Source organism: Simochromis diagramma, unplaced genomic scaffold (assembly GCF_900408965.1).
Source record: "Simochromis diagramma unplaced genomic scaffold, fSimDia1.1 OVJJ01000510.1, whole genome shotgun sequence".
Lineage (NCBI taxonomy): Eukaryota > Metazoa > Chordata > Actinopteri > Cichliformes > Cichlidae > Simochromis > Simochromis diagramma.
The window spans coordinates 3,781,040-4,321,839 of NW_024387326.1; the positions used below are offsets into that span (position 1 = coordinate 3,781,040).

At 40.7% G+C, this 540,800-nt stretch overlaps 19 protein-coding genes and 2 long non-coding RNA genes across 32 annotated transcripts; 7 read left to right on the forward strand and 14 right to left on the reverse strand.

Annotated features, from left to right (window-relative positions):
* The first annotated feature begins 2,656 nt into the window (after positions 1 to 2,656).
* LOC120717845 (protein shisa-8) lies at positions 2,657 to 118,615 on the forward strand. Its single transcript, XM_040006117.1, has 5 exons — positions 2,657 to 7,950; positions 8,373 to 9,013; positions 48,898 to 49,013; positions 101,190 to 101,306; positions 115,499 to 118,615. Exons 2-5 carry the CDS (start codon positions 8,448 to 8,450, stop codon positions 115,993 to 115,995), a joined length of 1,296 nt encoding a protein of 431 aa, XP_039862051.1. The 5' UTR covers positions 2,657 to 7,950; positions 8,373 to 8,447; the 3' UTR covers positions 115,996 to 118,615.
* Positions 118,616 to 158,078: 39,463 nt separating this feature from the next.
* On the reverse strand, positions 158,079 to 164,933 carry desi1a (desumoylating isopeptidase 1a). Of its 4 annotated transcripts, XR_005692281.1 has the most exons (8): positions 164,737 to 164,933; positions 164,418 to 164,439; positions 163,882 to 163,951; positions 162,450 to 162,559; positions 162,191 to 162,313; positions 161,384 to 161,501; positions 160,680 to 160,749; positions 158,079 to 158,646 (listed from the first exon to the last, which is right to left on the reverse strand). XR_005692281.1 is itself a non-coding variant. In XM_040006119.1 (7 exons), exons 1-6 carry the CDS (start codon positions 164,825 to 164,827, stop codon positions 161,411 to 161,413), a joined length of 507 nt encoding a protein of 168 aa, XP_039862053.1. In that variant the 5' UTR covers positions 164,828 to 164,933; the 3' UTR covers positions 160,495 to 160,749; positions 161,384 to 161,410. The 4 variants fall into 4 exon arrangements, 2 of the variants coding, with proteins under 2 accessions (XP_039862053.1, XP_039862052.1); XR_005692280.1 differs by having other exon boundaries at positions 160,680 to 161,501; positions 164,737 to 164,932; XM_040006119.1 differs by lacking the exon at positions 158,079 to 158,646 and having other exon boundaries at positions 160,495 to 160,749.
* Positions 164,934 to 166,649: 1,716 nt separating this feature from the next.
* On the forward strand, positions 166,650 to 179,533 carry flii (FLII actin remodeling protein). 2 transcript variants are annotated; one of them, XM_040006111.1, is made up of 31 exons: positions 166,650 to 166,782; positions 167,841 to 167,951; positions 168,457 to 168,528; positions 168,687 to 168,767; positions 168,896 to 169,143; positions 169,297 to 169,400; positions 169,484 to 169,659; positions 169,848 to 170,005; positions 170,133 to 170,217; positions 170,577 to 170,724; positions 170,852 to 170,982; positions 171,998 to 172,108; positions 172,580 to 172,684; positions 172,823 to 173,002; positions 173,092 to 173,174; positions 173,366 to 173,440; positions 173,621 to 173,704; positions 173,799 to 173,970; positions 174,315 to 174,422; positions 174,538 to 174,729; positions 174,855 to 174,953; positions 175,033 to 175,122; positions 175,230 to 175,369; positions 175,462 to 175,681; positions 175,803 to 175,957; positions 176,105 to 176,165; positions 176,264 to 176,392; positions 177,497 to 177,603; positions 177,726 to 177,831; positions 177,910 to 177,975; positions 178,054 to 179,533. In XM_040006111.1, exons 1-31 carry the CDS (start codon positions 166,720 to 166,722, stop codon positions 178,186 to 178,188), a joined length of 3,795 nt encoding a protein of 1,264 aa, XP_039862045.1. In that variant the 5' UTR covers positions 166,650 to 166,719; the 3' UTR covers positions 178,189 to 179,533. The 2 variants fall into 2 exon arrangements, with proteins under 2 accessions (XP_039862045.1, XP_039862047.1); XM_040006113.1 differs by having other exon boundaries at positions 172,001 to 172,108.
* Positions 179,534 to 179,668: 135 nt separating this feature from the next.
* llgl1 (LLGL scribble cell polarity complex component 1) lies at positions 179,669 to 215,067 on the reverse strand. Of its 3 annotated transcripts, none has more exons than XM_040006115.1 (24): positions 214,593 to 215,067; positions 210,546 to 210,643; positions 196,572 to 196,653; positions 196,273 to 196,433; positions 195,970 to 196,116; positions 192,825 to 192,987; positions 192,575 to 192,710; positions 191,672 to 191,726; positions 191,122 to 191,276; positions 190,805 to 191,025; positions 190,100 to 190,167; positions 188,231 to 188,408; positions 186,793 to 186,897; positions 186,252 to 186,544; positions 185,952 to 186,102; positions 185,725 to 185,863; positions 185,243 to 185,556; positions 184,902 to 185,093; positions 184,737 to 184,809; positions 184,342 to 184,456; positions 183,762 to 183,826; positions 182,843 to 183,011; positions 182,651 to 182,730; positions 179,669 to 181,532 (listed from the first exon to the last, which is right to left on the reverse strand). In XM_040006115.1, the coding sequence occupies exons 1-23, from the start codon at positions 214,671 to 214,673 to the stop codon at positions 182,655 to 182,657; spliced, it is 3,237 nt and encodes a 1,078-aa protein (XP_039862049.1). In that variant the 5' UTR covers positions 214,674 to 215,067; the 3' UTR covers positions 179,669 to 181,532; positions 182,651 to 182,654. The 3 variants fall into 3 exon arrangements, with proteins under 3 accessions (XP_039862049.1, XP_039862048.1, XP_039862050.1); XM_040006114.1 differs by having other exon boundaries at positions 182,651 to 182,733; positions 214,593 to 215,065; XM_040006116.1 differs by having other exon boundaries at positions 182,651 to 182,733; positions 182,843 to 182,978; positions 214,593 to 215,061.
* A 481-nt stretch (positions 215,068 to 215,548) lies between these two features.
* Positions 215,549 to 269,399, reverse strand: myo15aa (myosin XVAa). The gene is made up of 64 exons (XM_040006110.1): positions 269,147 to 269,399; positions 257,526 to 257,608; positions 257,298 to 257,361; positions 253,975 to 254,084; positions 253,684 to 253,758; positions 251,417 to 251,507; positions 250,909 to 251,012; positions 250,718 to 250,781; positions 250,518 to 250,631; positions 250,246 to 250,407; positions 249,883 to 249,996; positions 246,001 to 246,059; positions 245,596 to 245,719; positions 244,377 to 244,472; positions 243,818 to 243,949; positions 243,603 to 243,728; positions 243,407 to 243,484; positions 243,158 to 243,312; positions 243,022 to 243,067; positions 242,814 to 242,938; positions 241,573 to 241,690; positions 241,189 to 241,364; positions 240,743 to 240,827; positions 240,450 to 240,503; positions 240,211 to 240,292; positions 239,766 to 239,896; positions 239,477 to 239,572; positions 238,469 to 238,704; positions 238,135 to 238,325; positions 237,617 to 237,689; positions 237,297 to 237,488; positions 237,091 to 237,203; positions 235,255 to 235,346; positions 233,994 to 234,129; positions 230,772 to 230,836; positions 229,429 to 229,566; positions 229,258 to 229,318; positions 228,207 to 228,354; positions 228,013 to 228,106; positions 227,759 to 227,879; positions 227,538 to 227,653; positions 227,359 to 227,418; positions 227,019 to 227,094; positions 226,788 to 226,903; positions 226,571 to 226,689; positions 226,216 to 226,357; positions 223,093 to 223,204; positions 222,911 to 222,985; positions 222,556 to 222,758; positions 222,165 to 222,289; positions 221,976 to 222,039; positions 221,774 to 221,846; positions 221,509 to 221,582; positions 221,324 to 221,406; positions 221,098 to 221,228; positions 220,923 to 221,017; positions 220,538 to 220,615; positions 220,301 to 220,397; positions 220,023 to 220,183; positions 219,627 to 219,760; positions 217,985 to 218,118; positions 217,477 to 217,610; positions 217,042 to 217,182; positions 215,549 to 216,377 (listed from the first exon to the last, which is right to left on the reverse strand). Exons 2-64 carry the CDS (start codon positions 257,606 to 257,608, stop codon positions 216,276 to 216,278), a joined length of 6,969 nt encoding a protein of 2,322 aa, XP_039862044.1. The 5' UTR covers positions 269,147 to 269,399; the 3' UTR covers positions 215,549 to 216,275.
* Positions 257,628 to 260,733, reverse strand: LOC120717756 (verprolin-like). Its single transcript, XM_040005976.1, has one exon. The coding sequence runs from the start codon at positions 260,731 to 260,733 to the stop codon at positions 257,908 to 257,910; it is 2,826 nt and encodes a 941-aa protein (XP_039861910.1). The 3' UTR covers positions 257,628 to 257,907.
* Positions 269,400 to 277,920: 8,521 nt separating the features above from the next.
* drg2 (developmentally regulated GTP binding protein 2) lies at positions 277,921 to 285,978 on the reverse strand. Of its 3 annotated transcripts, none has more exons than XM_040005989.1 (14): positions 285,866 to 285,978; positions 283,836 to 283,931; positions 283,432 to 283,592; positions 282,003 to 282,092; positions 281,855 to 281,915; positions 281,469 to 281,559; positions 281,291 to 281,363; positions 280,351 to 280,441; positions 280,141 to 280,238; positions 279,868 to 279,944; positions 278,899 to 278,987; positions 278,724 to 278,782; positions 278,571 to 278,624; positions 277,921 to 278,278 (listed from the first exon to the last, which is right to left on the reverse strand). In XM_040005989.1, the coding sequence occupies exons 2-14, from the start codon at positions 283,897 to 283,899 to the stop codon at positions 278,192 to 278,194; spliced, it is 1,095 nt and encodes a 364-aa protein (XP_039861923.1). In that variant the 5' UTR covers positions 283,900 to 283,931; positions 285,866 to 285,978; the 3' UTR covers positions 277,921 to 278,191. The 3 variants fall into 3 exon arrangements, with proteins under 3 accessions (XP_039861923.1, XP_039861922.1, XP_039861921.1); XM_040005988.1 differs by lacking the exon at positions 285,866 to 285,978 and adding an exon at positions 284,269 to 284,390; XM_040005987.1 differs by lacking the exon at positions 285,866 to 285,978 and adding an exon at positions 284,152 to 284,256.
* Positions 284,430 to 285,872, forward strand: gfer (growth factor, augmenter of liver regeneration (ERV1 homolog, S. cerevisiae)). Its single transcript, XM_040005990.1, has 3 exons — positions 284,430 to 284,677; positions 284,914 to 285,125; positions 285,320 to 285,872. Exons 1-3 carry the CDS (start codon positions 284,456 to 284,458, stop codon positions 285,480 to 285,482), a joined length of 597 nt encoding a protein of 198 aa, XP_039861924.1. The 5' UTR covers positions 284,430 to 284,455; the 3' UTR covers positions 285,483 to 285,872.
* A 2,403-nt stretch (positions 285,979 to 288,381) lies between the features above and the next one.
* syngr3a (synaptogyrin 3a) lies at positions 288,382 to 297,716 on the forward strand. The gene is made up of 4 exons (XM_040005994.1): positions 288,382 to 288,590; positions 290,461 to 290,695; positions 292,535 to 292,680; positions 293,426 to 297,716. Exons 1-4 carry the CDS (start codon positions 288,489 to 288,491, stop codon positions 293,639 to 293,641), a joined length of 699 nt encoding a protein of 232 aa, XP_039861928.1. The 5' UTR covers positions 288,382 to 288,488; the 3' UTR covers positions 293,642 to 297,716.
* A 125-nt stretch (positions 297,717 to 297,841) lies between these two features.
* On the reverse strand, positions 297,842 to 307,796 carry znf598 (zinc finger protein 598). Its single transcript, XM_040005992.1, has 12 exons — positions 307,450 to 307,796; positions 306,016 to 306,128; positions 305,330 to 305,459; positions 304,425 to 304,636; positions 304,099 to 304,316; positions 303,911 to 304,004; positions 303,342 to 303,529; positions 303,161 to 303,239; positions 302,173 to 303,059; positions 301,119 to 301,284; positions 300,875 to 301,022; positions 297,842 to 299,925 (listed from the first exon to the last, which is right to left on the reverse strand). Exons 1-12 carry the CDS (start codon positions 307,621 to 307,623, stop codon positions 299,551 to 299,553), a joined length of 2,784 nt encoding a protein of 927 aa, XP_039861926.1. The 5' UTR covers positions 307,624 to 307,796; the 3' UTR covers positions 297,842 to 299,550.
* Positions 307,797 to 308,819: 1,023 nt separating this feature from the next.
* slc25a17 (solute carrier family 25 member 17) lies at positions 308,820 to 312,214 on the reverse strand. Its single transcript, XM_040005993.1, has 9 exons — positions 312,009 to 312,214; positions 311,558 to 311,618; positions 311,397 to 311,463; positions 311,093 to 311,244; positions 310,779 to 310,895; positions 310,516 to 310,664; positions 310,117 to 310,212; positions 309,892 to 309,980; positions 308,820 to 309,155 (listed from the first exon to the last, which is right to left on the reverse strand). Exons 1-9 carry the CDS (start codon positions 312,060 to 312,062, stop codon positions 309,002 to 309,004), a joined length of 939 nt encoding a protein of 312 aa, XP_039861927.1. The 5' UTR covers positions 312,063 to 312,214; the 3' UTR covers positions 308,820 to 309,001.
* A 10,903-nt stretch (positions 312,215 to 323,117) lies between these two features.
* si:ch211-157c3.4 (uncharacterized protein LOC561592 homolog) lies at positions 323,118 to 328,369 on the reverse strand. 2 transcript variants are annotated; one of them, XM_040006157.1, is made up of 5 exons: positions 328,239 to 328,369; positions 324,758 to 324,807; positions 324,568 to 324,657; positions 324,271 to 324,472; positions 323,118 to 324,007 (listed from the first exon to the last, which is right to left on the reverse strand). In XM_040006157.1, the coding sequence occupies exons 2-5, from the start codon at positions 324,801 to 324,803 to the stop codon at positions 323,890 to 323,892; spliced, it is 456 nt and encodes a 151-aa protein (XP_039862091.1). In that variant the 5' UTR covers positions 324,804 to 324,807; positions 328,239 to 328,369; the 3' UTR covers positions 323,118 to 323,889. The 2 variants fall into 2 exon arrangements, with proteins under 2 accessions (XP_039862091.1, XP_039862092.1); XM_040006158.1 differs by having other exon boundaries at positions 324,568 to 324,654; positions 328,239 to 328,368.
* An 8,943-nt stretch (positions 328,370 to 337,312) lies between these two features.
* Positions 337,313 to 346,543, reverse strand: slc2a6 (solute carrier family 2 member 6). The gene is made up of 8 exons (XM_040006204.1): positions 345,726 to 346,543; positions 343,880 to 344,151; positions 341,534 to 341,630; positions 340,559 to 340,658; positions 340,168 to 340,361; positions 339,874 to 340,049; positions 339,402 to 339,697; positions 337,313 to 338,354 (listed from the first exon to the last, which is right to left on the reverse strand). Exons 1-8 carry the CDS (start codon positions 345,771 to 345,773, stop codon positions 338,044 to 338,046), a joined length of 1,494 nt encoding a protein of 497 aa, XP_039862138.1. The 5' UTR covers positions 345,774 to 346,543; the 3' UTR covers positions 337,313 to 338,043.
* A 228-nt stretch (positions 346,544 to 346,771) lies between these two features.
* LOC120717707 (pentraxin-4) lies at positions 346,772 to 351,221 on the forward strand. The gene is made up of 4 exons (XM_040005901.1): positions 346,772 to 347,130; positions 348,144 to 348,322; positions 348,545 to 349,548; positions 349,843 to 351,221. The coding sequence occupies exons 1-4, from the start codon at positions 347,005 to 347,007 to the stop codon at positions 350,523 to 350,525; spliced, it is 1,992 nt and encodes a 663-aa protein (XP_039861835.1). The 5' UTR covers positions 346,772 to 347,004; the 3' UTR covers positions 350,526 to 351,221.
* A 636-nt stretch (positions 351,222 to 351,857) lies between these two features.
* On the forward strand, positions 351,858 to 369,177 carry clcn7 (chloride channel 7). Of its 2 annotated transcripts, XM_040006062.1 has the most exons (25): positions 351,858 to 352,106; positions 353,260 to 353,337; positions 355,543 to 355,608; positions 356,055 to 356,120; positions 356,274 to 356,406; positions 356,552 to 356,661; positions 357,059 to 357,139; positions 357,226 to 357,288; positions 357,417 to 357,500; positions 357,669 to 357,762; positions 360,239 to 360,303; positions 360,522 to 360,638; positions 360,733 to 360,787; positions 361,286 to 361,346; positions 362,698 to 362,839; positions 363,589 to 363,682; positions 363,763 to 363,935; positions 364,288 to 364,339; positions 364,454 to 364,581; positions 365,234 to 365,319; positions 365,436 to 365,568; positions 365,860 to 365,919; positions 366,005 to 366,181; positions 367,473 to 367,553; positions 367,693 to 369,177. In XM_040006062.1, exons 1-25 carry the CDS (start codon positions 351,993 to 351,995, stop codon positions 367,777 to 367,779), a joined length of 2,400 nt encoding a protein of 799 aa, XP_039861996.1. In that variant the 5' UTR covers positions 351,858 to 351,992; the 3' UTR covers positions 367,780 to 369,177. The 2 variants fall into 2 exon arrangements, with proteins under 2 accessions (XP_039861996.1, XP_039861997.1); XM_040006063.1 differs by lacking the exon at positions 353,260 to 353,337.
* Positions 369,178 to 372,213: 3,036 nt separating this feature from the next.
* Positions 372,214 to 378,518, reverse strand: rpusd1 (RNA pseudouridine synthase domain containing 1). The gene is made up of 6 exons (XM_040006064.1): positions 378,416 to 378,518; positions 376,788 to 377,011; positions 376,580 to 376,703; positions 374,079 to 374,181; positions 373,824 to 373,925; positions 372,214 to 373,623 (listed from the first exon to the last, which is right to left on the reverse strand). Exons 2-6 carry the CDS (start codon positions 376,973 to 376,975, stop codon positions 373,205 to 373,207), a joined length of 936 nt encoding a protein of 311 aa, XP_039861998.1. The 5' UTR covers positions 376,976 to 377,011; positions 378,416 to 378,518; the 3' UTR covers positions 372,214 to 373,204.
* Positions 378,519 to 384,268: 5,750 nt separating this feature from the next.
* Positions 384,269 to 415,911, reverse strand: arhgdig (Rho GDP dissociation inhibitor (GDI) gamma). The gene is made up of 6 exons (XM_040006167.1): positions 415,203 to 415,911; positions 400,635 to 400,808; positions 399,882 to 399,965; positions 391,701 to 391,777; positions 386,789 to 386,852; positions 384,269 to 386,103 (listed from the first exon to the last, which is right to left on the reverse strand). The coding sequence occupies exons 1-6, from the start codon at positions 415,273 to 415,275 to the stop codon at positions 385,907 to 385,909; spliced, it is 669 nt and encodes a 222-aa protein (XP_039862101.1). The 5' UTR covers positions 415,276 to 415,911; the 3' UTR covers positions 384,269 to 385,906.
* A 76,213-nt stretch (positions 415,912 to 492,124) lies between these two features.
* Positions 492,125 to 493,293, forward strand: LOC120717949. Its single transcript, XR_005692308.1, has 3 exons — positions 492,125 to 492,715; positions 492,873 to 493,162; positions 493,272 to 493,293. It is a non-coding gene; the product is annotated as an uncharacterized LOC120717949 (long non-coding RNA).
* A 17,684-nt stretch (positions 493,294 to 510,977) lies between these two features.
* LOC120717851 lies at positions 510,978 to 521,540 on the reverse strand. Its single transcript, XM_040006126.1, has 21 exons — positions 521,401 to 521,540; positions 520,322 to 520,490; positions 516,437 to 517,729; positions 516,198 to 516,337; positions 515,858 to 516,062; positions 515,679 to 515,780; positions 515,404 to 515,594; positions 515,179 to 515,320; positions 514,444 to 515,094; positions 514,269 to 514,346; positions 513,897 to 514,060; positions 513,685 to 513,804; positions 513,562 to 513,609; positions 513,392 to 513,475; positions 513,218 to 513,283; positions 512,094 to 512,154; positions 511,946 to 511,996; positions 511,811 to 511,855; positions 511,662 to 511,726; positions 511,477 to 511,585; positions 510,978 to 511,357 (listed from the first exon to the last, which is right to left on the reverse strand). The coding sequence occupies exons 3-16, from the start codon at positions 516,681 to 516,683 to the stop codon at positions 512,101 to 512,103; spliced, it is 2,292 nt and encodes a 763-aa protein (XP_039862060.1). The 5' UTR covers positions 516,684 to 517,729; positions 520,322 to 520,490; positions 521,401 to 521,540; the 3' UTR covers positions 510,978 to 511,357; positions 511,477 to 511,585; positions 511,662 to 511,726; positions 511,811 to 511,855; positions 511,946 to 511,996; positions 512,094 to 512,100.
* A 6,675-nt stretch (positions 521,541 to 528,215) lies between these two features.
* Positions 528,216 to 530,817, reverse strand: LOC120717852. The gene is made up of 2 exons (XR_005692282.1): positions 530,701 to 530,817; positions 528,216 to 530,611 (listed from the first exon to the last, which is right to left on the reverse strand). It is a non-coding gene; the product is annotated as an uncharacterized LOC120717852 (long non-coding RNA).
* Positions 530,818 to 531,917: 1,100 nt separating this feature from the next.
* On the reverse strand, positions 531,918 to 535,826 carry znhit1 (zinc finger, HIT-type containing 1). 2 transcript variants are annotated; one of them, XM_040006191.1, is made up of 7 exons: positions 535,782 to 535,826; positions 535,377 to 535,439; positions 534,199 to 534,296; positions 533,591 to 533,666; positions 532,984 to 533,063; positions 532,728 to 532,897; positions 531,918 to 532,339 (listed from the first exon to the last, which is right to left on the reverse strand). In XM_040006191.1, the coding sequence occupies exons 2-7, from the start codon at positions 535,399 to 535,401 to the stop codon at positions 532,318 to 532,320; spliced, it is 471 nt and encodes a 156-aa protein (XP_039862125.1). In that variant the 5' UTR covers positions 535,402 to 535,439; positions 535,782 to 535,826; the 3' UTR covers positions 531,918 to 532,317. The 2 variants fall into 2 exon arrangements, with proteins under 2 accessions (XP_039862125.1, XP_039862126.1); XM_040006192.1 differs by lacking the exon at positions 535,782 to 535,826 and having other exon boundaries at positions 535,377 to 535,583.
* Positions 535,827 to 540,800: the final 4,974 nt, after the last annotated feature.

Consider the following 540,800-nt stretch of genomic DNA (forward strand, 5'->3'; position numbering starts at 1 on the left):
TGAAATATTTTGGGTGCAGTGCATTTTTGCATGCAGGTATAACAGAATAGCTTTAGTGGGGGTTTTTTTGGTTTTTTTAACATGAGTATGAACTTATACAAAAAGCAGCAAGATATTAAAAAAACTGTTTTATTGATTAAAAAACACTATATCGGATTCATATCGGTATCGGCCAATATCCAAATTTATGATATCGGTATCGGTATCGGACATAAAAAAGTGGTATCGTGCCATCTCTAGTATATACAAAACGTATAGTTTAATAGATGAAGCATCTGTTTATTGCCATTTCTAAAAAAAGTGCTGGTAACTAGAACCTTGTTGGCCCGAAGGATGAATGTGGTTTTTTGCTGGAAGCTGGACAGGATGATGTTGATCTGCAAATCATACAAAAACTGAACTGCGTCAAAAGGTAAATATACGGAAGAAGATAAGACTTAATGCATACATGAAACTGGGTCAGAGTGTATACTTTTCTGTGCTGGTTCAAAATGTTTTGCATTTCTTGAAAAAAAAAAATCATCAAATATAGCATATACTCTGTCTGTGTGTGTGTGTGTGTGTGTGTGAGTGTGTGTGTGTGTGTGTGAAACTGAAACTGATCCACATTGTTACTGTGAGTTTAGCACAGGGCTCTCCTTACAGCGCAGACAGACAGGGCGAGCTCTCCACACAAACAGTGATCACAGTACAAAGGGGCCACAGCTGGGAATTAGACCCAGCTGGTCCACATGGGAGATTCTTCAACTAAAAAAGAAAAGAAGGAAAAAAAATACTTTCGGCTGCTCTCTTATTCACGAGGGGTCGCCACAGCGGGTAATTCCGTATATTTGATTTGGCAGATTTTTACATCGGATTCCCTTCCTGATGCAACCCCCAGAGGGATCTGAGACGCATTCTGCAAATAAAAATTTTATTTAAAGAGAACTGCAATGATGAGAGCAGAGAAAGACATTTAAACCTCCAGCGAGACAGTCTAAAATGTCTTATTTTTGATATTAAAAACTGAAAACTGAAAAAAAACAAAAAACAAAAAGTAGAAAACTAGCTGTAATAGTAAACTGAAGTAAACTGAGTTTGTTAGCTCAGGCCGAATAACTGCTTATGGTGGTTTGAATTTGTGTAACTTGGAGTATCTGTTTTTCCGTGCATCCTCTCATGGCCTGGCCTGACTTGCTGTCATGTATCTCCATCCATTTACTCTGCCCTGAAATAATCCTTTGGGAGTGACAGTCAGTGACAGTGAGAGACTAAAGGAAGGATGCCTAGCTATAGCAAGCAAAAGAGGAGTGACACGGTGCCGAAAGAATGCTACATTACAAGGAAAAACAGAGTGGAACTGACAGGAGTGGCGTGGTGCTGCACATGCACTGGAATCTGAGAGACACGGGAGACAGTTTGATGAGAGGATAAGAAAGAAAGTGAGGTGAGAGATGGAGACAGACTCAGGAAAGGACAAAGTAGAGGAGACGTGGTTTGAAGTGGCAGCGGAGATGGCAGGTGACAGAGATGAAAACTGAGGTTAGCTTTGAGGAAACGCTTCTATCCTCCTTAAATTTGAAATGAAATTTTCCAAAGGGTGAAGAAAAGGGAAGGTAGAGAAAGTAAAGAACGGAAGTGAATGATGAGGAACGTAAGGGAGAAAAAGAGGGGAAGAGTGAAAAGCGAGGAGGATGAAAAGATAGAGGCAAAGAGAAAAGTGAGAAGAGATGACATTTCTGCTGTCTTTGAAAATGATCCTTCTGATGGACTTAAGTTCATTTCACTATAGCAGCAGTTCCTGTTTATACAATGCAAACCGGAGCTACCAGTAACAAAAAAACTTTGAACCAGATGTTATGAATTCTTTCAAAAATATGTAACTTTCATTGTGGACTGCACTCATGTCTAATTTTATTGACCACCAACAAACAAACCGACAAACAAATGAGCATTCTGGAGCAATAATGAAAATGTGTGCTCTGCTGATTAAAACCCAAAGTAAAAGCAAATCGAGTGCTCCCTAAACCGGGACCTGCCACATGCCTGCGTGTGCCGGTCACAGCTCTTCTCTGCACTGTGCAGCTTGAAGTTTCCTGCAATTTTCTGGATAAGTAACACTATGCAAAAAGGCAGACATGCAACAAAAATCAAACGCCTGGCACAACAGAAGGTGAAGCGCTTGTCCCTCGAAGCGGATCATCATCTGTTGTCTGCAAATACTTTTGATTTAGCACAAATGATGTTCACTAAGAAGAAATCATCTGCAAAGAGTGCTGCATGTGTGCTGCAGTGACATTGACTCAGACGCCCATGAAAGCGAGCCTGTACAGCATGTCAGCGTATTCATCCAGCTCACAAAGACGCACCGACAGCTGTTGATTATTTTGCTTCCAGTTTCAATCACATCCATCATGCAGACACAATGAAATGAGTGAAAGACTTTATATTATTTGTCTGCAAAGACTATTTTACAAATTTTGCAAAGACTATTTTAAGGAATTTAAGATTCCTTAACTGAAATATATAGCACAAAGTAAAGGTGACATGGAATTCTTTTTGGTAGCACTTTATAATAATGTCACACTTTTAAGCATTAGTAAGGTACTAGTAAATGTGGAGGGCGTGGTCCTGCAGCGCGGCTGCGGGGGAGGTGGACGCACCTGAGCGGCATCCACAATCACGCCTCGCTGGCTTAAAACAAGAATGAAGGTCTTGTGGTGTTGCTGATGTGTGCGCGGCTGGCGACTCTGAAAGTGTTCGCTCTGAGCTTGTGGGTGTTGCACTATCAACCAGTTGGTCCCAAACTCTCTTAACTCCTTCCAATTAAGAAAAACCAACACAATCAGCGGGCAACCTTTGTTTCCACTAATCACAAGGACGTTGCCATCCTGGTTCTACTCTAGTGTAACTGAACTAAGTAGCTTATTTGTACGATTGGAAACAATCAGGCTGCAAATTTTCCTAAAGTCTGACAGGTTAGCATTAAGCTAACTGTCTCCAATCAAAAGCTGATTTCCATGTTTTACACAAACTGCCCTGATTACTGTTCGCTGTGAAACAGTGCAAACAAAAAGAGCTGTTGGTTGGAAGGGAAAGAGAAGTTTCAAGCAGTGAGCAATGAGTGAGTTTGCATGAATGAATAAGGTTAAGTGATTAAATGAAAACTGCTGTTATTTGACTAGATCACTGTGCTTACTTTCCCAGAATAAAACATCGTGCTACATTAAAAGAATGGAACGTTTTTAATCAGCACGGTGAACTTATTTTACATACACTGTTATATCTAATTAATGCTAAGGAGATTTTTAGTTCGCAGACCTGAACTGATGGTCTGTCCACTTAACACACATCTGTATGGTAGTTGATAATTAAACCCAAAAGTCCATGCGGTTACAAAAAATTGGCATCTTCAGCATCTGAGAGCAAAATTTACTTTAGTGGAACCCAAGGTTACCTGAGCAGACTCACCCAAACTGTAACATGGCAGTTCTGCAGAGATGTGTTCAAGTTGTTCAATCAACACATTCATGCTGTTGACTTTTGTGCCATGTAACTTTCTGTAAATCAAATGTCTTTTGTAGAGCACTTAATTCTGAAAAACAGTTCTTGTCCTGTAGCAAATGTGTGCGCTGGCATTCTCAGTATCAAAGGTCCTTAAATGTTACTGTAAGGCTGTCCTTGTTAAGGGAGAAAATAATACATGCGTATGCATCCTAGGTAACATCACCAAAGAGCAAAACTATGCAATGCAGAAAGGGGAGTCTGCGTGCTGTCAGACCATAGCCATGCAGAAAAAAAGAGAGAAAGTGAAGTGATTTAAGATCTCCCATTCAATCTGTTCTCTGCCCGCCATCGTTCCCCTGGGGCCATCTTTGTACCTCTTCATCCATTTTCATCCCTCTTTGCCTCCTGTCCTGCTCTTCAGCCAACACGCTGTGCACCTATGTCTCACTGCCTTTCTGACCACTGAAAAGCAGCATCTTGCCTATCTGAAAGCAGGCCAAGCTTTCAATCACATTGACTTTGAATTTTTTTTCTTTCCTTTTAATTAATGACCTTCTTTAAATGAGAGAAAATATGCTGAGGACACTGCCAGACAGGAGGACGGAGGAGGAGGATTAGCTGATTTGTGCCACATAGCGGTGGTGTGAAGTCACCGGAGCGTGCGTGTCGGCATGAATGTTTTCGTGTACCTTTGAAGTATGCACATGTGTGTTTCTTTGACATAACTCCTGACGTGCTTTGCCAGAGATTTTAAGCAAATTTAGGCCGAGAGGGTTGGACAGAGTACACACAGCAAGAGAACATGAGCCTTGGGCTTGCAGGGGCAAAAAAAAGAGAAAAAAAACAAAAGATAGCGTGACTCAAACACAAGAGTCTGTAGTGAATGTGTGAGAGAGGGGAAAAGAAAATGGATGATAAGAAGATAAACAAAGATAAAATAGAGAGGGGGTGAGAAGGAAAGTATAGGAAAGCTTTAAAGCTTTTATGCAAAAATGATGATGCTTGGCCCCTTCAAAGCCAGACCCAAAGGCACTACTTCTTTTGCTTCTTTAAAAATCTGGCTCACATTCCGCATTAAATCTGTAAGTATTCAAAATTCATAATCGTCTGCTTCGCCATCTCTCTTCGCTTCATCCTGGAAATTTTCTTGGAGACTGTCCGTCCCTGTTCCTCTCCTGCCTTTCCTGTTTCTTTCTCTCCACGCCCAATGTCACCTTCCCTTGAGATGGTTTTCCTCCTACCTGTCTGCTCCCTTCCTATGTATATCTCTCGCTCCCTCCCTCACTCCTACTATCCCTCTGTCAGTTCCTATTCCACTAGCTTTCTCCATGTTTCTTAATCCCCCTCCCTTTCCTATGATAATTCCTCTTCTCTTTCCCTCCCCCTGCTCTATTCTGTCAAGCCACCCTCTTTCTTTGGCAGCCGCTGTCCTCTTCTCTCCTCCCCTCTTTTCTCTCTCTTCCTGCCTCCTCCTTCTCCTTCCTCTCTGTTTATCTAAGTCTTGTTTCCTCTTCCTTCCTTTCTTCCTTACTTCTCTTTCTCACTTCAACCACCGCTCGCTCTTTCCCTAAATCAGCCCTAATAGACTGCAGTGCCACGCATGGTCCAAACATGCTCACACAAAGACGAACTGTGCAGAGGTATTAGCGCAGTAATTACGCTGAGGCACAGGCACAAACACATTGCAGATGAACACACCAGCATTCCTGCACATTACAACCTGCTGCTCAGTCAGCATCAATTCTTCCTATATGTTGAACTGTGGCATTTTGGAAAAAGGAAAACAGCACAGAGGAGGGAGAACCATGGAAAAATGGGCAAAGAGAGTGGATAAAGCATAGGAACAATGGAAGAATGAGAAAACCCAGGCACAGGGCACCGGACATAGATAAAAGAAACTGAAAAGGTTAGAAAGACAAAAGGCAAACGGAGATGAAAAAGGACAGAAATAGAGGTAACCTGAAACAAAAGGGACAAAGAGTGAGTGTTGACGAGGCCGAGACAAAAACACAGGAAAAACCAGGAGGAGGGAAAAAGAGAGAGGGAGAGAGTGTCAGTGACACATAATGAGGGAGGGAGGAGGAGAGTGAAAGGGAGAGTCAGCAAGCGGGAGCTGTGTTCATTTGCGCACAAAAGATATGAGTGAGTATGGATGTGTGTGTGTGTGTGTGTGTGTGTGTGTGTGTATGAGAGAGAGAGAGAGAGAGAGAGAGAGAGAGTGAGAAAGATGCTGAGAAGGAGGGGAGGAGTGAGCGAAAGAGGGAGGAGTGACTTGGGAGAGGGAGGAGTGAGAGGGAGAGTGCGCGGGATATTGTCATCCGGTCCTGCCAGAGCAGCAGCAGCAGCAGCACTGCGAGCATCACCAGTGGACGGGATACACGCGCTGCAAGCAGAGTGAGGCGACGAGGAAAGGATGGAATACACACTGATGAGGAAGCAGCAGCAACAAGAGCAACAACAACGGGGAAACATGGAATAAAAAGAGCATTTATAGCGTCTCCTTTGCTCTTCACTTCTGTTTGGAGCATCCCACAAGCAGATCACCAGTGAAAACACATACATATGATATATATATAAAATTCCTATACATATATATCAAATTATGCCTGTTTTCAAAGAAGCTGCAGCCGGACAAAGGACTTAATTGACAGCAAAATGCATGAAAATTGGGGGATAATGTGCAACATTTGCTTAAAAACTGTTGCATATTAATGCTTTAAGCTTTTTTGTAATTCATTCTTTTTTTTTGTTCTCAGTGGGGAAAAAAGACAAATTAAAAAAATTTATATATATTGATGCTAACGGAAAAATTGAAAAACCTGCCAACTGAATAGCTGAACCAGCAAGAGCGAAGCTCTTCTGCTGCACGCAGCTCTATATTTCCAAAAGGGGGCTTCTTTTGAAAACAGGATATTTTTTGATCTGCCCTCGGTGCCACTCTGCTGTTTGGCTGTCGCATCTCCACTTGTCTTTGTCATCCAGCTGGGCTGCGGGAATATTTATTCCAGCAAGGCTCGTGCAAGTGCGCTGGCTGAAAGTGCAAAGGGCAGTCCACGGGCTCTCTGACCTCACAGTGATATTTCCTCAGCAACAACAAACAGCCCTACTTAGAGGCTGTGGGGAAACAGTAAGGTAAGTTGTGGAAGAGACAGAAAGAGAGAAAATTATAAAATAGAGAAGATAGAGCGAGATCAGAGTGTAAAGAAAGAAAAGAAAAGACTGAGCCAAACACAGGAGCAGACACAGCCATTAAAGAACAAACCACTCCACTCCTGGTCAAGTATTTCCGACAGGTTTATCTTTCTCACGGCTTCTCCAGAGTCTCGGCTGCAGCAGCACCAAGACATTAAGATCACAACATCAGCCCTCCCCTTTCTCCCCCCCTCTCTCTCATCTCTCCTCGCCTAAGCACTTGAAGGGCAGGACTGAGCGGGCTGATAGACAGAGTACCCAGCTGGTGTCCTGGGTCTGTTAGAGACCCTGGGATCCACGGAGAGGAGGGGTTTCAGTGGAGCACACACAGAGCAGCAGCAACAGGAGCCCGGTGCCCGCAGAGCACGAAAAACCACTGGACTCTTGTGGGTCGCTTAAAAGAGACTGACACTGACAGTGTGCTATCACCAGGGGGATTGGAGCTGTATGTGTTCACAAAGTGAATGTGAGATTACGTGTACGCGAAAACACGCCTCAGGTGCAAGAGGGACGCTTTTGGACTGTAATCACCACAGGATTTTAGCTTGACGAGACCCTGGAGTAATTTCCCCAAAAAAACAGAACAGCTGTTGTTACCTGTTGGCTCTGACTGGAAATAGAAAAGAACTATCCAATACTGTCTTTAGTCATAAAAGCTGAATATTTAACAATACAAAAACTTCAGTGGATGAAAGACTGGAGCTGCGTTTCTAGGAGAGGAAGTAAACACCCACCAAAGTGGACTCAGGTGACAGCAAAAAGATGCCCACTACAAAAATAAAAAAGCTTTCTGTGAGCGCCGACGGTGAGAGTAAGAGGATGATGGATGCAAGTTAAATCTCAAGAGGGAGTAGTGGGTGACGAAGACAACTTAAGTGAAAAACTATTGATCAGAGTTTTTTTTTATTCCCTTTTCTTTCTTTTTAATGATATCGCAACTGATTTGGCTCCATTGCTGAGCATTAGAGTTTTTTCCCCACACCGGAATATGACTCCATCTTTGGAGTGAAAAGTTTTCCACGTGGGAACCCATGACTGCCTGCAGGTTTCAGAGATATCTGCCTTTACAGCTAGCAACATCAGGACCCCAGACTTCCCACTTTTTGCGGATTATTCGTTCACTCTGCGGGGGAGCTTACTGTCAGAAATGCCAGAGGCGAGTTCATCCGTAGGTAACGCGGCCTCCTAAACTGGATTCCCTCCAAGCCACCAGCTTTGGATTTGTCTACAACCGCCTCTGCTGTCTGCTGATGACATATGGCTTTGTAAAAGGTGACAGAAATTTTAGAATGCGCTTTGACACACACACCTACACGCATTTAACTGCCGAGGACTATCGTGTGTCTCTGCATGTGAGTTTCCGCTCACAAGGGCCCACGTTTACTTTAGCTAGGAGCATGTTAAAATGGGAGATTCTTTTTCCTCACTTGTTCTGCTCCCACAGTGACAGTTTAGTTTTCTGTAAATCGGAATTTTAATAACTAGTTAATGAAGGCTTTTTTTAAATGCTTCTTCAGATTATCACTCTGGGAAAAATCTCTTGATCTCTCCTCTTCAGCTTCCTGTTTCACTGATACTGAATCTCATTAAGTTGCACTGCTTGCACAGCAAAAAGATTAATTTATTTGCTATAACTAACAGCTCTGGGCAAGGAGGATATTTAACTCTCTATTTCTTTTATTTCTAACACCTAGGTGCTTTCAGTTGGAACTGTCATTAACTCTTTACACATCAGGACTAACATCACAAGATACTGGAGTAAGACCAAGATGGCTGCCATCATTCATCCACTCTTGGTGAACTTATCTTTAGCCGTCCTCCTGGGTTTGATCTCTCTGGGAGGTCTGAACTTTCAGCCGTCAGGTCAGGCTTTGGCGCAGTTCTCTTCCAACAACCAGACAACAGAACCATCTACGTCACCAGAAGCAGCGCTAATAACCCCGACACCAGACACAGAGGAGCAAGCAGGTCCGACTGGGGATAACCGCTGTTGGGGTTACTATGATGTGATGGGCCAGTGGGACCCACCTTTTAACTGTAACGCAGGTATCTACCTGTTCTGTTGCGGTTCCTGCTTCTACCGCTTCTGCTGCCAGTTCAAAATCCACAGTTTGGATCAGACATCCTGTTCAAATTATGACACACCTGTGTGGGCAAACACGGGACGACCGGTGGCACCTGTTACAGAAGCCCAGGAGGAACCGGACCGGGATCGGACCCACATGATTGTGTATATTATCTGTGGAGTGGTGGCCATCATGGTGCTGGTGGGGATTTTCACCAAACTTGGGCTGGAGAAGAGTCAAGGAGGGCAGACCGACATGACCAACTCTAGGTAGGAACTGAGAAAAGTAAAACAATGAATGGAGTGATATGCAATAGATGAATGATACTGGGCATCGACTAAAGAGTTAAGTGAAAATATTTTTGAGGAAATTAAGTTTTTTGCCAAATGAGAGATAAATGTCTTTAAAGTTGCTAAAGCTAGCAGCCAGTTAACAAAGCTGCTTTTCTGGGTAGTATTCTCTATGTGAAGCTAAGCTAACCTTCTACTGGCCACACCTACATATTCATACAATAAGTTGGCTCTGATTTTAGCAGACTATAGGGCTAGCATGCAACTCCAACAGAACCAAAGTAGCAGTGCAACCAAATTTTATTAGACTCATTTTGGTAATTTCCAGCTCTACATTTTATCCACTAAATCTACTAGCGTAGCTTTGCATGACTGGGTATTTGTGCAACTCCCTACCTAGTATCCTCTCTCTTTTAGACAGCACTCCCTTTAAGACAGCTTTTTCCTGATTGGTTGCTTCTTGCAAACAAAGATTTTGATGATGGGTGGGGTTCCTGTGCTCTCAGCCAGAGAGAAATGTCAAACTATGGAGTTGTATCACAGAAAAAGAAGAAAGTTTCTTTTCTGTGAGAATAACCCTGCTTATTTGCAAACATGTCTTTGAAACTCATTTCAATTCACAGCCATAACATCCCATCTCCGTGTCCAAGTCATTCTCTGAATGTTCAAGTATTTATTCTCAACATATGTGAAATGGGAAAACACATGGCTGAGAAGGTCACCAGCTCGGTAATGAATAAAGTGAGTGAATCACAGTGAGGTGATAATGGGTGTGAAGTTTGCAACCACGAGGGAGCAATGGATATGGTGATAGGGTGGGAAAGAGCGAAAGACCACAGGATGGAGGTCAGGCAGCAGGATGGAGATTCCAAAGGACAGATGATTTCGGAGGAAATGACAGTGAGGTTGCGTTGTGTTTTCTCTGCATCAGTGTAGCTGTTTCACATTGATGGGTGATTGATTGCTGTGACACAACTATGACTGTGGCAATGTGTGGCCTCCAGAGAGCAATGAGAAGAGAGAGGTTTTTTTTTTTTTTTTTTGGAAGGGTGGAATATTGAGCGGATCTGACTGGAATGCAGCCAGTGGCTAATTCTAGTACAGAGAACGGGTGGGGGTGTGGGTGGGTGTATGTGCGTGGATGTGTGGGTGTGTGAGAGAGAGGGAGTGCTTGGTTTGACCGGATAGCCTGTTGGGTGTTAAGAGTAAGAGCTTCTTTAAAATCCTGTCATCGCCGCATTTCCTCTCAACCTCCCCAAAGCATGATGAAGAGGAGAAGAGGAGGAGGAGAAGGAAGAAGCAGTAGACATCAGCACTTGTTAATGTTAAACTGCACCATGCCACCAATAACACAATGAAAGATGGCATCGCTTGGCACATTTTATTCCCCCGAATCAAACAACTGCGTGAATTTGAATTCTTTAGTCCAAGGATTATTTGAGAAATCCTTCAGAAATCTGGTTGACAATCTTCACCACATTCAGGTCATAATGTGAAAATAAATGTTCAGAAATGTTACGTGTATGCCTTTAATCGGCAGAATAGAAGTGACATAGGTTGATCACATGGTATTTAACTGTCCATCCTATAATAAAGCAAACAGCTTCATGGTAATAGTGCAAATTTTTTCATGTAATGCAAAATTTATTTTAAAAAAACAATTAAGTCAATTTTCTAAGTCTAAGCAAATATCACCCCAGATTAAAATAATTAATATTCATTTTCAGCATTTTTATTAACAAACAAGCAAAACCACTTACTCCCTCCAAAAAAAGCAAAATCAAAGAAGTGCCAGTTAGATTGTTCATTATTGTAGGCTCATTATAAAATAAAATATCTCATTTTGTCAGTTTAGGGTTTTGTTTCCTATGTTATGCCAGGAGATGGAAACATACTCATTATAAAAGTAATTTAACTGTTTTAAAGTTTTTCTACTTTTCGTCACGGTTTTGCCAGACATAAATCAACGCAGCAGATAAACATCATCCACTGCTTTCTGTTAGGCTGATATCAGTAAACAAAGCTAATATCAGCCAAGACCAGTACTGCATACAGTATATACGTATTGTTACATAGACAACCAACAGAAGATTTTTAGATACTACAGCAACATCACATTATCTCCTCTAATGCTTCAGTCCCTTTAAGAGTAAACATAGGATAACCTCCTTGAGACCATCAAAAATAAAGGGTTGCCGGTAATTGCTGTGAATTGTTTTGCATTCGCCAACCCATTTGGAGTAGTTATGGTGACCAATTGTACATTTGCAAAGGCAAAGCCATTGCCCAGGTTGTCTAGTCTGACCAATCACGTTTTGACTTGGAGTGACTGGAATCACTCTCACACCGATTGCCAACATGGTGCAATAAATCTGAGTCAGTCTGTGTGGATGAGCTCAATGTGTTTCTATGCGGTCCCCAACCCCCAGGCCATCAACCGGTACTGGTCCGTGAGTTGTTTGATACCAAGTTATGAGAGTTGAGGCTCGGCTGTGAAATTTATGGTTTTCATGGTTTTTATCGGTTTTTATCGGTTTTTATCGTTAACTCGGTTTCCCTGGGTCTTTTCCCTTGTGTTATGAATAAATCTTCTCTTATTTCTGATTAATGTGAATTTATGTTTATGTGTATGGCCACAGATTTGCAACAGAAAGCAACAGATCTGTAGTTTTTGCACATTTATCACAGTTAATAGCTGTATCATAGCAAATACTGATTCTGTTGGTACTGTCAGGCTATCAGGTTGTTTCTATGATTAGATATATAGTTTCCGGTTCACAGCAAGTCAGTGAACATGTCATATCTTCTTCTTTTATCAGATATTTTATATGACATAATGTATTTATTTATCTTAGAGACAATACTGTATACCTTTTTCTTAAATGAAATATATTTTATATATTTTATATATTTTATATATTTTCTGAACTGAATAATAATTATCCAATATTTTGCCTGTGTACTTAAACTTATCATCCTTATATTGAAATAGAAAAGTTCAAGGAAAACAAAATTAAATCAAGTATCCTATTAAGCTATTGTAGTGAGACAGTGTGCACAGTACTGAAGAAGATCTAAATGTAACTGTAATAAACTTTGTTGTTTTTTTGTTATGTTTGCTGTAGGCCCATGTTACTTGCATCTTTGCATTTTGGAATGAGGGCTTGTTGTTTGGTTTATGCTCAGAATGTAAAACTTTCAAGGGTTGTAAATGATCATAGAGACAGCTGAAAAAGACAGGAAAAGATATTCTTGTGTTTAAATGTCACATGAGTCTGACAGTCAGCGAGGAGGTAAAATTTCCATAATAGCGACACAAGGTGAACATTTGATTTGCTTTCTTTAACAGATTCAATAGTTTTAAAGTTTCACACTATTGTAAAAACAAATCTGTCTTCATGTGTTTTTGAAGCACTTGTTCATTCACCTTGAACATGCTTGCCTTTAATGGAAGCACAAAATGAATGCAGACGTCATGGATTCAAGCAAAGGTCTCCAAGCAAGCTTGTTATTAACTCACAGGATGGGAAAGAGGTCAGAGACAGAGTGATGACCACTGCAGGAGAGGGACAAAACCAGGAGTGAGAAGATATCCAGAGGGAACAGAGGGATGATATTAAGTCACACCGGGGACTCGCTCATTTTACTATCCCATTGTTAAACACAGCTGTTTACCTCATATCTGCCAAAGTATGTGTGTGAGTGTGTGTTGGTATAGGAGAAAGAGGAGAACCCGAGATATGACACATGAGCTAACCACTTCACTGATGTGACCAAAGACCAGTAATGAAAGGACAGTCTGTAGTAGCATTATTATGGGGTGGATGGAAGGATGAGAGGAACAAGCCATGAGAAAGGAAGCTTTTCCGATGAGTGAATGATTAATCCAGAGGGATTCCAAGACATTTTCACTCTCAATGTGCCACAGAGAAACACCATATTTTAACACACAGGTACCTCTTTAGTATCGACGTCCAGCGTGAGGTGGCATCTCCTACGATTTCACAAACCTACCATTCTTTTTCAGTTCTATAATTTCTATCACTGTTTGCTTTTCTGACATTAACTTGTTTACCATGACACTCTTTGGTTAGCGCTCCCTTATTGATGACACCAGCAGACCACTTTCCCCTGCGGTCAGATGTTAAGGGACTCCTATCGAACCCTATTGAAAAATGACACTGAAAGGGAACTCATTGTGTTACAATGTAAAGGCAACAGATCCTGACCAGGGTTCAGTATGTGATAGTTTGGGAGTGTGAACAGGCTATGAGTCCTGCTGACAGTAGTAGCCACTATAAAGTATACCTTGCTAGCATCATGTTGGACTGTCATTTGCCTTTTAAGCTAATGACGTATTCAACAAGGTGCTGGAAACATTCCTCAGAGATTTCAGCCTGTGTTGACATGATCCCATCACACGGTTGCTGCAGGTTTGTTAGCTGCACATCCATGTGAATCTCCCGTTCCACCACAAGGTGCTCTATTGGAGTGTGCTGAGGCCATTTGAGCACAGTGAACTCAGGTTCAAGAAACCAGTTTAAAAATTATTGGAGATTTATGACATGACATGTTATCCTGCAGGAAGCAGCCATCAGAAGATGGGTACACTGTGGTCATAAAAGGATGGACATATTCAGCAAAAATGTTTAGGCAGACTGCGGCATTAAACCGCTGCCACAAGACAGTGCCAGATTCTGACCGTATCATCTGAATGTTGTAGCAGAAATCAAGACTCATGAGACCATACAACATTTTTCCAATCTTCTATCCGGTTGTTCAGTGATGACGCGATGAATCCTACTTCCGGGTCTAAAGTAGTCTGCGTTTAATATGGCTTTTGTGTTGTTAACATGTTTAATGTTTTGTATTTTCTTCTATTTGATCTCAAAAAGCTCCTAAAACAGTCAGTGATCACTGTTGACCTCCCTCGGCTTTTATTACCACTAATAATTTATTTAAGCTCAGTTTTTAAAACCTTAGGATGTAGCTACAGCCCAGCCCATGCAGCAGTATATGAATGACTAACCTCGTATTGTGGATGGATTATCTCAGTTGTTCTCCTGGCTGAAGTTTGGTCCTTTTACAGCATCCTGCCATGCGATTACATTTTTAATTTGTTTCCAAAACCCCGCAGTCAGGACATGCTATATTGTATTTAGATAGAAGCTAGCGAGCTAACTCCCTGCTAACTTCTAACTCCGTTAAATGTCATAAATTCCGTTTTCATGGATGCCTGGATGTTAAACTCAATTGTTACACCTGGTAGAGCAGAACGCTGATCATTTTATTAAAGATGAAAGACTTTAGACAGTTTTTCAACTCTCAGTAATGCCATAGTGATCATTTGATATATGGACCTGCAGCGGAGTTTAGGTCCAGACAGTGACGTCAGACTGAACAATCGGATTGTCCAATTGTTGACCATTCTGTTGCCCGTCTGTTAGCACAAAGCTCTGTGGCTTCTGACCTTGGGCATCAGCAAGGTGTTTCTGCCTGATAAACTAGAACTACTTACTGGGCCATTCTCTGTAAACCCTAGAGATGGTCATGCAGGAAAATCCCAGTAGATCAGCAGTTTCTGAAATACTCAGCCCAGTCCATTTGGCATCAACAACAATGTCACTCTTAAAGGCACTTAAATCACGTCTCTTCCACATTCTTACACTCAATTTAAACTTCAGGTTGTGTCAAACATGTCTACAAGCCTAAATGCATGTAGAGATAGTTATTGGCTGATTAGATATCTGCATTAATTGCACTTGAACACTTGTACCCAATGAAGTAGCCAGTGAGTGTAGTGTCTGTTTTGTCTGTAAGAGACACTTTTCTGCCAGGAAAGGCTGCGCCTCCGTGAAACTGTTTATCACATCGATTGCATGTCCATCAACAACTGAAAATTCATATTCAGCCTGCATACATTTGACCGAGAGACACCTTCACCTGGTTGCGGGCGACAAATCTATGCGTGTATGTGAGTTTGGGTGCATGTGTGTGTGCAGTCAACGAATAAATCCAGCCACAAAGCTGTTAAGGTGGTAATGCGCTGAAACCCTGGGTCAAGCAATCACAACAGCCAGTGGTGCAATGATAGAGCAGAAGACACACATGTGCACCTGGGCACACACACAAACCTCTCATTACGACCCTACAGTGAGCCCTCTCCCCCTCCTCTATTGCATAGCTTCTCGCCTCCCCAGTGGTTCTTGGTATTTTTGCTTTGCCGTCAGTCTGTCTGTGTCTGCACCTGTTGTGTGGGAACTGCTGCAAAGCAAAATTAAAAATGAATTGTATCTTTTGATACGTGATTCATCTGAGGGAATTAAAATACCACATTAATAAGAGCTCAGCTTGTGATTTTGTGGACTGCAGCGGCACTGAAGGCGCTGGAGGAAAACAAGTTGCTGTAGACAAGGGCCATTCATGGACCTGTACAAGATCACATTACCAAAAAAAAAAAAAAAACGCCTAAAGATATGTCTCCAAATAATCTATGCAGAAAGCACATTGGCTAACATGCTCATAATGCCAAAAATTAGAAGGCACTTGTATTGGGAATGCCTTGTTGTAAGCCCACCTTGCACACTATAGTCAGTTTATTTGTACAGCATTAATCAAAACACAGTGGCGCATTAAGCAATTATCATAAAACAATACTTAACAAGCAACAGCATTAATAATCCAAGTGCATGTTGTGAATTAATGGCAGAGTTAGCAGGATAAGCACAGCATGAAAACAGGTCAAATAAAGTGCATTCAAACTCATAGACTCTCTCAACAATTAACACTGTTTCACATATTTTTTTATACATATCAAGTTTGCTGGGACATTTATACTGGCACCACTGTTTTTGCCAATTGATACAACCTCACTGGTCTAGTAGTACAATTTTTCTTTTACTGACATCAAACACTACGTTTGATGTCAGTAAATTAAGATTTACTGAAACATGCTCCGGCTTCCTGTTCGGTAGCTTTTCTGCCAGTGCTGATTGGATGCAACGAAAAACCATTTTTAACATTTCTGTGCCAATTTCGGTGAATGCTGGAAACAAACCAAAATAGAACTATTCTTATAACCTTTCTATAAAGTCCAAGTTGCAGTTGCATTAAGTAAGTGGGCTCTGGTCTGAATATCATTTAATGTTCATTTTAGTAAATATTAGAAATAAAATGAATCAACCGGTGTCTCATGTCATATGGTTATAAAGTTACAGGCACAAGAGTACGTGAAGTGCACACATGAAACTTGGTGAAAATAATTATGGGAATGGCAGAAGAAGTGAGACAGAGTAGAAAGTAGCAACATGTTGCCCCCAATTTGTAAGGATGATAGATGTACTTACACACATACACACACACAGGGCACAATGCACCACTTATCGGAAATTGTTCCACTGGAGGGCTGCGTGTTCAAGGTTACAGGTGATTGAATGACACACTGGGGATCTAAACAACCGTTTCCGTCGGCCATTCTCCTCCTTTACAGTATTGTGTTTCATCAACAGTGCTTTCAATTTCAGTTATTGTTCAGGCACAGTGCCACTTTTTATCATTGCCTGACAGGTGTTTAGAGCCACTGGATAAATATGTGCACACAGCTCCAATTGTTTTTCTGCTTTTCTTGAAATAGTTAAAGCAATAACCAGATGAAACGACACTTAGTGGGTTGTGGAGTGCAATTAGTGTAATTGGTTTGTTTCTTAGACTATAGGGTGATGATGAGACTTAAATTTGTTAAAATAACAAGATATATATTTTATTTATCCCCAAACTTAGGGCACTACAGTGTTACAGCAGCCAAAACATGAACTTTCATAGAAAAAAGCTCAAAAAGGTTAAAAAAAGAGAGAGAGAGAGAGAGAGAGAGAGAGAGAGAGAGATTAATGAATACAAACCTAAATATAATATAATAAGGGGATCTTAAATCTCAAATTAATGCAGTTTTTGTTGTATGAGATGGTGAAGCTTTGTCTTCATCCCCTCACCAACAGCCAGTCATAGCAGATGGCTGCTCTTCTATTGTAGGGTGACTGTTGTTGGAATAGGGGGTAGTCAGGTGGATAAGCCACTAATCATGGCTACAGTCAGTTTGATGATTGCTGCATCAGCTGATGGAGGAATCCAAACCATGTGTTTACTCAAAGATGCCTCCTGAATGGAGAAACTAGTTGCATGCATTGCTCAGGTTTAATTTTGGCTTCAAATCCTGCAGGTTCCTTCTGGGACAACTCTGAGTTTTAGTTCTGCCCACAGATTTTCACTTGGATTCAGTTCAGGTGATTGGCTGGGCCACTCTAGCAGCTTCTTTTTCTTTCTCTGAAACCACTTGAGTTTCCTTGGCTGTGTTTGGGATTATTGTCTTGCTGAAATGTCTTCCCTGGTTTCATCTTCATCATCCTGGTACATGGGAGCAGATATTTATCAAGAAAGTCTGGGTACATTTTTCCATTAATCCTTCATTCAATTATATGAAGCGCGCCAATGCTGTATGTTTAAAAACAGCCCCGCACCATGATGTTCCTGCCTCCAAACTTCACTGTTGGTATTGTGTGTTTGGGGTGATATGCAGTGCCGTTTGAACTCCAAACATGGTGTCTATTCTGGCATCCAAAGAGTTCAATCTTGGTCTAATCTGACAGTCTATATTCTCACAGTATTTCCTAGGTTTGTCTAAATGTTGTTCAGCAAACTTTAAACACACTTTTTTAAGATTTTTACTTACTGATTCCACCTGGTCGATTTATAGTGAAATAATGTTCTTTCCACTTCTGGGTTATGACCCCAACAGTGCCATAATCCAGAACCTGCAGTAGTTTAAAATTCTTCTCTAATCAATGCCATCAGTATGTTTCGCAACATTACAGTTTTGAATGTCTTGGTTTTAACCGTCATGAGCGGTTTCTTGTGTGACACCTTGGTAATAAGACACGTTTTTATAGGCCATCAGTTGGGACTGAACCAGCTAATAGGCACCTCCCTTTCTTCATGTGTTCAATACTGTTTCCCTGTGTGATTTCTCATTATTGTACATGAATTTATTTATGGGCATCTATAGCTTGATTTCTTTGGATGTGTGGATTGGATGTGTTGTTACCGAGAGCTGGTGAGAATGTCATGTCAATAGCACCTTTAGAAATATACTTACTTAGAAAATTGGTGACGTGTTCAATACTAATTTTACTCACCGTATGTCTGGAATAACACCACTTTTCAATCACAACCGCTGCAATCCCTCCATATTTCTTTTTAGATTAACATCCCTGTCTTTCCAAAAAAGTCCTGAAGCTATGTAAGGTCACACTGTGGTCTGAGAAGTGTGAATGTGACAATGTCTCGCCACGATGCTCTGTGACACTTCATGAAGCTCCATGATAAAGTCATTATAAATAAAACAACCACAATGGAAACTGCTGCAACAGGCAGAACAACACCAGGAAAAAACAACTTGATAACAAAATAATGTGTAAAGTAGTTACCATGAAGATGTTTAGTGACGAAACCTGACAAACAAAGGGAATGCCTTAAAACCAGGTCCTTCCAATTGACGTGTCTGTAACTCATCACTGATGTAAAGCATGCAGCAGTGCTAATATCGCCTTTGTTGTCAGTGCTGTTGTTATTCTCACCTTTCATTAACATAAGCGTGGTTTGGCTTCTATCTCGAAAACGCAGCAAGGCTGAGTTAGCTCATTAAATGCACGTCTCCCTCAAAGCTTAATCTGAAAATAAATTCTTTGATGCTGCTGCGGTATGAAAAATAGACTTTGCCTTTCCCAAAGTGCACAGCTAACTCAAATCAGCAAGGAATTATTGTTTATCCGTTTTATCGCCTTCTTTAAGGAGATGCTTACGGTTGTGAATATTTTCTACCTCAGTCTTGTTTGTGCCATCAAAGTCCATTACTGACTTCACTTTGTGTTTCTGTTCTTCACTTTGCCACTAAATCCACAGTTTAAAACACATAACAATGCCAAAGTTATCACCAGCAGCTCAACTCTAAAAGCGGTGAGAATATGCAAACATAAAAAGCACTAAAGCACACATTTTGCTTTTAGCTGACTCTGACTTTTATGTGCCAGCCTTAAAATTTTCTTTCATGTGTTTCAGTTATTGAAATGCTGCTCTGGAGGATATCAGGTCCATGTGTTTTATCCAGAAACTAGACTGACACATTCAGTTTTCTGGATATCACTTCTTTATGTGCTTATATTTCCATAAAATTATGTATGAATATCTTTTACTTGTAATACTGTTTTGCTTTCATCATTGCTACTCTTGGTTGATGCATCCTTCTGGAAATGCTTATCAATACTTTGCATTTCCGCTTATACGGTGTGAATTTTTTACCTATTAGAGACGGCTGTATCAGTTGCGTTGTGATTGTAACTCCACACCACACCTCAGTGCAGCAGTGAGACAGACTGCTGCAGAGCCCTGAAGTTCTTAAGCTCAACTGTTGCTGCAGTGGCTGTGAACCACATCAGCCGATCGCCAGACTTTCTCCGAATCTTAAACGTCCCCCTTCCTTTCTCTTTCACTATTTCTAATTTCCTGTTTGTCTTCCCATTTTTTTTCCTGTATTTCCTCCTTCTACCTGGTTCCCCTCTCATGTTTCATGCACAACATCAACACTCTTTGTGCCAAAAACTGGGCAGTAAAATGTGCATGATAATTGATATACAGTACTGGTGTGTACATTATGCACACTGGAAAATACTGGAAACTGTTGAAAGAGTTTTAAGAAATGTGTTTAATTGATTAGCACCAAAATATGTGAGATAATCAGATGATATGCAAAATCTGTACGTCTTCAAAGGTGTAATTTCCACATTTTACTTTAGGTTGATCTTCATGCATCTTAAGTTTCAAGATGATACAATCTTTGTATACTAATTTCTGTTGCACTCAGTTATTTATGCCCCTTCTCCCTGGGTGTTGAGTTTTAGGTTGTATACAGACTGCTCTTTCTGATTGGTCAAGGTTTCTGGTAGATTAAAACAAAAACACTTTATCTATGTATGTTTCAGCAAACACCTATATCAAAAAACATCAATCCTACAGACTTATTTTCATTTAAATAAGCGCACCAACATTACGAGAGTTTACAGCACGTTTACCATAAAGAGCTAAAGCACCACAGTTCACTGTCTGTTCAAAGAGAAACCACAATACAGATAAATGGAGTGTGATCGCTTCATAATGAGAGGTTTATTTTTGAGCCTAGCTGTGGGCTGTTAACAACAATCTGTGTCACTTTTGACTTTGCAATTTGGAGGCTCTGTAGGAGGTTTGTGAAGGCACAATTGCAAGTGGATATACTTACGTCTATATTTTCTCTGAAAGTACTTCAGTTAAACTCCGCTGACTGTGTGAGTCGCATTGTGTGTCTCTGAGCTTCTTTGTGACTGTGTATATTTGTGTGGGTATAAGTCTGTGTACAGTCTACATGGAGTTGGGAACATGCCATCCAGCATGGGCTCTATTTTCACTCCAGTGATCCTAGTAATGGTCTTGTCCCACTGTAGACTGATGCTGGCTACAAGTCGACCTGACAGAATATCAACTGCTTACATGTAGCTGTTTGCTGAAGCGCACACAGTAGAAAGCATTATCACTGCACCCTGTGGTCGGTCGGTCTGTCTGTCTGTCTGTCTGTCTATCTGGGTTTATAGAATATTTACGAACTAACTACGGCATTTACAAGCATATTGCAACATGTATTTTTCAATGAAATAAATATGCGTGTTATCCTCAGTCTCATATTTTCCTCTTCAGCTGCTTCAAACAAATGCAACAGTACAAACAGCTTAATTAAAAGCTCCTTCCACTTGGCCAGCTATGATATTTAACTTCAACAATTAAGGTTTCAAATAGTCTACAATTGCAAAAGCCCAAATGCTGTCAATTTAAAATGATAAATAAGTATTCGTCTATATCGCTGCTACTAAAGATTCCTATAAAGCAGAGTTCAGTATGCTTCGATTATGCACTTTTTTCAGCTTTCTGCAGGGCAAATCTCCATAAAGGGAAGGAAGCAACTCTGTTACATCGACTGAACTCAGCAGCAGACCCTTTCAAACTCTAATAGTTCTACAGCATCTTGGACCTCAGTTTTAAATACTAGCTGCACAATAACTGGCAATGGCCTTCATAACTGTAGGATGTCACAAAACACAGCCCAGGCATTTACCTGCAATTTAACAAATTGAAGGAAGAGGCTTCACAGCCTGAATGCAGTTAATTCTTTTTTATTTAGTTAATGGTAGTTTCCACTGAAACAGCTGTTCATGGTGGTTTAATGAAAAGTTGGAAAGGAAGACATCTGGATCTTTTGTGATAAATACTGCTACTAAACCACGTATGGTGATATTTAGGTCACTTAAGTTAACAGAAAAAAAACAGCCATTCATTTCTAAATGGTTAGAGGACAAAATCTGTATCATCCAGTTAGCTTTCTTCATGGGAGCTCTGTATTCGCAACTAGCTCACTACTGTGAACATAGCCATCTGTAAACAGAGCAAATTTGAGTTGAAAAATTAAGCTCATCAAATGTTTACCAGTTGATGAGGCCCGCATAGATGATTAATTAGCATATTATAATGTCCTTGTTATAGGGCTGTGCTATATGTCCAAAATCTCATATCCCGATATAAGACATCTATCGTCCGATAACGATATAAATCACAAAAATGTAATATTTTCTGTAAATTCTGTGAATCTCGAGCAGCTCGACTTGCGTGAAGTGTTTCCAGCTGCGCATCGTGTAGCTGGAGTCGAGTGTTTTAACCGATGCATGAAACTATACATTTTTTAGACTTAAGTTGTAACAGCCGCCGTTTTCTTTGTGAGTATTTATTACACAGCGTGCTGCAGGGAAAAGCCTGTTCTAACGTTTGAGTCTAAGGTTTATTTTTAGCACCTGACGGGCCTTTTTTGCTTCCCATCCGTAAACACTGGATACTCTTTCATGTGATTCAGTGTATTTTGAAAAGCCTCAACAGGATCTTGAACTTTATTGTGAAAGGTTTATGTGGAAAATAAACAAGCGGACACGCGATGGTGGTGTGGTTATATTAAATATAAGAGAAAGAGAGAACTTTAAGAAATTAATATAACCACTACAGTGACCATCAAAACGATGAAAAAAATATTGCTGTAAACAGTTTATTTTGCAACACCACGAAACAAACGATAGCGTAAAATGAAACGATAGACGTTTTTATATCGTCATCCGATATATATCGTTATATCGAACAGCCCTACCTTGTTACTATATCATCAATCAATAACACAGGAACTTCAAACACTTTTATCACTGTCCTAATTATCCTACGTGCATGTCTGTGTGGTTACTAATAACAAGCAATAGGGATATACACCTTATACTACACAATTATTTCATTCAAGGTGTTGTATTCTAATACAAACTTTAATTTTCTTTACTTCTCCGTTATAAATTGTGAGATCCCAGCCACTATTTGGTGTTTGGGATGTTCCAAGTGTTTTTCCCGTTCTTTTATCCATCTTTTGATTTCTTCCATGGCCCTTGTCCTTCTCAGTAGTCACCTTTCAGCTCTTATCTTACAGACACTATCAAGCTTACACATCACAGAGGATAAAATAATCGAGAAGGACCTGTTCTCTGTGAAATTTATCGTTTCCCCTTCATCATTCTCCCACATAAACTTCCCACTGTTCCATTTCTATCTGTCCGTTTGCTTTATACTCCCAAAAATACCTTCCTTCAAATCTTTGTGCAGTTTCAACATTGTGCAGGAACAGAGATGAAATAAAGAGGAAGATGAGTGCCACGGAGGGGAACCACAAAAGGAGGAATGGGATAACACAGCAGGGAGGAATTCACTTCTTTGCTTTGCTATCTACATTCATCCCCTTCTTGTTCAGCTTCCATTTGCTTTTCTTTTGTGTGCTCGTCTCATTCCATTGTCCTCTCTTCGTCTCAATCTTTATCCTTTTCACTTTTGACTTTTTTTCTTCCGCTCATTCCCATTTCTTCTTATTGCAAATAAAGACACCAATGCAATCATCATCTACTAGTGATTCTCTTAACATTGTAGCAGGATCAAAAGACACAAATTAGTCCCATCTAACTGGCACGCCTTGCTTTAGAGAGCAGTATTGTATTGCTGCCATCTGTATTATACATGTGTTTTTTACACAAGTTAATGAATGTGCTTTATCGTAACCATGTTTGTTTCTTGTCAGCAGTAGCAAACACTTACATACTCACCCATTCCTAACCTTTATAACGTTGTTATATATTAAATGCAGACAAAGTGAGCATGCAAATCGATTAATTTCCCCACAGCATGAGTTATGCAAGTGCACCTGCCTGCACAACAACACACAAATATCTTGTTAGAGACCATAGAGTCCAGCACCTATATATATGTTGTGACCAATCTATCCAGTAGTTTCTCACATTTTTGACTGAAAAGCTGGGTTGTCCATCTTCCTCCCACAGAAGCTCAAATTCAGAGAAAGAGAGAGAGAGTGCGAGAAAGGGGGAGGGAAAAGTGGAAAGTTCCTACATTTTTCCAGTGCGGCAGTTTTCCTGGTATTTACTGCAGCTCAAGAAAACATGGTGTAACTATCAGTAAGATATGAATAAATCTGTGTAATATCCGCTTCAGACTGCTTCATTGCTGTAATCAGAAACAAAACACTGCGGCTGCCTAAATCACGGAGAACTGACCTAGAATGCAGAAATGAATGAACTGAAAGTGCTGACTGAGACTGTGTCTCACAGAAAATAATGACACGCCTCAGTCTGATTTTTAAAGTACATTTTTGTGCGAGATGCCAAATGCTGGTGCACTTTTGATTGTCGTTATGAGTTTGTGCAAAGCTAGATGGTTGGGTATCTTTATAAAAGAAAGGACAGCATCATCTTTAACCTCCTAGGACCTGGCGTCAACATATGTGGACATCACATGCTTTTGCTCTACAGGAGCCTGGTATCCACCTACCAGAACATTATAACTGCCGCTGTTCTATCAAAATTTAAAACGAATGTCCTCATATGTGGATCTCATTTTTCTCAGAAACAGAAATCAGGTAAAAAAAACAAACAAAAAAAAAACAGGTAATTCTTTGTTTTCACATCCATCAGGTCCCAATTAGCCCAAATAACAAAGAGAAATTGTAAATCTATGCCATGAAAGAGTTCAGATCTTAGGAGGTTGAAGAGAGAAAAATGTTAATCAAACTCCTCTAAGAAAGAAGTCTCTTCGCCTGGAAGCCATGTTGGCAACAGAGCTTTGCAGTTATTCCAACAGTTAAGGAGAGAGCCATTAGATTAATTGGTCACACAAAGACGATGTAGAACCACCAGATACCAGTGTGATGTCTCTTTCTTAAAATATCTTTTAAAAAACATCACCAAAACCTTTAAATGTTGTGAAAACCTTAGAGATGGTACAAAATTGAAAGAAAGGAAACTAAACAGGGAACTGCAGGTGACCTGTCTGCCCCCTGAGATCCTCTGCGGCTCTTATAATGTATCAGAATATTTTCAGCTCCGCCGAAACAGGAAGCCTTGTTAGTGCTGATCCTAAAGGAAAGCTCTTCCTGCTTTGTCTATTAATAAAGCCTAAACCTTGCCACAGCAACACCTGCGCCCCGATATTCTTACTTTAAAAAGGAGTGCTTAGGGGGTTGAGATCAGCTTGACTCTGCTCAGGCTGAGGGAGAGTAAAATGTATGAATACAAAATGAGCTACATACATAAATACACATCATACAGAATAATCAGTGTATTAATCAGGCACATAATCACTTCTACGTCAAGCAAAGGTTATGAATCTGTTCAATTACTGTTAGGCAGCTTAATAAGAATTCAGCTAGAGGTTACTGGTGTGTTAAATTGCCATTCAGTGATGCAATGGAACTAAAAGAGATACAGTGTGAGATCAGAATCATGTGAGAGCTGTTCAGGCTGGTTTTTCTTCCTACAGCGTGTTATTTTTCTATGCTTTACTCTGTATATCAGAGGTGCAACATGCCGTATGATCGATGAGTCCGCAGAGTTTCGGGGCTTACAGTCGATACCACTCCTATATCATTTCTGTCTTTGGCTCCACTCCCTTTAACCTCTCCCTTCTTCCTCACACCCATTCACACTCATAAGAAAACAGCAGCAATCTACAGTAGCACAGACAGCACAGAGCTGTGTTTACCATTTGCACACTTGCCGTCTCCAAATAGAAGTTTCCTGTTTTACTAAAGGAAGCACTTTGTTCCTTAAAAAAAGGAAAGAAAGAAAGCAGACTGGAAGAATACAAGCTGTTTTCCAGGGAATTGATGCCTTTGCAAACTAGCAAACATGTATCCGATTAGCACACACACTCAACCTTACTTTCTCGCTCTCTCTGCCTCTCTAACAAACACACACACGCACAAACACACACGTATGCTCAGCCTTTAAAAATGCCTTGAAAACGAATTTGTTTTAAAAAGCCCAGATATAACATCTACCCCCGCCTCTTATTGTTTGTCACGCCCCACTTCTGTCACACATGCATACACAAACGCACCAAAGCACAAATCCCAGGAAGAACACTGGTTCAGTTTATGCTGAATTTTCATACAAAAATTAAAAAATGTACAAAAGTCTGCAGACAGACTTCAGCCAGCTTCTTTTTTTACAAGACGTCAAAAACACCTTACAAACAAACAAGTGTGAGAAAGCGTCCCTGCCCTGACCGGGGCTGCATGGGTTTTTGCACTCAGGAACAATAACACTGTGTCTGCGCTATAATGAAAATCAATCAGGACCGTGCCCTGCAGTTACAGCACATGACGACACTGTCATAATCCGCAAGAGCCCCTGTGAGCAGGAGCTGCCATGTCTCTTGCTCCGGCTAATGAGCCAAGTATTAAATTCAGTATGTTACCTGGCTATTTGGAAGTCTCCCATCATCACTGGAGACATGCCCAGTTCTCTAAAACGCTGTCATCTCTCCCTCTCCCTTTACTTCTATTTTGGTAGGCTAATGATAGCCAAGCTTTCAAAAAGCACAAGTGTGATAAATTTAACCCTTAAGTGAACAACTACCTTGAAAAGTATCGCATAAAAATTGCTGTTGACTTAATATGACTGTTCTGCAGACATGTGAAAAAGCATACAATCACACAGTCATATTTGGCAGCGGTGAAACGATTGATATACGTGTTCTAATTATACTGATGTTGTATCAACATTTCAATGTCAGCATGACGCAACACTGGTGCTGCCGGCCAAGGGAAACCTGGCACTGTGGGTAGAGCTGGGAGTGGAGTACAGTGGGAGACACAGAGAGTGAGAGAGAAGGTGCATATTGGCATTTAGATAGACAAGGGAAGAATGAGAGAGGAAAAGAGATTATGATGTCTTGCCCTTGAGCTGGAGTGAAAACAATATAATATTCCCCATGGGCAACAGTGAAATAACACAAAGTCAATGGAAAATGACAGGGGAACTGAGAATTGTCGTCCCTACACGACAGCCCTGATGGTCAAAATATAATTCACCTTATCCATCTGCTGAACTCTTTCTCCAGTCATCTCTTTTTCCATTCATCACCTTCTTCCACGTTTTATGCTTCTTCGTTCCCTCCTTTCCTCCCCGCCTCCTCTGTTATCTTTCTCATAAACTGTCTGGCCCTCTCAGGTGTCGGAGCCTATATTACTTGCTAAAATGTCAACATTGAACTCGCACGACGATCGGTAATCTTTAAATCTACAGCTGCAGCTGTGCCTCCGAGTCAGTGGCCATCCTGTGTCCGTGTGTTTTAACATGTTTTCGTCTTAGACGCCTGAATAAAGAAGATTTTTCACAGACTTTACTTAAAAATACGCAGATCAACACATTCTAAAGTCAAATATATAACTAAATGCACTTAATACACATACATTTAGCCTTGAGTTTAGCCACAGGAGCTAAACTTATTAACATTTACATGGTGCAGACTGTAAAGTCATCCATCTGTACAGGACGCTCAGTTGTGGTGGCCTGTTGACAACTTAATTATGAGTTTTTTCCTTAACCCTAAGCCTTGTTCTTACCCATACACTGACGACATCGCACATCCACAAGAATCAGAATTTAAACATTAATGAGTCGCTGCACTCTCTCATGTCAAATTTATTCATACTCAGAAAACCTAAGTAGTTGTTAGGTGAAACAAGTATGCAGGCAAAAGTGCAGGTGACTCAGACTAAGCAGGCTGAGTTTAAATGTTTAAATGAATGGCATTAATTTAATGTAACTAAGGGCAATATTTGCATTTACACTCTTTCAACGTTATATTAAGTACACCTTGCTAAGTACTGTGGAGGACCTCCTTAATGCATGTGATGGAAACATCCCTCAGAGATTTTAGTCCATATTTATACGACAGCATCACACACTGGCTGCAGATTTTTATGGATGCACATCCATGGTGTGACTGTCTCTGTACCACAGCTGCTCTATTGGACTGAGCTCTGGTGACTGTGGAGGCCATTAAAGTACAGAGAAGTCACCGTCATGTTCAAGAAACTAGCTTAAGATGATCTGAGATTTGTGACATGCTGCTGGAAGCATCCACCTGAAGATGGCTACACTGTGATCATAAAGGGAGCGACATGGTCAGAAACAATACTCAGGTAGACTAATGTGTGGAAGTAATGCATGATTACTTAGTGTTAAAGGCCCTGACCCTGCCATCAAAAGGTCAAAGCAGAAATTGATGCTCATCAGACCAGCTTCATTTTCCTGTACTTAGCTGACAACAGTGCCACCTGGTGTGGTCTTCTGCTGCTGTGGCCCATCTGCTTCAAGTTTAAAGTTCTGTCTGTTCAGAGATGCTCTTCTGTAAATACCTCGGTTGGTTACTGCTGCCTCTCTCTCAGCTCAAAGAAGTCAGACCATTCTCATCCTCTGAAATCAACAAGTCATTGTCAGTTAAAGAACTGCTGCAGACCACTATCTGTAAACCCTACAGATGGTCGTGTGTGCTGATCCCAGCAGATTAGCAATTCCTAAAATACCCAGGTGAGCCTGTCTGGCACTAACAACCGTGTTAAAGACAGTTAAATTACCTCTCTTCTCCATTCTGACACACATTTTGAACTTCAGCATCTCATGAGATGCTGATACCTAAATGTATTGCATTCCTGCCATATGGTTGGCCAATTAGATGTTTGTGTTAACAAGCAACTGAACAGGCTTACCTAACAAAGTGGCAGTTAAAAGTGTATATTGCAGCTGTATATAGCTAACTAAAATTGGAGCCCGCTGAGTAGAAAAAACACTTTTACCAGATCATTAACAAGCATTACTGGGCGCAGGCTCTCTGGCAGGCTCTGCTGAGGGCTGGAAACACAGATTTGAAATGCTTTCTCTGTTCCAGGTTCTGGTAACATCCAAAAACGCTGGAGGACAGAATGAGGTGCATTCTCCTAAAAAGCATGTCTGGGACATACTCAGGCTGCTGTGTGTTAAGCCATTTGAAAGGAATTGGCAAGCAGAGAGGAAAATATTTGTCCAGATAGGGGATGCTATTTCTAATAATAATAATAATTTTTTTAATGAAATTTTCTACATGATGGATCCAAAAATACTAAAATTGGCACAACTCTGTGTTTGAGAAATAATTAACAGTTTGAACTCCATTTTATTTTCCATTTACTATGAGTAAAATAAAGCCCAACAGTGCATCACAACTATTATACCACTCTACTGTGATGGGAATCTTGGCAGGCGCTACACAAAACCACAAAGGTATGATATCTACGAAAAAAGCCCTTAATGTTATGACTGTCTTCTGGGTTTTGCAGAAACTAATGTGTGAAAAGCACTCTTGAGTGCAACTGCAATTCTCCAGCAAACAAAGACACTTCATCCAGCCTGCTTTGTCTTCAGGGAACAAATAAATACAGCTAAAGAAAGCTGCTAGACCCATAACCAATAAACCCTCCCCTCATTCCCAGTATTTAGCTTCACTGTTAAAACATACAGGGTCTTTATTATCTTGGTGGAAGTGGAGCACGAAGGCGAAGAAACACAGTTACATAACCCAGGACAGCCGACAAGGGTGTAAGAGAGTGAGAGACTTTGGGGAAAACTCAAACAGGAGGGTTTATAGGGAATAGAGAGATCAGCAACAGAGCAATGAGATCAGTGGGAGGAGAATTTAGGAACGAGCGAGCTGATTAGTAGAAGTGGCAGAGACCATTTTGGTAAGGATCTGATATCTAGTAAATACAGGGCTGGTATTACCGATATCCAGGGTAGTACTTGCGTATTTATTTTTCTAACACCTTTTTTATTTCACACAAATACCTGTACTTTCTACAACTTCCATTTTCAAAACAGGCTCGTTCAAACATCAAACTTAATTTGAGCCTAAACAGTGAAAAATGAAAGTCAGTCCTAATGCTGAATCACCAGAGTTATCAGAGTAAGGTTTTCTAAGTAGCAGGTCAAACACACAAATGGTTTGTGTGCAGTCTGCAACACACTGTGTCTGCTAGCTAAAGGTCCAGCTGCAAAAAAGAGAGATAACCTCACACTGAGATAGAGAAAGATAAGACAGGAGAGGAAGACAAGAGGTTATATTGAAAGATAAGGACTGCTCAGTGGCATTTGATGAAGTGCGTGTATGAAATTTGCCCAAAAAAACCACTGATTTGCCAAATTGTGTCTTTTGTTATACTGTAACTATCAAACATGGCCTGTCCAGCCTCTTTTTGACAAGAGGCGTGGTACATCCCGCACAGCTTGTTAGTCAACAAAATGCAAGTGGACGCAGGGTTCATGTTGCTCAGGAAGATGAACGAGTCATCTAATAATCGGAAAGCAAGATACTGAATCCCAAACTGCACCATCAGGGTGTGAGTGTGAGGGTGTGCATGATAGCGCTTAAAGGGACAGAATAAATTGTTATGAATGGATGAATGAGGCTGTAGTAAAAAGTCCTTTGAGGTCTCTGTTAGAGTACAAAAATATTGGCAGCAGCAAATGCTACCCCTCAGCCTCCTAGTAGATCCACTTATGGCATCAACTAGATCAACCTGGTTCTCAAGTTGTTGCAGTCAGGACACTTGACCTCTGACCTTGACCTTGAGGTCACTGATTCTGGCATCAGTCCACTAATCATCCAACATGCTACAAGTTAAATAAGAAGCTTTTTCAAATCATAAATGATTATAAATCATAAAAATCATAAAAAATCATCAATAAAAATGAACAGGCAACCTGAAGTGACTCTTTCTACTCCCCCCCCTCTTTAAGAGCTTTTTCTCCTCTGCTCACCTTTTTTGCACATCTTCCGTTCACTCCCTCGGTTACTCCGTGTTTGTCAGTGGGAAATGTGTTGAGACATTGACATTCCACTTACGTTCCCACTCCTCTTCACTTTGGGACAAATGAATGCGATAAATCTTAAGAGAGAGGAGGAGTGATATGTGTGCTGCATATGTAAAAAAATAAGGTATTAGAAAGCTTTGTTTTTCTTCCCGTAGGAAACAAAAATGAAAAACTGCAACCTTCATTGGGTCAAAGGATGCATACATATTCTCTCAGTGTTCTCTCTGTTGAGACTCTAAATACAAGACTGGGTTAAATAATCTTGAATCAATGTTTTTTCTTCGGTATTTGCTGTTAGTTTTAAGTGTTTGAGTTGTGGATTTTGTTTCAGTTAAACAACCTTTCCTTAAAAAAAAAGTGCCCAGTCACTTACCTTGCTCGCTGCATGTAAAAACTGATATTTGACTTGAATATTGTTAATGGGAAATGTCTGAAATGACTCACTGAATGCAACTGTCACCTCTCTGCCTCCCTGACTTGCCTTTTCCTCTTCCATCTCCAAGACACTTAAAAAAGAGGCCATTTCAAAAGGCACGTCCACCCTGTTGACAAACCTCCAATGCTTCTAAGACTTGGAGATGAAAAGAGCAGGCCAGCCAGCAAGATGCACAACACTCAAAACATTATAAATTGTCAGTGCAAGAAAAAAAAACCAAACACAACAAATGTCCAAAGCCATAATTACTCAGGGATTTGCAATTTTAAAGCACATTTAACTACAGTATGTTTGTGCATTGCTATAAACATTTTTCTACACCTCTAGCTCAGTGGAGACATCCACTACATCGGGTACGCCCCCTCACCTGCCTGCTAACATCAAAAAATCGAATCAGCTGATCACAGCAACACAATGCAATTAGATGTGTAGACATGGCAGGGAGGAAAGGGGATTACAGTGACTTGGAAAGTTTAATGACTACTGGAATTTTTCCACACAGCCATCTCTGTGCTTTACAAAAATGGTCTGAAAAAGAGAAACTATGCAGGGAAGGGCAGTTCTCTCAGTTAAGATACCTGGTTGATATCCTGTCAGAGGACAGGAATAGTCAGTCAATAACTCAAATAACCAACCAAGATATGCAGAAGAGCATTGAGGGACTGACCTTAACTGAGGCAAGTGATGGCTGCAGCTCTTTGCATGTTGTTTTGGGTTTTCTTGTGCCCTTCTTCATGAGTTGTCGATGCACTCTTGGTGTCATTTTAGTATGCTCTTTAGGACGCCAATCCTGGGAAGGTGCACTAATGCCTCACGTTTTCTCCATTTCTGTATTGAAGTACTGAAAATTATTGTTTTAACCCTTTAAGACCTACCATAGAACCAAGTCCCCCAGAGCTTATATTATATTTTTACATGCTGTGGAGCCATTTCTGGGAGCATTTCAAGTTGATATACATCAATACAACCGTTATAGCCCAAATTTTAATAATATGTATGCATTAAGTGCATAGTACTTACATAAATTGCAAAAAAGTGCAAAAAAACTACAAAAACATTGAAAATTGTTTTTGTTTTTTTAACATATATTTCTAGTTAGACAAATTTAAGAGGCTTATCCCTCAAAATTGTAAATACAAAAAAGTTGCACAAACTAGTTTCAGGAAATTTATTTTGAGTGTCTTCATAGTTTTATTTTTGAAATACACCAATTTTTATATACTGCAGGAAAAACGAAAATAAATATTGCAATGCAAATTTGCAAAATAACAGCATCTGCATCAAAATAAACTATTTCCAGCAGTGCAATATGAGTCCTCAGCATCCCAGAAACGACACAGAAAGTCATAAAGTCAAACATAACTTTTAAAAACACAAGTATAGGCTCATAATGCCCCGATGGTAAAAAAAAACAAACTACATTTCCGCAAAATGACATCACTTCCTGTTTCGGGCAAGTCATGGCATAGGAAGTGTTATGAACAGCTGATCGGATCGGCAAAGCGTGTTTCTGGAATATTATGTTTTTGTTGCTGCAAGTGCTTTTTATGCAGTTTTTGTAAAGCTATATGTGGAAGGAAACTTTGACCTAGGACAAGCTGATGGCATCAGATGTAAGTACAACTCCTCCGGTTTCATATGCAAAAAAAATTATTGCGCTAGCTTACGTGGTTGCAGTGCTACCGGGATTTAAAAATAGTTACGCAAAATGGAGCGTGTCCGCTCCAACCGGCTTTGAAGGGTTAAACAGATACCAAGTAAATACAGGACCGACAACAAAACCGATACCAACACTTGTAACCTGTCAAGGCTCTCGTCCTTATAAATGGGGAGAGCAATGGGTCATGACTTATGAGATGAATCATCATTAATTTGAAAATTCTGTACAATAAATCACTGTGATTTTTATTTTCCAATATAACTACTAACACAACAAAATAAACTTCCAGCTTTTGATGTTTTTTTTCTTGGATACTGACCGTAAATGTGCCTGCGTCTTTAAAGGACTTTAAAGCTCAACTTCGGTTATGGGTTATAAATATATGATAGACATGGCAGTCAATGCAAAAAGGTTCAGATGTTTTTCATAGTGCATGTTTGAGGCATATTTTTTCATTATAAAACATTAATAATTTAACATAATTCAGCGAGCTACATACTAAACTTGGAGCTTAGAAACAAAGTACCTATTGCGCTGCTATCAATCCTATACCAATACCAGCATTGGTATCGATACTATCAGTATTTAGATTGTCCTCTAATGAACTTTTAGGACCAGGTAGGCTTGGAGAGGTTTTTTTCCCTAATAAAACAAATCATCATTTATACTTTAAAAATTGTTGTTCACAGCACTGCAGTTGCTGGCTGATGTCAGGGTTGGAAAAATTCACATTATGTTAATAAGTGTCCTCATAAAGGCGTTTCTCTGTCTATCAAATCTATCTTCCTTCACTCATCTCTACTTCTCTATAAGAGATAAGCATTTCAGACAGTTAGCTCATGCTAAAAGCTTCAGCCATTAAGGGGATTTATATCCGTCCTTTGCTCTGCCAGCTATAGGAACTTTACTACTCCTAATCAATCCATTTCCCCTGCATATACGGCATGTAGGCTGTTTTGAGAGAAGAGCAACCATTAATGAGGTGAGCACAGCACAATCCCACATACACCTAGAAATGCTGACTTGACTCACTTCAATATAAATTGTTTAATTAAATAAATGATTTCTTTTAATGAACACAATGATTAAATAAATGGAAAACGTTCCAAAGACCGAACAAAGGATCTGAAAGATTTTTGTAATATGAACAAAGACAGAGGAGATTAAAAGGAGAGGAAAAAAGATTAATAAATGAGTTGTGATGGTGTGTGAAGCTGTAAAACAGACAAACAAGCTCCAGGACACTCACTCAGAACACAAGAATATGTAACATCAGCGTACTATATGAAGTCTGCTTATAGCGACACAGCTGTACAAGGATACTACAAGAGCACTTCTTTCAATTTACTGTTTCAGGGGCAGTAACCTCAAATTTCTCAAGAGTAATTCATAAAGCAGATTCTAAAGGTGCCACTAGAAGTAGGCTGGAAATTGTGCGTCACTGTATTATTGTGTGTATGTGTGTTTATCTGTGCATCATCAAATAAACGCAGGGAGCAAGAGGTGGTTAGGTCAGAGTTTGAGTCTGAGAAGACGCTGCTTGCGTGTGCGCTTATATGCTCGTGTCTGTGTGTGCATCTGTGTGTTTGTATAAGTGAATCAGAGGGCAGTTTGTCATGTTGCTGCTCCAGAGCCTTGATCCGAGCTGACAGGTGAAGCTAAGCGCAGAGAGAGAGAGGCAGCAGGAAAGTCCAACAAGCAAATAAATGGAGAATTGGACAGAGAGTGTGGGAGATGAGGAAAGAGGGATGACAATAAAGTAAGTGTGAGAAACAGAGGGATAGTCGTCAGGGTTAGAGAGCCAGAAAAAAAGAAAACGAAGAAGTGGGAGATGGAGAGTGAACTGGGGCAGAACAGAAAACTTGGAAGGAAAAGGCTGGAACTGAGATTAACTGGTGAAAGAGATTGGTTAATTGGCATTTCATCAAAAGAAAGAACTGGGCGAGTTAATTTTTCATCCCCTCGCTCCATTAATCTGGCTCCCTACCTCTCCTTTTGAATGTTTTCCTCCTTTCCTCTCCTCTATTGTAAATGTAGGAGCAGATTCATTAAATGGTAAGCATTAACGTGATTTTTAATCAGCATTTTTTTAAATGAAAAAGAAAATGAGAAACTCATAAATAAGTCCAGAGGAGCTTTGACTATGCAATGCAGGTTACAAAATGTTTTAAGGTTAGAAAAATGGGTTTTGAATCAGTTTCTAAAACCAGGAGAAGTGAGGTAGAGAGTCTTCCAGGTTATCTTCCATAGTATGAGAGAGGGGAGAATTGGTAAATAAGGTGTAAGGGCAGAAACAGCTTTAGTGAAATGGAGCACCTCAATGAAATTGTGAGACAAAGACGGGTTGGGTACAGAGGTACGCAGAGAAAGCAAGAAAGGGAGATGTGTGTGGATGGAATTAAAAGCAGTCAAGCTGGACAGGTTGATAGATTAGACTCATTGATGTGACCCACCCTGCAGGACGGCACTCAGTCATGTGAAGGGAAAAGTCAAGATCATAGTCACAGACATGTTTGTGTCTATGCGTGTATGTGTGTGTGTGTGAGTGAGTGTTTGATTAATGACAAATTAGGGGCAAGTACTGGCTGTGAGAGCTGCTAATCCATTAGTATATTATACAACACTGTCAGCGTGCCCTTGCACTGTTTGTAGGTGTGTCCGTAAACCCTGTGACAAACTACGTAGTGCGCATAGCCTTGCCACGCATGTGTTTGTGCGTGTGCACAAGGCTGAACTTTGAGTTGTGAAGGAACTATCTGTGCATGTGTGAATGCGCTATGAGCAAAACATAGGTTGACTGCTGACTCCTGTTTCTGTTGTGCTGCTCTGCAAAGCTTTTTGTTGATTTCTGGTGTATTACAGCGCATTGCATCAAATATATTGAACAGCATCAAACAGAGCACGGAGTTTGTTTTTCAGTGTGTGAGCAACCCGGCTGCAGTCATCAGACGAGGTTAATTTAGTCTTTGGGGACTGAAGGTAACAAACCAGGAGAAGGTGGTTCATGTAGGTGTTATAACAAGATTACTAGTGAGATATCTGGTACACAGTTCATGTTTTCCAGGGTGTGTAAAGCTTAGTCCATAAGCAATAAGAGTACGAGTCCAATAAACAGAGGCTAGTTCGTGGAAACTAAAAGACTAGTAAAATATTAGAAGTTGATTGCTGAGGTTTTCCCTATATTATTGTGGTTGAATGCTGTTGCAATTTGGCGTTATATACTGTAAATAAAATTAAAGCTGGCAGCTGGCAGCAACATCTGCAACAGACTGTATAGAAGTCTTACACAATAAACTGAGTGGCAGGCAGTGTTCATGTGCTTCTACAAGAAGACAAATCAATCTATTAAGTTTTATGATTACTTCACAAACTGCCATGTGTCTGTGCTGTCCTTGGCAGCAGCATTGTATTTATCATTAGCTGAGAGATTTCTTAATTATTGTTAATTGAAAAAGCATTTCTGAGAGGGTACGAATCTGGAACAAGCATCTGTGCATCTGGATCCAAGCATCAAGCATGTCGATTAGATCAGAGTGTGCTACGTGCATGTCCATTGACAGCTCGCACTGCTGGCTAACCAGCTGCATCCCCTCACCCACAAATAGCGCCCATCTGGGAGGCGCGGCGCTGCTGCATCTCATTGCTCATGCAAAGTGCGTTCAAAACGAGCAGAGTTAAGATTTGTCATTCATCCATCCGTCCTGTTGTGTTCTTTGAATTGTGTGTATCTCACCTTCATGAGCAGAGCACACAGCGCTCTGGGCAAACTGGCCATGCCAGTGCCATGTGTCCGTGCCTGAGGTTGCAATCCAAGGTCGCTTAACTCCTCGGTTCACACGCATTTACTACAGCCTGTCACTGTGGACAGACGAGGGAGTGCTGTGGTGTTTCTAATTTGTCAGTGCTGCCTTAGCCGTGTCATATTCACAGTACATACCATGAACAGATGGGGCACTGCATTCATAAAATGGATAAAGGAAGACTTTATCCAATCCAATTTTAAAGGGTGGGTAGGAAACTCAAATGGCAGTTTTGCACAACTGCAAGTTGAATGTGCAGTTAAATTCAACCCTTACAATCGTATTAAAACCTCTTCATATGAGATATATAACTGAACCATGCGTGCAAATCTAAATATTACATAAGAGATTAAAAAAAGAGTAATGAATGCATATGTTAGAAGCTCCTGCAGTGAGTGGTTCAAGATGTTTAGACAGAAATGTGGCAGAAAAGATCAATACCATCCAGTCTATGTCCACACAAAGATGGCCGGCGCTGAGTCGATAGCACGCTAAGTACCTGCGTATCGTCGGAAGTATTAAGGCTTCACAGGACGATAGGTGTTCTGCTGACAAACACGCGTCTGTGTGTGGAGGTGTATTCATGCGTGGGTTATGTGTGCGTCACACTGATGAATGTTTGAGAACAAATCCCTTGAGGAGAGTGAATCTTTGTGTGTGCATGCGTGTATGCGTACGTGTGTGTGCATGCGTGTGTGCGTTTTGTTGTTTCTAAAATAAAGACGGCCCAAAATAATGAGTGCAGGCAGTGACTCAGAGGCTGACATATGGTATTTTTCTGTGACATCATCTTTAGCAACACCACAGCCTCAGCACTGAGATGCTGCCAGCAACTGGTTCATGCAGCTTGAAGCAAGAGGGCTTGGATTTGTTTCCTTTTTCAGTTTTTGTACTTAGTTTCTTTTTATTGCCTTATCAAAGCACTTTAGCATATTCAAATTTAATTTTCAATAATCATATGTAGCTACCAGGAATATCTATATATATGATGAACTGTATTTAAAGGCACCTCACATGAGAACTTCAAATTGTTGTTCTCAAGTTCTCACACTGTTGATGTTAATCAAAAACAAACTCTACTGTTTGTGGGTCACCACTCAGATTAAGAGGATAAATTACCAGCTCTATCAGATAAAGCTACTTGCTGCAGTTTAAAATTCAAACATTTCATTCAGCTCCTCCAACATTTCCTTGGTTACCACAGTTAGTGCCCTGCAGTTACCGCAGTTACTCGTTCCACCACAGGGATGACCCCAGCAGAGCACTTTTGCACTCTGGCTCATCACATCTGCTTCAAGCATTCAGGAACTCGTACTGAACTCTATCAGCTGGACCCACAAGTTGACAAATGATACTAATAATCTGAAGCTGACAGATTCTGACCAACACACACCATCTGGTGTTAGAGTGTTAGGGGTTCTGTCTGCGGTAACAGCATCAGCTTTGCCATTTCTTCCTGAAATTTAACAGTCTGAAGCTATATCTGACTATAAGACAGGCCTGAGCTTACTTAACTAGATGTGAAGCTCATGTTGATTAACTAAGATGCGAGTTTAAGTTTTTGAGTTATTTCATTCAGCTCATCTCTTTTCCTCTCGCTTTAGCTCTTCATTCAGAAAGCTTTCAGTTTATTCTCAAGTTTGTGTGTGCGTCTCCGCACTGTGGCCCCCAATAAACTAAATTCCTGATTAAATAGATGTTTCTATTCAAAATATGATACTCATTTAAAAAAAAAATCTAAGTGGACCAATGACCAGTGTGTGGTCGTCCAAATCTACACACACGCTCATGTAAGCGGATGAGAGAGCGCGCATGAATGCAAACAGGCCCTGGCACAGCAGGCACTCAGCCATGCCAAGGGACATTATTTGGCAGCTGTCAGCTCTAATAGGAATATAGCAGGGTGGGAGACAGATCCAGGCTCTGTACCAAGCCTACAACGGCGCACTATCTGGCAGCAACGGCATGTTTGTGTGTCTGCTGTGCGCCTGTATATCTGCTGTGCGCCTGTATACGTGCATGCATGCGTGGCTGTTTATGTGTCAAAGGTACTGGGTTATCAAACACCCCTGTGATAGGATACATGCTACCACTTATCCCACTGCAGTGGCCTTTATGTGGGGGATCTTGTCCTCCTGTGTGTGTGTGTGTGTGTGTGTGTGTGTGTGTGTGTGTGTGTGTGTGTGTGTGTGTGTGTGTGTGCGTGTGTGTGCGTGTGTGTGTGTGTTGTCTTCCTCTGACAGCAGTAGTGGGATGAAGTGCTGTGAAAAACTGATGAAAAGAGACTTCAAGTGTTGACTCTGTCATTTCATAATGCTCCAAGACAAAGAGAAGGAAGGATAGATGAAGAGGCAGATAAATTCATGCAGCGCGCACACACACACACACACACACACACACACACACACACACACACACACACACACACACACACACACACACACACACACAACACACAAACACACAGAATTAGGTTTGAACTCCAGTAAATCTAAATTTCTGCCTCCTCCTGTTAGTTTCAAAGGTATCATTTTGCATTTTTTGCTTTAAACAGCCGGTTCAAAGGCAACACTTTAGAAACAATAACTCTGAACTTTATTTACATAACAATCAGCTGCTTAAAAAAAACCTACCACTACAGCAAATGTGCAGGAGTGTGGAAATCATGTGTACTGTAATCAATTTGCTTGTGAAGTTATTAAAAACAAGCAAAAAATACACAAGCACATTATGTAATATTCATCATGAAGCTGGGAAATGATTGAGAAGTGGTTTGTTTTGTTTAATTTGAGGTCTTAATTAATAATGACTTAAAAAAAACTGTTTATGGGGTCATAAACCTGAGTAAACTCTCTTTTGTTCAGTTTTTAAATCTGTTTTCTGCCCCCCTGAAAGATTCAGGTTTTTTTTTTTTTGTGAAATCATTGCTAACTACACACTTCCACTTGTACAATTCCCGCCTACTGTAACCTCACTAAATTACCACCCCTGGGAATTAAGGGATGAGTCACATTTCTATGTGGCATCAATTAACTCCCCCTAGGCACAACTGTAGGTAGGAGACTGGCAGCTGCGCGTGTGTGTTTGTGTCTATCTGCGTGTGCACGAGTGGACACAAATCAGTGTTTGTGTAGGTTAGTCAAATGGCACAACTGTAGGTGGCAAGCGCCATCACACACAATTATACAGCATACAGTCGTTAGAAACAGCAGGGCTTCAGCTCCATGCTCTGTTTCATGCTAGGTTACTGGCCCCTGGAATCATCCACGGGGAGGGGGGGCCTTGTAATATAAACTAACCTGCTGTGACAGTGAAGAGTGATTCAGCCACAAAATGCTGTGGTAAAGACCCAGGGGAGTAAATGCGTGCGTGTGTGTGGAACAATACTGAATGTCTTATTACATGACCGCGGGGTATTTTTCTCACTTTATTTTTAGCATCAAACGCTCTTTGACAATTGAAAACAATAGTGCGGATTTAGTTATACAACAAAGACTGGGCCACGGCAGGGTTGTGAAAAACAACTGTACAGATGCAGTGAATTAGTTTCACAGTGTTTGACTCTATGGCCCTGTTTGATATGCAATTTGACCATGAAAAAACAAAATTGGCCTTCTTCCTCTCGGTGGAGGGAAAACTGTGTTTTCCTGGAAGCGAGAGCCGTGCGGTTTTGCTGAAATTGCCTACAGAAAGAGTGCGTCTTGAATATTTCTTTTCTTTAAAGGTGGCAAATTGCACTCCATCACAAACCACTTGTTAAGCTGATGTTACAAATGCCCACGTGCATGCAGCTGAGTGATTGAGACAAGCAAGTCAGTTGTGGCTTGATCATTTTGGACTTCAACACACCCGTTTGAATTTTCTGTCATGACACAACAGCGAGAGAATAATTGCTTATAAGAGCTTATAAAGATACCCTTTAGCTGCTCTGCTGCTTCATAACTGTACAAAAGTCTTGAGCTGCACATTGTTTCTTCATATTTTGTTGGAAAAATGGGAAAGAGATGCAGCAATTTATTAAAATATGTACACATGCACACAAAATAGTGTTCAGGAATAGTTCTCCAGGCTTCTTAGAGGTAATTCAAAGCTCTTCTTTGGATGCTGGCTGCCTTTTATTCTGTTCTCTCTCTAGATGATCCCACACTGCTTTAATGCGTCATGATAAGGCTGATTACAGACCCAGTGAGCAGACCAGAACAGCAGACAGTTTTGGAAAGTTTACAAAAAAAAACAACAAGAGCAGCAATGAGAGGGCACCGGAGAAACCACAGTTTTACAGATTTACATAAGGTGAATCTGTCAAACAGGAAACAGGGAGATAACAGGCGATCAGAGGGAAACAGGCACAATGTGGTCAGTGTAATGATAGTCGCCTTTCCTAAGAGAAATGTGTGGGGAGAAAGGTCTGGGTTGCCCAGTGTGAGAGTGGGCAGGCCGGGACACAGAGAGGGAATACTGGTCAACTAGCAGAAGCAAGGAGAGACAAAGCTACTTTCAGAAAAGTAATTGAGTACACCTTAAGGATGATGACGATCTGACAGGGGACCACTGCAACATCTCCAGAATGAGAAACGGGTGCAAAGGTGTTACTCCAGGATAGCCCTTCCCACAGGTGGAGTCAGCGGAAGGACTCGTCCTTTCCACCTGAGACTACAAAAAACAAAACGCAAGACCACCAGTCGCACCACGACACATTAATGTTGAGTTCTGGGCTCTGGGGAGGTCAATCCATGACTGCTCCCCTGTGTGTTTTTCTATCCAGGTATATTTTTCTTCTGGATTAGAAGTGTATTTGGGATCATTGATCATAATGCTGAAAAATTAAGCCAGTGCCATTAAGATGCTTTCCACATAGTGTTGCATGGTGGATCAATATCTGATGGTACTTTTCTGCATTCATAATTACATCATTGTTGACAAGATCTCCAACACCACTGGCTGAAACACAGCCTCAAACCATGGCAGAGCCTCCACTGTGTTTTACTGGTTGCTATACGCACTCAGTGCTGAACTCCTCGGTTAAGATTTGACCAAAAAATTTAAATTTAAAAAAATCAGACAGAATAGTTGAGTAGATAGTAGATCGTTTGTTGGGGTTTTTTTTAGAACTGACACTTATTTTTTGCCCTCCACTTGTCCAGTTTCCTTAATTTTTTAAGTGCACACTGTACACCACGCTGAGATGTGGCACACTTTTCAGTTAATATCTCTTAAAGAGTCACCGTGTTGGTGCAAAAATGCTATTTTATTTCCATCAAACTGTGTTATCTTTGGTGTTTTTATAGACTACAAAAATGGGAACAAGTACCAAAAATTCCATTTAAAATTGGTCTATTTGTAGGCAGCAAACAATTGTAGACATGACACTAGTTAATCCCTTGAATTGGTCTCTTTTTTATGCTTTAATGATTCAAAGCATTCCTCTGAAATGAGTCAGGTACAAGGACTGCACAGAAAACGAGTGAAAAAGCAGCCAAGGTTCAAAGAAAACCTTTGAACTGACAGAACTTCAGAGATCAAGGAGCACGATCGCTCACTTTTAAAAAGTGCCAATAAAGTCTGGCATTATATAAAGAAATTAGCGGTGCTCAGGATGTTTCACAGTATTATTAAACACACTGATATTTTAAACCCCTTTTAACACAAATCACATTTTATATTAAATCCAAATGTTTCCAAATCAACACATCCTGTGGGTTTGTTTATCTTCATGTTTTGAGGGTTTTAAGTTTTTTTACAGTTGAAGACCGACTGCAGGAGTGAATAGAGTAAAGGCAAGGCTGAGGGACAGTTAATCTCAAAATATTAAAAAATCTGGAGGATAAGAGGAGTTCCATCAACAGTAGTTTAATGCCATTTCAGGTAAAAAGCAAAGTGGAACACCTTTCATAACTGTTTCCTGATGAAATTACAGCTGTGAAAATGAATATCGCAGGGACATGAAAATGAATTCTCTCTGCCACTGAGGTAAAATAAGGCTACTATTTGAGAGTGGGTTTTTTTCTTGGAAACTTCACCCACACACCCATGTGCTGCTTTAATTTAATAACTGAATATTGTGACACATCAACAGTGTTGACCTAATAAAAATATACATGTTTTTATAAACTTGTGTGGCTTTCAGTGCAAACCTCTTATCAGCCTGTCAGTGTGTCTCGCACCAACATGTGCTTTCAGTAAAACAACGATCTCTTTCTATAAGAAATTACTCACATCACACACTCCTTGGTGTTGTGAGGTCTCTTTGATTCTAAAGAACAATACCCTATAAAAATCACAGTACACATTATTCTATATTTTTTTTAAAGGCAGCTTTGTCAGTCTCCTCAGCTTCCATGTGTGTAAAATTAAAGAGAAAAACCTTGTCAAACACACTGACTAATCAAGCGCCACATGTTTCACCCTTGAGAGGGTTCATGCTGCGTGAATATCAGCGCAATTTCCAGAGACTAATCCTTTTCCCTGCAAACGTCTGAATGATCACTAATTGCGCACGACTGAAAGGATTCTACGACGGTAGATGGCTGACTCCATTTGAAGCAATTACCGCACATATTAAACTGCTTGACTGGAAAACACACTCATGCTTGGTTGGTGGGCTCATAAGGGCTTTTAATTTGTCCCTGTTATCAGTCTCAACAGATCCACGCCTGCTAGCTTTTTAAAGTTGATTATGTTTTATCAAATATAATTTCGGGAGATATCAGGAGCAGCTTTTGTGTTTTCTTACTCTGCAGTGTTCAGGAAGTCCTGTTAGGGAACAAACTGGGCATGTGGTGCTTTGAGCCTATCAGACTGCCTGGAGATGTTTCTTTGGAGTTTTCCAGAAGTTCTTCCAAACCTCACTGGAATAATCTGTATTATCTGTAGCAGATATTTTTGTGCAATCTGCTATTTTTTAAATAGCATGTGCATGAACTTTTATTTATTATTCAGGTTATATAACATCATGTGTTGCAGAGGAAGTCCATTTGGAGTGTATATTTGATAGCATAAAGTTCTGTATGGCTGTGTATGTAAGAGTAGAAGAGCACTATATAAACACAAATCCATTTACCAACGTCATGCCTCCAGAAGGACTCATAGCTCTAGGAAATGAATGAATGAAGGAATTTAAAGCTCACATTTCACAGAGAATATTGGTTAACCTCCACTTTGGAAAAATAACCTTAATTGTTCTTATTCAATTACAAACTTGGGCAGGCACAGGATATAGTGTGTACTTAATGTGTGTCATGTGTGTAGGCCTACCCACATGCATCTACCCAACTCTTACCGCTCTTCCCCTTATCACAAAAGGGCCAGATTTCCCTCAGCGTACAGACTGGGGGGATGCTCTTCTGATTGGAGGTTTACATGGTATCTGAATTTTTTTTCCACAATTTAAGCATTTTTCCTCTACATTTTAGCCGTGCTGCTGTGACGTACCTCATACAGCAATGTAGAGATAGTCAGAAGCAGGAATTAAACGTATGCCTTTAATGCAAAGTCCGATCAGTGTTTGAGCCCTTTTGTGAATCTGAATATGCAGCTCCGATGTCCTCGCATCACTCAGTCTCATTTCAAGAGTGCTAATATCGCAAGTTGGAATAGTTTGTGACAGTTTCCTCAGGGAGGGGAAGAGAAGCAAGGGAAGAAGGGCTGAGGATGCTAAAGGGAAAGAAAAGGCTGGAAAAGAAAGTGGGCCAAAGGGTGAGAGACTGAGAGACGGAGCAGACACAACGGTGAGAGAGTGCAAGACAGGCAGAATCAGAGGGCCGCGAGGAGAAGGAAGACAGAGACGATGGGTTGAGGAAGTGATACAGGGAGAGATAAAAGGCTCATAGCAATGAAAATAAAGATGTGGGAGAGATAACGGGTGTGTGTGTTGGGGGGGGGCAAAGTCAGACCCAGAAAGTTGGGGAGATAAAACAGAATTAGAAGAGAAGCGAAAGAAAGAGAGGATGTTTCCAGGGAGATAGGGGGTGCAGTGAACAACAAGTGCTCAACAATAGCCCTCATAAGCATTCTGCAGGCTGAAGAAAATCAAGAGACAGTGTGAGTGGGGGTGGAGGGATGAAAGAGGAAGACAAATGGAGTAATGGATTGGAAGTGGACACGTATTAATGAGAAAATGTATTAGCTAGCAAGCGGAAAATCAAAGGGCAATTGAGATGCATGTGTGGATACATTATGTGGCACACACCATCTAGTCTGTGGGTACTGCTTATGCTTCCATGTCCCTTTAAGCCATCAGTTACACAATATCCCTGTGGAAATCGCATTCTTGTTCTCTAACTTCAAACTTTGTGTTTTTAGCCATGCTAGTTTCAACCAAATAATGCTAGAGATAAAGGTGTAAGCTAATAGTCATGATAAATGATGACAATTTAAGTAATAATTTCTAATAAAACTGCTGAGTTGCTCAATTTCTTCCTTTGTTGACAGTAAGCTCAACCTAATCACATTCAGCCCAGAGAGCATGTGTCATATGTGAAATTCCACTAAGTTGAATTTAAAAAAAAGAAAGAAAGAAAAAGAAAAACAGAAAAGAAACAAAAAGTTATTCGGCTAGAAAATTATCCAGGGGAGGTTTGCTGAGCTGGGTGCTTTACAGCAGCACCTCCCTTCATATTCACACCTGGGAGTAGCTGTCGTAGGCAGCCATCTTTAAACAACACAAAAAAAGCCAAAATGTAAAAATTGACAGCTCTCACCTCTTTGTTCTAAGCTCCTCCCACCAAACAAAATTTGAGATGCTGTTCAAGGCTCAAGGACTCCATCTAACCTGTTAAGCCACCACAATATACTGCTTTAAATGCTTTTCTGGCATATCTGTCATATTATTCTATAGTCTCATCTGGTCTGGTCCTGAGAGTCCTGTGATTGGCTAAAGTCTGCGAAACATCAAAGGTGAAGAGCAAGTTTTTAGGGTGATTTGCATATTAAAAGCTAATGAATAGATTTCAATTTAGATCACATTTCTGTGAAGTTAGTATTTTTGTTTGATTGAAATAGATTTTGCTTAAGATAAATAAACAGAAAAGTGAAGAATGTATTTCCTCAAGGGAAACATGTAGGACTAGAATATCAGTTTTATAGATGTTCACTGCATGGCAGAATCAACATTACTGGTGACTGCTGACTCACTCCAACAGACCACAAACTTCCAAAAGAAAAAACAAAACTACTGATCCACATATTTTATCAGTACAGTTACAACATAATGTCAAGTGTCAGATAATAATAAGCTACAGTATAGCTAATTTTATGCTAAGTCTCATAAAGGATTCAGGATCAAAGTCGGGACACTGAGTCAGGATGTTTAAACAAACAGAAGTTTGGCAAAAAAGTTGGGTTGAATTAAAAAATCAGTAAAACATTCAACCAAAATAAATGTGAAAGGAAAAACAGGATACAAATTCTAAAGGAATAACTAAACTCTATTGCTTGTTATTGAAGACTTTTGCTATTACTTCTATACTTTGAAATTCTCTTTTGAGTACATAAGTTCTCTCTGTCAAGTGCCCAAGAGCACTCATAACAGCTGAGTGGAGCTGAGTTGTGAATGCTCCATGCTTACTGCTCTCAGTCCTCAGTTCCCCTCTCTTCTGATTGCAGCAAAGACTTTGAAGGAACGTTAGCACTGATAATGCTAGCGAGCTAACAGCAGATTTTCTTCAGGTATTGCAGGCACAGCAACACACTTTATGTGCTGTAGCATTAATTAGGTTTTCGTGTAAATGAATTTACATTCACAACACGCTGCAAATGTTCCTAAAATGCAGTAGCTAGCACCACAATCACAGCCAACATTGCAAATGTTGTTGCTGGTAAGTGCACGGTTTGCTAAGAACAACCAGCGACAGTGGGGTTGCCAACTTTTTAGCTATCAAATAAAGGACACTGTGGCGTGCCAGAAGCACAATGGACAACCAGCTGGGCATAATGCAAATATGTACTCTATGTTCATATTTTTATAATAAAAATGCAGTAAAATGTTGGTATTCAATTAAATCAATACCTCATTTAAAACAATCAATATGGCATTTCCTTTGAAAAATAAGCAAAAAAGAAAAAATGTTTAAATAAAATACTGTAAATGGGGGATTCAGGTACCCTGGTTGATATGCTACGCAGACCAAACGGCACCATATTTTCACAAATGACGTATTATTTCACACATCTGGTGCACATGACGGGTGTCACTGAGGGCTGTGACACAAGTACTCGTCCAGGTAACAGTCAATATAAAAGGAATATTTAAGTTAGAGTAAAGGACGAACCAATTTTACTCATTAGACGAGGACATCCTGGCTAAAACGGGACAGTTGTCAACCCCAAGCGACAGTAATGTTTAAATTCAAATAGGCAGGTAAGTAACTAGTGTAGGCTACTAGTTATAAGACTGATATACTGCATATACATGAACATTTTATAAAGAAATAAGACACAGGTCACAGTAGTGATGGTGGACCAGATAAACAAAAAAAGCAGGAAAAATGCATAAACACATAGTCATCACTCCATCTAATATAGTGTTTTTCTACTATGGTTGAGCACTAAAAGCATTTTATACAACAGGTCGGTTCACCAGACACTTTCCACCTGACCATCTGAGATTTGCCTGAGAATAATTTGTTTATATTGAAGCTTTTATTTCTCATTTGAATTGATTTTAAAGAACATTACGTGTACTGTATATGTAAAACTGCTTTACTTAATATTTCTACAGGCCTCCAAATCTGCTACCAGAGATCAAACAAGTATTTCAGGGACTTTAAGCATCCACCAATCTGTGTCAACTGCTCAATTCAGATTCATAGAACTAAGTAAATTTTCTGGATAATGGAATTTCAAAATGGCCACAAAACTGATGCATGAAAAAAATAATGACAGACATTAAAATTTTGCATAATTCCTATTAAGAAGTGCATCTTTCCATGTGACTGTCACATAAGAGCTCCCTTTTTTAATTATTAGAATTTAAATTTGATGAATTGAGTTTGAATGACCTGCAAAGACACACAAAGCTGGGTGCGTTCATTGCCTCTTGCACGTGTATTGTGTTTGATTGCACTATATTGTGCTGATGTTAATGTTTTCATGCTCACTGCTCTCATGACCACAGGCAACCATTTCACAGCAGGCTAATAAAAAGACAATTGCTTTAATGCATTTTGGGAGGCTGTGTGAAGGTTTCAACAGTGAGATTAACAGTGAGGAAATATTTATGGGTGTTTTGAAAGCAGCTCTGAGGTCACAGCTGATTTGTTGACTATGTCACAGTAATTTCCTTGTCAAAAACGACACGTTGATGGCGCGCTTTCTCGTGTCATGTACACAAAACACTAGAAAGTTTGTAAGAACCAATTATAGACTCCTAAGTCAGCAGTGGCATAGTGTATAATTCAGTGAGTGTTTCTTTTTCTTTGGCCTTATTAAAAGCAAATAGTGGATTTTAGCAATTAACGGTGATCAAGCGGGGCAGGAATTGCAGTTTTGAAACCAACATTTTCCATCTTCTCCGTCATTTTTACATCTTCTCTGCCATTGCTTCTCCAAAAATCTTTGCTTAGCTCTTTCAGCCTGTTTGTTCCATGTGACTTATTCTGGACTAAACCTTCTTGCAGACATTACATCACATAAGGTCCATTAATTTAAGTTAAAGTTACAAGTGGGATATTTAGAATCTGGTTAGGCTTAGCATTTTTAATGAATTAAATGTATGCACACCACTGAGAGCAGTCTTCACATATAATATACTGCATGTAAACCCTATAAACAGTAGTATACACGAAGCCCTGCCTGTCATACCTGACTAAAGATGTTTTTTCCCAAATCAGCTGTGCATTTCCACAATTTTTACATACAGCACATCCTGAAGCAAGAAAGGAAGTACCCCCACGATGTAGTACACCCACATGGCCATTATCCAGTGTCTTTAAAACATTTAAAGTAGAGTAACGCCATACTGTGCATCAGATATAACTCTCAGTCCAAGTCTTTGTTTGCAGCTGAAGTTCTGCGTGCTCCCAAAGAGTTAAATCTGCAGGCCTTTTCCTGCCCGTGTTCCAGTTTTCAAGCGGCATCAGAACTTGTTCAAAGGCATCAAACAGTAAAAGACAGCAAGAGGGGAAGCTGTCTTATTTCTTATAAATGATTGACGCTCCCAGCTGGCAAACAATCAGAGACTCATCCTTTTTATCTTCACTTCCACTGTCTTGAATTGAATTCAGAGCATTTTGTGTGTTATTGATGTAAATAATCTTTATCCGCAGGTAAAGCTGTTGAGATAAAGTTGTTTTGCTAAAAAAAAAAAATGGCAGTTCATATTATATGCACATCCATGTTTTGTTTTGTTTTTTCCAATTTTTATTATCTTTCTGACAGTCCCAGCTAAGCAATCTTTCAAACATTCTCCCTCTGGTCCTCTTTGTTTCAGCGCTCTCTCTCTCTCCTTCTTCTATCTTTGCCTCATATCACACTTTTCTCCTCTCTTCTTCCCTTTTTGTGGATGTGCGTGAGTGCACTTGTGAAAGCTCGTTAGGCAATTTGTTTGTCTACTGTCTCAGATTGTGTGCAGGATGCTCAAAGTGTGTAAATGTTGTTTTTCTTCTTCCCTCCAGGACTTTGACAGAGCTTCTGAAGCAACCCGGGGAGGGCGGAGCAGTGGATGGTACTGGTGTTCATCATCCTATAGGCACAAACGGCATCTCTGCCAGAGCGCTGCGCTCCAACAACGGCAAGTTTTGTTTTTTGGCATGTATGAGTTACCATACAAGCAAACTGAGCTGACAGAACATGGCTGATAACATGATAACATGGCGCTACCGAACTCTTAGCTCTAGCTAAAATTTTCACCAATTCAATTTTTAACTATTTAGCTGCAATTTCTAGATTTACTTTGTTTTAAAGATTTGTACACACTTTAAGTTACTATTGATTTAGGGTTACGATTTCATTACCAGATGAAGACCCCAAAGAATTAACTACTAAAACTACTAAAAAAAACCTACTAAACACAAAAACTACTTAAAGTTTTTTTTTCACTTACAATAGTGGATGCAAATAATAAATATGGCCATAGTATTAAATAATAAGATGAGAATTTCTGTAATTGCTAAAGTCTGGAAGCTAAGATAAAAATTCTGGCTTCAGACTTCAGTTTTTGCTAAATTTGGCTCTGCACAGTGGTGATTCTAGGGTTTGTTGGGCCCTGGGCAAAAATCCTTCCCACCGTCATCACTACTTTGTTATAAATTATCTGACACCAGAAACAATAAAAGTTGATAGGCAACACATTATAATAGAAATGGCAGAGACCTTAGTTTTTTTGGTAATGATAACTAAACCACACTGACTGGTTATGAAGTGTTAATACTGCTTGCCAGCAAGTGTAGCTAGCTAGCTACAGTAACAAGTGGATTGCCGGTATCGTGTCTCTGACTCCTGGATGAGCATGCTCAGTTAGGTCATACTCCAGCTAGCAGAGCTGAACACACTTCCTGCTTGGCTAGCTAACTTAACTAATGCTAAATGCCAGAATAATTTACATGAAATAATGTGATTCTAGTGGAAGTTGCATTATTACATTCTGTCTTTCTCCCATAGTTAAGACTAGACTCGCAGCATTTAGGTATTTAGCATTAATTTAATCATTATTATCTGCTCCACTCACTATTTGGGCTAGGTTAGGCTAGGCTAGGTTGCTTTATTTGTACTGTAGGTAGATTTTTTTCTACAGCAAGTAAGGTTATTTCATCCTCACATGCACATTTTAAAACAAACACAGACAATGAACAAAAGATAAACATGATGTAACATACTGAAGAAATAAATAGCAAATAATAACAGAGAACCCACACAGCATCATGCGGGATAGCAAAACTGTGATTTCTTTTCTCCTCTTTTACCTTTTTCTACTTTTTTCTCTCTCCCTGAAGTATAACTCTTTCATCATTGTCATTAGGTTTGTTTAAACTGAACTATGCTTGCCACTTGCAAACAGAGTGAGTGGAGTCAGGCAAAGTCCCCTTAGTGAGGTCAGGTCTCTTCTACTGTCATTGTAAACTTTGCACATTGCCTTTGCTGAAGTTTGAAGTTTGTCAGCCCTCAGGGTCTCCCGTATTGACCTGGGGCCCCAAGTTGTTTGCCTGGTGGCAAGCAGTGCTTCTGGCTCTGCATAATGTCAAAAAGACCAGAAATCTTCAGGGAAGCTTAGTCCTTCTCTGACTGCTGTTCAACAGCAAGGGTCAGCCAATCAGGTAACAGAAACTGTTTCAGCCAGTGGATAAACTAAATGTGGATTATTCTGAACCATGAACAGTGCAAAGCTGCTAACTACAACCAATACAGAGGTGGAAATGAGCATAGTATGTTTGCACTTCTTTTTCAATTATGCAATCGTGTGCACAAAATAATAAAAACTTTATGGAGGACTTATGTTGTGTCCAGATCCATACAGTATATCTAGATCGATCAGATTTTTTATTCAAATGTTATCCTTTTTTTAGCTAATCATTCTTATTCAAGTATATTGCCTGACAAGTTCCCTCTAAATTACAAGTATGTCCAGGGGATTCAGAAACAAGGGGCTGGATCAACTGGAAGGATTTGAACAAAGTTTAACACTGACTGTGGCACTCATCATCCTCAAACACACAACAAGCTCAGGACACACTGAAGTTCATCATTTAAGCACAAAGTTCATGGAAGCATAAGTATACAGATACGCACACACGTTTATATTTCTGTGCTGCTCTTAATTTCAAACTAGTGAACAAGAAAAGACACTTTACTCTTATACTCGCACTCTCAGCTGGTGCGTCTTCATCACACACATAAACACATACATGTCTTTCATGGGCGGGGACGTGCAGGGACAGACAGGTCATATTTAATTAAGATTTAATTAGCTGTTCCAGCTCCAGACACACAGAGGGAAAACTGTGTGACCCATCTGTCTGCCTTCTTCTCTAGACACTTGGATCACACACACACACACACACACACACACACACACACACACACACACACACACCCACGGTATACATGCTTAATATAACCCTCTGCTTCTTCAGTGGGTTGAGACCTAAATTAGTGGACATATTTCCTGAGGGCTCATTTGTGACAAGACTGATGGCGTGTTTAAAGGACAAAGGTCCCTGTTGGCTCACAGTTCTGCTCTCACTGTCGAACACAAAGAGAAAAAGTTGCCTTTTTGTCCAGTTGTATTTATATCCAGGTTGGCTCTCTATCATGTAGTTTTGCACCAGAGGCAGATGTGAAGCCATATGATGATAATAAACACAACTCACTAATGATGGCTGCTTCATTGGATGTAAAAGCATCTATAGGATGTCCCAGATGTTCCTCTCTGCTCTAGTTCCCATCAATTATTTGCATTTCAGAGTAAAAGTCTGTTTGCTTCTCTCACAAACCATAGAGGCAATATTCATCCACACAGCTACAAAGGGGAATTAGTGGGACTTCTCCCTTTACTTTCATCTTCCCACCACTGATGTAAACAAGTTTTAGCCATCTTTTTCACCACATACTGTGCTTATCAACTCTCAGCTTTATTCTGTCATCATCGTCTCCTTCTGTAACTGTACTCTAACACAACGAGAGACAAGCAAATGAACAAACACAAATACAGGAAAGCACTGGATCACCTTGACAACACCTACTGGTTTTGTAGACTCTAATATTTATATTTTAATCTAAATGAGATGCAAATTTAAAAAAGTGGACATCATGCTGTCTTAAACCAGTGATCAAGACTATAAAGGCATCAAGACAGCATCTACTAAGATCATAAATCCTGTAAGCAGTAGGCAGTACTTCACTCTACAGTGGGATTTCTTTTAGTAACAAGACAATTTGCCCCTTTTTGCTATTTTTAAAACAATCCAGGTTTATAAGGTACTTCTGTACTGATATCAATCTTCTTTTATGTAACCTGTGAGATAAATACAACCATACAACCAACTAAATGACCTAAAGACACAGTGCAGGTGTGAGCATAAACCAACTTTAAACCACACGACAGAAGGGATGTCAAACATCTACACAGGCATTTTGACATTAGCCCGCTCATATTAGCCACACTCTTTTAATATTTCACGTGTGCAACATCACGCACAGCACCACATGTTTTAGCAGCATTTAAAACATCATTTGATTATCAAGGAATAACAAATACACATACAATATGTACAGCACCAGTGTTTAACTTCGCGTATTGCACTGGTCTCGGTTTTAACTGTTTTCTGAGTGTTTTTGCTAACTGGTAACAAAGCACACACTTTCAAATCAACCCAGAGTGGTTGACTCTTAAGGGAGTGAGAAATCATGTAGGAAAAAGGACAAACCAGTGAATCAGAGTTTAAATTAGACAGCAAGCTAACAAGGGGAAGGGAAAGAGAGGTGTGAAATAAGCACAGACGGAGACGTGGTGTATATCATCTAGAATGGGGTACAATAAAATAAAGCCTTCCTGATCCTGCTGGGTCAGCTGTCACATAATCACCTCTTAATTAAACACTTTTAATCCTCCCGGCCACTTAGACAGGGACAGCGACAAAGACAGAGAGAGAGGGGGGGGGGGGGCACGAAGGAGACAGAGAGAAACTGGGACCGGATGCTTTACAGAGGTGTGAAAATTCATAAGAAATTACTGGAAGTTTGAGTAAAGGAGCTTTCATGTATAATAAAGCTATTTTGTTTCATGGTTTGAATTTTGTGGAACATTAATAGAGCTTTTCATTCCAATATTATTCAATCTGCTCCTTTTCACTGTTATAAAGAGTCAAACTCACACTCGAGCCAATCACCACTCACCCAAACAGAGTTTATTTGTAATCAAATCTAATCAAATTCATTAGAATGTCATCTGTATCCAGCCATTGAAACATTTTGGCAATGACAGCAGTCTGTAATGTTGATTCATTGAGTGGGTCTATCACTTTGCACCAGAGTGAAATAACTTGACAGTTATTTTGTCCCCTGTGGGCTCCACTATAACCTTTTTTGTGACCTTTGCTGTAGTGCGTTTACTATACTCACATATCAACTTGCACAACTAACAAAATCCTGCGTCAACATTTATATCTGCATGGAACTGCAGATTTTGAACTTTGACAGAAATTTAAACTTGACACAATAAATAAATAAATAAACTACTGTGAAAAAAGTCTCGAACCACCCCAAATTCTTTATATTTTGCTTCCAAGGACTCGGACTTTCTTGTGATTTCTCCAGGCTCTCTGAACTTCTTTTGCAGGCTTTCGTCACGATCCTGGGCCATTTGACCCAGCGTTTTGAGTTTTAATATATTTTGATGTTTATGGTTTATGTTTAGGCTCATTAGGTTCTCTAAGTTCATTTCTATTATGCTTAGGTTGCTGTTATTTTTCATTCATTTTTCAGTCACTGTGTTTAAGTCTCCCTTGCCCTTCGTGTGTTGTCATGTCTGCCTCTCATTATGTTTCCTGTTTTATTTTGAAGAGGTCTGCTGTCCCATGTTCATTGTGTCTAGTTTCGCTTCCCCTGTTATGTAATTATGTTCATTTCAGTCTGTTTCCCCATGTGTTTCCACTTTCCCTTATCACCTCCTGTGTGTATTTAGTCTGTGTGTTTTCATTCATTCCTTGTCAGGTCATCTGTTGTTTCACACCATGTTTCCAGGTCTCATGTATTCATGTCCAGGTTTGTTCACATTCACATTCACTTTCATGTCAGGGTTCTTCATGTTGTATTTTAATTCACCCAGTTTAGGTTAATATTTAGTTTTGCATGAGTGTGCGTTGCCCTTTGTTTGTACCTTTTTATCAGCCTTATTAAACGGCTCGGCTTCTGTGAATTCGAGGTACGTTCCACGTTCTGCGTCTGTGTTTAGGTCCATTGTTCACACTCCACACAGTCCACTTCCACACACTGTGACAGTTTTCTTTGGACACTGGTTACGTTTTCAATAATGAGAAATTATTTTTGTTTTTTATTGTTAAACCAGTCAACACTGACCTACGAATCATACAGTTATAAAAAAGACACTTAAATCAAGCAGCTTATTATAATAATTTGTAATTAGAATAATGTAAAATAATACAACGTGCCCCCATTTCTATCACTCTTGACATGGTTTGCAGCGTGTCTTAAACAAATTGAGGAAAAGGAAAAAATCCTCCAAAGACTTGACGCTGATCCGGAGATGAATCTGGACCTCAACTGGATCCATCTGCTGTTCGGTGAAGCTTCAGCACTGATGTATTGTGGCTGTACTTTCAGAGTGCACCTGAATACAATGCTAATGCAGCTGAATCATGTTTTCTCCTCTACGCTTCCTCATTTTCAATACAGTATAGTTTTAATATCATATAAGTCATGAAGTAAGACATAAAAGTGTCAAGATGTAAAGTGAAAGGCTGCTATATTTGAAAGGAAAGAGGAAGGGGAGGGGGAGAGGAGTATCACGGTCTGTTTTCAATGATTGAATGAGTGAAAGTGCAGAGTAAAGAGTTCCTGTGGGGTTACCAATGACAGCTGATATTGCAGAGGGAAAAGAACAAGAAACTGCTGTCCCTTCTTTAATTTATTATAGCAACACTGTGCTATAAAAAAAAAACACAGTATTGTAACATGTATTATAGCATTCAGCAATAAAAAGTCAGGATTATGGTGCAGTATAGAAGCTTAGTTTGCCAGTAATAGACCACAGTTGTTCTGCATCGACGCTTCAGTTTTCAATAAGACTGCATCTGAGAAAGAGTTCTTCACATTAATGTTAATAAAACTATCTGAAAACTGCAGCGATGTGCTATAAATAACAATGGGTACTTAATAGTAATGGTCCACTGTTAATGTCTAAAGATTCTCCTCTCTACAGTTTCAGTAATGAATAAAATATAACAAAGTCTACGCCCTGTCTCAAAGCATCATCGTAGGCGTTTAATGGTAATATCCTGAGCTGCCTCCCAAACCAAATGAGACTAAGCATGTGAAACTGATTTAAATTAGAAGAAAAAAAACGGTTGACGTGAAAATTTCTTGAAACCCCTCTTTGGATTTGGTTTCTCTTCTTTTCTACCTTTTTGCTTTTTCTCCAACATAATCCCAGTGAAGCACCTACAGCACGTAACTCCACTTAAAATCACCTGAACTTTCAAATATCATTGAAGTCACCTTGCTACAGTTAAAAAAAACATGCTTGGATTGTGATATCGCACAAAACAATCTCAGGGTCTGATATAATCAGAGCGTATGGGGGGGGGCTCAGAAGCGACTGTTATCATGATTTACAATGCAAGTGGAGCAAAGGGAGTTTGTTTACCAAACCCATTTAATATTAACGTACTGAACACAAAACAGAGCTGTGCAGGTTTATGAAAATAAGGTTTACAACATTTAGACATGCTCTGCAAGCTGCTTGCACAGATCACACCAATTACAGTCAGCAGAAGTGAAACTTAGATCTTAATAATCTTAATCTGAATGTTACCGGCCTTTTCAATTGATATTATTTTTCCAGTAATATGTAGCATCTCTTTCCACTCCTGCAAGCAACACAGTCACCTGTTGTGTGTATTTAGCTCGAAAAGCATCATTATTTCCTCCATTCAGAAAGGGTGTTACATTAGTGTTAGTATGTGTAGTTTTTGAATGTACTGCAGGAGATAATCACTGTATGAGATTAAGAGAGGTCTAAATTAGTGTTAGCATCACCGTGTGTGTGTGTGTGTGTGTGTGTGTGTGTGTGTGTGTGTGTGTGTGTGTGTGTGTGTGTGTGTGTGTGTGTGTGTGTGTTTGATAATGAGAAACAAAGTCGTGGAGAAACTAACAGCTCTGTGGAAAATAAGGAAGTATCCAGTGTACAGTTGGGTCAGAACAATATTTTTTTCCAGAACAATGTGTGAAAGAGTGAGAGCAGAGGCTAGAAAGAATAAGACGGTGAGAGGTACAGGTAAAGAAAGGTAGAGGAAGGAAGGATGAACACAGTGGTACATAGAGAGAACAGATAGAAGAGATAACATGCTGCTGCGAGGGGGACAACTGGTCAACTGCTGTTCTGCTCTGTTCTGGTGTGGAGAGCTGCCCTGAGGACAGTCACCCTATTCTGCGTGCACACACACACACACACACACACACACACACACACACACACACAGGGCATGCACAGGCAAAGCACATACATGGCTTTGCACATCATTACAAACGTGCGTACAGTCTGTGCCAACTGAGCATATACCGATGTACCCACTGTGGTGTGAACTTTCATGGAAATTTTCTTTGTATTTAGTGTAGAGATGATGAGCTGACATGGAGGGAAGACGGTGGTTAACAAATTGGGAAAAGAAAGCGAAGAAATAATGAGTGAAGTGTTGAAGAAATGAGGGAGAGGACAAAAAAAAGTGGGGAAAGTAAAATGAAAACATAAGGTGCGTGTAAGTGAGCCAGTGAGCGATTATATAAGAGTGAGAACCCGAGTGGAGAGGGTATCAGGCGATGGAATGTGAATAAGAAAGTGTGGCAGGGGAGGAGGAGTGAGACAGGAGCAGATGGCAGGGAAGAAAAGGAGGGAAGGAAGATGGAAAGCTGGGAATGTGCGTACACTCCCTGATCACTTATAGCTGCTGTCAGCCATGCAAATGTTGCCTAACTGTAACAGTGACTGCAGCACAAAGAAGTAGAGATGCTTCTTTTCTTTTCTTTTGTTCATCAAATTGCAATCAGCTGAATTCAGCACCACTTAAAACAACATGAAGCAGGAACCAGTCAGCTTCAATCTAAAGCATTTAAACATATTATACATTTAGACTTTAATTTACAGAGCTAGCATGTCTAAGAATTTTACAGAGTGGAGTTTATTGTATTTTGCATATACTATATTTTCTGGCTTTAACAACAGAACTTATCCATGAGAAGTAAAAGACTGGCCCATAATAGCAACAGATACTGTTTTGAGCACTCTTTTTAGCCCCCATATTTCTTCCAATAATAGCATGACTGGCACAAAATTTGAGTCAGCAAATGTCAGCCTAAGAAGGCGAACATCATTTCTGCTTAGAATTGCATTTTCAGAAACCTACCCATACAAATGGATTGTTGCCATTATAATAGAAACGTGTGATTTGTTACAGCTACAGCACTGTACATGGTCTTTAGCAAGGTCTTGCATGCAAACATTTATAGACTTATATAAGGCTAAACAAAGTTTGCACAGTTCTAATGTGCTTGAAAGTCAATATTTGGTATGACCACCTTTATTCTTCTACACAGTTTGAACTCTCTTACGCAGCTTTCTTGTTGTTTCTTTAAGTGGTCCTCAGGTGAGTGTAACAGGACACAAATCATTCAGAAAGTTCAACTTTTATCTAATCATAATATTTTCCCAGAAGTCTTGGAGATCATCAAGATGTGTTTTGGCAAATGTGAAACGAGCCTTTGTTTTGTTTTTGATCATCAGTGGTTTTCTCCTTGGATCTCTCCCGTGGATGCCCGTCTCTTATGTGTAGAGACAACACCGGTTCATCCCTTGAGTTTGGTGCCTTTTTAATGTTTGAATAATTCATAGGTCAGTGTTAAGTGGTTTAACAAAACAAATGGAAACAGTCAGGTGCAAGGAATGGACTGAAAATGAGTCATAGTCGATGTAGAAAGAAAACTTTAAAGGACCTTCAGAAAGCCTGGAGAACTACTGCTCAAGACCACTTTAATAAATGAAGAGAAAGTCTGACTCCTTGGAAGCAAAATATAAGGAAATGAGGGGTGACTCAAGACTTTTGCACAATATTGTACATATCTATAATGTTACACCTGCTTTACAATAATTATGTCCTACAATTTCAGACTTTGGATGACTGATGAATCTGTGCAAACACACAAAAAAAGCCACATATGTCTGTGCTCTACTTAATATTCCAACACGCTTTTACAACACATTAAATAATCATGCTTTGTTCCGTCTCAGTAATTCAAATGCACACATGTGATTCTTTATTCAGAAGTTCTCACAGGTAACCTTGTAACAAAAAAACTCCCTGTGCTATAAAAGGGGAAATATCTAAGCTCTTCTTCTCCACTGGAGGTCTCTTCTGACATGGGTAAGGTTTTGCATTTGTGGGGCATAATTTGCATGTCAGTAGCCTTCAAGAGAGGCCCCGAAAAAAAAGGGAGGGGGAGGCATAGATAGGGAAATAAAAACATTAGAGGGAAAGAGAGGCGGAAAAGAGGAAGAGAAGAAGAGTGAGAGAAAACTGAGAGAAACAAATGGAGCAGGAAGAGAAGGATTGTGCTTTTGATGCAGAGGGAGTGGGAGAGCAAGAGAGAGTGGAGGGGGGAGAGATGGGATCAGCCTGACATTGAAATCAAAATAAGGAAATGGTTATCACTGCAGCCTGCAGGACGGGTGCTAAGTGAAAACACATCCTATAGAGGCAGGGGGATCGTGTGTGTCTGCAGAAGTGTGTTAGCATCTGTGTGGGTGTTTGTTTACTTGTGTGTGCCCTTGATTTCTGTGGATCGTCACTACAGTGCCACATGGGGACGGTGCCAATTATAACCGCGCTGAGCGTCAGCAACACACCACCAGAGACGGAACGAACGAGAGAGGGGGGTTAAACACAGCAAAACTGAATTAAGGCTATATTAAGAAGTACGTGCGTCTGTATGAGTCAATATTCATACAATCACAGAAACACGCACTCGTGCATGAGTGTATTGTACACCGTGTAGATCAGGTGGAGTTTTCTTTTAAATTAGTTTGAAATATAACTCCTGTCAGGCGTTGTGTTCAAACACCTGACAGGATGTGCGCGTGAACCACAAAGTTCACGCGCACATTCAGTGAAGCAAATGGATCTTCGTCAGCTAAGAACAGATAACATAGGCTACAATTTGCATAAAAGTAATAGTACAGTCAATACAAGGTTGAATACATACCTGGTCAGATGAGCCTTAAAACTTTGAATTTGGCATAAAAAACAGCATAAAAACATGGATCCATAATGCCTTCCACAGTTCAGGCAGGTGGTGGTGCTAGAATAATGTGGGCACCTTAGCACCACCTGAGCATTGCTTAAACACCTATCATGTGATTGCTGATGGCCGTGTCCATGCCTTTATGACAACAGTGTACCCAACTTCTCATGGTTGCTTAAAATAGGATGTGTGGATGTCTAGAAGTTCAAATCACCGCTGGGATGTGGTGAGAATATGATATTTTGGATCAACTATATGATGCTGCCATGTTGCTATAATGGACCAAATCTCTGAGGAATGTTTTCAGCACCTTGTTGAATCGATGCTGTGAAGAACTGGGTCACTTGTGTGGAGTGTGCACTGTGTTGCATCAGGTTCAAGTCAAAATCTGAATTAAAACATTCCTTACATCCTCAGCTGTGCAGTTTATGAATAAGTAACTTGATAAATAATGTGATAAAATTATGAATATCACGTTTTAAAAGTGAAAGGAATCAAATATTAAAATGAACTAAATATTGTAAATATTAAAAGTGTTGATTCCAAAACCTGCAGCAGGAACACAGCACAAGCCTTTTGCTGTATTATCCATGTCAAACCTGTTTATTCCTATATCTCTATATGAATATGCTATTTTCTTTAGTCATCTTCATTCTCCCAGTTTTGCTTTCTCCTCCTTCTTGCAGCTTATTCATTCTACTCAGTTTTTCTTTCTTTCTCTCGACTTTCATATGGTCGAGAGGAAGAAAGCAATGATCTATTATTGTCTGCAGAGAAAGAGGGTTAGGGAATGTGATTCTGCATTTCCCTTATACAGAAACTTCGAACGCCTCATTTTCTCTCCCCTCGGGCCAAAATATCTTTATCTTCCCCTCGAGCTGAAATTATACCGATGCTGCCAAAACTGCCCGTAATGAAGTACTTGAAAAGAAAAATCCCAGTTATATTTTCTACTAAGTTGCAGGTGGTTTCATGAATTTATTGAACATATTGACTTGAATGTCTTTTACACTGACTTTCACTGTTTTCTGAAGAAGAATTTTCCCTTCTTGGCTGTTTCAAAACTGTTACTTATCAGTCTCTGACTTATTTTGTTAAAATAAAATCCTCCCTGATTCCTGGGCAAATCAGGTTTAAATCAGGCTAATAATGCAATAGTGCTTCAGTCGCTCTGCTCTTCCACTGCAGTATCATTTTATCTATCACAGTATTTCCAGTTCCCTCTCATTAGTTGCCAATCTTCTCTGATCTCCCGCCTTCTTTGTGCTCGCAGTCCCACTTCCCTCAAGGCCTCTCTTTCTTTTTTGGTATTTTCCGTCACTTCTCTGTCCCCTTCGCCTTTATCTCATTCTTCTCCCTGCTTCGCTCTTTTGCTCTCTAAATCATAGCCTCGGTGTCTGCAGACTGAGCTGTGTTATCCGTCATTTTCTCACTGAATTCTAAAGTCACCCAGAAATGATCACAGAGCTTCAATAAATAGATCTGATATCCCCTCTGGTGATCTCAGGTGTTCTGGAGTTGAGTTGCATGGAGTTGAAAGCAAATTTGTTGGGGGGGGGGGTTACAGGGCCAGAACCTGAAGGTAACAGTAGCAAAGCACTGGGATAAAGCAGAAGAAAAGCCATGAGTTTGTGGGAAACATGTAGTATTTTTGGTTTATCTCATTTAAAAGAAATATTTTTTTAAAAAAGTGTTAAAGTGTAAAATTAATATATCTAATAAAATGAACTCATATAACAAACATATGAACAGGTTCAGTAGCCTTATTCTATCCATTCTAGTTCTGTGTTGATCTGTCCACTGACACTGCTGAAAGTCAACCAACTCACAGAGGAGAAATATCCAGAATAAGCTTATTAACAAGCCAGGGCAGCAGCAGATTACAGCTTTAGCGAACGGCCAAAACAATGACACAAAACTGACAAACAAAGTCACGCAGTCAGATAGACAGAAACCCGACCAGAGGGTCAGTGGTCTGAAGGGAGAAATGAATACTGTGTGGTGGAATTCAAATCTAAAGTTAAAGTTTTATATAGATAACAACAAAATGTGTCCTACATAGGGATGGGTATCGTTTAGGTTTTATCCGATACCGGTGCCAAACTGGTACTTTTGAAACGGTGCCGGTGCTTAAACGGTGCTCAAACCGGTGCTTAAAGAATGGAGAACACAAAATTGGTCCAAAAACCTCTCATGTTCAGCTGTTTTTTTTGTAAAAAGATAACAATGTTAGCCTTTTCTGCAGCTATAGGGCATATATGGTATCACTCTTGGCTGGAAGCAGTGCTTAAACAATGGAAAAAACACAAACTTTATCCAAAAACCTCTCATGTTTAGCTGTTTTCCACTTTTTCTTTGGTCATTTTAGCCTTTTTGGCCAGGGTGAAGGGAGTATCTGCCATCAAACAAGAAGACAGCTGCATGTAACTACGACGGTGTTTGCTAGTTCACATTACCTGCATTAATGTAATAACGTGGTTAGCCTACTCAACGTAAATTACACACGAACAACATTAAGCTACTCACGCAGAGAAGAACGGCTGCTGCTGCCATCATCACCCGTCATCATTTCTGCTACACTGGCAGGGCTAGGGGCCAGGACTCTCCTCTTCGGGTTTTTGGGGGATGTTGCTAACTCCGGGTCCGATAACAGGCAACCCACCCGCAGTAGATGCACTCGGTGTGAGGTCTCGCAGCAAGCTATCAAATACGGCGCATTTTTCGGCTTTTAAAAAAAACGCTATGCGTCGCCAGGTGTTTCATCGGATTTGAGGTGTTACCTCCTTTGACAGTATCACAGTATCAGCTTAAAGCACTTGTTGCAGGCTGCTGAGTTTGCATATTTTGCTGTGAAGTACAGCCAGACTTTTGTCCGCTTCGCCTTGGGCATTTTCAATCTGTAGCTCTGCTCTAAAAGAACGTACGTACCTGGACCCGCCTACTATCCTCGGAAACGTAAAATGGTTGGCTAGAATCTAAAGTCATCACATCTCAGGAAAAAAAGCACCGAAATAAAGCACCGAAATGTGCGCTGCTTTTCGGTCTGGTTACTACCGTTTATGTCAGAACCAGTGCCATGGTACCGGTACCCATCCCTAATCCTACATTTATTTCTTCATTCTGTATTTCTAGTTGCTACTAACACATTTTGTAACTTTTTATGGCGTCCTGTTTTAATCTTCTGCACAGGTTAGGTTTTACGTTGCCCACAAGATAATTAACAGTAATTCAGTATATGCATCTCTAATGACTTCTGATGTGCAAAGCCACCATATAATGGGGAGAAATCAGCTAATGAAGTTTTAGTTTCAACTCAAAATTTCTATCCAACAACGAATTCATCGATTTTCTTTACTGGTTATCCAACTTAGGGTTGCAGGGAGGGTGGAGCCTATCCCAATCCCTATTGCCAATATATGGTGCGTTTGTGCAGCCACAGTCTTTACACACAGATGAATTTGAGTGAGTTATCTAGATTAATACAAAGGCATTCCCGAAATGTTCGGCCTGTTCATGCTGCTGGAAAACTGTTATACTTGTTGCACTGAAAAGTATGTGCTTTAGATGTGGTTTATATGCTAAATTGATTATTTAGCTCATCACTAGGTAGCTGCTACGCAGTGTAATGGTGGCCAAAATATATCATGCCTTTAAAACATATAAATGATATGATACTGTCAACATGATGACATCATAATCTCTGATATTAGTATGATCCTTAAGGGGCCTTGCATCTACCTGTGTGCCAAGTTTTGGTACTTAGCACTCAGTGGTCTAGGAGACGTTCTCGAACAAAGGAACAAACACACAGACGGGTTTTGTGTATTGTTGTAAGGTGTTTCCCACAAAACTTTCACATAGGTGGTGTTTTGAACTACAGGGAGTGCAGAATTATTAGGCAAGTTGTATTTTTGAGGAATAATTTTATTATTGAACAACAACCATGTTCTCAATGAACCCAAAAAACTCATTAACATCAAAGCTGAATGTTTTTGGAAGTAGTTTTTAGTTTGTTTTTAGTTTTAGCTATTTTAGGGGGATATCTGTGTGTGCAGGTGACTATTACTGTGCATAATTATTAGGCAACTTAACAAAAAACAAATATATACCCATTTCAATTATTTATTTTTACCAGTGACACCAATATAACATCTCCACATTCACAAATATACATTTCTGACATTCAAAAACAAAACAAAAACAAATCAGCGACCAATATAGCCACCTTTCTTTGCAAGGACACTCAAAAGCCTGCCATCCATGGATCCTGTCAGTGTTTTGATCTGTTCACCATCAACATTGCGTGCAGCAGCAACCACAGCCTCCCAGACACTGTTCAGAGGGGTGTACTGTTTTCCCTCCTTGTAAATCTCACATTTGATGATGGACCACAGGTTCTCAATGGGGTTCAGATCAGGTGAACAAGGAGGCCATGTCATTAGTTTTTCTTCTTTTATACCCTTTCTTGCCAGCCACGCTGTGGAGTACTTGGACGCGTGTGATGGAGCATTGTCCTGCATGAAAATCATGTTTTTCTTGAAGGATGCAGACTTCTTCCTGTACCACTGCTTGAAGAAGGTGTCTTCCAGAAACTGGCAGTAGGACTGGGAGTTGAGCTTGACTCCATCCTCAACCCGAAAAGGCCCCACAAGCTCATCTTTGATGATACCAGCCCAAACCAGTACTCCACCTCCACCTTGCTGGCGTCTGAGTCGGACTGGAGCTCTCTGCCCTTTACCAATCCAGCCACGGGCCCATCCATCTGGCCCATCAAGACTCACTCTCATTTCATCAGTCCATAAAACCTTAGAAAAACCAGTCTTGAGATATTTCTTGGCCCAGTCTTGACGTTTCAGCTTGTGTGTCTTGTTCAGTGGTGGTCGTCTTTCAGCCTTTCTTACCTTGGCCATGTCTCTGAGTATTGCACACCTTGTGCTTTTGGGCACTCCAGTGATGTTGCAGCTCTGAAATATGGCCAAACTGGTGGCAAGTGGCATCTTGGCAGCTGCACGCTTGACTTTTCTCAGTTCATGGGCAGTTATTTTGCGCCTTGGTTTTTCCACACGCTTCTTGCGACCCTGTTGACTATTTTGAATGAAATGCTTGATTGTTCGATGATCACGCTTCAGAAGCTTTGCAATTTTGAGACTGCTGCATCCCTCTGCAAGATATCTCACTATTTTTGACTTTTCTGAGCCTGTCAAGTCCTTCTTTTGACCCATTTTGCCAAAGGAAAGGACGTTGCCTAATAATTATGCACACCTGATATAGGGTGTTGATGTCATTAGACCACACCCCTTCTCATTACAGAGATGCACATCACCTAATATGCTTAATTGGTAGTAGGCTTTCGAGCCTATACAGCTTGGAGTAAGACAACATGCATGAAGAGCATGATGTGGACAAAATACTCATTTGCCTACTAATTCTGCACTCCCTGTACATACATGCAAAGATTTGCAGACTAACACAGTGGAGATGTTATCAGGCATGTTGACTGTTTTCACTATCTTAGGTTAGCATGTTAGTATGATAGCATTAGCGAATTAACACTGTTGTGTGCTCGCTGACCAGGTGACTTTAACTTTGGACTTCTGACAACCAAAGTTGGGTTAAGTGAATACAGGAACAATCAGAGTGTATACTGTATGAATCGAACAATCAAGCGTTTCATTCAAAATAGTCAACAGGGTCGCAAGAAGCGTGTGGAAAAACCAAGGCGCAAAATAACTGCCCATGAACTGAGAAAAGTCAAGCGTGCAGCTGCCAAGATGCCACTTGCCACCAGTTTGGCCATATTTCAGAGCTGCAACATCACTGGAGTGCCCAAAAGCACAAGGTGTGCAATACTCAGAGACATGGCCAAGGTAAGAAAGGCTGAAAGACGACCACCACTGAACAAGACACACAAGCTGAAACGTCAAGACTGGGCCAAGAAATATCTCAAGACTCATTTTTCTAAGGTTTTATGGACTGATGAAATGAGAGTGAGTCTTGATGGGCCAGATGGATGGGCCCGTGGCTGGATTGGTAAAGGGCAGAGAGCTCCAGTCCGACTCAGACGCCAGCAAGGTGGAGGTGGAGTACTGGTTTGGGCTGGTATCATCAAAGATGAGCTTGTGGGGCCTTTTTGGGTTGAGGATGGAGTCAAGCTCAACTCCCAGTCCTACTGCCAGTTTCTGGAAGACACCTTCTTCAAGCAGTGGTACAGGAAGAAGTCTGCATCCTTCAAGAAAAACATGATTTTCATGCAGGACAATGCTCCATCACACGCGTCCAAGTACTCCACAGCGTGGCTGGCAAGAAAGGGTATAAAAGAAGAAAAACTAATGACATGGCCACCTTGTTCACCTGATCTGAACCCCATTGAGAACCTGTGGTCCATCATCAAATGTGAGATTTACAAGGAGGGAAAACAGTACACCCTCTCTGAACAGTGTCTGGGAGGCTGTGGTTGCTGCTGCACGCAATGTTGATGGTGAACAGATCAAAACACTGACAGAATCCATGGATGGCAGGCTTTTGAGTGTCCTTGCAAAGAAAGGTGGCTATATTGGGCGCTGATTTTTGTTTTTTGAATGTCAGAAATGTATATTTGTGAATGTGGAGATGTTATATTGGTGTCACTGGTAAAAATAAATAATTGAAATGGGTATATATTTGTTTTTTGTTAAGTTGCCTAATAATTATGCACAGTAATAGTCACCTGCACACACAGATATCCCCCTAAAATAGCTAAAACTAAAAACAAACTAAAAACTACTTCCAAAAACATTCAGCTTTGATATTAATGAGTTTTTTGGGTTCATTGAGAACATGGTTGTTGTTCAATAATAAAATTATTCCTCACAAATACAACTTGCCTAATAATTCTGCACTCCCTGTAAGGCCCAAGTCACACAGGATTAGAGACCAGTCTGCAGCCAATGGCAACCACGTGGTTGTGAGGGAGAAATGGGTATTCAATAATCAGTTGAATATTCATGACATTTAAGTCAAGTTGGCATCTTCCATTGAAACTATGGGCAACCAGAACAACTTTTTAGCAACCAAAATAATCATAAAGAAGTTTTTTATGCAGTGTCCTCTTTGGACATGTTTTGAAACACTTGGTAACCAGTTGGGTAATACATATGTATCCCTAGCAACGACTGGTTGCATCACGTTGAGTATGAAAGACAACTCTTCAGCATGACATCGCATGTGAAACCTCATATAATGATTAAGTACATTGTGAAAAAGCTAGAACAAAATTTAAAGGTTCACAGGAGCCGTTATTCATTAAGACATTTTACACATTACCAACATGTTACCCTCAGAAAAGAACAAGTTCACGCCTTGATATTTAACCATACAGGAAACCAAAAAGTGCTTATGATGTCCAAATAGCCACATTTGGAGTAAAATTCAGCTGCCACAAAAAAAGCAGAGACACAATATCATTTAAATCGAATGATAAAACATTTTTCAGTATTTGCTGACATACACACTGTAAGTGTTGTTGTACTGAAATTCTATTACACTCAGTTGTTTATGTAAAAAAAAAAAAAAAAAAAAAAAAAAAAAGAGTAGTTACGCAATGAATGAAAAAGAAAGATCCCGGGTTATTTTCCCACCTTAGTTGTGTGGAAATGGGTGGAAATTACAGGTTATCATTTTCAAAAATAAAGAGAAATTGCTTTGCGTTGAGTGGTGGTTTTAGAGGCTTTTCAACCCTGAAGCAGAGGTCCGTACAGCTTTATAGTGGCACAAAAGAAAACATCTGTAGGATGCATGCTCTCGGATGCCATCAGTGTCTGTACAAAACTTCATGTTAATGTAACGTGAGTGGTTTTCTGTGTTCTCTGCTTTCAGTACGCTGTTCAGGCCTCTGTAGCTGCTGCAGAGGACATGTGAATTTAGAAATGTATATAGCACAGGTGGGGGGTTCTGGGGGGGGGTAATGTATCTTTAGACACATCTCTATTTTCCCATGTGTGTGAAGAGTGAAGATGCTTGTTTGTGTGAGTGTGTGCAGCTGTGTGGATTGCTCCAGTGTTGTGCAGTGGACTTTTTTTTTTCATCTCTGTCATTTGAAGGACACAAGAGTCCACTCTTAGCCACCACACACCGAGCAGTCATAACAGCCCCCTTCCACACGCAGACACAGCAAGGCCAAGCATCGTGGGTAGCGTGGACAGACGTTCTTATAAATTGGAGCTCAATGGAGACAAATGACAACACCTTGCCAGTGTGTGCTGTCTTAATGTGCAGTTTATCGTGCATGAGTGTGTGTTGAGTATTAGAAATGTCAAGAGAGGCTTAGGGAGGCTTTGTTATGTCTGTCACCACCTGCCTCGAGCCATCCCTGGGGTTAACCATTATGAATTGAAACATTTTTACACATTTGACCTTAGAAAAAGCGCAGCAGTGTGAGTTAGCAGCGCTGCATGTGATGCTTGTGGTTGTGTTGTCCGTATTTGTCTCCCTAATACATGACCAACATTTTTCCGTTTTCAGTGGATGTAAAATCGTCTCTCTGGTTTAAGTGAAACAAAGCAATCCTCATGACATGATTTTTGGAAGGCTATTAAATATCAGCAAACCTTACCATTGAAGAAATTGTGAGAATTGTAATGTCTTTGTGTTTCCAGGTTTTATTTGCTCAGTGAGCTTGAATGCAAAGACACCTACTGTAGCTCTACTTTGTAAGCAAGAAGTGGCTGTTTTCTATGTGTTAGGTGCAGTGAGGAGTAAGGCAGATCAAAGAGGGATGCATGCATTTCATGGATGCAAAGAGCTTGTGAATGTGTGTGCATGTGAGTATTTGTGTGTGCGTCTGTTGGATACTGATAGGAGCCTCTGCTGAGCCCCTGAGTGAGGTGCAGTGTGTGGCTATACATTAAATAGCCAGGATTAGCCGTGACTGCTGCAGGCTCACTGATAGCATTACTGTTATGAAGCGACTGGAAGGAATCGGACTCCATTTTGGCTCTGTTATTCTGTCATAATGAGGCATAACCCCTGTCAAAGAGGACTCAGTGGCTTCCTGGTTAATGCATTAGGGCCAAGTGCAGCTCTGGAGCTGGCTACCAGAATAGGAGACGACACACACTGAAAAGATTCCAGCAAAAAGAAAAAAAAAGTTACAGGAAGCAAATATATATTCTATTGATGGTCCTTATAATTGGAAAATAATTTCAGTAATTTCCAAGTGTACCTGGCTGTTAAATTAAACTAAAATACAATATATACACACTAAAAAAAGCAGGCTAAATATTGAATTTGGGCACTGGTGCACAATCAAACTTAAGACAAAATACGGTGTCTGTCCACACCTCCGCAGTGAGACACAGAACTACTTCTTCTGTTAAGTGGAAGACCAATACAAATTAGTTACAGTTCATTAACACGAGCAGTTGTGCTCAACATCCTCCTTATGCAAACTTTGTCTCTCTTGCATTGGGCACAGGAAGTGTAGCATCACCTGCTAGTTTTTGTGGAAGACTTTACTGAAAGGTTCAGATTTGGAAGATTGGCCATCTTTATTTGTTTTTTGTTCTTTTTATTGGACATGACAACAATTGTGCAACGAGGGCAGCACTGAGGACTTACACGGGCCGCTTTGGAAATAAAAAATGTTTAAACAGCTGAATATTAATCACAAATTATGAACTGATGTCTTCTCAGCTGTTTATGATCACTTCATATGTTAATATTCTTAAGCCTTCCTGATTATATTACAATTTTAAAAATCTATGTAGAGAAGATTAAACATGAAACTGAAAAGCATAGTTTGCACAACATTATTATTAAGGGCCCAATGTGCAGCAAGACTAAGATTTTTCTAGGTTGGATGTTGAAACACACAATTTCATAAATTATACAGAATACACAGGATACTATGATGACAAAGATATGTTGGTTTCATCACTTGGTTCCATATCTATCTATAGATGTTCCCACAACCAAATGTATTTATTATTTAACAATGGAGGGCACCAAAAGTAGAAAAGCAAAAGTTACAAAAAAGTCGTTTATTCTCTAGAGCAGGAATATCTTCATACAGTATACACTCTATCAGGTCTTGGGTTTAACATATCAGGAGAGAATTTAGAAAATAAAATATTTAGCTTTAAAATTAGGCAAATACAACCTCACATGAATGACAAAACATGTCATTATTTCTTTAACAAAGTCAAAATGCAGAAGTTGTGTGAAAAGCTAATTACAGCCCGTGATTCGGTAGCTTGTAGAACCACCTTTAGCAGCATTAACTTCTTTATTAATCGCTCACATCGTTCAGGGTATTTTGGGACACTCTTCTTTAAAACTGTGCTTCAGTTCGTCGAGGTTTGCTTCTTAAGGTCCCACTGCAGCATTTCATTCAGGCTGAGGTCTGGACTGCCACTGCACCACCTTGATTCTTTTCTTTTTCAGTCATTCTGGTGGAGATTTGCTGCTCCTGTTGCATGACCTAATTTGGGCCAAGCTTTAGCTGTCAGACAGATGGCCTCACACCTGACTTTAGAATATTTTAGTATACAGAGGAGCTCATGGTCAACTTAATGACAGCCAAATCCCCAGGTACTGCTGCAAACCTCCACCACTGTGCTCGAGTTGTGGATGTATAATATGATGAGCTAATATTTTTTAGTTTTTTTCAAATATGGTGATGTGCATTATTGTCACAGGACATGCAGTTTCTCTGAGCATTGCACAAAATTGCAGATTCCCTGCTACTAGGAAGATAAATTCCAAGTTAAATAGTAAATGGACTGATTCTGATATAGCGCTTTTCTACTCTACCTGAGCACCTAAAACAACATGCCCAATTCACACAAGCACTTTTTTTTATAGATGTAAGTGCTTTGAACTTAACATTCACACTCCGATTGATGTATCATAGAGCAACTGTGGGTTAGTATCTTGCCCGAGGATATCTGACATGCAGACTGGAGCAGTCAGGGTTCAAACCACCAACCTGCTGATTAGAAGATAACATGCTCTACCACCTGAGCTGCTCCACCCCATCAGAGTAGAGGTCAAAATGTAAAACACAGATAGCATCACTGAAAACTGTTTTTCAAACTTGTGATTCCAGTTCAAACAAACTAACACTCACACACACACACACACACCCGACAGTCACTAGAAATGGTGTTGTAGGTGAGCTAGCTACCACGAGATGCTCTAAGGTGTTTGTGGAAGAGTGTGAGTATATTACTTTATTCCTGCTGGCCCTGATAATGCTTTAATTATCTTAAATATAAGAACACTGGTAGGGTCACCAATAAGAAGGTTGGTGAATCGATGCGTGGCTCCTTCTGTCCAGATGTTGAGGTACCCGTGGGCAAGATGCTGATGCATCCATCAGTGTGCGCGTGTGAATGTTAGCTTTTATTAATCTATATGCAAACAGGTAAAAGACACTTGCAGTACACAGTGCTCCCTCACTATAACGCGGTTCACCTTTCACAGCCTCGCTGTTTCGCAGATTTTTTTGTGTGCAATTTTGCATGTCTTTTTTTTCTACAGCGCATTGTGTTGTGCGTCCTGATTGGCTGTAGACCATTGTCAATCAATCTCGTGCCGTGTCTCCTTGTCATATTTACATAAATCTTTGATCGCTAGCAGTGTGACTCTGAAGTGCAGTACCGTATGTTTGTAAGTTTTCTCCCCAACAGACACAACAATGTTGATGAAACGTTTTGCACCGTCAAAGGCAACCGCGGGTGCCTTTGGTTTCATTCTATAATACTGGACTTATTTTTCCACGAAGGTTTGAACTTTGAAGGTGTTTAAACGAGAGAGAAAAGTGTGAACACGTTCATGCCTGTCTGAGAAAAGTGTATAAAGTGTGTCGTGAGAGGTTTTACAGCCTTAAAACATCTATAATTACTGTAAAAAATAAAGTTGGATTTCACCTACCGCGGGTTATTTTAAGAACGTAACTCCCGCGATAAACGAGGGAACACTGTAAAATGTTTTGAGGGCTCAACTTGCATAGAAAGGCATAATTTAAGTACCAGATGATTAACATTTACCCGCCATTCATTCAGAGTGACAGAGGGGCCGCAGCATTTGGCTGAACTAATCTTTCAGATGCGATCCCGCCCTTTCATATTACACAGAAACATATTAAAAGTGTAAAAGCATTACAGTACATAACCAGAATTACACCTTTTGTTTTACCAGTGCATTCAGGGTTTTTACCCTGAAGCATGTGCAAACTGTTAAACACCAAGCATACTCATTACGATTATGATTCTGATAGGATGGTGACTATAGACGCATCTACTCATGTGCCATACAGCCAGTTAATTTCCTTTGTTCCACATCTCTCAGAAAATCTCAAAATGCATTCCTGTCATGTTCGCTGCCAACAAGAGTAATTTTTTCCTAGTCAACCAGCAATTTTGTACAAGCTCGAAATGTTGATTACAAGCTCAAAGATAAGATCAGACGAAAGGACAACCTTGTATCTCGATTCAGCGCCACCATACATCATTTGGCTTAGTGCTGTAGCTATATCGCATTTTGACGGAAAATAAATTGTTACAGCAAGATTAAAGGTGTCATTTTTTTTCACAGGACACGACTGATTCATAAGCAGAAGTACGCAAACAAAACCAATAAGAAGTAACACGGGGGGTGTTTCACCGATAACGTCTCCTGTCTGTGAAGGTTGCTCCCGCTGTGAGCTTAAATTGCCGTAGTTATCACTAAAGAAACAGTGGCTGATCTGAACTCTACATGGTGGCTCTGTGTCTGCATGTGTGTGTGTCTGTTTGTGTGCATTAGTGTGTATGTGTGCCTGTGTGTTTAAGCTAAGCCAAACAATGCTGTAACATAGCTGATTGAAATCAGTCTCACACCCGAAACCCAGAGCTCTTGGAAACATGGGAGCCCTTGGACCACACACACACACACACACACACACACACACACACACACACACACACACACACACACACACAGAACAAGAGTGAGGAATCACAATCAGAAAAACACACTTTAAGGGCCTAAAGACACACAAACCCCTCTTTGCACACGTGAGTCCATCACATGAAAATGACAGCACACATTAATGACACATACTCTTTCTCTCTCACACACAGGCTCACGCACACACACACACACAGTGCCACATCCCATCAAGTCATTTCAGAGAGCGTGTTTAACCTAATCACACTCAACCATGCGTGATCCTCAGAGGGAGAGTCAGGTCTGTTATGACAGCCGATGTGCTGTGTGACAGCCACAGGGTTTAGAGAGCACCGACCAGCAGCCTGTCTTCAATACGCACACTGGCACAGTGGCTTTACATACACATGGCAAAGGCCTGTGCAGGATGACAGCAGAGGCAGACATGTGGACGAACAAAGAAGAAAGCTGAACAGACAGGACTGCAAGGCAACACTGAGTGACTAATTGTACGCTTCATTTCAATATCACTAACCTGGGAGCAGACAGACATCAGGGCAGCAGCTCTTACGTCTGATCAGATTTGTCCCGTGGAACTTCACAGGGGTTTCAGTGGATTCTGTGTGTTTACCTGTGGGGGAGATAATGGGACTGAGACAGGAGCGTGCATGTATTACATCGTAGTCTATCTGATGTGCTATTTCCTCATGATTTCAATCATGAAAACAAGTCCTGAGATGAACAATATAAAAAATAGAAACAATAGATAAATACCCAGAGATTCTGCTGTAGATGAGAGCGAAGCATATACAGAATGTGTCCAGACCACTTTTAGATCAATCAGCTGCATTATTAATGACAGCCTGTGATGATATGTGACTGACGATTGATGTCAGAGGGCCACACAACCTCCACTCAAAGCCAAATGACACCCGTTTCAAAAATATAAAGAAACCCATTCATACCACTGATGTACGACTGTCGAGTAAGTTATGTCCCCGTCACATCATGAGCTTGTTTGTATGGGCCTCTGGTCTGTCACAGTGCATAACAATCATCCCGCTGACGGTTCAATAGAAGCACTATAATGCTGGACCGAATATGTTTAATGCAACAGCTGGTTCACCTTGTTAGGAACCTTGTTAAGGTCAAACGTACAATCACTGCGTGGGACATTCTGTTATTGTTCACTCTGTATTTAAACATTTAGCCGTTAAAACAACAGCTGGGTGTCATCAGGACATCTACTACACTTAAACTTTAGAAGAAAGTTTAACCCTGTCATGCCAATTGCTTCATATTTGATACTTGATTTTTTTGTGATCACTACATCATCAGTGATTTTTTCTCTTTTTTTCCTGAAAAACCTGATGTGTGTTCAGACTGATGCGGCGCTACTGCGAGCAATAAATGTCAGAGGTAGAAAAATGGAAAAACCATTTATATTTAATTTATTTTTCTCCTAAATTTTCTCAGCAGGTTCAACAAACACTCAATTTTTTTAAAAATAGAATTTTCTGCCAATTATTTCATGGATCAGGCGTTAGAGGGTTAACAAGATTTAAACCAGACGTCTAAGAAAACTGCTCTTTGGCTCTTTGTTAAACTTACAGAAAATCGATGTTTTGCCAGGATGATTTTTTTCCTCAAGCATGCAGCTCTTATTTTATTAAGTTTGTGTAACGTCAGTAATATTGATTTATTAAACTAGCATTAAGTTATTTTTTGGTCACTTGAGAGCAGCAGAGACATGAACAAAACGCCTACACATGATTGTCTTCTGAGATGATACAGCGATACAGCAGCACAAGCATTCATTTGAGGCGAACGCGTCACAATATTCATTAATTTTCTATTTTCTTAGTTATTTTTTGTTTGTTTATTTATGAGCACAGTTTTTGAAGCCTGTTTCCTTTCTACTGCTGCGCTGTGTTGTTGTTTTTGTTTGGGGGTTTTTTTTCCAGGGAGTCCTCTCTGTCTCTATAAAGCCGTATTGACTAGTTGGGTTCAGTAGTGTCACAGATACTACAATAGTTACATCAATCACTGGACTGAACCTTTGCAGTACACATGCGTGTCTGTGTATAACAAGCAAGGTGAGACTGTCATATAACAAAGTGAAGCCATACAGCACTGCTAGTATACTGCTGTGTAAATGACAGATATCATTTATCTCCCAGCAGCCGACGGCGAGATGTTCGCTCTCTTGCGTTCTCTCTTCCCTGTCACAAACACAGACTCGTAAACACTCATATTTTCATATCCTTATTAAAATTAAATCTCTCCCTTAATGGATATGCTAATTAACTACCATTAACTTAAAGCAACATTCTCATCCCAACACAATCACCATATGTCAGAGTACACTGCTGCAATCCCAGAGTGCCAGTTACAGATCTGCAGCACAAGGACAAATCACTACATCGCTTATTTTATGCCCCAAACACAAAAGTGTTCTACATCTGGGTGCAATTTTGATAATTAGCTATTAAAAAGTCATCTTTGTGTTCACACCTGGAAATTATATGCAGATGATACCTGCTACCCTGTGTTTGCTGTTTTTGCTTGAATCCAGATGACAGTACGGTAAAACTAACGCAGTTGAGATAAGATTGTTACTTTATTGCTGCAGCCATTACTGATCAGCCATCTGCTCCAAAACAAAGATATACAGTGGGGCAAAAAAGTATTTAGTCAGCCACCGATTGTGCAAGTTCCCCCACCTAAAATGATGACAGAGGTCAGTAATTTGCACCAGAGGTACACTTCAACTGTGAGAGACAGAATGTGAAAAAAAAATCCATGAATCCACATGGTAGGATTTGTAAAGAATTTATTCGTAAATCAGGGTGGAAAATAAGTATTTGGTCAATAACAAAAATACAACTCAATACTTTGTAACATAACCTTTGTTGGCAATAACAGAGGTCAAACGTTTACTATAGGTCTTTACCAGGTTTGCACACACAGTAGCTGGTATTTTGGCCCATTCCTCCATGCAGATCTTCTCGAGAGCAGTGATGTTTTGGGGCTGTCGCCGAGCAACACGGACTTTCAACTCCCGCCACAGATTTTCTATGGGGTTGAGGTCTGGAGACTGGCTAGGCCACTCCAGGACTTTCAAATGCTTCTTATGGAGCCACTCCTTTGTTGCCCGGGCGGTGTGTTTTGGATCATTGTCATGTTGGAAGACCCAGCCTCGTTTCATCTTCAAAGTTCTCACTGATGGAAGGAGGTTTTGGCTCAAAATCTCACGATACATGGCCCCATTCATTCTGTCCTTAACACGGATCAGTCGTCCTGTCCCCTTGGCAGAAAAACAGCCCCATAGCATGATGTTTCCACCCCCATGCTTCACAGTAGGTATGGTGTTCTTGGGATGCAACTCAGTATTCTTCTTCCTCCAAACACGACGAGTTGAGTTTATACCAAAAAGTTCTACTTTGGTTTCATCTGACCACATGACATTCTCCCAGTCCTCTGCTGTATCATCCATGTGCTCTCTGGCAAACTTCAGACGGGCCTGGACATGCACTGGCTTCAGCAGCGGAACACGTCTGGCACTGCGGGAGTTGATTCCCTGCCGTTGTAGTGTGTTACTGATGGTGACCTTTGTTACTTTGGTCCCAGCTCTCTGCAGGTCATTCACCAGGTCCCCCCGTGTGGTTCTGGGATCTTTGCTCACCGCTTCGCATGATCATTTTGACCCCACAGGATGAGATCTTGCGTGGAGCCCCAGATCGAGGGAGACTTATCAGTGGTCTTGTATGTCTTCCATTTTCTGATGATTGCTCCCACAGTTGATTTTTTCACACCAAGCTGCTTGCCTATTGTAGATTCACTCTTCCCAGTCTGGTGCAGGTCTACAATACTTTTCCTGGTGTCCTTCGAAAGCTCTTTGGTCTTGGCCATGGCGGAGTTTGGAGTCTGACTGTTTGAGGCTGTGGACAGGTGTCTTTTATACAGATGATGAGTTCAAACAGGTGTCATTCATACAGGTAACGAGTGGGGGACAGAAAAGCTTCTTACAGAAGACGTTACAGGTCTGTGAGAGCCAGAGATTTTCCTTGTTGGAGGTGACCAAATACTTATTTTCCACCCTAATTTACGAATAAATTCTTTACAAATCCTACCATGTGGATTCATGGATTTTTTTTTTCACATTCTGTCTCTCACAGTTGAAGTGTACCTCTGGTGCAAATTACTGACCTCTGTCATCATTTTAAGTGGGGGAACTTGCACAATCGGTGGCTGACTAAATACTTTTTTGCCCCACTGTAGTTGTCCTTCTATTAGCACCACGCTGTCACTGTCATTGTAATTCCTGTTATCAATCATCAGGTCTGTTTTGTTGGCTTTAGTCAAAGAAATTTCTTAGCAGTGTTTAAACACTCACGGTATTTGGTGCCACGGTTACCCATGGCACCAAAATACTTTTGTCCATTCACAAAACTAGTGCAGCCACTTCAAAGATTAGGTGATGCACTTCTACAGTCTGTTTCTAGAAAAATGTGGCATTCTGACTGTGTGTGCAGCCTTTAAACTGTATTGGACTGAGATGGACACGAAAGACTCTGTGACATTAAGTGTTATATGTTACGGTAACACTTTACTTTAATCGCGTTGATTTTAGTTTTTTCTGTAATGCAATACAATAAGATCAATCATAGAGCCACAGAGTAATCATGTATAGAGAAATGGATATGGATAGTGCAAGTTTTTCTGCCCACTTGCACTACTACTAGCTTACTTTGATCAGGTATGAACAGTACTTTAATTTTTATTGCACAAGAACAGGAACATGACAGCAAAATGCAAAGAGTGATCATGCCAGGAACATCTATATATAATTTCACAGGCATAAAATTGTATTTTTGCACCAACAAGCTAATTCAAAAACAGCTGTTAGCTGAAATTTAGCCTTGGTGTGCAGTGTGTGCTGAAAAAATTTGAGGAAAATGGAAAAGTGGAGGACAAAAGAAGGATCTGCCTTTCAGATGAACAATATCTGAAAGACACATCTTTAAGATAGGTCTTTGATGGCTTTTTTCCCCTAACACTCGACTTTAGAGATGTATCTGGCCCTTCAGCTGATTCATCTTCTGTTTACTGAAGCCTTATCAGAACTAGTATCAGTGGAAGGGTGGCTGTCACGAAGCATTTATTTAAGAAGAGTAACAAGGAGCAAAGGCTGAGGGATGCTAAATTACACACGAACTTCACTGAAAATCTGTGGCAACAGGTCTGATGGAGTGTACAGAGAAGGTCAGAAGAGAGGTACAACAGTGAGTGTCTACAGTGGAGGCTCTGTATACCATGTCCATCTGTCGCCTACCAAACCAGCATTTTGCTAACATTTGCATTAACACATGCAGTAGAGATGGAAGTACTCTTTCAAAGTCTTAAAACATGACTTACTCTGTTCTATTAGCATGTCATATATTTTCTGAATATATATTATATTAAGTTAAAAAGTAAACCATTCATAACCAGTGAAATTACTGCATGTCTCACAGTTCAACCCAAACTGGTGTGTTGTGGGATTTGTTCATCCATTGCTGATCTCACTTGAATTTTGTTTACTTGTTTTGGTCTCTTTCTGCATGCATAGACATGCAAATATGGTAAGATTTTAGAATATCGACTTACTACATTGCCAAATATTTATATCTGCACTCTTTTTAACAGCATTGCTTTTGTCATCGGCTGTCAAAAAAATTTTGTTCACATCAGCTTGGCCTTTCCATGGACACAAAATCAATTTTTAGAAGTGCTTCACTCCGGCAAAGAAATTACCACTTCCCCAATATCGAGAGTATTTTGGAGCTTTTTCTCCCCTTTTTGTAAAATAGAAGCGAACAATCTGCACTAACCCAATGCAGTCACACAGAAGAAAACCGCAGTGGATATTTAATGTGCACTGAGGCGCTCCTGCTTGGGAGTGTGTGCCGGGAAAGAGTGGGAAGCAAAAAGAAAAAGACAATAAATAAATCACAGAAGAGCAGATGACAAGATAGCAAGAGAAGGCACAGTGTGGGGTTGAGAAGGTTGTTAAAAGTGACAGAAAGATAACACCGATATAGACAGAAAGAACAATGACGGCGAGGAATAGTGAGAGAATGAGATAATCGGACAGGCAGAGAAAGCAGAAAGACCAACAGAGGAAACGGTTCCCTGGTGACACCTCACAATTGATCTTAGCTTGTTGCTCTGAGAGAGAGGCTTCTCTGACATCAGGCTGAGCACTGACACAGCCATCAGAGTGCATTATGGGGGATCAGACAGAGGCCAGCGTTGGCCGCTGTGCAGGAGCTGATGCTTGAGGGGGGGCAGAGAAAGTGGGAAAAAGAGAGGCGGAGAGAAAAGGGGTGCGAAAGCGAGGAGGAGACAACACTCTCTGCTAAACAGGATTTCCAATCACAGCCTGTCATTTGCTTGGCATCTCAGTCGTTACCATCTTAAAGGAGAGAGATGGAAGGGAAGAAGGGCGAGGTAAAAAACAACAACGTGGAAGCAGCGAGTAAAGGAGTGGTCACAAGGAACCTGAAAATAAAAAAACATATGGAAGAGAGCGTGTAAAATAGCAACATGGTGTGTATCTGTGGGTGCAGATGACATGAGTGTGTGCATCTGTGTGTGACAGTTGGAGGCAATAGGGTGACAATGAGGTGAGAAACATGATGGGGCTCAGGGAGTGAGACTTAAAAGAGGAGAGATGGATAAGGCTGCAGTTACGAGGAAACAAGTGTTTATGTGTGGCAGTAAAACTACTTTAGACCTGTCCATTTCTGCTTTCATTTATTTGATTCTACTATCTGTCACCATGTCCGTCCCTCCAACTGCTGTGTGAAATGTCACTGGACAGCTCACATGCACTGGTTGCAGAGTGAGAGAAATGTCAAGCATTGTAAAAGCCGCTGACTTGTTTGACTACATGAGAGTGCGCTATATAAAGTGTCAGGATGCAAGTCGTGCTCAAGCAATGTTGCATGTAGCATGTGGGCAAAATTATAAAATCATACGGCATTAATGTCATCTTTAATTTTCCTGTCTCGTTGGTTATCTTGGACAAGTGGTTAGTGGTGGTTAGGAGCCATGGAGGAGAAAGTATGGTTGTAGTAACATTAGATAATATCTTTAATATCTATGAATCCAGTCAAAAACACTAAGCTTAGTGCAGCTATGTGGCCCTCTGTGAGTGTGTTTTATAATGTACCCTGAGGTGGTACACTTCACCCAGCCCGTCTCCATCAATAACAGGCTGAATCACATGTTACAAATGTCAAACTCCTGACCTTGGCATATGAAGTCACAATTCTTCCTTATAGAGTCTGTTTTTTGTTTTGTTTTTTAAACATATGTTTCATGTTAAATTTAAAATGGAAAAATATGCACAGAAAAGGAACTTGGAAATAGTCCAACATCTAATCTTAGACCAGTGGAGAAAGTCCATGAAGGTACAGTTGGAAACGTACAGTGTGGAAAACTTGACCTCTGCTTGTTCCAGTGGAGCTGATCTCTGACCACACAGTTTGTGCATCTCGCAGGAGTGGCTGGAGAATAAAAATGAGCAAAATGCTAGTAAAGTTACTGCAGTTACAGTCGATGTGTTAGAAACTCTTGGGTCGAAGGTGTCAGTGTGGATCGACATGGAAGCTGGAAGTTAGATGACCATTTTATGTTATGTATGCACTGCATCTATTGAGTGAGTGGGACACAGCCGTCATTATTGCTATAAATTACACCAGTTCTTTTTTTTTCTGTGATGAGAACCATAATGTCTGCTGTAAAGAGGTTTACTTTATCCCTTTAAATGAATTGGATATGTGCGCGGTGTCACGGTGGTTATCACTGTTGCCGCACAGCAAGACCGACTCTGACTCGGTGTGGAGTTTGCATGTTCTCCCCGTGTTTGCGTGGGTTCCCTGCGGGTACTCCGGCTTCCTCCCACCATCCAAAGACATACAGCTTATGGGGATAGGTTAATTGATTAATCCAAATTGCCCATAGGTGTGAATGTGAGCGCAAATGGTTGTCTGTCTCTGTGTGTTAACCCTGCGACAGACTGGGGACCTGTCAAGGGTGTACGCCGCCTCTCGCCCTATGACAGCTGGGATAGGCTCCAGCACCCTCCGCTACCCTGAAAAGGATAAGCGAATAGATGGATGAATTGGATATGACATTGATGAAAGGCAGTAAAATTACATTACATTAGTAAGTGTTTAACAGTGTAGCTTAAAGGCTCTGCACACCCTTATGTGGGTGTGATTGTCCGATTTGCCCTCTAACCCAAACTGAACTGACCTCTGCACGGGATTTTTAGGAAACTCCTTTCAGTATAAACAAGTACTAAGAGGTCTAATTAGATGCATCTGTAATTTTAACTGGTGTAAAGACAGGATAAGGTTAATTACTAATTAAGAGAGCTGGCATTTACTCACCTTTAGATATAACCTGACAGGATGACAGGTCACAAGGAGAATCTTTTTATAGTAGACATTTTAGCACATCATCTGAAGTGTTCATTAACTTTTTTTCAGAAAGTGTTTTAAAAATCCTCTAATGCCAGGGCCATTCACACTACCTTGCATTCTGCTAACAGTAAGTGTTTGCCTGCTGTAATTCTGAAGTCTATGCTAAAGTATTTTGACAGGATTCAGCTTGTGTTGTTGTAGCTTGCTAAAACATAGCTAACAGCAAGCTAATGTTTAAGCTAGGTTTAATAATTTCAGTAGTTTTAATAGTTCCCATCCTTAGTTGCTATTTTAGTGCTAACTGATTTTACCTGTAGCAATTTCTCATGTGATGTCATGGACACATTACCATATTGGACATTCGAAGTGAAAAATGCATATTCCCTACCTAGTTTGCCATGGGTTTGCAGATATTGTTGGAAATCATTTGCAAAGATTGTCACGCCATAAACCTTGTGTTTATTGCTTTAGCTGCTAGCAGATTGCTACGGTCACCCCTAAATTTGCATGGAAGATGCCAACTTGTCTGCAAACACATTACAAGTGGCAGTGAAACTGAAAAAGTGCAACACAAACCAGAGAATGTTTGTCTCAGCACTGCAATCAACACATTTCAACAGCTGCAACTTGTACTCGACAAGTTGCAGCTGCTAAAACAGTACTGCGAACTGTCTGTGTTAGCAGTTTGCATTGCACTTTTCCATTTTCCTACTCCTCTGAGAGTAGCTGTTCAGAAACATGTCCATGTGCCCCATGCCAACTATGGGTGCTTGTGGCAATCTGCTAGCAACCGAGCAATTGCAATTAGATTTTTTTTGCCAAACTGTAGGTGAATACAAATTTTGCTTTAGCAAACAGTGACTGTCCTTGGGTTTTCTAGCCCTGTTTGTCTGAGGCTTTAGCAATTGATTTCAAAGCAGCTGCTATCAGCCACTCACCAACCAATCTGGGAATAGACTGGGAATACCCTTTTTTTTCCCTTTGGTGCCAGAAGGTGTATAGGCCTATGTGACTGGAAATATTGACCACACTGTGACCTAAGCAGAGAGAATATGCCCTCTCTCAAAGTCCTTCTAGAAACAAGTCTTGCTAAATGGAATCCAAGTGCTTTATCCCTGCCTACTAACGTATAATGTTATAATGGAAAAGATTTTTCTGATGTATCAAAATGTCTTTGATGAAAAAGTCCTTTTTCCATTTTTTCCTAATTTGGGGGAGTGGGCGAACATTTGACAAACTGTAACTGGCAATCTCGATTTCAATTTTGCATTTGCAAGATCAGCACGACCTGCCAAATTGACCCTCTTGGATTCAAACCGTCAATCGCATTTGAAAAAGTATTTCAATTAAACACTGGAATCATAAAAGGATTGAAGCGTTCCTTGAATATGACCATGGTTTCATAGAAAAGAATAGCCGATCTTTTTAACAATTGCAAAGTCATTCATAAAAGTGAGAGCAAATCTTCTCAACACTTTGTATTATTTTTAGTATGGTGGCCTACATTTCACACTACCTAAAGGATGACAGCACATGGACAGAGGGGATGTGTAATTATTCAGAGCCAGACCCTTTAAGTCCCTTTTATACCCTCTCTCTTTCTCTTTCCTTATCTCTGCCTCGGTCTCCTTCTCCCCTCTCTTAGGGGGACAGAAAAAGGATCCAGCTGCCAGAGTATGACAGAATCCACAAATCACTGCCTTGGGGGCAAAAAAGGAGGGAGAGTAGAAATAGATAGAGTGGAGGAGGAGGAATATGCAGGATGAGGAACTGGCGGCCAACATTGGCAGATTAGTAAATAACAGGATTAAAATTACTGATTTTAAATGTGATCATTTTCGAAACATTTTAAGGATATGTAATACATGGGTTGATTTTCATCTTTATAACGTGATACGAGGACTTAAGGACAATGTGGCAATATTGAAAACATGAGAAGAACATTAAAACGACGACAGACTGCTTCACTGCGAGACAAGACAGCATCTGGATGCAGTGATGTCGTTTCCTGTTCTTTTGTCACCCTCATGTCATCCGTTCCTCATTCGAAGCCATCTGCTCCCTCTGTTTCTCTTTATGTGGTGCTACTCTCTCTTTATCTTTCTATCTCTTTGCTGTCACACCTCTATCCCAGGATAAATCGCAGTCTTTCTCTCTTTCTTTCCCTCAGGCCTCTCTATACTTCCCATTGTATAGTTAAATCCCAACTCTAGCCAATTAACAGTCTGTGCAGAACACACTAATAACCTTCTACATCCATCCCCAACACGACAACACCAACTCCCTCCCAGGTGGCCTTTGCTGCACCAACCCATTGCACCGTGTTAACTGGGTGTTGGTCAGAGCATACCAAGACAGAGACACAAATAGGGAGGTTGGGAGACGGAGGTGTTGGTGGTAATACTGGGATGGAGGGGGACCTGAAGGTCAAACACAGGCATGCACACACGTGCACTCAGACTCACCCAAATGTACAGAGTCTGTCTGGGGGTGTGTCTGTGGAGCATCAATCACTGTTAGACATGGTGGGTGAGCACACTGGCAAGAGATTCATGCTTTAGGAAACACAGAGTAGCTGATCCAACAAGACAAAGGGAGAGAGGAAGGAGTGGCTTAGTGTGTGTGTGTGTCTCTGTGTGAATGTAGGACCATATAAATGTGTGTGTACATATATAGCTTCTGCATGTTGTGCATTTGTATGCAGTCCTCACAGGCAGTCAGTGTGACCAAGCGGGAAGCATGTTTGTTTGCCTTGCTTCTAAAGCAGTCTGTATGGCCGACGAGTAAAAGAGGAGCTCAGGCATGTTTCAAACATTTTCTCGCCGTCTGCCTCCTCAGCCACATGTCGAACATTTGTTATGTCAGTTATTTTACCGTAATGTGACATATTACATCAAAAATCTAGTGTCTGTATATGTATAATATCTATATATGTCTGAGTGGACAAAACAACAATATATTATTGAATTTAGTTTAATATCGCAGAGGCAAATAAACACGTGTTCAAGTTTGGAGAAATCTCTGGAAACTGGCCTGAGCACTACAAATACCCATTTTGAAGTATTGGTGTCGCATTAAAAACAGCATCTCAAATTAACACGACTTCATTCAAACAAACTAAAAAGCACATCGTGTGATGCTGTCAACCAGCGATTAAATAATGAGTGAGGCTAATTAAATAATTGCTTTGTTCAAATGATGAAAGAAGGCTCATTATTACTGCAGACACTTTTAAATAAATGGTCTGACCTTAGGAGAAATGTGTCTCATTGGTTTCTGTCTAAAAGTTAGTTGGGGAATGGATACCGCTTTCATTTCCTGCTTGTTGAAAAAAGCAAAAAGGATTCTCCTACCAGCAGCAGTAAAGCCTGGTTATCTCTTGGTTGAGAGAAATGTCTTTCTGAACTAGTCACAATAGTGGAACCAGTAGTGTAGTTACACCAACAGTCATATAGAGGAAAGACAGAGGGTAACAGAGTAGCTGTTTAGCTAGTTAGCCAGGTCTTTGAGCTAGCCTGTAGCCTGTAGCCTGTGTAGTCGTAACAGGGAGCTCTGCTCAGCCAACTCCTGGCAAAAAAATGTGCTTTTTATTATTATTAGCTGGCACGATGGTGTGCTGGTTACTGGTACTGGAAGAGAAGATGAACAGATGCTTTAAGTATGTTTGGAAATGCTTTGAGCACCACAAATAAAATCCCTTTTACCTGTTTTAGTTATTATTAATCTCTGGCTCTCTTACACAGTGTCTCTTTTGCCCTGTCTCCCTCCCCTAAGTTCAGTCATGGCAAATGATGACCTCTCCCTGAGCCTAGTTCCTGTTCTGGGGTGTTTCCTGTTAAAAGGAAGTTTTTCCTTCCCACTGTTACCAAGTGCTTGCTCATAGAGGGTCGTCTGATTGTTGGGATTTTCTCTGGATTTATTTATTGTCTTTACATTACAATATAAACAACCTCGAGACGACTGTTGTTGTGATTTGGCGTGATATAAAAAAAAATTAACTAAAATTGAATTTACTGTTTTGTAACAGAGGAGAGATCACCGTGTCTCCAAGTCCACACCCAACTCAACTAAGATGCCACTCGGTGATATAGACTGAAGCAGTCTGTGGCTATATCAAGATTTAAATGAACAGGTGTCATTAACATGGTTAGCACAGATCTGATGTTAAGTTTCTTTTACTGCTGCATTTACATTAAACAGGATAAGTGTCACCTTGAGAGTTAAAACGAAAAGAGGAGATAGAATCTGTTTCTCATGTTTGAGGTTTTTGGATCTGTGCTAGAGTCATTATTCACCCTTACTTCCATCAGTCCACGTCCCCATCCGAGGATACAAGCTGCCCGGGGAAGATACATATTAGCGCCTATCCACAAAATATATAGGGATTACAGAAGCTTCATCACTCCTTACTAGCTGTCAAATACATGCGTTATACGTTATATGCTTGCAGAAACTGCTGCTTCAGGTGTCCTGCCTTCCTAAGAGTAAATAAAAGTGAAACATGTGTATCAGAATCAGGGTAAATGCTGGTTGCATGGCTTCCCTCTAATGGCTGCCTGTGTGGAAGATTTAAGAAGAGATTCATGTGATTTAGCAGTGAAGAGAGAAGAGTGTATGCAGAGATGAAAAATGCGCAGTATTTTCGACCCTTTTGTTACCGACTTGGGTGTAATTTTAAGAGGCTGGATGAGTGTTTTTTCCCCACTAAAGGTTTGCATTTAATATTCTTAAACAGTCACTCCTTGCCGAGTGTTGTAATGGGAGCTGTTTAGTGAAGGACGACGCTGGCTGCTGAGTTTTTATGGTGCTGCATGAAGTCAGTGAGCTGAGTGATTTCAGCGCTGCTGCTGCTGCCTGGAGAATATGGATGAGATCATTCCTACTCCTGCACACACACAGACAGTACACACGAGACCCGGCCGCACAAACAAATGGCCTCAGACGCACCTGTATATATAAATGTGTCCATATACACACACACAGAGAAAAGGGCTTGGGTTTGACACAAATGCAAATGCACAATCAAGCACAAGCACACACAAGGGAATTAACATGATGAAGTATGTGGCTGAGTAGCAAGGCATATCGCCTCTACAATCACATTACAGGCCTGCCACAATTAGTCAGGAAGCACCAGCACTCCACGGAGCCGAGGGGAGGCAGAGCCAGCAGGACGAGACACATCCTCACATATATGCCCACACGCTCTTTGACAAGCAACTGAAGCAGCTAACCAGTTATCAGAATGGATGGAATAGTCGTTTGTTTGTCAATAACTGATCAATCAGCTGGTAAGTCTCCATTTTTCTCAAGGACATTTTGTTTTTCTGCCGAATGAAATCGCCCATGGAGGTGTTCCCAAAATGACACAGGAGTGTTCCCACTTTCAAAGAGCAAAATGAATCTGTGTTCGGGCACAGGAGATGAGCAGAGGAGGCACAAACACAATTACACTGTTGCATAATGACTAAAGTCTAAACCTAGTTTGAGGTTTACTTTAGTTTTCGTTTGCAATTTGCTTAAGATTAGGGAAAACAACTACTTGTTTGGTAGGTGTCTGGATTGGCTTTTATCACGTTGAATACACGTTTTCTACATTACAAAGCTGCTATCGTCAGTCCGATAGGGGTCACGTGATTTTTAACCACAGGAAAGAACAACAGCTTGTGCTTGGGAGCACAGTTTTGCTTTTCTTTCCTCTGATTTTATCATCAATTTCCATTAAATCGCAGAATATTTTGGCTTTATTGCTGTCAGACTCACATTCATTCTAAATCTAAATATCTTAGACGTGCAAATTAGAAAATGTCTGGTTGTTAATTTCCCCACATGTCAGTGTAAGTGTGTATTTTTGCAATGTGTGCCGGAGCATGACTGGGTCATGGAGTCATTCGTGTTTGTGGCTGTGCGTTCTCGAATCTTTACGTGTATGAACGTATTTGATGGCCGTCCAGTAAACGAGCAGCAGAACAAACAGGAGCTCACTCAGCTCTCCGTAACAGGCTCACCCACAGACACGCTGAGAGAAAAGCACACATGGACACACGCGTTTGTGTATCTCTGTCATCAACCATTATATATCAAATTAGATCAAACAAGAGATTGTGCCCATTTCAGTAGCCAAAGTTATCAAAGTGACAGAGAGAACTGAGCTCTTGTGTAATAATGGCCTTGCAGCATGGACAACAATCTACTGTATACACACAAACTCTTACAGGCACACATGTATAAATATAAGTGCAGTGCATGCTCTTTCATCAAACCTGTGTGTGACTCTCACGTCAGTCTTTAGCTCTTAACCCACCTTTGAAGTCAGCTAATGTATGAATTTTCCCGCTGCTTTCTTTTATGTTCTTGTTGTTGTTATTTTTAACTTTTTCTTTTATTTAAGCTGAGCAGCAAACTTATTAAACATCATATCACTTTCTTTTACTCCCTCTTCTCCATGCTCTCGCTCTCTCTTAGCGCTCCCTCTTTTCCTGTGTATCTCTTTATTGCCTTCCTTTGGCTGCATCAAAGGTCTGTTCGGTAATATTTCATAGAGAGACTAATATGCATAGCCCATGCCCTTTCTTCCTGTCTGGATGCATACATAAATAATGAAGTCCGCGTGTGATGCGTGGGACCTTTCAATGAGTCTTCTCACTGACCTTGATAGTTGCTCATTATGCTAAATAACCAAGAAAAGAAAAGCATTCTTTAAATCAACCCTGATGATCTCATAAGTATTTAAAATGAGCCTACTGTGGTCACTAATGATGCTTCTTTTTCTTTTATTAATCTCACAAACCTCAACGTTGCATTTTAAATCCAGACTGGTCACGCATGTCTGTAATAACAATAACAAGTTCCAGCCTGCAGCTAGCAAACCAAACCATTAAAATCACTCATAGATGTGCTTCCCCCACGGTGAATAAAGCTTGTAAAAAAAACATTCAATTTATAGACTACATGTCCTAATTAATTTTCTTCCTCCCCTCTTTTTATGCTACAACATTAGCTGTAGCAATTAAGTTGAAATGCACTAAATCTCTCGTAACCACGCTGGCATTGGTTGTGATTTATATTGCTGGACAAAATATGACAGAACAGTAAATTACAAAGCAGATCCTTTTTAACAATTTACCAATTAAGTCAAAATTGCCATTGGCGCTCTTGTTACTTGTGTTTCTGGAAAATTACGAGTTCAGAGACACTCTCCTCTGTGTTATTACTCTGTAAGTGCAGATGCAGGATACTCTAATAAAGCGGTGTGAAACATAAGGTCTGGGGGCCAGAATTGGCCTGGCAAAGACTCCAATCTGGCCCACTGGACAGATGCGTTGTGGGTTTACAATTTTTTTTAAAAAGGATATTTTTCTGTAATTTCACACATTTATTTCTTACTCTTTAAATCATGCTGACACTTTTCTTTCATTTTCTACAGCAGCATTTCTTTATCATGTAGAAAACTAAGAAATACTGTTGGCCATCTTTTTCTTTTTTTAAATGTGTAGTTAAACTTCTTTATGCTGAAAGAAAGGGACTGGACTGGGTGCATTTTACATGCTGGGGGTTATGTGCCCCAGCATGTACAGTGAGTTTGACATCCCTTCTCTAATAAAACTTGAAGATGCTTTCAGGTTCTCTTATGGTAGGAAGGTTAAATCAAATACTATGTATATATGATAGAGTTGATCTTTATATTATTTTAATCAAAAAGAAACACAAAAAACTAATTTACACTAGACCTGCAAGCAGGTATGCAAGGATTCAGCCCCAAGGTGCAACTGAACTACAAACTCAGGTCAATGAGGAGGACGCTAGTGCTAAATAGGACATAAAAACAGCTGAAAGTAACACATCTGAGGTGAAGAGGAGAGAAACCCAGGTGGTCTTATAAGGATCCTCCCCGAGGAGCACTGTACATGGAAGCAGTAAGGGGGGGAAAAACAAGTAACAGGAAAGCACAAAAAGAAAGGAAAGCATTGCAATCTGTATGCCTTTTTTTTTTTGGTTTATGGCAACCTCATGAAGTGTAGCTGCAATGTGGCAATCGTGCAACTTTATTGACAGTAGATTGAAAGATGCTAAACAAGAAGAACAGCATGTGTAACAATAATGAGTCTTTCAATACTTCAGAAATTCCTGAGTTTAAAGTGAAGCCGTTGGCATGTTTGGGAGTTTGTTTGGGAGCATGCAGCAGTGAGCTTGCATGACTTTAACATCTTTGTCCTGCGCGGAATTGCTGATAATGAAGTGATAGGAAGTTAGAATATGAGTTTCTAAAGATTTATAAAGTCTTGATTTTGTATTTACAGTTAAATAGATGATTTTCCCCAGTCGCCACTTTGTCCTCCACACTAGTTAGTGTAGTATGTACACTTCATGTACCATTGCAGTGGTAATAAGTATTACCTTTGACCTGTACTGGCCCCTTCAGTAGTTAAATCTTGATATTATTGAGTTGAACCTTTTATTTTTCCAATTTCCTGTTGGTAGCTGACAGCAGTGGTGCAGCAGTGTGGTCCTTTGCTGCTACTGCACATCTTCTTTAAGGTTCAACATGTGCATTCAGAGATGACCTTCAGCATACCTTGGTTGCAACAAGTGGCTATTAAAGCTACTGTTGAATTCCTATCAGGTCAAAGCAATCTACAATTACCCCAAAAACAAAAAAGCATTTTTGCGCAGTAAAGTGCTGCTCAGTGGATATTTTCTCTTTTTTGGACCATTCTCTGTAGCCCTGTGGTTATGTGGGAAATTCCCAGCAGTTTTAAAATACTGAGGCCAGCCAGTCTGGCAACAGCTGCCATGCTACATTCAAGCTCTTTGGGGCACTATTAAAATGCTAAAAAGTTGCCTATAAAGACTTACAGTCAGTCTGACTTTCGAGACAAAGACGACCTGATTTTGGGAGTCATACTTAAAGTACGCCTTTAAGTTCAAAGGAGTGAGCTAGGTTGTCGATTATTTGTCTTTCATTAATCAACATAAAGTCAGAAGGATGCTGAACGACCTCTGTCCTGCAATATATTTTTCATAAAAGACTAAAACCGGGAAATTATCTCTGTGTATGAGACCCAAATTGTGAGCCCTGTTGCATAACAAGGGTTTGTCTACCTCTCCTAATTTCTGCTGAAGAAGCTGCAGGTGATTATGCAACACACTTATACTGGCGCACACACATAAATCACATTTTATAAACACAGACATAAGATGAGAGAATAAGGCTACAACATCAGTAAATTTCTGTGGGTAGGCGACTTAGCTTTAGATAACAGTTCAGTACAATTACCTCTTCTGAATAATTGAATCTTCTGAAGTTAAGAAGTGGTGACAAGGGGGTTTGCTTTGTTGTTCCTTGAAGAACAATTAGAGAGAGAGAGAGAAGGCGTGAGGGAGAGCAAGAATGAGTCATGGTGACTTTGGGCGTGAAGGGGCTGGGGGGGGTAGTCGGACTTCAGACGCTTGAGTTGAAGCGCTTCTTTGTAGATAATGAATAAAAAATAATGGAATAAAGAGATTCACTCACACTGTTTGTTTCACTGTTACATAACGCACAAATGCAACCAAAAAAAATGAGGAAAAGAAATACACATACCCCCTCTTGCATGCATACAAGCACTAATTATCATGCCCAGAAACCGTCACAGCAACTGCAAAGAAAAGCAAAGTATAAATGCTTTAATAAAAGGCTTTTAATTAATATTCAGCTGTTTTACCCTTTGTTGCTGCACAACTTTTAATGTTTTGCTTGACAGGTTAGCCAGCCAGACTGAATTAATAACATTTACATAAAATGAAAATCTGGACTGTTTTCATGAGTAAATGAAGGGAAAAGGGAAATGAAAGGGTGTGTTTGGAGGAGGGGGTGAATTAAAACAAGATGAGAAGTTTGACTTCAGTTAAATCAGAGTCATTCCCCCTGTGCTGCTCTTCCCAAGCAGTGATGGGTCAGATTGAGTCTTGTTCTGTATGGATAATGATGCTGTCCATGGTGCTGAAAAGACAAATCCCGATCTCAGTGGGATATCTAATGGCTCTGTCCAGCTGAAAAACAGTCTGGGAGAGAGGCTGCAAACCAAGAGGGACGTTCACAGCCCTCGTCTGTTCTCTTTCCTGTATCCTGTTTGCCATCTGTTCATCTTTCCTTTCCTCTCCCTGTCAATCGTTCCCATTTACCTTCCACCAGCTTTTTTCATTCCTGCTATCTTTTTAATTGCTTTTTTTCTGCACATGTAGAGCTTTATATGTTAATAATAGAATTTTAAAGTGGATTCTGAATTTGACTGGAAGCCAGTGAAGGAAAGTATTGGTGATCTGACCTCTTTGTCCAAGTATTCAGCTAACTGAAAGTTAATCAATGGAAGTGAATCTCAAACCTACCAGTCAAACTGTGACTGCGTATTTACTGTTGTTTTGGTTTCCATGATTTGTTCTTTGATTCATACATTTTTCATACATTCAGCCATTTCTTATATAATTTCTGCTATACTGCTGTTTGGAAAGCAGTGTTGCTGTGAGTATGTCTGGATGGTTGCAGCACCAGCTGACACGAGGAAGACTTTTCTGGGCTCAGCTTTTAGTTTGGAGTGCTTTTGAATAAAGGCTGACTGGGAGCTGGATTAAATGTGATTAAAAACTTGAAATGCTCTATCCTGTTAATTATCAGTTTTATTTGCCTGTGTTGGCTCTGCATGTCTGTTTTATGTGAATACAGTATATATATAGTACTTCTGACATCTGCAGCTGTTACAGTAGTGATGTGAACTGCTGACACATCTTTCTTGTAGTTTTAATGAACCTTACATGATTGAAGACTGCATTTCAAGTCTTGTTTAAGTGATGTGACATCATCGTTTGTCAACACACATTAGATAATCTTTACCTCACCTCTAATTTACCTCCATTTCTTTCATCCTTTCTTCTTTCACTTTGCTTTCACTTTGCTCTATTTATTATTTGGACTACTCTGTAGTCAACATGCTTTCCACAGCTAATTCTATTTATTTAGATAAACCGCTCTGTCCATGCATGAGCATGTCAGTGTGTGTGTGTGTGTGTGTGTGTGTGTGTGTGTGTGTGTGTGTGTGTGTGTGTGTGTGTGTGTGTGTGTGTGTGTGTGTTATGCATAGATGTGTTCACTGCATTATGTAAAGCAATGAGCAGCAACGTTCAGCACATTCATTGTCTGTGCTAAAGGCAGAAAATAATGGTGTTATCCTGGGATAAGCCCTCATTTATCCTGCAAATAGAGTGTGAGGGGTAGAAAAGGGGGGTTGGGGGGTTGGCGTGCGGAGCAGTTTTTAAAGAGACTTCAACATTGATGTTAGTGTGCTGAAATGACTCCATTTACTCTATTTAACACAGAGGAACAAGAATAAGAGTACAAAAAAAATTAAGAGAAAAGCAGTGATTTGCTGGGCAAAGCAGGGCGCGGGTACTTCTAGTCATTCATCAGTCTCTCTTCATGTTCCTCTTAGTATTAAGAGAGTTTAGAAGTATGACCACTGGACAGTCAGCAGGTCAGTGAGGCAAAAATTATTTCATCATTGAATATTCACTGAAGTGTTTTGCTCATAATGGTAGTACTCATCAGTACAACAGTATTGCCGTAGATTATATGCTGTTAAAGAAAAGAGTGAAATGTAGAGAAACACTGAGCTCCCACTTCACTAAAACTTACGGCAGAGAAAAAGAGGCAGGAAAATCAAAAAGAAAACATGAAGGTAGATGAGTCTTTCTCACATATTGGTTTCACTGCTTCGTTCCATCGCAACAGATGTTCTACCGTCACAACAAAAGAGTTAGGCAAGACAGGGTTGCGGAGAAAACAAGGTGTATGAGGAAGGAAGGAGGAAGGATAGGCGGGAAGAGGCAGGTGCAGAAGTAGAAAGAGGCGCCTGAAAAGAAATGTAACAGAGGAAAAGTGACAGAAAAAGATTTTTAAAAAGATAAAAGCGTCAGAGACTTTGAGAATCAGAGGAAGAAAGAGAGGACACGCAGAAAGCTTTGCTAAGCAACAACTCAAAGTAATGCTTGTGTGTATTTTTTCCAACACACTGAGACAGGAAGAGATATTAATGAAGGAGGCCCATATGCTGCACACATGGTACCCACTCAAAGCTTTAACATGTAAACAGCATCCAGTTATCTAACCTATTCTTGCCTAGAGTTACTGAAGAAGACTGTAAGTACCATGAAATATTTTTTCTGCCATTTGCAGTATATGTTAAAGGTTACCTGGTGCAATCAAATATCTTAAATGTGAATATGATGCCATGGGAGGCAAATGGTTAGCTTAGCATAGCAATAAAATAAAATGCTACCAGTCCAGCACATAACCCACACTACCCACTGATAAAACAACAAATTATAGTTTCTACATATTTTTGTACTGATTAAACAGAATATAATAATGTATATAGTACATATATGTAACATAATATAACAGACATAATATGTAAACTCTATAGGTACTGTTTGGTCAATTTTATGCCCTTAAAATAAGTCTGCAGTCATGGCATACATCTTCTTACTTCTATGTCAGAGAAAACATTTCACAAAAAACAATGAACTTTATTTTTTTTAAATATAAGCAGACGATCAGATTAGCTTAAAACAACCCTTCAGACGAAAGCAGGCGGATGACATAAAATCAGAAATTGCCAAACAAACTGAAAAAAACAACTGATGTTTTCGATGTGTGTGACAGTCTGTGTTTGGAAGGATTTGTGGATTGAGAGAGACCTCGCTCAAAAAAGGGGAAAAAATGAGAAAACTTCTGTCTGATTGCAGCAGGAGCTCAAGAAGGACAGTGCACATAATTATACAGTCAAACAGTTAAACCCATACAGCGGGCTGAGTCACTCACTGGAACAAAAATCTATATAAATGAGGACTTCACAGATGCAAAAGAAGGAAAAGGAAGGAGCTGATGCAGAGTTTAATCCGGAGCTGATAGCTGCGACGGCGAGGGGGAAATTTCATATGTTCAAACTGATTACAACAACAAAAAACTCATAGACTTAAAATAATGACCAATCTACAATCTGCAAAAGTTTGCTGTACAATATAATCTAGCGCTGAGCACTTCTCATTACACTGAACATCATCCACATGAACTGGAAAATCACACTGATAACAGCTTTTTCCTCAGCACCACTAGCTGTCACACTGATGAGCGGTTTAACAGCATTACAGCTACACATGAAGAAGTTATAGATGGTGTTAATAAATGGAAAAAGAAAACCACTAACTTAAAACTTCAACTTATCACACCAAACTGGACAATTTCCTGACAGCATGAAAACAGCAAAACTCAAAACTGGTGACAAAATGCCACCTCACAAATTACAGGACTGGGTCTCTTCTCACACTCATAGAATTTATTTATATAGCGCACAACAACAGCTGCCTAAAGGCGCTTTATATTAAAAGGTTAAGACCCTACAATAATACAGAGAGACCTCAACCATCACTCAGCCCTGTATGAGTAAACTTGTTGGTGACAGTGAGAAGGAAAAACTCCCTTTTTAACAGGAAGAACCAGTGAGAGGCAGCCATCGCCGCAAGTGAAGGAAGGGTGACAGGACAAAAGACATAGAACAAAGTACTAACGCCAAAAAGAATTTAAAAAAATTTGCAGTTGGGATATTCCTTTGAACTAAAAACGATAAATCAAAAAATAAATCAAACACCATGAAAACATTCTGCAAATGTGCAGATCAAACTGATCTTAGCAGAGTGAAGCCAGCAGCATCTTGTCTGCCATGCTAAACTTCCATGAGTTTCCCATCAAACACCAGAGGTTTATGCGGTCATTAACAAGACACCCCCAATGTAATCGAGACACACTAGATTTCAGTGGAATCAAAGTAAAGTGTGCATTGTTGTCCTGTGACAACAGCTATCTTTCATGACCACAAGGTGGCAGTAATGCTTGGAAACAGCCTTAATGAAAGGAGAGGAATCGCATTCACTTTAGTTTTAATTGGTGTTTATTTTCAGATTTCATTAAGCAACTGCTAATCACTGCTCACCTTCTTTGTCCTGACAGAAGGCCACTGATCCAAGTGGCCTGCAGTATGTGAGGCCACATATATGATTTTGTACCTTCTGCTCTAAAAAACTAATATGCACATCAGCATACATACAAACCAGTCCCTTGAACAGCTGGTGCGTTACATGTGCTGTACACAAAGTATAAGAGACAAAGCTTTAAGCCTCCTCTGCTCTGTCCTACCTCTGAATCCTCTTTTTTGTCTTTGCTTTCCTTCTCTCACATAAGATGAAACAACCACAAACACATCCAGAGTGCTCTGCAGTTCCACAGATGATCTTATATCACCCTGCACATCACTCAAACTGCGCCCTGCTAGTGCTCTGCACTGTGAAACATCAGACAATAAATTTAACATAAATATATTTATAAACATTGTATTTTCAAGTTATAGTATAAAGGCTGAAGTTGAGACAACGGCTTCTGTTTCATGACGAGTCTTTGCCATTAAACAACACCGAGCTGTCCTCGTCTCTCTCCATCCCACTCTGCTGTTCTTACATTTATTCCCCTTTCTTCTTCCCTCCCTCTCTCGCTCTCCGTCTCTCATTAGCTGTGCGTGTGTGTGTGCGCGTGTGTGTGTGTGTGTGACAGTAGTCATTTCAGAGTAAGACTGGCTGAAGCCCTTGCAGCAGTCAACCTCTTTGATGTTGAGCCCTGCTGAATTAGGCCATCACCCAGCGGTGCTCTCCTGCCTGCCTGCCTGGCTGCACACACACACTCTAGTCACAAACACAAACAAGGTATGCTTCAAAGTACACACATACAAATCAAAACAAATACACGCTGGAGGGAAGCGTGCACATGCCAAACAGACATTATTTGCTATAGCTGCTCACAAAGGTACTGGACACACACACACACAGGTCCACATACATTTCATCACTTTCACAGTTTTCGCCTCTACACACTGTGAATTACATTCATGTATGGTAAAGTCCTCATTTTCTCATCTGCTTCCATTTAATAAACATAAATTTGAATTCTTATCAGCGCTTTTCCTCCGAGGCCTCCATACTACAGTACATCAAAAACCGCGCGCAGCCTCGTGAACACACATGCAGAGGAAATATGGGACATTCAGAGAGAATTTATTCACGAATACAAACTGCAGGAAATAATTTGTTCCTTTTCAATCTCTCTCACACTTTTTTTTGCGGCGGTATGAATCGTATCGCGACGGCTGAGGGGTAACATTTCGTAAATCATTAATGAAAACAGACTAGAGACCTGATATTTCATAAATGTGAAAATGAAAGGATAGCAGAAATACTTTTGTTTGAAAAAAGGTGAATAAAGAGGGATGATGCAAACACAGGACACTTACAGAAGCAGACAGGTTACAGAGAGAGAGGGGGAAAACCCCTCAAAAGCAACTCAGTTTAAAAGTGCGTCAAGTGGAACCCAGGAACTGGATGGAGCAAGTGATGTCCAAAAAATATTAAAAAAATACAGTGACTGAGAAAAAACAAGAAATATGCCCTAGGGCCACATAACCTAACAGAAGGAACACAAACAAACACCAAGAGAAAGGGAGAACATGGGGGTTGCAGATGAATTGTCAAAAAAAAGAAAATCCTCCTGTGACTTCTCCTAAAAACTCTCTCTTTACCTCAGTGGAAAAACATAAACTCAAAGAAACATGTGAAGGAGGATCCGTAAGGAGTTACATGCTCAGAGAACCGAGCTGCACTACATGTTGACAACATGTTTGATCAAATCAAACAGCTGATGAAATCAATTCAATCAACATGCTGTGCATATTACAGGGTAGAAAATATTTAAAAAACGACTGAAAAAAATACGAACCGTGTAATTATAGGACAAAAGAGACCATAGAGACCAGTTGGCGATTGCCTGGTAACCACCAATTATTGGAAAAAATAACAGGTATTTGCTGACCGGTTATCGAGCTCTGAAGGTGTCGCAGTTTTCGAGTTTCACTGCCACTCTGTGGTTTGTTAGTGGGTGTTAGCGGACAACTACTCACAACAAGGATTTGGGAGCAACAACCTCTGTGAATGGTTTCACCTAGTTAACAACTCAGGAAATACATATTTTTCCCTCACAACGCGAGAAATCTCTTTGGGCAGCAAGTTATGCAACTGAGGGTGGAAACTATATCAAAATGATAGCAGCTAGCTAGCTAGTTTTTGCTATGTCACATGAGTATTTTAGCACCTAAAGTCTAGTTAGCCACTAGAACGTTTGCTATATTTTAGCATGCTACAACAACAGCTATGACCAAGTGTCCAAAGTATGTGGTACAGCCTGTCTGTGGGCTACTCTTGTTTGTGCTGTTGTTTGTGTATCGGCCATGAAAAGTGTGCACTGCAGCCACTGACTGTACTTTTCATGCTGCCTGTTACTCCCTCCCCTTTTTGCCAGCCAATCAGCATTACCCACAAACTTACCCACAGCTGAGCTACCTGCCATTAGCTTGTTTGAGGGCTGCACAATAGCATGAACAGGCACAACAAGAGTAGCATAAAACAAGCATTAGATACTTTTCTTTGTTTGTTTGTTTGTCTTTTTTAATGTGCTGCTTCCTGTGTGCTATGTAAATGTCAAAAACCTTGATTTCCAAGGCTGGGTTTTAAATAATTAGTGATTGTCAGACTGAAAATGATGTTCACCCTTCTGCGACTGCCCCCTCATATTTTTTCTTCTTGTTCAATTAACCAGTTTAACTCCTGCTTTTAGTAAGGTATTAATCATCTGTGACTGATGCAAAATTAATTAACAATTATTCTAAAGGCCAACAATGAAGCAATGCTTAAAATGAGGACACAGCTAATCCAAAGTGAGTTAAGCTACAATGTTAGATTCGCTTTAATCATTTTAACAGGGCTAATAATGTTTATTTATAGACCATTTCTCTAAACCGTTTTATTACAAGCAGATTTTTACTATAGCAGTGTGACACGGTTTGGCTTTGGCTTTTAACATATTGTTAAAGTTATGACATAAAACTGAAGGCGTAATAGAAAAGGTGTGGCACTGTGGACAATATGGACTCGGCTTTTACAGCCTTTAAAAGGCTCCGCTGCTTTCTTTTTTGCTCACTATTACGTATTACTTTTCTTCACTGTTTCTTTTGGTGAAAAATGGGCAAGAGAGGAAAAAAAGAAAGGAAACAAATCCACTGCATTGCACGGATGCACATACACTGATTTCTATGGCTTTTGTTGCTCCATGCTTGCTTGATGTTTAGTTGTTGCTGAAAAATTGTATAAACTCTGTATATGGTTAATAATCTAATGGTTAAGCAATGGCAATGCTCCTGAAGTTCTTTTTGAAATGTCATTTGTAATGTGTGACATGTTGTTTTTGTGCCCTTCCTTATCACTGAAGGGCAAATGGCTTTTTACTCCAGTCAGGTCAGCAGCTATTTACTATCTCTAAGGACGCACATGTTCATAAATCTCGCTCTAAATATAAACACATGCATCAAAAACTATTTGAGAATAATAACACTAACGCTAAGCTAAACTTGTCTTACCCATATCCTGCATTTCGTCCTCTGTCCTGTGCCTCAGCATATTACCATGTCTGTCATAACGTTGCTGAAGGAGGATGCTAAAAACTCACTGAGCAGAAAAAGGTCAAAAGTAGTATGCGCACTGTTACATGTTATGCTGGAGTAAAACAACAAAATCTTTCAAAAATAAACCTCTTTGTCTCACTCTCTAACTCTCTTTCTGGTGGCCGGGAACAGCCCTGTGGTCAAACTGGAGAGTGGCCAGGGATCTTTCCATCAATTAGCTGTGTCTGCCTTCAACTCCCTGTCTTTCTGTCTGACCCTCTCATTATTTCCACTGTTGTTGGTTCACAAAAGGAGTGCTTGGGATCCAAGGGATCCAAATGTAGGGCACTTAAAGAGCAGGAGCAATTGCTTTGAATGTTGTGCAATCGCTCACAATTCCTGCATAAATTAAATAACTAAAGCAATTTTAAGTGTAGGTGGGTTTTTGTTTATTGGTTGATTGATGGATGTGCTCCTTTTAACTCTAGGTAGGCGAATGAGTGATGAGAGAGGCGGCATACGTGGTTCACACAAGATATTTTACATACACACACAGCTATACAACGCATACACACGACTGGGCTTCCCTGCACTCTGTGCTACACAGCGTGTCATTACTGCATATCAATTACAAGGGGAAGTGAAGATCTATTTCTAATTCAATCAGTCAGCGCTGGTGTCACATCCCTCGCTCTCTGGTTTCTCTCCCTGCGTCTCCCGCGCTCTCCGCCTCGCTCTCCTGTTTCCCCCTCGCTTGATTCCCATCGATGCATTTCAGCTATTGTGGGGCTGGTGGATCCAGGAGTCAGGTGTGTGTGTGCGTGTGTGTGTGTGCGTCATCCTCTTCAGGAAACAGTTTTAGCTAAGTTTTGTACTTCTGGAAAGATGACACTTTCAGAGAAGGGAGGTAATCCTGGCCTGACCTTGTTTCTCCAGAAGGCTTGCAGAGTCTTTGAGATGCTGTGTTGTTATTGTCAAAGATGAGTGCAGTTGCTTTTATGTTGTTTTGAAAAATGTATTCCATTGATTCCAATGATTAATTGCAGAAACAGGTACCTTTGGTGACTAGAGTTGGGATTCTGTCACCCATTTTCCTCTAAGATTATTTTTTAATAACAAAAAAATGTCATTTTTAAAAACCCAGGATAACTCGTGAACAGGAGGAATTAATGACAAAGACCTGATAAAGAATGAATAGTCGCAGAGTGAACACTGGAGAGATCACACAAGGTACAGGTGGATTCAATCAGACACTAACACAGGAAGTAAAATCACCAAAAACCACATGAGAAACTAACCTTCAACCTTCAACATAAAACAAGAAGTCAGTTTTCTACCTTTAAATTCAGACTTATTCAGGTTATTGCACGTTGCCCTAAAATCATCAGAAACATGATATCGAACCAATATTTATCCTGGATGGCATTAGCTTGACCTCCAGTAAAACTGTGAGAAATGACCAGAATATGTCCCTCAACGTGCACATATCATGGACTACATCCTTTCATCTGTGTAGTGTCACTTAAATCACAAGTAGACTCTCAGAGTGATGCCAAATTACTAGTTTGTGCCTTTCTTACTTACAGGCTGAAGTATTGTAATTTCTTGTTATCAGCCATTTCTAAAAGCTCCCTGAGAAGTTAATCTAAAATGCTGCAGCAAGAGTAGAAGAGGGACCCGGGAGATCATATTTCTCTCATCTTAGCTTCTCTTTAGTGGCTTCCTGCTAAATCCAGAATTGAATTTAAAAATCCTTCTCATATATGAGGTCTTGAATAATCAGGTGCCAACATATCTTAAAGACCTAATAGTATCGTATTACCCTAACAGAGCGCTCCGATTGGAGGTTTAATTGTGGTTCGTCCTGTGGAACCAGCTCCCCCAGGTTAATTTGGGGGATAGAAACCATGTCTAGTTTTAAGATTATACTGTTATCAGATTTTGCTGATATTTGACATGTCCAAGACTCAGCGATGCCCCATCCCCCGACTATTTATAATATGGGAAATAATTTTTTCTTTTTTGTTTTGTTTTTTTAAATAATGAATAATTAAACTTGCATTCAAAGAGTTAAAATCCTGAATGTTTTGATCATTTTATAAGGGCTCAAGCTGATTAAGTGAAAAAAGGGGGGGAAAGATTTTTTTATGGCAGATTTTGTGTGTGTACATTTTGGTCCACCAAGGTGTCGAATGGGTAAAAATTTGAAGCGGGCATAAGGGTTAAATAAAAATATACATGACCATTCAATCGTCATAATAAAATACCAAAACTAAATAAGATGGAGGTTGTGGTTGGGTGATGAGTGCCTCAGCTGAGTAGCTGTCAAGTTACAGTTGAATGCTTAGCTGTACGCCTGCAGGACTGTGAGCGGGCATTTTCAGTTAGCCGATAGCGATGCAGCTGTGAATGTGCAAGTTCATCCGACTTTCAGCGCTGTAAACAAATCTGTCAACTTTTCTGCAAGGTGTGTTTGTGTAATTCAGCTTGAGTTTTGAGTGCTCAATTTCCTCGTCAGCTGTCCTTGTTTTCACTCAAACAGAGGCCCATGGTAAGTGGTGTTTTCTCGTGTCCTTGTTGACCTGCAGATGTAAAAATAACAAAAAATTAAATTAAATTAAAAAACAGCTTTTTGAATATATTTGTTATTTTGAGCAGGAAATGGACATTTTGTAATGTGGCCTGAAAGAAGTGCACAAATCACGCCCGCAGCTAATTCGTTCTTGCATTCCCGACTAAAGAGCTTAAAGAGCTTTTGCATCACTTTCTGGAAATGGAAACATAAAAAAACATTTAAAAATCATCCCCATCCATTCATAAAAAAAATGTCAGCCAAATAAGGCCAGAGTTATAGAGAGGAGAGCTGCTTTTCTCTCTTTGTATGGTTTAATGCTCTTATTCCTCCTGAGAATATTCTCTCAATTAGCATTTTCTTTGATCAAGTTTTAGATATTTGTTTGATATTTGCTTCTCTCTCTCTGTCTTTCATAGATCACAACCATTTAAACAATGCAGCTTTATCTCCTCTGGGTCCAGCCATGGCTTTATCTCACCCTCACAACAACCTGGGAATTGGCTTCAACAAGTATGCCTCACTCAAGGCTGTGGGTGAGTAACACATACTAAACCTGACTACATGCATACATGTTTACAGCTGTATGTTTGCATGCTTACTCATGGATGCGGCTGCTGGTGTGCACATAACATGTCACTTGCAGAACACAGACTTACTGTACAAAGGTCAGCGAAGCCAAATGTGTACGGTAGTAGAAAATGATGGGTTTTTTGCATGAGTCTGACTCTTATCCAGACATTCTGAGTTATGAATCATGTTTGAGTGCTGTGGTAGAGTCTAGATTTACCCTGTTACACCAGATTACAGCAGCTGTGATGTAAATATTATGACCATATGAGCCCACCACTATGATTTAAATAATCACCCATTCTCAAATATTGTTCTACCAGTTTGATATTACAAGGATCTAATGTTGGAAAAATACTGCAGGCACTTACACAAGAGAAGAAAATTGCCTAAAAAACAAATGAAAAAAATTACCACAATATCCTCACCACCATGATGCATAAATCAGAGCTGCAACAGAAATTGAAGAAGCTACTTTCTTCTATTGAGTTTTTGAGGAAAACAATGTTAGCAAGGCTCTTTCATGCACCGTAGCACCATCCAGCTTAAACTTTCATTTTGGTCTCTGCAGCTAAATATTAGACACATTATACCGAGAAGCTGTCACTGGCGAGCAGGAGATTAGAAGCAAGGTGCACAGATGCGTACACAAGGCTGATAGCAAAGCTTGGGTTGGTTTGCGCTGTCATCAATAATACACACATAACACACATAACTTGTCCAAATATACAGCAAAAACCAGTGGAAAACCATCAATATGCATGCTGGATTGACAGAGACAAAACATAAAAGTCAGTTAAATTAAAGAAGACAGCAAGCGCACTGTGTGCAACGGGTGAGTTCAACCAGTATAATACTGGCAGGTCCTTCCTGGAAATATTGATCATAACTCAGCAGTGTGAGACTGGTAAAACCAGTAATGATGATGTACTTTTACTTGTAGTGGAATGGTAACTCAGCTGGTTCACATTATAAAACCAAAGCTGTAACATACGCGTGCACACACGACAGAGACTGGCTGAGTGACAGTAGAGTCTGGCCAGCAGCAGGGTGAAGCGTCTAGTTCACGCCTCAAGCTTGCCCTGTGAAAATACATGAATAAACCAACATATCGCACACTCGTACACACGCAGGATGTTGTTCATCCAAATGCAAATGCACACTTGAGGGAGGGAAGTGTAAACGTGTAGATGCAAACAGGGACACGCACACAAAAGCGCACACACGCACCTTCTTCATGTGATCACTTCAGACAGATAAGGACACTGTGACAAAGATGAGGAACAGCAGCTTGGCACATGTGCATGCATTGTTTATTGACATGTAAACGCAGATGTTATTGCAGTAGTTAATGTGTGGATTAAAGTAACTAAACAATGTGGCAACGGATTGACTGGTATCATTATGCAACTTTTCAGTGTTTAGGAAATCAAAATAAATGAATTAAATGATTTTGCCATCACTGGCAGCAGATTTGAACTGATTATTAAGTATAAAACATTTGGAATAATGCTATGGTGTAGGACTTGGATCGGCTGATGGGATGATCTACTGTGATTGGTTGTTGTGTTGTTCAGCTGCATACACTGGGAGTGATTTGAATTGATGTAATAGCCAAAAATTGTAGAAAGTGGTATTTGGGGACTTCAAGTGAGTGGGACCTGCAAAACACTCTTAAGTGAGTGACTGAAGAGACTACCAATCAGAATGAAGAATACCATTAATTGACGTATGACCATCTAGTAAATATATTAGAGGGTCACCTAGGCAACTGAAGCCCTGCAAGTGACCAACTGTTAGCTTTGAAGCCATGTGTGACTTCTAGTGTGTGTGCGATTTTATGCATTATGGCAGCCACACTGCTCTGTTGTTAGCCATATCTGGCTACTCATTTACCTAATCCCCAGTCAAAAGCAAACTAGAAACGCAGACCTTTCATGAAGTATGAGTTCATACTTGGGGATAACCAAAAGTCCAAAGTTAGGCTACCTGTTAGCAACAAATTGGCAGACTGATAAAACATGAAACGAACAACTAAGCCAAGTTAACAGCTGCAGCTTTTAGCATCATCACTTGCCGAACAGAAGGCAATCAAACCGTTTGGACTTGATCTAATCTAGCTCCAGTACAACCTTGGAAACTTACACAACTAATGTTCAAACTGAAGTCGGAACATGTGTTCAGTAAAGGTAATTCTGTCTCGGGTAACACTGCAAGATTGTCGAAAATGTGAATAATAGATAGTGGCTGTAGTCTGCCTAACTCATACATATGCATATACACAGACAGTAGTTGTCTATAATAATGTGCCTGTTGGTAAGGCTAAAATAAGACACCTCACTCCAAACTCTCATATATAATTCAGTCAGTTCATTCAACAGCACTTTCAGGAGCTAAAATGTTGCTTTGAACAAGAGAGAAATATTTACTTTACTTTACTTCATATTACAAGATTTCTAATTGCAGCCATCAAAACATGTAAGTGATTCCTTGCAGCAGAGCCCACGTGGTGCTGACTACTGTTTTCAAGAATGAAGAAAAAGTTGATAGTTTATATTAAACACATAGAATTAGGACACTAAGCTCGCAAAAACTGAGGCCAGCAAAATGTGGTGTGACTGTGGAAAATGACTGAAGAGAAAAAGAGCAAGAATGAGACAATCTCATCTCATTATTCTGCTCAGTGACTGGGAGACAAAGGCCGACTGCAGCAGCAGCAATCCCCTATCCACAATGAGCGTCAGCCACATTTCCCTGAAAAATACTTCAAAGCATCACATCCTTCACAGACGGAGGTGCAATAACCTCCTCTCTCACTCGATGTCTAGGTATTGAGTTAAGACTGTTTGATGACCCATAGGCTCTTCTCTGTTTTGTAACTGCTTTATTTCTGTCTCTCTCTCTCACACACACACACACACACACACACACACACACACACACACACACACACACACACACACACACACACACACACAGTTTTAGAGTGCTCTGCTTTTTGTCATCAGCGATGCTGATCATCCACGCTCTTTAACTATGTACCTAAAAGCTTACACAACACCAGAACAACCTACGACCTCTGGCAATGCCCTCTATATCTTCTCCAAAAGCCCTGTGAGCACATCTGCTTTAAAAATAAATCTGTTTCTGTGACAACATTCATGTGAGACATGAAAACTGTGTGTGTGAAAGACTTGCATATGTTATAACGACGCTTTCATCATGACATTGTGTCAGAACATTTCGAGCAATTTGTTTCTTTTCAATTCATTCCTCCACAATCACTGGATGTGGTGCATAATTTGGGAATGAATAATTTGACAAATATGGAAATGTGATTTTTTGTTTTCTTGCCAACAATCTAATGAGATCCACGTCTTTCAGACATTTCAGCAGATTCTGTTTTATTCGGACAAAGCCAGGCTAGCTGTTTCCTCCTTATTTCATTCTTCACACTGCACAAAAAAACAATCCTATCAGCTTGTGCTGTTTCACTTTCAGAAGATTGTTCTCTTAGAGTTCTCTATTTCTTTTCATTTCTTTAAGTAGTCTTCAGGAATAGTTCTCCAGACTTCTTGAAGGACTTTCAAAGCTCTTCTTTGGATTTTGGCTCCTTTTTATTCTGTTCTCTTCAAAATGATCCCACACTGCTTCAATGATGTTGAGGTCCGGGCTCTGGGGAGGCCAATCCATGACTGACAGTGTAACATTGTGTGTTTTTCTATCCAGGTATGCTTTTACTGCATTGGCAGTGTGTTTGGGATCATTGCTGAAAAGTTAAGCCTATGCCAATCAGAAGCTTTCCAGATGGTATTGCATAGTGGATCAAAATCTGCTTTTCTGTGTTTACACGTTCTGTCGCCCCAACATGACTGCCTGAGATGCAGCCCCAAACCACGACAGAGCCTCCCCCGTGTTTTATTTATGGCTCTAGACACTCGCTCGCTGCCTCTTTCCTGACCTCCTCTGTATGTACTGACAAGATTTGAACCAAAAATTTCAAATTTAGATTCGTCACCCCGTCAGACCTGTTACCACTGATCTTCTGACCACTGACAGTTCGAGTGTAATTTGGCATACCTCAGCTTTTCTCTGTTTTCCTTCCTTAAGGATCGCTTCTTGACAGCCACAGGTCCACTGAGATCATTTTTGATGAGGCTACAGTGAACAGTAAACTCCATCTCTCAGGTCTGGTGTCAGGTCTTTGCTCATTTCCTAAGCACATGACTTTTAAATCCATCTGCTGTAGATACTTTTTTTTAAGACTTGCAACTATTTATTTTGTCCTCCACTGGTCCAATTTTCTCAGTTGTTTTAAGGCCAAGATCTGCCAAGTTTTGCCTATAGCTGTGTGGGTATCATCTTGTTGATATATAGATACTTATTTATGCCTGTCAAACTGTTATCTTTGGTGTTTTTCATAGATACAACCAAAGAAATGGGAACTATAGCCTGTTGCTGCTAGTGACAAAGTGGCTTGAGATACAAGCTCGAGACTTTTGCACAGTGCTATGCAGTAAATGTACTCAGACCAATCATCTTTTCACACATGCTTATCACTTCTCTTACTGTGCAATAAACAAGCCAGTGGGTCCAGAAATCCTTCCTGTGTGGGCAAAGTCATAGCTAGGACACCCAACAATTTGGACAGGACAGCTGACCATCAGCCAGGTGAAACAGCATGTATCTGAACTAAGCTTTGAAATCTTTATTAACACACTAGGACTTCCTGCAGCAGGTAAAACCTCACTTCTGCTTTTTAAAATTTATCCTGCAAAGCAAGACACAAAAGGTGATGTTAAAAAAAAAGGGAAAAAATTTAGATTTTAAAATTTGTGTGTAAGAGTGAAACATGTCAAAGAGGTCAGGAAACTCTATGACGTCAAACCGTTGCCAGGTGTAGCAGCAGGACTGAGGATCAAGCAGCTCTGATAACTTAATTAAAGTACTGGAGGAAGTAGGGGTGGACTGGCAGGGAGAGCACGGGACAAAGATGCTAAAGGTGAGAGAGGGAGAACGTGATTGGACAGACACCAGATGAACATGTAGAGGAGACGCTCAGAATCGAGTGTGAAGGCAAAGATTTTTTATAAACAATTACAAACCTATGTGTGACTGACAGAGTTAAATCCAAGTCAGTGACCAGTGAGCGTCAGGTTTACAGCAAGAAAAAAAAACACAAGACAGAAGGTGGAGGGATTTTCTCAAAGAGGCTGTGAAGGACTGTTTGCCAAACCACTCGGTCTCCAAACTGCGGGCCAAGACTGCCTGAAGTTTTTAATTACATTTTAACAATCCTGCAGTTTTAAAGGGGAGTACAGACAAAATGCTGTCAATCTGAATTTTGTTTTGATATGCAAGTTACAACACTTGTATAAACTGGAATGAATTTATTATCCAGTGAATGCAGAATTAGGGTGGAAACAGGAAAATCTGCTTTCTGAGAAGAACAGCATAAGATTACAATTTGGATTTTTTTTTCTCTTTGTGGTTGTTGAAACTTTCAGTTTAAGCTTCAGGACACATAATGTAAATAATAATGAAAAAAAGGTTTTGTGAATTTTTAGACACGTGAACTGGAGGGATCTCAGAGTCTGGCTTTGAAGATGAATCAGCTCCTCTGGTTTAGCTTTTTTTTTTTTTTTTTTTTTTTACGTTTTGCAATTCATGATGCAATTTCTCTACATGCAGCGATTAGTGAACAACCTGTAGAGACTAATGAGGAAAAGCATAGCAATCTAGTTTTAACATTTCCTTCAGCAATGTTTCTATAAAGGGGAAACCTTCTGATTCAAAACAAATGGAACGTCTGCGCTATGATGTTCTGCAGGGGGGATTTTTTTCTTTCTTGTAGCTTATTCAGTTTTACCACCTCAGCTCTGCTGGACTTTCCTGGTGTTAAATAATTAAAAGCTGAATACTCCTAAGGAAAGTATTGCTTAAAATCTACAGAACACTGCTTTGGAGAGCCAGAAGTTACCAATTCTGTCAGTGAACTGAAATGTAACTTACATGGTGAAAAGGGACAAGCATGATATTTCCATTTGATGTCATTTTATTAAAAATATATATATATATATATAAAAATATGAGATTTTAAATAGTTAATTTAATGCAATGCAACTCATCAAACCATGAAGCGGATTGGCTAGAGCACCAGAAGTCCGCAGGCTCTACTGTCCATAAGCAAAGAATAGGAAACTGAGACTACAGAATTTTTGTTCTTGCTGTAACACTTAGATGGGCAGAAACATGAAACCACGAATCCATCCAGCCATCTGTCAACAGTTCAGGGTGGTGGTGGTTTAATGGTGAAGGGGGATATTTTCTTGGCACGCTTTGGGCCTCTTAATACTAACTGAACTTGTGTAAATGCTACAGACTACCTGAGCTTTGTTGCTGACCGTGTCCATCCCTTTATGTTGACAGCAGAGATGGGCAGTAACGCGTTACTTGTAAAGCGTTACTGTAATCCGATTACTTTTTCAAGTAACGAGTAAAGTAAGGGATTACTATTGCAAAAACGGTAATTAGATTACCATTACTTTCCCGTAGGAACGCTGCGTTACTGCGTTACTAAAACCGTGATTTTTTTGTGAGAATGTCTCATGACAGTGACGTAAGCAAGTGCAACGTTCGTGACAACAGCTGTGTGCAGATCAACAGTGGATCATATATCGAGTGCAGGAGAGAGTATGAGCGTGCAGCGTTTAAAGCGTGGAAGTACTGACCTTACTTTGAGTTTGATTCCATAAAAAGTGACAAAAACATTAGCGTCCGTTGTGCGTGGGAAGAAAACTTCTTTTTACAGCAAAAAAAACCCTAGACTTCCGAGCAAGCACCGAGTGCGCTATGACGTAATGGGAAATTCACAGAGAAACTCGCAGATTCTTCCACTGCCTGCTGCGACACACCTGCACCAGCGTAAACCTCCGCCTACCCTACTCCTGCTTTACAGGTGAAAATAGAGCAAAAGGACCGCTGAGTCTTTGATTTTATTTATTTTCTGCTGTGTTTTACTTGCATCTAGTGAGTGTAAACACACAAAAAATATATTTTATGTGCTGGAATGTGCAGAAAATAGGTTTAAATATTAAACAAATTTCTTCCAGATTTATTGCTTTATCACCTATTCAGGTTGTAAATCGTGTTTTTAAAAAGTAACTAAGTAAGTAAGTAAGTAATTACTTTTGAAAATAAGTAATCAGTAAAGTAATGGGATTACTTTTTGGGGGGTAGTAATCAGTAATTAGTTACTGATTTCTTTTTTCAAGTAACTTGACCAACACTGGTTGACAGTGTACCCATCTTCTTCCAGCAGGATAGCACACCATGTCACAAAGTTCAAATAATCTCAAACTGTTTTCTTGAACATGACACTGAGTTTTCTGTACTCAAATGGCCTCCACAGTCACCAGATCTCACTCCAATAAAGCATTTTTGGGATGTGTTGGGAATGAAGTTTAACATCATGGATGTGCAGCCGACAAATCTCCAGGGAAATGTCACCCCAAAATGAAACTGTGGCATTTTTCAGTACACTTGTATTATTATTTATCCAGGTAGATTAATTTGGTGTGAGTTGCCTAATTTTGCAGTTACCTACCATATCTGCTCTTTTTCTGTGTAACTGGTCTATATGGCACTTGCTTTGTAGTGCTTGGAGCGTTTACTCCACAGGTAAGCTTATAAACTTAGCAGCATTGTAATATGATATCACAACCCTCACAAACCTTGTGGTGAGAAGTTTCATCTAGAAACTGTCATGTCTCTTTTAGCCTACAACACTTGCCAGCCACATCACACAATAATTATCTGAATAATCCATCTGACTTTGACAAGGGGTTTGTGCTACAGGTAGCAAAACACCCCATCCTAAACCTCACCCTGTGTAAAAATGCTCACAATAACATTTCTAGGTTTAGGTTTTAGATAAGTTTGGTTGGTTTGTTGGTTGGTTGATTGTGTTATGGGGTCATCTCTACTGGATAAAGACAGGGCTGCAGAGTTGTTTTTTATGTATATTAAAATATTTTTTGTATTTAGTAACAACAAGCAAACACAGTTGAGTTCTATTACATCAGAGAGAAGACATCTCTAAAGCTTGTATCTCCAAAAACTAGGCAAAGTTCTCTATATTCATGAATAGAAACACAAGCTAGAGGAAAACTAGATGTATCTGATGTTAGAGTGAAATATCCCTTTATTTTGGCATATGTGCTTAGTGGGGTTCTTTTAAAATGAGCTTTAAAATTATGAATTGCATAGTGGAAATATGTGTGTGGGTCTAGAAATAACTGGATCTTGGATCTTTCCTTCCCACAATGTCAATATGTTAATAAGCCCTTTATGAAGCAGAAATAACTGTGTAAACATAATGAAACGACATTGAAATAGACCACACAAAAATGCAGCACATTGTCAAACTGAAATCATTTGGAGGCTCCAATTTATGCAGTTATAATGCAGTGGCCCAGATTGGGCCCGTGGGCATCACTTCAAGCTGCCACTGGATAGAGAGCAAAAGCTTATGTTGTTGAAGAGTGTGGAATAAATGAAACAGAGAGCGGGAAACAAGCGGATGAGAAAGAGAGAGAGCAGATGGAGAGTGTGTGGAACGGACAAGATGGTGGGTAATACTGCCACAGAGGACCCTGCTGTCAGGTGCTTCTTCTGGCAACATGTGTGGAAACACTCAAATGGACAGTAACAGCAGTTGTTGTGAGAAGCAAGGGTGTGTTTAATTCATTGTGTCTCAGTATTTTCCCCTTTGTGTGCAACATTTGAATCAGTGTATCTGTCAAATTCTGCAAGCCTCATGCTGAAGTGCTTTATACCAAGGGCAGGGATACTGTGATTATAATCAAGAATCAAGAAATTGATTATTCAAGGAGGCGTGTCATTTTTAAAATCTACAATCAAGAGACGCCCTCGTGAATGTAAATACAGAGGGTTTATAACTGGTTACATTCAAGCAGGAAGGCAAGGTTAGACTTTGCCAAAAAAACAAACCATCTAAAAGAGCCTGCATAGTCCTGGAATAATTTTCTTTGGACAGGTGAAACCAAAATGAATGATGAGTAGGGAAAAGTCTGGATAAGGAGAGAAACGGCTAATTATCCAATCACATCATCTGTCTAGCATGGTGGAGGTAGTGTTATGGCATGGGTATGTAAGGCTGCCAGTGGAACCACGCCACCAGCGTTTATTGAAGATATGACTGCTGATAGAAGCACCAGAAGTTTCGTCAAAGGGCGTGGCCGTGGCACCAGATTAAATTTTGGTCATTTTGGTAAATTCTTTTACTTGTTCTTATTACCACATACATGGTCCGATCTGGACCACACATCTCTTTAACTGCAATATTTGACAATGGCCACAGTGCCACCTAGTGGGAACAGGAAATGTCATGTTTCAAGGCGGATGGTCACAACAACCTCAGATTTGTCCAGGAAAGCCATAATCAATCATTCGCCATTGAAGCAGGAAACTGTTATAATTCAAAGAAAAATTGTTCATACTCTCACTTCACAGACATGATCAGAGTCTGGACCTGAACAGGTTAACATGCCTTAGTCAGCAATAGTTAGAATGCCACCTAGTGGAAGGAGGTAATATTCAGTAGGCTATAATCATCATCCAATCTAGATGAAACTTTAATAGGTTGTTCCACACATGACATACAGTGGGGCAAAAAAGTATTTAGTCAGCCACCGATTGTGCAAGTTCCCCCACTTAAAATGATGACAGAGGTCAGTAATTTGCACCAGAGGTACACTTCAACTGTGAGAGACAGAATGTGAAAAAAAAATCCATGAATCCACATGGTAGGATTTGTAAAGAATTTATTCGTAAATTAGGGTGGAAAATAAGTATTTGGTCACCTCAAACAAGGAAAATCTCTGGCTCTCACAGACCTGTAACGTCTTCTGTAAGAAGCTTTTCTGTCCCCCACTCGTTACCTGTATGAATGGCACCTGTTTGAACTCATCATCTGTATAAAAGACACCTGTCCACAGCCTCAAACAGTCAGACTCCAAACTCCGCCATGGCCAAGACCAGAGAGCTTTCGAAGGACACCAGGAAAAGTATTGTAGACCTGCACCAGACTGGGAAGAGTGAATCTACAATAGGCAAGCAGCTTGGTGTGAAAAAATCAACTGTGGGAGCAATCATCAGAAAATGGAAGACATACAAGACCACTGATAATCTCCCTCGATCTGGGGCTCCACGCAAGATCTCATCCCGTGGGGTCAAAATGATCATGAGAGCGGTGAGCAAAGATCCCAGAACCACACGGGGGGACCTGGTGAATGACCTGCAGAGAGCTGGGACCAAAGTAACAAAGGTCACCATCAGTAACACACTACAACGGCAGGGAATCAAATCCCGCAGTGCCAGACGTGTTCCGCTGCTGAAGCCAGTGCATGTCCAGGCCCGTCTGAAGTTTGCCAGAGAGCACATGGATGATACAGCAGAGGATTGGGAGAATGTCATGTGGTCAGATGAAACCAAAGTAGAACTTTTTGGTATAAACTCAACTCGTCGTGTTTGGAGGAAGAAGAATACTGAGTTGCATCCCAAGAACACCATACCTACTGTGAAGCATGGGGGTGGAAACATCATGCTATGGGGCTGTTTTTCTGCCAAGGGGACAGGACGACTGATCCGTGTTAAGGACAGAATGAATGGGGCCATGTATCGTGAGATTTTGAGCCAAAACCTCCTTCCATCAGTGAGAACTTTGAAGATGAAACGAGGCTGGGTCTTCCAACATGACAATGATCCAAAACACACCGCCCGGGCAACAAAGGAGTGGCTCCGTAAGAAGCATTTGAAAGTCCTGGAGTGGCCTAGCCAGTCTCCAGACCTCAACCCCATAGAAAATCTGTGGCGGGAGTTGAAAGTCCGTGTTGCTCGGCGACAGCCCCAAAACATCACTGCTCTCGAGAAGATCTGCATGGAGGAATGGGCCAAAATACCAGCTACTGTGTGTGCAAACCTGGTAAGGACCTATAGTAAACGTTTGACCTCTGTTATTGCCAACAAAGGTTATGTTACAAAGTATTGAGTTGTATTTTTGTTATTGACCAAATACTTATTTTCCACCCTGATTTACAAATAAATTCTTTACAAATCCTACCATGTGGATTCATGGATATTTTTTTTCACATTCTGTCTCTCACAGTTGAAGTGTACCTCTGGTGCAAATTACTGACCTCTGTCATCATTTTAAGTGGGGGAACTTGCACAATCGGTGGCTGACTAAATACTTTTTTGCCCCACTGTACATCAGTGTGACATACGGTTAACTGGGATATTCAATTCCCAAATAGTGGGTATAGGAGATGTTCAGCGAGGCTGGACCGCACCAGAGAAAAGGGGCCCTCTCGTGGCTGCTTGCAGCTTTAATTAAATATGAAATTGAATACAGACAAACCAAACAGGTCCAACAAATTATAGAGCTAAGTGTGTGAATCCACACATACAGTTCACACTTGTGCATATTTGCAGACAGAGACACAGAAATGCAGACTAATCCTCATTTGTATCGTGCCAAAGTTAAATAAAAGCAGAACTCTTCTGCTAATCATTTGTTATAAATAGCCCCCAGTGCCTGTACTTTACTCATTTCTTGTTCCTGAAGTATTTTCTGTTCCTCTACGGAATTAACAGACTGAAAATGGCTGTAGTGCTGTTGGAATACTTGATGGTGCACTGAGAAATGCTAGAACCTGCTTAAATCCTTGAGCCAGCATGGAGAATTTTTCTGAGGGAGTAGATAATTTCCTGTAACTCTGTCTCCGTCGCCAACAGCTGCTGTTGAAGTACCCTAGAGTTACACAATGGACGCACAAAAGGGTTCAATAAGCAATTACAGCACTGTGATAGTGCTGGACAGCTTCCTGACATGTGTGAATGTGAGACTCGCCCTCTAGGTGTTTTTCTGGAAAGGCAAACATAAGGAAATGGTTTTAGTCATCTTGGCTAGAATATATTATTGAAATTGACAGATTTAGCTATGGAGCAGAAAAGTGGCCCTTGGCTAAACTTTTCATACAGTAAATAAATCAATAAATTTGGGGTCTGCAGCCACAAACGCCCACACACAGCCATCCACTGTCAAATTCAACAGTATAACGAGAAAAACAGATGCACAAGACTAACTTGATACAACAGGGGCTGAAAGCATGATGTTACGTCACGAGGAAAAGAAATGTACATTTAAGAGAGGCTGATTTAGAGCAATGAAGTCAGAAAAGGTGAAGGGGCAAGAAAAAATAATAAAAATCATACAGCAGAATATTTTTCAAATATTTTTTTTCTCTCCAGGAAAAGGGACCGATAAAATAGGGCCAAGCAAACAAGGTTGTAAGTGTCTTTAGGGCAGAGCATGTATGAGGGAAGTGGTGGCGGTGGTGGTGGTGTTGGGGGCGGTGGTGATGACCAAACAGCAGAGTCGAGTTCCACTCAGAGAGCTCACACTAATCTGACTCGACATGTTGAACCCGGTCTATTTTTATTCCTTACAAATCACTCCTTTTGCTCGGGACTCGCTCATGCCACTTTTTCCCCATAGTTTGTTGCTTGTATTTTTATTTGTCTCTTCTGCCTTACATCTATGGTCAGCGGGCACACAGATCAAAGAGCAAATAGCAATCATACAAATGCTCACAAATTCTTTCTTTTTATTGGCTACCTGTTAATTTATCTGGAATTTGGTGACTGATAATAAAAAGATATTCTCTGACATTACAAACCATATAGCTTCTTTAAAAAAATTGCAAAAAATGAATAAATATTTGAATGCTCAAAGTATAAAAATATATGGGGTGGGTGGTGGTCTGGTGGTGGGGGTCCACATTCATATATCAAACCAAAAACAGTCTATATTTGAGATTTGCTCATTGTTAGGACCACCTTTGAGTCATCTATATCCACACATGAATAATCACTATATTTACTGGAAAATTATATGTTGTTACATGGGCACAGTTACATAGTGAGTGAGTCTAAAGAAAAACTTGATGACAATCAGGGTTAATTTGATCATTTCCATATGTCCATGTCTACTTTTGCACATAGTGAAGTGACTGTAATAAAGCGCCTTGTAAACAGTATAGATCAGTAATGAATGTATCGGTCTTTGATTTACTTTTGTTGCCGTTACTGATCAATTGGACAGCCTGATACAAATGTTTAGGATAGTACAGCACTATCCGGTCTTTAAGTCTAACGTCATTAGCCACGTCTGGGCCCAAACTCCGCTGCAGGTCTCAAAGTCAAACAATCACTGCGACATCACTAAGAGTTGAAGAACTGTCTAAATTCTTTCATCTGTAATAAAATGTGGCTTGTCTACCAGGTGTAACAATTAAGTTTAACATCCAAGCATCCATGAAAACAGAATTTATTAAATTTAACAGAGTTAGAAGTTAACAGGAAATTAGCTCGCTAGTTTCCACCTAAACATGATATACCATGTTCTGACTCAGGGATTTCAGAAAAATAATTAAACATACAGCTCTGCTATCAAACTTCTGACACAAATGAAGATAGAAAACTAAACAGCAGTGTCGTTTTGTAGGATTACTGAAATTTGGCTAACTGGTATATAATGACGTGCTATGTGATGGCTAACAACACAGCTATGTTAGCATAACATAAACACAGTGAAGCTGGAGGACGAACGCTAACTTTTTCCACTGGATAAAAGTTGGGGGTTCCCGATGATTAGGGACAAATGCAATCGCATGGCAGGATGCTGTAAACGGACCGAACTTCAGTCAGGAGAAGAACTGAGATAATCCATCCACAATACGAGGTTAGCCATTAATATACTGCTGGCATGGGCTGGGCTGTAGTTACATCATAAGGTTTTAAAAACTGAGCTTTAAAATGAATAGCAGTAATAGAAACCAAGAGAGGCCGACAGTGATGACTGTTTTAGGGGCTTGTTGAGATTAAATAGAACAAGATACAAACCATTAAAACATATTCAAAACACAACAGCCTTATTAAATGCAGAGTTGGTTGGGCCCGGAAGCAAGATCATGTCATCACTTAAAGACCGGATAGAACTGATTATGGTAATATTGTAATTATATAATATCAAAATATAACCACCTCTTTGTCTTGTTCTGTCCTTTTCATCTAGACACAACTCCAAGAGACTACTACAAGAGCTACCCAATGGTAGACTACACCCACCGCCAGTCTCCTCCCACCTTCCAGCCTATCAACTTCCACCCCAAGGACAAGCCCTTCCTCCCACCACCAGATGTCCATGCACCTTTAGCCATTACCATCAACGCCTCCCAGATCCCCAAACCTAAGATCTCCAAGACCAACACTCACCCACTCACCTCCAGCTCAGCCTTCAAAGCATGGGACCCAAGTAAGAGCCACATTCAGCACCCGGCAGCCTCCCACATGGGCCTTGGCGGGCAACAGCATCACCCTATCCAACAGCAGCAGCACCAGACACTGCACCAACAGAACAGCAGGCGCCAGGCCTACTCCAACAAGAGGCAGTTCAGCATTGAAACGCTGCCCGAGCTCTTCTCGCAGCCGCTGGGCTACGGCCATTCGCCGCATATGCACCCCAAGCACAAGGGACTGGCCACTAACAGCAAAACAGAGGTCACTGTGTGAACATGGGGCAGGATTGATGAACAGACAGAAGACAAAAATGGAGCAGTTGAGGGGAAATGTTCTAATATCTTTTATATCCTCAGTTATAATGGTGTGCTGGAGCAAGCAAATATCGTATCTGGAATTTTTTTAACTCTGCATTTTCCTTGTCATTGTTACCAAGAATAACAATAATGTGAGTGATATTTGTGTACTTTTACGACCACTAAAGCAAAACAGATAAGTTGCAGATAAGCTGTGAAGGTGGTGGATTAGTGGATTATTTGCTTTGACTCTTTGAACCCAGCAGCGTCTCTAAATAATTGAGTGGCATTTGGCACAGCTCTCTCCTCCGTCTCCTCTCAAGCCCCTTGTACCTCGGTGACATTTTGCTCAGGTGCCGAGTGCCCTTCCACTATGTACAAATGTTCAAATTCAACTCATACACGCTTTACCCCTCAAACTGGCCCAGACTCTGACACTGACAGGAGAGGAGGGTAGAGGAGTGTGTCCCCCAAGACTCTAGCTTCCCATCAGTAGACACAATGCCATTGTGTTGTCACCACTCATTGCCCTCCAGCCCTCCAAAGAATGAGATATCAGCCTCGCAATTCATACTAGAGTGGAGGGCAGGATAGTGTGGGAGGGATTCATCTCATTCCAGGCGCAAGTGAGATGAGAAAGATAAGAAAAAATGAGGCATGCATACACATGCACATACTACACACTTGTCAAAAATTATACAAGGTTCCCAGCAGTGTCAAGAGACCACAGAAAACCCCACCTCCATCCAAAAAACTGGGCAAATGAACAGGCCGGCCCTTTAGTTATTTGTGGCAGCATGTTGAACAGCAAATTTCAGTCACAGTCTCTTGTGACGTGGTGGATATTTTTACCTCTACATGAAGCCGAGGATGTGTTACAATACCTAGAAAAGGGGCAAAGGGATCATCCCGAAATGTCATTGCAAAGTCAGTGAATTCTTTCCATTTCACAAATGCATCACAGAAAAGTCAGCTAATCCTGCACATTAGTACAGACATGGATTTTCTCTGACCCCAGAAATCCGCTTTGTTATTTTTGGTGCCATACATTTGCAAAGATACATTTTCATAATTAGACACTAATGATTAACATAATTCTGGATGTAGGAAGAGAGTGATGTGATGCATTCAGGAACCTTTTTCCCTGCTGTTTGATGCATGGAGATATTTCTGCAAAACTAACATAATCTGAAAGGCTGAAACCAACTGTACATAGTACACTGCAGTTTACTTCACTTCCTCTTAACAAAGTGCTCAAACACTATAAGTTAATAACTGCTTCCACGTGCATACACAGCAGCATAAATCAGTGGATTTCTGGGAGATAACGCTTCAAACTGTTGAATACTGACATAAAAAATTAACCAGGTCTCGATTTATACCAAGGGCCAAAATTAGAAATTAATACCCATTGATAATCATACGTGGTAACGTAACAACCGTCAATGCTCATTCTACATTTTAATAAATAAATTTTATCTTTTCATCTTAGAAAAAAATCCCTTTTTGTTTCAATTTGGTTTGCTGTCTCTCTATGTTTGGTGAACACAGGAGTTCTGCACCAGCTAATTGTTAATTTATCTTATTTATAGGTTGTGTCTTCTTAGCTAGCTTGCTAGCCATGAATAATAGCATTTAAAAAAAAATACATTAAACAAAACAAATGTTAGTTATCAGCTTTATCATGAGTGTAGTTAGCCATCAACTCTTATTTTCACTTTTAGTTAATCTTAGAAAAACCTTTTTGAAGATTTTCACCAAATTCTTGCAACAATGTCAGCTAGCATAAATTTGGCATGACCCTTACAGGCACAATAGCTAAACACAAGGAAATAATGGAAATTTGCCCATGTTAAAAGTTCCAACCATAAAAGGCACCTTTTGTATCTTTACCTAATTGCTATTCCAGAGGAGTAACTAGAAATACTGTTTTTTTAAAGTAGAATTTCTTGAGTAGTTTGCCAAATAGCAGTTTTTTGATAGCTTAAGTATAAAAAAACGCAATAATGCTTTCATCCTTCAGAATCCCTTACCATCGCACCACTTATTTCCAATTCCTCCTCCTCAATATAGACCAATCCAACAGCCAGTCTGACTCACTGATTGAATTCACCTTCATTTGTTATCACTGGGACACCAGCTATTCCGCAGTGCATATGCCTGGCTCATGCTACAGCGCATCCGGCAGGTGGTGGAACCTCATCAAACAGCACCGCTTAACAGAGTCGCACATTATTTGGCACTTTTTCTCTCTTTCCCTCCCTTTCTGTCTCTCCATCTATCTCTCTTCTTTCACTCTGTATCTCACTTGCTTTCTCTTACTTCTAGTGCCCTAGCAGACTTTCTTCTACTGCCCGACCTCCTTTTGTGCATCCATATCCAGGAAGGGTTGAGCAGTGGGTACGAAGCACTCTCCCTGATGTTTGGTACCCACTGCTCCAAGCTGTTGTAAACGTGATAGCCTCACTGGGTCTTCATAGTGTGTTTGAGCATGTACAAGGAGAAAACTATAATTAATGACAGAGCCAGTCAAAGCATGGCAGGCTCCAGATTCATCCTCACTACACCACACCGCACAAGCGCTCACACAAAAGCGATTACATTCATACGCACATGCACAAGCTAGCATCCACAACACAAACTGTGGCATCAATGACCAAATGCTTTGCAATATATTATTCATATCTGGAGATTTGCTGATGCCAAGCTTAAAGAAGTAAAGTGGATTTTATGTAAGACAGATTTAAATTTTTGAGAAGATTTTGTTTGTTTGTTTTACTTGCCAGCAGAAATGTCAGTCAGCCAAATTCCCCAATTTGCATCTCAATTATATTGGAGCTGTGAATGTGCACAAGCAAATAAAATGAGCAGCAGGGTAAAACTTTAACGAGCAAGAATCAAGTAGCAGTATAATGCTCGCTTGTAATGCTGCAATGGCTTCTCCACTTTACCTCTCCAAGATGTGAAAAACCTGTTAGGCAAGCTGTTGGACTGGTGGTAGGGGATGGCATGCTTTTGTAATAGGGGATCAGTAGAGAATGGGGATCATGAATACAAAAGCATCAATGGGATATGCATGCTGTGAATATGCATCAAACACATCTGTGCTTATGCTTTCGCCAGCACTGCACAGTATTCAGTGCACCACAATGCCGCAGCTTCTCTTGCGTGGCTTCACCATCTCTTTGACTTTTATTTTCTGGAGGTGCCACATTTTTTAGTGGGTCACTTCATATGAAAAGCTTTCTGGCCTCTAAAATCCCTACCAAACCGTTCTGTGGGCTCTCTCCCTAATCAGTCGGAATGCATAAGAGGTTGAGAATAAATAAGGAATGACAGCGAGTAAACAAGCAATATGCATCAGTGAAGCAATAAGCACTAAACCTCCCTCGCCCTATCTCTCTCTTTCTGTTTGCCTATTTGGAGCCCTCCTCAGAGTTTAAGGCTGGGTGCTAATAAGGGCACGAGTGTCAAAAACGATGCAGAGCTGAGTGAAAGAATGAGCTGTGCAGAGGGCTTGAGACAAAAAATGAAGGCGATGAGATGAGAAAAGAGAAACGTGGCTGTACGAACACAGCCGATATCGCGATGTTTGTTTTTCATTCTGACTTGTCTGGGTGGTCTAAAAACATTCATTCTGGGTCTTATCGCTGTGCATTCAAGCAACCAGCTATCAAAAACGCTTTGTGACTGTAGCTGGGAGTCGAATATGGTGTTTACTCTGATTTGCACAACAACAAAATCAGGAACTGGACCTTGTACTCACTGGCTGGCCTCAGAGGGCGTGAAGCTTGTGCTACCCAACAACACGGAGGTTGAACAGAATGCCAACACAGGCTCCAGGATTTGCAATTAAGGAGCAGAGTTAGTCCTTCAGGACAAGCAAAGCCTGAGGACAGGCTACCAGCAAAGTGAAAGAGACTGGCAACTTGAAAGCTTTGCTCGGATTTTGTTAGCTGTCATGTCTCGCGGAGATTGGCTGACAGCGAGCGCTGTGAACGCCTGCTTCTTGAATTGTTCATTTTGTGAGATCCGTATCACAGCTGCAATCTTGCTGATGTACTGGAAAACAATGGCACCTTTCAGTGTTAATTTCCCAATGGACAGCGAATGGACAGTGAAGGATGTGTTTTTACATCAACGATGGATGAACCTTAATGACTCCCTTCAAGCAAATGACATACATGTACCAACATCCACACACACCTGAAACAAGACACAAGAGCCACAGAGGTATAACGCTACTTATATCCTAAACACAAAGTCTCCACCTTTGTGATATGAAGCAGGACCAAAAGCCTTGAATCAGGAGAAACTGAGTACACCTAACTGATGCTTAAACATCCAAAATGGTGAGAATGCTGGGACTGCTTTGGATCATCAGCTTAGAGTGAATTTACTCAATCTTTCCTGATTACGACAGACTGTGGCATTGCTCGCTCGAGTCAGAGCTAACTGACTGTTGTTTGTAAAACTTCCTCTCTATAAAAGAATCATCAAGTATTCTACGGCAGGTTATCTGAATGCAACCTGGTAGACATACTTGGGCTCCACGATCCCGAGCAATATATAGATTATGTTGTATGGTTCGATTGTTTCTTTGTTTTCTGTCCGTTTTTGTACGGTGTTTTTCAATGATTGACCAACGGAAAAATTTTGAAGAGCTTCCAGATTTCATGGCCGCACCCCTTGCCCCCGCCCCTCGCAATCACCTAGCACATGCCATACAATGTAACGTCAAGCAGATGAATTACATTATATGCCATGTGTTTGAAGCTTGTACGGTATACATGCACTCATATATTTAATGTTAAATGATATTGCATTGTATCCAAGTGCTTTGCCAACACATTCGCTGAAAGTGAAAGGAAGACTCAGCGGTTTCTTGTACAGCTTTTGCATCTGCAAAAAAAAAAAAAAGACAAAGACAAAAAAAAAAGTAATGCGTCGTCTCATAATAATTTGTAATAGGCAGCAATAGGCTGCCTTGGATTGCTATGTAATACTTGTGTTTATATGTATCCTATACCATTTGTCTGCTGTGAAATTCGTTGACTACTCAGCTTACATAAGGGCTTTTTATAGATATATAAAAGCAGACTGGGCAATCTGACGTCACTCTGTAACTCAAGACAAATTTCTTCAGATTTTTTGTTTTTATGTTTGTTTTTTTAGGGATGAAGGGATATGAACAGAATTTTCACGCATACAAAATGCTATATAATAAAGTTTTGACTGCCAAACTACAATGTCTATAGGCACTCATACTGCATTGGCCCATGTGTCTTGTTTGAATAAATCTTTCAAGAAATATAGCATTTGTTAATCGTACCTGTGTCTGCTGGCTGTTTCTTTCTAAGAGTCATGTTGCTTTAGGAAACTGTTTATCTCACACCTTTTAGCACCATTATTTGCCTAAATGATATAACAGGCATGGTAAACAGACAGTTAATTCTAAAGTTTTACCTAATGGGATGTAATAAAAATCATCTGGTCCTTAAAAAAGTACAACCTCTAATGAATTATGGACTTTCTAATACTTGGAAATGCCCATTTAACCTTTCCCAGATTGATGGGTAGTAGACTGCCTCCTTAGGATCATTGCTAATTTCTTCCCTCCTTGGCATAAAGCTCAATGCTCCCGCAAACTGCCAAAACTTCTGCTTTTATAGACGTGCTCACACTTGCTGATGATCAATTAATCAAGTGCACTTCACTAGCAGCATCTGGCTGCTACTTAGCCTCTAAATTCCTATGGAAGTAGTGAGGATATTCTTGGTTCTTTACACACTGATTCTACATCTTGATGACACAGTGTAATATGTTTTGTATTTACCTCATTTAGATGATTTCTTTTCTGTCCTTATACATAAAACTGAAAGAGCATGTAGTTTTCTTTTTTTAACTTTGACATATGGAGTATATACTACAGTATAAAAAACTCAGCAGCAATTTAGCTTAACTTTGCATGAAGACAGGAAAAAGTCTGCCTTTGCACAAAAGTTAGAAAATCCAATATCTACCACTGACCCTTACAGTGTGTTCACACCGAACGCGATAGACGCGAACAGAGCGTCAGGTTTACATGTAAAGTCAATGGAAAAGCGCGATGACCCGCGATTGCGGCTCCCGCGAAAATTCGGAAGCAGATTTGCGTCGCCAAAACGCCAAAACGCCTGAAACGCACGTCAGTCTAGCGCGTTTGGAGCGTTTGACTCGCGAAAAAAACCACACGCGTGAGTTTTTGTGTTGCATTTTGTGCATACGCGCGTTACGCGTCTACCGCTCGAGTTGGAAAAATCTGAACTCCAGTGTCAAATCGCGCCGCGACAACCAATCAGGAGCCTGGTGACGTGGCTGTGACCTAAGTCAAAGGGGCAGATCCAGCCAAAGCCCTTCATTCTTCAATGGAAGGAAGGCTAATCAACGCCGTAGCAAACAACCTGGAGCTGTACGACACCAGCTGCTTTCTGTACCGAGACAGAAATATAAAGGACCGAGCTTGGAGGAAGATATGTGAAGAGATCGGGCAACCTGGTAAGTTCATTCATTTCTCTTTTGAAAGTTTTCGCTGACCCGGGGAAGCCGCACAAAAGCTAGCAAGCCACCGCTATTTTCCCACTGACGTACAAATACCGTTCTGCTTTTATGCATGTTGTCATATAGGAATATATTTTGTTTATTAATAAACAGCACACAGTGGTCCCGCTGTTCATCCGTCACTGCTTCGCTTTTTCGCTGATTTTCTTTTTCTTTTCTTGCACCGTACAGCATTGCATTCTGCAGCCTGATTGACAAATCTCCTTCGTGTCGTGTCTCCTGCGCTTGCCAAATTCATCATGTTTGGTTTTGATAACCATCACGTCCAATAGAAAAAACAGCACAAAAATGACCCTCATTCGGAAATAGACACCTGTAACGGTGTGTTCACACCGAACGCGATAGACGCGAACGAAAACGCCCCAAACGCCCCTAATTTGACGCGTGCACATTCGCACCTCAACGTGTGTCCAAGAAAAATCCATCGCGCCTCAAAATTGCATATTTTGATGCGCGTGAACCGGAAATGTGGGAGGGATGTGGGAGGAAGTTGTGCCAGACCGGTATCTTGGCGATTCAAACGCTCCAAACGCGCTAGACTGACACGCGTTTCAGGCGTTTTCGCGTTTTCGCGACGCAAATCTGCTTCCGAATTTTCGCGGGAGCTGCAATCGCGGGTCATCGCGCTTTTCCATTGACTTTACATGTAAACCTGATGCTCTGTTCGCGTCTATCGCGTTCGGTGTGAACACACCGTTAAGCATGTTTATTAGCAATTATAGCATGTTTGTTTACTTGTACACACTTGTATGTTTGTAACATATAAAATCCTCATTTTTTACATTTATTTTGGCACTGAAAATGATTGCACAGAGTCCATGAAAGATACTGCGATGCCATCAAATAGTTGGTAGATTCCCATATTGTATCCTTGAGTTCGACATTTTGACTGTCAGCACCTTGGGTTTGAAACCTGATGTATGAGGGGTGGATCCACTGCATATTCATCAGGCAGACACTGCTGACTCATCAGTATCAAAGCAGTCACACAAATTAAGTATACTTTTAGTAAGTAATTTTACCGAAATTTTGACCACAATTTATGAAATTAAGTAAGTAAATTAAGCAATTAACTGAGAACACAGATTTATTAGGAATGTGTTTACTTATTTCACAGTGAGCAACACTGTTTTTTTTTCTCAGCAGCAAGAATGAAGATTGAAGATACGTCCACATTTTTCACAATCAGAGTCTACATCCATCTTTTGTTTGGTCAGAATAGAGCAGGAGCTTTCAAAAACTAATGTCCTAATCTAACAGTATATAAGGTAGCCCAGGCACAACAATCCATAAGGACACAGAATGTGCCAAAGATCAAAAACTAGCCACAGTAGCTTAAAACAGTAGCCTATCCCAGCTGTCTTAGGGCAAGAGGCAGGGTACACCCTGAACAGGCTCGCCAATCTGTCGCAGGGCTATGCCATTAGACAGTTCCTGCAGTTTTGTAATTAAAATGGAACTTGCTTCTAGTACCTGTCAATTCACAGGATGAAGCATTTCACTAACGTCACACCTCAAACAGACCAGTAGCTGTGACCTTACTCCCCAGTTTAAGCTGGACAAGATAGATTGATTTGTGACTGTGATCTTGGAATTCTTGACAGAATCAGTACATTCATCAGGCAGCTCAAACTGACCAGCACCAGACTCTTGGTGTATAGCTTACTGTAACCATCCATCCATTTTCTTAACCACTTGTCCAATTCAAATAACAGGGTGGGCTGGAAGCTATCCCATCATAGGGCAAGAGACGGGCTACATCCTTGACTTGCTGCCAGCCTCCAGTCTATTGCAACTGCTGCAGCTAATCTATCGGAAAACTGAACAAGGTCATAGTTGGTGCAGGTGTCAGAAAACATCCTGGGATTTGCAAAAACTAAGTCACTTAAAGGAGAAGGGAGGGAAATGGGTTCAAGAGCAGGGTAAATTATACCACTTCATCACCAGCGTAACCCTTATAAGCACTGAGTGTCACAAACTGATGATGAAAATAAGTACAGGATTACACAAGAATTAAGGTTTCCCCCAAAATTTCCTGCTTAATTAGTTTTGACAACAACACTCATGGCAGCTCTAGCAAGGAAACTGCCAAAAGATCTGCTTCAAGCTTTCATATGACCCAGTTTAGAGTTCCCAAGCATGAATCCCTGCAGAATATTCTCTCAGGTTTATTGGTAAATGACACACATTCAAACCTCCAAATACAGAAAGTCAGAAAATCTAACAAAAACACATACCAGCAGGACAGAATGTGAAAAAGAGTAAAAAATCTTTACCCCATCCTTTCACATATCTGTATTTTCTGCCTCTCTTCTCTGCTTTCTTGTCTCACACAACCTAAAGTCTGGGTCTCCCAAAGAAGCGTGTTGCCATTTAATTTGTTCTGACATTGTTTGGGATCTGACTATGTTTGCCGTGGGTTATAACCGAGCTGGCAGTGCTGTGTTTTAAGTGTGCAATGTCCTCTGACTGCATGTGACACCGTTTGCGTTGTCTCGTCTCTTTAAAAGATCAATTCTTTTTGAGAGCAAATCTCGATTTTTAATACAAACTACTCACTTAGGCCATTATCTTCAATTACTAAAAGCTAAGTATGGCTGTATGGGAAAAGCAAAAGGTGAAAAGCAGCTATTCAAGGTTGCGCCAGTGCTTTGGCTCACCTGGAGGTAATATCAATGTCTTTACCACATCAGGTCCTATTTCAGTTAGAGCAACCCGGATAGGATGACCTGTCACAGGGTTTAACACAAAAACAAACAGAACAAAAGAGACTTGCTGTCAAAACAGGAAAGCGACGCTGTTTCTGAGAAGAAGACAACAACAAAAAACACACAGCAGGGGTGTCATGCAAACAGTTACAAACTAAGTTTTGCTCATAAAAGAGTTGTAGAAATATCCCAGGCAGGGCAAAAAAGGGGCATTACTAAATTAAGGGTTTATCTTTTCTTTAATTTATGGATTTAAATAACGCCGACTACTGAGGAGTAGTGAACCCTTTGTTTTTAAACTACTGCTCTGTGATTGTTTTGAATCTTTAAATCGAGCAACACCCTGTTAAACATACAGTGTTTTCATTAAATATTTAATTGGAAATATTCATAAAAGGTGTTTAATGCAGTGAGGTGAACAGAAAATAATCCATATATGCAAAAATAATCCAAGTCTGCACTTTGATCAACGATTCAAGATATTTTATTGTCATTATGCAGTCGCATTACGAAATTCTGTGCAGTAGTTCTCAACTTAAAATATCAACTAAACACAATAAAAAAATAAACAAATACACAATAATGGTAAATGGCCTGTATTTATATAGCGCTTTACTAGTCCCTAATGACCCCAAAGCGCTTTACACATTCAGTCATCCACCCATTCACACACTGGTGATGGCAGCTACATTGTAGCCACAGCCACCCTGGGGCGCACTGACAGAGGCGAGGCTGCCGGACACTGGCGCCACCGGGCCCTCTGACCACCACCAGTAGGCAACGGGTGAATATAGGTTACTTAAAAAATATGGGGGGGGGGGAAAGAGAGAGAGAGAAAACATCTACTTGCGTAGTTAATTTTCTGCTATTACAGTTGATATCATTGAAAATAGGTACATATGAAAACCTAATAAATTTTAAACAGGAAGACATAACAAGATAATGTTTGAGCTCATTGTCGGGTGTCTTCCTGTCTCTTGCGCTCATATTTATTAAAATTATTACCAACACAGGACAGTCGTGTCAGGGAGGGGCCACTGAGAGGGCCAGCAAATTTTGGCTGATGGCCAGTGCCCCCTCTGGCCACCCCTTGGTGGTGCCCCTGCTGTAGAGGTCACCTGGTGAAACTCCAGGGCAAGAGGCCGCTGCTACTCCTCAAGCTGGGTGGATCGACTCGCTGGTGACAGATGTAAATAGTAAATGGCCTGTATTTGTATAGCGCTTTACTAGTCCCTAATGACCCCAAAGCGCTTTACACGTTCAGTCATCCACCCATTCACACACTGGTGATGGCAAGCTACATTGTAGCCACAGCCACCCTGGGGCACACTGACAGAGGCAAGGCTGCCGGACACTGGCGCCACCGGGCCCTCTGACCACCACCAGTAGGCAACGGGTGAAGTGTCTTGCCCAAGGACACAACGACCGAGACTGTCCAAGCCGGGGCTTGAACCGGCAACCTTCCAATTACAAGGCGAACTCTCAACTCTTGAGCCACGATCGCCCTGAGATGTGTCGAAGCATGCAAAGAAATGGCTTAACTGTTTGTCACACTTATAGTCACTTATTGTTATTGTTATTATTCATTGAGCTTTTGTTGTCAGTGTTCCTGAATGTGCTGTTTGTATTTGTGTTTAAATGAATAATTCAGTAGGAATAACTGATGAGAGGAAACATAAAATTAGGAAAAGAGCAAATATTTATTTAACTAATGACCACTGAAGATGGTTTTCCCTAGACAAGACAGTGTGTGTGTGTGTGTGTGTGTGTGTGTGTGTGTGTGTGTGAGAGAGCGAGAGAGAGAACGCCACTGATGAAGGCTCTAGCAGGAAAGGTCAAAACCCTGTGTTCTTCACATCTGCCACCCACCTACTACTACTGAGCCACTGGACCAAAGGTAATAAACAGGTCAACACAAATACACTGAAAAGTTTTGTTTTCACTGTTACTTATTGAATTTTGGTTTGAGTGTTTGTAAGTATTACACATTTTGGTGTACAGAGCCGATACTCTTTGTTTATTTTTAGATTAGGCAATGTCTTGAAATCAGAATGACACAAAACTGTTACTCTGACAGTTTCACATGGTTCGACTGTTTGGTGGGCAGCATAAAGAAGCAGGGGAGGACAAGCCAGTCATGGTAACAGACAATCACTGTAATCGACACATCAATGGCATTAAATACAGTACTTCATATGGGGTTATTAAATCATCACTTGTAAGAATTCAGTGTTTGAAATGGGTCCATTATGTTGACACACGTGTAAACCTTATGTCCCTTGTAATAGATTTTTCACATCAAACCAATTGCTTTGTATCACTAATAAACACTAATGCTATAATATCCATACAATATAGGATCTACTTTCTGGGCATAGCATGCCAGGAAAATTAATGTCATGCCAGAGGAACAGCTCCAAAGGCGACGAGGGAGTAAGACAAGGAGAGAAAGGTCGCTTACTGTAGCTGCCTGGTTGTGGAACTAGTGCCTTAAGCGCAGAGCTTTGACCTTTAACAGTGGATCAATCACTGACAGTATGGTGCATTATTTCAAAGAATATCACTTTAATTATTCCATATTTTATTTGCTTTACCTTTTTATTTTTTGGGGAGAAAATGTATTATTATGTCTTATAATATGAGTGAAAAGGTTTTTATTCCTATTAGAGTGTCCTGGATTACTCTCTGAGGCCTATACTCTAAGACTTCCGTAACTCAGAAATGGCAAACCAGATTTAGTTGAAAAAATAAATGTCGGTTACATAATTATATTAATTACAATGATGGTTTTCTTTCTAATTGCTAATAGTTGGGGGTATTAGCAAGTAAAAACAAGATTATCTTTTCTGATTGTCTGGGGTTGGAGTTTGGTTAAGGGCTGAGGCTGACACTAATGATGACTTACAGCTCAGGGGGTGCTGATATATTCTAGCATACCTGTGTTTATGTGACCACCATTTATATATGTCCAAATTGCATTAATGGAATATGGTAGCGATTAATTCTTATGATGTTATAGCCATGTCAAAATTTAGCAACTGTATAAGCTGCCTTTATTTATTTGTGGTACCTTAGAGACATTATGACTTTACACATTTTCAGTAGCCTGCATGCATTCTATCAGATATCGATCAAAACATTAGACACACGCTGCAGCTCTGTCACATTCAGCAGGCACGTTAGGGAGGATTCCACCTTTCATGGTAGGCTGCCTGATGCTTCTGCGAGGAATGGTTTTACCGTGTCCGTCACAGTGACAACAACCAATCACTCACAGGACAAGCTAACCGAATTTCAATTAGCAATTTGCATGAACTGTCTGTTAGCTATGGTCAAATAAAACAGAATGATTCTGCACTCCAATAACCAATTTTTTCTTCATTTTGAAGAACTCCAAAGTGACCAACTCACTTTGTTTTATATATACCATATTTTTTGGACCATAAGACGCACTGTTGATGAACGGGTCTGTTTTCATACATAACGTGCACCAGATTATAAGGCGCATTAAGCGAAACAAAACAGTCAGATAAGTCAAAATTTACTCAACTCATTCTTCTTGCTTCCTCCACTTCTGAACCATTGATTCATTAATGCCGAATTCTCTCATAGCTGCTCTATTCCCATGTTGTTGCAGTATATTAATGGCTAACCTCGTATTGTGGATGGATTATCTCAGTTGTTCTCCTGACTGAAGTTTGGTCCGTTTACAGCATCCTGCCATGCAATTGCATTTGTCCCTAACCATCGGGAACCCTCACATTAACTTTTATTGAGTGGAAAAAAGTTAGCATTCATCCTCCAGCTTCACTGTGTTTATGTTATGCTAACATAGCTGTGTCACTAGCGATCACGTAGCACATCATTATATACCAGCTAGCCCAACTTCAGTAACCCTACAAACATCACTGCTGTTTAGTTTTCTGTCTTCATTTATGTTGGAAGTGATAGCAGAGCTGTATGTTTTAAAATTTTAAGAAATCTCGCAATCAGAACATGGTATGTCATGTTTAGGTGGAAACGAGCGAGCTAACTTAACTTTAGTAAATTCTGTTTTCATGGATGCCTGGATATTAAACTTAATTGCTGCACCTAGTAAAGCAGCAACGCTGATCATTTTATTAAAGATGAAAGAATTTAGACAGTTTTTAACTCTCAGTGATGTCGCAGTGTCCATTTAACTTTGGGAACTGAAACGGATGGCGTTTTGGACCCAGATTACTCCGTGAGCCATAACGCTCCGATAATCCATCAAGCGGTGTGACGTCGTAGCTTACCAAAGTTGTAGTAAAACATTTTTTGACAGCTTTTTGAGCGCCGTGTACCACATAAAATCAGTTCGAGGTCAGTAAGCACAACCAAAATTCATACATAAGGCGCACCGGATTATAAGGCGCACTGTCGATTGTTGAGAAACAGGATTTTAAGTGCCTCCTATAGTGCGGAAAATACGGTATTTTTACAACTTGGTTTGACCGCTCCGTGAATCGCTACCTTATTGTGGTGGAGGGGTTTGTGTGTCCCGGGGATCCCAGGGGCTATGTTGTCGGGGGACTTCCACCCCCTGGTAGGGTCTCCCATGGAAAATTGGTACCTGGGTGAGGGACCCAGGGACCTTGGGTGGGGAAGGAGCCAGAGCTAGTGCGTGAGATTGAGAGGTACAATAGAACAAAAAACATAATTACAGATTCAACAGCACTTCTTCCTATAGTTACTTGGATTCAGTCCTCACTATATTTAACTGAAAAACTGTAACTAATTGCTTCTACAGTAGGTTATGTCCTTACATCCTCAAATCCAGTTAAGAATGTCTGATTCAATTTATTTTCAACCCAAAGCACCCACTGAACATCTTTTAAATTAACAACTTAATTAATTTTGACAGTGATAATACGATCGCACATTTATCCTGGGAAAAAAGGACATAATGTAGATTAAACCTTTCATTATTTTCGACCTGAAGAAATGTGTTACGGTACATAAAGAGGATTAAAGTGACTTAGAGAAAAACAAGATTATGACGACATATGGTGGGCAATACTCTAACAAGATTTTGTATTCATAATGTTGCCCCGTGTGCATACAAACATTCAGCTAATGTGGTCCTTTATGTTCAAGGCCAAAAGAAATGGAGGAAAATAAGCATATCAAATGTGCAAGTAGCAAAACAGACAATCGATTCCTGCACCAAGTAACCCAGCCGAGAGGTACAGCAGGATGTAGATAAGTTACTGAGGGACAGCTAGTCTTATAAAATAAATGAAGTTTTAACAAAGCACTCTCCACAGAAATAAATGACTTCCTCCTCCTGGTATTGCAAAAAGGCTTAAAAAAGTTAGTTGTAATTTATTTACATTAAGTGCTGTTAACCCTTGTGTGGTGTTTGGGTGCAATGAACTCTTTGTTTAGTAAGCAAAAATGGCTGGTTTGTTCAGATACACAAACCAAGCATACCTAATAAGCTAGATTTCAATAAAGGTAAATATTTGGGGCACTTGGGAAAAAGTCAAGTGTTTGATGTGGGCATTTTTTCTGTGCAGCCCTCAGTCTTGGCGTGTGAAACTGGAACCCAGTCCTAAAAAACTGACACTCCCTGTTTAAATCTTCATTTGTCAAATCATTTTTTTAATGTTTGTCCCTGTATGTATATAATCACGTAAACTCAATCCCCCTTTGACTGATTTTACGTGACTATGATGGTTTTTTCCCTTACCAATGTAACAAATCAAACAAATTTGACTTTTATTTATACATGTGAAAAAATGGAAGTTATAGGAAACTTTCATATTAATGAAATCAGAGACACCACATCTGTGAATATGACAACACAATAATAACTCTATACAACTGCAATCACAAATAATAATTCACATACAATATAGGCACTCAGTGGATGTCTGTCATCGATATTGCTACTAAATAAAGATAAACATTAGAAACATTAAAAACACCACTGTCACATGGCCAAGTTAAACTCGGGGTTTTGAATTAGTCTTAGAAATTGAAAACAGCTGTCCAGAGATAAAATATAATGTGTGTGTGTGTGTGTGTGTGTGTGTGTGTGTGTGTGTGTGTGTGTGTGTGTGTGTGTGAGCTGGCAGGGCAGTGGGCATCATCTCCAGCTGTCATAGGTGTCACAGTTCATTTGTGTGTCTCAAGGGTTTGGACCAAATCCATCACAGAGAGCAAAAAGCCAAATGCCACAAACCATGTCCACAATCTTTCTCTCTCACCTCTCCTGCTCTTTCTTTCGGCCTCTCTTGCCCCTGGCAGTCATCCTGGGGCTCAGTACCAGTGTATAAATGTTCTTATTCAGGTCAGAGGATGCTGGAATATTACATTACCATTACTTATTCAGCCGCACTGCTAATGCTAATGCAGGGACTCTGCACTCTAGCAGCAAAAGCGAAACTGTGCAGCGACCCTTTTTCCACAGCAGACGTTCAGAGCGGTCACAGTCGGTAAAAGTACGGGCGTTACAAATATTCTGCTCAGTTCAAGTGTCCCATGTAAGCCACAGTGAGGCAGCATGCACAGCGTAAGGACAGCAAAACAGAAGCTATCGTTAAGTTTGTTTTCTGTGAAAAAGGACACTTACTTTAAGTTTAGTTACAGAAGTTGTTGGGCACGTTTGTAAAGAAAGGTGCATTGCACTTGCTACCGGGTGCTCCAAAAGCAAAGATTGCTAGGTCAACAGCAAGCAACCATAAGTATCTTAGTAACATGGTTAACAGCTTTTCAAGCTGAACGAGTAAGTACTGTTAGGCTATATTATTTATACATCTCTCAGCTTATTGTTTTTACCTTTACACTCCACAGCAGCACTGTTTTGGCTGTTAATCTTGCTACTGTCATCGATTAGCAGGCAATAAGCAAAATGTTAGCAACAACATGATGATTATCTTTGAACATTTGGAGACCAAAGTTTCCGTGACTTACATTTGTCATATATTTACCAGAGACATGGCTGAAAAGCAATGCAAATATTCTTAAGACCCAGCAAAAATATGTTGTGTTAAACTTGCATTTTGTCAACAAACTATTAGTTCGTGCTGGTTAGCTGCTGTAGAGCTTTCACACTGATTGGTTTTATCTAGGAAAGCCAATGTAGCATTCATATTTTTACATTTATGGGTAAACTTAAAATAAAGGAATGCCTAAGAGCACATCAGCAGGGATACAGTAACAGTATAAGAATTGATAGTCAAATAAAAACGACTGAAACTGAAATAGAAAAAAATAAAGGCACGTTTAGTGCAGTATGTCCAGCCAAAATAGGCTTCCCATTGCAATATGGAGGCGGCACATGGCATTTTACCAGCTCACCTTTGTGCATCCCACCAGAGAATGGATTTTAACCAGCACCTGAAAGAACCTGATAAGACAGGAACTGTCACTCACCACAGCTGATAATGACTGGACAGAAAACCAAATGAATGAAGGAGGGGAAAAAACATCAAAAGGGCAGAGGAGGTGGAGAGAAGGGCTGGAGGAGGAAGTAGAATGGGTGGAAATACTCCCTCTCTGGAGAAATATTGTTAAAAAAGAGAATGATCTCAGGAATGAAACTGCGTCAGATAATAGCAGGAGACGAAAGGAAGGACAAAAGAAATGTGAGAGAAAAGAGAGATGACATTTCCAGCTCTGTAGAGGGGAAAAAGGCAAAGAGGCATGCAGAACTAACAGAATGTAACATTAGAAAGGCAGACATGAGAAGAACCAGAGGAAAGATTTAAGTCTGGTGCTGCAGGAGAGAGACAGACAGCAGGAGTGTGTAGGTTAATCCAGCTAATGCTGTGGTTTAGTGGGGAGTACGCAGCTGGAAATAGGGCCATGGAGATCTGAGGAAGTGCTGAGCCTGGTGATTCAGTAGGCTAAGTGAGCGCCAAAAGCATGTGGGTTTTAGTGCCTTTCATTTCCAATCAGTGGGCAGTCAACAAAGCTGTTTCATAACACCTTCAGACCCATACTACTTATTTCATTTTTTTACTCCCACTATTCTGTTTTATCATTAGGAGCATAATTATGATAATTGTGCCTTTTTTTGTTTTGACTGCTCTTCACTGTTTTGTAAGACCCAATGAAACAAAGTTTAGGTTTGAATGAATGCATATTGGCAACTGCTTTATCAAAGCAAATGTATGCAGAGCGGGGCCTATAATCACATGAGCAGCAGTGCGATACTGTATATCATCATCTGTCAATTCATGTGCACAAACAAAAAGAAAGACACTCAGGGCAGAAACGTTGGCATTTCACACATACATACACACATTTCCAGCTCTTTTATTCATGCAATATGCACTCATTAGCATATCATTTTCCCTCTTTCTGGCCCAAACATACATTTCTTTTTCCTTCTTTTTCTTAAGTCAATCCATTTTTCTCTTGTAAAAGCCCACACACAGCCTAATCAGTCACACACACACACACACACACAAGCACCTGCAGCTCTGCAGGCCTGTCCAGTAAGTGCTCTGTCAATCTGGTGTGTCTGCAACCAGCTGTCAACACACAGTCTGGAGGGTAACAAGCTGACAAAATAAGTTCAAGTGTGCGTGGGTGTTGCATGGATTTGTAATATTACTGCAAAACAATACAGAATAAAATATGGGAGTTATTCAGTACATGTGTTAAACAATATAATAATGAAAATACCTAATGGAGACCTATACCGAAAAAAGAAAGAGGAGGCATTTATGTATTTAAAAATTACTTTGAAATTTCCCTGTAAGTGGACTGTCAATTATTGACTAGCTATTTTATAATTACTATAATTAAGTATAGTAAGACCAGATCAGACAATATTGAAATGGGTTGAGAGGGCTAATTGTGCTTTGGACTAATTAAATAAAAATAAGATATTTCTGATTTTTGAGCAGACGTAATGGTACAGCATTTTAGTGAGAACCTAAACCTAAAAAGACAAATTAGTACAGCTTCAGCTTTACTGAATCATTGTTATAAGGTTGTGTTTTTGTTTTAAATCTCTTATTAATGGTTTTGAATAACATAAGAATGTCTGTTTGATAGTACTTAAGGAAGGGAAGGAGGGAGAAAATGCTGATGTATGCTAAATGACACGAGAACTGAAGTGAAAATCAGTGGCAACAGATAAATCCAAATGTAAAATTTTTAAACAAATTAATGTCGATTTAGGTTCAAATCATCATCAGCATGTACGGGGGAGGTCAGGAGAGAGGTACAAGAGTAAGTTTCTACAGCCATCTGTGAAGACGGAGGCTTATCGTGACAGAGAACAAAACAAAATTACAAATATATGAAATATGTAGCTCTGGTTAATCTGCTGTATTTACACTGATGTAAATATCATCAAGGAAATCTTTTGTGATTACACGTTACACCAGTATACAAGTTTCACAGTACGTTGAGTGTCATTATACGTGATAATACAAATGGTAAAATTCTGTAATATCATGTGTAAAATCAAATACTAAGACTGTTACTTTACCATAAAAATTGTATACCTATAAAAAAAAAGATTACTTTTACTACAGATTATAAAGAGAGGCCCTTTGATAGTCAAGAGCGCAGCTGGTTGAAAAAGTATAAATATCTAATGCACTGTCTGAATCCATACAAAGGACACGAATAAAGCTTGACAGATATACACAAAACTTCAAAATCTGCACTAAAAAAAGGCAGGACAGTAAATGAGATGAATAGTGCTAGAAAAGGGAAAGTTAGCAAAAAAAGATCAGGTGAAGGATGGAAAGTGAGGGATCAGAGGTCTCTTAGATAGATGTCCCCCATCAATCTGCTCCATCCACTGCTTCATAAACTCAATTAAACTGCAGGCCTCCTGAGGTGGAACGATCTCTTACTCCATCTATCTATCTAAATCTCACTCTCCAGCCATCGCTCCGCTCTAACGGGGAAATCTACCGTGCTTTGCCACTAATTCGCTGCCCTATCCCTCTTCAATGCCACACCATGCTTAAATTGTCAGATGGACTATAAGATAAGGGATTAAAAACATCACTAGATCATCTGTTCGATACTAATTATCAAATATTAGATCCTGTTTGTGCAGCAGTTCAGTTCTGATGTATGACCGTTTCATGTCTTTAATTGTCACATTAAGGAGTTTATATTACGGAAGCTGGATTTTTATTTCCACTATGAAAGGTCAGATTAAATTTGTATTCAGGAGCTGATTAAAAGCAATATAAAAGAAAAATGGAGACAAGCTCTCATGACAACTGCATAAAAGGTTTAAAAAAAAAGAAGAAGCTAGAATCTATGCATGTCCTTTAAAGGAGAAATGATAGGAGATGGAGAGGTGGGCAAAGGCAGCACATAAAACCTGATGGATTGATAGAGTCAAGACTTACTGCACAAAATTAATTAACCTTAAGGAAATTCATGGCGATTGGACACATCCATAATTGCTCTGGCTGGATCAGTGCATGAGCCAGCAATGGTGGAGGCTTTATCACAGATACAGTGTAAGAGGGTTTGTGTGTGTTTTTGTGTGTCTCTCTGATGGATGCTGTTTTAAATCAGCTCTCCAAAGTGCCTTATTTCCAGTCAGTCAGTCAGTAAACCACCAGGGAACAGCCCGCTCTCTGTGACCTGATTGTCAGCTGGAGGGGTTCTTCCCATATGTTACCGGTTATTCTTCCAGTAAGTAGCTTTTTTGCTAGCCACTCTTACTTCACACTCATATTGTGTGACTTCCTGCTGACTAGCTGGGAGTTCTGTCCTGGCATCCTTGAAGTTGCTGGTAAATCTCCAGCTTCTGACTTCTACTTGACCTTCATGACTTGCTTTGCGGCAGCGTGGCTTTAGGGATGTGAGTCTGGTCCCAGAGGATGAATCCTATTCATTTCTGATTCTTCTAGTATCCGCATTATGTCCACTTTTTTTCCTCTAGATGAAGCTGCCCGGACAGAATTTTATTTTGCCGTATGTACCCAACTACCTGCCATGCCTCATTATATGCCGGTGTGCATAAGTACAGCATCAGCCACAAAAACAGTTGTATCCTCATGTATTCTCTTATTTCTTCACCTAAACACTTGCCTCGGTACAAAACGTACAGCATAAAAATGTATTTGATACATCTCATTTACTTTACTGCTAATCCTTAAGTAAAGAAAAAATAAGGAAAAGGCCGGAAAAGTTCATTTTGACATCACTGCCTGACTGCAGAGGTTCTTATTACTAATGTTAGCAAAAACTGGAAACTGGAAACAGAAAGAATATCTCAGATTTAATCTGAAGATTTAATCTAAATGTCTTACTTCCTTAGATTTAATTTAAAGAGAGACTCATCTAACCGACAGAGCAATTCAATACATTCAACAACAAGTAAAGACAATGCAATCATAATTGAATCCTGCCAATCTCCGCAGTCTCTTTGTATATTAGTCTCCTGGTGAACTGATATACCACCACTACAGCTCCTCAGTTTTGCAGGAGCAGTGACTTTTCCACTCAATTGCCACCATTTATCAGCCTCATCTGAAGCTTTTATGTTCCTTCTCCACAACAGCTAGCCTGTCTCCTATAGTGATTAGTTAAAACTGCTCTTTTTAAAGACTAAAGTGCAAATTACAGTTGACTGAATGAATACATTTAAAAAACAAGTCAGTTTACAAGTCAGGGGTCAAAAACACCCACGCTTTTCTTTTTTCCCTTCTTTTTCTTTTCTCTCACTAATGATTTGCTGAGACCACCAATTTCAGCATATCAAGGTTGTAATTAAATGAAGTGAAAATAAGTGTGCGCATATAATGTTAATTATCTTTTTAACTACCAATGAAATGTACAATATCATACATTTATCTTCTTTTCCTTTGATCTTAAAAGGTATTTAACGAATACAGCGATTAAATGTGTCCTTCACATTTGTCCAAAATGTGTAAGTTATAGAAAAACAAATAAAAGTATTAAAAATAATCATGATCATAAATAAGTGTTTTTGCTTCATGTCATCATTTAATGTCACATTTAGAGACATAGCCATATTCTCTATTCCTATTTGTACTTTAAAGATAATTAAAATTCAACTTACACAAATCAATATTTCCATAAATACTAATTCTATCACTGTTTATTACTAACATTTGTGTTAACACAAAAAAAAACGTAATTTTGTACACTTAAAAACATATTTTTTCAATATTCTTCACAATATTAGTTATTTCCATTTATGTTCAATAAAGAAAACAAAGAAAAATAAACACAATCAACTTTGTGCAAGTTAAAAAAAAACAACATATGTTATCAAAGCCAAAAAGCCCAAAAGTGTGGAAAAATGTCTCATTTTAACAGCTAAAGAAACTGATCAAGACAAAGCACAGTTGTAAGAGTTTGTACTTGTGTCTTGGAGTATGTCTCTTTCGTGGTCTTGTTATTTGTATAACGCAGAGGTTTGGTTTCTGCTTTGATTTTATCGTTTTACCTTATTGTGTTTCTAGTTCTGTCAGTGTTTCGAGTCACTCAGTTTAAGATTAGAGGTACGAAATCACAGACGGCTGTCATCACTCCTGGAACATTCACTTTCTTTCTGCATTTCATACATTACAATAACTTGTGAATTGGAATTGATTATGAGCCAGATGAACATTCAGGCGCTCAACCTGACTCTGTGCCTAAGTTCTTGCATTAGACTTCATGAGGGTCTCCACCAAACAATGGTCTAAAGCAGCAACTACAACCCACTGCAACAAGTTTCAAAAGCCAACAGGGAAGTCACAAAAGCTAAGGGGTCATCCATATTGGCTCAAATAGTCAAGGAAAAAGGTCTGCTTGGTAAATAGAAATGCCAAAGTATGTGGAGGCGGACTCAGCAGGTTCCTAAACCATTCCATGCATTTCTAGTGGTTTTATTTTTAACAGTTAGCAAGTAAGTTAACTATAACTTGGTATTTAGCAGTACAAATACCACACTCAAAGCATTATTGAAAAGACATTTCCTAGAATGACATTACAATTGCTTTCACATCTACTCTTCCCTGCTACACCAGCACAAGCACGCAATAAAAACGTCTGCATGAACATTAGAAATCAGTAACTTCAGTAAAGAAGCAAAAAAATCAACTAATCAAGAGTTCTGAGAGACTGCAGGCTCATAATAAACCATCTGTCACGTTTCTCCCACACATTTTTCACTCAGAGCGCTATCTGTTTTTAATGGTACGTCAGATTAGATTTACATTTAGATTTACAAAGTGCCGTTGCTCTGATTTCCCATGCAGGTCCCACCTTTTAATCAGCCACACCTGACAATACATTTGGCACCTGTGAACAGCTGAATTCATTTATTACACTCAGCGTTGCCATTAGTTGGCCTGCCGCTCCCTCTGTGACACAATGAACAATCCAATCCAATTCACCAGACTTTAAATCAATTCAGGCCAACTGTCTTTGTGATTGCTAAATGGGAAACAATATTGCCAAGGCTTTCGAGCACATAATTATCATTGTTTTAGAAAATAAATGGATGCCATCCCCTCTCATAGTTGTGGATTGGGGCTCAGAACACTTTAATACTTGATGCTTTAGAAAATGGATGGATGAATGGATGGAACATGCCGTTATATAAGTCGAAGTCGGGCCAATACTATTGGAGCAGTCATCTAAAACACGGAGAGCTAGCAGTGAGTGGAGTGAAGGTAACGAATGTAGCCATCAAATGTAGCCATCATCTTATCAGCTGGTAAATCCTGCAACACGTTTGAGTTTTTTCCAACTTTCTCTCTTCGTCTCCATCTTTCTTGACTTCTCCGCCTCTTCTGAGTGCAGGAGTGTGGGGGCGGCTACGTGTACAGGCTGAGAGAGTGAGTGTCTGCTGTTTTGGGGTCAGATTGAGAAGAGCCGGCTGCTGCGTTTGGCTGAGTTCAGTTCCAATTAAAGCAGCAGCATCTGACAGCAGCAGAATACAAAGTCAGAGATACTGCAGCTCACTGCCAGTCGTATTAACCCTGCCATCAGATTCTCTGTTTGTTTGTTTTTCTTCTCCACCCTCTGTCCCTGTAGGAAGATCGGTCTTTCATGATCTTGGCTTTGGCGAGGTGGGGGGGAGAGAACGCCACAATGCAGCAGCAACGAGGAAATGACTAACGCGACTAAAGCGTGAACATTGTTAGAAACGTTTAAAGCAGGGAGCCACGTTGATTAAGGCTTTGGGAAAAATAGCAAAATGACAAAGAAATGTGAAGATGTGCGGGGCGACGACAGAGCCATGCAGCGTGCGGGAAGCCTTGCATAATTACAGACAGCCAAACATAGCATGAAGACTTGAATCTGTGCAACACTGGCTGTGTTTTTTTTACATATGCATCTGCCCCCTCAAGTCTGTTTGTATGTGCGTCTCTCTTTAATTCTGTTTGTGTGTCCCCCTCTTCTTGTTCTCTTGACTCAGCTCCCTTTTTGCCTCTCTCTCTCACTCCCTGTGTGTGGCTCTGTATCTTTTGCTTGCTGGGCTGACACTTAGTTGCTCAGGGCTACTTGTTACAGCTCATAAGGAAAGTCAACTGTACAGCACAGGCGGCTGTGGCTCCCTGGCTCTTTGCTCACATTTGAGAAAACATCACACATCTCCATGGAGCCGGTTTAAAGTTTCATACATTCTGGGTAACCACACCACAGTTTCAATTACCTTGCTCAGCTGTCTAAAGTGATGGCTTTCAAATCCCTTTCCTTAACCAGTGATTCTGCAGTCATGGATCGGTAATTAAGAGATGCTTCATTTTTACCAGTGCATAGTGCAGTGTGGTCTTGGACGCTTCTACGGGGATAATGTTCAGGGTTCTAACCTTGCAAAATGTTCTCTGTAGCTTATCTAAAGGTGGCAGATATCTTAACCGTAACAAAACATTGGAGATATTCCTAAACAATCATATTTTGGTGATGAAACTGTTTGACAGGAATAATTAATGGAGGATTCAATAAAAGCATATGCAATTTGGTCTGCATTGTTCATATAATGATATTCCTAATGTGATTTGTGAGGAAATTTTGAGTAACTACCCGATTTGCACTCCTCTTTCATTGATAGTTTATGTGAGAAAAAATGCTTTTTAGGCCATCGTACATCTTGAGATGAATGCAGTCAGCAGCCACTGCCCTTAAATCACTTCAAAGCCCAGTTTTATTCCTTGGGGCTTTGTTGTCATGCAAGAATGAGAAGCTAAAGATGCCAAACAGAGTAAGCAAAAGGTGGTTAGAACAGGGTCAGTTGTCTGACTGAAAATATATTTTGGCTTCATAACAAAACTTTTCTCTTGTCAGTTGAAAAGTGTCATAACGTTGACAGTGTGGAAATGCATTCGTCTTGACTAAAGGAGAATGTCTTCAAAAAGATCAAAGTGGTTGCGAGATCATCATCACTCATTCATGACTGCTGGAAGCCTGTCTGAGACTTTTTCAAATGATATACTTTGGATTAACGCCTGTGCGGTTTCCTGTGGTAAGACGATTGTGGCTTGTAGCACAAGAAGATACATATGAGACTCCAACTTTTCTAACCATATTGTTTTGGAGTTTATACTCAAGAAATTTAGGATTCAGAAGAATGTCGACTATCCATTGGGAACAGATGCTCTCAAAAGTTGTTTTTTTAATATTACAACTTGTCTTTACACTATTTTGGGAACATACTTTGCCTCCAACAGCCAGGACTTCTCCTCCTGCTTCTCACTTTTGCTTTTTTGTGCATTCTTTTTTTTTCTTGTCATAAGGACATTTCTTTATTATGAATTGTTTTCAGGTGATCTTTTTAATGTTCTTGTGATCAGTCTCTACTGCTTTTTAGAATTAGTTGCCTACCACTGCAACCCATGTGGCACCCATTTTTGCTCATTGTCTTCTTTGCTTTTTCAATTTTTCTTCCATATTGTTTAACCTTTCAACTCAACACCAGGACTCGTTACTGTAATTGTTTCTCAAAGGTCAGAAAACGCAGTTTGCTTGAGTAGTCAAATGCTGCACTTATAATCCTCATTCCACCTGCTAGAAATGCAGAGCACCAACCTAGCAGCCTCTCACCCTGACTCCAGGATGGGAGAGCTTTCCAGCAGTTCTTCTTTCAGTTCTCTGTTGACCCGGTGAAACGAATTCTGTCAGGATGTTGTTGCGTGTCATGCCCTCATCTCTCCAATGGACAGGCTCCAAAATGCTCCACTGCCCACCTGCCCATGCAAATGATTACCTTTGGTCCTAACTCGACCTACCTGTAACAGAAATTGTGTGTGTTATCTCTGAGTGAGAGCGTGTTCAATGGCTATAACACTTCAGTTAGCAATGATGTTATTGTCTTTGTCGGGTTGACACTTTCTCTGTGTGTATGTGTGTACTCGTACACTCTACTAGACTTGTAGTGAAGACCACCTAAACCAAGACCAAGACAATACCAAGACCAGAGGGTATTGAGACCCAGACAAGACAGAAAAGTCTTTAAACTGCAGCCAGATGCTGCTTCGTTTACAGGTGTCAGGCATATTTATGTGTTTTTGCTTTCGCACAGCCCTCCTCACCGCTGTCTACTGTCTCACTCATTTACTGAGAGGACAGACACACGCTCCACTTGACTGTCGCGTCTCTCACCCTCTCTGTTTTTCACATAATGATGTTATCCTATATCCTCGCATGTGATTGGCCACAATATGGAGGGATTGGAGCATAGCTGAGCCACTGTGTGAGAGCTGAGCAGCGAAAGGAAATTAAGTGAGGAGCCGGCTCTCACTCAATGGGCGTCGACTCTTCTGATTCACTACAAAGCACTCTGTAAGCACGGCTCTTAGAGCTGATGCTTTTGAAATGAATGAAAGATTTATTAGGCTGTGTTTAGAGTTTTGTTCAAAAAAGAATGACTTCATATAGGAAATAAAATATATATCACATATGCAGGACACCTTAAACTAGTTGTTTTAATTAAGCAGCAAGGCAGAACAAAGTCGGGGCTATATCAAGACACGCGGACTAAACCCCAATTCAACCAGACCCAGAACTGATCCGGAATTAAAACAGGACTACAACAGTTCAAAATCAGGATTACTGAGGACTTAACCAAGACAGAACCAGAATCAAAACTAGATGATAGTAGCACTAAAAATCATCATAGACCTGCACTACACTTATTTTTTAATTCTACCAAAGTCCACTATTTAGATTGAGAAAAGTTTATATAATTATTTAGCCTTGTTGTGCAAACAAGCCTGCATAACTTAATAAATGTAGAATGTGAAAAATAACAAATGGTATCTAAAAAGTTACACTAGGTACTAGATACATGTTCTGATGAGTTTTGGCAAACAACCATTTGACTAACATGTGTGTCTCACCTGCTCTTGTTCCATCTCTGTTCCTCTCTCTCCCTCTTTGTGCTGACAATCATCAAATATACGGTTGAAACCAGATATTTACAAACTCTTCAGATAAAAACACAAACACTTTTTTAATTGTAACATCAAATCAGACTAAATGTTTATTTTTTTTGATTGATAAATATAAAAAACATATTTGTTAACTTTAAGAGTAAAGAGAGAAACTATCTGTATTTCTTAATTGCAAATGGCACCAAATTGTATTCAAAACTTGAGCCACACTTATGGAGCTCCACAGTTGTTTTCCTGGTGTTTTGGTTGACATCTCTTGATTTTCCCATTTCAAAGAAACAGGCTCTGTGTTTTGCCTTATATGCATCCACAGCTGTGCCACCAATTTACTCACATGGACTCTACTAACCAATCAGAAGCTTCTTCAGCTCAGAATGGAATCGTCTGGAGTTTCTTATTAACTAAAGACACAATAAACTTAGTGTATATGTACTCCTAAATTTGATGAAAGTGATAAAAAAAAAAAAATAGACAGCTCTGTCTCTCTTTATTCTGACATTTAACTAATTCAAAAGATATTTCAATATTTATTTAACCAAAACAAAACAAGTTTACTCTAAATTGATGTTTAACAGTAAAAAGAAAATGTTCTTGTGTTTTCCATAAAGTGTATGTAAATATCTGGTTTCAACTGTGAATATACTGCTGTGTAAGGAAATTCCTCTTGTTTTGCATAGAAATATACTGAACAACATTCAAAGCATAATATATAAAATAACATCTACCAGAGTTTTTTCTTTGAAAGAAACTCCTTATGTCCATTGTTGTGTACATCAGTACACAACTGAAACCGATTTGGCTTTGTTTAGCCTTGGAGGGTAACAACTGAAAATATGAAATAAACACAAGACTCTCTAAAGAAAAAACAGCATTGTTGTTGTTCAGCTTTTCATTTCGCCATTTGTTGATTCACTCGAAGAGCAAGTAACATAATATGGGTCAAGTGATCAGTTTGATATCAATCTTTTGTGATACACCGTCATATTTACATTATTTGTACAGTACGAATGATTTGCTTTGGTACCTGGTCAAACTTAAGCTCTCCTCTGTCTGCCTGGCTGCGTTTCTCCTACAGCAAACTCGCAGGCAGCAGCTTCTCCCCCCTCGCTCACATGCACAGTGTTGCCAACTCCTTAGTAAGGAAAATCTGTCCTAAAAGTCGCTAGAAGTCGCCAAATGACGTCATCACCTAATTTGCATAATTTGTCATGCTAATGTAATTGTAACCTATGTTGTTGGAGAGAGAAATAACATCGTGGAAGAGACATAAAGTGAGTAAAAAACGCCCGTAAATACATTTAGAATTTATTTAGAACTACAAATTAAATTTCTTTTAGCAATTATTGTTTTTTATTGTCACAATTCCAACCCTGCTCCTTTATCCGGGCCTGGACCGGCAAAAGTGACCCGAAATTGGCACTCTGGTGGAGTTACTTTGTGTGTGAGAGTATTGTGTTTATAAGTAGTTTTAAACCTTGTGATCCACAAAACAGCATAACAAGGAAGAACTGATTGCGTTACAGTCAGTGCGGGAGCAGCGGCTTCGCTCATGCGCGATTCATTTGCAGTTTGGACGCACAGGTGTGAACGTCTCCTGCCCTGATAGCAGCTGGGGGAGGACTATCCTCCGCCTGTGAGCGCTTTGGCACGGGTGAGGTGCCCATGCCAGATTTGTCGCTAGTCGCTTTTTAGAAAAAAAAGTCACTGAGGGGGGTCTGAAAACTCGCTAAATATAGCGACAAAGTCGCTAAGTTGGCAACACTGCACATGCTAAGTGCTGTGCTCAGTCGCCTAGTGCCTGAGCTCGGATCATACCAAAATTAGGGAGAATTTACGACTGTGCGCTATGTGCTTCGAATAATGTGTGCAGTTTTTGTTTTATACAGTTGTCAGTAAGGCATCTAACTATGAAACAAATTACACTCCAGAAGACCCCGGGCTTCTAAAAAAAATGACCCCGGCTTAAGCCCAGTAAGCCTGAATCTAGGACCTTCTTGCTATGAGGCAACAGCACTAACCACCATGCCACCAATCCAGGCTGAATGAAAGTAGGAAAGCTATGATTTCTGTATGTTTTTGTCCTTGACAGGTTAAACCACAATAAATACCAATAGCATACATTTGGTGTGTGTGTAGTTGTCTGCGTCTTGACTTCAGTGATTTTCTTACAGTTTAAAATCTCATGTGATCTTTTGAATTTCACGAGTCTAGCAACTAACCACTCTGACTAGATTGTATCACGTTATCTCAACAAGAACAAATTAAGTCATTGAATTTCTTACAGATCCTACATGATTTAATTACGTTCACCATAGAAACATGAAATTATTTTATTCAAATTACAAGTTGTAATTTGTAGTTGTAAATGTAACAACCACCTCTACCAGCCATCTCTACCTTTTTCGGTATACTGAAAAACGTAGAGGCGGCTGCTCGACTCGACTGAGATGGAAGCCTTCCTCAAACCACGATCCAAAGCGCACAAGACAAAATCACATTAGATCCAGCAGTGTTTGATCTATCAACGTTATGAATGCAGTTTCAACACAGTTAGATGTGCAGATTTTAAATAACGTAAGCGTTCAGCATGCGGAGATACTCTGAGCTGAGGCATTAGGGTTGGCTCTGTATGTTCCCATTTGGGTTCATGATATGAATGATGCTACGGGTCATCAAGAGCAGTGAAGTCCCAGAATCAACCCCTCGAGAGTTAATTATAAGACCACTGGGTTGTGTCATGTTGTGATGTGGATGCAAAATCCTCTCAGCTAAATGTAATGGAGGGAAAACTCGTGATATCATCTTTTAATGTTTTACAGCAATAACATAGTGACTCCCATTCATATATATATATATATATATATACATGCATACACACAAACAGTTGGTACAAAGTTTGTTTGAAAAGTTTCCATTACCCGTAGCCGTTTCTGTCTTTGATTGTTTTGACAGTTCAGCATGACAGTGATATCTTTTGTTACTGAGGCTGCAACTCACACTACCACTTACAGAAGAAAGAAGAGCAGCGAAAAAGTGTCAGCGTGGATGGTTTTTATTTGCTACTTTTCTGCTTTTTTTAGTTGGTGATGACAAGCACAATTACATATCTGAAGTCGCAGCGTATATGAAAAAAGTGTCTTTGTATTCTTCATAGAGGATCTGAAATGTAAATGCGCTCTATCACTGACAGCGACAGACAGTCTATCTTTCATTCTGTTTCCAGTCTCTGTGCTGAGGTGTATTATGTGAGCTGTCAGATTCTGTGACCTCATTTTGGAATTAAAGCTTTATTGCCTCCAAAATATCTTTACAATCGTCACACACCGGCGAATCGACTCTGACGCAGCAATGCATAATTTTTTCCTTAAAAGTGCGTGCTAATCCGTACGCCCGTGTTGGCACCTTCCATAAAGTGTGGTAATTACAGGTTGCGGACTTCTACGCATTTGTAGGCAGTATTTATGTAGCGGATGCTGCAGGACAAAAGGAAACACAGTGTGCAATTTTTCATCCTTATTCTATTTTCAGTGACAATTTTTTCCAACCCTTTTTCATATGATTGTCCTCAAGAGGACTCCTACCCTACTGAACAGCTCATCATGTCTCCAAAATCTTGTAAATTCTGTCTTTTTGACTCTGGGATGTTCTTCCTGTCAAAGATTCACTTGTCTTCGGCTGTTTTTCAAACCTCAGGGCTCAGGGAACATTTTCTACAGCTCCTTCACTGTATTTCATATATTTTTACCAGTCATTACAGGATGACTCATCAAACTCTCTACATGTTTTTGTGGTAATCCACCAGTCCACAGCTAACTGTGGAGAGACAGCTGGATCAGGTGGCCAAGTATATGAAACCATGCTACTTAATGTCCTGCATTAGTTACTGGTTCTTATTTGCACATTAGCCTTCCCTGTGTGGTATGATTCAGTTCAACTTTGCCTGTTTCTGGTAGTAATGGCAGCAATTTTCTCTATATTCCTTCTGCTGCAGACACTACCCCCTCAGTGTAGGTGGGAATCTTAGCTGATCGTCACTGCAGCACTGTTTGAAAATGTCGTGACATAAACACAATGCAGACAGGAAAAATGAAGGTTATTGAACAGGTGGTGTTCCTGATTCGCGGTCTATGGCTGTTTATCACAGTAAACAAACAAGAAAGGGTGAAGGCAGGAAAACACAAACACAGGAGTTTGATTTCGCATATCACACATCCCACACATTTAACAGCAGTCCACTTCTGAACGACGATTCTTTTTGTCCTGCCGATGGTCTGCAGCTGCACCTAAAAGCTGAACTATAATGGTGCCAAAAAACAAGAACAAAAATGAGGGAGGAAGCAAGCCAGCAAGTAGATATGAGGCAAAAATATGTAAGCTACAATGCTACAAATGTGATTATTTTATAGCAAAGCTGCTGTCAAATTTCTCCTGTTTTGCCTTCTCTGGCCCAACCTAACATCATGTTTTACCGGGACTACTTCTACATTCAGAGTGCTGCTTCTTCTTCTCCCATCAAATAAAGCATCTTCACAGCTGACTCTCCAGTGTGCATTCATCCGATGCATTCAAGTTGAGGGTACATGTGTCACATCTTTTCACGGGGTCTAAAATTTGTACTGACATCCCTAGTTACAGGTTGCATGAGTGCAAAGAGATCTTTCTCAGCCTCTCTAGCTGCGTCCACATCAGTGAGCACAAGGCATGAACGCTGTTGATGTGTCAGGTTATGGCGTTGCTTTAGAATGTAAGTAAGAAAGTCGGCCGACTTAAATGAATAAATACTGTGCTCTTCCAAATTTAATGCACACATGTATAGAACTGTTGTACTGTCCTCTCTTAAAAGAACAGGTTGGCATTTCTGGAGACCTTTTCCCCTTTTTGCCAAGAATTAGACAATAATGTTCAAATTACATTTAGGTCTATGGGAAAAGTGTTTTCAATTTCAGGCTCCAGCTGTAATACAAACATTACCCTGCCGGGTTGTTCTGTCCTTTAAATCTGCCTCCAAAAGCATTCAGTGGCCCTTATCAAAGTAGAGATTTTACAAATCCCGAGGACACATCGCATCTTATAATGATACCATAAAAACACAACCCTGTTCTAATGTAACGATGACTATAGCAGCTGCAACGTCTGTGCCCAGAACATTACATGTGGGAGCTACTGCTCTGAGCTGGTGCCATCAAGTGGAAAATGAGAGTAATGAAAAATGATCTGCTGCTCTAATCCTACAAAGTTACTCTGTGGATTAAAGCACATTATTACTGGGTCGACATGGCTGATACAGTCTTGTTATTTTTATTTTTATTTTATCTTTATTTAACTACATAAAACAAGTCGTTATGTATTGTTGGTTAATTACAAGGCAAGTCTCAGATACTGTTATGCTTTCTTTTTTGAACTGCATTGGAAGTTACACTGTATATTTTCAAAATAAATTTTCTTTTCTTTTCAAAATAAAATTAGCTATGTACTGTATTTAAGTATAGACTGCACATAAAAAACTGACCCAATGTTTGTGGATTTTACTCTAAATGATAACTGAGGTTATAAATTAAGTGAGCAGTAGGGTCATTTAACTTCCATTCTTTTAGATGTTTCCAGCCTGTAGTAGCCAACAGTCACCTCTTGCTGGATGTGCAGAAGCATGCAGGTTTAAAGCACTTTCACATCTTTGAAAGTTATCCATCTTTTATATGCAGTCGATGACTGACTGAGTGTTTATTCTGCCCTGGAGCATTTCCCTCTTGCTCTCTGTCTACTTTCCTACTATTCTGCCAAATAGAGGCAATGAATATGTTTGACATAGTGGGAAATTGGTGCAGAGCTATGAAGACATGCTTGCCCATTTATTAGGAAGTCTGTTGGGGTACCTTAGCATAAATAGTGGAAACAAATAGTGCTCAAATGTATCAAGCTTCACTAACCATCATATCCAATGCCCTCTTATTAGCACATTTATGTTTTATCTGTAGAAGTACGGAGCAGCAGCTGACTGGCTCCTGGCTGAAGCACGTTATCAGTGATTGCATCAGTGTTATTTCTTAAAGCAAGATTATGATGATCAAATTTCAAGATGGCAAAATAGGACACAAAGCACACAGAATTAATCTCTTGCACACACAGATGGGTATACAGGTAAAAACACCTGAGTTCATACCCATTTTCCACTTGGGACCAACCAAGGGCGTTCAAGGAACCTGACTGATGCAGCAGAAGGCCTTGAGGACACTTCACGTGTCCACGCCTTTATGCATCTATGTATTTATGCGAGGACATGGCACTTATCCTGGCCTTGGTTTTACATAGACAAGGAGCACACAGATGCTGTTGACCCAAGTGATTTCAAATCCGTGACCTGGCCAGCTGGTGGGCCTCCCCCCTTTGGCTGCCCTCAGAGGGAGATGACAAGGTGGTTAAGGAAATAGAGAAGGTGGATAGAGGTGGATTCAAGAAAACCTAGAGACAAACAGCATCAGAGCATGATGGGTAAAAAGCAAAAAGGTCACACGTGTTATTTGGCTTTCCTGTGGAACACTGTGTCAAACTCTGGCAACATGCTTTCATTTCAGTGTTATTCTAACAAAAAAAATTAATGTCTTAGCGCATTATGCAAACACATAAGACGCAATTTTGTGCAGGACTCAGAAATGAGCTAACTCTGCATTTGACCATGCGACAGCCATAAACCCAATGACATTCAGAAACTCTCGACCTTAAATGCTTGCACTTTGCATAACTGCATTTCTCAGAGTTTTCTTTTAAAAATGGTGTACTCAAGTACTTTGTAATGGCTGAAAAGTCTTAGGCCATTAGAGCTACAAACCAAAATGGATAATAGAAAATGATACAGGTTAAGGAACAAGGTCAAGGAAGTTAGAGGAGGAGAAGGAGGCAAGTAGAGAAATGAGAGGAGGCTCAGAAAGCGAAGGAGGTGCAGCGAGGCAGAAACTCACAGGTAATTAAGGATTTTGAGAAAAAGTCAACTAGGATGGAAAAATAATGGAGTTGGGGAAACAAAGAAAAGGAAGGGAATGAAGGTCTGAAGAGAAGCAGGCAAGAAATAAAGACTAAGAAGGTAAGTAATCCACTGTTTGCTAAAGGTAGGAGAGGTTATTAAAAAAAAGATGCCGGTAATAAATAGATGACTGATGAGATGCTGAAGAGCGAATTCAGAGGGAGACTGTTGTAAACACAGGGATGTATGGTAGAAAGAAAAGAATTGGAAAAGTGGAAAGAGGGACTACAGGGGCTGCGACAAACTGACAGTCATTTAAAGTGACACTTACAGCAAAGATGAAACCATGTCTGGTCAAGCGTGGCCAGACAAGAATAATCATCGCACTTACTGATGTGGCTACAGCATTTAGCCTGATCCCTCTGAGAACAGCCTAATAAATGTGGAGAAAGCTGTTGTAACCACACAATAAAGTACCTACAAGCAATACACATTTTAATGAATAATTTCAACGCCAGACACATTTATTCTACTGCCTCAGCTGTGTGTAAGTAATTTGGTCCAGTAATGCAATATTTTGTTGTAGGTGTCCGGAAATACTTGAGCCTGTTGCTGGAATGTGGTGAATCAGAGATTCAAAGCTGCGCTGTGCAGACGATTTTGCAACACGTTGTGTTTTTTAAGTGCTCCAGATAAGATTTGGATTGCCTTCCTGCAAAACACCACATTCAGTTACCCCCAAAACCAGGAACTTGGTATTCCGCTGCTATGTTCATTAATTATTTCTTGCAGGGTAACCTTCAAAAATGGTACATGAATCCCTTAATTATGCATACCAGTGGTAAATGAAACATTAGGCCATGGGGATCTCCCCTGCAAAACCTTCAGGAGAGCTTTTACAAACTAGTTCCCTGTCTCTTACTTTTGCTCACACCCTGATGCAGACATCAGCTCTCATGTATACTTGGTAGAGCAAATCAGGGCCCTGTACTACAGAGTGAGTTCACCATATCCAGTTATGGATAAGCAGTCACAACTCCCAACTTAGATTAGAGATCTGATTGTCATATTAAAATTTTTAGTTTTCTACAGTTTATTTTCTTCTATCTATTCACTGCAACTGAGAAGTAATACTTACCTCTTTAACATTCATGGAGCCTCACTTCTTCAAAGGGATAGAATAGATGATAGAGAGAAGTAAGACAAAAGGGACAAGATAGGAGAGAGCAGAGAGGAGAGCCGGATCTGGCTTCTCACACCTCCCCCTGGATCGGGCTGAACACCCTACCTCCCCACTGCCTCCCAGAAAAGGGAAGAAGAGCAGAGGGGAGAAGAGCGGAACATTTTTCTTTTCTTTTCTTTCATTCCTCCTTTTAGTTTCACTACTATGAGGTTAACTGCACAGTCCCCAGGAGGCCCTGAGACAGCTGTATCAGTCAACAAGCAAAACTTCTAATGTTGTGTTTTACCCTTTTAGCTGCCCAAGTGATGTCAGCCTTTTTTAGCCATAGCCAGTGACTGGTCCTCTCAGCAGTGTTAGCTAATTCTCTTATAGCCTGCCGTTGCGCCTGTCCTCTGATCCCAATCTCTCTAAGCTTAAACATCACAGATCTGTAATGATCTGTGATGTTTAAGTCTATGCAAAATCAGTTTGTGTAGTTTTACATCTTACATGTTTCATTTGCACTTTACACCTCAAACTGTCAAAAAAGCAATTGAGAAAATAGCGTCATTATATCTAAATAACTTTATTTGATCAGCGAGATTAAATGCCGTCCTCCTCTCATTGTCATGCTGAAAAAGAAAACCATTACCAATCAGGCATTTCAAATCTAATGGAACTACAATTTAAAATCAGTCTTCTGCTAAGTTTTCTGTTATATGACATAACATTGGTTCATCCCTTGAGTTAGTTGCCTTTTTTTAATGCATGAATCATTCATAGATTGCTGTTAAGTGGCAACCAGAAAATGATCAGGTACAAAGATTGGACTGAAAAAAAGTGAAAAAGAAAATCAACCGATGTTCAAAGGAACACTTTGAAAGAGCTTCAGAAAGCCTGGAGAACTATTGCTGAAGACGACTTTAAAAAGTGACAAAGTTTTGATCCTTGGATGCTTATTCTGAGAAAGGAGGGGTGGCTCAAGTCTTTTGTGCAGTACTATATAATGTGTTACTGTATTATAAGTCATATTTTCTTTCTTTTTTTTATTTTATCAGCCACATTAAACATATTAGCTTGTTTGGCTTAAAATCTTCAGCCTTATCATTTCATATTTTAATGATAATGGTAAAATGAACAACTCACAGTTAGAAGAGACCCTAAAGAAAGAAAAGCCAAGTCACCCCTGTATGCCATGGAAGGATGTGTCACCACAGCAGGAGGTTTGGTGTGACTCACCAGCTTTTATCACACAGGTGCCATGCTTACAACTTTGGCCCTGCCTGAGAGTATCCTTGAAGTAAAAGAGAAGGTTAACGTTTGTCAAATGTCACACGCTCTCTTATAATCGTGTCACTAACTCAACTGATTCAGCTACTCAGCCGCAGGGAGCAAGGACGGGCTAGGTCTGCATGCATTTATTTTCCTCTCACTTAGGAGGGATGCTGGTCGAAAGGCCATAGAGAAAGTCTGCTGCACATCTGTTTGCACAACAGTTTTGCTCCACAGCGAGAAGTCGGCCATCTGGAAAAGTGATATCTTTTTTGCCATCGTAACACGCAGCACAGGGGTTAGCTGACAAACTGACAGCACAGTACAGAGGAGGTCTTGTATATTTTTGTGCTGATGGTTAAATTGCTGAAGAATGATGAACTTTAATTGTTGCATATGAGTTTTGTTTAAAAGTTAAAAGTAAATTACCGTAGCGCTTTAGGTGTATAAAGCTCACACATTAATGTGTGTTCTGTGCATTTTCCCTTTTTTACTCTGCGTTTTCCAAGAAATGACCCACAATTGCTGAGGATCACTGACCTTCAAAGCTCACACTTATGATGGAGAGCTTGCTCAGTAGGACATCAGTCATTTGTTAGTGGTTGAGGGCCTTTTACGGCAATTAGCAGTTTAATTGCCATGCTCACCCCAACGCTAATTCACTTGGCAGATGCTTGCATAACTGCAATGAATTGCAAGAAAGCAATTTACTTTAAAAGTCAGTTCATTTATTAAATGTATAATATGTCCAAAAATCATTAACATCACACCTGGGAGCTTTAGGAAATAAGTGTATAGCGATATCTCGCAGTACTGTTAGGTCAGTGGGGGTCCAGTAACTGCTGGGGGTCTCCATGGAAGTTGATCCCACCATGATGATGATTGTGGGTGAAGAGAAATGGACAGGAATCCAATGAAATATTTAGATGAACTCAAACATTTTAATAATGGATTGCATTTATATAGCGCTTTTCTAGGCACCCAAAGCGCTTTACAGTTCCACTCTCACGTTCACACACTGGTGCAGGCAAACCACAGCCACACCAGTAGGCGGTAGGGTAAAGTGTCTTGTTGGGGGATCGGACCGACAACCTTCCAGTTACAGATGAGCTTCCCAACCATCACTGAATGACTTTGATAAGCACTGACATAGATGGTTTTAAAATAACTGAAACTCGGGTTGTTTAATCTAAACAAATACACTTGATTCTTTTAACTCATGATTAGGGTTTCTACAAAAATATTTCCTCTAAATCTTGTGGGTGGCTGTCAGAGTGCAGCTACACCTGCTTGAGGTCAGCTCCTCCTCTGTCTCAACAGCAAGTTCCACTCATGGTTGCTCCCATCACTATGCTGCCATCTCACATGTACAGGCAGGCAGGCACAGAGAGCCAGGGACAGGTGAGACACTTGGAGGTAGTGACAGGTGTAATTAGACTTTTATTGATAAAGGTGCTTGAAACTGTTGGATGCTTCAGGCCAAATGAAAGAAAAACTTCTTTTTGAGTCTAAAAATCAATCTGCTGTTACCTTCTTTGTAGTTTACCTTTGTGTAACTGTGCTGTGAAGCTTTGCTGATCAGTGAACTTAAATCACTTCCAGTGAATCATAATTCCAAAGACTCAGGCGAGCAAAGTGCAAGTAAAGACCAAATGCTTCATTAGGAAATTATCTCCAGAGGAACTGTTAGTGTTTGTTCATGCCATTATACACTATATTAGTATTTGCTCCTGTACCGTCACACGTATATGAACTTTAGTCACATCCCATTCGTATTCCCTAGGGTTTAATATGCCAGCTCAGCTCTTCTGGGAAGGTTTTCCACAAGGTTTAGGAATTTCTTACAAAAGCACATTTTGATGTCAGACAATGACGTTGAACTAGAAGCCTGGCTCGCATGTGCAGTCAGGTTCCCAAACTGTTCCCACAAAGTTGGGAGCATGAAATGGTATGCTGAAGCATTAAGAGTTCCTTTCACTGGAACTAAGGGCCTGAGCCCAGCTCTTGAAAAACAACCCGAGACCACAATCCTCCTTCCACCAAACTTTACACTTGGTACGATGCAGTCAGACAAGTACTGTTCTCCTGGCAACCACCAGAGCTTCAAAGGAGCTTGCAAAGAAAAGCGTCTGGACTTCTTTAAGTTACTTGAAGACGTTTCACCTCTCATCTGAGAAGCTTCTTCAGTTCTAAGGTCAAATGGTGGAGAGTCCCAGATATAAACCTAGTGGGAGTAACCCCCCACAGAGGGACAAAAGGACCCCCTGATGATTCTCTAATCGCCTGAGCCAAGGTGTGAAACTGGGTGTGGGTCCCAATCAGCCAGAGTTTCGGGTGAGTTCATGGTGAAACCTGGCCCCACCTTATCATGCGAATTCCTGAGATCAGATGGCCCAGGATGTGAGTGGGCGTTAAGGCGTCTGGGAAGGGATCTCAAAACTGGATTATAGATGGCAGAGAGTTGGTGTCGTAAACCCCCGCCTCTGTTCAAAGATGGTCGCTCACAGTGGACATAGATGGCTTCTTTCACTCCTCTTTCAAACCATCTGTCCTCTCTGTCCAAAATGTGAACATTGGCATCCTCGAAAGAGTGTCCTACAGAGGCGGGGGTTTACGACACCAACTCTCTGCCATCTATAATCCAGTTTTGAGATCCCTTCCCAGACGCCTTAACGCCCACTCACATCCTGGGCCATCTGATCTCAGGAATTCGCATGATAAGGTGGGGCCAGGTTTCACCATGAACTCACCCGAAACTCTGGCTGATTGGGACCCACACCCAGTTTCACACCTTGGCTCAGGCGATTAGAGAATCATCAGGGGGTCCTTTTGTCCCTCTGTGGGGGGTTACTCCCACTAGGTTTATATCTGGGACTCTCCACCATTTGACCTTAGAACTGAAGAAGCTTCTCAGATGAGAGGTGAAATGTCTTCAAGTAACTTAAAGAAGTCCAGACGCTTTTCTTTGCAAGCTCCTTTGACTACAATGACCTGGATGACTGAGAACCTTCACAGACACACCAGAGCGTCGTCCCTCCAGTGAACGCATGTCCCCTGCTCTACTGTCCAGTGGTAGCGTGCTTTGCAAACAATGATAGGTAGTGAGGAAATTTCCAGACTGGACTTGTTGCACAGGTGGTCCTATCCTGGTATCATCCTGGATTTCAATGATCTCCTGAAAGCGACCCATTCTTTCACAAAATGTTTGTGGAAGCAGTCTGCATGCCTGATTTTATACACCTGTGGCCATTAAAGTAATTGGAACACCTGAATTTAATGATTTGGATGGGTGAGTGAATACTTTAGGGGATATAGTACATCTTTGCTGTGTAGCAAACTGAACAGTCGGTGTAGCACGTCTTAATAGAAACTTAAATGAATGTAGTTTCTGCACATGTTCACTCTACTTTGCGTAGTTCATGCAAAGAGATTGCCAAAGGTTTAATCACTCCACACTTTCATGTTTCTGTGCTGTTTATCATTATTAGTCTTTGAAATGCCGGCCTAAGTGTCAGTATTACGGATTTATGCACAGCGGCAACAACAGCAACTGTTCTTTCTGCTACTCCTTCAAACCCAGTAAGCTCCTGTTCGCACACTGCAGTCTCCCAGCATTCACGTGAATGTATATTATCGCCGCACACATTCAATTTTTATATGTAAAAGAGAGTAAATTCTACCACCTAGTGAATAGATGGTAGCATTGCAGCTTGTCTGATAGCCATCATCATCATTTCAAGCATAATGTGCTGAAGATTGCTGACGACATGGTCCAGTACCTGCATCCTGTTAGAGAACTGTACGTAAAACACAAACACACGAGCGAACACAGCTGCTGAACATCTGTATATTCATAAACTCTTTATCTTCTCCCATCTGTGTCTCTGCATGTGTATAGTCAGAGTCTGATGCTGTCTGATTTTGCCACTCTGGCTCCTCCACCCAACAGTTTGCTCTGCTGCTTCTTCTCACTAATCTGCAGGTATCAGTCTTTCATCTGCAGCTGTGTGTGTGAATTATTGTAATCAGCCTCCTTTAATGGTGCCTCTTTACATTCAGTTTTACAGCGTTAATCATGTTTTTTTAAAGCACTTTCCTCACAGATGTACACAGTGGTACCATGTGCTCTCACTCTGGGTTTTATTCCTGTTGAAACAGAAAGCATCAAACTGAATAGGGTAAAGACCAGGTTTACATTAAGAAGCCCCCAGAGGCCAAAGGTCAAAGCTGAAATGAACATCAGCGGCAGTGCAGCTGTGGGAGAGAAAGGTCCTATGAATCTACAGTTGTGGTCAAAAATTTACATACACTTGTAAAGAATATAATATAATGGCTCTACAGAGTGTCCCGTTATTTCTAGAACTCTGATTTTTCTCTGATAGAGTGATTGGAACAGATGCTTCGTTGTCACAAAAAACATTCATGAAGTTTGGTTCTTTAATGACTTTATTATGGGTTAACAGAAAAAAGTGATCACATCTGCTGGGTCAGAAATATACATACAGCAGTGCTAATATTTGGTTACATGTCCCTTAGCCATTTTCACTTCAATTAGGCGCTTTTGGTAGCCATCCACAAGCTTCTGGTTGAATCTTTGACCACTCCTCTTGACAGAATTGGTGCAGTTCAGTTAAATTTGATGGCTTTCTGACATGGACTTGTTTCTTCAGCATTGTCCACATGTTTTCAATGGGGTTTAAGTCAGGACTTTGGGAAGGCCATTCTAAAACCTTTATTCTAGCCTGACTTAGCCATTCCTTTACCACTTTTGATGTGTGTTTGGGGTCATTGTCCTGTTGGAACACCCAACTGTGCCCAAGACCCAACCTGTGTGCTGATGATTTTAGGTTATGTTGAAGAATGTGAAGGTAATCCTCCTTCTTCATTGTCCCATTTACTCTCTGTAAAGCACCAGTTCCATTGGCAGCAAAACAGCCCCACAGCATAATACTCCCACCACCATGCTTGATTGTAGGCATGGTGTTCTTGGGGTTAAAGGCCTCAGCTTTTCTCCTCCAAACATATTGCTGGGCATTGTGGCCAAAAAACTCGATTTTTGTTTTGTGTGACCACAGAACTTTCCTCCAGAAGGTCTTATCTTTGTCCATGTGATCAGCAGCAAACTTCAGTCGAGCCTTAAGGTGCCGCTTTTGGAGCAAGGGCTTCCTTCTTGCACGGCAGCCTCTCAGTCCATGGAGATGCAAAACACGTTTGACTGTGGACAATGACACCTGTGTTCCAGCAGCTTCAAATTCTTGGCAGATCTGCTTTTTGGTGATTCTTGGTTGACTCTTCACCCTCCTGACCAATTTTCTCTCAGCAGCAGGTGATAGCTTGCGTTTTCTTCCTGATCTTGGCAGTGACGAAACAGTGCCATGCACTTTATACTTACAAACAATTGTTTGCACTGTTGCTCTTGGGACATGCAGCTGCTTTGAAATGGCCCCAAGTGACTTTCCTGACTTGTTCAAGTCAATAATTCACTTTTTCAGATCCATGCTGAGCTCCTTTGACTTTCCCATTGTAGCGTTTGTGGGCGTTTGTATCCAATGAGCCCTATTTAACTGGCCTAAGAGAAGTCACCAGCTGTCGTCACTCATAATCACTCACAAGCAGTTAAGAGGCCATGCTATGAAGCTCAGTTCACTGACAACTTTCTAAGTCACCAAAATTGCTAATTCATGTTGCCGTATGATTATTTTTGACCCAGAAAATGTGATCACCTTTTTCTGTTAACCCATAATAAAGTCATTGAACAACTAAACTTCATGAATGTTTTTTGTGACAAAGAAGTATTTGTTCCAATCACTCTATCAGAGAAAAATCAGAGTTTTAGAAATAACGGGATGCTCGGTAGAGCCATTATATTATATTCTTTACAAGTGTATGTAAACTTTGACCACAACTGTATGTATGCCTATGAAAAAGTATAAAAAAGGCAAAATGCTACATTTATGGGGTAAAATAATAAAAAAAAAAAAAATACAACTAGTATTTGCAGTCAATGGCTTTATGTATAGGTAGAATTACAAAAAACAATCACACAAACAATACAAACAATATGCATAAATATATCTATCATAGTTATTAGTTAAATCAGGAAATAATATCCATAAACATCTGTTGCAAGTTCACATTACAGGTAGCAGCCAGCAACAACAAAAATCAAAGCAATCAAATCAGGTGACTTTTAAAAACATTTCAGCGGTCGGGTTATTATATGAGTTAGTTGGTTAGCAGAAGGCAGATTTACAGAACCCAGAATCACCTGAGTTTTTCAAAAGTTCGCTGAAGAGAAATATTCCAAACGTGTACGGTTAAAGCTTTGCAAAGGTCAGCTTAAACTTTAAAAAAAAAAAAAAAAAAAAAAAGTTTTAAAAAGCTTGCAGGTCCGGTTAGCTTGTGCGCGTGCAACAAAGAAAGAGTCGAGCCACAGGTGCCGTGCCAAAGTGATGGAGATAGTGTGTGCAGGGTTTGTTTATCACAGGAACACGTGAGGAGAGTTAATGCTGGTTTAATCACTGTGAGAACTGTTTTTTCTGTGCTTCTTTCACCCATCACTCTGTTTAAGCAGAGAAAAGTTAGTAAGTTCAAATGTGGGTTACGTGTTTAACATCGGCTTAACAGATTGACACCTACTAAATGCATTATATTGAAGTTAGCTGTGTGTGCACTTACTGATATTAAATCTGAATATTTCTGATAGTTTACGGTAAATGTTCTAATGAGTGTTGCTTCTTACTACTTTTTAGTTCCTTTCTCTTCACGTAGGATCAGATGCTTATAACGCAGCCTGCACGGCGCATTACCTTGCGTGCTATATGGAAACCACACCAACTGCCAACAGTGTAACTACAGCCAAGCAGAGGGGAATGAAGGCACAGAGGTGTATTGTATTTTTAAACACACTCTGGTGGTTGTTAAAGGACTCGAGCGGGAAGTTATTAAGAGTACAGGTCAACTTTGCCTGCAAATGTGGATGTGCTATTGTTTGGAATTACTGTCATGGCATCTGGATCACAGGCAGTTGTAAAAATATATCTATATAAGAAAATGTATCTATGATCAGCATCTATTTCTAGAGTTAATTCAGACCACGAAGCACCTATGACAACTTTCTGCCAAAGCAGGACTGAGACGCGCATCGCGTTCAGTAGACTCGACACCAAAACAAGGTTGTTTCTCAAAATGTTTCAGCCTAATCAGAAACAGACAAACACACTGCTTTGTTCTTTGTTTTTAAGAAGACAGAGAGAGACTGTGTGGAAAGTTAGTTTACAGCACTGTGGAACTCTGCTGCCTGTAATCATCTCTGCAATTAACTATTGAAAGCCAGGGATTACTTGCATATACAGAGAATTTACAGTCCTGCTGTAGATGTGCACACATAAGAACAAGTTTAAGCAGTAGTCAACTCCATAGACTGTATATAAAAACAGATGTAGCCTCCAGATCTGACAAGTGAAGCAGACCTGCATTTCTTTTCTAATCGCCAGCAGGAGGCGACTCATAGGCTACGTTCACACTGCAGGCGAGAGCGCATTTGATCCGATTTTTTTGACCCTATGCGACCCATATCAGATCATGGTATGACAACGTGAACGGCACAAATCCGATATTTTCAAATCCAATCTGGGTGACTTTCGTATGTGGTACTGAATCTGATACATATCCGATGTTTTAGAAAGCGACTGCTGTTTGAACGGTCATGTCGCATTAAATCCGTCTTTTACGTCACTGACACGAGACAGACGCTAATTATTAGCGCCGGAGAAGCGCCCGAGAAGACATCGTGAACGCTTCCTGGCCATCCCGTGTAGACGTTACTGAAACTGTTGGGAAGACAACGTGAACATTTTATTTATACTGTATAACTGCAGATTCTGACAGAAATCTGCAGCTATCCTTTGAAGCACCGCTCCTCTAAAACAGCAATAAGGATAATTATTAGGTTATTTACATTATTATGTAAATAACAAAATAACTTAAAGCAAAAATTGGGAAACGTAAAGTCCGAAGTCTTTATATTAACGGCCATCAGTCAAACAATACTGTTTGCTCTGGGTCTAAACACAGCTCGTTGTGTGTGACGTCTTCTTTTGCGCATGCGGGCCGCTTTGAGCGTTCACACTAGAGCGCGTTTGCTGTCGCATTTTATTTGTAGTGTGAACAAGCAGACAAAAAAAAAAAAAAAAAAAAAAAGAAAAAAAAGAAAAATCGGATTTGATCAAAAAAAAAAAAAAAAAAAAAAAAAAAAAAATCGGAATTGAGCATTAAGACCTGCAGTGTGAACGTAGCCATAGTCAGGTAAAAGAAGCCTGACTGTGTAGAATTATAGTACTGATCACATCATCTATTATCACAGTAAACACTGTCTGAGCAGTTTATAGTCTCATTTACGGTCTTTTTAAAAAACACCAGGAATTTAACTGTTAACAAGTCTGGGTACAAAAAAGGGCGTGGCCAAAACGCTCAATTGGAGGCTTCTACTGGTGACCTATCAAGCCAATCCACCACCACGGCTACAATCATATTTTATATACAGTCTATACACTCTAGTCTTACAACCTTGGCGTGGTATAGACAATCAATCACCTGCTGTATGTTACATCGCACTCTGTGACAAATGGAGCGATCATGTAAGTAGGCATCCACATTAGTTGACCTAAATACAAACAAAGACAAAGATTACAGGTACAAAAGAACAGAAGATGGAAAATTAACAACATAAAAGTGCAAAATCAAAACATGATTAACCAAAATGAAAAAAAAAAAAAAAAAAAAAAAACCAACCCTCTCCATTAATCAGCCATTGTGTTCATGTCAGTCTTTATCCACTGGAAATTGATATGCTGAGATTTAAATCCACTGTAGTCAGCAGCAGAAGATCCTCAGAGGTGAGTGTTATTAAAAATATTAGTGGTGCAAACGGAGCGAGAAAATTGTGATCAAACATGTGACCAAATGAATTTCAGCTTTAAGATAAAAGAGCATTTTGTACCTCAGTACAAAATTAAGTTATATCGTAGTTGGATTAGTTACAGCTACCACATGAGCTGTTCTTAATACTACAACGTCTTCTGTTTTTTTAAAGTCAAAACAATGTTTCAGTGCTTCAAACCTCTTCTGTACAAAACATGACTCAACATACTCGACGGCTTTTCACTCCTGAAAAGCTAAAGTGTCAAATAACACCCCCCCAAATCCCAAGTCATTCATTATATTATATATTAGTGATGTATATGAAGAAAGAAAAAAGAACGATTGAGACTTCACACTGACTGACTACACTGGAATACCTCGAGATTACTCTGCACTCTCTCAGGTTACATGTTTCGTCCCCCGTTGATGACGTTTCCTCCCGGAGGGGCGATGTGAATGGAGTCCAGGATGGGCCGCAGTATTTGGCCAAATGGTCTAAAGATGGAGAGATTTCATTTGACATTTTAAAAACACATATGCACAATGACTGCCCCATTTTTAACCCAATAACTCCCTCCAACATATTTACTTTTATGCATCAGCGGATGTGAAGCAAATCTCTGCAGGGATGTTTAAAGTATAGGAGCAATAGCAACAGCCTAAGGTAGTGCTGCCTGTTCCCTTTTCATGCAGTCACACTGAATTTGTGGTAAAAACTTGTGCCTCTGCTATGACTGCCCTTGTTGTTGGCTAAAAAAGGCTCAAACTGAGCTTTCATAATAGTGAAATACCACAAAACGTTCATCCAGGGCAAAGTACAAACAACTCTACTGCAGGCTGCACTATATTAACATTTAGTGGCCAAATTTAAAATTTCTTCCTCTTCATCCAAGACTGTATGGCAACATATAAAAGCTACACTGTAGTTTATAATTAATGCTTAATAATAAACACAACATTTCATAATTTAGCTGCGATCATGACTATTAGTACATAACTTCACTGCAATTGGAGGTCTAGACGACTAATGTGGCGTTCAAAGACTTGCCGCTGAACCGGAGCCTTGTTCAGATTTCAATGGGACACATTCACAGTCATGGGGTGAGCAGTGGTGAGCAGGGACATTATTAATACCACAGACTCAAATGAAGCGAATGTAAGCTGACAGCCCGAGTTTCACTCACGTAGAGAGGACTTCAGATGGAAGGTCGGTGATGTAGGACGGGATAGGCCTGCCAGTCAGGAACTGAGCCACCTCGTTGGTGAAAGTGTTGCAGTTGTGCTCAAACAGACGATACCTGTCACCTCTGAACAACAACAACAACAACAACAAAAAGACTCACTAAACATGCAAAGTTCAAATAATAAACCTGACTATCTCCTGATTATACATTACTTATGTAAGGAGCTTGGAGGTTTTCTGTATGCGGGAAAGAAACTGACCTGTATGTGCTTTCTCCCAGGGAAGAGAGGTAATCCATGAAGATCTCCTCAGAGACTTCAGTCTCACCGAGCTCCACCACTGTGTCAGGAGGTCCCAGCATAGTCCCACCCTGCCAAAAACAAAGAAAATGTGTCATAAAACAGAAACATGATTAAAGAGCAAATCAGTGATGGTCTGAGGAAGCTGCTGCACTGTTAGCTTCTATTGTTTTAATTTTATTATGCATGTCTAAAACAACTCTCGCTAGTAAGTGAGACATTGAGCATAAAATGGGATTACCTGCATAAAGAAATGTTAGATAAATAATAAATAAAGAGGTCTTCTTGAGTCAATTTTCTGTATTTGTGATACACGCTTAAGTTAGTTAGCATTGGCTCTGTGGCTTGCTAACTTGGCCAACTTTACTAGCTACCTTACCGTGTTACCTTACTTCCAAGGTGGGAAAAATGCTAAGCTAATAAGCTAATTGTTATGACTCTGAGGGTTTTTTTTATTTTTCTTTTTGGGAAAAAAAAATAAATAAAAAAAAATCAGGAAAAGATGATTGAATTCACATCATTTATTTGGTCTTGGAAAAAAAGTAAAATACTTCAACTTACAGGTAAGAATATGCAATCAGCCAAAACATTAAAACCCATTTATATTATTTTTAACTAATTTATTATTATTATTAATAGGTGGACTTTTGTCATGATAATAAAGCTGTGGTAGCAGACCATAGATGTATGAAATGTATATTATACGATATACTATGATCTAAATTATTAGGCAAATTTGAACATTTCTTTACTGATAGTAGTATGTGTATATATATATATATATATATATATATAAAATGGTATGTACTACTTTCATATGTATGAGTAGTACATATAGATATAGTTAAATTCTATGTAGGTATGAAGCATCTCTCTGTGTTAGCGTTGTGCAGGCTGGTGACCTGCTTCTCACCCAACAGCAGCTGGTATAGGTTCCTCAACCCATCACCCCACGAATAAATAAAGAGAATGGATAGAACTTCATTTCTTGAGTTCGTTTGTAGAATATCACCTACCCAATTGTACTTTTTCTTTCTTGATAAGTGTCACACTGGTCTCAGGCGTTGTGATTTGCCTTCTTTGCACAGCTTTTGTTTGTTTCTTTGTTTCCCCCTGCTCGCTATCATGACATCACAAACATCTGGTCGATTCATTTGTGGCCCCAAGGGACAAACATACAAATGTTTGTTTCGGGACAACAACCATTTCAAAACTCAGGGTATACTTTGTAAGTCCTGCAAAAATGAAAGGTACTGCAGAAATGAGAGGCAGCCGACACACGTCTAAAACACCTTCAAAAATTATTTTCCACATGTGTGCAGCAGTCTGGGAGAAGGCTGAGGTGTTTGGTGATATAAGTGAAATGGACGTCACATCCTTATTACATCCTTACCGGAGAACAGCTGGAGATCCCCTCCCCTCCAAAGAAGAACTCATCACCATATGCCACTATAGCTGTGTGCCTGCAAAATTATTACATTGGTAAATCCAGGTCAGAGCATCTCAGTGGCATAACAGCATATTTAAAATTACATTAGCACCATTCATAACGCTTAATCCACTTTGGCACACCAAATAACACAATTAATACAGTCACGGTGCATTTTACAATCTACCGAATACAACAATTATAAGGACTAAAAATCCATCCATAGACAGATGAGTGGATGAGTGAGCAACTAGCTGTTTATTTAGTGTTAAAACATCATATGTATCTGCCTAATCTTTTTAATTATAGCTCACTTGGTCAGTTCACATACATCCCCAGACGCCTTCATTAATAAATACAAACAGGCAGACCACCAGGAGGTGTTTTGACCATTTTTAATGCCACTGCTGTCTTCCCTGGGACCAGAATTAGGTCAGTGGCCTACACCTGATGTATCTACAGTAAAAGCTGTGTTTTCGTGATAAGGAGGTTACACTTACCATATCCCATCCAGCTGCTTTCCTGCAATAGAAAAGGGGGGAATTAATGCATGCAAGGCAGGAGATGGTCGCTAATGCAAGAAGCCGGTAAAACAAGAGATGAGCCATTTCTAATGATGTACGGGTGCAAGTCGATTAAGTTCGCCATTTATTTTAAACCAAACAATATTTATAAAAGTCCCTTGACCTTGATATTTTAACCAGAGAACAGCAACATCTGCTTTAGACGACCGTCAAAGAAGGCTTCTCCAGCCGGTTATCATCACTTATTTGTCCCCCAAGGCCAGACTGCATCAGTATTTGTCTGCAGGCTACTTACCCAACATTATAGGACTAAGGCTCCGAGCCATTCCTCTGGACAAATCATAAATATACAGTTGTACATTGTATCGCGTAGGATTCTTGTCCATAACTCAAACTCAGAAATTTTATTTTTCTATTTTTCGTTAGCTAGCTAAGCCACAGAGCTTTCTCAACATACGCTCCTGCGAGGTTCTAAACGAAAGGAATGATGTCAGGCCTTTAAATAGCCCAAGCACTTCCGCTTTCACTGCTTTCAAAATAAGAACGGCTGGCGAGAATCTTTAATAAAAGGTCGACTGTTTTCTTGTGAGATTGCTTTATTTTGAAGGATCTCTGTGGCTCTTCCGATTTTAGTTCGCTGTCTGTGAATGACTTGACAGAATTTTAATTTGATAACACAAAGCTTGTGTTTTTATTTCGAATAGAAAATAATTACAAGGCTTATCAAGATGAAATAAACGCTTCGGTAGCCTGATAGCTGACACTAATATCACCCAGAAAAGGGAGCCATTTTTAAAAAGATATTTTTTTTCCAATTCGTTTATTTATTTAAACAAAATAAAGACCACAATATATAAATATATCACCTCTATACAGAGATTTCTACAGGTTTTGGCTCGTTAGCGAGAAAAATGTAGAAAAAGTGGGACACAAGTGAGTCCTTGGATTTGTTATGATCAGTGGTAACCACTGGAGGGCGCTGTATTCCGAGACAAGATATGAGACGATGGCCATGTGTGCAAAGGAAATGATGATAGATAAGAAGTTTAGCCCCGAGGGAGCTGTAATTTGATTACATTTTTTAGCAGACCATGTTAGTTTAAATCCAGCAGAAATAAAAGGAGATGACTGACTGGTGGATATTTTTCTCCATAATGTAGAGAATACAGCTTGTTGGAGGTTGCTGCGTCCTTACCCCTTTTTTTTCGAGAAAGCAGGTGAAATTATACAAAAAAAGTGCTGCAATTTGGAGGAAGAAATTATGAAGGTTCTCTCTAGAAAATTCGACCTGGTTAAGAAGAGAGGCAGTCCGGGATTCCTGGCAGAAGAAGTGGGACACAGATATTAAACAAGGGCAACAAACTGCAGGAACTGGGATGAAGGGTCGAAAAAAGAAATTAGATGAGAGCAAATGTTTTATTTTCACTCTGCACTAAAGACTGTAAAGAAAAAATGTACTTTTGTGGGTTACAGTGAGCCATTTTTATGTTGACTGATATTTGCCATGCTTGGTTTTAATTGAATACACCAAGTATTATATTTTTTAAAAAAAAACACCCAGCACGCCCCTGCGGGCGGTTTATCCTTCAAGCTCGGGTCCTCTACCAGAGGCCCGGGAGCTTAAGGGTCCTGCGCAGTATCTTAGCTGTTCCCAGGACTGCGCTCTTCTGGACAGAGATCTCCGATGTTGTTCCCGGGATCTGCTGGAGCCACTCGCCTAGCTTGGGAGTCACCGCACCTAGTGCTCCGATTACCACGGGGACCACCGTTACCTTCACCCTCCACAGAGAAGAGCTCGAGAGGATGTATATATATATATAAAACAAATAAAACAAAAACTATATATATATATATATATATATATATATATATATATATATATATATATATATATATATATATATATATATATATATATAGTTTTTAGATTGTTTTAAGATTTTTACTTTTTAGTTGTTGACCTTCTTATGTATTTATTGAGGTTGTGTTTGACTTTTTTTTTTACTGTTTTTGCAGCAATTTCACAATTTTGGGGATTTAATCATTTGATGATCCGCGTATTATATTTGGAGAAGATTTTTCCCTGGATGCCCTTCCTGGTACTCCACTCATCCATGCTTGGGACAGCTGTTACTCAGTGGGTGTACGTTAGGTGGCGACATGCCACTCATCGTGTTGGTTTGCGACACGGAAAACGAATAAGAAAAAGAAACGGCAGTCTTTTCAGCCACAACCCTCTTTTGACCAAAATAGAGCAGCAGACATCAAATAGTTAGAAATGGCTGCCACCGGAGTTCTTCCCTTTATACGGGGGGTAGACCTCAGTGGAAACGACTTTAAAGTAAGGATTTTTAAACAGCATTCACTGATTTTCACACCCTACGATGTTTAGTAAATACGACGTTAGCGTAGCTGGAGCGACTTCAGTCATTCTCAGAGCAACAAACGGCAGGGCTAGCTATAAACTAGCTTAGCTTAACGTTACTAGCATTGGGCGTTAGCCAGTTGTCAGAGTGACACAGTCTGCTCTCAGCCACCACCGCCCAGTTTGGTGGTTAACACAGTTCTTATTTGACGTGTTGGTTTGCGAATGATATATATTTTTAGCTCGTCAGCTAGCGTTAATATTATTTTTGTGAAGTTGTTGATGAGCCAGGTCTTATTTTCACCGTCATGTTAGCTAAGTAATCTAGCCACACTTATGGCTAACTAAATGTCTGTTACAGAAGCTCAAGCTCCGTGTTGTAACTTGTCAGAAAGTGAAGTTGACAAACAGCGTCAGCTAACTAATAGAGCTTGCTGTTGATTTTAGGTTGTGACACCCTTTTGTGAGCTTATTTTGGGAGAGTGGAAAAAGCAGCCCGATTGACAGCTGCGATCACCTGGCATGTATTTGTCCTGACACAACTATTTACGTATCCCCGTCAAAGTATCGGAAATATGCTGCTTAAACAACTGAGTTATCTGTTAGTCGATCGGTGGCTTTTGATTGAAATCTGCCAGTACATGAAGAGATCATTTCCTTATATTCCAAATGCTTTAGCATATGTAGACCTAGCATTTCTCTTCCTTGATGTGTGCACTTTTCATCTGTTAAAAAAAAAAATCAAGATTAATGCTATCTGCCCATTTGTATGAAAATGTGCCACTGTCACTCTTTATGCAACCTGAACATGCAGTGCAGTTCGTTCCTATAATTGGCAATGAGATTGTTAGAGTATCTTTTGGGGGAAGTTGTTTAAAAATATAATCTTTCTCTGGTAGCATGTCTGGGATTTTGTTTCAGGTGTTTCAGTGCTTTGGTAAATCCTGAAAAATTCAGCCCCCCTGCACTATAACAAAGTAAGTTCTTGCATTGTTGCTGTCAAAAGTCATGTATTTTTGTGTCATCTCACTCAGGGTGGATACTTCCCAGAGCACGTTAAGTGTATGAGCAGCCTGCGATGGCTGAAACTGAACAGGACAGGACTGTGTTACCTCCCAGAGGAGCTGGCCTCTCTGCAGAAGCTGGTGAGACATCCTGACTAGTTAGGAGCATCTTCATACATGAAGTCATTTATGTCATTATGTGTGTGTATGTGCATCTAAAATTCAATTAGATGAGAATTTTTTGTGAGTAGACCTCGTTGTAATGGCCACAGTCTTTTTGTTTTACATCTGTACTGTGCAGTTTTCCAAAGATAAAAGGATCAAGGAACTGTTTATTTTATCAAGTGAGGTAGATATTCGTGCAAGAAAATTATTTATCCAGGAGATGAGACATAGATCAAAGCTTAAATATATTTTCATTTTGTCCTTGCTGGATTCACTTTGTATTTGTGGTCACATGAACAAGTTTAAACTGTGTTTGAAGTCAAAAACATAGACGTGTTTAATCTGATAGCAGGTAACTACAAGGGTGCAATCAGCAGATTGATTTGCTTGTGAAATACACACACATATCCTGTATTCTCATGACTTGTGAAGACCAAAGTATAGCAGTGACATGTGTCTGTGTGTATTTTCCCTTTTTTAGGAGCACCTTTCAGTGAGTCACAACAACCTGACCACTTTACATGGGGAACTGTCCAGCTTACCGAATCTACGGGTAACTAAAAAAAACATAAAAACCGCATGCCTTTAAAAAAAATAAAAAAAATGGAAATGATGTTCCACCCATACATTAAAAAACAGAGCTCCTGCCACATGATTGCTTCTTTCTTTGTACACCAGTGTGTAATCTAGTATTCTAAATTTTGTCTGCAGGCGGTGGTAGCTAGAGCCAACAATCTGAAAAATTCTGGAGTCCCAGATGACATCTTTCAGCTCGATGACCTCTCTGTGCTGGTACACAAACGTCTCTTAACTCTCACACTTTCAACACACCCTTAAATTTAACACTAACATTTTGAGCATGAATCATTTGCTTCCAGTCCACTACTTTTTCTTTATTTATTCACTTTCTCCTCCACCAGGACCTGAGCTACAATCAGCTGACAGAGATCCCCAGGGACCTGGAGAACAGCAAGAACATGCTGGTGCTCAATCTGAGCCACAACAGCATCGACTCCATCCCCAACCAGTTGTTCATCAATCTGACAGACCTGCTGTATCTGGACCTGAGTGACAACAAGCTGGACAGCTTGCCACCCCAGATGAGACGCCTGGTGCACCTGCAGACTCTGATTCTAAACAACAACCCGCTGATGCATGCCCAGTTGCGGTAAAAAAAAGATTTAATATTGCATCATTTTTTGCCAACCTCTGTTCAATTTAACAGTCACCTTATACCTTTAAACAAACATCCAGAAAGGATGATTTTATCTTTTAAACCTCCTTACTGATTTTAGTGCTTCTTCTTTTATTGTCTGAGCAGTCAGCTCCCAGCAATGGTGGCATTACAGACTCTGCACCTGAGGAACACCCAGAGAACACAGAGCAACATGCCCACCAGCCTGGAGGGACTAACACAATTAGCAGGTAACACCATAAACACACACACCTATCGGCGTTTTGCAAACATGTGTTCTCTGTTTCATATTCTATTCTTTTCTCCCTCCAAGATGTTGACCTTTCATGTAATGACCTGACTCGAGTACCAGAGTGCCTGTATTCACTGAGCAGTCTGAAGAGGCTGAACCTGAGCAGTAATCAGATTTCTGAGCTCTCGCTCTGCATCGACCAGTGGACCCAGCTGGAGACGCTTAACCTAAGCCGCAACCAGCTCACCTCACTGCCTGTAAGGGCCATGAGCAGGCAGCTGCCATTTTTCTATTCTATTCTGTTAACTAACATTAGAAGCACAAGCAGAAGCAAATTTGTTGCTTTAGTATCCTGCAGAGGGGAAGCGGAGACACAGGAAAAAGAAATGTATTTCATGTGGAATTTCCCATAATATAAAGTTTGGTTTTTGTTTTCTCCAACCAGTCTGCCATCTGTAAGCTGTCCAAACTGAAGAAGCTGTACCTCAACTCCAACAAACTGGACTTTGATGGGGTTCCACCCGGAGTGGGCAAACTGTCCAACCTCACTGAATTCATGGCTGCTAACAACAACCTGGAACTCATCCCTGAGGGACTCTGCAGGTCAGTTTAACCCATAAACAAACACACAGTTTTTGGGCAATCAGCTGAAACTTAAAATAATTTAGTTTACATTGCTTCCAGTTTACACAAGAAATATTAAAGCTTCTTGTGTTTTTGTGTTGTCCAGGTGTGGCAAGCTGAAGAAGCTGGTGCTGAATAAAAACCGTCTGGTTACATTACCTGAGGCTATCCACTTCTTGACTGACTTAGAGGTACAGTACTCTAGTAAAGTAATCAGATTATATTAGAATTAAAGTACCTTTACACACAATGTTTGTAATATTTGGCTAAATGGAGCATAACAGTGGTTGTGGCGAAAAAAAACCCCAGCAAGCCTGAGTCATGACTGAAGAGACAGTCCAGGAAGAAGTTTGAGCAGTGAATGTAATGAGATGGAACTCTGTAATGATATTTTGCTTAAACAAATTAGAATCATGATTGACCTTGTAACAAACAAATGGTTTATTAAATATGCCTTGGTTTTTTTTTGTTTTTTTTCCCCTGCTGTAATTTAGGAAAAGAATCTCTGCCTGAAACGCACTCACAAACACACTCCCGTCTCTCTCTGTAGGTGCTTGATGTGCGTGAGAACCCCAACCTCGTGATGCCTCCTAAACCAGTCGACCGCGCAGCAGAGTGGTACAACATTGACTTCTCCCTACAGAACCAGCTCCGTCTGGCCGGAGCCTCCCCTGCTACCGTTGCAGCCGCAGGAGGAGGTAAGACAGCTTCTAAATATGAATGAATGTGTTGGTAACAACAGTATGTTTTGTTGTTTTCTTCTTTGCATACATCTTGATTATTTCCTGGAGGCTCAGATCTGCATCTTTGTACACATTTGTCCAGGAGCCAGCCCCCGGGATCCCATGGCAAGGAGGATGCGACTGAGGAGGAGGAAGGACTGTTCTCAGGATGATCAGGCAAAGCAAGTGCTGAAGGGCATGAGTGATGTCGCACATGAGAAGAAGAATTTGGAGGTAAGGCAAAAGACAAGTTAAGGACATCAAACAGATCCTGGAACTTCACAAAGAAGAAATAGGGATTTAAGTTCTGCATGACAGTTATTATTCATGTTATTGGAAGCTGTTGGAATTAAATTTACTAGTAATGCTTCAGGATTATTTGGCCTGTGAGTTTAGTCAATAATCATCAGTTGTTAGGTGGTTGCTAGGCAACATGATGGCGTCTTAATATATTATGTAACATGCAAGTATTGTGGATATAAATTAATTTCATTTGTTAAATATGTGTAAAATGTGCTATTTAGGTTAGCAATAAATGCTTTGCAGTTGCATAAATATTATAAATGAGTTGTTTTAGCCCTTTGGTAGGTTGTTACTAAGCAACATGATTGCATCAGAATAACGTTAGGTGGTTATGACTTAGATTTTATTGTTGGAAGGTTATACAGTGTTATACAGGATAAGTAAATACAACAGAAGGGTATTTTAAACCTATTGATAGGTGGTTGTTAGGTAACGTGATGACATCATGATTTGTGATATAGAAAACAACCCACAGTGGTTCCCTCAGATTACTGCAGCCCTGTGGTGTAAACACACCTAAAGCTGGGGTTGTGCTTCACACGTCCACAGGTCCACTCAGATCCACGTGATTTAAATGTAATCATCAGACAGTGAGCTCAATGGTCAGTATGGATGTCTGTTTTTTGGACTTATCTGCAAAGAATTTAATTACACTGTACCAACTATACATGTGGTCCAGGCGGTGGACTTCGTATGGTAGGAATGACTGCTCAGCTGCTGGGTCTCCAACTGTTTGTCTGTGTGCACAGCAGAGTATAATCAAGGCCTAAGGTTTACAGTAATCTGATAAGTGAGTAAGTTCAGCCTACTCCAACTTAGTCAGGTTATTCGGCTCTATTAAGTAATTGTTGTCGTGTGAATGTCTTTAGATTATGTTTAGATGAAATATAAACGACTGGTAGAAGAAATGGCTGCGTAATCCTTACAAAGAAATCCTTTAATTTTGCAGGAAAACGGGGATTTGAAATATGGTGATTTAAAAGTCCGGCGCTGGGACAAGAGCCTAGAGAAGCCTCAGCTGGACTACTCGGAGTTCTATATGGAGGATGTGGGGCAGGTAATGTGTATGTGTGTGTGTGTGTGTGTGTGTGTGTGTGTGTGTGTGTGTGTGTGTGTGTGTGTGTGTGTGTGTGTGTGTGTGTGTGTGTGTGTGTGTGTGTGTGTGTGTGTGTGTGTGTGTGTGTGTGTGTGTGAAAACACCTAACTCCAACAATCAGCAACTCCTACTTCCTATTTGTGTTTAAATGACTGTTTACAGTCTGCATCACATGGAGTCCTGCTGGCTCCTCAGAGTGCTGTATGCTGCACTTCACATTCTCTCAGAAGGCTTTCTCTCCACACTCCGACACAGCTGGGGGCAGTTTTAGGCTGGGTTTCTTGCCAAGGACATGCAGACTGGGCGAACTGGGGATCAAACCCCCTGTTGAGCCACATCCTCCCTTAAATGGGACAGAAAAGTGGTCAGTCGACAGTTTAGAGGTCTAAACTAAATGTAACCTTACATATTTCTGTTGTTGTTCTTCTCCAGATTCCAGGTGTGACAGTGTGGCAGATAGAGAACTTCATTCCCCTACAAGTGGACGAAGCTTTGCACGGCAAGTTCTACGAGGCCGACTGTTACATCATCCTCAAGGTAACGTGTCATTTAAGTGTGTTTGCCTCAGAGGAGTCTGATCAGCAAAACAAAGCGGGATAAACTCGTCTGTTTGGTCACGGTAATGTGCAATATAAACAATATTCCAGTCATTAATCTTACAATTTTCAATTACAGACATATCTGGATGACAATGGGGCATTAAACTGGCAGATCTTCTACTGGATTGGTCAGGAAGCCACCCTGGACAAGAAGGCCGGCTCTGCCATCCATGCAGTCAACCTCAGAAATTTCCTGGGAGCAGAGTGCAGGACGATAAGGGAAGAGATGGGAGACGAGAGCGACGAGTTTACTGCTGTATGTAGAAACATTAAAACAACTACACAGTACCTGTGTCAGCAGTTATTTGCTTTGTGCTGTCATAAAGGACCTTCTCTTGTGTTCAGGTTTTTAACAATGACATCTCCTACATCGAGGGAGGAACAGCCAGTGGATTTTACACTGTGGAAGAGACACAGTATCCACTAAGGTAGGCTGGAGCACCTTTTTACTTAGAAAATGACTCATTGCAATGTGCAGAAACACGTTAGCTTTAAACAGCTGCTCACATCTTTATGTTGAGCCTAATTTTGTGAGTGTATCAGCTGTAAATTCGAAGTACTGCGTCTGCTCAGGCTCAGAGCACTTTAACAGGCTCGAATGCTTTCATGTGTTTATCAGGTTGTACAGAGTCTACGGCAAGAAAAACATCAAACTGGAGTCTGTTCCTGTAAAGGCCTCGTCCCTCGATCCACGGTGACTTTGAACACACTCTTGCTGCTACACTCTCTGACACCCACCAGCTCTCTACACATTCCAGCACAGTTGACACACAATCATCATCCTCTTTATATCCTTAATCTTCAAGCTTTAATTTCTCCTATTGGAACTCGGAGCATTGTGTCCATAACATCCTGCGTTTTTCCTTATCGGCAGCTTCGTCTTCCTGTTGGATTCAGGCCTGGAAATCTTTATCTGGAGAGGAGCCAACGCTACTCTCAGCGCCACCACCAAGGCCAGGTGAGACGCTAACCGACGGTGTTAGAGACACTGTACCGATTATTACAGCCCAGACAGTTGGTGAAATGTCATGTGATTTGTTGTCATCCTCCAGGTTATTTGCTGAAAAGATAAATAAGAACGAACGTAAGGGGAAGGCAGAGATCATCACCCTCATGCACAACCAGGAGCCTCCAGGATTCTGGGAGACGCTGGGAGGGCAGCCAGAGGAGATCAAGAAACACGTGCCAGATGACTTCACTCCAATAAGACCTAAACTATATAAAGTAAATATTTATTGATGTTTACATGCTGTGCATATCTTTTAGTTGAACTTCACATTAAGTTTTAAGGTGGCACAGTTGTAAAGTGTGTTGGTCAGTGTTGTAGGGGATGCAGACCTGAAGCTGCATGTGTGTTTTTGTTTGTTTTGTTTTGTTTTGTTTGTTTGGTTTTTTGGAGGGGGGGTTGTTTGTTTGTTTACATCAGTTAACCGTAACCCTTCTGTAGCCTGAAAAACATCTGCATGACAGCCCATATTTAATTTACAGCTCTTAGACATTACTCAGATATGAGAAAGACTCAAAGCAAAGATTCATCAGTGGCTTTTACTTTTTAATCTCTCTTCTAGGTGGGCTTGGGTCTTGGCTACCTGGAGCTGCCTCAGATTAACTACAAGCTCTCAGTCGAGCACAAAGATCACAAGGTCAAACTGGATGTCCTGCCAGAGCTCAGACTGGTACGTCCATCTGCTGCAAATGAGCAGCAGTAAAGTCCTGTTTCACCTTTCTTCCCTTCATGTTGCACTCCATAAATTCACCCTCCTTTCCTTCTATGTCTGCCCCTTTCCTCAGTTGCAGTCCCTGCTGGACACAAAGTGCGTTTACATCCTGGACTGCTGGTCTGACGTCTTCATCTGGATCGGGAGGAAGTCTCCCCGTCTCGTCCGAGCCGCCGCCTTAAAGCTTGGTCAGGAGCTGTGCTCCATGCTGCACCGGCCCAAACACGCATGTGTCACCCGCAACCTGGAGGGCACAGAGTGCCAGGTAAACATCTACTAAAGCCACTGCAGTTGAATACTGTTTAAATATCATTGTTACTTTTTAATCTACACTCTTTAAAACTATTTTCTTCCTGCTTAACCTCTCCTCTGCTTCATCCTCTTCCTCAGGTTTTCAAGTCCAAGTTTAAGAATTGGGATGATGTGCTGAAGGTGGACTACACCAGAGCAGCGGAGACTGTGCAACAGAAGGATAATCTGCAGGGCAAGGTCAGTGACACATGCTGACCAGCATCAGACTGTTTTTTGTTTTTTTTTATGCACAAGTTAAACTGTGCTCTTCTTTCAGGTGAAGAAGGATGCAGAGCAGAAAGACCAGATGAAAGCTGACCTCACAGCTCTCTTCCTTCCCAGGCAGCCACCCATGCCCCTCACTGAGGTAACAACGCAGTGCAGTTGATTTCTACCTTTGATTGTTGTTGACTTTGTAAAGCACAGTAAAGCACAGTATTTACATCTCACATATTTACTGTATTACCTGTGTAGGCTGAACAGCTGATGGAGGAGTGGAACGAGGACCTGGATGGCATGGAAGGATTTGTGTTGGAGGGAAAGAAGTTTGCTCGCCTCCCTGAGGAGGAGTTTGGGCACTTCTACACCCAAGATTGTTATGTCTTCCTCTGCAGGTAGACAAGTCTTTCTGGGGCTGTAATGCTGGAATTGATTTCAAAGATGAAGAAAAACCTCATTTTACTGGTGACTTTCTGTGCTTTGTTAGATACTGGGTGCCTGTGGAGTACGAGGATGAAGAGAAGGAAAAGAAGGAGGGTGAGCAAGGAGCAGGGGGAGATGGGGAGGAGGAGGACAAACAGCCTGAGGAGGACTTCCAGTGTGTAGTTTATTTCTGGCAGGGCAGGCAGGCCTCCAACATGGGCTGGCTCACCTTCACCTTCTCCCTGCAGAAGAAGTTTGAGAGTCTTTTCCCTGGAAAACTGCAAGTACGAGCAAAGAGTTTAATCTAGTTTCTGGAATTTTGTTTTTCAAAAATAAGAAAAAAATGTTTATCACACTACATCCATCAGCATCACAATGAAAGTCACGTCCTGTTTTGTTGTTTAGGTGGTGCGTATGACTCAGCAGCAGGAGAACCTCAAGTTCCTGTCCCACTTTAAGAGGAAGTTCATCATCCACAAAGGGAAGAGGAAACAGAACACCGACTCTGCCCAGCCCTCCCTCTACCACATACGCACCAATGGCAGCGCACTTTGCACCAGGCATGCAAAACCTGCTTCTTTTGTCCTCAGAAAAGTTTGAATGTTTTGATGCATGCCAGCTTTCACTCCCCCAGAAAGATCTTTTTTTTTTTTTTTTTTTTTTTTTTTTTTATAAAGCTAAACATGTTCCCTCCATCTCTCTCTTAGAACCATCCAGATTGGTACAGATTCCGGCAATCTCAACTCTGAGTTCTGCTTCATACTCAAGGTTTGGATATAAAAAAAAGAACATCTCTCATTCAAGCAACTTAATAAAGACAAAGCATGATTTCATGTGGATCCAATCCCAAAATGTGCTTTCTGCAGGTACCGTTTGAGAGCACAGATAATCAGGGCATCGTTTACACCTGGGTGGGCAGAGCCGCCGATCCCGATGAAGGAAAGCTGGCCGAGGACATCATGAACAGCATGTTCGACGACACGTACAGCAAGCAGGTGAGATCATGTGCAAGCATGGATCTTCACGGGTATTGTCGTCACCCTTCCAAACAGACAGGCGGTGTAGGCACCCAAGTTTGTGACTGCGGTAACTCAAGAGAAAGGCAAAATAGGAGTTTGAAATTGACACCGTAGGTGTGTCTACTGGGAGGCTGAGGGGGACCACTGGTACCCGCCAGTGTTTATTTATTTATTCTGCATACAGCTAATACAGTCAAGTAGAAACCTCTGCACACTTAACCTTTAACCTTGAGTTCAAGTGCTTTCATCCTTTACTACAGCTGCTCAGTGCTTACACAGCAGATACCTTTTTATAAATTCTTGATTTATTACACGTTCCATTACATTATATAACATGATTTAATTTCAATTTAGTCTTTAATTCTTCGTAACCTGGCTGATATTTGTTATTTATCTGTATCAGCATCTGTAGAAGTGAGAAAGACGCAGGAGGAACACCCTTCAGCCATGTTACGGGTGCTGATGTTGCATAGTTTGTCCACCAGAGGGCACTCTATAACTTCCTGTGTTGGCAAAATCTGTATACTATATACTGTAACATTATCTTATTAAGGACTCACAAATAACTACACCCAGCAGTTGCTATGGAAACCTATTTGTGTGTCGTGTGTTTGAAAGAGGAAAACAAAAAGTCAGGCCTTTGCCAGATTTGACAAATCAGCAAGTTCTGAAAGTAGGCTACCAAACAGCCAACTCACAGGGGCCTTTTTCAAAAGCTGGGACGTGACAGCTGCTGGCATTATGAGTCATTCGATAAAACAAAATCCATCCTCGCTAAAAAGCAAGATAATGAATCTTTAATTTTTCTGAGACTGCTTCATACGTCTCCTCGGCAGTGATGAAACTTCACAGCATCGTCACTTTGAGATTTACCTCCAAAAACTTGTTTGTAGCAGCTTTTGACAGTTTCCCCCCCTCAGCAGCTCGGCAGGTGTGCGGGTAAAAATGATCATACAGGAAATGAGAGACTCACTTGTGACTAATGGAAGCATTGGCCTCTCTTTTAAACTCTCTAAAGAAGATTGTGTGCCTTCAGCAGTGGAAATGCAGTCACAGCACCATCATTAATGTGTCTCCTAGGTGATTAATGAAGGGGAGGAGCCAGAGAACTTCTTCTGGGTGGGCATTGGTTCTCAGAAACCTTATGATGAAGACGCAGAGTACATGAAACACGCTCGTCTCTTCCGGTGAGTAACTGTTTGTGTTTTTACACATTACAGTATGAAACAGCTGCTTTTCTCTTTCACTCATCACATTGGTTCTATCTTTGTGGCGTTTTCCTCCTTTCCCCTCTACTCTTCTGCTTCAGGTGTTCAAACGAGAAAGGTTATTTCTCTGTGTCAGAGAAGTGCTCAGACTTCTGCCAGGATGACTTGGCTGATGATGACATCATGTTGCTGGATAACGGCAAAGAGGTAGAGACGATTAAGGATTGGTGTGTTGATGGACTTTGTTAGGTTTTATCATCATACTTGATATCATTTTTCCTTCAGGTGTACATGTGGGTTGGTACCCAGACTAGCCAGGTGGAGATCAAACTCAGTCTCAAAGCCTGCCAGGTGAGTAGGGGGAGTGCACTTTCTGTGTGCGTGCTTTGTGTTATCCACATCTTTGTAACTCCTCCTCCTCCCTCTCAGGTTTACATCCAGCACATGCGCTCCAAGGAAACCGAACAACCGAGGAAGCTTCGGCTGGTGAGGAAGGGCAACGAGCCTCACTGCTTCACGCGCTGCTTCCACGCCTGGGGACCCTTCAAAACTCCCCCTGCATAGGCCAAACACTATCCCAATCACACACACGTGCACACACACTGCCAGAGAGTTCTCTACAGAAATGTATCCCAGCTTTACCCGAGACCCTTCCCCTCCATCCATGCTCAGCAGCTTTTTTGGTCAAGCGGCTGCTGGCTGCTAAGTATCTGATATAGACTGCAAATTACCCCCTCCCCTTTTTTCCCCCAAGCTTTTTTATTTTCTTAGCAAGTCTGAATTAAAGAATTATGTTTTGAGATAAAAATGGGCTTTATGAAAACCTAAGGGAGCTGCACCATCTAACATATCGATCTGTTCTGCTGCTTTCACGTGGCTCGTGCTGCATGGTCGACGGTCGTCAGCGGGGAGGGCTAGGCGCTCATTGCTACAGGAGGCGCTCCTTCACGCAGCTTAAGGCAGGGACTAGTGTGTATTCTCGTCGTCATTGAGGGACTGAACACGAAACAGCACTATAATAGTTTTTCTGAGGAATGTCATTTTATATATTATATATTTTTCATGAAGTGTGAGTGTCTACCCTGTGCGCCTTTGCTGAAATGGGGTCATCCCCTTTCCTGTCATATTAGTATACTTTTGCGCTCACCTCCTGATCCTGTTAAGAGCATGATGGACAGTAATTGAAGTAAAGTAACACAGTCACGTTTATTTGGCCAAAGAAATCTTGTCAAGGTCAGAGCAAAGTCTTGTTTTGGTTTTTTTTGTAATGTTTGAGGACGGATGTTTGTGCAATTGGTGAAGATCGGGAGTTTCTGAAACTGAACAATACTGTATTCTTCATCACAGGCTGCTTTTAACTTGTCAAATGTTTATTTTCTGGAGAGAATCCGAAGAAAGAAGGTATTTCTTTCCAAAATAAAAAAAAATAAAAAAATAGAGAATGTGTACCTACATTTGAAAAAGTAAATGCATGATATTTAAAATGCTACAGGTTTAAAACTTTAGGTGCACGTTTGCTTTTCAAATAGCTTCCTTATTGGGACAGAACTCTGAAATGGGAGAGCTGGAGCATTGTATCGTGACTTCTGGTTCTGCTAATCTTTGAGTTGTTAAAGCACTTTTTTAAAATCATTGCAGCCGGCGCCGTCAAACTAAACTGCTGCGGTGCTTCTAATGATCATGTGACCTGTGTTGGATGTTGGCACTGGTGCAGGCAGAATCCAGTCTGTGTTCCCAGATGGCTGCAACTTCCGTCATTTTGGTTAATATTGTGTGGGGTGTATGCCTGGCGGTGTGTTTGAGTCCTGCACACATACATGTGTGTATCTGAAAATGTGCACATGCTCCTGATGCCACCTGCAGATGCTTTATTTATGTATTTTATATAAAAATAAAATTTCACATCACATCTTTTTGTCCATCTGGTCTTTTTTCTTTTTTAAAGCATCAGATCTTCAAACTGAGGCATTTTCAAGCAAGGTGTCAAACCTCTTAAGCGCTCTAATAAAGCAGAGGTGATTTGTAAGCACAAACCAAACTTGAGTTTGAGTGTAAATAATTTTATTAACATTCAATTCTTCATCAGCCAAACTGCTAAATGACCCGATTAATAAATTCCTACACACGAAACTGACAAAAATAGAAACAGATTCATCTTAAATGTGGGATTAAGAAGGTAAATCGTGCCAGCTGTAGCATGAAAGGGTTAATTATGTGCATCAACCAGTACGCCGAGAGGGGGGAAAAAGCTAACATTTTAAAAAGGCATTAACATGGCTCCTACCTGCTGAGCTAAATTAGTTAGTGGTGACGTGTGTTAAAGTGAGGGAACACCGAGTGGTTTTAAGGTTATGACAGTTTCAAATACTTCCCTCTTTTCTTGTGTGAACCCAGATATAGATGCTGTATACATTTGTTTCTATATACAGTAAAACGTCTTTTAAAAAAAACACAAGGGGGGTAAAAATACTAGCAATCAAAGCTCTGTGTGTAACCAACACTACGCAGAATGCACCAACTCAGAGACCCCCCCCTCCAAAAAAGTAGTCCCACTCTACTTCCACGCTAACTTTGCTTAGCTTGCAACACTTCCCTGAGTCGCGTCCGAAGGTTTCTGCATGCTGCGATGAAGGAGGAGGGTTCAGGAGAGAGACCCACTTTCCACCTTCATCCACATGTTTGAATTATTGACGAAATATATTTTAAATTTCAAACAGGCTGACACTGCACAGTAACCTCACATCACGTGGCCCCGCTGACTCCCACTGTAGTCGGGGACAGTGATGCCACGGGGGTCCTTTATAAGAGGTGTTAACATGGGAGGGAAAGCAGATGTTCTGCCACAGTCACTGAACACGAGGATGGTAATTCTGTGTTTATTACCCCTGTGACATCACTGCCCGGCTCTTTAGCAATAAAGATATTTCAAAAGTTAAAAAATAAATCACCAAAATCTGCCCTCTGCCCCAGCTGGTTCCCTTTGTAGTCACAGTATGAATTTTTAACATTTCCTCACTCCATTCATCAATGAAAATATCTTCACTTTCTCCAAAAGCCATAGAAAAGTTTGCAATACAAAAACACCTCCACTGTCCCACACTCAGCTTCCTCCTCAGTACCCACAGTGTGGAGAGAGCTTCTCAGAGCCTGCTGCCAATCTCAGCGCTGCCTCGACCCCCACAGGTGAAAAAGTCAGCTGCCTTTGTTGGCACCTATAGAGAAATGCTACAACTTTAAGACTCATACTCAAAATACTTCATTTGCTATTCTGTCTTCAACACTACAGTGCTCTCCTTCAGGCTCTGCTGGACAATCTCGGTTCTTTTTAAACGGGTTATTCACAGGACGCGTCAGGAAGAGCGGTCCATCGCATCCGCTCGTGTGCTGAAGATCAAGAAGGGAATTTGGCAACTGCAAAACCTCAGGCCGAGCCTGGCGCGCCACAGGCTGCAGGTGGAGGGAAAAAAAGTGACCATCGAGTCTCCGTTGTAGACTGTGACGGCTCTTTCCTCGAATGCTGAGCTGAAGGGCCGATAACAGATGAACACAAAGACCTCAAAGACGGACGTTTCAGTTTGAGCTCTTGAAATCAGAACCATCAGCTCCAAGGCCGACCCCACGCCACACTGTGCCCACTTTGTGTCTCCACATCGGAGGAAACGTCATGTTTCCAAAGGGGTTCCAGAAGAAGACAATAGAGAATTTGTTCTTCCAGCAGGAGGAACCACAACAAGTGTTTTTAATGTTGGATTCTGTGTCTGGAGTAAGACTTTCATCCCAGCTTGTGCCAGGTAAACGAGAGAGTGCAGAGTGCTGGCAGGGGGCTCCACTGTGGGCTGATGGGAGATGTTTGTGGTCCAGCACTGAAATCCAATCCATCACGACCACCTGAGCCCCTCCCTGTAATACTGAAATAAACAAATACATAATTACAAGCAAATTCACAATAAATCGGCTCAACTAACAAACCAAACACACAACACATTGAACTCCATGAAGCTAACTCCTAATTCAGAACAAGCTAATGACTTAGTCACACAAGGAAAAAAATGAATTAAAAAATAAATACTGAACAGCAGCCGTCTCACATCCACAAAAGAAGAAAAGATTTTCAAATGTTTACTTGTGTAATGTTTCTGTCTGTGTTCACCGCAACACGTGATTTTCAATGATTTATCAATTATTTGCTGTAATATCTGAAACAGACTGCAACTGAATGGGGTCAAGTTGGCAATTACATGCAGAGTAACGCCGTCTTATGGCAACATTTACAGCAGTTTTCAGTCACACTGTTAGTACGACTGACAATCTTGCTTTGCACAAAAAACAAAAAAAACAAAAAAACCTGAAGTCATATTTATTTATTTTGGGAGGGGTGACGACAGATATTGAGTTTCCTTTGTCAAATCTGTGCAAAGATATTTTTTGAGCACCACAAGAGGGAAGCAGAGACTTAAAATAAATACTATCCTGTCATAAATAATAACCTTGTAATCTAAATCAAGTAAACAAGCTCTTATTTGTGAAACCCCAGTGTCTTAAGGAAACCCGCTGAGGACACTCGTGTTGGTCACAGCTGCAGAAAATCTGATTGATGTGAAGTAAAAGTTGCAAATGTTTGAAATAATAACCAGAACAGTGAGGAAAAAGAAGAAGAAAAAAGTTCATGAGCCCGTTCCGTGTACTTTATAATGAGAGTAACCAAAAATACTGAGCTACAGCTTGAAGCTTCAGTGCGCCTCGGTGCAAAGGTTTTCAGCTCGACTGGCTTTCAGAGACACATAGTTTGGGTGGAAACAGTGTGGACGGCTCGTTATTGGAATGCAGCGCTCAGACAGAGCGGCTCTTTGAAGTTTGCACAGTCTGGATGCGCTCCATTAGAAACAGGTGTGTGTGTGTGTGTGTGTGTGTGTGTGTGTGTGTGTGTGTGTGTGTGTGTGTGTGTGTGTCCACTCGCTCTGATACCCTCACCATAGAGGTGGACGGGCTTCAAGGACTATGAGGTTAATAAACCAATGTTTCTCACCTGTTCAGTTGATGAGGATGCCAGTCGATCGTCCTTCCTCTTCTTTGATATTCTTCAGGTTATTTTCTGCCTCGTCCACACTTCTGTAGCACGGACACGCAAATTATTTATCGTCTTTGCCGATAATACATTTAATAAGTGTGTGTGTGTGTGTGTGTGTGTGTGTGTGTGTGTGTGTGTGTGTGTACCTACGTTAGGAAATCCCTGACGTCTTCCACGGTGAGTTCTGCTGTCGAGTCGAGGGTGAGGTCAGCACAGCTAAGGGGGGAGTCCAGTGGGGTGTCCAGGATTGGCGAGGACAAGCAGCTGGGAGGCTCTTCTGTTTGCCCTGCAAGGGACAAATCCAGAGGTTCATCTACATCTGATAGAGAGTGACAGAGAGTGACTGATTGGTCCCCCCAGAAAACAAATGATTTAAATATGGCGAACAGATTGATATTTATAAAGCACTTTACTGTATTCTGTAGACTTGTAACCACAAGCCACATCTGAACAGCCGGAAACAAACCACCACCACTCCCTCCTCCAGTAACTTGCTCATTATTGTGTGTTGAGCTGGATTTTACTGTTTTCTCCTCATTAGAAATATTTGCATGTGATCAAAACATTTAAACATCTGCGCCCTGCTACACTGTCTGAAGACACTGGAGCTGCTCTGATGTGCCAAAATTGACATAGTCTTGTAAAAAGACAGTAAAAATTGCCCCAATGTATCATAATCCAGGATAATGTGTTGGTGCCTGCGTGTAAAGTTCTTAATGACCTAGTCCCAGGTGAAAGGCCTGCTGGTCTCCACAGCAACCACAGTTTCCTGCTGTGGAAGGTGGTTTTGGATAGGAGAGGCGAGTGGGGCATACTGAATGGTTACCGTGGAGACCAGAGGGGGGGACCCCTGCCAAGGCACGGTCAGGGTTGTAAGAGGTTTACAGAAAGAAGAGAGAGTGATGAAGAGGAAGAATAAGCGAGAGGAGAAAGAAAAAAAAAAAAAAAGGAGAGAAGGGCAGGAGGAAGAAGAGTGTGTGTGTGTGTGTGTGTGTGTGTGTGTGTGTGTGTGTGTGTGTGTGTGTGTGTGTGTGTGTGTGTGTGTGTGTGTGTGTGTGTCCAGACCTACCCTCAGCCTGACCTATCTGGTTCTTGTGGGTTCCGTTGGCCTGAGGCTGCACTGTCGTACCATCGCTGTGGACACACACACACAAGCATGCACCATTTACTTTGGCAGTCGATGGAATAATACAGCAATAACAATAAAATTATCATTTCTTTGGTTTCACATGAGAAATCATAATGAACAGTCACAGCTTAGTGGTTTTCAGTGCGGTGTCCAGAGACCTCCCAGGGACTTACACTGGTCCTGGGAAATGTTGCAAATCAGTAACAATGACACTGAATTTTTTAATTTTTTTATTATTTATGATATATTTATTAGCACGTATATTCTGATAAAGGATTAATCCATATAGCCAACCCTAGTTTAACTGGATCCTCAGATCTAGAACCAAATTTCAGCAAAGAAGGATCTGCTTCCCTTTCGCCTTTTCATAACACACCCGTTAAAGTTTTGAACACACTCGCTCATAATCACAGAGTAAAAGCAGCCTGAGATTTAATGATGCTTAGAATCGGAGTGTGTTAGTGTGTGTGTGTGTGTGTGTGTGTGTGTGTGTGTGTGTGTGTGTGTGTGTGTGTGTTACCTGGTGGGTGTGGGCTCTAATGGTCGGTCGAGCTGAACGAAGCAGAGCGGTTCAGTGAGGACCTTGGCGGAGAGAGAGAACCTCTCATATTCTGAAGGAGAGATCAGGTAAAACCCTGCAGAGAAGAACATTTTTTTATATTAGTGAGTGAAACCATCCTTTTAGTCATACGCTGACCTTTCTGAACATACATAGCTTTCATTTTATGTTGCCTCCACATTTAATTTCATTTTTTCCTGCACTACCTCATGTGTGTGTATATCAGAGACAAGGAGGCAAATGTTATCGTGATGAAAATCTAAAAGCAAAAAATAATAATGAAAGAAATCCCACTGTGCTCTTTAGGTGTCTTGAAATAACTTCTTTCACTTTAAATTCAAGCATATTCTTCTCACCCTGTCCATTCCTGGTAAAGACACATGATGCAATGCCACTGATGTCTTCCTTACGGATGCAGTCATAACGCACCTGAGGACACATAAAACACAGTTATGACTCACAAAAACGCATTTGAAAGCACACGCTGCTGTCAAGCTCTTGATCAAACCCTGAGGCTGCACCTGTGGTCGGAGGGCAGGAATACTAAAGAGGTGCATGTCCCCGAGGTTGGTCAGACAGACGAGTGTGTGTTCGCTGTAATCCTCCTGAGCTGTGGAGCTGAAGACCACCATGGCAACCTTCCTCACCCGACAGCCTTCATGTGCAGTCAGTTTAAACTTAGTCTTAGCGCTGACTTTGGGAAGAGAGAACACCTGGAATTGAGCAGAGGAGGAAGAAAGGTACGATTTAAAACGATATACAAGTAACAGACCGCTTTTTAAGCCCAGATCCATTACAAACTTAAAAAAAATGACAATAAAAATGTAAATACAGACTTTGTGATGTTGTTTCCAGACGATACCTTGAGCTGCTCCTCCGAAGCGATCAGGACAGAGTGAGCGTTGGTCATATCAGGCGCGATGGCGAGGTCTTGAGAGGCTTCGTACGGGTCTGGTAAAGGTTTCCCCCGACCGTCCAGCACGCAGATCGACACCACAGGCGCTCTGTGCATCAGCTGAATCTCTTTACCCAGCACTGCCTCCACGCACACACTGCTCTCACTCGCACCGCCACGCTCACACACTCGCCCCGAACCCACACCGGGCACCTCCAGAGCGTAGGCGTACACACTGCCCGAGTTGGTGCCTGCCCATAGCGTGGGGCCGTGGTGTGTACCTAAGTAAGACCGAGCGTGTTGTTAGCGCGGCAGAAACGATAAACGACAACCTTCCTTAGCTCAATCCTGACATTTTCTCCAACAAACAAATGCAGTTCAAACAGTTTAAGAAAAAGTGAATGAAGTAAAGACAGAGTGGAAATATGTTGAAAAGTAAGTAAACGCACCATCACGTAGAAATGTGTCTGCAAAGCAGACACACCGGACCACTCCAGAGAGCGAGTCATCTGCTGACCGCGGCTCTATCCGCCTCTGCACCGGAGCTACTTCCTCCTGCTCCGCTAGAGCAGCATTTGCCTCTTGAACCTATACACACATACAAATATATATTTATATAAATAGTATAAACAGTGTTCTTTGTGGACAGTTTACTCTCAGACACACAGTCTCTCACCTTGCTGGTGGGCGTAGTGATGGTGCGTTTCTTTCCTGAAACCCTGCTTTTGCGGATGCGTCTGAAGCTCTGTCGTAGGGACTTCTTCAAGGACTTGACTCTTGACAGGGGACCCTCCATTGCTAAGGAGTCATTAGGGTGTAAGGTACACCTAGGAGAGCATAAAGAGCACCAGAATGAATGTAAAGACAGCGGGAAAATGGGTTAAGCAGGGACTAAGTAGATCTTCATTATCCCAAAAATACTCAGGCTTTGCCCGATAACCAAAGAATACAAATCACATGACTGTGTGCGCCTAACCTTGCCAGCACAGCATTTCGTCTGTGGTAGTCAAAAAGGCCAAATCCATGACTCGTCCCAAAGGCGATCAGGTTCCACTCGGCATGCAGTGCCACTGCCGTCACAGAGGCCGGGGGCAAGCACTGCACCACCACCAGCGGCTGAAAGCCCGGGGGGAAAGGTGCGGGTTTAGAGCGCGGTTCCAGCCTGTCGTGGCCCTTCCAGGTGAAGCCCTCCCTGTCGTACAGCAGATCAACCACTGACACGTCGACCAAGTGGTCCGAACGCTCATCACTCAGACCCAGCACGATCACCTAGAAACAGTACAGAAACACCGTGGCTCATTTTGGGGGGTTTTCAAGCAATTCAATTTTGTTTACATATATCCCCAATTCACAATAATAAAAAGAAATAAACCAACAATCACACAAGGCCCTATAAGCAAACACTTGGAAAATGACTAAAATTTCAGTTTTTCTATGATATAATTAATGAAACAAACTTACTTAATGTTGGTTTTATTTTTTTTAATAACTTGTGACAGTGTGTTTTTGATCTTCACCTGTCCGGCGGTTCCGGCCACCACCAGCTTGTTGCTGTACTTGCACAGACTTATCTTCTGGATGCCAAGCCTGGGGTCGTCACTGTAGGGGTCAAAACAGCCCACCTAAACACACACACATTGGATTTAATTCATTTGAATATAAAACCACTTTCTTGTAAGTTGTTAACATTAAACCATTTTGAATACTGTGCCTTTCTAGATGATCAAAGCAAAACTGAACTATGCAGTGAGTGACACTAAGCCACGCAAAGTTACACTGAAGATTACTTCCCACACACTTCAAGTTCATCATAAATATCCCCATGGAAAAGTGCTAGGTAGTGAGCTGCAAATCAGTTAATGAAATGTACCTATGTCAGAAATTATCTTATAAACTCTACCTGACTTCACAAGCAGACCTTTTTTGGAAACTTGTAAAAACTGCATCATCAGTGTAAAACATTTTGTCTTAATGGCCCAATTACAAATTTAGTTTAATGCCAAAATGCCCTCCTGATGGTTTCCTCCTCCTTTTAAGGCCTCTCTCCTCTTACTATCAACCAAATGCCAGGACAGTCCCTACTTTACCCTGATACAGTCTCTGCAAATGCGCATTAATCTGTCCGTCACACACGCACACAGTAGGAATCCCTCTCACATTGGAGTTTTGTCTTAGCAAAACAAGGAGTAAGAGAAGCTTGTCACACACACACACAGCAGAAAGAGTGGGATGATGGGTCTGGTTTTCATTACAGAGGAGAAAAAAAGGGAAAGGCTCTTCATCCCATATGAGGGCCACATTCCTGAACATGCAGCTCTGTTACCACAGGATACACGAGGAGATGTGTTTGTAAGGCAGTTAAAGAGCGAAGAGGAAGAAAAGAAGTGAGCAGAAGGAACTTGCCATTCTGTCTATCTGCATGTACAAATACTTCATCTATTTTCTACTGGTGTGATGCCTCTATTTTTTTTCTCCATTCATATCAAATCCCAGATATAATGTGCTCTTATCCTGATCACATGCCCGAGCACTGAGAAACATTTCTGACTGTAGAAACCGTTTCTTTAAAATCTCCCGTCTCCTGACTAATGAAGCCAAACAGCTCAGCTAGATTCCCCTTGACACAAAATTCTGCCTCCAGACTGTGAATCACTTCATTTGAATGTATTTCTGCACAGAAAACTGTCCATTAAACCAGAAACAGACTGCGGTTTACGCTGGAGTCGGGTTTTAATAAGAGGAACAATGGGGTGGGTCAGTCTCAAATCCAAACACATGAAAACAATCAGAAAATTAGGGCCACAGATGCAGCATTACAGGGCTGCATGTGTGCGAAAGACAGATTGCTTTTATTCCCTCAGCTTGTAAAACCAGACCCTGTGTCTGAACTCTGAGGAGAGACTTATATTTATGTCCATTTCACCTCCTTTCGTGAAAAGCCTCATTGCTTCTCACCTTCCTGAACGGAGGCCATTCTTCCTCCTCTTGCTGCATATCGGGGTCGTTGCTGGGGTCCTGCGGGTCATCGCTAGGGTCGCAGTCGGTGTGGAAGACGTTGGCTGTGCTGAGTTTGTACAGCGGAGTGAGGGCGACACCCGAAGCATCCCAGAATCGCACCGTGCCATCTTCATGGCTGTAATCACAACAGATTTAAAATAAATAACAATCACAGAAAATTCAACAACTGCTCCCTTTAACAGCCATCTATAACAGCTAGTGACCAGTTTAAACTATTAGTCTATTATGTCCAGCTAGTCAGGTGCCATGTTCAAAGTGATGTTGGTGCATCAAGACAGCAATAAAAAGGCAATAAGATAGCAGATTCACCTGATTCCATCAGTTTATGACTGAATGGGATCACGTGATAATGTGGCGATTGACTGGGAAAAACTCGCATAGAAATGACTACATAAGTTGCCGTGTTCATACAGAGACATTCAAATCATGGGTCAGTCACACTGCAGTAAAAATTAGATGGCAACCTCATTATCACTAGTGAAAAAAAAATAAAATAAAAAAATAAAAATCAGTGTCTGCTCAATGACTGAATTTGTTCCACTTTTACTGGCTGGATACGTAGTTGCTACTTTTCAGGTTGCTTGGTATGGCAGTTAAAGCACTCGTGGTCTGACGTGAATCGATTGGAATCACTCTCAGACTGACTGGCAAAAGTTTGCAAATAATCACCATCTAATTTATAAATGCAGACAGACTGTCAACACATTGCAATCAGTCAGAGAAAATCCTCCACACGTAGTGGTACAGTTGTTGCAGAATAACACAAGCACTCAGCAACTTGCTTTTATATACGAACATAACCAAAATACAACCAGCTGGCAACTGGCTGAGTCGAGTACCCTGCAGCAAAGCAGCGCAGCCCAGACGAGTTGCGCTCATTAATGCACAATCAAATTGATCGCAACATGTTGGCAATCCTTCCGTGCTTGTAAATTGGTCAGCATTTATTTGATTGCCTTCACCGAACTGTATGAGAGTGACTGCAGTCAGTCCCAGTCAGAACATGATGGTTTGCAGACATGTTATTTCTCAACGACCTGTGCAACCACGTTGCAATCCAAAAAAGTCACCCAGAGGTTAAGGGTGTTGCAAGCTCAACCTCTGAGTGACCAGCTGGTCACTATACTAAACAAACTTGTAAGTAATAATTTCCTTTTTAATTCTGAATTTTAGGTCGCTATATAAAATGTTTAATAGATACACTAACCAATTTATCCACTACCCACTTCAACAATTAGTTATACTCTTAGCTAGCTATTCAAACCTGTCACTTTCTGACCATCAAGTTTTTAAAATCACATAAGTGTTTATCTGCTGCAATCCATTGCCTTTAGTTAACTCATCTTTGGTGATGGAAACAAGTTCCTGTACTTTAAACAATGGAGAGAAACACAAAGGACAAAGAAAGAGAAAAACAAGGATAACATCAGTCAGTTTGTTGCTAACAAAACTAACAGCGGCATCAAAATTCTCCTCCTGCTTTCACGCTATTCTCAGTTTTCAAATTGTCTTTAAACCACTTCTATTACATAACTCTTTTTATTGCACTTTAGGCCAATGCAAGCTCTGCCAAGTGTGCGGTTGGCAACACCAACAGTTTCACGGGATTTCCCCTTCACCATTTTTTTGAATGCAGGATATCCTTTCTTCACGCTGCTTTTAGTGACCTAATCTTACTAGAAAGAATCAGATTTACGTTTGGGGAAAAAACAAGAGACCTGAATTCACTTGCAGAGTAGACATGTGCAAAGAGTGTGTGTGTGTGTGTGTGTGTGTGTGTGTGTGTGTGTGTGTGTGTGTAAATACCCTGTCAATAGCAGTTCTTGTTGTTTAGGTGGAGGTGCCAGATTTTTCCCCCCACATATCGGCCAGCTCTGTACAAACAAACAATAAATAAATAATCATTCTGAACCAAGCTAGGACTCATCATTTTTCACATCAACATATTTTCTCATGAACTCGTCTTAAAAGTTAGAGCAGAAAAATGTACCACAGAGATTCACACTCTGATAAAGGGTCTGCCAATCTGATTTGGCCTCACATAGACAAACAAAGAGCCATGATGAAGAGCGTAACAGCTGTGTGTCCGTGTGTGTTGCTAATCTCCCACTGATCGCACAACCGATCTAAGCCACAGAGCTTTTGAAAAGCCTTTAACTGTCTACACCTGCTCTTAAAGCTCACACACTACCAGTGGCTCATGGTTACATTCCTGTTTGTTTCCTCTTCTCATTGCTGGGCTGAGAGCCTGTGACTTATTACTTCCATTTACATGCAAATAGCCTCATCTGATCAATTTACAACTGTTCTTGCCTTTGAGATTTGAAACAAGCAATTTTAATATAAATCCAAGTAAAACGTCAGCTGATGGGTCAGACTTTGTCTAAGGTGTTTTCAGGTTAAGCCTCTTATGAGGATCTCGGATTTCCTGCGACTGAATATCCCGTACTGCCATGTATAAACCAATTTGCTAAATAATCCTGTCATTCACTGTGCCAATGAGCTTCTTACCCTGTGTGTGTGCTGCCGGCTTTGCTGTGCTTTGCCAGCGTTGACCAGCCTCTCCCAGAGTTTAGGAGGGACGCCGGAGATGTGGCAGGAGCAGGTGATGGCTGACGAGTGAAGAGGAGCAAGATAGGGAGTGGGCATAGAGGGCCATCCGGGGGTCTGGAGGTCAATTACAACCAGTTCTTCTTCTAGTAACACCACTAAAGCAGATGGCTCATCAAACTCTATAAGAAGAAAAGATCACACAGGGGATAAAGGATTGATACTCGTGAAAATGTTACCTTTACATACACCATCTTTAACACAGGTCAGATTCTGACCTCTCTCTTGCTCCACACTGTGGACGGTGAAGAAATCAATCACTCGAGATGTGAAGTCGAGGGTGACGTGATCTTTGTCCTGTTGGATCGTTAGACAGTGGCGGTCACCATAACTGGCTCTGGGCATCCCTCCACTGTATAAAAGCACTGGAGAACTACAGTGAGAAACACAGATTAGCTACTTTTCTACCTCACAATTTTCTGTCTGGTTTCTATTTTCACTCTGCATCACTGCATTCTTTTACATTAACTTGCAAACAAAAAGTTAACTTCTCTCTTTATTATGTTTTAATAGTATTTTTCTCACCACAGATAATAGTTACATGATGTGGTAAGTTATACCTTTTAGATTTACAAAACTAGGAAAATAATCAGCAATTGCATAAATATAGGGATGCAAAAGAAAAGACCAATAAAAATAAAATGAAAATGAATCTGAGAAAACAGTCATAAGTGAAAAGTCGCCAGTGCTGATTCCAAATGACCTGTTTGATAGAAGGACTCAAACACACTTTAACAGGAAGGTTGCAAAACGAGGTTTAACACTCACCCTGCTTGTGTTGTCCTCCAAAGGATTTTGCTGATGGCTTTACAGGGAAATGGACCTGTGATAGACAATTACAAAAGAAAGAAGAAAAAGAAGACTATTAAAAGCTACCAGAGATCCTTTTTAGTCCAAGAGAGGGCAAATGAAAGGGGCCGTCTGTTAGACAGCACTCAGGGTACTCCACGGGAATATTAAATAATTTACAGCCAACACAGACAGAAACCGTGTACGCACTAGTAGTGGTCTGTTCTTAACATAGTATCAAATCTTAAGCAGCAAAACCATTACAGAATCCACCACAACTCGAGGAAGTTGTAACACTTTCCAGGAAGGGTTCTTCCGAGTTCATAACTGTAATAGAAGTACGGGTTCAGCATTCACACCCAAAGTAATTTAGGTGCGAAGTTCTCTCAGGTTCTCTTTAAAGTGAAGTTTTAGTCCATTTTATTTCAATGCTTCTGTTACTACAGGAAAAAAAAAAAAAGGGTAAGCATGAAAAGTCTATATGGTTTGTGGCTCTATTCTATTCTATCTATTCTCTACACGTCTGCAGCGTGGTAGAGAGAATTAACTAAGATGCAGAACAGAGTTTTATCACGTTAGAGCTCATTACTGAACAAAAGTTAAATGCTTTAGAAATGTTTATGATCATGAAAGAAATGTAAAATGACAGGTAAAAAGATTCTGAAAACAATTTGCATGACTGGGAAAAATGCATCTAACACAGCCTGTGTGTGGAGCCACAGCGAGCTCTCAGCTGAAGCACTTATTCTCATCACTGTGGAGTCCACTGTCCGTCACTGGTTCCACTCTGTCCTCCAGACCTGAGAATGTTTCACTCCTACACTTGAAATGCAAATGTGTGGAGTGTGTGACATGTGATGTATGCATGTGTGCATTTCTCACCGTAGGGGATAGTGGAGGACACTGGCTGGTGATTGCAGGTGTTGCCACTGGTAACAGCCCAAACTGAATAGCCTCCATCGTTATGGGAACAGACAAATAAGTTTCCAGAGCGTTCCCATACCAGACTCTCCAGTTGCTGGAGGAAGGGTCATAGACACAAAGACACACAGTCATCACTGCAGGTCATCTAGCTATAACATCACCCTGAAAACTGGGAGCAAGAACAATGAGCACCAACTGTAACAGGTACCTGTTTGCCCAGGAAGAGCTGCTCAGCGTGACGAATGCTCAGATCCCACAGGACCACCAGGCCTCGGCTGTAGCCAATCAGAATCTTCCCTGACTGTTGAGGGTGTTCCTGAAGAGCTTCCACCGGCCCCAGAGATTTCCCACATCTGTAGTCATCTGGCAGACTGGGAAAATGAAAACAAACATTATCCATTATCCCACATCTGTAGCTTCCCGCTTTACTGTGATCCACAAGGCTGTAAATTACATTTATCTACACATCCTGACGAGGTCAGACATCTGTCTGATGAAACAATTATCCAATGACACGAGAGATACAAGAGGACAGAGTCACCTGGTTCCATGCGAGAGAAATTCTGTGTTTTGGTTACACTGTACAGACACAGTAAACAGCTGAGTTTGAAAAACAAAACAACAACTACATCCTCAAACTGGTTTAGTGTTTGTTATCATCTGAAATTATGGTGTGTGGAGGGAGAGGGTAAATAATGCAGTACACATACGGCGCAACAGAGTTTCGGAAACAGTGCAAGGAGATTATACAAAATGTTGAAGTCACTGCAGCAAATACACAAAGTTGTTCTTTGCACCGAAACACCCCAAAGCAAAAGTGCTAAAACATGTATAATCAGCACAGAGCAAAGACCCAAGTTGCTGAAGTTTGAGAACAAGACATTCCTCTGAGCCAGAGCAGGAATGTAGAGCAGGACACACCCTTGAGATGTCAGAGGATTCCCTCAGCGAAGGAAGAAGAAAGGAGACGAAACAGCCAAGACAGAGAGAGAAAATGAAGTGATAAAGAAAGAAAGTACTGCAGCTTTATGGACTTTAATGCAGATGAAACAAGGATCAATGAACAGCAGCGCCGGGTGAAGCGTACACACACACACACACACACATATATATATAACTTCTGTCTGCTGTTGTAGGCTTCACTGAGGAAGATCCTCTCCGGAAGCACAGCGGCAGAAACATTCCCAACAAAGCATTCCATTGTCTCTGTCGCCCTGTTCATAAGTATTTTTAGGGAATCCAGCATCCTGCCATAGAGTCCTAGAGATGATCCTGTGTACGCTTGTGTGTGTGTGTGTGTGTGTGTGTGTGTGTGTGTGTGTGTGTGTGTGTGTGTGTGTGTGTGTGTGTGTGTGTGTGTGTGTGTGTGTGTGTGTGTGTGTTGAAACACTTCCCCAACCGGAATACTGTGTTTTGGCATTTGGTACAAAGCTTTACTGTCTAAAACCTCCCCTCCTTTGCGCACAAACACACTCACACACACACACACACACACACACACACACACGCACACACGCACACACACACACACACACACACACGCGCCTGCCTTATCAGCGCCCTCGTTAGGCTTCAGTTCTGCTTACTTCCCTCGACAAGCCTGGTTAATGAGGGGTTTGGCCAAGCAGTCACACAGTCACAGCAGAATGAAAAAGAAACAACAGTAGCACTGATACACAGCCAGTGTGGCAGCACAGCAAAGCTCAAGCACGAACCACAAAGCAATCTGTGGTATGTAGGGAGGCAAAAAAAATCACGTTTGTTTTCTGTCAGATATCATACAACATTCTGCATTTCCTTTCTTCTATGATAACAATTGAATTCCTTTACGTGTGTGATGATCGGTGTTTGTGCTCCACTCTCACTGTGTTTTGTTCTAGTTCACTGCTGAGCTCTCACATCACTGCACATCACTGCTTGCCACAGTGAGGCTCCACCATCATTAAGGGGGAGGGGGTAAAAACACCTTACAAATAACAGCCCTGAAGTAACATAGCCGTCTTTCAGGTGTCTGTATATCTAGTTAACACTGCTTTGTTAGCAAGTTCCTTTGCAGCCTTTACAACTGATATCATGGTGCAACCCCCAGTCTGAAACAAGGCGTTTTTAGCTTTTCTTTAAGGCCACCCTTCCTCTAAACCTTTCTAATTCTAATGGTTGGCTGCTATTAGCATAGAGAAGGTTTTCATCAGCAGGTGGTTGGAGCTACTGTGCTCACGGCCACAGCATGAGAGGACCAATATTAACGTTATTCCCCTCACTCTGATATCTTAGACAAAAGAGAAAAAAAAAAAAAAAAAAAAAAAAAAAAAAAAAAAACACAAAAATGAGGCTCAACTTTGGCCATATTTAATACCACTGTAATAATATTATGTAATAATATTATATTATATTATATAAACCACTGTCATAATATCGCAGAAAATGAAGAATTAAAGCTGAAAACCCTCACACATAATTAAAGAAGGTTTTCTAATCTGCACTGGTTTAAAACAAACAAACAAAAAAATCCATTATGTGACATTACCTTTGTTCAAATAAACTCTACACACACACAAACCTCCTATGTGAAAACAAAAGCGCTGAAGGGAAAAAAACACACGTACATTTTTAATAAGCTTCACAGAACATGTCTGTTAAAAAACTGTGCAAGTGAGTTACCGGAACAAAGCCAAAATTAGGTAATAGGCTGCTTTGTTAGGTCAACTTTACTGTCATGACTGATTTGATCATTTTATTCTGCAAGTAAAAGCAGCCATATCTTCATTTTTAGTGCTCCTCACTCACACTACGGTGTGTAATTATTTTTGACTTGTCGTTTTTGGGTTGTTTTTTTTTAAAAAGCTAAATAAATTAATATATAAAACATCTGACAGCGTTTAAAGGAGCCTGAACCCAGTGAACCTGACCTGCCTGCTGCTAGGGTCAGTGGGGATATTTGTATCTGCACGCATGTGTGTGAGCTGCTCAGCTGGAGCTGTGAGTGGAGGAAGCTGAAGTGTTTAATGTTTACAGGAACGCTCACTGTGATGGAGGACGGAGAAGAGTGGAGAACAAAGATGGTGAAGAAAAGTCAGAAGATTTAAGCATGTGAAGCTATTTACAAGGATAATTTGATATTCTCTAATAAATATCTGCAAAATAAAAAATATAACCCTTCCACATGTGTTGACAGTTAGACAATAAGGCTATGTATTCCATTTCAATATCAGCTTAGCTGCTGTATCCACCAGATTCTTTTGTTTAACAGTGTAAGTTAACGAAAAAGACACAGATTTATTGCTTGATCTGTACTTGGGTTGTCCCTTTGTTCATGTTTTTTTGTATTAATTCCTTTTGTGTAACAATCTCACCTGTGTGTGATCTGATCCTGGAGCAGTGTCTGGTTATCTTTCAGCGAGAGGCTGGGCACCTCTAGGAAGTAGACGCCTCCTCCCTCTGTTCCAACGCAGAGGAGGTCACATGACTTCAGCAAGAGGAGGACAGTCACCCGAGTGGCACTGAGAGAAAGGAAATTAGGAAAATTTATGATACTCAAAATTCTAACAGGCACAACCAACAACAAGTTGTGGTGTGAAAGAAGGTGAGTCATGATTACAGACTTTCAAAAGTTCCCAATTTTCATTCAGGTTTCTGTAAAGAGGACTCTTGTGTACCTGCAGCTCTCGATGCCAGGTCTGCCGGGCAGACTGTAGGTGTTCACTTCCTGTAGAGAAACCACGCCCTCTTTCTTAACCCCACCGACCTCTCTCAGGGGTCCGGCCACCAGCTCCCACAGGTGGATTGTGTTGTCATCCAACAGTGACAGCAAACGACCCTTGGGAGAAAAGAATTAATATATGATGTGTGCCATGACTCACTGCCGAAACCTTAACTTAATTTTTAATGTTTTGGAGTTTTGTTTTGTTTTGTTTTTTTTAACATTTTTAAACATTCAGGAGAAAATTGACCTCACCTGTCCAGGCAGGAAGTGGATTTGTGTGACAGCAGTGGTGTCATTGTGCAGACCTGTGAACTCCACACCAGGCGCCCCATAGCTGCAGGTATCCCGTTAAAGAAATACACAACTTGGCATTCAGACATTTAGACTGGCATGAGCAGTGGGCTAAAGTTAAGATGTCACAAAGCAGCATACTTATTGTCTAGAGCTACAGACACGGAGGGGAAAAAAACAAAGATTGGAAGGAGGGAATCTCTGTTCTTCTGTATAATTTGTGTCCACTACTCCCTTTAAAGAGAAGATTCACTGCAAATCAATAAATGTTTGGAACAATGGTCCTTCATCCCTCCAGAGACGTGCACTGAGGCTGTTCTGGCTGCACACCTTACCAAGACACTTCATATACTACAAGTTTCCACCTTAATCCAAACTAAACTTTCTGCTTCCACCAGTCAGTAAAGTTGCAGTTTACCTCTTTGTCATTCCAGGCTTGGCTTTTTCCATGTATAATGTTTTCTTTTAGACCAGGAGTGTCAAACATATTGCCAGAGGGTCCCGGCTGCTCCCTGGTCTTTCAAAAATATGGTCATTTCAAACGGAGGAGGATAAAATTTGAACCTTTAACTGCAATTTCATCAGTCTTACAATCGTCTTGCTGACAAAGACATAACCCATGGCGTGTCATTGCATAAAAGACAAATTGTCATCATTTTATTTTTCGTGTTCAAACTCATAGAAAATCAGAAAAGTACATTTTTTCAGTATCCTGAGATATCACATTATAGAGAAGATGCCTCTGGCCACAGCTGGTGCAGCAAGACATAATATAATTTCTGCAGGCAAAGAACTTGCGTGAATTATTAGACACTGAGTGGTCTCAGCAGAGAGACGGGCAAAAGCACATTTTATTTTGTAAGTCAATGGCTAGTTATACACACGAAGAACACTCCTAAAACAAAGCTTGAGAGGTTTAAAAACATAAACCTGGATATATCTGCCTCTCTGTCACATGCCCAAATTAACATTCCTGTTTAAAATATCATTCTTTTACTCCTTCCCATTTCCCTGCACATCAGTATAACACTGTGCACCAAGCGTGGCGCCAACTCTGCCAGGGCAAGCAATTAGACTCCCATCATGGTTTAAAAATATGCATGACTGGTACGGAACACCAGTGCTGTTAAAAGCAGATAACCAAACTGTGGATATTTTTAGTTTTTCAGAAAGGTCACGAGATAGAGGGGACCATAACATAGCCGTCTGTGTCCTCCTGTCTGTTTAGATGCATATGTTCTGTAACAAAATTCAGCGTCCTCAGATACTACAAGACAACGTGAATACACAAAACAAACACGGCACAAAAAAAAAAAAAAAAAGATGCACGTACACACCAGCAGGCAGAGGGGAGTACCTTAAAGTATCTCACTTTATTTAAAAAAAAACAAAAAAAACAAACTGTATTTGAAAAGCATAAAAACAAAAACACAAAGAAACTCACTAGTTTTGTTTGTTTTGTAAGAGGACAGAGTGCTATAATTCTGAGCTGTAAACTAGACGCACACAGTTTAGGTGTAATAGAGGGGTGGAATTAGAACACTATAACAAAGCTCATAGCAATTATCAAAACCAGATGACGCAGATGCCTGAAACCACCACTGTGTATATATATATATATCTGAGCGTGTGTGTAATCAGCGGCAATCTCCGCAGTCACCCCTTTGTTAGCCCAGGAAATGAAGCCGAGCTGATAAAATAAAGATTACTCTCAAGATCTGTGACGACAACTGCACTAAATAGGACTAAATTGTGAGTTAGCGCGCGCACACGCACACACACACACGCACACACACACACACACACACACCTCACTAGAAGCTGCACACATATACACACACGTGGTGCTTGGAAGCAATATCGACACACTTCAGCACACTGCTTACATAAGCCTGTAGGAATGTGGATTAAAAATGCAGAAAAATAAGAGGAAATCTGGGGAGTGCATGTTTGTGTTCTACTGTGTGCACAGCGGGTTTTCTACATTCCTGTTTTATCTGAGGAAAAAGAAAAGATCAATATTATAATTACATTAATTTATACGTTTTTTTCCCCTCACTTCCTATTCCCAGGACTCCAAATCCCCATAGTCAGGAATTTGTTAAGAAAGTCACAGATATTCGATCATCATCATTCTCACTGCTTTGCTGCTCTACTGTCAGACGAGGGGGTGCAAAAAACAAACAAAACAAAACAAAAAAAAAAATCCTCCTACAGCTTTCATAACTGTAAGTTCCATCCTCTTGTTTATGGAAGCTGTCTTCTTCCATCAGGAAGAACTTAAATCCCTCTTTTTCATTCCCTCACGACGCCGATCCCCTGGAGGCCAAGCTGGGTGTTATACTGGCATTCCTGAGTGCTGTCACTTCCTGTCCCTGTGTTTTATACACGGCAGTAACAAGTCTCAGACAGCTGGAGGTGGAGGTGTGAGGAGGGCTTTCATTTGTGGGTCATGAACTGCCAGTGCAGATTTTTTTTTTTTTTTTTTTTAAGCCAAAGCTGTGAGTCAATTTGTGCGTGGCACAACAGCATGTGTGCTAAAATATTAAAAGGACTGAATTGCTGCATTACAACATCTGTGTTAGAAGCAGATTCAATGAGCAGAGTAGGCATCACGATCTAAAGAGGAGCAATAATGGCAAAAAGGTACAGAACCGCATTACCGCCAATGGGGAGAGGAAAAAAAATAATAACTTGAAATTTAAAGTTAGCTCTCCCAATCAGGAAGGTCTATGAAGATATGTCATCTCCTTGTCATCTGGAAGCAGGTAACAAGGAGGTGGCTGACAGTATTCGCTGCCCAACAGTTTGACATGAACACACTCATCCTGGTCTTTGTTCACGTTCACTGGTAGCTCTCTGATGCTTTTGAGTGTGCATGCGTCTGCTCCATCTGCTTTCCTTTGTGAAGCTTCCGGATTGAATTTTGTGTTAGCTCTGTCAATCTTACCAAATTTAACTTTTGAGATACCCAAATTTTAAGTTATGGATGGCATTTTGTTCCCCTCCAGCAGCAGAAATAAGCTTCCACAGAAAGGTAAGAGTTAAATTACCGAGGGACAAATTAAAAGTGCTCTGTTGTAACTTAAAGGTAAAAGTGAAAAAGCCGACAGGAGAATAAGTGAAAAATCACAGCTGTGTGGGAAAGATGAGAGGGACTGAAAAACAGACAGACAGCAGCGGTTTGTGCATATATTCCAGCTATGTCATGGTGACCACAGCTCATTCATCACAAATCTCGCAGCACCCACACATTTAGGTTGGCTACGCAAAATCGAGTGCAAAGAAAGCTGTCAGCACATTGAGGGGGAAAAAAAAAAAGAAGACCACTAATATTTAGGACTCTGTCAGAGACTTGACTTTTGGCTGGTCTGTAGCAGCTCAGACAGAAACCAGCCCAACACCACATAACCAGGAATAAAAACGTTTATCAATCAGGAGCTGTTAGAAAAATTAATAAGTAAAAATGTGTGCACACACACACACTTCCTGCTCCTGGTGTGTCAGCAGACAGCTGGTAGAGGGATTCCCAGGGATGATGTCACCCTGTTGCTTTGACCTCATTAAAAGTTTATGTGCATGTCTGAATTAAGCTCCCTCCCCCAAGAGGTCTGCTCATTGGCCAATAATACAAGCCCCCAAAAGCTTTGGGGTCATAATAAGTGAGTAAATGTGTCACCCTTCCTGCCTCTACAACTATGTGCCTGTGCTCACAGCTTTGTCATCTTCATTCCAGTAAACTCTGATTAATGACGAAACTTAAAATAAACATTAAGAAGTTTTAGCATAAGAGTCTACAGGCATGGTGACACCTCTGAGTACTAGCCAAAAGCTAACAGGCTCACAATTTCTGATGTCTAGCAGGTATAATGTTCACCATGATCATAGTCTTACTTTAGCCTGTTAACATGCAAATGTTTGTCAAGAAGCACAAACCACAAGTGTGACTAAGGCTGATGGGAATGTCGTTAGATTATTATTCAGAAGGGCTGGACCATTAAAATGTTGAGAAATCGCACTTAAAAAAAAAACAAAAAACAAAAAACAAAAACAAAGCACTGAGGGTAAAAAAAACAAAAAACAAAAAAAACAGGTGAGCTGAAAAGAAAATATTAAAAACCTACATATATTATTGATTTCAATAAAAGTTTCTTTAAAATGTGTTTGAATTCAATTTCCCCATCAACTCTAGTCCTGATCCCTTCAGAAGCATCAGGTAATTTGATATCCAATACCTTCATTTCCAGCAAGACAAAAGATAAAGCAATGTCAACAGGAATAAAGTGATCAGAGGGGAACTGATTAAACATTTATAGGAATAATGTGTACACACACACACACACACACACACACACACACACACACACACACACACACACACACACACACACACACGATATCCCTGGAGCTGCAGTGTTGATCCTCAAATGGTTTTGTATTCTGGGAAGCACAAATGTGCTCAACAGATCGAAGACATGGCAATCTGCCCATTATACACACACATTTTATTTTTATACCTATGACTTGATATTGATGCTGATACACAAATAAGTAGGACTGTAATAAAATATGTAAGGATTTATCCTCTGGGGACCAGGAACATGTGCTGTAAAAGGTAATTTGGAAAGTGCTTCCTTTATCATGTACAAAAATACCCTTCTGAGGCTCAGCTCTTTACCTCCTGAAAGCTCTTTTTTTGAAATGAGCAGCATCAGAAGTTGGTGAGGGTGGTCTCTGCTTATGGAGGTACCCTTGCAAAACCTGAACCATGTCTTTATTGATCTATTACTGAGGTGTCAAAGCTTGTCATTAAGAGTACAGGGGGAGGACATCAAACGGCATCTTTATGGAGGAAAGAGTGTGCCTACGTGCCTACCAAATGCAGGATAAGGTAAAGAGGAACGCCTGCAAAGTCTCAGGGTGCCTCACCAGATAAGGCAGAAGTTTCATCGACACTTCGAACACACACAAGGCTCTAACAGCAAAAACTAAAGGCAGTCAGACTTTAATACTCGTAAACAGAATGAAACGCTGACTCAAAGCAGAAACTTAAAGTCCTCCTCCATCCAGTCTGGAAAAAAAGTATAAACAGACACTCCAGCTGTGTAAAACCACTCCTAAACAGCATGCCAAGGGTTTAGAGAAAATTTTTAAAGAAAAAGAACGACACCTGTTGAATGACAGACTGGTTGAACTGATCTATATGTTCTGTTTGTAGCATGCAAAGGTTTGCTTCACTGCTCACCAGAGGACAGAAAAGCACACAATGGAGGCCTACAGTAACTTATAATCACTGAATCACTGTCTCGTCCTCACACACGCATGCGCGCACACACACGCATGCGCGCACACACACACACGCACGCACGCACAATTGCCCGCTGATGCAGAGAGAGTGCGTTAGCAAGGATAAAGCGATTTCACGGTCTGAATACAGACAAACAGAAGGCATTGTCTTCCATGTGGACACACACCCACACCCACCCACCCACAAACAGTGACAGAAGATATGTTCTTACTTCCTGCCTGACCCCATCACTAGACCTAAAGATGAAGTACAAATTAATCACACACAGAAAGAGAATGAAGGCCCTAAAAAAGGTTTAAAAATATATTCCTAAAAGTTTCAGACTTTCAGGGAAGCTGAACTGATGAAAGACATCATTTATGTGCATTTTCTAACTCCTTCACCTCCCTACATGCATAGCAACACATGCACAAACTCTTCAGACGTCTGGCAAAAGTCTACAACAAGACAAGCCAAACAACTCCACCCACCCACTAGAGAAACAATCTTGTCTCATTTGCATCCTTTCCCTCTGCTAGTACCTCTCCACTTCCCACACTCCCCTTTCTGTGCAGCCCCCTCAGTGCACGTTCTGTCACACCGAGGCAGTCAAACCTGAAGGAGTGGATGGACATGTACATTGGAGAATCACTACAAAACAGTACACGGTTTATTTTAACACTGCAAACATTAATGGTCCCAAGAAGATCAGCTGAACAAAATAACATCATTAGCAGGAACAAACAGCACAAGTCCAGCAATTCGAGTAGAGTATTTCTACCTAAGCCACATCTAGCTAGAGAAAACCCTCTACTAAAAGTAACATCAAAGAGAAATAGAAAAGGATGTTATTTATATGTACAACATATTGAGGGTTTTTGTTTTGCAACAATCCCACCACCACCTTTAAAAAGAACGCAAGTTTAAGGCAAAAGCCAACAAGATACATTAGCAAAGCTAACGTACAGAAAACCTAAAACAAACTTAACTAAAAATTGTACAATTCCTGATGTTTAGGTGATGCAGGTCACCAGGTTTGCAGTACACTGACTGAAACTTTACACTACTCTGTTGTAAATAACACCTGATTTCGGACATACAGGGAGTGCAGAATTATTAGGCAAGTTGTATTTTTGAGGAATAATTTTATTATTGAACAACAACCATGTTCTCAATGAACCCAAATAATTCATTAATATCAAAGCTGAATGTTTTTGGAAGTAGTTTTTAGTTTGTTTTTAGTTTTAGCTATTTTAGGGGAATATCTGTGTGTGCAGGTGACTATTACTGTGCATAATTATTAGGCAACTTAACAAAAAAAATATATACCCATTTCAATTAGTTATTTTCACCAGTGAAACCAATATAACATCTCCACATTCACAAATATACATTTCTGACATTCAAAAACAAAACAAAAACAAATCAGCGACCAATATAGCCACCTTTCTTTGCAAGGACACTCAAAAGCCTGCCATCCATGGATTCTGTCAGTGTTTTGATCTGTTCACCATCAACATTGCGTGCAGCAGCAACCACAGCCTCCCAGACACTGTTCAGAGAGGTGTACTGTTTTCCCTCCTTGTAAATCTCACATTTGATGATGGACCACAGGTTCTCAATGGGGTTCAGATCAGGTGAACAAGGTGGCCATGTCATTAGTTTTTCTTCTTTTATACCCTTTCTTGCCAGCCACGCTGTGGAGTACTTGGACGCGTGTGATGGAGCATTGTCCTGCATGAAAATCATGTTTTTCTTGAAGGATGCAGACTTCTTCCTGTACCACTGCTTGAAGAAGGTGTCTTCCAGAAACTGGCAGTAGGACTGAGAGTTGAGCTTGACTCCATCCTCAACCCGAAAAGGCCCCACAAGCTCATCTTTGATGATACCAGCCCAAACCAGTACTCCACCTCCACCTTGCTGGCGTCTGAGTCGGACTGGAGCTCTCTGCCCTTTACCAATCCAGCCACGGGCCCATCCATCTGGCCCATCAAGACTCACTCTCATTTCATCAGTCCATAAAACCTTAGAAAAACCAGTCTTGAGATATTTCTTGGCCCAGTCTTGACGTTTCAGCTTGTGTGTCTTGTTCAGTGGTGGTCGTCTTTCAGCCTTTCTTACCTTGGCCATGTCTCTGAGTATTGCACACCTTGTGCTTTTGGGCACTCCAGTGATGTTGCAGCTCTGAAATATGGCCAAACTGGTGGCAAGTGGCATCTTGGCAGCTGCACGCTTGACTTTTCTCAGTTCATGGGCAGTTATTTTGCGCCTTGGTTTTTCCACACGCTTCTTGCGACCCTGTTGACTATTTTGAATGAAACGCTTGATTGTTCGATGATCACGCTTCAGAAGCTTTGCAATTTTGAGACTGCTGCATCCCTCTGCAAGATATCTCACTATTTTTGACTTTTCTGAGCCTGTCAAGTCCTTCTTTTGACCCATTTTGCCAAAGGAAAGGACGTTGCCTAATAATTATGCACACCTGATATAGGGTGTTGATGTCATTAGACCACACCCCTTCTCATTACAGAGATGCACATCACCTAATATGCTTAATTGGTAGTAGGCTTTCGAGCCTATACAGCTTGGAGTACGACAACATGCATGAAGAGGATGATGTGGACAAAATACTCATTTGCCTAATAATTCTGCACTCCCTGTAGTGACTATGGGCATGTTAATGTTGTCATTAGTCTTTTTTTTTTTCTTTTTGCTGAAATTACAGCCTCAAACCCAGAAGCATAGCTGCCGATTAATTCACAAAAAAACAAAAAACAAAAAAGGAAAGGAAATTTTAAAAAAATTAATAAAAATTGTGCTTTGAGTGTTATTTATGTAAAGATGTAAACATAGCTTTAACAGGTTTATTATCTGCAATGCCAGAGCCAGTAACACTGGAAGGTAATGGCTAACAAATACAACTCAAAGTAAAGCTACCAAGTAGCTAATGCTGCCATAATGCTCTCTTTAATTCAGTCACCTTACCCTGCTCATTCAGCAAATCAGACAACTTTGATTTGTCAGTTCAGATAAATGTTTTCTTTTTCATGCCTCAACTCTATTATACAACCCATCCAATCTGCTCTACTTGGTAAGCCCGCACAGTCTTTATCCCCGCAGACAGACTCCTGCAACTTGTTGCCAACTGGGCGAGCGAGTGTGTGCACATTAATTCATGTGTGTGGGTGTAAAAGGGGTGAGGAAGCAGGCAGGGACTAAAAGCAGAGAATGAGGCGTGAGGAGGGTGAAGGCAGAGAGAGCAGAAGGGGTGGGGTTAAAAGGTCCTGCAATTCTTCAGGAATATCAATGAGGAGCTAGGAATAGTCGGGAAACCAAGTGACACAGAAAGTGAAAAAGAAAAAACAAAGACAAAAGTATGATAGGAGGAGGGAGAAACTAAAAATATTGTAGAGAGAAAAGTACTTTATAAGACATCCGTATAAGCAAGCAGAGAGTAGGCTGTGTGTGGGTGATCGGGGGAGGAGAAGGTAGGAGGTAAAGGATAGGAGGAGTGTTCCAGATTAAATCAAAGTCTAACTTGATCTCAACTATACCAATGAATACTTGCATTGATTTGTTCAACACAAACAAAAATAATGCAGCTTACATAAAATGGTATACCCTCTCTGCAGACTCCCCTGCAACACAGACCACACAGTTGTGCATAAAAACACAAATGCATATAACTTGATCAAAAGCTGGAGACTGATGATGGGGAAATGGCAGGAGAAGCTGAAGCTGTACTACAATTAGAAGGGAAACTGATGGCACCAACAAGCACAAAGGAAATGCACCGTTTTCACCGCCAACTACACAGACACGAGCACTCGCATTAAACTAAAACAGCTGTCAGAATAAAATCAACTCATCATGAGAAGAAATTAAGAAAACAGGGATTTTTTTTTTTTTTTTTTTTTTTTAAATCCAGTCAGTGTGACATTGCAACAGTGCATGACTCATGGTGTTAAAGACAGATTTCTCTTGAATTCCCGAAAAAAGAAAAAAAAAAAAAAAATCAGTGAACAACCCTGTGGTCTAAACTAAGCTGGACTATGGTGACTTCAGTACAGATAAAAATACTGAATAAAGATGCAAATATAAAGTGTCAGATAGGAACTGATGAATCAGAACAACAACAGGCAATTGACCAGCAGGATGTCAGCGAGACAGACGCAGAGCCATCAGCTGGAGCACACTCACAAACACACAGATCAAAGCTCTGCTGCCCGAGTGTGTAAATATTAGCTCGTCCTGGCTGCTGGATGGCCGGTCCTTTTGATTAATGGTCAGAGTGTCTGTGCGACTGAGCACGTACCACATTGTCTAGAAGTAATCAGAGCCCTGACTTGTCATTCTGAAATAAATGTGTTCATCGCAAAGAGGTTCTGTAATACTGTAGGCAGCATTTTCTGACCTTTTTACCCTTAACCGATGCATTTCTTACCACCAAACTCTAATGTCTGATGTGCTTAGCTGCAGACTTTTAAACCCCTCCAGTGTGCAAGTACTTCTCATCCCAGGCAACTGCAATGGTCGTCTTGGAAACCATTTCAAAAGCGCCCTTTATTAAGACTCGACTCAGCAACAAAGCTCTTACTCACCCGATCTGCACACACGCACACACACAATGAGGGAGGGTTAACCCAGGGCAACGCAACATGCATTCCATGACAGGAGACAGACTCCTAAGTCGCCCCACCACCCCCACAGATGATAGGGGGGGGGGAAAAAACCAACAGAAAAAACCCCTCCACACTACATTGTCCCCTTCCCTCTGCTGAGCCCCAGTCTGTGGTCGAAGCAGAAACTCTGAGGGTGTAATATGACCCTGCCTTTATAAACACAGAACGAGAGCAGGAGAAAAGGAGAGGGAGCAAGTGAGAAACTTGAACGAGAGGCTGAATGTGAACAAGAGGAGAGGAGGAGACGTGGTGCCAGGACGGAGAGCATGAGTTCAAATGAAACGAGTACCTCAAATTTAGCAATTTTCTACTCTTCTTTTGTGAATACTCTCTAGTCCTACTACTCAGCACGCTCTCTGCACAGTTCAGGCATCAGCGTCAGAAAGCAGGACTGCACATCTGGCTCTACAGGGCTGTGAATGTGTACTACAGTACAGGTATGCTGGCAACCACTTCTAGGTCAAACCAAAGTCAGTGAGCCTGTCAGATTAATAAGGAATGTGGACACTCACTCACATACACAAACCTGAAACTCATTCTCACTGCTTGTCTGTCTAGTTTACCCCCAACCTTGAATTCGGAAGTGGAATAAAACTGTGTTGCTTTCTTCCAAGTTTATTATTTGTTGTATATCACTGTAAATGTTAAAACAAACAAGTAGTAGGCTTTGAGAGATTAAAGGGAAATTCCAATGAATTTCCCACTAAAGTGGCTGTTGTGGCTCAAAGTGTCATGCAGATCCCTGTAGTGTCTACAGAGATTTGGGGAAATGAAGAATTTCTGGGGAAAACCATAAGATGACCTTAACACCAGTGTATTCATTAGTAAACAGCAGTTTGTTTCACTCATAATTCTCTGAAGAAACCAGATCTTAGACACGCAGTTAAAATCAAACAGAAAACAAGATGCAGATGACCGGAGGCTGAGACTCAAAGACAACAGGACACTCACGAAAAACAACAAACCTAAGGAAGCTGGTGCTGCTGTTCTCACATTGTTCTTATTGATACCAAATGTGGTGGATCTATAGATAGGAACACCACCAGATGGAAATCTACAAATAATTAACCTGCCACTTTGTTAAAAAAAAAAAAAAATACCAGCTGGACATGGTGTTTCACCTCCACACAAAAAAAAGCTCCTGCTCAGTTTCTCACGGTCTAAATAAAAGCATTTACAACTAAACCTACACTATTAAAACACCACACTCAAATTCAGCGAGCTCTTAAGAACCACCCATTCTTTCACAAATGTTTGTAAAGCCAGACTGCATGACTTGGGTGATTGAATTTATACACCTGTGGCAACGAAACTGAAAACACCTGAATTCAAAGACTGAGGTGTGGCCCAATACTTTTGTCCTTGTAGTGTATGGTTTGGCTCTTTTTTCCTCTTGCTTGAATGGAAAGCAGTGATTAGCCAGCGGGTTGGCCAAGTTTTCTGTGACCCCTCATTTTAAGAATCTCTACTGAAGATCAAACGTCATCCAACACCAAAAGTCACAGCTGCCACATTACTGTAACTCCATCAGCTTAATATAATAACCCTTAATCAGTGAAAATCATTAGCTGCAGCCCTTTGTGATAAACATTCTTCCAAGGGAAAAAACAAACATCTCACTGCCATCAAGTGTTTAGTTTTATTACGTTTAGGAGAACTCTCAGATTTGGGCACCATAAAACTTTTTTTAAACAACTTACAACTTTAGCTCAGGGGTCGGCAATTAATTCCCCAAGGGGCCACATGAGAAACTGGGATGTTGTAGAGGACTGCACCAAAAGCTGACCTCAATATTAATTTTATCTCTTTATTAGCTTATTGGTCCAGCCCTCTAAAACAGTGTCTCGTGTAACTACCTGGGAAAGTTAACCAGCTTTAGGTGGTCCTGAGCCACAGGCTGAAGTTCTAATGCAATGTAGGAAAATGTTCTCCAGCAGCTGGAATCTTGTTAAAAGGCAGGGTGATGGCAGGTTAGTTTTGCTAGATACAGACATTTAGCCGTGGACTGGAGTTATTTTTGCCTCCCCCCACTGTCTGTTTCACACTCCCTTGTCTTCACTGCTGCCGTTTATCTCCATCTCACCATTCCCCCCCTCGATCCATCCCTCTCTGCAGTGCAAGTGCCTGGTACCACCAGTCTCTCTCTCTCTCTCTCCTCCCATCTGAATGTGAAAGAGTCGATTCTCCAGCATAATGCACACACAGCCGGCAGCCTCCCTTCACTCACACTCACACACACACACACTATAATCTGTGCAGAAACACCTTTAATGCAAGTTTTAACATATCCCAGCTTTTCGTTTTCCACCTAAGGTCTTACTCTGGTGAAGTTCACCTGTCTGATCGATGAAAAGGAGGAAAGCCCAACTCTGGGCAATCCTGAATACAACACCGCAGCAGCAGACTGCTACTCGCTCTAGAAGCTGCGGCGTAAATACGGCAGAGTTGAATGCCACAGAGATAACAGACATCAACAACATGTCACGGAGCTGCTGGTGTGGATGAAGCACTAGCCTCAGAGCTGCTGGAATTTCTGACACAACCGACACACTGAGCCAGATTATGGCTTTGTCATAATGCATATCATGAGCCAAACCCGATACAGATTCCCAGCACAGCTTCACTCGGCTCATCCGGCATTACTCAAACAGAGTGAACGTCGCACTGCCACTCCCTGGGTCGGGGGGTTAAGATTCCCCCACTGACCGCACACCAAGAAATGCATTTAAGGTATTCTAAGCCTCTGAGGATGAAATCCTCTTCAAGCATCTAAATTCTGTTGCAACAAAGATGATGTTGTTTATCAGTTTTTCTTTTCCAGGCTTTGTGTCATTCTCATACTTCTGGTTGACCATCCTTTTGGCTGTGATGACATTTTTCGCCAGCAACTTACTTGGGGATGCAAGTACATGTGACCAGATGATGCTACTGATGGTAAATAACCCCCCCCCCCCCCCCACCCCATTTCAATCATATCTTATAACCCACTTGTCAGAATGTGAGTGCAAGTAAAATGTCAGTTATTTAGAGAAATAATTATAGTAAAATTGAGGGTTTCTTCACAACCTCTCTGGTCACAGGCTGCGTCACATGGTAGGCTTCTTTCTAGAAACACAGTTGGCGTGGTAAATATATGTGACTAATGTCACAACTTAAAAACAAAAACAAAAACAAAAACATGGAACATGAAAATCTAGAGACACACTGGTCCACCCACCCACCCACACACACTTCTACCAAACTGATGTTATGTAAACAGCTCTTCTGCAAATCCTGACTGATCAGACATTCCTCCACATTTAAAAAAAAAAAAAAAAAAAGCCAAAAAGTGGAGCTTGAGAAAGACAGACCATAAGATATAGTTCTATTGAAAAGCAATGAAGAGTATGATCACTGTAGACCTGGTGCAATAACAGCAGCTGAAGGAATGACTAGCTGTCATCCCACAACATGTGCATTTTCACTAAAGAGCATGAAAAAAAAGACACATCCATGAAACACTTCTGCCACAAACCCACAGCTAAAGCAAAACGGTATCTGCACTGCAGCGAGATAAGCAGAGCAGCACTTCAAAAGATGTAAACTGACAGCAGTGAAAAAGAAACAGTCTCTGTAATCTTATCCGAGGTACTCCTAGATCTTTTCCTGTCCCCAAAATCTTTATCAGCTTCATGACACAACCTAAAATATGATAAATTATAATCTGTTTGACACAAACACAAGTCAGTCACCTCAGCTTTGTGTTAGATCACTTGTAGTATGCATGCCTTGACTAATACAGCATGACCACTTTGAGACTTGGACTACAATATGATCTGTTAATCTAGTCTAATGCGATGTATTCATTTAAAAAGTGTGATGCTGTTGTTTCTTGCCCTTCTGAGGTTTCTTATTCGAAAATGTCAATCCTTACCAAGCCCCCAAAACAACTTCTGCAGATGCATGAGCTCACTGACAGAAGGATACATTTTGATGGCTCCTGACTTTGTCCCGATGGCCATGAGCTGCAACTTGGGGTCAAAGGCCAAAGCACTGGGCTGATGGGGGAACCCATGCTCCACAGTCTGTGAGAGAAAGCCAGGCAGAGAAAGGGTAGAGAAGACAAACTGATGAGACAGATTTATCAAATGCCACAAGAAATACAACAACAAGTACACTTGCATTTATTTTTCCAGACTTTCCTCCATAAATGCACCCAGTTCTGTCTGACAGTTTGCGTGTCATTTTCTGCTCGTCAGACTCGCTGAATATAGTCAGCGAGGCGTCTAAAAGGGAGGACTCCCTTAATAAAGTTACAGGAAAGTAGTTTAAAAAGTACTGATGGCAGCAGCATTGCTTTATTGTAATGTGCTGCAGACCTTGTTAAATTGGGTTGAAATAAAATCTCAGCTTTTTTCTCTCCAAGCCCATGTCAGGAGATGGTGAGACAGCTGGAGAAGTGTTTATGTCAACAAAGAAAAAGGGAACAGAAACCAGTAGAGAGACACCTAAAACTGGTTTAAAAACAGGTTGTGGAGGTCTTTGAGGTTTCGGCATGGCTAACTGAAAAAACTGAGCCTGGCTGTTTGCTTGAACTCAGACATAACGTAAAACATTAACTCCTTCTGTCTTTAAAGTGCCGGTGCAGTGCGATCTGTCTCTATCACACAAACACAGTCACATCAAAGCAACCCTCCTGAAGAGAGACAACGTCTGTGACAGTCTGGCAGCTGCTGCCAAACATTACAAAAGTGTGTGTGTGTGTGTGTGTGTGTGTGTTACAGCAAAACAAACAGTCCATGGACTTTCATCAGAGATTCAAACAAAGAACCATCATTCGGCTAACATGAACATAAGCTGTTTAAGTGTCTCCCCACCTAAAAACTGTGAGGTCTGTAAGTATTTGAACAAAGACAACATTTTTGCAGCTTTGGCCTCTTTACAACTCAAAGAAGATATGATTCAAGTGTAGACTTTCAGTTTTCTTTTCAAGGTGTTTAACAAAAGTGTTGCATTAACTGTTTATGGATTACAGTAAGTTTTATACACAGTCCCTCATTTTCAGAGAGTCCAAATTAATTGGATGGCCAGGTGAAGCCTGTTCCCTCATTATTCCATAACAAAATAGCAGATAAAAGATCAGTAGTTGATGTCCCATTTGGTACCTGTTTATTGGAATTATGGGTAAGAGATAAATAGAGATGTCAGTGCAAGTGAAGGAGAAAGCTGAAAAAGTAAAATAAACCAATTAGAGAAACAGCAAAAACTTTAGAAGTGACCAAACAATCTGACACATACTTAGAAAAGCCAAAAGGCCTCAAAGACCACAGAAGACAACTAAAATGTTTCATGACAGAACTACTTTCAACATCTAACCGAGCAACAAGAACACTCCTTTGGAAGGGAGGTGCATCATCGCCACAGTCTAGTCTGACAGAAACAGCAGGATGAACTGTGACATGTACAGGACCAGAGCCTCTGCTCAGATCTAGCTGAAAACTGACCAGATGGTACTTCACAGTGAAGACAGTTAATGACTCAAAGCAGACTGCAAAAGCATCCCAAGAGTTTGTCAAGGAAAATAAATATCAACTGATCTCATCCCAACAGAGCATGTCATTTTAGTTACTGAAGGAAGAGAGACCCTCGAACAAGCAGGAACTGAAGCTGGCTGCAGCAGAGGCCGAGGAGAGCGTCTCATGGTGGGAAACGTAGCATTTCATGATCTCCATGGATTCCTTAAATCCTTCATTTTTTTCAATTTATTTCCAGTCTCTAAAAATGGATGACTGTGAATAAATATGGCTGTGAATTCTAAATAGTTAACGCGGCACTTTTGTTGAACCTATTAAAATGACCCTGAAAGTCTGCACTTCAATCACATCCCGGTTGTTTGATTTTAAATCCTCTGTGATGGTGTATGGAAGAAAAACTACAACAGAAAATGATGTCTTTGTCCAACAAATAATGGCCCTAACTGTACTCTCCTACCACAAAGGCATTTATCTAGTGGGCGATTCTCTCAGATGTCTCGTTTGGTTAGTCATAATACAAAATATATTTATCAGATATGACTCGGCACTACACCAACTCTCGTTAAATCACTCTCGTCAACACATTTCTGATAGCTGTGTAACGGCAACAATGATGTCAAACTGATTGCTCTGGAGTTTTTGCCCGCCTGAGCCACATTCACACAAAAGCTTACTTCTACATAGGATATCATCAGGAATAAGTAACAGAAAAACAAAGAAAAAAAAAAAACAATAACTGATCACACCTCATTTTTGAGAAGTTAACAAGAGCAATTACTTTCAAATTTGTGAGAGTTGTTTTATCCCATAACTAAATTAAATGAACAAAACAAACACCTGATCATTCTATTACCAAAAGAGATGCTTGCTGATTAATTTTCAGTCAGATCCACCAGCTGACAAATCGACTATTTGCTGTGGCTCTAAGGAAAGCCACAATCTAAAACCGTTCAATGGCAAACTCAATGAGGGCCTCGACTGGAATGCAGATACTGAGGCGGGATGGTGTAAGGACAGTTTGTCAAAGCGCTCATGTCACTGTGCTGGCCACAGTGAGCAATCTCATTCATGCTACTCAGACAACTGAGGTTACCCAAGTCTGCAAGGTCATGCAAGTACGACTCTAGGAGCCACGAAAGGCTGATTAATATTTTCCAGGACATGCGCTGGTTCATGTTTTTTTATATTACTTATTCTTTCATTTGCTAAAATGGCTTAAAAGAGGACTCTTTTTACTTCAGAGTGCAAGTCAACTTGAAGTACTTAATTCTGGAGAAATAAATCTACTGTAGTGCTGATTCTTAACGATCATCAGTCATCATCGTGTTGTTTGCACCGCAGTCCTAAACAATCCTGCTGAGAAGGGTTAATGTCATTATCACATCCAGCGTGCAGGACAAACTTGATTCTTTTAACATTTAAAAGGTTCAGACAGCCCGGCTCTCTGGGACACTTTCTGAGACACAGCATGCAGACCATGCCTTCATCTAACCTGAGTTCAAGGCCACTGCAGTGCTCAGTATGAGCTTAGAAACAACCTGTTAGGTAAGTTACTACAGCTGACACTGGATATGCAGAATTATCAGTACATTCCACAGATCTGGGTGGTGCAAGCTGCTTTTATGTTCCCACCGGCGGAGCAACAGTGATCTGGGTGACAAGATTCAGCTTAGACTGAAAGTGGAACTGAAATGAGCTCTTACATTGACTGTCCAGAGGGGAAACCCACCATCACCACCACTGAATGTTACCACAGGACGCTCAGATTTACTGTACATGAACTGGTTCATATCCATGTGGATGTGATGCCAGCATGAAACCTGACACTCGTGGCTGCACCCAAAGACCCCCAAGAACTGGAACAAGGGGTATGAGGACTCTGCATAACAAAAAGCAGCAGAGATTTAAAAAAAAAAAAAAAAAAAAAAAAAAACCTGCTCGCAGAGTTCTGGCAGCTTCTACTAAAACCAGACGAGAGGAGTAAAAAGTGCCATCACGCTGAGAGACACCCCTGCTCATTGCATGACAGATGGGTCACACCACACGAAGCATCAAACTGCTGGAAAAGCATGTATTGTAATTTAATCCCGTTAATCTGCATGCTGATAATCCCCAACACCCACACAATCCTCTGTTGCTGGTTAATTACAGCAATATTAGCGCTACAGTTTTCCTTGATTGCTGCTCGGTGCTCACTTTGAGCGAGGTCCTGGTTTGGGTGAGGGGTAATTAACACGCCGTGAAAACAACTCAACAGCCACTAAACACACATCAACAAAGCGCCCTGCAAACACACCACCCGCACTTCACAGCTAATCTGTTTTTCTGTCCGCGAAGTAGGACAGAAAACAGCAAGCGCAAGAGGAGTGGCCGGACTTCAGCTGCAAAGTACTGGCTTTTTTATATATCCATACTTAAAAAATAAGTCTGTTAGTTTAGGGGAACCAGGAGAGAGGAGGAATACCATCTCCCTCTCTTTCCTCTTGTCCCGTTACTTTACCTTGTTGAAGGCGAAAAGCTCCTGTTTTATCTTCTCTCTCTGCGGGTCGGTGCCCTGCCGACGAAACCTAAACTTCATCATCTTCAAGCCGGTCACGGGGGAGGCAGGACCGAGGGGACAGAGAGGGTAACACGGAGGTATCAACCCGAGCTTCTCGGCGGGACTAGAGGCGGTTCGGCGCAGTCGGAAGATGCTAAGCTAGCTAACGGACTAGCCCATGCAGGCTGAAAGCGGGGGTACAACACTACTGCCACTACTGCCTCTGCTGCGGCTCTCCTCCCTCCTCTCCCTCCTGGTGCTGTTTAGGTCCTGGTGGGTTTGACCACAGCAGCCCCCCCCCCCTTCCCTCCTCTTCCCGGTTCACACGGATCCCGTTATTGGTAACCAATAGGGACGAGGAAATCTGCGAGCAATTACTCAGCAACGCCTACACAACCAAGGGCTCGCGAGACGGATGCTCGGTTTGTAGCACAGGGTACACCGGCGGTATGTCCCAGCTGCTTGAGTTTGTACACTGCGACAACTGGGAGTTCCTTTAAACAAAATGGAACGGCCAGAGATTAAATAGCCAATAACGGCTAACTTTTCTCACTCGAAACTGTGGAGAAAATGTAAATATTTTACCTTAACTATTGTAAATTTGTTTTTTTAAGATGTCAAAAACTGGGTTTAAGATAAATAATGGAAGCAGACAGATTCAATCATGTTTGAATGACTACTTCAAACATGATTATACGTCCTGTTTAGGAAGAAAAACATGAAAAGAATGGTAACTCTGACCATTAATTGAAGGTTATAATTAGCATATATTTTATTTTAATTATATTTTACTAGTTGTTTTTTTTTATTAGTAGTATTGTATTCACCAATGATTTTCCATACTCTTTAATTCCACCTAACTCATATACATTGCTGTGTATTTGCTAAAAAAAAATAAAGTACTCACACACCACTACTGTTATACTAAAGCTTTAATTTATTATTCACATGCAATAATTATGTAAAACTGCTATTTGCAAAAAAATTAATTGTAAAAATAAAATATTTAAGTTAGTGCAAACTCTTAGTGATGTGGCCTCAAAGCTTATGTGCCAAAAAGACTTTGCCCCTTGGCAAAGCAGAGAATAAGAGATGTGTCAGAAAAAGTTCTTTATCCTATCAAACCAAAAGTTTCCATTAATGTCAAAACCAAGATGAGGTTATAAGGGTTTGTTTGTTATACAGCAATAAACTGGCGCCACCATTACACTAAATTAATGTTGTCCCAAGAACAAAGCAAATCATGCTATTCTTCTAAAGAGGGGGCATGGAAACAAGGAGACATTAACCCTTATAGTTATATTGGACAAGATCTTAAACATTTCTGGATGATTATGTAAAACTATAAACATTAAAGATTAAGGCATTCATTCAAGTTTCTCCTAAAACTAGAATGTGACTGACATGAATGACATTTTATGTGCCAAATCATTCATTAAGAAAACAGCTGATCAATTAAGAAAAAATAACATTTTCATGGCCATAATGGAAAAGCACTTTTTCAAAATCATCACAATAAACAAGTTATCAACTTACATAACAGTGCCTTTACATACAAAAATAACCTGTCTTACGAATAGAGGTAGAGTACATTTTTAAGGCATAAACTGTGATTTCTATGTATATGTCATCCTCGTGTTTGTGCTATAGCAGGGTGATTTCACTTGGTGGCAATGTGAGTCTCTTCTCTCTGACTGACAGCATGTTCTCCACGTGCATGGCGATGACTCGGCACAGCTCCAGGCCCTGGAAAACATCATATAGACCCTTAAAGAAACAACACTGGACTTAAGATGAAGAGTGAATATAGACTGCACAGTGGTACAGTTAGGGGCGAAAGGGGCAAAAGTTTGTGGACACTTTTTCCTTTTGTAATTTTGCTTGTGTACACCATCAGAGTGAATTTTAAATTAATCAATATTTGATTGAAGTCCAGACTTTCAGATTGATGCAGATTCAAACTGCAGATTATAACACATTAACTGCAAAAGCAACCCAAAAGTTTCTCAAGGCAAAGAAATGGGATATCTTTCTGAAACCAATAAAGCATGCTCTTCAGTTTTCAAATGCAAAACTGAAGGCAGAGACCCACAAATAAGCAGCAACTGAATGTGGTTGGAGTAAAAGCCTGGGGGAGCATCTCAAGAGAGAAAACTAAGCATTTGGTGATGACCCTGGGTTGTAGACTTCAAGCTGTCGTTGACTGCGAAAGATTTTCGCAAATGGGGTACTGCGTATAAAAATCACTTTAATTCCTTAAAAGTTGATGCAACACTTTCATTAAACACCTTGAATTAAAGCTAAAAGTCTGCACCTCAGTCACATGTTGACTGCAGAAATGTGTCACTGTAAATACAGACACTGTTACACACACACATCTAAATCTTCCATCTATGTCTTATACACCCACCTGCTCCAGCTGCAGCTGTGTGACACGCTGGTTAAGCAGGTCTCCTATCATGATCTCCACATATGGGTAACTGGAGCCAGATGTTGGCCTCTGAGTGCGAGTTGATTGAATCTCCTTCAGAGGAAAACGCACCATAGTCTCCTAATCACACACAAACACACCAATGTGCATATAAATAGGCATTCAGGGGACACACAGACATAAAATATAAAATTAAATATCTCAAGTTTTAAAGGTTATATTTTCTCTTGCACAGATTTTTTTTTTTATTTGTAATTTAGATTTTATTAAAAAATGATGGATGGGAGAGCCAGTAAACACCATAACCAAGAGGGGGAGCCAAAAGCTTTGTTGAAATATAATAAAATTCCTGCCTTTTTTGTATTTTTCAATCACAATAGATCAGTAAAAGGGTAAAATGCTTGTTTGACTCACATGTGTGTCCTTGTTAAGAAAATGAAGCCCGTTCAGATTAACAGCCAGGATGCATGGGGCGTGGACGGACGAAGAGCCAGAACTCTGGATGTAGAAGAAGGAGGAGCCAAACATGGGGAAGGCACTGACCAGACCTGGGCAAAAACACACCAAAGCTCACTTCTGATAAGCTGCCGCATTCAAATTGCAAGGTAAAGATGTTTACAGAAAATGTCGTGACAACTCAGCGTGCTTTTGAACATTTTCTTTCCCACTGGTCCAACAAAAATGCTCTAAGAAGACACCTTGCTGCACTCATATCAACTTAGAACTGCTATTTGGGATCAGAATAAGCCTTTTTTTTTGTTTACCAGATGTTTCAGATGTTTATCCTAATAGAATTGTGACAGAACATGCAATGGGCTTTGCTATTAACAATACAAAAGTTATTAATATTATAGGACATATGTAAAAGTTAAATGGCCAAATTGTGAGTATCTTTCACACTCACAAAGAACTGTTGTCTTACCAAGGAACTGCGCACGGGCCTGGTGTGGGTTTAAGGGCTGGACCTGCTGCATGTGTTGTGTTGTCATGTTCAGCCACTGCTGTGAACCCGTTTTGCTGTAGAACTGCGGAGGGATACACTCCTGCACCTCACGGCTAACACACACGCACACACAAAGAGGGAACAAGGTGTAATTGAGAGACAGCAGATCAAATTATACATGTGCATGTTAGGTGTATTTTTCTGTGCAAGCCGACAATGTGCAAAGCAGAGTATGGTGGCCCTGAGAGGTCAAAAAGACTGCAGCATAAGAAATGGTAAATGGCCTGTATTTATATAGCGCTTTACTAGTCCCTAATGACCCCAAAGCGCTTTACACGTTCAGTCATCCACCCATTCACACACTGGTGATGGCAGCTACATTGTAGCCACAGCCACCCTGGGGCGCACTGACAGAGGCGAGGCTGCCGGACACTGGCGCCACCGGGCCCTCTGACCACCACTAGTAGGCAACGGGTGAAGTGTCTTGCCCAAGGACACAACGACCGAGACTGTCCAAGCCGGGGCTCGAACCGGCAACTTTCCGATTACAAGGCGAGCTCCCAACTCTTGAGCCACGATCGCCCCAAAAGAAAAGGCCAGAAAAATACAAAAATGCTACAAAAGCACATAAAAACACAAAAATGCACAATGAAATTAAAAAAGAAACACACAACAGATGTAAAGCAAAAATAAAAAATAAAAAGATAAATAGCACAGTGGAATTTGGGGGAAAAAAAGCTCCCAAAACACAACAAAAGTGTTTTTTTTAGCAGAAAATCTTACAGAACAGCTGTGGAAATGAGAGAAACAGAGACATCCAAAGGATTCGACTGAGACACAGAACCTGAGGATTTGTAGCTATTGTGAGGAAGTAAAGTTGTAATTGAATGATACATATAACACTGTAGATGAATGTTTTATATTAGTTGTTCAACATAGCATGTAATGGTCTAACCTGATGAATTTTCATTGTGTTTTGTGTGTTTTTGGAACATTTTTCTATTTGTGTTCTTTTACGTTGCAGTACGTTTGACCTCTCAGGGATACCGTACATTCTCTTCTACCACTGCTTCTCCAACCTGTAGGTTTCCCCACGGTTCAGTCCTGGGTCTACTATTATTGTCTTACTACATTTTAAAGAGTGTTGTTATATAAAACCCTTAGGTAACTAACTTAGTCCCTGGATGCAGCAGCAACCTTCTCAGCCCTTTGTGATATAGCCACAATATCAGAAATAGTAGAAAAGGGATATCTGGGCCAAACGTGCTCTTCTGTAAGTCAGCCATGTCATACTGTTTGGAAAAAATTAAGCTACTAAAAGTCTCAATCACTGGTTTCTTTAGATAACTTTAATTTAAATCACTTTGAATCAATTTAATTCCTAAAAAGTGAATGGAACACTTTCATTAAACCGTTTGAATTAAAGCTAAAAGTCTGCACTTCAGTCGCATGTTGATTGCATAGATATGATTAGATATGATGGGTGACAAAAAATCAACACAAACCTACCTTTAATTTGTCCCTTGTATCACTAGTAACTTGCCCAAAAGTAATTGATATGCAAGTGTGAGTTGGTACATTAGCATGCAAAAGGTTTCCAACAACAAATGGATATATTTACAGGGTGGGGAGGTAGATGGTGTCTTTGGCACGATGCTGTAGGGCAGCCAGCCTGGTAATCTGCTGCAGATGCTGTTCACTGGGCTTACCCTGAGGAACCACACTCAGCAAGGCCTTCAGGTAGTCTGGCAACACCTTGAAAAGAGATGCACAATGTGCATTAGTCCGTCTTGTTTCTATGACAAATATCAACTGATGAGAAGACGAAACAAGATGTACTTCTATGCACACCGCCCGACCACAAAAAAACCCCCTCATCAGGTGGTGATGACGTATGTGGCCACAAAAAAAAGAGGTCAGCTATCCAATGAAATATTAGGATGTGACATATATTTAGCACGTGAGCTAAAATTTCAGGACTGCTTCAATCTACAGCTCTGTGAAATGAGATTTATACCTGGTTATAGTGCATGGTGACATAAAGTTCATTGTCAAGTTTGAGAGCTAGACTCCATATAACCCGTCTGAACCAAAGACTGTAGTTGGCATCCACGGGCTCAGCCTCTGTAGCGATGTCCAGGATGTACTCTCGCTTGTTCAGGGGACGTACATTCTGACCTACACAGAAAGACACTTTAGTAACCATCTATTATCCAAAACGTGTCACAATATCTAACTCGGCAAAAGGAAATGTTAGCATTTTAGAGCTCCACTAAAACAAGAGATCCTTGTTACCCTTGTGTGTGACCAGAAAGACGGCATGTTCATCCAGTGCCTCCATTCTTTGGAGTCCCATCTCAAAGCAAAGCTCCTCGATCACATCCAAAGCAACCTGATAAGGAAAAAGCAAATATGCCACTACAGGCTACAAATTCAGCATCTGTGTTTTACATTTAGAGACTGCAGCCATTCTGTGTGTGTGTGTGTGTGTGTGTGTGTGTGTGTGTGCATGTGTGTGTGTTTTCCACTCACAGAGCATGTCTTGATTTTTAAGTGCCTTTCGATGCCACCTGGGAGCAGGAACAGCTGTCTCTTGGAGCTACGCCCGGCCTGTACACGGACAACAAATCAGAGGGAAACGTCACACACTGCTATCCACAGCTGTTACTGAGAAGTCATGTAGCAAAGTCACATCTGAACATGACAGACAGACACCACAATATGAAAGATATCGCTGTAGATTAATTAGCACGGCCTGATCTACCTGATAAAGGAGACTATACAGGACTATCCCGATTGTTTTTCCGTATTTTTAAACACCTGTTGACACTTTAAGTTAATAAATGTTAGCAATCCCTACAATTTTGACATATTTCAAGCCACAAAGGAACACTGTGTAGCTTATTTACAAACTAACCATCATTGCTTTGAGTTCCATGCTGTTGGGATACTGCACACGCCCGCCATACTGAAAAGTCCTCCTCAGATTCTGCTCGCATGCCTTGGCAATACCTGTCAATTGGAAGAGCAGCTAGTAAACACTTTAGACCAGTGAAGATCAAAAGAGATGGACTGATGAACACGATGCCCACCTTGGTATTGCAAACCAGGGCTGGCACATGCATCCTGGAGAAACGTCAACAGAAACGGCTTCATAACATCAGAGCAGCGATGGAAAGATGTGAGAATATACATCAGCCGCCATCCTCTCTGACAGCTGTCCCTGCACACAGAGAAGCACGCACACAGCCACAGATTAAAGCCTCTCCACGATCATGTCACTGCTCTTTAAGAACAAGCGAGCGCTGGAAGCCTTACGGTTTGGAGCTGGTGTTGACAGTAACTTGTTTCATCACTTGGCAGTAGGCTTCATCCTTCATCAGGCCATGGTCACCACTTAACTAGATTTGTTTAAGCACATGCATGAAGAAAAACATAAAATCACACACACAGACCTCGTCTTAGTATTACGATGGATAGACAATTTGCTGATGTAAGCATACCTTTAATATAGTGGTGACCAGGTCCTGCTCAGTCTGGCCTTTCATTGGGAAGTCTCCCATAAACTTCATTATAGCTGGGCAAAAGAAACAGAAGGAGCTGGACCACATCTTTTCGGATGTATTTCGTTTAAAGCACATTAATGCTTTTATACTAAAAATAAACTAAAAATAAACACAAAGAAACACGAAATATATGCGTATTTTATGCTGCTATCTTCTGCTTCAACCTCCTATGTTTCTTTTCGTTTCCACACTCTGCTCTCACCTAAGAAGATGTCAGCAGCCACTCGGTTCATCCCACTGTCTGAGAAGTCGATCAGTGACTCCTGGATTGGAGACTAGAAAGAGAAACAAGATGTTAAACCAGAACACGATGGCAAGAAAAACATTTTAGATGTCTGTGCACAGGCACAGAGAAACATATCCTACATATTTGAACACAGAGACATGATTGTGATTTGAATTACCTTGGAGAATTTGACCAGGTCAGCAGGGTCCCTGGGCTCCTTCCCCTTTTTCGCTTTCTGATCACTGTGGGGAAAAGCAGACAATCAACTCTTGGTTATTTATTTATCACTGTAAGTGCAAATTTTAGCTTTACATTGAACCCTTCTAACTCTTTTTTGTTTTTGACACTGCACATGTGTGTGTCTGACCTCCTGTTCCTCTGTGCTTCTCTGAAGTACTTCTTGGCAAACTCAACCATGTGGTACTGGCTGCTGTGCAGAGGCAGGTCGTCCAGTTCGACACCCAGGCTGTCTCCATAGATTTCATTCACTACCTGAGACACACACAAATCCACAGCATGAAGAGCAAAAGCAAGAGTGCCACTTACTGGGAGCACCAACAGTGTAATTATCTAAAAAATTTTTCCATTTCTGCTAACCAAAGCATTCCAATGTATGCTGTATAAACACTGGCTAATACCATAATGTAAGGGTACTATTCATGTTGAGCTCTGTAGGTTACACTAGCCTTTAATCTATTATTCTGACAGTGGGAAGCTTGAAAAAGCAGAAAAAAAGAGTAAAAAAATGCAGTTAGCACCTCGGTAGAGAGGTCGAGCTCATGAGCAGCTACAGCTGAGCCCATCGCAACGGCAACAGCAGCAGAGGCAGCGACTCGTCCCTGCCGGTCTCGGGGCTCCACGCGTTCAGGAGGCAGGACCAAGAAGTCCGGAGCAGCCACAGGACGGATGAACTCGCTGGGGAACACTCCAGACTTTCCATACACGGCGCCGAACCGCCAGCCTACACGCATGCACACACACAAAATAAGTAAAAGGTTGCACACAAAATAAAGACTCTTCAATGTCGTCAATATTTTGCGTCACACAACCAACATAAATAAACTCCAAAATGTTAGAAGAAAGCTAGAATAAGAAAGATCACGCCACACGCACCAAACTCAGCGGTGTTTCTCTTTAGCTCCTCCAGAAGCATCACCTTCTTCCTCACAATGCAGCCATAACGTTTACCTGAGATACAACCACACAATGAAATGGGCACTGTGAAATAATTCAGAGGCAGAACGCAGATCTATCACTGTGACAATTTTCAGTGTTGGATTGTTCCTGTATCTCACCAGCCTCCAGTCCGTCCATGTGCTGGAGTCTGATGATGTCGCCTTTGTGGAAGTTGAGCTGAGTCCTGTCCTCAGTGATGTAGTTCCTCACTGCCACCACATACTCTGAGTCCTGACAAAGACAGGGCACGCTGACATCCAGCAGAGAGCCAAAGAACATTTGTGCCAAGAAAATCCCTTTCCTCACTCACTGCTTAATGTCCACTTTGAATTCATGGGTTTGTCAGCGCTACTCACTGTCGAAGACAGAGGTTTGTTTTAAAGTTTATAAACTTAAATAGTTATTCCTGCGTACTGATCACATCTCCATAAATAAAAAATAAAGAAATAAAGGTAGTGATATTTTATAGTTAAAGTGCCATATAATACAGTACTGTATAAAAGTCTTAAGCCACACTTCATGGCTTTGTATTTTACAAGGAAAATGGGAAATATGTGCATTGATTTATTGAAACATGTGCAAGCATACAAGAAATACAGGATTTGTGTGACCATTTTTATTCTTCAGCACAGCCTGAAATCATCAGGCAAGCTTTGTTTAAGTAGTCTGCAGCTCCAAACCATGACGGAGCCTCCACCATGCTTTAGATGGCTTGAGACGCTCAGTGTTGTACATCTCTCTCTGTACTTCCTGACCAACCGCCCCCAACATGTCCGGGCGGGGCTGGATAACCACTGCTCATCTACCATCACAATGAACACCGGTGTACCACAAGGCTGTGTGATGAGCCCTTTCCTCTACTCCCTCTTCACCCACGACTGCAGACCTGCTGATGGTTCCAACACCATCATTAAGTTTGCAGATGACACCACGGTGATTGGCCTCATCAGTGACAACGATGAGGCCGCCTACAGGGAGGAGGTGGATCGTCTGGCTGAGTGGTGCGACAGAAACAACCTGCTGCTTAACACCGAGAAGACCAAGGAGCTCATCGTGGACTACAGGAGGAATGCTGACCCACATCCACCCATCCACATTAAGGGGACGGCTGTGGAGCGTGTGAGCAGCTTCAAGTTCCTGGGAGTCCACATCTCCGAGGATCTCACCTGGACGACCAACTGCTCCAAGCTGGTCAAGAAGGCTCACCAGCGCCTCTTCTTCTTGAGGACTCTGAGGAAGAACCACCTGTCCTCAGACATCCTGGTGAACTTCTATCGCTGCACCATCGAGAGCATCCTGACCAACTGTATAACAGTCTGGTACGGGAACTGCTCTGCCTCGGACCGGAAGGCGTTGCAGAGGGTCGTGAAAACTGCCCAGCGCATCGCCGGAGCACCACTTCCTGCCATAAAAGACATCTACAGGAAGCGGTGTCTGAAAAGGGCTGGGAAAATCATCAAAGACCCCAGTCACCCATCACATGGACTCTTCACCCTCCTGCCCTCTGGGAGGCGCCACAGGAGCCTCCGGACTAAGACCACCAGGTACCGGAACAGCTTCTTCCCCACAGCTGTCAGACTCCTGAACTCTGCCTCCTGACATCTGACCCACGTTAAACTCATGGACTGAACATACACACAATGGACAACTGTACCCTCAAACACACAATAATAACATGGACTGAACCACCACTCACAACCACTAGCACTTTATATAGCCTCTGTAGAAACTATCTACACCCTCACTTATCTTAACTGCACTACTGTATAGCTCTGTGTAAATAATCATTCTGTACATTCGATAATCTTTAATCCTACAACTGTTTACAACTTGCATAGTTCCCATTTCTGTATAGCTGTATATCTCAGATTCTGTAAAGTTATTTATTTCATATTCTGTATAGTTTTTCATATTTATATCCTGTTCATATCCTGTACATAGCTTGTACTCACTACAGCCTGTACATACTTATAGTTATAGACTATTCACAACATACTTCATACCGTGTACATTATAACATTCCATAATAGACCATTTCTGTAATATACACATATCTATATTTGCTAATATTTATTGTAATATATCTATATCACTAAAGCACTTCTGGATGGATGCAAACTGCATTTCGTTGCCCTGTACCTGTGCATGTGCAATGACAATAAAGTTGAATTCTATTCTATTCTATTCTATTCTATCTCTCCCGACCTCCTCCTCCGTACATACTGATGATGATTTGAACCGATCATTTGAAATGTGGATTCATCAGTGCATAACACCTGTTGTCACTGACTTTTAGTCCACTTCTTGGGTTATTTGGCACACTTCAGTCTTTTCTCCCCGTTTCCGTTCCTTAAGAATGGCTTCCACTGAGACCATTTCTGATGAGGTCACGTGTCAGGACACACTGCACACCATGCCGGTATACACCCAGGTTTCAGCTAGCAGCTCTTTGGGAAGGACCTGTTTGGTGTAAAATTGCTAATTGCTATTTCATGTCTGTTGTCTTTGGAATTTTTTGAAGATTCAGCTCCAGAAATGGGGATTTTTTTTTTTACAGGCTGCTAGAAACAAAGTGCCTGTTTGGTTTTTTTTGTTGTTGTTTTTTTTGCTAAGTTGTGTGTCACATGTAGACAAAATATGGACTTATCCTTTGACTCAGGCGCCTTTTTTGGTGCTTGAATGATTCAGAGGTCAGTGTTAAGTGGCTTAACAAACAAAACAAAAAATTCCTCTGAAAATGGTCAGATACAAGGAGTGAAAATGAGGGAAAAAGAAGAAAATGTCCAAAGAAAAACTCTAAAAGTATTGCTCAAAACCATTTAAAAAAAAATACAAGAAAGTCTGGCTTCTTGGAAGCAAAATATTTAAAAAAATTATTTTTGCACATAATTTTAAGACACTGAAAACTGAGCCAGTTTCACACGTGGATAAAGAGCACTACACACCCTGTGAACGCGCTTAGATGTCAATGTTATGGCATCAGTATAAATTTGGATTACACCTGAATTTTCATCTTTTTAAAGTAAAAAAATAAATAAATAGAAAGTTAATAAAAAAAACACTCAAATCAAAGAGGACATGGAGTAAAGCCCATGCATACATATATTAAAAAAATATTATATGAGTTTTTTTACACAGTAATGTTATCTAATTTAATTGTGCCAATCAGTGTGCATTACAAAAACTCATCCATTCATAATTCACACTTCGTCACACGCAGACACTGACAACATTCCTCTGACCTTCTTAAGCTCTGTGAGGAAGTAGTCGGTCATATGCTTGACGTGCGGGGCTTTGGCGGAGAACAAGATCAGCTTCTCATTAGTCAGGTTGAACTCAAGCATGTTCTTAGATGGAATAGACACAAACAGGATGTCTGAATAGCTGCAAAGGAAGTGATACGCCAAACCAGGAAGTCAACTTAAAGTCATAGTTCAAAGCAATCAGGCATTTGACATGTATACACAGAAAGTTAAATAAGATCTATGGCCAGATCTTCTTTTTAGCATCTGATTTGTGTTTTTAAAACAAGAAAATGCATTTAAAACAATCTAACTTACAGGGTTTTTTAACAGGAATATGTTGTATGAGACTCACCTGTAAGGCCTCAGCACTCTGAAGTAGTCTGAAGCAGAAGAGCTGCTCTTCACCATCTTCAGCAGCTTGATACCTTTATGAGACACGGACAACACCTGCACACCTGTCCCGACACTGCCCTGGAAAACACACACAACCATATACACACACCACAATATAAACACATGAAACTATTTATTAATTCAGTTTATCTATGCCAAGCAAAACAACAGCTCACAGAGGCTGGAAAGAGGCGAGAGAAGTAGATCTCCCATTCGTCTCTAGCCACGGTGACCACCTTCTTCTTCACGTTCTCATTGTATGTTCCTGAAACCTGATCCACCTTGTTGTCCGCTGTCACAGAAACAGAGGATCAGTAAAAGTTTGAACTCCTGAGAACCAACAGAGAGCGTCACATAGATGCAAGTAAGTCATAAACCTTAAAGCATGCATGCTAGTTTCATCATACCCAACAGGTCTTTCATCTTCTGTCTCTCCTCCTGCGTGATACGTATGCAAGCCTCAGAAAAGGTGTCATGTACAATCTGGGAAGACACAGCCAGGAATAGGAATGTGCTAATGGGAAACACTTGGAGTGAAAAATAACTACATCACAGACACTATTTTAGCATTTTAATATTAATGAATCATGACCATCTGAACTACTGCCATAATTACTGTTAACTAGACCAGCTGGAAGACACCCTGAGGTCTCTATGATAATTTACACAAGTTTACACAAAGAATTGCATAAAAGCAAAATAAATAAAGATGATGAATATTGACAGTTATTGGATTTATAAACCAACCTGTCTGAAGATCAGATCCAGGATCAGTGGATTGTTCAAGTTCTCTTTAGGATAAAAAACCTGTAAATGGAGGACAGACATAAATAAACTGTATTTTTATGTAAATGATTATATTGACGTTGGGGTTTACAGCTCCATTTTTTGTACTTAGCTAAAAAAAAACTGAGGTAAAAACAAACCTCTTTCCTCATGTAGAGTTTCCACGGGACGTTGGAATAAGTGTAATATTCATCACTGGTTCTGCTGTGGAGCTGAGTCTGAATGATCTCCTCCTCAACTGGCAACTCTCTGGAGACTGGAAGCAAGAACATTCATTTATTTATTTATATCATGAACAATACACACCTGTATCAGTCTAATCTGGAGCTTATTCACAGGTATTTCTACAGTGTAAATTTACCTGGAGGAGGGGCGGGGCTTATGTTGGAGCTAGATGGCCCTTGGGGGCGAGGCTTGGCTTTCTGGCTAGTCTTGTGTCCCCTGTCTTCTTTAGATTGGGCGGACGAAGTCTTTCTGTGAGTCTGAGATATGGAAAATGGTTAGATATTGTTTTGCCGTGTGTGTGTGTGTGTGTGTGTGTGTGTGCGTGTGTGTGTGTGTGTGTGTGTGTGTGCGTGTGTGTGTGTGTGTGTGGTAGGTGTGGAGTTAGGATACCGGTTGTGGTGGGTTTGCCATTTGATCTTTAAGGATCTCCATCGCTTCATCATGAGGGTCTGGCTTCTTTCCAAACAACTTTCCATCACTTCTCCTACACACACCACAGTAGTCAGAACAGATTAAATACCACAGAGTATGACAATCGTCAATATCTCACATCATCGTGTGTGTGTGTGTGTGTGTGTGTTAACCTTTGCGTGGGAGATCCAGAGGAAGATGTTGTGCCTTCAGGCTGGTGCTGTTTGATAATGTCTTTGATATCATGGCTGGGGTCCAAGTGCTCAGTGTTACTCACAGTGGAGCGGACCACATCCTCGGGAGGGGGGCCACGTAATGGACCTGGAATAAAAAGTTTGATTACACACGAACCCGGTTTGTTCAGGGTTCATCCCTTACCCCTGTAGCCACAGTGTTAGGATGCCTGGGTCATTGACCCAGGGTTTTGAGTTTATATATTATTTATCATTTCTAGTCTTTGGTTTCTTTGTTAGAGTCATGTCTTATGGTTTGACTCTGTGTAATCCTTAGTTGCTGTCTCCCCTGTCCGCTATATCCCCGTGTCCAGTCAGTGTCTGTGTCTGCCCTGGTCCCACGTCTCTGTTCCCTCTGTTGTAGTGCCTGCATGTGAGTCTGTGTCTTTTGTTCAGTCTGTGTTATGTGTTTCCTGTTTTACTTTGAAGGTCTCTGTCTTATCTCAGTGTGTTCAGTTTACGCTTCCTTGTCTCGTCAGTTCTGATTTCCCCCAGCTGTGCTCTCCTTCTGTGTCTCATTCCCCTCGTTACTTCCCAGTGTATTTAAACCCTGTGTTTCTCTGAGTCAGTGTTGCGTTGTCCCTCATGCTGTGTGGATTTCCCTGTGTCTCACTGTGAGGGTTGTTTATGAGTTTCCAGTTTAGTTTAGGTTGCTTTTTTATGACTTTCCCCTGCCAGCAAATAAAGCTGAGTTTTTTTGTGTTTAAACCTCATGCCTGAGTGCCTGCATTTTGGGTCCAACTCCTGCCTGCCACACAGCGACTCATGACACACAGGGGGAAATCCTTAAAGTGATAATCATATACTTATTTAAGGGCAGTTACTCAATTCTGCATTTTCAATTATTGCAGTGGGCTTTCCAACCACAAATCACTATGCTGCAATGCATCAATATTTTTATTTCCACTCCTTTTTGATTCAGAGACTAAGGCATCCTGATCCCTGACTGAAATCACTGACGTTTAAACCGCACAGCAAGTGTACCACATACTCGTTTTCCGTTGAACAGCGGCAGTGCTCGGCTTGTGCGGAGACGCCTCACTCTCTTTGGTCTGCAGGAAAAACAACAATAAGTGATACGGCTTCAAGATTATATTTCAGATTTGCATGCATAAAGTGTATTGAACGTTACATCAACACAGCAGCGTGTGTGTTTACTCACAGGACTGGCTGTGCGTGAGCGCTGTTGTGAGTGCGCGTGATAGTATGAGGGTGGTGACTGTGGGGCTGGAGCAGCTGGGGGGAAAGAAGACAACATTTGCTGCTGGATTGCTATGGCCTGCATCGTCATCTGCTGGGCCTGCAACACAAACAATCCAACATATATTCAATATTTAGTAAACAACAGTTTATACCTATGTTTAAAACATATTCATCTTTTATGGTTTAACTTAATGTTTAGGTTAACTGTGTCAATTTGTAACTTGATATCATTTGTTTAGGCAAGACATTTGATGTCAGGAGTCAGTAAAGTAATGTGGTACATTTGTAAAGTTGTCAATTTTCACTCAATAAATGAATTAACTGCTTAGATTATCCAAGTATTTTGGTAGTACAGCCTTTAGCGTCATGTGTACTGTGACATACAAATGTGAAAGTGGTACTGATTATGGTATCTTTCACTTAAACATTAGTTTTAGGGCTCAGAGTGCAGCATTATCTTTTTAGCATTTGACTGCATAAAGACAGTTTTATCATACTTCATTTGCTCGTACAGCCATGTGAAAAAGACTCTGTGCAGTCGAATGTTTCCATAGAAATTGAGAGGGTAAGTAGCAGCAAATCAAATGTAATGGATTAGCTGATCATCAGCAAGTGTGAGCACATCTATAAAATCAGATGTTTTGGCGCTTTGCTGCTCTGGTGCATTCACGAGTTAAGGTCAGACAGTGCAATACTCAGAAGAACTGCAAAACACCCATGAGCTACATGTAAGCCTCTGCAGCCATCAGTTAGCATGTTAAATATGAATATTAGGTAAGTTGGAAAGTTGGAAATATACTGAACAAGTCTAAAAAACCAACAAACAAAAAACTAGATTGTTGTGTCATATTTTTGGTGCAGAAAAAAAAATACAATGTGATGTCTGTCTACATGAGGCAGCTAAAACTTGGCCTAAACCGGGTCATTCAACAGGACATTGATCCCCAGCATAGCAGCACATCTACAACAGAATGGCTGAAAAAGAAAAGAATCAATGTGTTGCAATGGTCCAGTGAAACCTGACTGAAAAGCTGTGATGTGACCTTAAGAGAAAGCATAAACAAACCCCAGTGAACTGAAACTACGCTTTAAAGAAGAGCGGGCCAAAATTCCTCCACAACTATGTGACAAACCGGTCACACAGAAAATGATTACTTCAAGTTATTGCTGCTAGATGTGTTCCTACAAACTACTGAATCATTAGGTGTAAGTGTTGCACAGTCTCTCTTTTACACAGAACTGTATCGCCCAGTACGAACAGTGGTTTTAATATCAGAGTTGTTCAGAGAAATGATGTCAGACCAGAATGATGGCTTGTTGGTTGATGATGGCTTGTTGCTGCTGAGTCAGTACCACTTGCTCCGATCCTGGAGAAGCACAAACATATAACTGTTATGTTGTTGCTGCACTAAGAGCACAAGAAACAGAATTATCTGTTTAAAACAAACCACACGAATGAACTTTGCAACCCCACATAAAAAACAAACACAAAAAAACTTGAAACTGGCTTTAATTAAAGAAAAAAGAACAAAAGGAGTCCATCATGCCCAAACACTTCAGGCCAAACATGCTGGAAAACCTAACGCACATCCTTTTATTCTACCTGGCACACCTGTCATCACAGGCAAGCCTGGAACCACAGGCGTGGCTGGGAGTGAGGGCGCCGCAGGCAGACCCGGGACAACAGACACATTGGAAGCGACATCGGTATCAACAGCAGGGGTAGCTGCGGGGGCAGCAGCCGGGGTGCGAGTGGGTGATTGCGTGGGTGCTACACGACTAGAAGGAGTGGTGGCAGAAAACGATTGCTGACGGTGGTAGGGGTGTTGGGGTCGGTTGTATTGGTGGTATTGTTGTTGTTGCTGCTGTTGTTGATGTTGCTCGTGATGATGGTGGTGGGAGGGGATTGGCATAGCAGGGATTGGGGGCATCATTCCTCCTGCTACTGGAAGCACTGGCACAGCTTGAGGAGTAGCAGGCAGGGAAAAGGAAGATAGACAGGTCCTAAGTGGCAGTTAGTCCACACATTGTTAGTGACTGGGAAATATTTCACATTTTACGACAAACAAGGTATGATCAAGTTCAGATTCAGAAATAAAATATGTCAGAGTGGTCGTTATTAGCCACACTGATGCCGTGGTTCATAGAACATCAATATTAATGTGTTTATTACCCAACTTTGACCCAGACAAATCCTGCTGAGTGTGTAATGGAAAACCTGTTTCAGCTTTTCTAATCTCTGTGTTCTACTGGTATGTGACTGTAACATCTTGTACAAAGAGTACAAAGTGTGTGCGTGTGTGAAGATGGGAAGCAACAGGTTCAAATCTAACTGTAAACTCTGTTCAAGGCCATGAGGCACTTTCCGTGTCTTTGTTATCAGGCAGGTGCTGACATGACTACGACAAGAAAAGTCCTTAAAGCTGAGCAAACAACGTCTGTATTCATACAATTTGTATGAAGAAGCTGTTATGTTTTTCTGCTCTGTATCAGTGCTGGTGTGAAGATGTTTGTGCTGTATTTATCGCTTTGAAAAACAGTGTTAATTATGTTGAAAAATAATTTTAATTATAGTTTTCATCAACAACCTTGTTTTTTCGAATGAGAACAATAACTTAATAAAAACTTATGCAGGACGACAAAAGCTATGATAAAATGTATTGATGCATTCAACAAATAAAAAACAAGATGAAAACATTCCGGAGAGACGAGATCCAATCAGAACTAATTAAGTTGTACAGAAAAGCGAGTTTGGAAGTGATCCAAGCAGAACTAATCTTGTGCTGTGAGGTTGGACACGCACGTCTGAGCCGCCCCAGGGAAACTACAACCAGCTCCCATGCTCCCTGATTCTCATGAAAACACGACAAAATGTCAACGCTTGGGAGGAAGAGAAGAGTAGACACATGTACACATTTTACATTTGATGGCAAGGAAAATAAGACACTTTGTAAATCGTGTTGAGCAAATCTCATCAGTGAAAACACAACCAACTTCCCCAATTTGCTGGGCAGCTTTTGACTTCATCATCTTCATCATGAGGTATTTAGTTGACTAAAACTAAATGACATCATAGTCAAGTCTGTGACTACAAATGAACACTGTTGCAAAGGGTCTTTCTACAAATCTCAGAAATTAGTTTCATGCCAATGCTCGGTTTATTTTTCAGCTTTACGCTGGAGCCATTGTAAAATTAACATTTTCACTATTGAGTAAAGTAGTAGTAACTGTTAGAGCACATCAGTGGAATGATATTACTGGCCAATATCAGCTATTTGTCACACTTATAACATAACGGCTGACAAATGAGAATGTAACAAAAAAGTAAAGACAGGTGAAACATGCTTCAATCGTGTCCTGGGAGTTGACGTTGTTTAGGTCGTCCAGCAGAGGGCAACACACATGTTTGAAACACCACAAGCATAACAACCAGTTTATCCAATCAGACTCAGGAAATATGCAAGCAAGTAAATAAGCAAGCGCTAGGGAAATCTTTTTTTGTTTCATGTGTCTGAAAGGGGAAAAAAAGCATTGGTGATATATCAGGATATCAGATTTTTAAATCACCAAATATTGTTATCAGTGTTGGTCTTAAACGTCCAATATTTCTCTACAGTATATGCTGTTTGATACTGTATGGTTTCCTCTTTTTAGATTTGCGTTTTGAACACATGTCAGGTCAAAATCTCAATTTGTCCAATACCCTGCTTTAGAAGTAAAGCAAACATGCTTGCTGATGATAAACATCAAACCAGTATAACATCAGCATTGTCACTATGTGAGTTTTGCTCAGTGCTGTAAGCCTGGCATCAGCACATTAGAGGGGGAAAAAGAGGAAACTGTGAAGGTAAAATAATAAATAAAAAGTCTGGAATTTTACAGTCGAGCACACAAGAGCCAGTAAAAATAGTACCAGGTACTTAACATTACTAGATGTGTGGAACGTGATCAATTTGTAATGACTGGTGTTCAAGAGAAATAACAGTCACCTGTTATAGTGAATGGCTTTTAATGTATTATCTATGAGGACAGTCAATACAGCCAACAGCTCAAAGTTAAACTTTTAAAGTTCAGGTCTGTTCATTGCCTTTAAGATACCAATAAAGAAATACTCTGTCTGCCTGTTACTATGGGAATGAAAGTAGGTTGATAATAAAGCATCACCAAAACATTTTAAATGCGTTATTATTAATTTATTGAGGAGGAGCTTACAAAGGAGAAACAAAGGGAAACTCTATTAGCCTGAGACAAAAGCCAATGATTTAGGAGCGCTTAGGTTAAGCTGAATTATTAATGTCAGTGCAGAGAGAGTGAGCTGTGAGGACAAAAGAAATGTCTGAAAATGAAAAGTCCAGCAAAATATTCACAGACAAAAAGGGAGAAAGGTGCCACTAATTCTGGAAACAGCAATATCCGCTTAGACACAAAATATAGGCAGCAAAAAAATAGAAGTCCAGAGACAAACATATGGCCAATCAGCACTGACACACATAACAACAAACACACACAGCACTCAGTGTTTACCTCCAGGTTGTATTCCTGGTGGATAAGGCCGGCTGGAAGCTGGACGACTCTCTCCCTCTTCCCTTCCTTCTCCTGTGATGCCTATACCTCCTCCTCCCTTCATCCTTTCTGACAAACTTCCACTCTTCTCCATGTCCTGGTGAGCAAAGAGCAGCAGGAGACTCAGCAGAAGGAAAGGGATGCTTATAGTTGAGAAACTGGAGTTTAAGGGGCATGAAGTGGAAAAAGAAAAGGTGTCAGAAGCAGGGAGGGAAGGAGAGGGACTAAGACAACAAGCAAGAGGGAGTGAACTGGATTGGTTGATTTAGACCCTCTCTGAGCCAGAGCTGCAGGAACAGTATACTCTCCAGGAAGTACCGTACACGCAGGAGGAGAGGCTCCAGCATAAAGACACTAAATGGACTACAACAAAATTCACCACTACATGACAGACCTCATTCTCCTGAGCTGACTGAAATTCTCAGCTACTTTGTTTCCAGTGTCAGATGATTTTAAAGCCAAAACTGCTCAAGAAAATCTAAACAGGTCTATCAAGACTTCTGCCAAACACAGATATTATGTTTTTATTTTAACTATTGCCATTGATATATACTACTCAAAGCCCTAAAACATTCCTGATGCAACCTTTCCTGTGCAACCCGAGTGATGAGGACGCTGAACTCGTTTTGTTTCCACTAATAAACAAAAGATGAAGCTATGAGCGGAATCTTTTCCCCACACGGTGACTCGTTTATGCTGACTGCTGCTGCGGTCATATACGGTAGGTCACTCGGTAACCTAATCAGCCGTCCCGTGTGCTCCATTCATACCCAAACACAAGCCGAGGATCACATGCTCAATTCCTCCATCAGCACTCTTCTGTTCACACTCAGAGGACAGATCAATGACACAGAGCTACAACTATCCACCTGTATTATTACTTTTCTTTTAGGTCGGCAATTAACTGATTGGTCTTATAATATAATTAATATAACTGAACAAAGAAGTAATAAGCTTTGAGTTGCAGTGGCAGGAAAGCACTTGCAGCTCTACATAGACACATTTATAGTGAAAAGTCTTTGTCAAAATGAAAGCAGTGGTAATGCAGTAATATGGTCATCTGTCGAGTATTTCACCTGGTAGATGACTTAAAAGATTATACCAAGCAATCATTTATTACTATTTTGCCTGTTAGTTTCATAGCACTACAGCAATTTTAAAAACAAAGAGGAAATAGTTGGTTGACATGTGTAGTTTATGAGAAATCAGGACGAGCACTCACCGTGCTGCTGTCCGACAGCACAGGGTCAAACAGGCTGTCCAGGTAGCGGTCCATCCCTCTCTGAGGCTGACCCTCGCTCAATGTTTCTGACTCTGAACACAGACAAACAGCAATAATGCTTTAAACATTGTATTTTCAGTGTTTTTAGTGCACAGAAACTGTCATGTTTGATATTTTTTTTCTTTTAATCAAGCATGTTTTATCAGGTGATCAGGTTTACTTTAACTGTAGAGAAAAGGTTGTTAGTCACTGATCAAAATGTCTTATTCTCAAAAATGTAACCTAAGTCAGTTCATTGTTTTTTCACGGTTTTGATTGTCACATTTGTTGCAGAAACCTTGATTAATTGATCCAGTTTTTTATCTACGTCTCTCTCTCTCTTCGGACAACACACAGGAAACTGTTTCAAGATCACAAGACTTTCAAACTTTCCCAACTCTTCCATTTTTGTTGCCAAAGTGCAGCTCTGTGACAGGCAGGACATGGACCCACATCCAGGGCTCGTGAAACAGCGTGTAAACTCAAACAGCAGCTGTAGTGCTGAATGCTTTCAAATGATACAAAGATACAAAACAAAAGCACAGCTGAAGCAAAGGGCCCAAAACTAGGAAACGTAGGGGAAACACTGAACAAAGGAAACACACAACCTGGATGATGCGACAAGGAACAGATGGAGACTCACACAATACAAACACACCAGATAATGTGGGAAACGAAGACAATAACCTAATGAAAACACAAACACAAGACACAGAAAAACAAGTGCTTGCAAAATGAACCAGGAAGTAACTAATTAGAGTTAGAAACATACAACACAGTGGTGAGGACTAGGTGAGCATACATCATAACCAAAACTCTAATAAACAAAACTACTTAAATACAGAAACTTGTACAAACAATTATTCAACTGCATTAATGTAAGAGACATTCCAGTCATGTGATTAAAATTATTCAAATTAAAGCTTTAATACAACTTAATAAGCTTAATGGCTGCACTAAGGATTAATCTTCTCCAAAAAAGGTTATCATCAACAAATACATTACTTTGTTGGGCACCTTTTAACTCTTAAAATCTACAATAAGACATTCCAGTAATTTCCTAATAAGAAGCCAAAAGCATCCAGCTCAGTCATGAATCCACTGCTTTCTTTAAGTCCCATCAAAGAACATCAGAGGGATTGGCTGTCATGATGGTCAAATAGTGCCTGCTCTTCCTACACCACACACGTAGCCCATCCAGAGGTCAATACAGGTCCACTTTAGTCTCATCAGTCCATAAACAGACTCACAGCACCCTGCAGGCCTATCCATGTGTTTTCTTGCATATCAAAAATGCAGTGGCAAATATGCAAGGATCAAGCTTGCTTCATTAGTGTTCCTCTTATAGTCTGTCTACTCAAACTAGCACAAGTTTTAAATTTGCATATAATCCTGCTAACTGTATCTCTTGGAACCCAGAGTGAGTTGGAAACCTGAAACCTCTGATTTCACGACTCAAAAAAGCTATTTTCTGAGTGCCATCCTTGGTACTCAGCTTTAAACATCTGGACAGGTGGGATTCATCTATAACACAGCTGAAGCATTTGTTAAACACAAAGAGCATAAAAGTTTTGGGTTCAGCAGTTTGGGAGTGATACACGCTAGTAAGTAGTTAAAAACAACAGCCGATGGGGGCTTCAATTCACAGAAAGATTAGTTTGTACATTTGGTCAGATCATTTGAAAATCTTTAATTTGTAAGTCCTTAAAAACTCAGTTATGCAGTTAAGAGTTAACTGTGTGTGTGTGTGTGTGTGTGTGTGTGTGTGTGTGTGTGTGTGTGTGTGTGTGTGTGTACCGTGGCTGTAGTAACCATCTGAATCAGGCAGGCTGTAGGCTGGTCTGCTGCTGCTGAGAGGAAGGGAGGAAGGAAGCTCCTCATCTGAGTCAAAGCCACTGCCAAACAAAGCACTGAGAGATGAGAGGAGAGAGGAGTAATGTGCCACGTGGTGTAGCTTTAGTCACGTGAGTAATGAACTGCATGTGTGCATCTTGCATACTAACAGGCTGGCATTAGCTCTGACTTTAGCTGGGTTGTCAGTGCTGATGATGAAGTAACTCTTCTGCTTTGGGAAGTCCATAGGAAGCTCCATATCTGCAATCAGGTCCATGACATAGTCATGACCAGCTAACTCCACCCACTGACCCTGCTCCTTCATCAGAATTGAACTCCCCCTCCACCAGTCAGACACTCCCCTGCAAGATGCATGATTCAGATGTTCACAATATCTATACACACGTGTTAAAACTACTCTCTAAACATTATCATGGCATGTTCAGATGTTTACATTAAATGTTATGGAGCTAAAAATACAAAACCAAACCTGTGACGCAGAATGTTTCCTGCTAAATCCTCTCCATTGGTCCAGGAATGGACAGGACACAGGAAGGACCCTCCTGCAGGGAGAGATAAATGAATAAAAATGCAACAAATAGTTCCTTTGCTGCTTTAAATTACACTCATTAACTAACAAACTGTGTTAATTGCGCAATACAAAGCACATGAGCCCCACAGTCACATCACCTGATCCTGAATGACAATGAATAATCAATGATCTGGGGATGTAATTGATCCTACACAATAAAAGCAATGCCAGGTCGTCCCTCTTTCTTTTCTCTGAGGTGTGTGCCAGTTTAGACCCCGGGTGTGAAAGACTTCCTAAATATTTGAACAGCTCCTGGTTTTTTTCTGTGCACCTCAAAAGAAAGATACTGATTGTAAAGGAAAATGTTGTGAATTTTTTATTTACTTTGCTTGAATCGTTTGGAGTTCTTGGAAAAGAGCAAAGAAGCAGACCGATGAAAAGTTGAACAACGCAACATTAAGCAGGTGAGATATTACCATCAAGACAGTGCACGTGCAACACCATGTTAGCCTTCTTCCTATTGGCGGTCCACTCAAGCAGCGACAGCGGATACGTCCGCGCAGTCTCGGGGGCGGAGCCTGATCCCAGCTGCATCTTCTGATTCGCTTGGATGAATCTGTGCTGCAGCAGCACCTGCCAGCCAGCAGGAGCGTGGTCCGACACGAACCTGGAGCAGAGGTGAAATGAGGTTCAACAGTGGAGTAGAAGTCTCTTACTTACAGCATATAGCTTCTTAACATGTGTTTTTTTTTTTACCTCTCAAACTATTTGCTAAATAATTAGTTGTGAGGTCATTTTATGATTTCTCACTTGAGCAGATATTTGTCCATCTTGGCCGATGGGGCGAAGCAGCAGACACATGCCAGCAGCAGCAGCCAGCCTCTCTCTGCATTCTCAGAGTTTATGTTCCTCCACACCTGGTTGACAACCTGAGCCAGGATCTCATCTCGTAACCCTGGCGACGACAAGCCTCTCTGGACGATGTAATTCCCAAACATGTTTTCCTGCGCCCCATTCAGATGAGGGTCCCCCATAAACCGTAATACCTGAAGAAAACAGAATCCAGGTGAAAGCTGTAACAACTAACTCTGTTGGTTTTACAGATTTATGGCAGTCTGGTGACGTATTTGTGTGTGTTTTTGTAGGTTTGTCCTACAAACACGAGAAAATAGAAGAGATTTTTTTATTCTGCTGTTAAATCTTTTACAATGTAAAAAACATGTTCCAAATTTCTTATTTGCTTCCCAGTTAGTAGCAGAACCTCATAATTAGAGGGTGGTTTGCTTCTGTGTAACAAGAGTAACATAATGACATGATGCAAGTGTGTCTCTGTGGAACTGTTATCATTTTAAATTACTGCAGTGCTGAAGAATATTCAGGGTAAATGGGCAACTAAAACTGATGTTTTATGATGCTTTTATTACAACCTGTTATGGCATAGTTGTGACGTCGTAGGGCATTGCATTAAAAAAGTGTATGACACTTGATATGATTTCTTGAAGTTTGTTTTCAAGGTTAAATTTGACCTTCGGCACTAACAATGAAGATTAAGGTCAAATACTTAGCTAACTTACGTACTCATTTCTCCAAGACCTGCTATACTGTTGAGAGGTTTGAAGACGGTTCATAAAAACTGGGTAATAGGAAGGTTTTTACTGATTTTCACATTTGACCTTGACCTTGGGGCGATTTCCACCCAACTGAAATCAGCTCGAGCTCTTCGATGTTTCAAAACTGTGCACGACAGACAGACAAACAACCAAAAAGAACAGTTTACATAGTCTCTGCCTTTTAAGGGGAGAACAAAGATCACTCTACCATGTTGAAAAGCTCCAGAGCCTCCCCTCTCAGGTCGTCCTCCACACGGGTCAGAGATGACTCCAGAGGAGCCATCAACATCCCAAACTTTGGCTCCTACAGCAACAAAAGATTTGCTGTGTTTAATAAACAGCTTTTCAAACAAATCTACCTAAAACCTTTCAAAATTATGTTATAACCGATAAATCTAAACACAAACTTCAACAGCTGTCCTCAAATCTGAGTAACCACGCACATACACAGTATGTTACACAGCATATGACGACATGCTGATGCACGTGCATCTCACCCTGAAGTAAATCTGAACATAGCGGAAGAAAGGGTAGTTGTTGATGTCCAGAGGCAACGTGAGTTCAGCATCATCCTGGATATGAGGAGCCTGAAGCAGAGCCAAGCAGTCTGAGTGCAACTCCCTCCGGACTGAAGGGAGTAACAGACAAGGTTAAACGAGGAGTCAGCCAGGAGTAATGCAAGAGCACCAAAAACTTGCATGTATAAAATCCTAAAACTTTTTTACATTCCTTGACAATTTTTCAGTGTCTGGTTTATTTATTAGATGATGGGCCTCCTGCTCCACCCTGTCAGAACTGTTCGTATCATTTCTTAATTTGATACTGTCAGTGCTGATGAGATAAGACACATTCAAACAGCTGACTGGAGCACTCACACACACATGAATAATCTATGTGCATGTGATGCACACTGACGGGAAAGATGGACGGACGTCTACACACCTCCTGCTGTCTGCAGCAAAGCGCCCAGCTCTGCAGGGATCACCAAGTGGGTCACATTAACCACCTCCCTTTTGGTCAGCTCCTGAAAGAAACACCACTTTTAATCTATCTGCAAACTAACAATGAGGTTAGAAGAGATCTAACATAGGCTGCTGGTTTGAACTCATGCCAGTGTGCAAAAACAAAAACACGGATGCTTTTCTCATTGAAGTCTTGTCTTAGCTAGTCCTTCATCTTACCATCTCTCTCCTCCTCCTCTCCTCTTCTGCTTTCCTCCTGGCTTCAAACTTCATCTTCAATGAGATCCCAAAAACACACGGTCAGTGTTTTAATGTAAATCCAGAGCAGAAAGACTCAAAAGCACAAAGCAGGATTAAGGGTGGGTCATATTTGAAATTATTTTCTTAGAAATGAAGAAAATATGAAGATGTTTGAAAGGACACTGCATCAAATACACGTGTTACTTTAAAAAAAAAAATCACAGGCAGAAGGTATAAACATCAGTCCAACAAACCACAGTATCTCAGTGTACCTTAATGTACTGCTTCCGGTTGACATACATGTGGACCAGAGAGCGGAAACGGACCAGACTCTCCCTCATTTTCACATAGCGTTTCCTAGAAGATGAAGAGAATCTCAGTACAATGAATCCTAACGCACTGATTGTTGATCTCGTTTCCTAACATTTGCCACATTCACAGAGGTAAACTTCACAAGCATGCTACAAGCTCAAGCACAACAGTTCACTGAAAGCTTTATTTCTTAATTATAGTGATTTTAATGTAATGTTACCCTAAAGACACAATTTACATTTTCTTTACCTCACTGCCCTTTTAACCTAAACTATGTGGTTGAGCACATACTGGAATTCAGAATCATTACATTGAAAGAATGCAGGACTCCAATCAGAATCTGAATTTGCGTTTTGTTTTGTAATAAAATCTACTGAAAATGTAAGATCTCTGTGGGACACCTCACCTAACGAGGAAGCCTAGGCAGTGTGCCTGAAACCTGCTGATTTTGTTGCGGAATTCAACGTAGCGTTTCCTGACGAAGAACATGCGAGTGTAACGCTGCAGGGTGAGGGCGGCAAGATGACGAGAGCGCTCTCGCTTACACTCCAGCAGCTGGTAGATGTCCTCCTTTAGGAACAACTGTCATTCATACACACACATATAAGTGCAATTATTCAAATACATGTGTGAGTTCATGCAAAAAAAAAAGATAGAACATTGATCCAACAAACCATAGTATCTCAAATTTCAAGCTACAAAGCAGGAAAACAATCTCTACTCAGCCATTAGACCAGCAGTTGGTGCTGGGTCTGTCTTTAACTGTGAGGCTTAATGTGAACAAGCTCACCTTTGTGACTCCAACATGGTAGGCTCCTGGTCGGAGAGGACACAGTTTACCGAGCAACAACACACAGTTCTCTCCATTTGCCACAGGAAGTGTCTGTATCCCCGCCAGGGACTTGTACCTGACAGAGACACACATTCAAATTAGGGGTGCTCAGTCGATAATAGTGATTTTTAAAAAAGAAGTACTGATATAAATCGATACTGACTGTGTCGCAATTCAGACACGTAATATGGACAGAGGTATTGGGTCACGATCAGCTGTTAAACTGTTGTTTAACAGTTGCATTGTTTAGGAGCTAAAGTAGCTCAGACCATGCAAAGTTACAGAGCAGGGTCGCCAACTTACACCAAAGCTCTTGGAGTACTGGCAGCTTCACTTCATGGCTCTCCATAGCTGAAGGCCATGCTTTAAGCATTAGATCACCAGACACAATGCCAAGTGCTAGGCGGAGTAAATCATGCCACCACTGAACTCTGAAGCAGTGGAAAATTGTTCTGTGGCATAACAAATCACATTCCTCTATCAGGCAGTCTGATGGATGAGTCTGGGTTTGAACACCAAACTGCATTGTGCCAACTGTAAAATTTGGTGGAGGAAGGAAAACGCATTAACAGACACATTATGAATGGCTGTGGATTTATAATGGGATGTAATAAAGGCTCCTGTAGGTATAATGTGTACGTGTCCTCATAGTCAATGTAATGTATATTGTGTGAAATGTGTAATTATTCTTTTTGTGTGCTTTTATGGTTGTGGTTATGGTTACAGAATCTTCCATAGTTCATTTTTTTTGCCAAATAAGACAACACCATAAACAAAGTTACACATGAATTAAAATTTTAAACTTTGGTGGCATGGCTTTGTACTGGGAGGGCAGCAGCAAGACCCCACCAAAGAGCAGCGCAATGACAGCAGCTATGACACTGATTAAGTCAGACAAAGCATGAGAAGAAGAAAATTAGTTAAAGTTGGGTTGCAAAGTGACTTGCAGAGGCACGTGCAACTGTGGACCTGTTGAAGTAGCTTAAATAAGGCATGACATATGATATTTGCAAATCAGAAGAGCATCAGCTATGAGTTGCCACTTCGCGGTCTGCTCAGTTATTGCTGGGATTTTCTGTTATAGAAGGTTCTCCTCTGCCTCAGCTGTGAGATCAATTATCTTCATTTTTTTGGGAACACAAAGTCCTGAACAGCTTCACAAACTCAACAAATACGCTGAGGATCAGAGTTCATGTTACCTGAACAGGAAGACATAGAATGGCATTCTGATTGGATATCCCTCTTTGCGGATCCTAATGGTCTCCATGACACCAGAGTGCCGCAGCTGGCTGTTCACCAGTTCGTCCTCAAACACACCTGGTTGCTAAAGACAGGTGTCCAAAAGCTCAGAAACACTGATGTATGTGCAGGTAAATAACTTTAAATACATGACGCTTCAAGATCTACCTTCATGTTATTTGGCTTAATGCAGCGAACGAAATAAGGATTGCACCTGAAATGGAACAACAAAAACATGATAATTTTTTTTTAATGAAAACAATAAAAACCAATTATGATCTGAGAGAGAACATGTGTACTTCACCTCTCCATCTTCTCCACCAGCTCCAGCAGGGACTGTTGAAACTTGCTGCTGACGGTGGGAGCTTGGTATTTTCTGGTGACTGTGCTGCTCTTCCTTATGTGACCTCTCTGCTGACCAGTGGCCTCTGCATGAACCAGGAAGAGGTTCGATACCATCTGGAAACACACAAATGCACAGATTAATACAGACTTTACAAAAACATTGCTTAGCGATTGTGTCGATTAGATTAAGTTTTAAGACCAAGCCGACCTTGTTCTTGCTCTGAATGAACAGGTCCAGGACATCCTGACGCACCTGATCGTAGTTCTTATCCAGGAATTTGTAAACCTGCATCAGTGACAGATGATCGCTCTGTTTGTCATTACAGTTCACCACATTTTCAATACTTCAATGAATTATAATACAATGAAACTAGCCAAGAGAATCTCAGTGAGGAGCTTAGTACCTGGTAAGTGACCCGCCCGGCAAAATGCTTAATTGTGAACTCTGGGACCGGCATCTTTGGCTTCATGTACAGTGGATTACTGCCATGGTGATAGTGACACTTTTGAAGAAAAGTGTTGTCTGTTGCCTGTCAACAAATTACCACACCAAAAGTCCCAGTTTTATAATCCATATAAGGAATCTGAAAGTCTGTCAGTACTTTCTCCTCATCCTCACCTGCGGGAAACCGCTCTGGTCATCCAGAATCCTCAGTATCCCATGAGGCTTAGTGGCAATGAGGTCGATGCAGGGCTGGTTGTCGTTGAATGTGATGTCCTGCCATGGGATCTGCTCCCTGCTGTACTCCTCCTGCAAGAGGATCACATAAAAGATCATAAAATATTAGTTGCATTATTACCTAAGCCAGATGTTGGCAACCTGCAGCTCACGAGGTACAGGTTAGGGTTACCTATTAATACATATACTATATGCAATACATTCATTTATCCTCCCCCAGTTACATCTGTCATCCACCCATCTATCCCTCATCCCCCAAGTGCTGCTCTTTTACTCCTGCTGTTTGGTAGGAGGAGGTAAAATGGCTGTTTTGATGTTGAAAGTTGCCAACGCCTGAAATAAGCAAAGGATTCACATGTTTATATGCCACTAATCTACACTTAATGAGATCCATTTGCGTGCACATGATGCCTCAAATATGTGCATTTTTTGTCCTCAATTGTTAGAGGACAAGTGCGTGAGTGTGTGCTTTTCATCGGCAAGTGTGACGTGGACTCACCTGTTCCTCTCTGAATACGATCCTGTTAAAGAAGAGTTGCAGGTACTCGTTTGCATAATTAATGCAAAGCTGCTCGAAGCTGTTGAGGACCAGATCCTGTTGTCCCACACACACACACACACACACACACACACACACACACACACACACACACACACACATATATATGGTAATTCTTATGGTAATTCTGTCTCATCATCATGCCTACAAAGTGATTATCTGGACGTCCCTCTGAGTATCTTTAACGTGCAACATTGTTAAGCCCTCCTTCCTTCCTTCCCTGCTGATAATAATCTGAATCTTTTCTCTTATAGTTATAAGTTATGTCAATAAAAGCTTTGACTGCATTACTGGGAATGCGACGGATTATTTCAAATGCTTTAGCTTTAGCTGTCAGTCTTACATCTGACTTTAGAGTACTTCGGTATACAGAGGAGTTCATAGTCAACATAGTAACTGCAAGGCGTCCAGGCCCCGTGGCTGGAAAACAAGCCGAATCATCACCCCTGCACCACATGTTTAACAGCTGGTATCAGGTGTTTGTGTTGATAAGCTGCTTGTGCACCGCAAATTTGCACACCTAAACTGTCCTAAGAGAAGAGGCTTCCTTCTGTGAGCCTTTCCAAACAGGCCACACTTGTTCAGTCTTTTTTATAACTATACTGTCATGAACATTAACATTCAACATCCTAACTGAGGCCTGTAGAGTTGAGATGGAGCTCTTGGGTTTTTGCAGTTTTTCTGAATATTGCACGTTATGACCTCAGGGTGAATTTGCTGGGTCGTTCACTCCTGTGTCGATTGGCAGCAGTTTTTAATACTTTCCACTTGTGACTAATCATTCTCATGATGTAGTGTGAGTGAAAGGTTGCTGCTTCAATTCCAGCCAAAGCCACAAATCCCCTTTGGGGTGGTGTCATGAAGGGTATCTGGTGCAAAACTCTAATGAATCAAAGACGTAGAGCTGCCGGCTGCGACGACCCCATGTGGCAAAGGAGCAGCTGAAAGTAGCATTCCTATAATTCCTATAGAAGAAGTAAAGCTGCCTCTGCATTTTGGCTTAATAATTATTAAATAAATAATGACAAGGTGCAATATATCATGCACTGTTATTCATCTGTGATTAAGTTTAAAATAATTTTAGAACCTACTAAGGATTCATTGCATTCTAGTTTTTTCTGAGGGGTTTAAGGTCAAACATACAACAAGGCTCCGTTACCTCAAATCCGTAAATGTCCAGGATGGAGATGGAGAGGGTGTGTTGGTGAGGGTACACCTGACCATTGATCCTTTCTGTTAACCAGCGGAAGAGCAGCGAATATAGGATCTTGGCAACAGCATCTCTGGATGTGTGTGAGTGGTGGGCAGCGAGTGACACAATGATATAAGAAATTAAAAAGGAGAAAGAAAACATATGCATTGTTATTAGCAAGAATTTTATTAGGTAAAACTTTAAGACAAAAGGGATTTTAAGATTGCATATGTGTTAGTAATTTAGTGCACATGTATTAGTGTGCATGCATGCATAATGATAAAGATGCAAACATGTTATTTAAATAAATTAACGGTAATAAATGTAATGATTTTTTATGCACGGCATGTTCTGTGTGTAACTGTCTCTCACCTGGCATCAATAGCACTTTCTACACTCAGAGGGGTGTAGATCTTGTCCCTCATTGTTTCCTGTGAAAAAACATTAAGTCAGCACGTTTTACGCAGACGTCTACCTGATAATATAGAGTCTCAAGCCTCCTTTCATCTTGGTTTGAAGTTGAAAGGCTTTAAATTCAAATTAAAAATGGAATTGCACCCAAATTTCTTGCTAATGTGCCCCTCATTGGTGCCTGTTCAGTAACTGTGGTGAGGCTCTCATCTTGGGCTGACAGATCAGGTGGTCTTATCCTCCACCTGCTTCCTGCTTCTTCCAGCCTGTTTTTCCTTTTTTTTTTCCTGCACTGTAATATATATTTTGTAGAAGCAGAACTTTTTCTTCTGCAATTGAAGAATCACAACAGGACGCCATAAGTTCTGGGCTGAAGAGTTAGGCTTTTCATCCTTTGTTTTTACTGAACTGCTTCCTATTTAACTTCTTTTCCTATATTTGTATCCACTCCTTTGCATCCTTTCAGCTCTTCCCTTCTTCCCTTTCTTCTACTCTCTTATTCATTGATTCGGGTGTCTTAAACTTGAGATCTGATCAGATAAAGAATGCTTTGAGACTTGAGACCCTCTCTTGCCTAAACACACTTAATTATCACACACACACACACACACACACACACGTGTGCGCTCACACAAAGACACTAATGTGTACACATGATTCCTCCAGTGAGAGGAAATGAGTGGGTACGACTCACCCCTCTCCTGTTACTCAGGCACCTTTGTAATTAGGAATTCAATTATACAAAAGGTCCTTGGTTAGTGTATAGGAGCATGTGTATGTGGAAGATATAAGGTGGGTGATAATTAGATGTTTCTCTCTTTTAATTCTCCCATCACCCTCATTCCTCATCAGAGGCAGCACCAGAGGGGTCAGGACGAGTTGAATCAGCCCTCAACCGGACAGAGAAACTACTGGACACTTACACATAAAAGAAAATGGATCCAAAAAAGGAATACTAAGAGGAGAAATACTTTGCTTAACAAAAAAATATGTTTTTTTTCTACTTTGTTCATGGATATGATGGAAATTAAGCAAACAAGGAAATACACAAATAGGTGGATGACCAACTGGAACACTTGTATGGACAGTGGGATATTTTAATTGTTCCTTTCCTGGATTTGGTATGGATTCACTTCATTTCCTAGCTGGATGATAATGACCACATCAATAGCTCATGTACTGGTAATTAAGGATAACAGAACAGCAAATGCGATGGAGGATCCTCTCTTTTTTTGGCTATCGTAAGTCACGTGCAAGTCCTTTAACTGCGCTGTTAACACTGACAGTTCCTTCAAAAGTTCCATCAAACTTTCTGGAGCTGTGAAATCTCTTATGCTGCTTTAAAATAATAAAGGAGATAAGTTCAAGTAAAGCCAGGCTTCTGCAAAGGTTTTTATGCTCTCTGGTTTTAATACTTACTGGTATTGTGACACTTCTCCACACCCAGTTTGGGTTAGTTTGGAATTAATAACAAAAATAGTTTGTTTTTTAATCACACTTGACCATGTGGGCAACAATAAGGAGAAATGGAACCAAATTTATTTATTTGTACTGCAAACAATCTAGGTTTTAAAATTGTCACCACCTAACTGTTTACTGTTTTTAAAGAAGTTCCTTCAGAGCATAAAAAAAAATGACCAATTTACCATCCTGTCCCAGTTTGAATTCAATGGACCTCAAGAAAGTTCACATGAAAACAAAACAGCATTTCTTCTTTATGCAGGAGAATGTGTAAGGTATAGAAATGAAGACACAGAGGATTCCCAGCTGGTTAGATGCAAAAACCAGAAGCATAAAAAGCTGAAATCACAACAAAAGCATGACTGACAGATTCACGCCCTGGAGCTATAAGCTGAATCTGGCTGTTCATCTCTGCGGCACACTAAAAATAAAAGAAGTAAAAAGATGTTTTCCCTTTTAAAATAGCATAGCTCAGTCTAAATACTATATATGAATTTTTTCTGTGTCCTCTGATGTATCGAGGATGTGTGGATGTGTGCAGCTGTTTACATTCATGCTTTCCCCCTTGTATATTTCTGCGAGTCTCCAGAGCTGTGGGCTGCCTCCTGCTCTGAACATAGACAGTATAAAATATGGACGCAGCTTCTGGGTTGGAAAAATTAAACCAGTGTGAAAGTGCCCTCAAATTGCATTCTAACTGCAGGCCACCAGATGGCTGCAAAAAAGACATTCAGACCTATAGAGGCCTATGAGAAAGAGGACTTTCTGACTTGACCACTCTATACAATTTCCTGCTGAGTTGATGGTTTCAGTCACTCGTTTTAGGAGTCTCCATTTAATGATTAGTTATTAATAATCTCTGGCTCTCTTCCACAGTCTGTCTTTTGTCCTGTCTCCACCGCTCAGGCCCAAACGGTCACAGCAGATGGCTGCTCCTCCCTGAGGCTCTTTCTGCTGGAAGTTTCTTCCTGTAAAAAGGGAGTTTTCCCTTCCCACTGTTCCCAAGTGTTTGCTAACAGAGGGTTATTGTTGTTCTCTGTTTCCTCTGTGTTATTTTAGGGTCTTTAGCTTACAATATAAAGTGTCTTGGGGCAACTGTTGTGATTTGATCCATATATAAAATAAAACTGAATAGAACTGAATTCATTTAGACTGACCCGTCCTTGTTTCTTGGTTTGTTTGTTTTTTTTATATATTGTCTGTGCATCATACTTTTTTGCCCCTTTTACCTTCACTAGCTGAGGCAGATGGCTGCCCTTCCTGATCTTGGTCCTGGTGAGAGACGTTTCCTCCTCAATGATGTCAAGAGCTTAATCAAATGACACCATTGTGCTGTTTGTGCATAATGTTGCAAAGTCTTGTTTTCACCATATGAAAGTGATACAGATCATTAAAAGTGACCTATCAAAGGCACATCTGCATTTATTTGAATACCACTAATACACCAACAAAGGTAAAAGCTAAACTTGCAAAACTCAGTTTTAGACTTTTTTTTCATGCTGTACATTCACTTGAGGATGTCTGCCATTTTGCTGGTAGTTTATCAGCTGGGTCAAAAAAGTTACTGGGTTGAATGTTTGGCTCTTAATAAAGGAATCAAAACTTTTTTTTAAAAAAGGGAACAATTTTAATCAGACTCCTCCAATAAATCTTTGATAAACTGAGTCACTCTCCTGCACTACACAGAGCTATGAGCTGTCCTAGATTTAAACTAAATCAGCAGTGAAGTCTTTCGATAAATAATCATGCACCTCCTTCACAAATGCTGAAGGCTCTCCTAGTTTACAGGCTGCTATATGCACATGTTTGATTTGTTTTTCAATTCTTTCACTTCTAAATTCATTGTTCTGTTTAAGGCCTTAAAACGCAAACATAAACAAAGTATCTTCCAATGTTTTGCACTCCAATATATTTAAATTCCCTTTGAAAAACATGACATGGTTCATTGGAATTGATACCATATACTCCACAAAACCCCCTGCTTTATAGAAATAGTCAGCTTGGATAGAAACGATCCTAATAACCGACCAGAGGAGGTCAGGATGAGAAAAGAACCATCCAAGCAGGTCGATGACAGCAGTTTGCCTCTTTCTTGTCTTTCATTCTTTCACTCTGTGTGTGGCATCAACACATGTGTCTCCTTTGTGTCTGCGTAAGCGACACTCTGGGCGATACAATGCCTTTAATGTAACCACAGCTGTGTAAGTAAGGCAGAAACGCTGGCATAGTGCCACATCACCTTCCTGTTGACAATGTAGAAAAATCACCTCCAGGTTCAGGAATGTCACACACTGCAGTGCTATGCTTGTTGTTTTCAAGCACTGAACGAACAAAAGACAGAACATCAGTGCACATGCAGACGGGACACGGTTTGATACTGACTGTGACTTTGTAGGTGACGGCTTTCTGTAGTCCTTCTGGTGAGATCTGCAGCAGCTCTGCGACTACTCTGATCTCCTGAGTGCTAACCACTGACGCCACCTCCTGGCCATCAGCCTGCAGTTCAGGAGGAAAATAGAAATGCAAAAAGAAAAGAAAAAAGAAAAGAAAAGAAGAATTACCTGTGGGAAAATCTTTGCTGCTTATCTTACATAGTTTTTATTGTCCTGATAAAGTTTAGTTTATTTTAGAATTTAACTCATTAGTCTAGGTGACTGAACACTTTTCACCTTATTATTATATTAATCAAAATAAAAAAAAAGGGATGACATACGAGAAAAACCTGAGAAATAAAATAATTCACACCTCATGCCTCTGAAAGTAAACATTGCCCAGGTGCAGTATGGAAGACAGGACTCTAAAGATGGACGACTGGTCATCCGCAGTGAAGTGAAGGATTTCCATGGCAGAAAGCAGACGTAGGAAGTCCTCTGCATCGTTCTTCCCTTTTATCCCACAATCCTCTCCCTGTGTGCAGAACGAGAAGACCAGCAGTGCTAAACGTGACCCGAGAAGGGTTTTTGGAAGGGTCGTGACCCAAAATCACTGACAATGATGATGATCAAACTATCTTCTACCTGGTTGAGGTAATAGTAGGTTTCAGCTTCTTGTAGATAGAAGGCCTGCTTCTGCTGCGAAGGAAGACCTGCCAGCATCTCGTAGAAGATGTGATAGTTCCTCTCATTTTTGGCCTGAAGCACACGCGGCACATTTACAGCAACACTTCCATATACAGAAATAAACAAGCTATCGAGACCTTTGTGTCAGCTTGCCTCACCTGAAAGACGATGCGGGATTTTTCCAGCAGATACTGAGAGGTTATGGCACCACTGATCCTACCACTGGGAAAACAAGGAAACAGAAAACACACGTGAAAAAGAAGCAGCTTCAGAAGTAAAAGAAGCTGGAGTGAGATCAGAGCAGAGGTCAAAGTTTTGCTTGTTGCTTTTTTAAAAAAAAACAACTCACTTCTCCATAAAGACCTCAATGTACTTCCCAAAGCGACTGGAATTATCGTTCCGCACGGTTTTGGCATTTCCAAAAGATTCCAGAAGAGGAGCTGCCTCAAGTATCTATCAGGGATGCCAAACACACAAACAATATATAAACCTTTATCAGATCGCCTTATAAAGGGAGCAGTAACTGTAACTGTACAACACACAGGAAAGAAGCTGTTTCAGTGGGAATGTCTGGCCAAATGAATTATAGAAAAACACACCACGGCAAAACACAGTAACCTGATATTCTTATGGCCATTGATGAAAATTACTTGTAAAATATAAAACACGCAGCATGCAGAAAACCCCAACTACCTCAATCTGCACCCAAGGAAAGCCACCGGAGATACAGGCAAATAAAAAATATGCACAAGCACATTAGTCGTCATTACAAAAAGGAAAACTTTGAGTGTCTTAGTTTGCAAATATCCAACTCTGATGGCAGTTCTTTATTCATGTCAGGAAGTGTGTGTGCATACCTGTTGCGCAAGATTCGTTTTGTGAAGTACAGCTGCTAGGTAGCGAAGGATGAGTTTGGTGGACTCGGTTTTTCCAGACCCACTCTCCCCACTGAAACACAGTAACAGAGTCTCACTGGGAATACAGAAAACCCATCAACACGGCAATGAAAACAATCAAGAACTGCCCCAGTGCTCAGCTGAGCTGGAGACAACTTTTTCTCAGATAACCAGCACCTGGAAAGTTTGAATATTAGTGCATACAAACTGAGCTTATCAAACATTACAATGCCCAGTTTTTAATGTTTAAAATTTGTGTGTGCTTTTTCAAAGCCCAGATACAAAAAGCTTTATTGTTATACAGCCATGATGGGTTAATTATGAGGTGCCATTTCATAAAGGAACACTTTGGAAACACTGATCTCAGTGGAAAGAAATGATGCTGATATCTACACAGATATGGACTGGGCAATGTGCTCAATGAAATGATGGCACATCAAGTGATAGAAATGATTCCATGCATGCCTGACTACGTCGGGGGGTGTTCCTAATGAGACAGATGGTGTCCTGGGGGATCTCTTCCCAGATCTGGGCCAAGGCATCACTGAGCTCCTGGACCGTCTGAGGTGCAGTCTGGCAGCGTCGGATGGACTGAAACATAATGTCCCAGAGGTGTTCTATTGGATTTAGGTCAGGCAAACGTGGGGGCCAGTGAATGGTATCAGATCCTTCATCCTCCAGGAACTGCCTACATACTCTTGGTACATGAGGCCGGCCATTGTTGAGCAGCAGGAGGAATCCAGTATCCACTGCACCAGAGTAGGGTGTATCAGTGGGTCCAAGGATTTCATCCCGATATGTAACGCCAGTCATGGTGTCAGTGCCTAGCCTGTAGAGGTGTGTCCTCCATGGATATGCCTCCCCAGACCATCCCTGACCCACCACCAAACCAGTCATGCTGACATCCCAGAAGTTTAACTAACTTGATGGTATACTCTGAATAAAAAGTGTTCCTTTTATTTTTGAGCAGTGTAAAAGATTATATTCTTTAATGGTAGGCAAAAATAACTCTGAACTATTTTGATCATCTGCATTCTACTAGTGGAAATACAAAAACAGGTTTGATGCAAGGAAAAGCTCACCAAGTGTGAACATTACCCTGAATTAGAGCACAGCTTCTCAGGACTTCCAGAAATCATTTAGAGCGTCCATTATTTGATCCTTTTCACCTCTGTGGTGGTGCTTGCAGAGTGTTTGACTTCATTGACTAAGTGATGTGAGACAAGGCTAATCTTGCATTAGGCAAGGCTTCGGTTCCACTTTTGCATTAAACCACCTGAAAGAGTTTCACACACATGCACACACAGGTCCATTGATCTACCACTGCCAAGCACTAAATACCACCATTATGTAAGCTTGGCCAAAGGGTGTGTGTGTGTGTGTGTGTGCGTGTGCGTGTGTGTGTGTGCATTTAGGGATGCTGGCACCTTCACCGCATTCCAGCATAGGGTTTCAGCTCAATGGCTGCTTAGCTAAAAACAGGACCATTATTGGTCACTGTACACCAGACCTCAGTTACCCCTTAACACATACTAACTGAAACACAAAGACACACTTGCAAGCACACAGCCCGCACAAATGTACTCACACACGAACACACACACACCTCTGAAACATAACCTGCTCCAACCCAGACCTGGCTGGGCTTTCCTTACAGGTGTCTCCTTCCGAATACGGCTAAAGTGTTCCAGGTTTGTGAGGGCGTGTGCATGTGTGAGTGTGCGTTTATGTGTATATTATGAGTGTCTTTTGTCATATCCAAAAGCATAGACCTATGTTTGTGCAAACCTCTGGATGTCGGTGTGTTTGTTTTCACAGATGAACGCAGCCACTAAATGAAGTCACACTCAAGCGTTGGTAAATTTAACTTCACTGGTTTATGTGTGTGTGTGTGTCTGTGTGTGTGTTTTTTCTTCCAAGAGATCAGTTCTGACATGGAGCAAAACACTCCATCTTAAGTTTGCTGGCCAGTAAACCACAGACAGACACTCATGAATTTACAAACACTAATCCATCTGTAGATGGAAACCTTTAACCAAGAAGCTTCACGGACAACCTTGAAAGGTTACCAATGATATATCAAAGGATACAAAAGAAAAGCTTCACATTGCAAGACTCAGATGTTAAAAATACAATGCACTGTACAATTAACTGCATGCACGTCTCTGTTGTCTGATTCATATTTACAGAGAAAGTGACTGAAGAGACAATGAGAGTCAGCCTCTTACCTGATTATTATGACCTGTTTTTTTTTGGCATCCATCATTTGGGAATGAGCAGCGTTTGCTATGGCAAACAAATGCCTGAAGGAGAAAGAGATACACAACAAGCCTTCAGACTCTTAAAGGAAGCGCAACAAAGTATTCTGCTTCCCTCTTTCTGCACTTTGATCCTCTGTTGCTGACAGTTATTAACAGCTGTCAGCATGGATGAAACATACTTAATAATTTGACATTTATTGTTTTGTTTTTTAAATATAAGGTTCACGGTTCAACAATTTTAGAGTGAAAATAACTTACGGAGGGTTTTCTCCCAAGGCACAGCCCTTGTACATGAGCACCATGTCTGTCCCATAGGTGTTTTGCATCTTATAGGGGTTCACAGATACCAGAATGCTGCCTATGTATGTCTGGACAAAAAAGAAAGAAGAGGTTCGCAAAGAAAGTAATTTTACCATAATGATCGTAGTGTATGTGTGTAGGAACATGTATCTGTGTACCCTATCTATCCCTTAACACGTGGACCAATCTGGACAAAAACTTTTCATGAACATTGTCACACATACCACAATTATTAATATATGTTTTAAAAACACTTATTATAAATCCCAATTCTTTTGATTTTCTGTGTTACTATATGTGCATTTCACCATCCCCCTGCAAATGCAATCTTTCACTGTTTGTCACGTTCAACATACATCACCTGCGCGGAATTTAAAAGACATCAAAATTTGTATCTGTCGTACGGTGGCCCTGAGAGGCCAAACGGACTGCAACTTAAGAAAACACCAGCAATAAGAAAAACGCTGCAAAAGGACACAAAACACAACAGAAATAGGAAAAACGACAACGGAAATAGGTAAAAACAAAACAGAAATACGAAAAATGACAACGGAAATAGGAAAAAACAGATTTCCAAAAGCACAAGGGAAGTGTTTCTGGGGAGATCTGACGGACCAGCTGCAGGAACCAAAATATGCTAAGAATTGCACTGGGAGACACTTAAAAGAAGTGGAGGATCTATCGGTTTTGTGAGGAAAGAAAAGATGAGAGCTAAGTGTGTTAGCCTAACTATTAGCCTAAAAATCCGTCATCAGTATTATATGAATCATGATAAAACACGCCTACCATGTTTTGGGTTCCTGGAACTGGTCTGTCGGGTTATTGTCTCCCCAGAAACACTTCCCTTGTGTTTTTTCCTATTTCCGTTGTGTTTTGTGTGCTTTTGCAGCATTTTTCTTATTGCTGGTGTTTTCTTAAGTTGCAGTCCATTTGGCCTCTCAGGGCCACTATTCTGAGCGCACGTAAAAAAAAAAATTGAGCGCATGTAAAAAAAAATTGCAGGTGCAAGTGTTGCATTTTGAGGAGAAATTTATTTTGGGAGAAGAAAAGCTACATTTGAGTGAACAAAATTCATTGCTGCGTGCAAAAATGTATTTCAGTGTTTGCTATTATCCACACACACACACACACACAATAGCAGCTCCTCTCGCTCAGTTTTTGCATTTGCGCTCGCTCGCAATGTGTTGCTCGCGCTCTCAGCATTTCTGCCTGTGCGCGCTCAACTCTTTCTGTACACCGTTATATTTGTGCCACAAAACCAGCCAATCACAGACTTGGATGCAAAAAAAAATCTGATTGGCTGTTTTGGTCTCCAATCAGCTCGAAATGACGAAATGCAATATCCCAGAATGCATTTCGTCCAAAACTCAAACGAGGCAGTGGCGGAGGAACACAGAGTGCCGGAGTTAAAAATATTACTCTTTCTGGGTCACAAAATAAACTTTTAAGATATTTTCATGCCAGAATGGTGCTGTGTAAACTTCAAATATCTGCTCGATTTATCAAGACATCACATATTTGCATAAGTGCTCTAACGTTTTCGGAGATGCCTGTTACCCACCAGCTGACCGCATAGTTGGACTGGCCATTGGGCATACCGGACATTTGCCCAGTGAGCCGATGGTGATTTTTCATTTTTATGTTTGTTTTTGTAACAATATAAACAATGAAAGGTGGTGGATTAGCCAGTTGGTCATGATCAACTCTGGGCTGGACCAATTACAATACATCTGTATTGAGGGGAAAAGGAACGCACAGCTCCTCTTCTTCTCTCATTCTCTCCCCTCCCTCTCCTGTTGCTACTTCAATCATGAAACTGATCAATGATCAGCTGATCGTCTCTCTTGTTTGTTTATCGCCCACTTTGCGCCAGAAACAGGAAACCAGCGGATGTCGCGCTAAACAACAGCAGCACGTTCAAGCTTGATCAGCTGTTGTTAGAATTGATTTAATATTACTTTCTAGTATCAGCTGATGTTTGCTGGAGCCACAGCTGTAAAAGCTGCTGGTCATGATATTGGTTTGGATATGTGGTGAGAGGGAAACATGAAGGTGATACAAATCATACATATATACCAACAAGACAGTGTACATAACTGTTACAACAGCATTTGTTTTAGTTCAAAGGCTTTATGGTTTTTCCTATAATACCTGGTGGTGCAGTCGGCCGATTTTTTGTCAGTTCAGCCTTTTATATTATGTTTAACCCGAGTGACCACCAGGTCAGCTGGTGGGTAACAGGCATCTCCGAAAACGTTAGAGCACTTATGCAAATATGTGATGTCTCGATAAATCGAGCAGATATTTGAAGTTTACACAGCACCATTCTCGCATGAAAATATCTTAAAAGTTTATTCTGTGACCCAGAAAGAGTAATATTTCTAACTCCGGCACTCTGTGTTCCTCCGCCACTGCCTCGTTTGAGTTTTGGATTAAATGGATTCTGGGATATTGCATTTCGTCATTTCGAGCTGATTGGAGACCAAAACAGCCAATCAGATTTTTTTTGCATCCAAGTCTGTGATTGGCTGGTTTTGTGGCACAAATATAACGGTGTACAGAAAGAGTTGAGCGCGCACAGGCAGAAATGTTGAGAGCGCGAGCAACACATTGCGAGCGAGCGAGCGCAAATGCAAAAACTGAGCGAGAGGGGCTGCTATTGTATGTGTGTGTGGATAATAGCAAACACTGAAATACATTTTTTGCAAGCAGCAATGAATTTTGTTCACTCAAATTAAGCTTTTCTTCACTCAAAATAAATTTCTCCTCAAAATGCAACACTTGCACCTGCAATTTGTTTTTACATGCGCTCAGAATAGTGGCACAAAAATAATGCCATACACAGCAAGTACTGCTAAAGGCAGCAGACTTAGGTTAAATGATCAACCTGTGGGTCAATTTAGATGTACAGCCAAGATGTAAATCCATCTGGCTACAATGTGTATTAAAACTGGTATCTAAAATTATTGACCAAAGAAATAAATACACGCACTATGTCCCTTTTATAACTCTTAATTCCAGGTTAAAAATGTACGCTTTTTGGTGTAACCCAAGGTTTACAGGTCAGGTTTTGTTTGTCTTTCAAACTCAATGTAGTTTGTGAAGTAGCCATAGATGTTTATAGACAACGTTTTTGTCATCCAACTAAATAAAAATTAAGGAAAATTTTAAGACAACAAGATAACTTGACCATACATGAGTGCTGCAAAAACAAAAACAAAAAAACATCCTTAGGGTTGTTTTTGCAATGTGTGTATTGCTTAAATACTTTAAATACTTACATAAATAACCTCTCTCTCAAACCTTTTCCTTATGTTCAGCAGAACAGCCACTTCATGCATGTCACTAGGGGAAAGAAGCAATTAGAGTATTATTTATGGGGTTATGAACAAAAAAAGCAACCCAAAACCACACTATTTTTTCATGTTTGAGTTCAACTGAATTTAAATTGTAAGTCTTTGTTCTAAGTGTAACTGTGGTGTACTGTGGCATTTTTGTTTTTAACTTACTCTAGCTGTGTCATATCTTCAACGCCATTTTCCTCTCTTTGCTCCCGCTGAACCATGGTGGGCAGGCTTCTGATTGCATACATCTAAAACAAGCACAGACATTCAGAAATTAAATGCAAGTACATATTACAAGAACACATTCACTCACAAGGAACTGTTGATTCTCTTACTTTTGAATTATTATTAGTTGCTTACCCTCAAACTTTATGAAAAACATTTCAGAAATTTTTTACCTTTTTTGCTGTTTAGCAAAACATTCATTCAACAAAAACATCAAGACATACCTAATCATTTATGGAACTTTTTCACTCTAATGTTACACTAGATATTTCGAACTCACTGCATAAACAAAAGCACTTCACAGGTTGACACCATGACAATTTTAGCCATTGTGGATACTTAGTTGTGTCATGCCACATTCGTTTTTAGAAATTACCTTGTCAAACCACTGCCCATGTGGTTCCCCCTCCCTGCTGAGATTCCATTCTCCTTGCTCATTCCCCAAGCCTTCCTGTCCCATCAAGCTGCGGGGGTCCAGCAGCTCCCCTTCACCATACATGGACCACTTATTTAAGTTTTGGACTGTCCCATGAGGTAAAACCCTCTCTGCCCCCCACACATCTTCATCTTGTTGGGCTTCAACTCCAGCGTTCTGTGCCCAGTGCTGTCTAGGGCCAGATCCTTGGACCTGGGGTGATACTACTGCATATGAGGAGGGTAGGCGAAAGGAGGCCCCCCGAAGGTGAGGGTTCTGCAAAGCACCAGATAGGTTGAGTGATCGAGGTTCTGGTGCTTTGGGGGCACCGAGTCGTGTCATGATATTGCCATCAGGGAGGCGGTATTTCGCCCCACGAAGGTTTGGGTTTTTTGATAAGGCATTAGATAGGTCAAGCGCTTTGGGTGCTGAAGCCGGCTGAGGGCGGGTCATGAGAGTTCCGTCTGGCAAACGGTAAGTGGCAGATCGGAGGTTCTGGTTGCGAAGAGCATTGGAAAGGTCAAGTGAGCGCGATTGAGAGGCATCAGTAGATCCAGGCTGCTTAAATAATGATGTGTTTGGAAGCCTATAAGAGGCACCACGGATGTTGGTTTTTAACAATGCACCAGAAAGGACAGGGCCGGAAGAAGCAGAGGAAGAAGGTTGAGCTTGGTTCCGTGAGAACAATGAAGATCCTTCTGGGAGCTGAAACTTTGCCTTACGCAAGTTAGCATTCATCAGGGCGCTAGAAAGCCCAGGGGAGGCTACTGAGCTCTCTGCATTCTGCGTCTGCTCTCCTGGACGTGTGAGAAATGAACTGTCTGGTAATCGATAAGAGGCGTTACGAACATTAGCATTGAGAAGAGCAGAGGAGAGTGTAGAAGAGGAAAGGGAGGGTGCAGATGTGGACTCTGTCCTGGTAACAAGTGTACCATCAGGTAAACGATATGTGGCTTGTCGCAAATTGGGAATGAGCAAAGCAGAGGACAGCATAGGGGAAGACAGTGGAGATGGACCTGAGACATGTTCAGCAGGTTCATTTCTTGTGACAAAAGAACCATCGGGTAGTCTATAGGTCGCCCGATGTAGACTTTGGTTCTGTAAGGCATTAGAGAGCATCCCACTGCTAACACCACCTACACTATCGGTGTTAACTGGAGTCTCAACAGGGCCCCGGGACATTGTCAAAGTGCCACCTGGAAGCTTGAACATGGATCCCTGGATGTGTGAAGTTCGCAATCCACCTGAGAGAAGTGGGGAGCTACCTCTGACACCTCCTTGTTGTTGTGGGGAAGGTGGAGGAGCAGGTGAGCCTGGCAATGTGGGGGAGGGTTGTCGCTGAAATGGTGAAGCAAAAGAAGCATTACGTAGCTGAGAGGTCAGCATAGCAGGGGACAACTGTGGGGAGGAAGGGACAGAAGGGGCAAGAGGGACTGCTGCTTCAGGTGGCGTGAGAACTGTTGTATAGAGGTTGGCATTGCGTTGCAGAGGAAATGAGTAGGAGGCACTCCGTAGGCGTGAGTTCTGCATTAAAGCATTGGATAGACCAGCAGTGGGATACTGGGGCATCATCTGGCTCTCCTGTACATTAGCTGATATCTCCTCCTGTCCACCAGGCATGACAGGTAATGGGCTCCTCTGAAAAGCTGTGGTGTTGCTGACATTGTGCAGGTAAGGGTTCTGGAGTGTGCGTCCAAGATTAGGTGATGAGGGTGTAAGTTGAGGGAGTCTCTGAGGGTAAATCTCATGCTGTGTTTGTGGGGAGCTGGGCCTTTGTAAAGGTGAAGTGTGAGCTATAGTGGAGTAAGGGAGAGGAGAGGTAGGAAAGGGTGAGCCTACAATTTGACCGTTTGGTAAAGCATTTGTAAGCATTGGAGATGGGTCTGGCTCCATCAATGTATAGTCATACTGAGTGATATTCTGTGATGGTGGAAAAGTAGCAAGAGAAATATTAGCATTAGGAACAGGAGGCTGAAAAGATGCTGGTCTGAAACCATGGGGACTCATTGCCCTGTGAGGCAAAGGGGAGGGTGGATGAGACAAATGGTGCATGGGAGATGCAGAACGGGACAGCATTGGAGATTGTTGCTGGAAGGGCTGTGGAGATGGAGGTGTACTCTGAAGCCGGCGCACTGATGGCTGGGAAGAAAGAGGGCCACTCTGTTTCAATGATTGCTGTGGAGGGGCAGGGGGACCTGGAGGAGGTGCTCTGAATGACTGCCTAGACTGAAGAGAGGGCTGGTTTCTGGGCATTCGGACTAATGGCTGCCCTCTACCTACAGGTCTGTGGAATCCTCGTTGGGGGGTACCAGTTCGCTTGGACTCCCTTAACCCTGTAGGCCGGGAGCCTGCCCTGGCTAACATGGGTGTTCCAGCTATATCCTCTATCTGACCTGAAAGAGGGGCAGGACCACTATGGATGGAGGACCTAAATGGAGCAACATGCTGAGTAACAGGGGCCCCGTGTCGACTGTGTCTCTGTAAGTAGGGGTTGGCTGGAGACGGTTTCACAGCCCCCATGGGCACATGACTTCGAATCCCTGCACCACCTCTCATTCTGCGAGTAGAGGAGCGGGTGGGGAGGGGTCTACTGGTGACGCGCGACGGCGATGGAGAAGGAGGGCGATGGGGAGAGGTGGGGCGGAAGGATCGCGGAGGCGACTCAGCTCTTTCAGGTTGAGTCGGGCTCCTTCTTTGTGAATGTGGCTGGGGTGGAGAGGGGGAACGCCTCATCTTAGATGTCTGTTTTCTTCCTCTGAACAATTGCGGTCTGGTAGAAGGCAAATGGACTGCATCTGGTGGAGGTTGCTGTCTAAAGGAGAGTCTTGGGGAAGGTGGTGGGCTTGCTCTCTTCCTTAGCGATCCCCGGGGAGAAGCTAGCGGGCTGGAAATTGGGGATTGGGGTCGGACAGATGAAGGTGCTCGACGCAACCGAATATCTCCCCTCTCTTTTGTCATTGAAGGCTGAGTTCTCACTGACATACCTCTCCTATGTTGTAGTGGAGAAGAAGGTGGTGGGCTGTGTGGTCTGCGCCTGTTAACTGGGGATGTTGGCCTTTGACCTGGCACTGGGGCCCGCTGACTGAGCACCCGCCTATGTGAGTGAGGAGAGAGGTGTAGGTCAGACCGGATGCCTGTTTGGAAGTCCATGTGATGTGGTGAAAGGCGAGATGAAGGAGGCGCCATTGCCCTAGTTGATCCCAGCCTCAGTGATAGCTGTGGGGATGGAAGGGGACTCATTCGGCGCACTGGCCTAGGTGAGGCAACAGGTGAATGTAGCTGTGAATGCATCATTGGCTGCACTGGTGGACCCAGTGGTGTCATTTGAACCATCTGGAATGTCTGTGGGTCTTGTGCAAGGGGATCTTGATAGACTTGTGAGGAGAACTGAGGTGGCAGGGGAGATGGGGTCAGATGACTAGGAGAAACAGGGAAAGGAGGGTAAGTGTGCTGAGGGAAAGGAATGTGTTCTTGTTGAATGCTTGCGGCTGTAAGAAAAGGGGCGTGTCCAGCAAGAATGGAAGTGTGTTGTTGGTTCATGACAGTAGGGTAATTTGGCTGTGTAGGATGATATGTGTGGATGGGTTGCTCATATTGTATATCTGACATCATCTCCTGATTGTTGAGGGCCAGAACTGGGGAGGGAGGAGGAACCATAGGGGATGGGGGACGAGAATGAAGAGGAGGTGGTGGCAATGTTTCCACCTCTAGTCTGTCTTTTCCAAATAACCTAACCTGGGGCCTGGGAAACCTGAACTGCTGTGTAGGAACTGGCTCGGGCAGAGGATAAGACAGCTGTTCTTGTCCATATAGCTGCCCAATCTCAACTGGAATCAGCCCAGAATCCATATGGAAAGGTTGCTGATAATGATTATAAGTAGGAGCAGGCTGTGGATATCCCAGCATTGGGTCATTATATAGACCGGAAACAAAACCATTTCCACCGTTCATCAGTCCATAAGAGTCTGAAAGGCCAAAGGCAGATCCCACATTGTGGTCAAAGTATTCTTCATATGGCCAAGGGTCATATGGGTCAGAGAAACCATTTATGGCATCACCATAATAGCCATATGGTTCTGACTCTATTGCATATAGCATTCCATCCTCACCATAGTAGTACTCCACCCCTTCATCACCATAGTAATCGTCATACTCATCCTCATAGTAGCCATAAGGGTAATCATAGTAATCCATTTCATCATCATAGTAAAGCTCGTCATCGTAATAAAAGTTGCCTTCCTCATCATAGTAACCATATTCATCTTCCCACTCATCATCATCATAGTAATCCATTTCCTCTCCAAAAGGGTCATATGAGTCATAGGCAATTGGTTGTCTACCAAAGCCTCTAGGCCTCCACCTGTCATGGTAATCATCCTCATATCCATACTCATTATCATCATACTCATATTCTCCATTGTAATAATGTGTCTGTCTCCCTCTAGTGTCCCTGTTAGCAAATGACAAGCGCTTTCGGCCTCGTCCTCCAGCCCTTGCACCAAATTGACCATGGCCCTTTGAAGTCAGGAACCTCCCTGTCAACCAGTTTGTTGCTGCAGCTATCCTCCCTAACATCGAACTTTTAGCCTTAAAGCCTGGTGTGGTTTTCTTTTTGCCAAACATGCCTTTGAACTTCCCTCCTAGTCCCTTTGCCTCTGTTGCCATGTTTCCTTTACCCCCTAAACTGGATAGATTTATTGTCTTTTTAGGTGGTGTGGTTTCTTTTGCATTGTTGTCTTTTTTATTAAGCAAGCTGAAGCCAGACAAGCCTGGCTTTTTGTCAGCAGACTTTGCCCCAAAACCAGCAAAAAGCTTGCTGGTGCCTAGAAGTGGTTTACTACCAGCAGCTGGTTTCTTTTTTTTGGAGAGTCGTAGGAAGAGACGGGATGTGCTTTTAAGGTTTCTCTTTGGTTTTGCCTTCTCTGGCTGCTGTTGTTTAGAGGGAAAACTGAAAGGGGATGCCTTTCCTGTAAGGCCTGTTATGGCTTTGGAAGCTCCTTTCAGGTGAGATTTCACATCGGGTGTCTTCTGTACTTTTGCTGCTCCTAAGGTCTTCTTCTGCCCCTCTGCAGCAAATCCCATCATGGCCTTAGACGCTCCTTTAATGTGTACATCACTCATCTTTTTCAGGTTTACTGCACCCATTCCTTTTTTGATTTGTGGCTTTCCATCATCACTCTCATCATCTGATGGAGGAGGCTGTTTAGAAGGAGGCTTAAAACCCTTTACAGCCATGGCCTTGGATGCACCTTTAAGAGCTGCTTTCCCTTTCCCTTTATCTGGCTTCTTGGTCACTACTTCTTCCTCACTGTCACCACTTTCTTCTTCCTCAGTCTTCATCTCCTCTTCTTCTTCCTCCGACCCCTCCTCCGACTCACTGACAGGTTTCTTTCCTTTTCCCTTCTTTCCATCATCCTTTCCTTTCCCCTTAGCTGGGGGCTCCACCACTTTCTTCCCCCCTTTCTTGTCATCTTTTCCTCCTTTTTTATCATCCTTCCCTCCCTTTTTTGGTTCCTCTGACTTGCCTTTCTTGGCAGCTGATTTTGGGTCACCTTTTTTGGGTGGCATGATGAATTCTGAGTCAAATCATTTCAAAGAAGGTCAGGAAGTTCCCAAACGCACGCTGGACAGGGCAGCATTAATGTAAATGTTGATATGCAGCATTGAGAAGAGCAGTTTAAACAGAAGCGACATCCTCTCATCCCCAGTTGCTTTCATGTCTTCTCTCCTTTTTCCTCCATCCGATCTGTCAGTGTGACACCACAAACACACACTGCAGGATACTCTGTCTCGAGTCAGTTGTTCTATAATGCACACCAAGATAAACACAAACCACAGTCCTTCAAAAGACGATCTAGTAACAGAGTCGGAATCTCAGCCATCAGTGCTCGCTCGCATTACAATACGTCCTCAATCCTCGGCAAAAGAGCTGTTTTCTAAGCACAAAAAGAGAAACAAACCTCCTTTCCAGGAGTATTGCAAAAAAAAAAACCCCCCAAAAAACCAAAAAAACCCCAAACTGCAGATGCTTACTGATTTTCAAATATCACATATGGAAAAAAAATCGTGCTGATTGTTTCCAAGTTTTACCCACTTACTGAGTTTTTCCACTTAACATCTAAAATAAGAAAATAATCCATCATGGCAAGGCAAGTTCCTGGTCCCGATGGTCTGTATGGGTTTGTAAGTAATTTCCCAGGTTCACACGACAGATAAAAGACCCTGCTATCCCACTGACAGACTCTGTGTAGTCCTTTGTGTGTCTCCCATTGTCAGTTCGTCCTGTGAGTCCAGCAGTGAATCCTCATCTTGGCCACCGCACCAACTTTAGCGCAATGCTCCCCCCAACAAGGAGAGCCGATGCAAGTGCGTCAGAGTGAGTCTCCGTGTCAAGGGATGTCCTCTTCTTTGTCTCAGAATGAGTGTGCACAAGTGTTGCGTTTGCGGTTGTATCCACCCACAACCGCGTCAGCTTGCCTTTGTGACCTCCTGCAACCTTCTCCATCTCTCTCTGGTTACTGAAACTTCCACAGCCCAGTTCACCTCAACACGAGGCCTCTTCCGCATCTCAATCCAGTTGCATGACATAGGAGCATATATAGAAATATATAAATATATTGTATGTCTGTGCGTGCCTGTGCATCAGAATATGAGTCTCCCCAGTTACAATTGCAAAGGGGAACCATAATGTCCCAGCTATACTGGCTTGGGGTAACACTATCTGCTGCCTCACTTCTGTATGAATAATGCAAGCTGGCTGAGCTGTTGCTAAACTGTGTCTGAGAGGCAAAGCTTCAAATAGCCTAACCACACACATACACGCACACAAACACACACACAAGAAGCAGCATGGACCACAGCTGAGAGTGATGCCTTCTATTAGGTTCCTACTGTGCATATGCACAATACATTTTATGGAAAAAGACACCATTCAGGGATCTAAAATGTCAACTAAAAAAAGCAAGTAAGGATTTAGGAAAGATTTAAGAAAATCAAGTCGCTTTGCTTCTTATTGATATTGCCCAGATCTTTTAAAAACTCAGTCTGCTTCGTGACCATAAACTGGCTATTATGCATCTTTCTAAATATTAATGATGGCTGCTATGAGAACAGAAACCTTTTTATTATTTTTCCCCTCATTATTGTGGCATGTTGGCATATTTAGACTGGTAAAAACACAAACACATACATACATGTATGGGCTGTCAGTAGATGCGCAATGGGAAGTGCAAAAGACTGAGAGAATTACAGAAGTGTCTGTTGTGGATTCATTGATGATGGGCTGATATTCCAGGAGGTCATCTCAGTGGCAGATATGAATGTTTAATGACTGCCCTGTGTTCTTTCTACGTAGCATGGATAAAACATTCAGCAAGGGCTCCTCTAAATATATCACAAAGGGTCAACCCCACCCAGGCCCGCTGCCCAACCAATATATTATACATACTGCTGTCAGGGGTTAACATCCAGACATCATACAGCAGATGGAAAGTAATGGTTTAATACTGGCATTTACAACCATTCATCTACAAGGAAAGTTACAATGAACAAAATAAGGATTGTGGTTATTAATGCCAACCACAGTTAACAGGTTGACCTCTAACTTTTCTAACCACTGAATTGGAATGACTAATAGTCTTGACCTGAGAGTACATCCAAGAAGAAATGGGTATCACATTTCCTCGAAGGCAGTGGCCATAGCACACTCTAAACTGTCTGCAGCCTGTGCAGCAATAACAACAGCAGTTGTCGGTATCATCTAACTGGTAAGAGGTAAGAGGGTGAAGACAGGACAGAGAACGGGCCCAGAGGAAAGTTCAAAAGTTCCTTCCATGTGAACACTGTTGGTCACCAGGCGAGGTAACAAGACACACAAAATGCTCTATTTGATATGTGTGATATGCATCTGCTGTCTGACTGATGTGGCCTGCTGACTGAGTGAATGTGCAATGAACAGAGCACAAGTGACAGAAATGACTGAGGTGGAAAAAGAGGGGAGGTAGAAGGCATGTAAAAGACAGAATCTGTAATAGTGTGTAAACTGCGGATTACTCCAAATAAACTATGGATTACTATGTGGTGATAGGTGTCCCTCAGAGAAAACTGTTATTGAGAAGAAGTGAAAACGAGGAGCGGCAGGAAGGGAAGATAGAGAGTGAACGAGAGATGACGACCAAGTCTTTTCATCCGTGTGCCAACCACTGACAACAGGCTTTCAGCGAACCCACTCACTGATACAAGACTAATAAAGGAGATCACCTGAGCAGAGCATAGCCAACAAGCTCATTCAGTGAGTGGGGGCACGTGCACACACACACACACACACACACACACACACACACACACACACACACACACACACACACACACACTAGTGTTATAGGGGCAATTTATTTGCAGGAAAAGCAGCAGTGTTTATTATGATTGCATTAGTTAATTGCTACATGCATCTACACCTCAGGGGTTTCAACCAACTGGACAGCACTGGAAACAGTGAAGAAGGGTATACGTTTTTGGACTTTTAAATGTATTTGAATAAACTTTTCCTGTTGATAAATACTTCCCCGATGGCCATTCATATTATCAGTCACATTCATACAGCACTTTAATCTAAGCACTTAAGAGCTTTATTTACCTTGCACTCACAACTATGGCATATTTAGCATCACTACCTGAGCACATGGAGGAGAACATGCACACTGATAGGCCCAGAGACCAAGACATGTGAACCCTGAACCTTGATGCACATCATGTCATTTTCACAATAACAATGTTAATTATCTTAGCATCTTGGCTTAGCGTGTTAGCATGTTAACATTTACTACATAGCAGCACTAAACACAAAGTTTAGATGACATCATTAGTTTTGCTCACAAGCCATAAATATAATATAAACAGACCAAAGTAATGGATCTACAATTGACCTTTAAACAAACACAATGCTGGAGATGATCACACAACCTGCTATACAGTCAAAGTGACAGAATAATACTCCACAGTGACATATTTGCTTATGAAACATGGGTGTAAAACATAAAGAGGAAAATGACTGACAGAAAGAAACACAGAGTTAAGGAGGGAGAGTGTCCTTCAGACTGAAGGAAAGACAGGAGGATGAGGAGGCTGGATTCAGGTTTCCTGTAAGCCTTTAAGCCCCATTCAGGTCTTAACCTGCGCTGTCAGACTTGACAATGCAGGAAATGCCAGCAGCTAGTAACTCACTGAAGACTTGTCTCAGAGGATCAGACATCATTTCTTGGTTGGTTTGACTGCTTGAACAGACTCACTAAAGATAAGACACACACTTTGACTTGTTTAATGTTACTGGATGTAAATGTTCTGGCTATTCACTTATGTACCCTGCCTATCGCTCTGTAAAAAACTGAGCTTTTACCACAAAGTGGTAAAGAAAATAAATGCATAATAAAATATGTACAAGTTCAGACTTTACACAAACATTTAGAAAATTAGTCAGAATTTTCACAAAAAGAACAGACCTCGAGAAAAGAGAGAATACTTCACAGCTTTGTAAATATTTTTGATGAAGTAATACTGACAAACTTCCTGCAGTACATGCACGGATGTAGTTTTGAAGATTGCACATACTAATTATAACCCCCAAACCTCATGTTCAATAAGCCTAGAAGTCTAGAATTAAAGTTTGGGCCAATCCTAGGTCTTCAGTGTAAAACCAGCCAACTATGTTTTATATTTCTACATTCTACAGAGAATGAAACAATCACAAACATTGTGGTGCAGAGGCAGGGCCCAGGGCTGTTGGCTAAACCCAATAGCTGTATTCCAAAACTGGGACTTTCATATGAGGCCTCAGTGTGTGAGGCTTATATTAAATATAAGATGTAATTCTGTACTTGTGATTGATCCCTATGACCAGAATCAAGAGAAGTCATTAGTTTCTCAATAACAGGGTCCAACTTTATCCTTGCAAACAACTAAAGTGAACCTTTGCATGTCAAAAACTGATAAAGGTTACGCAGGCTGAGAATATTCTGCTTTGATGTGAGTTTTTTTTTAAATCATTTATAATGTTATCTTTAAAAGAATTGAGCGTGAGCATGCTTTCTTTTCAGATAATAATTATATTATGTGGGCGATTATCCATGACAATGGAAAATTGACCAATTATAGCCTCCTAAGATCCAAGGAAAAAGGATCTTCCCATTGAACTTTTTGATTTCCTGCCTCTTTGGAGCTAAAAGAGGCCACCCAAACACATGAGATGTCAGTGGAAAGCTCAGGATGTCCTCTATTTAGTACATCAGGATCAGTATGGTAGCTCAAATAAGTCAAAATATATAGACCAAAACCACATGTCCATTACAGAAGACATGAATGAATAGACTGGTTCTTATATATACCATTTTGTCATCAGACCACACGAAGCAGAATGCCTGTGCGCTCTCCGACCTTATTTTCAAAAACATTCCTTATAAAGATACTTGCAATGACCCATCAGCTCATTCAAACAGCAACACTGACGTAGGTGCCCTTGATTCCCTTTAATGGTTTTAATTTCGTCATTGCAACACTATTGTTCTACTGAAATTTGTCTATTGAGGAGCCGAAAGACAGTTAAAAACTTGTTTAAAAAAAACTAAAAAGATCTTTAGTTCCTCCTACAGAAGGCATCAGCAGATCCAGATTTGCATGAGGACACACAAACACAAACTCACAGTGCTAAATCAACACGAGCCACTGTTACAGTATTGTAACTCCTCCAGTACTGTCACAAAGAGATCTGACACTTTGTGCTACAAATTTTACTTTAAAACTGTAACTGTGAAAATAACATCTTTTTTAACAACTGTTAGGTTCCTCACTGGGACTTCTCTTTAACAAGTTTTCCACAAAGTTGTAAAAGTTTAACCGACTAAAGATATACAAGTGCAAATATTTGTTAGTTGGAACACAGCAGCTAAAAATAATTCACTATACAGCGATTTGTGCCAAATTTAAAAACACAGTTTTAAAGCCTTAAATGGCATCTGCTATTTCACCGATCTCCATTTTTCTTTTTCCACAGAAAGCAACAGCACGAGTGGATAAAACATCTCATGACAGTGAAGTTGATGGCCCTTCTTTAGTTATAAAAGCACAATAAGCCCCTGGCTTTTAAGTAGCTTACCTCATCTGTTAATCTGAGTGACTGTGACTGATATTCAGATCATCTGTTTGCTACGAAAATCCATCAATTTATGAACCAACCCACCCACCGTCTAATAAAACCACTAAACTCGCCGACTCCTCTGTGCATGGACCGACTCCTCTTCTGGACATTTATATAGTGGCCACACACACGCACAGACACACAAAGTTCACCTCGCTTCTCTGAAATGAAATGAGCAGATCGAATGGTAAACATAACTTCTGATGTTTCAGTATCCACCTGTACATCTACAGAACAAAGGCACAACAGGGAGCAGAGAGAGAACAGTGGTGATTCAGACATATGCTTTTTTTTTTTGCTGTCCCACGCATCATTAGCGCAGCGATTGGGTTTCTCGGTAAACACGCTGCACTTACAAATGTCTACGTGCAGCATTACCCCGCTTCCTGTCCCAATAAAGTGTTTAAGCAAACAACCGGGTGGATCCTTTGTGTATTAATGGCAGGACTGGCACACAAGCATCCTCTCCTTACCACACTCACACACACATATCACGCTATCATCATTGCCAAAGCGTGTCTCAACGTCAGAGCCCAGAGAGTTATTTGTTATAAATCCTGTGCGGTGACAATACAGTGGGGCAAAAAAGTATTTAGTCAGCCACCGATTGTGCAAGTTCCCCCACCTAAAATGATGACAGAGGTCAGTAATTTGCACCAGAGGTACACTTCAACTGTGAGAGACAGAATGTGAAAAAAATCCATGAAATCCACATGGTAGGATTTGTAAAGAATTTATTCGTAAATCAGGGTGTAAAATAAGTTTTGTCAATAACAAAAATACAACTCAATACGTTGTAACATAACCTTTGTTGCAATAACGGAGGTCAAACGTTTACTTATAGGTCTTTACCAGGTTTTGCACACACAGTAAGCTGGTATTTTGGCCCATTCCTCCATGCAGATCTTCTCGAGAGCAGTGATGTTTTGGGGCTGTCGCCGAGCAACACGGACTTTCAACTCCCGCCACAGATTTTCTATGGGGTTGAGGTCTGGAGACTGGCTAGGCCACTCCAGGACTTTCAAATGCTTCTTACGGAGCCACTCCTTTGTTGCCAGGGCGGTGTGTTTTGGATCATTGTCATGTTGGAAGACCCAGCCTCGTTTCATCTTCAAAGTTCTCACTGATGGAAGGAGGTTTTGGCTCAAAATCTCACGATACATGGCCCCATTCATTCTGTCCTTAATACGGATCAGTCGTCCTGTCCCCTTGGCAGAAAAACAGCCCCATAGCATGATGTTTCCACCCCCATGCTTCACAGTAGGTATGGTGTTCTTGGGATGCAACTCAGTATTCTTTGTCCTCCAAACACGACGAGTTGAGTTTATACCAAAAAGTTCTACTTTGGTTTCATCTGACCACATGACATTCTCCCAATCCTCTGCTGTATCATCCATGTGCTCTCTGGAAAACTTCAGACGGGCCTGGACATGCACTGGCTTCAGCAGCGGAACACGTCTGGCACTGCGAGATTTGATTCCCTGCCGTTGTAGTGTGTTACTGATGGTGACCTTTGTTACTTTGGTCCCAGCTCTCTGAAGGTCATTCACCAGGTCCCCCCGTGTGGTTCTGGGATCTTTGCTCACCGTTCTCATGATCATTTTGACCCCACGGGATGAGATCTTGCGTGGAGCCCCAGATCGAGGGAGATTATCAGTGGTCTTGTATGTCTTCCATTTTCTGATGATTGCTCCCACAGTTGATTTTTTCACACCAAGCTGCTTGCCTATTGTAGATTCACTCTTCCCAGTCTGGTGCAGGTCTACAATACTTTTCCTGGTGTCCTTCGAAAGCTCTTTGGTCTTGGCCATGGCGGCGTTTGGAGTCTGACTGTTTGAGGCTGTGGACAGGTGTCTTTTATACAGATGATGAGTTCAAACAGGTGCCATTCATACAGGTAACGAGTGGGGGACAGAAAAGCTTCTTACAGGGGACGTTACAGGTCTGTGAGAGCCAGAGATTTTCCTTGTTTGAGGTGACCAAATACTTATTTTCCACCCTAATTTACGAATAAATTCTTTACAAATCCTACCATGTGAATTCATGGATTTTTTTTTTCCCATTCTGTCTCTCACAGTTGAAGTGTACCTCTGGTGCAAATTACTGACCTCTGTCATCATTTTAAGTGGGGGAACTTGCACAATTGGTGGCTGACTAAATACTTTTTTGCCCCACTGTAGCTGTGAGACGTGTGTGTGTGCGTTTCTCTGTTGGGGTGCCTTTTCAGAAGTTGTCTCTCTCTTTCAAACACACACACAGACATAAATCACAAGATTGTAGCTCTGATCATATATATATATATATATATATATTATATATATATAATATATATATATATATATATAGATATATATATATATATATATATATATATATATATATATTTATATATATCGATACATTCTGCAGATGCCAGAATAATAGAGCGCGATAGGATGCCTATGATAACAATAGCATCACAACAAAGCCTCACAGACCTGAGAATATCTTTCACATCAGATGATATCTGCAGAAGTAACGATACTAATGATAAAATGACGAACTCTATTAACTCTGTTTTTACAGGAAAATTATATTTTTGGGACAAAATATCAACATTGCATTGCTTCCTTCCACGTTTGGATTCTTGCTTTGAAGTTCAGCAGGTCATCTTAAACTGACTAGATATTTGCACCATCTGATTCACAGATGTACCTAATAAAGTGGCCAATGGCTATAATTCTAACACAACAGTTCCTGCTCTCCATTTTCTTCTTTACTTAAATGTTTTTTTAAACAGGAAACACGACAGTTATGTGAAAACTGCATTCACTTGGTTACTTTTTAGGTTTTGTTGAAATATTTCATGACTTTGTGAGCATTTCAAATTAAAATAACATTTAAAGCGGGCCAATAGGAATCGAATTTGCGAGGGAAATTACTAAGTGTGTTTAACTGTTAATGATTCAATCTGTGCTTTTAACAAAACAGAAACTGGGCTTGCATGGGAGAAGAGAGAATACAATGCTGGATTCGTTTCTCTGTACCGGGCCTGCTTCTTTATGGATGTCACTGATGCTTTAGACAGAGAAACAACTGGACCACTTATTACTGGCCTTAAAAGGCATATAAGTCACACAAAGGCAAATGTCTGTTAGCAGTCTGCCATTCTTTACCTTACAAAAGTACACATGATCAATACAAACAATGTCTATAGAAACTAACATCCACAGATATTACTGCAGAGTGTTTTATATAACTTAGTGCAAAAGGTAAAACTCTATTCTTGTAGCAGCTGAGCAAACATTTTGTGACAACTGAAGTAGTGGTAATATGAGTAGTTAAATATGTCTTGCTGTCTATAGAGACATGAAACTGCACAAATGTTTCTTTAACTAAGGATAAAAACATCAAAAGCAATGAGACATTTGTATTTTGTAATCATATTCTTCTTAATCTTTCACAGCTAGAATATTTTTTCATTTTAAAAAGTATTTCAAAAAAGGTGAACTTACATATTCTGTATCCATGAAAAGTCTCAATCCTTTTTTTCATGGTTATGCTGTGGCAGAAACATGGGACAGGCTCCAAGTGGAAGAAAATGGCATATATCTCATGAAAATAAGAAATTCAATATCTCAAATCATTGGAATATTTCTTAAGGTCAATGAAGGATCAAAATACAGAAATGTCCAACTTCTAAAAAGTTAATTTGCACATTCGGCACTTGGTTCGATCTCTTATGGTTGAACCAATTGGCTAAAACAATATAGACCCTTTCACAATGTCCTTTTTTTTTTTTATACTGTCAGATAAATTCAACTGTTGCTCTCATTTGGCAACTTTTAAACATTTAGATTTCTTTGTAGGTGACATTTAGTCATCTTCTGTTTCTTAACTTTTCACTGCAGTAAACACAGTGATAACTGGACTCTTAACTCAAGTATGCAACTTCATGTAGTGAGCAAAATGAAGCACAAGAGGGCAGGAGAGACAACGTGATCCAGGCTCTCAGATCAACGCTTGAGTTCTGTATGTTGTTTTGTACGTTTGTAATTTTACACTTTTTGTCAAATGTGATTATTCACAGTGTGGTTTTGTCTGTAATTATTTTTCAAGGCACCCTAAAAAAATATTCATTAAAAAAAGCAAAGCTTGGTTCCCACTAACTACTATTCAACTTAGAGTCTCGTGAGACTTGCATGTCTGCTTACTATTTTTAATGAAGTTTTCTCAGCCCATACAGTCAGGTATGTAGGTTTTTTGTAAAGTGACACGTTTCTGTACTTTTGCCCCTGCACACCACCGCAATGGATTTTAAATCAAGCAATCGTGATGTGACTGGAGTGTAGACTTTCAGCTTTAATTCAAAGGGGATAACATTATCGTTGGATTAACATTCATGAAGGCTCAAAATAATTTAAACCATCGACTAACGTGCAGCTTCATGGACAGACGAGACCTGTGGACGGTTAAAGACATTTAAAGTTTATTCCAAGTCTTGAGCTTGCATTTAGCAGCTCTTCACTGGAATTTTTCAATGAGGCCCAGAGATCAATGCAAATGAAAGAGCCATCAGTGGGTTGAAATAGAAGAAAATAAACCTATTAGAGATAGATAGATAGAAGAAGGTTTAGGAGTGGCCAAATCAATAATGATGGCCTGAAGGACCAGATAAGACAGCTAAAGTGCACAATCACAGAGTTATTTTCATGTCAGGAAACACAATTTCACAGCATCTAACCAAGTCATTGTCAAAGTCTACAATCCACATCACCTGCCCAGTTCTGAAAAAAACATGTTTAGACAAATGAAACCACGTGTACCAGAACACTGGGAAGAGAGTATGGAAGATGACACAAACAGCTCCTGATCCAAACCATAATACAATGTCTTTAAGTCATGGTGGAGGCAATATTATGGTGTGAATGCTAACTGAATCAAGTCAGTTTGGGTTTGTTTTTTTGAGTAATGTGACTGCTGATGTAAGTACCAGGAGGACTGTCAAGTGTACAGAGTTATATTATTATTATTTTATCTGCTCAGATTCAGCCAAACGCTGCTAAACCGACTCCTCTTCACAGTGCAGCTGGACCCAAAGCAAACTACAAAAGCAACCCAAGAGTCTCTCAAAGACAAGGAAAAGAAATTAGATATTCTTCAAAGACCAAGTCAGTCACCCGATATCAACCCAACAGAGCGTGCTTTTCAATTACCAAATACAAAACTGAATGCAGAACAACCCACAAACAGGCAGCAACTGAAGGTGGCTACTTCAATTTATTTCCAGCTTCTGAAAATGGAGGAATATTTAAAAATAGTTGCAATTCCTAAATAGACAATGCAACACTTTTGCTAAATCCTTTGAATTAAAGTTGAAAGTTGGTATATCTTAAATGTTGGACTTCAAATCCACTATAATGGTGTTGAGAGGCAAAATTGCAATAAAAGGTCACTGTCCAAAAACCTCACTGTACCCTTCTTTAAATAAATTTGTGAAAAACTGTTATCTGTGTAAATAAACATAGTCTACCTCATTTAGGGAGTTACAAATATATTACAGATTATTATAGTCAACTAAAACTAAACCAAAAACTGAAAGTGTAAATATATTAAACTAAATTTAAAAAAAAATCTAAACTAGACTATATTAAAAAAAAACAAATTTGACTTTGTACTTACAATTTAACTAAAATAAAAATATACAATTCATCAACACAAGGTACCTGAAGATCCTTTGGTGCATTTGTTTATGAAAACTGGGACAAGGAAATTGTGAGAGAAGCCTTTGTCCCTGTTAAAAGGTGTTATGGACTTCTTAAATCCTTTCCCTGACAAATACCTCACCTACCATCAGTCCTGCCTCTAAACACTTTGCCATGGCAAGATTTTAGATAAATCACAGTAACTTCCACTGTCCATTTACAAACACACAAGACACTGAATAGCTTTGTCTTTGATATCTGTACTGTACATATTTATTATAAAATGCTGCAGTACTTTAGCTTATCTTAAAACAAGCTATTTATTGATTAGCAAGCCATGCTAGGCTAAAGGATACTGCTATTCAAAACTAGCAAATTAGCATGTTAACGCTACACTCTGCTCGATAGCTAAAACAACAGACAAATATTTTCATCACATTAACTTCATTGTACCTCTGTCTCTGTTATCTTTTTCCTCCTCTTCTTTTCTTTTTGTCTTCTTCTCTGTTTTGGCAGTTTTGACATTGTCATAATGCTTTCAGGGGTCACGAAACTCAATACCCCATTATTATATTAAAACTAAACCAAAAACTGAAAGTGTGAATGACTATTATAATAAAATGAATTAGGAATAAATAAATAAATAAATGCAGATTATATAACGTAATTAAATTTTATTATCTAAAAAAAAATACAATTCCAGAGAGCAGGTTTAGTCTAATAATATTATTATTACTGTACAGTTAAATAATGTGGGATTATTTTTCCAGATTAATGGTTAATAGTATTTATAGTGAAAGTCACACCTTTTTTTCCTTCCCTCGCTTGTGCTGCCCCCTGGTGGGCTGACTTTGCATACCATGGTTAAAAACTGTCTCTGACACTAATATAAATCACAATAAAGCTAAACGTTTCCAAAGAGTAAATACTAAACTAAAACAAACAACCTCAGTCTAAACTAAAAACAGAAAAAAAAAATATAAGAACAGAAAAAAATTACAGACTATGATAGCTGCAGTAGAGAGACAGGAAAGACTTTTAGTGTGAAAAACAGCCACACTGTCTCAGCAGGTCATGACCCTGGCCCTCATGTTATCATTGTCTTATCTCAAAGGTAAGATGCACTTTTGGTTTCAGTTAACCACAAGGTGCAGCAGTTGTGGAGCTATAGATGCGTTGGTGACTCATAGGTAACCCAGTCAAGTGTTTCTAACGGTTATTCACCAAGCTGTGAAAAAAGTTATTTATATCCAGGAATTACAAGCTACTTCTTCCTGCTGTCTTTAACTCTCACACACTAAATGTGCTCTCTCAGCTCATTGCTTTAAACAGCTAATGAACAAGGACACAACTCTAGCTCATGGACACCTGCACCCCACACACTCACTCACGCTTAGCCATGCCATATGGAGCCAAACAGCATCAAGTGTCATACCTGCACCACTCAGCACACACCCAGCCAACAGTACCTTTGTTTCTGTTTCTGCACCACGATATCATCCCACCATCTCTCCTCTCCTGCTCAGGTAATTTCAAAGCAGAATGTCTCCATCCATGACACACTCGATGAGACATCTTTAAGGCATCTTGAAGTACAACCCTGTCAACTCACAGCCCCCCTCTCTCTTTCTAGTATAAAGCATCCACTCAGTCCTCGTCTCCTAGACTGAAGAGATGCTTGTGAATTTTTAATGGCCCTATTATGCTTGTGTGTGCGCGAGTGAATGGGGTCCATTGGCTGGGAGTCCACACTTTCTGAAAGACAAATGGTCAGCTCGCTTTGGAGCGTTGGATACAGCTATACAAACAATTCGGCTGCAAGGATGGAGGCAGTATGGGAGGGGGAGCTCAGAGGGGACATCCCCATCAGCTACTGTGCACCTGAAGGATTCATGTGACAAAAACATTTTAAAGTCACAGCTGGCCTTTTGTGATAGTCTTTATCACTGTTAGTTAGACCTTTGTAGGATTCCCATTTATTTGGGACCACCACTACGCCTTTCTACTTAAAAGGGAGTTGCCTGTGGCTTTAGTGCAAATCTAATTTGACACATACGAAGGGAAAAGACTTGCCTTTTCTCACCCTTGACCTTAAGCTTATGATGATGTAGGCATGCAGTTTGGTTCATACATTTTTGGACAATGATAATTTTTGTTATTTTGGCCTACTTCTCAACTTTTCAAAGAAGAGCTTTGAAGAAATGTGGAGAACTATTCCTGAAGACTGAGGTGGTCACATCAAATACTGACTTTCAAGCTTGTTAGAATTGTTGAAACACTGTTTTTGCCCTATATACTCCATTTACACTTATGTTTGTGCATAAATTACTGCAGCCATTTTACCCAGAAAATATGAAACTATTTAAAAAATAAAGGGTGGTTTGAGGTTTTTGGATAGTACTATTGCTTGCTACATAGCTTGAATTGCTTAATAATGCACTTATTAAACTGAAAACTATTAATTAAATCTTTAAAAATAAATGGTATGAAGTCCAAAATACAATCATAATTACAACAGAAATATGAGTAAAAGCAGAAAGTAGAATAAAATAGAACCGCTAGCGCTGCTACAAGTTTGTTTACTCGGCATATAAATTCAAAGGCATCATTGCTCTGACAATGGAAAAAGTTCACATAGCAAAACAAATTCATTAAAAATAATTGCATGTTCACATAATGAATTTTTGAGCCTCATTCTGCTGGATGGTCTCTTCCTGCTAAAAGGGAGTTCTTCCTTCCCACCACAGCTGAATGTCACTCATTAGGATTTTCTGATTGTTGGCGTTGTCTTTACAAATCACCTTGAGACGACTTTTGTGGTGAACCTGTGCTATGCAAATACAATTTAACTGGATTATTATTGCTATAAATGACCAAATTCAAAGTCAGACAATAAAATGCCAAAAAGTAATCTTTACTTTGACAAAAGAAGTGTAACAAAAAAATAATAATAATAATAATAAAGGACACAAAAACATACATGTTTGCATGCGCCTCAATCTAAGATTGAGATAAGGCTACAAATAAAACACACATAAAAAGACTGGAAATGTTGTATGGACTTTATTCTATCCATGTTCTCTCTGAATCAATGCATCTTGTGTTCTCTTTATCTTAATCAAAAGGTAAAATGCACCATTTTCTGTCCTTATCCAATTCTTGTAAGGTCTTTGATTCACTGCCTCTCTTAATTTCCATATACAAAATAAGGATGGTGGGTATTATTTTGTTTTTATTCTCTACTATACAGTTTATTTTTTCCTCCTCTCCTGGCGAGTTCCTCCTCTGTCCAAACAGAAGCTTTTCTTCTTCTTTTCTTTTATTTCTTAACAATTTGGATGACGTCCTCGTGCTCCATGATGTGCGTTAGGCCCACTCTCTGAGGGCTGTACTTGGTACTGGTTCCCTAAAAGACCGAGAGACAACACATTTTAGTTCCCCTTCAATCAAAGGGCTTCATGTTCAAGTGTAAACTGTATATTTATTTGCCTTCTCTGCTCTACGTTTCAAAATGAGAATTTTGCTTTACATCTCTAGTAGAAAGAAAGTGTCTGTTCTAAATGCCCTGTGACCAGGACGTCAGCAGACTATGTTTACTCTAGTCAAGAGTACAATTGTACAGAGTTAGCTCAAACGGTTCATAGGACAAGCAGAAAATGTGTCTCTGAAGATCATTGACCCAGGAAACTTGAACTTACCCAAACCAGGGCATATTTGAACTGGCTGGCTAAAGTTCTGTGGATTCGATGACACTGCAAGTATTTAAAGACAAAAATTAGACTGTGCACATAGTTTGCTTCTAACTTATTATGCGTCTAAAAGCATCTGACTTGAAAATGCGCTTTCCTTACCACATGTTCTACACTTGCTCCTCTTCTCATGATGATGGCATCATTAAAGTCAGGGCGCTCTAACAGAGAAAGCAGAAAAGGGTAAATTAATTTAGATCTAGTGTATATTCATCCATGTAAGACAAAAGTCTCACAAATGACTAAGAGAAAAATACATGTGTGCACATGTGGATACCTCCTCTTTTCTTTGTATAAATGCAGATCAGAGCCAGATATTCCCACAACCTTTCCAGAAGGTAATCCAGATTCAGCTTCATCCCACAACTGAAACATACAGTCAGAAAAATAGGATACTTTTACCTCCTTCATACAAACAGAAAAGGAGTGAAGTGACTGCTCTCATTTGAGAAAAAAAAAACGTCTCTGTGAATCCCTCCAACCTTCTAATTAAGCTGAAAATGGGACCAAAGAGGCAAAATAAAGGAATTCCTTCTGTGCTGCTGCAACTACACGAGCATGAGTGAATCACAATTATAAGTTGCATTGTTTTACTTAAGCCAGCAGGTTTTATGTGTCTGTTTCTTGTATTTTAAAAGTGACTAAAGAAACTGGACTGTGCACATACAAAGTTTTTATATAATATAAAAATGTCATATCGCAATATCATTGCTATAGCAACGTCATGTGTTTAGATTCGCAGGCATGTCCCCCATGATTACAATTACTTAGTAATAAGGCACTTAAAGGGAGCTATTTCAGAGACCTTCAACTAGTCAAAATACTTTTTAAAGGTAAACAAAGGAGACGACGAGTGCCACTGGAGCCCACACAAGCTTAGCTTCATGTGGATAGAAGTTACTAACACAACTTAAGCTGCTTTAGAGTTCACATTTGCATCATGCGCGGTCACTGGATATAATGCTGCTGCTGGCACTCAAATTAGGTGGTGTCATCAGTGGCAGCTCACTGGAAAAGGAGGATGGAAAATATCCTTCATTTAATGACACGAACAAACACTGGTTCCTGCAAACATCAATAAAACGTTGCGTTTTTTTTTCCCCCTTCATTGTCGGAAATTGTGAGCGTTATTGCAAAGTTTCTTAAAATATCATGATTTGATTTGGACTTCTACTCTGGAGCCAGTTAGCTAACTGACATTCATTATGGTGTTTATTTCTTGTGAACCTGTGGAAAGATATCTGACCTGATGACAACACTGTGAGGTCTGCGTGCTAGGCGGTCCACTTCCTCAATGGAGATTTGATCCACCTTATTGTACACCTGTGAACACACACACACACACACACACACACACACAAAGTCAAAGTTCAAGAGATTTGCCCAATATCTCAAAATTATTTCCCTTTGATAGAAAATGTCCAGGTTTTGTTATGAGTCAAAAAACAGAAAATCATCTCAAATCTCTCTAAAATGACAAGGAAGCTTCCAAATAAGTCCAAGGCTTTAACTGACTCACATATAGGCAAGGCATGTAAACTCTGTTCCCAACAATGACGTCAATGAACTCGTCTGGTGTGCAATCCTCCCTGAAGAGAACCTCTGCATTAAAGATTTCTGAGGAGCAGAATTAAAGGAATAACCAGACACTTCTGCAGCCTACTCACAAATTATGTCACAGAAATGCTAACTGGGCTAAATGTACATCAAAGAGATCAACGAAGGATACTATATTCATGAAGTATGAGCTGAACGAGCTTCTCCGAGCACTGGGTGAGAGGAACTGTGGAGTTGAAGGAGAGGCCGCCACCTTTCTTGGGCTACAGGGGAAGAAAAAAAAAAAAAAGCACATTTGCGCTGAAATTAATGTTTGTTTTCCAGTTTCAAAAATACCAGAGATACATAACGTGGTCATTTGTGGTATATCGTGATGTCTGTAGCTAAAAGCAGAATCGCACATCACAAAGAATCACTTTGTGCATATAGGGTATTATTAGTATAGTTATTCAGACTTTTGCAGAGGAGAGACAGTGGCTATACTGGACAAAGGATGCTGAATATGGAGCTGCAAGGCAGGAGGCAAAGAGGAAAACCTGAGAGGAGACTCAAGTGAAGGAGGACATGTAGAGAGTTGGTATGACAGAGGAGGATGCTAAAGACAGGGTTAGATGGAGGCAGATGATCTGCTGTGAACTCCAAAAGGACCAGCTGTACAATAATAAAAAGATTATTATAGTTAAAGTATAGTTAGAGTTATTCGGTGTTAATAATATCTCAGTTCAATTAGGTAACTCAAAGATAACTCTGCCGTCCAGGATGTTTGATATTTGCGCCGTCTCAGACAGTCAACTCTATTTATTTAATGTGCACCATGAAAGATTAACTCCGGTAACTCAAACTGGCAGGAATTTAGAACAGATGTATTGATAAAAATATAAATATCTGCAAATGTTTAGTGTATTGATAATGTATTGCAAGAGTCAGGGAAAGAGCAGACTGCTCTGTTGATATTTTGCTAAACCCCTTCAGTAGTTATTGCCACCATCAAATCAACATTTACATATAGAGAACAAACAGCCAAATGGCTGTTAGTGGATGCTGTTTACAATCTCCTTATTTCAGTTATTCCAACTGTGAGACAAAAAAAAAGACAAATATACACACTGTACCTTGAAATAAATATTTGGTTTTGTTCTGTTGAGTCTGATGCCCACTGACTCCAACTCCTTTTCTAGAAGTGCCCTAAAAACAAACAAAAAACCAAACAAAGAATATGTTTGGATAAGAATTCTAAATAAACACTTGTGTGTCCCTGAAACTCCATCCAAGCTCTCCAAACTCACAAACCTCTGAACATCTCCTTTGGTGGCATCCAACATCATGACGACAACATCTGCTGTCCTGGCAACAGCGATCACCTGTCGACCTCTACCCTTGCCTATAAGAAGTATAAAAGTTAGAGATCAGCTTAACACAACAACTACAAATTAAGGTCTTTTATTCATGTTTTTTTTCACAGTTTTTAGAAGCACTTACTTCCACAGGTATGATTTGGTTTTCCCTTTCCCCACAATATTATACACAGCAACAAATACATGTAAAATCATATTCATCTGTTTATAAATAATTCTAACCACAACTATAAAAACCACACCCTTATACCTAAATATTAAAGTCTCTGTACACTTTAAATTTAAAGCGACAAAATATAAAAATATAAATCCTAAGTGTACCTTGAGCAGCACCCTCAATGATTCCCGGCAGATCTAGCAGCTGGATGTTGGCCCCTTTATACTGAGGGAAAACAGAGTAGAAGAGTTTCAAGATACAGCGCTTAACACACTGTATGTGTCAAAATATTTTTAATGTAGATGTGTGTACCTCTATGACACCAGGTATGCAGGTGAGGGTCGTAAACTCATAGGAAGCAGCTTCACTTTCCGTTGATGTCATCAAGCTAAGGAAGGTGGACTGCAGAACACAGCAGAGAATGAAAGTGTCAACGTTAGTCAAAGATGGTGTTTTAGTATGTTACGCAGCCTTTTGACATGTTTGTAGTATTACAAAGGCAAAGGGAGTCATTCTCTCTCACATGAAACATTGTGTACTCCAGAGTTCTTCTGTTACTTGCTTCAGCCACCAAAATGCGCCAAGCCTTACACGTGAATTATACTTCCGCATCAGATCTATGCCATAAAAGAAACCCCATTCTAACCCTATGCTGCAACCTTCTACATAACCTGATGTTCACCTGCAGGGGCAGCAGGTGACCCTGACACCCTCCTCCAGCTCATCTAAGGAAACACTGAGGCCTTCCCAAGCCAGCTGAAAGATGGGCCTCAGACCTCCTCCCATGCCTGAAACACATCACCTACGTATGGTCCAGGAGGCAACCCAGTCAGATGCCTGAACCATCTGTCCAGAGCTTGTGGCCACAGTGGAGGATCAGAACATGAGCTGGTAAATCAACAGCTTTACTTTCACGATCAGCTCTCTCTTCACCACAACCGACTACCAGTCTGTTATAGTACTGATGCAGCACCAATTAAACTGTCAATCTCTCGCCCCACTATTCCCTTACTTATTAGCAAGACCCTGAAATTCCCACTTGTCCCAGCTTTGGAGTGAGCACTCCACATTTTTCTGGTAGAGAACCATGGCCTTGGACTTGGAAATGCTAATTCTTTTTTCCATCGCCTTGTACTCGGCTGCAAAGCTCCCTAAACAAGCTCGAGGTTGCCGCTCAGTGAAGCCAAAGAATATCATCATCCAGCAGAGACGAGATTCTGAGACCACCAAAGCAGAGACCCTGGACCAACTAGCTATGCCTATGAATTCTGTCCATATAAATCACAAAGACTCCCCTTAACACTAATTTAAACAACAAATAAGAGTTATGGCATGCAACTAAATTTTATTTTGGCCTCAGCTTTGTCATAAGGGCTAAGCAATCAGAACAAACTGGACTGAAGGGTTTTTTTTAAAGAGACAGGACTTAAAGCTAAGCCCTTCAGAGTGTGACAAGAGGTGTTGCTACAAAGTACAAGCAAACATTAATGCTCAAAATTACCCTTTTTAAAGCCTTTAAAAGTTATTCCAGAAAAAAAAATTCCAAAATAAATTAGGATCCAGCAAATGATCAGAATAAGGCATGCTTCAAGGAAACCTGAACATACTAAAATTTACCCTGCTTTCTCGTGGTAGGATTATGGAAAAATAAAGACATTATTAGAGGAAGACAAGCACAAACTCCTTTATCTTCTACGTCCAGACCAGGAAACACAACCCACCGTCCACCATGTTGACATACCTTACCCACAGAGGGGAAACCGATGAGAGCGACACGGGCATCTCCTGATTTCATGACATCGAACCCCTCCCCTTTGGCCCCTGCTGACTTGGAGGGCTCCAGAAGTTGAGCTCTGTATTTGGCTAGCTTGGCTTTGAGCAAACCCAGATGGTACTCAGTGGCTGGAAGTAAGAGTGAATGGAAAGGGGGAATAATGGAGCTGTTAATGCTGCAATTAAAATAACAACAATAAAGTTGTTTTTAAATTGTACTTAACATATGCATAAACAAAAGGTGGAAATAAGACTAAATATTGATTCGTCTTGAGGTATAATGCAACACTCATAGCTGACAAACACACACAGCTGGGTACAAGTTGGTCCATTGTGGCGCTAACAGTTAGCGCTGCGACTTCTCCCTCTCACCTTTGTTTTTCTGTGTTCGAGAAATTTCTTTCTCTATTTCCGCGATTTTCTCCAGGATTCCCATGGCTGAAGTTCAGACAGGTGTCAACGCTTACACTGTTAAAAAAATCAGCAAATAAAAAAAAAAAAAGAAACGTGTCACTCCAGAGTTGTTAGCTTTGTTAGCCGCCCGGCTAACCGGGCAACTAGTAACACTTTAACAGTTGAGAAACAACAACAAAAACAGAGAGTGAGGATATGATAAAGCAAGCGAGCACCCGAATACAACACGGGTAATGTCAACAGCGTAAATTATTGAAATACTGTAGAAAATTACACTTTAGCAGAGGATACACTCAACAGCATGCACAGTTAACCGACATCACCAACCGGAACACGGTCCGTTCCAGTGAAATGTCCGGGAGGAAACAAGAAAACTCGGGGAAACTTTTACCGCATGTGTCGATGTCGTTACATCAGTCGGGGAAGTGACCGCTTGTGACCATGACACTGTCGCCACGGTAGAGGAAATATTAAAGAGCAATTACCCGTCCACTAAGAGGCATTTGCATTTTAAACAGCTATACGTCCATGCCTGTCAAGTGTTCAGTTAGCGGTATTAGCTTATACGTAAAGTAAGCATGGCTGCGCCCACAGGACCGAGAGGATCACAGGTGCCCTCTGCGTTTGAAGGATTCCCCTTTCCAATAGCTAGCAGACCACCGGAGGACAGCTCCGGTAAAGAGCAGGAGCAGACCGGGGATGTGAAAAAGAAGCCATGCAGGGCTTGTACGGACTTTAAATCGTGGATAAAGATGCAGAAGAAGCAGGCGACAACTGCTAGTGGTGGTGGTGCTACACAGGTGACACGATGGAGTCAGGCTGGAAACTTGACAAATTACTTTGACGGTGTAAAGTTTATGATGTCGTAACATTGTGATTCACTGTTTTAAGATTTGGTTGTGATGGCAGCCAGCAAACTGGAGAGATATCAATATGTATTTGTGATAACCAAACAACCATAAATCATTCATTCACACGGGGCAGCAGGCCAGTCTCTCTTGAATTCATCAGGTGACTGTCTGTGTTGATCCTGCAGGAGACAAAAGCTGCAGATTCAGAGCCACAAGATCCCCAGTGTCCGCTGGACAGGGAAGAGCTGGGCCGCAGCACTTGGTCCTTTCTGCACACTATGGCCGCGTATTACCCGGATCATCCATCTACCACTCAGCAGCAAGAGATGGGGCAGTTCATCAACATTTTCTCCAAGTTCTTCCCGTGTGATGAATGTGCACAAGACCTCAGGGACAGGTCAGAACCACACGAGTGCTGCCAGATTTAATGTACAGGGCTGAAAGTCACATATCGGCACTTGCGCACATCTTCACACATAAAGGATCTTAGAAATGATTCGGCATATTTTACTCTTTTATTTACCACCCTCACACTTTCAGATGCTTTAGGATGAAATGCCACGATCACCAAACCACATTTCCTCTCCACAGATTGAAAACCAATCAGCCGGACACTAGCAGCCGCCACGCTCTTTCTCAGTGGTTCTGTCGTCTTCACAACAACATCAACGTCAGGTTGGGGAAGCCTGAGTTTGACTGTTCCCGTGTGGATGAGAGGTGGAGAGATGGATGGAAAGATGGCTCCTGTGATTGAGTGATTGTGCTGAGAGAGATTTGAAGACTTGAGTAAACCCTGTCGTCGGTATAAAACACCACTAAACTGAGCTCATGTTTGAGTGTTGGGTTTTTCTGGTTTTGTTTTAATATAGTATAATTAATCTATTAATAAAATTAAAGATTACATAATAGTTTTCCTCAGTGTTTCTTGAGTTCAGATCCTTTCAGTTCAGTTTTATTTGTAAAGCACTGAAACATAAAAACAGTTTTCTGCAATATTATAGAGAGAAAATCAAAACACTAAACTCAAGATTCTGGGTTATATTATAATCCTCTCCTTGTTGGCAGTGCTTAACCAGGTATGACTCTCACTTGACCATTAGAGCAAAGACACCTGTGTATTGGTCCGTTATCACCAACCTTCAGTGCTGTGGAAACATCTCGAGTCCTCATTTCTTTATATTTTGCTTCCCAAGAGCCAGATTTTCTTGTAATTTTTCAAAGTGGTCCTAAGCAATAGTTCTCCAGGCTTTCTGAAAGTCTTTCAAAGTTTATCTTTGGACATCCAAAGTAAAGCTGTGAATGTCCTTCAAGAAACCTGGAGAACTATTAATGAAGACTACTCAAAGCAGGGGTGGGGAACTCCAGGCCTCAAGGGTCGGTGTCCTGCAGGTTTTAGATATCACCCTGGGTTAACACACCTGAATCAAATGATTAGTTCATTACCAGGCCTCTGGAGAACTTCAAGACATGTTGAAGAGGTAATTTAGCCATTTAAATTGTCTGTGTTGGATCAAGGATACATCTAAAACCTTCAGGACACTGGACCTTGAGGCCTGGAGTTCCCCCACCCCTTACTCACAGAAAAGACAAGAAAGCTGCCTAAGAGAGTTCAGACTGTGTTGAAGAATAAAGGCAGTCATAGGAAATATTAACTTTCATTTTGTCTTGTATACTATATTTTCATGTATTTTTGCATGTTTCAGTATATCACTGCACCTATTTCCCATTTTCCCAGCAAAATATAGAGAAATGAAGAGTCAAGACTTTTGTTAAAGTACTGTAAATTTTGGACCAGTAAAATTTCTAAATTTCTGTCATTTCGTTTTTTACTATACACTATGCAGTGTTTTGTCTGCTGGTCTGACAAAGTAATCACTCAACAGAAACCACTAGACTGTGTAAACGTGTGACAGAAATGTGTCTGTTTTCCAGAGGGAATAAAACATGTCTAATCAAAATGATTGCATTTGTGAAAATTTAAACACACTGACTCAAAAGACTACATTAAAGCTCTTATTTTGAAGAGTTCTTATATTTGTTTTACTGATCATATAATTTTTTCTCTATTTATGCCATATTCTCCTGCCATATCTTGTCTAGAATTATTTCCTTTATAACCCTAGTGTCATCACACATTCAGTTTATTTCCTCAAACATAGACTATTAAACTACAGAAAACATTAGTGACTTCTAGTGGTGTCAGCCATAAATGCACTTCATTGTATAAATCAACACATCTACTGCTTCAGTGGCCTTTCTCAGAACACTTTACATAAAATAATTCACTGAATATTAAAAATGGCACATTTGTTTTTCTCCAGGTGTAATAATATAATATTTTTAGTATTCACAATGCACTGGTTGTACAGCCAAGTTGCATTTATTTAATTTATGTAGTATTTATTGAATCACAAACCACGTGTCCTCAGGCAGTGTACATAAATTTACCAGGAATGACTTGTAAACCTGTGCTGGGATTTTTAGTAAGGCTGATAATGTTGATTTTTATGGTTCAGTCATCATTGAGGATTCATGAATGAATAAATATCCCATGATGAGACACTTGTGACTATACTTTCTGTGGTATTTGGCATTCCTGCACTATCATAAGACTTTTCTTTATTTCATATTTCATAATCGCAGAGTGTTTGTGACTGGGGCACGCACAGTCTCACCCACTGTATTGTTTATAGCCTGCTTAGCTGGATGCTAACTTATATGAAACTCCTGGAATAGTTGTAAACCTGTAGATTTAGATGGTGCTCAGGACAACAAAGACATATGCTCAGGGTTAGGAGATTTAAGAAAAGTTTACTAGTAATTCAAAACAGTAATTTTATAGAATAAAATCCAGTTCATCCACGTAAAATATCTGAGGCTGATCCATACTGAAAGTGCCAAAAGCTCCAAAAGCTCACTGATTGCATTACCAACAACCAACCTAACCTTAACCTTTTTAGCAGACGATAGTGGTAATGTGTGCTTAACATTACAAAACATGCCAAATTTAAACCTCCTAAACAGAGAGCTTGAAACACTAAAATGGAAATCCCACAATGCATCTGTTAATTTAAAATTTACAAGAAAGGTTTTATACTTGATTTAATGTCGGACAGTCCTCCACAGGCTCCCAGAATGCATTGTTGTTTGTAGAAGTTTACTGTATTTTTAAAAATACAGCATAAAATAATAATAAAATCATGTAGTTCTTACAGTAATTTGAACTAGCGCTCTTTAATAACCTTATCCCAGATTGGGTTTCCTTTCTTTTAAACTTTTATTTGTTTACATAAAGTTTGGCCAAAGATTTGGGAAAAGTATGGCAACATAAGCTGTCCCACACGGGTATTGTGTACTCTGTTTTTGCCATTATTAATCCCACTAACCTACTGCAAAAGCCCTTTGAGGTCAAACATAAATGTGCATTTGATTAACCTGTTCTATTTTGAACCAACAACATTGGTCCAAGTGGCCTCCATCGTTTTATCCCCGCTCTCACGCTATCCTCCTATAATTTTATTCCATTATCCTGTTTTATTCCTGTGTAACAACATTAAAGTGAGCTCTGGCATAAATGGCCTATCCCGCTCGTCCGTAGGCGTGGGCACGTTCTGGCTCCTGCACGTTCTCCACCGAGCGCCCGCGCGCCGTTTGGGAGCGCGCAGGACCCGTCCCTACAGCAGCGAGCAGCAGCGCATCCATCCTGCCGTGGAGCCGGGAGCGTGGAGCCGCGAGGAGCGCACACACAGAGCGACAGAAGATGGACGGAGTGGGATCGTTCGGAGCGGGCCGGTCCGGGTCCACTATCGACCCGATTACCTTCGCCAAGCAGCCGCAGACCATCCTCAGAGTGCTGTCCTGGGTGAGAGCGGGTTTTCACGGTGCTGCCGTGTGTGTGTGCGGGGGGTGGGGGGGGTCCTCTCTGTTGTCGTTGCTGCGCGAAACCAGTGACGTGTTTTCCCTGTAAATACAGGCTCGAGAAATCCACTAAAAGCTGATAAGGATGCGGTGTAAATGGAGACATGAAATCAATGTTAATGCTGGGGGTGATTTACAGAAATGTGCTGTACAGGGTGTAACCAGGGCCTGGTGCTTATCTGACACCGTGACCAGTGATTTCACTACAGATGTGTGTGTTTGTGAGGTGTAAACGACCTCTCCTCACCTATTCTCTTTCCCTTTTTTTTTCTTTTTTTTTTTTACATGCCACCTGCCAGTGTTTAACAAACACTGAGCAGCAGACCGGATTGTGCTGAAAATAAGAGAGGCACATCCATATTCACTCATCAGCATTCACGTTTCTGGGCAATTGTGCTACTTATTTACGGTCCCATTCACCTACCACTTCTTATTTATCATTTCACCTGTCGTTTACACTGTTAAGTCACAATTTTCAGCTCATGATTTTGCTGATTTACCCCTACACTGCCGTCGCCGTTCGTCATCCCACCTGTGATTGGTCCGCGATCGTCGTTACGCACGGAGGGCCACGAGAAGCTTCGTGCCTTGACGTTTCGTGTAGGCTAAACGCATCACCTCTGGGTGACACAGAGAAGGTCTTCCTCAGTGGTGCCAGGGCCTCAAAAGGAAGCCAGTGGATCGTATGCAATTAATGTCATCATCATCACGTGATTTTAAAGAATTTGACTGGATGCAGAGGTTGCCACGTCGCGTTAAGATACGCGCTGTGATGTACTTATGCAGAAAAAGCTGCCTCACTTTATAGCTGTGGCCACTCAAGATGGAGCCTTTTAAACTCTGCTTGATATACGTTAAGGTAGCCCTGTGCTTCCAGCCCCATGTGGTACTTCCCACCACTGCAGTGGCAGTTTACAGAAGACAGTATACCAGGAATCTATTTCAGGAGGAGGGGGAAATGAATTCTAGTCTGTAGTGGGAATCCACAGTAAACAGGCAATTAGGTTAATGCCTTTTCCTCTCGTTTGTTTAAAAAAAAAAGCTATTCGTCAGTTTGAAATCTCACAGCAGACCGCAGGGATTTTTTTTAATTAAGGAAGAAGCGAATCAAAGTTTAGAGCAGGCAGGTAAAAGGAGAAGCCAACCCTTAAAAAGACATATTGTTTTTAAGCAGCTTTTATTTTTTTTTATCACAACGATTCACTAAAAGCACCCGAGTGTGCGTCTACTCAGATTAAATCCACACATGTGATTAGTTTAAAATGTGGACCTGACATTATTCCTTTGTGTGTCCCCTCCACCTCTGTCATATGACCCACAAGCCCCCCCCAGTAGGAGTGCATTTTTTCTTTGTGAGTGTGTGTGTCAGTCACATGGCCCTACTCTGCCATGAGTGTTAGTCAGCTGATCAACAGAGGGAAGAAGAAAGGCTGAAAATGAACTTGAGAAATTTAAGTTGGAGTTTATGGTAGTAGGTTTACGTGCAGTTACACACACACTGCCTTGGGACTGTGTGATTCTTTAGGGGAAGCGAAGCATCCACCTCTTCAGTCGGTCAGAGAGAAAGAGGGGAAATTAGGTTAATGCCTTTTGGTCTGAGTATGCTCAGAGAGATGCTTTTGAGTAGAGTAGCCACAATCCCGCTTCCAGTGAGTCTGCAAGCAGTGTTTGTTTGCTGGATAGACAGAAAACTGAAACAGTATCGCTTTAAATGGTAATCTGTTTTTGTTGTTTTCTTTAATCTAGCTCTTCCTTCCTGTCGCTCACTTTGTTCTGACTCTGACTCCACCCTCTACTTTCCCTTCGAACAACAGATATTTTCCTTGGTGGTCTTCGCCTCCATCGTGAACGAGGGTTATGTCAACATGGGCAGCGAGCGACTCCACTGCATCTTCAATAAGAACACAGACGCGTGCAACTACGGCGTGTTCGTGGGCCTGGTTGGCCTGCTGGCATGCTCCTTCTTCTTCCTGCTTGACTACAAGTTCTCCTCCATCAGCTCTGTTAAAGACAGGAAGAAGGCTGTAATGCTTGAGATCGGCTTCTCAGGTGAGGATGTGACATGTGATGGGAGGTCTTGTTTGCAGACACAAGCAAACAGGGAAGGCACAGAGCATTTCTTGCAGGCTGTCCTGGTGTGTCTGAGTTATGGCAGCTACAGGAAGTGATTCGTTTTTAAAAGGTCTTGCTGTGAGAAGAAATGAAGGAATCAAACAAAATACATCATCACTAGTGCATAATGCCAAACCGCGTAATGGGACTATGCACTGGATGTTTTTGGAAAATGTACTTTTGATCTAAATGGTTCGGCACTTTTGTGGTTAAAGTCCTATCTTTTAAATAGGACCTTTTGTGTTAAGTTGGGGTCGGCTTCATCCTCTGTGGCTCCTCTGCTTTGGGGTATGCCACAGGGATCTATTCTTGGGCCGTTATTGTTTTCATTGTACCTCTTGCCTCTTGGCGCGATTTTCCGAAAGCATAAAGTGCCATTCCATCTATACACAGATGACTGCCAGCTCTACTTACCTTTTAGTCATTCTGATAGTCTCCCAACTGGACCTCTGCTTGACTGCCTTACTGCTGTCAAAGCATGGATGGCAAAAAACGTTTTAAATTTTAATGATCGGAAGACAGAAGCAATTTTATTTGGCCCAAATCGTTCTTCTCATACTCTGGATGTTGATCTTGCAGCTTTGACTAAAGAGCTAAAGAGTTCGATCACAAATCTTGGAGTTAAAATTGATTCTGCACTCACCTTTGATGACCATGTAAACGGGGTGGTAAAATCAGCATTTTATCACCTCAGACGTTTATCAAAGGTTAAGCCCTTTCTTTCCAAGCGTGACTTGGAAAGTGTTATTCGTGCCTTTATTACCTCACGTTTAGATTATTGTAATTCTCTTTTAATAGGGGTTGGGCAGGGCACTTTGTCACGCTTGCAATTAGTGCAAAATGCTGCGGCACGATTTTTAACTGGCAGAAGAAAATTTGATCACATCACTCCGATTTTGGCCTCTTTACACTGGCTTCCAATTTAATTCAGGATCCGTTTTAAAGTCCTTTTATTGGCTTTTAAATCTCTAAATGGTCTGGCACCTGTTTATTTGTCTGACTTGTTGAAGCCCCACGTCCCCACTCGTTCCCTTCGGTCAGCTGAGCAGTTGCTGCTTTCGGTCCCAAAGTCACGGCTGAAACTTAGAGGAGACCGAGCGTTCTCTGTTGCCGCGCCGATGCTTTGGAATAACCTTCCTCTCCATATTAGACAGGCTACATCAGTGCCAGTTTTTAAGTCTTTATTAAAAACCTATTTTTATTCTCTGGCTTTTAACTCTGTGGGTAACTGATTGATGTTGATCATGTCCATAACTTTATGACCACAGCACACTGTTGAATCTGTGCCAGGTAGAGTTAGGGCAGTTCTGAAGAACAAATGGGGTCCAACATAGTACCAGCAAAGTGTACCTAAATAAGTTGGTTGATGAGTGGATAAAACCAATTATATACATGACTAGCATTGATTTCCTTGCTCAAATCAGAGCTGCACTTTGACAAATCACAGGCTAACCACTGAATGCCTAAAGGGTCTGAAACTGAAGTGAGTGAACGAAGCCTGGAATCATGATTCAAAAGGCCGGAGTTCCCCAAAAATAACAAAAATGCTACAGATACCAGCTTGCTTCTTTATTTCAAATAACATTCAAAGGAATGAAACCTGTCACCTGAATTTAAGTTTTAAATAGTATTAAGGAGCATTTTATGTTTCTAAAAGGGAACAAAGAAGTGCTTCCAGTCCAAAAATTGGAGAAATCAACACCTACAGGTGCTCTTTCATCTATGTGGAACGCTAACGTTGAATAAACTATTAATTGCTCTGCTGGTTTCTGACAGGTTTCTGGACCTTTCTATACTTTGTAAGTTTCTGCTTCCTCGCCAATCAGTGGTCTCGGACCAGAGCTGAAGAGCTGCCACTCAACCAAGGAGCAGATGCCGCTCGGGCAGCAATCGCCTTCTCTTTCTTCTCCATAATCACCTGGGTAAGCCCCTCCAACCACCTCAAAGCAAAACCACCTTTAACCCCAAGAGCAGAGGCTGGAAATCTTTCTATCTGAGTTGATTCCATGTCTAAAGTTAATTATGAAACTCCAGCAGCAACTGGCCTTATGAGGCATTGATGTACGTATTTATTGTGACTTTGGATGTCTGCGAAACTTTCAAAAAGTTTCTTTTTTTTTTTATTGTAATAGCTGTACTGATTTTCCTAAATGCTACCTCTGACATTGCCTTTATAAAATATAAATAAAAACTAATTAGAAGTTACAAAACTGTAATAACTGCCTGGCTCACAGTATACCAAAACCTGCTAAAGCACTTCTCGATTAGCGCATACTGCAGTGTAGCTAGTTTAAGTCTAACTATAGAAATGTTATTTGTTTTAAGGCTTTTCTTTTGGACTCTCTCTTGGCTTCTTCTTGAAGTTTTATTGGTTTCCATGATGGGCTGTTTTGTTAGCTGTAAACTCAGTTCACTATTTTCCCTTCTTCTTTCTGACATTTTGTTGGCACAGACAAGCTAGCTAGCTTGTATAACTAGCTAGCCAGCTTACCTATAAATTAGCTGGCTTTATTTCTACTAAATTCTATAAAATAAATGATAAAATTCTTCTTTTTAAAACCTTTGTTGCTAAAGTGTAGTTATAATGTGCTTTTATGATTAGGAATACCTCACACTGAGTCTCAGACTCACTTTTCCCTCTCTGTGGCCCTTTTCCCGGTCCTCCAGGCTGGTCTAACAGTGCGTGCGGTCCAGAAGTATCTGCTCGGCACAGACATGACACTGTTCACCACCGAACACATGGACGGTGGTGCACCCACCCAGCCATACCCCTCCAACTCTCCGGGAGGCGGCGGCACCACCATCGAGACCACGGAGACCTACCAGAGCCCACCATTCACCGAAAACAACGCAGCACCCACATACCAGGTTCCCATTTACTAGAAAGGATAGACCTGGTGATGGTGGTGGAAGAAGAAGAAGACGACAGGGGAGAGGGATGCAGATAAGAGGAAACTGCTTTCTGTGATATTACACGTGCAGTTGTTTATGTTGATCCGGGCTGAGTTTTCAGTAAGCGTTGAATTAGCGGCCTCTGATTCCTCATTTCTTCCTCTTGGTACCTTTTCCTTCCCGAACATTCCAGTTTTATCGTCACTTTTGTACGCCTCTCTGTGGAGCAAGGCCACAGCACAGGTCCGAGAGCTGATAAATCAAAAAGAAAAACAAGTGGAGGAAATGCAGAGCAGGAGGCCACTTTTGCCGACTTCAAACGCATTTTGACAAAAAATAAGTAAGAAAAAAAAGTGATCAACAAGTCAGTGACTCCACCACAACAAAGCAGTATTAGATCCCTAAAAATAGTGCAGGAGGCACTCGCATCCAGAGAGCACCCTTGTCTTATTCTTTTCATTTATTCCAAATCCCCTTTCATGCCAAACACTGCAGGGAATCGTTTTTCTTTTTCTTTTTTTTGGTTGTTGTTTTTCTTTTTCTTTTTTAGCTAGAGTCTGGTCTTTCCTCGTATGTTCCCTGCTGCAGTTAGAAACCATCATCTGCATTAAATCTGCATGTTTCCAAACTTAGAGATCAACTAAGTGCCATACTGTACTGTGTGTTTCAGACAGTGACTTAATTTAGTAGTTTTCCACATGCTGTAAAGAAAAGAAAAACAAAAAAAAACACAACGGCAATGTTTTTGTGACCAAGTGCAATATTTCACATTCTTATGTAAGTAGGTAGATGCAGTACTGTAGGTAAACTAGTTTAGGTCAATTTCAGGTGCTGTCTCAAATCACATGCAATTCTTTGGATTGTGCTGATAAGTCTCGACGATCTGACCACCCTGGTGATGTTTTGCAGGAAATGGAAGTTGTATCAGATGATCAAAGCGCTCCAGAGAGAGAGAGAAAAAAAGGGAATTTCCCTTCCATGGAAGCTGAGCTATTATATATATAATTAGAAAAGTTCAAATTGTGCTATATCATCCTTTCAGACATGTTTTAGTCTCCCTTAATGAAGTCTATCGCACATTTTAAAGCAAACAACACTCACGGTGCAAAATATAAATGGTACAGTGTCACCCTGACTGAGCCGGTGTGATTTTGGGGGTCAGCCTGATTACACTTCAAATTCAGTGTGGAAACCTTCATCCTTATTGAATCACCATTCAATCTGGTATATTTCTGTGCCTGGCATGAATGGATTATTAAATGGACCTAATGGGCTCCTGCGCTGGAAGTGATTATTAATCCTGGAAAGTCAGTTACATGACTATTAAAAACACACACACACACAAACTGATCAGGAGTTCGGGGGGAGGGTGGGGGCTTTTACAGCCTGTGCCCAGGGGGCCTTTGTCTCACAATCAATCCACGGTGCCAGGGAATGTATTCAGTGTGTTATTTGAGACAGCGCCCTGTGCTGACTGCTGTGTGTACAAAAATCAGGAGAGTGGGAGATATTCTGGGTAAATTATGTAGGTCCGTTTATGTTTACGTTTTAGAAGCTGCCAAACTGCCCTGTGTTCTTATTGCTGTCTTCTGATTACCACGTTACTACTACGTTACTACTATGTTGTTAATAGGATCTTCTGGAGGGGGGGGGGGGGCAAAAGAAAGAATATAGTTGGGGGGTGTTACAGGGGGTCGCTCGCTGGCTAATTCATTGATCCTGCAATCCTGCCACATTAAGGAGAGAGCGGCAGGTTGGGGTGTAATAATTAGTTGCCATGACGACAGGGTTGTGTGGATGTTGGTCACCAGGGGCCCTGATGTAGATAGTACCCATGCCAACCATGTCGGTGTGTAGCAGTGTCTGTGCTGTGCTTCGCGTGCACGCTCTCATCAGTGAATCTGTGGTGTCGTGTGGTGTGTGTGCGACCGTGCGAGTGTGTCCACGTGCACCATCGTCGTGCACGAGGGACGTGTAAGTCTGCACGCTTGTGTCCAAAGCCGTGAGTGTGTGCAGTCAGTTGGGTTCTGTGCTGCATCGAAGTTTGTTTTTTCTTTAACGTGCATTTATCAGAGAGGGGGAATCACGAGCGTGCTATGATATTTAATCATTTTGCCTCAGTAAAAACACTATTTAACCTCAGTGTCACTGATAAGGTATACATAATGCAAAGCAAATTAACTGGGCCAAATCTAAAAGAATTCTAGTTAAAGTGACACACATGACCAGTCGAAAGCCTTGCTTGCTGTTCTAATGGATCCAGTGTAAATGGTTATCTCTGCTGCGGCAGGACAACTGAAGCAATCGTCATAATAAGGAAAGAAAATTGTTTGTTATATATCGAATGCTGTGTCACTCCGACTCTGATAGGATGTTTTAGAAAGACTGGCAGCATCGGTGAAGCTGACAGGATCATTTTATACGTTTGTAACCGCCAATGTATCCATACTTTAAATGTACTTTCTGATTCCTCAGTTGTAGTTTTGCACAAATGTGTACACACATTTTAAAAAAAAAACAACTTAAAGTATTATTAAAAATCCAGATCTGGCCCTTGATTTCATGGACTGGAGCTACAGGAAGCCAACAGACTGAAAATGTTAACTACTGTAGATATGTAGTTATAGAAAAAAAACTCTTATTCTGCAATAATAGAATTTCTGTGTGTCCTCAGTTCCAGCACTCAAATGAATAACACTGATCTACCTGTGATCTTTAAAAAAAACCCAGTTTTACTCACCTGGCCGTCTGTCAGCGAGTATTAAGTTAAGCATGTCTTTAAAACCGTGGGATAATCCAACAGTCCTGTCTTTCAGAGTTTTATTTTGGGACAGGGTGCAACGCCACTGGCTGCTGGACTACAGCTAGAATAGGGGACAGGAGGAGTACCGTTAAGTCTATTTGTAAGAGTTAAAGGACTACACTTTGTGTTTTAGCCCACCAGCTGCAAATTGTGCACAGATCCCCTACTTTTCACACGGGCTGGTCTTAGTTTATTTGAAAATGCTTTGAATATGTTCTCACAGACTCCAGCTTGGTTTACGTGTTGTTTGTTTTTTCAGATTTAACTGTTAAGGACGCTGGCTTACCATAAACCACAACCTGCTAATAAATAAAAACTTTGAAAGAATATTTAATCATAAATATAGTTTTTTTTTTTTTATACTATTTTTGACACCATTTTTCTAGAGGAGACATTTGACATAGTTGAAAGCAGCTTTGTTGCTGGTGGAGTCTGCCATTGCCATTCTGAGAAATCGGATTTAAGCAGCTATGGATAAAGTTTAAGTTCAGTTTATGGAATGAGTTTTGAAAATAGTCTGTCGTTATGTGTTAGAAAGCACCGATGTAGTCCTTTAAGTCTTCAGTGTTGCCGGGATGGTAGTGAACAGATAACTGTGGTTGGGTGAGAGGTGCTGCTGGGGTGTTACTGGGTAGATTGGGTTGCTGTCAGGTCAGGTTGTATTGATGTTCTCAGTGCTTCAGTCTCTTCTTCAGTCACTGTGGTAGATAATAATAATAATAATACAAGCATTCTCTGTGTTTTGTGCTCTGGCCCATGTACACCACCGTGGTATTGGTTTGATTGTAAAATTCAGTATGTTATTGAAGTAAATGAAATTATTGTGTGATGCTGTTCAGGGTCTGATGTGTCCACTACTACAGAAAATTTAAAAAACAACAACAAATAAATAAATTTATGTCAATAATGCATATTTATAACTAGAAAGCACTCTCTGTTGGAAATACTTTGTCCGATCACTCTTAAAGGGGCTAAAATCAGTCGTTCATGCCATTAATCTGTTAGACCGAGGTCGTAAAGAAGGCATGTCATATAGTACAATACATTGCATGGATACATCAACCAAGAATTCAAGTGAACATTGATTTTATGGCGTGTTACCCCTTAAACGTTTCTTCTGAGTTGCTTCTTCCTTTCCTGAAGGTGTTTGACCTCTTCAGTGTAAAAACGCGTGTACAGAGATGTGTATCACTGTCTATTACCTGAATGTCTCTGGACTGCAGTCTGACCATCACTCCAATAAAAAAGAAACCATGTTCTGGACTGGCTGTTTGTGTCCCTGGGTTTCGTGGGTGAGGACCTGTGACTTTGTGAATGGGTGAATGACTGAATGTAGTGTAAAGTGCTTTGGGCTCCTTAGGGACTAAGTAAAGTGCTATACAAATACAGGCCATTTACCATTTATTTTATTTTCCATATACACACTGTTTCCCTGGGCTTTCCAAAGCTTTAGAGAATGGAAGCTGTGCCAACCCCTACACTTCTTCAATAAGAAAGCTCTAATTGTGCACCAGATAACTTAACTTTAGAGGGAAATCATTCACAGGTGGATACAAGTACCAAAATTGGTACAAAACCTGTTTTATTATTGCTTTTCTGATCCATTTTCAGTATAGTTAGACTTGCACTGCACTTGCTTTTTATGTGATCTTGGTGTCAAATCAAACATGAAGACGTTTTTTGTTTGTGCTTAAATAATGTGCCATCATGTGTGTGGGGTGTAGCAGTACATATATTAGATCTCCTTATGCTCCTCACTAGTTACCCAAAATACAGCAAGCTAAATGTTGGAACCACGATAGCACTACGATTCATAAAACTAAGGGTTAAAAGGTCATTCGTGAGCCTGCACAGCACTGTGTCAGCAGACCACTGGAGCAATATAATGAAAAATGGTTAAAAAAAAACAAACTGCCATCAAGTCAAACATGGAGAACTTTGCAGTGTCAACAGAAACTGTGTTTTTGGCAGCAGGTCAAAAATAGAGCAGTCTACTCTGTGAAAACTAGTCTGCCACTTTAATACACAGACACCCTGCTGACAACAGTACAAGCATGACAAAGAGAGGAGTAGATAATCCATTACCTTTAAATTTGTGTCAGTGCTTGATTTTACTTGAGTACGCAGACCGAGTGTGGGTGGAAACAACGATGCCTTCAGCTGAATTTGTTCATCATAACCAAATGTGTAGTCAGAAGTGGAGATCTCAATTGTTACCATCTTGTTTCTCCCATGTTTAAAAAGACAATTTGAACAAAACTGTTGAGAAATATACAACAAGACTCATTGTTCAGTTCTTTAATTTCCTTTTGAAACCTTGTGCAACATCATGGCCACATTTGTACCACTCCATAAACAAAATTATGAAATCTACTGGTGAGTTGTGCAAACGGAATAAAAGAGAATGGGGTTTATTGAAAGAAAAACAAAAAACATTCAACTGATGAATCCATAATTTGTTCCAATTTCTGAAGCAGCTCACTTTCTGACACACCGTCCTGAATGAGGAGTCCATTCACTGACACTGTTGACAGGCCTGCATAGAGCAATGAACAATTAAAAGCAATTAGACAGCTATAAATATAAAGCTAAATATTCAAACTGAACCTCTTATTTAACCAAGCAGCACAGCTGGAGACTCATGCAGACTTTATCAACTTGCCAGAGCAAGGTAAAAAAGAAAGAAAGAAAAGAAAATCAATATAATATCAGCATTAGGGAGCGTTGCATTCTTCAAGTAAAGCCCTGGCTCGTCTCTCCGCTTTCATTAAATAAATTTAGAGTTCTGATTAGACGTTGCCGGTGCCAGTGCCAGCTGGAGACGTCCTCAAACGATGAGAGTTGAAAGAAGATTTAAGATGTGGCGACCCTGTGCATCTTGAATTGTAAACCAATCACATAAACCTATCAATATTAATCCCCATCAAAGTGGAAACACCATGAACCATCTTCTTTTGCTACACTAGGCCTCCGACTCCTCCCAGAGGAAATGAGCGGCTGCTTTCCCACACCGGCTGCTGCGTGGCTGTGTCAGAACCACAGAACTGAATTCGCCTCGCAATGGCAAACGGACCAGAGGAAGGCTGAGAAAGAGGGGCTAGCTGATGATGCGGCTAATCGACTGCAAAGAGGGGAACTCCTCGCTCTCCGTGATGTGCAGGGTCTTGTGGGAGTTGAAGTCTTTGGGGGCCAGCACCTGTCTGCAAGTGGGGCACACCCGGCAGTCCAGCTCAGCTGCCATGTTAACCGCTGTAGCAGGCGTCTGCCAGGCATTCTTCTTGTTTTTATTTTTCTTTCCTCCTCCAGCCCCAGACTGCTTCTCCAGTGCCTTACAGTCTCCGTGCGCAGTCAGAAGCTCCTGCTGCTTGCCCGTGTCCGGTAAGAGCACAAGCAGCTCATTGAAGATGCGGTTAAAGCCATCCCCAAGCAGGTCCTTACAGCTGCGGTGGTACTGGGCTGCTGATATCACACCCTGGAAAGACAGAAAGGACATATGAGCAAAGTAAACAAACAGGAAGTGCCAAATGTGAGGAGCAGGTTCTTTCAGTGGGCTTCTTCTCGTTTGTCATTCATGTTAAATAAAGACATAGTCTTGGGAAAAGGTAAGCCCTAACAAAATAACCACTGGGCTAAACATTTTTCACTCAACACATGGAAGCATTATTATTATTATATTATTAATAATAATTAATATAATGCAGAAATCAGCTGCAGTTTTGTTTTACTGATCGACTACACAGTCCTACAACCAGGGGAGTGGCACTTTACATCCACATCTGTCCAAACTAGAGCAAAATATAGAGGTGAAGGCTTTAATGTAATCCAATCAAAGGTATTTAAATTTATTATGTTTGGCCAAAAAATCTGATTCAGAGAGAAAATAAAGTTGCAGCCATAAAAATCCGGTAGTACATGCACATACGTATTCACATTTTTAGCTGGCAGCACATTTCTTTATAAATGTGGAAAATCATGACATCATTATAATGAATTCTCTTGATCTACGCTATGGTAATCACGCACACTACCCTCCTGACTGAGTAACGGTGCTGAATAATGGTTGTGTTTATGCGCAACATTACGATGATGTACGTTAACCTTTGACCTTCATAATCACTTTATCCTCATTTGAGGATGATAAAGCAGTGACAGTTATTATTTATTATGTCATAATTGATGTATAAGACCAAATACAACTAACTCATTTAAGTCAAAGTGAACTAGAATTAAAAAATTAAAAAAATAAAATAAAAGTCTGTCCCTGAGATACTACTTCTCACAACTCTTGGAGGGATGCACAACCTTAACACAGAGCTGTAACCACTTCAGGGGCATTTAAAGGGGACGGGGAACAAAAAACAAAAAAACCCCAGACAAAATATCCATACCAACAGAGTATTTAGCTCTTATGTAGTGAGTACCTGTCTGAACTGGGCAGAGTAGTTTTTGAACTGGTTGAATTTTGATTCGTCATCGTTGAGGTACTTCCTAATGGACTGGATCAGCTCCAGGTTCCTCTCGCGGAAGTCCTCTGGCACCAGGTAACCATTGCTCGGCACTTTGGGAGGCCTGGGAACAGACAAAAAACACTAAGTACCGACAAGGCCAACCAAAAACCTTTGTGTCAAGCAGTGATCATGTAATGTAGAAAAACGAGAGGCTCACAGGTTGACTACTGGGGGTGTAGACTCCACCACATTGCTGTTGAGGGGGATCCCTGTGAACCCTGGGGGAGGTTTAGGGGCTGACATACCCAGGCCAGGTGGAGGCAGGGGCATGGTGGAGGATGGGGCTGGAGCTGAGGCTTTCATTGGGAAAGAGGTCTTAAAGCCTGAAAAACAAAGAGAACGTGAACTTTGAATGATGCAGTACCAACTCTGAAAAACAGTTCTCAGGGTTTTAACTATAAAATCAACACCGCAGTGTTTAAACAAAATGCTTATTTGTGAGGCATTTATACAGTTTTACAATAGTATAACATCATTACATCATTAATTTGATGAAAACCGAAAATTAAGTCAAATCAAAGCTCAGAGCTCAAAGCTCGGGGTTTAAATATTCACCTAAGAACATTTTGAAGAGCATGTTCACAGCCGGGTATAAAAAAGTTTTAACCAGTTTCCCTCTTTACAACAACTGTGTGGTGGGTGACTTGTTTGTTGTTGTTGTTTTTTTAAATTTAGGGATGTGGGTGCTTTGTAGTAACATCTGGCTAAAAAACAAACAAACAAAAAACCCCAAACCAAACCAAAACATTAGATTAGCCAAACCGTTCACTAAATGAGGAGTCAAACTCTATGACTCTTCTTTTATATGAAGTCTATGGAAAACCTTAGCTGTCTACCTTTTTACCACTGCTTGCCAGACCACTCTCATATCAATCAAATATCATATTGCCTAATAATGAACAATTCCTGGTTTCCAATCAACCACACAACCAAAGAACAGAAATGACTTTCCATAATTCTTATTGACTCTGTTTATTGTAAGAGCTAAGTTGGAGAGTTTCCAAATGATTTCCAGGAAGTCTTCCCCCCCGCTTCTTTGTGATGGCAGCTATCAGTCAATAAAGCAGCTGTACATTCAGTTTTAAATGTATTAGTCGTTTGTAGTTTGAGGTCCTGTAAAAAAGACCTGTATGGTGTATATGTTGGATGGAAAGAAGCAACAGTACGTGTAAATTGATGATAAATGAATACTGTGGATTGTTATTCCGTACCTGGTGGTGGATTTTTGGTCATGAGGGCAGGGAACTCCTCCTCTTGTTCATCGGCAGGCTCCGCATTGGGATGATTTGTTACGGGAGCGTCATCTTTGCTAGTGGGTGGCGATTGCTCAGCGTAGCCGTTAGCCAGCCCACTTGTAAGTGCCGCTGTCACAGGACCGGAAAGCGGTTTGTTCCACGTTTTCTCAGGAACATTTTCCTTTTGTGCCGTTGTTTCCACTGAGACTGGATTTACAGTTGTTCCCAGGTCTGATGTTGTAGTTGCAGATGTAGGGGGAGCAGTTGGGTTCTTCTGTTTTTTCTTCTTGTTGGCTTTTGGGGTCGGGAGATCGGTGTTGGGGGTTGGATTTGAAGCGCTCGGGGTCACAGCTGGGTTTGAGGATTTGCTGCTGCCTGCTTTAACAGTTAGCAGAGAGGAAATATCCAACATGGTGGGCACTGAGCGGAACTCCTGCTGCGTCATTCCTCCGCTTTCATCGTCGGAATGAAGGGGAGAGTAATTTGACAACGCTTTCCCGTTCTCACCCACTTTCTTTTTCCTCCGTGAAGACGACGAGGATGAGGAGGACAGGAGCTGAGGGCCAGAGGATACAGAGGAAAGGGGTGGGGGAGGTCTGGAGGAAGGAGGAGGATGAGTGTTGGGTTTAGCTGCAGATGTGTGGTTGGACCAAGCAGAGGTGGTACCAGCTGCAGGTTTGGGGGCCCGGACTCTGGAGACGAGAGCAGGGAAATCCTCTTCTTGAAAAGAGGACGTCTTCTTAGGCTGCGCAGAGTAAGCTGGAGTCATGGGGGTTGTGAGCGTGGCAGTTGACAGGCTGGGGAAGTCGTCCTCCTTTAAAGCTACGTGGGATGGTGCAGTCACTGCAGGAGCTGGCTTTATACTGCAGGGACAAACAAAAAACAGCACAAATGACAGATTTGTGTCACACTATGCTCACACACACACTGAATGATGAAAACGTTGTACTCTGATGAAGCTTACACAGCTGCAGCAGCTGTGGCTCCCAAAGCTGGGAAGTCATCTTCTACATCTCGCGGGTTCTGGCTCTTCATTGTTTTTACTGTTAAAGAGGCAGAAATAAATACACTAAAACTAGCAGACAAATACGCCTGACATCTAGCAACCATAACCATTATGTATGTTTTTTCAGTTTACTTTTTACCTGGAGGTTTGCTCGCTTGTTTGGCATGTCCGGTCGGGTGTCTGAGCTCTTCTGGTTCTGGTCTCTCGGCCCTCTCCTCTCTGCAGTGTTTGGGAGCGCTCCTCTCCTGCACTGCTGCTCTCTCTTCTTGTCTTCGCATTGCAATGGATGCCCTCAAAGCAGCTTCCACCTGCCTGTCTTCCTCATTTCTGTGCAGACAAGCAGACAAAACGGTAAAAAGCAAGAAACTACTCCCACTCTAACAGCTGCTGAAGTTTTTTTTAAAGTAATATACAGATACACAAGCACGCAAACACAGTAACAGCACAATGTGAGACACCCAGGTGCAACAATGCCGTGCAGTCATTCTTCAAATGTTTTCCATGTCTGTCTCTCAATACAAGTGGATGCTCTGCAGTCCAGTACTCATGCATATAACTGCACCCATCCATCTTTTTATATCCTGCAAAATTTCCATGTCACAGACAAAGACGAATGTACCCTTTAACAACAGCCATCTCTTCCAATTCTGACAGCTCCACCACTAATGCTCCCTTCCAATTAACTCAGAGCTGGTCATTTATACTCACCTCGAGTATCTCCAGCTTTTCTGTCCCCCGTGAGGCCTTCCCCTTCCTCCTCGGTTGTGACGCACCTCCTCGTAGTCCTCGCCTGTCACCATACCTGTAAGAACGCATGTGTTCTGATCATCTCAAATGCCAAACAGAAATCCTGGTGGTACGGCAATACAAAAACACCACCGTCTCGACCGACCGACCTTCATTTCGCCTCTGCTGTCTTGGGGCATAGTTAAACTGCAGGTCGATGTGGCGGTTCTGTCGAGCCTCTGCTCGGTTCTTGCTGTGTGCTGCAGCCTTGTGAGCCTTGTAGTCAATCTCGGAGCGAAACGCGTGAGTGAACTGTTCTGTGGCGCAGCGACCTTCCTCGCACAGATAGTGACTCTCTCTGAAGTGCTCACTCAGATACTGGTAATCACTGTTGGTAGCACGGTTAAAAACAAAAGTCTGGTTTAATATTCTTCTACATTAGGTAACAAAAACAAAGGAGGGTTTGTGTGGATGGGTGAAAGGGTCACACACACACCTGTAGTACTCCTGAGAGCCGTCTGCGTCACAGAAGTGGCAAAAGTAGTGATCCCTACGCAGGTGTTTCAGCAGCTCATCGTTATCAAGGTAACGGTCATCGCAGAACTTGCAGAGCGGGTGGCCTCTGTGACTGGTGTCATCTGGGTCTCCATGCGCTCTGTGACGTGCCAGCTCCTTACGATTATACCACTTCCGTTCATGGGCAAAGATCTGCAGGGAAAGAGTAACTTTTAAAGTAAATAATTATTCAGGAGATCAGCAAACAAAGCTCTTTATCAGGATATTGACATCTGTCTTCTTTATATCTGGCTTCCTTCAACCAGCCCTTATTTGCCTGAAAATGTAAGTCTGTCCAACTCACCATTTTTATATGCAACAGCAGGTTTAAAACAAACAAAAAAAACAACAACAAATGCATAAAAAAATAATTGCAAAATTTGTAAATCTGACTTAATGGTACAAGCAAAACCGTTTAAGTTAATGACCTGATACACAGCACTTTCAGTTATCGACAGACAACTTGAACAACGCTACGGTTTCTCATTCGGTGTGAAAAGCAATACGTCAAATAACAACCTTAAAAATGAGGGTGAATTTAATACCATTCAACAACTGTATTGTGTAAGTGCTTTTGTTACCATTTAGTAGCAGATACTGCTGTCAAGGACAATGACTGGATGCCTTCAAACTGAAATAAAGAGTAACTAACTAAACATTCATATTTATATCTGAACACTGTTGGTGGTAGCTCCAGTAAATTAAAAAGAAAAAGACCAAAAAGAACCGTTTGTGCTACAAAGTTTCCATGTACATTTGTGCTACTACTGTAGTCATGTAATACTGAGAACCCGATCAGACACCCCTTTATTTACTCTTTAGGGATGATGATGATGATGATGATACCTTTAGATGCTTTGTGCAGAGCTTGCAGCAGAAAAGCTCATGCTGCTTCCTCATGTGCTGCTCGAGCTCCTCAAACCTGGAGAAAACCTTGGGCTCCGAGCAGCGGAGACACTCGGGCAACAGCAGATGCCTGACAGACACACATCGAGGAAAAGTTCAGTCGGAGTCAAGTAAAAATCAAAAGGGGCATGAAAGGCAGTTGGATACAGCAGGAAAAACCCAAAATTCAAGCCAAGCTTTTGTTTAGTTAAATGACAGATCAGATTGAGGATACTTCCTGCTAAAGCAAGTCATTTACACATTTGCAAATAAAAGCGCTCACTTTAGTCATCACACAAACTTAGACTCACTTTAAAAGCAATCAAAACAAGAACACAGCATGGAGTGTTCAAGAAGATAACACTAAAGGCTTTAAAAGCTGACTTTTAGTTATATTGGTTTATACACATGCTTGTATACATTTACAATATGACCATATACTGAGATAGCAAGAGCACCATCTCTAACCACACATAGCATTAGTTAATACCAGCATGGCTCTCTATACACATTTCCATTGTATTTTTCAAGCAAAAGTTCAGCTATATTAACTGTAATTCTCTTACTGCTATTTCTGGGTTTTGTAGTATAAATGAACTGAAATGCCAAAGAGCAACACAAGCACAAAGAATAGAGACATCTAGTACCTGTACTGGGCATAGATCTTCTCATCCACAAAATAGATGTCATACTTTTTCTCACAGTGGAACTGCTGATAGGGCAGAGACTGAAAGGCTTCCAGTTTTTTCACAAACACCACCTGAAAACAACATGACAGTCTTATTAGTAATAACCTGTGGTAACTGGAGGAAGATGATTGTTTTAGAAATAGAAAGCATACCAGTGATGTCACACAAACACCTACTGTAATATCACATGAAATGATGCACGAGCAAAACCACGTCAGTACAGAGGATGCATACTTGGTACGCTTCTAATCTAGGCAATTCAACACAGTTTGACATTACAACATCCAGCTGTTGGGAAAGTTTACGTCCACTCATCATGGCCACGAATGTCGTGTTAATTTAGTGCTGAAAGGTTGAAATGCTCTCTGTAATCCTGGCTGGATATTTGACTACTATTCTTGACAAAATTGTTAGACTTCAATCAAATTAGTCAGTCTCAGAGTTGTTTTCTAAGCACAGTCAACAAATGCTCAGTGGGGCTGAAGTAGGGACTTTGGGAAGGCCATTCCAGAGGCTTATTGCTAACCTGCTTTATCTATTCTAAATCCAGTTTTCATGTGTGTTTGGGATCATTGTCCTACTGGAACTGTGTCCACATTTAACCCTATCTTGTTTTATCAAAGTCATTAAAGATGTGTGCTATACAATCATTTTACCCTGGAGAAAGAACGAAGTCATTTATAGCCCCAAACGACCATGACATTCATTCCCATAATGAGTGGATGTAAACTTCTGATCACAGGTGTATTTGGCCTTTAGGGGAGTGTTATGAGGCCGGGGCCACCGTCCACTTGTTTTGACTCATTCCGTCATCTGCAATCAAGATTCGGAATTTATTCAGGGCTGACAGTAGGCAGACATCACAATGACCTCTAAAACTATATCAATTAAACATTTATCACAACCCAGTAATAACAGGTAGCATACCAGCGCCGCTAAAGCTCATGCTAAATTGAGAGGTGACAGCTAACGTGTTCAATTAAAAATGTATTATAGAGTTTACTGTCACCCTAGCTAAATGAGGTATACCCATAAACGTCGGATAGACAAGCACTCTGTCATCAGCTCAATTATAAAAGCCGGCTTCTAAACCAACTCTTTCTGACCAGTGTCAGTCTAACAGATAAGCTAACTTATGCACTTGCTAATATTCGCTAGTTAGCTTAGCTAAGTTAATGACAGCTAAGAAAAAGTGTTCTCCACAGTGGGTACGCACAATGAGCTGCCACCTCTTTTTTCCCCTGGTGACTATTTTAATTGATTCTGAACGCAGTTAGGATGCCAACACACAACTTGTGCCTATTTTTATAGAGTAAAAACTATGAGAACGCTACGGCCTAGCTAACGCCACAAGGCTCCATCCCCGGGTTAACGTAGCAGAAGAACGCGCACCTTGTCGAGCTCCTCCCGGCAGACAGCGCAGTACTTCTGATCGCACAGCACCCTCATCTTGGTGGAGCAGCGGTAACAAACGGGATGGTCACATTTTCCCAAGGCGAAGATCTCGACCTCTTGGCAGCACAGAACACAGTTCTTCTCCGCGTCTTTTGTCGTTGTTGAATCCATCTTGGTGAAAAGGCACAAGTCAAGCTTAATAGTTATTTGGGAGCGCCACAGAGCTGAAGTGCTTACGTAATTATGAAAGTCTACTGCCGCGTCACGAAACTGTTACACCAGCGATCAACACACCACGGGGATGGACCGAGCGCACGCTGCAGCGGTGCTTTTACCCATCACACCTTGTGGGATCTGTGCGAGCCCCACGTGCGTACCTTGGTGGGAACCGGTAAATGTGCTGATAGGAGGTGTTGTACTTTGGAAAACATTCATTAAAGCTGCGGCTAAAAACAGCAGACTGAAGCTACAATTCACGCGGGCCCACCTTGGAATATATATATATATATACATACACACACACATACATATATATACATATATATATATATATATATTTTATTTTAAATCGTTGTCTGGTCTAGATCATTGGGATGCTGGTGGTGTATATTTTCTTGCCACACTTTACGCCCATTAATACCTACTGCTTCCAGTTCACCTATGCATCAACTTCAAGATCCTCCTTCCCACTTTCACAGACCTTCATAACCTTGTTCCTTAGTATTTATCTGATATTCAATGTCTTTTGTCTATTCCACTTGTTCACCTGACTACCATGGGACTCAGAACCTTTAGTTGCCCTGCCCAAATACTTTGCAATGCACTTCCACCTGATACAGTTTCCTTTAAGGCCTTCAATGTCTGTAAAATGCCCTCATCTTAAAAACTATACCTGCCACCAGGTCATAATAAAACTGCTGCTTAAAATGTTTGTTTGCTGAGGGCCATTCCAAACCAAGCCTGTCATCTGAATCAAACACATCCATGTTGAAAGTAGCTGTGTTAATAAAGCTTTGGTTTTTAACATGAATTCTTGTGCTTACGTTTTCTAATCGCCTCTTAAAATCTTTGTATCCACACACTCATCTTTTTTATTCTGCTGCTGGTAAACAGGAAGTTATTCCTACAGTTATTCTTACAGTCAGGTCCACCAAGGATTTTCTATTTGTGTCTCTAAAGAGATGAGTCAATGCCGTAACCCAGATCTTGGTGCTCTCTTGTGTCTATGGACGACTTGGAGACAGAACCCAGAGAGACAGAAGAACTTTTCTGATTTGGCTGTTTCCAAAAAACACCCAAAACTTTGCACTTCTCATCTTCCACATAATCAAACATTACCTCTTTACCTATAAATTCCCAAAGGACTCTTTAGTTTGTAATGTTTTATTGGATGGCTTACGCAAGTTACAGTTTCACCTTTTTAAAAAAGTGACTGGTGTCCAGGCAGGTGAAGCCCCCGTCACTCATACAGTCTGTCAGCAGTGATTTCCATTGCTCATCTGTCCTTTATTGTGGTCAAGTGTGCAGGATTGTTAAGTGTCTTTGTAAGCTAGCGCCTCTTGTAGTGGTTGTTGCTCAGCCCCATCACTCTGAAGGTGCAGCTTGCGATCTTCTCGTAGAGAAGGAACATGAGAGCAGCAGTCAGCACCGTCTGCAGCAGCTTCGCTTCGAGGCCTTTAAAAAGACCCAACATACCATACTTCCTACAGAAGAAAACCAGCATGAAAACGTTATAGAACAAGAGGTGAAAGAGCAAAATTATTAATATTCAGTAACTCAGATGATACATCACGAGGGCCCAGTGATGAATGCCCATACTCCATATAAAGCATACTCCCTAATTCATAAGGTTCGATCAAGGAATTAAACCAGGGATCATTTGCTTGTTATGCTGGATATAATTAATCTAATTGTTAAAATATAAATGTAGAGATTATCCAGTGTGTTTTCCTGATGAGTTCTCTAGAGTCTGACTGTACAGTTAGTTGTATATAATTATTACAGATGTGTATGGTAATGCATTTGCAATGGTTTCTGTTGTAAATAAAAATGAAAAAAAAACAACACAAAAAGACAAACAAACAGTGCAGCTTCTGTATGCATACAGATTTTTTTAAATACTAAATGGAGCTATTTTTTTCATCTTGTTCTTCATAGTAATTCTAACCCATGTTGCCTAGTATGCTCTGTTTAAATGCGGTCACCCAAAATCAAGCAGATTCTAATGTGGATATAACAAAGCCATATTTGGGGTTCCCATCCAGCCATTTTCCTCTCCTTATCCAATTCAATCACCACTTTTTCATAGAACGACAGCCAGACACAGGCAAAACCTCAGAGAACACGCTAGTCAGATGGCGGCTTCAAACCCAGGACCTTCGGATGTCATGGTGGCAATTTGCACTGCAAGTATGTTAATATGTGTGTGTAAACACTTACCTCACCCTGTTGACCAGCAGACACTTGATAGTTCTGAGACTGGACAGCAGCTTTGACTTCTCTGTTGATGTGTTGTTGTACTGTCCGAACTGTGGTGATTGAACAAAAAAGAAAAGCATCTCTGAGATTAATGTTTTCTTTGTTACAGGTTCATACATTCACAAATCTAGGTACTAAAAGATTATATGTGTCACTTTAAAAGTGATCAACAGAATGCAGACATACCCTAAGAATGGACTGTATAGTCTGCAGTGGGTATGTCACAGTGGTGGCGATAGCTTTGGCGATGGCCCCGATCACAAAGACCTCCAGTGATGACAGCTTTGGGCAGAAAGAAGAACCTGAATCTTTTGTGTATCACCAGAGGAACAAACGTATCCCAAAGGTGAAAGTTTTGAGTTCAGATGACCTCAGTAACAGGTGAAGTGTAAAAGTTTTACTCTGCCTATCAGATTTTCCTTAGCTAATAAACATACCCACAAACGCTGCGGTAGTGTCCAAAAAAGTCTCAAAACGTGGTGTTCAAAAGATCAGGGAACACATGCAAAGCCACTGAACAAATCATGTGAACAGATTTACCAACCAGACAATGTCTGCATACTTCCCTTCCCTTTTCTTACTCACCTCCTTGGGAATGCCTCTCCTCAGCTGCCTCTTCAGGCCCTCATAAATCATGAATTGGATAGCGGGGTTCAGCACCAGCAGCAGGGACGGGAAGGTCCCGTTCCACAGCGCTGCGATGCCCTCGTCACGGATGATCTGCACAAATGCATCTGCAAAATCAAAACAATTTGGAAACAAACGCGCGAAAGAGAGAATTTGTAGTATGCACATGTGTAGAAGGTTTGCACAAATACTCATTAGAAGAAAAATGTAAGGTCATTTACCCAGAATCCCAGAGTAGTTGGTGGGATGGATGTCTTCATTGTGAAACTTAGAGCCCTGGAGCTTCAGTCTGGTATTGACGACCCACAAAGGGGTGGTGACAAGTACATTTACAACCCCTGGAGAGACAAAGAGGCAGATGAAATTGAATCTTTACTACCGGTTTCAGCATTTAGAAATGTAAATAATGTAAACTGGTTTTATACACTGTGCAGAATAGGCTACTAAATAGGAGTTCACGCTAGTCATTCTTAGGACAAAGGTATGAGGGACTCGTCTGAAATTAGATGGCAGATCTTGCCAATGACCACCTCACCTGCTGCGATGCCTATGATCAAGTCAGTGCTTGGTGCTGACTGTTTTCCTTTCAGCCAGCTAGCCTTGAGGCAGTGGAAGCAGTAGAAGTAGACAAAGTTGGAACAGCACAGGCTGCAGATGACAGGGAACCAACCTCTATAGGGTGCCAGTCTGAAGAAGGGGGCAGAGGTAAACACAGGAACACATCTTAGCAGCCTTCTACTGCTTGAAAGACTGTATTTTGATGTTTGAGGGGATGCGTGCAAATTTATTAAAATAGTTTTGGCTTGAAACACATTGAGATTTTCACTATTTATACTCACAATCCTTCCTCTTTCACAATTTCTGCCAGAATGGCTGGAGTTGATTTGGCTTTCCTGTTTTCATCCACTGAACACAAACAGATGGGGATTTTCTTTCAGTAAAAACAAAACAAAAAAACCCAAAACTTTTGGAAATGAGACTGTGATTTCTGCTCTCTTACCCTGGAGCCGTAGTCTGGCAGTATCAAGAGGGAAGAACACTGTCATTGCAGTCACACTTCCCTAAAGGGGCAACAGTAAGAAATCCATGGCATGCCATTTTTTTGACATATGGAACAAATCCTCGAATGAACCCCATATAAAAATCGAGCAAGTTACAGGAACATACATGTAAACGGTTTAAAATGCACACTAGGATCTAAAATAAGACGTTTTATATATGATTGTTATTCAGTATTCAATTCGGTGCGTTTAATAAGTTACACGTACATAAACATTTCGCCGAATAAAGAGGTTATTGTAAACACTTCCACATTTACAGCTACATTATCTACTATTTATTGTTTTTGAACTGAGCTCTGTTTGGATAAAGCATATAAGTAGTGACGCTACAGCAACTCCCATTTGTGACTTAAAATTAAGCAGCGCATACTGAAACTAAGATCAACTTACCACTGCTCCTGAGACAGCATGAACCAAACTCTCATACGAGAAAACCTCGCTCATTGTCACCGCCAAATTGAGTCTGTTACATTCAATAATATTCAATATTGCCTTGACAGCCTAATAATTATTATTACAGCCTCCCTTCTCTTGCTAGCTGTTCTTGTTTGCCTCTCTCTAATAAACAGCTCGCTTCCTCGTTTCAGACTCGCGCGATGGCTTTAGGGAAATGTAGTTCTCTTCGCCCTACACGTTCCTGTTTGAACTTCAGGATTTTCTTACAGAGATTGGATAAAACCAGGGGCGATTTTAGCCCATTTTTGGGGTTGCTTCAGCACCCCCGAAATGAATCAAAGCACCCCCAAAGATTTCTTACTTTTTTTGACAGTACTTGCTACTACACACTACTAAAAATATAAAAAAGCATGCAGTACTTGGTTGAGACGTAACATTTTAACAACAAAAGTATAGATACCCCCCCTCCCAAAATGGTTTGTTCCAGTTCGGCTCTCACCTACTCTGGCTCTAGCGCCGTTGCTGCCAGAGCCATGGTGGCTGAGACGCAGCGGAGCGGAGGTGTAAGTGCCTGGCTTAAAACGGGACATGTTAACTGCATTTAACCTTTAGTTACTTTTTATATAGTTAGGTAGGAGTCAGGCCATGTTTCTTTTTAGCTTATGACAGTATGTTTGCACTGAAGCACCGCAGCAATTTCCTAATGTTGTAAACCTGCTCAACATTTGGCAATAAAACCCTTTCTCATTCTGATTCTGAAAAACATTACACCCAGGTAACCTGCAGTATTGAAAACGTGTTTTGCAACAATGTTAGCTACCCTACAATCCATCCTACTGTGTAGTAAAATCAGCGACATTTGACTGTCCTGTTGTTCCCATTATTTATACAGCCTATTTAAAATCTAAAATTTAAAATTGTCCTAGCCTGCTGTTGTTACCACTGTCCTGTTTGAAAGGAAATGAGAGAGGCTGCTTATTTTGTCATATGTGCATGTGCCAAGATTAAACCCTGAGCAACATTCAGGTAAAAGTGTAAGAACAAATGATCCGTCAATAAAGGATAAGTTGGATCAGTGTTTCAATATTTATATATTTTATTAGATGTTCGTGTGGTTTGGTTATTTGCCTTTTGGTTGAAAGTAGACTGAGAGAGGACTGTTTTTTATTAGTGATCTTAATAATATTTTTTCATATTAATGTAATTTTTTCATCTAATTGAATACAATATATTTGTGTATGATTATCAGTCCAAAGAGGGAGAGAGGGAAGAGGGGAACATGAGGAGAAAGTGCAAGGTCAGGAAGAACCAGGTAAGAAAACAGACAGGGAACAGTGACAGGCAAAACAGAAGCTGCTAAACTGTTTGTGAGAGTTGACCACCAAAAGTATTTGCCAACTTTAAGGTGAGGCAACACAGGTTAAAATGAAAGGAATAAATCTGCAGAGCCATAGTAGTATCTGCAGTAAAGATATTTTCAGACATTGTACCATAGGCAAAGTTGCCTCCATTTTTATAATTTTATTTTAATCAATAATTTGTACATTTCAAGGACTCTATTTTTGGAGTCTATTTTCATATATCTGTATTGTATTATACATACAATGTAGCTTGTCATCACCAGTGTGTGAATGTGTGTGAATGGGTGGATGACTGGATGTGTAAAACGCTTTGGGGTCCTTAGGGACTAGTAAAGCGCTATACAAATACAGACCATTTACCATACACATTAAAAGTGAATCTCTGTCCAAAAAATGCACTCAGTGTACTTCTTACTCAATATGATCACCATTCATCATTTTCCCCCAGTAAAGTAATTAAAGTTAGGATATGTTGTTTGTTTGTTTGTTTTTTAAATTCCAATCCATTCTTCGTTTGCAGCATTTAAATAACCTTTATCAGATTTGATGGTTTTGTTACAGACTTTAAAAAAAAGTTTTTTGCTTTTCTTTCACAAATGTGGGGATTAAATTGTGTTAAAATGTACAAAACAGTGATGTCATGTTTTGTGACGAGGACCCAGGCACAGAGAGACTTGATGAATTTAAGAATCTTATGATTTAATAAAGAAATTTGCAGACTTGCACAGAGAAGGTAAAATTATGATGACTGATAACGGAGATGAAGACAACAGATGGTGAGGCCAGGGAGGAACAGGGGTTTAAATGCACCAAGGAGACAGTCAGAGGGAACTCAGGACAACTGGAGTGAAATGCAGGGACTAACAGAGACAGGGAAGAAGTCTCATCGTGACGAGTAAAGTTTATCTTGCCTGGCTGAGCAGCTCTGGGTGCTCAGCACCCCCAAAGCTCTGATCCTAGAATCGCCCCTGGATAAAACAATGCTTTGTAGGATCTCCTGTAACTTTCCACTTTACTGTGCTATAGATACAACATGTGGGTTTGGCTACAGAGCTTTGTGCATCAGTTTCTCATACAGTCACTGACCACTTTATTAAGTGCTAGTAGGGAGACCGGGGATAGTTGTAACGTGGGTCAATTGTAACACTTCCAATCTCTGCAATCAGGGCTAGGTTTCAAATGATGTGATAACGCCATACATGCCCAATTCAGTTCTTCTATCACATGTAAAAAATTTGCACATTTTGGCAAACACAGACAATTTAAGAAGAAAAAAAAAGTAATTTGTATGCCAAAAAGTACGTGTTTTTTTTTTTAAATTATTTAAACTTCTAATAGCATTATCTGCTTTGCAGTTTAACTCATCAAACTTAAATTATGTTATTTGTACGTCTATGGGGATATATTCTGTGTAGGTCTTTAGTGCTAATGTTTTAGCCGTTGGCTGTAATGTTAGCTAGTTCATGGCTATAGGAGTCTGGGTCAGTTGTAACAGCAACAGTCTGGGTTAGTTGTAACAATAATGCAAATGTTACAACTTACCACACTTTTACTTTAACTTATATTAAACAAGTTGGGGCAATGACATCAGCAGAGAGAGGTTCACTGGTCGCTTTTGTATATGCGGTTAATGCCATTGGCAACACAATTCCTCCCATGTTTGTGTTCCCACACATACATTATGCAGACCACTGTGTCAGAGATGGACCAGTAGGAAGTACTGGTAGTGGAAATAAATCAGGATGGGTGCAAGAAACAGATTTCCTCATCTTTCTGAAGCACTTTGCAAACCACACCAAGGTAAGCCATGAGATAAAAAGTAATGGAATTGCGATGCTGGTGAACAACTACATTTTTTCAGCTTCTTTGTTATGTTCAAAATTGGTGCAAGAGTTGTAGGTTATATTGCCCACTGAGCCAATGAGGCCAAACTCAAGGAAGACCAACCAAAATTAATGAAATATTCAGTTGCAGAAAATTCCATAATTTGTCTTTTTTGGGGGGTTGGAATATGTTCAAAAGCTAGATTTCTGCATTCTGTCACACACACACATAGCTACATAAATGGCTCTAAGTGCATTCATGTGTTGAATAAACAAAGATTACATGTTAATGTGTTGTTAGTACCCTTATTTCATTCAAATTGAGACGATGCTCATCCATGATGTGAATCTTCCATTCCTCTACATCCTACAGGTGTACTGCTGGAGTGATCTATGGTGACTGTGTGGGTCATTTGTGTACAGTAAACTCATTGTCATGTTCAAGAAACCAGTTTGAAATCATTTGAGCTTTATGGCATGCTGTGTTGTCTTGTTTGAAACAACCAGTCATAAAGGGATGGAGATGGCTAGTAACTAGGACTGGGCCATATTATACCGTTCACGGTAATACCGGTATAATGTTAGGCAACGATAGTAAAATGAAATATTGCAATAGAATATGAGTAAAACACGCATGCGCAGTGCCTTTGTTTTCATACGCACATGGCCGATTGTTGAGTGAAACAGATGAACCAGAATTGGTTTGTAAAAATGGTGCAACTTCAGTGATGTGGAACTGGTTTGGTGTTTGTCCGTCAGATACACGACAAAGCACATTTTTTTGCAGAACATGCAAGTGGCCGTCGTTATTGTGGTATTTGTCGGACTAAGATGCTCTTAAATCTGGGAGTAATCTGGGTCCTAAACTCCGTATGCTTCAGGTCAAACGAACACTGCAGCATCACTGAGAGTTAAAAACTGTCTAAATTCTTTCATCTTTAATAAAACGATCAGCATTGCTGCTTTACCAGGTGTAACTATGAAGTTTAACTTCCAGGCATCCATGAAAACAAAAGTTATTATATTTAACGGAGTTAGAAGTTAGCAGGAAGCTAGCGGAAGTTAGCTCGCTAGTTTCGCTAGTTACCTAAGCATGATATTGCATGTTCTGACTGAGAGATTTCTGAAAAAATTCAAACGTACAGCTCTGCTATCACTTCCAACATAAATGAAGATAGGAAACTAAACAGCAGTGACGTTTGTAGGGTTACTGAAGTTGGGCTAGCTGGTATGTAATGATGTGCTACGTGATCGCTAGCGACACAGCTATGTTAGCATAACATAAACAGTGAAGCTGGAGGATGAACGCTAACACTTTTCCACTTATAAAAGTTAACGTTAAGGTTCCTGATAGTTAGAGACAAATGCTATCGCATGGCAGGATGCTGTAAACGGACCAAACTTCAGTCAGGAGAACAACTGAGATAATCCATCCACAATATGAGGTTAGTCATTAATATACTGCAACAACATGGGAATAGAGCAGCTGCCAGAGAATTCAACATTAATGAATCAATGGTACAGAAGTGGAGGAAGCAAGAAGAATGAGTTTAATAAAGTTTGATTTATCTGACTGCTTTGTTTCGCTTAATGTGCGTTATAATCCCGTGCACCTTATGGTCCGAAAAATACGTACTGCACACTGCAGTTTAATGTTGCAAAGCACCTCTTTTTAACTTCAGTGGATATTATACATGGTTATGCTGAGGATATGTCAGCCCATTTCTACTGGAAATGCCTTTTGGTTAAACTTTCAGCAAGGAATTTGCATTTGCACTGTTAAATTTTTATAAAGCTTTAATGTACATAAAAACCAGCTTCTTGTTTAAGTGAAAATAAATGGAAGGTTGTCTTTTTGCGCTAGTAATGTTGTGGAGTTGTATTTTGTCTCGCATCAATTATATCGTCAGTTATATCGTTATCGCAAATTTTCAAATATATATCGTGATAAATATTTTTGGCCATATCACCCTGCTCTACTAGTAACTACACTCTGGTAGTAAACGGTTGTGTTTAAACTATGCTCAGTTGGTGGAAAGCGTGCCAAGAAAATATTCCCTACACCAGACCTTCCCAAAGTGTGGGGCCCGCCCCCTATGGGGGGCGCAGAGCCATTGCAGGGGGGGCGCGGCATGAAAAGGGAAAAAACCAAAAAAAAAACAACGCTTGGACACTGCTAGCACGGTGCGCCTACACAAACGCAAAGCAGGAGATGAAGCATCGCTGAATATGTTTCCAAACCAACTTCATTCTAAGCCAAAGACTAGAAAATATGGTGAAGCGTATCTTCCCTTTGGTTTCACCTGCACAAGTGCCAAGGTAGGTCTCCCCTGCAGAATTGGTTTTCCCTTTGTCGGGAGCAGCGCTGGGCTGTTCAAATCATGGACAAACAGTATCCCACATTCTTGATTTTTAGTTCACAAACACTTGTTGTAATGACTAACTACTCCTGATATTTTGGAGATGTTATCTCTTTATACAGTAAAGTTAGTGTGGGATACAAATAATATCAGGCCGTACCTGCCACGATTTGTTCCCCCTGTCTAAATCACGGACAAACAGTATCCCACAGCTGTTTATGTGTTTAAACCCATTTTGCACAGAGAGGCATTTTTTTGAAAAATTTGTTGATAGCAATGTTGAATATTATTACACAGGAAAAAAAAAACCAATTACACGTAAAATAATTTTACGTGTGGACGAAACAGCTGCGTTTTCAAAAATACCCGTGTAGGTGCGGACGTAGCGTAAAAGAGTTAGTAGTTTATTTTCTTACTACCTGCAGATTACTTGTATTTGCTTAATTGTTTACTAAATGTTTGAGGTGTGAAATAAACCACAATTGAGCAAAATATGTGTGTGTGTGGTTGGAGGATGTGTTAGTGCGTGCGTGTGTGTGTGCGTGGGGGGGGGACATTTTTCTTGTAAAACAAAGGGGGGCCCAGCGAAAAAAATTTGGGAACCACTGACCTAGAGAATCTGATAGCACTTCACCTTTGAACGTCATCGTGTGAAAACATATTCATCAGAGCCTCAAAAACAAAACCTACAAACTTCAATTTTAAACAAGATTTAACAACAAAACAACTGAAACTACACTGAACATTTTTGGTGAGTACTTACATAGGTAGTTTTAAGGTCATTTTGGTTCATACAGTGAAACATCTTAATAATACACTAGACTCTTTCAAATCCCACAATTAGTTTTTCTTCAAAAATGTCCCTGAATCTTGTGTTTTACTGGGTCCTTCAACTTGAACACAAAGAAAAAAAAGCTCTGTTTAAGTTATTGAGATGTTGTTTGATGGAGCAGTAAAGTCAGGAATTCACAGGAAAAACCCAAGAATTTAATTAAAATTCAAAACAGATGATGCAGTGGCATTATGAGAAAGATTTACTTTAAAATATGCAGTATTTGAAAAAAATCTGTAAGCAGTAACTTCCTTCACACAGTACACAGTTAGAGATGATTTAATCTCTTTCAGTGCATCATACCAACATCAGGTTATCACAGGAATGCAAGTAAAACTTGTACGTGCAGTGTACCTTGTTACTACTGCTGTTAAATAGTTCTCTCTGCAGTATAGTTCAGCATAATCAGGTATTAAATCCCACAAGTCAGTATTTTAAATTTGTAACAGTTTGACTTAAATCTGAACTAAAAGGTTAAAAAAAATGCTTTGAATCAGATGAAACTGTCATATAACTTGTTAGTGTTGTTAAATATTATATCTCTGATAATTAATGTAGATTCTTGACTATATATATGAACTATTTCAATGTTTCTAATGAACAACTGCAACCCGTTCACTATATTATGTACTTTTTGGTATTTGACTTCTTCATAAAATACATATCATATTTTAATTACTAACTGACTTTAACTGATAAGTCCTGTTTGCACATAATACTTGTCCTTAGTTTAGTTCTGTATGATATAAAATGTCAGTCCCAGTCTAAGAAGTTCAAATTCCTATGAATGTGTGCCACAGGATCCCAGAAAGAGAACAATTCTGTCCCAAAAATGGACATCAGGGAAGAGCTGGCTCTTATTATAACAAGACTTTAGTCAGAGGGGGTGCTTTATGGTCTTGAACAGGTGTTTACAAGTATTCTGAGGGAAAACTCCGACCTTCCTGCTCCCTTTTCTCCTCCTCCTCCTCCTCCAGCAGACAGTCATAGTGGAGGGTCTGTCAGCTACACCCTCCTCTGCCCGAGGACCAACTTTCATATATAGTTGCTCCAATCACCATGCAGCCATCTCACATGTACAGTCAGCCAGGCACAGCTAGCCAAGGACAGGTGAGACACTCAGACAGTTGTCGTTAGATTTTTATTGATAAAGGTGCTTGAACCTGTTGGATGCTTCAGGTTAATGAAAGAAAAACAGTTTAGTTTGCATGTTTCTGTGCTGTTTATCATTATTAGTCTTTGAAATGCTGGACTAAGTGTCAGTATTATGGATTTTTGTCCTTCTCCATCTCTCCACACAATCTACTGTATCAGTTGCCTGTAAACAACATCCCATCGGCAACAACAGCAGCTGTTCTTCCAGCTCCTCCACCCCACAGCTGCGCTCCAAAGTAAGTTTCTCTGCTGCGTTTTCTCACTGATCTGCAGGTATCTGTCATTTATCTGCAGATGTGTGTGTGAATTATTAAAATCAGCCTCCTTTAATGGTGTCGCCTTACATTCAGTTTCACAGCGTTACTCATGTTTTTAAAGTACTTTCCTCACAGTTATACACGGTGGTAACACATGCTCTCACTCTGGGTTTTATTCCTGTTGAAGCAGCAAGCATCAAACCAAACAGGGTACAGACCAGGCTTACATTAAGAAGCCCCCAAATGCCTTCATGCTGTACCTTAAAGAGCAGAGGCCAAAGGTCAAAGCAGAGCTAAATATCAGTAACAGTGCAGCTATGAATGCAGCTGTGGGAGAGAGAGTAAGTGTGTAACTCTGAATATATTTATGCATCTCTTAATGTTCTGTGCTCTTGTTTGTGCATGTGTACCAGCTGTCCTGTAGTTATGTGTAGTAGCAGTGTTTCTGTGTATTTATACGAGCTGACAGTGTGTTCTTGTGAACCCGGTCAGTGTGCCTGTGTGAAAATTTATTAGTCCCTCCTGTAATAAAGTGAATTATTGTTTGCAAGATGATTTGTTCCACAATGGATTGTGTTGCTGCACGGACGTTTTAGAGTGGAACACAAGTAAGTCGGGGTTGGGCCAGATTGTTAGGCTGTATGTTATTGTTGTACATGGCAGAGGGTCAATCTGAGTGGCATGACTTCTTAATAAACCTTACTACCCCGTTGGGTAGGAAATAGATATTCTGGAGTCAGTCGTGAATGAGACCAGAATATAACACCTCCTGCCTCTCACCCGGAGTCCCCTCCATTCACACCACTGATCTCCTCTACCGCACCAAGTTCCTCAAACAGAATCACCCTGAGCCCGTCTCCTTCCCCACACAGCCTCAGCATCATTCCTCTCAGTGGGAAATTCCCTAGACTGGTCCTCAAGAAAATCAAACCAACCCTCATGGATTCATTTCCATCATAGGCCTCCTCTGCTCCAATCATTCCACTCCAGACCGAGGCCTCCTCATTTTGTTAATGCAACACACGTGCATTAACAAAATAAAGGCACCGGGGCAGAGATGAAAGTCACTACTGAGCCTTTTAGGCGTCCTTCTGTTTTTATGTTTCTGTTTTTATGTGTCTTTATTATTTACATGTGTTTTTGCTGCTTTGACATATTAAAATGTAATCTGTAAAACTGTCCACTGAAATGTTACCTTAATGTCATTAAAGATTCTCTGTATTTAACATTAAAAAGTATGTTAGATTATGTACTGATAGAAATTCACAGTCTCCAGATTTGTCCAGAGTGCAGCAGACTGATCTACTCATTACGTTGAAAGCATACCTCTGATTCATCTCCCATTATGAGACTCTACTGTTTGCTGGCTGTTCCTGTAGTAAGGATATAAACTATAAACACGACTTTTAATGGTAGAGCCTCTTATATACAACTACTTCAGCCGTTACAAAAATTGTTGTTAGGAAGACACTGATTTAACTTCACAGTAATTGGAAAGGCTTAAGTTTGCAGTGCTGTTGAACTGTTGAAGTAAGATATTTTCCTCAAGGGACTTACACCAGTCACCCAATAACAATGAAACTATGGATGGGTGACATTTCTAAAATTGATAAACTTGTTCAAATACAATGTTAAAATGCTGGAACATAACAAACGAGCTCATAGCATTGAGACAGGGTCCAAACATTAAAGTTATAAACTGATCCCCATGTCACCGAGTGAAATAAGGATTTGATCCCCTACAACCCAACAAGAATTCTGGCTGCCACAGATGTGTTTTGTGCCTGTGGTTTTATTTATATATAAATATATACGGTGGCCCCTAGAGACAAAGCACGTACAAACTCCAAAGCACATACAAACTGTATCCCAATTCAGGGTCTGCAGCCTTAAAAGCTGCATTTTAAGGCCGATTACGATTATTACGTAATCGTTACGATTATTTATTTCGGTGTTCTTTTTTCCCCGGAGATGTCATACACTTTGGATTCTAGCCAATCATTTTACCTTTGCAAGCGTAGTAGGCGGGCCCAGGTACGTACTTTCTTTTAGAGCAGAGCTACAGATTAAAAATGCCCAAGGCGAAGCGGTCAAAAGTCTGGCTGTACTTCACAGCAAAAGATGCAAACTCATCAGCCTGCAACAAGTGCTTTAAGGTGATACTGTGCAAATGAGGTAACACCTCGAATCTGATAAAATGCCTGGCGACGCATAGCGGGGGGTTTTTAAGCCGAGAAATGCACTGTATTTGATAGCTTGCTGCAAGACCGAGCACATCTTCTGCGGGTGTGGTGCCTGTTATCGGAACCGGAGTTAGCAACATCCCCCAAGAACCCGAAGAGGAGAGTCAGTGTAGCAGAAATGATGACGGATGATGATGGCAGCAGCAGCCATTCTTCTCTGGGTGAGTCGCTTAATGTTGTTCGTGTTTAATTTACGTTGAGTAGGCTAACCACGTGATTAAATTAATGCATGTAAGGTGAACTAGCAAACACCATCGTAAGCAGCACCGGTTCAAGCACCGGCACCGTTTCAAAAGTACCGGTTTGGTACTGGTATCGGATAAAACTTAAATGATACCCATTCCAAGTCATGAGTGATATCAAGTCATTTTTGAAACAGAAAGAAGATTCCTGTTACAAGGTTGAAGCTGCAATCCGTTTTTCTGACTTTATACATTGTTTATTGGTTCAGGTAAAGCGTGTCCTTTTTTAGAGAGATCTGACCAAGAGAGCAGGAGACATGGTAGAAAATAAATCATAATAGAATTTTTTAAAAGGATTGACTATAATGTAGAACACAAGAGTAGGTAAAATCACGCAGTTATAAGTTGCAAAACAGTTAATTTCTTTATTTTATCTGTACTTACTTATTGGTAACTACAGTTCTGCTCCACCCCAGCAACCACATCCTAGTTTTAACAGGTAACAAAGCCGTTTCTACTGCGTTTATACAGTAGAATGACTGTGTCGATTGCTTTGAAGTGTCTTTGGTCTGGTTTTCAGCTGCTCTGTGTCAACACTAAAAAGAAAAGATTGTATGTCTGTCCTAAACAGGAAAGGGATTCATGTAAGTGTGTGGGACTAATGTTTTCATTGTTAACTGTTAACTGCGTGACAGTGCATTTCAGGGCATGTTACGAAGTAATGCAAAAGTAATAAAACAAGCACAGTAACAAATGACTTTCTCTGGCAGTATCATACTGCATTATGTTCAAGATGGGCAATGAGTAAATGCATTACTTTTTTTGAGTACTCCATCAATGTAGATGTGACATTTCTAGACAGAAGAAGAACCAACACAAACACAGCAGAGTTCTGTAATGTCTGTTTTTATTAGAGAAATAATGTTATCATAGAGCTAATAGTAGTAAATAATAGAGCAATAGAGCATGCTCATCCTCCAGGGGTGGGGGGGGGGGGGGTTTACTTTTGCATTGTAATTTGCAATATAATGAATGAATACATTCAAATAGTCTGAACAAAAGGCTTAACTGTATTTACAGCACTCCACTGTAACAAACTGTAAGCTTGTTTTTGCCTTGCCTGAGTGACACATATGCAAATATGACATTAACCCAGTATGCTTTGTGTATCAGTTTACTGAGCAATGACTCATGAAACTGGAGATGAGCAAATATATTTATTTCTGCACCCTTTTATCGTTCAATGTGTAATTTACTGCCGCTGTGATTTATTCAGAAATTGTGCAATCCCGTTATGCATAAAACATGCAATATATTCTATGTACAAACCTTCATTTTAACATTACGCATCCAAAATTTTCTGAGTAGAATGATAACAGTTTCAAAGTGCATGGGGTGTTCTGTAACTTGCCAGAGCAAAAAAACAAAAACAAACAGAAGCTCGGACAACACAATCACTCCCAGTCTGTTTCCTAATAATCTGATAGAAGTCATTCATGTTTGGCTTTGTCATCCATAGAAACAAGCTGCATTTACCCCTGTCACCTTTCTCTGCCAGTTTGAGAAAATGCCTTTTTTTTTACCGGTTGACCATAAGACACAGACAAAGGTAACAGGAGGCTATTTCTTATTTCTACGGGGCCATATCAGCCCTGGTGCTCATCATTTACAGCATTTCCTCTTCTCAACGTGCAGCACTCTGTTGCAGCGTGGGCAGGTGTGGTAAGCATCCTTGAATCTCTTCATGAAGAACGGAATCAGGCAGCAGCAAAGGACTAACCTGCAACACACACACACACACACACAGAAGGTTAGAGTCGTGCTATCATACACCAGATGAGATCATTCTTTATTACATTTTTACATTCATATACAGACATGAAAAGAAAGAACGTTTCCACTTCATCCTTTGAAGTGTGCTGTATGCAGTGTATTTACAAAAGATAAAATTGATAAAAATCAAGTAACAGAGTTGAACAAAGAAGATCTGTGTTCAAAAGCCTTGGGGCGCTAAAAAGGAGCTAACTGATTAAAACCACTCACCCACAGCAAATGAAGAGTAAACACATGAGCCAGGCGTACGTTCCTGCCTTGTAGGTGACATTGGTCATAACCTGTTGCTGGCAGGAAGCGCAGGTCGTCATGCCGGGCTCAGTCCCCAGTCCCATGTCGTAGCTTACAAACTTTTTTTTGCCTTCTCCAGAGTCCAAACCTTGACCTGCGCCTCCCCCTCCGCCGGTGTACACTGAGAGAGGACAGGAAACACGCAAAAAAAATGAACAACAATATGTTTACCTTAAATCTTCTAAAAAGTGTGAGACTCAGGTGTGAGAAGAATACCTGGCGTGACAGATTGCTGTGTCTGCATGGAGGGTGGGGTGAAAGGAGTGTGGGGGTGGTAAACTCTCACGCCATCACCTTGACTTTCTACTGGACCATATGAAGAGGAAAAGGGAAAGAATCAAGCTGGTGAGGAGATGACGATAATGATCATGAATATTGACTGAGCATGTGTGAGCTGTGGGCTTACCCGGTATGATGTAGGGAGGGGGTTCCTTTTTTCCGTCTGCACTCATTTTGCTGCAAAGAAACAAAAAGGACTGTAATGAAGGGTGCGGTCAGGGCCAAATACCTGAGATCTCTCCTGTGATTCTGCTTTCCCTTTTTCTTTCCAATGCTCAAGACAAATGCAATGCTGCTTTGTGCCACCAGAGGGAACCAAAGCCTTGGCGATTGAACTGAAACATTGCCGGTTCGGTCACCATGAAAATGTCTCTCATTCCTGTCTGACACATATCTAGCCCTTCATTGTAGGGACCTTTCATGTGAGCAGCTTTTGGGAAACGCCTAGGAGCGTCTGAGTGCCAGTTGGACTGTTTCAGGTGTGGCTGCTCACAGAAACTTCTTTCTGACCTCCTTCTAAAAGGAAATCCTTGGAATTGCATTAGTGCTTTGTTTCCCCATTTCATGTATAATATCAGGCTGCCAGAGAAATTACATTACTGACTTAAATGCAACATAAACCCAAAGATATTTGTTGAATTAATTAATGTTTCATTTGTTTGTACGGCTGAAATGTTACTCGTAAGGCATTTCGTGTGCACAGCTTTCTATATGTACTTGATAAAAGTATATGTATCATATGTGACAATCTTATATATGTAGTAGCAGTAGGAAATAAATAACAGTGGAATCTGCTGCTTGGATAATTTGATTGTATACTCTGAGATGATACTGAAATTCAGACTTTAATACTTTAAAAACAGATGTTGAGATTAACAAACTTTGAGTGAAGTCTTTCTAATTATATTATAACAAAACGCTTCCACGTGTGAAGCAGGTGCCATCCCCCAAGGTACATGCCAAAAGGTAAAGAAATCCAACGCTGGCTCTGATATTTAAAGTATTAGATTGTATGAGTTACATGGATGCTGTGTGCCAGGTGTAACACAACCTTATTGTGATTATTTATATATTTCATGAGCGTGTAGAGCACATGCTACATAATCATCTCCGATACACACTGCTGGTATCCAAAAAGTGCTCCTGGTGTCTCCGACCAGTGACCAGTGTCGGCTGTGATGATAAGACGAGCCAGAGGAAGTGGAGATAAATGATAAGATAAGCTAAGAGAATGTGAACATAGATTGAGTAAAAGTCAAAATCAGAGCTGAAATATCTGCCAAAAAGCATCACTGTCCAATCAGTCGTTCCACAGTTACTACTATATCAATCTAAAGCTCAGAGATAGGATGTGAAAAATCTTTTGATGTTACATCATTTAAACATAATCTGTATTCTTATGATAGAAGGCACAAATGTGATGCCGCATGGCTCGCAGTATAAAAAATGTCTGTTTGTTTCCGGTGTTATCTGGACCCTCTCCCTCTGGAAGAGCATGCTGTAATTTAAATGTGTCCATATACAGCTGTCAGACGTATTTTATAGATTTGGATGTTTGCCTGTAAAATTTAATCCACTCTACAGAGTCATTCCCAAACTGAACACATTCATTTATTCACTCTATTACATCCTCACTGTGCTTCTGAAGCTCCAGCAGTGTGAGAAAGGCCCTTTGACAGTCAGAAGTCATGTGACTGGTTTGATGGAGGATCACAGTGCTTAAAGTATACTTGCGCGTTCCTCTCTGCGTTCAGCTCATTTCCTTTTGTCTCACTTTTCTCGTTTCTCTCTTTCCACACAGACATGCACAATAACTGGGCGCTACCTTGACCAACCATTCATTCTCTGAATGGTTTTCTCTTTCTCTTACACAAACAGTCTTGTTTCCCTCACTATATTTGCAGCACACTAGCCTAACCTTAACCAAGACACGTCACCCTAAAATGTATTATTTACATTATTGGGTCTTGCTTAATGTCTCCACCTGCTACACCAGCCTAGGTAAGTCCGATTCAGAACCTGTCACCGGATTCACAGAAGCTGATTGACCGCTTTATCGTTGTGTCACACATAGACATTGAGAACTTGTATACGCCCATATGATGGCGCAGGAATGCGACTGAGCTGCATGCTTCCCTCTGGGTGTGCCAGCCAAAACTGTTACAACACCCTCTGAATTTGGTCGTGAGAGAGCAGGATTTTTATTGTGCGTTTTTTTTGCAGAAATACAATATGTTTGATGACGGTTAACAAGGAGCAGTAACGTTATCTAATGTGCTGCTTTTTCTCTTGCTGGATCTCTGTGCTCGGAATAGCCGGTGGGACATTAATTGGATAAAGTTCTTCCCAGAAGCTTCCCAGAGTTTTTTCCCTTCACATAAGGACCATTTAGCATGGGATGTACGTATGCTTTTGGGGGGAAAAGGAAATTCGTGGAAATTAAGCAGGTAGGTTTTAGGTAAATATGCAGTGCAGTCTTGGGCTTATGATGAGTTCAGTGAAACTGAATGAGATGCAGAGTAGAACTTTTTGTTACAAATGAGTTAACACCCTGCTGCAGGCGTGGCTTCACCAAGACTCTGGTGCTGGTCAAACCTGTGTCTCTGTGCGAGAGAGGGAGGGAACTTTGTTTTTCATTTTTTTCCATGATGCATTTCAGTATTCAGCTGATGAATCAGTGGGCAGTTTAAATCTGGAAATTCCCTGATTAAACAATCATCACATTCTCTGACCTTGATTTTCAGTTCACCTTTGATAATCAGCCAAAACAATCACAGAAATCCCCTAAAAGCAATTTGAAAATGAAATACTTGGATACAGAACAAATGTATATATTTATTTACAACTACATGAAGGAACTTTTTCACTATGTGCACATGCATGTCCTTTCACTGCATTCAAAATGCAATCTTTTACATTGTTTACATGTCAGCCATAGCAACGGCTGCAAAGACCGTCCTCACTCTCACTCTGGATCAGTTACTTATGATGGTTTTTCAAGACCCAGCTGAATTATGTCAAGAAATCTAAAACGTAACACCTGAAATTTTACCCATGAAGATGATTTGAATCCTACACCAGGCCCCGTCTCTGTCAAATGCGCTAAGTTATAGTCTAACTTAATATCCCTGCAGGTCCAGAATGTAAGTCAGTCAGACAGTAATGTTCATGGTAAATCCTGAATTAAAGCGTTTAGAGTGAACCCTTTTTTGTAAAGGTGCAGTGTAACACACCTTTATAGCTTTAAAGTAACAACATAAAAGTCAAGAAAACGTTGGCAGATTAGCAGAAACATGCGCATAAATAAAAATCAATATTGGCTCCTGTGTATTTCTGTTCCCTTGTGTGATTTATGCAATGTTAGAATTTTAATCATGTGTTATTTGATTTCCAATTGGTCTCTTTTGTGCGATATAACTCACTTTAAATTCACTTGTCAGAAAATCCCAAACCTGACTTTCTTATTCTTGTCGTGTCCTTTTATGTCTTCAGTTTTCAATTCTTTGAATCCTTCCCATTAAAATAACCAAACCCGATTCTCCACTCCGTCAGCCTGAACACAGTTCGTTGTTCTCTTCCTATAACACACAAACGTCTGGCAGACTTACCTTGGCTGGGTTGTTGCGGTCAAAATGCAGAGATGAGCTTGTTGCTGATGCAGAGTCCAGACAGATTCTGGTTAAGATCTCCACCTGTCCCTCTACCTGTAGGTGAACCTCTCCCAACACACCCAAAGCTCCACCTCCACCATTTCAACCACGAACATGCTGTGGTGATGAGTCACTCCATGGTTTTGATTGTAGCTTTCAAAGGCTGAACCGGTCGTCATCTTTGAAATGTTCTTTGTTTCTGTGAGATTATTGAGGGTGTGTGTGTGTGTGTGTGTGTTACTTTAGTAAGAATAACCTGTTTCCCTGCAAGGCAGACTGAGCTGTGGTTTTTGTCCTGGAATTTGATCTGTTGGCCATCAACAAACTCTAAGTGACACATATTACAAGAATTTAGAGAATACTAAAAAACACAGAAAAGTTGAAGATGAGGATCAAAAGAAACCTTAAGACGTTTAACAGACTTTATTTCATCAATCAATAACACTGAATCGGTTATTATCTGACAGCCAAAAAGACTCATAGGGGTGGCTGGAGCCCCTTCGCTCTCATAGGGCAAGAGGCAGGGTTCTTATGCTGGACTAACGTTTTAATTCAGCTTTTTATCTCATGTGCCTTTTATCATTCATTCACACTGATGGGTGTATAGAAGGCAATTCCAGGCTCTTGTCCAAGGATATTTTAACATACAGACTCAAACGAAACGGTCTTACACCAGTGACCTCCCCTTGGTACTCACTCTGCATCCAGGAGGATTGTGACCATAAAGAAATCTAATTCTAATTCTAATTCTTATTCTCATTTTTATTTTCATGTCTATTTAAGCTTAATTTATAACAGTATGTTTGCACTGAAGCACCGCAGCAATTTCCTAATGTTGTAAACCCGCTCAACATTTGGCAATAAAACCCTTTCTGATTCTGATTCTGATTCTGATTCTGACCAGGCCTGAGGCTGTAGTAAGGAACATTTCTAGGAGTCTTTTGAAAGGACCAGTCAGTAGGCCTAATAAGATTTGGTTGATTTGAAGGATTCAGGTGTATGGGAACATGATATCGCAATCTTCACAGGAGAAAGCAACCCAGCAAGTTCCCCAAAATTTCAGACTGCATTGCTCAGAGAAAAAGCCCTAGAGCTACTTATCAGACATGTTAAAAATGTTCATGACAGTACATTTAGAAAGACTGAAAAAACGGAACAAGTATGACTTGTTTGGAAGAGTTCCCAGAAGAAAGCATCTGCTTTCTAAAAAGAACATGACAAACTATGAGGCACGGTGGTGGAGGTTAAAGATTACAGGACCTGGGCACCTTGCACTCATTGAGTCGACCATAAACTCCTCCGTATGCCAACTTACTCTAGAGTCAAATATGGGACCTTCTGTCCAACAGCTACAGGTTGGCTGAAACTGGTACATGCCACAGGTCAGTGATCCCAAGCGCAGCAGCAAATCTACAACAGAATGGCTGAAAAACAAAAAAGTGTCAAGAAGTTGCAATTACCCGGTCAGCCCAGACCTCAACCCGACTGAAAAGCTGTGGGATAAACTGATAGTGACGTCACAGTAGATCATATAGCGTATAAATGAAGCTTGAGACTGGGAGACACTGGAACAAAGAGGATACAGTCTAGTTACTGTTGCAAATATGTTTAATGGTATTGAGTGGTAGAAGTTAAGTCACCTCAGACCCTCCTTTTATCCATGCACTTGGGCTGGAGGCCTCGGAGCTCGGTGAACGTTTTGTAGTGATGTCAGTGTGATTGTGGTCGTTTGCAGAAACATATTAACCCTGTAAAGCCTGAATTTCCTGACAAATTTACACACATCATCTACATATAACTTCACAAATATGATACACTTGGTGTTAAGGAAGACTTTGTCCCAGTAAGGCCTTGTGGAGCTGGTATGCTTGATACTGAAGAGAGTAAAACCTAAAATACTGTATGCAAAGACAGAAAATGTGAAGCCTAAGATAGCTTTCCTCAGATAAATGTCATATAAATTTAAATGATCTAAGATGGAGTGTATTAAATTTCAGATTTGTTGGCTTACTAATTTGAGTAGATTCAGGTATTTCAAACAACAAAAAATATTCTTTAAATTAAAAGTTAAAAACAAATACACCAGTCTCAAATAAATACATTAAATACAAGGCTACAACTGTATGTAAATATGATCTGCTTTGATATTATCTTCCAACTCTTCACACACGTGTAGTGTTACAAGTGTTACTCTTTAGATAAAAATGGAATTTTGTTGTTTTTTTTAATATAAAAACCTGAAAAGATTAAAGAAAAACTCAAACCCTCCAGCTCAGCTGCTTGTTGTTTTTAGCAGGCAACATAAGGGGATGAATGATGGGGTGTTGGGTTTGCCAATAAAAAGAAATAAAAAAAGTGCCCTCACTTCAGTGACTCACAGCAAATGTAGTACTTTTTTCTCCCCCTGCGGGCCTTTTGTGTAATGCGGGTGAAAACCTGAGAACTGCCTCTTTTTCTTTTTCTTGTTTTTTTCATGTTGGCTTCATTTCAGCTTACAAGATGTTCTTAAAGATTTGATTTTTTTCCCCGAAGCACCTTAGAGCAGTTTAACCACATTTTTATGTTCGTCACTGGGTTGCAGAGTACACCTGGGGGTTCAGTGACATGCCTGAGTGCACTTTACATGTCTGTGGTGTGAGATTTACAGCTTGTTTCCCAACACAGAAACCCATTTCGACAGGGTCGACCCCGCTGACCTTTCATCGCTGTAGACTAATGAAGCACATATTCTAAATGCTACAAGTAGGTCAAGGAAATTTTAATGAAACAGGCTGAAAATATAGAAAATGTAAAGTTAGAACATGGTGAAATGTTTCAGTTTTGAAGCATGGGAAAATGAATTATAAGGGGAACACTGATAACACCTGGGATTGAGAGGAATCTGAGGAAAATCTGCACTATAAAGGAAATCCTGGGTTGCAATGCAATATCAGAGTTTTCATTAAAACTATTACATATATTTATTTGGGTTTGTTTATCCCATCCTCACCCCAAAACAGTCGTTTGGAACGTCAGTCGTACAGGTATGGGTGAGAGTGCTGGGTGTGTCTGAATTATGACAAGTGGGTGAGGTAATTGTACGTGTATGAGTGTGTGTATGTTTCGATGGGCCAGATGAGCAACATTCCAGCGATTGACCAATCCCCAAAGAGTGTGACATTCCTTAGACAGAGTGGGTTTCCAACATAATTTGTGTTTGTGTTTATTGCCCTGTTTTATATAAACTGAGAGCAGGAAATGCCCGGGCAGGGGTTCATCCAATTTGATCCTTTCTTTTAGCCAGGCACAATGTGAAAGATGATAATAATGACAATGATAATGGTAACAGCCCATTTTGCAATTCCAGTTTTATAACTGAAGACTGCAGGGAACAAAGGGAAGTAAACTCTGTCAGTTAGAGCTGATTAAAATTTGTATGACCTAGTATTATAGTATTACTCACAAAACTGGTAATTTAAAGTGAGAATAATCTAAAGTGGGTTTGAGATGTAAATCTGCTAGTACCAGAAAGTTTAGATGTGCTGATAAAGAAAACAAGGCTAGGTTTTAGCCTTTAGTCTTTTGTTTTCAGTCTTAAGTAGACCTATAGGCCTAATAATCAGGGATCTAACTAATGGGAAATTCAGAACAGGTTATGAATCACAGTGTAGGAAATAATTATTTGAACCCCTGCTGAATTTGTAAGTTTGCTCACTTATAGAAAAATAATTACAGTATCTTATATTTATTGTTTATTTGTTGTTTAATTTTAATGGAGGGAGACACAATTTTAGCCAAAAATTAAGAAAAAAAAACATTACACAAAAGTTAAACTGATAAACTGATTTTCATATGAATGAGTGAAATAAGTATTTGATCTCTTATAACCCAGACAGAATTTTGCCTCCCACAGAGGGGCTGTCTGCCCGTGAGGTACAACGATTACAATCTTCATCCATCCATCCATCCATCCATCCAACACCAAGGTTTCGGGCCAGCTCAAGAGATAAATTCTCCAGCGAGGAGCCCACGACGTGCTGTGCCTTCCTCCCCGTGGCCATGCTGGAACACCTCACCCAGGAAGAATCAATCAATCAATCAATCAATCATAAAGTACATCTGTCCACAGAATCGGTTTCTTCCATTCCACCTCTCCACCACCACCGGCAAGACCAAAAAGTTTCAAAGGACATCAGGGATAAAACTGTACAACTACTCAAGGCTAGAATACAAGACCATCAGCAAGAAGATTGGTGTGATTATTTGGAAATGGAATGAATCTAAAATGACCATCAATTGCACTCTCAATCGAACTTCATCCAAGATCTTTTTCATGAGATAAGAATGACCATGAGAAAGGTGGTGGATGATCCCAAACCTTTCAAAACTGCACAGGAGGAGCCTGTTAATGATCTGAAGGCAGTTGGGACCATAGTCACCGAGAGCACCACTGGTAACATACTGGGCCATAGTGGACGGAAATCTTGCAAGCTCCCAAGGATCCCCTGCTCAAGACAGCACATGTACAGGCCTGACTTATGTTTGCCAATAAACATATATATGACTGAAAGAAGGTTGGGAGAAAGTACTGTGGTGAGATGAAAGCAAAATCAAACTCTCTGACAGCAACTTGACCTGGCATGTTTGGAAGAACAGAAGTGCTGCGTATCACTCCAAGTAAACTCCCTCAACACTGAAGATGGATACCATGACAAAACCCAAAACATACTGCCAAGGCAACAAGAGTGTCTAAAGAAAAATAACATTAAGGTTTTGGTCTTCAGACCTCAATCTGAAACAGCATCTGCATCTGTGGAGCGAGATGAAACTTCAAGTTGTCAAGTGGCAGCCAAGTAAAAAAAATGTGTGCGAACTTGACCAACTATAAGAAACGTCTTACCACCCCCAACCAAAAAGGTTATTTGAGGATCAAGTATTAATTTCACTCAGTGACATGCAAATGAATTCTTAACGTTTATACAATGAGTGTTTTCTTTATTTTATTTTTGGTTGATATTCTTTCTCTCCCCACAAATATGAAACTATCAGAAAATGTAGAGACTGTTGATTTCTTTGTAAGTGAGCAAACTTAAAAATTCAGCTGGGGATCAAATAAATATTTTACCAAATGTACAATCATAGAATTGTAGTTTGTCTAAATCATAGTTTGTTAAAGCAACAGATACCTTTACGTATATGTATTTTCATATGATAGTAAAAACCTAAAATAACATTACTTCCGTCAGTGTACAGCAAGTCTTAAAAGAAGGTGAGACACATTTAAACCTCCCTGCGATTGCTGTGGTTGCTAGCAGATTGTCATAGTTTGCATGAAAGACGCAAAGTTGTCTACTAACGGCTTGCAGAGTGGTAATGAAAGGTGAAAAAGTGTGACGCAAACTAGAAACAGGAAAAAAGTTGTGCCACAGCGCTGCTGCCAACATGTTTGAAAAGGTGCAGCTTTTACTTTAAAGGTTAATGATCCCTGTTTCCAGTTTGCGTTGCATGTTTTACAGCTGGTGAATATTTGCAGTAAAGTCACTACAACCAAATACAACCGTGGCAATCTGCTAGACACCAAAGCAATCCCAACGAAGCCTTCTCCAATTGATTGGGGAATACATGTTCTTCCCTAGTGACTGGTGGTTGCCAGGAAAGTCGCTGACTGGTCTCTAGACCTGTGTAACCGAGGCATGTCCATCAACCTCCAATAACCACTCGCCAACCAGACAGGGAATATAAATTGCTCCGTTGTTACAGTGCCTAAGGTGGCTGGAGCAAATAAATGTAACCCTACACGGTCACCATTATTCTTACACATGTTTCAGACCTACAGTACACACTGGTGCAAAAAGAAAGCATGAGATACTTTTGCAGGGCTACAAAAATGTTTATTTTGTTGTTCATTTTGTGTATATTTGTCCAAAAAACAGTTCATAAAATGCAAAATATGGATAATAAAGAAATCTATTATAGAATTGCTTTACGTTAAACAATGTGATAAAAACGCTTCAGCTGCAGGCAAGAAAAGGCCGTCGAAGAGGCCATTCATCTTGAGGAACTTGTACCTTTTTGTGGTTTGTGTGTGTGTGTGTTAAGACTTTAGTGTTACTGTAACTATTTCTTCCAGGAATGCTCATCTAACAAGCTCATGTGTTGGTTCTGGTGTTGAATCAGGGTCAACAGGTTGGTCCTTGGAAATCCTTCTGTGTGCCATCTCTTATAAATCTGTCTATAAGTGATTTAATTACAATCTATATGTAAAAAATGAGATCAATAGATTCGCACCATTCAACACAGCAGCTTCCACAAAGCTTTTCTTTGATTTTATAAGGAGCAAACCGCATGTGTCACCTAATTGGACTCATTCGCATTGGAAAAAACAATACCTCAGTTATTAAACACACCTGTAACCTTCCTTGCAAACGTGGGTGTTTAACGGCTCTAAACATCCCTACAGAATCGCACACTGTGTCACACACGTGTGTTGAGGTGTCCCTACCACTCCCAAGCATTCTTTGATCGCTTGTCACTCAAGTTAGGCAGTTAAGATGCTTTGACAACCTTCATGGAAGCATCCGGTTGCTCCCATTTCACCCTGCAGCATGACAAGAAGAACAAGAAGCCCTGTGACCTACGGTGTCCCACTCTTAGAGTTTGGGTCCTAACACAGTGAGGTCAATGTGAGATTTCATGAGGAGACACTGAGACAGCTTCCACAGAAGAGGTTCACACTTAACTCAGAGCGCCTTAAACTTTTGCAAAGCATCGTGTGTGTTCGTTTCTGTGATGTTACTGGGAGGATGTGGTGACACTGGAAGGTGAGTCAGACCCAAACCTTGAACACCGACTGCGCCCTGCGGCATGTGACTCGGCCTGCTGAGTCACATCCAGCCTGATGCCATCGTTTTCTGCCCTTAGCTGACAGCCCACTTTTTCAATGCATTGATTAATACGTTTTCATGCACATGCTCCCACTTATTATTATTACTTTAAGCCTTTGCCGGAGTGCCAACAGACCGTGTGTGTGATTTCAAGAATGATTCTTCCACGAACAAAATAATTTTTTAAGGTGGAGTCCCTGCCCTATGTTTCCCTATGTCTCTGCACCACACCTGCCACTGCTGCACTAAACCAGGTGGCAGTGTGCTCTTCTTCTTTGCCAGACATTCTGCCGGTCAACTCTTTTGGGGGGGTTAAAAGGCCTTTTTAGCCAAAATGTGTTCTTTTTTTTCTTTTTTTTTCTGCCTGTCCCATTCGGTTCTTTTGCCATCAGAATTATTGTCTAAAGGCAAGGAAAGATGCCCAACGGATTTACTTTACCAAATTGACCATCCCAACCTTGTTGTAATGGTCTATTTGATTCATCTTTTATTGTTTATTTTATTTATTTATTTATTTATTTTATTTTCACTTGCTAGATACGGGACAGACTTGAATGAGGAAAAGAAAAGGGAGAAAGGAAGAGGGGGGGGGGAACAGTGGAGAAGAGGGATGGGGATAAAGGGCAAAAAAACACCAAAAACCAACTAAATAAGCAGCCAAAAAACCCCAACCCCCCCCCAAAAATGCATATATCAATCACTTGGATCACCTGTTGCGAAAGAAAAAAGAAAACAAGCAGAAGAAAACGAGAGCAATACAATAAACAACATCACGAATATAACATGGGAATATAACAGTAAACACTAAATATTAAACATTATTGTGCAGCACGTAAGATCGACAGCGCACAGTGTGCTTTGAGGTAGGAGCCAAAAAGGGTGTAGTTTGTGTGTGTGAGCACCCGTGTGTACACCTGTGAGCATGGACGCGCTTGTTTTTAAAAGGTTCCTTCATGTAATGATCTGCTAGAGGGTGTGTGTGTGGGGGGGGGCACAGCCCCGTCCTCCAGGGCATGAAGCAGGTATGGAGGAGATCAAGACTCCAGACATCCAGAGGCCCCCAGAACACAAGAGACCAAGGAAGACCAACAGAGGGGCAGCCGCGCCACTGTCCCAGAAAGAGCTGAGGAGAGTCCCAGATGAGGGCTCACTCAGCAGCCGCGGAGCAGAAGCCAGGGGGGGTTGCAGTGACGCGCCCGTGAGCTCCGCCGGCAGCCAGCTGTGCCAGAGCGACTGAGCCCCAGGCCGAGAGGCCGAGGGCATCCCATCCCCGAAGTGGCCCGAGTGAGCCCCAGGCTCCAGGCCCCGACAAGCAGCCACCAAGGAGTGAGCCGGTGTGTACCCGGGCGCCCACCCCCGGACACAAAGAACCACCAACGCACTGATGTCTGAGGGGGAAACTGCACCCAGACCCAGGTGGTGTTACCCTTTTTCCCTGCGGTGGGGAGAAGCAGACCGCCCCGACTCCGCAGCAGCAGGGAGGCCCCACACTCCAGACCCCAGTCGGACGGCCAACTCCTCCTCCTGGTCCCCCGCTCCAGCAGGTCGCAGAGAACGGGGGTGAGAGAAGACTCCAAAACCTCCCTCTGCCCGCTCATATGTAGTGTTGATGCATGTGTGTTCTAAGGTGCATTTAAAACCCAGGAGGGCATGGAGCTACCTGCCAGAGAGCAGCAGGTAAGCGCATAGCCCCTCCTGCTAGCCCTCAATGTCTACGTGTATTTAAAATTGAGAGGTGGGCAACGACGCCAGGGGTGAGGTCGTACACCCTGATGGTCTTTTGGAGTCCGTGTAGCGTGCCCACCCCCAAGATCCTATATGTATGTATTATGAGAGTGTGAGTAATGTGAATGTCTAAGTTGTGAGATAAAATTGGGGCACAAGAAGCCAGAAGGGGACAGAGGGGGGGATGCCTCCCCTGCACCCTGGTGACACACCTTTACCCCAAGGCCCTGCATGTGTGGGTGATTGTGGTGGAGCAGGAAGAGGGAGGCAGCCAGAGATGGGGAGGGAAGGAAGGGAGGGGCAAAATGTGTTCAAATAAATAAAATGCATGGTTTACATCAGGAATGTCAAATTCATTTTACATTGCGGGCCAGCTTTGATCTCAAGTGGGCTGGACCTCTTAAACTCGCTGTTCATGCCAATGTAAAGAAGTTTAAATGCACATTTAATCCCTCAGATATTTTTAATAAGAAAACAGAAGGGCATCTTCAACAGTATGTCTAAATTATTCCAGTGATAAGACAAACATTGCCGTCAACATTACTCTTTGGGCTGAAATTGTAAGAAATACATTTGTAAAATGACAGAAAAAGCACATCAGACTGTCCCGTAATTAAAAACAGAAGGTTTTTTTGTTCATTTGTAGAAAATTGTCTTTTTTTCTAGTAAATGTTTCTGTGGACTTACTGCTGTGCTCTCCCTCTGGCCACTTCCTCTGGGAAGTTTAGTTTAGAGCTTTGTTTGTTCATTGTTTCAGTAGTTTTGTCTCTGTGTATCATACAGTAGTGCTTCCAAGCTGTGCTGGAAGTCTGACATATATAAATCTACAAAATAACAATCAGAGGTATATTATTTGTAATTTGTAATTATTCTAGACTAGTGTATAAAAATTATTACCACAATTAGATGAAAAATAGATGATTAGATGATAAAGTAATCATATGATAAAATGTAGCTGTTAAAATTGTCAGTTATGTGTATTTGCTCTGACCTTTAATGAAGGTCCTAAATGGGAACCTACTTGAGCTGGTGATAACTATTTTTAGCTAGTTGAAATCAGTCTTTAATGATGGTTAAGTTTGATTGATTGGAATCTCTCAAGCTCTCAGATCATTTTTCTAAGACCCCCATGCCTGCTTTATAAGCACATCATGTGAATGAGACTGATGCAGGCCTCAGCTGGACCGGTTGATGGTGAACGTGCGTCCCGTCCTGAAGTAGTTCTCTATTTCCTCCAGCGAGCGCTTGCGAGTCTCTGGGATGCACACAGCATTGAAGAGCAGAGAGACGACGCACACCACCGTGAAAAGCAGGTAGGGCGCATACAGGCCGTACGTGTCCACTAAGTGTGTGAAGCCGTGCGTGAGCCCGAAGGCCGTCAGCCAGCTGATGGTGACACACACACCAGAAGCTTTACCCCTGGCAGCCAGTGGAAGCACCTCTGACATTAGCAGCCATGTGATTGGGCCCCATCCCATGGCGTATCCTAGGAGACAACCAACAATGTGATAATAAAGCTAACAGCCCACATTAAAGAAGATGACATCATGAGACAATGAAAGCAGCAGACGCCCTTTGTCAGGCACAGTCACAGCACAGAGACAGCATATTTTAGGATGTTCAGACTGGGACATTTCTTTAAGGTGTGATTAACGACGTCTGAAAACAAAACCCCTGAAGGGAAGAAGCACAGCACAGCATGCTAATGCTACAACATGTAAATCATTGGGGGTTTCCTCAGCTGAGCAGGTGTGACAACATATTTGTCCATCATAATTTTATGAGGATATAATGTTGACACGTCATAGTCTGTTAATGAGGCTCCAACAGCTAAATATAACAGAGCTGATGATTTAACACCTCTAATGTAATTTACACAAAGCACATGCCTGACAGGTTACTAAGTTTCTCCTCTACAACCCATAAAAGTATACATGTATTTGTTTAAATGCTAACTTAATTGTTTATGGCGTTTGTTACCAAGCAGTAATCTCTGCTGCTGAAAAATAAAGCTGACGCTTAAGTGTCAAAACCTGCAGTTCCTTAAATGACCACTTGAGGCTGACACTAGAAAAAGAACGACCTAAAACCCCCAAACTGCTCAAGTCCATCTTTGATATACAGTCATTGGCGCCGCCATAGCAAATTCAACCATATTGGCTGATTTTCAGGTACTTTCACTGTATAATCTTACAGATAATATGACTTTCTGCATGGTCGAGTTTTTAACACTGATAAGCAGGAGTCTACGTCTGTGTGACGCACTCAAATACTTTATGGATGCAGCTGTAACTAATGTTATGACAATCTATCCCTTACTCGTCGGCCTGTTATAATCAGAACCACTGAGAAGAACCATGTGGTCAGTAAGCCATAGATAACAAGTTTACCAAGTGTCATACTTGTCCAGCCAAGAGCTGCTGAGCTGTTTACTATAGCGGGAGACTCACAGCTTCCCCCTTGGCACCTCTCACTACCACGTCACTGACTGCCAGAAACAAATAATCAAATATCTGTTGCTTTCAGAACTCACCAAATATAAACACCACGGTACAAATGATCGGCAAGATGCTCCCTGCAGTTTGGGCATTGCTCATAAAAGTGCTTCCAAAGTCATTATGGGAGGTGTAGTCCGGAGCGGTGTGGTTTGGAGGAGCAGGGCCAGGAGGGCAAGGTGTGGTGTGAGAAACCATGGTGAGAGTCAGAGAGGACAAAAACATCAGCATGCTCGATGTGTACAGCAGAGCCTTGCGTCCTGCTTTGTCCATCAGAAAAGCTGCCACGGCAATAGAGCCGAGGCGCACCAAACCCACGATGGCAGCATCATACCTGGCAGATACAGAAACACAGATATGGAGTTTAAAGACGAACTCGATGTGTTTCGTGATTATTCTTGAGTTTCAAAGTCAATTTAAATGATTAATTAGATGTATCATTTGTGTTATTATCATTAAAGCACAAAAGGCTAAAAACAATAAAATCCACATGGGAAATAAACCACCAACCTGGGTGGCAGGGGGACATTGCTCTTTTTAAAGATGGGCTCCAGGTAAACCAGGATTGGTGTGATGCCTGTCATCTGCTGCAGGAAACGCATCCCCACTGAGATCAGGATTGGCTTGTAGTAGGTTGGTGTTCCCAGCTGAGACCATGTGATTTTGGGCTGTGTGTCGATGCTGTGCTGCATTAATGGAGTTACAACAAATGTGTTAATGTCTATGAACCCTGTAGGATGTATCCTGAGGTGTCTCATATTCATCTCCAATGAAACCCAGTAAATCAACTGCTTGCCTATTTACCTGTATGGCAAGGAGCTCAGTCTGGACGTCATACTGATTTCCCCTGAGCCAGCGGAGCACCCTCTCAGCATGCTGCTGCCGGCCCATTGAGAGGAGCCTTCTGGGGGAGGAGGGCATGAACGCCAGCAGCACAACCATCAACACAGCTGGCACCTCGCCTGCCACAGCCAGCCACCTCCATGGCACCACCAGACCTGTCCATTGTATACAAAAAAAAAAGAGAGGCAGTTTCTTTTTTAAGATACACCACTTAAAACATCACAACACGATTTTATATGAGAATACCATTAAAAGCAAGAAAAGTAAGATGCACAACCAATTTTAGCAAAGACAGCTAACTATGTATAAAGCTGGCATAACTGGGTATGCACCAGCACTGGTTTGTTCCTACCAAGAGCGTAGAGTGCCAGGGCCCCAATTACAGCTGTGATCTGAGGGCAGGAGCCAAGAGCTCCTCTCACTTTTTGGTGGGAGATCTCTGAGATGTAAACCTGCAAACACACATAATATCACAGTTGCATAAAGTCAACTAGTACAAATTCAGAGAGTAAGTCAAAAGATGCCAGTAGTGTCTCCAAAAAGCAACTCAACTACACTGAGATGACTCACAAAGACGGTACAAGCACACCTGCTAAATAAGTTATTCAGCATAAAAGGAATTCTGGAATTCATGTAAAGTTTACATGTAATTTGTGTTACGTAAAATGTAAAATATTCAGTGAAATTTACTTGACTGATATACATTCAGTTTATATCAAGTGCATAAAGTTTAAGTGTTTAATTAAATATGTAAGAGAAGAGAAGAGAAGAGAAGAGAAGAGAAGAGAAGAGAAGAGAAGAGGCGCTTACCATTATAATAGTTGCATCTAGTTTCTTTAGCATGTGGAAATTCTCAAAGTTGTTTTAGCTCATGCATCCATGCTCTGTGGGTCTAGGTGAGATTCAGTACTCCATTTTTTTTAACTTAACAATATTTCCAGCTTTACAGGACACTAGATTTTTCCTTCCTGACAAACCTGGTTGCTCTGATGATGCAAATTTACTTTAAGCTCACTTGTCTTTTCAGTTCTGCACTTGTCATAAAAGTAACCAATGGTGTAGCTTATCCCATTAATGAGGGACATGTTAGACAAACTATGTTCATGCTTTCTCACACATGACTTATTCATTTTAGTAAGAAGTGACTGTCTATCTAGTTTTAATGCAGTGTTTTTAAAACTGGATGAATTAACTGCAATCTCTTAATACTTTTTTGGGAACACTGAACACTTTTGTCAACATTTTTATAGGATGCTGTAGTCAGGTATCCATATATGTATTAGGGACTCAGAGAATACAAAAAATTATAATAACCATGGTTACCTACAGGAATGGATGCTGCAGTCATCCCCGCGGCAACGCCAGTTAGGAAACGGCCCACCTGGAGCATGGACAAGTTTATAGCTCCTCCCATCAGCATGTACCTGAGACACACATACACAGTTTATTCATTCAAAATAAATAATCTAGGGATATAGAGTATGTTTGGGGAGTGCGACTGTCTGTGCAGTGTCTATTTGTGTCTGTCTACACGTTGGGTGAGTGCCGAGTATTTGGTTGTACATATGGGGTGGGAATGCACGTCTGTGTCCGCGTGTGCCTGTTCGTCTGTGTCTATTGTCAGGTTGGGTCTTAGACTCAACCTCTCTGGGTACATCTCAGGCCCTCTAAAGTACGGAGGCCTATCTCCCCTCACTACACTCCCTGCCGGTGGCTGATGCCCTCAGATGTTGGTGTGTTGGTGGTCCTTGTCGTCTGGGGCTGGGCGCTCATGTATGTACCGGCTCACTCCTGGTGGCCAATTGGCGGGGCCGGGCGCCTGTGGCCCGGCTGGGCTCCTTCCGGGGGGTGGGATGCCCTCAGACCTCTGGCCTCTGGGCCTGAAGCTCGGTCCTCTCTGGCACAGCTGGCTGCCGGCAGAGCCCGCGGGCACGCCACTGCAACCCCCTCTGGCCTCTGCTCCGTAGCTGCGGGGTGACCTCTCCTTTGGGGCTCTACTCAGCTCTTCCCAGGAGGGTGGCACGGTTCCCCCCCCCCCCTTTGGTGGTCCTCCTTGGGTCCTTGTACTCTGGGGCCTCTGGATATCTGGGGCCTGGATCTCCTCCATACCTGCTTCATACCCTGGTGGACGGGGCTATGGCTCCCCACACTCCCTAGCAGATCGTTACATGGAGAAACCTTTGGAATACAAGCATGCTGATCCACACAGGTATGCACACAAGTGTACACACGGGTGTTCACAGACGCGGACTACACCTTTCTTGGCTGCTGACTCAAAGCACATTGTGCGCTGTCTATCGTGCGTGCTGCACAATATCGTTTATTATTTAGTATCTACTGTTATCTACTGCTAGCTAGTTTATTGTGATGGTGCTGTTTTTTTATTATGTTGCTCTTCGTTGTTTGCTTTCTCTTCTGTTTTTTTTCTCCATACAGGTGACCCAGGTGTTTTGTTTGTTTTTTTTGTTTTGTTTTGTTTTGTTTTTTTGTTTTTCTTTCTCTCTTCCCCCCCTTCTCACCGTCTCTTCTCCCCTTTGGTTTTCTTTCTCTCCCTCTCTTTCTTTCATTCTTTCTCCCTGTCCTATCCCCCAGTCATGTCTGTCCCGTTTGTAGCAACTGAAAATAAAATAAATTCATACTTATAATAAAGGTCAATCAAATGGAAAAAAAAAAATCAAATGGACCAATATGGCAAGGCCATGATGATCCACTTGGTAAAATAAATCCGCTTGGCATCTTTCTTGGCCTTAAGACAACAATTCTGATGGCTAAAGATCCAAACGGGACACAAAAAAATAAATAAATAAATAAATAATCTACAGTGTAATATTCATGAAACACATCACCAGGTGCAACTTTGCAGACCTAAGCAGTGCTGCCAAGACAAGAAGATTACTCCTGGCAATCCTTCCAAATAAGCCATCATTTTTCAGCCTTGCTCATTTAACATGCTGACTGAGGCCTGTCTGAGGTTTAGCTCTTGAGTTTTTTGCAGTTTCTCTGAGCAGTGGAGTTAATCTGCTGAGACATTCACTCCTGGGATGGTTGTGGCATTGTGTTCTTCTTCTTCTGCTTTCATAGAGGTGTTCCAATCTTTCATCTCCGTAATATTAACTGTCTTCGTCCCTCACTCACACCACACAGTACCGCCATACTTGTCAATGCTCTTGTCACATCTCGTCTGGGTTACTGTAATTCTCTTCTCTATGGTCTACCTCATAAATCCCTCCATAAATTGCAGTTAGTTCAAAATACAGCTGCTCGTATTATTTTCAGAACTAGATCCACTGAACATATAACACCTGTTCTTAAACAGCTCCATTGGCTCCCAGTTCATCCCAGTTTAGTGCATTATGTGCTTTCAGTGGTATTTTAGGTTTTCAAATGTTTAAAGTTGGGATGTCATAGCATCAAAGTACAGAATTTAGAAATAAATGATCTACTTACACAATATTACCGATGTTATAATGTATGCTATAATCTTCCTCTTGTTCTGCTGTCATACTATTTATATTTTATTCCTGCACAGTTTGTGTGGAGCACTCACAATTTTGTTGTATGTGTACTATGATAACAGAGCATTTCTATTTTTTCCTATTCTATTCTATGCAAATCTGTCTGTTAAAAGTGTTAAAGAGGGCTTCATGTTGTGTATGCTGTGACTGAGACCAACCCGATAGTTGTGGGCAACGCCGACATCATTATACTCAGCTTTCGTCCAATCATGTCGTTGAGCAGTATGGCCCCTAGCCCCCCGGCTGCAGCACCTAGGGAGTAGATAGATCCGAACCAGGCGGCCTGCTCGGTGTTCATCCTGAGCCGAGGGTCGGCGTCGGGACTCTGGAAATATGGCAGCACGGGAGACGGGTAGACAAGGGAGTAACCAGAGTTGAAGTTCCCCAGGACCGCTGCAAATGCGGCCAGGTACAGTCCAGAGTTTTTAATCTAAGACAAAGAGGTGTGGACACGTTCAAACACAAGATCAACTGCACATATATAGTTGAAACTGATCTGGATGTTCAGTGAATCAATGATAGGTGTGGAAGTGTCCGAGTGGTTTGTCATCCCAAATAAATTAAAAATCAGCATGTTGTCCAGAGAGTAGATATAAGGGGGGGGGGGGGAATTATATATAATAATAAAAATAATATAATATTAATATAAATAATAATGAATAATGAAAAATATATCTAATATTTAAAAACTATATTTGTTTGGTTGATGTTTTGAGTTTCAAAGATAAATGAAGGATGAGATTATTGCCTGCATGACTGGTGACAGTTCTTCTATTGACAGTAGAATAACTCAAAAGCAGTATTGTGGAAACTATTTTAGATTGAGCGTCTCACAAAATACAGATGGAAGGAGTTTAGGTATAGGAAAACAAACCTATGTGAAGCAGTTTGGTTAATTAAAAGTCACATACCAGTAAGAGTTGCAACTCAGCTGGATTTTTGGGAAGAAAAGTGACCACATGAAACAAAAGGGTTGAAAAGCAGAAAATGAAAGCTTTGGTATTCAGTTATCATCAATCAGGCCCCTGCCATACAAAAATGGGACACTGAGCCAAACCCATCTTTCTACACTTGCATTTGTGCACCTGCTCTATTCAAGTGTGCGATCATGTTTGCATGACTTTGAAGGAGCAGGGACCATGACAGAAAAGGGAGGTGGGAAGTGATGAAAGGAGTTAACTTACAGAAGAGAAGTCACGCACGGATTTGTGTATTTTCTGTATTTAAATGTGCAAAAATAGCAAAAAGTAATCAAACCAGCTGAACAAATGCACTAAAATTATCAGGTGATTACTTAGTTAAGGAAAGTTCTGTGGTGTTTTCCAGAAGTGGAGGAAAAAAATTCAGAACAAGAAACTCTGGATTCACCCTTAATTGAAATATTCTTGAGTAATCAGTTAAGAAAGTGACATAAAGCAAGTTGTCTGGAGTTCACAAGCTTCTTGACTTCTGTTTCATTTTCCTGTTGAGGTCATCCTAAAATGCAACACTGCAGTCAGACAAAGCAAAGCCATGAGCGGTTTGCTTGGAATGGAGAAATCAACATTTCGGCAATGAGCAAATCAAAGTCAGAGGATGGGATGTTTGTGTTTCTCATTGAAAGTTAAATCAGTATAGTAACAGGTGGGATTTCTTTCACTCAGGCCAAGTTTTCATTTATCATCAGAGTTTTGAATCACACTGTAAAATAAATCATGCTTTTTATTTTTCACACATGTCAACTTTACCGTCAAACAAAGAAAGATTTGGACTGTTAACCGTCAGGCTGCAGATAGACATCTCCATTCAGCTGCTGCACTGAACGGTTAGTTTATTCACATAATTTGCATAAACTCAGAGTTTAAAACAGCTCGACACCCACACTATAAACACAGCTTAAAAATACTGTCTGTCTGAAATGAGAAATGAGTTAGACCATAAACAAAGCGATGTAGACATGATCTTATTTCTGCATTAAATCTTTTAAGCTTATAGGATTTTAAATGACAATCAGTGAGCTCAGACCTGGGATGATGTTGATTGTCTCGGCAGCAGTGGAGTCACTTCATCCATGTTTGCTTTATGGGAGGTTTTTATAACCGGACTCAAGATTCTGACCGTTGATGATCCTCCACACGAAAGAAACTGAAGTTGTTGTTTAAAAGAAAAAAAAAAAACAGATACAAAAATCCACAAAAGCACCGTGTGATAAAACGTTATCACAGTGTGCCAAAATACACTGCCCAGCTTTCAACAAAGGACTTAAAAAAACAACAAAAAACCCCCAAAAGGAGACAAAAAGGGCTGAATAAAAGTACAGCCAAGTTTGTTTAAAAAAGAGTACGGCACAGCATCTAGCCTGATCAAAGCATTATCTCGATCTTCTGGTGGCCAATGAGCCGTGTAGGGCTTTCCAGGGTGAGACAATGAAATGACAAAGGCACTGACGCTGCATGTGGGACTTGTGGGAGGTCAGAATGAAAGCGAAAGTAAAACCTCTGTTTGCACTAGACTTTCACATGTGGAAAACTTTTGATGGAACACTTCACTTTAACATGAGCGTGTATTTAAAGTAGCATATTGGCATCAATGCAATGAGATTCTCCATGTTTAGCACTGCGGATTGAAGCTGCAGTGTTGCAACTGAGTCATAAGAATTAAAGCAGAAGGGAGGGCTCTGCAAAAGGATTCCTGGATTGGGTCATTTGCACAAAAAGCAGAAGATGAAGAGAGCCAGATCCCCCCAGGCAGAATCAAGGGGAAGAAGAAAGTACAAGCTGCTTCTCCCTCAGCCCACACATCATGAGTTTTACAGCCACATACACAGACAAGTTCACACATAAAAGCCTGCGAATTTACTTCAGTTAACCGAAATATGTTTTTATGAAAATATATTTTCAGATTGCTGTGTTTTGAGGAAGTTCATGAAAGCTTTTAATAAATCTAAACTTCATATCCAAAGCTGAATGACCATTTCCAGCACTTTAAATAAAAATAAATGTGCTTTTATAATAACACACTTAATAAATATTGTGTATCCGATTATTGCGGGCACTTCATTTCTCTTTTGTGTTTATTAATTTGTATTTGACAGTGAAAGAGGGAGAAAGACAGAAGCAGAGCACCTGCTGAAGCCATCTGCATTTCCTCCCAGCTCCCCAGTGATTTTGTGGAAAGTGTTGTTTTCACATAGTGTGTTTCAAGACCAACCCTTTTCAGCTATGTCGTTCTCTTCTCCTTCAACTACACATTCCCAGACAAAGACCGACAGCTTGCATCTATCCTTGCTCCACTGCCCAGCACCATGCGCAGCTTCGTGGTGGGCATCTGGATGCAGGTCCTGGTTTACACGCTTCTGCTGCAGCTTCAGACTGTAAAGGTGCAGGGATTTGATCCAGTTTCCCAGAAACTCCAACGACTTAATGAGCAGGTCAGTCTCTTATTACCTATATTGCAAATAATATACAGTAGTAGTTATTGCAGTATCATAAACTCACATTTTTACTTGCCTTTGCATGCATGCGGCTTATTTTAAATGACTTTTTATGTGCTAGTTATATCCTATGCTAACTCAAATCCATCCCTGTTCACTAGTCACAAAAGCTGTGGTACTACCATTTCAATATGGCCAAAAATGTTCTTGTTTTCAAAGAATCAGGGCTGTTCTGAAGGTAAAGGAGCTGGGCCCATGGGGAGGTCTCCACACAATCTGAAAATCATCATAATTTTCAGCTGATCCAAAAAAGTTTGGTTTGAAATATAGGACTATAGCCATATGACCAAAAATAAATCAAAATCAAAATAACACCTCACTTGTGAAATGTTTTTCCATGTTAGTTTTGGCATTTCTTTCATTGCAGCATCAAAAAGCATCATCGCGGAATTTGACATTTTTGTACAGGAATGACTCAGCATCACAGCAACAGTCACCTCAAGGTGCTTTACTGTATAGTGCAAGGTAAAGACCCTAAAATAACACAGATAAAATAACACAGATGACCACTTATGTGCAAGAACTTGGCAACAGCGGGAAGGAAAAACTCACCTTTAAGAAAGAAACAGAACCAGGCTCAGGACCGAGCAGCAATCTGCTGCGAGTAGTTGGGGGTGAATGTTGTTGAATAAATGCACGAGAGGGTTAAAAAAGAAACACAAACATTTGCTTTTTATTAGTTTGTTTACTTTTTATGTGACACTATCAGATTAAAGTTGAATATCTGTTTCGCAATACTGTTTCTCTTCTGCTGTCATACATGTTATTAGTCATGCTGTAAAAGCACTGAAATCATGGAAAATCTCTTGCAGCACCCGATGATCAGTTGTCACGACCATGTGACACGTGTTTTTCAGTATTTACTGGAGATTTTCAGTATTTTCCTGACCTTGAGGTCAGTGAGCAAACATCTGCAGGAAGACTCATGAAAACGTTTTTTTCCCTGATAGTTCCAACAGTTCCAGGCTTTGACTCGAGCCCGTTTGAACATGCTGGCCCTGAACCAGAACAGGAGTTCCTTGCAGGCGCTAAAGCGGCGTGTTCAAGGGCTGAACGACCATTACCACCATGTATCACAGGACCTGGAACACCTAAAGCAAAGCACAACACAGGAGATAGAGGATCTCAGGTCAGAGCAACCAGGGGTAAATGTTCTGTTCCCGGAGACTGGAAGGGCTGCACTGAGAAGTAATATTAGTTTTGAACTGTAATTTCTCAGGTCATTCAGCTATTTACATGCCATACATGATAAAATGTAGCAGTTCATCCTTAGTCTGATACTAAAAGCTGGATTTGAGAAGCAAGAACACAAGAATACCTAATCAAATATTTTCTCACACTGTCACCACAGGGAGACAAACAGGAAGCTTGAGAAGAAGAATAAGCGGCTGATGGGTCGCCTGACTTCAATGGAAAGAAAGTTAAGGGAGAACTGCCACCAGACTGAAAAAATGACAGCCGATCCTGATCAGGACTTCTTCGACCTCACTCTAGAGCTCCGAAGTCAAGAGGAGAGACTGGCTGCTCTTCAAATCCAGCGTGATGAGTTGCTGATTGGACTAAAAGGGTTGCTGGAATCCCTGAAAAACCAGGCAACACGTTTGGTCCAACTCGAGGGCCGGCTCAGTGAAGTCCTAGACGGGAATGGAAGGCAGAAGATGGGAGAGCCTGTTAGCTCCAACATCACACCTCAGGAATACAATGAACCATGCAGAAGAGGTCAGACAAATAGAGGAGGAAAGCGTAGAAGGATTCTGGAAGGACATATCCAACCCAGAGTGCAAGAAAGCAGCCAAATCCAGACGGACACTGATCATGAAACTAAGCCAGACCAACTCCATGCAGCAAGGCAGCCTAAACATTCAAAAGCTCAGATGCCAGAGTCTTATCTACAAATACAAGTCCAAAAGGAAAATCCTAAAACACATCCAGACCCTTCCCAGCCCCAGGCCCAGATCCAAACTTGGGCACAGACACAGCCCTATCCTTCCCAGCATCAGCATCAGCATCAGCTAACTCTCCCCAGCATCAACACCACCCACCAGGCTCTGTCTCAATTGCAGGGCCAGACTGATCCCCAAGTACAGCAACCATCCCATTCACATCCTGAGGAAACCCCACATTTACAAGACCCCAAACAGCATTCTAGGATGCTGCCCCGTGTTCCAAACCATTATACACCAGAAGACATACAGAACAGGACCAGTCCGGAGGCTCTTCGGCCTTATAAGCCAAGTGTTAGTGGATGGGATGAAGGAGAGGAGGACAAAAGGCACACGATGATTCATAACTTTCTGCAAATTCCTCTCAAGCACAAGATCCCAGCACAGCCAATTCCTAAGAGGGATGCAACCAGTAAGTAAAGTATCTGAAAAAAGATACTGAAAAAGTCAAAGAAAGAAACATTTCAAAATTGTATCATGTTATCATCGAGTGAAAAGCATCACATTTACTGTTTATAGATTTGCGTAAACCCTCTTTTATCTTTCATGTACTGCCTCTCATGCAACTGTTTTTGCTGTTTAGCTCAGTTTGATGTTGCATTCATACAACGTTTTAGCTTTTCCATGCACTGTTCAGTTTGTTCATGTGTATGTGTTGGCACCATGTTTAGATGAATTCGAACGCGTCTTCTTTCTCTGTCTGCAGTTTGTAACGTGGACTCCATGGTGTTGTTCCCCTCGGCCTCAGCAGAAAACTATGTCACCTTCTCCCTGAGTCTACCAGCTCTTCTTGAACTCTCTCTGTGCCTGTGGCTTCGTGTGGAGACACCACATATTGGCACGCTGCTCTCCTATGCCACCGATGACAGTGACAATCAGTTAGTTCTTTACGGACATAGGTCCTCGTCTTCGTCTACACCCTTTTCTGTTTCTTCTCCATCCTCACCTTCTTCCTCACCCTCTCTGGACTTTGTCATTAGAGACCCCGTGTATCGTCGTCTCCAGGTGTCACCGCTTCTGGACGCTCACTGGCATCATGTCTGTGTCCTTTGGTCCTCTATCCACGGTCGATTCTGGCACTACAATGACCACCTCCTCGCCTCCTCAGGCTCTGACTTCAGGAAGGGCTGGGAGGTTCCCGGAGGTGGATCTGTGGTGCTGGGACAGGAGCAGGACTCTGTTGGTGGAGGGTTTGATCCTGCAGAGGGTTTTGCTGGGCAAATGGCTGGGTTCAGGTTATGGAACCGGGTGCTTAGCCCATCAGAGGTAGAAGGAGTAGTGGCAGGAAGAGGTGTGCCCAGAGGAGTGGTGCTTGGCATGGAGGATATAAAGGAGGTGCATGGGGCGGTGCATCATGTGGCCTGTGATTGTTTAGAGTACTGTGGCTGATGATCTAATCAAGGAAAAAAGCAGTGATCATTTAAGCAATTCCTTTTCTTTTTTTGTGCAAAGGTTATGTTTGTGAATGTAAACACTACCGTGCTATCAGTTTCTACTTTAACTACAGCACTTATAGAAGTATTATTATTCGTGGACTCTGTAGCAGGGTCAAGCCTGAGACCAGGACAGCTGGAGAACGCCAGAATCCACTCTATGTGATAATAATCATAGCTACACAAATATAAAGGATGCTTTGATAAAGATTTCAAAGTATTCTTACTGAAACAAACTATAATATAATTATAATGTTAAAACTACTTTCAAAACTAGCGTTGTAATAGCGAGTGTCGCAAACTAACTAAGAGACTGTAACTAAGAAATTAGCTCAGTTTATATGCCTACTCACGCCTCCTGCCTTTGCTGTGTTACTCTAAAATTAAAATCTGTACACAGTATGATACATGCTACACATATAATTATTACTTATTACTATTTACCTTGTTTCTTGCCTATTTTTCTAATAGCCAATGTATCAAGCAAACTGAACTTTAGCAGCTTATGTGAATATCAATAATGTTCTTATGAATAAAAACTCTCCACTCTCCATGACTCTCCATGAATCCAGTGCTTTCCCTCTGCAAGTGCAAGTCACATTTTTATAGCTAAATCAAATGAAACAATGAAGCTTATGGTATTTCACAAACTGATACCCGTTTCATTAGCAATTCTTTTATGCCCCTATTCCTTATTAATTACTTTTTAGCTTTATGTATTTTTAAAATCTTCTTATTTATTTTCCTTTGTTTTCCATGTGGAAAAAATTTGAGTGACAGTTTTTCAGGTTCATCAAAACTATTTACATTACATGTAAGTTTGAAATAATTGTAGTGCAGAAAAAATTGATAAAAAGGAACTGATATGCTTGGAGGTATGCAGGATTTAAAAATCTCGAACTGGTTCTTGATTCAGAACAATTTTTTGCATCTTACCCCTTTACCACTGCACAGGTGTTAATAACAGGCATAACCTCTACGTTCTTTGTAGACATGTTAACTAACAAGTATCATTATTATATATATTTAAAATGAAGGGAACAAACTTTGGAGCTGCAACAAGTTAAAGGCACTCCCATTTCCTCTGAAATGGTCAAGTCTGGCTGCGTTAGAGTTCAGATGAAAATAATACAGTTTACTTGCATATACAGTCTTTAGTCACCTAATTATTGTTTATAATATAATATAATATAATATAATTTTTTGCCATAACTTTCTGGAGTCTGAAATACTGAAAAACGTCAAATCCCAGCAGCCAACGCGCCCCAGGATTGTTTTTGACCCTGCACGCGAACCTTACAAAGCGTCACGAGTTGCAGGAATGATCATGGGGAGTTGAGAGAGAATAATAGTTGTTAGGCAACGACGGCTGAAGTTAATGAAGCGAACTATTGACAGCTCGGCGAATTAGCGGGGAGCCACCATGGCTAACATCACCAAGAAAGTGTCGTGGTCCAGCCGGGGCGACGACTCCGCTTTGACCGGGGAGGGGACACCGTTACTCAACGGCACTGAGATACCGAAACCTTCCAGACAGGTTAGCATGGTGGCTAATTTACCTTAACAGCTATTACCTCCGCTGCTTCCCAAAGAAGATGCTGTGTCATGTTTTATTAGCTATCCTAGGCTTTTGTTGACTCATGTTTATAAATACTGCATGGGCTATGAATGCTTTTAATCATTTTAATGCACGGCCGCGCACACAGTTTTTACTGAGGTGTTGTTGATGTCTGGTGACTGTTACTCATATAGCAGCAACATGACTTGACCCAGAGTGCATTTGAGCATAAAGTCAAATGAATTGAGGATGGAAGTGTGCAAGAATTCACGAAGACGGCGAGTACACATCAAAACAAGAGAAAACCACCAAACATGCAGAGTGTGTTTTGGTTTGCAATTCTGGATGGTAAATGCAACCACAAGTTTTGTTTGTGACTGGGTTTAGAGGGCGAAAGTAATAGAATTAGGCCTATTCAAATTAAGTACATGATGCTCATAATTTGTTTCAGTCCTCCTGGAAAATAATCAGATTATTGCTAGTCATTCGCTGTTACTTCCATTATTTCCTAACCTGTTTGGCGCTGGAAAACATCCTGGGACAAATTGGATTACCTGGGCTACAGGTAAACTGTAATGTGACTGCTTTGGGAAGTGTGATTATCCCAGCACGATCCAGTTACAAGACCTGCAGACGTCTGCCTGTCAGAGTAATATTGAAATATTCTGGAAAATCCAACTTCCTTTTTTTACTGTTACCTGTTTCTGCCTGTGTGGCATTAGCCAACATGAAAGTAGAGTCTCACGTTAATCCCCTTCCAAATATGCGCATCCAAAAATGGATGTTTTCTCATTTGCATCAGAAAATGTACAGGTATGGAAAAGAACATGCTTTTTGTGTGCATTTTCTGTTGTAGATTTTTTTGTTTGTTTTGAAGTCAAATATTTCTTCAATAAAGGGAGCAATATAGAGCTTCTTACTCTTAAAAATCTTACCCGACATGTATAATTTCATATGAGTCCAACATCAAAAGATGTCCAAAAATAGACTTTAGTCTCCAAGTAGAGGGGAGAAGACTCTTGTGTTAGTTTCTTAAATGGATACCAGCAGTTAACAATGTAACATATCACCCTGAAAAGTGCTACACATGGCCATACTCATATATTTATGTTGCTGTCTGTGATGTCTTTAGCTGTCCGGATCAGGCAGTGTATTTCGGATAGGCAGATTCAGCACGGTGGATTTGGAAGATGATATAACATCAGAAGAGGTAAAGTTTGAGCTCCCAACATCTCTGCTCTCTCTTTGTCTTTTTCTCTTCTATTTCCCTTTATTAGCAGTTCTTGTTTTAGCCGCTTAGACCACGATAATCTTTCCCAGCATTCCCCAGCAAATCACTGCAGTTGTGACTAATGCGATTCAGCCACATGCTCATATTTGTTTACTGTGCCAATGCCTTGACTGAGATAAAGTTGAAGGTTGAGACTGAGCTGCTTCCCTCTGAATGATTTGGGAAAACAGAAATTAGTCGCTCACCAGCCAGAATAGTCCAGTGATGCTTGACTCACTAGGGGCACGTGATTGGAAACTGTCTGCTGGTTTCCACTGTGAGGCACTGCAAATGGCAAATTGATCAAGTCCATGCATTTGAATATATGTTCATTACATTCATTCATTACATTTTACTTAACTACTTCTTTGCAGGCTTAGGATACTTAAACCAGGACAAGAAATCCTCATACATACACTCTGACACACAGGACCACATACTGATACTTGAGGCTCTGTTAGCACGACAGGATGTCCCATCTGTTCTGCTTCTTCACACAAACCATCTGATTCAGTTATGTTTTCATTGGCTGGCTGGCTGGAATATGATTTCAGGCTTGTGATTTGCTTGAGTATGATAAACAAAATGTTATTTCCAGCTTGTTTGTGGCTCTGTGAAAGTAATTTCTTTACTTAGTTGCATGCTGCACAGATGGATGGCAAGCTAAAGCGTAATTTATGGTGCTGCAAATGTGTCCGTCTGCCTACGTGTTTATATTTGGACAGGGAGAGGGGTTTTCACACATTGCAGATGAGCTCTTGTGTAGCCTCACAAGATCCTGTCGTCTCGCTGCGGGAAGCAGATGATGTATGCGTTTGCTGAGTTTGCTTAGCTAACAAGTGGGCTGGAATAGGGAAGGGAGTGACAGTGGAGGTCACTGAATATCCAAAAAAAACCCATCTGTGTAGGTTCTCAGTCATCCAGGTTAGAGCATGGCGATATGACCAAAAATATTTATCTCGATATAGATTTGAAAATTTGCGATAACGATATAACTGACGATATAATTGACACTAGACAAGATACTTTACAACTCCACAACTTTATTCGTACAAAAAAAAAAAAAAAATCAAGGTATTTTCAATTAAACGAGCAGCTGTTTTTTATGTGCATTAAAGTTATATAAAAATTTAACAGTGCAAATGCAAATTCCTTGCTGAAAGTTTAACCAAAAGGTATTTCCAGTGGAAATTGGCCGACATATCCTCAGCATAACCGTGTATAATAGCCACAAAACTTAAAAAGAGGTTATACACACACAATACTGTAATACTATGCTGAAGCACAATACGTATCACTCTGCAAGGCTCTTGCCTACGATAGCCGTAATGCTCCGACAATCCATCAAGCGGTGCGGGTTTGTAGCTTAGCAAAGTCGTACTAAAACATTTGACAGATTTTTGAGCGCCATAAGGCACACGGGATTATAAGGTACACTGTTGATTTTCAGAAAAATCGAAGGATTGATTTTAAGTGTGCCGTATTTTCCAAAAAACACGGTAATAACAAAGGTCCGCTAGCACGCTCTACCAAAAATAGTGCTTTGTTGTGTATCTGACGGACGAAAGCTAAACCAGTTCATCACCACTGAAGTTGCAGCATTTTTATAAACCAATTCTGGTTCATCCGTTTCATTCAACAATCCGCTTTCGCCCTTCTCATTCTCTGTCGCCGGCACGCTTTTTCCGCCATGTGCGTATGAAAACAAAGGCACTGCCATTGCGCGTTTTACAATTCATCAGCAATTCATCCACCAGGAATTTACTGTCATCTGTGATTCCTTGTATTGATGCTAAGATTATGATTGATGCTACAATTATTATTGTAGCTTCATTTCTAGAGAAGTACATGTGTGGTTATGGCGTAGGTTACACTGTAGTGTTTCAGAGGGGTTTGTGGTTACAGCTATGATGTAGACTTTCTGGAGAAACTGTCTGCGATTGAGTTGTTAAGAAAACTTTTGATTATTAAACCTGTCCCCTAATTTTCTTCTGAGTAAGAAAAAATTCATCTGATGCTTGTGATTCATTGTTCCACTCCCTGCTGCTGTATGTAAAATGTTTTAATGGCAGTAAAATAGTTTCCAGCCACATAACTGAGGTCAGAGGTGATGTGTTAATGCTTTTTTTTCCTCGCCCCCTGCAGGACCCTATTAGGGGCCGACCGAAAGAGATCCCACACAACGAGAAGCTGCTGTCACTTAAATATGAGGTAAAACTGCTGTTAACCAATCAGAATCCTGTGTTTCTGATAAATCTTTAATAAGCTGGATTACACTTGGTTACTTTGATGTTTTTAAGCGTGTATTCACAAGAAGTGAAAATGTCCTTTTTTGCCATCTTACAGTGGTAACGCCAAGTTCTAGCAAATAAAGGAAGAAACTAAAGACTGAGCCAGCTATAAAGATGCAACTGTTTGTAATGTTCTTAAGCAGAGTGGAACTGTCAGTACTTGAGGAGATATGCTTTGTATTGTCTTTGAAATTTTGTATATACATCTAAAAAATGCACACAAAAATTGGTCAGATTTTTGGATGTCAGTTTCTTTAAATAGATTATATAATTGAACCTAACAGGAAGAGCTTTTGTGTGGGTGTTGTTTTTTTTACAGATGTATTTGATGAAATTAAATGTATTCATCTGTCTGTTTCATTGTAGAGTCTGGATTATGACAACATTGAAAACCAGCTCTTTCTTGAAGAGGAGAGAAGAATGAGTCACATGGTGAGTAGTGCAGGAATCTTTTGCAGAAATGGTAGTTTGCCTGGGCTCTGTATGAACTCCATTATTTTCTTCATTATTTTCTTTCTGTCTCGAGTCTTGTGTCTGGCTGCTTTATCCTGCATCACTTCTTGTCTTCTCATCTTGTGTTTTTAGGGTTTCCGCTGTCTGGAGATCAGTCGTTGGGTAATCTGCGGTCTGATTGGCATTCTAACGGGTCTCATCGCCTGTTTTATAGACATTATGGTGGAGAAACTGGCTGGGTACAAATATCAAGTTATTAAAGAGAGTATCCTTTAGACGTGTACAGCTTTTTAGTCCTATTTTTTAGTACCACGTTAATATGCAAGGCTTAAGGAACTTTAATTTTTCTCCAAATCACTCAAGTGATTTCAGGAAAAAAAGGACACTTCCTTGACTCTGAGCCTTCACAGACATTGAAAAGTTTACAGAGGTGGGTGGGCTGTCTATTTCTCTCATCCTCTGGGCCGTTCTCAACTGTGCCTTCGTCCTGGTGGGGGGCATCATGGTTGCGTTTTTTGAGGTAAGACAGAAAGCAAAAATATTCTTGACCTTTTCTGATTAGCCTAAATTTTGAATTGGAACCACTTCTTCCCCATTTGTGTGGTTTAATAATAACATTCCTCAAGTGCAAGAATGGGTTTTGGAGAAGTGTGACATAAAAGCTTTTGCTTTTTTTTCCCCTTTTTTGTTGCTCTATTACATATTCCTTAGCTACAAACTATTCAAATCGTGGTGGAAGTGAAGATTTTTGGTTAGTAATAGCATGTCTGTCAATGTCTGAGTCCTTCTTTGAAATACTGATAATTTAAGCTAAATGTGTTTCTGTTTTTGTGACAGTGCGGTTTATTAGCATGTGATGAGGCACTGTGTGTACCACGAGTCTTCACATGTATCTTTTCCTGTTCTTTCTCTTGTAGCCAATAGCAGCTGGAAGTGGTATTCCTCAGATAAAATGTTACCTAAATGGAGTCAAGATTCCCAGGGTGGTACGGCTCAAGGTACGGCCACGTAAAATACCAGTAACTTAGAATAATGGCTACACTAGATCCACATTTACATCTTTATGTCCCGTTGTTCTTCGTAGACGCTGGTGGTGAAAGTGTTTGGCGTTATATGTTCAGTAGCTGGCGGTCTTGCTGTTGGAAAGGTAAACTATATCAAAATCCTTCATCTTTTTGTAAACATACACTCAAACTGTGTTCTGAACACATTTGAAACACATTTTTAAAAAAAAAAGCTTTTAAAGCTGTCCTCTTGTTTGCCCATGATCCTCAGGAAGGTCCCATGATTCACTCTGGTGCTGTTGTAGCTGCGGGAGTCTCACAGGGCAGAAGCACCTCCTTAAAACGGGACTTCAAGGTAAGCGTGTGTTGAGATCCTGAACACTAACATGCTTGTGGGTCACAGTATATATTTAGTGTGTCACATCGATTGACATTGTGACAAACTCCATATATCATAATATACCAAGTTTGTGTGTGTTTGACAATAGGAGTGGTTAATAATATGAAATATGTGTTTGTGTAGATGTTTGAATACTTCCGGAGAGACACAGAAAAGAGGGACTTTGTTTCTGCTGGAGCTGCTGCTGGAGTTTCTGCTGCTTTTGGGGCACCAGTTGGTAAAAACACATAATCTGCTTTTGCTGTGTGTGAAGTTTAGCTGCTTTAAGCTCTACAACAGTATGATTATATATGCCCACACTAAAAGCAAACAAAAAATAATGATTTGCATAATAAGATCTTTAGAAGTCTTAAATTTGATGCACTGGGATCTACAGAAACCCTCTGACGTACTCTTATTAGTCTGTTGATAACTGCCTGCTGTGATTATAAAGCTGCCTTGTGCATGTTGATCAGGTTATCGTGTGAAGAGTGCTGCTGTGATCACGCTTGCTAACTCTGGATTAGTTTAAGGGTGTTATCACACCTGTAGTTTGTTTACTCTGGTCCGAATCAGCTGAGTAAAAATTTGTAGATTAACCCTGTGGTTTGGTTTTTTTTCACACAGAAAAATCCAAGTGAACCGAAATGTGTCACTGGAAACCACATGAGACTGTTCAGTCCACTCATTTGCCAGATGTGTTAATAAAATAATAATAGGGTTAATAAAAGTTAAATACAAGAAGAAGGTGCTGTGTGAGAAAACCAGTAATTTATGTTTACTTAACAGCTAGCCGTTAACCCGTACAGACGTTTGCACATCTATAGCACCTTCTTGTGTTGAGAATACAAAGCACACAGGGCAACGGGACATTTTTAAGCTCAAACTTTAACATACAGTGGGGCAAAAAAGTATTTAGTCAGCCACCGATTGTGCAAGTTCCCCCACCTAAAATGATGACAGAGGTCAGTAATTTGCACCAGAGGTACACTTCAACTGTGAGAGACAGAATGTGAAAAAACCCCCCCATGAATCCACATGGTAGGATTTGTAAAGAATTTATTCGTAAATCAGGGTGGAAAATAAGTATTTGGTCAATAACAAAAATACAACTCAATACTTTGTAACATAACCTTTGTTGGCAATAACAGAGGTCAAACGTTTACTATAGGTCTTTACCAGGTTTGCACACACAGTAGCTGGTATTTTGGCCCATTCCTCCATGCAGATCTTCTCGAGAGCAGTGATGTTTTGGGGCTGTCGCCGAGCAACACGGACTTTCAACTCCCGCCACAGATTTTCTATGGGGTTGAGGTCTGGAGACTGGCTAGGCCACTCCAGGACTTTCAAATGCTTCTTACGGACTCCTTTGTTGCCCGGGCGGTGTGTTTTGGATCATTGTCATGTTGGAAGACCCAGCCTCGTTTCATCTTCAAAGTTCTCACTGATGGAAGGAGGTTTTGGCTCAAAATCTCATGATACATGGCCCCATTCATTCTGTCCTTAACACGGATCAGTCGTCCTGTCCCCTTGGCAGAAAAACAGCCCCATAGCATGATGTTTCCACCCCCATGCTTCACAGTAGGTATGGTGTTCTTGGGATGCAACTCAGTATTCTTCTTCCTCCAAACACGACGAGTTGAGTTTATACCAAAAAGTTCTACTTTGGTTTCATCTGACCACATGACATTCTCCCAATCCTCTGCTGTATCATCCATGTGCTCTCTGGCAAACTTCAGACGGGCCTGGACATGTACTGGCTTCAGCAGCGGAACACGTCTGGCACTGCGGGATTTGATTCCCTGCCGTTGTAGTGTGTTACTGATGGTGACCTTTGTTACTTTGGTCCCAGCTCTCTGCAGGTCATTCACCAGGTTCCCCCCGTGTGGTTCTGGGATCTTTGCTCACCGTTCTCATGATCATTTTGACCCCACGGGATGAGATCTTGCGTGGAGCCCCAGATCGAGGGAGATTATCAGTGGTCTTGTATGTCTTCCATTTTCTGATGATTGCTCCCACAGTTGATTTTTTTCACACCAAGCTGCTTGCCTATTGTAGATTCACTCTTCCCAGTCTGGTGCAGGTCTACAATACTTTTCCTGGTGTCCTTCGAAAGCTCTTTGGTCTTGGCCATGGCGGAGTTTGGAGTCTGACTGTTTGAGGCTGTGGACAGGTGTCTTTTATACAGATGATGAGTTCAAACAGGTGCCATTCATACAGGTAACGAGTGGGGGACAGAAAAGCTTCTTACAGAAGACGTTACAGGTCTGTGGGAGCCAGAGATTTTCCTTGTTTGAGGTGACCAAATACTTATTTTCCACCCTGATGTACGAATAAATTCTTTACAAATCCTACCATGTGGATTCATGGATTTTTTTTTCACATTCTGTCTCTCACAGTTGAAGTGTACCTCTGGTGCAAATTACTGACCTCTGTCATCATTTTAAGTGGGGGAACTTGCACAATCGGTGGCTGACTAAATACTTTTTTGCCCCACTGTACACCTGGTAGTTGGCTTGGATCATGTTCACACCATAAACAAACAGACACTACCTCCTCCGAAGGGTCTCTGTGTGGTTGTTTTGGTCTGCACACAAGTGTGTTTTGTCACTTCTCCAAGTCACTTTTTCAGTCTAAAGGAAAAAACAAACAAAATGAATATATAAAAATGTAATGCTATTCTGGTTTCTAAACTCTCTTTCTGTGGTCGACAGGCGGAGTTTTGTTCTCTCTAGAGGAGGGAGCTTCTTTCTGGAACCAGATGCTCACATGGAGGATAGTAAGTCATGAAATGAGCATTAACCCCTATTAGTGAGCACAATATGTTGAATCAACAGCATTTCATCCAGAAGTCTAATAAATTGAACTGAATATCTTTACTGTCATTGTCGCTTAAACAACAAAATTAAAAAGTTGTCTAAAAGATTGATTAAAACACAAGTGGATAAGTTTTAGTATTTCCTACATCTCCTAAATGCTTGCCCTCCTCCTCTGCAGTTCTTTGCCTCCATGATCTCCACCTTCACACTGAACTTCTTCCTCAGTATCTATCATGGCAAACCAGGAGACCTTTCCAATCCAGGTCTCATTAACTTTGGACGCTTTGAAAGTGATGTAAGAGACTTACATTAAACACAAACAGTGTGCTTTTTGAGGTTAATTAATTTTTGTGGTCAATGTAAAAGCTCTGACTTTTGTCTCTTTTCAGAGTGTGGCCTATTACTACTACGAGATTCCTTTGTTCATGTGTATGGGAGCTTTAGGTAAAGTTTTTTTTGTTTTTTTTTTAATTTCTACAAATACGCACAATTCTTCATGTGGTCCATTTTGGTATACACTATCAGCTACAACCTAAAACCAATGATGCCTAGAGGTGGCATTTCCTGCCACTAATCCTCCCTAGAATCACAGTGACCCCCAACACATAACATGAGCTGCTCAGGAATAGTTCACTGCATAATCAGAGACCCCAAACACTGAATAGGAATGAGAATCATCGTCTAATTCTTTGCCAGTTCCGCATCAACTCATCAGTCACACACATTTGCATCCAACCTTGCCAATTTCTTTGATCAATATTTTTCTTTTCTTCTTATTTTCCTGAGAGTTGCATATTGCAAATCGATCATCAGTCCTGCACCCAGTGGGTGTCACTTCTAAATGTTTCTCAGACTGATGACAATACCACTGTTCTATTTAACTTACACTATCGCTCCTGTTTATTCATTTCAATAATTTGTTTCCGTTCCTGTCCTGTGCAGGTGGGTTGTTGGGAGCGCTCTTTAATTCACTCAACTACTGGCTGACTATCTTCAGGATCAGGTAAAGTTTAGATAGGACTCAAGCAAATGCAAACCAAACTGTCATTAACTCAGAAAGGAAATATTTCAGCAAAGGTTGTGAATAAAGAAGAGCATGTGTGTGCATTGTGCCAACAAAAACATCACATGGAGAGCTTGAAAATGTTGTTGGTTGACACAGACAGGGTGGGGTGCGAGGTGAGGTTTTTTAAGAGAAGACTTAAAATGGATTCTCGGAAGTTTGTGATTGACATGTGTAAAAATAGCCTCAGTATAAGAACAGGTACGATCACCGGGAGGCTGACTAATGTGGGAGACGACTCGTACTGAGAAGTGTTCCTGGCTTCCTGCTCTGGAGCTGGCTGATATAAATGTACTCAGATCTTAATATAATACACACAATATATATGTGTGTGTGTGTGTGTATTTATCGGTCTTCCAACTACTCTTACTTGATCAGTTGAGGAATCAAATTTGGCACAATGGCTATAAATTAGTCACTAATAGTTTGCTAATGCTTATTCATTCTCAATCATAATCAAAACATTAAATCCAACTGTCATGACACCAGATTGTTAATAAGTGAGTGTCAGTTTATTTACAATATTAATTGACAGGAAATGGGAAACAGGTGGTCTGAGGATTTGATTTCATATCTGCAATTTTTATACTCTTTCCACGGTGGAAAGTCTGTACTAAGAGAAAGGGAGAGAGGAGGCATGCCCGATTTGGTCACGTCAGTCACACGGCTCTGTCTGTAAGCACCGAAACCCGACCTACCTGCTGTTCCTTCTGTAGTAACCAGTAAGACGAGAGATGACTTGTGGTGAGGAGCTAAAACTGCTTAATGGCTTGTTTCGAGGCTGTGAGTGCACTGAGGTGCTGCACAGGCCCAGTATAAGATTAATGAGGAAAATTTTGATATGCAACTCTTAACCCTCCAAATAAGCCTAAATGGATCCTTTTAAAAAACAAACAAAAAAAGAAAGACTTAATTGAAGCAGTCTGAAAACAAAACAAAGTTTATCTTTAATATTTCTTTAAAGATAAACTTGAAAATAAAATATTTGCCTGGCTGGACGGTCTTGTTTCTAAAAATAACTCCTCTGGTCTGAGTCTAAGGAAGTCTGTATTTCTGTCACATTTCTGAGCAGTAATTACACTCGACATTTCCAGTCACATGGCCTGAAGAGACACAAAGTCAAAGAAGTTTTGTTTCCCTCTCACCTGTTTTTATTGGACTAAGAGCTGCTTTTTTTTTTTTTTTTTGGAAAGTCCAAACTGAGAGATCAGCAATGTGTCAGCATTTTAGCGCAGAGCAGATTAGGGCGTTGTACATGAAAATGTCTAAATTTAATGTGTCTGTGTGTTAGGTATGTGCATCGCCCATGTTTGCAAGTGATAGAGGCCTTGTTGGTGGCTGCTGTGACCGCAGCAGTGTCATTCACCATGATTTATTTTTCCAACGACTGTCAGCCTCTGGGGCCCGAGCACAATGAGGAGTACCCACTGCAGGTACACCCACATTTGTTTCCACTTGACTGAAAACACTCTCTCGCTGCTTTTTTCGATTTAGATGATGATGCATAATAACGGTAAATATGGGTCACAGTGTTACAGCAGAGCCGGGCAGGATTAGTTTTAAGATGGACGGGGAGATGGTGAAATGTGTGACAAAGCAAATTCAGACCAGCACGTGCAGATTTGTAGAGGACCCTGCTCATAATGATCCTTGGCACTTCCTACTTTTTAACCTCACAGTAAAGTTTCATTTCAATAAAATTTACCAGCATGGCGTAAAAACGGTACTTTAAAGGGATCTAAGGGGATGCAGGATGTTTCTCTCATAGAGTGCAACATTTTAAGAATTTATGTATTACCATGAAAATTGGTTGAGACATTCAGATGTCTCTTTTATATTCAATCATTCCCATGTTTGCTGCTAATTAGAAAACAGAATGTCCGGGAACAGTTTTGGTTCAGTGCACTGTGACTGAGACTAGCTGTAGATGATAAGCTCAGATGATGGAAGCAATACCAGATTTAAATGTTATAATAGTTTATGCTTTTATAGATTTTTTTTTTTTTTTCACTTCTGATTGGGTAGCAAAATTGTGACATCATGTTTGTATTTAGGCACTGTGGACAACCGATTCCTAATAAAATCAGACGTGATAAGCAGTTTTTCTGTTTCTGTCTTAAGCCCTTCATTTTGTGGCTCTTGAGTATTTTGTGCCATGCATCATTTTTCTGTCTCTGTTTAGTTGTTTTGTGCAGATGGCGAGTATAATTCCATGGCTACAGCATTTTTTAACACTCCTGAGAGAAGCGTTCGTAGTCTCTTCCACAATCAGCCGGGTAAGATGGTGCACTATTGTAGTGACTTTGTTTAAACCATTACACTCTCGCTAATTACTTTCTTTGTTTGTGTTTTAAAGGAAGTTACAACCCTCTGACGCTGGGTTTGTTTACTCTGACCTATTTCTTCCTGGCGTGTTGGACATACGGCCTGGCAGTGTCTGCTGGTGTCTTCATCCCGTCTCTTCTAATAGGAGCAGCTTGGGGGAGGCTGTGTGGGATACTGCTTGCCTCTTTCACTCCCACTAGCCCGGTTGGTGCTCCTCACAGTGACATTTGTTTTAGTTCCCATTTTGAAAACTAGCTACATTTAATGGAGCTGACCCAACAAGTTAACATGACCGGTATCATGGACAGTATTAGCAAAGCAGTGGAAGAAAATAGTCTTTATTTTAAAAAAATGAGAACTTTTAGTTACTTCACAAACCTTCCTTCTAAACTTGCTAGCATTATTGTGTTATTAAAAATATGGGATAGGGAAATAGGTGTTATCTGAAAAGTGTTAAATGCATATTTTTATTAATTAATTTGTCTAGATTACTGTTACATTAAGCTAATATGCCAATTAACATGTGTTAAAGACTTTGCTCCATGTATTTTCATAGATTTGGGCTGATCCTGGTAAATATGCTTTGATTGGAGCTGCAGCACAGTTAGGTGAGTAACTGTCACTTAAAAAATAAATAAATAAATAAATTGTAATTTTATGTATATTGTTGTAAATATTTAAATTTGTTCTACAATGTGCTGCATACTTCCTCCTCTCTGCAGGTGGCATTGTAAGAATGACTCTCAGTTTGACTGTCATCATGGTGGAGGCAACTGGAAACGTCACGTACGGCCTTCCCATAATGCTCGTTCTCATGATTGCCAAAATAGTGGGAGACTACTTTGAGGAGGTGAGTGAAGTCACAGACACAACCTACTCCTCACTCCACACTGCTGAAGTTAGTCCAGTGTAGGGTGATCAGATCCCAGCATAATAAATGCTACTGTATTTTATCTGAACGCAAGTGCTTAGTAAATGCATTTAGCGTAAATTTCAATTTCATTTAATACATTAGTCTTTTGTAAACCTATATTTTCCTTTTCTGTTGAGAGGAGATAAAAAATAAAGTTTATTTTGTTTGTCTGACAGCAGACACTTTGTCCTAACCTGCTGGAATAATTGGAGATTTATCTGAACGTCACGACCACGCCTCAGACACTTACCTTCTGGTTCCATACCTATACATTGGCTTCCTGCACTGTAGGCTTTTTGTTCTCATTTTCGTGCCCAACCCTCCCCCCGCTTTTCTCAGTTCTTACACGACTCATTTGTACCCGGGGGTTTGGTCGGCCTGGAAGTCCTCACTGAGGCCTTCCACAAAACCTCAGTCTCAGGCTTAGAGAGTAGAGTCCAACCACTGTAACCTTTCAAGAAACCTTGCGGATTGAATTGAGGATGTTGTCCTTGCTGGTGAAATTGCAGTTGGATCTACTGTGTACAGTTTATGATAGGAAAGTAAGGCACAGACAGCATCTCTAACCACTCATATTTTCCTGCTTTAGGGTTTATACGACATTCACATCAAGCTGCAGAGTGTTCCCTTCCTGCACTGGGAGGCTCCTGCCACCTCCCACTGGCTGACTGCCAGGTAAGATGGATGGATGAACTTGTGTTTGTTTTTCTCACTGTTTCTTTTATTTTATAATTAGTACTTGCACTCTTGTTGTTTACCTTCTTATCACCATTGTCCTCCTCGCTGTCCAGAGAGGTGATGAGTTCTCCAGTCACCTGCTTCAACAGGATAGAGAAGGTGGGAACAATCGTGGACGTCCTTAGCAACACATCAACAAATCACAATGGCTTCCCTGTTGTCGTGCAGGTTTTGGATAGTGATGAGGTAACTGTTTGAATGTTTTTTTTTTTCTGTTGAAAGTTTGTGTTTGAGGTGTTAAAGGGTTGCTCGCTGCTAAGTAGTTGGTTTTGTTTCTTAACAAAAGGTCGTGTTAAGGTGTTTGTAGTCAAATCCGTGGAAAGCGTTGTTTTTGTGTCTCTTTGTGTCAATTTTTGGCACCACTTTAGCAAAGTACATAAGCTACTTTAAGAGCAGATTGGAGTTGACGCAGGAGAAAAATGTGAGACATGTTGCCCTGCAGTGTAAGAGATTATTAACACCTTCCTCTTCACTCAGCCAGCAAAACTCTGCGGTCTCATCCTGCGCTCTCAGCTGATTGTTCTTCTCAAACACAAGGTAACAGCTGATCTGAGATCTGATATGAGAGCCTGTAAAACCTGATTGCAGTTAGGCCAGTTTGCACCATCTTCATTCCTGCCAGGTGTTTGTGGAGTTGGCCCGGTCCCGGCTGTCTCAGAGGAAGCTCCAGCTGAAAGACTTCAGGGATGCCTACCCCCGCTTTCCCCCAATCCAAAGCATCCACGTCTCCCAGGACGAGAGAGAATGCATGATGGACCTCACTGAGTTTATGAATCCAACACCTTACACTGTACCACAGGTAACAGATGCAGTAACTGCAGTTGTGCAAGCACCAACAAATTTGATTAGACTTGTAAGTTGAGACTGCTGCTGCAAAATGTTAAATTTGTGGGTTTACAGTTTTCTTTTCATTCTTTCATTAAAATGCTTTTCAGGATTGTTTTTGATGTTTTGTTTGAATGAAGTCAAACTAGGGCTGCTCGATTATGGCAAAAATGATAATCACGATTATTTTCACTGAATTGAGATCTCGATTATTTGACGATATTTATTTAACAATAACAATGTATTGAATAATGGCTTTAAAGATAGTCAAAACAAATAATATAAAATAGTGTGCAAATACTGATAACAGTGCAGATGTTTGCAATATAAAAAATAAATGAAAAATGTAAACATCTATGTTTAGTGAACTTCAAAATACTGCATAATATTTATGCATACAAATAACCAAACATCAAGGCAAGCTGTGTAGCCACACAATGCACAATTGTATCAAACTGACATTGAGGTATGTCAACTAAAGTTGCTGCTTGAACAAAAATAAAATGAAACACTGAAAGTACAATACAACTTTATTTGTATAGCACATTTAAAAGACCAGTGGTACACCAAAGTGCTTTACAATAAAAACAGGAAAATTAAGACAATAAATAAAAGACTATTAACAAAGTACCACATATGTCATTAGGTTAAGGGCGCTAATTATACAACAATAAAAGGGAATATAAGAACAAAGTTACTAAGAACAGATATAGCTAAAAGATAAAGTACATAAATAAGAAATTGAACCGAATTTAAAATAGGGACACTAACTTACTAAAAGTAGTAACTTTTATAAGAAATAAATAAAAACTAGTAGGCCCAAGTCCCATACAATCTCAAAACGGCTCAACAAAACATGGTTCCTGCAACCTCTCAAAGGTTTTTAGCCAAAAACGCCAGCCTATTGACATGATCAGGCTTCAGGGATGCACGCAGGCACTTGACAACATTTCCACCAGTGCTGAAGACTATTTCTGATGAGGCACTTGTGGCTGGGATGCAAAAATATCCTCTCCTCTCCAAATAACTTCTGCTTAGCTTTCCGAGCTTCCCTCGGGTCCTCTTAATTGTTGCAACGCGTGTTCGAAACGAGAGGTGCGCTCGATTTGCCACACGGAGCAGCGCGAGAGTAAAGCACGAGGGAGGTGCTAATAATCGGCTCAGTCATTTTTAATGATCGTTGAAAGCCCAGATCGTAATTTAGATTAAAATTCGATTAATTGAGCAGCCCTGAGTCAAACTTTAACAAAGTGTTCTGTCTGCAGGATACATCACTCCCCCGTGTGTTTAAGCTGTTCAGAGCCCTGGGACTGAGACACCTGGTGGTGGCAGATGATGTGAACAGGGTAAGACGGTGTGTTTATGTTTCAGTGTAAAGGATTTTTGTTTGGTTGTATTTCCCCACATACTTCACATTTATTTTGCTATGATGATTGTCCTGATTAGTTTTATTATTTTTTTTCTTTGGTTTGTCACCTCCTGAAGGTGATTGGACTGGTGACAAGGAAGGACTTGGCCAGATATCATCTGGGCAAACATGGGCTGGAGGAGCTGCAGCTTGCCCAGACATAGTGTGCCCACATACACACGCCCATAGACTGACCACATGTTGCCTCAGAAGCTGTTGACCATCCGTTTGGCAGCCCAGAAGGACGCCTTCAAGGGCCAAAGATCTCTCTTTTGAATAATTCTAAAAAACATCCACCCCTCTGTTAACGCTGAATGAAGGCATTTTCTTCTAAAGGATTCAAATTAATAGTTTTTCCAGGATAATTCCAGGAACTGTATTTTATTTAATAATTCACCAGATTTTTGCGCTGAGGCAACAAATGATGCTTGACTTTCTTGTCTTTTATTCTTAATCGTTTTGGTTGTTTAGTTGTTTTTCACACACTTTTACAGAGTTTTACATACACACAACACACACACACACACACACGTCTGTGGCCCCAAATAAAGTTGGACTGGATCAGTTAGAATGAAAATCAATTTGCTTATATTCTAAACAAATCTGTTTAATTTTTGTTAACTTGGAAAATATTTTGCGTTGTTAGCCACAGCATTTAAACCAGTGACTGATGAAGTGAATCACTCATCTCAGCAGCGTTGTGCTGGGAAACACTGTTGCAGACTGAGCATGCTCCCTCATTGTAACAGACTACATGGAAAAAATACTCATGAGCAGCATGATAAATAACCCGAGGTGTTGACCCAGCCTCCAAACTTCCAAGTTTTTAATCCAGTCAAGGATCCATGGAACCCATCGGATCACCCCTGAGAACCCACTCCCCAACCATCAGCTCCCAAAGGATTTTCCTAGTGCATTTCTACTGTTGTTAGTCCCATTCTGCCTCCTTACTTTCATAAACTGTTAAATGTTAGTTCCTTCATGAGGTGGTGTAGCTGGATGCTGTGGAAATGCAGGTGTACAGGATGGTAACTTGCTTCAGATTGTGTGAGACGGGTCTTTTATATTCCTGCTGCTGCGCTACAGGATACTTTGAAGTGTTTTGCTTAGAAAATCTGATTGTGAGTTGTCGTGTTCAAGAGCTGGTTTAAAGCACAGCTACCGACCACTGAAGGTTTGCAATGATATCTGTGTTTGTGTAGTTTTGCACTGAAAGACTGCTGTTATTTATTGTACTACTTAGATTGGTACTCAAAGGTACTTTTTCCACCTCTGAAGGTTTGCACTTTGACCTGCTACTGAAGACTTCCCACGAGTGTCCCTATTGGAGCTCTGTATGAATGTAAACAATAGTGTGCCACATATCTTCTTTGCTACCCTGACAACACATTTTTCTTATTGATTGTGATAGTGTCTGTTTGTATTTCTAACACTTCAGTCAGCAGTGTTGTCGATTTCTTTGGGCTTTTATTGTTTTTACCCTTCCAGATGTAAACATGCAAATGTTGCTCTATTTTATGGATAAACCTTTTTGTGAATGAATAAAGTTTTAACTATTATCATACAACTCTTTTGTACATTTAAGAATGAGTCCAGGCACTTTTCTTTTCGAGCTCAATAGACCGGTGGTTTTCAACTACTGTGCCATAGTACACCAGTGTGCCATCGCAAATTATTTCACTTCAATTAATTGGCCCAAAAGATACAATTTAATAATTACTGCCAATAATCATTGTTGGGCATCTGTGCTTTCACTGCAGTGACTTGTAGTAATTACCACCCACCTGACATGAACGAGTAATTACTAGTCCTTAGTTTAGTTCTGTATTATATAAGATGTCCGTCCCAGTCTAAGAGGATCAAATTTCTACGAATGTTTGTCACAGGATCCCAGACACACAACGGCAGCACATAAACTCTCTGTCCCAAAAATGGACATCAGGGAAGAGCTGGATCGTATTTGGGAAAGAATGAAGTCAGAAAGGGTGCCTTGCACTCTTGAAGATGTGTTTGTTAATATTTTGGGGGAAACATCCAACCCTCCCACTCCCTTTTCCCCACCTCCTCCTGCTTTCCCTGCTGGACCAGCTGCCCTGCCTCACCCAGCAGCAGGCAGAGTAGAGGATCTGTTACCTACACCCTCCTGGGATCCGCTCCTCTTCTGTCTGAGCACCAACGTTCATGTATAGTTGCTCCAATCACCATGCAGCCATCTCACATGTACAGCTAGCCAAGGACAGGTGAGACACTCAGACAGTTGTCGTTAGATTTTTATTGATAAAGGTGCTTGAACCTGTTGGATGCTTCAGGCTAATGAAAGAAAAACAGTTGAGTTTGCATGTTTCTGTGCTGTTTATCATTATTAGTCTTTGAAATGCTGGACTAAGTGTCAGTATTATGGATTTTTGTCCTTCTCCATCTCTCCACACAATCTACTGTATCAGTTGCCTGTAAACAACATCCCATCGGCAACAACAGCAGCTGTTCTTCCAGCTCCTCCACCCCACAGCTGCGCTCCAAAGTAAGTTTCTCTGCTGCGTTTTCTCACTGATCTGCAGGTATCTGTCATTTATCTGCAGGTGTGTGTGTGAATTATTAAAATCAGCCTCCTTTAATGGTGTCGCCTTACATTCAGTTTCACAGCGTTACTCATGTTTTTAAAGTACTTTCCTCACAGTTATACACGGTGGTAACACATGCTCTCACTCTGGGTTTTATTCCTGTTGAAGCAGCAAGCATCAAACCAAACAGGGTACAGACCAGGCTTACATTAAGAAGCCCCCAAATGCCTTCATGCTGTACCTTAAAGAGCAGAGGCCAAAGGTCAAAGCAGAGCTAAATATCAGTGACAGTGCAGCTGTGAATGCAGCTGTGGGAGAGAGAGTAAGTGTGTAACTCTGAATATATTTATGCAAATGTTAATGTGCATGTGTACCAGCTGTCCTGTAGTCATGTGTAGTAGCAGTGTGGCTGTGTATACGAGCTGACAGTGTGTTCTTGTGATCTTCTATCCACAGTGGAAGTCGCTCTCAAAGGAGGAGCAGAAAATAGATTTTTCTGAATCAGTGTGAAGCCGTCTCCTTGCCCACTCAGCCTCAGTGTCATTCCTCTCACCAGGTAACCTCTGCACCGGTCTTCAAGAAAATCAGACCAACCCTTCTTCTCATGAATTCATCTGAATTATTGGCCTCCTCTGCTGCACCCAATGCACTCCAGACAGAGGCCACCCTCTTCAGGAACATTGAAGAAGATTCTCTATCAATGCTTGAACGTCTTGATCTCCTCCCGGTTACTCCACAATCTCAGCAGCCCTTCTCTTGTCATTCAGATCTCGCTTATGGGGAGTCAGTTAAATTTAGATTTAACTGGCCTTTCTTTAGCACTGCACTTTATAAACTTATGTTACTGAACTGTGTTATCATTTCTGTAAATAAATTTTAAAAAACAACAACAAAAGAGGCTTCTTTCAGTTTGTACAGCAGGATGGGAGGGTATAGAAGAACTTGTTCATTACTGATCCTTTGAAGTGGCCCCGCAAAACAGGGTTTTTTTTTACATTTTCAAACATATACCACACATCTGTCTGTGTCCACTAGGTGTAAGGGAAAAACTAGACATAAACTAGCTTAAGTAAATTGTCTCAGGCAGTCAGAGGTGTTACTGTTAGGTGGAGCTGCCCCTCACATAAACGCTTTGCAACTATTTTCACTAAAACCTTTTTTTCCCAACTGAGCATATTTGTGAAAGTTAAATGTAATGCAATCAAAGTTCATTTCCATGTGAGCATTGCTAGACACTGATAACAAAAACATAGTGCCAAGTACGTTGCAAGAGCCAAACATCACAAGTGTCCTTAGAAAATCTGGACTGATGACATCTCATAAAACTGAGAACTGTGAGAAAGATCAGGTAACAAGAAAGATAAAGGTCCAGTCCAACCATCTTCCTGCAGAATCCCTGACTCACTTCCTCCCAGGCTGTGCCTTTATATTTACTTATTTAGGATTTCCATCAGTTGCAACTGATAATAACCATCATTTTCTGTTATTTCAGACACATTGATTGGAATTTGTTTTTTTAACTGGATGGACAATTGTGTTGGACTAAAAAGAAGGAAGTTTTTAATTACCTCAGCAGCAATTTGTTGGGAAACCTTGGGTCCTGGGTCTTATGTGCTTCTAATATTGACATGGACCACCTACCCAAACACTGCTGCAGACCGAGCAAACTCCCAAATACTGACAGTCCCCAACTACATGCAAAACATACTCATGAGCTGCTCGAGCAACATGACTGTAAACCAAGATGTTGATCCAGCCTCCAAACTTCCAAGATTGAAAGCCAGTCCAGGATCCGTGGAATGCACCAGAACGAGCCTGATCCACTGAGGACGCCACAGCTCGGGGTGTAAGGGCATTTGTGTCACAACACGGTTTTTCACTGATTGAAATTGTGTTGGTTTGCAAATCTAACAATTCAGTCCGCAGTGTTGTTGTTTTTACACTTCTAGATTTCATCTATTACACAACTCTTCATTATATTTGATCAGCAGGATCCAAACATGAAGTGAGGGGAAAAAACCACATCAGGCAGCCAGGTACTTTATTCATTTTATTGGCATGTTCAAACCCTGCTTCTTAATCAAAGTCATAAATATAGCTGATCCCAAGTTTTTAATCATATATACCAGTTTGAAATTCAAATGTTGTTTGTGGTACTTGATGGGATTTTAAGGGGGAAAATCCCCCCAAAATTGTAGAATAATAGTGTGAAAAATAGAAATTTTTCATGCCATTATTAAAAATAGTGGACAGATGAACTTTGTACACCACATCAGTGCTCTGTACACTCACTGGCCACTTTGTTAGATACACCTTGCTAGTACCAGATTGGGCCCATTTCTGCTTCCAAAGCATTAAAATGCTCAGTTTGCATTTCAGCAGGTCTTTCTGTCCATGTTGACGTGCCTAAATGCACTGGGTTGCTGACATGCGATTGGCTGATCCCATATTTGCATTAATGAGCAGCTGAATGGGTGTACCTAACAAAGTGGCAAGTGAGGGTATTTGTACTGGACTAAAACAGACATAAAGCTGTAAAACTGCCCACAAACATTAAAGTCCTGGGTAGGATGCTGAGTAGTGTTTACAGATACAGTATGTTTCATGTGGGACTTCATGAGTGCTTTGTATCATAAATAACCAATCACACGAGTTTAAAAACAGTTTTTTTTCTGGGAGAAACTAACATCTGCTTTTGTAGTTCAGAAAAAGGCCAATTTCTTATAATGTTGGCACATTAAAATTAAAAAAGCAACAAGGAACTCTTATTAACTTGACCTTGAGCAAGGCACTTGTTTCGCAGCTTGCAGTGGGTATAGTGTGGACATTCCAGTAGTGCAGCATAAACTATGTTCACACATGCCTTTTTGTGATCTTAACTTGTTTGTGAGAACGTAAAGGAGTTAAACCACCAAGATGCAGCTGAAATGAAACAGATGTGGACACTCAAATAAAATGCATGCTCAACATGCACGAGGAGACAGCGAAACCCATGAAAAGTAATAATGATAATAATAGTAATAATAAATCAATCTCCAGCCCATTCACTCAGCCACTGCTGGCACTGTCTCCTCTGCTCCTCACTCTCCTCCTCGGTGCTCTGCTCCTTGCTTCGTTTTCTCCTCTCATCCTCCTCTTCTTTTCTCGCTCTCTCTTGCTCTTCCTTTTTAATCTTCCTGTCCTCCTCCTCCCTGCGGTGTATCAGGGCCTCCACAGTGGCATCTAGTGTCCTTAATGAGCACTGCGGGAGCCACTTGGGATCAACCGCTGGGACAAAAGGGTCTCCGGCAGTGACGCGCAGTGGCTGAGGTTCGAGGGGAATGTGGAGGAGGTGTGCGTGCAGCATCATGCGGTACGGGGAGTTGTCTGTTCCCGAGCTGTAGGTGAAGTCCCCGACAATAGGGTGGCCTAAAGCGCTGCAGTGGACCCTTAACTGGTGGGTTCGACCTGAGAAGAAAAGGAAAATTGAGCGGCAGCGGGAGGGTGACTTTTTAGGAAGTGTTTGCCTCTTTCTAAATGAATGTTACAGTTAAAAAAAACAAACAAACACAAAAACCCAGGCCTGGCACTGCCATCTTTACATGGAAGCTAAGCTTTCCTCTGTAAGAAGAAAATCTTCATTTGTCCTTTGAAACAAATGCAATTACCAGTGAGAGGCTGCAGCAGCACCTTGGTAACAGGGTCTCCGTCATATAACCCATATTCTAACACTAAGAGCTCGGTCTGGCAAGGCTTGGGGTTCTCACAACCTGACCACAGAAGGAAAGAACAGAATATAATTCAAACAACTGCTGGAAATTAATGATTTACTTTCAACACGATGTCCAGATGGAATAAATGTCAGAGTCTCTACTCATTGTTGTTCACACTCACAAGACTCAAACCAAGCCAAGTTTAAGTACCTTCTGTTCCTTCAACACACATCATATGTGTTTTTCCCTCCGTGGAATTCTTGCCGATGGAGAAGTCCACAGTGTGCGTCTCTCCTTCGACCGCCCCACGTATCTGGAAAGTAAAAAGTGTATTTTCACTGACACGTGTCTCAGAGCACCCGCACATCCATCATCTGGTTATTGTTCTTTTCTGCAATCTTTGTTAACCTGCTCTCCTTCCTCTCTCATTCATCCCTCGTGCTGATTGGTCAAAGAACAGAAGGTCAGCTCTCTTTCTCTCTCTCTGCCTGCTCTACCTTAACTCGGCAGTACTCGTCAGGTCCTATTAATCATTAATTGAGCTGGAAATTTTGGTTCTATTAGTTAGCTTACTCATAATAGTTTAGGGAAGTAGCCTGAATCTGTTGACCCACACTGTGGCCGGTTCAAGGCCTTCTTCCTCTTTGTTTTCTTTTGCCAAGCCTGACATCTACCTTAAAATAAAACTGAAACTTTAGTGATTCATCAGGCAGTTACAGTTTCCACTAGAGCAGGGCGATATGACCAAAAATATTTATCACGATATACTTTTGAAAATTTGCGATAACGATATAACTGACGATATAATTGACGATATAATTGACACTAGACAAATTACTTTACAACTCCACAACTTTATTAGTGCAAAAAAACCCCCATCAACGTATTTTCACTTAAACAAGCAGCTAGTTTTTATGTGCATTAAAGCTATATAAAAATTTTACCGTGCAAATGCAAATCCTTGCTGACAGTTTAACCAAAAGGCATTTCCAGTGGAAATTGGCCGACATATCCTCAGCATAACCATGTATAATATCCACAAAACTTAAAAAGAGGTTATTTTCCACATAAACCTTTCACAATAAAGCTCAAGATCCTGTTGAGACTTTTCAAAATAAACTGAATCAAGTGAAACAGTATGCCGAGTATTTACGGGTGAGAATTAAAAAAGAGCCGTCAGGTGCTAAAAAATAAACCTTAGACTCAAACGTTAGAACAGGCTTTTCCCTGCAGTACACTGTTTAATAAATACTCACAAAGAAAACGGCGGCCGTTACAACTTATGTCTAAATGTATCGTTTCATGCATCGGTTAAAACACTCAATTCCAGGTACACGACGCCCAGCTGGAAACACTTCACGCAAGTCGAGCTGCCCGAGATTCACAGAATTTACAGAAAATGTTAAATTTTTGTGATTTTTATCGTTATGGGACGATAGATGTCTTATATCGGGATATGAGATTTTGGTCATATTGCACAGCCCTACTATTATGTTGAAGCACAGTACGTATCACTCCGCGAGGCTCCAGCCTACGATAGCCGTCATGCTCTGACGGTGCGGGTTCGTAGCTTAGCAAAGTCTTACTAAAACATTTGACAGATTTTTGAGCGCCGTGTACATAAAATCATTTTGAGGTCAGTAAACACAACCAGAATTCATACATAAGGCACATGGGATTATAAGGGGCACTGTCGATTTTCAGAAAAATCAAAGGATTGATTTTAAGTGTGCCGTATTTTCCAAAAAAACACACGGTAATAACGACGGCCCGCTAGCATGCTCTACCAAAAATAGTGCTTTGTTGTGTATCTGACGGACGAAAGGTAAACCAGTTCCACACCACTGAAGTTGCAGCATTTTTACAAACCAGTTCTGGTTCATCCATTTAATTCAATGATCGGCTTTCACCCTTCTCATTCTCTGTCGCCGCCATGCTTTTTCCGCCATGTGCGTATGAAAACAAAGGCACTGCGCATGCACGTTTTACCCATATTCTATCGCGATATTTCATTTTCTTATCGTTGCCCAACATTATACCGGTGTTACAGTGAACGGTATGATATGGCCCAGCCCTAGTTTCCTACTATCACTTCAAATAATGATCGCTGGCATCATTTCTTAAGCCTCAGAAAATAAAAACTTAATTGTTCTGTTTGATTCCTCTCTTAAATTAGACGCACAGATCAGAGCAGCTGTTAAGCCATTTCTTTCTAATTCTGAACTAGAAAAAGTCATTCATGTTTTTATTACATCCAGATTGGATTACTGCAAAACACTTATAACACAACTGCAGCTCTTTCAAAATGCAACTGCTAGACCCCTGACAGGCACACAGAAGCGTGATCATCTTCTTAAATCGTTGCACTGGCTTCCTGTGAAGTACAGGATCAATTTTAAAATATTCTTCCTCACATATAAGTGCTTACATGAGCTCGTTTTAATTTATCCAGCAGATCTTGTACATTTCTATGTCCCGTGCGCCATCTGACTTACTGTATCTTTATCTCTTTTACTATTTTTATTTATCAAATTCTGAAAGATAAAAAATATTTTATCTTTTTCAGTAATTATGCTATGGATTAAGGGACTCTAACAGCAAAAAAACAACAACAAACAAACAAACAAACAAAAAAACGCTTAAAAACTCATTAAATTCATTAAAGTGTCAGAACACAATTGCATGTGTTTCACTGTATTTGCAGCCCATACCAGAGCGAGGTAGAATTTGGTCACGGTGCGGTCCTTGAAGCAGCGGTAAGCCCGGCCAGCGGCAGCTTTATTCAGGGCAACACAAAGAGCTCCACTTGTGGAGAAATCCAACTGATGACAGAACCTTGTGAGAGACGAGGAAAACAATAAGACTACTCCTGCTACCAAGAACATCTGACAAGTGCAGAGGAAGTAAAGGGATTCTGACCGAAATCCATAGTAGGTGCGTGGGTCAGCCAGCTGAGGGAAGCGGTGGCGAAGCTGTGCCTGTACGGTGTTCTTCTCGTACCACATCTTGCTGTCGATGCGGATGTCCCAGTGTTTGTCCACCACGATGTAGTCATCACTGTGATACAGTACACGCAGGCTCTCCAGGCTAGCGGGCTCCGTGCTCATCGTGTGCAGTGGTTAACTGGCACAAGCGCTGCAGGCCTGCAGGGACAAAGTCGCTGTCGTGACACATTTCACTGAGGGTTTATTTGAAGTACAGTACTAAAGACTTTCCTCTCACCAGTATAAAAAAACCTCATAGCTGCCACTTATATTAATTCAACAGTCAATAAATTATAGAGCATAAAACTTGATTAGTATAAACTAGCAGGCAGTGGAATGAAACCTTGTGTGTTTGGGTCTTGCACAAGTGTTTCTCACAACTTTCTTTGATTTCTGCTTTAATCTCATTTAACTCGGAATAAATGGATTTTAAGTTTTTTGTTGTTACATTATGCATACTTGTGCTTGCAGGTGCAAAGCATAAGTACCAGCATAGATATGCAACATAGCTGTGCTCGTGCAGCACTTTTCTAGGCTTACTGATCACTCAAAGGTCTTCTAACATCTTAAGTACACATTCATACAGCACATTATCTTGACATGCATGTTTCTGGACTGTGGAAGGAAGCTTGAGGACCTGATGGAAACTCAGTCCAGGTACCTCTAGAGCTGGTCAAGCATACAAACTCCATGCAGAACAGCCCTGCAGGAGTTAAACCAGAAACCTTGCTCTGATGCAACAGTGCTCATCAACCTACTACCATGCTCGTGTCTGTGTCAAGGTACAATCTCTCAAGGCACCCTATGTTTGAACTCCTTATGTGCAAAATTATGGTGTTTTACTATTACACTGTTTGAAGAGTCCTCCACGATCCTTTAAAAACCAGCAGGTGCCTGTCTCTCTGGGAAACTGGGCAGATGTGACAGTTCTCATGACTGAATCAAGCTTCTGCCTTCACCTCTGTCAGCGCTCTCCCATAAGAAATACACACAGACCTGACATGTACGGTTTCCCAGGTTTAGGTCTGAAATTCATCTGAAAAGAAACAGCTAAATTTTGACCCTGAATAGCCTCGGTGTACAACAATATTTTTGGGATTCAACTTTCATTTTGCGTATTTTGTGTAACTTTCGGAAAATGCGTCGAATTTCAGGGTAAAACAATAACATTCATGTTTAATTGTTTATTTTTACTGCTGTCAAATTAAAAAAAAAAAAGATCAGAATGGAGGAGTTAAAAGGTCCTGAACGTTTATGTAGTTTCAAAAAAGCGACAGCCTCCAGAGGTCTCAACCGCAGTGCCCCAAACCATCTTTACGGCTGTGAGGAGAACAGACCGGTGGCCGTAGCCTGTCTTATATTCGAGGACGTTTCCTTGGCCGTGAGAGCATCCCATCCACCTGCGCGTGTGGCAGTAAATCATGCGCCCACTAGTTTGCTAACTAGTGGTTTGCTATTAGCATAAGACAACTAACCTGTGTTGTATGATAAAATATGTTTTCTGAATAAGAAAGCCCGGTTATAGGGCTTTCTTATCATAGTTAATATAACCGGAAAACTTACCGTTAATAAGGACCCAAAAAGTGATAAATGTTTTCAACAGATGTAAACATAGCCGCTTGTGACGCACTGCACTGCGCATGCGCTTCATCTTCTTCGTGCGTGTTTTGGGTCGTCAGACTAGCTTAAAAGGTGCACAGCGCCACCACCCGTGTATGACGGTGTTTATTTCACCATACATGAACGATTTACGTTTACAAACATTTTATGATTCACCTCGTTGCTGGTTTACTTTGTTCAAGGATTAAAAGTCTCCAGTATTGTGCAATAGTCTTGAACCACCCCTTATTTCTTCATATTTTGCTTGGAAAATTTGAAATAGGAGACCTTTTAAAACATACAAAGAAATACAGTATACGAGATATGTATCAGTTTATACAATTGTAACAAGCGTGAAACTCCATATTTGATAATACCACCTTTATTCTTCAACACAGTTTTAACTGTCTTAGGCAGGGTTCTTGTAATTTCTTTAAGTAGTCTTCAGGAATAGTTCTCCAGGCTTCTTGAAGGACATTCAAAGCTCTTCTTTGGATGTTTTTGCCTTTTGTTCTGTTCTCTATCAAGATGATCACACAATCCTTCAATAATGTTGAAGTCCGGGCTCTGGGGAGGAAAATCCATGACTGATAGTGTTCGACTGTGTGTTTTTTCTATCCAGGTATGCCTTTACCGCACAGTATGTGTGTTTGCGATCATTGTCATGCTGAAAGATGAAGCTGTTGCCAATCAGATGCTTTCCAGATGGATGCGTGGTGGATCAATATCTGACCATACGTTTCTGTGTTCATAATTTCAACAAGATCCTGTAGATACTGCCTGTTGTTACTCTCTCCTGACCTACATATTGAACCAAAGATTTCCAGTTTGGATTCATCACTCCTTCAGACCTGCTGTCTTTCAGTCCAGTCCAGTGTGCTGGGTTTTTACCTCAGACTTTTTCCCCTGTTTCCCTTCTTTAAAAATGGCTTCTTTATAGCCACCCTTCTAATAGAGACCATTTATGGTGAGGCTTCAGTGAACAGTAGATGGCTCAAGTGAACAGACAGATTTCTCAGGTCACGAATCAGGTCTGAATGTCTTTCTATTTCCTAAGAACATGACTTTCAAATACAGTTCAGCTGGCGCAGATATTTTTTAGAAGCCCGCTGTTGCTTTTCTCATCCGTCACTTGTCCACTTTCCTCAAATTTATCAAGGATCCACTGCACATATGGCCAGGATATGTCAAGTTTTCAGCTAACAGCTCTTTGTGAATCAGCTTTTTGGGGCAAAAATAATATTTTATTCCTGTCAAATTGTGTTATCGTTGGTATTTTTCTAAGAATCAAATACAGAGGTGGGAACAAATTATGTGTTGTGCACGAACATTTTTCTTGTAAAACAAAGGGGGCCCTAGCAAAAAAAGTTTTGGAACCACTGCCTTAATAAATGATAAGAAAGTCTGGAAGTAAAATAAATTATAAAGAAATCAGGAATAGCTCAAGACGTCTGCACAAAGAGTAGAGAGAATGAATGGGAAATACTTGTCCTTCATCAGAGGATTTAAAGATGTGGTATTTTAGATAAAGCATCTATATTATTTATAGGCACGCTATTGGTTCACCTGTGATTTTATTGCCAAGCCAAGCGAAGAGAGTGAGGAAGAAGCTTCCTGATGTTTGGTTTTTAGCCCTATGACAACTGTATTGAAAACTTTGAACAGTTACAAATCAAACAGCTTGTCATCTGGACTGGAGTGAGCGGATTATGTTTATTGCATTTGTCTCATTTTATTATTTATTTATTGCCCTGTGGTACTGTTTCAGGTCAGTCCATAGTTACTGTGATGTTCATAATCCCTCACCTTCACCTCGGGACTTTAATCTGACAGGTCCATGTGACAATCCAGTATTGTGAGCATGTGGTAGCTGAGGTAATGAAATGCCACGTTTTGTTTACGCGCTTTGTTCAAGTCTGCCCCGGCACATCCAGGGGCATCGGAGGGCACCTGAGCAAGGACGTGCGAGAGGACGAAGACAAAGGGCTCAGATTCAGAGATGGGGTGAAGAAAACGTTTCTCCATCTTGTCACGCTTTGACCTCCTCACAGGTCCAAAGCTAATATAGTAAGTGAAGACTCTTTGGAACATTACGTGCTGAAACACATTGGTTGAATAAAGCACAGGCTCTTCCAGAGAGTAATCCCTGAACGCAGACAGGTAATAATGTGTGTTGAGCTAAGAGGATGAAGACTTATTATATAATTGGTGTGTGTGTTGAGTCAAATGCTGGAGAATTGGATTCAGTCGTGCTGCTGTGATGCTGTTTTTCTGGTTATTGTTTCGTAACATGTCATAGCAGATCATGCACTCCGATAAGAAGGCACACATGCTTACACACAGATGCACGTGGCACTAACACAAACGCTTCAGTCAGAGAGAGGATGAGCTGGCAGATACTGTGCAGGAGGCAAGCATCAATACTGATATTGTAAGAGGAAGTTTTTCAGCATCCTTACTGTGGATTGTGTGAAAAAAGATATCTAAAGATTCCTTGTTGCTCTGGATTTGCTTGATTTCTAACCAGCTTTCTCTATCTTGGATGTATTTTTTCTTTTTAGAACTGTTTTGATCTTTTCTGCACCACTTTGAGTTTGGTGCAAAAGTCTTTGCCGGCCATAATACGACCATTTTTACAGGTCTTTTCTCAAACTGTTTTTTTTTTTTTTTTGCCCAGAGACGTGACAAGGCAGGCTGTCTAGATACCGTTTATTTTATATCATTTGGATAAAGCGTGAAGGACACAGCTTATATAAGCGGTATTCATTTTTTTCCAACTCTGAAAGGTGTAATTTTTCTGACCTTGCATTTATTTCTGTAGGATTACTTTCTGAGACTGCCGTGAGTATTTTAAGCCGCCTCTCCACCATGCATAATAAGTCATTTTTGCAGGCTCGCTGTGATGAGCCTATAATTACGTCGGACTGGGGTCTCCTTTTGCTGCTGGCTCTGCTGCTGCTGGCGCTGGTCTACTCCTTCCTCTACCTGCCTGCCTCCGCCCAGCGAGCCTTGCTAGAGCAGGCCCTCAGCAGCAACAACACCACCACCGCCGTGACTGACTGATTCAGGGATGAACCGTGACAGAAGCTTCACGAATGGATAAGCAGAAAAGCGAGGCCATCTTACATATGTAAATAGTGTGGACTGTACTGCTTGTCATTTTGCCCAACAAAAATCAAGAAGCTGTAAAGTGTCAGTAAGGAAACAGAGACATGGATACTTGAAGATGGATTTAAAGTGCGTTTAGACTTGGAGGGGTTTGTAATGAGCCATTTAGCGCCTCTGTGTTTCAGAGAAGAAAAAAAGTATGTAGATGTGTTGAAGCACTGTACTTTCTGGAAGTCCTACTGGCCATGTTGTTCCCTCTATGTATATTAAAAATGGTATCAGGCATGTGTTCCTGTGCTTCTTTTTTTTCTCTTTAAACTTTGCCATGTGTTTTCAAGACCAATTGATAATAAAATGATATGCAAATCAATGCAGTGCACTAAATCTGCACAAAAAAGGCTGTTTTGTTCTAATTTCCCAACCCTGTTACAGTCCTGTGAAAATGAGTTTCACACCCTTAATGTTTTTGTAGAAATTAAGGAGTAAGTAGGAACCAGGTGCTGCTAATAACATGCACTTGATTCACAGATCATCAGGAAGTGTGAGAAACTCTGAACGGAGAAGCTTTGGCAGTTTGCTGGTCTGGACCATTGACAATTCCACAATCTTCCAAAGAGTGTCCCAGCAAATTCCTCCCAAGGTTAGACTGTGAAATGTTCGAGGAACCTGCAAAAAATCCAACAGCTATATCTCTGCCGGCCACAGTTAGCATATAAAAGTTCATGACAGTATAATTAGATAAAGAATGAACAAATGTGGCGTGTTTGGAAGTGTTGCCAGGAGAAAGCTCCTCTAAAATCAACATTTTAGCTTGACTTATGTTTGCAAAGTTACATCTGAACAAACCACAATACTTCTGGAACAATGTCCTTTAAGCAAACGACACTAAAGTGAAGATGTTTGGCCATAAAGAACAGCACCATGTTTGGAAAAAATCAACACGATCGCGTGAAAATACATGAGCGTGTCACGAGAACAACTTAGTTACCTGCTATTCAATTTCTGCAAAGCAGACTTGGGTTTAAGACAAACAAAAAGCTCAGTTTGAATTACCTTTATTAAAAGATACAGGATACTAGATTTGACACCAATATTTAAAGATGTAGCACTTGATTGTTACAGGCTGAGGCATCAGATCCAGAAAACGTTTTTTTTTTCCTTTCTGCTATTCGTGCCTTACAAATGGTTCCCGTAAATACTGTATCCGCAGTATACGACCACTACTGACATCTGGATATCGCATCGCTAATATATATTTTTTCTTTTAATCACATTAAATCCTTAAAAAAAGAAAGAGAGAATCTTGCTAAACCATGCAACACCCAACAAGCCAACATTTACAGTTAGTCTTAGACCACGATGATTCACTCAAATGGTACTTCAGAGTTCAATATGTTCAGCTACAATGAAAATATCATATCCAAAGACTTGACACAATAATGATAGTACATATTTTTTAAGGGACACCAGTTTATCCCTTGATTTACTGCTCTCACATTCAAGCTCGAAAGCTGAATATTATTCACATCTTACGTCCTTGGTATAAGAGAGAGGTTTAGAAAGGTTTAATTTAGTTCATAAGCGTATCAAATCCTTAAGGACTTACATGCATCTCTTTCTACAATATACACAGTTCAGTTCCAGTCGTTCATTGGTCTGCTTCTTCAAATAAAACATGCCACAAAGTCTCGCAAGAACTGGCACTTCGATAGCAAACACAAAAGTTAAAACACAGCATGTGTATGAAAAACGAAGGCAAAAAGGTCGGGCCTTTTTAGTTGGAGTGTAATCTGGGTTTAGGAGAGATGACGCACCATTATGAGGGGAAGAGAGAATATGTGAAAAGTTATTATAATCAATAACAGAAAACAGAAAAAAAAAAAACATATGAGAAAACAGAAAATGGAGATGTTAAGAAAGACAGCAAATACAGTCTCAGTGAATCTAAATGATCTAAATGCACCTAATTAAAATGTATCCTATTTTGCTGCCACAGTCTCTCACTCCAAGTAATTCCCTGTGGGTTTCTAAGTGTATGATGCCAGATCAGAGGCACAATTACGTTTGCTGTATGTTGGGAGCAGGTACGGCTGTGACACCTGTTGTTTCAGTATCTTTAAAATCACGAAATTTTGGACCTACAGTTCCTAAACTTTGATACAAAGTACCCACATTTGTTCACGACAAATAGCGCCAATTTACATTTGTGCAAGATTATTACAGATGTTTAAGGGTGATGCTAAATATGTGCTGTTCCTACTTTCTTTTCTCCTACTCCCAACTGGTCCTGGTGGATGGCTGCATTAACAGGAAGAAACCTCCGGCAGAGGTTTCTTCCTGTTAATGCAGCCTTCCTCCTTCCTCCCCACCATAGCCAACTGTTCAAAGATCTATATTTGTGAGTGTTTGATGTTATATTTTACTGAGCTATCATTGGGAACATTTTTCAGCTAAATGAGAAAAAACTGAGCACATTGTCTGTCACATGTGCTAATTCTGCTCCGGTCTCTACAGGCTAATCTGCCATAAGCTAACCTTTAAAGGTATTTAATTTTTAATTTAATAATGATTTGAAACTGAATTGTCCCTTTTTTAACTTTGTTGGCTGCATTTAAAAAACATTTGCAGGTACACCACAGGCGATCTGTCTTTCAGTTCCCCAGGCTTTTTCTTTAAAATGATTAAAAACCAACAGTGTTCTTTTTTTTAAAGATGTAATAGATTGGCAATGCTATTTTCTAACCCACCCTATCCCTGGTAGCAATTACAAATAACATTAGACTTATAAATAGTATTTATCTGTTAAAATCTCTAATTTTATCTCTAATTGTATGTGCACTAAAAATTGTGTTGGTCCCAAAAAATTAAAAAATTGAAACTTGAAACTTGAAAGAAAGAAAGAAAGAAAGAATGAAAGAATGTAAGAATGTTACTACTTAAAAATCTCTTATCCTTAAAGCTTACAATGTTAAACACCGAACACCGAAATTTCTCATCCGTGGGATAATAAAGGTTTATTCTATTCTATTAAATCAGGGATGGACAGGGTAAACAATGATCTTGTCCCTCACTGGTATATAACACTGTTATAACCCGCATGTTATAAGCACAAATATTCTCTCCCACCCAGTGACACCCAGACATCAGCCGCTATATTACTTAGAAACAGATGAAAACTCTAAACTGGTTCTGAGTTGTTTATATTTCTGTAGTTGCTTCTCAACCATTTGCAGCAGAAATGTGAGATACAATCTTGAAGTGTAAGTCTCCCTAATTTTAAGGAGGAAAGTGTACCACATGTGCACTTTGTGACTTTGAGGTTTTTTCAGCTAATCTGGTGCTTAATTGCCTCGATGAGCTGTCCCTGCTGCCGAGTTCACTCTGTGAATGGACCAAACAACCTTTCCTATCACCGGCATGTGCCTGCCCCTCTCATCTTCTTTTGTCTGTATCTCTGCTTTTTAAACCTGAAATGCTCTGATGTGTGAATCCGAAATCTCTCCTGCTGGTTCTGCAGGAGGTTTCTTCCTGTTAAAAGTGAGTTTCTTCTTCCCCACTGTGGCCAAGTGCTTGCTCATAGCGGTTGTTTAATTGGTGTGATTTTCTTTCTAATATTGTAGTGTCTTTACCTTACACTATAAAGCACTTAGAGGCGACTGTTGTTGTGATGTTGCTATAAAAGAAAACCTGTTCTAATGTTTGCTGCAAGCTGTTCAGGACATCTTGTCCCAGTTAACTCTATAATGATAAAATAAAAAAGAATAAATCCACCTTACTTACTGGACACAACAGCAGTCTCTGGAGTTTGTTTCCCTTCAGCTATAAAAACGATTTTGCCATGTTTATATTTTATTGGATTTGTGCCTTGAACGGATTAAACACCCTTTCATTACTTGCCTACACACGCCATGAGGAAGGAACTGAAAGCAAGCGGAAAGGGAGATTTCAGCATGTGGTTAACTCTGAACAATAGCAGAGAAAGAGGGCATTCTCTTTTCTAAAAGTCTCAGTCACTTGTGGTTTTCTGGAGGCCTGCATGTAGTGCACTAAACAGAAAAGGAGGGAAAAGGTGGAAGAGGAGAGTTAGAAAACTTCTTGTTTTGGCCACTGCAAGGTAGCTCTCATGAAATGTGGCGGAAGATGACAGAGACAAGAGGGGATGAAGAATAGACGTGAAAGAAGGAAAGAGAGCAGAATTATTACTCTCTCTCTCACACACACACACACACTCTCTCTCTCTCTCTCTCTCACACACACACACACACACTCTCTCTCTCTCTCTCACACACACACACACACACACACACACACACACACACACACACACACACACACACTCCCAGTCGATTAATTCCAGTCCTTGCTGATATTGAGGTTCCACTCCCAGGATAAGTAGACGTTCTTGTCATCATCAGTGAAGCAGGACTTGATCTGATACTGGCCACGGGACATCACGCCTTTAGTTGCCTCATCGATCGGGCAAAGAAACTCCTGCTCCCCTGCGCGTGGGCCGTAACTTCCTACCATGTACACCGCCTTGTTCACTGTGAAGAGACGCAAACAGAGCATGTAGCTCTCTAAAAACCTTTTTTCTGAGTCTAACAATCTATCTGTGCATTCAGTGCAAACATTTCAAAGGTGCCATTTTCACCCTTCTGTACTTTTATTTTTGTACAATATGTATGTGACATACAATATTTTGTTCATAAAAAATAGAAACACAAGTCCATTTCACTGACTGATGTTCAGTGTCTTTGTTGATGGATGTTTAGTTGCATTCAAACACAATATATGGACAATATGCAGAAGCTGCTCAGCCATGAAGCTCCCTGCACAAAGTTTTTGTGCTGAAGTTAATGCCCGGGGAGGTTTGGATCTCTGCAGTCGCTGAGTCATCAGCGTGTTGGTTACCCCCATCGTTAACTCTACATAGTCTGACACTTTGTGGCTGAGTTGCTATGGTTACTTAATGGTTCCACTTTGGAATAATACCACTTTAGATGATCGTCACATATTTAGGAGGGATAGAATTTAATGAACTGACTTGGTGCACCATGCTTGAATTAAGTGAGCTCTTTAGAATTACCCATTTTTCAGAAATGTTTGTAAAGGCAGACTGCATGGCTAGATGCTTGATTTTACACACCTGTGGCAATAGGATCCACCTCTTAACTTGGATTCAAAGGTTAAGACGTGTGTTCCAGCACTTTTTTTCATGACTGAACTTACTTCTCACTCCTTTTCTGTAGGTCACTTGACGGTACTTCAGGCCAGAAACGATTTCTCTGTTCACCTGCAGACACACATAGTTTCAAACATGTTCATTAATTTGTGATTTCCTCTTTCCAGGCTGCCCCCACCCCCAAAAAAGAAATCAGTTCACACTGACTCAGTGAGCAAAAGGTAACTGAGAGTGTCTAATTCACATAATGCATAATGCAGCATAAACCGATGTAAAAAAGAAATCTCCACACAACCTTAAGGATATCTTTGCTACATTAATGGAAACACATTTTTATGTACAAAAGGAAAATGAAGTAATTAAAGAAGAAATACCAGACACGTAAACAAAATGTACATATCTGAGATTTGTAATCTTATGTGGACTGATTTAGTCGAGATCTTCTAACATGGGACACAAACAGAGATACTACAATTGCTCATCACTCACTATGCAAAGTGCCTTAAAACACAATTACCTTTTATTCAGATGAGACCACAGCTGGAAAAAACAGCTTCGTGTAATATGTAGCAGCATCCTTCCTCAGTCAATACATCCATCATTACAGTACTTCTGCTACTGGAGATTTACTGCTATCCAGCATCCTCTTGGCAAATTAAATAAATTTTTTCATAAGTAGCCCATAAGTAGTTTTTTTTTTTTTTTAAGCAGATTTGTGTTGATTAGCTTGTATTTTATCCATTACACAAAATGGGTTATAAGTTTCACTTTATTCGTTACATTTTAATGAGGTGAGAAAAAAATACTAGTCTCAAGGAAAAAAGAGAGAAATTCTGGGATTGTCATTATTTCTACACATACCCTTACACACACATATGGTCTGTGGGACCTAAAACATTCAATCAATGAAGTAAACCATCGTTAAATGTAACAGCAAACTGCAGTGATAATCTTTGCCCAGCAGGTGTCCTTGCAGCACAGCTGAGCTGCTCATTCCCTGAGCTGTTTGGCTATTCTACCCACCTCTACCTTTTCCTTCAGGGCAAGGTCTCTTGGGTCCTTCCTCAAGCCCAGTACTTCCACACATTCACACTTAGACACACACTGACCTATTTTCTAGGCTTACTTACTCTTTGCTTTTCAATAAAGATCCAGGTGATAGGGTGACTCGCTCCTGGTGATTCATTCAAATTACTTCTGTATCATAACAGCAATGTTTAGCTTTCATCTCCAGGTCAATAGTATTCCCCGCACTCTCAGACAATGAGACCTACGCAGGGTCATAGATGAGCTGGCTCCTGGTTGTCTTACAATCAGCTCCACCGAATTTCAAAAATGCGATAAACTACTATCCCTACTGACTCAAGGGAAGTTCAGCTAAACTACAATTGAGTTCTGACCTTTTCTTATTTCTGTGGCAAATAATTAATGAAGTTACCCTCTGGGGAATTCACTTGGTTTCAAAAACATTTTCATCACCTCAGGTGTTTATTGTGAATGTGACAGCTAAACGTTGAGGGGTTTATTTGTAACAGAGAAAAGAAGGAAGAGATTAGAGGTGTGAGGAAGTGTGGATGGCAGAGCATGAAGTGAAAAAGAAGAGAACAGGGAAGTGAGGCAAGAGAAAGGCAGGAAAGGATGATGATGCTGGGAAGAGGAGAGGAGAGTGTGGAGGCTGGGCGGGGTAGCATTTGAATGATTAAAGGAACATTATTAAAAGAGACAGGGGAAAGGAATTGAATTAAATCACTGCTATCATCAGGCTTATTAATATAACAAATAAACTAGGAGGAATTTGGGTTGTTACTGGTGTCATAATGAGCAAACATAACTGACTGGATATTTACTTTTTTCTTTACATTTACATATATAAACATACATATATACATACTAGGGGTGCAACGATATTCGTATCGATATTGAACCGTTCGATACAGTGCTTTCGGTTCGGTACGCATATGTATCGAACAATACAACATTTGTAATTTATTTTATCAATTTTCCTTCTGACGATGCTGTCTGTGTTGAGCGCTCAGTGAATCTGTGTTCGACTACTCCGCCTAGGCTGCACTGTCAAGCGCAGATCCACTGAGCGCTCAACACAGACAGCATAGTCAGAAGGAAGAGCGCAGGGCAAGCTAGCGAGACAGAAGTTAAGCTCTACTTGCAACATTCAGATCTGGCGTTTGGAATTATTTTGGTTTTCATGTGACGTATGACCCTGAAGGTAAGCGAGTCATGGACTAAAGTAAAACAGTATGTTGGATGTGCCATGCAATGCTCAATTACATTGGTGTGAACTAGTGTGTTAGCGCAGTTAGCTCGTTAACGTGTTTGCCGTCTAGCCCCATGCACGGAGCGATCGGCAGTAGCTCGTTAACGGAGATTTGCCGTGTTGTGGCATTAAGGTCATTTCAACGAGATTAACCTGAAAGCACTAGTGGGAACACAACGAATATGACTGCACATTTACGCCGACATCATCCTAGTGCAAAGACAAAAACAACAAGCATGCTACTAACTTTAGCCGAGTCATTTAGACAGCTGTTAGCACATGATTCTCCTTATGCTGCTGAGAATATAGCCCAGAAGAAGCGGATAGTATAGCTTTTATTTTGGAAAGAGCCATTTCTCTGTAATAAACTCTCTTTTCCAAAGATGAGTGATTCCTCAATCAGATACAGGGCTTGCAATATCGCTAGCCCGACGTCCCGGAGCTAGCGATTTTTTCAGTCGGGCTACCAAAATCTATCTCTTCCCTGCCCGTCGGGCTATTGTAGGAAAAATATATGTCAATGCTTTTGCATTCTTTCAGAAATGTAGCTGGGTAATTATGTCATTGGCATCGGTGAGCCACTGTCAATATGTGACATATTGAAGTCGCGTTTGAATTTGCGCTTGTTTTTTTGCTTTCACTTTGCAATCGTGCGAACTGTGTATAGTGAGCGACAGCACTGATCTGTGAGTGATGATAATTTGTGCACCAATTCCTCTGACATCGTCTTATTAATCGTTAGCTTACTATGCAAACATGACAAGTGAAATCTCCCGCAGCAAGCTTAAACATATGAGAGGTTGATCGCGCAGAGAATCGCTGAGCTTATGTGAGTGAGCGTGTAAAAGCATTTCAGTTCTGCTGAGCCAAATAAGACAGGTCAGGGTGAAGAAGTGACAGCCAAAGAAAAGCTTACCACAAAACGGAGAAGTTATGACAAATCAGACTATAAGGCAAAAAGAAAGTGCAGCTTTATGGTTTCATGGACAAAAGAATTTCTGTGGCTGCAATATGATGAGCTAAATAACCAGGGCTGCACATAAGTGGTCCGCAGGTGCGCATTCGCTGTCAAAATAAAAAACACGCACAAGGGTTAGGGTTAAATTTAAAAACTGTACTTTTGAGTTAAAATATATATTTATAATTTTAATAAATGACAAATTAAAAATGCATGAACATTTTTTGTATCGAAAAAATATCGAACCGTGACACCAAAGTATCGAACCGAACCGAACCGTGAATTTTGTGTATCGTTGCACCCCTAATACATACGTATACATGCACTTGGCAATACGGAAACACATTCAAATAAAAATTTAATGTTCATTTGCAGCATTTATAGCAACGTTATCCTTTCAGGGAAATTTACAACATCAACACAATCATTAAAGTCACTTTCACACATGCACCACAACTCCGAACTTAGCCTGCCAGCTATCTAGCACAAAACCTGTGTGAAGGCACCAGTGGGAGAATATTTTGGTTATGTGTGCTGCCTCCACTAAACCACACAGAGGACTTCCAGTAGTACAAAAGCTACTGAAGTGGACAATTTCCCACAGTGTGAGAAGTGACAGCTGTGGATAATTACCCTACCTGTTTCTGTCTCCTTATAATTTTACAGTACGAGATGTAGTCAATTGTGCACGATATCCTTTGAACACAGTGTTCTCACTGTATCCTGTACTGTGGCTGACAGATACCTTGTCCCTTTGCAAAGACAAATTATAAATCAAAAAGACTTACAATATGTATTGATAGTCTTTGTGCATTAGAGTAAAACTGAGGAAAGGTCACTATGAGACTGATGCATGTCTTGAAATGTGGTTTATATGATGGAAACATATGAAAATGGAGCTGTTAGTGTCATATATGTCTGGGTAAACCATAATGGGCTTCCACAAAGAGGAACATTCAGCTAATGCAGTTAGAAGAGAAAATAGTTCAAGAGAGATAAAAGCCCAGAAAAAAAACATGAAACTGGAAGAGTTTGTTGAAGTGGAAAATCCCCCGAAAGCATTAAATGTGTAGCACAGTGCAGTGACAGAAAGGAAGCTAATGAAAGGGCTCCGGAGAAAAAGAAACTGACAAATCTTCCCTGAGAAATTATTGTGTGTATCCTTCCTTTGAGCCTCAGTGTGTCAGAGTGGATCACAACCTTGAGTGTGCTCCTCCAATGGCTCCACCTAAGTGACCTCTAATCCACCGCCAGCAAAGAATCAAGATGGACAGACTCTTCCAGTGAGCTGTCTGTATAAAAACGTCTTGGTGCAAACTGCCATATTCTGCAGTTCTGCCCTTGGCCTCTCAGTGTTCACGTAACAAAGACAGCTGATAACGTAAAAACTCCCACCGAGTCTTATTTCCACAGCATTAAAAGGGTTTCATCTCCAGCATGAAGCTTTACAAGCACTATAAAATTAAGCAGCACTGAAAAAGCCCATTAAAAAAAGATAATGGTCTGCTTTGATTTTGGTGGTTTGATTTTATAGCACGTGGTGGCTTACTCAGCACTGTGTCTCCCTTTCCACCTCTTAATCACTTCCAGTAGATACCTTCCCATCTGTTTGTTTCCATCCCTCTCTCTCTCTCACACACACACACACACACACACACACACAGTAACCCACACTAAGGCTCGCCATCCTTAATATATCCTGTGTGACTGTATCTTTCCAACTTACCTTGAAGTGTATCTTTAGTCTGTATTTCACTCCCTCCTGTAAGGAGAAGCTCTTCTCCTTCAGAGCGATCAGGTCTCCTGCACAATCAACAACAAAGAAACAATAAAACATCCCTAATGGACCACATGACATGTATGACATCACTCACTCCACATGTAAAATGACTAGAAGGGTCACCCTCTTATTGCTTCTTACTGACTTACACAGCAACTGGAGAATTGCACCATAATATGACCACCATGATATAATTGTTTAAAGAGGGATGCCAGTGAATTCCCAGTATTGTCTTCTCATGTTTTCTGCTAAATCGGAATGAGTAAATTTAAAAAGAAAATGTGCTTAAAGTTATAGTGCGTAACATTTTCCCCTTGAGATGTTAGTAGATTGCAGATTGTCCCTCCCAATTAAAGCACATAATCCTAGCTATGGTAGCTGATGTAGGACAAACATGTTTTTGGCAGCCAAAACCAAAAAGATGTGCCCCATCACGGACACAGCTGGTTAGAGTGTTTCGCTACTTTTTTACATGCTATATTTCAACATATTTTAATAAATCATGGAATAAAAAACACATATATAATCCATTAATGATTTTGCAATATTTAACACTATAACCCCAGAGTCACCATAAAATCTCTGAGTGTATTTAGCAAAGCTAAGTTTTGCCACTATCTGTGAAAGGCTGTCAGTCCACCGTTTACCTCAGCTATCAGTGCTGGAAGCGTCTATGTCTGTTTATTTGGGAGGATGCTGTAAAAGTTTGTGAAAGAAGTCAAAGAGTCAGCGCAGCTCACTTCTGACAAATGACAATAATATTGAGGTGAGTTGTTGAGAACTTTTCTGTCAGCAGGTGCTGCTGTTTTTGCCATAGTTAGCCAAACCAAGCTAACTTTTAGTTATAAAGCACTTTAGAATAGTACTTAACATTATACATTATACAATACAAAAACAACTCTCAGTCAAACACTGTGGCCAATCAAAACAAGTGGATTTTAAGAAGTGACTTAAAACAATTAGCCTCTGTTAGCATATGTTAGCCTCTGTTAGCATCTGTTAGCATCTGTTACCTGCTGCTAGCTGGTATTAATGAAACTTTCTTGGAAGTCGATATAACTTTGTTGGACTCTGATGCTTAGTGAATAAACTATTATAGGATGTGAGAATATAATCAAGGAGAAAGTGCGATTTTAAGGACACTCTATCCAAATATTATCAGGCATATTGTTAGCTTACTGTATAACTGGCTGGTATTGTATAACCTGTCAGTTGTAGGTTGACTGGAGGGAACATGGCACTTTCCATAAAATAACCTATGAAAACGCATCAATTTCTTGGAAGATGACTAATTTATGTACTTTGTTTTTTAAATTATGAAATAACCTGAAAAAAATTGCTGACTGTACCTTTAAAGGAACTCTGACATACTGGTTATTTATTGTTACTGGGTAAAACCAGTATGGTTTCTTTGTATAGTAAAAGTGTCTCAGTTGTGTGGTGTGGTTGAATGAGTTCATACTGCAGTGGTGGCAAAGCATCCTGGCCCATTGAAAAAGCACAGAGCAATCAGAAATGCATCCACTGCCTAATCACTTTATATGTCAATTTAAACCAAACCATCAGTCCTGAGTGCTTCCTAATGGACAAAGAGAAACAAAAGAGGAAGCAAAGGAGGAGGAGATGAAGGAGAGATAGAAGAATGGGGCAAATAAAAAAAACAGATAGCAGTGATATGATGCGAGGAAGAAGTGAGGCAGTCAGAGAATCAAAGCAAGACATCTTAAACATCCACGTAGATGTCGTACATTTAAATTCGCAATAAATAAATAAATATAAACGCCTAACTGTTCCTACAGTATGTGGTTATGTCTTAATTTTGACAATCTGCACATCCCCTTGTGGTTTGGGAGCTCTTGTTGCTGCGAGATGCGAGATAAAGTCATCAGATAAAAACCAAACATGCCATTTACCTCGGTAGCTTCTCCATCTCTATTTCTGTCTCATTTCTTTGGACTCATCTCCCTCTCTGAACTGCAGCCTGTAACCCCCCCTCTCATATAACCTCCTTTCTACCTTCCTGTGCACCTCCTTCCTCTCCCTACTCTCGTCTCAGGAGACAGAGAGAAGAGAAAAGAAGCTGGCCACCCTTGGGAGCGTCTGACTGAGAAAATAGGTCAATGTGGAAAGCTGTCTACCTGTTCTCCCCCCCTTCTCTCTTGCAAAAAAAACGCAAGCAGGTACGAACACCAGCAAGTATGCATGCAAGGATACACACACACACACACAAGCCTAAACCTTACACTTTGCACATATTGCACCAATGGCGATCACTGCTTGTTATTTTTTATGCCACAAAATCACAAATTTGTCATTTTCTTTGTCAAGTCAGTTTTAAGTAGTCATTCTGGTTGCTGACCTAATTCAAAGGTCAATTATAGAATTATATTCTGTAGCAGGGTTAATCATATCTATATCTTTTATTTAATAATAATAATACATGGATATTACAGCAGTGCTACATGAGCATCATACTATAGAGAAGCCTTCTACTTTTTTTATTCCACTCCATTAATCTAACAGCTACACGTGCTTGTGTCACACTCTTCAGACTAGTTATTCATTTAAAATTCATGCACACTTCATATTAAATATGATGCATTAGCGCACATTAAACTCACCAGCCGTATACAAAGCAGTCATTAGTAGTTAACAGCTGGGCGGATGTGTAGCGGCACAGCAGCGAGAAAAATGTCAAAACAGCTGCATAAGTTATGATTTTGACCCGATGCTGGTGCTGCATAAGAGTCAAAGGATCACACTGGGCTGACTTGAGAAACATCCACCCAGTGGTTGTTGATACATGTCAGTCAGGGCTATAATTGACTGATTACACCACTATCTGTTAACACTGCCTACACAATTATGCCTCTGTGTGTAGTCCAGGGTTCGTTTATCATTAGCAGCAAAGGTTATTCTGAATGGGTCAGTTCATCAAACACTTCCCACCTCATCATTCATTTTAGATGTTTTTTTCCAGTTATTTTAAAACTGCATTATCTAGAAAACCACTTTTTATGGTGAATTCCTGCTTCTCTGTGGAGGAGTGTAACCCAGGTTAATACAAAATGATGGATTACGAAAATTAACATTTTATTTATGGCAGCCAAAGATTATAATAATATATATATATATATATATTTTTTTTTTTTAGCGTGTTTGTTTTGAAATAAATGGCCTAAATTTCATTCAGTGCCTGCTATTTACTGGATGAAATTGGATTTGACATCAAGCAGTGCTATATAAAATGTCTAAAAATGTTTTACCTTCATCCCTTAAAGCATTTTTATTAGCAAGCTAATGACAGTAGGGGCCTGAAATGTTGTTATTAAGAATTGCATTTTTGCCCTGGAACCTTTTTAAGCCAATGTGGCAAACATCTTCATCTTAAACGCAAAACATCTGCAGTTCAAGACCAGAAAGAGACACAATCTCAGCTTCACAGGTTCACAAGCTAGGAGCCTCCTTGTGCTGTCCCCCAGCTTGGATAAATGGGGGGTTGGGGTTGTGTCATATAGGGTGTAAACGAGTCGTCCCTTCAGAAATAAGGAGCCAGCTACTTAGCTAATAGATATGATAAGTATAAGATGTGACAATATGATAATTGTGGAGCACTCAAATCACAGAAAAACGAATCAGTAACACATTGCAGAGCAAACATTCGGACATTAGACACCAGCTTGTGGTAAAAGTGCTCATCCTCTTTCACCTCTGTTTCATCCTCTGACGCTCAAACAGCTGAGGTAAAATATTCAGGCTAGCATCCAGTTCTTTTGAATAAATCATCATGTTTTCTGTTCACTCTCAGTCGACTTTATTATATGCATTACACATAAAAGATATACCCTTGAAGTATCACTGACATAAGACACACAGAATATAATAAATGTTGCAGAGGCTGCTTGGTGTCGAGTGTGTGTCTGAATAAATGCGCAGCAGCATGCACGCTCAGCAAAACAACCCCGGGAACATGAAAGTTTAACAAAGCCAGTGCTTGCATTTAGGACACCAAAGCACCAAATGTCAAAGTCACGGATATTGCTTTGTGCAGTGTGGCCACACAGAGTGCAATATGTGGTATACAATATATTAGAGCTTTAAGTTAGACTTTTCTACTTGGTTATAAGATATTTATTATTAAACATTATACTTTTCACAGGAAAAAAATCTCTATCTATATACCTGATAGTCTTGCAGCTATTTCCACTGAGACAAAAAAAAAAACCTTAAAAAGCTATTTTTGTGCAGAAACAATTGCATTTCTTGTGTTTCAGTGCATTAACACCCAGGCTCACTCAACTAATTAGAAATGACGAAAAAAAAAAAATACAAAAAAGTGTCATTCAAGTAAAACTGAAATGGATGGCAACAGTAAAGAGATGTTGATGACTGGCAGGATAAGTAGAAGATGGTTTATTCAAAAGAAGAAACATTAAATAAGTGCATGTGAGCAATAACGTGGTTTTCAATTCACGTTCTTTGATTTATATTATTCCTTTCATTTAGTTGTGATTAAACAAGATCAATGTTCAATACACAGGCCAGTTTTACCTAAAGCCCTTCCCCTTCCTGATTTTTTACTTTTTTGCATTTTTGTCACATATACATGTTTCATTTCGTCACACAAAGATAACCAGCGTCAATGCAAAATGCAGTTTTTAAATAATGGATTCATTTATTGAAGGAAAAAGTTATCCAAACCTACATGGCCCTGTGTGATAAAGCGATTGCCCCCTAAACCTAATAACTGGTTTTGCCACCCCTAACAGGGAGAACTGTAATCAAGTGTTTGTGATAGAAGCCAATGAGTCTTTCAAATCACTGTGGAGGAATTTTGGCCCACTCTTCTTTGCAGAATTGTTTTAATTAAGACACATTGGAGGGTTTTTGAACATGAAGGTCATGCCAAAGCATCTCAGTCAGATTAGAATCCTAACGCTGACTGGGACGCTCAAAGATCTTCATTTTGTTTGAGCCATTCAGAGGTGGACTGGCTTTTGTGTTTTTCCTGCTGCATAACTCAAGTTTAGCTGAGCTTTAGGACATGAACAGAAGGCCAGACATTCTCCTACAGGATTTTGAAAAAGATGAAAAAGAGTTTTCACATGACTGTATATGATCCTGTTAGAATAGAATAATATATTACATAATGTAACTGGACCACAGAGCAAAGTCTGCTTTCCACCCACCTTGTTGTTGTGACAGAGACTGGGTACTTTGATATACGAGATAAATTTCACACCCTCTGGGTGAATGAAGGGACGGCTATGATTTCAGATGTTAAGGTTAGGAGGATGTGGACCCAAGTAACCTTGCCAAAAGTGAAAGGTCCCTGATGGGATGACCAGTCAAGCGTGCAGTCAGGCTGAGTGTCTGCTTTCTCTTCTCCCCACACACTGTCAGGTCAGTAAACTCTACTATTGTGCAATATCACCCTACATTTTTTCCAACCCTCTCCATTTCTGTAACATCAATACACACACACACACACAGACACACACACACGCGCGCGTGCGTATACAAACACAGCCTAGAGTGCAAAATGGGATCTCTAATGCATCCACTGAAGTGGTTTTAGCTATCTGACTGCAACATGATACCAGCATGGCTTATAGTGTTATTATACTGCAGCTACTCTGTAGAGTCATGCTTTCGCCAATCTCTCTTCTTCTTTTTAGTTCAAAACATGAACATGAATATCTCAAAGATTAAATACTGATATATCCACTGGTCCTCCTTACTATCAAAATGAATCAGAATCAGTCATTTGGTACATTAAAAAATGTTGAAGTGTTGGATAGTTCAAAGATTTTTTTCAATCCAGCAGTGTGCACTCAAATGCCATATTTGAACTCATTTCTGGTATATAGTTACATTTCACAATAACAAAAGCATGTGGAAAAATGAAATTTTACCATGAAATTCTTAGTCACAAAGATAAAGAAAAGGTTATATAATGCTAAAATTCCACAGCAATCATCCAACGTTTGTCCAAAGTTTACACAGATGGAGATAAAATGACCCGGGTTTTACATTATGAACTGAAATTTTTGTTTTTGTAGTACAGTTTGTCATATTTACTCAATCCAGCGTGGAAGTTGAATGAAAATGTCTTTTTTTCCATTGTTGTAACTTTGATCTTGAAAAATATTCCATGTGGTTTATTTTACAGTGCTGTGAAACTGAAATAAGCATGATTCCGAATTATTGTCATTGAGTGACTTTTTTTTATTAGTGCTGGACTATATTATATTAATATATTATTAACTAGCCAGTTATCAGACATTTTTTGATGTATTTGTCCCAAATTACAGATCCTGATTCATTTTGATGGCAAGAAAGATCAGTGAAGATGGTTTTGAGGTATTCATTCAATTCAATTCAATTTTGTTTATACAGCGCCAAATCAAAACAAGAGTCGCCTCAAGGCGCTTTATATTGTAAGGTAGACCCTACAATAATACAGAGAAAAACCCAACAATCACATGACCCCCTATGAGCAAGCGCTTTGGCGACAGTGGGAAAGAAAAACTCCCTTTTAACAGGAAGAAACCTCCGGATGAACCAGGATCAGGGAGTGACGGCCATCTGCTGCGACCGGTTGGGGTGAGAGAAAGAAGACAGGATAAAAGACTGCAACATGTTCAAACATTTCCACAGCAAAAAACAAAAAACAAAATTGAAAGGGGGTCTTTGGACCATTTTTCAAAACAAATATAACTTTAAAAGTATTTGATATATAAAGCTAAAAATTTCACAGCACTCATTATATATGTTCAATCTTTGCATTATAAACATTTTTATGCAAATCTGCAAACGTTCTCGAAATCGACAGATTTGAGATGGAATGAATAAAGCAAGGCATCCATTATCAGTTATTAAGGTTTTTTTTGTCCGCTTGCTATGATGATGAGCATAAATGTTATTGTAACAAACGCTTTCAGAGCAGTGCATGAATTAAATCATTTTTAGGAACCTTTACTCCCTGAGTCTTCACTTGTATTGAAATGGTTCTCCAGATATTTCCAGAGGTTTGAATTCCACTTCTATGGAGAAGTACAGGAATTATGACCTGGTAAACACAGTATCCTGCATTTTCCATAATTTGCGTTATTACCACTCATTGTTTCCCTGACAAACTCATACATATTCCACACCTGCAGGTTGTCATGAAGGTTTCCACAGCCCACGCTGAAATAAACTCATGACTCACTATGACATCACCTTAGCTATTGTCCCACACTTCATTCAGCTCCTGCAAGGCCACAGTAGACATTAAACAGCTTTAGTCATTGGATAGCTGAGTCTATCTGAACATCTTGTACATAATCAATGCCGTGTCCTTTTAAAATCTTTGCCACTTTGTAATGCAGTGTTTCTTTTAATGGGCAGCTTAGCCCAAGATTACTCCAATGGTTTTCATTTTGAAAACTTTAGATGTGGAAACATAGCATGCTCTTCAAGCTCCATACAGTCCAGCAGAGCCTTTTACTCTGAAACAAGCGCTCCTAGATGCTTTTCATCGCTCTGCATTTGTATTAGTGGAAGCTGCACAGTACAAAATCAGCATTGCCTAGCAACCAGGTGACCTTTCTTATTAGCTGTGTGTGAATGTGCATGTATGAGTGACTGTGATTGTAACAGGCAGGGAAATCCTCACATCAGGGTGGGGAAGCAAACCGGCATGCACTTAAATACAGCGCATGCATATCAGACTTGTGAATACACACACACACACACACACACACACACACACACACACACACACACACACAGATGTCTCTTATAGGAAGTGACATACACTTACAATTACCATTCAACACATGCACACACTGTAATTAAATATGAGAAAGATCACTCTCTGTCCTTAGTTTGCCACAGGGAGAAAAAAAAAAGAGCATGTCCACTAAGCAAACATCTAGCTGTCTCCCCTCTCTCGAGCACTGGCACACCCACTGCAGTCTTACTGCACAAAAAATGCAGCACAGTGGGACGGGATGCCTTGCTTCAGGGCAAAGCATTAAACTGTTTAAGTGAACAGCAACACCATATGGTATCCACAGCTGGACAAGGTTAGAGAGAAAAAGTAGTTTGGTGAAGAAGTGACAAAACAGAGGCACTGCGTACCTGTCAAGTCCATAGTAATTGGTTCAGGTGCGTCATCGCACAGCAGGGTCAATCTGGTCACCTTGACATTAGGACCAGAGGCGTCTGAAGAGGAGAAACAGTCCATTATTGCAGAATTCAAATACCTGCTTGGCTTTTGTTTGTTAAGTTTTCATCTTTTCTTTTTTTCCTGATTGACTGAGCTCCACATCATGAACAGTAGCAGGGAAAATGAACAAGCTGGCCACATTAGATATCACTTATTTGATCTGTAATCAGAGGCTGGCCATTGCACTAATGCTGGAGTATCAAAAGGCATCTTAAAATACAGTATCTAACATTTAGAAGCACTAGAAAAATGTCTTGTCCCAAGCTGGTATTTAGAGATAGTTTCGGTATTCAGCATACAGCTTCTCTTCGAAGATAAAGTCATCTCCCCTCTCTTTGCTGCTTTTCCATTGTCTCATTATAGCCTTTCTTACAGAATTCAATGCTACTAAGCTGTAGATGAGGTGGTGCTGAGTTACAGCAGAGAGGGAGTCAGAGCTGTACTGATATCAGCTGCCATAACACTGGCTGCTGGGTTAGAGATGCTGAGACAAGCAGGTCCGTAGGAAGTGTGTGTGTGTGTGTGTGTGTGTATGTGCAGGTTTGTGCATCACAAATTGTTGTTGTAAGTGGATAGTATTAAAGTATAAAGCTGCAGTAAGACTGGGCACCAGCGTGAATCATGAATCTTCCTCTTCCACGGCCAAAGAATAAACACACACCAACCTGCCATCATTGCTTCTGGCCCCAGCAGGGTCTGCTTGTACTTCACCAGACTTTCATCATCCTTGTCCAGCTCCTGAATCTCCTGCAGGGACTTTTGAGCTGGAGGGTTGTAGTTGAGATTTCGCTCATCATCTTCCTCCTCGATGGGCAAGTCATTCTTTTCAGCAATCAGACCTTTGAGAAAGAAGAAAGAATATCATATTACAGATGCATATTTTCTTGCAGTTTGCAGGCTGGGTGGGACCAGTGTTTATATCATGTACATTTCCACCCCCACTTACTCACTGTCATCATCATGTTATTTTTTTTCTTCATATTTAAATCATTAACACTAAAAATCTGTTTTTAAAAAGTGAATATTGTTACACTTCACACCTTTGGACTATTAATGTTTAGATGTGTTTACTTGCAGTTGTACTACATTAGCAGGATTAGCACAAACTAGCTGCTATATATTTTCTAGCTGAGTATTTCATCCATTTATTTTGGAAGTTTGTTTCTGCTACTAAAAAAAAAAAACATTGCCATGTCAAAATTTTAACTTGTTAGATTTAAATTTTGACTTTTAACCTCCTAGGACCTGGCGTCCACATATGTGGACATCACATTTTAGGTTGTCTAAATTTTGTCTAAATTTGGCCTGATATCCACTTACGAGGACATTATACTGCCACTGTTCTAACAGAATTTAAAATCAGTGGCCTCTTATTTGGATCTCATTTTTCTCAGAAACAAAAATGAGGTAAAAAAAAAAAAAAAAAAATCAGGTAATTCTTTGTTTTTACATTCATCAGGTCCAAATCACTCCAAATAGCAAAGTGAAATTAAAAATGCATGTCATGAAAGAGTTCGGGTCTTAGGAGGTTAAAATTATTTTGTTAATTTCAGTTTTTTTCCCAAAAAGTTTACATTAGTAAGTTGAAATTTTTACTTGTGGATGGGGAAAAATGTTTCTCCTTCTTTCAGTTGCAGAAACAAGCTTACATATAGACTTTTATTTGTCTCATATTGTAGAGCATACTGTTCACATGCTATTCACATACTGAATAGCAACAAACAAACAGAGCAATGGTAGCGGTAGCAAGCTAAACACAATCTCAGTTGTGATTACAATTTTCAAAACTTGACACAGATGAGCACTTCTGAAACATTTGTAGTGTAAAACGCAATGCTGTCCATGGCAACACATCTAATCTGAAGAAACGCCTGGTCAAGTACAAAATAAATAAAAGCTAAAGGGTGTATTGTATTTGGTAACCTGGTAGCCAAATGTTAGCTAATGTTAGCATGCCTCCTTCCAACTTTTACGAAGTTGAACCCACAGCACATGATGATGAAGAAATGTTTATTCATGCACTGACATGTTGTCCAGGGAGTCTAATAAGCTGTTATCAGAAATATGTGTGGTTAACATTTTTACATTAGCGGCACTGAAATTTCTTATTAGCATGCTAGTTACGCTAAACATGTTATAACCATATGTGAGATAGTATGCCTAAAACCTAAGTATACAGTAAGCAATAGTTGTCTAAGATTACTATTTAATACTGTTGTACGCAAACACTGTGACAATGGCATCAACATCACTGACATTATCAGACAATATGGAATTACTTTGTAAGCAAAAATTTGCACTCTATCATTCTAAAACAAGTAAAGTACCAATAAACAAGTAATTAGTACTAAATTCCAAGTACTGGTACAGGTATCAAATGTGAAACGTACTCAGCCCTTAATTACCATCCTACAAAATACCTTAGGTTTGACAAGCACCTGTATAATATCAAGAAGCCAGTTATAACTGTCTGCCTGACAGTCATCTAATTGCAAGTAAGGAGAACAACCCTGTCAGCAACTTTCCTCTGCAGTAAATATTTCTGTTATATTTCTCAGGCAACACAGGCAGGATTGCTTCATGTCAGCTATATGATGCCTTTTACTCCACATAAGTCTGCTGGCTGCAGCCATCCGGAGTTTGATTTCATCAGGGATTTTGATTCAATACTGAAATTTACAGACATTCGATAATGTGTTCTGCAAGCCAAAATTTCATTTCAGCATCTCCATCTCATGTGCACCTCCAGAGAGCGATGCTTGCAGGCTGGAATAGTTATATAAATGAAAGGATGTGACCAGATAATGCCACATACATGAAAGCTTGTCAGCACTGGCTCATATTTACAGGGATGTACAAAACGTCTAAAACAGGTTGTAGAATTTTGTACATTAGATATCAATTAATTAATTTTTTTTAAGTTTAGTTTATTTTTACATAGGGACACGTGTTATATGAACCAGGCAACACCCCACAACAAAACTAGATTGCCTGTCGCTAGTTAGGTATTTATAACAACGTTTCAGTTTAATTTTAAAAAATTTAAATTATCCCAATCAGGCTCTAGGTTTGAAGGCAAAAAATTCCACATACAAATACTCCGAACACAGAATATTGTTTGACAAACAAGAGGCAACTTGCCTTTACAACTACTATATCATGCTACTAGTTACTAAGCCCAGAACTTTCACAGGAACCACAAAGTCCCTGAGCTCATTTATGTATAAACATTTATGTATAAACTTTAGATTAGTGAATGTGATAAAATGATCAGAACTTAAAAGTTTCTAAAGCACTTTACACCCTTTTTCTCTCTTGTTAATGCAGGTGAATCATCAGAGTGGGCCCTGATGAACTGATTTCATGTAGCTCCCGGGCAAAGCAGTGTGCAGGTTGTGAAACTTTTCTGGGCTGAGAAGGGCAAGAAAAGCCCTGATGGCATTACGGGCCTGTTGTCAGTCACTGATGACTACAAGCCTGTAGTTTATTAAATCTCCTATATCAGTGCATACAAATCTGAATGTGTTCCAGCTTGCCTGTAGGTCAGGCAGGATTTTCATGATGTATTGGGCACTCTACTAAATATGATTCTGGCACATTTAGAGGGTGCAAAAACCTTTGCACCCTTTTTTAATTTAATTCTTCTTCAGCTTATATTTCTGTTTGAGACCTGTGAGGATTCATATCATTGATCCTGACTTGATATGTTGGTTATAGCATGTGATGGTTGATGGCATTTTATCCAATCTTCTCTAATCTTCTTTCCTCCACTGGACCACCACAGGAACATGTTCTTTTGATGATTTTGTTTGTGCTCTATACTAATGAGTGTCAAAGCCAGGTACCATATTCTTAAGTAGGGAGTGCAAGTTGTCCTTCTTGGACTTATCAAAAACTATGGAGGTGATCGTGGATTTTAGGAAGAAGCCTATAACCATCTCCCCTGTGGTGATAAAGAATACATGTGTGGAGTCTGAACTGATTATAAGCTGGACTTTGAGCTTCAGGTGGATTCTGTAGCCTGCTAGTGCATATACTTTTATCACAAGCTTTTCTTTTTCATGTCAACAGCACTTTTATGAGACATTCTTTGGTCGCGGGTCACTGAACCTAAAAAACAAAAACAGACTTCAAGCTACGTACAATGTGCAGCAAACTTGCAGATGTGACCCTGAAAGACCTTCCTTGCCTGTGCAAGGTTAGGACACTGACTGCCTGATGAGTGCACTGAATTTATTTATGTTCTGCTACTAATTGTGACTAAAGGGTTTCCCAGCGATTGAGTGTGTTGCTCACTAACAACTACTTTTGATCATAAGGTGATTGCACAGGTTGCCTGATAGAGGCAACCTTGCAAACAGTTCCAGTTTGATTTGGACTGACTGCAGTTACTCTCAGAGATTGTTGAAGGTTTCCACATAATTGCTGCCTAAGTTATAAATGCAGACAGATTGCCAACCTATTGCCATCAGTCTGAATGAGTCTTTGTCAATGAGCACATCTTGGGGGAATTGGCTCAGTTTTCTGCCAGCTGGTTATAATCTGGTTATGTTCCTGTAGAGCAGGAAGGTTGCTGAGTACAAATGTAATAGTTAAATGTGAATTTCTGTCCATGTAGAGAGCAATCGATGTGTGATTTTCAATGATTTATTTCAGTAAATTGCTCTATAATCAGAAACACGCTGCATTTAATGGCGAACTTGAGCCCATTCAATGACCAATGACAGACTGATAGCAAACTGACTTCATCTTATGGCAAAATTAATGACAGGTTTTAGAGACAGTGTTGGTGTATTTGATCTCATTTTGCAGCAAATAAATAACTGAACTGGCATCATTTTTATTGGATACTCAGATATTGGCAATTGGCATAATTTGCAGTTGAAGAAAATGGTTTAAATTACAATCGCAGTCATATCGCATAGTCAGTGAAGTATTCTGATAATATTGATCATATTGCTGGGTGCCTGTTTAGTCCCACCTCTACAAGCCCCTCCTTATCAAAGGATTTAAGTTGCCTCTGTGTGGCTGCAGATAACATATGCCAAAGTGCAAATATATACAAATATACTCAAAAACCTATACATCCCAGCTGACATTTGTCTTTTGAATGAATCCCTGTATTCTTAATGTTGCATTGCCTTTTTATTGCATTTTGTTTGATGGTTATGTGATTTCTGCTGATTGTGCAAAAAAATTAATTTCCCCTTTAGATTGATACAGATATCCTTGATCCTTTGTAACCACTTTACAAAGAATAATGTAGCTTTGAAGACAATAAAACATTTTCTCATTAATGGACAAACGTTATATTCATGCTGCTTATATTTCATCACAGCCCATCAGTCATATTGGACATGCTGGAATAAAATCTCTCTCTCTCTTGTTTTAAAAAATTACATTTTATGATTGAAGTTAGCAGCACATTCTTTCTAACTTCCACCCCCCACACGCACAAACATACTGAGACAGAAGAAAGATAATTTCTTACATAGAGACATAACACGGTTACAGACACAGATGCACAATGCATACCTCTAGACCCCAATTATATGTAGAAGAGAAAACGCACACAAACTGTGCCACGCACATCTATTTAGTGCCCAGTAACAGCCCCGTGTAATAACCTCTGGTTCTGTTTTTACTGTTCATAATGAGATGACACAGTGTACATCACCCCAGAGCTGTGTGTAGAGGTAATTGGATGATACGGGGGAGTACACAAACGCACTTGCTTACACACAAAACACAGAGATGCATGCAAACTGAGCGGTACCTGTGCACTGTCCTTTGAATGCGTGTCTGGCGTTGCTGTTACTTACAGTAGCACCCCACCCAGTCAGGGCCAAACACGGCTGCCTTCACCTATTACCATGGCAACACTTTCAACTCTGCTTTCAGTGACATCATCCTTAAAGTGCATCTTTTTTATATGACCATATATACAGCAAGAGAGCCATCGTGAATCAGCTTTAATACTGCACATATGTTTGTAAAACGAGATGTTTAATGGTTATATTCTTTTCCTGAACCCATGTTAAGTTATTGCTAGACAGCTAATTCCCTATCATCACTTACCACACTAATGTTAATAGTTATGGAGCACTAAAAGCAATGATCTTGACTTGACACATGATTTTTTCATTTGTAGTTAGTCATCGTTGTTTAATTAAGCGAGTAAGTAATAAGCCATCCATTTGCTGTACCCACTTATCCTTTTAACAGTGTCACAGGGGGCTGGAGGCAATCCCAGTTGACACTGAATGAGTGGACAGACAGCCAGTCAATCACAGGTCTGACACACACACACACACACACACACACACACACACACACACACACACACACACAGACAAAGAACCGGTCATGTTTATATTGACAGGAAAATTAAACTGCAAAGACAACCCACGCAGGGGCGAGAACAACATAAAGTTTACACACATAGGCCGCTGTTGGCCTATTGGCTTGTAATGAGGCTAGAAACAGCTGCCACACAGCACCACAGGTGACTTTAGGCACATCAAAACATTTTATCTAAATGTGCCACTAAAAATTCAGTCATTACACTTTTCATCGTAAGAAAGTTTACTCACAAGGTCAAACTCAAGAGTAACTGCCGTGCTTTTAAATAACTGGCAACATCAATTAGTACAATTTCTTACTTCCCAAAACCGCCAAGAGCTTTTCCTGGATTTTAACATTAAATATGCATATACTGTGAAGCATTATAGACTAGGACAGCAACAGCCGCCAACACTAACACAGAAGTGGAGTTCTCAAAACTACAGTTCCTTAAATGTCTATTTCAGGCTGAAGTCAAACTCCCATGTTAAGATGCCCAACCTTGGAATAAAAAAACAAGCACAGAGCCTAGTCCAATACCAGATTTGGATTAAATTACCTTGGTTCTTTTTATATAACACTGCCTTTTAAAATATGCTAAGGCCTGAAGATATGCATTATTAGGGACATGGCCTCTTTGACCTACTTGTGGAGCCGGTACCTGTGTCACCTCTAATTTAAAGCTAATTTGACTCACTGAACTAGAACTCGCGGCTGTGTTTGTGCCTACAGGAGTATTTTAATACAATTATGTAACAAACAATGAACCTTAGCGTGGTTAATTAACAGACCCTTCAATCTTTTAATGATCTAGTTTGATCTAGTTACTTATTAGCATATAACAGTGGTATGACTTTTACAGATTAAAAATTATGGTTATGTGTTTTTCTTCATTTAAATTTTTACTAGTGACTGATTTTATTTTCAGCAGAACCCGGACCAGCTTATCTAGCACTACTGTCTCTCAATAGTCTCCCACCAAAGATAACAGATTTATTCACAATGCATGTGCTCAACCGGACAAAGCTGTCCTCCCTTTAATAGAAAACTGACATATTTCTTTGTCTCCAAGTCAAGCAGAGTTAAGCCTGTTTCCAGAGACAATAGCTGCATGTGCCACAAGATGGCAATAGTTTAAAGGATGAATGCAAAAAGGAAGATTTATGGCACAAACCTTTGAGATGCAAGGAGAGCGACTGCTTTCACTTTAGTACGCTTTAATGATTTCTATTTTTAAATTCACTAGGCAAGTATGTCTTGCCTTGCTTGCCCTGGCCAAACACCGCTGGCATACGGTTTGTACCATAGATGCAACTGGCTAACTAGCTGAGGTAAGTTAACTTAGCTGTCCATCTTTAATCTAAATATAGTCATTTCTGACCCCCAAACAATGATTTTCATCATCATTCAGTGAGACTAAGCAAACTTTCTAGTTGAAGACTGTTTTATTTTAATACAATACCTAAGTAAATCATTTTACATTGTTAGTAAAAATCTCTCTTACTTGCATAGTTACATTTAAAATCATGTGGCATGTAATATATGGATGGTTCATGTCTTCATGAATGATTCAGCCACCTGTATTTACATATGAAACCCTGCAGTACAAGCAGCACGTGAGTGTGTACGTGCTCGTACATTAACACACACTGCGGGGCAAACGTGTTTCTGAGCTGCTATTTAAACCAGTTTCCTCTCTGACATCTGAGAGCTCCTCTTTGATCTCCAGACTGCTGACCTGTCACACTAACTGAATCAATTACCATTTATTTTAAAAAGCAGGATATAGTCCACAGTGAAACAGCCTGAGTGTTTTAACATGGATTCCTTTTGAAGTTGTAGCATTTGATGGAAACTTGTCAAGCTTAGCAAAATATCTCCTCTGTTTGAACAGGTTACATTTTGACATAGGTTATATTAAATCTGTCCCAGTTAATCTGATTCCTTATGGTGACATTGCTGCAAAATACATAGATGCAAAGTTTTCTAAAGATAAAAATCTTACAGAAAGAAAAGCTCTGTTTTTGTCCAAAAGTGATTCAGAAGCTTCATTAAATCTAAACATGCAGAGCTATAAACTTCCCATATTGTGTGAATCAGAGTGTGTCCATGTGGTCCTCCAACTGTCTCAGCCCCCATCTGTGAAGTGATATTTACTGGTGGATTTTCTTTGATGCTCATAAAACTGCATCATTAACCCACTTGCTTTCCAAACTATCGTCAGCTTCACTGAACATACTCGCTGCTAAACGCTACAAGTTAGAACCAGCCCTTTAAAATAAATATTAAAATCACAGATTTTGGTGTATCGAATGTATGTTTTCAGTTTGTTTTTGTCTTGTTTTTTAGAAAAAGGATGAAGAGAGTGCTTCAAAGAAACAAAAGATACTCGTCACCCCTAAAATGAACTTTATTGCTATTCCACAGAGTAGGTATTTATTATTCATGCGAATTTCTAGGTGCCTCTAGCTACAGTCTGAGAAACAGAAATTGATACTTAAGTCACTCTGTCATTATTTATTTTCTTTGTTTTTATTTAAATAAATGCAAATTTCAGTTTTTAAAATGCAAAAACCCAGTAGTCAAATCTCAAAGTTTAATAGTATTTAAAGGAAGAATTAAAGCCTTGCATATGTAAGTAGAATCACAAGACACATCTGCCGGCATTTACAGCTAAACCAACATGTTTAGTGAAAGTCAACACAGCAATCTGTTTGGTGGAGGAGAGGGGGCTTCAGGGGAAGGAGGATACAGAGAGGACTGAACACATGAGAGCTGAAATGTATACTAATGGAGGCATGAGTCACAAACATGAGTGCACGCATTAAAGTTGTTCTTTCATTGGTTCCTTGGTGATGCATGTCTACCAAATCTACAGTATAGTTGATATACTTTGGATAATTTTTTAAAGGTTTAGCAGAAATTAATAGCAATAAAAACAATTAGAAACATTACTTCTCAGCTGATTTAACATGACAGCGTGAGGTTTCTCTGTGAGTGACTTTGTGTTTCTGACATCTGGTTTCAAGATGCCAAACTCTGGGCTTCCAAACTAATAATGGGTGATGTGGCAACCTCCATTTATTATCTACAGTCTACAACAAAATTGACCAATGACTGTGCAAAATCACATTATATCCCTACTCAGCATCATCTAAAGCAAGCAGTCAGCTAGACTACAAGTGGGTCTTTCTGACCTGTAGAAAAATAATTTAAAAACTCCTGTAACAGAGATCACAGACTATTTCATGGAGCACTAACTTCCTTCATTCTGTTGGTTTCCTGATAACTTCATAAAAAAAACGTCCTTTAAGTTCTTTGTTGGAGTTCTTTTTGTGGATTAAATCATCTAAATATCGTTCAGTGTAAATGTTTACGTTTTATTACCTTTAGACAAAGTCTGAAAGTTTAAGGCGGGGTGTCAAACATATGGCTGGGGGCCAGAACTGGCCTGCTGAAGACCCCAATCACACTGGACTGCTTTGGAAAACGTGAAGAAGAGCAAATATTTTTGACTTTTAATTCCATTTTCATAAGTTTTACAACTTTTCCTATCAATAAAAACCTCCTTGAAGGCCATTTATACTAAACCAAAGTAACTAAATAGTAAATAAACAATAACATGAGAAGAGTTCCTGTTTTTCACTATGTAGAATAATGTAGTAGAAATGTCAAATTTTTATAGTGAGTCCTCAGTAGAATTTTTTTTAAACCACACATCTGTTACTTACAGTGCTAACAGATTTCTTCCGTTTACTACACCAGCATTTCTTTATCATGTAGAAAAACTGAAACTTACTGTGGAAACGTTTTTTTCTTATAAAAAGATATGTGAGCGATTAAATGCATAGTAAAGCATCTTTACACTGACAGAAGGGGGAGTTTCACTGGTCTGACCCACTTAAGATCTAAGTGGGTTGAATACGGCCTGCGATATAAAATATTTCCAGTTTTTAGTTTTAGCTTAGCTATTCTTAAAAAGCTGCAGGCTGGAGTGGATTGTGGACAAATGAGCTGTTCATCTATACAATGGAGGCTCTGGGATGAAAATCCAGGTTAAAAAAATAAATCTTCTTTTGATATTTATTTAAAATAACATATCGCAAATGGAGCATTGTCTTGTAAATGGAAAAGGAACCTTATTGTGAGTAATCAAAGTTTCACATCCACGACGTTCCTGCGTCTGTTTGCATAATTGCTTCCTGTCTGCCCCCTCATCTCTTAACCCAGATAACTGTTCACTGTGTCAGAAACACACTTATTCTTCTTTGTGTGTTCGATGTACGTCTGTGACAGAGCGTGCGTGCCCTCAGTGTTGATGTGCTGGGGGGGTCTATAGTCCTTTGAGACACTCTGTCACTGCTCTGTTCTAATACTATAACGAGACCTCTGGGATGCACACGCAGACTTATATACAAAAAGACACACATAGCTGAAAATAAAAAGGAAGCTTACAGGCCTCTGCACAGCCAGTAACAGCTATAATATGACTGAAAAAAGGCTGTAAAAGCATATCGGGAGACTGTGCAGGCAGGGTTTGTTTCCATCTGTGGAGCTGCTGGCAGAGTGTGGTCTCTCCTGCCACAAATGACTGCACTTGATCCGTCACCTCTACGATTTCAGAGGGGTGATGCAGACATCCTGTCAACACTGGAGACACTCGTAACACTTAATCATGCTAACCAGCAAAGCACTGTAATCTCTGTCCCCGTTTTGCCCTGCTGATGAAAAGCTGAGATGACAAATAAATGAGACCAGCTGCTGGTCATATTGGCACATTCACGAGTGACAGTCTTTGAAATAACATAATGATACTGCAGACATCATTCAGTATGATTTTCACCTGCAGTTTGCAAAGTGCTCAACCTCTTTTAACCTCTGAAAATGCTCTTTTACTCATGAGAAAAACTAAAAAGTGTGCTATTATTATTAGAAGAACACCATGCATGCTAAACTGTTTACATCTGTTTTCCTAAACTAAATCAAAATTGACTGCAATCATAATGTGGGGTTTCTTCATATCATCGCCATCTGCAGCCATCAAAAGTTTTTCAGTAAACCCGCTTATTCTGTCAAAACCCAGATCTCAAGCAGGACAGCATCAGTAATAAATCTCTATTATGAGACAAAATTGGCTGATTGCCGGATCAAGAAAATTCCTCCTTATATGTGAGCCAAGTCAAAAGAGGCTGAAAGGTTGAAAATGTCATTTTCACCATACCTTCTAAATGAACCCAAACATAAATGTGGAAATCAACTAATGCAATTTGTTCTGACATTAGGCAGTATATCCCCCTAGTGGCTGTGATCCAATTCTCATTCAATTTAGTAAGTAAATAAAAAGTAACAAGAAAGAGCAGCGCTGGCTTTTGCCAGAAAGTAAAGTCAATGTGTCATCCTCCAGTTCCAAGACGCTTGTGGTCATAACACCATGGTGCTGTTCAGCAAAAAAAAACCTGACTCACTGCATATAAATTTAACAAAAATGAAATTTAACAAACCTCTAATAAATAAAGTCGAAATTCAGGTGCCCCTTTTTGTCATACTGATGCTCTCCCTCTGTTGTCTCCCCCTGCTGACCATCAGAAGGACTGCAGAAGGACTGCTGAGCTCCGTATTCTTGAAAATTCACAAACTAAGGTTTGCCATATATTTAATGTTGCGATAATTAAATGTAGTTGAATTACGATTATTATTTCAGTTCAGTTCAGTTTTATTTATTTAGCATCAATTCACAGCAACACTTGCCTCAAGGCATTTTATATTGTAAGGTGAAGATCCTGCAATATAAGAGAGAAATCCCAATGTTCAGATGGCCAGCTATGAGCATGCACTTGGCGACAATGGGAAGGAAAAACTCCCTTTTAACAGGAAGAAGCCTCTGTGAACCAGCTCAGGGAGACCATGTGCTGCGACCGGTTTGGGATGAAGAGAATGAGAAAGAAAGAGAAAAGAAAAGAAAAGGGAGAAGACAAATGTTAACATAGTGTTAATTATGGCAAATGTTAAATATGTAGTTGTGGTATATGGACACATATGGACCACAGAAGAACTGTTCCGTCCATCATAGCAGGTCGAGTAGCCGCCTGAAGCTATAGCAACATAACTAATGGAAGATTCAGGGTCACCTGATCCAGCTCTAACTACACGCTCTATCAAAAAGGAAAGTTTGAGTCCTAATCTTAAAAGCAGAGAGGGGGTCTGTCTTCCCAATCCAACTTGTATTACTGCTAACACAGCAATGGCATCTTTACCTTGCAAGCTAATGTATCATTATGCTTGATTATCCACTGGCTTTCGCAAATTTAGTCATACAAGCAGACTGGGAAAATGAACCTGCACCCTTTAATCATCATCCTCTTTTGTTAATGTTTAGCACACACGCACACACAGACACCCAGGCGCAGTAATATGTCCACAGCTGCTCTGTCAGCCTTGATGAGACAGCAGGTTGTCTAATTGACTGACTTGATTGCCCTCATATGTGTCTGTTCACCCATAAAAACCTCATTTATCACTAATAGGACAAAAAAAAAGGAGGCGGGATGATGAACGTAAACAGATACCAGGGATAGCTCAGTAGGCAGAGTGGTTGCCCCATGATCGAAGGTCAGGGGTACGACTCCACTGAACAGCTACCCTGAGGTACCCCTGAGCACACTGCTCCCCGGGCGCTGCATTGGTGGCTGCCCACCGCTTCACTGTGTGAATGGGTTAAATGCAGAGGAGTAATTTCCTTACGGGGACTAACACATACACATTATTCTTATTAGATACAGTGGTTTTCTTAGATCTCTTATCTGGCACCTGACAGCATGTGTGCATGCAGACCTGAGTGGTGGAAGTGAGCAAGAGACGGCAAGACAGGGGAAGGATTAGGGAGGGAAACGCGGAAGTTATGTTGTTGAATCTAAAGAGAGAATAAAGAATAGTTGGATGAAAAAGAGGGGCAGACGTGAAGGAAGAAGGAGGCAGGTATGGAGCATCAGCTCTATTCAGATGGAAAAAAAGGAAAAAAGTGACAGTATAAACGAGAAAAGAGGGGGAAGCAAGCATGGGAATCACGTGGGTTATAAAATGCAGAGGGACCAGAAAAGAAAAGAGATTTCCATGAGGCATTTTCAAGGCCTGCTGCTCGCTGTGTGAGACAGTGTTTGCTGATTGACAGCTCAGGAAAAGCGTTCAGCCACTTGGGCCTCACCCACTCATCCAGTGTCTCTCTCTGTATCTGCCACACATACACACAACACTCTTTGTAAAATATCGTGAGCTGCTCCCTTTCCTTTCCAGGTAACAGCTGCTGACAGAACACGTCAATCTCAAGGTATCCTTCTGCTTTCTTTGTTTTCTGGTGATGTTTATTTTTTTCCCAATACAATAAATCCCCATCTTCCTTCTGCCCAGTTTCTTCCTCACCTGCTCTAACCATTTCCACCTTCCCTCTTTGCTCTCTTATGTTTCTTCGCTCTCTTTCCACCACAAACTCCACTGATATGCTTCCCATTCATCCTAGCTTTATCATTTTGCTCCTTCGTCTTGCCGTTTATCTTCCAACTCAGTCACCTCCCACGTTCCTATCAAATTCTCCTACACGTCCTCAAAATTCTGTCCTGGCCAAATGACGATATTTGATGTGTCATATCCACAGGGAAAAAAATGTACAGAGGATGCAGGGTGCAGATTTTTTTTGCATTTATCTTCAACAAGAAATGATGCAAAGATTACCACAGTCAGATTTTGATTGTAAGGAACTAGTAAGTGTAGCATGTTTAAGGATAGTGGACATATGATGAATGCATCTAAATGAAGGCATGGAAGCATGAAGGGGTAATTTTACTTTGAAAATCCTAATTAAAGGTAGATTAACAGAGAAAAACTGTCTTCAGTTCGAGAAATGAAAAGCAGCTGAACTTTAGGCCGCCGGAAACTGAAGCACTGAGTATGCAGTCTGCAGGAGAAACAAGCTGAGAGCTGTAACACTGCTGCACACCTGGAGCGGCACGATCACGTCAAACTGCTGTTTGAAATTCATACAGTTAATAGAATAGATTATCTGTGCCTTTCTTGGCTCTGAAGCACATTACTTCTCCACTTAAGAGACCTCACTCTCACCGCTCCTGTGGCTCTGTCCTTAAATCATGCTCGTTTTTCTTTTCTAAACCTCCCAAAAACACACACTTATACACACACCTGTGTGAAGGGAAACCCCAGCGCTTTACCACCATCTGGTACTGCACCGGGGTTCAACAATACTGCAGTGTAACAGACACGCTCGCACAGTTTTATCTTGCATTTATTATAGTTTTGCAAATGCAGAAGATGCTGTTAAAAGTAATGCAGAACGTTGGTGATGTAATATGACTCCTGCATACTCTGTGTAACCTTCTAAATGCACACACACCCACACACTGACGCACACACCTTTTTCCCTCACCATTCCCATTAATGAACAGACACACTTTTACAAAAAATGTCAAAAGCTGGCAGCATGCATGCAGATGCACATAAAGACATGCGCATGCATACACAAGCCACACACATGCACACAAAGAGACACGCTCAGGATACTGTAAGATGTGATCAATAGCTATTGATCTGCCACCTTTGGCTTGTCTTGGCAGCGCTTCATGTCAGACATAAAAATGTCCACACCCGGCAGGATGGAGACAAATTGCACACAGACTCACAGATACACACACACATACACATATGAACATCTCTTAAACACACACACACAAATTAGATTTTATCTCTAAATCATGAAAATTCAGCACAAATCGATAACTGATTAGCAGCAACATTAACTTCAGTCACTGAAGTTACATTAATTCACACACACAAAGACACACACACACACACACACGCTCGCGTGCACTTCTTCATCGCCTCACCTCTGTAGCACATAGTTAGCCAGAGCAGCTCCAGCACCTGACCGCCAAACTCACACACGTCCAATCCCAGCATGGTGCCTCTCTGCGGGGCTTTACTCTGTGAGACGGCAGGCTGAAGTAGAACCAGAGAACCTCCACAGGTAGCAACAAAGTGGCAGAGCAGGGATCGATTAAAAAAAAGAGAATCCACAGAAGTGTTTGAATAGAAAGAAAAGAGGTCAGGCAAGCATCTCTTCCTCTGAGGAAATAACAAGAAATACGTATTTACAGGTGTAGAGGGTTAAAGAGAAAGAGGACCGGCGTGAGAGAAACAGCAGAGGGAAGCAAGGAGGTATCCTTGGGTGTGGGTGTGGATGTGATAGGATGTGTGTGAGCTAGGAAGAGAGAGAGAGTGAGAGGGTGGAGGGAGGTCGAGGGAAGGGAAGCAGCAGACGTGAGAAGCAGCCGGCTTTCTGCGCTACTTCTAGTCTTACATACACTAGAGTTTAGTGACAAAAGGAAAAAAAGAGATCTAAAGGCTGAGGATGCTGTCAGCTGTTTCTGGATGCAGTAAGGGTGCTGGAAGAACAGCGGTAGGCAGACGCTGGCTCAGCCGGCAGAGCTGTCTGCAGTTTAGTGTGTGTGTGTGTGTGTGAGTGTGAGTGTGTGCGGTGCTCAGACGCTGGCTATCGATTCGCAGACAAGCATGGAACCCCTCCCCTCCCGCATCCCTCCCTCCCCTCCTCATGCCATCAGCCCAGCGACTGCAATGAGCTCATCCTTTTACCCCCCCCCCCCCCACACACACACACACACACACTCTCCCCCTCCCTCCTCCGCTCTTCCTTGCATCCCCTCCTTCCTTTCTTCCACACCTCACTCCTCGCGCCCCCTCCAACTCTCTCATGCTTTCATTTCCCCTCTTCGTTTTTCATTACTTTTACGAATTCTCACGTGGCGTCCGCTCTCTCCTCCTTCACCTTTGTATCACAGTGTCAAGCCAACTCTCTCTGTTTCCCTATTTATCTCACTTCCCCTTTCCTTCAGCTTCATCTTGTTCTTTATCTCCCTCTGGCTTTAAGTGACCACGCCCTGTCAGCGGCATGCTTCAATCACGACGGTCACTCTCATTCTTTGTCTTTCAGTCTTTTTTTTATATATCATCAATGTTTTGGCTCCCTATCTTTTCTTCAGATACCTCTGATGCCACGAGGGAGGTTGTGGTGCTGGAGAATACAAAAGGATTTGCTTCCCCCACTTGATAATCAGACACACTCCTTTTCACTCATGTCTACACACACATGCCTTCTTATTTTGTCATTCAGGGGTTGTCCAGCTGTCACCTAACATACTACTGGAGGCAACTTCTCTATTTCCCTGCTTCTCACCTTCTCAGAGTCTGCTAGCAGTTTGCATGATGTTGTTTGATGTCATCAGGAATGACAGTAATAATAAAAAAGGAAGTTTATTAGCTTGGCGCTTATCAAAACCCAGCATTACAAAGTGTTTTGCATGTGGTCATGCATGAATACAGAGGCTGGCATCTGGAATAAAACTGAGTAAAATCAAACATGGTACATCAAACATGCATTTTGCCACCATGACTTCAGCAACTGATTTCTGGACTTGGCATTTTGAAGCATCATTGCTTTGCTGTTTTTGGCCACCTTAGCACTAGCTATCAGCGGTTGCTTGCTAGTGCTAAGCTAGTGATAACAGAGCAAAAGGACACTGGACTTCACTCAGCAAAAATTTCAGGAAAAGTTTTTGGATGAGCTGAAGGCCAATTACAATGATTAGGAAGAGGCCAACAACACCAACATGATTTAGTAACTCGAATTAGTGAATGTGAGGTCTTTGCAGGAAGCAGCTAGCTACAACTCTTGAAATACCTGCCGATCAAAGTGACCACACCCCTAACTATGAGCCTTAACAAAATAGAAAAGTTTTTAAAATAAAAAAAAAAGAATAAATAAATTACAAACTCTCATACAGTCGTCACAACAGCAGACAGTGATAATCTAATTGCTTATTTTGCGAGTGTAGACTGTATAACCGGTGGACATAGCCACTGTTACGTCACCTAAAGTGCCATTTTGAAGCCTCAAGATGAGCGTTTTCGCTGTTCCACCATCTTGAGAGGAGAGTTGGGTCTGATTGTGGCACTGAATGCTTGACTATCGATTCATGATTGACTGGTTTGCTAATGAGAAAGCACTTTGAGACTGCAGTTTGCCCTCCAATTTGAAACATAGTATGACCAAAATTTACAAAATAGATGTAACTTTTTAATTCACTGACCCAAAATTAATGACTGAGCCCATAAACTCATCAGGAAAGTGTTTAGAGGGCTCAAGTTAGAAAGCTGTTTTCACATAGACTTCTATAGGACTCGAAGCCTTTTTGCAAACACAGTTATCACCATCTGGTGGTCTTTAGATAGAATGCAGGTTTAAGACACTTCTGTATTGGTTTCATTTTTCAGACCTGAAGCTACGAGCACGTCTAATGCTTCCTGTATCTGGGAGCCAATACTCATGTGGCCATTAGAGGAACTGCAGTTAATTTTTCAGCTTGAGAGAAGTTGTTGATTGAAACAAACCAAGTAAACAGCAACAGGAATAACTCAATAGTTAAGAATAAAATCACCTTAAATTTTTAAAAAGAAATGTTACAAACACATTCTTATAAAATACATCTTCAACAATAACTTGAAAGGGTTTATTGATGCAGAAAGCTGGACTTTCTCTTGCAAGTTGTTTCCTTCCTGACAATCTCAGGCTGCGGACTGGTTGGTAAGGGGACAACAGCTTATATTCTGGGGTGAGGGCATGATATAATAATAAAAACACTGTTTAGACAGAAGCTGTGGAATTCAAATTTAGACAAATCTCCAAATATATTTAACTGTATTGCACAATTCCAGTCTGTATGCCAGCCCTTACATGTTTTTCCCATTAGAGCCAGTCTTTAAAGTCAAGCAACAGTCAGTGGGAAAAAAAAATCAAAAACACCCACAACACAATAAATTCACATTAAAAAAAATGTCTATTTTATATATGATTTTAGAACAAAACCAGACGCATGCACCCAAACAGGCTATGTTTGACAAACGTAAGTCCCTGGATCTGTGACTAAGTTCACATTTCACTGAAGCTGTTCCTTCCATGAAAAATATCCCATCAAACTTCATCTTAAGGTTTGTCGTGTCTGTGCAAATCTGTCATTTTCAAACGGTTAACAGCAGTAAAATCTGATTTAATGCCACTGCCTCTCCCGAACAGTCACCCCCGTCAGTGTCTGCGGTGAGCCTCTGTCCTAAAGAAGCTGTTCCATAAACTCATTATATTCATATCACTTTATGGAAAAATAAATCAGCAGCAGTAGTGGGGCGAGTGGTATCTATAAAATGTGTGCTCGAACACGCCAGCCATGAATGAGGTCATAAAGAGTGTGTCGGTGGAAGGGCCCCCCAGGGTTTAGCGTAACCGTATTTCACCTCAAACAGGAAAAATCTGACAGAAAACTCAGCGGGTAGCTGACAAGAAGCTGCGCTGTTTTTATCTTCGTAACATAATGACATAACTCAGCTCTCAAGTGAACCAGTCCACTGTCTTCTCATACATCGGTTCACCTGATAAACAGTGACACGCATTAATATATGCAGAATGGATTAGATAGTTTGACGGATTGGGAATTATCCTGTTTCTTTGCTTGACAGATGAGATGGCTCATAACACCTTCATGGCATAAATATATATTTTAATATGAATCTGCTGTCTTTATGTAAAGACAAGTTAGATTAAGGTTTGAAGGTTAGTCAACAATCTTAAAAATATGATCAAATAAATAAAATGATTAACGGAGAAAACAAAGAGCCAAGAATCATCAGAATCCACCTAAAACCTTCAGTATATGAGCAGAGCCCTCAGATAGCCATATGAAAAACGTTTTTCATAGTTTTCCTCTTAATAAGAAGTGTGTGGTGGGTGATCTTGTCTCCTAATTCGTCCTGGAGATGTGTTAATACTGCAGTATTTATGTTTCTACTTCCCTGTGCCATTCTAGAAATCCAACATAGCACTGACACAGCCTCCAACTGTGACTGGCCAATTCTTACCCATTTCAAGCTACTTCTTCCTCTGCCATCATTTCTTAAATCAGAGGTTCCCAAAGTGTGGGGCCCGCCCTCTGGGGGGGGGGGGGCTATTAGAGGGAGGGCGTGGTATGAAAAGAAAAAAATCAAACAGAGAACTCTTGGACACTGCTGGCATAATGGACAGGTTTTTGACAGGGCTCCCACACAAACGCAAAGCAGGAGATGAAGCATCGCCAGATATGTTTCCAAAACAACTTCCTTCCAAGTCAAAGACTAGAAAATATGGTGAAGCATATCTTTCCTTTGGCTTCACCTGCACAAGTGCCAAGTGCGACATAATTAGATTTCCCTGCATCTGGAGCACTCGCTAATATCAGGCTGATCCTGCCGTAATTTCTTCCCCCTGTCCAAATCATGTTTTTAAACTCATTTTGCACAGAGCCATTGTAGAAATTCATCTCATGTAAACAATAATGTGGCGCACAGCGTGACGTGAAAAAAGGCACATACCTTTGATGTTGCGTGACGAAGTCTGTATTCCGCGTCCACACATAAACGCACAAACTGAGTTTTCAGTGATTTGAAACGCTGTTTACGTGTGGACAAAAGGCCCAAAAGCATAGAAACAGCTGCGTTTTCAAAAATATCCGTGTAGGTGTGGATGTAGCGTAAAAGAGTTAGTCGTTTATTTTATTGCTACCTGTAATTTATTGCAGTTTACTTTTATTTGTTTAATTGTTTACTAAATGTTTGAGGTGTGAAATAAACCGCAATGGAGTCCAAAAACAAAAAATTTGTGTGTGTGGTTGAAGGATGTGATCTCGCAAAGCTAAGTAGGGTTGGACTTGGTTAGTACTTGGATGGGAGACTGTCTGGGAATACCAGGTGTTGAAGGATGTGTCTGTGCGGAGGGGGGGGTGAAGATTTTTCTTGCAAAACAAACAAAGAACTAAATAATTTCATGTTTCTATGGTGAACGTAATTAAATCATGTAGCATCTGCATGAAACTTAATTCCACAGGGGGCCAAAACTCAAGGCACACTTTAGGTCGCGGGCCAAACGAGATAAACATTTTTGAACACACTAAAACAATGTTTTTTAAACATAAATATGAATAAAAACAGACAGGAATATTATTCCAGAATAAATAAACTTAAAAAAATTTAACTTTAACTTTAAATATTTTGCTCTCCATAAAAATATATCCTGTCAAAAATATGCAAGTTAGAAATATGAACATGCTGCCAAAACCCCAGAAAAAAATAAATGAAAGCATACACAAGGTTCGAGCCACATGTAGACGGAGCAAAGTTCGCCGACTTTGTTCAACATTACTTGGCAACAGGGAAAGTGAGGCAAGTTGCACTGGTGCATTTGTGACAGCTTCACTTGAAATGCCTTCACCGCATAATACATGCCATGTCCATGAACTGACAGATTTCCTTGCTGAGCTCAAAAACTCGATTGAGAACTTTTCCCCAACTCAGCCAACGGACCTCTGTATGATAAGGAATGTCGGCAAACTCTGAATCTATTTCCCACATAAAAGACTGAAATTGACGGTGGTTTAAACCTTTAGTTTAGATAAAATGTACGGTTTGCGTTACGGTGATCATTACATGCTCCATTTTTAGGACTTTACCACACAGCGTTTCCTGGTGTGTGATGCAGTAATATGCTGATAACTGACTGGTACATTTCTCCTCCTGCATCTTTACTAGATCCTACATCCTGCTCAACACCAGCGCTCAATCTTTCAACACTTTGAAATACGTTTTAAAAAATGTATTTTCCTGTCATCCTGACAATAAAACTTGCTTTCACAACAGCTTCACTTTGTGATTTTGCTCTGCTGAAATGTCAGATTCTTCTTTAGCTCTCCTACCTTCTGTAGTTTCTGCATTTCGGTTTTTCAGCTTGTGTTTTGTCTTGTAGTGCCGTTTTAAATTAAATTCCTTAATTACAGCCACATTAGCTCCACAAATAAGATACAGGTTTACCAGCAATGTCTGTAAACATAAATTCAGCCTCCCGCCGCCGGTGCTGAAAGGCTCTGTTTTCAGAATCAACTTTTCTCTTCGCCATTGTGAGGGGCTAGGTAACAGAAGTTTGCTAATTGACGCGGGAATGTTCCCAGTTAGCCTAGCATTTGGCAAGGAGGCCGCAGCGCTGCATTATGGGATCTGTAGTTTGTGTTTTATTAGCGCCTTATATCGCTGGGCCATGCATAACAATAATAATAAATCTATATAAAATGATCTTGCGGGCCGGATATAAATGTACGCCGGGCCGGATGTGGCCCGCGGGGCTTGATTTTGACACATGTGAGTTACCTGGACTCACAAGATCACATTAGATGTCAAACAGCAGGAAAATCGCTGGAGTTTTAAGAGGCAGACAACTACACCCACACCACATTTATGCTATCGCTATTTATTGTGGTTTAACCTGTCAAGGACAAAAACGTACAGAAAATTCTGCATCAAGCCTTGTAGTCATAGCTTTCCCAGTTTTGGTAAGCCTGGATTGACAGCGTGGTGGCGTGATGGTTGGTGCTGTTGCCTCCCAGCAAGAAGAGCCAGGGTTCAAATCCACAATCTGTCTGGTTTGCAGTGTGTAACTACAGAAAGTTGCATTTCCTGCGTGAATGCCGTGTAGTGGAATCTGAAAAAAGCAGAAGACGGACAACTACCTGCTGAAAACTCTGTGTTGAAGTCTGCTGAAAACTGCTTTATTTGAAAGCCTACACTGAAGAGTGTCAAGAACTCAGGGAGAGAAGATGTGCAGCAAGAGGCACAGATAGGATTCGAACCTGCGCCTCCTGGTCTCAAGATACAGCAGGCATTAGCAGAAGGCGCAGAACAGTTTAAAGTTTGAATGGTGAAAATCAGCTGAAAAGTGAGGGAGGAGTTAACCAGCAAAGGTCTGAGCAACTAGAATAAACTTTAAAGAGAAACAGGATCACTATAGTGTGAATGCCTCATGGCATTCACACAATTAGAGTTAGGTTAATTGGTGATTCTAAATTACCCATGAATGTAAGCTCAAATGATTGTTTGTCTCTATGAAATCATCAACCCCCATATTGGTTCATTAAGCAAGACTAGCAGTAATTGCCTTGACTAACAAAGTATACTTCGTTGATACAACGTAATCTGATTACATTAAACCACCAAATGCCAAATGTGTTGGTTTGACATGGTCAAAAATGGGTTATTGTACTTGGTTAAATCACGTGGAAATAGGTGCCATGATTAAAATCACTTGTTTTACACTTTGATCGAGCATTTCCTGTAAATGTAAGTTTGGTGATTCCTTTTTCTTTTCCTCTTTCTAACAGGTGTAAAATTTGTCAGAAGCTGTTGTGTCTTAAGTTTTAATTTCCTGTTTGGACAACCCAGATCTACATAAATGTTTCTTCCTGCAGCAAACAGTCCTAGTTATCCCTCTTGCTGTTTATGAAATCACAATCAAATGTAATTTAAAAGAAATGAGAAAATGCAATTATCACACAGTGTAACACACCTCAAATTGAATTCACGAACTGATATCACATGGATTCGCAAGCGTAATCTGCTTTGATTTGGCAAGTTATTCCATTACGCTGCGGCTACATGAGCTGGAATAATTGCTTTCTGCCTCTCTCTATCTCTCTCTCACACAGAGAGAAACACTATGTACGTTATACTCTTGGGGTGCCTGAATGAGCAGGGTCTAAATGGTTTTCCGACAGTATATTGGTGAGGGGGCATTTATCTCTTTCTTTTTAGCGTGGAAAGAATAACCTGTCTCATTTGAGGCTCATTCGTCCATAAGCAGCAGCAGATTTAGTCAGACTGAGAGTGAATAACACCAGTGTTAATTCTCTGAATAATAATTTCAGGAGGGAAAAGAATGTGACAGGAAAGAATCTATGAATCAGCACAAAGGTGTTTTTAAAGAAGTAACCAGAGATGGGCAGTAACGCGTTACTGTAATCTGATTACTTTTTTCAGGTAACGAGTAAAGTAAGGGATTACTATTGCAAAATCGGTAATTAGATTACTGTTACTTTCCCGTAGGAACGCTGCGTTACTGCGTTACTAAAACCGTGATTTTTTTTGCGAGAGTGTCTCATGACAATGACGTAAGCGAGTGCGACGTTCGTGACAACAGCTGTGTGCAGATCAACAGTGGATCATATATCGAGTGCAGGAGAGAGTATGAGCGTGCAGCGTTTAAAGCGTGGAAGTACTGACCTTACTTTGAGTTTGATTCCATAAAAAGTGACAAAAACATTAGTGTCCGTTGTGCGTGGGAAGAAAACTTCTATTTACAGCGAAAAAACCCCTAAACTTCCAAGCAAGCACCGAGTGCGCTACCACGTAATGGGAAACTCATAGAGAAACTCGTGGATTCTTCCACTGACCACTGCGCCACACCTGCACCAGGGCAAACCTCCGCCTACCCTACTCCTGCTTTACAGGTGAAAATAGAGCAACAGGACGGCTGAGTCTTTGATGTTATTTATTTTCTGCTGTGTTTTACTTGCATCTATTTGAAAGAGTGAGTGTAAACACACAAAAAAAAAAATAATTATGTGCTGGAATGTGCAGAAAATAAGTTTAAATGTTAAACAAATCTCTTCCAGTCAGAGAATGTTGCATATAATTAAATTTTTGCTTGATGCATAAAGTTAAAAGGTTAAAACTAATAAAACAATTTCTTTTTCCATTGGATTACATTTTGTATGATGGATTATGCAGGAAAAGTAGAATTGGGCTGAAAGATCTATCGCTTTATCACCTATTCAGGTTGTAAATTGTGTTTTTAAAAAGTAACTAAGTAACTAAGTAAGTAAGTAACTAAGTAATTAATTATCTTTGAAAATAAGTAATCAGTAAAGTAACAGGATTTCTTTTTTAGGGAAGTAATCGGTAATTAGTTACTGATTACTTTTTTTAAGTAACTTGACCAACACTGGTAGTAACTGAGTAAGTATGAAAGTAATCAGGGCTGATAATCCAGCTTGTCAGAGGAATGACTCAGAGGTTTTTTTGGTCAGGTGATGAGAATAGCAACCTCTCAAAGGAAGAAGAGGGTAGTATGAGCCGTAATGATGCATAAATCTACACATTAATAGGGTATATAATGATGAACTCCAGACTTGCCCTTACTTTAGAATACTATTCTTGATTACTTTTAGTGCCCTAATTGTTGATACAAGACCCAACCCACACTTCCAGATTGTTTTCTTTGTTTTCTTTGTTCTCACTTGTTGTGACCATATTAACAAACTGTAGGTATGGTGAAGGTGAAAGTCACAGTGACTTAATAGATTCACCTCACAGGTTCAAAAAAGGCCTCGTGGGAGATTTAACCGTCATATACACCAGATCTGGGCAGACCAGTAGAGCAGTAGACCTGTAAAGCACATCCAGCCCAGCCAATGGGCTAGTTGGTGTTTACCCTTTTCAGCTTGACTGTGAAAGCACTTAAACGAGTGTTGTAAGATTTGGATCCAATACAGCGTAGTGTGTTACCAGTGGTGTTTCTGGTGACTGTGGTCTCAGGTACCTTCAGATTATTAACAAGCTCCTCCTGTGTAATTTTGTAAAATTCCTCCACCTTTCTCATGATAATTTAACCCCTTGAGTCAAGATCTTGCATGATGCTCTGGACACAAGGCCGATTGATGGTCGTTTTATATTTCTTCCATTTATGAATAATCACACCGACCTTCTCACCAAGCGTCCTCTCATCCATCCATCCATCCATCCATCCATCCATCCATCCATCTTCTTCCGCTTTATCCGGGGCCAGGTCGCGAGCAGAGAAGCCCAGACCTCCCTCTCCGCAGCCACCTCCTCTAGCTTATCCGGGGGAACACCAAGGCATTCCCAGGTCAGCCGAGACATATAATCTCTCCAGCGTGCCCTGGGTCTGCTCTGGGGCCTCCTCCTAAAACAAAACCAGTTCATGAAATTTTACATAAATTATTCAATATAAAAAAACTAACTCACACTCAGATAAACCAAAATAATACAAATGTAATAAAGACTGAGATCACTTGGCTGTAAACAACAGTACTATAGTACACTGCTGTTACAGGCAAGTGTTGTCATGTGACTGTAATCCACAGCATCTCAGACGTAAAGACAGAGGTGGAGAAATCAACAGGCTGACGATGTCACTGATGTTTACATCTGCCTGTGTGCTACAACTCTGCACCCAGAGGCTGTGCACCATTCACTCATTTACACACAGAACTCTGAATAAAGCTTCAAATTCATGTGTCACAGTGATAAAGGACCTCAATAGATACCCAACATCCACAATGACGGCGTAACATATTGTCCAGTCACACGCCTCTTATACTTCCCCAAGATCCTAAACTGCATACTGGATCTATTAAAAAAAACATGGCTTCGTAGTTGTAGAGTCTGGATGCTGAAGTGGGAAGCATGCAGTCCAGATGTTTCACCAACATGTTTGTCATGAAGTCTAATTCAGTCGTGGTATTTTATTTTTATTCACATTTTACACACACTGGGGTCATGGATCAAAAACAGGGTTCAACACCGTTTCTCCTGATCTGTGTTTAACAGCAGAGCATCACAGACACTGATTTACTGAACTGTTTATGCTGTTCAGTATCAACACTTCTCAAATGATGCTCAGGCCTGCAGAGCTGCAGCACACGTCGCGGATATAAATGACATCATCACTCACCTGTGACGTCACCTGATCGGTCCTTAAAAACACGTTCTAAAAGGCAACAACAACACGTTTTCACTCTGCATCATCAGCTTATCTCCTGCTGTTTGCTTCGTAGTTACATTTGTACAATCTAACAGTGAGAACCACCTCAGCATTAAAGGAATAGTTCTCCATTTTTGTGTTTCTAAAACTTTTCACAGGTCACATGATAAATGCAGAACTCTGTTATTACATTATTGGAGTGCGTAAAGCAGCAATCTTAGTCGTGTTTTCAGGATGTTTTCAAAATTGAAAAACTCACCAGCGATGAGTTTAATGTTGAAACGTTGTTGCTTTGGGTGAAGATGTGGAATAATACAGGAGTATTCTCCACTGTCGACCAGCTTGGTGTTTCTGATGACTATGGAGGCGTTACCAAGCTTCAACTCTTCTGAGAAATGTGAGACCCGACCTTTGAACTGCTCGTCTTGTCCCGGACGTCCGTTATTGTATTCGTCGCAAGCAGAGTACAGGAACACCTCCTTCTGACCATCTTTCTTCCAGTCAAAGACCTCATGTTGAAGGCTCAGCTTGGTGCTGAGGGAGCAGGGTAAGATGGCATCTCTTCCTTCTGGGACCACCACTGTGACAACTCCCCGCCCTGAAGGATGAAGCATATTTTAATCCTTGTGTTTAAGTAAGTTAATAGTCCTAAAACATATGTAGGTAACCTCCATTACTCTAAAAACACAGTTTATAAATATGAAAAAGATTTATTCACTGATCTCATGTCACACTTTGTGAAATGACCATGAGACTCGTTTAGTTTTGGTTTTGACAGGTCAGTGTGTCACAATCATCACACATTTTACACTTTTTAATATTGCGTGTTTTACTTCTGTTTACACAAGTCACTCATTAGACCTACAACCTGGACCAATGTCTAAAAAGTAAAAACGCAGATCCAAGGTAATAACAGTTTTTGAATATAAAACAGTTCAAAATAATGATTCAATTTGTTGTCACAAAATCCAAAAAATAAAATAAAATAATTTAAACATTTTCACAAAATCGAATAAAAACTTAAAATCTACTCTCGAAGACCAGTGTGAGGTAGCACTTAGAGTCCCCCGAGAGCAGCAGTGCCCAGCCTTCTACCTTTCTACCTTTAAAACCCGCCTTCCAGCCAAATGGCTGGTAGGTGTTTAGCTAGGCTTTAGCTTCAGCCAAGTGGAAGCTAAATTGGCTAGTCATTCATATGTAAATTAGGTTGTTATGTGGGAATTCTGGAGGGGAGTGGGGGTGTGTGATTGAGGGGGTGGGGGAGCTGCTAAAAGCTGTGAACTTCCTTTTGTGTTCGTCTTGATGCATTCTCAATCATCCAGGGAAATAAATCTCCAAAGGTCACCAACTTGGAGTGTTTCAGTTTGCCATCTTAGGGAGAAATCAACACACATGGGTGTATTTCCTTTGTTGCTGAGATTTATTGATAAAAACAGTACAAAAAACCAACCATTTGTACACATATTTACAAATAATAATAAAAAGTGAGTGAGTACATTTCAACATTTTCAGCAATCACTCACAATCCTGGCACTGCCATGGTATCTGTAGTCTGCATTTATCACATGTGTATCTGTAGCAGTCAATCATGTTGTAAAACACGGCAACTGGCCAGCGCCGTGTTCCTCTGCGGACAATGTACTCCCAAACCATCTGGTCCATCACATCCACGCCACACTTTGTTTTGTTGTAAAGGGTGACAGTGTTTGGCTTCCTTTTGGTAGTGTTGGGAAGCTGGGAAGAAGGCAAGAAAAGAACAGTTGCTTTGGACACAACCCTCCACACCTACCCCTGGAAAAAGAGCCATGTGTCAGGTCAAACACAAATGCAAGAACAATCATGCCACTGTGCGATGTGTTCACTGCTACAGATACACGTGGTAAATGCAGACTACAGATACCATGGCAGTGCCAGGATTGTGAGTGATTGCTGAAAATGTTGAAATGTACTCACTCACTTTTTATTATTATTTGTAAATATGTGTACAAATGGATGGTTTTTTGTACTGTTTTTATCAATAAATCTCAGCAACAAAGGAAATACACCCATGTGTGTTGATTTCTCCCTAAGATGGCAAACTGAAACACTCCAAGTTTCCTTGTGGCTCAGGAAACTAACCACTCCAAGTTGGTGACTTTTGGAGATTTATTTCCCTGGATGATTGAGAATGCATCAAGACGAACACAAAAGGAAGTTCACAGCTTTTAGCAGCTCCCCCACCCCCTCATTCACACACCCCCACTCCCCTCCAGAATTCTCAGGTAACAACCTAATTTACATATGAATGACTAGCCAATTTAGCTTCCACTTGGCTGAAGCTAAAGCCTAGCTAAACACCTACCAGCCATTTGGCTGGAAGGCGAGTTTTAAAGGTAGAAAAGCCAAATGGCTGCTCTCGGGGGACTCTAAGTGGTAGTCAAACTCGAACATCAAGGAAGGTGGTAGGGAAGCAGACTCAGCTGACATTTTGGGTTTCCAGAGGTGAGCAATTTATTTACAGCGGACCCCATCCTACATGAAACTTAATAAAACTTCCCCCCAAAGTAACTCAGTAAACAAAACTCAAAAGTACATGGATTTGGTAACATAGATTACCTCTCCTCTCTCTTCTGAATCTGCAGAGACTGGCTATATATAGGGCCGGCAATTTCTCTTCAATTAGTCCGGCCAGCGCCACTCATTTGGGCTGAGTGATCTAAAACTCTACATAGTTGATTAAAAATGACAAAAACCTCCTCACACTTCTGATTAGCACATTTACCCAACTAAATGGCTGTATTAAGGAAAAAAACAAGATTCAACAAATCCCTTCGGACCTGGAAACAAACAAAAGGAAGCATTTCTATAGTAAAAGAAACCCCTCCTCTTGGTTCAACCTGCTAATATCATGTGTGACATCATCAGCACTTTAAAATGAGGAAATGCTAGGCGAGCCTTTCCCCACACCTGACCTACATGAAGACTGAAAAGAAAGAACAAAGTATGAACAAATGACTTAATCTGTAACATAATAAAATATAAGAAACATGTAACTGAGTAGTAATAATAGTGAGTGCAGCAATGTTACTTTGACAAAATCGTCGAAGCAAATAAATACAAAGACAGAATAATGTGCATAATGTTAAAAAAAAAGGTCAACACATCTGGGGCAAATGTAGAGCATTACAGCTGCTTCGGTCCTTAAAAAGATGCTTTTTGTGTTTTTCAGTTTGATGTAATTTCACTTCTTTCTTTTTTATAAGTCAACTGGTTACCCAGCATGCCTCAGTGGTATAAATATGTAATATGACATTTGTGTCTGTGGTTCTCCCTCACTCAGGACACAGCAGACTTGAGTGCAGAGGGTTGTTTGTTTGTTTGTTTGTTTGTGTGTTTGTTTGTTTCCACTGGCCAAGGGATGCATTTAATCCTTCCTCTAACAGAAAGGATTTTTCTATAGTGGAAATACACAGGACTGATACAGTAAACTCTTTAATTCACTGTTAAATTCTCCAGTTGTATATACTTCTGTTATAACTACTACCAATACTACAGCAACTAATAATGATAATACTACTAATAAGAAGAAGAATCATTAATAAGAACCACTAATAAGAGCCACTGTCCTCTCTTTTCTCCCTAAAACACTAAAGAGAGCTAAGAAATTTGGGAAACCATAAAATCAAACATATTTAAAGTTGTGGCTGAGTAGCTGTTATAGTTTGTTCTTACCTATGCTGCTTCTTCTGACTTACAGTTTTCGTTGTGGTTGAAAAGAAATGTTAAACCGCGAGTGAATTTAAGTAGTACAGACTTTACTTCGTTTTGGTCCACAGAAGTACCACCACCCATAGGTGCAAAAAAGAACTACGGTGGAAGATCATAAACTTTCTCTTTCTGGCAATGTAGGTCGGTAATAGCTGAAAGAAGTCTCACTTTAACAGTCGTATCCAATAATCTGAGTAATCCAGATTCCCCATATTATTATTATCTTTTATATTCTGGATTTATAAAATTAAAATTACACATTTGTAACATTTAGATTAACAGCACTGTATAAATTTAGCTGAAAATAAAATTTATGATTTTTATTTTAAATTTCTCCGATCAGTAAATTTGAATGCAGTTAGGCTACTGAGGATTAGTCTCTTACCATTTTCATGTCCTTTCGTAGAGGCAGTTACAAGGAAAAGGCAGAAATAACTCCGGAGTTTTCATATTTTTGACGCAACTGTACAGTAATGACTGAGGTGAGTTTTATATACCAGTAATTGTTGCCCCTTCGCCCCTTTGCTGTCCCTTTGCTGTCAAAGAGCGCATGTGTAAGTGAGGATCAAGATGTTTATATCCAGTCTGAATTTTACTTTCTGCGTCCGTCAATCCGCTCGGGTCAGATAGGCGCTAATTTAGTCATTAAACTGTGACTCTCAAACCAGAGAGCATAAAAAGTTTCATCTTGTTGCAAGCATGTTTGTTCTCTATCAGTATAGAGAGAGCACGACAATTCTGCTACCGAGAAAAAAATGTTTGGAAGAGCGACACATCTCACTGTGAGTATGACTATGCGTGTCCACCCACTGTTCTGCGCTGCAGTCAATGACTGTAGAAAACAAGGAAAGAGGCTGTCCTGTATGTATTTATGTATGTATGTATGGAGAGCCAGGAGTGACAAAATGAAGGTACTTGGTGGTTGCTTTCTTAGCAACCTCTTCATGGTTTCCATTTGCCTGCAGGATCCCCAGGTACTTGTAACTGTCCTCGATGTCTGCAGTGTTGCCTTCTGGTAGTTCGATCCCCTCAGTTCTGACTATCTTCCCTCTCCAACTCTCCAACTACATATACACACACATACACACACACACACACACATATATATATATATATATATATAAATATATATAAAAAAAAAACAAACAAACACCCAGCACGCCCCTGCGGGCGGTTTATCCTTCAAGCTCGGGTCCTCTACCAGAGGCCCGGGAGCTTAAGGGTCCTGCGCAGTATCTTAGCTGTTCCCAGGACTGCGCTCTTCTGGACAGAGATCTCCGATGTTATTCCCGGGATCTGCTGGAGCCACTCGCCTAGCTTGGGAGTCACCGCACCTAGTGCTCCGATTACCACAGGGACCACCGTTACTTTCACCCTCCACATCCTCTCGAGCTCTTCTCTGAGCCCTTGGTATTTCTCCAGCTTCTCGTGTTCCTTCTTCCTGATATTGCTGTCATTCGGAACCGCTACATCGATCACTACGGCCGTCTTCTTCTGTTTGTCTACCACCACTATGTCCGGTTGGTTAGCCACCACCATTTTGTCCGTCTGTATCTGGAAGTCCCACAGGATCTTAGCTCGGTCATTCTCCACCACCCTTGGGGGCATCTCCCATTTTGACCTCGGGACTTCCAGGTTATACTCGGCACAGATGTTCCTGTACACTATGCCGGCCACTTGGTTATGGCGTTCCATGTATGCCTTGCCTGCTAGCATCTTGCACCCTGCTGTTATGTGCTGGATTGTCTCTGGGGCATCTTTACACAGCCTGCACCTGGGGTCTTGCCTGGTGTGATAGACCCCAGCCTCTATGGATCTTGTGCTCAGAGCTTGTTCTTGTGCTGCCATGATTAGTGCCTCTGTGCTGTCTTTCAGTCCAGCTTTGTCCAGCCACTGGTAGGATTTCTGGATATCAGCCACCTCCTCTATCTGCCGGTGGTACATACCGTGCAGGGGCCTGTCCTTCCATATATATATGGAATATATATATATGGAATATATATATGTGTGTGTGTGTGTGTGTGTGTATGTGTGTGCTCACAGTACATCATTGACTTTTCAAGTTTTCCCTTACAGTTTGTAAATAAAGTATTGTTATCACGTTTCTCAGTGCCTCCGTCTCAGTCTGCATTTGAGTCCGTTTTCCTACTTCTGCCTTTCAGCCGTGACAAAAACAAATTTCTACTTGTTGATTTAAATCCGTGGCAGCACGGTGGCACGGTGGTTAGCACTGTTGCCGCACAGCAAGAAGGTCCTGAGTTCAATTCCACCATCAGGCCGGGGTCTTTCTGTGTGGAGTTTGCATGTTCTCCCCGTGTTTGCGTGGGTTCCCTCCGGGTACTCCGGCTTCCTCCTGCCGTGCAGCTTGTGGGGATAGGTTAATTGGATAATCCAAATTGCCACTAGGTGTGAATGTGAGTGTGAATGGTTGTCTGTCCCTGTGTGTTAGCCCTGCAACAGACTGGCGACCTGTCCAGGGTGTACCCCACCTCTCGCCCTATGACAGCTGGGATAGGCTCCAGCGACCCTGAAAAGGATAAGCGGAAGCGAATGGATGGATTTAAATCCTTCCTGCCTCAAACATGAACATTTTATATCTTCACACAGACTTACAATCTTGTCATCACAAATCTGGCAAAGAACAATCGAACACGCACTGTAGATCCAAAAATAAAGGAAGTTACATCCAACTTTCATAGTTTTTAATAACCATTTTGTTAAATATAAACACATGAAAAAAGGTAACAATAAAAGATTAACCAAGATGACAATTCGACTCACCAATTCGACTCACAGTGTTTTAAATACACAGATATGGCAACAATGAAGTATAAAACAACACACCACTTTGATTGCTGAAATCTGTACAGTTTTCAATTAGCATCAGCACAAAGTACAAGCATACAAAATGCTTTACAACTGTCATTGTATCAGTTAAATAAAACAGGTACACTTGGATTACCACGTCAGGTGGCGACTGTGGGTCAGGGGGTTGGGAAGCGCATCTGTAACTGGAAGGTCGCTGGTTCGATCCCCGTACTCTCTGTCCTGGTCATTGTGTCCTTGGGCAAGACACTTCACCTACCGCCTACTGGTGTTGGCCAGAGGGGCCGATGGCGCGATATGGCAGCCTCGCTTCTGTCAGTCTACCCCAGGGCAGCTGTGGCTACAACTGTAGCTGCCTCCACCAGTGTGTGAATGCGAGAGTGAATGAATAGTGGCATTGTAAAGCGCTTTGGGTGCCTTGAAAAGCGCTATATAAATCCAATCCATTATTATTATTATTTAGTCCACACCGATCTTACCCTTCCAAAGCGACAAGTCCTCCTCTCCAACTTCTGCAGAAATCCTTACCTTGGCAAACTGGCTGCAACAGTTTTTATCTCTTCAAATGTCCTGAAGATATCCAGTAAAACAGTGTATCAGCAGTTACAGTAGCTGGCCACTTTTTATAAGACCACTCTGCCAAACATAAACTGTGTGAGTACAGTCTGGCAGTGCAAGTTATACCAACCTATAAACAAAATATGGTACATTGTTATTAAAATTTTTACTTACACTACCAGTTAAAAGTTTGGACACACCTTCTCATTTATTTTCATGACTATTTACATTGTAGATTCTCACCCAAGGCATCTGTCATGATCCTGAGTCCATGACTCAGTGATTTTGTGTTTGGTGTATTTATTGTTATTATTTTCATTATTATTTGTGGGCTGTCTTGGGATGATTTGTGTTTTGGGATTTTAGATACTGGGTTTCTGGGTTTGTGCTCCCTCTGTTGGTCCCTGGTGTTAGTGTTCCCCTGTCTCGTCAGGTTAATCAGGTCCAGCTGTGTCTCCCACCTGTGTGTGATTTCCCAGTGTCCCTCTGTGTATTTATAGTGTGTGTTTCCCTCAGTTCCTCGTCGCGTCGTCTGTGTTCATCCTCTGTGTTACTCTGCGTACTCTGCATTACTCTGCATTACTCTGTGAATCCCCTGCGAATCCCCTGCGAATCCCCTGCGTGCTCTCCCTGCTGTCCTCTCCCTGCTGTCCTCCCTTCATGTTCAGGTTTGCTACTCTTTGGTTTAGTTTCTCCCAGTTTAGTTCATCCGTAGTTCTTAGTGATGGTCAAATGAAGCTTTCTGAAGCACTGAAGCTTGTGTTGAAAAACGGTTCATTACTCGAAGCTTTTCAACACAGTCCTCTCTGGTGACATCTGGTGGCCTAAAATATGAAGAGCAGCTTGAATCCACAAAATAAAACCAACTGCTTCATTATGATTGCCCACTCTACAGAGTGGAATTCTGTCTGATATTGGGCCGCCGTTGTGTTGCTTTGAACGTGTATTTCTTGGTGGTTAAAAAATGTGTTTTATTTGTTTAATAAATAGTTTTGACCAGTAAACTCTCCTTGTTATGCACCATGGTGTGGTCTTTCTTTGCTTGTGACTTCTTGATGTTGGTAAATACAATAATTGAAAAATACCACGTTACATATAATATATACATATAATAATGTACAACACATTATGGAGTATGCTTCAGCTGTGAGGTCCTGCCTCCATGCACTTATGCAATTAATCGCTAGAATCAGAATCAGAATCAGAATCGTCTTTATTGGCCAAGTATATGTGCAGACACATACAAGGAATTTGGTTCCGGTAGATGGTGGCTCTCAAGCACAGCAATGTAAATATCTCTCTCTCTCACACACACACACACACACACACACACACACACACACACACACACACACACACGTCTATATATACATTACACACACATACATGCACAAAGCTGTGTAAACCAACTATAAATAACTAATCTAAACTTATATACATAAAATACAGAAATTAAATGAGGTGGAATGAATACTACAGAATGTACATAAGGTGCAGTTGCAGTCTGGCAGTGGACGGGTGTATTTATAAATAATATTATATTAAGGAAATTTCCCCAGACATATTTTTGACCTGGGGGTAGAATTGATTGTGAAATGGAAAAGGAAAATGCTTATGAACTTGCAAATTAAAAACATGATGCATTTAAGGTAACCCTTTTCCATTTTTATTTAAAAAGAAAATTTGTTCTAGTGTGCGATGGCCGAACCTGTTCCTTTTTGTGGAGATAATTTCTCCTGCCTTAAGGAAAATCCCTTCACATGGAACAGAAGAGGCTGGAGTGCAGAGAAACTGGTAGAGATGCAGTTATACAGTCTACCTGGGCCCCACAAACGATCAGATAAAGAGAATAAATAAATTCAATTGCTGCACATTTGGCAGACTAACATTTTCAGATTAATTAAACAATAATATATGTATTTTTACAACATTACATGTAAAGAGTCAAGTGGAAGTTTTTCTAAAGTTATTTAATGATATTTATATTATGGAAGCAGATTTTTGACATTTTACCTTTTTCCCGTTTTCAGATATAATAAACACGCACAAAACAAAAGCAAACGGCCAGAACACAAAGCTGGAAAACCCACCCGATTGACAAAAATCAACTCAAAATTCTCCCACACAACAGAACCTCCTTTATTCCTTGCTGGCTCCAAATCTCTCAGTGGAATGATCAGTGGTTTGCTGTCACCATCAAAACACTCCACAAATCCCAGGAATGATTCGCTTCCTTATAAACCATTGAATCAGACACCGAAGCAGTTAGGCTCTAAATGAAGCTTCGGACGTCACTGATCACGTGACTCTGGCCAAACGAATCAAGCTTCGACACAGTGCTTCTGAAGCAGTGTGTTGATTTTTTTGACACACGCACCGGAGCTTCAGCTTCAAGCGGGCCATCACTAATAGTTCTGTTTTGCCATCCCCACTTTATGTTTGGTATTCTTAATAAATCACCCTCACATCTGAATAAGTGCTGCATTTGAGTCCTCCTTCCACACATCACACGGCTGCTGCCCCAGTCGTGACAGTATCAAAATTATGAATGAACACATATGGAATTATGTAGTGTGAAATAACTCTAAACATGTTTTATATTTTAAGTTAATTAAAATAGCTCCCGTTCGCTTTGATTACTCCTTTGCACATTCTCTCAATGAGCTTCATGTTGTCACCTGAAATGGTTTTCCAACAGTCATAAAGGGGATCCAGAGATGCTGAGCACTAGTTGGCCCTTCACTCTGCAGTCCATCTCTTCTAGACAGTTGGTTCTTCTTCAGTGTCCTCAAGAAAAAGAGGTGCTGATGACTCAACCGGAGGAAGACAAGAAAAACAGGACAGGAGAGAAGGTTAGATTTAAAGGTAAGTGGAATTTGATAAACTGTCAATTTGAAGCTTACATGTAAGTCCTCATGTTCTTAAGCCAGACATTGGATCTGTACATGTGACAATATTTTTTGGAATATATTTTGAAACGAGCTGTAAAACAAACTGATGTAGAATAAATGTGCTATTTAAAGACTGCATGAAAATCCTCTGCACATTAGTGCAGGATAAACGGATTAGTTTACTCAAGTTAGTTGTTCAATTCAATTCAATTTTATTTATACAGCGCCCACTCACAACAACGGCTGCCTCAAGTCGCTTTATATTATAAGGTGGACCCTACAATAATACATATACAGAAAAACATATAGACAGTGGAAAGGAAAAACTCCCTTTTAACAGGAAGAAACCGCCGGAAGAACGAGGCTCAAGGAGGGGCGGCGATCTGCTGCGACCGGTTGGGGTGAGAGAAGGAAGACAGGACAAAAGACATGCTGTGAAAGAGAGCCAGAGATTAATAACAAGCGCGGTCTCGATCAAAGGTTTAAGACCACTTGAAAAATGGTAAAAAAAAAAAAAATAATAATAATAATAATAATAATAATAATAATAAATCATATTTTGCATGGTTGGAACTTAACAAGGTTGCAAGTAGAGCTTCAGCATGCAACTAGAAGAATTGGGAGTGAGACAAAACATTGTTTTGAAGGTGCAATTTAACAGTGCTTAAACTGAAACAGACTGTTTTAAACCTAAGGTTGTCGAATAACTTTGAACTGTATCTCTTCTTAACTGTATAATGAAGCCTTTTTCTATAACGTTAGGTCTCTGAAATATATTCTGTTTCCCTTGGACTAGCTGGCGCTTGGAGGCAGGGCAAGACATTGCATGTCTCTGCAGCTTTCAGCACCAAAACCAAGGTGGGCATGAATCACTTCGAGCCCGGCTCCAGCATTATGAGAAGTTGCATAAGAATATCAGTGTTGTGCACAGAAGGTGGATGTAACTGCTCCTGAAGGTTTTTCATGTTTGAAGTAGAATAAAGGGCCATGCTCCAACTGATGTTCAGCCAGTATTTTAATCTTCTTTTCACCAGCAAACACCGTGAAAAACTATGGTGAAATGATCAATGAAAAACACGGATATTACATCAGCAGAACAAAAATTACAACTCAAATAAAACATACACACAAAGTAAATGCACCAACATACCGTGTGCGCCTTTCTACTGAACATTCATGAGCAATTGTAGTCCATATCTTCTATATTTCCACCCTTTACACAGGCCAGCATTCTCTTTCTGGCTTGAGCCTTCAGTCTCTGGTGACACGTGCGCTTAATTGAGCATCACCCCAAAGCATGCGCACCACAAAGCGCCACACTCAGGCCCACCAGTAGGTGGCGACAACACAACATGAATCCAGATTAAACACCAAATTTTAAACATTGCAATCACATAATAATTACATTTCAATGCGACGGCTACACTGCCACCAAAATTACAAAGGATTTCTATTTACATGTGTTAAACAAAATTAAATCCTGTAATTTTTAATAAATTGACAATCAAACATCAACTTATGTTACAAAAAAACCACTTCTTAAATACACTTATAGATCACATATTATGTTTGTGTTCTTAACCCTTGTACTACTTCACTGTAGTTTAGACCCTTTAACTAGTACCACTAGTTTCTGAACTGGTCTCTCAAGAAAAGAGACTTGTTTCAAACGTTCACCTTTCTTTCCCAGATCCTTTTGCCCTATTTGGATCTTAACCTTCCGCACTAAACCATCATCATCTTCATTGGCTTCAACCACCCTTGCCAATTTCCACTCATTTCTTGGAATATTGTCCTCCTTTAAAATCACTACATCTCCATTTCTCCTAAACATTTTGTTTAGGAGTATGCCATCGTTGTCTTAAACTAATGCTGGTTAGGTATTCCTTGCGCCACCTGCTCCAGAACAACTCTGTTAAATATTGCACCCTCCGCCACCTCTTCCTGGCGTACAAATCTTCTCTTACAAATCTACCAGGAGGCGGAAGTGGCACAGACTCTTTCATTGTGAGCAAATGATTAGGCGTCAAAGGCTCAGCACTGTTGGGGTCGTTGATTGTATCAGTAGTGAGTGGACGATGGTTCAAAATTGACATGGCCTCGTAGAAGAAAGTTCTCAATGAGGTGTCATCTAACCTCCCTGTGGCTTGGGCTAGGACAGAACTCATGACATTCCTAACAGTGCGGATCTGTCGTTCCCAAATGCCTCCTCTGTGACTAGCTTCAGGAACATTCATTTGAAAGTCACACTGGTTTTTAGCTAAATAAGTAGAAATCATCTCCTTGTCTAATTCCAACAGACCCTTCTTGAACTCGTTCTTAGCTCCGACAAAATTTGTCCCTTGGTCAGAACGAATCTGTCTCACTGTGCCTCTGATTGCTATGAAGCATCTTAAAGCGTTTATAAATGCATCAGTGGAGCGATCCTCCAACATCTCAATGTGCGCGGCTCTCAAGCTTAAACACGTAAACAATAGGCCATACCTCTTCCATTCCTTTCGACCTTGTTTTGTATAGAAGGGGCCGAAAACATCAACTCCAGTGTAGGTGAATGGGGGCGAAGGATCCACTCTGTCAAATGGCAAGTCAGCCATGCGTTGTTCTTCAGCTGGCCCACGCACTTTTCTACAATTGACACACCCTTTAATGTATTTGGCCACTACCTTACTGCCACCTATGATCCAATAGCCACTTTCCCTGAGTTTGTTCAGAGTTTGGCCTCGGCCTTGGTGTTGCATTTTCTTGTGACAGTGGTCAAGAACGAGTTGTGTGACAATGCCTTCCTTTGGAAGGATTACTGAATGATTCAATGCAAATGATGCTGAGGACTTTCTCAACCTTCCTCCAACCCTAAGCAAGTTGTCTACCAAAATAGGATCAAGTTGATATATTTTATGAGTTTTTGGTAGTCCAGCTGAGTTTTGACTGAACCATTTGAGCTCACAGGCTTCCCTCTGTGCTGCCTGGAGGAGTACAAAAGCAGCCATTTGTCTTTCTTTTACACTAATGGGTCCTGAGTTATCTCTCCTTGCAAGTCTTTTAATTCTTGCCACAACGTTAAGAGCTGTATCCCAATTGGAAAATCTTGAGAACCTCTCAAGAAAGCTGTTTTCTTCAAAGGCATTTGTCTTCAGGACCTTTACTTCTGGGTCCCCAACAAGAAGATCAGGGGAATGTTGGTTTGTGACAATTTCCCTTTCCCATAGGAATTTAGGTCCAGTGAGCCAATTCAAGCTTAGCAGATCTGCCACCTTGAGGCCCCTAGACGCGTGATCAGCTGGATTTTGATCAGATTCAATGTAAAACCATTGCTTCGGATCAGTAGAGTCTCTTATTTTCTGAACTCGATTTGCCACAAAGACATGAAAGCGACGAGCATCATTTTTTATGTATCCAAGCGTCACTTTAGAATCTTTCCAGAAAAACTTCTCGTCAATTTTCCGCTCGAGCTCTGACCTGAGGAAGTTACTTACAGCTGCAGAAACTGCAGCTGCAGTGAGCTCAAGGCGTGGGATAGTGATTATTCTTGTGGGTGCCACTCTGGCTTTACCCATGACCAGTGCACAATGCACGTTCTTATCAGCAACAATCCTGATGTATGAACATTGTCAATAGCCACTGCTGCTGGCATCCGAAAAATGATGCAGCTCAATTTTTTTGACCTTGCTGAAGTTCTCAGGAACAAGGCATCTTGGTATTTCAATCCTTTTTAGATTCTCCAAGTCACCGAGCCATGCTTTTCATTTGGTCTCTAGTGCCGGGGGAATAGGATCATCCCATCCCACTCCGTGTTTGCACATTTCCTGGAGTACTTGTTTTCCTGTCAAAATGTAGGGTGAGAGAAATCCTAACAGGTCATACACACTAGCAACTGTTGCTAGAATTCCTCGGCGTGTGGCTGGCCTTTCTTTGAGGGCTACACTGAATGAGAACACGTCAGCCTCTATGTTCCACTTTACTCCCAGCACACTTTGCATTTGAATTACAGAGTAGTTCAGGTTTACATCTTTGGTCTTGCTGGCTCGTTCTGTTTCTGGGATAATGCTCATGACCTCCTTGTTGTTGCATGCAAATTTGTGCAAGCGCAGTTTCCCTTTTGCACAGACCTCTTGTGCTTCACAGACCAGCTGCTTGGCTTCCCTGACTGAATCAATGCTGATTAGCCCGTCATCCACATAAAAGTTTTTGTGAATGAATCTGGCTGCCATCAGATTCATGCCATAGTTAGCACATCCCGGTGATGATGCCGCTCCAAAAATGTGCACTCGCATGCGATACTCCTTAGGCTCAGTATCTGTATTCCCGTCCTTCCACCACAGAAACCTTAAGAAGTCTTGATCCTCTGGGTTGACATGGAAGCGATGAAACATTTTTTCCACATCACACATAATTGCTATTTGATGCTCTCAAAACCCCTGCCAGAGCATTAATCAAGTCTGGGCCTGTGAGTAGGTGGTCATTTAAAGAGATGTCTTCGTGTTTAGCAGAGCAGTCGAAAACAACTCGAATTTTCTCTGGCTTCCTGGGATGATAAACGCCATGGTGCGGAATGTACCATGTGTTACTACCTGATGTGCCATCTGCTTCCTCTGCATCACCATCTTTAAAGACACTATTCATGAACTTGATGTAGTCTTCCTTGTACTTTGGGTTCTTATCCATTTTTCCTTTTAAACGTTTCAAGCGAAACATTGCAAGCTGCTTGTTATTTGGAAGATGTGGGCGTTCTCTAAAAGGCAGAGGCATTTCTAAATGGCCTTCCTCATTGTAGTGAATGTTCTTGTAACCGGATGCGGAAGGCTGGTTTTACTTCCACAGGGGTTTTGTGCGAAGGAAGGAAACCTTCCTCCAAACGGATTGAGCAGTGGAGCCGCCAAGGGAAAGCACACATTAAAAACTGTATAATTAAAATATAATTTATTATATTTAAATAGTTAAAAATGCAAAATGAATTAAAACAACCTTGGCCAAGGGGTAGCACAATAAAAGTCAATAAAACACAATATTAAAAGTCCAGTGGCCTGCGCCACGACCTAAAAGTCCCAGGGAGCTAAGAAATCCAGCAAGTGGTATAACCAAAGGAACCAGCGGAGTCCTAGCCTCCCTCTCGCACTCACGTCCTGATATGCTGAAGAAGGAGAGGAAGCGGCAGTCACTATTCTTTCCAGACAGGTTTACTTCATAAAAAAGGGATAAGTCAGAGACTTACCCCGGGTGGGCAGAGCTCTCAACTCCGCCCGCCGCTTCTTTAAAACTGGAAATCGGCACAGCCGTCTCGTAGCCTCCGCTGGTGCTGTCTCCGCTCTCCCCGCTGGTACTGTCGCTCTCTGCGCTGGTACTGTCGCTCTCTGCGCGCTGGTGCCTCTGCGCGCTGGTCCTCCTGCTGGTGCTCTTCACGCTGGTGCCTGCATTAGCCAACTCTAGCCGCCTTAGAAGGGAAAACCCGGCGGCGTCTCGCCGCCCTATCAATGTTTCTGTTCCGGTTTCCCGAATGGGCAGAGCTCTCAACTCTGCCACCGCTTTCCTGTGGCAAACCAACCGGCACCAGCCCGTCTGGGCTTGTGGCCGCCGCCACCGCCTGATACCTTTCACTCTCCCAGTCCTCACTCCACCATCAGTCTCTTCTCTCTCGTCTCCCATCACTCTTATTGGCCTCCGGGACCTCACAGGTGGGTCGGGTTCATAATCAAGGAGGGGCGGAGACTTTCCAGGACAAGTCACCGATGAATACCATAAAACATGCAATAAAACCCATAAGAATACAACACTATACAATATTAAAAAAAGTAAAACACAACCAAACATGCACAATAAAAATATCTTAGGTAACTTGTCCCTCTCCACCCCATGACATTCTCATTCAGCATCTCTAGAAACTGAATGTCCTCTTGAGATACACTCCCTTCCTTATGGTTTGTGTCCAGAAAGTCATTTTCAAGTGCTTTAATCACAGAAGCAGGTGTGACAGATGTCAGCTCCTTTACTGTGACACGATGACAGATCCCTGCTGCTTCCATCGAACTTTTCCATGGCTTAATGGCTCCCACGATACTCCACCCTAAGTCTGTTTTTATTGCATAGGGATCATAATCATTTCCTGGTATGACTTCCCTTGGTTTTAGAGCTCTTGCACAGTCGTAACCAATGAGAAGAGCTATAGGACAGTCCAAGAGATCTGGCATTTCATTTGCAATGCTGAGCAGATGGGGCCACTTTTTTGCTGTCTCTCGAGTTGGAATAGTGTGTTTCTCCAATGGAATGTACTCTTGAGTGTAAGTTGGTAGCAAGTCAATGTACTTTTCTGAGTTGTACCCTCTTACCCTCAGTCCATCCAATCTTTGACTAGGTACAATCGAACACCTGTCAGTCATTGTTGTCAGCTTTAGCTTCACTGGTTCCCTGCTTGCCTGTATCTTTTCACAAATATCTTGATCAATAAATGTGTTGCTGCTTTGGGTGTCTACCAGAGCATAAACCAATGTCTCTTGATTCTTCGCTGATGAAGAAAGCCACACTGGAACGATCATTGAAGTGCAATCATTGTTGCCCACTCTCACACTGCACGATACGGTGGCTGCATTCTCCTCTTCTGATGGTGGTTCAAGTTCATCTCCCAGTGGAGGAGGAGAAGGGTGGCTTCGTCTGCAGACATTACATGTTGCTCTCTGTCGACAGTTTTTGGAAATGTGGCCAACTCGCAGACAAGCAAAGCACATATTGTTGTCCCTAATAAACTGTTTCTTTTCTTCAAGCGGCATTGCTGTAAACTTCGCACATTTATAGATAAAATGATTTTGCTTGCAGCAGATACATTCAAGTTGCCGTTTCTTCTGAGTTGAGGAAGGGTTGGGTTTTGATTTTCTGTTGCTCTGAACTGTAGTTGTGTTCTTCACATCTTTAGACCCATTTGCTGATGTCACCAGGACACTGGCCTTCAGACGTTTTTGTTCTTTCTCAGGTTTTTCAAATGTGTTTTTTAAGGCAAACAGAGAAGAAACTGGATTACATGCTATACGCGCCTCTTCAGCCACAAAGTCTGCAAATTCTGCAAACCCTGGATATGCCTTTTCTTCATCCAGTAATTTTGTGACATAACGATTCCAGCGGGTTGTGGCCCAGTCAGGAAGTTTCAGCAATATTTTTTGATTTTCTTCACAATCATCTAAAACCTTGAGGCCTTGGACGTGGGGCATAGCATTCTTACAAGAAATGAGGAAATCACTAAACTCTCTCAATTTAAGTGACTCCTTTGGACCAATCTTTGGCCAACTGTTTAGTTTTCCCCTAAAGGCTCTTTGAACTACAAATGGGTGTCCATAGCGTTTGTTCAGAGCATCCCAAGCTTGTTTGTAAGCTTCCTCTTCACTTCGATAAAATGTCCCTTCTAAAACACAGAGAGCTTCTCCACCAATGTACTTCTTCAAGTAGAACAGCTTATGGGCTGAATCTGTGCAGCTAGTCTCGATAAGCGCCTTAAAGCAAGTGCTCCACTCAACAAATTTAAGTGGGTCTCCTGTAAATGTAAACGGCTCTGGCACTGGGAGTCTAGACATTACTAAGGACTCTTTTAATGCCTGCACCAGAGAGAGCTCACTTTCTTTTGGCACCACTTGAGTATCATAGTGAGGGGCGTGAACACTTTGTGAGATCAGGATGAATTTACCTTCAGAGTGAGGAGGTGCAGTGCTCTGAGGAACTTGGGTGCATGGGGGACTGCTAAGTGGTTTAGGAGACTGACTGAAAGACAAAGTACTCCTTACTTCACAATTTCTTATTTCAGCATTCATTTTTGATTCCTCTTCAGCATATACATTGTATTCTGCCTGAATGACCTCAAGATCTCTTTGATTTTCCAACATTTTCAATTGTTCTTGTTGAGCTAATACCTCCTTTCTCCGGGCAGATATTTCCATTTCTCTGTTTATTTCAGCTTGCTTCGATGCCAGTCGTGCTGCTGCCTCTGCTTTCCTTGCAGATACATGACTTCCTTGCTGACTATGGCTGTGCTGGCTATTTCTTCCAGCTCTAGACACAGTTGAGCCATAAATTGATTCTGCACCTTCTCTTTGGAGTAACTGAAGGAGTGATTCTTTTACAGCTCCTGCATCAAACTCTTTGTCAACATCTGCGTAACGTCTTTTCAGAAGTATCATCATCTCAGCAGAAACTGAAGTACAGCTATCCATCTTTCTTCTCATATCTTGAGATGGTGTAGTCAGTGCACGTAAAGCCACATAATCTTGCTGTAGGTCTAACTCACATTTTTCCACTGACTTGATCATTTTAGCTAATTCTGCTTTAGAACATTCTTCTTTAAGTTTGGACCTAGTGATCTGAATTTCTGCCTTAAAGTTTAAATATGTTGACATAAACTTTCTTTCTTTGCTTGTTATCTCTGTCTGTTTAAACTCACGCATTTTTTCTGTTAGTTGCCTTTGACGGTCTGTCCGTCTCACCTCTGCGTCAGGTTTAGATGATGGCTGAGGCAGCCCTACTTTGTGTATTTCAAGGTCTCCATGAATTTCTCCTATACGTGCTTCAACTTCTTCTCTTTCTGCATCTTCAAGTTCAGTTTCTAATTTCTTTTCTAACTGTGCCTTTTCATCTTCTAAGGCTATAAGTATTTGCTCAAGGATATGAGTTTCTTGTGTACTCTGCTCCATTACAATGTTTTGAACCAACAACTTAGAACAATAAAAGGAAACTTACCCAGAGTACACTACCTTAAATATCAAACAGCACAGTAATAAACTTTCAATAAATGAACAAATGTACAATATCTACACCATACAATTTTCTTTTTGGCCTTTTCTTAGATCTCTTTATGCAGTTCAAACGTTTCGCTGATGTAAGAACTCACAGTCTACTCTTCCACGTGGGCTGCCGTCTTGGAAGAATGGCGTGCAGGGCTCTGGCTGCTCGCTCCATAACAGGCCATGTTTTTTACTGTAACTGCTCCTGAAGGTTTTTCATGTTCGAAGTAGAATAAAGGGCCATGCTCCAACTGATGTTCAGCCAGTATTTTAATCTTCTTTTCACCAGCAAACACCGTGAAAAACTATGGTGAAATGATCAATGAAAAACACAGATATTACATCAGCAGAACAAAAATTACAATTCAAATAAAACGTACACACAAAGTAAATGCACCGACATACCGTGTGCGCCTTTCTACTGAACATTCATGAGCAATTGTAGTCCATATCGTCCATATTTCCACCTTTTACACAAGCCAGCCTTCTCTTTCTGACTCAAGCCTTCAGTCTCTGGTGACATGTGCGCTTAATTGAGCATCACCCCAAAGCATGCGCACCACAAAGCGCCACACTCAGGTCCACCAGTAGGTGGCGACAACACAACATGAATCCAGATTAAACACCAAATTTTGAACATTGCAATCACATAATAATTACATTTCATTGGAATTGACATTTAAAAGAAAATGTTCATTATTTCAGTCTCACATCAATTTCTATCTCCTTTACATCCACCGTATGAAGACATACCTGGAGAAAACTGGCCTTGAAGGTCAGTCAGTGACTTCTTTTACAGAGCCTGCCTCTCTGGCTGATCAGTTCAAAGATGACTTGGTCCCAGATACAGGCTCAAATATTGAGATCAACCTGAGCAAGGTGAGCTCAAACACTTCATGAAGTAGCATGACAAGAAGATTAGGAATCAGAAGACTACTCAGTTTTGTTTGTATGTATCGTAAAGAAAGAACTGTTAAAATAACTGTATCAAAGATCTCATAGTCAAGCACACTCAGGGTGTGGCTGTTCAACACATTTATAGGTTTGTAGTTGATGATGCACATGTGCAGTTATAATAGATCTATGACGGCAAATAAAAACACTATCTTTAAAAAGCCCTACTTGTGCCTGACCTTCCTTTATTTTGCCTCTGTGATATAAAAGCTGAAGCCCCACATAAACAGACCGTACATACCCAACCTGGCCCATCCTGTGTCTGAGATCGGAGCCATAGCTAGTGTACAAAATTCTTTAGACAATAACACATCACCAAGATCATTCATGTGATATTCCCCAAACACCTGTGGAAAAAAGCTTCTCCATACAGGGAGTGCAGAATTATTAGGCAAATGAGTATTTTGTCCACATCATCCTCTTCATGCATGTTGTCTTACTCCAAGCTGTATAGGCTCGAAAGCCTACTACCAATTAAGCATATTAGGTGATGTGCATCTCTGTAATGAGAAGGGGTGTGGTCTAATGACATCAACACCCTATATCAGGTGTGCATAATTATTAGGCAACGTCCTTTCCTTTGGCAAAATGGGTCAAAAGAAGGACTTGACAGGCACAGAAAAGTCAAAAATAGTGAGATATCTTGCAGAGGGATGCAGCAGTCTCAAAATTGCAAAGCTTCTGAAGCGTGATCATCGAACAATCAAGCGTTTCATTCAAAATAGTCAACAGGGTCGCAAGAAGCGTGTGGAAAAACCAAGGCGCAAAATAACTGCCCATGAACTGAGAAAAGTCAAGCGTGCAGCTGCCAAGATGCCACTTGCCACCAGTTTGGCCATATTTCAGAGCTGCAACATCACTGGAGTGCCCAAAAGCACAAGGTGTGCAATACTCAGAGACATGGCCAAGGTAAGAAAGGCTGAAAGACGACCACCACTGAACAAGACACACAAGCTGAAACGTCAAGACTGGGCCAAGAAATATCTCAAGATTGGTTTTTCTAAGGTTTTATGGACTGATGAAATGAGAGTGAGTCTTGATGGGCCAGATGGATGGGCCCGTGGCTGGATTGGTAAAGGGCAGAGAGCTCCAGTCCGACTCAGACGCCGAGGTGGAGTACTGGTTTGGGCTGGTATCATCAAAGATGAGCTTGTGGGGCCTTTTCGGGTTGAGGATGGAGTCAAGCTCAACTCCCAGTCCTACTGCCAGTTTCTGGAAGGCACCTTCTTCAAGCAGTGGTACAGGAAGAAGTCTGCATCCTTCAAGAAAAACATGATTTTCATGCAGGACAATGCTCCATCACACGCGTCCAAGTACTCCACAGCGTGGCTGGCAAGAAAGGGTATAAAAGAAGAAAAACTAATGACATGGCCACCTTGATCACCTGATCTGAACCCCATTGAGAACCTGTGGTCCATCATCAAATGTGAGATTTACAAGGAGGGAAAACAGTACACCTCTCTGAACAGTGTCTGGGAGGCTGTGGTTGCTGCTGCACGCAATGTTGATGGTGAACAGATCAAAACACTGACAGAATCCATGGATGGCAGGCTTTTGAGTGTCCTTGCAAAGAAAGGTGGCTATATTGGTCGCTGATTTGTTTTTGTTTTGTTTTTGAATGTCAGAAATGTATATTTGTGAATGTGGAGATGTTATATTGGTTTCACTGGTAAAAATAAATAATTGAAATGGGTATATATTTGTTTTTTGTTAAGTTGCCTAATAATTATGCACAGTAATAGTCACCTGCACACACAGATATCCCCCTAAAATAGCTAAAACTAAAAACTACTTCCAAAAACATTCAGCTTTGATATTAATGAGTTTTTTGGGTTCATTGAGAACATGGTTGTTGTTCAATAATAAAATTATTCCTCAAAAATACAACTTGCCTAATAATTCTGCACTCCCTGTATATCCAGATTTTCTATGGATAACAGTATAGCTATTATTCCAGACTGCTGCATTATGTGGTGTGAAATTGTGCCTATAAATCAATTTCCAGTAGACAAGAACCTGTTGATGAAAGTCAGAGAAAGTGGTTGGCAATCTATGAGACTCAAAGTCAAAGCGTACTTAAAAGTCTATTCCTCCAGAATTTAAAAATATTACATGAGGCATAATGAACCAGAATGACTGTTTGCTATAAGGAAAGGACTTTACGCATTTAAGCTTTAAAACACCATGACACCAAAATAACTTGTTAGTTGTATAAAGTACTTTGAGTGCTCAGATACAGTAAAAAACAAAAAGCGCTATATGAGAACCAGACAATTTACCATAGATAAGCCCAGACAAACAGCACATCCTTGTCTTATCCCCTTTTTGATTTCAAATATCGGACATGCTCCATGACATAAAGCTACTGAGCTGTTGATACTGTTATATAGCATCCCAATTACCTGGTTTTAAGGAACGTGTGAATAAATCACTGTTGTCAAGCAGATGAGAGACTTTTTATTAATCTGTACGGATCAGGTAATACCGCTCTTCTTCTCAGCTTCTGTCCCCACACACTTAACTTCCTTTCAGAATTCCTCCACCAATCACAGGGCAGGGAACAGAACGCTACCAGGTGCTACTCCGTACATGAATAGGTGTATTTTTTTCCATTACTGTCTTTGTTTGCCACATCTGTGCATCCTTCAAGTTTCCAAAAGCAGCTGTTAGATCAGCTTAGTACAATTCAATATGAGTCCTTAACTACTGCACTGCTGGTTCACAGAATGCAGGTGGTCGCCCTCTGGTGGACTATGTGGGAACTGCATCTTGTAATTAGATTAACAAGAAAGACGCAAAGGAATAAAGCCATGAGGTTTAAAATGTTGATGTTAATCTTCCTTTTCTGACTTGTTTTTGATCCTGAACTTATATCTCATCTTAGCTGAAAAGAACTAAAATGGACCAGTGCCTGTGACATGCAAGAAGTCAGAGGTGGGACCAAGTCATTGTTTTGCAAGTCTCAAGTAAGTCTCAAGTCTTTATCCTCAAGTCTCAAGTCAAGTCTCAAGTAATGTCAGGCAAGTCAGAGTCGAGTCTCAAGTCACTGGTGTAAAAGTCCAAGTAAAGTCACAAGTCTGAAATTTTGAATTTCAAGTCCTTTCGAGTCTTTAAAAAAAAAAAAAAAACGAAAAAAGCATGTTGCAGTTATATGCTAAATGTAAATATTAGACCATGTAATTTTAAAATCTGTGTTTTTCTCAACACATGACAAAATAGTGAACTTAGAAAATATACACAAATTGTGAAATTGCACCTCTTTAAAATGCAGCTCAATTAAACCTAGCTCCAAGAATAATTTTCACCGACAGTTCTGAGATAAGCCGCATGTTATTCTTGGATGCGGTTGTAGGACCGGCTTTAAAATCGCATGACAAAAATATCATACACATTAAAAAAAAAAACTGCATCACCAACGTAGCCTGGAAAACATTTGCTAGTTAGATGAAGTCAGCTATCTCATCGTAGCATATTTATAATTATACGCTTCTTGGAGTGAGTGCATACACTCATGAAGTTTAGTAACTTCCGGTCACTGCAACAAGCCCAGGTACAGTTTACCGACGGATGGGTACAGGACCTTGAAATGCACCGTGTAGAACGAAAGACCATCGTACGTATCATAAGTTTACCAGTCTCACAAATCGTCGTCATAAATACACATTCGTTAACCGTTTATTAATAGGACCTTTGAGCTCAATGGTAATTAATTAGCAGTGGAAATAATTTCTGGTAGCATCACAGAAATGTAGCAGTGACAATAATATTGTATGCTGTAATCGCACTGGGCAATTAGTGATACAAAACAACTGTTTTACCCTGTGAATAAAAGTATATGTTTTTGTCAATGTACCATAATAACAGAAGCGAAACGCAATATTGTGTCAGGACAATTCACTATTTATGCACAATAAACAAAGGAGCATAGCGCGACAATTTCTGTTCAGCGCCAGACTTGCTTGTAACCTATATCACCAATTATGTTAATAAAAATGACGCATTAACTACAACAGCAGACTGACCTTCGTGTAAATGCTTGGAGCAGACTAACCTGTGAGCTGGAGGGTTCTGGGACGTTATATTTGGTCTTTGAATGGCTGCAATCCAGTCGCCTCTTTGTTACTTCGGAAACATGGCTTGAACAATTTCTCTTCAACGACGTAATCCGATAACAACCGATCTCTTTACCCGTCGGCTTCCCGTGGCTGTCATGCGACCGGCTATTGCAGTTAATAATACAACAGCTTCTTGACATTTTTGTGTTTCTTTTTATCGCTGTGTGACTGATTTCAATTGAAAGCCTGCGTGCGCTAGTACCGCTTGCCACGAGTTCCCAGAATCCTTTGCGGTTCTACCCGAGAATGACGTCACATTTTCAATCTCTATATAATATGCATGTTAAATTTTATATTTGGGGTAAAATATCAAGTCTTTTCAAGTAAACCGGTTCAAGTCCAATTCAAGTCCCAAGTCATTGGTGTAAAAGTCCAAGTCAAGTCACAAGTCTTAGAACATTTTTTCAAGTCAAGTCTAAAGTCATAAAATTAATGACTCGAGTCTGACTCGAGTCCAAGTCATGTGACTCGAGTCCACACCTCTGCAAGAAGTAAAGCTGTTACTGGAGAATCATCCTTAACAAGAAAATCATCAGTGGAACAAAAAGAAAACAGACAGAAGCAAATCCTTCATCTTTATCTGCTGTGATGATCAATATCTGAGCTACACAAACATAACAGCCACACAAGTAGGATGTTTTGGGTTTTTATGGGTTTTTTTTTTTTTTTTTTTTAAAGAAAGAAAGAATTACAATTTTTACATTGTGAATTAGATCTTTTCTATTAATTCAGTAGTCAAAACATAATATAAATAAAACACAAGGTTAAATATAATCAGCATTTTGATTGTAGCATCGCTTTTAAATGCATTTCATTAGCATTATCAGCTTTAAGAGTACAAAGATAATTCTGGAAGTCACCATTTCTATTGCTTACAATCTTTTTAAAGTCACTTTTACAAGTACAGACAAACTCTCCTCAAACAAGCTTAATCAACAGGAACACGAAAAACATAGTAAAGCAGAAATAAATGAGAATCTGATCAGGAATGTGTTCAAGTTAAAATACAGTCACAGCAATTTTGAGCAGCTTCTGGCTCATGCAAATTGAGAAGCTGAGTGATACTGTAAGAACGAACAGCAGCTGATTTTGTCTCCACCTTTTAAAAATAGGTACAGTCTAGCCATTTTTTTTTATTTTATTTTAACCTATTTCACCTCACCTTGAGGTTGGAAAATCTGTCTATCGCTTAGCAGTTTCTGTTTTGCCTGTCACTGTTCCCTGTCTGTTTTCTTACCTGGTTCTTCCTGACCTTGCACTTTCTCCTCATGTTGCCCTCTTTCCTCTCTCCCTCTTTGGACTGACAATCATACACAAATAGTTTGTATTCAATTAGATGAAAAGAAAAATACTATTAAGATCACTTGGGGGGGGAAAAGTCCTCAGTGTACTTTCAAGCAAAAGGCAAAGAACCAAACAACATCTAATAAAAGATATAAATATTAAAACACTGATCCAACATTATCCTTTATTGATGGATCATTTGATCTTACGGTTTTACCTGAATGTTGCTCCTGGGTTTAATATCGGCACATGCACATATGACAAAATAACCAGCTCCATTTCAAACAGGACAGTGGTAACAACAGTAGACTACGGACAACTACGTTTTAGATTTTAAATAGGCTGTATAAATTTCAATCGGAGCAACAGGACGGTCGAATTTCGCTGATTTCACTACAGAGCAGGACGGATTGTAAGGTAGCAAAAATGGTCGGAAAACACGTTTTCAACACTGCAGGTTGCCTTGGTGTAATGTTTTACAGCTAAGAAGAAACATGGTCTGACTCCTACCTAACTATATAAAGAGTAACAGCATTTTAAATGCAGCTAACATGTCCGGTTTTAAGACAGGCATTTACACCTCTGCTCCGCTGCGTCTCAGCCACGATCGCTCTGCTAATTCGGATTGAGGATTGAACCATTTAACATATAATATATGTGACAGGTGAGGCCTGAGTCTGGGAACTGTCCCTGGTGGGCGGAGCTGGTCTTTGCTCCTTTCATAAGCTCAGGTGTGGGCAATTAGGTATTCCTCAGCAAACCTGAAGCTGCCAGTGCTTGGGCCAAGTTGGTGTTTTTAAATTTCTTTCCATGAAAGCTTGATGCGGGTCCCCCCAAACTTCTGTCAGAACGGTAGGTTACACAACAATGTTCCACTTAAGCTCTGGTTGTTGTGGCCGAGGTTTACAGTTATTTGCACCCTTGTAGGTGGGAAACATTGCGTTCCCGTGAGAACAGTGTAGTGGACTTCACCGCCACTGACCCACATTTATTAGGGTGTGACGTGAACTTGTGGACAGGTAACGAAAACAATACAGTTGAGGAATATTCCTGTGTTTTACTGTCCAGCGTAAGTCATCTCCTGCCGAGCTGCTACTTTGCCGTGTGTGTGTGTGTGTGTGTGTGTGTGTGTGGGTGGGTTTTTTTTTTTTTTTTTTAAATAAATAGGAACCACCTGACATTGTGTTTGCTATTTTGTATATCTGTATTTTGTGCTTTATCAATAAAGTGTATTCAAAAAAAAAGATCGCGCACCCCGCTTTAGGTGTCACTCCACCAACAAAAAGGCTCTCAAAACAATATATGTATGTGAATTTTTGCGTGTATTCTTATAATTGTTACCTTTTTCTTTTACCCTTGGCTTTTTGTGTTCATGTTCTGTTGTTTTGTATACTTCATCTGTTCGTATGTTGTATACTCATTGTTTGTTAAATAAAGTTTTACAAAAAAAAAGACACGCTTTGTTTAGACCCCCAAAATCCTTTCCACGCCCACCCCCGTGACATCACGCTCCAAAGCCCTATTACCACAGAACGTGGTGCCGTTTAATGACATTACGTCACAGAACGTGGTGATGTCATAGTGACAGTCCTTTCATCCTTTGATGTTCAAGTCTATAAATAGAGGAGACCTGTAAAGGGAATTCATTAAGCTATCGTTCTGTTGGAGTGATACAGCACATAAAAAAGCAGAAATGACTTCGAAACCTAACAAAGACAGAAATGTTAATTTCTTGAAAGCAATGGTTAAAAAAAGTGAAAAAGAAAAAGAAACATATGCCAGACAGTTCGACCAAAGACTGCAGCCAATGATTGATGAAGTTGAAAAGCTTAAAACTGAGCTTGACTACTTCAAAAAACAGCACACAATCAAGAACAAACGGATCGAGGATCTAACTAAAGAAAACAAAGAACTTTGGCAGAATAATGAGATGCTGTCTTCTGTTGTGGAGGACAGGACCAGTATCTCAGACAGGTTTCACTCGATAAAAGATGACAACGAAGCTCTCATAAAGTTCCGCGCAGAGACGGAGAAAACTCTGGCTGAACTTAATAGGAAACATGAAGACGATGTTGAAGTGCTGCAAGCACTGCTGGAAACAGAAAAAGAAAAAGTTGCGCGTCAGCAGTTTCACAACAGCCAAGTCGTCGACTTACTGGTGAAACGCCACAAAGAGGAGAAAAATCAGATGCAGCAATTTTATGACGAAAATACATCAAAACTCACAGACAAAGCATATGCTGCAGAAACAAAGTTAAAAATCGTCATAGGCATTTATGATAAATATATTGCAAAGCTTGAGAAGAAAATGGAAATTGGTAAAAGTGTGACCATCTATTCAGTCAAAGAACGTGAGGAGGAACATAAATCCTCGCGGTTTTGGATCGAGGGTCTTACGACACATAATATAAAGCTACAGGACCAAAACGAATTATTGGGTAACACTGTGAAAGACTTAAGAGACGAGAAAGCTCAAATGGGGAAGACCATCAACGAAAAAACGGCCCAGCAAATGGAGATGAAACAAAAATGTCAGAGCAATATTAGGGCTCTGGCCTTTGAAAAGAAAATGAAGGCTGCGGTCGAAGATGAAGTTGATTCTTTGAAAAAGAAAAATGAAGACCTAAAAAAGGCCCTAAGCAAAGAGAAGGAAGAACACAGAAAGACAGCAGTGGACAGGCATAACGTAAAAGCGGCACACAATCAGGCACTGGCTGAAAAGATCTCACTGGAAGAGCAACTGCGCTCCACAAAAAAGCAAACAGAAATATTCACACAAAAAACGAATTGCCTGGAAAAGAAAAAGCGCCACTTCCAAGAGGAATTGTACCAGTGCGTTTTGTCCTTTGAAAAGGCATTTCCACATGCAGGTCACTTCAGAGAAGAAGAAAAGGTGGAATTTAGGGATATATTCCTCAACTTGAAAAAGAAATACGTAGACGGTGTGGAAGGCATCCCCTTTGTTGGAACAACGGAGGAGTTTCTTGAAAAACAGCTGAACTGTCTACGTACCAGATGCAAGGATCTAGATGCAGCTTTACTAGGTAAAACACGGGAGCTGGAATCATTTAAAAAGCAGTACAGTGATATGGTAAAGTCTTCCGAATACGCTTTATTCAAACAAAAACAGGAGCTCATTGGACCAGTGAACCAGATGATCAGAAAGGCTGCCAATGAAGAAAAAGAGATAGGTCATCTAAAATCTAGAGTGAAAGACGTTCAACTCCAGCTTAAATTAGAAAAACAGAAAGGACAAAAGCTGGCACCGTTGGTCCATAGAGGCGTGATGGGGAGATGTTATGAGGAGACTCCGACTCCGTCTCAGATCTTTCCACAGATTAAACCTCATCCACCTCCAGTGCAAACTAAATTTATTCAAGTGGCTCCAAAACACCCTGGCAGACGAAGGCCTTCCCCAGAGTCTCCATCAACACCACCTTTCCTCAATTCTTATGATGTATTACCACCAATTGGAATAGGCCATTAGAAGTATACTTCATCTTGTCTCCCTCTATTCTCTTTCCATCACCCCCAACCGGTCGCAGCAGATGGCCGCCCCTTCTTGAGCCTGGTTCTGCCGGAGGTTTCTTCCTAAAGGGAGTTTTTCCTCCCCACTGTCGCCCAGTGCTTGCTCAAAGGGGATCATTGGATTGTTGGGGTTTTCTGGCTTTTACTGTAGTGTTTTCACCTTACAGTATAAAGCAGCTTGAGGAGACTGTTGTTTTGCCATGATGCAATATAGTATTAAATATTACTAAATTTAAAAAACATCTATTATAGCATCAAAGTAAAACAAAAAAACTAAAGTATACTTCAATGAAATTAATCAAAATGTCTAATCTGGCAAAAGAAAAGAAAAGAAAAAAGGTTTCACCTTTAAATAAAAATCCAAATCACAAACATTCTGATTTTTGTTGTGTGTGGTTTTTTTTGTGTGTGTTGTCAAGTATAAAATTTTTGCACTCTGTCACGGTCTCGATGTCTGCCCGGCCGGCTCCGCAAGGTTACATAGGTTTATTGTGTTGCTGCTTTCTTCCACTCGTCATTCTGCCTGGGCGGAGCTCAGGCCCACGCACCTGTCTGCAGTTACGCTGCAACGTGTCCTGTCTGTATGGAGACTGAGAGCTGCCAGAGTAATAATGTAGATACAGGCTCTTTCTCCTTCTGCTGGTGTTCATGGTTTTATTCCATTGATGCTGCTATCATTTGTAAATATATTTATTTGGTGTTATTTTATCAATTTTCTACTACTGTCGTTCATGTATTTAATCTTTTTTGTATTTAAATATGATTTTTTTAAGTAATGCTGCGAGATGGACAGTTAAATAAAGGTTTCATTGAATAAAAAAAAAAAAGATTTAAAGATGACTGGTGGCGGAAGCAGAGCACAGACTGTCTGTGAGAATCTATCGCCATCGTGTGGTGCAGAGATATATTTCCATTGAATTTAGACAACGAAAGCTTGGCTCACAGAGCAGCTGCAACACGAACAAAAAACATTAAATAGCAACATATTATATTATATTATATTATATTATATTATATTATATTATATTATATTATATTATATTATAGTGCAAACAGTGCAGGCTTCAGCTCTGGGGAAGAAGCTGTTCCTCAGTTTGGGTGGATTCCGTTACTCACAGCGTTGTTAGCCCTCTTGTGCGCGCAGGCTGCAAGCCCCCTCCCCCGCCCCCCCACTGTGCGTTGCCCTGATATCTGCAGTGTGAGGTTGGATCGCTCATTTTCATCCTCACACTGATGCCACTTATTTCGGGCTTTGTTTGACATAAAAGGGCATATTTGTCACTTTATTGCAACTATATTTGCACTCTTGAGCTCCTTCATTCACTGACTGATCATAAAGTTATTACTTGCGGTATGTATTCATCCTTTTGAACATAATTAATGAAGCCACATGTAATCACTAAAATTTGTATTTTGGGTACAATAAGAGAGTTTCAGATGTAATGCTGTTTTGTTTTGTTGAAATTTCACCAACTTGCTGATGCCCACGGTTGTGAGTGCGGCTTCTTACTGTACATGGGTGGATGGTTGTAAATCACATCACAGATGCCAAAAACCTCTCAAACCAAGCCCTCTTGCCGGTGATGCTGTGCGCAACCTCGTGACAACCACATGACTGATACTAACTCCTGAGCTGACTGTATGCTAACATGCGCCACAAATAAGGGTCATATTTGGATTTAAAACAATCACCGAGAAGCTTCCACTGAATGCTACTTTCCCCTGCATGACACTGAAATCATTAACACATACTAACCCTCCATACCCTGTAGGAAACTCACTTCCTTGGAATAACATTTCAACAGGGAAAGAGTTGAGAGCAAATGTCCTTCTCTTGAACCTTCTGTCAGTCAGACAAGTGTAGCTTGGGCTTTTGTTTGCACAGGACAGGATTAACAATGGCGACATAAACGAGCTAAGGAAGCATAGAAACTGCAGAAAGGGCGTATGGCTCCTGTGTCAGTGAATCCAAACTACCTCTATGTTTGAACAAATCCAGTTACACAGCTCAAGAAAATATTACTCTAACGGAAGAAAAAGGCAGTATGTGTCTCAGTAGTACTAAAAAGCTATTATATCAAAACGTAAAGGGAAAACAGTTTGATGAGCTGTATAGTGAACTGAAACTGAAACAAAACGAAGCCTATCATTAGGAATACTGACTTTTTACAGCTTCAGTTCTTTTTTCACTCAGTAGGTGGCAGCAAACTACAAACAATGGTTGCATTTTACACTCATCCGTTTTCATTAGAGGCAGAGCCCAGAAGCACATCCAGGTTTAGGTCTACTGCTTGGTGCTACACAGAAACAGGCTGAACAGACTGGAACTCACATGAATTTGGACGAATCGAAGTAAGAATGTCACTTCTGCTCAATTGAATTGATTATCATGACCCTCACTAATAGCCACTTAATAAGTTAAGAGCAATGTGCCAAAGTAGTATAAATATCTTAACTTTTGGCAAATCCAGCAGCTTAATTAAGTGATTTCACATCATGTGTTCAAACGGCTTGTCAGTTTTTAATATATCCCATGTGCGCATACTTAAGCTTTAAAAAAAATACAGTCCAATGACCTGATAGATGTTTGCTGAACATTGTGGTTTACATCAGCACTTAAATTAAAACATAAAGAACCTGTTTTGTGTGGGCTGTTCGATACCATGAAGCAAGACCTCTGAACATCTCAGTTTTTACACACAAACACACACATCCAAGCAAACAGTGTTTTATGTGCTGTCGTCTAAAATATAAAATTGCCTAAAATAGAAGTGTTTAAAACTTCTATACAGATCCTGTGCAGCTGCAAAGCAAAAATAAAAAACTCCCTCCAAGCAGAAGCGGCCATTTTCGTATGTGGGGAAAACCCCCACAAAAACAGAGGGGACAGGCTGGCACCAGAACACCACGGATGTGCCCCGAGATGAGTGTGCACTCAGAAAAATAAAGGTGCCAACTGGAACCAAAAGTGGTTCTTTAGACTGATGCCATAGAAGAACCTTTTTTGGTGCCACAAAGAACCTTTCAAACAATGGTTCTTTGAAGAACCATTTCTTTCAGTGGTTCATTGAAGAACCTTTTTAAAATGGTTCTTTAAAGAACCATTTTTAAAAAGGTTCTTTAAAATGGTTCTTTTAAAGAACCATTTGAAGGACCTTTTTTGAGTGGTTCTTTAAAAAACCATTTTAAATCTTTCAAAATAAAATGCATCATAAATTGAATTTGAGTAGGGTAAAATGAATACGAGCACAGCATAGACATATATTAATGGTTTATTGTCATTTTGTAGTTACCAAAAGACAAAAAGGCATTTTAACCCTCAGCACAACATCACTACTAATACATGTCACATATTAGTGTTTTAAACAGTAATAATTAAATATATTTGCTATACTATAAATAAATATATATAAATACTATAGCTACAGATAACACAATACATGTATTGTTTAATTAATAAAACATCAGAAAGTGATAAAACGCATTAGAAATAGCAATAGCTTCATAACAGACCAATAAATCAACACATTTTCATCAGCAGATGTTTGCATGTTCAGTAACAATATTTCAACAACAAGTTTATGATTAAAATGATCAATGAACTTTAGCATTACGCTATGTAATGTACGTTTCATGTTGTACTCATGGTCCTTTGTTAGTCCAGTTTAGGATAATGTCTCTGACGTATGTTTCATATCAAATACAGGGAGTGCAGAATTATTAGGCAAATGAGTATTTTGTCCACATCATCCTCTTCATGCATGTTGTCTTACTCCAAGCTGTATAGGCTCGAAAGCCTACTACCAATTAAGCATATTAGGTGATGTGCATCTCTGTAATGAGAAGGGGTGTGGTCTAATGACATCAACACCCTATATCAGGTGTGCATAATTATTAGGCAACGTCCTTTCCTTTGGCAAAATGGGTCAAAAGAAGGACTTGACAGGCACAGAAAAGTCAAAAATAGTGAGATATCTTGCAGAGGGATGCAGCAGTCTCAAAATTGCAAAGCTTCTGAAGCGTGATCATCGAACAATCAAGCGTTTCATTCAAAATAGTCAACAGGGTCGCAAGAAGCGTGTGGAAAAACCAAGGCGCAAAATAACTGCCCATGAACTGAGAAAAGTCAAGCGTGCAGCTGCCAAGATGCCACTTGCCACCAGTTTGGCCATATTTCAGAGCTGCAACATCACTGGAGTGCCCAAAAGCACAAGGTGTGCAATACTCAGAGACATGGCCAAGGTAAGAAAGGCTGAAAGACGACCACCACTGAACAAGACACACAAGCTGAAACGTCAAGACTGGGCCAAGAAATATCTCAAGACTGGTTTTTCTAAGGTTTTATGGACTGATGAAATGAGAGTGAGTCTTGATGGGCCAGATGGATGGGCCCGTGGCTGGATTGGTAAAGGGCAGAGAGCTCCAGTCCGACTCAGACGCCAGCAAGGTGGAGGTGGAGTACTGGTTTGGGCTGGTATCATCAAAGATGAGCTTGTGGGGCCTTTTCGGGTTGAGGATGGAGTCAAGCTCAACTCCCAGTCCTACTGCCAGTTTCTGGAAGGCACCTTCTTCAAGCAGTGGTACAGGAAGAAGTCTGCATCCTTCAAGAAAAACATGATTTTCATGCAGGACAATGCTCCATCACACGCGTCCAAGTACTCCACAGCGTGGCTGGCAAGAAAGGGTATAAAAGAAGAAAAACTAATGACATGGCCACCTTGTTCACCTGATATGAACCCCATTGAGAACCTGTGGTCCATCATCAAATGTGAGATTTACAAGGAGGGAAAACAGTACACCTCTCTGAACAGTGTCTGGGAGGCTGTGGTTGCTGCTGCACGCAATGTTGATGGTGAACAGATCAAAACACTGACAGAATCCATGGATGGCAGGCTTTTGAGTGTCCTTGCACAGAAAGGTGGCTATATTGGTCGCTGATTTGTTTTTGTTTTGTTTTTGAATGTCAGAAATGTATATTTGTGAATGTGGAGATGTTATATTGGTTTCACTGGTAAAAATAAATAATTGAAATGGGTATATATTTGTTTTTTGTTAAGTTGCCTAATAATTATGCACAGTAATAGTCACCTGCACACACAGATATCCCCCTAAAATAGCTAAAACTAAAAACTACTTCCAAAAACATTCAGCTTTGATATTAATGAGTTTTTTGGGTTCATTGAGAACATGGTTGTTGTTCAATAATAAAATTATTCCTCAAAAATACAACTTGCCTAATAATTCTGCACTCCCTGTATATCCAGATTTTCTATGGATAACAGTATAGCTATTATTCCAGACTGCTGCATTATGTGGTGTGAAATTGTGCCTATAAATCAATTTCCAGTAGACAAGAACCTGTTGATGAAAGTCAGAGAAAGTGGTTGGCAATCTATGAGACTCAAAGTCAAAGCGTACTTAAAAGTCTATTCCTCCAGAATTTAAAAATATTACATGAGGCATAATGAACCAGAATGACTGTTTGCTATAAGGAAAGGACTTTACGCATTTAAGCTTTAAAACACCATGACACCAAAATAACTTGTTAGTTGTATAAAGTACTTTGAGTGCTCAGATACAGTAAAAAACAAAAAGCGCTATATGAGAACCAGACAATTTACCATAGATAAGCCCAGACAAACAGCACATCCTTGTCTTATCCCCTTTTTGATTTCAAATATCGGACATGCTCCATGACATAAAGCTACTGAGCTGTTGATACTGTTATATAGCATCCCAATTACCTGGTTTTAAGGAACGTGTGAATAAATCACTGTTGTCAAGCAGATGAGAGACTTTTTATTAATCTGTACGGATCAGGTAATACCGCTCTTCTTCTCAGCTTCTGTCCCCACACACTTAACTTCCTTTCAGAATTCCTCCACCAATCACAGGGCAGGGAACAGAACGCTACCAGGTGCTACTCCGTACATGAATAGGTGTATTTTTTTCCATTACTGTCTTTGTTTGCCACATCTGTGCATCCTTCAAGTTTCCAAAAGCAGCTGTTAGATCAGCTTAGTACAATTCAATATGAGTCCTTAACTACTGCACTGCTGGTTCACAGAATGCAGGTGGTCGCCCTCTGGTGGACTATGTGGGAACTGCATCTTGTAATTAGATTAACAAGAAAGACGCAAAGGAATAAAGCCATGAGGTTTAAAATGTTGATGTTAATCTTCCTTTTCTGACTTGTTTTTGATCCTGAACTTATATCTCATCTTAGCTGAAAAGAACTAAAATGGACCAGTGCCTGTGACATGCAAGAAGTAAAGCTGTTACTGGAGAATCATCCTTAACAAGAAAATCATCAGTGGAACAAAAAGAAAACAGACAGAAGCAAATCCTTCATCTTTATCTGCTGTGATGATCAATATCTGAGCTACACAAACATAACAGCCACACAAGTAGGATGTTTTGGGTTTTTATGGGTTTTTTTTTTTTTTTAAAGAAAGAAAGAATTACAATTTTTACATTGTGAATTAGATCTTTTCTATTAATTCAGTAGTCAAAACATAATATAAATAAAACACAAGGTTAAATATAATCAGCATTTTGATTGTAGCATCGCTTTTAAATGCATTTCATTAGCATTATCAGCTTTAAGAGTACAAAGATAATTCTGGAAGTCACCATTTCTATTGCTTACAATCTTTTTAAAGTCACTTTTACAAGTACAGACAAACTCTCCTCAAACAAGCTTAATCAACAGGAACACGAAAAACATAGTAAAGCAGAAATAAATGAGAATCTGATCAGGAATGTGTTCAAGTTAAAATACAGTCACAGCAATTTTGAGCAGCTTCTGGCTCATGCAAATTGAGAAGCTGAGTGATACTGTAAGAACGAACAGCAGCTGATTTTGTCTCCACCTTTTAAAAATAGGTACAGTCTAGCCATTTTTTTTTTTTTTTTATTTTAACCTATTTCACCTCACCTTGAGGTTGGAAAATCTGTCTATCGCTTAGCAGTTTCTGTTTTGCCTGTCACTGTTCCCTGTCTGTTTTCTTACCTGGTTCTTCCTGACCTTGCACTTTCTCCTCATGTTGCCCTCTTTCCTCTCTCCCTCTTTGGACTGACAATCATACACAAATAGTTTGTATTCAATTAGATGAAAAGAAAAATACTATTAAGATCACTTGGGGGGAAAAAAGTCCTCAGTGTACTTTCAAGCAAAAGGCAAAGAACCAAACAACATCTAATAAAAGATATAAATATTAAAACACTGATCCAACATTATCCTTTATTGATGGATCATTTGATCTTACGGTTTTACCTGAATGTTGCTCCTGGGTTTAATATCGGCACATGCACATATGACAAAATAACCAGCTCCATTTCAAACAGGACAGTGGTAACAACAGTAGACTACGGACAACTACGTTTTAGATTTTAAATAGGCTGTATAAATTTCAATCGGAGCAACAGGACGGTCGAATTTCGCTGATTTCACTACAGAGCAGGACGGATTGTAAGGTAGCAAAAATGGTCGGAAAACACGTTTTCAACACTGCAGGTTGCTTTGGTGTAATGTTTTACAGCTAAGAAGAAACATGGTCTGACTCCTACCTAACTATATAAAGAGTAACAGCATTTTAAATGCAGCTAACATGTCCGGTTTTAAGCCAGGCATTTACACCTCTGCTCCGCTGCGTCTCAGCCACGATCGCTCTGCTAATTCGGATTGAGGATTGAACCATTTAACATATAATATATGTGACAGGTGAGGCCTGAGTCTGGGAACTGTCCCTGGTGGGCGGAGCTGGTCTTTGCTCCTTTCATAAGCTCAGGTGTGGGCAATTAGGTATTCCTCAGCAAACCTGAAGCTGCCAGTGCTTGGGCCAAGTTGGTGTTTTTAAATTTCTTTCCATGAAAGCTTGATGCGGGTCCCCCCAAACTTCTGTCAGAACGGTAGATTACACAACAATGTTCCACTTAAGCTCTGGTTGTTGTGGCCGAGGTTTACAGTTATTTGCACCCTTGTAGGTGAGAAACATTGCGTTCCCGTGAGAACAGTGTAGTGGACTTCACCGCCACTGACCCACATTTATTAGGGTGTGACGTGAACTTGTGGACAGGTAACGAAAACAATACAGTTGAGGAATATTCCTGTGTTTTACTGTCCAGCGTAAGTCATCTCCTGCCGAGCTGCTACTTTGCCGTGTGTGTGTGTGTGTGTGTGTGTGTGTGGGTGTGGGTTTTTTTTTTTTTTTTTTAAATAAATAGGAACCACCTGACATTGTGTTTGCTATTTTGTATATCTGTATTTTGTGCTTTATCAATAAAGTGTATTCAAAAAAAAGATCGCGCACCCCGCTTTAGGTGTCACTCCACCAACAAAAAGGCTCTCAAAACAATATATGTATGTGAATTTTTGCGTGTATTCTTATAATTGTTACCTTTTTCTTTTACCCTTGGCTTTTTGTGTTCATGTTCTGTTGTTTTGTATACTTCATCTGTTCGTATGTTGTATACTCATTGTTTGTTAAATAAAGTTTTACAAAAAAAAAGACACGCTTTGTTTAGACCCCCAAAATCCTTTCCACGCCCACCCCCGTGACATCACGCTCCAAAGCCCTATTACCACAGAACGTGGTGCCGTTTAATGACATTACGTCACAGAACGTGGTGATGTCATAGTGACAGTCCTTTCATCCTTTGATGTTCAAGTCTATAAATAGAGGAGACCTGTAAAGGGAATTCATTAAGCTATCGTTCTGTTGGAGTGATACAGCACATAAAAAAGCAGAAATGACTTCGAAACCTAACAAAGACAGAAATGTTAATTTCTTGAAAGCAATGGTTAAAAAAAGTGAAAAAGAAAAAGAAACATATGCCAGACAGTTCGACCAAAGACTGCAGCCAATGATTGATGAAGTTGAAAAGCTTAAAACTGAGCTTGACTACTTCAAAAAACAGCACACAATCAAGAACAAACGGATCGAGGATCTAACTAAAGAAAACAAAGAACTTTGGCAGAATAATGAGATGCTGTCTTCTGTTGTGGAGGACAGGACCAGTATCTCAGACAGGTTTCACTCGATAAAAGATGACAACGAAGCTCTCATAAAGTTCCGCGCAGAGACGGAGAAAACTCTGGCTGAACTTAATAGGAAACATGAAGACGATGTTGAAGTGCTGCAAGCACTGCTGGAAACAGAAAAAGAAAAGGTTGCGCGTCAGCAGTTTCACAACAGCCAAGTCGTCGACTTACTGGTGAAACGCCACAAAGAGGAGAAAAATCAGATGCAGCAATTTTATGACGAAAATACATCAAAACTCACAGACAAAGCATATGCTGCAGAAACAAAGTTAAAAATCGTCATAGGCATTTATGATAAATATATTGCAAAGCTTGAGAAGAAAATGGAAATTGGTAAAAGTGTGACCATCTATTCAGTCAAAGAACGTGAGGAGGAACATAAATCCTCGCGGTTTTGGATCGAGGGTCTTACGACACATAATATAAAGCTACAGGACCAAAACGAATTATTGGGTAACACTGTGAAAGACTTAAGAGACGAGAAAGCTCAAATGGGGAAGACCATCAACGAAAAAAACGGCCCAGCAAATGGAGATGAAACAAAAATGTCAGAGCAATATTAGGGCTCTGGCCTTTGAAAAGAAAATGAAGGCTGCGGTCGAAGATGAAGTTGATTCTTTGAAAAAGAAAAATGAAGACCTAAAAAAGGCCCTAAGCAAAGAGAAGGAAGAACACAGAAAGACAGCAGTGGACAGGCATAACGTAAAAGCGGCACACAATCAGGCACTGGCTGAAAAGATCTCACTGGAAGAGCAACTGCGCTCCACAAAAAAGCAAACAGAAATATTCACACAAAAAACGAATTGCCTGGAAAAGAAAAAGCGCCACTTCCAAGAGGAATTGTACCAGTGCGTTTTGTCCTTTGAAAAGGCATTTCCACATGCAGGTCACTTCAGAGAAGAAGAAAAGGTGGAATTTAGGGATATATTCCTCAACTTGAAAAAGAAATACGTAGACGGTGTGGAAGGCATCCCCTTTGTTGGAACAACGGAGGAGTTTCTTGAAAAACAGCTGAACTGTCTACGTACCAGATGCAAGGATCTAGATGCAGCTTTACTAGGTAAAACACGGGAGCTGGAATCATTTAAAAAGCAGTACAGTGATATGGTAAAGTCTTCCGAATACGCTTTATTCAAACAAAAACAGGAGCTCATTGGACCAGTGAACCAGATGATCAGAAAGGCTGCCAATGAAGAAAAAGAGATAGGTCATCTAAAATCTAGAGTGAAAGACGTTCAACTCCAGCTTAAATTAGAAAAACAGAAAGGACAAAAGCTGGCACCGTTGGTCCATAGAGGCGTGATGGGGAGATGTTATGAGGAGACTCCGACTCCGTCTCAGATCTTTCCACAGATTAAACCTCATCCACCTCCAGTGCAAACTAAATTTATTCAAGTGGCTCCAAAACACCCTGGCAGACGAAGGCCTTCCCCAGAGTCTCCATCAACACCACCTTTCCTCAATTCTTATGATGTATTACCACCAATTGGAATAGGCCATTAGAAGTATACTTCATCTTGTCTCCCTCTATTCTCTTTCCATCACCCCCAACCGGTCGCAGCAGATGGCCGCCCCTTCTTGAGCCTGGTTCTGCCGGAGGTTTCTTCCTAAAGGGAGTTTTTCCTCCCCACTGTCGCCCAGTGCTTGCTCAAAGGGGATCATTGGATTGTTGGGGTTTTCTGGCTTTTACTGTAGTGTTTTCACCTTACAGTATAAAGCAGCTTGAGGAGACTGTTGTTTTGCCATGATGCAATATAGTATTAAATATTACTAAATTTAAAAAACATCTATTATAGCATCAAAGTAAAACAAAAAAACTAAAGTATACTTCAATGAAATTAATCAAAATGTCTAATCTGGCAAAAGAAAAGAAAAGAAAAAAGGTTTCACCTTTAAATAAAAATCCAAATCACAAACATTCTGATTTTTGTTGTGTGTGGTTTTTTTTGTGTGTGTTGTCAAGTATAAAATTTTTGCACTCTGTCACGGTCTCGATGTCTGCCCGGCCGGCTCCGCAAGGTTACATAGGTTTATTGTGTTGCTGCTTTCTTCCACTCGTCATTCTGCCTGGGCGGAGCTCAGGCCCACGCACCTGTCTGCAGTTACGCTGCAACGTGTCCTGTCTGTATGGAGACTGAGAGCTGCCAGAGTAATAATGTAGATACAGGCTCTTTCTCCTTCTGCTGGTGTTCATGGTTTTATTCCATTGATGCTGCTATCATTTGTAAATATATTTATTTGGTGTTATTTTATCAATTTTCTACTACTGTCGTTCATGTATTTAATCTTTTTTGTATTTAAATATGATTTTTTTAAGTAATGCTGCGAGATGGACAGTTAAATAAAGGTTTCATTGAATAAAAAAAAAAAAGATTTAAAGATGACTGGTGGCGGAAGCAGAGCACAGACTGTCTGTGAGAATCTATCGCCATCGTGTGGTGCAGAGATATATTTCCATTGAATTTAGACAACGAAAGCTTGGCTCACAGAGCAGCTGCAACACGAACAAAAAACATTAAATAGCAACATATTATATTATATTATATTATATTATATTATATTATATTATAGTGCAAACAGTGCAGGCTTCAGCTCTGGGGAAGAAGCTGTTCCTCAGTTTGGGTGGATTCCGTTACTCACAGCGTTGTTAGCCCTCTTGTGCGCGCAGACTGCAAGGCCCCTCCCCCGCCCCCCCCACTGTGCGTTGCCCTGATATCGGCAGTGTGAGGTTGGATCGCTCATTTTCATCCTCACACTGATGCCACTTATTTCGGGCTTTGTTTGACATAAAAGGGCATATTTGTCACTTTATTGCAACTATATTTGCACTCTTGAGCTCCTTCATTCACTGACTGATCATAAAGTTATTACTTGCGGTATGTATTCATCCTTTTGAACATAATTAATGAAGCCACATGTAATCACTAAAATTTGTATTTTGGGTACAATAAGAGAGTTTCAGATGTAATGCTGTTTTGTTTTGTTGAAATTTCACCAACTTGCTGATGCCCACGGTTGTGAGTGCGGCTTCTTACTGTACATGGGTGGATGGTTGTAAATCACATCACAGATGCCAAAAACCTCTCAAACCAAGCCCTCTTGCCGGTGATGCTGTGCGCAACCTCGTGACAACCACATGACTGATACTAACTCCTGAGCTGACTGTATGCTAACATGCGCCACAAATAAGGGTCATATTTGGATTTAAAACAATCACCGAGAAGCTTCCACTGAATGCTACTTTCCCCTGCATGACACTGAAATCATTAACACATACTAACCCTCCATACCCTGTAGGAAACTCACTTCCTTGGAATAACATTTCAACAGGGAAAGAGTTGAGAGCAAATGTCCTTCTCTTGAACCTTCTGTCAGTCAGACAAGTGTAGCTTGGGCTTTTGTTTGCACAGGACAGGATTAACAATGGCGACATAAACGAGCTAAGGAAGCATAGAAACTGCAGAAAGGGCGTATGGCTCCTGTGTCAGTGAATCCAAACTACCTCTATGTTTGAACAAATCCAGTTACACAGCTCAAGAAAATATTACTCTAACGGAAGAAAAAGGCAGTATGTGTCTCAGTAGTACTAAAAAGCTATTATATCAAAACGTAAAGGGAAAACAGTTTGATGAGCTGTATAGTGAACTGAAACTGAAACAAAACGAAGCCTATCATTAGGAATACTGACTTTTTACAGCTTCAGTTCTTTTTTCACTCAGTAGGTGGCAGCAAACTACAAACAATGGTTGCATTTTACACTCATCCGTTTTCATTAGAGGCAGAGCCCAGAAGCACATCCAGGTTTAGGTCTACTGCTTGGTGCTACACAGAAACAGGCTGAACAGACTGGAACTCACATGAATTTGGACGAATCGAAGTAAGAATGTCACTTCTGCTCAATTGAATTGATTATCATGACCCTCACTAATAGCCACTTAATAAGTTAAGAGTAATATGCCAAAGTAGTATAAATATTTTAACTTTTGGCAAATCCAGCAGCTTAATTAAGTGATTTCACATCATGTGTTCAAACGGCTTGTCAGTTTTTAATATATCCCATGTGCGCATACTTAAGCTTTAAAAAAATACAGTCCAATGACCTGATAGATGTTTGCTGAACATTGTGGTTTACATCAGCACTTAAATTAAAACATAAAGAACCTGTTTTGTGTGGGCTGTTCGATACCATGAAGCAAGACCTCTGAACATCTCAGTTTTTACACATCTCAGTTTTTACACACACAAACACACACAAACACACACATCCAAGCAAACAGTGTTTTATGTGCTGTCGTCTAAAATATTATAAAATTGCCTAAAATAGAAGTGTTTAAAACTTCTATACAGATCCTGTGCAGCTGCAAAGCAAAAATAAAAAACTCCCTCCAAGCAGAAGCGGCCATTTTCGTATGTGGGGAAAACCCCCACAAAAACAGAGGGGACAGGCTGGCACCAGAACACCACGGATGTGCCCCGAGATGAGTGTGAAAATGTGATTATCAACAAGCCCACCAGGACTTCAAGTAGGCCGCACGCTTGTCCAGAGTTCTGCTTGGTCTTCAAGCGTTTTAATTTAAAACATAAACTGAGGCCTACCCCAAGCTAAAAGAAGGCAGATTATGTTCTCAGATAAAGCAAGCAATGAGGGCGAAGCGGAGAAAGTACCTGCACAATACATTCACATAAATCAAAATGGAATTTCTTTGAGGACACAAACATCTGGGGAGTAAACAGCTGTTTCAATACCTAATCACAGATTGTGCTCTCTGTTGTACACGTTTTTAGTAAGGTATAATTAACTAAAAGGCTAGAGAGATGAAAGGATGCCAAGCTGATACCAGGCCTCAGTCACATGAGTGGAGATGTGGACATGCAATAAAGATCTGGCACTTCATATATTAAACTGATGAGAGGCTGTAAGCTCCCAGAAATTTGGGCAAATGTCTGCTGTGAAGTTTTTAGTCAAACCAAATTGCAGGTCAGTTTAAAGCGCAAAATTGTGCAAGTAGTCCAAACTAAACCGTTCTTGAGATGCAGAAATGTTGTCACACACACAAAAATCAGACGATTGTGCCTCCAAACAAATTGCACTTACAAATGCTTGTGACATAAATGATGAAAACGGTAGCTGCAAAGTTGAGATTGAACAGTGTTACAGTTAAAATGATAAGCCAGCCATTCAGCTGACTCATTGGTGATTGCAGGTTTCATTATAGAAGAATTTCAAGGAGAAGACAGACGGCAGGGAGTCAGAAACGGGGGATGGAAATGCAAGATGTTGAGGACGACTTATGAGAAACAGACACATTTCTAATAACATTAGACTGGTTTTGGATTTACTTGATTACTCTGATCTGGTACCTGACAATAGCTTCATTCTCTTCCTGGATTTTTATAAGGTAAATTGGTAAAAGTGTGACCATCAATTCAGTCAAAGAACGTGAGGAGGAACATAAATCCTCGCGGTTTTGGATCGAGGGCCTTTTGACACATAATACAAAGCTACAGGACCAAAACAAATTAATGGGTAACACTGTGAAAGACTTAAGAGACGAGAAAGCTCAAATGGGGAAGACCATCAACGAAAAAACGGCCCAGCAAATGGAGATGAAACAAAAATGTCAGAGCAATATTAGGGCTCTGGCCTTTGAAAAGAAAATGAAGGCTGTGGTCGAAGATGAAGTTGATTCTTTGAAAAAGAAAAATGAAGACCTAAAAAAAGGCCCTAAGCAAAGAGAAGGAAGAACACAGAAAGACAGCAGTGGACAGGCATAACGTAAAAGCGGCACACAATCAGGCACTGGCTGAAAAGATCTCACTGGAAGAGCAACTGCGCTCCACAAAAAAGCAAACAGAAATATTCACACAAAAAACGAATTGCCTGGAAAAGAAAAAGCGCCACTTCCAAGAGGAATTGTACCAGTGCGTTTTGTCCTTTGAAAAGGCATTTCCACATGCAGGTCACTTCAGAGAAAAAGAAAAGGTGGAATTTAGGGATATATTCCTCAACTTGGAAAAAGAAATACGTAGACGGTGTGGAAGGCATCCCCTTTGTTGGAACAACGGAGGAGTTTCTTGAAAAACAGCTGAACTGTCTACGTACCAGATGCAAGGATCTAGATGCAGCTTTACTAGGTAAAACACGGGAGCTGGAATCATTTAAAAAGCAGTACAGTGATATGGTAAAGTCTTCCGAATACGCTTTATTCAGACAAAAACAGGAGCTCATTGGACCAGTGAACCAGATGATCAGAAAGGCTGCCAATGAAGAAAAAGAGATAGGTCATCTAAAATCTAGAGTGAAAGACGTTCAACTCCAGCTTAAATTAGAAAAACAGAAAGGACAAAAGCTCGCACCATTGGTCCATAGAGGCGTGATGGGGAGATGTTATGAGGGAGACTCCGACTCCGTCTCAGATCTTTCCACAGATTAAACCTCATCCACCTCCAGTGCAAACTAAATTTATTCAAGTGGCTCCAAAACACCCTGGCAGACGAAGGCCTTCCCCAGAGTCTCCATCAACACCACCTTTCCTCAATTCTTATGATGTATTACCACCAATTGGTTGTTAAAAATTAACTGCTAAAAATTCAAAAGGGTTTTGAAGCGTTTAGTAATTTCATCAAAAATAATCTAACAGGCCAGGGGTGGCCAACCCCAGGCCTCGAGAGCCAGTGTCCTGCAGGCTTTAGATAACGGCCTGGGTCAACACACCTGAATCAAATGATCAGTTCATTACCAGGCCTCTGGAGAACTTCAAGAAATGTTGAGGAGGTCATTTAGTCATTTAAATCAGCTGTGTTGGATCAAGGACGCATCTAAAACCTGCAGGACAGCGGCTCTTGAGGCCTGGAGTTGGCCACCCCTGTAATAGGCCATTAGAAGTATACTTCATCTTGTCTCCCTCTATTCTCTTTCCATCAGCCCCAACCGGTCGCAGCAGATGGCCGCCCCTTCTTGAGCCTGGTTCTGCCGGAGGTTTCTTCCTAAAGGGAGTTTTTCCTCCCCACTGTCGCCCAGTGCACAACGGAAATAGGAAAAACAAAACAGCATTTTTCTTATCGCTGGTGTTTTCTTAAGTTGCAGTCCGTTTTGCCTCTCAGGGCCACCATACTAACCTGACAAAAAAAGAAAAGAAAAAATGAATAAATAAATAAAAATCCAAATCACAAAAACCTTCTGATTTCTGTTGTGTTTTATTGTGTTGTATGAAAGGACTTATATTGCAAGGTAAAATATATAAAGCAGAAATCCCAACAATAGCAAGTCATTTCACACTTGCTAGAATTCCAAAAACATCCAAATCTTTTGCGTCTGTGTGAGTTTTTGATACAATTTTATATCAGCTTCAAAAGAAACCGAGCGATAAAGTTTTTCTCTTGAGTTCTGCATCTCCCTGCCCTTTTACAACATTTTTGTTTTGGTGGCTGAGTGGCAATTTAGAAAGCTAGCATGTGATTGACAGTTTCCCATTGGCTGAAAGAAAAGATTTAAATTAAGTTTGACAAAACTTTATCTGGTTAACGATGTTTGTCTGTAGATCATAATTTATGCTGCTAGTTTGGTGAGTTAAAGTTTATGACGCACTCATCTGATAATTCATCGAGATAACTTTTGACTTCTTTCCTTCTTTATTATTATTATTATTATTATTTAAAGGAACCTATTAAATCATTTTTGTAATGAAAATCAATCAATAGTAATTGTCGATAGAATGAAAGTCAAAATGGAATTTCTTTACAGATTTGTCGTCAGCTCTTAAGGATTTACGTATTACATGATTTATGACTCATTACATTTTTGTTATGATTTATAATGTATGTATAATAATTTATTATAAAAACCTGTATTGAATTAAGTAGCAGAATGAAACTTTTGCAAATAAATTAACCCTTACCGTAATCTCGGTAATAAAGTAGCAACCTTATCCTTATGTCGTATGTGTATTTTGACTTTTGTTGCCATGATGCCAGGTCTCTCTTGGAAATTAGATTTTTAATGAGATTTTTTTTACCTGGATGAATAAAGGTTTAATAAAAACCAAATTCAAGGTGACTTTGGTAATTGCACTCAACAGACCAGCTTTTCTGACTTGACTTGACCTTTCTGGACTACACAGCCGGGGCTGGGCAGCCGCCTCCTTCTCAAAAATGCGTGTGCTTTTTTCCAGCTCGCTCCCGGCTTGTAACCAGCACGCTCTGCCGCATCATGTGCCAGATCCTTTTATTTAGAAAAAAAAAGGTCGCTTGGGGGATCCAAGAGGAAAACAGGAAGGTGCTCAAGCCCCCTCCACCCCCTGTATACGTGCCTGCACAGACTCCACTATGTTGTCACTGGTGGTGTGCACAAAGTGTCCACCAATAGCTCATATTTTAAATATCTCACCTCTGACAAAGACTTAAAACGTTGGCTGTCAGCATGCACACTTCCCAGGTTGGATATCAGATGGAGGAGAAAGATGAATTGTGGAGTAAGTTTGATGAAGTGGTAGAGAGTGACCACAGTGGTAAGAGAAGGTTGATGGAGGTAGCATAGGATGACAGGTTGATGTATCATGGTGGGGATATGTATGAGCATATGCACATGGATTCAAGAAAATCAGAAATAAATTCAAACTTGTGCACGCAGTCATTAAAGATGTATGCTCTTCCTCCCTAAGAAAAGTTCAGTTCAGTTCAGAGAAATCATTAAAACTCCAAAAATGACCCTGACATTCATGCGCATGATGGATGTAAACATCTGTCCACAGCTGTAGGTTATGTAATAACCAAACAGAGTGAGGAAAAGGGGGAAATAAGTAGCTTTTAAAGTATAAAAGTTGATAATGACACTGGGGCTGCCATATTTTAATACACATTCTGCAGTTACGGTAACCTTCGTTTTCCTCTGTTCATTTCATCATATTGTTCCTGCCCCCACTGCACCAGTTCTCTAAAATAAACCACTTTGTGATTTATATCAAATAAAACTAAAAGAAATGGACCAATGTTTTTATGTGTTTTTACATCTACGTAATATCTTTACTTATATTAGTAATCAGACTGTAGTGAACAGGATTTATGTAGGAGGTTGTATATAAAAAAAAGAGAAATTACCTATTTTTGAAGTATCTTTATGACTTTGCGTGATTGTACTCATATTGTCATCAGTCCAGTCCTTTTTCGTCACTTCAAGTAAGTTCATAGAAGTGTGAGGTTATATTTTTTACAATTTCTGCTGCCCTCTTGGCTAGATTGGTCTTGAAAAACACTTTCAAATGTTAATGACACTTTTAACCCAGAAAAAAATAAAGGATATGTAAAAGTCACTTGTCATTTCTGGCTCTACATGACTTGATATTCTTCATGAGAGATATGATTGACCTACTTTTTGACAAATTTGAGGTCAACAAGTCATTTATAACAGCTTAAATTTCTGCAGTAATTTTTGGGCAAATACTGGGAATCGCAGGTCGCACACTGGCACGGATAAGCAGCAGAGGTGCGTCTATTTGTTTTTATAGAAAATTTTTATTCAACATACATTTTCCAGCAAAAAGGCAATATACAGGAATAGTTGTCGTACACTGCTGCTGCACTGAGGATTTTAAAGTGGAAAAGATCAAATTAAGGTGCGGGTCATCTCTGTACTGCACTTCTTAACAAGACAAACCAATGCAGTTAGTTTTTAAAAGAAAAACAATCCAAACAAACAAACAAAAAAGAAACCTACACACAAGAAATATGAACACCTGGCTCCTTCTGTACCCAACAACAAAGGCGTGTGTTTCTCTTAAATTTTACATGTTCATATTTTTAAATATACAATTCTTAAATGTTGTCTGTACAGAGCCAGCTATGCGCTATTAGGGGTGCATTCCATCTGTGCTTTAAAAGAAAGAAGAAAACAAAACCTGAAATTAACAAAAGAAAAAAGAAATTCAAAGGGCTTAAAGTGTTTCTTACAATGCTGGTTTTTTGTCTCCAAACAATCCTCAAACCAGTGGGGCTCTAAGGCTGTATCCCAATTTAGGGTCTGCAGCCTTAAAGGCCACATTTTAAGGCCGATTACGTCACAGCGACGCGACGAAGGCTGTCACTAGTCGTGTCCACATTCATGGGCTGCATCCTCCTGTGGACCTGTCCTTCTCAGTCTATGTGGGCTGGCCTACCCGACCAGAAGTAAACGGCTGTGAAATTGGACAGTCTAGCCTTCAGATTTGCGTCACTGCGGTCTCTGTGGAGTTTAATAAACTCAGCTGTCTGCTCCTTCCCATCTAAAATATAACAGGACACTGGTGTAAATTCTCGACCATCTCACACTTCTGTTTAATTGGTTTTCCGTTTGATGTTTTTTCAGCTGTGTGAAAACCAAGGAGGAAAAAGGTTTTTTTTAATCTAATCTAATAACTTTAATCTAATAACTTATATATTACGTTTAACCTGAGTAGCGAAAGACCGCGGTGATCTGAAAATGATGTGCCGGGAGTTTGCCATTCTCGACGGCTTCAGTGACCCTCGAGCTCCCGGCTAGCTATCAAGCTGGTGAATAGAATAGAATAGAATAGAATAGAATAGAATAACAGAATAATCCTTTAATTGTCCCACAAGGGGAAATTTGGTTGTAACAGCAGCCAAAAAGACACACATACAAACAAACAGTACACAGGACACAGAACAGAAACATACACAATTTTTCTTACATATTTAAATTAAGGACAATGGTTACTACAGAGTACTGTACAGTTATTAAATTAAATAAAATTAACTACAGATAAGAGGCAAACCCAGGTTGTAGTGTGAATCGGTTGATTAAATTATTGCAGTTACAGTGCAGATGTAAATATCTATGATTGTTGGGAGCAGTTCTGATTGTACAGTCTAACAGCTGCAGGCAGGGAGGACCTGCAGAAACGCTCCTTCATGTATCTAGATGCAGCAGTCTCTCACTGAAGGAGCTCTGCAGTTCAGCAACATTTCTATGCATGGGGTGGGAGACTCTGTCCATCAGAGATGTTATTTTGGCCTGAGTCCTTCTGTCTCCCACCACCTGCACTGGATCCAGGGTGCATCCCAGAACAGAGCTGGCCTTCCTGATGAGTTTATCCAACCTCTTCCTCTCAGCTGCCGATAAACTGTGGCTCCAACCTAAAACACTGTAAAAAAAGAGTCATAGAAGGTCTTTACAAGCTAACAGATAACAGATAAGCTAACGGATAACAGACGTCTCTGAAAACATCGGAGCACTTTTGCAAATATGTGATAACTTGATAAAGCTTACACAGCTACATTCTCACCTGAAAATATGTTAAAAGTTTATTTTGTGAACCAGAAAGAGTAATAAGAGTAATATAAAAAACTGAGGAGCGGTCGCCATTGTTGAAAACTGGAATTGGCTGAGCTGCACTATGAATTCTGGGATATGGTGGGCCACGAAGGACACACTCGACCCATCCTTCAAATTCGGGGAAAAGGAGGACGCATTTGTAGACTGCATTTGGAGGAGTCTACGAATTTGGACAGTCTTCGTCGCGTCGCTGTGACGTAATAGGCCTACAAATGCGGCCTCAGGAGGATGCAGCCCATGAATTTGGACACCCCCACATACAAGGCACCATCATTAATTCAAATATCCTCAGTTGAGCATTACAACAAGAAAAAAAAAAAAACAATAAACACAAAGCCAAAAAGAGTTAACAAAAAAAGAAAGAACAGTCATTGGGGCGATCATGGCTCAAGAGTTGGAATTAATTAAGGGTCTGCAGCCCTAAAGGCCGGATTTTAAGGCCGATTACGTCACAGCGACGCGACAAAGGCAGTAAGTAAAGTAAGTAAAGTAAAATTTTATTTATATAGCACATTTCTAGATAGACATCACAAAGTGCTTTACAGATATAACAGATTAAAAGGCAAAAAACAAACAAAGTTAACAAAAAGCAATTTTAAAAAGATAAGTTTTTAGCTGTTTTTTAAAAGTAATCAATGAATCAACAGATCGTAGGTCCTGAGGAAGGGAGTTCCAAAGTCGAGCGGCCACAGTAGCAAAAGCTCTATCACCCCTAGTTTTCAGTCTCGTATACTGAATGACAAGTAGGCCCTGACTACTCGACCTCAGAGACCTACTAGGGGCATAGGGCTGCAAAAGTTCAATAATATATGGTGGTGCTTGTTGTCGAAGAGCCTTAAAAGTTAAAACCAAAATCTTAAAATGGACTCTAGATTCGACAGGAAGCCAATGTAACTGCTTAAGCAACGGTGTTATATGTGAATATTTAGAAACTTTCGTCAGAAGTCTTGCTGCAGCATTCTGAACGATCTGCAGACGCTCCAAGGAACCTTTGTTTAAACAAGTAAACAGGGAATTGCAATAGTCCAATCGTGATGAAATAAAAGCATGAATAACAATCTCGAGTTCGGTATAGGAAATTATGGAGCTCAATTTAGAGATATTTCTTAAATGATAAAAGCAGGACCGAACAAGAGATTTAACATGACTATCTAACGTAAGAGCAGGATCAAGGATAATCCCTAAGTTCCTGACAGATGGTTTTACAAACGCTGAAAGAGGACCAAGAGCTGTCCCAATTCGAAGGCTGCTCGAAATGCGGCCCTCAAATGTGTCCTTCATTTCCCTGAATTTTAAGGATGGGTATGTGTAGCCTTCATGGCCCAACATATCCCAGACTTCGTAGCACGGCGGTGGGTGTGGATAATTTTGCCGGAAAAAACGGCAGACGGCTAAAGCTTTCAAATATACTCTGCTCAATAGTCAATAGTCAGTTACAGAGAATTTGATGATTTTATGGATAATTAAAGTCAGTCATATATCCACAAACACAACAAGCTGAAAGTCAGTGATGCTGCTCGGTTTGCAGTCCTGAATATCACAGCACAAGTAGGATTCACTGCACTGTTAATGTTAGCTATGTTATATTGCTGCCTCTGTTCGGTGGTGTCGAACCAAACGGACTTTAACGTGTGTTTGAACGAGCTGGCGGTTCACTCGTTAAGCTGAAAGAAAGATGCTTTAATCACAGGAGTCACACATGTGTCCACTGTACCATCTGGGAACTCTTCTTGTTTAGCACTCGTAATAACACAAACACTAAATCCTCCTTCTCTTGTGCTGTTTGTAGCAGTGTATACACCTGAGACTGTCACCTGTCTGTCTGTCCTGCACTCTCTCTCTTTTTCTTTCTTTCTGATTGTGTAATAAAAGTATGAACATGTATTTATAAGTTACACTTGTGTTTGAATCCTGCAGCTCCTCACACATTTGATTTCCATGTGTGACAACTGCAAGTGTCCAGAGTGAGGACAGACTGAGGGACCCACTGCTGCACATCATCTGTGAGGCTTTGCACCCCTGATGATCCACCAGGACAAACTCAACAGTGTGTGAGGAAGCAGAGGAGGAAGAGCCAGCAGCAGCTGACAGATGGAGAGAATAGACAGTGTGACGGCCAGTGGGCTGGCCTTGTGTTTTGCTTTTTCTTTTACCTGTTTCTTGCAGGTAGGTGGAGCTGACCCAATTATTGATGCAGCACACCTGAGAGGCCAGTCCCAGTGTATATAAAAACACCTTGACTGAACCAGGGTGGCTGGCTTTGACGCTCTCTCTGGCACTTGTCATGTTCATTTGGAAGTTTCAGTTATGGCTGTTATGTCCTTTAAATTGTGTTCAAGTTGCTTTACCTTATTTTCATTAAATATGTCTTACAGCCTTTAAAAGCCTGTGTGTGGTCTCCCATTTGTTTGTCACTTCCTATGAGCCGGGTTGTGACAAATGGTGGCTCGTCCGGGATCGTCTGTGCAATTATCCTGGTTTGGTAAGCTTTCTAACATTTGATTGAGAGCTGGTCTGTTTGCAGCTGCTTGTCTAGTTGTGTCTTGGCTAGGACTTGCCTTGTAGGCAATTATTGAGTTGATTGCTGATCAGTTTGTGGTGCTTTGATATTCTGGGTCTGCTGTGTATTGTGTTTGGGAGGCCATTTGGTTAGGCAGATTGAGTGGAGGCAGTCATGTTAATACTGTTTGTTGTAGACTTAAGTTTACTGGAGCTAGTGTTGATGTGCTGTCTTGTGTCAACTTTGGAGCGTATGAGCTGTGTTGATTATTGAATATGCAAAGTTAAAATCAGTGCTTTCCCTGTTAGGTTGAAGGAGTGTTTCTCTCGAGAATCATTCACTGAAATTTCTGTTGCGGTGAACACGGTTAGAGCAGTTGTCTCGGGAGCACGTCCCCAGGATTGAGGGGGTCGCTGTTTGTGCAGTTGCCTTTCTCTTCCTGCGGTTTTTAGTGCATAAGTACCCACCGTAAGTAACTGCATGAAGACTAGGCTTTAGTTAAGTAGATTTTGGTTAGGCAGTTAGTGGGAAAGTGCTGTTTTCAATTGCATGTCGAGAATCAATACTTTGCTGTTATGGCTACTGTTGATGCTTTTGTTCAGTCTCCATCTGAGGAACTCTTGAATAGTTGTACTAAAGAACAACTCTTGAAACTTGCTGAACATTACGATGTCGACGTTGGAGATAAACGGTTGAAAGATGAGATTAAAGGAGTGTTAAAGGCTGCATTAGTAAAGAAAGGCGTGTTGCCAGGTAAAATGAGAACTTTAGTGGCTGAGGTTGATCAGTCTGTGGTCTCAACTGCCGTTGCTTTGACTTTTGAGCAGCAAAAGGAGTTGTTACTCTTACAAATGGAAAGAGACAAGCTGAGCATTGAGAAAGAACGTGTAAGGCATTCTTTAGAAAAGGAAAAGTTGGAGTTAGAGCAGTATCGGCTAGACCTAATCAAAGCGGGCAAGTTATCAGGTGGTGTTGAGGCTAAAGAGTCTTCTCCACAAGGAGTTGAAACTTTTGATGTCGTGCATAATTTGCGCTTGGTGCCGAAATTTGATGAAAGAGAGCCAGATGCCTTTTTCTCCCTTTTTGAACGCATTGCCAAATTGAGGGGATGGCCAGAAGCTGACTGTGTGATTATGTTACAGTCTGTTTTGACTGGAAAGGCTCAGGAAGCTTATTCAGCACTCAGTGCAGTTGATTGTCGGAGTTTTGCTACTGTTAAAGATGCAGTTCTGAAGGCGTATGAGTTGGTACCAGAAGCTTACCGTCAACGTTTCAGATCATGGAGGAGGTCTGATAAGCAGTCGCATATAGAATTTGCGAGGGATTTAACTAAACACTTCAACAGATGGTGTTTGGCACTGGGAGTGACAACTTCTCAGGATTTATGTGAGTTGATGGTATTGGAGCAGTTTAAAGAGTGTGTTCCTCCTGTGGTTGCCACTTATATTGCTGAACGGGAAGTGACCACCGTTTCTGACGCTGCTAAATTGGCAGATGAATATATCTTGGTACATAAGGGGCAGGTTGGTAGAAACTGTTTTTCAGTTGGTGCTCCCGCTAGAGCTTTTGGTCAAACTAAGTTTATGTCATCGGACCCTGCGAAGGCCATTGGTGGTGTGAAGCCCAGTAAGTTTGGTCAAGCATGCAACTACTGCCATGGCGATGGACACTGGAAAGCAGAATGTCCCTTGTTGAAAAGCAAGTTGGCGCGTACAGGCAAACAGGTTAAGCCTGCGGCTCTTACCATTCCTGCACGGGAAATTTCAGTAGTCTCTCGGGAGACGCCAGTTTCGACTAAGTCTGACTCAGAGAGCTATTCGGGGTTTGAGGATTTTGTGTCAGATGGGTTTGTATCACTCCCGGCTGATGTTCATAAAGTTCCTGTAAAGATTTTGCGTGACACAGGAGCGAAGGATTCTTTTATCTTAGCCTCCGTGTTGCCATTTTCACAGGTTACTGATACTGGTGAGTGTGTGCTTGTTCAAGGCATGGGTTTAACCACTATCTGTGCTCCATTGCATAAAGTCAGGCTGTCATGCAGTTTTGTGGATGATGATATCTGCCTTGGTGTTCGTCCTGCTTTGCCACTTGAGGGCGTACATGTGATTTTGGGGAATGATTTGGCTGGAAATCGAGTCTGGGCTGACAATTCTTTACCTGTTAAATCTAGAGTTCTGAATGAGTCCCATGAGTGTAAACAGGGTTTTTCTGACTTTGCAGCTTGTGCTGTTACGAGGGCTGCAGCTAAAAGGGATGCAGAGCCTGTAACTCAAGCAGAAGAGTGTCAGGTTGAACCAGATTTGATTGTTCCTGAACATTTGTCAGTTTCCCAGCAAGAGTTAATTCAGGCACAGCGCGCTGATGCTTCACTGACTGAGCTGTTTCACAAAGTGCAACCTAGTGATGACGCTAGAAGTGCGGCCTCTGGTTATTTTCTGCAGAAGGAGGTACTAGTCCGTAGGTGGATTCCGCAAGGGTTGGACTGTGTTGGGAGTCCAGTTGTCCAGATTGTGGTTCCAACTAAATACCGTGACGAGGTGTTGAAGTGTTCTCTTGACAAATCTGGGCATTTGGGAGTGACGAAGACTTATAATTACATCTTGCGCTACTTCTTTTGGCCACGTCTTAAGCGTGAGGTTTCAGCTTACATTAAGACCTGCCATACTTGCCAAATTGTAGGTAAGCCAAATCAGTCTATTAAACCTGTTCCACTTTGTCCCATCCCTGCTGTGAGTAACCCATTTGAACATTTGACCATTGACTGTGTGGGCCCTCTTCCTCGATCAAAATCTGGTTCGGAGTATCTGTTAACTGTAATGTGCCAGGTTACGCGTTATCCTGCTGCATATCCGTTGCGTACCATCACAGCTAAGTCTGTGGTGAAGGCTTTGACACAGTTTATTTCTGTATTTGGCATACCGAGGATTATTCAGAGTGGCCAGGGATCAAACTTTTCGTCACATCTATTTGCACAAGTTCTTAAGCTGTTGAATATTGTGCATAATAAAGCCTCTCCTTATCATCCACAGAGCCAAGGTGCTTTAGAGCGCTTCCCCCAAACACTGAAGTCCTTGTTACGTGCCTATTGCACCGAAATGAGGAGTGACTGGGAGGAAGGTTTACCGTGGCTTCTGTTGGCAGCGCGTGAAGTGTGCCAGGAGAGTACTGGGTTTAGCCCAAATGTCTTGGTCTTTGGCCACAAAGTTCGGGGACCGTTGACAGTGCTGTGCGATAAGTGGTTGTCAGGTGAACCACCAGTGAACTTGATAGATTATGTTAATGGTTTTCGGCACAGACTGTATGTGGCAGGTCAGTTGGCCAAACAGAACCTTGAAAAGGCTCAGGTCAAGATGAAGTATTTTTATGACCGGCATTCTGAAGAGCAGCAGTTTAGTACAGGTGACCAGGTTTTGGCTTTACTGCCGATTGCAGGGTCACCGTTCCAGGCACGGTTTCCTGGGCCTTACACCGTGGTACAAAAACTGTCTGAACAGAATTATCTGATTGCTACCCCGGATCGCCGGAAAAGAAATCAACTTTGCCATATTAATTTGTTGAAACCCTATCATGTTCGTCCTTTATCCGTCGGTCTGTCAGGCTCTCTTATTTCTCCTTCCAAGTCGAGTCCAGGGTTGACTGCTTGTACAATGGCGCAGTCAGTTTGTGGGGGGGAGGATGTGGCAGCACCTGATGATCCTTTATTGCTTGGCCGTCTGAAGAATTCAGAAACTCTTCAGAACTTGGATGTGCTGTTGGGCCATTTGCCTGCTGACAAATGTGCAGAACTGTCTGCATTAATTAAAAGGTATCCAACCTTGTTTGGAGACACACCTTCTAAAACAACTTTGATAGAGCATGATATTGATGTGGGTGATGCAAAACCAATCTGGCAGAGGTTCTACAGGGTCTCTGAGGAAAAGAGGAAAATAATTGATAAGGAAGTTCATTACATGTTGGACAACAACATTGCAGTGCCGTCGTCATCAAGCTGGGCTTCCCCATGCTTGTTGGTTGAAAAAGCTGATAAATCACCACGTTGTTGCACAGACTTTCGTAAAGTAAATGCAGTGACCAAACCCGATTCCTATCCCTTGCCTCATATTGACGACCACAGCAGAATATGTGAGCAAGTTTGATCTGTTGAAGGGATATTGGCAGGTGCCACTGACTCCCAGAGCTCAGGAAATATCTGCTTTCATCACGCCATCTGGTCTTTATTCATATACAGTCATGGGTTTTGGTTTATGCAATGCTCCAGCTACATTTCAGCGACTCATGAATATGGTTGTTAATGGGCTGAAAGGCTGTGCTGTTTACCTAGATGACGTGGTGGTATATAGTAGCACCTGGGAGGATCATCTGGATCGTATTCGCACTCTGTTTGAACGATTAGTTTTGGGGAAATCTGACTATCAACCTGGCAAAATGTGAATTTGCAAAAGCAACTGTGACCTATCTTGGTAAGGTTGTGGGCCAAGGTTATGTGAGGCCAGTTGATGCAAAGGTGTTGGCCATCAAAGAGTTCCCTGTTCCAGTAACCAAAAAAGAACTCATGAGATTTTTGGGTCTGGTCGGTTATTATTGCTGTTTTTGTCAAAACTTCTCAACAGTGGTTGCTCCTCTGACTGATTTGTTGAAGGCCAAAGTAAAGTTTATTTGGTCTGCAGCATGCCAGCAAGCTTTTTGGGATGTAAAAGCTTTACTGTGCTCTGAACCTGTGCTTTTAGCCCCTCGTCTGGATCAGCCCTTCAAGCTGTACGTGGACGCAAGCCACATTGGTGCAGGTGCTGTTCTAGTCCAAGCTGACAAGCAAGGTACTGAACATCCAGTTAGTTTCTATTCCAAGAAGTTCAACTCTCATCAGCTGAATTATTCGGTCATTGAGAAGGAAGCTTTGGCATTAGTCTTGGCCTTGCAGCATTTTAGGGTATATTTAGATTCTCAAGGCCAATTGAGGTATTTTCTGACCATAACCCTCTCACTTTCTTGAACACATTGCAGAACCCAAATCAGAGGCTCATGCGGTGGGCTCTCTTTTTGCAGCCTTACAATTTGGATATTATTAGATTATTCTGTTATTATATGTTACCTTATATATGTAATCAAAGTAGTTGAAGTATGATACTGCTGTAGATCATATTATACCCTTTAATATAGAGTGTGTGATCTGTATGTAGTTTAGTTCTCGTTATACTTTTGAGTTAAAAGAACATATTCACTTATTAGTTTATTAGATAAGTGTGCATCACTCTGTATCCTTGATCTGCTGTGAATGTATTACATGCTTAATTATCGAATCATGAAAAGAAGGTTGTAAGCAGGAGACTCTGTGTCTAAGACAGGGGAGATAGACAGACCACATTCCACACCCCCACCTTACAGAAAGCAGAGAAACAACTGCCGAGGTCATAACTTAGGCGCCGTAAAAGAGAAAGAATGTGAATATTTAGGCTTTTACGACTAGGTGGGGGCCACTAGAGACTATAAAAAGCTGAGCAACCCGTCACCATTTTGAGACTTGCTGTGACCCTCTTCAGGCATGTCTCCCCATCATGATGGTTCTAAATGCTCTTTGTGTTGAATTGTATGGAAATAAATGATTGTTGATTGAGCATTTATACACCGAGTATTGTCCTTCCTTCAGCCCAAAGATTCAAAGAATTGGGAGATTTCAACAATATCCAGCACATTAAGGGCAAAGATAATGTCGTGGCAGATGCTTTGTCCCGTGCCCCTTTGTAACCAGCAGCTTCACGCCTCATATGCTTTGAAGTATGTCCTCTCCAGTATTGTTTTCCTTCCTCTTAAATTGCTCCTAGGTACCAAGGTTGCTGAGGTTGGAGTTGAGCTGAAGATGACTTTTGAGCATACAAAAGGTGTTGAAAGTGAGGTTGCGTGTGTGTATATGTTATGGATTTAATATATGCATGTTCTTCTAGTTGCATATTCATAATGTAAATGTGTTGCCAATTCAGGGTGAGACCCTGTTCTATGGGGGTAAGTGTGACGGCCAGTGGGCTGGCCTTGTGTTTTGCTTTTTCTTTTACCTGTTTCTTGCAGGTAGGTGGAGCTGACCCAATTATTGATGCAGCACACCTGAGAGGCCAGTCCCAGTGTATATACAAACACCTTGACTGAACCAGGGTGGCTGGCTTTGACGCTCTCTCTGGCACTTGTCATGTTCATTTGGAAGTTTCAGTTATGGCTGTTATGTCCTTTAAATTGTGTTCAAGTTGCTTTACCTTATTTTCATTAAATATGTCTTACAGCCTTTAAAAGCCTGTGTGTGGTCTCCCATTTGTTTGTCACTTCCTATGAGCCGGCCTGTTCCCTGTTTGTGAAGGACTGCTAGGAAAGTTTAACATAACTAATTGTCTGTCCTGAATCAGTCTTGTTAGGTAATGCTCAAATAATGTTATCATTCCAGTGTTTTCAGTGTGGGAGAAAGTACTCAGGGCCTTCAAGTTACACACTATGAAAGGCAGCAACAAGTTTAATATTCAGAAACCTAAAGTATGTATCAGCAGCAGAATGGACCTAAAAATGTTTGTTTCAGTTCTATGAAGCTTTGAGTATTTTGCATTAGTAGCACTGCTGTGTTTGTTGCATCACATTACTGTAATTGTTTATATGCTTTATATATTCTGAGGTAAGTTGATCTATAGTGTTACATCATATTCTATAAGGATGTTATGTGTTTGTATACTTTCTGCCCAGTTTGACCCATTTAGCAGAAGTCAGCCTGTTTAAGGCTCTGATATCTATTCTGTATGACTTAAAGCAGTTATGACATGGTCTGATTTTCTCACCCAATAAAGGAATATTTAATATATCAGTCTACTCTTCATTTTATCAGAAACAGTTATCACAGCTCGTACATTTTCTTTTTACACATTAATGTAACCATTGAGCCAACATATTAAAAGAACAATATTTGTCTCTTATATATAATACATGTATATATAAACTGTGAGAGATACTTGTCTTTGAGTGAAGATTTAAGGTGATAGGAAATATAAATAACTGCAACTTGAATCTTTACTGAAGCTGTAATAACTAATATTGATTAATACTAACTTTAATATTGGCCATTTTATATTTACATTACCAAAGTGAGATGACTTTAGTCTCATGAACAACATTAGCTAATTGTTATTTACTAACTAATCCTAAAATGACTGTTCAGTACAAACATGAAGCCCAACAATCATGTTTTACAGTCCTGTGGTCTCAGCCTCAGATACTTATCAAATCACACAAAGCTCATGTTGACACAAACAAACAAATGAACAAAAGATTTTCTCCTTCATTTCTGTCAAACAAAGCTGTTTGAAACGTTTCCAGCGGTTAGTATCATGGTTGCTGGGCAACCTGGGCAGCGCGACGGAGGCTGGACCGTCCCATTTCACAGGCGTCGCACTTCTGGCCTCAGCGGTCTTTGAGTACGTGGCCCTTGTGGACTGTTAAGGCTGCGTACTTTAAGGCTGCAGAGTGCAGACCCTGAATTGGGATACAGCCACTGTCAAACCTAAAATGAGGATGTGGGCGCACCTGAGTGAAATAAGTGGAAGTTGAATGAAGCTCCACCCCCTCATGTCACTCATCTGAGAGAAACGAGGAATCAGGCTGTTCCACTTCTTTATTAAAGACAGATGCACAGAGTGTGCAACAAGTCAATCTAGAGCATTTGCATTAAATTATTAGCAGCAAATGACTGCTTCTTACCCTTTTAATTCCCATGGAAACAGTAAGAGTATAGTTTTTCACATACTGCTTCTGCATTTTGACTCAACTTTTGCTACATAAACATAGATGTAGTGCAATATGTGATAATCTGAGGTTGTATTTACTCATTTTACAACCAGATCACTGATACTAACTCCTGAGCCGACTGTATGTTAACATGCGCCACAAATAAGGGTCATATTTGGATTTAAAACAATCATCGAGAAGCTTCCACTGAATGCTACTTTCCCCTGCATGACACTTAAATCATTAACACATGCTAACCCCCTAAGAAAATATTACTCTAACGGAAGAAAAAGGCAGTAATTAATTAACAATATGTGTATCAGTAGTACAAAAAAGCTATTATGGGGCGACCGTGGCTCTGGGGATGCCTCCACCAGTGTGTGAATGTGAGAGTGAATGAATAGTGGAATTGTAAAGCACTTTGGGTGCCTAGAAATGCAATCCATCATTATTATATCAAAATGTAAAGGGAAAACAGTCTGATGAGCTGAATGGTGAGCTGAAACTGAAACAAAATAAAGCCTATCATTAGGAATTTAGGAACAACTTTGTTTTAACGTGTTTGCTTTTTACAGCTTCAGTTCTTTTTTCACTCAGTAGGTGGCAGCAAACTACAAACAATGGTTGCATTTTACACTCATCCGTTTTCATTAGAGGCAGAGCCCAGAAGCACATCCAGGTTTAGGTCTACTGCTTGGTGCTACACAGAAACAGGCTGAACAGACTGGAACTCACATGAATTTGGACGAATCGAAGTAAGAATGTCACTTCTGCTCAATTGAATTGATTATCATGACCCTCACTAATAGCCACTTAATAAGTTAAGAGCAATGTGCCAAAGTAGTATAGACAGACTGAAACTTACATGAATTTGGATAAATCCAAGTAAGAACGTCACTTATGCTCTTCAGTTTTCTCAGAAATGGATTAAGCCTACACCTAAACCTACGGATATGTTCACTGACTTTTTCTCTTAGTCTGGAAATACTTAGTCAGCCCATTACGCAATTGAATTGATTATCACGACCCTCACTAATAGCCACTTAATAAGCTAAGAGTAATGTGCAAAACCCATTAGCCAAAGTAGTATAAATATTTTAACTTTTAGCAAATCCAGCAGGTTAATTAAATGATTTCACATCATATGTTCAAACGACTTGTCAGTTTTTAATATATCCCATGTGCACATACTTAAGCTTTAAAACTAAAGAAAAGCGCAATGACCTGATAGATGTTTGCTGAAAATTGTGGTTTACATCAGCACCTACATTAAAATACAAAGACCCTGTTTTGTGTGAGCTGCTCGATACCATGAAGCACGACCTCTGAACATCTCAGTTTTTACACACACACATAGCGTCTACACAAACGCAAAGCAGGAGATGAAGCATCGCTGAACATGTTTCCAAACCAACTTCAACTTCAATGGATTCAGATTACACAAAGTTGATTTTCTTACATGAAGTTACATAAATGTAAAGATAAATGTGACGACGTATTATTTGTTTGTGTCTATTTGTGTTTGTGTTTTAATCTTAGGCTGTACACGCAACAATTTGCACTGTAAATAACAAATCGGGAGTGAGTCGAAAAAATCATTTTAAAAAGACAAGAATATATCTTCTTTGTACATATTCAGTGCCATTAACCATGCTTGTTAAATGACTAGTGCTCCATCTGCCTGTCACTTTGCTGCTAGAACAGCTGAATTTCACAATAAAGGATATTTCTATTCCAAAAAGCACTGTCTTCTCCCTGTGCATGTGACTCTGAATGCACGTTTCTTTGTTTGAATGCATGTAAAGTATTTGCACCCAGTATCTGCTCTTTTGCTGCTCCTTAACCTCAACAATAAAGTGCAGATAATCAATTTGTGAGAGATGTTATTACAACACTGAAATCTCTCATCATTTAGTAATAAGTCCTCTGTTTAGCCCTCAGAGTCTTATTGGAGCATATTACAGTGTTTTCTTTTACTTCTGTGAGTTTTTGGGGTTTTTTATTGTGCAAGTCAAGGTCAGTGAAGTAACCAGGGGCGTCACTAGGTTTTAAGGACAGGGGGGGCTTAGCCCCCAAGAGATGCACACGATATGAACGAACGTAGTGAATGAGCACAAAATTTCACAAACAGAAAACAAGACTGAGAAATTGTTTTCCTACTTTTTTGGACAGATTAAACATCCTAGGCCACCATTAGATCTATTGTTTTATTTCAGTCTGTTTTATAATACAGTACAACAAGAAAACAGAAGAAATGTGTTTGCTGCATCAATAACAAGAAAAAACTGAAAATAAAAAAGTACATCATTTTTATGGCTGCAATCACCAGTTATTTGGTGGGTGGAAGCATCAAAGAATGACGTCTGTTTTTAAGAGTGGCAAATCGGTCAATCACTCTGTTGTGACTCAGATGCTGAAGCGTGTCTTTTTCAACAGACATGACTGCAAGACTGAAGTCTTTTCTGACCCATTGTTTGACGCAGCCAGGAGTGCAGCCGATGCAGTGCACTAAAGGACCTTTCGCACGAGCAGCTGCTGACAGGCACTGTTAGGGCAACTTGGATGGTTGCCTTCAGAGAGGGAAACATGTCTGAATCAAGGAGGTTGTACACAGACAACATATTTTTGGGTGGACATCCAGCCTCTGTTTTCCGGGTAAGAAAGTTTCTGGCCACCAGAACCTCCTCTTTTTTCAGGTCAAGTCTGTAGTGCTTTGCAAGTTCATTCAAGTGTGGTTCACTCAAGAAGTTCTCAGATTTAGGACTGCATGCCTGGATGCCTTTTAGCAGCCCTGCATCTACACTGCAAAATCTTTGATCAAGCTCGCCAACCATCCGATCCACACAAGGGAAAAGTAACTCTCTTTTTAATGTGTCTGAGTTGTTCAATTTAGTGTGTGAACCCACAGTTGCCTCCAGGACAAAATCCTCCATTTTCCTCTGCTTGTGCCTTGTCTTGGCACCTGGTTCAGGGATACTGTGGGTGTTACACAGGGCCTTGGTTTTCTCATACAGCTCTGTAGCAAATGCATCTGAGTGTTTGCCCTTAAGTGTGTCTCACACACAGCTTGTTTGCAGATAAAAGCTTCTGCCAGGTCTAAAGTCTCTTTCTGCAGTAATTTGTGGAGTCCTTCGGTTACAGACAGAATCGACTGAAACATCAGTAGTGCGTAGACTGCTGAGAACTTGTATAGCTTTGCTCTGAGACCAACAGCTATGGGGGATCCAATTGCAGATAGGCACTCCAAAATGGCAGGCAATGTCTCAAGAACTGCACTGATTGATCGCAACTGACATGCCCAGCGAGTGTTTGAAAGTTGCACAAGCTCAGTTTTTGTCAATCCAAGCTTTGCCTGAGTCTCCATGAACTTATGATGATTGACTAGGGAGGTGCTGAAGAAAGAATACACACACTCCAACAAGCTGAAAAGCTCCACAGCCTCTGGGACAGCCTTGCAAGTATTGCACAAAACCAGGTTGAGTTGATGAGCATAACAATGCACATAGATAGCCTCAGGATGGAGCCTTCTAAAATGTTCTTGTACACCTCCAGTGGAGCCACTCATAACGGCTGCACCATCATATGTTTGTGCTACACATTTAAGCTCTGCAAGACCATAGTTTTGGATCTGCTGCTGAATCTCATTTGCAATGGACTGGGCATCAAATGATTTTATCTCTGCTAGTGCAAGGAAACGCTCCTTCACTGCCCCCTCTGACACGTACCTGACACAAACAGCTAACTGCTCTGCCTTTTCATCCCTTGCCTCATCTGCCATGATGGCATAGACTTTAGACTTTGTCATTTCAGATACAATGACACTAGTAACTTCCTGGGCACAACAGTCAATCATGTCATTCTGGGATGTTGGCGAGATATACTGTGCATTTGATGGGGGATTATGTTTTTGAAGAAAAGGATCGAACTCCTTCAAAAGCTCCATGCACGCAAGAAAATTCCCTCTGTTTGGGCTGTCTTCACCTTCATCATGGCCACAAAAAGGGAGTCCCTGTCTCCCTAACATAGAGGTGACTGCAACAATTCGTCTGAGATACTCTCTTCTTTCGACTATCTCACTCACATTTGCAGTTGCTATCATCTGTGCAACGTTTCCCTGTTTGCTAGTTCCCTGGTAGCTTTTCCATGTAACAACACTGTCCTTATGTGTTTGAGCCATCTCATGCTTGCCAAAGATGACTAAAGCTTTCTTCCAGTTCTTGCAACCGCTACTGACCAAACTATCATGTTTGATGTTTTTGCCAAACACTCTACATGGGAAGCAGAAAGCTGCATTCTGGTTGACTGAGTATTCTAACCAGTTGTGCTTTTCAAACCAGCTGTGGTTAAATGCTCGCTTCTGTGTACCAAAAGTATCATGTGGATAGCTCTTCAGCTTCACCTGTCTGGGCCCTGTGTCTTTGTCACCTAAATCAAACCCTGCAGTAGAATGAGTTGCTGCAGCTGCTTCATCATTTTCCCTCCCTTGACCTGTTTGCTCTCCTCTCTCTGTAATAACTAGATCTTCCTCTGCTTCTCGATCCATTTGCTGCAGCTCCTCTGTCTCTCCTTGCTCTCTCTGACTTGAACTTGCCTGTTGACCTTTTTCTCCCTCAGCCTCTCCTTCTGCCTCACCCTTCAAGATACATTAAAACATACTGAATTGTAATGTAAATTGCTAATATCACGACTTCTGCTCACGGGCCACAGTAATTTGTTGCTCCCAAATATTTTGAAGTTACAAACATTACATTTGAGCACGCATGTGACTAAAATGGTTGCAATTTAAAGCCCTGAAAAATATTACTAAATTACTTGAATTGAAGTAATATTAAAATAGAACCCTCAAAAATATGTGAGTCAGGCTAATTTGACTTATATATATATATATATATATATATATATATATATATATATATATATATATCTTTGCTCTCTCTACTTTCTAACCTTGACTCTCCTAAATAAAAGCTCAAGTTAAACAGGTCTTATATGTTGTACCGTGACTGAAATGTTTCATATTTCATATCCATATTGAGTTCCATAACATTCTAATCAGACTATCTGCATCACAAATGACTCCATCCTGTGAAATCTTTGACTCACCTCTCCAGCAGAGGTCTCTCCCCTCTCCCTCTCTGTGATCCTCTGCCCTGACTCCTACAGGTTAATGGGGATGGAGGAGTGATTATTATTATTTCCACTGATGATAACCATACCTGAATGAGCTCAGCTCGATTTTTCAGAGCTAAAACGAGTGACAGAAATTAACATTATGCTAACAATTTAACTTAGTGCGCTAGCCAGGTTTTTATTTATCAAAATGGGGAGCACCTGGTTCATTATTTACATGGGACTCTCTGCTGTTAGCTGGAGCTAACTAATTGTTACTACCAGCCAGTGATGAAGACTTACTTTCTTGAAAAACTTGCGTATATCCATTAGGGCTGCCACAAACGATTATTTTGATAGTCGACTAGTCACCGATTATTTATGCGATTAGTCGATTAATCAGATCATCATCCACTGGACGTAAAACTACAGCTTATTGCACCAGCAGCATCTGCTCTTATATAACTATCATTAGCTTACAGCTTTAAGCTTTTAAGGTGCTAACTAAAAATAAAGACAAGATGATAGTTTATTCAATTTTAATGAAATTTGCAGATTGTTTCGGTAAAGTTTAATAAACTCCTTGCTATCTAAAATATAACAGGACACCGGAGTATATTCTCCAGCATCTCACACTTCTGATAATCAGCTGTCTGCTTTACGTTTATTCAGCTGTGTAAAAACTATAACTTTAATCTCAGCCAAACCGATTTACTCAGGAACAAATAAAATACTAAAAAAAAAAAAAAAAAAAAAAAGCCAAACAACAACATTTTTAATTTATCTAAGTGACTCATATATATTTAACCTGAGTCGCGAAAGACGGCGGTGGGTTTGAAAACAATTTGCCGGGAGTCCGGTGTTCTCACGGCGCTAGTGACCTAGCCCCCGGCTAGCTATCGAGCTAGTGGGTAACAGACGTCTCCGAAAACGTCGGAGCGCTTTTGAAAATATGTGGTGTCTTGATAAACTGAGCAGATATTTGAGGTTTACACAGCTACATTCTCGCCTGAAAATATGTTAAACGTTTATTTTGTGACCCAGAAAGAATAATAAGAGTAATATTAAAACTAACTAGCTACCGCCATTGTTGGAAACTAAGCTGGGCCGCGCTATGAATTCTGGGACACAGCTGCTTCTTCTTCTTCGGGGTTTAACGGCAGCTGGCATCCTTGTACATGCAGTGCTGCCATCTTCTGTTTCAGTCCGTTATTACACTCTTAAATCCTGCTACTTCTGTGTCTTTTGCGATCTTACAAAGCTTCAAACGACACGTCGACTATTAAATCAGTCGTCGACGATTTTGATAGTCGACGTAATCGTGACTAGTCGACAAATCGTGGCAGCCCTAATATCCATGATTTCTTGCTGTTTGCCGCATGTACGCTAGTGTGTCCGCAGGTGTATACGAGCGGAGTGTAAAGTAGCAGTGAAAACGAGGACTGGATTTTCAGTAATGTGGATGTCCCCTGTGAACAACTGGAACGGATTGGATAACGAAGCACTGATGCTACCTTAACAGTGTAAAGTGAAAGGGACCAACCGAGTTATGATCATATTTATGTGAATAGCGACAGGTTTATATTATTATTTCTTTAAACCCATATTCCTGCATCTTTATATTGAATTTGTCTGCAAGTTCTGTAAAAAAAAAAAAAATCGAATAAATAAAAAAAAACAAAAAACTAAACACCAAATTATCTAGGGGGGCTTAAGAATATTTTAGGGAGGCTTAAGCATCCCTAAAATAGGCCTAACGACGCCACTGGCCAGTTACAAAGGTATTTTGTGCATCTGCATTGTTCAAAAACAGCAATAAGCAGCAATGATTATAACAGAAATTAGAGTTTAATACAACATGGACTTTGGTGTTTGCTTAGCTTATGCAAATTATTATTTGACATGTCATTTGGGGGTATGCAGCAGTGAAGCTCTAACACGACGAGCCCATAAGTTGACACGTCTTTTATTACACTGACCTTGATGCATTGTCCTGGTTTTAGTTCTTATGATTTTATGTGAACATGTTGGATATTTTTTGTCGTTACAATCACTGTGGACAAGTTATTCAACCATGCAAGTGGTTTAAGTAGTTTATGGACATATGAAAGGGTTTGTTATTTTTTAAATGTTTCATGAACTACTAACTGATGTCTGCATTACTGTCATTTTTGTGTATACCTGCAGCTTACTGTGCCCGATCACCTCAAAGACCATAATTATTGTAAGAGAAACACTGCATGCCAGGCCCTTGATGCAAAGAAACCCAGAGCCAGCAGGAAACAACCGTGCTGCAGCAAGGACCAGGTTGGATGTGTAAAATTTCAGGAACAGAATCATTTGAGGGTTTTGGAGTTTGGACTTCATTGTGGTTCATCAAATTTAGATTTTTGTCTTGTTTGAAAAAAAATGAGGTCGCTATTAACTACTGACATTCCCTTGTGTGCTTCTGACCTTTCCCCAGGTTGTTAATTCAACCCAGAGGCCCCGGCGCCGTGACAGAACAGTCAGTCAGCCCTGGAAAAGGAAGCGAAGCCCAGCATCCAGTTCTTCCCGACCTCCAAAGACCTCAGTGCCTCCCTCTGCAATCTCACATGATGACCTGCCAGTGGCAAAAAAATTGCCCCCCAGACCCGAGCCATGCAGTACCGACCACCAGCCAACCAGCTCCAGTGACAGCCCTTTACAAATCCACAACCTCTCAGTGGAAGATTATCAGCGAGTCTACCATGAGGTGGTAGATAGCATGCTGACGTACGTTTGTCTCCAAATGTCCTGTCACTTTTTAAAATCGCCAGCTCTAAAATGGTTACAGTATGGTTTTTGACCACATGCATCATTTTGATTGAATTTCTTCTTGCAGGTCCAAGAATGGCCGCAAACATACAGTTTAGAGCTGGGGAGAAGCATTAAAAAAAAGCTGTGGGAGAGACTGAATCGTCCTATGGTGGAGACATCAACCAACGAGGACGGACTTGAAAAAATTGACATTGTGTATGGGCAAAAAGTCACAATATGATTTTCTGTAAATAGTTCACATGTGACTTTGATGATTAAAATGTAATTTCTGCACAAGTTTGTGTTTCTGTGTATTATAGATATATATATTCAGGCACTGTGAACAAAACATAACATCCAACTTTAATTCACTCGCACCTTTGTCCTTTTTAAAGACAACACATTACTTAACTTCCTTGAATAAAGTGCAGTGTCCTTCTGTTTGCATACTAAATATTCAATAATCATTCATGTTCTCTAATGACCGGTGCCCAGTGTTGTGCCAAAAAGTGATCGTTTGCCAAAGTGATTTCTGGTATTTGCCAAAAAATAATTGACGGTAACAGATGTAAATGACTTGCTGTCATATAAACTGTCAAATGTTTCTCTCATGAATGAGATCAATTCATTTTGATCCAAGAAGAAACTTCCTTTCATCAGATGTGACTTTTATTCAGCTTTCATTTATTCAGGTAAAAAGTGTCGCTGACATTAAAAATGTCGTTTTCAAACGAGGTCTGGCCTGGAGGGCTGCAGAAGTTACAAAAAAATCACAGTCCTTTAAAAAACTGTGATGTTCTTCAAGTGGCTGTTAAGGGTACAATATTGAGGAAGGGTACAAGAGGTGATCGAAGAATAACCACACTGATCCGGCCGGGTGAAGTCAAACGATGATTTTAATGAATACACGCGTGGGAAGACCATTCTGTACACAGACAGCAATTGATCTTCGACTTAATCAAAGCATAAACAGATTTTTATAGCATCAGGGTTTGATTTACTGACGCCCCCTCATGCGTCACAGATACATTTTATACATACGTCAAATCAACACCACAATGACTTTTAAGAAGAACATCATCTTCTATTTTCATGGCTGGCCCTTCCTGTCTACCTTTCAGTTCTTGTCTTGTTCCTCTTTCTTGCCGAGACACCAAGGAACGGTTCCTCTTTCACCGAGACACTTTCGCAGTTACAACCAGACATGACTAACCTCTTTCCTATAAATAAATCTAACTAATGTGTGTGTGTGTTGACCTCACTCAGCCTCTATATCACCTCTCACCTACTAACTGTCTGTGTCTTGTCCTTAAATGCTCTTTCTCAATTCACCTGTTGCACTTCTGACCTTTCACCAGAACAGAGGCTCATCCTTAGGTACAATAACCTGACTGAAACTACATGTACTATGTTAAATAAATGTTTTAATCAAGAACCTCTACTAAAAGTTTAATATAAAAATGACCTGATACAAATGTATTGTAAGCATGTATTGCAATTCCTTCTATGTTCTAGTTTTCCCTCAGCATGGATCATCTGAACAGTCACGTCAGTGAAGCTTTAAACCTTTTAAAGAACCTGAACATCAACTCAAATAAGCACAGATATGCATTGTGTATAAAATAGTTATAACTGCACCTGAAATACAAAGCTAACATAATCATAAACATCTTAAGGCCTTCTTAAAGCTATCTGTTACATTGTTAAAGCAATGATCAATTTAAATAACCTAATACTTAGCCTGCTGCTCAAAATAACTTTCACTTCTGCAAACTCTCTGCAACTTCCTGTCAGCCTGCAACTTAGTCTTTCTGAAAGACACACACACTGTTCAACCTCTAAACGCAATATAAACTACAGATTATATTTATTAATGCAATGGTAATGATGACAATTATTTAACAATAGCAGTAAAATAATTTCCCTGCTCCACATGGCCGAAAAGGACTGGATGGATCTTTATAATGTAGGTACAATAAAGCAGATTCATAGAGCTGCTTTAAAATTTGATATAACATATAACCCATTTTTAAACTCTGTTTACTGCAGCCTATTTAACAATATAAGCAACTATATAAAAACATAAAAAGAGATCTAGACATAAAAAAACACGCAAAAAGTGATTGGCATACGATCACTTTTTGGCACATCAGTGCAGTGAGGTTGTAATTGCTGCTTGTAACCATCAGGGGGCAGTATCGCTAGAGTGCAGTCTTGGACCCTGTAACGAGAATCACCCTTCATGCCGTTGATATTGTCCACCGCTTAGGGAAACGAGTTGACGGCAGAAACAGAAACATAATTATTCTATTCACACAAAGACGAATTAAAGAAGAATTGTGGAGGCGCACCAAAGATTCTTCAACCTGCAAGCAAGAAGGCATCAGCTTCGCAGAGATGTTGCCGCAGGAGGACATACAAGATCGACAGCGCCTATGGCATCTGGTGGAGGAAGCAAGACGTGCGGGTAAACGAGCCTACTTTTGTGGTCCACATGCCTTCATTGATGGACGCAAAGTTGAGGAAAGACAGGAGAACTAAAATGACAAAAAACTGAAATAGTGGAAACTTGTTCGCGGTCTGAGGAGCTCAGCATTTAGTACTTTTTTTCTTTTTTCTCACGTGGTGAGTGATATTCTGTCTATAGTTCATGTTGAATGTTAACATTTGTTTTGGTTCTTTAAATGTTAGGGGTTTAAGAGAATCTGTTAAAAGAAAAGCCTTATTTTTGTACTGCAAAGGTAAAAAATCAAACTGTATTTTTCTACAAGAGACTCATTCAGCTGATAGTGATGTATCTTTTTGGTCAAACCAATGGGGTAGCAAAATCCTGTTTAGCCATGGCTCAACAAGGTCGGGGGATGTAGCAATTTTATTCAATAACTTTCCTGGGGATCTTGTAATACAACGGACTGACTTGAATGGTCATTGGTTGATTGCTGTAATGAGAGTTGAAAGTTTGTTTTTCATTTTAGTCAACGTTTATGGATATAATAATGAAAGTCAGAATAAAATTATGTTAGAAGATATAACTTTAAATATTTTTGAACTTAAAGGTCGATACCCTACGGAATACATTTTAATGGGTGGTGATTGGAATATGACTCCTGATGAATGGACTGATAGATGGCCCTCAAGGACAGGTAGACCACAAAAAAATAACCTAATTATAGATTTTTTGATAAATAACAATTTGACAGATATTTGGAGAGTAAGAAATCCAGGAATTAAGAGCTTTTCCTAGTTTAAACCAAATGGAGCTTGTAAATCTAGAATAGACTATTGGTTAGGATGTGACATCATTCTTAACCACACTGTAAAAGTTGTGATGTCAAATGCACCTCTTTCTGATCATTGCTTTATTGAACTGTGCTTAGAATCGGAAATTAGACAATCAAATAAAAGAACTTATTGGAAGTTCAATGTCAAACTTTTACAAAATGAAGACTACTGCAACATAGTCAAAAAAATTATAAAAGATATTATGGCTGATCATCTAATTGTAGGATATATCAGTAAATGGGAATTCATTAAATTCAAAATTAGAGAATTTAGTATTCAATTCAGTAAAAATATAAGTCGAAAGCAAAGAGAATATGAATGTAAATTATTCCAAGAAATTACCTATTGCTGTAGTAAAGATGATCTAAATACCCAAGAAACTGTAAACACATTACAGTACCAACACAAACAAAGGCAAAATACAACACAGGTTAATACTCACTTGTCATTCACGCACACATAACATCCCACAGGAATCAGTGCCACCGGACCAACACTGTGCATCCAACACTACACTGCCCACCTTACTAACCGGATGATGTCACCAGACGGTGGGCTGGCCCAAACTGACAGAAGACTGAATATTAAATGAACTTATATAAACACCAATAGAACTATCCTATTAAATTTGGGGCCTTTTATACAGTCTTCAAAAAACTGGTTAACCGTTTAAAAGGCAAACGCCACAAAGAGGAGAAAAATCAGATGCAGCAATTTTATGATGTAAATACATCAAAACTCACAGACAAAGCTTATGCTGCAGAAACATAAGCGATAGAACGATAACGATATGTATTGCGAAATAACTTTTCCTCGATAGAAAAGTTAAACTATTGCGATAGGCCTCATCTCTCTTGTCCTCTTTAAAAAAAAAAAGAACAACAGCCAATCCAAATTAAGTAGCGCAGAGCCGAACCAATCACAGCCGCAGCGTCACGTCACGTGACTTGTTACGTGCCGCACATGTGTATTTGTTTGGGAAGCAGCCAGCGGTAATGGAGGAAAGGACTGACTAGAGAAAAATCAACCGAGCGTGACCGAAGGTTACCGAAGAGAAAACAGATGATGGTTCCAATGCCGGAGAGATTGTCGAACGGAAAAGCCATAGAAGTTCCGTAGTGTGAAGGTATTTCGGCTATTTCAAGTCTGACAAAAACAGAGTAGCGCGCACTGTAAATTGTGCCGAAAGCAAGTCTGGAAATACAATAAAGCGGTGCATGCTCAATCTCTGACTGGAAGCGCTAATTCGTCATTCGGCTTTTGTCAGACTAAAGTAACTGTTAAAACTGTTTGAAAAGCTCAGCTATACAACAAGGAGAGATTGAGAATTTCCTTTTAGTTCTCAGTTTATTTGATATTGACAAAAGTTAGTCAATTTTGTCTGATCTTCTGTAAAACAAACTAAGATTTATTTTTAGAATTAATATTTTGTTTCTAAGTGGAATTGACAATTTAGTAGTCTGTTTCGTTTGTTCTATTTTGAAACTTAAACGCTTTAGCGGCTGCTTTTGTGTAGTTTGCAATATTTGCCTTTATTTATCTGAAAAAGTCTCATGTTCCTTAAGTAGGGGAGACCGGGGATAGTTGTAACGTGGGTCAGTTGTAACACTTCCAATTTCTCCAATCAGGGCTAAGTTTCAAATGATGTGACTCATCCTGTGCATGCCCAATTCAGTTCTGCTATCACATGTGAAAAATCAGCACATTTTGTCAAACACAGACAATTTAACATGAAAAAAAGTAATTTGTATGCCAAAAAGTAAGTTTTTCTACTTTATTTCAATTTGTAATAGCATTATCTGCTTTGCAGTTAAACTCATCAAACTTAAATTATGTTATTTGTATGTCTATGGGGATATATTCTGTGTAGGTCTTTAGTGCTAATGTTTTAGCCGTTGGCTGTAATGTTAGCTAGTTCATGGCTATAGGAGTCTGGGTCAGTTGTAACAGCAACAGTCTGGGTTAGTTGTAACAATAATGCAGATGTTACAACTTACCACACTTTTACTTTAACTTATATTAAACAAGTTGGGGCAACGACATCAGCAGAGAGAGGTTCACTGGTCGCATTTGTATATGCGGTAATGCCATTGGCAACACAATTCCTCCACTGTTTGTGTTCCCACACATACATTATACAGACCACTGTGTCAGAGATGGACCAGTAGGAAGTACTGGTAGTGGAAATAAATCAGGATGGGTGCAAGAAACAGATTTCCTCATCTTTCTGAAGCACTTTGCAAACCACACCAAGGTAAGCCATGATAAAAAGTAATGGAATTGCGATGCTGGTGAACAACTACATTTTTTCAGCTTCATTGTTATGTTCAAAATTGGTGCAAGAGTTGTAGGTTATATTGCCCACTGAGCCAATGAGGCCAAACTCAAGGAAGACCAACCAAAATTAATGAAATATTCAGTTGCAGAAAATTCCATAACTTGTCTTTTTTGGGGGGTTGGAATATGTTCAAAAGCTAGATTTCTGCATTCTGTCACACACACACATAGCTACATAAATGGATGTAAGTGCATTCATGTGTTGAATAAACAAAGATTACACGTTAATGTTTTGTTAGTACCCTTATTTCATTGTGTTACATTTCACCCCAGGATATGTTACAACTAACCCAGACTATGGGGTTAATTGTAACATTTCACTCTTCGTGTTTGAGACCATACCATGCAATGGGTAATTGTGCTGCAGAGAAAATAGCTGCACTATTTAATAGCAGAGACATGTAAATACTTTGCATTACATTTTGAATCCACTACCTTAAAAGAGCTCCAATTTACAGACAGAAATGTCAAAAATGTTACAACTATCCCCGGTCTCCCCTACATCTACCCTGTTGAACTTATTATGGGAAATAAATATTTAAATCAAAACAAGCTGCTGATTATTTCACATTTTACTTGTGAGCAACAGCACATTTAAATCTTACAAATATAGTTATTTGGCTTATATCGTGATAGATATCGTTATCGCCTGAAATGAAAAAAACATATCGTGATATGAAAAAATCTTATATCGCCCAGCTCTATGATAAATATAAATATATTATATAAAGACGGTGATGTTGATATCTTGAAAAAAATGGTTAACCGTTTAAAAGGCAAAAGTCAAAAAGAAAAAGAAACATATGCCAGCCAGTTCGACCAAAGACTCCATTCAATGATTGATGAAGTTGAAAAGCTTAAAACAGAACTTGAATACTACAAAAAACAACATACAATCAATAAGAAACGGATCACGCTTCTATGGACCAACGATGCAGCCAAATTGTTGACTTACTATTGAAACGCCACAAAGAGGAGAAAAATCAGATGCAGCAGTTTTATGATGAAAATACAAAAAAACTCGAAAACAAAGCTTATGCTGCAGAAACAAAGTTAAAAACAGTCATAGGAATTTATGATAATTATATAGAAAAGCTAGAGAATGAAATAAAAATTGGTAAAAGTGTTACCATGAATGCAGTTAAAAAACGCGAGGAGGAACATTAATCCTCGCAGCATTGGATTGAGGGCCTATTGACATATAATACATAAAGGACCAAAATAAATTTAAGGATAAAACTGTGAAAGAGTTAACAGATGAGAAATATCAAATGTGCAAAGTAATAGAAGATCAAAAGGCCCAGTATATGGAGATCAAACGCAAATGTCAGAGAAACATTAGGGCTCTGGCATTTGAAAAGAAAATAAAGGCTATGGTCGAAGATGAACTTGTTTCTTTGAAAAAGAAAAATGCAATGACCTAATAAAGGCCCTATGCACAGAAAAGGAAAAACACAGAAAGACAGCAGTGGACAGGCATAAAGTGAAAACAGCACACAATCAGGCACTGCTCCACAATAAAGCAAAGAGAAAAATTTATACACAACGCTAATTGGCTGGAGAAGAAAGAGCACTACTTCCAAGAAGAACTGTACAGTGCATTTTGTCCTTTGGAAAGGCATTTCCAAATGCAGTTCACTTCCGGGAAAAGAAAAGGTGAAATTTACGGATATGTTCCTCAACTTAAAAAAGAAATGCGTAGACGATGTGGAAGGCATCCCCTTTGTTGGAATAACAAAGGAGTTTCTTGAAAAACAGCTGAACTGTCTATGTACCAGATGCAAATATCTAGAGACAGCTTTACTAGATAAAAAACAGGAGCTGGAATAGTTTCAAAAGAAGTACAATGGTATGGTAAAGTCTTTCACTTTATTCAAGCAAAGACAGGAGCTCATTGGACCAGTGAATCAAATTATCGAAAAGGCTGGCAATGAAGTATAAGAGATAGGTCATCTAAAATCTAGAGTGAAAGACATTCAACTCAAGCTTAAATTAGAAAAACAGAAAAGACATAATTTCCTTTACATTGCTTCACCCATCAAAAGGTCACGGGAGCGAATATATCGCCTATTATCCTTTTTTGGACTGACGAATGTCTGCTGGAAATTTTTTACATATTGCCAAATAGGGCTGGGCCATATTATACCGTTCACAGTAATACCGGTATAATGTTAGGCAACGATAGGAAAATGAAATATCGCGATAGAATATGAGTAAAACGCGCATGCGCAGTGCCTTTGTTTTCATACGCACATGGCCGATTGTTGAGTGAAACAGATGAACCAGAATTGGTTTGTAAAAATGGTGCAACGTCAGTGATGTGGAACTGGTTTGGTGTTTGTCCGTCAGATACACGACAAAGCACATTTTTTTGCAGAACATGCAAGCGGCCGTCGTTATTGTCGTATTTGTCGGACTAAGATGCTCTTAAATCTGGGAGTAATCTGGGTCCTAAACTCCGTATGCTTCAGGTCAAACGAACACTGCAGCATCACTGAGAGTTAAAAACTGTCTAAATTCTTTCATCTTTAATAAAACGATCAGCATTGCTGCTTTACCAGGTGTAACTATGAAGTTTAACTTCCAGGCATCCATGAAAACAAAATTTATTACATTTAACGGAGTTAGAAGTTAGCAGGAAGCTAGCGGAAGTTAGCTCGCTAGTTTCGCTAGTTACCTAAGCATGATATTGCATGTTCTGACTGAGAGATTTCTGAAAAAATTCAAACGTACAGCTCTGCTATCACTTCCAACATAAATGAAGACAGGAAACTAAACAGCAGTGACGTTTGTAGGGTTACTGAAGTTGGGCTAGCTGGTATATAATGATGTGCTACGTGATCGCTAGCGACACAGCTATGTTAGCATAACATAAACAGTGAAGCTGGAGGACGAACACTTAGGTTCCTGATAGTTAGAGACAAATGCAATCGCATGGCAGGATGCTGTAAACGGACCGAACTTCAGTCAGGAGAACAACTGAGATAATCCATCCACAATACGAGGTTAGTCATTAATATACTGCAACAACATGGGAATAGAGCAGCTGCCAGAGAATTCAACATTAATGAATCAATGGTACAGAAGTGGAGGAAGCAAGAAGAATGAGTTTAATAAAGTTTGATTTATCTGACTGCTTTGTTTCGATTAATGTGCCTTATAATCCCGTGCACCTTATGGTCCGAAAAATACGTACTGCACACTGCAGTTTAATGTTGCAAGCACCTCTTTTTAACTTCAGTGGATATTATACATGGTTATACTCAGGATATGTCAGCCCATTTCTACTGGAAATGCCTTTTGGTTAAATTTTCAGCAAGGAATTTGCATTTGCACTGTTACCTTTTTATAAAGCTTTAATGTACATAAAAACCAGCTTCTTGTTTAAGTGAAAAAAAATGGAAGGTTGTCTTTTTGCGCTAGTAATGTTGTGGAGTTGTATTTTGTCTCGCATCAATTATATCGTCAGTTATATCATTATCGCAAATTTTCAAATATATATCGTGATAAATATTTTTGGCCATATCGCCCTGCTCTATTGCCAAACATAAATATGGATAGAAAAAAAGTCCCTACCCCTAAGGGCTGCACCTTCCGAAAAAGTTTTGTCCTCTAATACAGCGGTCCCCAACCTTTTTTGCGCCACGGACCGGTTATGCCCGACAATATTTTCACGGACCGGCCTTTAAGGTGTCGCAGATAAATACAACAAAATAAAACTAGTACCGGTACCGAAAAAAAGAAGATTTATTCATAACACACGTGAAAAGACCAAGGAAAGCTGAGTAAACGATAAAAACGATAACAAAATAACACTGAAAACCGATAAAAACCCTGAAAACTATACATTTCACACCTGAGCCTAAACTCTCGCGGCCCGGTACCAAACGACTCACGGACCGCTACCGGTCCGAGGCCCGGGGGTTGGGGACCGCTGCTCTAATAGCTGCTCACTTTTCAATTTCAAACAATCAACAGAAAATGTCACTGAGCAATTTTTAAATGAATTTTAAAGTTGTGGGGTTAATTTTCTAAGTAACATGAGCTGAGAAGCAGCAGCAACGCTAGGCTAATGCTAGGCTAACAAGCTGGCTAGCTAGCAAGTTCAAAACCTGGTTTTAAACTGAAAGAAGGTACAAAAACAGTTTACTTCCAAGCCAGAGTATCACGCAAAAAATCACAGAAATTATCTCTTGAGCTCAAGCTGCTCCATCTGAACCCAGTAGTGATGGGTCGTTCACGAACGAAATGGCTCTTAGAGCCGACTCTTTGACGTGAACGACGCGAGCCGGTTCCTTATCGCGAGCCGTCACGTGGTTTTTTTTCTTTCTTTCTTTCTCTCAGCCTCTCTCTCACACTTTTTTTCCCGCTTCACTCTGCACGCGAGCCTTGTGCTTCACGCTGGGTAGAGGGGGGAGGGGCGGTAGTTACACTCAGTAGCACAGGAACAGAGCCAGAGGGAGAGAGAGAGAAAGAGAGCCAGGGGCAACAACGTCACATTAGAAAGGTATAGTAATCATCCACAACGATTTTCGGTTGGATTCAGAAAGTTTATTCATGCGGGCCCATATGACAGAGAATATGCATGTTCTTTTTGTTTTCATATTATAATTTATATTTAATTGTGTTGTGGTTTGCAGTGTTTTGTGTTGTTTTTACTTTAAATTTGTAAACGGAAAAGGCTAAAAATTTAAATAGTTAAAAGTTGAAATGTGAATAGTTGATTTTTGTATTATATGATTTATTTATTACATTTTATGTGGCGTGAATAAATAAAAGTATATTTATGGTGGCCCCTAGAGACAAAGCACATACAAACTTCAAATCACGTACGAACTCTGAAGCATGTACAAACTTCAAATCACGTACGAACTCTGAAGCATGTACAAACTTCAAATCACGTACGAACTCTGAAGCATGTACAAACTCCAAAACACATACAAACTCCAAAACACATACAAACTCCGAAACACGTACAAACTCCGAAGCACGTAAAAACTCAGAAGCACATAAAAACTCAAAACACGTACAAAAGACAACAGAAGTGCTCCAGGGTGCTGGGCGCAGTGTTGAGCTTTTGTTATCTTGTGGCTACAGCCAGCAAGTACCAACGACCGGATTTGGTGTGTGGTAGTAACAGGTAAATGAACTTTTTTTAAAATTAGTTGAATATATATGAGTGCCTGTGTATAAATACACAAACAATACACACATGCTTTCAATTGTGTAATTTAAGTGATCTAGTAGCTCTGCTTTGGAAGTTCAGTTCATGCTAGAAATGTGTTTTGAAGTTTTTTCTTTTTTCGTCTCTAGGGGCCACCGCATATATTTACATATAAACATATATAAATAAAACCACTTTTTTACGTTAGTAATTCCTTTTGTGCATAATTTTATATTATTGTTAATAATAAATTAATTAAAGCAACAAAACAACCTGAAGAGCCGGTTCGGAGCCGAAAGAGCCGGCTCTTCTCAGTGAGCCGAACCGAAAGAGCCGGTTCTCTAAAAAGAGCCGGAAATCCCATCACTACCGGATACGGTAGATGGGGTGGCGATAACATAACGGGTCTCGGGAAGGGTCATGGTGCGGAGCGTGCACCGACTCCTGCCCTCCTCGTGCAGGGTTTCCATTCTCCTAACCTAATTCCTTTTGGAAGTAGCGGTCTTTCTTCTCCAGCCAATTCACTTTGCCCATTTGATCTTTCTCGTCTGTTAATTCTTTCACGGTTTTATCCTTTAATTCATTTTCGTCCTGTAACTTTGTATTATGTGTCTAAACACCCTCAATCCAATACTGCGAGAATTGATGTTGTTCCTCGCGTTCATTTTTTTTTTTCTTCTTTTTTTTTTTTTCATCTAATGAATTAGATGAAGGCACAAGAGGGATCAATGGCAAGGCGTAGAGATTCAGTATCTTCAGTCTTCAGTGGACACTCCATTTCTGGCACAAAACACCTGTAAAAGATGGTCGATTTAGGAGGTGACCCGACAACTTCAGCCTGTCAAACATATATGGAGCAGTATGTTTAAAAAAAAAAAAAAAAAAAAAAAATCTAATTAAGCATGCACTCAGTACCCTAAGAATTATTATGGTAGTTAAACACAGTGATAGTTGTATATCACATTATATCACTTCAAACAGAGGTGATCCAGTAATGCTGCACTAATGAATTAGACTAACTATTCACTTTAGCTAAAGTTATTAAGTTAGCTAAAGAGTTGGGATGCTGTGTAAGACATAAATAAAGCTAAAATACAAAGGTTTGGGCACCGTTTTGCATGTTTCCCTACTGTAGGGGTCTCTGCAAGCATACAGAGGGGGTACTCTGAGAGGGTCCAAGATGACAACTTTGGAATTCTACTAGAAACAGTCGATCATATTTGTTTGTCAAAGCTGAATTCAAGGCAAACTACGCTAAATTAGCGTTTTTAGCTAACAGCTACAATAAGCATAACAGTTACTGTACGGCTATCATTTGTTAACATGACGCTTGTTCTTATACATGTAATACATTTATTACCAACCTGAGAGTTCATCCGCTGGTCATTCGACATGACGAATGACTTCTGAAGTCTTAATTCAGCTCAAGACGCTGTAGATTCCCGTCAGTAACACTTTCGGTCCGCTAGTAAAACGTAGTTCTATTAATCTGCGCTTGAACCGGAACCGGATGTAAGGTCCAAAAAACTGAATTTTGGAACTGAAATTGAATTGTAGAACTGAAACTGAATGGTGAGAAATGAAACTGAAATTATTCGAGAGCTGAATTTTTAAAGGATAAAATGCAGTTTCAAAGCAAATCAATTCATTTTCAAAATATAAAATTCAATTTCAATTTAGTGATGATCATTTTCAAACCATAAATTCAATTTCAAATTAGACTAATTCAAATTCAGTTTTCAAAAGAATTTATTCAAGTTACAATTCAGATTCAATCTGAGCAATTCAAATTCAAATTGAACTTATTCAAATTCAGTTTCTGATGGCACAGATTTCTGCCCATAAATGTCGACTAATCAAAAAATGATATGGCAACATGGCATTTAGTTGTTTAGGAAGTTAGTTAATGAGTCAGTTAAAAAGAGGGGAAAAAACAAAACAAATTTTCGGTCTTTTTATGTTCTCATTTGTGCATTTTCTCTTCTTTACTGCATATAGCTCCATACAAACAATAAAAATGTGTGATAGTCTCAATAAATTGTCCTCCGTCCTGCATTTTTTTTTTTTTAAAACGCTTATTATTTCCACTTTGATCTTAAATGTAACAAATATGTGATTTAACCCTCCTCTGTTAGTGAACGGGACTTGAAAATGGCAGGGGTTGTGGTGTCTTACATAAACTCAAGCTTTCTGGCTTTAGATGATAAATTGGTACTCCATGCTCTTGTCTAATTATGATCACTTCTGGATCCAAAAAAATCAACATGGTGGTGTCCATCACCAATGGCATGTCCAGCGGGGTGGCCTGGGGGGGCACAGGCCACCCCGACTGGCCGCCCCAGGTGCCACCCCAAAGGTAAAACAATAAAATGCAATCAAATATCAAATGTACGATTATGTTTTCACGGTGAAGCTCAGATATCTGAGTGTAAGTGAATGCAGCATCGGCTTCTGCACTATGTGCATGACGTTAGCAAAGGTAGGAGAGCCAAGCACGAAAGATGGCACCGCATGAGGCAATTTTTCGGTGAAAGAAAATGAGGACAGAATAAATGTCCCGGTAAGTAATATTACGTTTGTTGAGTTTAGTAAACTTCGGTGAAATTAGAATACCAAGGAAAAAATAACACTTAAAGAATTATTGCAGCCTTTGAATATTTCAGACAGTATGCTACTGAGGGCAGCTAACATAAGAGTTATGAGTTATAAGATATAATCTAAGTCGTAACATTGCTGTATGGAGCTGCAGATTTGGTTGCAGGTTAACATAGCTGGACTGGCCATCGGGCATACCGGGCATATGCCCGGTGACTTATTTTTTATTTTTTTTTGTAATGGCATGAACAATGAGAGGTGGTGGATTGGCCAGATGCAGGTCGATGTGTAAAAATAACTCAGTTGTTTGGTGGTGGCTATGGCGGGGCTTCCACAGAGGCCAGCAGGTGGATGAGGGAAGGGGAGGCAGGAGGAGAGCCCCGAGGCAGCCACCAGTCCGAGTGTCAGGTGAACTGAACTTCAGGTAAGAAGTTATGACCTGCAGTCTATCTGGGTCAGATATAAACCAAGTTTAGGTGGAGTTTATTTTCGTTGTGCTGACTTTTTCAAGAGGACCTGGCTGCAGCCACTGTGGAGCTCCACAGTAACCGGAAACACGTGACCTCCACAGTAACCGGAAACACGTGACCTCCACAGTAACCGGAAACACGTGACCTCCACAGTAACCGGAAACACGTAACTTCAGTTAAATCGACTTTGACAGCGAAAACTAAATTGCGTTTTTGTTACTATTGATGCTGCTGAGAAATAAAAATGGTTTTAAGTGGGGTTTTTTAACACTCTGGGTTTGTTCAAAAAAAATTCACCATCCCCTAAATTATTCGTGGCCAAAAGTGACACATTTATGTTTTTTTTTTACAGTACATCGTGTTGTGCGTTCTGATTGCTGTAGACCATTGTCAATCAATCTAGTCCAGTGTCTCCTGTACTGGAGCGGCCCCTAATAGGCCCACGGACCGGTCCCGGTCCGTGAGTCTTTTGGTACCGTTCCGCGAGAGTTGATCCTCCGGTGTGAAATGTATGGTTGTAGTTGTGTGTCTTATTTTGAAAGAACTATTTACGCGTTACCATAGCGACCAGAGAGCATTAAAAAGCAGAGAGGAGAATGTCACTGTCATTGTTGTTGGCGTACAGCTCAAGTCACGTTTATTATTATATTTACAAAATACCACAGTTTCTTTTTTTTATTCTTTTGTTGTATTTATCCGCGACACCTTAAAGCTCGTTCCCTGAAAATATTGTCTGACATTAAAGTGGTCTGTGGTGCAAAAAGCTTGGGGACTCCTGCTGTACAGTACAGAATGCGTTTAGCTTGTCGAATTTACATAGCAGTGTAACTCTGAAGTGCTGTACTGTATGTTTGTAAGTTTTCTCCCAAACAAACACAACAATGCCGACGAAACGTTTTGCACTGGACTTATGTTTCTACGAAGGTTTGAACTCTAAGAGTGTTTAAACAAAAAAGAAAAGTGTGAAAATATTCATGCCTGTCTGAGAAAAGTGTATAAAGCATGTAGTGAGGGGTTTTACAGTCTTAACATCTATAATAATTGTAAAAAATAAAGTTGGCTACTTCATGGATTTCACCTACCGCGGGTTATTTTTAGAACGTAACACCAGCGATAAACGAGGGGCTGCTGTATTAGTAATAGTAGAGTCTGGGACATTTAATTGATTAACATAAACATTGATTATTATGCACTATTATTTTTGTTCAAGGAGAGCCAAAAATATAAAACTCTCTCTCAGCTTGTTTGTTGCCAAAAATGGCCACTTTTTGTGTATGTTCACAAAATGCTATAAAATGTACAGTGGGGCAAAAAAGTATTTAGTCAGCCACCGATTGTGCAAGTTCCCCCACCTAAAATGATGACAGAGGTCAGTAATTTGCACCAGAGGTACACTTCAACTGTGAGAGACAGAATGTGAAAGAAAAATCCATGAATCCACATGGTAGGATTTGTAAAGAATTTATTCGTAAATCAGGGTGGAAAATAAGTATTTGGTCACCTCAAACAAGGAAAATCTCTGGCTCTCACAGACCTGTAACATCTTCTGTAAGAAGCTTTTCTGTCCCCCACTCGTTACCTGTATGAATGGCACCTGTTTGAACTCATCATCTGTATAAAAGACACCTGTCCACAGCCTCAAACAGTTAGACTCCAAACTCCGCCATGGCCAAGACCAAAGAGCTTTCGAAGGACACCAGGAAAAGTATTGTAGACCTGCACCAGACTGGGAAGAGTGAATCTACAATAGGCAAGCAGCTTGGTGTGAAAAAATCAACTGTGGGAGCAATCATCAGAAAATGGAAGACATACAAGACCACTGATAATCTCCCTCGATCTGGGGCTCCATGCAAGATCTCATCCCGTGGGGTCAAAATGATGATGAGAACGGTGAGCAAAGATCCCAGAACCACACGGGGGGACCTGGTGAATGACCTGCAGAGAGCTGGGACCAAAGTAACAAAGGTCACCATCAGTAACACACTACAACGGCAGGGAATCAAATCCCGCAGTGCCAGACGTGTTCCGCTGCTGAAGCCAGTGCATGTCCAGGCACGTCTGAAGTTTGCCAGAGAGCACATGGATGATACAGCAGAGGATTGGGAGAATGTCATGTGGTCAGATGAAACCAAAGTAGAACTTTTTGGTATAAACTCAACTCGTCGTGTTTGGAGGAAGAAGAATACTGAGTTGCATCCCAAGAACACCATACCTACTGTGAAGCATGGGGGTGGAAACATCATGCTATGGGGCTGTTTTTCTGCCAAGGGGACAGGACGACTGATCCGTGTTAAGGACAGAATGAATGGGGCCATGTATCGTGAGATTTTGAGCCAAAACCTCCTTCCATCAGTGAGAACTTTGAAGATGAAACGAGGCTGGGTCTTCCAACATGACAATGATCCAAAACACACCGCCCGGGCAACAAAGGAGTGGCTCCGTAAGAAGCATTTGAAAGTCCTGGAGTGGCCTAGCCAGTCTCCAGACCTCAACCCCATAGAAAATCTGTGGCGGGAGTTGAAAGTCCGTGTTGCTCGACGACAGCCCCAAAACATCACTGCTCTCGAGAAGATCTGCATGGAGGAATGGGCCAAAATACCAGCTACTGTGTGTGCAAACCTGGTAAAGACCTATAGTAAACGTTTGACCTCTGTTATTGCCAACAAAGGTTATGTTACAAAGTATTGAGTTGTATTTTTGTTATTGACCAAATACTTATTTTCCACCCTGATTTACGAATAAATTCTTTACAAATCCTACCATGTGGATTCATGGATTTTTTTTTCACATTCTCTCTCTCACAGTTGAAGTGTACCTCTGGTGCAAATTACTGACCTCTGTCATCATTTTAGGTGGGGGAACTTGCACAATCGGTGGCTGACTAAATACTTTTTTGCCCCACTGTATATTTCTTAAAACATTTATCTACTTTTACCGACGTGACTCTTTAAATTAGTACCAGTCCTTTTCATCAAAATCAAAATTGTATATAAATTTTTTACTCTTTATAGCCAGTTAGGTTATATATTACCATTAACTTTGAAGATAAAACGGTGATAAAGTCCTAATGTTTTCATGACACTTCCTTTTTTTCCCCCATCTGAGCATCGGGGAAAAGGCTGTCTTGCAATTGTTGAGGTCACTAGTGTGTGCCCCATTTCTTCCAGGATCACTCTCTTTATAGGTTTTAGTGGACTCCTAGTACTGCGAAGTGGTTTCATGGTACAAAGGGATTGTATTCCAAGATCTGGGAGACTGTAGAAATGAGCAGTGATGGCCTTCCTACCATCTTTCCAGAAAAATAAGTGATCTGGAAGCTGTTAGGCTGACTTACAGCAGCAGCACTTTCTGCACCTGCATAAACTCCAGGACACATTTAATAACAGTGTTTGTTGCTGTATGTGCTGCAGCTTTTAAATTTTTAATAATATATATTTTGTTAATATTTTGGCTATGGTGTCTTGTTATGAAATGTACAAGAGTAAAAGTGTTTTTAGCATGTGCTTCAAAGCTAAGTTTGACTGGGAAACTCAAAGCTCAATAGTCTGTATCAACAGAAATTCACTGCAGCCTATGTAATATTTCATGCGTCATAATTTATTCTACTCTATCTTGCAAATACATATTTGTGTGGCAATGTCATGCACAACACACACAACTATTAGATCCTTAAGATCAAACCCGTGTCATTCTTTTGGTCCACTGCAGTGCAGTAGTCAAAAAAAAAGAATAAGTGAAGTGTCCACAAATGGCCAGGATAGAGCCCAGAGTGTTAATATTTAAAATGTATAAAAATATTATTGATTACAATTCTTTACTGTTAATATCAACAATAAGCTTTTTATTTTGAAATTACAAGTTTAAAAAAAATGCTGTTACATTTACATTTAATGCTGTTTCACTGTAATCCTTTATTATAAGTATGGACACAGAATCAAGTGAACAACATTTTGAAATAAGTTTAATAGGAATTTTGTACTACGCAAAAAAACAACAACAACAACATATTAAACAAACAAACAAACAAACACAGCCAGTGCCTTCATTTGTCCATCACATGTCAAACATAGCACTGACCTTTAGCCCCTGCTCATCAACACATGCATTCAAAAAGAGCTCCATGTCCTCTGCAAACTGAAAAACAAAGAGGAACAAGTCCCTTGCTCCAGTGTCTTCTTCCTCTGACATGTCTCTTAAGACCCTCTGCTGGTCCCCTTGATTTAAGGACACATATTTGGGCATTGTTACGTGTCCACGGAAAAGTGCCTTATTTTGGACAACCCACTGCACAGCAGGACGCAGATCTTCAACAACTGCTGGCTCCTGTGTCAGGCAAATGGGGATAAAAACATAGTTATTTCTCTGTTGCAGAACAGTTTTTTAACAGTTATTCAAATGTCACTAACCATGTAATTACACTACTGGTTAAAGTGAATACTGACCTGACCGACTTCCTGGAACTTGCGCTTTTTCATTCTGAAAATGGGCACGTGTTGTCCTTCAAGCACAGCTTTGGCTTCCTCTCTCCAGTGTGCAAATAGCTTGCCAGAGCTTAACAGAAAATGTTGATATTGTTAAGGTGTGTAAACTTTGACACAACATAGAACAGAAGTCAAAATATAAATACCTCCTGAGATCAAAGTTCTCCATCAACAGCAAGCACCACCATTTACGCAAGTAGGGCATGTCTGACTGTAAAATATTAATATGAAACATGTTTAACAACTTTCAAAAGATTCAAGACTCCATTGCTGTGAAAGTAAATAGAATACTTACTATAGTATAGTCAAATGAAGCATCCAGTGCCACGTACAGAGCAGACTATTTGGAAGAAAAAATAAAAATGTCATTTTTTTTTAGAAGCTTAAATTAGCTTCTGTATGAATCTCAAGAAGAGAAGAGAAAAATTACCATCAGCATGAAGATCCCACAGTCAACTCCATAGTCTTGGCTTGGAAAACCCTGTATTACATTGAAAATAAAGGCTCGTTAATAAAATCCCTTAAAAGAAGACTAGTGTAATTCATATTATTCACCATACACTTAAACTAGCACATACCTTCAAGTCAAAGCTCTTTTTTTCTGACCACTGCCCGGGAATGATCTTCACTGCAAGATTCCTTTTTTTTTTTAAAAAAACAGTTACATTCACAAGTTAACAGATGTCATCATGATGGGTGTGAAATGTTTATTGCTAATAGCACCAACTGTAACTACAGGCCTTAGGAACACGACCTCAAAAAAACAGCATAACAAAATGAAAAAGTACAGTCACATGCTCACAGTTGGTCAAAATAAAGCATTTACAGCTTTAAGTTAATGTTGGCATATTTTATAAACTAATTTTTAATGGTGTTTTATGTTAAAATAGAACACTGGAAGACCCTATTTATGTCTGAAACTCATCTAAAGACAGTATCACTGACTTGATCATAATTTGAAGATGAGAATAAAATGTTGAAGCATCATGCTGATATATCCATCCATCCATCCATTCGCTTCCGCTTATCCTTTTCAGGGTCACGGGGGGCGCTGGAGCCTATCCCAGCTGTCATAGGGCGACAGACTGGACAGGTCGCCAGTCTGTCGCAGGGCTAACACACAGGGACAGACAACCATTCGCACTCACATTCATTCACACAGTTACACCTAGTGGCAATTTGGATTATCCAATTAACCTATCCCCACAAGCTGCATGTCTTTGGACGGTGGGAGGAAGCCGGAGTACCCGGAGGGAACCCACGCAAACATGGGGAGAACATGCAAACTCCACGCAGAAACTTGCTGATATAGCTTATAGAAAAAGCATGTGAGTGTACTGTATGTGTGAACACTCAAGATCAGCAGAACATGATCTGGGATGCACTTAACCTGGAACACTGAACAGGTTCCTGAAAACTCCGGAACAAACCAAAAATGCTTATAAAAATGTGACCTCAAAAGTGAAACATATTGTTGGCCACCAAATCCTGCCTTGGTGTATAATGGGTCAAGAAAGAGGATTTCTCTTTTAGGTGGCTTCAGTACCTAAAAGACAGTTAGCCATGACTTCAAACCTGAAAACAATGTCATTGCAAGCGATCACAATCAAAGACTTTTGAAACTGCGTCATAAAAGCTTGAATACATCTCAGACACATAGCAAAATTCTAACAGTTTGTACGTGTCAAAAAACAAGACTTACACACAACTGGAAATGACCAGGTGTCCAGAGAGGGAGAACTATGATGTCCATCCTCTCAGCATCAGTCTGAAACAGAATTGTATTTTTAAGTATCCTGTATATGAACTCGCACCAAAGTTATAAAAAAAATCATTTGGATTACTTGCTTGTTTCTTTAAAGGACGGTACACTTACAGGAAAGGACTGCAATGGATCACAGCCATAGGGTGCAAGCCAAGTCCGGGTGACATACAGATTTTCTATGTAAATGCTTATCCCCTAGAATGTTAAAAAAAAAAAAAAACATTTAAAACATCAACTCTTTCAATTAAAGCTTGACAATCATCATATACAACATACAGTACCTTTGACTGAACAATTTTAGTGATAAGCTCAAAACAGCCATTTCCAATCTGAAACAGAAAAAATCATGATAACAATGAATGTACACTTTATTTTTTCATATTCGTAGAAAAAAAAATACTTACAGTCGATTCCATTTCTTTGTTTAAACCCAGTGTCCAAAAATCTGACCGCGTGAGGCATCCAGAAGACGTTTCAACAATCAGCTCATCTTTGGGTCTGCTGATGTCCAGAACATAGTTGAGCTAAAAAAAACAGATAGGTGTCATAGACTGTGGATGACCAAATCAGATAAGCACTAAAAGTTGCACTTTGCGACATCTGAAAACTAACATACAAGCTGTTGTTGGCCAGGGTGCGGTACAAAACACCATGATGAACGGCTGGCCAAAATGTTCTCAGGCTTTGTCAGAGCTTCGCACGGTGGTCCACACAGGTCAGGAAAAGTTGCATCTGTTGACCTTCGATTGGCTTTCTTGTTGTCAACTCTTTCCTGAGGTTCTATAGGGATTTTAACAGGTTTCAGACAAAACACTACATAGAATGCATATTAAATGCAAGAAAAATAAGCACTATCTATAGAAGGAAATTCATTTGAAACAGCATGTAACAAATTCTTTTATGAGCTATCAACTACAACAAGATAATGAATGCAAGATTATTATTTCACCTATATATGAGAATCACTATTCAAAATAAGAAATTTTACCAGTGTCACCAGACGCTGAAGGTGCTGGGTTCAACACCGTTTCTGTGATTTCTCTGGGTTTATTGCACACCAGTGGGGCTAGGTACACAAAGAAAAGAATATACACACAGATAGGAACAAATATAACATGTAAACAATGGTAGCGTTCTGGTCATGACACAATGCATGTACTTGCCTACGACAGCTTGACCCAGTGCCGACAATGAGATATTGATCTTTCCAAGTCGACCATGTCTTAGTTGCCTCTCCAGAAGTTTCTTGTTGGTGACAGTGTTATAATGATGATTTATATTTCTCATCAGAAACACATGTGTGGATGGACTCATATTACTTAAAAAGTAATTGCTTTTCCTCATGTTTGCAAAGAACTGTTCAACAACTTGACTGTTCAGCCAGCCTTTCAGCTCCGGGACAAGTTGAATTCTGCGTAATATGTCCTTGGGATCTTTTGTATTTCCCTCATGAAATCTGTCATACAGGACATAATGGTCAGATGATCCAGTGACAGGATGAGGATTTTCATTTACACTATCCATCCTTTCATGTAGCCATGGAAGATTCACTTTCAGGCTTCCATCCTGTGCAGCCTTGACATTTTCCTCAGTGGGCTCAGCAAGTCGACCTTCATGTGGCTGAAATGGCAGTTTATCAGGAACCCGCAAATTGGTGTGTGCTGCCAAACCCCTCGCAAAATCGTAAACACAGACGTTTGGCATGTGCTTCCAGGACAGGAGAAGGTCAGCAAAATCCCGGGGACTTTCAGCACGAAGATTAAATTTAACACTGTATACAATGCCATGTGGACATAGTATTACAGACCATCCTCCTGCAAGCAAAGATTTAAAAAGTTGTTTGTAATTGTAATTACATTTTTTAATGCTACTTCTAATAATCGCTAAGTGATGCTTACCAGAGGCACCCCATATGCTTTGAAAGACCTTATCATATGTCTGCCTGCTCTTCATCTTCTCCCTCAGTCTGGTGATGAGATCAAAGCGGGAGCCTTTGGAGTTGATGTTGCATGCTTTACACAATTTTCTTACCACTCCAACCTGACAGCAATTAGGGAAAACTGTAAATGGAACAACCCCAGAACTTTATGTCACATATTCTGAAAACTTCAAAGCAATGTTACCTTTTGTTTGGCAAGTTCATCCAACAGACGGTCTTCTGTGACACTGCTAAGCTTTGCTTCATGTGAAGAGCTTGTTCCTACTTTTTTAAACTCTGTGTTAAGCACAATGTCACTTGTTCGAGTTTCACTCCCGATCCATGGTGCCCAGTGCGTGTAACTTGGTGGAACGGAAAATGGATTCTTCACACCGCCTACAGAAAATGGCATGTTTTTAATTACAATCTAAATTACTTTAAAACACTGAATGACTTTCAAAAAGTTTTGCCATCACTCACTTGGAAAAAACCCACGGCTAATCATTTCCAGGTGAATAGAGTTCCAAAAACCTTCAATGTCATGTTCACCATTGAAGTCTTCCGGGGCTTTGAGGTCACTCACTATAATAAATTGACTCATAAAAACATGCACATAATGTACACAATGAACTATATACACAAATGTACATTAAACTTACCTGCTAACTTGAACACCCCTTTTCTGTGTAAGTCCATAACTACCACAGGGGGGTGAAACCCACAGTTTATGCAGGAGTACATGTATTCTGCGTCAGTCAAAGCCTCAAAATGGCAATAAGCATGAAAAATGGTATCCCGAGAAGGAAACTTCACTCTTCTTAAGCCCTCCAATGACTCAATGACCCTTGAAGCAGATACATGGTTCTGTAATATGACAATAGGGTGAAGAAGACTATGATTACACAGATATTTAAATTTGGGCACCAAAATATCATAATGACACAAACACATTTTTAAAGCAATCTTCAGATGAGTATATTTTATTTTTGTGATCCTCACCTGCAGATTTTCTCTCAAAAAAAGGCAGAGTTCAAGAGACAAAACAACATGGTTGTCAAAGTTGTGAAGCCCATCTGTCCACTCCTGGTACCTGTAGACCATGTGGCACCGAGGACACGATCTATGGTGTGTTGAAACATCTGTTAAAGACAAATCACATTAATGTCAAAACATTAGTATAGGAACGATTATAACTAATTATTTCACACTGATGTTTAATCTTATTCATTAAAACTTACTCTCAATCACTCCCATCATGCTGACAATCCTCGCTTTATTGGTAACTAGAACAGCCTCATCAAGTTTTGGGTGCTCTGGGCACACCTGGCACAACGTTTCACATGGGAAGAGCTGTTTCTGATGATCCATTTTCTGTGAGATGACATTTTCTGGAAGAGATCCAGGTATTTTTTTCTCTTTAAAAATATAGCGTATACTCCTTTCGACGGCAGCATTGTCCTCAAAGGAAGAACTCTCCTGAGTCATCTGTGATGGGGTGCCTGATGATAGTGGTACAGTTGATTTGAAGATGTCTCTCTGTGTCTGGAAGAGATGCTATTTAGCTATGTTTTTATGAGGACATGATATTCGAGGCTTTGCACAAGCGCAATGCCAGGTGTTCCTCAGAGCATTGTAAGTCACAAATATTCTGCCAAGACGGCAGAAACTGTGTATTTCCGGCTCAAATACAGACAAACAGATCTGTGTTGAGGATCCACCAAAATCCACCCTCACACAAAGTGGAGCATGTGCCATCTGGGCAGCTTTCTGTCTCTTTATGCATGTAGCAGCTTTGGCCTCTCCAAAAAATTTAAGGTCCACCATTTCCATCACGATGTGCTCTTGAAGAAAAACCTCCTTTACAGTTTCTCGGCAGTAATCTAGTGAGCGAAGGTGCTCACATAAACTGAAGCCTAGTCCGCTCCACTGGGCCAGCAACTGGTATTGCTGACATTCCTCCAGCTCACATCTGATATTGTGAGACATCCCCCATGTTTTCCTCTGAACGTGAACTGGCACAGAAAACCCATGGCCAGTTCTCTGCACAGCAAATAACCCTGTAGTTTCATCTACACAAACACACTGCAGATGACTGGCCAGGCAAACATCTATTGATTGGTTGGAGTGCTTCCTCATCATGTGAGCCTTGTAGTTTTTGGTACGAAGAGCAAGGCCACAGTGAGGGCATGTCATTTTCATGGACTTTCCATCAGCTGCAGTTTTATTGAACACAGAGGGTAGAGCATATGAATGTTCTAACAAAGACTCAGAAAATGGTTCAGATCCCAAAGACAAAACCTTGGGGGGGAGACGGGGCTCCTCGAAGAGTACTGCCGGAGGAATACAGGTCTCCTCGGAGAGTTCAGCGGGGAGCAGTCCTGATAATGGTGGCTGACTTGGTATTGAAGAATGCTGACAAGACAATAAATGCCTTGCCATATCCCCACGCCGTATGATTGTAAGATTACAGACAGGGCAGTGAAAGTGTCCTGTTGTCCTACAAGGCAGCCTGCACCGGCATATCATTTTATCTGTAAGAGAAAAAAACAAACAAACAAACAGATGTAATTTAAATGTGGTTGTATAGAATGCAATCAATTTGTCTAACAATCAGATTGTACATGTTAACAAAAACATCCTTTCCTCTCCTCAGGAACTCTCTGCAGGAGGGGGAGACACAGGAGAGGTGGAGGAAGATCTCAGCCTGGGCGTCTATTGTCTCATGTAGTCTGGAAGATGAGTGGATGGTGGGGTGGGTGCAGTTTTCTCTGTGGTGGGGTTGGGTGGACTGTCCCGGGCTCTGTGGGGCCGGGGGGCGCTGCTGCGCTGGGCCCCGGTCTGGACGGGCCTGGGCCCCCTTTCCCTGGTGGGTTGCGGAGTGTGGGAGTGCCTACTGGGGTCAGCGGGGGAGCTGGCCCCAGGGAGGGGTCACCTGCCCCTCCCTTCCTTCCCTCCCCATCTCCAGCTGCCTCCCTCTCCCCGCTCCACCACAACCACCCACACATGCAGGGCCTTGGAGTAGGGGTATGTCACCAGGGTGCAGAGGAGGCTACCCCCCCCTCTGTCCCCTTCTGGCTGCCTCTGCCTCAATTTTATCCCACAACTTAGACATTCACATTACTCACACTCTCATTACACATACATATAGGATCTCGGGGGTGGGCACGATACACGGAGTCCAAATTACCATCAGGTTGTACACCTCACCCCTGGTGTCGTTGCCCACCTCTCAATTTTGAATACACGTAGACATTGAGGGCTAGCAGGAGGGACTATGCGCTTACCTGCTGCTCTCTGGCAGGTAGCTCCATGCCCTCCTGGGTTTTAATTGCACCTTAGAACACACATGCATCAACACTACAATGAGCGGGTGGAGGGAGGTTTGGAGTCTTCTCTCACCCCCGTTCTCTGCGGCCTGCTGGAGCGGGGGGGCTAGGAGGAGTTGGCCGTCCGACTGCGGTCTGGAGTGTGGGGCCTCCCTGCTGCTGCGGAGTCGGGGCGGTCTGCCTCTCCCCACCGCAGGGAAAAGGGTAACACCACCTGGGTCTGGGTGCAGTTCCCCCCTCCAGGGGCAAGGGTACCTAGACCCGGTTCGTAGAGTACGCTTGGGGAGTGTGATCGCGTGTACAGCGTCTCTTTATGTCTGTCTCCACGTTGGTTGAGTGTGGAGTAAGTGCATATGAGAGCATGAGGGTGGGAATGGATGTTTGTGTCTGTGTGTGCCTGTATGTCCGTGTCTATATGTCAGGTTGGGTATCAGACGCCACCTCTCTGGGGACATCTCAGGCCCTCCAAGGTTTGGAGGCCTATCTCCACCCACCACCACTTCCCCTGCCAGTGGCGGACTCCCTCAGGTGTCGGTGCGTTGGTGGTTCTTTGTGTCTGGGGGTGGGCGTCCGGGTACACACCGGCTCACTCCTTGGCGGCCGCTTATCGGGGCCTGGAACCTGGGGCTCGCTCGGGCCACCTCGGAGGTGGGGTGCCCCCGGCCTCTCGGCCTGGGGCTCGGTCACTCAGGCACAGCTGGCTGCCGGCGGAGCTCACGGGCGCGTCACTGCAACTCCCCCTAGCTTCTGCTCCGCGGCTGCTGAGTGAGCCCTCATCTGGGACTCTCCTCAGCTCTTACTGGGACAGTGGCGCGGCTGCCCCTCTGTTGGTCTTCCTTGGTCTCTTGTGTTCTGGGGGCCTCTGGATGGCTGGAGTTTTGATCTCCTCCATACCTGCTTCATACCCTGGAGGACCGGGCTGTGGCCCCCCCACACCCTCTAGCAGATCGTTACATGGAGAAACCTTTGGAATGCAAGCATGCTGATCCACACAGGTATGCACACAGGTGTACACACGGGTATTCACAGACGCGGACTACAGCTTTCTTGGCTGCTGCCTCAAAGCACATTGTGCGCTGTCTATCTTGCGTGCTGCACAATATCGTTTATTATTTAGTATCTACTGATATCTACTGCTAGCTAGTTTATTGTGATGGTGCCGGGTTTTTTTGTTTTTTTTATTATGTTGCTCTTTGTTGTTTGCTTTCTCTTCTGTTTTTTTTTTCTCCATACAGGTGATCCAGGTGTTTTTTTTTTGTTTTGTTTTTTTTTCTTCCCCCCCTTCTCACCGTCTATTCTCCCCTTTGGTTTTCTTTCTCTCCCTCTCTTTCTTTCATTCTTTCTCCCTGTCCTATCCCCCAGTCATGTCTGTCCCGTTTGTAGCAACTGAAAATAAAATAAATTCATAATTATAATAAAGGTCAATCCAATGGACCAATATGGCAAGGCCATGATGATCCACTTGGTAAAATAAATCTGCTTGGCATCTTTCTTGGCCTTAAGACAACAATTCTGATGGCTAAAGATCCAAACGGGACACAAAAAAAAAAAAAAAAAAAAAAAAAAAAAAAAAAACATCCAATAATGAAAGTTAAATGGTATGGATCACAAAAGTTATGTCTAGGAAAGTGGTGAAAAGTAAATAAAAATATATTTTATAAAAACACTATTTTTGTTGCAGATGAATGAACTGAACTGTACAATATCAACAGCAACTTTTAAGTCAACAAAGATACTGCAGAAGTGCTTAAAAAAGTGCATATTTATAACTATAAAGTATATTTAATACAAACATACCTTTGAAAGGCAAAGCATTTTTCATATGCACACTTAGATGCTCCTCAATCTTTGCCCTGACAGTAGGGCTGAAAGTGGGGCACAGAGGGCAGTGAAAAAGTCCTCTGCAACACGTGTTGCATTCCTGCAATTCTGGCTTTAAGCCCGAATTCCAGATTGATAAGTGCATCTAAAACAGAGAGAGAAACAGATAAACACCATATACACATTTAAGTTAAGGTTTTAGCAGAAATAACAATTTACAGTTGGCATGTAATAGATTTGGGAAGAAAATCCTTGAAAAAACCCCCACAAATATTTTACAAGACACTTTAATTTGTGAGACATGTTTCTATTGACATATAACAGTCAATTGAACAGAGGCTAACTAAAATCTGGGCAATAAAAAAGCTGTACAGAATAGAATGACGAATAGAAGTATTGATAAATATATAAATCTGTTTGTGACGAAATTTACAGTGTTGACGCTAACCAAAGGTGTCACAAGTACACACGTTCCTTACTACAGTTTAGATACCTCTGTTTAAAAAGCACCGACTCGACTTTTTAGTCAAGTCGAAGTAAGAAGTACAGGGTCGAAATATAATTTATGTACAAAATTTTGAAGTAATCTTGCGTCCAAAGCACGCGTGCGGGGGGCTGATTTACAAATGTACGGATTACAAAATACAGATACGCGTGCTAAAATGTGAGAAGTAGAAGTATAAAGAAGTATACAGTAGGCACAAAAAAGTACAGCAGTAAAGATACCAGAAAATTCTACTTAAGTACAGTATTGAAGTATTCGTTATTTCGCATCTCTGACGCCAACAATAAATCATACTCTAATGCAAAATGTGGATTTTGCTTCTTCTCGCCCACAGAAGCCGTTAATCCAGCTCTCTTACTGAAACCAGGCCCAGGAAAAAGCATATCTGTGTGTTTCTCTGCCATGGAGCACGATGAAAAAACATTAAAATAAGGAGGAATGTTGTTGTAACGCAAAAAAAGTGGCAACATGATCATTGTAAGAATACTAGACGATTCCTAGAATTATGAAATCACTAACGGCAAATTTATTTAAGAAAGACTTAACCAACCTTTGCGATCAACTTGCAAGACTTCCACGGTATCCATGCGTGTTTACGGCTAGTGTGGAGGTCACGTGCTTCCGGCTACTGTGGAGGTCACGTGTTTCCGGTTAGTGTGGAGCTCCACAGTGGCTGCAGCCAGACCCTTCTCGACTTTTTACCCTCAGTTGCAATAACTCGTACTGCTACGAGCTAGCATGACGGAGTTTATATACAGTTGGGTGGGTGCTATGATGTTACTGATGTTGAACTTTATTTTATTCATAAGGTTAGTTAGTATAGTTGCCAACGGCTCCTTAAAAAAATGGCTCCCTCATTGAGAGAAAATATTACACGTTTTGTATTGAGCTGAGAAGAGACGCAGTTTCTCCCGGACTTTCGCTATAATGAAAAAAAGACACAAAGCTGGAGTTATTCTGTCGTTACGCTGCACAGCTGCCTCCTCTCATTCTCTCCCCCTGCCTCTCCTGTTGCTACTTCAATCATGAAACTGATCAATGATCAGCTGATCGGCTTTTCTCTCTTGTTTGTTTATCGCCCACTTTGCGGCAGAAACAGGAAACCAGCAGATGTCGCGCTAAACAACAGCAGCATGTTTAAGCTTGATCAGCTGTTGTTAGAATTTATTTGATATTACTTTCTAGTATCAGCTGATGTTTGCTGGAGTCACAGCTGTGAAGCTGCTGGTCATGATGTCGGTTTGGATATGTGGTGAGAGGGAAACATGAAGATGAAACCAGGAGATGTCCTTACTGAATCATCAGAGCTGGAAAGGTGATGGAGAAACAGGTTTACCTTTTAGGTGACATGAATGAGTTGAAGGGAAGTTATGAACTGTTTCTGAGAGACAAATAACACCAGCATCCTTTTCTAAGCAGCTGACAGCTGGTAACTGTGCAGGGACGGGTCTAGGAAAGTGTTGCCAGGGGGCCAGGTAGGGCATTAACAGGGAAAGGGGGGCACAAAGAAATACTTTTCTTTCTCATTCTCATTTAAAATATCTAGCTTTTATTAAATAATTATCTAAATCTTACAACCAAAGTTTTTATCTGACGTAAAATGTATAGAAATCATACATATACCAACAAGACAGTGTACATCACTGTCACAACAGCGTTTGTTTTCATTCAAAGTCTTTATGGCTTTAATACCTGGTGGGCTGGTCTGTAGTCAAAATGCCCGATTTTCTGTCCCGGTCCAGCCCTGCAGGTTAATACTGGCAGTGTCACCATGCCAGCTGACTGTATTTCATCATCAGCCAGTGTTGTTCTTTATACATCAATATTACCAAAGTTTACCATAAGGCAGCATAGAAAGTATTTACTTGCTTTCAGGTTTTATTCAAATGTTAGTCTTTTCAGTTGTTTCCCCACTTTTTTCCTGTTTCAAAATCAAACACCAGTTTGTGAGAAGATTATCTTCTTTTTTTAATAGGCAGATAAAGTTTTACATTGGAATTGGCTAATTTGTCAATTGTTTGTTACAAATGTTCGTATTTTAATATTCAAAAATGTTTTTGCCCAAAACATATGTGCACTATATGTCAGTAAAAATACTATGCAAATATTGCTGTCCTTGAATGCTGAGTAAACACTGACAAAGCACTGATTGTATCTCTTGTACTTTATCAACGCAGTATCTAAAAACTTTGCACCGTAGTGGTTAAAATCTCATTCTAATAAGAGTTAAAAGCGCGTTCGGTTATTAGGTTTATAGGGTTATTGAAATATGGTTAACGGTTGGTAGAATTTTTTTTAAACATTATCTGCCAATTACATCTGCCACCCTTCTCCAAATCTGTGCCCCTACCTGGCCCCCCCAACAAAAATTTCCTAGACATGCCACTGTCCATCACACTACACACAACACAGAGTGCAATAACCAGGGGGTGAGGTCACGGTGGCTGTGTCCAATTTGATATCACGTGTCAGCGTGTTTGCTTCAGTTCATCAAGCTCCTGAAGCCAAAGCCGGCCAGCCTGAGGCGAAAGAAGAAACAACACCCCCAGCCGATGCACCAGTCAAGGAAGAGCCACCCGCTGCCACTGCGGCTGCTGTCTCGGCACCCTCGGAGCCTGAGCCCATGCCATCCTCATTTCCTGATGACACTTAGCTGAAGAACCACGAGCCTCATCTGGGACCCAAGCCTCGCACCCACAACAGGGTCCTCAACCCTCCCAGAGGAAAGTCTAGTGTGGTATTCTACTGGTCAGCTGAGCATGCCACCTCTCCCAGTTTGTGTCCATAAAGCTCTTTGTGAGCTCCCCTACACTGCTCTTTTGATGGTCATGTGATCTGTACACCTAAATGCAGCCCAGTTATTGTTGTTGTTGTTCACACCTGACGCCTGGGCTCATAAGTCATCCTCAACATCTTGCATTTCCATCCCCCGTTTCTGACTCCCTGCCGTCTGTCTTCTCCTTGAAATTTTTCTATAATGAAACCTGCAATCACCAATGAGTCAGCTGAATGGCTGGCTATAGAATAGAAGAATAGAATAATCCTTTAATTGTCCCACAAGGGGAAATTTGGTTGTAACAGCAGCCAGAAAGACACATATACAACAAACAGTACACAGGACACAGAACAGAAACACACAATTTTTCTTACATATTTACATCAAGGACAATGGTTACTATATACAGAGTACTGTACAGTTATTAAATTAACTACAGATAAGAGGTAAACCAGGTTGTAGTGCGAATCGGTTGATTAAATTATTGCAGTTACAGCGTAGATGTAAACATCTATGATTGTTGGGAGCAGATTGTACAGTCTGACAGCTGCAGGGAGGAAGGACCTGCGGAAACGCTCCTTCATGCATGTAGGATGCAGCAGTCAGTCACTGAAGGAGCTCTTTAACTGTAACACTGTTCAGTCTCAACTTTGCAGTTACTGTTACAAGCATTTGTTTGGAGGCACAATCGTCTGCTTTTTGTGTATGTGAGAACATTTCTGCATCTCGAGAACGGTTTAGTTTGGACTACTTGCACAATTTTCCGCTTTAAACTGACCTGCAATTTGGTTTGAGTAAAAACTTCACAGCCGACATTTGCTCAAATTTCTGGGAGCTTTCTCGGGTGAACACAGCCTCTCATCAGTTTAATATATGAAGTGCCAGATCTTTTTGCATGTCCACTTCATTTCAGAATTTAAGAAACAATCCATGTGACTGAGGCCTGGTATCAGCTTGGCATCCTTTCATCTCTCTAGCCTTTTAGTTAATTATACCTTACTAAAAACGTGTACAACAGAGAGCACAATCTGTGATTAGGTATTGAAACAGCTGTTTACTCCCCAGATGTTTGTGTCCTCAAAGAAATTCCATTTTGATTTATGTGAATGTATTGTGCAGGTACTTTCTCCGCTTCGCCCTCATTGCTTGCTTTATCTGAGAACATAATCTGCCTTCTTTTAGCTTGGGGTAGGCCTCAGTTTATGTTTTAAATTAAAACGCTTGAAGACCAAGCAGAACTCTGGACAAGCGTGCGGCCTACTTGAAGTCCTGGTGGGCTTGTTGATAATCACATTTTCACACTCATCTCAGGGCACATCCGTGGTGTTCTGGTGCCAGCCTGTCCCCTCTGTTTTTGTGGGGGTTTTCCCCACATACGAAAATGGCCGCTTCTGCTTGGAGGGAGTTTTTTATTTTTGCTTTGCAGCTGCACAGGATCTGTATAGAAGTTTTAAACACTTCTATTTTAGGCAATTTTATAATATTTTAGACGACAGCACATAAAACACTGTTTGCTTGGATGTGTGTGTTTGTGTGTAAAAACTGAGATGTTCAGAGGTCTTGCTTCATGGTATCGAACAGCCCACACAAAACAGGTTCTTTATGTTTTAATTTAAGTGCTGATGTAAACCACAATGTTCAGCAAACATCTATCAGGTCATTGGACTGTATTTTTTTTAAAGCTTAAGTATGCGCACATGGGATATATTAAAAACTGACAAGCCGTTTGAACACATGATGTGAAATCACTTAATTAAGCTGCTGGATTTGCCAAAAGTTAAAATATTTATACTACTTTGGCACATTGCTCTTAACTTATTAAGTGGCTACTTGAAGTCCTGGTGGGCTTGTTGATAATCACATTTTCACACTCATCTCGGGGCACATCCGTGGTGTTCTGGTGCCAGCCTGTCCCCTCCGTTTTTTGGTGTGTGTTGTTTTCCCCACATACAAAAATGGAGCACTTCTGCCTGGAGGGAGTTTTTTATTTTTGCTTTGCGCCACAAAGAATCTTAGATTAGATAGAACTTCTGCTCTGTAGCGGAACTCGGGTGGGTTCTTCCGGGAAATTCGGTAAAGGCATGATGTCAGAAGTGGGATTCTAACCTACGCCTCCAGGGGTGACTGCGACCTGAACGCAGCGCCTTAGACCGCTCGGCCATCTTGACAACTGTATCATGTGACATCCATGTAGAAGTTTTAAACATTTCTATTTTAGGCAACGGTACAGACGACAGCACATAAAACACTGTGTGTGTCTGTGTGTGTGTGTGTGTCTGTGTGTGTGTGTGTGTGTGAGTAAAAACTGAGATGTTCAGAGGTCTTGCTTCATGGTATTGAGCAGCCCACACAAAACAGGGTTTTTATGTTTTAATGTAGGTGCTGATGTAAACCACAATGTTCAGCAAACATCTATCAGGTTATTGGACTTGTTAAAAAAACATGAGGAGCAAAAACTCCATGACTGCTCTTCTTCTCCTATGTGGGATATATTAAAAATGGACAAGCCGTTTGACCATATGATCACTTAATTAACCTGCTGGATTTGCTAAAAGTTAAAATATTTATACTGCTTTGGCTAATGGGTTTTGCACATTACTCTTAACTTATTGAGTGACTATTAGTGAGGGTCATGATAATCAATTGAAATGAGTAATGGGCTAAGTATTTCCAGACTAAGAGAAAAAGTCAGTGAACATATCCGTAGGTTTAGGTTTAGGTGTAGGCATTTCTGAGAAAACTGAAGAGCAGAAGTGACATTCTTACTTCAATTTGTCAAAGTTCATGTGAGTTTCAGTCTGTTCAGCCTGTTTCTGTGTAGCACCAAGCAGTAGACCTAAGCCTGGATGTGCTTCTGGGTTCTGCCTCTAATGAAAACGGATGAGTGTAAAATGCAACCATTGTTTGTAGTTTGCTGCCACCTACTGAGTGAAAAAAGAACTGAAGCTGTAAAAAGCAAACAGACGTTACGACAAAGTCAGTATTCCTAATGATAGGCTTGGTTTTGTTTCAGTTCACCATACAGCTCATCAGACTGTTTTCCCTTTACGTTTTGATATAATAGCTTTTTAGTACTACTGATGCACATATTGTTAATTAATTACTGCCTTTTTCTTCCGTTAGAGTAATATTTTCTTGAGCTGTGTAACTGGATTTGTTCAAACATAGAGGTAGTTTGGATTCACTGACACAGGAGCCATACACCCTTTCTATGACCCTTATTTGTGGCGCATGTTAACATACAGTCAGCTCAGGAGTTAGTATCAGTGATGTGGTTGTAAAATGAGTAAATACAACCTCAGATTATCACATATTGCACTACATCTAAGTTTATTTAGCAAAAGTTGAGTCAAAATGCAGAAGCAGTATGTGAAAAACTATACTCTTACTGTTTCCATAGGAATTAAAAGGGTAAGAAGCAGTCATTTGCTGCTAATAATTTAATGCAAATGCTCTAGATTGACTTATCATCAGCTAGTGTTGAACATGTCTATAAAAACAGAAGGTTTTGCAGGTCTAAAGCTTTAAGATGTTTGTTAACACAACTCAAAAGACGAAAAACATCAGCGATGAACTCGGAGGAGCAAATGCTGCTGCACATCAATCTGGGAAGGGTTATAAGGCCATTCAAGGCAGAAGCCATTGTTCACCCCACGGTTGGTAGCTACACAAGCCAACTGTCAAGCAGGGTGGTGGAGGAGTGATGATTTGGGTTTGTTTTACATCCACAGGACCTCTGCTCCTTTCAGTCATTGGGTTCTCCATGAATTTCTCTTTATACCAAAGTGTTCTAGAGTCAATGCAATGACCCAGACAAAGTTCAGACTTCAACCTGATGGAAAGCCTTTAGTGCAGCCTTAAGAGAGCTGTGCATAAACAAATACTCCCAAACTTCAATAAACTGAGGCAACATTGTAAAGAAGAGTCGGTCGAAATTCCTCCTCCACAGTGATGCGAGACAGCAATAAAATCAAACAGAAAACCATTGCTTCAAGTTATTGCTGCTAAAGGTGCTGAAAGTTTCTCTGTGCTGCTGTTTTTCAGGAGTCACTTGGGGAACATCTTCAGGACCAAACATCTCGACTTTCAGCCCTTATTGGCCATGCTATCTATGACAGAGATGCAAAATCTATAATTTCCCTTTTAACAGGAAGAAACCTGTGGCAGAAGCAGGATAAGGGAGGGGTAGCTTAAAAATAAACAACAACAACAACAACAACAACAATAATAATAATAATAGAAAATTCTGTGAAATTATCAACAGAAAGGATGTTTGAACAAAAAAGTTCCAAACTGCTTTTAAAATAATTCACAGACTCCACTAAATGTTAGTGGTGTGCCGTACTGCAAATTTTGATATCCATCCAATACCAAGTATATACATTTACTACTGGTACTACCAATACTGATACATTCACATTACAAATGCAGTAAAAATCAATGTGTCATGATTTAGGAGATGAATCATTATCAGTTTGCAAAACTCTGAACATATTTTAATGACGGCTGATGTTTACTCTCCACTTGAGTTAACGCAGCAAAACACACTTTTCAGCTTTTTGTGTATTTTTAAACTAAGTTGGATTTTTTGTTTCTTTTTTGACACATGGAATGTAAATGTGCATTTCTTTAATGCATGAAGCCTCAGGGTTTGTGTTTGTGTGAACAGTGCGATTTATAGTCGCCTGCACCAACATCGTGCCAAATGCATTTGCCTTCTGCCTGTTAGATTTTAACTCACAAAAATGTACTTGTGGGAAACTGGCACAAGTACAGGGGAGAAATTAGAGCACTGTGTGTGCTGCCCCCATTGAGGGGAAGAACCACAAGCAACATAACTTGCCAGTTTTGGAAATATTGTTTTTAATTTATTGCACCAATGTAAGGCAGCACGGTGGTTAGCACTGTTGCCTCACAGAAAGAAGGTCGTGAGTTCAATTCCACCATCAGGCCAGGCTCTTTCTGTGTGGAGTTTGCATGGGGGGATAGGTTATTGAAAAATCTAAATTGCCCATGACTGTGAGTGCATGGTTGTCAGACTGGCAACCTGTCCAGGGTGTACCCCGCCTCTCGCCCTATCCTGTTTTGAGAATATGAGGCATAGTTTCAAGAAATGTGTTTAAGCAATCGAGAAAAACTGTAAAACACTAAAATCTCATTTGTGTTATGATGAAAGTCTTTAATCAAACAGAATTCAAATATCAGAAACATTTCATATGTGGAGTTAAAAATGAATCATTGTTTCAACAATATATTTGTTTTCATAAACAGACGAGAAGACAACAACAATCTGCTCCTCCCATTCAACACATGTCAGTCCATATCCCAGCAAACTAAATCATCTCCATTTACACACATCAAATAGAAACATGAACCACTTGTAATGATTAGAAACTTGATGAATTTCAAATCTGGTTTGGGGAGTCATTCAGTGAGAAACAATGAAATGATTTTCAATGTGAAAAGGTGGAGAGCAGGAACAGTGAGAACTAAAAAAGAAACAAAGGGCTTTGGAACCAAGAGGCAGCAGGAGGACAGCTGCAGTTTAACAGCTTCAACTCACTGACAGGAAACAACATGAGAAATATAATCATCCTCAACTCATCTGCTCCACTGACACCTTCAACGGCAACACCTTCACATCATCCCCAGTTTGGATAAATGGAAACATCCTGTGAGCGAAAGTGTGTGTGAAGGTGTGTATGTGTGTGTTAGTATTGGGCCCAGAGAACAACAGCTTTCCTCTGTTCCAGTCCAGATTCACTCTGATCCTCTGGAGCTTCTTCTGAACTGAGAGAGCAGTGAATCCAGCTGATGGTGAGCGTGTTGAGTATTTACCTAAACAGACCACTACTCCCCAAAGCCCAGACTCTATGTTTCCCTTCCTGTTGATAGACTCTTCTACCACACCAAGCATCCAGCTTGTACTGTCTCCAACCTCGACATCCCAGCTGTGAGTCCCTGAGTTAAAGCCCTCAGAGCTCATGACAGAATAGAACCAATCAAACCTCTCTGCATTATCAGGAAGCCGCTGCCTCGCTCCTTCTCTCACTGTTCAGATCTTCAGACAGGATAAGGTCTGGATGAGCAGTGTTTGGGTCCAGAATGAGAGGAATGTAGGAGACCATGTCCTTCATATTGTTCCAGATGTTGAAGGTCAGGTTGCCCAGGTGTTTGGCTCAGTCTATCAGAGCTCCTGAGGGCAGCTGTGGATCATCCAGCAGGGGGCAGCGCTGGACTTTTTCTACTGCAGCCTTGTAGATGTGCAGGAATGAGCCACCTTCAGCTCTCAGCTCCTCTTCTGTGGCTCTGTGTCTGAACGAGCTGCTATCGCTCTGCCCAGAACCTCCATCATCTCCTTCATCATCCCACTCTTCTGCTCCTCTTCCTCCCTCAGTGCGGCCAGCCTGGCCTGCTCTTCCTCTGCTAGAAACTGGTGAAGCTTCTTAAACTGCTCCTTAATCTGCTTCTCTGTGTGCCGGGCCTGGACCTTAATGTGTTCTGCTGTTTGATCAAACTTCACTTGAACTTCTTCACAAACCTTTAACTTCTTCTTTAAGGCCTCCAGAGTTTCCTTAAATTCCTTCTTGTGTTGTTGTGCAGCTTCATCGATGGGTCTGAATCTGTGCTTGGTGTGTTTTTCTGAGTCTCTGCAGACGAGACACGCTGGCTGCTGATGGTCCAGACAGAACAGTTTGAGTTTCTCAGACTGCAGACAGCAAAGAGCCTCTGAAGCTCTCTGATCTTTCTCCTGTAAGAACAACTCACACAGGTTTTTTAAAAGCCAGGTTTAAAGGTGGTTCATATACTGATATTTCCTTACAAACTGGACAGCAGTGTTGTTCTCTCTCTCCACCATCTCTTTAGACAGTCTTTACAGAAGCTGTGGCTACATGACAGAAGAACAGGATCTCTGAAGACCTCCTGACAGGCCGGACAGCAGAGATCCTCCTCTGATCTGGAAGCCATTGAGTCTGTAGTGAAGCTGAAAACAGCAGAAAGGAAGTACAGTCAGTCCTGGCTCCCCTCCCTCCTCTGCTACCTTCACTGAGTCGTGTTTTTGCTCAAACTCACATTCAGTGTGTGGAGCCTCAGCAGCTTGAAGCAGCAGTGTTGGAGTCTTCCACTTTTCTCTCCTGTAGCTGACTCACAGGAAGAAGCTAGTTTGTTCTGAACTCAGTCTGATCGTCTGTGCGTCTGTCTTTAATAAAGAAGTGGAACAGCCTCATTCCTTGTTCTTCTCAGAAGTGTGACATGAGGGGGTGGAGCTTCATTCAACTTCCACTTATTTCACTCTGGTGCGCCCACATCCTCATTTTAGTTTTGACAGTATTTTTGTGATTTGGGGAACGCCTCGGAGAGGACTGGCGGCGGCTCCTGGGCCTGGCAGATCCCCATTTATTTATTTATTTCTGAGAGGTGAAGAAGTGAAAAGACTGAAGGGGGGGCAGGAAAACAACAACGAACAGCTTGTAGAGCTGAGGGATCATATACATAGATAAGAACTGGAAAGGGCATGTTTGGAGGCGTGCGCTTGCTCCTGAAATTAAGATATTTTATCCCAAAAATGTGTGAGTGTGACAGCAGAGTGCAGGTGTTTATTGCAGGTCAAAAGACCTTTTTTGAAGCTCAGAAAATAAAGTGTTGCAGGTGTTTGGCAGCTTTTGTTTCAGACTTATATAAAAGTGAAATGGATTGTAAACGTGTGTTTTTTGGCTCCTCTCACTGAATAACCAGCAGTTACTGCAGGGGTGGGCAACTCCGGGCCTCAAGGACCGGTGTCCTGCAGGTTTTAGACATCACCCTGGGTAAACACACCTGAATCATATGACTAGTTCACTACCAGGCCTCTGGAGAACTTCAGGACATGTTGAAGAGGTAATTTAGCCATTTGAATCAGCTGTGTTGGATCAAGGATCTAAAACCTGCAGGACACCGGCCCTTGAGGCCTCAAGTTGCCTACCCCTGAGTTACTGTAACTCTTCCATCAGACCAACGCCAGCATCAAATTCTGTCTGACACAAACAACAGCTTAGATGGAATTTAATCTTTGACTTTAAGTCTGCCTCTTTATTCCCTGAAGCACAGTTTAATTAATTTGAGTTTGTAAGAAATGTTGTTTAAAATTTTCTGCTGGAATTTTTTCAGGCAGATGTTTGATGGTCAGGTGGGAGGTGTTTGATGAAATAATGTGGAATGACCTGTACTCAAGTGATGTGAGCGGCTCGTAGAGACAGAAACATGACTGCAAATGGATGCTGTAGATCGAGTAAGAGTCCTGGATCAGGAGACTGTGTGAAATCAGATCTGATTTATTGAAATATAAAGAAAACATTAAAGTTACACAGATATTTACAATTAATCTGATTCTGCCCACTCAGATGATGATGATGATGATGCAACAAACGCGTGCATGTATCTTCATTTGCACCAGAGCCAAGTTATGACAGGTAAACAAAGAACTGACAGAGTAAAGAAAAATATACAGAAATACTGAAGCAGCCAAATCTCCCGAGTGAATCTGCAATGCTGTGACATCACAAGAAGCCTCCTGTCCACCTGCACATGTCAGTCTCTGTCCAGCTGCTCTCACAGCAGCCAGCAGAGGCACAAAGGGTTCAGACTCTCTTTATGATGCAGTTTCATGCATCCCATATGCAACCCTCACCTCCATCACCAGGGCAGTGGCAGTTAGAGCGTCCACTTTAAACACCTGCAGAGACACACAGGAGAAAAAAGATGTTGTCAAGCATGAACTCTGGTCAGGAGATTTTCCAGTTTCTTCAGATGGTGACATCACAGCGCGTCAAAGAGTGTTTAAAGTCCGTTTCAATGAGCCTGATCCTGCAGATAATCTCCGTATCTTAGAGATGGTGTCCTCGTTCTGCTTGTAGTGGTTCCAGTTCTTACAGCAACCCTCCAAAACTGAACCAAGACCATCAAAATCGAGTCCATCCAGTCACAAGAGGCGGCCCTTTTTTGGAGAAGTAACTCGCTGACATGAGGTAAACTTCTGACCTGGTACATCGTCATGGTAACTGATGCTGAGCATCTATCTAACCTGAGCAACCAGATCTCCGAAAAACATGTGGTGTGTTTACCTCGTCTCTCTGTGTGTGCACAGACACTTGGTGCTGCAGTAGCGCCCCCCGCAGGTGGTGCAGGTGTAGTGCGACGGGAACCCGCAGACGCAGCAGAAGTGGCGTGCAGGTAGCGAGGAGGGCGGGGCCGCCGCTGACAGGTAGTTAGGCTCTGGCTTCTCTGAGAGATTCTATCAATCAAAGGAGAGGAGACAGTGGGTCAGCTAACGACCACCTTTCAGCCAATCAGAGAGAGGAGAAAGGGCGTCTGACTCACCTCCTCCTCCAGCAGCGTGGTGAAGTTCTTCCTGAAACGCTGCTTGAAGTGGTCGCCCCTTGTCTTTCTCTTCTTCTTCTCTGGACGCACAGACAGAGAAGAAGGAGGACAGAGAATGTTTAGGTTTTTTGGAAGATTTTTAATCACAAACACGTTTCCTAATATGGACTTTTCAGTTTTTAAATTGGTCGGTGTGGTGACAATGGAAAAATATTTGCAGGTTTTTAAACAGGATTTGATCTGGTTGTAATTTTCCACTTCTAATCACTACTGTTGGGCCAGCTGTGGCTCAGGAGGGAGAGTGGCTCATCAGAAGGTCAGTGGTTTAGACCTCAGCTTCTCCAGTTTGGATACCAAAGTATCATCAGGAAGGATGATGAACCTCGAATTGTCCAATATGCCTTAATTTGTGAATACAAGAAATCTCAGAGCTGTGTGAACCATGTGAAAAGTGCTTTGAATACTTAATTAGAGTAGAAAAGTATTTTATAAGTACCAGCCTATATACAGCTACTCAAGTTTCAAGGAATAAAGATTTCAGCTGCTACCGTGTAAAAAGTGTCAAAAGTGTAGGGTTCATGTGCACATTGGACGGTGAAAAACTCACCTGGTTCTTCAGACTCACTGAATGCAGGTAGGCGGGCAGTAGGACCTGGGGGAGGGAGGGAGGACAGAGGGTCGTCCTGGAAACACAAAACAAGATGTCATTGCTGAGCAATAATACAGACTGTTTATTAACAGCCTGTCAGACATACATGAGCCAATCAGCATCACTAACAGGTGGACATGTTTAAAATCATTGTATTTCATTATAGCAACACCATGTTTACCTATGTTCATTCACCACTTCTAGTTTCTGTAAGGCCACATCGAGCAGCTGGAGATGGTGAAAGAGGGTTAGAGGGTCGTGACCTCTGACCCTGACAGAAGCAGAACATCAGTGATCTAGCAGCTCATGCGCCTTACAGGTTACTATAATGTGTGACATACACAGAGAGAGCTCTGAGCTTTCTTCTGATTAGTCGCCTGAACTGCACAATTCAATGTTAGAGGATTTCTAAAGAAGTCCTGCTTAAAATCTCCACCTGTGCTTGTTTCTATGTGAATGCGAGGTGGATGAAGTGATCCCCGTGTACAGAGTGGAGCTCTGTGTGGATGTTAGAGGGAAGTGAGAGCAGAAAAGCTGTCAGTCAACTTTAAATTACAGACACGGACCTGGAAGTTGTCTTTTTCCAGAGCCTCCAGCTGACGAGTCAGCCTCCTCTGTCTGGTGGCTTCATCCAAAACTCTGCGCTGACCAGCCTCCACCCGAGCTGTTGGATCCAAATACACAGTTTCCATCAGTTGGTATCAGTGACAAAAGACCCATCGACTCAGCTCATTTCTATGAAGTTCTGTGTAGTTTTTCCAGCATGTAAACCAAAGGGAAATCATCAGGACTGCTAATTGTGATACAGCACACAGTCACCTCACAGAGGTTCATTCTGAGCAGGAAAAAACGGCTGAAAGCTCAAAGGCTCAGCAGTTTAAGGGATTTCAAACCTGCCACAGTAGCAGCTTAAGGGTCTGCAAAAGTTTTAAACACAGAGTATGACCATGCTGAAAAGCTCCAGTGATGGTGATGTTTTCCCTGTCGGCTTCACCTTCTCTTCACGTTCAGTGGGACTCCTGGGAGGAAGCTTTGATGCACTTACAGCAACATAATGTTCAGAATATCTCTCTGCTCCACTCCGTGTGTGAGGAGATGCACGCACAGTGAGACTGAGAGCAGGGAAAGGGGAAACTATCAGCAGAAAAGCCTGCTATCAATTTAGGACTGGAAAAAGCTGGCTGGTGTGTCCCTGAATTACCCTTTACTAGTAGTTGTAGTGTTTCCTTCCAATCAAACCATACCGCACTGTGAAAACGTTAAATTTATCTCATTCTGTTCTCGTATTATTGTCTGGAAGCTCATCAAACAAAATCTGAACCAGTTAAGTACTTAACTTAAATTCGGCTCACAGCTGGAGCCCAAAAAACATCTTTTACTTCAGTGAAACACCCCAAATCCTTCAGGTGGTCCTGGTTAAATAAACCGTAAAGTAACATCACCTACGGTCGATCCTCTCCTATAAGTTGGATTTTTTTAAATAACTGGACTATTCCTTTTTAACATGTATATGTTAGAATAAAACCCTGCAGCTCTATAAAAACAGTAATAATAACATTAACAGTAAACAACACGAACCGCTCAGCAAACCGGAGTTGAGTTTAAAACCAACGTTTCCCCTGTGAGCTCCAAGTTAGAGAAGATAGAACAACAGAGGGGCTCTCTGTTAAAGTGTTTTTACACCGTCTGACTGCATGACAGTGTTTTATATTCAAAAGAAGAGTTCGAACAGACCAACACTCACCGGAACCTTTCTTCTCCAGCACCATCTTTGTTCACGCCCTCTGTACGGCGGCCGTGTAAGTCCCTGTCAAAGCAAACGAAGCGCGTTTGTCATTTTGACCGCTGATAGGACAATTAAAGGGTGACAACTTTTTGATGATTTTGATGGCTGATCTTCATTCTACTTCATTCTAATTCTACTGTTTTATGAAGTGAGTGTTTTATGTTTGTTATTTTAAATAAAGTTTGAGCGTTTTCTTCAGTCTGTTGTACCAAAATATGCTAAGAATTGCGCTGGGAGACACTCAACAGAAGTGGAGGATCTACCGGCTTTGTGAGGAAAGAAAAGACGAGAGGTAAGTGTGTAAGCCTAACTATTAGCCTAAAAATCTGTCATCAGTATTATATGAATCATGATAAAACACACCTAGCATGTTTTGGGTTCCTGCAACTGGTCCGTCAGGTTATTGTCTCCCCAGAAACACTTCCCTTGCGCCTTTGGAAATCTGTTTTTTCCTATTTCTGTTTTGTTTTTTTCCTATTTCCGTTGTCGTTTTTCCTATTTGTATTTGTGTTTTGTGTTCTTTTGCAGTGTTTTTCTTATTGCGGGTGTTTTCTTAAGTTGCAGTCTGTTTGGCCTCTCAGGGCCACCATAGTAGAATTGCCACCTGGAGATGAAATATTGTACTCAGTTATAGTGGTTTCATTGGACAATGATGTGGTGAATGATGGAGCTGCCAGGCTGGAGGGAAAGAGAAGACTCATAGTTGTAATGAAAGAGGTCATGCTGAAGTCACTGAGCAGCCATTATGTAAAGTTCTGTGAATTAGTAAAACTCACATTTAATTTCATAAAAACATCACAAACCTTGAATTGCCTGATTGTACATCATCATCACTGTGGAAGCTTCAAGAGGTTTCACAATAATTTAAGTGAGAAAAAAAGAGTCCAGAAAAGCATGTGCGGCAAACAAAAACAGTCTCTGGTAAGTTGAAATGTATTTTAGCTTATTGTTATAACTTAGTTATCTTGTGTTTTATATTTGGGAGGGGCATCTAAAGTAAAGGTAAGATATTTTACCTGGGCAACCTGTTTTGATCTTTTAAATGTAACTTATTCGCTTCTAATGAGGACCGAGCCCTGGAGGAAAAGACACAGACACTGTTTTCTTAATGCTGAGAGTCCAGCTAAGCTTTGCTCTGTAAATGATGCAGCAGTTAAGAGATATCAATAGTTTTACCTGAGACTTACATCACTTATGTCTGCATGCATTGAAAACCTGATCTGATTCATATAGAAACTAAAGAGAAGTAAGCCTCGTCCCTCCGTTGCACAGGCACTCCCGACGTTCTCGGGCCTGGAGCATAATTTCCTGTGACAACCTCCCCAACATGTGCAGCTTTGCTCTCAGGTCTGGAACGTAAAAAACAATTTTTTTCTGGTCATTAAACGTCACTTTGTACGTCACACGGCTCAAAACGGTTTATCCTTTCTCCCTCGTACTGAGGGGACTGAGGAGACTCGTCCAGCCTGACTGCCTTGACATCCAGGTGTCTTCCCTGCTTGCCCTGATATGAAGAAACCCGAGAAGCCTTGCAGGTCAAATCTTATCAGTCATATCTATTATGGCCACTCCTCTCTAAATCGTGGTAGTTGTTGATCTGAGATGGTTAGAGCTAAAGGCTAGAGCAACCTATTAGAGCTATTTGGGCTAATATAGATTTATACCCAGATTTATATGTTTATTGTTTTACAAGGGTTTAAAAGGGAATGTCCACAGTTTGGATTTGATTACAACTGCTTGGCAGGAGCCAAGCAAAATAAAATAAATAAAAAGAATAATAAAGAATAATCAAATCACCTCAATTCAACTTATTTAATTAACCCACTGAGGTAATTCTGACTTTGTTCTTATCTTTGGGGGGGAGAGGCTGGTGGTGAGAAGATGTGTTCCACCTCAGTGCTCTGTGTTCATGGAATTAATCAGGAAAGCAGGATTCCTTGATTGATCCCACTTCTCTCAAAGCTATAATCAGCTGAGAAAACCTTGGAAGTCTTGAGAATCTTCTTGAGAATAATGGAAGTCAAAATCCTTCTCAGAATTATAATCCAACACAGTAATGATGATGATGGTGAACAGAAGTAAAACCAAATCAAAGTCCAATCTGTAAGTCCAATCTCTCCTTCATGCCTATGGTGGAATTTCCAAAGGCGAGAAGTAAAAAATTCAGAGATCAGTGTCTAGTGTCCTGTGTGTGCTCTCATTAACACACACGCACGCGCGCGCGCACACACACACACACACACACACACACACACACACACACACACACACACACACACACACACACACACACACACACACACCCCTGATCAAAAACATAACCTAACTGTAACCCTGACACTAAAACCACATTTTGAGTCTCAAACATGTCTTCAAACTCACGGGGACCAGAATTTTGTCCCCATAAAAAACTGTTGGTCCACATAAGTATAGTAACATTCCCACTTTTGGTTCCCAGAAAGATATCTAAACATGGTACACGCACACTCACACACACATGAAAGTCAGACTCTGTACAGGCTCTCAGTGACTCCTGTTATTAGAATCACTGTTATTCTATTTTGTGAGACAGTTAAATAAAGGTGTTTGTTTTTCTGTGATAGATTCATGTTTAATTTAGTTCATTTATTTGTTGGAAAGAGTTAAAATGTTTTAGACAAGATAATAAAAAGGGCAGCACTGATTGAAAACTTGTCTAAAATATGTGATTACAAAATAAGTGTTTGTTAAAAGTTATAAGGTGTAAAGTGCTGTGAAGTTTGGTTGAGGTAGAATTTGTGATGGTCACATGACCAGAGCTTAGCTAAGAGCACAACCATTGCATTGTGGGTCAGCACTAGCATGGATACAGAGGTGCAGATGTATTGCATTTTTTTCCTGCAGGGGCGATCGTGGCTCAAAAGTTGGCTGTTCGTCTTGTCATCGGAAGGTTGCCGGTTTGAGCCCCGGACAGTCTCGGTCGTTGTGTCTTTGGGAAAGACACTTCACCTGTTGCCTACTGGTGGTGGTCAGAGGGCCCAGTGGCGCCAGTGTCCGGCATCCTCTGTCAGTGCGCCCCAGGGCAGCTGTGGTTCTGCTAGTTCAAGACTGTTTATAGACCCTAATATGAGATTTTCACTGCTATGCAATTGATACCCACTTTTATTGGTTAAACTGTAGGGATGTCTTAGATACACAATGAACTCTAAATCTCTTTATCTCTGTTGTGAACTTCACATGAAGTTTGTGTTAACAGAATCAAACTGATGCAGATCTCCTTTGAAAATACACACTCACTAGACAAAATAAAAACAGACTGCTCAAAGTAAAAGCAGAGCTCCCCCCCTATGTGCTCTTTTAACAGCTGGTAGTACAAAACACAGTGACAACGTGTGTATAAGATACCCTCACTACAAAAGCATAAGATATAAAAAATGGGGGGAAAAATTGCATTCTGGGGGTTGTTACAGTGAAATAAAAACAAAAAACAAAACACAGACATCTGAAAATGTTGAATTTTAGTAAAAACACTGCTTTGTAGCTTGATACTGTCATTACAGACAAAGTGAATATTCAAAGCCTTTGGGCATTCATTTGAAATGCATTAAGTGTCCTTATCAGCTGGAAGTATTAAAGCCATAAGATGACTTTTGAGAGCAGCTAAAAAACATTAAACAACAGCAATGTTGAGCCTGTTCCAAAATTTAAATGTACATGCGTTGAAGGCGGGAGATTTGTTGAATTATTAAACACATTTTTCTTCAATCAGAGGCTTAAATATCAGCCTAGGGTGGCTCTATTTACCATTGTTGAGTCAGTTATCTTTTTGTGCTACTTTTTTTGAAGGATTGTGAAAGTGGGGATACATGCTCCTGGCTGAGCATTACTGCTTACATCTTAGAATCTCAGTTTTAAATTAAAGAGTGAATGTGAAGTTCTAAATGAAAGAGTGTGTGAGGGTGTTAGTTGTGTTGTCCGAAAATAAGCTTATCTACAATGTGTCAGTAAAGAGTGACTTGCACTTCTGGTCCGTTGAGCAATGGTTTAAAAAATTTCACTGCAAACCATAAAAGGAACCTGGATTTAAATAGAACATAGTAGTGTCGGATGTAAGTGAAGGCAATACAAGTACAAGGTGTCTATGGAATACATCTTCAAGGTTCACACTGACCAAGCGGAGGGCTACAGGCATTTCTCTCAGTCAGCTGATTGTGTTTAGGAAAAAAAAGTAGCTAAGTACACTGTTATTGCCCCACGTTGTTAGTGAGGTAACTCTGGATGTCGGTGGGTTTTGTTAAGGTTGGTGTAAACAAAAGCAGAAAAACAGTAAAAGATGCAGACAGTAAAAATCTGGTTTATTTCATGATTACAATGAAACATTTTCACAGCTGTTTCATTGTAATCATTTTTAAGTAGCATACATGATAAATGGATACTACAACATAACACACGGCAGTGAGAAGAAAAACTCACCATCTTACCAGTTTTTATATTCTTATAAACTTAAAATAAACCCGTGATATTAGAGTTTAGTGTTTTAAGTCATCTGTTAAAAAACATGAGTTGACAGTTTTTTCTGCCAGCATCATTACTCAAGTTTAACGTACTGCTGATGCTTATACCATTGCGAAATTTGCTAAATAAATATGCTTAAGAGTCTTGTGTTGTTTGACATCCAGCTAAAAGGTTTAAAATAAATAAATAAATAAATGAATGAATAAAAATTTATATATATATATATATATATATATATGTGTGTGTGTGTGTGTGTGTGTGTGTGTGTGTGTGTGTGTGTGTGTGTGTGTATGTAAATTCAATACATTTAAATGTAAAATAATTTTAAAGAAATGTTTGAACTAATAATATTGATTTGTTTATTTGTTTTTTGTTTGTTTGTTCATTTTTTAATTTTTGCTCTTTTCAGTTTTGTTTTCGGTTTATGGGGTTTTTTTTGTAATTTATATGAAAAAATATTACATATACATAACTGTATAATTGTTTAAATGAAATTTAAAAGAGAAAGAGAAAGAGAAAAACAACAAACGCGCAATATTTTTACTGCTATCTTAACCACGTAATTCTGCAACATGAACACCATTTCCCACAAGCCCTTGATGAAAGTCTGGTGCTTTAGCGGCTGTAGTCCAATAAGGTGAGGGTCCTCCCCTATCTCCGCCAATTAGGACTCTGTTGCTGTCACTGCTTATATTTTTAGTAAATTGTTCAGCACCATATGAAACTACAAATATCCCTCCGCCATAGAAACTAGATCGCGCTGGGTCATTTATAATGTTCTAATAGCTGGAAAAGCGCACTCCCCGACTATACAGTGGGGTGTTTGGCTTTTTGGCTATTCGAGAAAACTGATTAATCAACACCATGCTATTTGAGCAGAAATTAAGG

What these genes read in the sequence shown, in the direction of transcription:
- LOC120717756 (XM_040005976.1), bottom strand. Translation starts at nt 260,733, where the DNA reads ATGAGGCGTTCCCCCTCTCCACCCCAGCCACATTCACAAAGAAGGAGC.
- rpusd1 (XM_040006064.1), bottom strand. Translation starts at nt 376,975, where the DNA reads ATGAGCACGGAGCCCGCTAGCCTGGAGAGCCTGCGTGTACTGTATCAC. An exon ending in CGCACCTACTATGGATTTCG is followed by an intron (nt 376,704 to 376,787) that starts GTCAGAATCCCT and finishes GTCTCTCACAAG; the next exon opens with GTTCTGTCATCAGTTGGATT. An exon ending in CCAAATTCTACCTCGCTCTG is followed by an intron (nt 374,182 to 376,579) that starts GTATGGGCTGCA and finishes TTTACTTTCCAG; the next exon opens with ATACGTGGGGCGGTCGAAGG.
- znhit1 (XM_040006191.1), bottom strand. Translation starts at nt 535,401, where the DNA reads ATGGTGCTGGAGAAGAAAGGTTCCG. An exon ending in CCACGCTGCTGGAGGAGGAG is followed by an intron (nt 532,898 to 532,983) that starts GTGAGTCAGACG and finishes TTTGATTGATAG; the next exon opens with AATCTCTCAGAGAAGCCAGA. An exon ending in TGCACACACAGAGAGACGAG is followed by an intron (nt 532,340 to 532,727) that starts GTAAACACACCA and finishes GTGTCTCTGCAG; the next exon opens with GTGTTTAAAGTGGACGCTCT.
- clcn7 (XM_040006062.1), top strand. Translation starts at nt 351,993, where the DNA reads ATGGCTAACATCACCAAGAAAGTGTCGTGGTCCAGCCGGGGCGACGAC. An exon ending in TACCGAAACCTTCCAGACAG is followed by an intron (nt 352,107 to 353,259) that starts GTTAGCATGGTG and finishes TGATGTCTTTAG; the next exon opens with CTGTCCGGATCAGGCAGTGT. An exon ending in ATGATATAACATCAGAAGAG is followed by an intron (nt 353,338 to 355,542) that starts GTAAAGTTTGAG and finishes CGCCCCCTGCAG; the next exon opens with GACCCTATTAGGGGCCGACC.
- LOC120717845 (XM_040006117.1), top strand. Translation starts at nt 8,448, where the DNA reads ATGGCTGCCATCATTCATCCACTCTTGGTGAACTTATCTTTAGCCGTC. An exon ending in AGCGCTGCGCTCCAACAACG is followed by an intron (nt 49,014 to 101,189) that starts GCAAGTTTTGTT and finishes TGTCTTTCATAG; the next exon opens with ATCACAACCATTTAAACAAT. An exon ending in TGCCTCACTCAAGGCTGTGG is followed by an intron (nt 101,307 to 115,498) that starts GTGAGTAACACA and finishes CTTTTCATCTAG; the next exon opens with ACACAACTCCAAGAGACTAC.
- LOC120717707 (XM_040005901.1), top strand. Translation starts at nt 347,005, where the DNA reads ATGCGCAGCTTCGTGGTGGGCATCTGGATGCAGGTCCTGGTTTACACG. An exon ending in TCCAACGACTTAATGAGCAG is followed by an intron (nt 347,131 to 348,143) that starts GTCAGTCTCTTA and finishes TTTCCCTGATAG; the next exon opens with TTCCAACAGTTCCAGGCTTT. An exon ending in CAGGAGATAGAGGATCTCAG is followed by an intron (nt 348,323 to 348,544) that starts GTCAGAGCAACC and finishes CTGTCACCACAG; the next exon opens with GGAGACAAACAGGAAGCTTG.
- gfer (XM_040005990.1), top strand. Translation starts at nt 284,456, where the DNA reads ATGGCTGCGCCCACAGGACCGAGAGGATCACAGGTGCCCTCTGCGTTT. An exon ending in GTGGTGGTGGTGCTACACAG is followed by an intron (nt 284,678 to 284,913) that starts GTGACACGATGG and finishes TTGATCCTGCAG; the next exon opens with GAGACAAAAGCTGCAGATTC. An exon ending in GCACAAGACCTCAGGGACAG is followed by an intron (nt 285,126 to 285,319) that starts GTCAGAACCACA and finishes TCCTCTCCACAG; the next exon opens with ATTGAAAACCAATCAGCCGG.
- slc25a17 (XM_040005993.1), bottom strand. Translation starts at nt 312,062, where the DNA reads ATGAGCGAGGTTTTCTCGTATGAGAGTTTGGTTCATGCTGTCTCAGGA. An exon ending in ATGCTGTCTCAGGAGCAGTG is followed by an intron (nt 311,619 to 312,008) that starts GTAAGTTGATCT and finishes TTGCCCCTTTAG; the next exon opens with GGAAGTGTGACTGCAATGAC. An exon ending in TGCCAGACTACGGCTCCAGG is followed by an intron (nt 311,464 to 311,557) that starts GTAAGAGAGCAG and finishes GTTTGTGTTCAG; the next exon opens with TGGATGAAAACAGGAAAGCC.
- arhgdig (XM_040006167.1), bottom strand. Translation starts at nt 415,275, where the DNA reads ATGCTGGGATTGGACGTGTGTGAGTTTGGCGGTCAGGTGCTGGAGCTG. An exon ending in GCTAACTATGTGCTACAGAG is followed by an intron (nt 400,809 to 415,202) that starts GTGAGGCGATGA and finishes TCTTTCTCAAAG; the next exon opens with GTCTGATTGCTGAAAAGAAT. An exon ending in GACTAAAGATACACTTCAAG is followed by an intron (nt 386,853 to 391,700) that starts GTAAGTTGGAAA and finishes GTGTGTCTGCAG; the next exon opens with GTGAACAGAGAAATCGTTTC.
- llgl1 (XM_040006114.1), bottom strand. Translation starts at nt 214,673, where the DNA reads ATGATGAAGTTTAGGTTTCGTCGGCAGGGCACCGACCCGCAGAGAGAG. An exon ending in CAGGATCAGATCACACACAG is followed by an intron (nt 192,988 to 195,969) that starts GTGAGATTGTTA and finishes TCATTTTCCCAG; the next exon opens with TCTGCCAGATGACTACAGAT. An exon ending in AATGGCCTCCGTTCAGGAAG is followed by an intron (nt 186,898 to 188,230) that starts GTGAGAAGCAAT and finishes GTGTGTGTTTAG; the next exon opens with GTGGGCTGTTTTGACCCCTA.
- desi1a (XM_040006119.1), bottom strand. Translation starts at nt 164,827, where the DNA reads ATGGACAAGAATCCTACGCGATACAATGTACAACTGTATATTTATGAT. An exon ending in AAGCAGCTGGATGGGATATG is followed by an intron (nt 163,952 to 164,417) that starts GTAAGTGTAACC and finishes ATAATTTTGCAG; the next exon opens with GCACACAGCTATAGTGGCAT. An exon ending in CTGGGAGAAAGCACATACAG is followed by an intron (nt 162,314 to 162,449) that starts GTCAGTTTCTTT and finishes GTTGTTGTTCAG; the next exon opens with AGGTGACAGGTATCGTCTGT.
- flii (XM_040006111.1), top strand. Translation starts at nt 166,720, where the DNA reads ATGGCTGCCACCGGAGTTCTTCCCTTTATACGGGGGGTAGACCTCAGT. An exon ending in TCAGTGGAAACGACTTTAAA is followed by an intron (nt 166,783 to 167,840) that starts GTAAGGATTTTT and finishes CATCTCACTCAG; the next exon opens with GGTGGATACTTCCCAGAGCA. An exon ending in TTTTCCCTGGAAAACTGCAA is followed by an intron (nt 175,682 to 175,802) that starts GTACGAGCAAAG and finishes TTTGTTGTTTAG; the next exon opens with GTGGTGCGTATGACTCAGCA.
- syngr3a (XM_040005994.1), top strand. Translation starts at nt 288,489, where the DNA reads ATGGACGGAGTGGGATCGTTCGGAGCGGGCCGGTCCGGGTCCACTATC. An exon ending in GCTTGAGATCGGCTTCTCAG is followed by an intron (nt 290,696 to 292,534) that starts GTGAGGATGTGA and finishes GGTTTCTGACAG; the next exon opens with GTTTCTGGACCTTTCTATAC. An exon ending in TCTTCTCCATAATCACCTGG is followed by an intron (nt 292,681 to 293,425) that starts GTAAGCCCCTCC and finishes CCGGTCCTCCAG; the next exon opens with GCTGGTCTAACAGTGCGTGC.
- LOC120717851 (XM_040006126.1), bottom strand. Translation starts at nt 516,683, where the DNA reads ATGACTCAGGAGAGTTCTTCCTTTGAGGACAATGCTGCCGTCGAAAGG. An exon ending in ATCCATTGCAGTCCTTTCCT is followed by an intron (nt 513,284 to 513,391) that starts GTAAGTGTACCG and finishes ATTCTGTTTCAG; the next exon opens with ACTGATGCTGAGAGGATGGA. An exon ending in CTGGTCATTTCCAGTTGTGT is followed by an intron (nt 512,155 to 513,217) that starts GTAAGTCTTGTT and finishes AAAAAAAAAAAG; the next exon opens with GAATCTTGCAGTGAAGATCA.
- drg2 (XM_040005989.1), bottom strand. Translation starts at nt 283,899, where the DNA reads ATGGGAATCCTGGAGAAAATCGCGGAAATAGAGAAAGAAATTTCTCGA. An exon ending in TCGAACACAGAAAAACAAAG is followed by an intron (nt 283,593 to 283,835) that starts GTGAGAGGGAGA and finishes TCTTACTTCCAG; the next exon opens with CCACTGAGTACCATCTGGGT. An exon ending in GCATACCTGGTGTCATAGAG is followed by an intron (nt 281,916 to 282,002) that starts GTACACACATCT and finishes GTTTTCCCTCAG; the next exon opens with TATAAAGGGGCCAACATCCA.
- myo15aa (XM_040006110.1), bottom strand. Translation starts at nt 257,608, where the DNA reads ATGTATGCAATCAGAAGCCTGCCCACCATGGTTCAGCGGGAGCAAAGA. An exon ending in CCGTCACCTACAAAGTCACA is followed by an intron (nt 246,060 to 249,882) that starts GTCAGTATCAAA and finishes GTTTTTTCACAG; the next exon opens with GAAACAATGAGGGACAAGAT. An exon ending in TGGAACTCAAAGCAATGATG is followed by an intron (nt 220,616 to 220,922) that starts GTTAGTTTGTAA and finishes GTCCGTGTACAG; the next exon opens with GCCGGGCGTAGCTCCAAGAG.
- slc2a6 (XM_040006204.1), bottom strand. Translation starts at nt 345,773, where the DNA reads ATGGATGAAGTGACTCCACTGCTGCCGAGACAATCAACATCATCCCAG. An exon ending in GACAATCAACATCATCCCAG is followed by an intron (nt 344,152 to 345,725) that starts GTCTGAGCTCAC and finishes TCTTTGTCTTAG; the next exon opens with ATTAAAAACTCTGGACTGTA. An exon ending in TACCGTGGTGTTTATATTTG is followed by an intron (nt 338,355 to 339,401) that starts GTGAGTTCTGAA and finishes GTTGTCTCCTAG; the next exon opens with GATACGCCATGGGATGGGGC.
- znf598 (XM_040005992.1), bottom strand. Translation starts at nt 307,623, where the DNA reads ATGGATTCAACAACGACAAAAGACGCGGAGAAGAACTGTGTTCTGTGC. An exon ending in GGCTCTCAGGAGTACTACAG is followed by an intron (nt 304,317 to 304,424) that starts GTGTGTGTGTGA and finishes TGCTACCAACAG; the next exon opens with TGATTACCAGTATCTGAGTG. An exon ending in GACCAAAAATCCACCACCAG is followed by an intron (nt 301,285 to 302,172) that starts GTACGGAATAAC and finishes TTTGTTTTTCAG; the next exon opens with GCTTTAAGACCTCTTTCCCA.
- si:ch211-157c3.4 (XM_040006157.1), bottom strand. Translation starts at nt 324,803, where the DNA reads ATGAGTGCAGACGGAAAAAAGGAACCCCCTCCCTACATCATACCGG. An exon ending in ACAGCAATCTGTCACGCCAG is followed by an intron (nt 324,473 to 324,567) that starts GTATTCTTCTCA and finishes GTCCTCTCTCAG; the next exon opens with TGTACACCGGCGGAGGGGGA. An exon ending in TTACTCTTCATTTGCTGTGG is followed by an intron (nt 324,008 to 324,270) that starts GTGAGTGGTTTT and finishes TGTGTGTTGCAG; the next exon opens with GTTAGTCCTTTGCTGCTGCC.